The 576,716-nt window shown below is 46.0% G+C and overlaps 1 protein-coding gene and 1 non-coding gene across 3 annotated transcripts; both read left to right on the top strand.

Annotated features, from left to right (window-relative positions):
* The first annotated feature begins 186,627 nt into the window (after window positions 1–186,627).
* Window positions 186,628–516,664, top strand: TMEM121 (transmembrane protein 121). Of its 2 annotated transcripts, none has more exons than XM_050963361.1 (2): window positions 186,628–186,639; window positions 514,494–516,664. In XM_050963361.1, exon 2 carries the CDS (start codon window positions 514,757–514,759, stop codon window positions 515,693–515,695), a length of 939 nt encoding a protein of 312 aa, XP_050819318.1. In that variant the 5' UTR covers window positions 186,628–186,639; window positions 514,494–514,756; the 3' UTR covers window positions 515,696–516,664. The 2 variants fall into 2 exon arrangements, with proteins under 2 accessions (XP_050819318.1, XP_050819317.1); XM_050963360.1 differs by lacking the exon at window positions 186,628–186,639 and adding an exon at window positions 351,721–351,900 and having other exon boundaries at window positions 513,948–516,664.
* Window positions 516,665–539,882: 23,218 nt separating this feature from the next.
* TRNAF-GAA (transfer RNA phenylalanine (anticodon GAA)) lies at window positions 539,883–539,955 on the top strand. The gene has a single exon. It is a non-coding gene; the product is annotated as a tRNA-Phe (tRNA).
* The last annotated feature ends 36,761 nt before the right edge of the window (window positions 539,956–576,716 follow it).

Below are 576,716 nucleotides of genomic sequence, written 5' to 3'. Positions count from 1 at the left end.
CCCAAATGCCATTAGCCTTCTTGGCAACAAGTGCACACTGCTGATTCATATCCAGCTTCTTGTCCACTGTAACCCCTAGGTCCTTTTCCGCAGAACTGCTGCCTAGCCATTCGGTCCCTAGTCTGTAGCAGTGAATGGAATTCTTCCGTTCTAAGTGCAGGACTCTGCACTTTTTCTTGTTGAACCCCATCAGATTTCTTTTGGCCCAATCCTCTAATTTGTCTAGGTCCCTCTGTATCCTATCGCTACTCTCCAGCATATCTACCACCCCTCCCAGTTTAGTGTCATCTGAAAACTTGCTGATGGTGCAATCCACACCATCCTCCAGATCATTAATGAAGATATTGAACAAAACTGGCCCCAGGACCGAACCTTGGGGCACACCGCTTGATACTGGCTGCCAACTAGACATGGAGCCATTGATCACTACCCGTTGAGCCCAATGATCTAGCCAGCTTTCTATCCACCTTACAGTCCATTCATCCAGCCCATACTTCTTTAACTTGCTGGCAAGAATACTGTGGGAGACCGTATCAAAAGCTTTGCTAAAGTCAAGGAATAACACATCCACTGCTTTCTCCTCATCCACAGAGACAGTTATCTCATCATAGAAGGCAATTAGGTTAATCAAGCATGGCTTGCCCTTGGTGAATCCATGCTGACTGTTCCTGATCACTTTCCTCTCCTCTAAGTGCTTCAGAATTGATTCCTTGAGGACTTGCTCCATGATTTTTCCAGGGACTGAGGTGAGGCTGACTGGCCTGTAGTTCCCTGCATCCTCCTTTTCCCCTTTTTTAAAGATGGGCACTACATTAGGCTTTTTCCACTCATCTTGGACCTCCCCCGATTGCCATGAGTTTTCAAAGATAATGGCCAATGGCTCTGCAATCACATCCGCCAACTCCTTTAGCACCTCTGGATGCATTAGATCCAGCCCCATGGACTTGTGCTCATCCAGCTTTTCTAAATAGTCCTGCACCACTTCTTTCTCCACAGAGATCTGGTCACCTCTTCCCTATACTGTGCTGCCCAGTGCAGTAGTCTGGGAGCTGACCTTGTTCATGAAGACAGAGGCACAAAAAGCATTGAGTACATTAGCTTTTTCCACATCCTCTTCACTAGGTTGCCTCCCCAATTCAATAAGGGGCCCATACTTTCCTTGAAGAAACCCTTCTTGTTACTCTTAACATCCCTTGCCAGCAGTATCTCCACATAAGATCAGATGGGAAACTCTTCAGCATGTCCCAACTTAAGTCAAAGACCAAAGTTAAAAAGGTGCTAATCAGGGAACTTCTATTTACTGTTGATGCTGCCCTCATAGCCCACAATGATCTCTTCCAAGAATTCATGTAATGCCTTTCAAGTACCTGTCAGGTATTTGCTCTCACTATCAGCATCATTAAAATGGTTGTATTAGGACAGGGGGTTCCACAAGATCCTTCAATTCCTTAAATGCAAACCAGCCAGAAGTAATCCAAAAGTTCAGCTGTTTAGGTTCTACAGTGACCACCAACCTCTCACTGGATGAAGAACTAAATCAGAGGTCAGCAATCTTTCAGAAGTGCTGTGCCAAGTCTTCATTTATTCACTCTACTTTAAGGTTTTGCATGCCAGTAATACATTTTAACATTTTTAGAAGGTTTCTTTCTATAAGTCTATAATATATAACTAAACTATTGTTGTATGAAAAGTAAATAAGGTTTTAAAAATGTTTAAGAAGCTTCATTTAAAATTAAATTAAAATGCAGAGCCTCCCAGACCGATGGCCAGAATCCGGCAGTGTGAGTGCCACTAAAAATCAGCTTGCGAGCCGCCTTTGGCACACATGCCATAGGTTGCCTACCCCTGAACTAAATGTTCACATTGAAAAGGCTGCCATCACCACCAGCAGACTAACTAAAAGAGTATGGAACAACTCAAAGCTTAACATCAAGAGCAAGAGCTTGCATCCTCAGCATTCTCATGTATGGTTGGAAACATGGACAACTTATGCTCATCAGGTGAAAAGGTTGAACGTTTCCACCTAACTTGTTTATGCCACATACTCAACATGAAATGGTAAGATAAAGTCACCAATAGAGGTTCTTCAAAGGGCAAATTTACCAACTGTGACAACCCTGCTCAAGCAAAGTTGACTGCACTGGCTGGGCCATCTGAGTAGGTTGGAAGACGGATGCATACCCAAGGACATGCTATATGGGGAGCTATCAGAGGGAATAAGAACAACAAGATGTCCCAAGCTTTTCTATAAAGACACATGCAAAGGAGATATGAAGGAAATTGGAATTGATCCCGATCAAAGGGAAATCTTGGCAAGTGAGCGTAACAAGTGGTGCCATCGTCTCCATCAAGGTATCAAAGTCCATGAAAGGAGCTGGCTTCTACATCTTGAAGAGAAAAGATCCCATAGAAAACAAGCAGCTCCCAACCAAGATACATACATTTGCAATAACTGCCAAAGATCATGCAAATCTCTGATTGGCCTATTCAGTCACATGAGACATTGCAAACCATCTACATCATAGGCTGCAATTTCCACTGTCTCTCACAGATGAAAGGATGCCAACACAATGTTTGTTTAACAGTTTTGTTATAGTTTATGAGAGATACCAAGTCACATTACTTTCAATAAGCAATGTGGGTCCAGATTCCTTCAGGGCTGGATGGATGCCAGCAGGGCAATCAAAGCCTGGCCAGCTCTCTGGAATTAACCTTTGAGTCTCATGTCTGGGTGATCATCCTAAAAGGTTCCTTCCTTAGTATGGAATCTAGGAAGCTCCTGCAAAACTGTTCCCCATTGATCATGCTAAACACCCTCATGTTTTCCTTTAACTGCTGATCCACAGGTACTCACAAAAACCCTTCTCTGAGTGCTGCCCCAAAACTGTTCCCCTTAGGTACTTCATGCAAAGTGCTCCTTTCTCTTCCCCTGCTGGCCTCTGGAGGGGTCTCTGAGAAGTTCAGCAGCATCAGTTCTCCCCCTAGAACTCTTCCTTTATTCTACCTAATGTCCCTTTACTCTTTTCTTGTGGCCCTAAATGGAGCACAATTAATTGTCGACCTTTCTGTTTCACCTCTTAGCTTCCTGGCAGCAGGGGAGCAGAATATGGTCCTGTTTCCTTTAACGAGGTCATAAATGTCTCAGAACTCAGACTGTCCTTGCTGTTGATTTGACCACTTGACTCTTTGTTACTGGTGACTTGTATTAAAGGCATTAGCCAAGATAAAGTTGTATTATATTGCAAAGCTTGTTCAGAAGGACTGAATCCTGCATTCCCCTCTTTCTCTCCAATCCAGCTGCCAGTTCACAATGCACCCAAGAGCCATTTCATAATGGGCTTTTGTGTTAGCAAAGCATTGATCAAATACCTGTCTAACTAGCTCTCCAGGCACAAATCACATGCTCACACTCTTCTCCACTACAGACGTGAAAGGAAAACTTCTGAAGGCATCTCAATGGTGGGAAGGATGAATGTAATGTCACACATAGATCATTCACTAAAGAAGAGTCAAGCCTTTCTCCTCAGGCAACTAACCACTTCCTTAGTTAGGCTTTTGTTGCTCCTATCTCAGGCTCCAAGCACATGGCATTGGAAGGCAGCCTTTAACGTATGCACTAAAAACAGCCTTCCCCACTGGTCTCCAGTACAGGCATCATCATGGCCTCCACCCAGCCCTCCCTGCTCCCCACGAGCCCTGGAAAGAGACTGGATGTGTTCTGCTGTGTCACCAAACCTGGGGGCAAGGATTATGATCCCATATTTTTAGAAGGGGGAACTGAGGCACAGCGAGATTAGGGTCCAATTTACAAGGTATTTAAAAACCTAATGCAGGGGTGGGCAAACTTTTTGGCCTGAGTGCCACATATGGGAATAGAAATTGTATGGAAGACCATGAATGCTCACAAATTGGTGCTGGGGTGTGGGTAGGGGTGAGGGCTCTGGTTGGGGGTGCAAGCTCTGGGGTGGGATCAGAATTGAGGAGTTCAGTATATGGGAGGGGGAGTCTGGGCTGAGGTGTGTGTGTGAGGGCTCCAGTTGGGAGTGTGGGCTCTGGGGTGGGGCTGGGGATGAGGGGTTTGAGGTGCAGGAGGGCAGGGCCGATGCAACCATTTAGGCAACCTAGGCGGTCACCTAGGGTGCAAGGATTTGGGGGGGCGGCATTTTCTTTGGCAGTGACCGTGGCGGCCGGATCTTTGGCAGTCCCGGTCGCCGCCGGCATTTAGGTGGAGGGAGCTGGTGCAGGGAGGGATGCCTGCAGCAAGTAAGGGGGGAGAGGCACGCAGGGGAACTTCCCACCCCAACTCACTCCTTCCCCGCCGCCTCCCCGAGCACACTGTGGCTGCTTCACTTCTGCCTTTCAGGCTTGCGGCGCCTAAGCTGATTGGTGCCGCAAGCCTGGGAGGTGGGAGAAGTAAAGCAGCGATGGCATGCTTGGGGTGGAGGCAAAGCAGGGGTGAGCTGGGGCGGAGGGGGAGGTGCCTCAGGGCGGAGATTGGGGGGTGGGGAGCTGCCGCGGGGGGGTGCCTCAGGGCGGGGGGAGGGGGGAGCTGCAGTGGTGGGGTAGGAGCTCGGGGACGTGGGAGACTGCAAGGTGGAAGTTTCATCTAGGGCACGAAACATCCTTGCACTGGCCCTGCAGGAGGGTGCTCCGCTCTGGGACCGAGGGGTTTGGAGGGCAGGAGGGGGATCAGGGCTGGGGCAGAGGTTGGGCTATGGGGGTTGAGGGCTGTGGCTGCAGGCTCTGGGGTGGGGCTGGGAATGAGGTGTTGGGGTTCAGGAGGCTGCTCCGGGCTGGGATTGAGGTTTGGGGCATGGGGAAGGTGAGGGCTCTGGCTGGGGGGGGGGGTGCGGTTCTGTGGTGGGGCTGGGGATGAGAGGTTTGGGGTGCAGGAGGGTGCTCCGGGCTGGAATTGATGTGTTTGGAGGGTGGCAGGGGGATCAGGGCTGGGGCAGGGGAGGCTCAGGAGTGCAGGTTCTGGGTGGCGCTTACCTCAAGCAGTTCCTGGAAGCAGAGAAAGCCCCAAACCCTCTCCCCAGTGGGAGCTCGAGGGACAGGTTAAAATGGCTAGTGGACTGGATCTGGCCCGCGGGCTGTAGTTTGCCCCCCCTGACCTAGTGGGATATACAGGCATGCCTGGGTGACTTAGGTGCCCAACTCCCATTGACAGTCATGGGAGTTAGGTGTGTGACCTGCTTAGACTCTTTTGCACTAGGGTACAGAGTTTTAAAGGTATTCAGGCATTGCTTCACTCAGTGCTGCAAGGCCTAAGTGTCTTAGGTGGCCAAGGGCTAGATCCACATGGGGACTTAGGGGAATATCTGCATCTTTAGGTGTATTCTGGGGCAAGGCTTTTGCTGAATCTGTTCCACCTGGGAAATAATTAATTGTTTGTTAGTGCAGGACAGCGGGAGTCTAGGTCTCCCACATTCCATGTAAGTGCGCTGACTACTGGGCCACAGAGTCATTCGCATTCTCCTCTAGCATCACCACCTCCTCCTGCTCCTGTCTTTCGGGCAGAAAAGAAACAGCTAACTCCAGGAAAGGGCTCATGGTGGGGAATCCTCAGCAGAGATTTGGAGCCTCCCTGCAGTCTGGGTTGAGATGTCTTAGTTCCCTTGAGGGGCAGGGCTTAGATACACCGCTTTCCTCAGTGCCACCTACTGGCGAGGTTAGGCAATCCCATTCTCAGGCACTTACCTCTCCCCATGCATCGTGCAGGGAGCTGGGCACAACGCTGAGTGTTGCAACACGCAAGTCTCTTTGTGGAGCAAGACCCAGATCTCCCAAGGTATTTGATGGCAATGGAAGTTAGGTGCCTAAATACCTTTGAAGAGCTGGGCCTTGGTGACTTTCCCAAAGTTACACAGGAAGTCTTTTAGAATCTGCAGCTCCTATGTGTGAGCAGTGAGAAAACATGAGCAACAAGCAGCACGTTCTTACAGAGAGCAACAGCTGAATCATGTCAACCAAACCTGATTTTTTAAAAAATCGTTTTACGAAATTAGAGGCGAGAGGCCAGGAGGTTGGGGTTACACATGGGAAGTTTTAGTAAAGCATTGGAGACAACAGGGCCTCTCACAATCAGACTGTCTAACTCAACTCCAGTTAGCTGAGATACAGTCGAAAACTGGCTCTAAACAAAAGGTAAATGATAAACAGCAACGTATCAGGTTGGGGGAATGTTGTGGTGAGCGGGTTTAGGCTTATTCTGATCTAACATCTCAACTGGTGATTTGGAAAAGGGTGAATTAATTTTGCAAGTGATACCTACCAGGGAGATGTTAAAAGGACAAAGATGTAAGAATCTTGATGAAAATGTGAAAAATTATGCTTGGGTAGCAGAGAGAGGTCGACTGGGGCTCAGGAACAGCAGTGATTTTGTGAGGGTTTTTGCTAGAACTGAATAAATTATTCACTACATATTATTTATTCAGTAAGTTTTGCCTTTTTATTCCGTTCACAGACAGTCCATGAACAGATTGTGATTTTTCCAAATTTTGTCATTATGAAAAAGGTCATGGTATCTTTCCCAAAGATTTTACAGACTTTCCTCTGCATTCTGAGCCTCTCTTTCCTCTAGCTCCATTGCAATTTTCATCCTACCTTAGCCTGCTGGTTTCCTCGCAGCTCTTAATTTAAATGCTCTCCCAAAACTTGATTTATTTTACATCCCAGCAGCTTGGTTCCATTTTGATTAAGGCAGAGACCCTCCCCTCTGCATAGGTTCACCCTTATAGAATCATAAAATATTAGGGTTGGAAGAGACCTTAGGAGGTCATCTAGTCCAATTTCCTGCTCAAAGCAGGACCAACACGAACTAAATCATCCCAGCCAGGGCTTTGTCAAGCCTTAAAAACCTCTAAGGATGGAGATTCCACCACCTACCAAGGTAACCCATTCCAGTGCTTCACCATCCTCCTAGTGAAATAGTGTTTCCTAAGATCTAACCTAGACCTTCCCCACTGCAACTTGAGACCATTGCTTCTTGTTCTGTCATCTGCCACCACTGAGAACAGCCTAGCTCTATCCTCTTTGGAACCCCCCTTCAGGTAGTTGAAGGCTGCTATCAAATCCTCCCTCAGTCTTCTCTTCTGCAGACTAAATAACCCCAGTTCCCTCAGCCTCTCCTCGTAAGTCATGTGCCCCAGCCCCCTAATCATTTTTGTTGCCCTCCGCTGGACTCTCTCCAATTTGTCCGCATCCCTTCTGTAGTGGGGGAATCAAAACTGGACGCAATACTCCAGGTGTGGCCTCACCAGTGCTGAATAGAGGGGAATAATCACTTCCCTCAATCCGCTGGCAATGCTCCTACTAATACAGCCCAATATGCTTTTGGCCTTCTTGGCAACAAGGGCACACTGTTGACTCATATCCAGCTTCTCATCCGCTGTAATCCCCAGGTCCTTTTCTGCAGAACTGCTGCTTAGCCAGTCAGTCCCAAGCCTGTAATGGTACTTGGGATTCTTCCTTCCTAAGTGCAGGACTCTGCACTTGTCCTTGTTGAACTTCATCAGATTTCTCTTGGCCCAATCTTCCAATTTGTCTAGGTCACTCTGGACCCTATCCCTACCCTCCAGGGTATCTACCAGTTTCGTGTCATCTGCAAACTTGCTGAGGGTGCAATTAATCCCATCATCCAGATCATTAATAAAGATATTGAACAAAACTGGCCCCAGGACTGACCCTTGAGGCACTTCGCTTGATATCGGCTGCCAACTAGACATTGACCTGTTGATCACTACCCGTTGAGCCCGACAATCTAACCCACTTTCTATCTAGTTTATAGTCCGTTCATCCTACCCATACGTCTTTATCTGGCAAGAATACTGTGGGAGACCGTATCAAAAGCTTTGCTAAAGTCAGGATATATCACATCCACTGATTTCCCCATATCCACAGAGCCAGTTATCTCATCATAGAAGGCAATCAGGTTGGTCAGGCATGACTTGCCCTTGGTGAATCCATGTTGACTCTTCCTGATTGCCTTCTTCTCCTCTAAGTGCTTCAGAATGGATTCCTTGAGGACCTGCTCGATGATTTTGCCGGGGACTGAACTGAGGCTGACCCGTCTGTAGTTGCCCGGGTTCTCTTTCTTCCCCTTTTAAAATATGGGCACTATATTTGCCTTTTTCCAGTTGTCCGGGGCCTCCCTGGATCACCATGAATTTTCAAAGATAATGGCCAATGGATCTGCAATCACATCCGCCAACTCCCTCAGCATCTTTGGATGCATTAGATCTTGACCTATGGACTTGTGCATGTGCAGCTTTTCTAAATAGTCCTTAACCTGTTCTTTCACCACTGAGGGCTGCTCACCTCCTCCTTATACTGTGTTGCCCAGTGCAACAGTCTGGGAGCTGACCTTGTCTGTGAAGACCGAGGCAAAAAAAGCTTTGAGTACTTCAGCTTTTTCCACATCATCTGTCACTATGTTGCCTCTCCGATTCAGAAAGGGTCCCACACTTTCCCTGACCTTCTTTTTTCTAACATACCTGTAGAAAAACCCTTCTTGTCACCTTTCACGTCCCTTGTTGCTGCAACTCCAATTGTGCCTTGGCCTTCCTGATTACACCCCTGCATGCTCTAGCAATATTTTTATACTCCCCCCATCCAAGTTTCCACTTCTTTTAAGCTTCTGTTTTGTGTTTAAGCTCACCAAAGATTTCACTGTTAAGCCAAGCTGGTCGCCTGCCATATTTACTATTGTTTCTGTACATCGGGATGGTTTGTTCCTGTGCCCTCAGTAAGGCTTCTGTAAAATACATCCAGCTCTTCTGGACTCCCTGCCCCCTCATATTAGCCTCCCAAGGGATCCTGTCAATCAGTTCCCTAAGGGAGTCTAAGTCTGCTTTTCTGAAGTCCAGGGTCCGTATTCTGCTACTCTCCTTTCTTCCTTTTGTCAAGATCCTGAATTCAACCATCTCATGGTCACTGCTGCCTAGGTTGCCACCCACTTCTACTTCCCCTACGAATTCTTCCCTGTTTGTAAGCAGCAGGTCAAGAGGAGCACAACTCCTAGTTGGTTCCTCCAGCACTTATATCAGGAAGTTGTCCCCAACACTCTCCAAAAACTTCCTGGATTGTCTGTGCACTGCTGTATTGCTCTCCCAGCAGATGTCAGAGTGATTGAAGTCCCCCATTAGAACCAGGGCCTGTGATCTGGAAATTTCAGTTCGTTGTCCAACGAAAGCCTCGTCTATGTCATCCTTCCTATCTAGTGGTCTATAGCACATGCCCACCACGACATCATCCTTGTTGCTCTCGCCTCTAAACTTAACCTAAAGACTCTCAACAGCCTTTTCTCCAGTTTCACATTGGAACTCTGAGTAATCATACCACTCTCCTATATACAGTGCAACTCCTCAACCTTTCCTCCTGTACCTGTCCTTCCTGAACAGTTTTTACCCATCCATGACAGTGATCCAGTCATGTGAACTGCCCCATCAAGTTTCTGTTCTTCCAATCACATCATAGTTCCTTAATTGTGCCAGGACTTCCAATTCTTCCTGCTTGTTTCCAGGCTTCCCTTCCTCCAAATGTTCCCCACATACCTAGTTAACTTTGTACCATCTTTACCACATCACACTGAGAGCCGGAAGTTCCCCTTCCCTAGCTAGAACTGGCAACATTGGAGAGAAAGCTAAAAATGACCGAGGCTGTGAACCTTCTACCTAACAGCCTAAGTTTCGCTTCCAGGACCTCTCTCCTACATCTCTGGTATCAGCATATACCATGGTCACAGGCTTCTCCCCAGCACTCATCAGAGTCCATCTCTGTGTCTGGTGATACCTGCCTTCTTTGCACTCAACAGGCAAGTTGTCAAGCAATTCTCATGGGCACCACATCCCCAAATGTCTATGTTGCTGATGATTGAATTCCCAGTCACCACAGCCAGTATCCTAGCTGCACCTCCTAGCACTGCAGCAATCTCCTTGGGGTGGGAGGAATTGCCAGTCTCCACTACCTCAGTCAGAAGGAGGATCCCATGTAAGGGGCTGTGTCCCACCATTCTACCTTCATGCCCTTCCATTGTGAGACTGGCTTCCTCAGCTAAAGGAACAGGGAAGACAGTTCTGAGGTGGACCTGTTCCACAATGTCCCATAGGCTGTGCCTGTAAATAGTTCTGTCTCCACTCCCCCAGTTCAGCAGCTCTGACCCCTACATGCTGCATCTGGGTTCTGAAAGCCAGGGGTTGCTATCTGGGTACACATACACCACTTAACTGAAAGGCAAGAGATATATTTGGGTATTGCCTATTCTGATTAGTCAGCTGCTGGTCTTCTACATCCAGAATCAGATTGGGTTTCAACTCTGAGAAGAGTTGAATTAACATTTTTATAGCCTTTTTATTATTTATTCAGGGAAAAGATTTTATTATTAATTATTATTATTATAGAAATTTTAATTTCTCAGTATAGCACCCTATTAACAACTGTCATATATCTATAAGATTCTAAATTAACTGTATAGATGCAAAAAATGGACCCAAGCATCGTTGTAGACAGCTCAATTGAAAACCGCTGCTCAATGTACAGTTGCAAACAAGAAATTAGGATGCATAAGGAATGGGACTGAGTATAGGGAAAATAATATAATGCTTTAATATAAAACATTGGTGCTGTTTCATCTAGATATTGTCTGCAGAATTGTGTATCTCATCTCAAGAAGGATATTGCAGAGTTAAGAGTGGTTCAGAGAAGGGAGACAATAATGATCAAGAGCCTGTAAAAATCTCACATGAAAAGAGATTGGAATGACTGGATTTGTCTACCTTAGAGACACAAGGATTAGAAGAGGTGTGGTAAAATGTATATCAAATAACAAATAACGAATGTCCTAGAAAAGGTAGAATGGGAGAACAGAAGTTCCCAGTCTCAGAACACAAAAACAAGGGGATAGTCAATGACACTAAAACGTGGCAAATTCAAAGCCAATAAAAGGAGATGCTTTTTCACCCAATGCATAATTGGACTGTGGAACTCACTATCACAGGTTATCGTTGTGGACCAGAATTTAACATACGGATTGGACTGTTATCTTGTTACGACTATCCGGAGTTGTCTTAATGAAGGATGACAAGCATTTGGGAAGGGATGTTGAACATCCTGCTTCAGGTCTCAAGCCAATCTCTAACTATTAGAGACCAGAATGAAACTTAACATGGAGGCAGATTATCCCACACCTGCTACTGCACGGTTCTTTACCTTCCTCTGTGGTATCTGGGGTGGGCTACTGTTCAAAACAGGAGTTAGATGGACCGTGGGGCTGATCCAGTCTGGCAAGTCCTGTGTTCTCATTACACAGAGTCACTGTGGAGTTTGTCTGAGCTTCAAAAGAATGTTGAGTTCTCATTAAAATTGTGCACATCTGTAACACCTGATATCTATTAACGAGCCTACCTCCTCTGATTGGAGCATAAGTTTTAGTAGGAGCATTGCCAGCAGATCAAGGGACGTGATCATTCCCCTCTATTTGACATTGGTGAGGCCTCATCTGGAGTACTGTGTCCAGTTTTGGGCCCCACACTACAAGAAGGATGTGGAAAAATTGGAAAGAGTCCAGTGGAGGGCAACAACAATGATTAGGGGGCTAGAGCACATGACTTATGAGGAGAGGCTGAGGGAACTGGGATTGTTTAATCTGAAGAAGAGAAAAATGAGGGGGGATTTGATAGCTGCTTTCAACTACCTGAAAGGGGTTCCAAAGAGGATAGAGGTAGGCTGTTCTCAGTGGTGGCAGATGACAGAACAAGGAGTAATGGTCTCAAGTTGCAGTGGGGGAGGTTTAGGTTGGATATTAGGAAAAACTTTTACACTAGGAGGGTGTTGAAGCACTGGAATGGGTTACCTAGGGAGGTGGTGGAATCTTCTTCCTTAGAGGTTTTTAAGGTCAATCTTGACAAAGCCCTGCCTGGGATGATTTAGTTGAGAATTGGTCCAGCTTTGAGCAGGGGGTTGGACTAGATGACCTCCTGAGGTCCCTTCCAACCTTGATATTCTATGATCTTAGCAAGGGGTGGGGTGGATTTGTCATCAGCTGAAGTCTTTACATCAAGACTGGGTGTTCCTTTTTAAAAGAGGTGCTCTAGCCCAACCAGCAGTCAGGGGCTTGATGCAGGAATTCTGGAGTGGAATCTTGGTTGTGCAGAAAGTCACACTAGTCTGTCACAATGATCTCTCATGGCCTATAAACTGTCCCCCCCCCCATACATTTATGAGAGCACATCTTATTTTCCTTAGCTTCTTTGGTTAGAACTAACTTTAGGTTTTATTTGTTCTCATGGGACCATATAATCTCTTCTGCTCTTAGATGTGAAATGGGCAATGATGCAAAGAGCCTGCTGTAGTTACGTGCTCTGAAGGAAACAGGGGTCATGAGTTTCAATGGCACTAACTCCTCCATGTGAGCGTGATGCAGTCAGGACCCCATGGCTTTGGGCAATGTTGCAGTGCTGGAATTATATGCATTTCTATATTTCTGTAACACTTTTGGTTTCATACAGTAATAATTATAGCAAAGGCTGCCGCTTTGTTTGCTTAATTCAGCAACTTTGGCATCAAAGGCTAATTGCTTTTAATGTGAGATAGTCTGGTGATGGAAAATTCACTATTCATAAGAAATATGATTATAGATCACAAAATCTGTTTATCTCCCCTGAAAAATGCTGGACTCAAATATTTGGGGTTTATTAACCTAGTACAGGTAAAGGAGCTTGTTGTCCTCTTTATCAATCATATTGATTGTCTTTTTAGGGAATCACTTAGGTAAAAGGAATATCAATGCTGGCTGGATCTTAGCTGCAGCCCCAGAGGAGGAAGAGAACAGAACTGAACATGTTTGAGTGTGTAATATGGTTTTGTAATCTCTCTTACATATCCTGGTAAACACGTGGGGATTCATCATGAGGAGCATGATTTTTCCCCCCAGTTGAATCAATTATATGATTTCAAGTATCAGAGGGGTAGCCGTGTTAGTCTGGATCTGTAAAAGCAGCAAAGAGTCCTGTGGCACCTTATAGACTAACAGACGTTTTGGAGCATGAGCTTTCGTGGGTGAATACCCACTTCGTCGGATGCATGTAGTGGCAGGTATATATATGCAAGCAAGCTAGAGATAACGAGGTTAGTTCAATCAGGGAGGATGAGGCCCTGTTCTAGCAGTTGAGGTGCGAAAACCAAGGGAGGAAAAACTGGTTTTGTAGTTGGCAAGCCATTCACAGTCTTTGTTTAATCCTGAGCTGATGGTGTCAAATTTGCAGATGAACTGAAGCTCAGCAGTTTCTCTTTGAAGTCTGGTCCTGAAGTTTTTTTGCTGCAGGATGGCCACCTTAAGATCTGCTATTGTGTGGCCAGGAAGGTTGAAGTGTTCTCCTACAGGTTTTTGTATATTGCCATTCCTAATATCTGATTTGTGTCCATTTATCCTTTTCCGTAGCGACTGTCCAGTTTGGCCGATGTACATAGCAGAGGGGCATTGCTGGCATATGATGGTGTATATTACATTGGTGGATGTGCAGGTGAATGAACCGGTGATGGTGTGGCTGATCTGGTTAGGTCCTGTGATGGTGTCACTGGTGTAGATATGTGGGCAGAGTTGGCATCGAGGTTTGTTGCATGGATTGATTCCTGAGCTAGAGTTACTATGGTGTGGTGTGCAGTTACTGGTGAGAATATGCTTCAGGTTGGCAGGTTGTCTGTGGGCGAGGACTGGCATGCCATCCAAAGCCTGTGAAAGTGTGGAATCATTGTCCAGGATGGGTTGTAGATCCCTGATGATGCGTTAGAGGGGTTTTGGCTGGGGACTGTATGTGATGGCCAGTGGAGTCCTGTTGGTTTTTTTCTTGGGTTTGACTTGCAGTAGGAGGCTTCTGGGTACACGTCTGGCTCTGTTGATCTGTTTCCTTATTTCCTCGTGCGGGTATTGTAGTTTTGAGAATGTTTGGTGGAGATTTTGTAGGTGTTGGTCTCTGTCTGAGGGTTTAGATCAGATGCGGTTGTACCTCAGTGCTTGGCTGTAGACAATGGATCGTGTGGTGTGCCCGGGATGGAAGCTGGAGCATGAAGGTAGGCATAGTGGTCAGTAGGTTTTTGGTATAGGGTGGTGTTAATGTGACCATCACTTATTTGCACCGTGGTGTCTAGGAAGTGGACCTCATGTGTAGATTGGTCCAGGCTGAGGTTGATGGTGGGGTGGAAGCTGTTGAAATTGTGGTGGAATTTTTCCAGAGTCTCCTTCCCATGGGTCCAGATGATGAAGATGTCATCAATGTAGCGCAGGTAGAGAAGGGGAGTGAGTGGATGAGAGCTGAGGAAGCGTTGTTCCAGGTCGGCCATAAAAATATTGGCATATTGCGGGGCCATGCGGGTGCCAATAGCGGTGCCACTGATCTGGAGATATAGATTGTCATCAAATTTGAAATAGTTGTGTGTGAGGGTAAAGGCACAGAGCTCAGCAGCCAGTTGTGCTGTGGCATCATCAGGGATACTGTTCTTGACAGCTTGTATTCCATCTGTTTGTGAGATGTTTGTGTAGAGAGCCTCTACATCCATGGTGGCTAGGATGGTGTTTTCTGGAAGGTCACCAATGCATTGTACTTTCCTCAGGAAATTAGTGGTGTCACGGAGATAGCTGAGAGTGCTGGTGGCATAGGGTCTAAGTAGAGAGTCCGCATATCCAGACAGTTCTTCAGCGAGAGTGCCAATGCCCGAGATGATGGGGCATCCAGGATTTCCGGGTTTGTGGATTTTGGGTAGTAGATAGAATAACCCTGGTCAGGGTATATTGATTTGTTCCGGTGTTAGTGTAGGGAGTGTCCTGAGTAGACGTTGCAGTTTCTTAGTGTATTCCTCAGTGGGATCTGAGGGAAGTGGCCTGTAGAATTTGGTATTGGAGAGTTGTCTGGCGGCCTCCTTTTGGTAGTCAGACCTGTTCATGATGACAACAGCACCTCCTTTATCAGCCTCTTTGATTATAATGTCAGGGTGGTTTCTGAGGCTGTGGATGGCATTGCGTTCTGCATGACTTAGGTTATGAGGCAAGTGATATTGTTTTTCCACAATTTCTGCCTGTGCACATCAGCGGAAGCATTCAATGTATAAGTTCAGACTGTCATTTCGACCTTCAAGAGGAATCCATGTGGAGTTCTTCTTCTTGTGCTGTTGGTGGGAGGGTACCTGTGTATCAGTGCGCTGTTCAATGTTGTCCTGAAAGTATTCTTTGAGTCGGAGACGGCAAAAGTAGGCTTCCAGATTGCCGCAGAACTGTATCATGTTGGTGGGGGTGGCAGGGCAGAAAGAGAGTCCCCGAGATAGGACAGACTTTTCTTCTGGGCTGAGTGTGTAGTTGGATAGATTGACGATATTGCTGGGTGGGTTAGGGGTACCACGGTTGTGACCTCATGTGGCAGGTAGGAGTTTAGACAGCTTACAGTCCTTTTTCCTTTGTAGAGAGGAGAAGTGAGTAATGTAGATCTCTTGTCTTATTTTAGTGAAGTCCGTTTGTATGGAAGTTTGGTTATTAATGAGAGTCTCCAGGTTGGAGAGCTCTTTTTTGATGTTTTCCTGTTTGCTGTATAGGATGCTGATCAGGTGGTTCCTCAGTGTCTTTGATACAGTATGGCATAATCTCTCACTGCGGTCTGTGTAGTATGTAGATAGCAGTGGATTTTTTACCTTTAGTCCATTTGGTATGATGTCCATCCATTTGCATTTGGAAAGGAAGATGATATCTGTCTGTATTTGTGCAAGTTTCTTCATGAAGTTGATGGATTTCCACTCCATACGGCTAAATGCAGTGCCTTGCACGGTGTCAAGTATCAGAGGGGTAGCCGTGTTAGTCTGGATCTTGCCAACTACAAAACCAGTTTCTCCTCCCTTGGTTTTCATACCTCAACTGCTAGAACAGGGCCTCATCCTTCCTGATTGAAGTAACCTCGTTATCTCTAGCTTGCTTGCATATATATACCTGCACCTGGAAATTTCCACTACATGCATCCGACGAAGTGGGTATTCACCCACGAAAGCTCATGCTCCGAAACGTCTGTTAGTTTATAAGGTGCCACAGGACTCTTTGCTAATTGTATGATTAATTCTTTCCATTTGTCACCTCATATAAAATTGTATCTCCTTGGGTTCTAAGGAAATCGGGGTGATTCCAAAGTGGTGTCTACCTCAATGTTTTGCACAGGAGCACGCATGATAGTGTTCATGTCGCCCTGTGTAAATGTATTAATGTAGTCCTCCAACATGACTTGGATTACAGCCCTGAGTAGCGGAAGTGAGGACTCCCCTTTCCCACCTTTGTGGGCTGGACCTTGAATCCACGTGTGTAGGAAAGAAGAGTCACTGTGCTCCTGCTCCCATCCCACCCACCTGGCAACAGTGGGGAACAGCTGTAAACAGTTTCTTAACGTATTAGGCTTAGACTTGCATTTTTTTGCTTTATTTTGCTTGGTAACCTACTTTGTTTTGTCTGTTATTACTCAAAACCACTTAAATCTGACTTTTTATACTTAATAAAATCACTTTTGTTTATTAATTATCCCAGAGTAAGTGATTAATACCTGCGAGAGCAAACAGCTGTGCATATCTCTCTGTCAGTGTTATAGAGGATGGGCAATTTATGAGTTTACCCTGTATAAGCTTTATGCAGAGTAAAATGGATTAATTTGGGGTTTGGATCCCATTGGGAGCTGAGTGTCTGGGTGATGGAGATAGATGACCTGGAAAGCAGTTTTTGGTTAAAATCTGCAGCTTTGGGGGCGTGGACCAGACCTGGGCCTGTGTTGCAGCAGGCCAGCATGTCTGGCTCAAAAAGGCAGGGTTCTGGAATCCCAAGCTGTCAGGGAAAATGGGCTCAGAGGTAATTCCAGCATGTCAGGTGACAGTCCCAGGGGGGTCTCTGTGACTGAACCCATTGTGACAGAAACCCCCTTGGGAACTGCCACCTGATATGCTGGGACTACCTCTGGGCCCTTTTTCCTGCCAGCTTGGGACTCCAGAACCCTACCTGGTTGAGCCAGATATGCTAGCCTGCTGCAACACAGGCCCAGGTCTGAACCACATCCCCCAAAAGCTACAGGCTTAACTGAAAACAGCTTAAGAAGTGCTCCTGTCTCCAACACCCAGATACCCAGTTCCCAATGGGATTCAAACCCCAAATAAATCAGTTTTACTCTGTATGAAGCTTATACAGGGTAAACTCATAAATTGTCCGCCCTCTGTAACACTGATAGAGAGATATGCACAGCTGTTTGCTCCTTCAGGTATTAATACTTGCTCTGGGTTAATTAATAAGTAAAAAGTGATTTTATTAATATAAACAGCAGGATTTAAGTTGTTCCAAGTAATAACAGACAGAATGAAGTAAGTTACCAAGCAAAATATAATAAAACACACAAGTCTAAGCCTAATACAGTAAGAAACTAAATTCAGGTAGAGCTCGCCCTCAGAGATGTTCCAATAAGCTTCTTTTACAGACTAGACTTCCTCCTAGTTTGGGTCAAGCAATTGTTCACACCCCTGTAGTTACTATCCTTTGTTCCAGTTTCTTTCAGGCATCTCTTTGGGGCGGAGAGGCCATCTCTTGATCCAGTTGAAGATAAAATGGAGGGGTTTCCCAGGCCTTATATAGTCTCTCTTGTGGGTGGAAACTCCTTGTGTTTTCCCATGCAGAATCACAGTTACAAGATGGAGTCACATGGGCAAGTCACATGTCCATGCATGACTCAGTTCTTTACAGACTGACACCATTGCTTACATGTTAGTTTGAATATTCCCAGGAAAGCTCAGATGTGGATCGGCGTCTCTCAAAGTCCATTGTCAGTTTAAGTGTTTCTTGATTGGGCACTTACTGAAAATAGTCTTTTCTCAAGAAGCTGACCAAATGCTTCACTGAGGCTACTTCAAACAAGTACATAGCCAATATTCATAACTTTGAATACAAAAAAGATATATGCGTACAAATAGGATGAATATATTCAGTAGATTATAACCCTTGTGAGATATGCTACATGGCATATCTAGCGTAAAACATATTCCAGTTATGTCATATTTACACTCATAAGCATACCTCTATAAAGCAGTGTTTCCCAAACTGGGGACGCCACTTGTGTAGGGAAAGCCCCTGGCGGGCCGGGCTGGTTTGTTTACCTGCTGTGTCTGCAGGTCCAGCCGATTGCGGCTCCCACTGGCCACGGTTCACTGCTCCAAGCCAATGGGAACTGCTGGAAGTAGTGACGTCCCTTGGCTTGCCCAAATTAACTGAAGTTTACATGGTGCAGAAAGCTAACCATCCATTCCTGTTGTTTTCCCTTATTTAAGTTTGTCTACAGCCAAAATGGTGCCTGTTAAACACATAATTGTACCTTTGCTTTTGAGATAATTTAGCTAAATGTGATCTGACCAAGCAATCATTAATCTTTCTGCTCTGCAGTTCCTGGGAGGATTTTTTTAAAAGTGTAAAATTTTAAGGAGTGCCTGGGGCAGAGAAGTAATGGTACTGCGTTAGACTATGCCAGTGAGACTGGAAGAAACATACTTACATTTGGGCACAGCATTGCCAAAGGCTGGCAGGCAAACTGGAGGGAGTTTAGCAAAGAGCAATAATAAAGGGCTGTAAAATTGGTGGGAGAGGAGAGATTAAAGGAACTAAATGGGTATGGCTTGGTCAAGAGATGGCTAAGGGAAATGGTGAGAATCACTCACAGGAATCTAAAGGATGTGAACCACATGAACCAAAGTTAGTCTTTCAGTATGTATGTAACTCTCCTCAAGGGAGAGTAAATTGAAGTCAGCAGAGAACAGGGACATCTGACTCCTCCCACTTCATGGGTGTGAGCCAAAGCTCATTGAAGTTTATGGGAGAAGATTCTGGCCTCAGATGAATAGGGACATTGAGGAATTGGTGAGCAGGAGTGGAATGTCTCAGATGTACAGTGATTCATAGACTCATAGACTTTAGGGTCAGAAGGGACCAATATGATCATCTAGTCTGACCTCCTGCACAAAGCAGGCCACAGAACCCTACCCATCCACTTCTATAACAAACCCCTAACCTATGTCTGAGTTATTGAAGTCTTCAAATTGTGGTTTGAAGACCTCAAGCTGCAGAGAATCCCCCAGCAAGTGACCCATGCCCCATGCTGCAGAGGAAGGTTAAAAACCTCCAGGGCCTCTGCCAATGTGCCCCGGAGGAAAATTCCTTCCCGACCCCAAATAAGGCGATCGGCTAAACCCTGAGCATGTGGGCAAGACTCACCAGACAGCACTCAGGAAAGAATTCTCTGCAGTAACTCGGATCCCATCCCATCCAACATCCCATCACCGACCACTGGGCATACTTATCTGCTGATAATCAAAGATCAGTTGCCAAAATTAAGCTATCCCATCATACCATCCCTTCCATAAACTTATCAAGCTTAGTCTTAAAGCCAGATATGTCTTTTGCCCCCACTACTCCCCTTGGAAGGCTGTTCCAGAACTTCACTCCTCTAATGGTTAGAAACCTTCATCTAATTTCAAGTCTAAACTTCCTAGTGTTCAGTTTATACCCATTTGTTCTTGTGTCTACATTGGTACTAAGCTTAAATAATTCCTCTCCCTCTCTAATATTAATCCCTCTGATATATTTATAAAGAGCAAGCATATCCTCCCTCAGCCTTCTTTTGGCTAGACTAAACAAGCCAAGCTCTTTGAGTCTCCTTTCATAAGGCAGGTTTTCCATTCCTCGGATCATCCTAGTAGCCTGTCTCTGAACCTGTTCCAGTTTCAATTCATCTTTCTTAAACATGGGAGACCAGAACTGCACACAGTATTCCAGGTGAGGTCTCACCAGTGCCTTATATAACAGTACTAACACCTCCTTATCTTTGCTGGAAATACCTCGCCTGATGCATCCTAAAACTGCATTAGCTTTTTTAACAGCCATATCACATTGGCGGCTCATAGTCATCCTGTGGTCAACCAATACTCCAAGGTCCTTCTCCTCCTCTGTTGCTTCCAACTGATGTGTCCCCAGTGTATATCTAAAATTCTTATTATTAATCCCTAAGTGCATGACCTTGCACTTTTCACTATTAAATTTCATCCTATTACTATTACTCCAGTTTACAAGGTCATCCAGATCTTCCTGTATGATATCCCAGTCCTTCTCTGTGTTAGCAATACCCCCTAGCTTTGTGTCATCCACAAACTTTATTAGCACATTCCCGCTTTTTGTGCCAAAGTCAGTAATAAAAAGGTTAAATAAGATTGATCCCAAAACTGATGCTTGAGGAACTCCACTAGTAACCTCCTTCCAGTCTGACAGTTCACCCTTCAGTACGACCCATTGTAGTCTCCCCTTTAACCAGTTCCTTATCCACCTTTCAGTTTTTATATTGATCCCCATCTTTTCCAATTTAACTAATAATTCCCCATGTGGAACCGTGTCAAATGCTTTACTGAAATTGAGGTAAATTAGGTCTACTGCATTTCCTTTGTCTAAATAATCTGTCACCTTCTCAAAGAAGGAGATCAGGTTGGTTTGGCACGATCTACCTTTAGTAAAACCATGTTGTGATTTGTCCCAATTACCATTGACCTCAATGTCCTTAACTACTTTCTCCTTCAAATTTTTTTCCAAGACCTTACATACTACAGATGTCAAACTAACAGGCCTATAGTTACTCGGCACTTTTTTTCCCTTTCTTAAAGATAGGAACTATGTTAGCAATTCTCCAGTCGTACGGTACAACCCCTGAGTTTACTGATTCATTAAAAATTCTCGCTAACGGGCTTGCAATTTCATGCGCCAGTTCCTTTAATATTCTTGGATTAAGATTGTCTGGGCCCTCCAATTTTGTCCCATTAAGCTGTTCAAGTTTGGCTTCTACCTCAGATGTGATAATATCCACCTCCATATCCTCATTCCCATTTGTCATCCTTCCATTATCTCTAAGCTCCTCATTAGCCTTATTAAAGACTGAGGCAAAGTACTTATTTAGATATTGGGCCATGCCTAGGTTATTTTTAACCTCCATTCCATCCTCAATGTTTAGCGATCCCACTTCTTTCTTTGTTTTCTTCTTATTTTTATGGTTATAGAACCTTTTACTATTGGTTTTAATTCCCTTTGCAAGGTCCAACTCTACTTGGCTTTTCGCCTTTCTCACTTTATCCCTACATGTTCTGACCTCACTAAGGTAGCTTTCCTTACTAATCCCACCCTTCTACCACTTCTCGTAGGCTTTCTGCTTTTTCTTAATCACCTCTCTGAGATGCTTGCTCATCCAGCTTGGTCTACAACTCCTGCCTATGGTTCTTTTCCCCTTTCTTGGGATGCAGGCTTCTGATAGTTTCTGCAGCTGCGACTTAATGTAATTCCAGGCCTCCTCCTGGTAGTCCACAGAACACAGCACAACACAAACCCCCAGCAGGCACCAGAGCACTGGCAGACCACCACTCAATCCCTTAACTAGCCTGTCAGTTCCTCTGTCTTAGTCTCCCCTGCAACCTCCTCCAACAGAACTCCCTCTGAAACTCCCCTGTTTACAGCTCTGTTTGCTGGCTGCTGTGCCACTGCCTGACTGGCTGGCTACTTTTATAGGACCCCATATCAGGTAAGCCACGCCCCCTAATCAGAGCTCCGCTGCTTTCCCAGCACACGGCCCCTAGCAGCCTCCACACATACAAACTACACAATACAATCCACAAACTACAAAAACCTGCTCCTCCAGCAGAACTCCCTCTGAAACTCCCCTGTTTACAGCTCTGTTTGCTGGCTGCTGTGCTGCTGCAGCTGTTTGATTCCCAGCAAAAACAACCAGTGCTATCGCACAAACAACTTGCAGTTCCATGGGACAAAGGCAGAATTGATATGTAAAATTTGGCAGGACACGATCACCTGGTTACACTGGACTATGTAATGGTGTGACAACCACTTCTCATGAGTGCCCCATCTGGACAGGTGTGACTGCAGTCTTTAACCAGTCCTAGCCCTGGTATCAGGCTGCACCACTGGGCTTCCTCCCTGGAGGCAATGGTTTTGCCCTCTTTATCTGTCTGTTCTGGCCCCAGCTCTCCAGCTAGGCCTCTTAACAGTTCAGATCCTCTTCTGGGGGTTTATTCCTGGGGGGAGAAGGGGCGCAGGACCCAGGTCCACCCACTACTCCAGGTCCCAGCCCAAGGACCCTAAGAATAGTAGCTACATGCTGCCGTGTCCTATTAATGAAACTGCTTTCAGTTCCTCAGGGCACTTCCCCATGGCCCCAGCCTTCACTGATGCTCCACCCTTAGCTCAGGGGTCTTCTGTATTCAGGCCCAGCAGCCAGCCAAGAGCTCTTCCTCAGTCCCCTGCCCCCTGCCAGCATTGAGCTGTCCAAGGTGTTATAGTTCCTTTGGCTAGCCAGAAGCACCACTACACACCTCTGACTCCAGCAAGAAACTGATTGTCTCTGGTTCTGCAGCTCCTTTTACTCTAGCCTGCAACCTTCTGATTGGCTAACCCGTTGCAGCTTCCTCCTGATTGGCTGCTTCCTGTGCAGTCTCTCTAGGATGTTTGGAGGACTTCGCTCCACTGGTCTTTTTCTGGGACTGGTGTAGCAGGACCCTGAGGCCTCCAGCAGGGGGTGTCTCTGCCTAGTCCATTCTGTCACAGATTACTTTACCTATTTCCCAGAGTAGTCTTACTTGAACATGCCACAGCAGCAACAATTGTCAGGCACATTAAATCTATATTTGCATGTGATGGAATTCCAAGAACAGTAATAGCTGACAACAGATCACAGGTCAAGAATAGGGAATTCCTGGACTTTACTAAAATGTATGACATTCATCTGGAGACATCTAGTGTCAGATATCCTCAAGACAATGGATTGGCTGACTGTATAGCATGTATAGTGAAGAACTTGCTCAAAAAAGCAATGGATGCAAGAGAAGAACCATATTTAGCATTTTACAATTATAGAGCTACACCCCTGCAATTCAGAAGTCACTCGATGAACTTTTCTACAACTGGCATATAAATAGTCAATTATCAGCCCTGGGACAAAAACAAAGGATGACTCAGGAGCCTGTGACAGTGGGGAAAAGACTGGCAAAGTACAATCAGACAAAATATTACAGTAAAGGAGCAAGACCTCTTCCAGAGTTAAAAGACCAAGACTCTGTGAGAATTTGGCAAGATGAGCACAGGTAGTCAAAGCCACAGTGAGCAAAAAGGAGCCACCTTGCTTGTACTCAGTGATCACAAATGAAGGCTGACTCTTACACAAGAATCAGAAGGATCTGCTCAAGATACCTGAGAACTTGGCTGAGAACAGTTAGATGAAAATCATGCAAGTTGAAAATAATTTGTAAACTGATCCTGTTATTGACCGTGAGACTTAATTGTCTGTTATAGACAAGGACTTGCCTGCATAGGGATTTTGCAATACTGTAGATTGTGACGATAGCTGAAACACCCTAAAAAACTGATCAAGTCTTATAAAGGTCGCGTTAAGCAACCTGAAAGGTTGTTCAGTCATTTGTTGTGTTTGTTATAGTTTGTTAGTTTAATTTAACAGTATTTTAGTTCAGTTAGGAAATGTAAGAAAGGAATCTAAGAAAGAAAGATGAACTATAAAGCCGCCACCAAAGGTTCCCTGGCTACACTTCTAATTTTAGTGCACCAGCTTGAGCAGAGATAATGCATGTCTACCCCCCGCTGACAAGCATTCTCCCAGCTGCAGTGTGCATGTATTATGGGTTCTTTTGGGCTCAGAATCTATCTTCTGGATGAGATAGTTGTGTTCTAACTAAAACAGGAACTCCTAATTAGAACTTGTTGGGATACTTTTGTTGAAACTGTTTTCGATCCAAAAATACCATTTTGACAAAAATGCCATTTTTTAAACAAAATCTTGTTGATTTTGACAAAAATAGTTCAACAGAAACATTTTTTTTCTACCAGAGTAGAGGGCGGCCCTAGGATCCCCCTATTCCCCCAATTCCCTATTTGATATAAGAGGAGTTGATCTGGACTGTGGGTCCCACCAGAGGAGATGGTCTCTGGCCTGTACTCTGACCCATTAGGTGGGCCAGCAGAGACTGCAGGGGATTGTTCTCCTTTTCCCCGTGCTGGCCAATGATGAGGTTAGCTGAGTGAACGGTAGGTTTGTGCCACTAAGAAAAGGAACTAAACTGAGGACTGCTGAAACGCTCTGAGGCGAGCAAATCCACCAGAAAGTGCAGAACCCACCAAGGCAGAGGAGGAACTTTGTCACACAGCCCAGGTTCAGTAGTGTATACGGAGAACAAACAGTGCAGATTAACATCAACAAAGGCGTTGAGAAAGTGCCTCCCCAAAGTCCTGGTGCTGGAGCTCTGTGGGTTCCTTTCCAGCTCTCTGGGAAGAGAGGAAATGTGTTGCTTAGCCCAAAGAGAACATTTCCTGGCTGATGGCTGCAGCAGGAAGATCAGCCAGGAAGAGAGGATGGAGGGCCTATCAAGATGAACATCATCGCCTTCCTCTGTGCCAGTCAAGGAGCAGGCTTGAGTAGAGACTAGAACCGAGTGAGTAATTGATTTTTTTGGTTTACTGGTAGTTCCAAAAATTGGAAGAAAATTGTTTTTTTTTCAATGTTTTTAACAAATCAAAAGGCCAAAAAAAAAAAACCCCACAAAAAAAAACAACCCACCAAAACATTTTGGGTTGAACAAAATATTTAGTCTGACCCAAACTGAAAAATTTCTTTTTTTGCTTTTGAGCTTTTTAAAAATGCTTTTTAAATGATTTTTTCTAAATTTCAAAGGGAAGAGTCATTTTGAATCATTTTGTTCTGACATTTTCTAAGCAAAATATTTTGTTTCAATTTTTTCAGATTTTTTTTTTTAGGGTTTTTTTTTTTACCAAAACAAGTTGGCAAAATTGACAGAAATTCATGAAATATTTCAGTTGACCTTAAGCTGCCTTGTTTCTCACCCCCCACCCAAAAAAATGGTTTTGGATTAGAGAAGTCACCTGTTCTGTTGGTGACTGACCCAGCTAGGAAAGATGTACTGGGATGAGCCCTCGCCCTCCTGTTCTGTCTCACCCATGCAGCTGCACTGGGCTTCTGCTCCCTTCAGGCTGGAGCAACCCCCATTGCACCAGTTAATTGGGCTGTGAATGCTCCCGCCTCTCCTCTGCTTCCACTGTGCTGTGGAGCTCATCCTGAGCATAAGTTGCCTGACACAGAGCTGGCTGGCGGTTTTGGATGCACATGCCCCTTGGCCTGAGGATTGGGCCCTCTGTTTGCTCTGTTTCAAGCCACTTGGGCTTCTCCAGTCTGTCTCAGAACAGTGACAGTGGCTCTGCAAATTCCTGCAGCACTCTAGGGTGAATTCCATCAGGCCTTGCATATATTCATATGCATTATGCAATATATATGCATATGCAATATATTCATATTGAATATATGCATATATTCACCTTATCTAAACACACTCTTGCCTCTCCCTAACTCCACCATCTGACCTTTGCTTTTCCTCATTAGTTAATAGCACTTTAAGTGTCAGGTTACCATTAACCTCATAAATGAGCGATGAACGATATTTAGCTGAAGATTGGCTAATAATTACTGTAAGTATCTGTGAGTGAATTACAGCTAATGTATATAACACCATTAGGGGCAATTAGCTCAAGTGACTCTCACAAGTGTAAAGAAACAAGAGCAGTTCAGTCCTGTCAGTTTATCACTCAAACCTGTACTAATTAAACAGACTGGAGCTCTGCGTATACAGTGGGGGTTTTCCAACCTTCTCTCAGTGCAGTCGGGATTCAGGGCAACAAAACCAGTGGCTGATTGTGCCACCTGCCCTGGCCCCATACACTGCTCCAGTGGTGAACAGGGGCTCAAAAGGAGCCATAAATGGCTGAGGGACCATTTGCAGGGCTGTTGTGCCATCCCCCTTGCAAACACCAGAGTAGGAGATGTGGCGGGGGAGTAACGCTGAGTATTGTGGGGGATTCTGGGATGCAGTGCAGCACATATAGTGTCCTAGAGATAAGGTGACAATATTTTCCCAAAGGGAAAATGGGACACTGTAGGGGGCTGGCCTGAGGCCCCGATCCCTGCAGGGCCCCGAGCACCTCCTGCCTTTGCCGTCCACTCACATGGGGCTGGCATTGCAGCTCATCCCTCTCTCCCTTGCATGTTCCGCCATGCCTCGCTGGGTCACACCTCACTTTTTGGGCAAAACTGCATTTGTCCTGTTTGCTCTTGCCAATTGATGGTCAGTTGGCAAGAGCAAATTATGGGAAAAATGCCCAGTTTTGCATTTTGCAAGTTGGGACGTCCGGGACAGGGCTTTAAAAAGGTACTGTCCCAGCCAAAATGAGATGTATGGTCACCCTACCTGGGAAGGCTGCCATAAATTAAAGCACACCAAGGCCTGTATTGGCACCAAAACCCAGAACCCTTGCTGTAGGATGCCTGTTTGCTGCCCTTTCATCCCAGAGGCTGCCCCCACATCACAGTGCTGCATACATGGGAGTATGTACATTTTTGTGGGATGGCAAGATTACGTGAAAACTCTTCTGCCACTGTTTCAATATGAGCCTTCGTATACCTGGGTGTTTTTATAGCACTGCAGTGTTCACTTGATGTATCTTCCCTGCAGAAAAATGCTTTAAAATGATAACATGTAAGAAAAAATTATTTCTAGTTCACTCACCACTTTCAGATAATGTTCACATCGGGGATATGAAAGACGTTGATGGTTGCCTCCCACTCAGCTGCTTACTGAGTCAACATACAAAACACGCCAGTTTTCATTGTACTTTCTTAGCACTTCAAATAAGCTGTTAATCTAAAATGAAAAGTGAGCTAAGCATAGAACATGTAGTAAGTGGTCCAAGTAACCAGGCTGCAAGGAGCATGCTGAACGGAAAGAAAGTTGTTTTAATATTTTCAGAGTCTACAAAACTTTCTGAAGCTTGTTGGGTCATTGTAGCTATCGCATTCTGTGACAGAATGCATAACGAAAGGTTCACTGCTGTATATTGTGTTTGTCATGAATTCTGGGATAATGCCAGTGAACCAGGAAGATGTCAGCGAGCCTAGAAACAATTTTTCAATGGTTAGTTAAAAGCTTGTTCTGTGCTGAATGGCTGGGCACATAAACCAGAGTGTAATTCAGTTGTTGCTTTATTTTTGATGCTCCCCTTTAAATCTTCATCATGTTGAAGGAATTGGATTTAGAAGAGGCTGGGATACCTGCTGTGTAAACACAGTGCGTCCCAATCTGAACTTTGTTTTGACATGCTGTGAATTTAACCAAGTGTTAAAAAAATAGAAGGCAAGTGTAGGCTCTGTTCCAGGCTATTGAGAAGTCAGTGGCTGCTGCCCCATAGTTCCTATATCGCTTTACTATTCCTCTTCCTCACTTAGACTCCCATGAGCTGTTCATCTTATACCAAAAAAGCCACTCCCTTTAACCTACTTGACGGAGAGCTGAATTTAGTGCCACGTGACTGCATAAAAGACTCCTGTGGCATTAAAATGGTCCATGGGAAAATATAAACCCAATTACAAGAAACAAGAAGTAGAAGCAGCATTTATCTGTAATTTTAAAAAGTAGTTTCTCAGCTGTCTCCCCTCCCTGAGTGTTCCATTACCCACTGGGAAAGAGCTCTGGCAAAAAACAAGTATTTTAGTTCACAGTTTACCCTTTAAACTTATCAGCTGGCGGCAGGGAATGTTTCTCTATAAACAGTTTACAAAAAATCGAATTTCCCCAATCTAACAAAGAGAAATGCTGCTAAAGAGCAATGGCTGCAGCGGGTGGGTAAGCTGCAGTAATGTGCTCTGCTGTTTCACAGCCTGTTCTCCAGCTGAGGAAGGAAGCAGAGAGAATTAAACCTTCCAGTTCTAGAACTTCCAAGAACCTCAGTAGGCTCATGTAGTTATATATTTAGGAACCTATTTCTACAAGCGATGGGCCAACCCAACAACAGAATCTGAAACCCGTGCTCCTGAACTATTCAATTCATAGATTTTATGGCCAGAAGAGACCATTATGATCATCTAGTCTGACCTCCTGAATAGCCCAGACCATGGAAATGCATTGACTGTTTGCTGCATCAGTTTCAGTAACAGTAGTGGAGCTAGAGGATCACTTTCATAAAGATACCCAGTCTTGATTTAAATATGTCAAATGATGGAGACTCCACCATACCCCTGGGTAAATTGTTTCAATGGGTAATTCCCTTCAAAAATACGCACCTTATTTCTAGTCTGAATTTAACCTGAGTTCCCTTCCTTTGGATCTTATTCTGCCTTTGTCTGTTACATTAGATAGCTCTTTAGTGTCAGAAATCATCTCCCTGTACAGATATTCACAAACTGTCAGCCGTTAACGTTCTCATGGCTAAACTGAAGTCCCTCAATCTCTTTAGCCTCTCGCTATCAGGCAGATTTTCCAGGCTTTGAACTATCCCTATCCTTGTGGCTGTTTTTTGAGCCGTTTCCAATTCGTCCGCATACTTTCTGAAGTGTGGACACAGGCACTAAGACATGCTATTCCAGTAATACTCTCACTAATGCTGTACACAGAGATAATATCACCTCCCTACTCCTACTGCATATCAGGGGAGTGGGGTACTGGTTCAAATTCAGATCAAATTTGCAAATTGATCTCTTCCTTATAATAGTTGAATTATAACACCAGGCCTGGACCTTGACATCTGGATTCAAATATGAATTTTGATCCGTGAGCCCTTCTTTGATTTTTATGAAATTCTTATGGGGTTCCCAGAACCTACAGCAATACTTGTTAAATCAAGCATGACAACAGCGACACTTAACATTCCTACTGCAATATGTGAATCTGGATGGACAGCTGCTATAGAACATTCTTCCTAAGGCATGCTGTTATCAAGATGGTAGGGGACAGAATCTAGGATGTATGGGAGAGAGAGAAGCTGAAAACACAAGCAAAGTCCCAGTCTTCTCTATAGGACTCAGTTGTCCCTCCAAAAGAATGAAAAGCAGATCAACTTGCGTGATTGACTACATGGGCCTCTTCAAATCTCTGGACCAAGAATGGAAGTAGGATAACCCGTGGCCTAGGGTCATAGATAAGGAAATTGGAAACTCTGACAGATCAGCATCAGTTTATTTGGGGCTGGACTGTGACCCTGGCAATGCACTTGTGCAGATGAGTAAGGGAATGCTTTGTTTCCTTGTGTCATCTATCCACACAACAGATAGAAACATAGGTGGGGGAAAACAGCCCCTGAAGGACCACTATGAACCATCCTATGCAGATGGGCAAGGGTGGCCAGGAGTGGGTGGCACCTGGCTCAGGTCCTACAAATGTGGTAGCCAGCATAGCTGAGACAATGAAGAGGTGGCAGTCATTTGTGCCAAGCACAGGTCACATTGCTTTCTCCTCCCTCCCAGAGTTGGAGGGTGGGAGGGGGGGAGGAACAAGACAATCTCTGTGCCACCATCCGGATCCTCATCTGCTCCTGGGCAACACAGCTATGCACTGCCTCTTGCTGCTCAGTGTGGCTCCTAGACTCTTACTGAAAGATTGGGTCTTCTAGTCATCTCAGTGTTAGCTGAAATGTGTGTGTTTTCAAGACTATTTTCAGGTGCGTATCTCCATGGAGCCCCAGTGACAGACAGGACAGGCTCGATAAATACATCTGATCTCTGTCTGTCTTTTCCCACCCTGTAGAGACAGTTCTATTTTAACTAGCTGTAGCAATACAACAAAAGAGAAACGGAGTCTGGCATGAAGGCCTCTCAGTTATGTGGCTGGATTCTCAAGGAGATGACCATTAGTGATGGAACACTGAATGGGACAATTGATTTGGTGGCACAATAACTTCATTTATTTCCCCCTGTAATCACTGTATCCCCCAGTGTGTATTGCATGGCTAGCTGATTGGTGGGAATATGGGTTTGTCACATTAACAGCAACAGACTCAGTTCTACTAATGGTGGGTCAGTATCATTGCCCCCATTTTACAGTGGGGAAACTGAGGCACAGAAAGGGGAACTGATGTATTTAAGACAATCAGTAAATCAGTGGTAGATCCAAGCAGGGAACTCCCCAGTTCCTATCTGCCAGTCCCATTCTCAATCTATTAGGCCATACTGTGTCTCAGAGTCCACCAATACATTGCCCCCCAAAACCCCTGCCTCTGACTTGATGAAAAATGTGTTAATTAAAAACTTGGTGAGTTGAGTTTCTGCATCCCCACTCCCACCCCATGGAGCAGGGACTTTGTATTATTGTGTCTATCCTACAAACTAAGCTAAGACTAAGACCCAAGCTAGCTTTAATCTATCAAAGCAATAAAACTGCAGCAGCACAAATGTCCGTGCTAGCTGTAAAGCCCATCCAGAGCCCTGGGTAACTGCTTGCAGGACTAGCCTGTGCCGAAGCACGTGCTGCTGTAGCGTCAGTGCTCCAGTTCCCAAACTAGCTAGATTCCAGTTAGCTCCAGTATTTCACCCTACAATTGCAGTATAGACATACCGCAAGGCACAGAGGGGGTAATTTTCAAAGCACAAAGGCATCCAGCTCCCACAGATTTTCACTGGAGGACAAGGTGACAGTAAAACAAGCACATAGTGGCACTAGGACTACATCGTTTTCCATCCAACCTTTTTTTTACCAAATGGAATAGTGGACTTTTGATAAGCCAATTTTTTGTTTGTTTGTTTCTTTTTGCGAAATGTGTCTGCTTCCTATGGAAAATGTCAGCTTTTAGTCCAAACACCAATAACGTGGGCTTTACGAGTTTTCAGTTTCTAAATAAGTCAAACTTTTCCTGGAGATTCTTGCTTCCCATGGTCCACCCAGCTCTACTTGGCTTGTATTATCACTGCTAATGCTCAGACTGTAACACATTATTGCTGCCTCAAGCTACTTCAACTTGTGCTTCATTTTGGACATCAAATGCAGGGCTATTGCTGTAGATCATCTGGTGCAAATTGTTTCACTGCTGCTTCTCCATGTTCCTACTCACCCTTCCCTCATATTGCACTGGAAGCCATGTGAGCTGGGAATGCTGCAGTGATGCTGCCTTCAGAGCGTTGGCACTTGGATGTTTTCCGAAGTAATGTTTTTCTGTGGAAAAAGCCAGTTTGTCAAAATCAAAACCACCTGCTGATTTGGATGAAATTTCAGCAGAAACCAGGCTGAAGTTTCAGAAGGAGTCTTGCCTGACAGGTAGTTTCAACACCTGCCTGCCAGATTGCCCATCCCACTCATCGGCAGCCCACCTGGCTTGGACTTCCAGTATCCCAGCTCCTCCGGAGCCTAACTGTTAGACTGATGGGTGGTGTTAGTCCTATGGTGTGTTGCTGGTGGTGCAGAGTTGTTAATGCCGCGAGTGTCTGCTGTTCTTGGAGAGCCAGTGTTAGGCTAGGGAATACAGCTTGCTGATTCAGCAGACCTCGAGGTTATGTGTAAAGAAAGATCGCAGGCTTGTTTTGGTGGTGAAGGCACTTGACCAGGTTTATTGTCAGCAAAGCATGGTAGTAGCACCATGTACTATGAGTTGCGGGGACACTAACACAGGTATGACCATGACAAGGTAAAGGCTCAGTCAACATAACAGGATGCTGTCCCCTTTGCCGATTCAAAGAGGTGCCTCCTATGACTTCTCCTTTTATACATTGATACAAACAGGTTGTGTATTGCACCCCAGATGGCGTCAGTTACCACACTTATCCTTATACCTGCTATTTAAAACAAAACGTCCTCATCCATTATCCTGTGACTCAGTCCTTATCTGATAAGGGTCGGTGTGTTCCTGTACCATCTCTTGGGAGTTTGTTTACGTAGTTACTTGAGAACTCTAGGTGTTCTTGTACCATCCTCCCTGGTCAGGAATGTGCTTACTTGGTTAGCCAATACCTGGTGTGTTACTGTATAGCCAAGGCCTACTCTGGTTCATGCTCTGAGTTATACCTAGGACACCAGCAGGGCCTACAATGGGCAGCCAGGAGCCTGGAAATACTGGGAGTTCCAGCTCCTGATCTTGTGGCTTCTTGACAGCCTGGGCTCCCAGAGGTTCTGGTTCCTTGGAAGCCCATCAGATAGACTGTGCTTGAACTGGGGCTCTCGGGGCTTCCTGAGCTGCCTGGCTACACACCTGGTGGGCTGCTCAGGGAGCCTCAGAAACATCTAAAAAAGGTTGAAATGCAATGTCAGGTCAGCGTTTCAAAAGGAAATTCTGGAATTCTCAATTTTACATTTCATTTTCCTTTCATTTTGGAACGATTATTTTTTTAAATTTCAGAATTTCTTGTGGAATGGGAGTTCCCATTTCTGGCTGGAACTCTCATGGCATTGTGCTGCTTAGTCCTTTTTATGCCATGCAGGTTCTTTTGAGTTGTTCTTATCTTGCAACAAGCTTCCTCCCTTTCTGGGGAGCGACCACATAGTCGGTGGTATCATTGACATTGCTAATAACAAAGGAAATAAACAGCACCATGTGCTCCAAGTTATTATGATGGTAGCACCTAGTGATCCCAGCTGAGATCAGGCCAACTGAAGAACAAGGACTAGAATTTGTGTCTCCTGTCTCCCAGTACAGAGTCCCGGCCGCTCGACCACACAGCTGCTAAAACCAGCACATTAACTCTTCCTGTGCCCACAGCATTCTTACTCTCCAAATTGGGGGCTGTAACCTGGAAATAAAAACTCTCACTGCCAGGGGGCAAATTTTGCAGCTTTGTGCACAATGTGTATCTTTAGCTGGCCAAGTCCAATAGTGCATTGAAAATGATGAAAGCATTTTCAAAATGTTTTTATAAGATCATCTGTGCATCCACTCACTCTGTTGTGTATCCCCACAATGACCATTCAGCCCCCAGTCCCACCTTTTTTTGACCCTATCTTTTCCTTACCCACTTCCTCCTTTCTGGGAGATCCTCCCTTGCCCTTTGAGTGGTAATTCTGTACTCCTCTTCCCCTGAAAGGATTTCCCCTCTACATGCTGTTCTCTGGGTGCGTAGGGAAGCATCCCTCCCCAGGCTCCATGGAGCTTGACAGCTGTTGCTGCAGGGGATGAGGAGACTGAAAAAGTGGCCTTTTCTCTGAGCCTGAATTGTGGGGCTGGGGCAGAGGGGAGGGAGAAGGGACTCAGGTGGGAAAGAGCATCCTCCGAGCCAGGCCTCTGTGGTGTTATGCCACCATCTGTATGAACATCTGCTGCTGAGGGAAGCAGGGATGTGGGGACCTCCTCCCCAGCTCACTAACTCCTATTCCCTGGTGGCCCCTCTAAGCTATGGGCCAGAGGGAAGGGTTGTGACAACTGGATCTGCTCTGGGGGCCATATGTATGACACCCTGGCTCTAGATTGTGTCACTATAGGGATCACAAGGGAACCAAACTAATATTTAACAAATGGGAGAGAACAGAGCTTTTATTTTCTGGCTTCTGTTACTTTCTGGGGGAAACAACTGTTACTTTCTGCCTCCTTGGGATGCCAGCAGTCATAGAAATGTAGGGTTGGAAGGAACAAAGAGAGGTCATCTAATCCATCCTCCTGTGCTGAGGGAGGATCAAGTAAACCTGCATCATCCCCCACAGGTGTTTGTTACCTTGTTCTTAAAAACCTCCAGTGACAGAGATTCCACAACCCCCCTTGGAACCGTATTCGACAGCTTAGAGTTAGAAAGCTAGAACATTTTCCCTCATATCTAACCAAGATATGGCTCAAATCTCCTCACTAATGCATGCTACTCAGAGCGGCTTCTCCTCTTTCCTCACATGGGTTGAGTCCTGGATTCTTTTTTGTAATGCCTGGTGCCTCCACCCAAGGTGACTCCTCACTGTGCCTGGGACACAAGGGGCTCTGTTCTTTAGGAGACTGAATAATGGTACTAATGGGCTAGGAGTAGAACACACAGTACGTAAGAAACAAAAAACCAAGTAAAAAATTACACATCCCAGAATAACAATATAATAAAAAGGGGACTTCACTAGGAGTGGAAAATAGGATCTGAGGAAGGGAAGAGGTAGGGTTCACTAATAAGCACCAAAACATCAAAAAATCAAGTCCCCCACCTCTTAACTCACTCAGTTCTTCCCACCCCCAGATCCCTCCCTGGCACCTTCCTACACAGATAGCACATTGGGGATGAGTCCGGAGACAAGTGCTGTGAATACTGGTTTGCTTAAACAAATAAGAGAGTCTTCTTACAGCATCTTCACCCCTGGTTGGGGCAGGGTCTCCTCCTGGCTCCCTGGTCTAGGGTCCTGTGGGGATCTCGGCTGGCTCTCAGCAGCTGGCATCGGTTGGATCTCTGCCACTCTGGATGCTGGTCTCTACAGGGCTGGAGCTGCCTGACCCATGCATTGGATCCCAAAGCAGGGCAAAGATGTCCTTTGTGGAGAGGGGAGTTAATCAGAGATTCCCTGATCTGGTCTGCTTCTTGCTCAACTCCCAGCTCAAACAGCCCCAAACTGAAAACCAACCTGTCCCTTTGTCTCTGAATCCCACTAAGGGGCCAAGCAGCCTGGCTCATAACTGGCCCCGCAAACTGCTTGTCCAGAACACCCCTTGCAGAAGCCACTCTATTGGCCTTGCAGGAGTTTCTAGGTCATGCTGTCCCCACCCCTGAGATGTGTCAGGGAGCGGTGGTCACTATTGTTGTAATCCCTTGGGTAGGATCCCCTAGAGACCCCATCCAGAGTTCTAGGGGCTGGCAAACTCCATGTGGAAGTTCCAGCTATATCTCCCTTGCTGTAGATTAAGCCGCTTGCTCCTTGTCCTATCCTCAATGGCCCTGGAGAGCAATTGATCATTGTCCTCTTCATAACAAGCCTTAAGACATTTAAACATTACCAGGCCCCCTTCAGTCGGCTTCATGCCTAGATTTTTTAAAAGTGGAAAAACCTCTGAGAACTAGGAGCCCTGTCGCTTTAATCCACCCTAAGAACAACATGTTTATTCTGAATTATTCATCACATTCTATGTGGAAAAAAAAGGAGAGGAAACAAATACTCCCTCTGGAACTCTTGATGTGTGGACAAGCTCTCTGACTGGAGGTGCAAAAAATTGATTTCCATAAACTAGGCTAACCCCACTGAGACACACCATGTAGATACAGACTGTTGGAAATGAGTTAGACTTGCTCTGGGAGTCACTGAGGGAGCACATTGTGCAACAGCGAGGTTTCATTCCTGCAAATTGAATGTTTCCTCCAGAGAATAGTGCTACCTTGCTAAGCAAGTTAAAGGACTAGGCCCCTCCGTGAACACTGCTCTGGAGCCCTGGAGGTGTCACTGAGACAGGTGCAAAGGGAAGGATACAATGACAGCTCAGATACCTACTGCTGCAATATGTGCCCTATGGGCTCTTAATATAATGGAGGGCTCTATTTCCTCTCCTGTTTAACCCGCAGTTATCTCAGGGCCTGAGCATTAGGCTTCTATATTCCATGCAATAAAGGGGATTCTATACTCAGCATGAAATGACAGCAGAGATCCACTATGTATTAAATAAAAGCAGCTACTTGTGTTTATTCAACTCCACAGCTTTAGTCACACTATAGATGTTAGCACTATTTATCATTGTGCTTGGAGATGGGCACATGACCTCCCTGCCCTAAAGAGTTTAGGTGCAGACCTTAAAGATATTTAGGCACCTAACTCCCATTGGTGTTTAGACACCTAACTCTCATTGAGCATTAGGTACCTAAATCCCTTTGAGGTTCTGGGCCTTACAGATTAAGACCCCAGTCCTACAGCTCTTTTGCTGTAGCTGGCCCCTGCATATGCAAATGGAGCCTCACTGATTTCAGTGACATGCTGTGCAGGGGCAGGTACAGTTGCAGGAGTCTGCCTGCTTAGAACCAGCTGCAGGATTAGAAAACAGCCACAGAATACATGGGGTGAGCAGACTAAATGTGATTGAGTGAAGTTAACCCTTAGCGAACTAGGGGTAACCCCTTTGGGGGTCTATGGTATTAAAAATGCAATTGTGTAAGTGTTTTTGGGGCACCTTTTGGACCTTCTCTAGGAGGGAGGGAGATGCGAATGTACTTCTGTTCTCAGACCCTTGAAGCCACTCCCAGGGAGATAGGAAGTTTTTCCTGAGACTTAGTCTAAATCTGCTGTGCTGTAGTTTGAACCCATTGCCTCTTGTCCTGCCCTCGGTGGAAAGAGAGAACAACTTTTCTCCATCTTTTTTATGGAAGCCTTTCAAGCATTTGAAGACTGCTATCAAATCCCTCCTTAATCTTCTCTTTTCCAAACTGTATATATACAGTTCCTTCAGCCTTTGCTCATATGGCTTGCATTCCATTTCTTTGATCATCTTTATCACTTGCCTCTGGATCATTTCCAATTTCTGTACATATTCTACATATTGGTGACCAAAATTGGACACAGTACTCTGGCTGAGGCCTAACTATCACTGAGTAGCATGGTACTATCACCTCCCATGACTTGCATGCTATGCCTCTATTAATCCAACTGAAAATTGCATTTGCTTTTTTTCAATAGCATCGTATTGCTGACTCATGTTAAGGTCATGAGCCACCACAACTCCCAGATCCTTCTCAGCAATGCTGCTGCCAAGCCAGTTATCCCCCATTCTGTATTTGTGCTTTTGGTTTTTCTTCCCTAAGTGTAGCACCTTGCATCTGTCTTTGTTGAATTTCATTTTGTTGTCTGTAGCCTAGTTCTACAATTTATCAAGATCCCTCTGAATTTTAGTTCTGTCCTCCAAAGTGTTGGCAGTCTCCCCAAACTTTGTGTCATCTGCAAATCTGATCAGTATGCTCTCTATTCCTATGTCCAGGTCATTAATAAAGACATTAAACAACACTAGGCCCAGACCAGATCCCTGTGGAATTCCACTTGAGACCTCCTTCCTATATGACATTAATAGTTACTCTTCGTTTGCAATTGTTTAACCAATTACCACTTAATGGTAGTTCTGCTAAGCCCACATTTCTCCAGCTTATTGATACAAAAGACTCATTGATACAATGGACTTTGCATATCCTATGCATCCATATCATCTGGTACATCTCAAGCTAATAGTCTTTGATGTGTCCACGTGTTCAAGATCTCATGTTGCAGACTAGGGACCAAATGGCTAGGAAGCAGTTCTGCAGAAAGGAACCTAGGGGTTACAGTGGATGAGAAGACAGATATGAGTCAACAGTGTGCCCTTGTTTCCAAGAAGGCTAATGGCATTTTGGGCTGTATAAGTAGGGGCATTGCCAGCAGGTCAAGGGATGTGATCATTCCCCTCTATTTCACATTGGTGAGGCCTCATCTGAAGTACTGTGTCCAGTTTTGGGCCCCACACTACAAGGATGTGGAAAAACTGGAAAGAGTACAGCAGATGGCAACAAAAATGCTAAGGGGGCTGGAGCACTTATGAGGAGAGCCTGAGGGAACTGGGGTTATTTAGTCTGCAGAAGAGAAGAAAGAGGGGGGATTTGATAGCTGTTTTCAACTACCTGAATGGAGGTTCCAAAGAGGATGGATCTAGACTGTTCTCAGTGGTACCAGATGACAGAATGAGTAATGGTCTCAAGTTGCAGTGGGGGAGGTTTAGGTTGGATATTAGGGAAAACTTTTTCACTAGGAGGGTGATGAAGCACTGGAATGGGTTACCTAGGAGGTAGAGGAACCTCCTTCCTTAGAGGTTTTTAAGGTCAGTCTTGACAAAGCCCTGGCTGGGATGATTTAGTTGGGAATTGGTCCTGCTTTGAGCAAGGGCTTGGACTAGATGTCCTCCTGAGGTCCCTTCCAACCCTGATATTCTATGATTCTTTGTAATAACTGTTCCAAACCATTGAGTGCTGGCGCACTGGAGTGATGCTAATGCATTCCAGATGAAGAAGAGGACTCTGTTCTGCTTCAGATGAGATCCTTTGTGAAGCGCACATTGCCCCTGTGCCTTTTCTCATGACACATGGAACTGCTGGTCTATAAAAAGCAGAGTGAATTGGAGATCTTGAGCCCTGTCACTCTTCATGACACTGAAAAGAGAGAAATACACATAATAGCTGGGGAAGTCAGAGGAGTGACACTGAGTTACACCCGCTGAGAGATCTAACCTAAATCAACAAAAACGGTCCTGGGCCCAAAAATCCCGACTCTGTGCATGCAATTTGATCATTGCCATTACACAGCCAGCTAGTGCAAGCCTGGGCCCAGATACTGCTTGGCCAATGTGTAACAACCCAGATCTGCAGCAGCTTCTGTTGTGCCAACCCTGGGTGCCTGACACAGCTCTTCCATATCCGGGAGATCTGCTGAATGTTGAATCTCACACAAGACTATTCGCATTGTTGGCACTTAATAAATATATAATAGTAAGAGCACCTCTGCCTGGTCTGGAGGAGCAGGGGCAGGAATCTTCCATGCTGTAGTGGGCAGACTCTCCTTTCTAGTGCTGAGCCAGGCAGGAATTTCCAGGCCAATAATTCCCTTGGAAAATAGCCATAGCCCATTTGGCGGTTAACAGTGAAAACATTCTCTCTCACTGGGTTTTAATTTTCCTGTGGCTTCACTGAGAGACAGTCACGACCATTTCTGAACTACTGGCTGGTTCTGAAACATTTTACTATTCCTGCCCTTGGAAATGTCCGCCCTTGTGAGCTATTAGAATGGAAAGATGGGCCAGGGCTGCTAGCCAGAGAGACCTGGTTCAATTCCCTTCTGTGCCAAGACTCCCTGTGTGGCCTTGGGCTCCTAACTCCCACTGGTACCAATGGGAGTTAGGAGCTTAAATACCTTTGGGGATCTGAGCCTATGTAGGCAAGTTATATAGTCCCCATTATCATAGTATCTGTGCACCTCACAATCTCATGGGGTGTGGTGAGGATCAATAGGCTGAAGACTGTGAAGTGCTTAGATTCTGTGGTAGTTGGGCCCGATTAGGTACTTTTGATAGGTAGCCAGTGCTGAAATCTTTTAATATTTCAAATCAAGTGGTGTGATTTCATTGGACATATCAAAGGACATCTAGAAACTATGCAAAATGAGACTTTTTAAAGTGTTTAATCTCAGAAAGCATTCAAAATTAATAAATTGTTTTAGGAAAACTTTTAGTCATACGTGAGAATTAACTGTACATATTGGACAGTGTGCAGATATTGTTTCTGGGGTTGTTATGGGGAGTGTGGTTGCAAGCCTTAGTAATGGAGAAATTATTCCCTCCTCATGATGAGGCAACACAGAGGCTCTACCATTTGAGCTAGGAGAAGATCCCACTCTTTGTCATCTGTAGAAATGCCTTTATGTCACAAACAGTGCACGAGAGAGACTCTGCTTCTATTGAAGGCACTGGCAAAAAAATCTCCATTGACATCAGTGTTAGGTGGATTGGGCCCCAATCTGCTCTTTAAATCAAGGTAAGCAAGACTGGGACCTGAACTACCTACATCATAGTCCATTAATAAGTTTGCTTAATTAAAACATATTTTCTTCTATTGTAGCAGGAACACACATTTCTTCAGGAGATTTAAAGGTATGGAAAATGTGAAGGGTGATTAACAAGCCATTTGTTAGAAGGAGCCAAAGGAAAGTTAGACAGAAATCAACCTTTGAAATCAAGGTAATATTTAAATGTTCTGTAATTCACAAACAGTTGGAGGACACATTCTCTTCAAGCTTTGCAGAATTGTTTTCCTTGGCCTGCTGAGAAAGTCTGACCATCTAAAGGCCAAACCAATTTTCCAATCCAAAGTTGTATAGGAAGGGTCAAAGGTAGGCCTGTCTAATGGAAGTTGTTTGCAACTGTAAAATGGAGACACTGCAGCATCTCTAATAACAAAAAAGTAGCAAGGTGCAAAAAACTCATTACAGCATCAGACTCTTTTCTTGTTATTCTAAAATATTCCTTCAATACTAGGTCATCATAAATTTAGAAATCATTAAAAAGAGTGAGAGAAATCGAAAGAAAAATCAATAAATAAAGGAAAGAAAAAACAATGAGACAGCAGTCAACATTTAGATTAATGTACAGGGCTAAAGATAATTACACCTCTAGGACTATAGCAAATATAGAAAAACCATGTTAGGGAACTTCAGTCATTAACTCTACCCTACTGCATCTCTTTTGCCTGGGACCAGATTGAACAGATTTAAATAGAAAATAAAAGGGGACCAACTAGTTTTATTCTAAGAACAGAGAAAGGTATCTAGAAGGGTGACCTGACTGACATTCAGATATGATTCCCCAACAGGTTTAGAGAAAGGCCTTCAAGTGTTTTTCAAAGGCTGCTTTCCCTTCCTCTCTATCAATTTCTTTTCTGATCCTTAGTTGAATCCAAACTTCAGACCAGGGAAATTCTGTAACAGGCATTTTATACAAGTCTCATGAAACGTCTTTTAAAAAAACATCAGAGGGAAGTAAAGTATTTTACTATTCACTTATCAAAATGAATATAGTTTCCATGGAAGTGAAGTGCTTTCTCGAGCTAGGCATTGTGAGGGATTGATCCTGCTTTGAGCAGGGGGTTGGACTAGATGATCTTCTGAGGTCCCTTCCAATCCTGATATTCTATGATTCCATGACAGCTGCTAGGCGTCCTTTTAAAGTGTTAAATCAAAATTGTATGCTTCTGTAAAAAATCCACTCTGATTCCAGCAGGAATTATTTTGGGGGAGTTCTCCAGCCTGTGATATACAGGAGGTCAGAGTAGATAATCACTGTGGTCCCGTTTGCTTTATAATCTCTGACTCTGTGAATGTATTGCCAGATCTCATTCTTAAGCTTGGCTGCTTCTAGGGTTGCTCCTGGAAGGACCTGTCCATTCCTAGGGCACGTCTATACAGCCAAAGTTACAGTGCCAGCAGTTAAAGCGCCGCTCAGAGTGACAGCTGCCTGTGGAATAGTGTGTTCACACTTATGGCACTTGCAGCGGTATTTGAAACGGTGCACCCTGGGCAGCTATCCCACAGAGCACCTCTTTTTCTTTTGCCTCTAAGATTTGTGGGAAGGCGGGAAGGTGGGGAATCCTGGGTCCTGTCCTAATCCCCTGTGATGCATTGCTTCACATCCCAGCAAACCCTGTGCTTCCCTTCGCATTTGGTGTCATCTTTCAACAGTTTGTGTACTGCGTGCCCTGCCTCTTTCGGGCTGCAGGAATGGATCCCAAACTGCTGACCAGTATGCTGCTTGCTCTGACCAACACATCATGCTTGGAAGTGGAGTTATTCCTTAAGCTACAAAGGCAAGAGGAATGCAACGTTGATTTTGCCACGCGGAGTAGCTACGACACTAGATTGCTTGTGGCATTCATGGAGGTGCTGACCACAGTGGAACACTGCTTTTGGGCTCACAAAACAAGCAGTGAGTGGTGAGATCACATTGTGATACATGTCTGTGATGTCAAGCAGTGGCTGCAGAACTTTGGCATGAGGACAGCCACATTCATGGGACTGTGTGATGAGCTCACCCCAGCCCTGAAGGATTTGAGAATGAGAGCTGCCCTGCCATTGGAGAAGCGCGTGGCTATTGCACTGTGGAAGCTGGCTACTCCACACTGCTACCGATTGGTCGTGAATCAGTTCGGAATGGGAAAGTCGACCATTGGAATCATGTTGACGGAAGTGTGCAGGGCCATTAATTGCATCCTGCTCTGAAATACTGTGACTCTGGGCAACGTGCGTGACATTATGGATGGCTTTGCACAAATGGGCTTCCCTAACTGCAGAGGTGTGATAGATGGGACGCATATTCCAATTCCAGGACCAGACCACCTAGCCACCAAGTACATTAATCATAAGGGATATTTCTCAATGGTTCTCCAGGCACTTGTGGATCACCGTGGGCATTTCATGGACATTAATGCAGGCTGGTCCGGAAAGGTGCATGACTCACGCATCTTTCGGCACACTGGCCTTTTCAAGAAATTGCAAACAGGGACTTTCTTCCCGGCCCAGAAGATCACCGGAGGGGAAGTCGAAATGCCCACTGTGATTCTGTGAGACCCCGCTTACCATTTAATGCCATGGCATAAAGTCATACACGAGGCACCTTGACAGCAGCAAGGAACGGTTCAATAACTGGCTAAGCAAGTGCAAGATGACTGTTGGGTGTGCGTTTGACCATTTAAAAGCCTACTGGTGATGCCTGTATGGGAAGCTGGACCTTGCCGATGATAATATTCCTATGCTTGTAGCCACATGCTGTACGTTCCATAATATTTGTGAAGGGAAGGGTGAAAGCTTCACTGATGGGGACTGCAGAGGCTCAGCACCTGAAGGCTGAGTTTGAACAGCCAGAGACCAGGGCTATTAGAGGGGCACAGAGCAGGGCCATAAGGATCAGGGATATCTTGAGGCAACAATTTGAAGCTGAAATCAACTAATATTTGTTGCTATGCTTGGGATTGCAGTGCTTGTAATGCTAGGAGTGACTGGTGCACATGATGCAAGAAGGGGCCTTAACATAGCTGTATGTATGTTGCTTTGCAGTGCTCTTTTTGCTTTCACTTAATAGAATAAAGATTGCTTTCAATCTTTATTCAAACTTCAATTCTCTTCTTAAAAGATAACTCCTGGAGGAGAGTGTCAAATGAAAAAATTCATCAGCGGGGGGGGGGAGGGTGGGAGTGGGAGAAGGGAAGGTCTCAAGGGGAGGTGTATGTCCAGGGATCATACCCAACCTTCTCCTTTGGAGTACAGTGCAGTGGGTGTTGTACTTCAGCAGGGCCAAACTGCAGAGAGATGGGTGTTGAGTGCAGTGGGTAGTGGGAGTCCACACTGCTGGACTATGAGAAGGGAGGAGTGGAATGCTGTGGGTAGAAAGTGGCGCCAGGAGGTTGATATCAGTGTGTTGGCAGCGGGGTGGGGGTGCAAGGAAAAGAATTTTGCGACAGTGGCTGCAGAAGAGGGCGGGCGCAGAGCTGCTCGGTTTGAAGAGCTAGTATCGCCTGGAGCATGTCAGCTTGGCACTTCATAACACTTAAGAGCTTCTCTGTGGTTTCTTTCTGGTGTGCTGCGTTCTCTTCCAGTCCCTCTTCTCTCTGTCCTGCTGCTCCTTCAAGTCCTGTTTCTCAGCTGCAGAGTGCATCATAACTTCATGCAGAAAGTCCTCCTTAGTTCTTGGCCGCTTTCTAATTCTGTGCAGCTGTTGTGCTGCCGATAACAAAGAGGAGACTGGGCACCCAAGGTCATCTCTGTTACCACCTGACTCGAATTAAGGCCCCGCTGATACTATAAAAAGGGCTCACTCCAGTCAGACAGGGGGGAGCCAGAGAAGAGGAAGTGCAGCTGAAGGGCTGGTTAATAAAGACACCTTCAAACCATCGTTAAGGGAGCCCTAAGGTAAGGGTGAAGAAGGGAAAAGCAGGAGAGCTGTGAGGAAGTGGCCCAGGGAAATGTAGCAACTCTGGCAGTGAAAGAGTGGCTGCCAACAGCTGCTACCATTAGGGTCCCTTGGCCAGAACCCGGAGTAGAGGGTGGGCTCGGGTTCCCCCCAACCCACCACTACAGGAACATCTCCTGGGAGGGAAAGTAAGGCCCCTGTCAGGACACGAGGCTAAACTGTTCTGAAATAAGCCCCCAGAGACAATGGAGACTGTGGGAGTTCTCTCACCAACCTCCTTGCTGGCCTATGATGAAAAGGGCTCAGTAGACTGTAACCCTGGCCCTAGAGAGAGAAGGGCTACGTGGAGGGTCACAGTGAGCAACTGAGGCTAGCATAAACCGCCTAGAAGTGCAGGACCCATGGGGGCAAGGTCAGAGCTCTGCCACAACGGATAGAAAGCTGGTTAGATCATCGGGCTCAACGGGTAGTGATCAGTGGCTCCATGTCTAGTTGGCAGCTGGTATCAAGTGGAGTGCCCCAAAGGTCGGTCCTGGGGCTCGATATGAGTCAACAGTGTGTCCTTGTTGCCAAGAAGGCTAATGGCGTTTTGGGCTGCATAAGTAGGGGCATTGCCAGCAGATTGAGGGACATGATCATTCCCCTCTATTCAGCATTTTTGAGGCCTCATCTGGACTACTGTGTCCAGTTTTGTGCACCACACTACAAGGAGGATGTGGAAAATTGGGAAGAGTCCAGCAGAGGGCAACAAAAATGATTAGGAGGCTGGAGCACATGACTTATGAGCAGAGTGACACTTCGCCTCACATTCTTCATAGAGATATTGTTATGATATGATTATGGCATAACTATGATGTATTTTATACCAGATAGATCATGTGAGCTATCATTGGAAAGGTTATGATTTACTGAATATGATTATCATATTTTTATGAATGTATCATTTTTGTATTTGAAGTTATGAATATTTTCTCCGCATCTATTACAAACAGCTTCCAAGTTATGGTTGCTCTGTCCCTACGGGGACATGTGACCAAGTCACCTGGTACTGGACTTCATTATAATGCTAGTGTTTTTGCACTCACCGGGGGGTGGGAATCAAACTGGGAGACAAAGGGTTCCTGCCATGTGCAAACACTATTTAAGGCACGGAAGTGACATCATAGTGTTTTTTTTCTTCAGTGACTCCCCACCCAAGAAAGAAGGAAACACCTCAGAAACAAAAGACTGAATGAAGGGGAAAGGGCTGAACCCAGACTAGAAGATTGTCTAGCTGTGAAAGGAATAACTGGAGTTTTAAGCAAGCAAGTGGAACTTGCCTTCCGGAATCTCTGCAATCTGCCTAGAACAACATTTAGGATAAGAATCTGCTGTTCCTATTCAGTGTCATTAGTATATTAAGCTTAGTGTATTAATTGTGTTTTTGTTCTATTTACTAGGTAATCTGCTTTGATCTGTTTGCTATCCCTTATAATCACTTGAAATCTATCTTTTGTAGTTAATAACTGTTTTGTTTTGTCTAAAAGTAGTGTGTGTGGAAATCATAACTTGGGGCAGAAAGCTGTTGTATATCGCTCTCCCAATTGAGGGAGGGGGCGAATTTTATGAGCTTACGCTGTACAGTTCTCTGTGCAATGCAAGACTGTACAATTTTGGGTTTACCCTCTAGAGGGGGTGTGCACTTGAGTATTGGGCAATTCCTTAGCTGAGCATTCCCATGCAGAGCTGATTTTAGTGTATGTGTGTTTCTGCAGCTTGGTGTGTCTCTACCTGTGTGCTGGTGAAAGGTTGGGACCAGAAGTGTGTCTGCAGCTTGTCACAGCATTACAAAGTGAAAGGGAGCCTAGGCTGGTGGGTCAGGTGGGCTCAGTGGTATGCCAGTCCAGGCAGTACCTGAAGGAGAGGAAACCCATGACAATGCCACCCAAGATCACAGCTACAAGAGTGGAAGCAGGTCAGGTGGATAGTTAAGACATGGAGCCAGGAGGACTGCACGATCTCACCATCAAGATTGCACAAGGAATTCCCTATTTTTTTTCTTTTTTTTGCCTTTCAGGCTTCTGTGAACAGTAAATACAACATCTACAGAGTCATCCGTCGCCCGGACCAGGAGACTTGAGAAGTGTGCTGCTTGCCTGGAGCTAGAATTCAGGATGTGACAGAGTGTCTGCTGAGATTGATCAAGCCCTCGGAACGCTACCCCTTCCTGCTTCTCTAGGTGGGCACCAATAATACTGCCAAGAATGACCTTGAGTGGGTCACTGCAGACTACGTGGCTCTGGGAAGAAGGATAAAGGAGTTTGAGGTGCAAATCATGTTCTCGTCCATCCCCCTTGTTGAAGGAAAAGGCCCAGGTAGGGACCATTGAATTGTGGAGGTAAATGCATGGTTATGCAGCTGGTGTTGGAGAGAAGGCTTTGGATTCTTCGACCATGGGATGTTGTTCCAGGAAGAAGGATTGCTAGGGAGAGATGGGATCTACCTAACGAAGAGAGGGAAAAGCATCTTCATAGGCAGGCTGGCTAGCCTAGTGAGAAGATCTTTAAACTAGGTTCGCCATGGGATGGTGATCTAAGCCTGTAAGTAAGTGAGGAAATGGGATGCTGGGAGGAAACACAAGGAGAAGGGTGCAACAGGGGAGGCCTCCTGATTCATACTGAGAAAGTAGGGCAATCAGCTAGTTATCTTAGGTGCTTATACATGAATCCAAGAAGCCTAGGAAACAAGCAGGAAGAATTGGAAGTCCTTGCACAGTCAAGGAACTATGATGTGATTGGAATAACAGACTTGGTGGGGTAACTCGCATGACTGGAGCACTGTCATGAATGGGTATAATCTGTTCAGGAAGGACAGGCAAGGAAGAAAAGGTTGGAGGAGCTGCACTGTATGTAAGGGAGCAGTATGATTGCTCAGAGCTCCAGTATGAAAATAGAGAAAAGCCTGTTGAGAGTCTTTGCATTAAGTTTAGTGGTGAAAGCAACAAGGCATCTGCTATAGACAACCAGAACAGGAGGATGAGAGAGACGAGGCTTTCTTCAGACGACTAACAGAAGTTTCCAGATCACAGGCCCTGATTCTAATAGGGGACTTCAATCACCCTGACATCTACTGGGAGAGCAATACAGCAGTGCACAGACAATCCAGGAAGTTTTTGGAGAGTGCTGGGGACAACTTCCTGGTGCAAGTGCTGGAGAAACTAACAAGGGGCCATGCTCCTCCTCACCTGCTGCTCACAAACAGGGAATAATTGGTAGGGGAAGTAGAAGAGGGTGGCAACCTGGGCCGCAGTGATCATGAGATGGTTGAGTTCAGGATCCTGACTAAAGGAAGAAAGGAGAGTAGCAGAATACCAACCCTGGACTTCAGAAAAGCAGACTTTGACTCCCTTAGGGAACTGATGGGCAGGATCCCCTGGGAGGCTAATATGAGGGGGAAAGGAGTCCAGGAGAACTGGCTGTATTTTAAAGAAGCCTTATTGCGGGTGCAGGAACAAACCATCCCAATGTGCAGAAAGAATAGTAAATGTGGCAGGCGACCAATTTGGCTTTACAGATAAATCTCCAGTAGCTTAAACATAAAAAGGAAGCTTACAAGAATTGGAAACTTGGACACATAACTAGGGAGGAATATAAAAATATTGCTAGAGCATGCAAGGGTGTAATCAGGAAGGCCAAAGGACATTGGATTTGCAGTTAGCAAGGGATGTGAAGGGTAACAAGAACGGTTTCTACAGGTATATTAGGAACAAGAAGGTCAGGGAAAATGTGGCACCCTTACTGAATTGGGGAGGCAACCTAGTGACAGAGGATGTGGAAAAAGCTGAAGTATTCAATGCTTTTTTTGCCTTGGTAGTCACAGACAAGGTCAGCTCCGAGACTGCTGCACTGGGCAGCATAGTATGGGGAGAAGGTGAGCAGCCCTCAGTGGTGAAAGAACAAGTTAAAGACTATTTAGAAAAGCTAGACATGCATAAGTCCATGGGTCTGGATCTAATGCATCCGAGGGTGCTGAGGGAGTTGGCTGATGTGATTGCAGATCCATTGGTCATTATCTTTGAAAATTCATGGTGATTGGGGAAGATCCTGGACAATTGGAAAAAGGCAAATATAGTGCCCATCTTTAAAAAAGGGAAGAAGGAGAATCCGGGGAACTACAGACTGGTCAGCCTCACCTCAGTTCCTGGAAAAATCATGGAGTAGGTCCTCAAGGAATCCATTTTGAAGCACTTGGAGAGAGGAAGGTGATCAGGAACAGTCAACATGGATTCACCAAGGGCAAGTCATGCCTGACCAACCTGATTGCCTACTATGATGAGATAACTGGTTCTGTGGATATGGGAAAAGTGGTGGACCTGATATACTTTGACTTTAGCAAAACTTTTAATATGGTCTCCCACAGTATTCTTGCCAGCAAGTTAAAGTGTGGATTGGATGAACGGACTATAAGTTGGATAGAAAGCTGGCTACATGATCAGGCTCAATGAGTAGTGATCAATGGCTCCATATCTAGTTTGCAACCAGTATCAAGCGGAGTGCCCCAGGGGTCTGTCCTGGGGCAGATTTTGTTCAACATCTTCATTAATGAGCTGAATGATGGGTTGGATTGCATCCTCAGCAAGTTTGCAGATGACACTAAGCTGGCGGGAGAGGTAGATATGCTGGAGGGTAGGGATGGGGTCCAGAGTGACCTAGACAAATTGGAGGACTGGGCCAGAAAAAATCTGATGAGGTTCAACAAAGACAAGTGCAGAGTCCTGCACTTAGGATGGAAGAATCCCATGCACTGCTACAGGCTGGGGACTGATTGGCTAAGTGGCAGTTCTGCAGAAAAGGACCTGGGGATTACAGTGGATGAGAAGCTGGATATGAGTCAACAGTGTGCCCTTGTTGCCAAGAAAGCTAATGACATATTGGACTGCATTACCAGCATTGCCAGCAGATCAAGGGAAGTGATTATTCCCCTCTATTCAGTATTGTGTCCAGTATTTTCCAGAATGGAGCCCAAAATTACTAGATAAGAGAATAAATTATAAATAAATAGGCCTCACTGGATGTCAAAATCAGCTACAAAAGGCAGTCTTCACTCCAGCATGTGATTACCTGCCTATATCATTTAAAGATAGACGATCCATTTTACAGGTCTCCATGAATGAGAGAGAAATTTTACCTACACCAATTGAATAATACTGTCATTGCCCCCATGATTTTCATCACCTTTCACAACAGCAGAGACCTGCATTAAATGCAGCAATCCTGGTGACCCAGAAAGGAACAAACTCCTGTCTAGAGCACGTCAAACATTTTTCAATGGAACATTTTTCTGTTACAAAAATGCCACTTAGTCAAAAGCAGAACATTCCATGAGACCTTGCTAACTACTATAAAATTTCATTTTGAGGATTTCTTTAAAAAAAAAAAAGCGTTTTGTGCAGGTTGTACCATGTTTGTCTTTCTTCCAGAGGGCAGAAGCTACTTTGTCTGTACAAAGTGCAAGCTGGTCTCCATATTGGAAGAGAAGGTTCAAAGTCTGGAGAAACAAATATCAACTCTGCGTTGTATAAGAGAAAATGAAGATTTCCTGGACAGACGTCAGGATATGCTTGTACAGGCACAACGTTCTGAAGAATTGGAGCAGGCTGCACAGAGGGGACAGAGGGACGGTGAAGAAATTTGGCAGCATGTGACCTCCAGAAGAAGAAAGATGAGTCTCCATGTACCAGCAATGCAGAAACATGTGAGCACCATTTCCATGTTCTCTCCACGGTACTAATGCGGAGAGTGGACTAGATGATACATCTGAGGGAAGGGAGCAGAAGGAGGTTCCACAGATTGGAAGGCATGAGATGCACTGTCCTAGGGATGGGGGTTCCACGACCACCACTCCCAAGAGGAGGAGGCGGGTGGCGGTGGTTGGGGACTCCCTCCTCAGGGGAACTGACTCATCTATCTGCCGCTCTGACCGAGAAAACAGAGGTCTGCTGCTTGCCAGGAGCTAGGATTCACGATGTGACGGAGAGACTGCCGAGACTCATCAAGCCCTCGGATCGCTACCTCTTCCTGCTTCTCCACGTGGGCACTAATGATACTGCCAAGAATGACCTTGAGCAGATCACTGAAGACTACGTGGCTCTGGGAAGAACGATAAAGGAGTTTGAGGTGCAAGTGGTGTTTTCATCCATCCTCCCTGTGCAGGGAAAAGGCCCAGGTAGAGACCGTCTAATTGTGGAAGTCAATGAATGGCTACACAGGCGGTGTCGAAGAGAAGCCTCTGGATTCTTCGACTATGGGATGGTGTTCTGAGAAGGAGGAGTGCTAGGCAGAGACGGGCTCCACCTAACGAAGAGAGGGAAGAGCATCTTCGCAAGCAGGCTGGCTAGCCTAGTGAGGAGGGGGAAGGAGACCAAAGCCCTGAGGTAAGTGGGGAAATGGGATACTGGGAGGAAGCACGTGCAGGAAAGTGCAAGAGGGGAGGACTCCTGTCTCAGACTGAGTAAGTGGAACAATGAGCGAGTTATGTTAAGTGCCTATACACAAATGCAAGAAGCCTGGGAAACAAGCAGGGAGAACTGGAAGTACTGGCACAGTCAAGGAACTATGATGTGATTGGATTAACAGAGACTTGGTGGGATAACTCACATGACTGGAGTACTGTCATGGATGGATATAAACTGTTCAGGAAGGACAGGCAGGGCAGAAAAGGTGGGGGAGTTGCACTGTATGTAAGAGAGGAGTATGACTGCTCAGAGCTTTGGTATGAAACTGCAGAAAAACTTGAGAGCCTCTGGATTAAGTTTAGAAGTGTGAGCAACAAGGGTGATGTCGTGGTGGGAGTCCGCTATAGATCACCAGACCGGGGGATGAGGTGGATGAGGCTTTCTTCTGGCAAATAGCAGAAGTTACTAGATCGCAGGCCCTGGTATCTGCTGGGAGAGCAATACAGCGGTGCACAGACAATCCAGGAAGTTTTTGGAAAGTGTAGGGGACAATTTTCTGGTGTAAGTGCTTGAGGAACAACTAGGGGCAGAGCTCTTCTAGACCTGCTGCTCACAAACAGGGAAGAAGTAGTAGGGGAAGCAAAAATGGACGGGAACCTGGGAGGCAGTGACCATGAGATGGTCGAGTTCAGGATCCTGATACAAGGAAGAAAGGAGAGCAGCAGAATACAGACCCTGGACTTCAGAAAAGCAGACTTTGACTCCCTCAGGGAACTGATGGGCAGGATCCCCTGGGAAAATAACATGAGGGGAAAAGGAGTCCAGGAGAGCTGGCTGTATTTTAAAGACTCCTTATTGAAGTTGCAGGAAAAAAACATCTTGATGTGTAGAAAGAATAGTAAATATGGCAGGTGAGCAGCTTGGCTTAACAGTGAAATCCTTGCTGTTCTTAAACTCAAAAGAGAAGCTTACAAGAAGTGGAAGATTGGACAAATGACCAGGGAGGAGTATAAAACTATTGCTCAAGCATGCAGGAGTGAAATCAGGAAGGCCAAATCACACTTGGAGTTGCAGCTAGCAAGAGATGTTAAGAGTAACAAGAAGGGTTTCTTCAGGTATGTCGGCAACAAGAAGAAAGCCAAGGAAAGTGTGGGCCCCTTACTGAATGAGGGAGGCAAACTAGTGACAGAGAATGTGGAAAAAGCTAATGTACTCAATGCTTTTTTTGCCTCTGTCTTCACAAACAAGGTCAGCTCCCAGACTGCTGCACTGGGCAGTACAGTACGGGGAGGAGGTGACCAGCCCCCTGTGGAGAAAGAAGTGGTTTGGGACTATTTAGAAAAACTGGACGAGCACAAATCCATGGGGCCGGATGCGCTGCATCCAAGGGTGCTAAAGGAGTTGGCAGATGTGATTGCAGAGCCATTGGCCATTATATCTGAAAACTCATGGCGATCAGGGGAGGTCCCGGATGACTGGAAAAAGGCTAATGTAGTTCCCATCTTTAAAAAAGGGAAGAAAGAGGATCTGGGGAACTACAGACCAGTCGGCCTCACCTCAGTCCCTGGAAAAATCATGGAACAGGGCCTCAAGGAATCAATTCTGAAGCACTTAGAGGAGAGGAAAGTGATCAGGAACAGTCAGCATGGATTCACCAAGGGCAAGTCATGCCTAATTGCCTTCTATGAGGAGATAACTGGGTCTGTGGATGAGGGGAAAGCAGTGGACATGTTATTCCTTGACTTTAGCAAAGCTTTTCATATGGTCTCCCACAGTATTCTTGCCAGCAAGTTAAAGAAGTATGGGCTGGATGAATGGACTGTAAGGTGGATAGAAAGCTGACTAGATCATTGGGCTCAACGGGTAGTGATCAATGGCTCCATGTCTAGTTGGCAGCTGGTTTCAAGTGGGATGCCCCAAAGGTTGGTCCTGGGGCAGATTTTGTTCAATATCTTCATTAATGATCTGGAGGATGGCGTGGGCTGCACTTTCAGCAAGTTTTCAGATGACACTAAACCGGGAGGAGTGGTAGATACGCTAGAGGGTAGGGATAGGATACAGAGGGACCTGGACAAATTTGAGGATTGGGCCAAAAGAAACCTGACGAGGTTCAACAAGGACAAGTGCAAAGTCCTGCACTTAGGATGGAAGAATTCCATTCACTGTTACAGAGTAGGGACTGAATGTCTAGGAAGCAGTTCTGCAGAAAAGGACCTAGGGATTACAGTGGACGAGAAGCTGATATGAGTCAACAGTGTGCCCTTGTTGCCAAGAAGGGTAACGGCATTTTGGGCTGTAGAAGAAGGGGCCTTGCCAGCAGATCAAGGAACGTGATCATTCCCCTCTATTCGACATTGGTGAGGCCTCATCTGGAGTACTGTGGTCCAGTTTTGGGCCCCACAGTACAAGAAGGATGTGGAAAAAATGGAAAGAGTCCAGTGGAGGGCAACAAAAATGATTAGGGGCCTGGAGCACATGACTTATGAGGAGAGGATGAGGGAACTGGAACTGTTTAGTCTGCAGAAGAGAAGAATGAGGAGGGATTTGATAGCTGCTTTCAACTACCTGAAAGAGGGTTCCAGAGAGGATGGATCTAGGCTGTTCTCAGTGGTAGCAGATGACAGAACAAGCAGTAATGGTCTCAAATTGCAGTGCGGGAGGTTTAGGTTGGATATTAGGAAAAACTTTTTCACTAGGGGGGTGGTGAAGCACTGGATTGGGTTATGTAGGGAGATGGTGGAATCTCCTTCCTAGAGGTTTTTAAGGTCAGTCTTGACAAAGCCCTGGCTGGGATAATTTAGTTGGGAATTCATCCTGCTTTGAACAGGGGGTTGGACTAGATGACCTCTTGAGGTCCCTTCCAAACCTCTCATTCTATGATTCTATGGTCAAAAAGTTCCATTTTGACATTTTCAGAATTGAATGCTTTGATTTTTTAATTTCAAAATGACTTTTTGTTTTAACTTTTATTTTATAAAAATGATGAAAAATGAAAAAGTTGTTGCAATCAAAACGCCACATTTCAATTCACCCAAGCCAATTTTTTAAGAAATTTTGTTTTGTGGGAAAATTTGAATTTCTTTGTTTTTTTTTCTGATTTGGAACAAAATAAGTTTCAAATTCACAAAATTTCCTGCAAAACAGCTCTACTTCTATGCTTAAAAACCCTGCAGGCAGCAGTGAAATTCGCAAAGATGTGAGATCAGAAAAACCTAATGCAACAGAAAACTTGAGACAACTTTTTTGGTATTAAGACTATAATTAAAATAGCAATAAATGAAGGATATTTATTTAAATAATTCATTTTTTTCATATCAGTTGTCATTTGGCATGTGATTATCCAATGATTACATGCTAATTAATAGAGAACAACTCCTGAAATCATTTCAGGACAACCTGACTTTGTTGTTCCTAGCTGACAGCAGTCTATGTTCTTCAGAGAGTCTGTGGCCTCAGAGTTAGTTAAAGGAGGAAGCAGCAATATGAAATACCATGTATACTGCACACAAAACACATTGGGAAGTGGGAGTTAAGGTTGCTTAAGAGCACTGTGTCACAAAAGGGCAAACGCTTAAGGTAATGTTCTCAGCCAGCACAACACAAATGGCCCCAGGTTAGCCCACTACCATCCTGGCCCTCTTCACACCATGTGCTGTCACTCAGAGTACACACACTCCCAGTTCAACAGTATTATTAGGGTTCAGGACATGCCCCAAAATAAAACTCACTGCAATGCATATCGTGTTTCAAAGTGATCCAATGCATTTGCAGGCCCTTGTCCATTTCATGCAGGGTCCTGCCCTGCTCCTATTCAAAGTCAGGTTTCTGAGGTGAAAGGCCCTTTTCCTGGTGGCAGTGACCTCTGCTTTCAGAGCGAGTGATTGTCATGCTATACTGACAGATGCATCCATTCTACTGAGCTGCAAGGGTAAGGGCCTGCCATGAGTTCTTCTGAGATTTCTGTCCACAGTGGCCTCAGAGTTTAATGAACCCATCAGCCTGCCAAAATCCTTCTCCATCTCACCTACACAATATCATTCAGTCAACACTGAAAGATGCTTGGGGTCATGGCTAACGGCCTTAGAAAGTCCACTTAGCTTTACGTTCCATTTGACACAAACTCCCAGGCAATGCTATCAATAACAGGACTATGCCTAAATGGCTGCCTGATGGCATTTCTCATTGCAAGGCCTTGTCTGTGCTGCACTTAGAAAGTCACATCAAGGCTCATGTTATCTGAGGAAAAGCAGATTCTACTGTTAGCTTCAGGGATATTAAAGTCATAGACAATCTCAGACTTAGAAACGTCAGGCCTAGTTATGTGACAGAGTCCCTGGAATTATGCATCAGGGACCCTGGAATTATATGGCCGGCATTCACCTCCATTTTAGAGGCATTTCGTTTTATCCTTTTAAAGGCCTTCCCTGCATCAAAGCACATCAGAATACCTGGTATACCAATCAACCATGTTGAATGGTGAAAATGGCCTGTTGTGGTCTTCTTTCGTATGGCTGGTGTAGAGCAGCAACAACAATTTCCCCTGAGATTGATCGAGCCAAAAGGCTACATCAGGAGTAGCAGAATTTATGCCTCCTTCATATTTATAAATTGGCCAGTAGGTAGTAATATGTTCAATGGTCTGTCATGGAGAGCTGCACTCGCATGTTGGGAAGTCCTTGATTTTCCATTTGTGCATTAGATGTCCACACCCACCACGGTTGTTTCAGATTCAGTTCAGAGTTGACCAATATGTCTGTGGAAGGTCAAACCCAGGAACCTTCTGCATGGGATCTGGCACAAGGTGCTTATTTTTAAACTCTTGTTTAGCCTAATCTGCTTTCCAAGCCTCCTTGTGATCATAGCCTGATTGCATGAGGCTAAACAAATGTTCCCAGAAAAGCTTGCAGGACTTAAGACATTGTGGGTGTGAGGGTGTGTGTGGGGGCATTGTCAAGGTCTTGGTGAATAGGAAGGTATCTGTTTTCTGGATTCACTGAGCTTCGCGGAATGTCACGGCAGTTCGGCTTATCGGTGGGGGAGCGATGTTAGAGCAGGTAGCCATGGTGTTGGAGTCGACTTAAGAGTTCTCGTGATGCAGTACATCACTGTATTCAGTTGGGTATCCACAAGTTGCATGTGGCTGCATCTGCTCCATCATGCATAATATTCAGCTACGGAATATCCAAGTGCTATTGCAGATGTTCACAATACTGATGCTGATGCACCCCAGGTTGTACCTGCTGATTTCTGGATTATGTGGTCAAATCTAGTATCCACCTGTTGGAGGACAGAAAAAAACAGGAGTAATTCCTATACTTGGGTTAATTTCCCTCTTGGAACCAAGAATTCTCACTGCCAAATCTTTTTTTGTATTCAAGGGCCAGTTTTGTCTCTTTGCCATAGTTTGCAATGACTTTAAAACCACTATGACCACTCCTCATTTTTTGATGCTACTAAGTGCATAGAATTCTTGCACAAACCATCCATAGCATCATGTATTTACTTATTTTCACTGTAAAAGAGCCATTTTCTTAAATTCAGGCATAGTCGTTCTTTGCTGCTTGTTATTATTCAAGACTTTGACATTTAAAGTAAGACAGTGACATTTATGGGCTGACATTAACTCAAAATGTGTTTTGTTCCATTCCCATAACCCCTGCTTGTCAAACTTAGTTATTATCATTTGCGACTCCTTCTCCTATTACTGCTCATCCAATTTAAAATTCATAGCAAACTTTTGCAATACAGTTCCCTTCTCCTCTTACCTTCTCCCTAATTCCTCTCCTGTTATTTCCTCCCATCTTCCTTTTTAGAGGATTCATTGCTCTGCTATGTGGATGAAGAAGTGCAACCCACCCATGCCAAGTGCTATTTAAGCCAGATGGGCGGTGGGGGTTCCCACTGCACCCCTGTGATTCTCAAACTGGGACATCTGCACTCAGTCACAGCCAGGAGCCTCATTTGACCCCTACAGAGCATCCACACCGTGACATTTACCGTGAAATTATTTTACACAATCCCTTTTTGTCTTTGGGTAAAACTAATCGATTGATGACAGTGATACTAAATACCTTAATCTGTGAACTATTTAACAACCACTCTGATGTGCCATCAGAGAGATCCAGAGCCAGATCCTTAGGGACAGCCAGTAAACTAGCAGTTGCAGTATACTTTTTATTTGGTCTTTATTGATCTGGCTTTCACTCATATATATTAAGCTATAAAAATCCTCAAATATATCCCACGTTTTCATCAATAGCTTTTCACAGATGTTAAGGCCAGAAGGTTTCATTCATCTACTCTGAGCCCCTGCACAACACAGGCCAGTGAATTTCATCCAGAATTTACTAGAATTTTTACTGAAACACGCCCCATAACTTCTTGTTGCCCTACAGCAGCTCTTTTAGAAAGAGACACCCAATCTTGCTTTGAAGGCTCCAGCTGATGAAGAACTCACCACAGCCCTTGGGAAGCTATTTCAGGGACTAATTATCCTCACTTGAAAAATGTGCATTTTATTTCCAGTTTGAACTTCGTTGACTTCAGCTTTTGGGTCTGGATCTCATCCTGCCTTTGTCTGCTAGATTAAAGAGCCCTTTGGCATCAGAAATCTTCTCCCTGTCTGTGATTAAATTGCCTCTTTGATCAGCACACTATTTCTTTTGTTTAGCAGTTCAGATTGCTTTTAGTATCCTATTTTGGTGACTGATAGATTGGTGGGCACAATCAATTTCAAATTAACGCCATGCAAAGAAACAATATTCTGTCCCTTCATAGTGGATAGCCTTATTCACCATGTCTCTGGCCACTTAACTTGGAGTGCATTCCAATGTCTTATTCCTCTGTCCTTTACCCTGTGCACTCTTTCACCCTATATTATAGCAAACTATTCAAGTCCTAAGACAGAAAATGGAATCTTCAGGACTATGCATCACCCTAGAATCCTTATTCTCTTTGAATAAAGAGCCAGTTTAGTTTTACAAGCATGGAGTTGTCTCATGTTATTATTGAACCTTCAGCCAGCACCTATCTCCTGCATTCCAGATCTTCTGTTTGGAAGATGTTTGTTCCTTAGGGCTTGACCTGCTGCTACATTTGTTTCATGTACTGCATGCTGGGTAATAACATGAGACAACTCCATGCTTGTAAAACTAAACTGGCTCTTTATTCAGAGAGCTGTTTACAGAGATGCTGCAGCTGCAGCTACAGTTAGCATTCCAGCCATATGCACCCAGACTAACTTCCTGGTACTTCCTTCAAACTCTTCCCTCCTGCAACTTGTGCTCCTCCCACCACGACTCATGCAGGTTACTGCCATGTTGATGGAGATCAGCTGCCCATCTGTTTTACTTCTCCCTGGTGATGCTCTGTCTCAGAGGGTAATCCAAGGTCTGAGGCTATAACACTGGTCTACAATTTTTGAGAAGTCATCTGCTTCAGAGATAAAATGTGATATTTCTTATGTATTTTGATGTGCTGAATTCAAATATGACAATTAAAACAACTGATTGACTACTGTTTCTAAGATATTTAAGTTTTTACATTTTATGTCTATGTATATTGTGTAGATAGTAGAGTTTTAATCATACATTGTAAACCTAGGTCTTTTCATGTGTTTATGGTTGCTTTACATGATAATATTTCACCTCTCCTGTTTATGTAACACTTTAAAATCAGCAAAAGGGTTCTATAAATAAAATTTATTATGAAACAAAAGGCAAAAAACTATTATGTACATGGTTTAGTCCTATTCAGTGTCTACTTGGCGCTTCTTGGCTTGTCTCTTGTATTCATTAAATGGAGCATCTCTTGTCACTGTCCAGCAATAGTCTGCAAGCATTGATGGGCTCCATTTGCTCTGATAGCCTGCCAGGAGATTCCACTGCTGTAGTCTGGAGCCCAACAGCTCTGCCTTACTCTTGGGTAGTTCCAAATCCCTGACAAGGTCATTCAGTTCACCTTGTGTTATGAGGTGTGGTTCAGAGGAGGAGGATGGGAGAAAATGTGGGTCCTGTGACATTGATGGTTCAGGACCAGAAGTTTCATCCTCTTCCTCTTCCTCGTCTGACTCAAGTGAGAATGATTCTAGTGCATCAGGAACCAGCAGTCCTTCTCCGTGGGGTACTGGGCATATAGCTGATGGAATGTTTGGATAATGCACAGTCCACTTTTTCTTCTTTGACACACCTTTCCCAACTGGAGGCACCATGCAGAAGTAACGATTGCTGGTATGATCTGTTGGCTCTCTCCAAATCATTGGCACTGCAAAAGGCATAGATTTCCTTTTCCTGTTCAACCACTGGCCAAGATTTGTTGCACAAGTGTTGCAGCATATGTGTGGGGCCCACCTCTTGTCCTGATCTCCAATTTTGCAGCCAAAAGAAAGGTGATAGGCTTTCTTAACCATAGTGGTTATACTGCGCTTTTGTGATGCAAAAGTCACTTCACCACAAACATAGCAGACGTTATCTGCACTGTTCACACAAGTATGAGGCATCTCTGCTCACTTTGGCTAAACAGAAATGTGTCCCTTTGCAAAATCAAACACTGACAAATAAGAGAGCATGACACTGTATGATTTCTAGAGCTGATATAGGACAATTTGTTCAGCAGAGTGACGTAAGCTTCGTTATGATTGCATCATCCATGACTTCTAGGAATAACATGATGCAATTCATATCCTGTATGATGCAATACCAGCTTCAGATTGCATCATTCATTGTTTTGCCTCAAAAGCAAGTACTGTCCAAACCCAGTCATAGATTTATTCATAGATCCAGTCAAAGACGTATTTTAGTAATTTCTAACTCCCTTATCCTCTGCCATTCCCAAGTCAAGGGTCGTATATACTGACCCAATAGCATATCTTGAAAACTAGAGCCAATCAACAATTTTAAGCATCATTTTCGTTCTCAGTGACCCAGAATTAGTAAAGTTGGACTACATTTATTTCAGAAGCATTTTGGCTGTAGAGCAGTGTAATCACAGTTTTTTATGGGGAAAGCAAAGCTGACAGGGGAAGCTCTTCCAGTGTTTTCTATTGGCCTGAAAGCACTTCAGTGACTTTTCTGAGCTGCCTTTTCTTTCTTACGTGAGCAAGAGCAGAGGTGGACAAATAGTCTCCTTTGGTCCCTGCCCTTCCAGTGTGGCCGGTGTGTGAGTCTAACTCTTCCCGTTCAGTGACTGTGGCTGGCCAGACACATCCCTTTTGCGAGACCCCACAGCTGATTTTGGAACCTCGGTGAACTGTTTGTCTGTATACAGAGGAGTGCCTCTTTCCCCAAGGCTCTCTGAGTGGGATTTTCATGTGTTGTGTAGGGCTCCCCTCCTTGGGGTCCATTCAGTCTCACATCATGTTTTCCCTCCCCTTGTTCAAATCACCCACTGCTGGCTCCAAGCCAAGCTCTTAGCTTTCAGACATTGTCTCCATCAGCTATGGCAGTCTCTCTGGTTGTTCCTCTCCCCTGCAGCCTTCTCTTCTACGTTATTTATAAATCTCTGGAAGGAGGCTTGTATTTCAGCTCTCACAGGTGACATTAATTAGTCCCCAGTGCCTGCCTTTGCCTTTGCCTTTCCCAGTTGTACTGTGTGGGTGGAGCGATGGTTTGCAGGATGCACTGGGAATGGACATGGCTTCTCAACTCTGGTGGCTGCAAAGAAGCTCTTCATAGCAGCAATGCCTTTCTGCGCAAGCAACTGAGACTTGGGGATCCCCAGAAAAAACCCGGCTGGAGTTTCATTGGCTGCCAGTTCTCTAAGTCACACAAACTGGTGCATGTGAAGAGCACAGCGGTGGAGCTTTACTCAAGATCAACTTGCCCATGTAACATTGCAGACACACCTTCCGTCCACCTCCTGCTCCACCCCCAACATACTCACACACATGGTATCAGGTCTTAGTGGGCTACACAGTGCATTAGTCAGAGGAAAGAGAGAAAAACCTGTGAATGAGCTGTCTGCTTTCAGGCTCCCAGCCGCCCTGCTGCTGGATTCTCTTTGGCAGCAAGGGCAGTGATAGCTGCAATGCAGTATTGCGTGGATTCTGTCTCAACACTAGAGTCCTGCTCTGCTCTCATTTCTGCAGAATAGGCTCCTGAATGAGGGAAGCACAAATTTCCCAGTGTCTTTTCTCACTCATTTGATTTGGCCCTCATTTTGTCATTTGGCTATAGCCTGCAGTTTGTTGATTTTTTAATTCTGCTCTTGTGAGGTATTGCACCGCTCCATGTCAGAAGGCGACATCGGTCTTGTCCTGACTGCTTGTTTCAGTGCCCTGTGTTATGTGTCCTTCTGCTGGAACAACCCATGAGTTCATTCATCTAGACAGCGACTAAAGTTGTGTGAAGAACTGATTTTTCAGTTCAGCCCCTGAACCAGAAAAAATCTAAAAAAATTGGTTTGGGTCAACCCAAAACAACAATTGTTTGTTTTTTCTTGACAGAAAAACTGGGGGAAATGGTTTTGTTTAGTTTTTGGGTGTTTTTTTTTAACCATTTTTTGTTTTAGCTTAATTTCAGGAAAAATGCATTTCCAAACAAGAAGTCAAAATGTTTTCACTCTTTTATGGAAATTTTGTTCCCCATTTTTTTCTGGGCAAAACTATTAACTGAATTCAACCCAAATTCATTGACAGTTTTGGTCGACCTGAAATTACACTTTTTGGTGAATAAATTATTTTACCCAGCTCTACTGTTAACCAGACAAGACTTAGCAAAGGTCCCTGCAGACCCCTATTGGATACCCGCACCCTAACTGAGACCATTGCAGTTTATCATTCTCCTTTAATGATGGTATTTATCTATTTTTCAATGCACAGCACAGTGCTTGAATCTACACTGATTTAAACTGACTTTGCAAAGAAGGTTCTGTGAGACACTGTATCAAAGCTTTCACCCTCATTCAGATATAGTCCCCCTGTGGCTTTCCCCTGATCCACTGTCCATTAAGTTTGTCCAACAGGATGTTTCCCATCTCTAAACATATGCTGCTCATTGTTCAGGTTTCCATGATTATTCTCCAGATGCCCTCTCCCCTTCTCCTATGTGGCCGTGCCATTATTTATTTGCTGTATTGTGTTCCCCTGCATACAATATAGTGAGTCTGAAACACAGAGTTCACCAGCCTAAATTGCTGCACATTTGTAGTTTTCGGGTGGTCTTGTACCACTACTTTAATGGAATGTATGGGTTACGGTTGCTATGAGCCCAGCAGATTGTTTCTCCTTCCCTCAGAATCTCAGTTGATCAAAATGAGTTACTGGGAAGGTCGAAGGGTTGTGGGATGGGGTGGGGTGGGGTATGGGGTAGGAAATAAGCAACTGCAATCAGGCTGCAAGGTTTCTAGAGTGACTCATGAGCTGATTGGCATTTCCCACTGGCTGGGCCATTGTGGAGTCTGCACGGCACAAAGGGCATAAATAACTACAGAACAACATTTGCAAATGGTCACTTGATCAACTAGTTCCCAGAAAGTGCAGACTTCATAAGGTTAATTACACGCTTGGGCTCAGAGACCCTTCATCAATGCTAGTGTCTTAGAGTCCTGCCAGTTATGTTAAAATAATGTGCCGGAATCTCTTGGATGCTTAGCCAACTTACAAAGCAGGACCGCCCAAGTGTGACCTATTTTTTACAATGGAAAAGGTTAACTCACCTTTAATACAGTGATGCAGCCAATGGAAACCACAGACCCCAACATGCCAAGCTTCATGTTAGTCAGGATTCCCTGGTCAGCTGAACCACTGCATGCTGGGATATGTAGTCTCTTCAGGCCACTCACGTCATAGACAGGAGGGTGGCAGCAGCTTGCATTGTTAAACACCGTGAGCTGCATTTGGATGATGGGCAGCAATTTGGACACTCCTGTGGCATGGACCACCACAGAGCAGAACATTTAACTTTTCGAGAGTATGACTTGGAGGAGTCTCTTCTCTTCTCTTTGGTTTCTTAAATCACGCTCAGCACCATGTATTTGAGCCCCTTCCAGTCAAGCATTAAGCAATGTGACCCCATCTGTCACGTGTGGCTTCTTCTCTCATCCTCTCCCCAGGGGGAGAATTACCTATGCAGTGGAGAGTCTTGTTTTGATAGGGTGTTTAAATGCACCCACTGTTCTTTGTTGATAGTAGATTGAAGCAGCGTGCTTGGTGCTTGGAGAGGAGAGTGGTTCTGTTTGTGATGATTCTTAGGTCCTGTGGGATGGATGCAGTTTGGGGCTGGTTTTTGTTTTTCCCTAGGACAGAAGTTGAGCTTTCCCTTTCAAAGAGAACATGGCGGTGTGATAGTGGGGTGGTAGCATAAACACCCAGATGAACACACACAGCATGCTACAAAGCATAACTTCTACAGGCTTTCTTCAGCAGAGAGCTGTGATAAACCATGGGTCTGCTTGCAGGGTGCAATGCTTGCTGCCTAGCTAAGGACAGACATGGGAGCTCTGATTCAGACATGCCCAAGGAGAGCTAGATGCTTTACAAAACAGAGGGAAAAATACCTGTCTGCAGTTGATCTAAGCTTAGGTCAGTCGGTCCCAATAGCCCATACAGCAGCAGAGACCTTAAAGGGCATGTCTACACTGCAATTAGAAACTTGCGGCTGGCCCATGCCATCTGACTTGGACTCGTGGGGCTCAGACTGTGCGGCTGTTTAATTGCAGTACAGACATTTGGGTTCTGGCTGTAGCCTGAGCTCTAGGACTCTGCAAGGTGGGAGGGTCCCAGAGCATGGGCTGATGTCTACACTCAGTTAAACAGCCCCGCAGCCTGAGCTCCATGAGCCCTAGTCAGCTGGCATGGGCCAGCCGTGGGTGTCTAATTACAGTGTAGACATACTCTAAGTGTCCTGGTGATGAAGCATCAGCTCAGCTTTCTGTGCTGAAAGCCAGGGTCATGTAGTATATATTTCTTGTTGTAGTTTACACAGCTCAATGGGATCATTCTCATCAGCAGTGTGTGCTTTGATTAGTGCTCCTGTGAAGGCTGAATGCAGAAGGAAATTATTCACACTGGGAGGGTGAAATGGGACAGAGTGCAGGATCCCAGTGTATGTGACAGGCCCAAGGTGCCTGGTGCATTTGAGATTAAAGAGAAAAATAGAGAAAGAGGGGGAAGGATTCCTGTTCAATTAGCAAAGATATTTTATCAATTAGAACTATTGCTACAGCACCAAGCATTTCACTGACACATATGGCCAAACCCAGCTTTCAGTTCCTATGCTGTAAAAAGGGAGTCATGCAGCTGAAGAAAACTGAACTATTCCCACTTTAAACCATTGTAACTTGCAACCTTAGGCCAGGGCTGCCCAGAGGATTCAGGGGCCTGGGGCAAAGCAATTTCAGGGTCCCCTTCCATAAGAAAAAGTTGTAATACTATAGAATACTATATTCTTGTGGGGGCCGTTGCAGGGCCCAGGGCAAATTGCCCCTCTTGCCCCCCCTGCCCCCTGGGCGGCCCTGCCTTAGGCCCCAGTCCAGGAGCAGACTCTGTGAGGACAGGGTTATGCCTGTGTAACACTCAGGGCCAGCTCCAGGGTTTTTGCCGTCCCAAGAGCTAAAAAAAAAAAAAAAAAAAAAAAAAAAAAGCCATGATTGTGATTTGCAGCAGCTTTACTGCCACCACTTCAGTGGCAATTCAGCAGCTGGTCCTTCAGTCTGAGAAGGACCCACCACCAAAGAGCCAGATGTGCCACCCCTCTCTGTTGGCCACTTCAAGCACCTGCTTGCTGGGCTGGTGCCTGGAACTGGCCCTGGTAACACTGACAGACCCTAGTGGGCAGGATTGAACCTGGGATTTCTGGAGTTTAGTGCATGCGCCTCTACTGCAGTGGAGGGCAACCTGTGGCCTGCAGGCTGTATGCAGACCATCAGGGTAATCTGATAGTCTGCATGGTGGGCCATGAGACAGTTTGTTTACATTGACCATCTGCAGGCACAGCCACCTGTAGCTCCCATGGTCAGGAACCGCGGCCACTGGGGCTGTGGGCAGCCACCAACGGAATACTCTGACTAGCTGCATGCAGCCTGTGGGCCACAGGTTGCCCACCACTGCTTATTGCATGAGCTAAAAGCCACATGGCCCTTAGCTAAGGCTTTAGAACAGACTCATTAATCTCTAAGTGGCCTCGGTGCCACTAGAAGGGACAGAACATCACACTCAAGATTATGACTTGGGATATCTGGGTTCTACTTTAGGCCTGCTAGGTGACTTTAGGAAGTCATTTCCACACCCCATGCCTCAGTTTCCCCATCTGCAAAATGAGGATAATGATCCTGACCTGCTTTGTAAAGCACTTTGACATCTGCTGGGTATTATTACAAATAAACTTTTATTAAGAGCTGAGTATTATTATGAATAAATTTTAGCATTTTCAATTTGCCTTTTAGAGACACCTCCTTCTAACATCTCCAGCTGCAGCACTGAGGCCTAAACTAATAACAACAGAGAAGGAGGTGTCTCTAAAAGGCAAATTGAAAATGCTAAAATTTATTCATAATAATACTCAGCTCTTAATAAAAGTTTATTTGTAATAATACCCAGCAGATGTCAAAGTGCTTTACAAAGCAGGTCAGGATCATTATCCCCATTTTGCAGATGGGGAAACTGAGGCATGGAGTGTGGAAATGACTTCCTAAAGTCACCTAGCAGGCCAAAAGTAGAACCCAGATATCCCAAGTCATAATCTACTGCATTATCCACTAGGAAACACTGCCAAACAGGAGGGCAGTACTTAAAGTCCCCATTGTACTCACTGCATTACAGCATAGTAAAGAGGCAGCCTATGCTCCAAAGAGATTATCATCTGTGACAGTCTCCAGACACACCAAGGGGAGAAAATATGTTTTAACCCCCCCAAAATAAGCAGTTAAGCCAATTGATTGCATCTATGGTATTTTAGTGTAAGTGTATATTGAGTAATGTTAGAGGGCTTTCCCTTCACCCTCTCTCCTGGTTCTTGTCATGCAGACAGAAAGCAGAAGACCAGAAGTGTAGACAATGCGATGTTTATTGGGGTTAGTTTCCAGCAAACATGTGTTCCATAACTCTGATACCCAGAGTCTTGTTTCCCAGTGTCTTGGCCCCTGCACCTCAGGAGGAATAATTATACCTGCAATGCACACCCATAGTCCCACCCCTTACAACTTAGGGTCATGTTCCATCTTGGGTCTTCATCCCATCTCCTTTGTCCCCCATGGGAGGAGTAAAAAGTGAGGTTGTGCTCCAGTCTGGAACAGGCATTTGTTTAGTCTTGTAGTGTTTTATACCTCCCCTCCAAGCACCTTTGCCCCTCAAGACTGGTTGCTTGATTTTGCCTTGAGATAGGGGTTGAAGCAATCTTAAAGTGTGCTCTGAGTAACACTTTAACTGCTTTTATCTATTCCCATTGTACTAACAAATCCATCTTACTCGGCAGAAGCAACATTACAGTGTATTTGTCCTTTGTTTACACATATTAGTATAAGAGTGTAACCCTTCTGCCGCTCTGAGTTGGCAGCAACAAGGGCCGGGTTCAGTATCTAGGGATTCCGTTTCAATAACACAATGCATAACTGGCTCGAGCCCCACCCAGTGACCTGGGACACTTACATACCACACCCCCCTGGGCACCTCTAGGAGGCAATACTTCCTCTCTCGCAAGCACGGAGTCTGAGTGTAGCAAAATCCTTTTAATGAAGGAAACAATGTGGCATCCCATTGGAGAAACACCACAAACAGGATTATAACACAAACCATAAGCAAAAACCCACCTCCAAGTACGTTTGGCAATGTCCTTTCCCCCTTAGGGTCTTAAGCCCAATCACCCCAAAGTCCAACAACCCAAAAGTCTCTGGTCAGTGCCACCCCAGAATTCAAAAGTTTATCTGCAGTTTTACCCCCCCCCAGTCTGAGTGGAAATGGGGCAGGGGGAGAGTCCACACAAGGTGTTAAGGGGCACCTTACTTGGGCCAGGGCCAACTGCTCTGCCTCTCCGTGGAGTTCTGCTGCAGCCTTCACCACAACCAGCTCCACTACACCAGCTGTGCCACTCCTCCAGCTGTCCCTGCAAACCACTTCACTCTGTTCACTGTTCCATGGGCTGCTCCAACATGCTGAAAAGTGATCCGCTCTGCCAGCCACTTAACAATAGGTCCTCAGGCTCCCCCACTAGTTAACACAGCACTCAGTGATTTCAGCTCTTAGTAGGGGAGCCCTGGTGCTGATGCACTATCGGCCCAACATGAATTCAGCTCAGCAGTCTCTAGATAGACTCCTAATAGAATCAAAATTAGCTCTACTTTTTCACAGTGAAGAGAAAAGGATGTGCAATTGGTGTTCCAGGCCCTCAAAAGGGGCCCATACCATCTGGTACACACACCAGTCCCCCATCACTCTCAATTCACTGGGTTTTGGAACCCATGTCCCTTGTCTAGCAAGTGTCAATTTATATTGAGACATGTCTGCCATAAAGCAGTCTCGTAGTTCCTCATTCACATAATCAGGTGGCAACACTTTATTTATCCTGCCCCAATAACAAAGAAATTGGGGATCCCAGAGCTGTCAAAATAACCATCCCAGGCTGCCTTGGGCTATGCTGGGCGTGCCCATGCAAATACCTGGGATTTCACACTTCCTGAAATTCTTTCCACACTTCCCATAATTCACCACCAGATGTCAGGGTAGAGATCATCCTGACTCTGCTTACGAGAGTAACAAAAAGTCAACCCCAAAATTCTAGGCTAACAAATACATCTATATACTAGCAAGTAAGATCTTTTGTGAAAGCTTGTAATGCACTGAATGTAATAGTTATGAGATATGCATACAGGATACGGTGCTGAATGTATGTGCGTGGGTATATAGCTATGTAGAAAATTGTAATTGTAACTGTGGTGTGACTTCAGCATCACCTCCTAACAGGACAGTGAAGCAATCACACAGAGCAGGACTGCTTCCCCAACCAGATGGACACTGATTTCAGTCACCTAGCCATTGTCCAGCACAGGAAAAAAAACAGTGAGGAACCACCAAAACAAATAGAAATAGCTTGAAACCCAAAAGAAATCCACGGTCTTCGGAAATTAAGAAAGGAGAGAGTTTACCACACATTGAAGATCCGTAGTGACTGAAGAAAAACCAACCAACCTACAATGCTGCAAACCCTCTTAAAATGGAAGGGGTTTGAACTGAAGATCATCCACAATTGGGGGAGAGTCTAGAGGCAGAGGCTGGCAGTGAATGCTGACCCTTCCAATAGCGAGGGGTGCATGCTGGGAAACTGTTTAATGACAATAGGTAACTCTTATTAGAAAAGAGATTTTATATAATTTGAAAGTGAAAAGCCTGAGGATGCATCTTAATGTTTATCCTCCGTGTAACTTCCTGTGTTTGTTTATCATAGAATCATAGAATATCAGGGTTGGAAGGGACCTCAGGAGGTCATCTAGTCCAACCCCCTGCTCAAACAGGACCAATTCCCCACTAAATCATCCCAGCCAGGGCTTTGTCAAGCCTGACCTTAAAAACCTCTAAGGAAGGAGATTCCACCACTTCCCTAAGTACCCCATTGCAGTGCTTCACCACCCTCCCAGTGAAGAAGTTTTTCCTGATATCCAACCTAAACCTCCCCCACTGCAACTTGAGACCATTACTCCTTGTTCTGTCATCTGGTACCACTGAGAACAGTCTAGATCCATCCTCTTTGGAACCACCTTTCAGATAGCTGAAAGCAGCTATCAAATCCCCCCTCATTCTACTCTTTTGCAGACTAAATAACCCCAGCTCCCTCTGCCTGGGATTATTTAGTCTTCAGTTTAGCCTGATTTCCCCTGACTATTTCATCTTTGAATATGTGACTTTGATTTTAAATAAACGTGCTCATTTTTAACCCACACAGGTCTCTGGTGTGCAGACCATGTGGAGTGTGCGTGCCAAAGTAAGCTGGTACATGGGGGGTTGGTTTCATGCGTTAGGGAATGATGAACCAGAGGGGAACGGTCAAAGAGTCTGGTCATTAAGAATTTGGGAAGGACCTATTTGAGGAAACCTGGGACTGGACAGGTGTTGGTGTCACCCTGCAAGGTGTAACTAGGCTGGTGAGAGTCAGTATTGGATCTTATGGTTTTGGGCTGGCTAGTGGGGTCTGAGTGGACCCCAAAACATCACACCATATAAACACAAAGAGAATGGGAAATGACTTTCTCTAAACTGAACAGCAGGTCAGTGACGGGAACAGAAGCTGGCTTTCAGGAGATACAGTTCAGCATAATAGCCACTGGACTATACCGTGTCAGGTTCCCCCTGGCGTACCACCTGGAACTGGGGTACCACTGAGCCCTCTGACCCACCGGCCTGGGATCCCTTTCACACTGTGCTGGTGTGACAAGCTGCAAAGCCTTCCAGCCCACACTGGTAGGGACACACTGAGCTGCAATTACATGCCTCCTAGTGTAGGATCCCAGAGCAGTACCATCCTGTCCTGGTCAAATCCGGCCAATATATGGATTTAATATCCAGTCCACCTCTCCGTCAACGGAAGAGGACTATGCACACTTGTGGTAACCAAGCTGAGCTTTTCCCCAGACACCTTAGTCAAATGCACACTGGTTTGGATTAAAACATAAAATAACTTTATTAACTATAAAAAGATTGATTTTAAATGAGTATAAGTGATAGCAAACAGATCAAAGCAGATTGCCTAGTAAATAAACAAAAATGCAAACTGAGCGTAACATACTAGATAGATAGGATATGAATTAACAAATCTTCACCAAGTGATAAACAGGCTGGCAGATTCTTAAGGCACAAACTGCCTTTGCTTTGCAGCTTGTGTTTCCCAGCTTTTCATACACAGGCTAGAAATCCCTTTAGCCTGGGACCATCACTTCCCCCATTTCAGCTTGTGTTTATTTTAGATAAAATGTGGTTTACAGGGTGCTTATGCATAGGGAAGCATGCTGTGGCTCACCGCCCTAGGAACATTCTGGAGAAGGCCACGGGGAGGGGTGTGAGCTCAGCATGTGGACTGGAGCACTATGAGCATGTGATAAACAAACCCATATATGGGTTTGTTTAACTCTGATTGGTTAAGGTTCATGTTATGTAAGTTGTTATATAACTTGTTATATAAGCACCATGTGCTATAAAGTAGCAAGGGGAGGGGCTCCTTGCGGGATGGACTCTGCCTGATTCTTTGTACCAGGGGCTCTCTTTGTGCAAATGTTGAATAAAGCTTTATTGAATAGAATTGAATCGCACTGGATCGAAGTCCCATGATTTCTACCCAGCATCAGACTCATTGGGAACCACCAAATCCCAACACAGTCTTTGTTCCTAAGGTGTTTCCAGGTGAGTTGTTGTAGGGAGAGTGAGGTACCATCATGATGTTATATCTCCCTTTTATATATTCTTCCCACTTGCTGAAAACTCTTTTGCTGTAACCTTGTGTAGTACTATCTCTGAGAGGTTTCTATTGTACACAGTTCCTAGGGTAATCCTTGTGATTGTGTGCATTTCCTCAGTAAGCCATTAACATTGTTTGGCCTTTTTACTGTTGTACCTGAAAGGCTTCTTGTGGGTGTTTTCAGCCTCACAACATGTTTCAGTAACACATACATAGCCAAACTTCATAAATTCACATACAATGATAACACACATAATCCAACAAAATATTAATGTCTAGCAGATCAAGACTTTTAGAATGATACCTCACAAGGCATACTTTGTGCAAAGCATATCCTTATTACATGACAATGGTTAATAAGGGGGTGTCAGGGAGTCACACACATACTGTCTCCCCTTTGGGTTAAGCTTCATTCTGGTTTCAATTTGCTCTCACTTGTTTTGGTCTCACTCCTTTGTGCAGAATACCTTTACATTCTTCCCCTCTAATGCTAAAGAGAGATTCCAAGGGATGCGTAGGGGGGAAATTTCAGCTGGTCTGGCTGACAACATAGTGCCAGAGGAACCATGCTGGTTTATATCAGTTTAGGACCTGGCCCAAGAACTTTCCATAAACTATTGATTCACAAGGCTTTCCCAGGGCTTTGCAGTATTGTGGTCCGAGGAGATACAAGGAGGGAAGAGGGACTATCTTGTATTGGACTGACTTCAGTTGGTGAGAGCGACAAGCTTTCATGCTTACACAGAGCTCTTCTTCAGACCTTCAGAAGTTGGTCCAATAAAAGATATTACCTCCCCCACCTTGTTTCCCTTGGATAGTCATTGTCTATGCTCCTTTTATAACAAGATTTATTATAGCAACAACATCATTCCTCTACAGTCCCCAAACACATATCTCTGCTGCCCCTTCTGCTCAGCCCTAACTGCAGGGTAGTTCTTACATAATCCTTTGCTTGTAACATCTAAAAGAGATTAGCTGGAGCCACAAAGCTGGGATCTGGATCCAGATTTTCTTAACATTTGGGGCAAAAGGGTAGGATTGAGGTGGTCTTAGTTCATCCTCTTCTAGAGACAAGGTGCAGTAGTGAAGTGCCAGTGCAGATCAGAATGCTCCCAAGCATTGTAGGTGTGTAAATCTGAGGTTTCGATTCAAGCCCATCTTAACATCAGTGTTGGTTGCCATGGGAATGATAAATGTGACTTCACAGTGTTAGCACTTGGACTTGACCCAGGGTCAGTTAGAAAGAGAAGCTGGCCTGAGCTGGGCTCAACACAACAACTCCAGAAGTCAGCAAACAGGGCAAGAAATGTCAAAGAAGGTCAAGGTAAATCAATTTACATTTTGTGCTTGAAGCTCTCAGCAGGCAGGAAACTACCTCCAAACAGCTGCTTTATCTAAAAGGCTTGGTTACATATACTGGGAAGACAATTTTAAATTGATGCACTTGTACTCAAACAAACTTTATCTAGAATTACAAGCTCCATAAGCACATGCACCAGTCCTCAGTCCTCAGACTATTGATTCAGACATTATTGGAAATGAAGATTCATATTCCCACATGGTGTCATTTACTAAGTCAGATGAAAGGCTGCAGCTGGCTTTGTCCTTGTGTTCATGACAAAGGAAGTGTTGAGTTCCAAGACCAGCTATCACATGAAATTACAGTCCAGATCCATCAGACACTGAGGTATTTCTTCTCCCCTGCTGTGCATTGCACAAAGCTAGACATATCAGTGCTTCATGCAACAAGTGCAACAACAATCTCTGGATTCCTTCCCTTCCTCTGACAGGCTCGCATCACATCAACAGGAACACACCTCCTTCCCCTTCCCTGGCATTTCCATTTACACAGTTTCAATGTGGAGCACTAGCAAATTTAACTCCCCTTCAGTGAAATTCCAACTGTCACACTTGGGGCTAAATACTGCCCTAACTTATTCCCATGCAACGGAAGGTTGCCCTCAGTCTCTGGCTATTTTTGTGCCCATTTTACTTCATGATTGTCTCCATTCTTCGTCGAGTGCTTGCTCATGTCCATTCCATATTAGGTCTGTGTGGTCGCCACATGCACTGCTGCTGGAAGTTTTTCCCTCAGTAGTATCTGTAGGGGACTGGTTCTGGCGCCCTCTGGATTGGCGTGCACATGCTGCGGTATCATAGAATATTAGGGTTGGAAAAGACCTCAGGAGATCATCTAGTCCAGGGGTCTCCATGGCGCCCGTGGGGGCATCTAAATGCATCCGCGTCCTGGCTGGCAGTTGAGCATCCGCCAAAATGCCGCTGAAATTTGCCAGCATTTCGGCAGTGACACTTCTCGATGATGCCGCTTGCAGCCGACAAATGTCATCGAGATGCGCCGCTGCCAAAATGCCTCCGAAATTTGGCAGCATTTCAGTGGATGCTCGACTGCAGCCATGGTCCTTCGTCTGGCACCTGCCAGACGAAAAGGTTGAGGACCACTAATCTAGTCCAATCTCCTGCTCAAGAGGTGTAAGGGGCACCGCCAGCTCCTCCCACTCTTGGTTCCTTCTTGCTACCAGTGATGGTGCTGGAATGTCTGCTGCTTCGAGTAGCATTGCACATTGTTCAGTGTTTCTTATGAATGTTTTCCTGTAAAATAATTGTACATAGTTCATAGTTCCCTTAGCATTAGTTCTAATTTAGTCAGCCTCAGATGGTACTCAGCCTAGGAATGGGGCATGCCCCGGTCCCCAGGCTTTAAGCCTTGTGATTGTTGAAAGCAGCCTATGCCCATCAGTGACCCGCACAGTAGTTGTTTAAGGTGTCTGGGTGAAGGGCACATAAGCAACAAGTGTCACATATTAAATCCTTTAAACCTTGGACAAAAAAGGAGAGTGACATCTGTGTCAGGGCACTCCTGATGCAGTCAGTGCTGACCCCTGCACTGGAACAGAGATCTGACTTGGCCCCAAGAACCACAGCACTGGTGTAGAGTGCCCCGCCGGCGCAATCTGTGAGCTGGCACTGATCCCTCTTCCTGGATCCAGCCAAGAAGCTGAAGAGGACTGTGAGGGAAGATCTCACATTTCCTGTAAGGAAAAAGAAAGAGTCAGAGGAGAGCCAAGACCCATGCTGGGCAGCTTAGCACCTCTGTCAGGGAGCTGGGCCCCAGCTCAGGTTGAGTGGTCTAGCCCATCCCAGCCAGTGAAACCATAGAATATCAGGGTTGGGAAGGACCTCAGGAGATCAGCTAGTCCAATCCCCTCCTCAAAGCAGAACATATCTCCACACTTTTTTCCCCTCCCACACCAGTTCCCTAAAGGGCCCTCCTGAAGGACTGAACTCACAACCCTGGATTTAGCAAGCCAATACTCAAACCACTGAGCTATCCCTCTCATGAAGGTCTCCATCAACTTGAAGTCCTGCCAACACCACCAATTGCTGGTGGCACTACCAGTGATGCCCATACTGGCTCCAGCAGTACCCCAGTCAACAGATAAACCCATCTTGGGACCTCCTTGTGTATCGCGGCTCAGTGGCACCACTCCCCATTGCAGGGAACTTGCTGCCAGCGTTTGTCCACATGGAGCTGTCATGCCTCAGAAGAAGGGAGGCAGGCTCAGCAAAGCCCTCTGCAGTCTCTGGGCCCTGGGCATTGACAGTGGGATTTGAGGCGCAGCTCACTGGTAACCTGGCACAGACCTACGGAGACACACACGCACTGGCAAGAGCATTAAGACTGGTCCTTTGTGTCTCCAATATCTTGACACCGATCATGCGAACAATCGTTTGAGTGGAGCCACTAGCCATCGACCTGCCAACACCTGTCGTTGAGATGCGAATCCCCACAGTCAGGGAGATCCTCCTGATGACGAGCCCGCTCCAGCTCCTGGTCCCACTCTAGATCCCGGTACCAGTTAAGCAGTGTGAGATGTAGATTGCCGGATTGCCAGCGCTGATACACTGAACGCCACTGGTACCCGAGGTCCCGCTTGAGGAACTTGTCTCGATTGGATATGTCTATTTCGAGATGTAGCGGCTGGCATTGCACAGAGAAGGGCCACCGGTCCACCCGACAGGGCCGCCCAGAGGATTCAGGGGGCCTGGGGCAAAGCAATTTCGGGGGCCCCTTCCATAAAAAAATTGCAATACTATATTCTCGTGGGGGCCCCTGTGGGGACTGGCGCAAATTGCCCCACTTGCTCCCCCCCCCCCACAGGCAGCCCTGGGAAAAATAAACCTTCTGCATCTCAGCACAAACCCAGTTTTGAAAAAACTTGTTTACAAGGTATCACTGGTTCTCAGCATCAGATAGTGCTAAAAAGCACTAAAGCTCATTAAAATGGTTGGACAAATATTTTCTGTCAAAACTTTTTCTGGATTGAAAACTAGGGATTTTTAAAAATCAGAAAAAAATCATGGACAATGTCTGCTTTCCTTCAAAATTTGTTGTGGTTTTTTTAATTGAAAAGCTGAAATTAGTCTGCCAAAACCTGAATATGGTTTGGGGTTTCAGAAGTGTGTGGCCAAATATTTGCTGCTTGCTGTGTTTGATTGTTTAAAGAAACAATAAAAAAAATCTGCTTAAAAAAAATCCAAAACTTTTGAACCACTTCAGCTTGTGACCAAACGCCTGAGCCCATCCAGTCAGAGATTTTTCCAGGTTTCTGATACTCTGCTGGCTTCCTTGACTCATATCTGTCTCCATAACTTCAGGTTCATTTAGGTTAGAACATAAGAACAGCCATACTGGGTCAAACCAAAGGTCCATCCAGCCCAGTATCCTGTCTACCGACAATGGACAATGCCAAGTTCCCCAGAGGGAGTAAACTTAACAGGTAACAATCAAGTGATCTCTCTCTTGCCATCCATCTCCATCCTCTGACAAACAGGGGCTAGGGACACCATTCCTTACCCATCCCGGCTAATAGTCATTAATGGACTTAACTTCCATGCATTTATCTGTTTCCTAGAGGCTGGCTCCATGGGATCCCTCACAAACTGGGTTTGTCTTTAGTATAGCTTATGTACATACTCCACGAACTGAGCATCTGAGGTTGTTCCAGAATCTGGGGTGAGCCTATGCTGTGAGAACTGAAATGCTCAAAATAGCACATGCATGTGAATGGACACAGGGTGCTAAAATTAAATTAACCAGGGGTTCTCAAACTGGGGGCCAGGACTCCTCAGGGGGTCACGAGGTTATTACTGGGGGTCGCGAGCTGTCAACCTCCACCTCAAACCCTGCTTTGCCTCCAGCATTTATAATAGTGTTAAATATATAAAAAAGTGTGTTTAATTTATTAGAGGAGGGGGTCCATACTCAGAGGTTTGCTATGTGAAAGGGGTCACCAGTATAAAAGTTTGAGGACCACTGAATTAACCCCTCTGGAGTCTCAGGGAATGTAGGGGAGGGGGGGGTCTCCCTTGGTAGGGTTGGAAAGGAGGTAGGTGGTATAGGATATTGCTCTTCTCATGTGATTCCTCCCCCAGAGGCTAATTTTAAATGAAGCTACGCTCCCCTGACATGAATCTCCCTATGGCACTGAAATTAAAGATAGACTATAATTTGGCATTTGAGAAGTGAAAGGGATGATAGCCCAAATGGAAAAGCTAACAGCTTGGCTCTTCTGCAAGCCTCAGACTGCTGAATGAGCTTTAGGGTAGGGAAGGCTGTGCCTCCCAAACAGCCTGGCCCTGTCCCCATCCGACCCCCCGCCACTTCCTGCCCACCCACCCCTCTCAGAATCCCCGACCCATCCTGCTCCTTGTCCCCTCACCGTCCCCCAGAGACCCACCCCAACCACCACCATGGGACCTGTGCCCTGACTGCCCTGACCCCAATCCACCCCCAGCTGAGTCCTGACAGACCCCAGAACGTCCACAATCAAACCCCCCGTTCCCTGTCCCCTGACCGTCCCCCCAGCCTCTGCACCCTCCCTGTCCCTGGGACTCCCTGCCCCCCCAGCTCTCCCGTCACCTGGAGCCTCAGCGCATCCAGGAGCTTCGCTCAACAGCGGCAGCGTGACTCCGGCCAGGTCTGAGCCCCGCCCCGCTCAGAGCCGCATGGTCAGGGGGCGGGGCTGCGAGCTCCAAGCCGAGCGGATGGAGCTCAGGCCCCGCTGGAGCTCGCAGCCCTGCCCCGTGACCATGCGGCTTGGAGCCGCCAGAGCTACGCTGTGCCGAGGCTCTGGGAGGGGGCAGAGACGGGGTTGGGCTGGGCGGGAGCCTCGGCCGTTCTCGTGGGGGCCCCTGCAGAGCCCGGGGCCTGAGGCAAATTGCCCTATTTGCCCCCTCCTCTGGGCTGCCTTGCCGCCCAATCATGGTCACCTAACAATGACCACTCCGCTTCTGACTCCAGTGCTGAGCTGGAGTCATTGACATTGGGACAAGCCCCAGCACCGGTGATACTGTCAACGTCATCGGCACCACAACCTATTCTATGGCCCTAAGGCCAGTGGCTGGCCGCCTGACCCCTGGGAACCCTTGGTCACTATGATTATAACTTGTGGCAGGCTTTGGCCAAGTTCAAGGTTTTGCTTCCCAAAGGGTCCAGGAAGGCATTCTGGGCAATCCTCGAGGAGGGCATGGCTGTGGCCAGATCAGCCCTGCAAGCAGATTCAGATGCAGTGGACTCCGCACTCCCACTATGGCCTCGGCCATCTCCACGCGGTTGGCATCCTGGCTGCTCCTCTCTGGCCTATCAAATGAAGCTCAGCAGTTGATGCAGGGCCTCCTCTTCGACAGCCAGGCCCTGTTTCCAGAGCAGCTGGACAACAAGCTGCATGTACTGAAAGACTCCTGCACTATCCTGAAAACTCTAGGGCTGTACATCCCCGGTCCAGCCTGTAAGCAGTTCAAACCACAGCAATCTCAGGGCCAAGGTATCAAACCCCAGCAGGAGCCACCCCATAAAAAGAGTACGGGGCTAACAAGCACTGCCTGTGCCACCAACCTCTGCCCTCCACCCAAGCAGGCTCAACCCACAATAAGCTGGTGACAAGTGAGTGTTTTGAGGGTGCATCCAAGGGCAACCTATTGGACTATACCCCGGATCCATCTTTCGTGCTTTTCTCCAACAGCCTTTCTTTTTTCCTCCCTGCATGGACCACTGTAACTTTGGACAGCTGGGTCCTCAATACAGTGGCACAGAGTTATATCCTCCAGTTTCTTTCTACCCCTCCTTTCCAACCCCCTTCCCCATCCCTCTTAAGGGACCCCTCTCACTAGAGTCTCCTTGTGCAGGAGGTATCAGGGTTGCTGCAGTTGGGTGTGGTGGAAGAGGTTACTCACGATCACAGGAACAAGGGTTTCTATTCCCAGCAATTTTTAATCTCAAAGGCCAAAGGTGATCTATGGCCCATCCTGGACCTGTGAGACCTCAACAAATACCTAAAAAATTGAAGTTTTGCATGGTCTCTCTGGCCTCCATCATCCCTTCCCTGGATCTCAGAGTCTGGTATGCCAACTTCAATTTGCAGGATGCATATTTCCACTTAGCAATCTTTCAAGGTCACAGACGCTTCCTATGATTTACAGTGGGACCCGACCATTACCAATTAGTGGTCCTCCCATTCGGCCTAGCGACAGCACTAAGGGTGTTTACTAAGTGCATGGCGGTGGTAGTCGCTTACCTCAGGTGTCAGGGTATCCAGATCTACACATACCTTGACAACTGGCACTCCCTTTGAACCATTGGGCTTCTGCTCTGGTTCCCACCTGTCAAGGAAGGTTGCCTTCCTTGTAGCGGTAATGTTGGAGAGACGAGTCTCAGAGATTAAAACCCTGACATCAGAGTCACCATATACAGTGTTCTACAAGGACAAAGTTCAGCTGCGACCACATCCAGACTTTCTGCTGAAAGTGGTGTCTTCCTTCCACGTTAACCAGGACACCTTCCTCCTGGTGTTTTGCCCCAGGCCGCACACCACTAGTGAGAAAAGGAGGCTGCATGCCCTGGATGTCAGAGCAGTCTTGGCATTTTACCTGGAGTGTACCAAGCCTTTCCGCAGGTTGACCCATCTCTTCATCTTGACCAGGATGAAGGGCCTTCCAGTGTCCTTGAGGAGGATTTCCAACTCGATCACCTCCTACATCCAGACCTGTTACGAGCTGGCACAGGTCCCACCACCGCTGATCATGAGGGTCCACTCGACCAAAGCTGGGGGATCTTCGGCGGCCTTCCTGGCCCACATTCCCATCCAGGACATTGGCAGAACTGCGATGTGGTGTTCGGTTCACATATTCACAGTGCGTTATGCCTTCACTCAGCAGGCCAGAGACAATGCTGGGTTTGGCAGAGCTGTGTTGCAATCTACACGTCCGTGAACTCCAACTACCTCCAATGGTACTGTTTGGGAGTCACCTAATATGGAATGGACATGAGCAAGCAGCCAAGAAGAAAAGACAGTTTCCTTTTCCGTAACTGGTATTCTTCAAGATGTGTTGCTCATGTCCATTCCATGACCCGCCCTCCTTCCTCTCTGTCAGAGTCTTCAGCAAGAAGGAACCAAGGGTGTGGGGAGCCAGTCATGCCCCTTATATTGCAGCATGTGCGTGCCACTCCAGAAGGAACCTGAGCTGGTCCCCTAAGGATACTACTGAGGGAAAAACTTCTGTCACCGGTGCATGTGGCGAGCACATATACCTAATATGGAATGGACATGAGTAACACATCTCAAAGAACACCAGTTACAGAAAAGGTAACAGTCTTTTCTCACTGTCTGCTTCATGCAGTCTTTTCCTGAGGCTCTGTATAACTGTAACCTTATATTTCTTTATGTCCATCCCGCCCTTCTCATTTTTCTGCCTCCTGCTGCTACCAAGGGGAACCACGGCATTTTGACAGCAGGGGCTTCACTAATTAATCAGAATAGGTCACATTTTAGACAAAAATACATACTCTTCATTTTGCTGTCCAAGACAGCTCCTGCTACAGCACAAAGTCCCTCTTGGCTAAGGTCTTTCGGAGCATGGCAAAACAAAATTCAGTCCTTCTGCTGGTTTGAGTCTCTGCAACAGGAGGACTAAGTGGGCTCCTTGAAAATGCTCAAGGAGGCTTAACTAGGGCAAGTTTCCCTTTTGAATTCTTCACTCACTCACTCAGAAGCAGAGCCAGTTCCAGTGCAAGCCTCTCTTTAAGATGAGAACTAAGGATACGTTCAGTGCAGTTCTTAACGATCTAAATGTCCAATAAATAAAACTCCATCTCCTAGGCCAGATTGACAACTGCTTTCTGGCTGCTTTGTGGTGCTGCCACAGGGCAAATTGGGAGTAACTGATTGGTTCAGCCACGTGCAGCTCCTGGGAGTTGCTGGAGTGGCACAAGTAGCTGGAGTGTACTGCTGAACACAGTCCCAAATCTCAAACCCTACCCCCCATGTCTCCAAACTAGAAGGAGGTTTCTGATGATTAGAGCTGGCTGAAAATTTTCCAGTGGAACAGTTTTCTGCCTGAAAATGTAGATTTGACAAATTGGAAGGATTCTTATGACTTATTTTATCAACATTTTTGTTAAAATTCATTAACATGCTTCATTTCCATAAGGTCAAAGTACTTCATTTTGATGTCATAATTTCAGTATTAAACAATCTAAAGCTGCCATTAAGCATGCCGACCCGAACAAAACAACACTTTTCAACAAGGCAATTTTGAGAATTTTGCAATGACGTTTTTCAGAGATTTTGTATCATAGGAAGTTGCAAAATTTTGACTTTTTGTTCTGATTCGGGATGAAATTTAGAAATTTCTCACAGAATAGAAATTCTGAGTTTTGAACAGCTCTACTTGTGGTCTCTTGTGACAGAGAGGTTACTAAATCTACATAGTTATTGCTAGACCAAAAGCCATTGCACCAGCCCCCAGGTTCCAGAGACACACTTACGCTCTACCAAACAGGCAAAGGTATTAGCCAAATGGTCTGACTATATCTTCCACTCTGGCTGCTGCACTCCATTAAAATAGGTGATGACCACAGTTCAGTTTTACAAGACCTCAGATCTTGGAAGAAACCAGAGATCTTGTGAGTTTAACTTTGCAACTGACCAAGCTAATGGAGCAAAGCAGCTGACAAGGCACAAAGCCATAATGACTCTGCCATGGGCTAGCCTACCTGCTCTGACTTCATTCTTCTAGGGAATACTAGCTGGTGAATCAGACCCGCTCCGGACATTTTTGCCAGTGGAACCTAAATCCTGAACACTTAGTTTCAAAGAAGCTGATTTAAAAAAATCTATATTTTATATTTTTGAAGCTGCCTTTGCAACTTCCTGGTTTTAAACAGGAGCAGAAGCAGAATATTAAAATACCAGGACAAAGATCTCTGACAATCTACCTGGCCTGACAGGGAGCAGAAAATGCTGAAAATCTCCTAAAGGGCTGGTCAAAAGTTTTCCATCAAAACTGTTTGTTGACAGAAAATTAGGTTTTCAATTAAATTAAAAATTTCATGACAAGCATGTGCTTTTCCATGGACAATTTCAGCATTGAATCAACAAACTGAAAACTGACATATTTTGGATTTGGGGCAAATTATTTTGCCAAAAAGTTGAAAATTTCCACAGAAAATGTCAATGAAAACATAAAAAGAAATTAGTTTTAGTCAAAAATTTCCCTAGAAACTGCTCACTCCCCCAATATTTTCTGACCATCTCTGTGAGGAAGCTTGTTTATGCAATATTCTCAGCCCAGTTCTGCAGACGCAGGAGATAAAGATATATGTGGATCAGCATCCAAATCTGAAATCCAACAGCTAGGTCCTTAGCTCATGTTAATCAGCCTTGCGCCTTTGACTTCAATGGAGCTGCACCAATTTACATTAACAGGGATCTGGCTTTTGAAGTTTATCTGTCATAAATTAGTAACTTTAAAGTGATCACGCTTCTCTGGTTTCAAATTCAGAATTGCTGCCCTGTAATTTTTCAAAGTGCCATAACAATCTTATACAGACTAATACAAACCAAAGTAGGCAAAGTACTGTAAGCTTTATGAAAAATCCCAGCCTGTTTATTTTGGTTGATTTATTGCACATTCAATAATTCTTTAGATGATACAATGCTGAGTCTATTACAGTTCTTTTTCAGACATAGAGTGCTTTCCTGGATCAGGTTATCTCCAGCAAATTATCTTCCATCCTATTACCCCTCTGCTGCTGGGAATGAATTTCAGAACTTTTTCAGCCCATTATTCTGTGCTTTCCCCAGCAGGTGTCTGATGAGCACTGGTTTCGTAAGCACTTTTGTTCTATAATGTCTTCCTCCCACATGTGCATCAACAAAGAGCCCGATGCACCTTTCATTTTAGAGAGAGTGAGATAATGATCTGTTACCTTGTAACTGTTACCCTGAGAAGAACGTTCAGGCCATTTCAGTGAAACATCAGTGCGCCTATTGCAGCCTGTAAGAAAGCGACATCGCTGTCTCACCCAGCTTGCAACTGCAGGGTGTTGATTTGTTCAGAGAATTATCTGAAGGCATCAAGTTTTCATTCCAGACGGTGTCCTGGTTTTCAATCTACATTTAGGTTAATAATAACCCCACTGATGATACTAAGTGGGCAGGGTAGCACAGTGTTAGTGGGTCATGCACTGAAGTTCTATTCACTGGGTTCTGTTCCTTGCTCTGTGGCTGGGTTACTTTGGCCAAGAAAATGTTTGGTGTGCTGAAAATGTCTTCAGTAAATATTGTTTTATATCCAATTCATTTGTTGTTTCCCCTTTCGCTCTTTATAATCCTGTTGGTTCTGTCATTCTCTGCAGGGCTTGGTGCATAGTAAATGAATCCATTCATAGTTATGCTGCCATCATTGTGGTGTCTGTGTAACATCAAATCACAGGAACGTTGCGAAGTACATGGCAAAGGTGCAGAATGTTGCCAAATAGATGCAAAGACACTCAGTCTTGATTTGGAGTTTGAAAGATACAGGAAGGAGCCAGCAGCAGGGCTGGTTATAACATGTTCTAGTGTAACCATAGGTTATGGGTCAGATGAAGGAATCACTGGCTGAGGTTCTCTGGCCTGCTTTACATGGCCAAACTAGATGATCCTAATGGTTCCTTCTAGCCTTAAGCTATTTGCTCATCACTCCATATTTTCAAGGCTACCTGTAAACAAAAGATAAGATTATCCCAGATGTTTCTAGGTTCCCCAAACTCAAAGATATCCACTGCCATTGGCTCTACAGGCCTCTGAGAAAGAGACAAGGAGCTGGGGAAGGGATTCAAGGAGACAGCAAAATGATAGGGCTTTAGGGACATGGGTCTGCATCATGCTTCACCTGCGTGCCTCCTGTGAGAGCACACCAATGTCACTGGGAGTTAAGGGCACTCAGCTGTGTTCAGGACCTCACCCACTAGGATATTAGATAAGTGGCCTGAAATCAAAGACCTACAGCTACTCCACAGTGCAGTGTCCATGTACTGAAATCCTCTGTAAAGGACATTCACTGGTATTTGAACTGAAGCAACTACAGTCATTACTGGATATTTGTGCTTGTGTGGGATCAAAAATCTCATGGAGGCATCAGTGCATTGATGTCAGGGTGATTGACATCCCCCATTAAAATCAGGGCCCGTTATTTGGAAACTTCAATTAATTGTCCAAAGAAAGCCTCGTCTACCTCATCCTTCTGATCCAGTGGTCTATAGCACACGCCCACCACGACATCACCCTTGTTGCTCTCGCCTCTAAACTTAACCCAAAGATTCTCAACAGGCTTGTGTCTATCCACTTCACAAGTTGTGTCTATCCTCTTGGGTGTTTGCTGTCCCCTCACATTGTTGTGTCAGCAGTGAACTAGATCAGGGTTGCACTTAAACCAAAAACAGTTCCTGAGTGGATTTTATGCAGCAAATGCAGAGGCTGTCATGGGAATGTGGCTTCCAATCTGACGCATACTGGGTCAAAATTGGCTAGGACAATGGGATTACCACATCACAAATGTGCAAGCTTCTCCATTGCCATGGAAATATCACTGCATATCACCAAGAGCGCAGGGACCATGGCCTGAGAACCACCGGCTTAGCACCATGCTGCAGCATTAATTTGCTACTGACTCAAAGGGGGAAACATCCACTACTGCAGCACCTAATGTTCCGGAAAGTCTCCCAAGTAACTACTAGCATGGCCCCACTGAGCCACTACAAACTTATGTCAGTATAACTGTGTCGGGATATCCACCCCCATGAGTGATGTAGTTATGCCGACCTATTCCCCCAGTGTAGACAGTGCTATGTCAGCGGGAGAGCTTCTCCCATCAACACAGCTACTGCCTCTCGGGGAGATAGAGAAGCTCTCTTGTCAGCATAGGTAGTATCTTCGATAAGCGCAACAACAGTGCCACTGCAGCATTGTAAGTGTGGACAAGCCCTTAGGCTATGAACACTCAGGGGATCACATCTCAGGGCCACTTGGCTGTAAGCAAAGCTGCACACTGGATTCCACAAGCAAAATGAAATTATCGGCAGATCTTACAGTCTCTTACCTTGTTGCTCTAGGAATATGCTGCCAATGGCCAGCACACCTGAGCTTACTAAGGAATGTTGTACCTGTGTGTTGGTAATCCTGTAACCAGCTTGCAGGCCCTCCCCTCTGCACAGCAGTCTCAGCTACTCAGACATAATAAACAGGACCAGGGCAGGTGAGTAACTTGAGGAGATACATCCACGGAAACCCAGAGCGTTGCGCAGCATCATCAGTCCTGCCAATAGGAGACGATGCTCTTCACTCTGGATATCGCTGTCCCAGTGCCAGGTGCTAGGGTGCTGTGCTCCTGGAGCAGCTGTAAAACAGAGTTCTCCATCAACTGCCACCTTTAAAAGACCCATGGTTCTGGCCAAATTCCATTATACCCTGAACTTTACCAGGGCAGATTCCCCGTCTACAGCCCAAACATCCTCCTCTTATGCACCTCCCGACCCCTTCAACCTCTCTGGTCAATGGCCTGCATATTTACCTGTCTGGGCACAATTAAAACTTCCCAGGCAGGTCCAAATACAGCCCCTGGACTTGGCAGGTTGGGACAAATTCAGTAGCCCATCCCTCCAGGAGCGGGTATGATGCTAGCCCTGTGCCAAGGATTTGTTGTTCCTGATTTAGTCATTTTTTCTGGCTCCATAGCATATTTTTTCTTAACCCACCAGCTCTGCTCTGTGGCAGCTGGAAGCTCCTCTTCTGTAGTTCAGCCAGGACCAGTTCTGAGATGGGTTAGTTTTAAAACACCCTGGTTCTCAGCTCATCTCAAGGTTAGATAGTTAACAGCAAATCCGTTTGAGAGTCAGTCAGGGACTGGCTTTGTCCGCTTGTGTGCTGTGAAGTGAACACATGCTTCCCCTATTTCTCTCTTCCTGGGAGCCCAGCAATCGGCTACTGGTCTAAGGAGCTGCTAGCCCCTGTTGGTGAATGTAGAAATATATTTCAGTATTTGTTTCATGTCATATCATTCTCTATTTCTCTTGTATTAATCTCTTCACCATGCCTCCCTCCTTTAGAAGGAATCAGATCTGTAGACCCTAACAAGGGGTACCATTGCCTGCCTGTAGAAGGGATTGGTGCAGGGCTGTACACCCTAAATGGGGTATATGTTGTACGCCTGTACAAGGAGCGGCACCAGGTACCGTCTGAGGCTGCGGCTGGCTCAAGAGAGTCTGCTGATATAAGCCAGCCAGCAAATAGTGCTGCTAACTGCTATGCTACACTCACTCATGTGGCTACTTAACCTTTGCTGCTTCCATCCCTTTGCGGCCCTTGGTGGCCATCTGTGCTGCCATATAAGACCCAGACCTGTACAGAGAGAGACATGTGCCTACCCCAATGCTGGCAAACCAGGCTGCTGAAATGCCATGAGAACAGAAGCAGTCAATGCTGAGCTAATACAGTCTGTTCCCTTCTAGTGGCCAGACCATGTATACAGCTGAGTTTGCTGCTACCTCCAAGTTAATGGGCCTTTACCTCTAGCTGCACAGAGTCCTGCTTCAAGAGGTAGAGACCTGCTATTCAATCCCTGCAGATAGCAGTGTTGCTACACAGCCATCTGCTCTGCTGCATCTTCGAAAATGCCACCTGCCCGGCCTCCATGATGAGGCAAGGAGGCATGACAACAAAAGGAACAGAATGAAAGAGCATATGACCCCCACTCAGTAACACAGCCAAACTGTGTCTCAGCGTACATAGATCTGAAAGCCAATGGGGACCTGATAGCCTCCTGCATAGCACAGAATTTCACCCAGTGGTTCGGTTCTTCCATCTAGCCCAGTAACTTGTCGGTAAACTAGAGCATCTGCTTTAAAAAGGTTCCACCCATCTTGATTTAAACAGTTCAAGTGACAGAGTAGCTACCCTCCAGCAGTTACAGGAATAGTTATCTACCCTCACTGTTAAAATGTGCTCCTCATTTCTAGTCTGAATTTATCTAGCTTCAGCCAACAGTTCTTGGATCTTTGTTTTTGTCTGCTAGGTTAAAATCCTAAAATCCTAAAATTTGTTTTTGTCTGTGTTTGTCTGCTAGGTTAAAATACTCTGACATCTGAAATATTCTCCCTGCATATCTACCTACAGACCATGATCAAGTCATTTCTGAACCTTTTCTTGGATAAACTAAATAGAGCAGTGTTTCTCAAACAGGGGTCGCCGCTTGTGTAGGAAAAGCCCCTGGCGGGCTGGACCAATGCGTTTACCTGCCCTGTCCACAGGTCCGGCCGATCGCGGCTCCCACTGGCGCGGAGCAGTGATCCGCAGCCAGTGGGAGCCACGATTGGCCGAATCTGCACACTAGTCAGGTAAACACACTGGCCCGGCCCGCCAGGGGCTTTCCCTACACAAGCAGCGACCCCTGTTTGAGAAATCCTGAAATAGAGTTAGTCTCTCTCTGTAAGGCAGGTGTTCAAGACCTCAAATCATGCTTATGGCTCTTCTCTAAGCTCTCCTACATTTTCAACATCATTTTAAAAGTATGAGCATCAGACATGATTAAACCATAAACAAAAGTAGTTCCACCTCCCTACTCCTGCTCCATATTCCCCTGTGTATACAGCCAAGGATCACATTAGTCCTTAAACTCCTTATTGTAGCTGATAATAGTACTTCCCTCCCTTGGGCTGGGGCTGTGAGAATATCACCCATTACAGCTGGTCAAAACTCGATTTTCCATTTTACAGAAAATTTTGATGTGCCAAAATTTGGTTTGTTTCACACTGAAACAAAACCCAGTATTTCTGAAATTTCTTGCAAAACAGAAATTCTAAAAAAAAAAAAATCACAGGAAAATTTTTGTTTCAGAATTTCATTTAGGAATTTTGAAATTGTATTTAAATTTTTTTTCATTTGTACATTATTTCATGACATAACAGTAGTAGCAGTGTATAGTATGCATTACTACTACTGACATGTCATAGCATAGGAGAGACAAGGTGGGGGAGGTAATATCTTTTATTGGTCCAACTTCTGTAGCTGAGAAGAAAGGTTTCAAGCTACACAGAGCTCTTCTTCAGGTCTAGGGAAGTAAACCAGAGTGTCTGATACAAATACAAACTGGGACAGATTTTTAAGCATAAGGGGTAATGCATGTCATAGGTGGTCACTTGAAATGAAGTGGACAGTGGAGGGTTAGATTGTTATGCATAAGGGGTTTGAAGTGGCCTATTAAGGGTAGCAGTCAGTGTGGTGTGTTACAAATTGTTGTCATGACCCATAAAACCAATGTCCCTGTTGAGTCCCTGTTTTTTGGTATCTAGCTGCTTCATGATTTTAAGTTCCCAGGGTTGCCTTTTGAAGGTATTGGGCAGGTTTCCTTTGAGGTTAAGTATTGAAAGATCCCAATATGGAAAAGTGTTGGCCCATGGGTGATACGGCATTTTTGTCTTTTATTATTATATAAAATGAAACATACCTTATGTCTTTCACATCCTGGGACCAACACGGCTACAACACCACAGCAAATATCATAATGTATAATGGCTGAAATAGTCTATATTTTATTTTAAGAATCATTAAAAGCAGTTGCTACATAGTACTGATTGAAATATCTTATTTTCTAGGTCCACATATCCTCTTGGTGTTGTGAATGAAGCAGCTGCATCACTGCCTCACCTGGCTATCCTGTTGGAGTACTGTTCACAGTGTTCTACAGCCACAGGAAGAGCGGTTGCAATATTTCCAGGGAGACAGTCTGATGTGAGAGGCTTGGGGTCTGCCTAAATTTACTGTAACCCCTTTGGGGTTTAGAGAGCATGGCCCCTTTAAATCATTTTTCTGAGGAGTGAAGTGCTGATTGTTCCAGAAGGAGGAAGTACGGTTGGGAGTGGGGAAGGGAAGAGAGAGGAGAGAGAAGTAGGGTGTGTGTCTGGAGCTCCAGACAGAAGGGCTACAGCAAGCAGGCCTCACAGAGTGAAGCATCTGAGAACCTGCCTGAAGCCTGGGAGAGACAGAGCGGCTGATGGGGACACCCCAGGACAGGAGCCAGGAGGAGCACTGTGCCAGGGAGGAATTGCCTGATGAGGACCCAGTATCCCTGCTGCCCCGAGCTGTATGGGGCCATGAGTACTGGGGCTTGTGACTTTGCATTGGGAACAAGGAGGGAGACTGTAGCTAGTTAAGTGGAGAGGTTGTTGCTCTGTATGGCTCTGCAGAGAACAAGAGAAGAGGGCACCGGAGGGATAGGTTGGGGAAAGTTCACTGGTGCCAAAGATGACCAGGAGCACCCAAGACTCACCCCTGGACAGGAACTTTGCCCAGGACTCCTGAACTCTGTGTGCAGACACATTACTCAGTGCCTGCCCTTTCAGACTGTGGTACCACTGTGCCTGTGGGGCCTTGTATTGAATATAACCCTGTTTTACCGCTCCCTCTATATTTCCTCCTGTTGCTCTTCTCCTTTCATCCCTCTGTAAATCATATTTCCCTTTCCTATATTCATTGTATTCTTCTGTGTGTGTGTGTATGTGTCCCCGCCTCTGGGGGGGTTGGAACAGGTGCCCCTGAGTGGAAGGGACTTTCCCTGCTGCTTTCCTGCACATGCCTTCTCTTGGCCAGAGTTGCCTGCAGAGCAGACTCCATCTTGGCCATGGGGCACTAATGTTACATTACTAAAATAGACAATAGGAATTGCTGTGGGTTCCAGGACAGCAAGCCAGCATCTACCCTTTAATTTTGTTTGTCCTACCTGAGGGACAGGGGCTGAGTGATGATGGAATCTACACATAAGCAGCCTAACTCCACTGAAACCAGTTGACACCAGCTGAGGATCTGGTCCCATAAACTGATCATAACTTGACTCTCCAGGTCACTGCTGTAGGGCGTGATGTCATAGTGGACAGACTTTGTATTGCAAGGAAGTGAATTCACAAGTACACTGGGCTACCAGAGGTGAAACCTATTCAGGTGACTGCCTTAGTCCAGCCAAGACAGAACTATGGGAGTGCAATGGGATTCTTGTGGGAATAAGGGGTTTGTTTGTATTCTGCTGTTTGACAAATCTAGCCTGAGTTGCTTTCAGCATTGTATTGGCAGGCTGGATTGTTGCAGTTTGCACATTTATTGTCCCATGGGGCATGATTCATCATAAGTTTAGCTGGGTCTTGCATCCTTTAGCCCAGGCACGTTATTTAAGCAAACAATTATCTTGTGAATCTGGCTGCAACTGCTTCTCATTAGACCCCATTCCTCCTCCTGGCATTTGACCAATTTCAGTATCCAGCCAAGTCCAGGGTTAAGGAAATTGTTACTTAATTCTATCACCTTATTTCATTTACCTAGGGGAAAAAACCCACCTCACTGATTGCAGATTTAAAGTAGCACATCTTGTACTTATTTTAAGTTGACATTGTGAAAGTCACTGGTCGCTAGCACGACCGAAGCCTGTGTGTGAGTGTGTATAAAAGAGTCTTGATTTTTGTATTGAGTAGAGTTTTTTGTACCAAGGTACAAGGCTCTCCTTTTTTCTGCAGAATAAAGCATTTTTCCTTATCCCTGTCAGGCTGTTATTATTGGCTCTCAGCTAGGCAGACCCGATATTTCGGTAACAACATCAATTGTCTGTCCCAGGACAGGAATGATCCCAGCCATCACAGGGGCCATAGTCCAGGCAAACATTTACATACTGACTCGGAGAGGTGAGTGTAAAGGCTTTCTCCTTGTTAAGACCAGAGTTCAAGGTACTGTGCTTTTCCCATGTGGTCTGTAACCTGTTGCCAACCCCTAAAGCCATGAAGCTGTCTCCATTTCTCATTCTGCATCAAGCGTTACTGAGCTTACCCATAAAGCTGGTCAGCCGAAATTCAGAAACAGTACAGTTTTGGTTGGAAATGGTGCTGTGAGGCTTCATGGGAATTGTAGTTTGGGTGCCTCAGGCTCCCTTTCTCCTCTATAGGCTGGGCTTCCCAGTTGGACTACATCTCGCATGATGTACCATGGATTCCCCTCTTGGAACGGGCCAAGAAAAATTCCATTCCCTACTGTGATACTGTACCCCATAATGCTTTATGGGAATATGACATAACTCGAATATGTTTTGTGCTGTCTGTGCCGTGTAACATATCTCTGTAAAAGTTATGGTCTACTATATCTATTCATCCTATTTGTACACATATATCAGTTTGTTCTTGAGGTTAAGAATATTGGCTGTATTCTTGCTTGGTTTCTAAGTAAGCTTTGTGAGGCATTTGGTCAGCTTCTATAGGAAGGAAGTTGCAAGGTTAAATACCTGATCACGAAGCACTTGGGGGAACATTGCATCTTGGAATGCTCCAATCCACATAAGAAGTCTTCCTTGAGACATACAAGATACCATGTGGACAATGGCTTCTGCCTGTAAAGACTTTGAGTCATGCCTGGACATGTGACTTGCCCAGGTGACTCCAGAACTCTGTCTTGGAGCTGGACTAAGAGAAAGTCTATTTAAACTCATGGGAGACCCCTCCATTTTGTCTTCAGCTGGCTAAAGAAGGAGCCTCTTCCCCCCACCCCCCACCCCAGGATACTTGAGGGAAACTGGAAAAAAGGACAGTAACTACAGGGGGTGTGAGTGATTGCTGGACCCAGGCTAAAAGGTGATTAATCTATAAAAGGGAGCATTCTGGAACTGGTGAGGATCTTATCTGTATTCAGTTTGATTAGACATAGATTTGCACATTTTATTTCATTTTGCTTGGTGACTTACTTCGTTCTTTCTGTTATTACTTGGAACCACGTAAATCCCACTTTCTGTATTTAATAAAACCACTTTTTTCTTATTAATTAACTCAGAGTATGTATTAATACCTGGGGGAGCAAACAACTGTGCATATCTCTCTATCAGTGTTACAGAGGGCATAAGCTTTTTATAGGGTAAAACGGATTTATTTGGGTTTAGACCCCATTGGGAGTTGGGCATCGGAGTGCTAAAGACAAGCACACTTCTGTGAGCTGTTTTCAGCTAAACCTGCAGCTTTGGTGCAGGTAATTCAGACCCTGGGTCTGTGTTGGAGCAGACGGGAGTGTCTGGCTCAGCAAGACAGGGTGCTGGAGTCCTGAGCTGGCAGGGAAAATAGGAACAGAGGTAGTCTTGTCACATCAGTTGGCAGCTCCCAAGGGGGTTTCTGTGATCCAACCCGTCACACCTATGATCCACGGAGTTCAGGAATTCTCTCCTGAGGAAACTCAGAAGAAGCTGCCAGATAGAGGTGAGCATGCTATTCCCATTAAGGAGCATAGGAGTGTGTGTGCTCTGTGAGCCATTCTGCACCCTCAAGCCAGGGTGCTCCGTGGGGTCCCTTCCCATGGGCTATGTGCAGTGGGCATGGTCTAGCCTGCAGGCAAGTGCACGAGTGCTAAGGAAGTATCATATAGACTTGGGAAGGGACCTGTTCTAACCATGCAGCAAAAGGAGAACATGGGCCACATTCTACCCTGGTGTTACTCATGCAGGCTTCTCATTAATCTCACCCATCCTATCCTTCTCCCTTTACCCCTTTCATCTCTGTCCCATTTTCTCTCTACCATCTTGCTCTCCCACACCTCCTGTTCTCCCTTCTCCTTTGTCTGTTTCTGATGTAACTTTTCCCCATAGGCCTGGTGTGCTGGATGAGCCATCCGTTTGCAGTCTGACTCCTCTCAGCCATTAGCTGGGCTCCTGGACCTGGTATCCAGCGTTAACAAAAACCTTCAAGTGTAGGACTCTCTTTGTCAGATGACTAGGTATTTAATAGCCATATATTGCACTTCATCTATCCCAATTGTTTGTAGAATCTGCGCTTTGCGCCCTATGTAAAGCCTGTCAAATGGCCCGAAAGGAAAGAAAAATCATCTTTCAGTACCACAGCACTCGCTAGCCACTTTGTAGGTATGTCTATATACAGATCTAAGGTCTTCATTAGCCTAATTCATTAAGAACAGATAGCACTATTAACTACTAACACATATGAAGTACATTAAAAACCTCTTCTTATGTGGCAAATGGCTCCCATAGATTTTAGAGTCAATGGAAATTGATGTGCATGGCATTGGTGCTATTGCAAGAGTTCTGACCTTTTGCAAACTGCTGGCCAGTGCTACCTGTTCTTGCATAAGGCAAAATGAACGGTTGTTCAGGAATCCCTAAATCTGCTGAGCTGGCAAGAACACTCTGACCTGTGGTTGTAATTTGCCCTGTAAAATGTGCCTGGTGAAGGAGAGTGACTCTTCCTTCTTTGCAAATGACAGCACCATTACACATCGTTAACTCTAACAAGGTCTCCTAAGGCCATGCAGAGCTTTAGCATGGCTTCAGCTAAGCCCTAGCTTTGGCCTGACAAAACCTACCTGCTGTGCCTTTGTGAAGCAGTGCTCACTGTGTGACATGTTCCCCTATAGCTTCCAGCTGGGAGCTCTAGGCTGGAATTTTCAAAGGAGTGAGGATCTCTGTTTGAACTGAACTTCCCCGGGTGTCAGCACCCAAATCATTTAGTCACCTTTGAAAATCCCAGGTTTGGTTCCTTAATCAGGCAAGTTCAGCTCTTTAGTTCAAGCAGTAGAGGCTTGTGCATCTAGGGCCAGAGTTCCAGTCCTACTGACGGTCCAGTGGAGTGGCTGGTGGTCCAAGTGGAGGTCCATTTCCATCTGTACTGGGTATCGGACTGAGGGCCTGTTTTTCTAGGCAAAGCTGCTTCCCCTGGAAAGGTAACACTACTTCCCCTGGGGAATTCTCCCTTCTGTTCAGGGTGGGGGTTTCCATGGAAACTTAGGGCCCTTGGTGGAAAATTCAAACAGTCATCCTTGAATAAAAGAGTGAATCCTTAAAGCCAACTTTGCCCCCTGCTCCCATTCCTGTTCTGGGATGAGACACAGAGCAGAATCAGTCCCCATATCTCTAGCCATCTTGGAGAGAGCCTGTAATACTTGTCCTTGGTCATCAGGGATGCTGTCAGTGTTCTTTCTAGCTGAAGAGATCTATATTACTCAGTGCACTGAAGAACTTGGAGCTGGTGCTGTTCCATTGTAATGCCAAAACTGATACACCTCTCCTCACATTCTCTATAGCTAAGGAAATGGATAATTCATAGAATTGTAGAATATTAGGGTTGGCAGAGATCTCAGGAGGTCATCTAATCCCCTGTTCAAAGCAGGACCAACACCAACTAAATCATCCCAGCCAAGGCTTTGTCCAAGGCATGTCCAGGGCTCTCCACAAAGTTATTATTCTTTCTCATGTGGAAAGTGAAAATATTCTTGCCATTCCACGTAAGTAAATAGGCATCTGCCAACAGAACCATTTGACAAAACAATTGCAGAAAGTGCCAGTATGAGAATATTGACTATTTAATGCAAAGGCTCCTTTGGCATCTTCAGACCATTCCCCTTGTCATGTGTGATGAACTATTGTTCTGAGACACTGAGACATTTAAGAGCCATTAAATTCTACCAGCCCTTTGTCCCATTTTTCTTCCAAGATTTTAAATGAATATTAAATTACAGCTTCTGCTCTCTCTGAGAATGACACACTAAAAATGACTAAACCTTGCAGTAGCCAGAAGTGTGGATCTAGCTGTGTGTGGCTGGAACATCTGGAGTTAAGGATGGGTTCTGTGTGTGGGGATATACACATAGCTGTTCATTCCCCCTGCTACCACAAAGCTGCAGAATTCCAGAGACTCATTGGCTGAGGATTCCTTCTGCCACTTGAGATATGTTTACACTGCAATTAGACACCTGTGGCTGGCCCATGCCAGCTGACTCAGGCTCATGGGGCTCATACTACAGGGCTGTTTAACTGTGGGATAGATGTTTGGCTTGGGCTGGAGTCCAGGTTCTAGGACCTTGCAAGATGAGTGAGTTCCACAGCCCATGTTCCAGCCTGAGTGTCTACACTGCAATTAAACAGCCCCTTAACCCGAGCCCCTGCAAGCCCAAGTCAGCTGGCACAGTTTAGGTCTGGGTTTTTAAATGTAGTGTGTAGACAAACCCAGAGTGAATTTGATCCAGTGGAAGGCCTCTTGTGGTAACACTAGAATTAAGTCTCTATAGCCCATTTAATCCTTAACCTCACAGCAAGAAGGTGAAAGGTGTTGCAATTGTTTCTGCGTGGATCCTGGCACATTTGGAAATGTTAGCAATACAACTCATATCATATAGGATAATAAACAGCTGTCAGTGGCAGTGACCTTCAGCCATTACTAACACATTGACCAAGGAGGGAAAGTAAATGGCTTTAATTCACTTGGGCCAGACCCTCAGGTGGTGTACATTCCACTGCTTTGCTAATTTACACCAGTTCAGGATCTGGCCCAGCAATGAGAAGAAGGCTGGAAGCCAGTCAGACTCTGCAGCATCCCACAGCACAAGATAAAATTCCTTTATTGTTTCATGATACCAATGCAATTTGCTAACACATTACTCAGAGGTGTGACAAATTCTGTACTATTTAAAGGGAAATATTAAAACTGTCACTTCTGGTGGAGATGTTGGAATGTGCTAAATGGGTAACACCATTAAAACAAATATTTCTAACCTACATTTATGAAGTACTGGAAGTGAATGAATATTTGACTGCCTTAACATTGGCATTGATTTTATTAACAGCTGCAGAACTGCTACATGTGGAATGTTTTTCATAAAAGTGAGCTTGAAGTACCAATCTAGCAATTATAATAATCACACTTACCTCTTTTCACACAGAGATTTCAAAGCATTTTAAAAAGGAGGCTGGTAGCACCAGCTCCTTTTTATAGAAGGGGAACCTGAGGCACAGGGCAGGAAAATAATTTGCTCAAAGTCACCCAGCATGAAAGCTTTGAAATGCTCAAATCAGGGGTTTAGTTTGGGACTATATGTCGATTTTACTACCATCTATTACCATGTGGAGCAGCTGTGAAATGATCATAGTGCCAATGCCATGAATCTGGGCCCATCCAGAGCCAAAGTCATTTCTGATTTCTGCACTGCCATTTGGGATTGAGAGACATGCCCTTATTCACAGCATCCCAGAGTGCTTTCTATGGGAGTGTAAGCTGAGCGGTGGCAGAAATTAGCCTAGGCTAGTTTCGGCAGGAAGGACTGGCACACACTAGTGTATGCCAGAGTAAAAATTTGTGAAGCTGGAGTTAGATGTCTCAGTATGTATCAATAATTTTTAATACAGTAGTTAAAATATAATGAAAATAATTTCATAGTTAAAGATTAACTTCAAACACACAAAGCCGAAGACTGGGAAGTATGGAAATGAAAAATTAAGGTATCCAAACAACCTTAACGCTGCCCCCATTTCCTAGCCATCATTTGTAACCTGCTTGTATGACAAACAAAAGTTTGTGATAAATCTCATAGCATCCTAACTACTGGATTTGATAAGTTAAACTGTGGATACTTCCCAGTTTAGTCAAAAGCTGTGGACCTCTTAGCCCATGTCCTCCATGCTTTCCACAGCAGAACCTGCTGCAAGGCCTTTTGGAGCTTCTGGTAACTGCAGCAATAGGGAACCAAAGTCCTGTGTCTAGCAGTGTGATAGAAATTTGCAACCCAGGCGTGAGGGAATTCCACTGGAAAAGTGGGTAATGAATGTTTGTGAAGTACTTTTTGATCGCTGGATGAAACGTGTTGTATTAGTGCAAAGGATTGTTAAGGTCACAAAGTGTAGTGCCATGAGGAGAAGTTAAGCGTTCTTGGATCCCATCTTCTGCTCAGGCTTCCACTTAGGTCATATTCCCTTTCATACCCAGAGCTTACTAAATAGCCTGTTCTTGGTGTCAGTCATGCCAGGAGACGTGTGTGCACGAATCCCATTGACTTCAGTGATAGGGCGTCTCGTACAGCCCACATGTATTAATGTGAGCAACAAATACCTTAGTGAACAAGCTCAGTAAGGTTAAATTCACAGCCCTTGGATTGAATAACTTCTCAAGCCACCCAGCCTTCCAAAAATAGTCAAAAGCAAACATTCTTTTTGACAAAAGCCACAGGAAACAAATTTGGAATTTCTTCATCAAACTACTTCTAAGATAAGATGCTTGGGGAAAACATGTTAGTGTTTCCAGTCACATCTCTGATTATGCAAACTGTTTTAGCTCACAAAGATCATGTCCAAACATCCTTCACAGAACAAGGAGTAATGGTCTCAAGTTGCACAGTGGGGGAGGTTTAGGTTGGATATTAGGAAAAACTTTTTCACTAGGAGGGTGGTGAAGCACTGGAATGGGTTACTTAGGGAGGTGGTGGAATCTCCTTCCTTAGAGGTTTTTAAGGTCAGACTTGACAAAGCCCTGGCTGGTATGATTTAATTGGGGATTGGTCCTGCTTTGAGCAGGGGGTTGAACTAGATGACCTCCTGAGGTCCCTTCCAACCCTGATATTCTATGGTTCTATCTCAGAGTAATTCTTTTCTGAGAAATTTTGAGCTAGATCCTTAACTATGCAGAAGTAAAAAAACACACAAACTCCATTTGTTTCTGTGAATATGAAGATTCCAAAAGATGAGAAAAACAATCTTCTAGTGTAATTAAAAATATGTAAGTAAGAATTTGGGTGAATCTTCTGCTGTGAATGATGGTATTTGGGATGGGATGGTGGTGATGTTCTCTACAATATTGGGTTTCCTGTGCTGCTTTGTCATATAAATTATATAGAAAGTCACATTTCAAAATCTTATCCATTCTCAGAATCATAGAATCATAGACTCTAAGGTGAGAAGGGACCATTATGATCATGTAGTTAGACCTTCTGCGCAATGCAGGCCACAGAATCTCACCCACCCACCCCTGTCTCAAACCTGTGTCTGAGCCACTGAAGTCCTCAAATCATGGTTTAAAGACTTCAAGGTGCAGAGAATCTTCCAGCAAGTGACCTGTGCCCCACGCTGCAGAGGAAGGTGAAAAACCCCCAGGGCTTCTGCCAATCTGCTCTGGAGGAAAATTCCTTCCCGACCCCAAATATGGTGATCAGCTAAACCCTGAGCATGTGGGCAAGACTCAAGAGCCAGATATCCAGGAAATAATTCTCTGTAGTAACTCAGATCCCACCTCATCTAACATCCCATCACAAGCCATTGGGCACAGAATATAGAATATCAGGGTTGGAAGGGACCTCAGGAGGTCATCTAGTCCAACCCCCTGCTCAAAGCAGGACCAATTCTCAAATAAATCATACCAGCCAGGGCTTTGTCAAGTCTGACTTTAAAAACCTCTAAGGAAGGAGATTCCACCACCTACCTAAGTAATTCATTCCAGTGCTTCATCACCCTCCTAGTGAAAAAGTTTTTCCTAATATCCAACCTAAACCTCTCCCACTGCAACTTGAGATCATTACTTCTTCTGTCTGGGGATGAGTCCTGCTTTGAGCAAGGGGGTGGGCTAGGTGACCTCCTGAGGTCCCTTCCAACCCTGACATTCTATGATTCTATGATTCTTGTTCTGTCATCAGGTACCACTGAGAACAGTCTAGATTCATCCTCTTTGGATCCTCCTTTCAGGTAGTTGAAAGCAGCTATCAAATCCCCCCTCATTCTTCTCTTCTGCAGACTAAATAACCTCAGTTCCCTCAGGCTCTCCTCATAAATCATGTATTCCAGCCCCCTAATAATTTTTGTTGCCCTTCACTGGACTCTTTCCAATTTTTCCACATCCTTCTTGTAGTGTGGGGCCCAAAACTGGACACAGTACTCCAGATGAGACTTCACCAATGTCAAATAGAGGGGAACAATCACGTCCCTCGATCTGCTGGCATATTTACCGCTAGTAGTCAAAGATGAATTAATTGCCAAAATTAGGCTAACTCCTTTATACCATCCCCTCCATAAACTTATCAAGCTTATTCTTGAAGCCAGATATGTCTTTTGCCCCCACTACTCCCCTTGGAAGGCTGTTTCAGAACTTCACTTCTCTGATGGTTAGAAACCTTCGTCTAATATCAAGTCTCAACTTCATGATAGCCAGTTTATATCCATTTGTTCTTGTGTCCACATTAGTACTGACCTTAAATATTTCCTCTCCCTCCTTGGTATTTATTCATCTGATATATTTATAGAGAGCAATCATATCTCCCCTCAGCCTTCTTTTGGTTAGGCTAAACAAGCCAAGCTCTTTGAGTCTCCTTTCATATGACAAGTTTTCCATTCCTCAGATCATCCTAGTAGCCCTTCTCTGAATCTGTTCCAGTTTGAATTCATCCTTGTTAAACATGGGAGACCAGAACTGCACACAGTATTCCAGATGAGGTCTCACCAGTGCCTTGTAGAACGGTACTAACACTTCCTTATCTCTACTGGAAATACCTCGCCTGATGCATCCCATGACCGCATTTGCTTTTTTCACCTCCATATCACATTGGTAGCTCATAGTCATCCTGTGATCAACCAACACTCCGAGGTCCTTCTTCTCCTCTGTTACTTCCAAGTGATGCCTCCCCATCTTCTAACAATAGTTATTGTTATTAATCCCTAAATGCATGATCTTGCACTTTTCACTATTAAATTTCATCCTATTACTATTACTCCAGTTTACAAGGTCACCCAGATCTTGCTGTATGATATCCCGGTCCTTCTCTGTATTGGTAATACCTTCCAGCTTTGTGTCATGTGCAAACTTTATTAGCACATTCCCACTTTTTGTGCCAAGGTCAGTAATAAAAAGATTAAATAAGATTGGTCCGAAAACCGATCTCTGAAGAACTCCACTAGTAACCTCCCTCCAGCCTGACAATTCGCCTTTCACTATGACCCGTTGTAGTTTCCCCTTTAACTAATTCCTTATCCACCTTCCAATTTTCATATTCATCCCCATCTTTTCCAATTTAGCTAATAATTTCCCATGTGGAACCGAATCAAATGCCTTACTGAAATCGAGGTAAATTAGATCCACAGCATTTCCTTTGTCTAAAAAATCTGTTACCTTCTCAAAGAAGGAGATCAGATTGGTTTGGCACGATCTACCTTTTGTAAAACCATGTTGTATTTAGTCCCAATTACCATTGACCTCAATGTCCTTGACTACTTTTTCCTTCAAAATTTTTTCCAAGACCTTGCCTACTACAGATCTCAAACTGACAGGCCTGTACTTGCCTTGATCACTTTTTCCTCCCCTTCTTAAAGATAGGAACTATGTTCGCAATTCTCCAATCATATAGTACAACCCCTGAGTTTACAGATTCATTAAAAATTCTTGCTAATTGGCTTGCAATTTCATGTGCCAATTCCTTTAATATTCTTGAATGAAGATTGTCTGGGCCCTCCGATTTTGTCCCATTAAGCTGTTCAAGTTTGGCTTCTACCTCAGATGTGGTAATATCCACCTCCATATCCTCATTCCTATTTGTCATCCTGCCATTATCCCTAAGCTCCTTATTAGCCTCATTAAAGACTGAGGCAAAGTATTTGTTTAGATATTGGGCCATGCCTAGATTATCCTTAACCTCCACTGCACCCTCAGTGTTTAGTGGTCCCACTTCTTCTTTGTTTTCTTCTTATTTATATGGCTATAGAACCTTTTGCCATTGGTTTTAATTCCCTTTGCAAGGTCCAACTCTGCATGGCTTTTGGCCTTTCTCACTTTATCCCTACATGCTCTGACCTCAATAAGGTAGCTTTCCTTGCTGATCACTCTCATCTTCCGCTCCGTGTAGGCTTTTTGCTTTTTCTTAATCACCTGTCTGAGATGCTTGCTCATCCAGCTTGATCTACAACTCCTGCCTATGACTTTTTTCCCCTTTCTTGGGATGCAGACTTCTGATAGCTTCTGCAACTTTGACGTGAAGTTAATTCCAGGCTTCCTCCACCTTTAGATCCCCAGGTTCTTCAGTATAATCCACTTCCCTAACTAATTTCCTTAATTCTTTAAAGTTAGCCCTTTTGAAATCAAAACCCCTAGTCCCAGATTTATTTTTGTTTATCCTTCCATTTAGTTTAAACTGAAATAGCTCATGATCGCTTAAACCAAGTTTGTCCCCTACAACCATTTCTTCTATGAGGTCCTGACTACTCACCAAAACCAAATCTAAAATGGCATCCCCTCTTGTTGGTTCAGCAACTACTTGGTGAAGAAATCCATCAGCTATCACATCTACGAAAATCTGAGCCCTATTATTATTACTAGCACTTGTTCTCCAGTCTATATCTGGGAAGTTAAAGTCTCGCATGATCACACAATTCCCATTAGTATTTACTTCATTAAAAATATTAAAAAGTTCTCTATCCATATCCAGATCAGATCCTGGCCGTCTATAGTACACCCCAAGCACTATCCCAGGGGAGGCTCTAGTAGCTTTCTTCCCCAATGTGATTTTTGCCCAGATAGACTCTGTCTTATCCATTCCATCTCTTCTTATTTCTTTACAGTCTGTACATCATTGATATACGATGCTACTCCACCACCTTTGCCTTTATTTCTGTCTTTCCTAAACAGCACATACCCTTCAATACCTGTACTCCAGTCATGACTACTATTCCACCATGTTTCTGTTATCCCTATAATATCTGGTTTCACTTCCTGCACCAGTAACTCTAGTTCCTCCATTTTGTTACCTAGGCTCATTGCATTGGTGTACAAACATCTCAATTCTTGCTGTTTCGCTTCACTCACATTCTATACCCAATTAGGCCCAGACATTCTACTGCCAGTATCACCTATTAGACTGGTATCTACACTATCCTTCCTCTGTATGTCCATTCTCCTACCCATGACAGTATCCTTTCTTACTTCGTTTTCTTCCCTCTCAATGTTAAAATCCAGTGTGGAGATTACCTGGACATCTCCCAACCATCTCCCCCCAATTCCTAGTTTAAAGCTCTCTTAATCAGTTGTGCCAGCCTCCATCCTAGAAGTCTATTTCCTTCCCTACTTAGGTGAAGTCCATCCCAAGAGAACAGTCTTCTGTCCATGAATGCCTCCCAGTGGCCATACATCCCAAAGCCCTCCTTATAGCACCACTGCCTGAGACATCTGTTGATCACCATAATCTTGTCACACCTTTGTTGCCCTTCTCTAGAAACAGGCAGAATCCCACTGAAGATCACCTGAGCATCGATTTCCTTAAGTATCTTCCCCAGCCTGGCATAGTCTCCCTTGATTCGTTACAGTGAGAATCTAGCCATATCATTCATTCTCACATGAAGGACAATCAGTGGATTCTTTTCCACTCCTGTTAGGATCCTCTTCAGCCTCAGGTCCATATCCCATATCTTAGCACCCAGCACCCTTCTGTTCTCTGGATCAGCTCTGGTTGCAGGCCTGTCTATTCTTCTCAGTAAGGCGTCCCCAATCACATAGACCTGCCTTTTCCTGGTGACGGTGTGATTCTCCGGTCTATCCTCTGTTCCTTCTGGCTGCCAGTCCTCTCAATTGCTATTCACCCTTGCAATCCTCCTCAACCCATCCCGTATCCTCCTGAGGCTCATGTCTGGTGTCATCTCCATTGACTCTTCCCCTCTCCTTATAGGGCTAGCTGCTCTTCTCTTCTTCTTTGCCCTCTCACCTTCAGCGACCACCTGCTGTGCCCCTTCTTCATTTTCCAACTCCGTAAACCTGTTCCTGAGCTCTATTTCTCCTTCAGTGGCCCGTCTTTTCCTCTGCCTGGTTCGCTTAGTCACATGCTTCCACTGTCCACTTTCCTCACCCCGCAGTCTCCCCTCAGAGTTCTTTGGTCCTGATTCCATCTGCAAGTCTGAGCTTTCCCTTCAGCCTCATCATGTCTTTGCTCCATCATCCTCTCAAACCCCCTTCTAAACTCGACCAGAGTTTCCACCTGCATCTCCAATCCTCAGATCTTTTCTTCCATCAGCTCTATCAGGAGGCACTTCATGCAGAAGAAACTCTTTTCAGGTACCCCCTCCAGGATCACTTACATGCCACAGCTTCCACATCCAGTCATCTTCACTGTGTCTTCCACTGCTTGGGTCACTACAACTGCTGCCTTTGTATCTGTCATAGGCTTCCCACCTAAATCCTGTAAATCTGGGAAACACAAACCAACCCAAAACACCACCACCCACAGCAAAACAAACCCCCAACAAGCACCAAGACACTGCTAGAACACTGCACACTCCCTTCAGTAGCCTGTGTGTTCCTCTGCCTGCCTCTCTTAGTTTTCCCCAACCTCCCCACTCCCCATAAACTCCCACTCAAAATCCCCTGTTTACAGCTTTGTTTGCTGGCTCCTGTGCCACTGCACCTGCTCTTGTTTTTAAAGCCAACTTTTCTGAGTAACCTGTAGCCCCAGTCAATGATCAGACATTGGGGACAATGCTGACTGCTGTGGTGAGGGGATTAAAGTCCCATGCAACTTCTGAGACTCACAACCATCACTCAGCAGGGCTGCCTCGAGGGACTCTCGTTAAACTGGCAGTGTTTTTCTGAGAATGCAAATTCTAAATTTAATATTTATAACAAATAAATAATTAACAGTTCAAAGGAAAGAGAAAAGGATGTATATTCTGCCCTCACCCAGCTGCAAGCAATGCAAGTAACGGCAAAGGGACAGCTTACTGGAACTGAGGGCATTATCAGGCCCCCAGTGCTTCATATTGTCGGCTGAATACAAATATACGTGTACTTGAAAAGTTTGGGTTAGAGTGTCCCTGAAACAGGGAAAAGAATATCTTTGGAGGGGGAAGTCTCCTCTCTTCAAAATTGAGGAAGTTCTCCCAGATAAATCTCTTCTCCATTGTCCCCCTAGTCAGCATCACAGAAGGAGCATAGGCTGTAGTAGTTGCACAGTTAAGAGATCCATTGTAAACCCTGGACCTGAACATTCAGTTTGCCTCACTGTGTGAAGCACTGTACAAACAGGGACTGCCTGAAGAGCTTACAGTCTAAATAGACAAGAGGGAGAAAGGGAATTTTCTCATCCCCATTTTACAGATGAGAAACTCAGGCCCAGAGAAATTAAGCGACTTGCCAGGAATTCCTGGCCCACATTTCCTGAATGCCAGTCCAGTGTCATAATCATAGGATCATCCTTCAGAGGCATGGAAAGGTACACGTAGTGCCTTCAAATGCCCATAGCCTAACAGGCATTGTGACTCCTGTTGGCTCATGAAGTTTCTGAATACTAAAGAGCTATTGCAAAATTTTGTTTTGTGAGCCAATTGTCTGTGTTTGCAAACTAAAGCAAGAAGCCCAACAGAGGTAGATACTCAACTCCCATTGAAATACAATTCAATTTTGGACCATCGGAAATTCCCAACCTCAGTGTCTCCTCCCCTGGACTCTATGAACCATGACCCACCAAACAGTCACAGGACACTTCAAGATGGGTGACTGGACAAGATCTCTACAGTCATGCTGCTGGTCTGAACTCCCTCTGTCATAAACGGATAGTTAAGAGTTAATAGAACAGAAGTACTTCATGTCTCTTTTGCCTGTAAAGGGTTAACAAGATTAGTGAGCCTGGCTGTCACCTAACCAGAGAACCAATCTGGACAGGATACTTTCAAATCTTGAGGGAGGGAAGTTTTTGTGTGTGCTGTTAGTGTTTGGTTGTTGTTCTCTCTGGGTTCTGAGAGTGTCCAGACATGCAAACAGGTTTCTCTCCAATCTCCCTGATACAGGTTCTTATAGATTCAAAATAGTAAGTACTAGGTGATAAGGCGAGTTAGGCTTATGTTTGTTTTCTTTATTTGCAAATGTGTATTTGGCTCGAAGGAGTTCAAATGTGTATTTGGCTGGGAGGAGTTCTGTCATAAACAGATAATCAAGGGTTAATAGAACAGAAGTACTTCATATCTCTTTTGCCTGTAAAGGGTTAAGTTCAGTGAGCCTGGCTGTCACCTGACCAGAGGACCAATCAGGGGACAGGATACTTTCAAATCTTGAAGGAGGGAAGTTTTTGTGTGTGCTGTTAGATTTGGGTTGTTGTTCACTCTGGGGGCTGAGGGACCAGACGTGCAACCAGGTTTCTCTCCAATCTCTCCGATACAGGCTCTTATAAGTTCAGAATAGTAAGTACTAGGTAGATAAAGCGAATTAGGCTTATGGTTGTTATCTTTATTTGCAAATGTGTATTTGGCTGGAAGGAGTTCAAATTTGTATTTTGCTGAAAGGATTTTAATTTGTACTTGTATACTTAGGCTGGGAGGGCATTCCCAGTGTCTATAGCTGAAAGACCCTGTTACATATTCCATCTTAAATTTACAAAGATAATTTTTACTGTTTTTCTTTCTTTAATTAAAAGCTTTTCTTGTTTAAGAACCTGATTGTTTTTTTTATTCTGGTGAGACCCCAGGGGACGGGATCTGGATTCACCAGGGAATTGGTGGGGAGAAAGGAAGGAAGGGGAAGAGAAAGGTTAATTTCTCTCTGTGTTAGGATTACTTTCTCTCTCAGGGAGAGTCTGGGAGGGAGACTGAAGGGCGGGGGGAAGGTGAATTTTCCTCTCTGTTTTAAGATTCAAGGAGTTTGAATCACAGTGATCTTCCAGGGTAACCCAGGGAGGGGAAGTCTGGGAGAGGCAATGGTGAGGGAAAGGGCTTACTTTCCTTGTGTTAAGATCCAGAGGGACTGGGTCTTGGGGGTCCCTGGGCAAGGTTTTGGGGGGACCAGAGTGTACCAGGCACTGGAATTCCTGGTTGGTGGCAGCGCTACAAGTACTAAGCTGGTAATTGAACTTAGAGGAATTCATGCTGGTACCCCATCTTTTGGACGCTAAGGTTCAGAGTGGGGAATTATACCATGACACCCTCAGTATCATGTTCAGATCCAGAGCTGCTGGTACAGATCCCTGTAGTCATGAAGCTACATTGGGTCCTTTTGTCTTTTAGGTGCCTTCTGTCACAATGAGGCTTGGGCAGTCATGTCCATTGTTCAGAACAGTAGCAATCAGAGGCCAGGAACAGCACTGAAGGTAAGAGCCAGTATCAGGAGCCAGAGCTGGGGTCAGAAGTCCAAGAGTGAGCTGAGAGGCAGGTCCATCACTACAGCTGGCTCCGTGTCCACAGACACTTGCACAGTGTTGTTGCACAGACACTTTCTGGAACTCCTCCTGTGCTTAAATAGGGCTCCCGGACCAATCAGGGACCACAAAGGAAGATGTCAAGCTGGGTTTCCCCAGTGGTACTTCTTGTGGTGTTTCTCTCCACAGGGTCTATGTGGTATGTAGACAGCCTTATCACAGCTACCAGACAGTAACCTGGTGGTGCTGGCTGGCCTGCAGACCTAGGTTCTGATCACTGCAGAACCTCATGCCTGGGGTCTCCCAGCAAGTCAAGCATGTGAATACGCAGTATAACCACCCCTCCTAGAATCCGTTATTGGCATGTTGGCGGCTGCTTTGGGTGCACATTACAAGCATGTACCCCTATCCCTAGTGCTTTAGTAGAAAAAATATAAAAGAATAAAATCTGGAGACAGTGCCCTCTTGTCAGTAGCTCCTGAGGCCAGAGAGTCCCTCTCCTATTTCCTATCAAATCTTAGAAAAAATATCGCAGGCACAAGAGTGAGAGAAGTGAGTCACCTGCACCTAAACCTACCACAGTTTCGAAGTGCTTAACATCAGCCTGAGTGCCCATGTCATACTCTTACTCTAATAGCACTGGGGCAGGCACAGCGGTGGGATGAGATGACCTACATTGCTTAACACTTACGGACTCATTGGGTTTGACAGCTAGGAGCTGATTCAATTTGAAACACACCTGCTGCCACCACAGGCAAAGTGGAAATTATGTTTGGGTTGCAGCAAGCAGAGAAATTGGGTTGAACAGCCAGGCAGAGAGGAAAGCAAAAATTAGCTTTTAAACCATTCAACCTCATCAGCACAGAGTGGGTGGAAAAGGGAGGTGGGTGGAGCTGACAAATTGGATAACTGTCAGCTCTGGAATAGCTCAAGGAGGAATGAAAAGATCAGCCGAGGAAACTTTCCAAGTGGCTGAAATGCAGGCTGAAATGTAAGTTACACAAAGTGCCTGCCCTAGAAACCCTACAGACCCTATGATTAGCAAGAAGCAAAACTGTACTTACTGCTACAAGTATGTGTTGGAATGGTAGATACAGCACAGCAAATGTATAATTTCCTCAATGCTAAAGAAGGTGGATTCTGCGCAGAAGCTCACACAAGTGTCAGGAGAACAGCAGAGCAATCCAGCCTCTGAATACAAGGCCACAGCTTGATTATGGGGCAGATTCATCTCCGATGTACGCTGCCTCCAAGCAGTCACCTCACCCAAGGCTCCGCTTCCCAGCAGCACAAATCACTATGTTGTCATTAACCTCCAGGAGATAGTAGGGGAGCTTTGCTGAATGTGGAGTTAGGCCAACTGATTAGAATGTACCAGGTAACTTGGCTTTGAGTCATGCCCCCCCTGCATAGATTTGTTGGGACTGGCCAATGGGGCCTTTTCTGTGATGGAAGAGACAAAGCAACAGGTGAAAGAAGGGAAAAGTGGTAGATCTTCCCCTGCTGGCACACAACTTGTATCATCTTGCACCTGGGGTTCTCAACCATCTTCACAGCATGCACCATGTCTTAATGTCTCCCCCATTTTCATGATCACACCAGAGCTATGTGGGAACTATGGCCCAGATCCTGAAGTCATATAGATAAGGAAGTTATATGGTTCCCATTACCCTAGGATTGGAGCACCACACAATCTATTTTTTTAAATTGATTTTCATTAAGAAACAGACAATAAAACGTCCAAAAAGATAAATGACTTACTGCTTGGCTGTGTTCCTGAACAGTGCATGCTTCTCAGGATCGCCAACACATTTATGCAGTTTTGCAATTCATCATAAATTCATAGATCCCAAGGCCAGAAGGAACCACTGTGATCATGTAGTTGGCCCTCCTGTATTAAACAGACCCAAACTGCCCCACAATAATTCCTAGAGCAGATCTTTTACATAAAATATCCAATCTTGATTTAGAAATGGTCAGTGATGGAGAATCCATTACAACCTGTGGTAAATTGTTCCAGTGGTTAATTATTCTCACTGTTAAAGATTTATGCTTCATTTCCAGTCTGGATTTGTCTAACTTCAACTTCCAGTCATTGGATGGCATTCTAACTTTTTCTGCTAGATTGAAGAGCCCATTATCGAATATTTGTTCCTGACATAGGTACTTACAGACTATGATCAAGTCACCCCTTAATCTTCCCTTTGTTAAGCTAAATGGATTGAGCTCCTCAAGTCTACCAATACAAAGCAGGTTTCCTAATCCTTTAATCATTCTCTTAATTAATCAACAGAGCTGCAAGACCAGACAATACAGGACCAGACACTAGCACCTAAACATAACAGGTTATGGTGGGGGTTACAATAAAATAGAAGATCTACATGAATAGGGAGAAGAGGGAGGCACAACATCCCTGCAAGGCAAGGCGGTGCTACTACCTCCATATGACAGAGGTGGCTCTAAGGAATGGATTCTTAAAGGTATTTACCATTGAAAGTGGTGGGAGTTAGGCACCTAAATACCTTTCATGATCTGAGCCTAAGTGACTTGTCCAATGTCAGCCAGGAGGTTTTTGGTAAAGCAAGGACTTGAAGCTGGAGTGCTTGAGTCTTGGGGGAGGGCCTAACCACTGGACTGTTCCTCATCTCTGTAGTTAGCACTTGCACACACAGAGCAGAAATACAAGCTTTGCTTTTGTGGGTTTGCAGTTCCCAGTTATGCATTTAGTGTTTTGTCCTTTAATCACAATATTGCTTCCGCTTCTTCAGGTTCCTGTGATCTGCTGGAAATGAGGAAGAGCAGGAGCCAGTGCCTCTGACCAAATGCTCTATGGACCTCCTGCTGTCTACAGTTTGGGAACCTCCACTCTAGACCTGCACACTAACAGCTCCCCACATTCTCTATAGACTTATGGGTATTACTAATGCTACTAGTGGCCTACCACTAACTTTGGGAGGAGATTTATCAGCTGTCTTACCTGCCCATTCATTGCAGTACATGGCTGCCTAAGGCAGCATGATCTATCTGTTAGAGCTGGGGTGAATGAGAGCTAGGAATCCTGATTTTTTTGTCCAGCAGTGTCACCTTGGGCAAGCCACTTCTCCTTTTGGAGCATATGACATTTCCAGAAAGCATGGTACAACATTACAGATTCTGCAATCAACACAGGAGATATTTTTGATACCTTGTGGGAATTTTATTCCTCACATCCTATCAGTGAGGGTCAAATGGCCCTTCCAGCCCACCATGACTTAGGGTTCATGGTGGATAATCAGCTAAACATGAGCTCCCCAGTGCAACGCTGTTGCCACAGGAATTAATGTGATCCTTGAATGTATAAACACGGGAATACCAAGCAGGAGTAGGGAAGTGATATTACCTCTGTATTTGGCACTGGTGCAATTGCTGTTGGAATCCTGTGTCAAATTCTAGTGTCCACAATTCAAAAAGGATATTGATAAATTGGAGAAGGTTCAGAGAAGAGTCACGAGAATGATAAAAAGATTAGAAAACCTGCCTTGTAGTGACTGATTCAAAGAACTCAATCTATTTATCTTATCAAATAAACACTGTGATCAAGTCACCCCTTAACTGTCTGAATATCTACACGGGGAACAAATATTTAATAATGGGCTCTGCAGTCTAGCAGAGGAAGGTCTAACATGATCCAATGGCTGGCAGCTGAAGCTAGACAAAATTCAGACTACAAATAATTTCCTTACCTGTTTAAATTTTACTCCTTAACCACTGGAACAACCTACCAAGGGTTATGGGGGATTCTCAATCATTGGCAAGCTTAAAATCAATATTGATATTTTTCTAAAAGATAGGATCTAGTTCAACCAGGAATCAATTCAGGAAAATCCAGTGGCCTGTGTCACAGGAGGTTTGGCCAGATGTTCACAATGGTCCTATCTGCCTTCAAATGTATAAAACCTCAACAGTGATGCTCAGGCATATCAGTGAAAGGAACCTCTTGGTCTCTGTCAAGTCTCCAGTCAGTGGAGGGCAGTCCTGCACTTAGAAAGGAAGAATCTCATGCACTGCTAAAGGCTGGGGACTGACTGGCTAAGCAGCAGTTCTGCAGAAAAGGACCTGGGGATTACAGTGGACAGGAAGTTGGATATGAGTCAGCAGTGTGTCCTTGTTGCCAAGAAGGCCAACAGCATATTGGGCTGCATTAGTAGGAGCACTGCCAGCTGATTGAGGGAAGTGATTATTCCCCTCTATTAGGTACTGGTGAAGCCACACCTGGAGTAATGCGTCCAGTTTTGGTTCCACCACTAAGGAAGGGATGTGGACAAATTGGAGAGAGTCCAGCAGAGGGCAACAAAAATGATCAGAAGGCAGAGGCACATGACTTACGAGAAGAGGCTAAGGGAACTGGGGTTATCTAATCTGCAGAAGAGAAGAGTGAAGGGGGATTTGACAGCAGCCTTCAACTACCTGAATGGGGGGGTTCCAAAGAGGATGGAGCTAGGCTGTTCTCAGTGGTGGCAGGTGACAACAAGGAGTAATGGTCTCAAGTTGCAATGGGGGAGGTCTAGGTTGGATAGTAGGAAAAAAACTTTTTCACTAGAAGGGTGGTGAAGCACTGGAATGGGTTACCTCTGGAGGTGGTGGAATCTCCGTCCTTAGAGGTTTTTAAGGCCCAGCTTGACAAAGCCCTGGCTGAGATGATTTAGTTGAGACTGGTCCTGCTTTGAGCAGGTTATTGGAGTAGATGACCTCCTGAGGTCTCTTTCAAACCTAATCTAATTGTATTTCCAGTTTATAAATGCTGAACAGCTGGAATGGCTCCTGCCAACCGGTCATTAATACTCACTGTGTGGATGTGTGGTATCTCTTGGCATCATGTATATTCATCCCATGCAATTTGCAGATTTACTGGGGCAGTCATTAGGCAACAGATTGTCAATACAATCTGTGGATGAGCAATTTCACTGAAAATGTACTGATAGCGTTTTTATCATGGAATGAAGTGCTTTGCATTCAGTCACACAGGAAGGATGAGCGCTCGCTCCTGCTCACTGCCTCTCTTTCACAGTGCTGACACTGAGGCATTAACTGGCAACATGATGGTCTCGTCTAGGTGCAACTCTCTTGGTCTATGGGTGTATAACACAGTAGGTGCAGCTCAGTGGACTATCCACAAAGTCTTATCTTAATGTCCAGGTTAATAAATACGCTATCTCCCCAGAGTGATGTATTCAGAGCTGAGATGGGGAGTTATTTTCTGTCCTTAGACTCAGGGAGATGGGAGCCAGTTGGTAGCTGTGGAGATCAGAATGGTGGAAGAAGTGTGATTTGTTTCAGTCTCTCATATCTTCTGGCTCCAGTTGTAAGATTCCCACCACAAAACATGGAGATAGGCTTCATCTAGTTGTGAGACAGGCTAGAGTACACACAGAGCCAAGCCATATGTTCTAATTAGAGCTGCTGAAATTTTTTGCACAGAACAATTTTTCCCTCAGAAATGGCTTCTTTGCAAAGTACAAAATGTTCTAATTTTCACTAAATTTTCTGTCATATTTATTTATTTTAACCAGCATTTTTATTGAAAATGTTATGAAAATCATGCTTTGAGCCCTGAGAAATGGAAATAAGTTCAACATTTTCCACAAAACTGTTTTTTGACACACTCTTGTTTCTAACAAACCTTGAAGCTGTGGGGCAAAGTGGGAAGCAAGGGGGAGATAGTTCCTTGCTCTGGGACCAATTCCATCCAGTAAAGGGCAGCAGTGCAGAAACATGGAGCAGGATAGACTCAATCACAGTCTGCCCCCCTGGGGAAAGGAGGACAAAGTTTGGCAGCCTTCATGCTCAGAACAATAGCACTGACTCAAAATAACTTTCTTTCTCAGCTATTCTAATGTATCACACATGTAGGGCCTATATACTGCCCAAAGGCCAGCTTGTGCTGGAAAGGAAAAGACTTACCCAATCCCACACAGGATCCTAGGGAGAGCAGGGACAGTGTGCCTGCTACACCACCGGAGCATGCTCCTGTCTCTGCAATGTTAGCTAATGCAGAAGGGGAAAAGGTCACATCTCTTCCCCTCCCTGCTTCCATGGGAATGGTTTGGGGGCTGATGGAGGGCAGCTGTGCCTGTGTTTGCGGGCTTGCCCTGAGGATGGCTGTCCCCAGTTTCCCCCTGACATAGTATGCTGCAACCCGGAAAGCAGGGGTGAGGGTATGGAAAAGGGCATGCAGTTTCAGGCTGTATGAATTCTTTTTGCAGCTTGTGTGTGGAACTTGATGGGAGGTGCATGTCCCATTGATATCATCCTTGACCTTCCTGTCCTACAAAACAGGCCTGCCCCATCTCAGCCACAGGTCCCTGGCCCTTTGGTTGGTGCTCTGGGCAGGAAGGGAGTAATGCTGCAGAGCTGTCACTCCCCTTTCCTCTCACCCAGATGGGGGCAGATCTGTGTATGGTGGATCCCATCCGCACCTGAGTCGGGGGGCACGATCCATCCTGTTACCAGTAAGCTTGAGCCATGCAGGTCAGATATGGCAATGGAGCCAGATATGAATTTCCACAAAGTTTAGGGGTGCTTGGAGCTGGAGTTTTGGCTTGGTCCTGCCTCGGAGCTGATTCTCCTCTCACATACGCCAGCCTGACTTCACTGATTCCCCATCCATATCACCTTGTGGGCCTGGAAAGGCAGATTAAGGCCCTACTCTCAGTGCAGCTGTTATGCTAATTGCATTGCCTGTGTTTGCTGATCTCCAACCAGCCACGTTTCAGCTAAATCTCTTTCCTATGTTGTCCTGATTATAGGTGTCCTGTTGGATAGAATATATTCTTGTTTCTCTATGATGTAGGGCAGGAGTGGAAGAAAACGTTGCCTCCATGGAATTCACAGATTCCTTAGCAGCCCCTCCTTCTCTCTTTGGAAAGCACAGCATGTAGGAATCTGCAGGAATTGGCTTCAGCTCCTTTTTCTTATTGCTCAAATTATTTAAATCTTGGGTCCTGAAACAAATGCTGAGCTGCGGAATGGAAGCAGAGTGTTTTCAGGGATGATTGCTGGCCTACAGAACTCCCTCCATCTGGTAGCCTGCTGGAGGTCATTTATTGATCTCCAGGGCATGCTGAAAAGTGTGTCATTTTGGTAAGCACACTTTTGACTCAGGGCTGGTGATGGGTTACATATGCTGGTCGGTGGGCAGCATAGTAGGCTATACCCCTCCTGCACCATTTTGGGGAGAGGGTGGGTGCTGATCCTGTCTCGGAGTCTGGAGCACAATGTGGGTCAGCTCTCTGTTCCCTTGCGGGGGGAGGAGGAAGTTAGAGTATTCCAGACAAAAAGTCAGTATGCTCCCACAGCCCACAACAGGCATTCCTAGGCCTTCGGGAAGCCAAAGCAAAGATAATAACAGAGAAAAATACTGGGCCTTCTCCTTTCTGAGGGGGTCTTGGCAGCCAAAGCTCTTCGCCAGTCAGCAATCCCTTCTCCAGGGGCTAGGTGTGCTTGGTTGCAGTCGTGCTCTTTCAGTGCTACCCTGCACTGGACAAGGATCCTGACTTTTAAGGACCCACCCACCCCCAGCCTTGGCAGGCCTTACAGATGTGTCAGGTTGAGGCTGATTGTGCCCAGACGTGGTTTTTAACCCCTTTCTTACCGGGGTGGGGATCTGCAGTTTAATTTGGTGTATGGCTGCATTTAATTTATGCGTGTGTCCAAATGCCAACGCACTGAAAATTGTTCAGCACAACTAACAAGGAAGCTGCTGTCCACTTAGTTTTCTTGCAAACACAATATCAGTGTTGCTCCTGGACTTGGTAACAGCATTGGAACAGTAAGAGAAAAGCCCGTTTTGTGGCTTAGTTATAGTCTCTAGGGATCAGAGGGTTAGCATTAAGGTTGTCAATCTTAGCACTTGTAGAAATCCTCCAGGTATTTCACAGAAATAAAGGTATTTTGTGATCCACTTTTGTTTCTGGTTTGCTAACACTGAAAACATTCTTGTGCTAGTCTTACTGACCCCGAGGGCAGAGCATTGTCCAGATCTGGATAGTGTGGTTAGATCTTATGGAGTGAGTAGAGTGGATTGGAATAATAAACTGGGAGGCTATCAGCAGAAACAGTATTGCTTTGTACTCTCCTATTTATTTATCACATCCAAAAAAAACACTCCACATTAAAGGAACATTCAGCTGACAAAGTCAAGCACTTAAAAATTAGGAAATGCCAGAACTCAGGTTACCTGAGCAACCTTAATTTGGCCCCCATCTGCATACGCATTGTGATGATACAGTCTTTAATTACATGATCACATACTGTTTTGGTCCCATGATCCCTTCTTCATACAGTGCTCAGGATAGAGTTTTCACAAATGGGTGGCTATTGAATAATGTTTTTTATCCTCATCGCTCAGTGTGCAGCCTCAGGCCTTATTTACTAAACACCACCGATCTGGACAGGCATGTGGTCTAGTGGTTACAGACTCCTCTGCTCCTGTTCTTCCAAGCCTAGCCCCTTGTGGTCCATTTCCTTCAACCTGTGCCTGTTCCAGTCCCTGCCTCTGCACCCAACCCACCTGTCTCCTTACCCCAGTCTCCCCCACCAGCCCCAGCTTCTTGTCGCAGTCCCAGTCTCCTTGCCCCAGCCAGTCCTTGTCTCCCCATCTGGTATCTCTGTCGGAGTTCCAGTCTTCCCTTCAGCCCTGGCTCCCAGTCCCAGATTCCCTGCTTGGGCTTATCATGCTAGTCTCTTCCCCAGGCTCCTTATCTAGCCAGCACCATCCTGGCTCCTTAGCCTGTCTCTGCCCCAGTCCTGTTGTGATGGAGTAGGGGCTGTCTGTGTGGGGAATGGGAGAGCAGGGGAGGACTTTACCGGATAGACGAGACCGGAGCCTGTAACCTGAGCTAGGTAAGGGAGGGGAAAGGTCAACACCTTTGCCCGGGAAGGGGGACAAAGGAAGGGAGTGACAGGAGGGAAGCAGTTTTGAGTTTGGGCTTGGGGCTGGATGGGCGGAATTCAGGGTATCCTAGCTAGGATCCAAGCACCCTAACAGCCCAGAAGGACTCGATGGAGGGGTCCTGACTGTGCCTGCAAGCTCTGCTGTAACCTGTGTTCCTGTTGTCCAATAAACCTTCTGTTTTACTGGCTGGCTAAGAGTCACTGTGGTTCCCAGGAAGAGGGGTGCAGGACTGGACTCCCCACACTCTGTGACAACTGGTGGCAGCGGCGGGAGATACTGCACCCCGTGGACAGCGCTTCCTGTAGTAAGTGACTGGGGAGCAGTAAAACGAAGGGTTGATTAACCCCTGGGAGTGTGTGCCCAGTGAGAAGGACTTTGCAGTAACAGGGTCCCCCTGGGGACTGCAGCGAGCGGTCCCAGGGGCGGAGGAGTCTACAGCTCGACCCTGGCAGAGAGGTGGTGACCTCAAGAAGGGCTGGTGCACTAGGGATCCCCCTGGAAACCGTGGGGAGCGGCGAGCTCCCTGCCCTGTGAGTGGCCAGCAGGAAGATGTATGCCAAGCGGCGCAAGTGTGACCTGCTGGAGCTGTGCAAGCAGAGGGGGCTGCGCCCGGGGAGGCTCTCCAAGGACCAGCTGATTGCCCAGCTGGAGCAGGGAGACTGCATGAATGAACGGAGCCCTGTCTCTGAGGGAAGCAGCCTGGCAGATGCAGCGCAGGCACCAGTGTCTGTCCCCGCTGGGAGTGGTCAGCCGGTGGACGAGGGCTTCCTGAGACCACCCCTTCCTAGGCCTAGGGGAAGGGCGAGGAGGAGCCCAGTGAATACCGAGGGCACCGTAACCCCCCCCAGCCAGCAGGTGATCCTTCCGGCGACGCTTGGCATCCGTGGAGCGGATGCGGCTGGAATATAAAAGGGAACTGAAACGGGAGGAGCTCAAGTTAAAGAGGCAAGAGCTGGAGGAGAAGGTGAAACAGCGTAAACATGAGGAGAACCAGCGTAAACATGAGCGGGAGGAGAAGGAGAAACAGTGTAAACATGAGCTGGACCTGGCCCAGCTGAGGATCAATGAGGCCCCGGCTGTGGTGAGTGAGGGAGGACCCAAGCCTACAAAGAGCTTTGATAAGCACTTGCTTCCCCGGCGTAAGGAGGGGGAGGACATAGATACCTTCCTGACGGCCTTTGAGGATGCCTGCAAGCTGCACAGGGTTGACCCTGCAGACAGGATCGCAGTTCTCACCCCCTTACTGGACTCCACAGCCGTGGAGGTGTACAGCCGACTGAAAGGGGCGGAGGCAGGGGACTACGAACTGTTCAAACAGGCCCTGCTCTGCGAGTTTGGGCTGACTCCTGAGATGTACCAGAAAAAGTTCAGGAGCCAGCGTAAAACCCGTGAGGGCACATACCTACAACTGGTCAACCAGGCACAGGGATATGCCCGCAAGTGGACAGCTGGGGCCCAAACTAAAGAGGACCTGCTTGACCTATTCATACTGAAGCACCTGTACGAGCAGTGCCCGTCCGACTTGAGGCTGTGGTTGATGGACCAGAAGCCGGAGAACCCACAGCACGCAGGCCAGCTGGCCAACCAATTTGTGGACAGTCGGGCAGGGGATGGCAGGGAGGAGTCTCGAAGGAGCAGGCCTTCGTCAACGCAGAGAGAGAGTCATCATGGGACCTCCCAAAGGGGGCCTATGGAGAACCCCCCCAAAAGGGGAACATTCAGCTTCAGGTCCCTCCAACCCACTCAAGGGGACCCACGAGACATGGGCTGCTATCGCTGTGGCCAACGAGGCCACATACGGGCCCAGTGCCCCAAGCTCAGGGACAGACCAAGCCGACCCAACCCGCAGAGGGTGGACTGGGTAAAAACCCAATCGGAGGAGGGGCTACATTCCCAGGAAACGGGGGCTGGCAACATACCACCTGTGAAGGAGGGAGGAGGTCCCCAGGTCAGCTCCTCTGGGGGGCTGGATGCTCCAGGCTCTGGGTTTTTGGTTTACCGGGTGGGCGCGGGGCTGCCCCTCCGGAAAGAGTGCATTGTTTCCCTGGAGGTAGATGGGAGGGAGGTCACTGGGTACTGGGACACGGGCGCAGAGGTGACGCTGGCTGGCCCGAGGTGGTGGCCTCAGATCGGATGGTGCCCGATACCTACCTGACCCTGATGGGCGTCGGCGGGAACCCATTCAAGGTGCCTGTGGCGAGGGTACACCTGAAGTGGTGGGCCAAGGAGGGCCCCAAGGATGTGGGGGTACACCCATATTTGCCCACGGACATGTTAATGGGAGGGGACCTCGAAGACTGGCCTAGTAACACCCAGAGTGCCCTGGTCGTGACTCGTAGTCAGAGTCGGCAAAGGGCACTGCACCCCGACAACGGGGAAGGTACTCGACCCGAGGTGCAGGACCCTAACCCAGGGGGCGGGGAATGCCCAGGGGCACAGTTCAGAGAGGCTGTGGCCTCAGACCCAGCCAGCAAGAGAGAGCCGGTCCCCATCCCTGTCCCAGCTGCTGAGTTCCAGGCCGAGTTGCAGAAAAATCCATCCTTGAGGAAGCCCAGGGACAGGAGTGACCTTGGTGCAGTACAGACCATGAGGAGAGGTTGCAAGGAGAGGTTCCTGTGGGAGAAGGGGTTCCTGTACCGAGAATGGTCTCCCCCAGGGGAAGTAGAGTCATGGGGGATCCTGGTGGTTCCCCAGAAGTTTCGCCATAAGCTGCTGTACCTGGCCCATGACATCCCTCTCGCAGGGCACCAGGGAATCCGGCGCACCAGGCAGAGGCTGCTACAGAACTTTGACTGGCCTGGGGTTTTTACCCAGGTCTTACAGTACTGCCAATCCTGTGACCCCTGCCAGAGGGTGGGGAAAGCCCGGGACAAGGGGAAAGCGGCTTTGAGGCCTTTACCCATCATACAAGAACCTTTCCAGAAGGTGGCCATGGACATAGTGGGACCCCTCAGCAAGACGACCCGGTCAGGGAAGAAATACATCCTGGTGGTGGTGGATTTTGCCACTCGCTACCCCGAGGCGGTGGCCTTGTCCTCTATCGAAGCAGACACAGTGACAGATGCGCTGCTGACAATTTTCAGCCGGCTGGAGTTCCCCAAGGAGGTCTTAACGGATCAGGGGTCCAACTTCTTGTCGGCCCTGCTCTGGTCCTTATGGCAGAAATGTGAGGTCCAGCACAACTGGGCCTCAGCGTATCACCCCCAGTCCAACGGGCTGGTGGAAAGGTTCAACGGGACGCTGAAGATGATGCTAAAAACATTTATGAACCAGCACCCGCAGGATTGGGACAAGTACTTACCTCACTTGCTGTTCGCGTACAGGGAGGTACCCCAGGAATCTGCCGGGTTTTCACCTTTCAAACTGTTGTATGGAAGGCGGGTAAGGGGGCCCCCAGACCTGATGAGGGACGAATGGGAGCGGAAGGCTGCTCCCGAGGGAGAGTCAGTGGTGGAGTATGTCCTGACCTTCCGGGAAAGACTGGCCAAGCTCATGGGCCTGGCCAGGGAGAATCTGGCCCGAGCCCAGAGGAGGCAGAAGGTCTGGTATGACCGCACGGCACGGGCCCGTGCCTTTGCCACCGGGGATCAGGTGATGGTTCTCATCCCCGTGAGGAGAAACAAACTCCAGGCCGCCTGGGAAGGGCCCTTCAAGGTTATCAAGCAACTGAATGAGGTAAACTATGTGGTGGAGCTGTCAAACCGGGCACATCACCATTGGGTGTACCATGTGAACATGATGAAACCATACTATGACAGGGGGAATGTGGTGTTGGCCGTGTGTGGACATTGGGAGGGGCAGGGAGATGACTCCTTAGTGGATCTATTCCCTGGGACAAAAGCTGGTTCCCCCCTGGAGGCGATTCCCCTCTCTGATCAGCTGACCCCGGGCCAGCACGCTGAGATCAGGGGGGGTGCTGCATCTATACCGACAGCTGTTTTCCAACCAGCCTGGAAGCACTAATTTGACTGTCCACCGGGTGGAGACCGGGTCACATCCCCCTATAAGATGCTTCCCTTTTCGGGTCATTGGTAAAACTGCCCAGGATCTTGAAAGAGAGGTCAGGGACATGCTGGCTTTGGGGATGATCCAGCCGTCTTCCAGCCCTTGGGCCTCGCCAGTGGTGCTGGTCCCCAAGAAGGATGGGTCAATCCGGTTCTGTGTGGACTATCGAAAGCTCAATGCCATCACCTTATCTGATGCCTATCCCATGCCCAGGCCTGACGAGCTCCTAGACAAGCTGGGAGGTGCTCGGTACCTCACCACTATGGATCTTACAAAGGGCTACTGGCAAGTGCCGCTGGATGCAGATGCCAGGCTGAAATGGGCCTTTATCACCCCGCTGGGGCTCTACGAGTTTCTGACCCTGCCCTTCGGCCTCAAGGGAGTGCCGGCCACCTTCCAGCGCCTGGTGGATCAGCTACTGAGGGGGATGGAGAGTTTTGCCGTGGCGTATATTGACGACATCTGCGTCTTCAGCCAGACCTGGGAGGACCACATGTCCCAGGTTAAACAAGTCCTGGACTGACTCCGAAAGGCTGGGTTAACAGTAAAGGCTGAGAAGTGCAAGGTGGGGATGGCTGAAGTATCCTACCTGGGCCATCGGGTGGGGAGCGGCTGCCTGAAGCCGGAACCAGCCAAGGTGGAGGTGATCAGAGACTGGCCTGCTCCCCAAACCAAAAAGCAGGTCCAGGCCTTTATTGGGATGGCGGGGTATTATCGAAGGTTCGTGCCCCACTTTAGAGCCATAGCCGGCCCCATCACCGAACTGTGCAAAAAGGGGAAGCCAGACCAGGTGATCTGGACTGAGCAGTGCCAGGAGGCTTTCCGGGTGCTGAAGGAGGCTCTGGTTAGTGGCCCAGTTCTGGCAAACCCAGATTTTGACAAACCCTTTATGGTGTTCACCGACGCCTCAGACACGGGACTGGGGGCGGTGTTAATGCAGGAGGATGAAAGGGGGAGAGACACCCTTATCGTGTACCTGAATAAGAAGCTGCTACCCAGGGAACAAAGCTACGCGGCCATCGAGAAGGAATGCCTGGCCATGGTGTGGGCCCTTAAGAAGCTAGAGCCATATCTCTTTGGGCGACACTTCACCGTGTACACCGACCACTCTCCCCTGACCTGGCTGCACCAGATGAAAGGGGCCAATGCCAAGCTCCTGAGGTGGAGCCTGCTCCTGCAGGACTATGACATGGAGGTGGTCCATGTGAAGGGAAGTGCCAACCTGATAGCGGATGCGTTGTCCTGGAGAGGGGGTCCTGAATTTCCCCAGGTCACTGGGCAGAGTGACCCCGCTCAGCTCAGTCTCGAAGGGGGGAGAGATGTGATGGAGTAGGGGCTGTCTGTGTGTGGAATGGGAGAGCAGGGGAGGACTTTAGGGGATGGACGAGACCGGAGCCTGTAACCTGAGCTAGGTAAGGGAGGGGAAAGGTCAACACCTTTGCCCAGGAAGGGGGACAAAGGAAGAGAGTGGCAGGAGGGAAGCAGTTTTGAGTTTGGGCTTGGGGCTGGATAGGCGGAATTCAGGGTATCCTAGCTAGGATCCAAGCACCCTGACAGCCCAGAAGGACTCGATAGAGGGGTCCTGACTGTGCCTGCAAGCTCTGCTGTAACCTGTGTTCCTGTTGTCCAATAAACCTTCTGTTTTACTGGCTGGCTAAGAGCCACTGTGGTTCCCAGGAAGAGGGGTGCAGGACTGGACACCCCACACTCTGTGACACCTGGACACCCCACACTCTGTGACACCTCACACTCTGTGACACTCTGTGACACCTCCCAGTTCCTTCTCCCATCTCCCACTCCCCCCAACTTCTCATCTCACTCCCAATAGCCTTGCCTCGCCAGTCCTAGCCACCCACTTCAGGTGCCCTGTGAAAGTCTCAGTCTCTTCCCACCTTGGTCTCAGAGACAGAGCTTCCTCCCTGCTCAAGCACAGTATGAGGCTCAGCTCCACTCAAACAGCCACCTGCTGCAGTGAGGAGAAGCTGGGCCATTCCTTCCTGCTGTGGGGAGTGAGGGTCAGAGCCACGTGGCCAGCTTGGCTGCTTCTCTCCCTGCTACCCCAACACACAGTCATTGTGTCAGCTGCCTCCTGAGAGGCAACTCTCTTGGGGTCCTGTCCCGCCCTGTCCCTGTCTCCTTAGAGGGAGCTATTAGCTCATTCTTTGCTGAACAAGGGGATTCTGCTGGTTCTTCCCTGAACAAGGGGGTTCTTGTCTGCTCACTATTAATGCACAGCTTTGGGGATGGGTTCTTCTTCCACCAGCTCCAGAGAGGCTCCCCCTGCCACCAGCACTTCTCTGATAGTTGCAACAGAGGAGCCTTAAGGAGTCAGCCTGTCTTCTAGACTTCTTAGTTGGTATATGGCTTATTCCATGATTCAGCTATCAATCTGTTATGCAGCCATAACAAGTGTCAGAACTCATTGTGCAGAGGCCTTGAGCACCTGTCCTTCAGCACGCACCATAGAAACTCAGTGGAGTGGCTCGGGAGCCACATTTGTAGTGACACTAATTATGGGGCAGTGTGGCTGAGGAGTTGTAAATCCAAGAGTTGGAGGGAACAAGGTCCTTGGAAGACTATGACCAACCTTCCTGCCTCTTTGTGGCTAAGGCACCCAGCTGCAACAATGGGCCCCAAACTGATCATCACTGGAATCTAGAATCTGGAATCTGGCCCCAAACTGATCATCACTGGAATCTGTCTGTGAGCCAAGCTTCCCTGCAGATATAATGCCACAGCCTCTATTCAGCTATGCTCATGAAATCTAGATACTGTCCCTGAACTGAGCTTCTCTGGATAAAGTGTTTTTTTTAAATTTCAGCAGATTCTGAGCTTTTGGCACAAGCATCTTCCCCCAAAATGTTGTTGTCATGGTATAAATCCCCACTCTGAACCTTAGCGTCCAAAAGCTGGGGTACCGGCATGAATTCCTCTAAGCTTAATTACCAGCTTAGAACCTGTAGCGCTGCCACCAACCAGGAATTCCAGTGCCTGGTACACTCTGGTCCCTCCAAAACCTTGCCCAGGGACCCCCAAGACCCAGACCCTCTGGATCTTAACACAAGGAAAGTAAACCCTTTCTCCCCCCCCCCTTGCCTCTCCCAGGCTTCCCCTCCCTGGGTTACCCTGGAAGATCACTGTGATTCAAACTCCTTGAATCTTAAAACGGAGAGGAAAATGCACCTTCTCCCTTCCTTCTCTCTTCCCCTCTCAGATTCTCCCTGAGAGAGACAGTAATCCTAACACAGAGAGAAATTAGCCTCTCTCTCCCCCTTCCCTCCTTTCTCCCCACCAGTTCCCTGGTGAATCCAGACCCCGTCCCCTGGGGTCTCCCACCAGAATAAAAAAAAACAATCAGGTTCTTAAACAAGAAACTTTTAATTAAAGAAAAATAGTAAAAATTATCTTTGTAAATTTAAAATGGAATATGTAACAGGGTCTTTCAGCTATAGACACTGGGAATACCCTCCCAGCCTAAGTATTCAAGTACAAATTAAAATCCTTTCAGCAAAATATAAATTTGAACTCCTTCCAGCCAAATACATATTTGCAAATAAAGAAAACAACCATAAGCCTAACTCGCCTTATCTACCTAGTACTCACTATTCTGATCTTATAAGAGCCTGTATCGGAGAGATTGGAGAGAAACCTGGTTGCACGTCTGGTCCCTCTGAGTCCCCAGAGTGAACAACAACCCAATTCTAACAGCACACACAAAAACTTCCCTCCTTCAAGATTTGAAAGTATCCTGTCCCCTGATTGGTCCTCTGGTCAGGTGACAGCCTAGCTCATTGAACTTAACCCTTTACAGGCAAAAGAGATATGAAGTACTTCTGTTCTATTAACCCTTGACTATCTGTTTATGACAGTTGTTTCTCTTCGAAGTAATATTAGCCAGCTGGCAGGTTATTTGCTCTTATCCTCCAGAGGCAGGGAAGTAGTAGCAGCTCCACTGGGCAAGGGGACTTGAAAGAGGCTCAGGCTGTCCTGCTGAAAACAGGGCAGAGAATTGAAGTCCTGTTCTTGATGGGACAGTGACAAGAACAGGGAAAGCTGGAGGGTTCCTGGCTTTTCTAATTCTGCAGCAGCTACAAGAGATTGCTGTTAAACCCTGTAACATCACATGGCACTCTGGTAATGATGCATGCCATCCCGTTGAGCACTGTCCTTACACAGAAAGCTAATAGTGAAATGGTCTTTAATCCTCATCCAGGAGGCCATGCATTTTTCAGACAGCATCACCTCTGGGCTTTGAGGTTCTGATGACAACTTCCTTCCTCTACAAAGTCTCTTGTGAACCCAGTTAAATCTTTGTAGGGAGGTCGGAGATGGAAGTGTCAATCAAAAGGACTTTTCAAAGCTGTAAAGTTCCCTAATTCACTCGTATCTCTCCATGCTCTGAAGGACTTTTTGATGGCTTGTCACTCAAAACATGCATAGGCTGGACACCAGAAAAAACATCTAACTCAACTCAGGCAAATCTTAACCTTTGCCGTGAACCAACTGAGTCGCTACAGGGGAGAGATATATTGCGTATGACATGTGTTATTCAGACATCAGTGTTTGTGATGGGACATGGCACTACTTCTATCATCGCTGGCTGTCTCGTGAGAGGAGTAAATCATGAGTGAGTTATGCAGCCTATCACATCCTCCCCGGTGAGTGAAGCAGGGAGGATAATGTTGTATTACAATGTGACATTCTTCTAGGCAGAGTGACTCCAGTGATGGATTTAAGGATTTGACATGAGAAGCTAAGAAATTGTCAGTCTCCTGCACTGCCTTCTAGTCTGCTCAGCTTGTGAAGACCTGTTCTTTCTACCTCAGCTGTTTTGCAGGAGAGGGAAAGACCAAGCACTAACCTGACACATGAAAATTTCATCTAACACAAGGAGAAAGATTAATGGATAACCCATGGTGCAGAAAAATCTCCATATTGCTCAACTGCTTCTGAGGCTCCTTGGTCTTTAAAGAGGCCCACCTTCCTTGTCTGTTGGAAAAGGAGATCCAGTGACTTTCTTTGCAGTTACCTCAGGTCTCTGGTTCTGTTGAATTCTTGCAGCCACAGAGGAAAGAGTGTTTCTGGATTCAGTAATTACAAGCCCCTTAAATCCATTGTCAGACCACCTAGCTGTGTGTTCCCCATCTGGCTTTGGTACTTATATGGCACCTATCACTGCAGTATTTGAGCATGTGCCCCCGCCCCCGACCCGTAGTAGGATTATTGCTAATTTACAGATGGGGAGCTGAGGCAAAGAAAGGCTAAACCCCTCCTTCCCCCAGTTGCTTGGGAAATCCAGGGCAGTGCCTCCCACAGCCCAAGTGAATGCTCTAGTCACAGGACTGCCCTTCTAATCACTTACATAGTGATTCCCAAATTTTGGAAAGATGAGGTTAGCCTCCCCCACCCCGCCCACCACCATCAGAAAAATGAAACAAGTGGTGCTGCCTGCCCCATGCCATGTGTTATTAAAGCCCTATGACACACCTTAATTCATGCATCTTCCACACCCTATCAGCTACTCCTTTGCTTCCCTGCACTCCCTTAGACTTTGGTAAATGTTCTGGTAGATCTTCATAATTTCAGCCTTCTTCACCTTGCTAACATGCTTTGATGAGCATGTTGCAAGTTGAATTATTTGCACTGGAGTTAGCACTCATTGAAATAAATGCAGCAGTCTGCACATCAGAACTATTGTTTCAGGCTCTCTGCAGACTCAGTTAGGCATCTCTGATCGGTTACACTTGCTTCAGGATTTGAAAGTTTTCTTTGTAATCAGACCAATGAGAGGCTTACTTTTATTTAAAGTGACAGCCAAGACCTGGAGAAGAACTGAGATGTCTGTCAATACCTCAACCTCCCACATAGAAGATTGGGTGATTTATTTTAGTCCTATCTCTGAATGGGCAATGCATATAGAGAAGGCAGAACTAGTTTGTGAAGAAGCACCTTTTAGCTCCTGTTTGATTAAAAGCTGAGATACCACAGTAAAGAGTATCACGTATCTAGAGAGGTTAGAACAATGGGACAGCATATGATTTACCATATGTGCCCAAAATCCAAAATACCATTCCAGAATCCCAGTTCTCAGGACCAAAGTACTTCATGCAGCAATGAGAGCAGGGACATGTGGTGCTGGGTAGCAAAGGCATGTTATAGACCAACAGATGTCTACTCCCCATGTTCGTTGGCAAAGACCCAGCAGAAAAGTTTGCATCCTCTCCGCTTTCTCTTAGCCATATGATTTCATCATATTGCATTACGTTAAAGCATCTAAAGAATTTGTCTTCTCCTTTGGTTTCCTTTTCAGTCTGATCAATGTAGGTCAAGCTCACTTCTTTTCTTCTTTCACAGAAAATGATTCGCTGCCAAAAGGGTTTTTTAAGTAGCTCTTTAACTCACAGGGGAAGTTTTCATAATGAATACTCACTTATTAGGAACAAGAGCACATTTACACATGACTTCTTCAAAGCATCAGTTCAGATTTCCAAGCAACAAGCAGAATGACCAGGAAGCTCTCCCTCTATGGAGCAGTAACAGACTTGGCTACCCTATGGCTTTCCCCCATAGGCTGTGGGTTTTCATTGCCTTCTTTGGATCTGCTAAATGCCCCCGTCTATGGGGAATCCTCCTCTGATTGGATGTCTTTTCCTATTGCCCCACCTCCTGAGGAAAAGCAACCAATCAGAACAGCTGGTTATATTGAGAGACAGGCTGTTTTCTCCGTTTATGGAGCAGTTAGTTCTCCCTCCCCTATTGTAGGGCTGGGAGCACATCCGTGTGCTGCAGCCAGCTGGGAAACTGGCAGTTTTTTGTGTGTGTCCGATTCAGTGTCATTCCCGCAGGGAGTCAACAGAAATGGGGCCAATTTTTTTAGTTCTCATCCTTAGATGGAGTGGATCAAAGGGGCAAAATTTCTTGTCTCTTTCTCATTTAGTAGGAAGGGCCACTGCTTCATGAAGGGCGATACAAATAAGCAATAATGTGTGAAACTGGGTAAAAAATGTTTCATGAATTGTTTGCACAATTTTGTTTCGAGCATTTTTGCATCTTTAAAATATCACCAAAATCATAATTTTACCACAAATACATGCAAAATATTGTTCATGTTTCTAAAGTGAAATAAATTTCACTGGTAGAGCATTGGGCTTTAGATAAAACTTTTAATAAAAATGGGATAAATTCATAGAATCATAGAAATGTTGGGCTGGAAGGAACCTTGAGAGGTAATCTAATCCAGCCCCCTCCACTGATGCAGGACCAAGTGACCCTAAACCAGTCCTGATAGCTGTTTGTCTGATCTGTTTTTAAAAACCTCTCACGACAGGGATTCCACAATCTCCCTTGGAAGCCTAGTCCAGAGTTTAACTACCCTTGATTCAGAATTTCCAATTAAATGCAAAAATGCTGAAATTCAGAGGAGTTTGAATTTCACAGTGAATGTTCCCTTACCCCCTCGCCCATTAGAAATTAAAAATAGTGAACATTGGCATGAACTCAAAGGCCTCAGAACGATGCAGCAGCAAGTGAAATGGATATACCATGTCTTAGCGTGATAGAAGACAATCAACAGCAATAGAAAAAGTCTCTTAAAATACATATTGATTTTCTGTCCAGTAAAATATATCTCAGCCATTTCCCAGAGCCACATTGCCACAGGCGTCACTGGAATCACACTCATGGGGCCAAAATTCTGATCTAGTGTCAATTTGGGAGCCAGTGGTACTAGACTGAGACCTTCCATTCATCTCACACACGCTACAAGCAGCAATATATTTTGGTCACTACAGATCTGGGGAATCAGAATAGCTTTGGTGACCAAGTAGAGGAGTGAGGGATTCTTTATCTCTTTCCTTGCTGACATGGGGACAGATTGGAACCTTCTCCCCAACCTTGGACTAGAGGTGAAAGGCACCATTCCCAGTTACTAAATCTCTCAACTGTCCAGTTCCCCAAGCTTAATTTGCTGTGGGAGAAGTGAATTAGAAGTGGGAGGCTATGTTTCATTCCTATTCCACCAGAGCCCAGTCAGTCTTCCCTGGTCTGGAATCATTGAAACCATTGACTGACAAGATCTTTACCCCATATTTCCATTCCTAATCCAAACCACCCTGTCCTTCTTGTGCAGGTTTTTTAATGGAAGGGGTTTGGAAATTCTGCCTTTCCTTACTGAGGTCTGACCAAACAGTAATAGAAAAGCACTCCAGTTACTTCTGTAATGCTCTCTGTATAAATTAAACTTTTCTAGGGCTCATTATCAAGTCTATTAAACAAATTAATTGTTGTGTACAATTGCCCATCTCTAATTTGTATAAATCTGTCCCTTGTCCTCCATTCTTGTATGAGGAATTATCTGCTCGGCCTATCGAAAGGAAATTTGCCACAGCTGTACATTTGCAAATCGACTGATTGGCAGCGATCCATTTCTTCAGCTGAAAAGAGGATTTGTCCAAAATAATGCACTGGCACAATCAATAGCCACCCTGCATGCATTTATCTAACCTGCCTCCTGCCTAATGTGTAAAGTCGTGCTGTACAATTCACTTAGCTCACCCAGTGAATAACTTGCGGCTAGCTGCTTTGGTATTAGCACAAGGGAGCCATTAGCTGCTTTGTAAAGCCAGGTGCCTTTACATCTGGTTTAAATATCTATTGTGATCAGGGTTAAAAGAAAAAATAAATAAAATCCTATAATGTGCATTATAAGTGAATAGCAATGTATGGATGTACAATAGCTATTGCCCTGCCCCAGCTAAACCAAATATCCCAACACAGCCCAGCTTTGCCTCCAGCAGTCATTAAAGTGAATAACGTTTGTGTGTTCATACTTGTATGTGTAATTATCACTGGTGCTGCATGAGTCCAAATGATACCTGCTTTTGTACTGGCCCTTAGCACCCCCAAGGCTGCTGAGAGGGAAAGATGGTGACAGTGAGATGCAGGCGATAATAGGGAGGAAGGAGGCAAACATGAGCCTAGAACAAGGGCAAAGCTCCAGGAAAAGTGGAGAACGCTGGAAGGATGAGACTGGCAGTGCCGCGCAGCACCAGCAGAGTGACAGTATCCCCTCCCTGGCCAAGCCTCACCTTTAAACTACAGGATAGAAATGGCACAGTGATTAGATATTTGCTGGCTTTTCCCTTTGTTTTTATCCAAGGGCCTGGTTCTCAATGGCGCAGCCCCTTGGGCCATCATTTGCACCAGTGCGAGGTGGGGGTAAACGGCTACCAGGCTCATCTGGAAGGGTTTTTTTACAGCTACTGTGCACTGTGTAAATGACTAAATGGGGAGTTCGATATCTGTGGCCACTTTCAAATAGCAACCGTCAGCAGGGTGAAAGCCAGATGGTGCCTGGGATGTCACCTGGCTGAAACGGTTTGATCTGGTGGCTTAGACACTCTTTGACCACTGCTTATTATATGTATCCTTACTGTCTCACTGTCACCTTGTCTTGCCACCATCTGCTTATGGGGCCCACCTGCTGTCTGTTGTCTTAGACTGTAAGCTCTTTAGGGTAGGGAATATCTGCTTGCTAAATATGTACAGCACCTGTTACAATGGGGCCTGATCCTTGATTGGGGCTTCTCGCCCTTACAATAATAGCAAGAATAAAATAATGATGCCTGGAAGCATCATTTATCGCACACACCATAACGGCCTTTACAAGCTGGGAGTGTACATTAGTCCCTGAGTAAGTATTAAGGAGCCAATTATTTCCAAAGATTAGTACAAATCTTTCTGAAAGTCTGTGCATTTCTGCCACTAGGAACCTCGCTGCTTTGGTCAGAGTTGTGCTGGTCAGTGTACTATCAAGCAGGCCGGCTCCATGTTCAAGCACTGCACAGCAGTTTAAAAAGGAAAGCTGTTTTGAAGTGGGGGGAAAGCAGGAGAGGGGCAAAGACTCAGGGTTTGAGAATTTCATGCTCCAATTTAAAGAAGGACAGATGGATTTTTTTCCTTACTATTAAAAAAGAAATGTATGAGTAAAATTAATGAAAGCAAAGGAACAATAGTGATGGCTCCGTGCAGACAATGTGCACTGAGGGGCTGCATAAGCTTTTTCCAAAGAGCTGGGTTAATGCATGTTAATACGGAGAATATCTTGCCACAACATCATTTGCTATTCTAGGCAGAGACCTATCCAGAACAATGGCAAAACCCCCATTGACATAATTGGTGCAAGTTTGTATCCTGGAGTGCTGGGAAATAAAACTTGGCTTGAATTTGAATTATGTCCATGGACCAGCAGTGATTCCTCACAACATATTTTTAAAATTTTAGGCTTTGTAAAAATAGTTACATCCATGTGTAATTGTCCATATCTGGCACCTTCAGCACTGAATGCTGGACCCTCTACCTAAGACTTGTGAGCCTTTGAAAAATCTGCCCCTAAGTCCTTCTAAATCTTTTATGTGAATCAGCCTCTAGAGGGAGATAAAAAGACTCTGTCTCCTAATTGAGGTTACACGTGTCATTAGGTAAAAATTTGTGTTAATATAATTCAATACTCTGATGGGATGGGTCTAAACATAGTGTGCAATACAAATGATTACAGATCCTTAAAATACCTCCCACTGCTTTGGTGCTCTGGCCTGGGAAAATTTGTGGTTATCCTTCTATGCAACATCATTAACACTTCTGTTGGATAAAAGATGATTTGGTTTTACTATTGCAGATCCTCTGAAGCATGAGATATTTGGAAACATGTGCAAGCTGTAAAGTCATTTATCTTTTCGTACCTTTCTTGTTTCTTTATGAAAGTCAATAAGATATTAATCACAAAAAGATGATCTAGTTAAATAGCTACTTATTGAAAAGAGCGACACATAACTAGAGAGTGGTACACAATTAATGTCATTAAATTAAAGCTACCATTTTTTGATCAGCCACTCAGTAAAATAAAACATAGGAAATGATGTGTGGATTTCCAATGTGCTGAAAACATGAATAAAGGATTAGTACTTTCAAGAGATCCTTCAATACTTTCTGCTCTTTATAATCTTTCCAATGTTGCACCTAATTTCACAAAAGATGACTGAGGAAAATGGTCACAAAGAGGATTAAAGCGTATAAGAAATATATTTGACAAAATGAGCTGAAATCTTTTAAAATCTTTCACGGTCTCCTGGAAGAGCATTAGAAGTTGGAAAGACAAAATTTTATTCTTTCTTACAATTATTAAAAATGTGAGGACAGTCTACGGAAAACTATGAAAGGAAATTACAGGATAATCAAATTCCTGGTTAAAAAAAAATCAGATATGTACACAGCTTCAGGGTGATATTGACAATGCAAAGTTAGGCTGTGAAAATGTAACGAACCAGCAAATCTCTCCCAAGCACTGGTAGGATATAGTGCTGGTAAATGCAAACCATTTGAGTTCCTCTTCACGGAGAGAAAATAGACACAGTAAAATACTGGCAAGGATGCCCAGGTACAGAGAATCATCATCACAGCCTCAGGGAGCGTCCCAGAACTAAAGGCTGATATGAAATGGATGCAGGGATACTGCTGCCGTTACTGTAGCATCAGCAAGATGGCCTGGTTTGACCTGACCAGAATTATTGTGACCAAAGCCACTAACTGTGCTTCATCACAACATGCCTGATTCTATGACCTTAATGCATGAATTGTGCCATACTTGGTGAGTAGTCCTACTGGGCTACATTGTGACTGGGCTTACATGGCCACAGAGTAAGGAAGCTTTCCCACAATGTGTGTCCAGACAGAAATGCTGCTTTGGATTTACAAGAGCCCAGGGGTGCTGCCAGAGTTCCCTCCCATCCCAGGAGTGACTCACTTGAAAGAGAAAGGAGAGGGAAGGGGAAGAAGAGGCAAGGAACAGGGCTGAGTTGGACTGGCAGGAGCATGGTGCACACTGCAAAGAGGTGCTACAGATGAATTTCCTCACCCAACACCTGTCTATCTGGGGTTGGGGGTAGAATGCCAACTGATGCCACCCTAGTGGCAGATGCAGAGCTAAATGCCTCTGTCTAGCCTATTGGTATTAGTGTGGCTCCTGGCAGAACAAGGAATTACTCAGTGCCAGTTAGGGTGGCAGACTTAGCATCAGTGGTTGCAAAAACAAATACCAAGACCAGAAATGTGAGTGACCAGAGCAAAGGACTCAAGGGAAAAAGAAAGACGACCCCACCTGTGTTAGATTAACCCCTGAGCTGCCAGAGGAACGATGGGCCCGCTGGGGTGAACTGAGTACAAAATATCATCGACATAACTTTTATATTTACCACGGGTCAGGTGGGGGAACAGGAGGGGATGTGGCCAGAGCATTCTGTGTTCGTGTGATCCACAGCCAACGTCCTGGCCCATAGGGTGTCATTACCAGCTGGTCTAACGCAGAGCAGCCCCCATCTGTCATTCCCGAAATGCTCTTCCCACGGGCTGCTCTAATATACAGCAGGGGCTGAAATGCATGTGGCTGTTCTAGGGAACAAGGGAGCACAGGGATAGCTAAAAGCCACCTTGGTCCCTCTTCCTCATCTACACCAAGCAGAACTCAGACATAGCTATGAATCTGGGCCATACTGGATAGTTCCTGGCCTTCCAGCCTGTTCTGCTTCAACTCCATGGCTTTCTCTTATGTTTAATGCCTGTCATCATCTCTTTTAATGCACAGGTATGAAAAAAGTGGACTGTCAGCAAATTTGATTATCATTAATCTAAAGATCAGAGCATTAGTGCACAAATTCAAGATCCCTTCCTTACACTTATTCTTGTCGTTCCCTTGTTTGCTGAGCATTTAGAAAATATTTTCAGAGGAGAAGCAACTCCCATGGTCAGCTTTCAAGATTCCCTTTTAGTGGTCTGAGCAGCCCCAAGGGGGTGCACATAACCTATGTTCTGCACCCCAGAGAAGTGCTGTGCAGAACCGTTTCGTTCTGTTGATGCCCCTGCTGAAACAGTGATACCTAGTGGTTAAGCACTGGTGGTGCCTCAGGAGATCTGGGTTCTGTTCTTACCTCTGCTGGTAGCCCTGGGCAATTAGCTTTCCCATCTGTAAAATGAGGCTAATGATGCCTCCTTAGTAAGGTGCTTTGAGATTTCCTTGGGAAAAGTGCAATAGTTATTATTAATCTATTAAGAGAAAGTATTTCCCTCACTAGACTGCTGCACTGGGATAGACTAGTGAGATATAACCAAGAACGTCTGGATGCAAATTAAAAGTGTTTCCAATTCAACCCCTTTGGCTGCTCTGAGAATAACTGCTGGGTCCAGCTTGGATTCATTCTATTGAGATGCACATAGAAATCAGATGGGACTTTGCCTTTACAGCAATGTGCAGAGAGTACATTGCATTGTGAATTCTGACAGCTTAGTCAGAATCTTTTCAAAGATTTGCACAGTCAGAGTTAAAAAATGACACTGAAGAATAGCAGAGCATATTGCCTCTTCCCTGTTCCTTGAGGTGAGTTATTCAGACTGCAGAGACTGTGGCCTGGAATCTTTATTTTAAGAGAATTCCCTGAATAATGAATGAAATAGACATTGGCATTTTAGAGGCAATTGTAACATGTGTTTGGGATGGCCACTGTCTTAATCGACACACCAGGGATTGAACCAGTGTTCTTCATAGAGGTACATGTGACTCTTGAAACCAAGCAGCCAGGTTTAGAGCTGTCACAAACCTTTACCCTCTATGGGTTGAGCACAGATGGAATCACATAACATACTAAGCAGTGGGATCCCAGGGAAGTCCCAGATAGATTTCAACCATAGGAGTGGGATTTTCTGAAGATTCATTGAGTCTAGTGTCTGGGCGCTCAAGTTATTGTCAATGAAATCCTTCCACATCAAGGGGCAGGATCTGACTCACATGTTCTATTCCAAAGAGCTTACACATGTGCCTCTCTCACTCTCTTAGTCTGCCCCTGCTCTGATGCCATGTAACTTAGAGTGACTGGACTCCTACTCACCTCCTGCGTGTCTGCCCACTGAGAGCTTGTCCGCTGCGGAAATTGACTGGCATAGCTATTGCAGAGTAGTTGTTCCAAATGGCCATGGTGGTCAATTACCCCCTGTAGACAGGCCCTTGCTGAAATCATCCAGCATGCCAAACAATCCCAACAAATTAGGACGTCTGATCACATCATGCTGGGGAGAAAATCTCCTTAGTTCATAGATTCCATGGCCAGAAGGGACCATTGTGATCATCTCTGCTGATCTCTTGTATAACTCAGGCTGCAGAGAATATCCCCAGAATAATTCCTAAAGCAGATCTTTTAGAAAAGCATCAGTCTTGAGTGATACATGGTCAGTGATGAAGAATCCACCACAACCCTTGAGAAATTGTTGCAATGGTTAATTACCTTCACTGTTAAAAATTTACACCTTATTTCCAGTCTGAATTTGTCTAGCTTCAGCTTCCAGACATTGTATTGTGTTAGAACTTTCTCTGCTAGAGTGAAGAGCCATTTATCAAATATTTGTTTCCCATGTTGATACTGATAGACTGTGATCAAGTCACCCCTTAAACTTCTCTTTGTTCAGCCAGATAGATGCAAGGAGTTCAGTCTATCATTCTAAGGCAGGTTAATAATCCTGTGGCTCTCAACATCCTTCTTCAACTGTGGGCACCAGAACTGGACATATTATTCCAGCAGCGGTCGCACCAGTGCCAAATTCAGAGGCAAAATAACCTCTCTAATCCTACTCAAGACTCCTCTGTTTACGCATCCAAGGAATGCATTAGCTCTTTTGGTCACATCATTGCATTAAGAGTTCCTGTTCAACTGACTCTTTACCATGACACCACCCCAGCACACACTCCTAATCCCTTTTAGTCACTGCTTCCCAGGATAGAGTCCCCCAGCCAGCAAGTATGGCTTATGTTTTTTATTCCTAGATGTATACTTTTACATTTAGTCACATTGAAACACCTTCAGTTTGCTTGTGCCCCGCTTACCAAGTGATCCAGATCACTGTGTATTAGAGACCTGTCATCTTCACTATTTACCGCTCTCCCAATATTTGTGTTGCATGCAGCTTTATCAGTGATGATTTTATGTTTTGGTTCAGGTCACTGATAAAATATTAAATGGTGTAGGGCCAAGAACTGATCCCTATGGGACCCTACTAGAAACACACTCACTAGATAATGATTCCCTGTTTACAATAACATTTTGAGACCTATCAATTAGCCATTTTAAAATCCATTCAATGTGTGTATGACAGAGCGCAGGAATTGATAAACTCAACATTAACAAGTCACTGGGACCTGATGGCATTCACCCAAGAATTCTGAAAGAACTCAAATGTGAAGTTGCGAAACTATTAACTAAGGTTTGTAACCTGTCCTTTAAATCGGTTTGGGTACCCAATGACTGGAAGTTAGCTAATGTAATGCCAATATTTAAAAAGGGCTCTAGAGGTGATCCCGGCAATTACAGATTGGTAAGTCTAACATCGGTACCAGGCAAATTGGTCAAAACAATAATTAAGAATAAAATTGTTAGACATATAGAAAAACATAAACTGTTGAGTAATAGTCAATGTGGTTTCTGTAAAGGGAAATCATGTCTTACTAATCTATTAGAGTTCTTTGAAGAGGTCAACAAACATATGGACAAGGGGGATCCAGTGGATATAGTGAACTTAGATTTCCAGTTAGCCTTTGACAAGGTCCCTCATCAAAGGCTCTTACGTAAATTAAGCTGTCATGGAATAATAGGGAAGGTCCTTTCATGGATTAAGAACTGGTTAAAAGACAGGGAACAAGGGGTAGGAATTAATGGTAAATTCTCAGAATGGAGAGGGGTAACTAGTGGTGTTCCACAAGGGTCAGTCCTAGGACCAATCCTATTCAATTTATTCATAAATGATCTGTAGAAAGGGGTAAGCAGTGAGGTAACAAAGTTTGCAGATGATACTAAACTACTCAAGATAGTTAAGACCTAAGCAGATTGTGAAGAACTTCAAAAAGATCTCACAAAACTAAGTGACTAAGCAACAAAATGGCAAATGAAATTTAATGTGGATAAATGTAAAGTAATGCACATTGGAAAAAATAACCCTAACTATACATACAAAATGATGGGGGCTAATTTAGCCACAACGGGTCAGGAAAAAGATCTTGGAGTCATCGTGGATAGTTCTCTGAAGATGTCCATGCAGTGTGCAGAGGCGGTCAAAAAAACAAACAGGATGTTAGGAATCATTAAAAAGGGGATAGAGAATAAGACTAAGAGTATATTATTGCCCTTATATAAATCCATAGTATGCTCACATCTGGAATACTGTGTACAGATGTGGTCTCCTCACCTCAAAAAAGATATTCTAGCACTAGAAAAGATTCAGAAAAAGGCAACTAAAATGATTAGGGGTTTGGAGAGGGTCCCATATGAGGAAAGATTAGAGAGGCTAGGTCATTTCAGCTTGGAAAAGAGGAGACTAAGGGGGAATATGATAGAGGTATATAAAATCATGAGTGATGTGGAGAAAGTGGATAAGGAAAAGTTATTTACATATTCCCATAATACAAGAACTAGGGGTCACCAAATGAAATTAATAGGCAGCAGGTTTAAAACAAATGAAAGGAAGTTCTTCTTCACACAGTGCACAGTCAACTTGTGGAACTCCTTACCTGAGGAGGTTGTGAAGGCTGGGACTATAACAGTGTTTAAAAGAGACCTGGATAAATTCATGGTGGTGAAGTCCATAAATGGCTATTAGCCAGGATGGGTAAAGAATGGTGTCCCTAGCCTCTGTTTGTCAGAGGATGGAGATGGATGGCAGGAGAGAGATCATTTAATCATTGCCTGTTAGGTTCACTCCTTCTGGGGCACCTGGCATTGGTCACTGTCGGTAGACAGATACTGGGCTAGCTGGACCTTTGGTCTGACCCGGTACGGCCTTTCTTATGTTCTTATGTGAACAGATGAGCCTTCACTCTGACCACTCAGTTGTTCACTAGTTTCCTGTGAGAAAGCTGACTAGGGTAGTTAGACAATTAGGCTGGCCGGCTGGATGGGATAAGGAGCCAATTAGCAGGAAGGAAATGCCAAGGAGAGAGGAGAGGATGGACCAAGGCTAGTTGATCTCAATAACAGAGAACCCTCACAGAGGGAGACCTCTGTGCCCCACAGGTCCTAGGGAGAGGGCTGAAAAGTGTGATTCGTGCTGTAAGTAGATTGTTGCAAGAGACTTGTTGTAGAAATGATGAAGGGAACTTAAAATAAAAGGTTACGGTGAAGTCACAACCACTGGAGTCCATGTAGTTTCTGAGAGGAAGAAGGTGGGAGAGGAGCTACACCGCATGACAGTGTGCCATGTTAATTTTATATCATTCTAGTTTCCTAATCCAAATGTCATGCAATGCCAAGCCAAACTCCTTACAGTAGTCTAAATGTATTACATCAACACTATTACCTTTATCAACCAAATCTGTAATCTCATCTAAAAGGATAAAGTTAGTTTGATGAGATCTATTTTCTATAAATCTATGTTGATTGATATTAATTATATTACTGTCCTTTAATTCCTTATTAACTGAGTCCTGTATCGGTCATAGAAAATAAGAATGGCCATATAGGGTCCGAAAAATGGTCCATCTAGCTCAGTATCCTGTCTTCCAACACTGGCCAATGCTAGGTGCTTCAGAAGAATTTAACAGGGCAATCATTGAGTGATCCATCCCCTATCATCCAGTCCCAACTCCTGATGGTTGGAAGTTTAGGGATACCCAAAGCATGGGATTGTATCCCTAGCCATCTTGGCTAATAGACATTAATGGACCTATGAATCATAGACTCCACAACCACCCTAGGCAATTTATTTCAGTGCTTAACTAACCTGACAGTTAGGAAGTTTTTCCTAATGTCCAATCTAAACCTTCTTTGCTGCACTTTAAGCCCATTGCTTCTTGTTCTATCCTCAAAGGTTAAGAAAAAACAATTTTTCTTCCTCCTCCTTGTAACAACTTTTACATACTTGAAAACTGTTATCATGTCCCCTCTCAGTCTTCTCTTTTCCAAACTAAACAAATTCAGTTTTTTCAATCTTCCCTCATAGGTCATGTTTTTTAGACCTAATCATTTTTGTTGTTCTTCTCTGGGCTCTCTCCAATTTGTCCACATCCTTCCTGAAATGTGGTGCCCAGAACTGGATGCAGTACTCAAGATGATGCCTAATTAGCGCAGAGACTTTCAACAAGTCTGTCTCCTATTTCCATCTCAATCTCAGTCCAAGTATATACATTTTTAATATATAAGGCAACTCCTCCTCCTGTTTTTCCCTGCTGGTCCTTCCAGAGTAAGCTGTAAGCAGTATGCTTCTATACCAATATTCCAGTCATGTGTATTATCCCACCAGGTCTCTGTGATGCCAACTATGTCATAGCTGTGTTTGTTTACTAGCATTTCAAGTTCTTCCTGCTTATTCCCCATTCTTCTTGCATTCGTATACAGACATCTAAGATACTGATTTGATTTCCCACCCCCACCCCCAGTTCTGTCTTGTGTCTCCTTTATCCTTGCTATAACAGTCCATGCTCCCCCCAGATTCAAAACCTTCTCCTAGGTCTCCATGTTCTTGACTTACCTGTGGGCTAAATGTAGGCTCACCTGCCCCCTTCAAACCTACTTTAAAGCCCTTCTCACTAAGTCAGCGAGTCTGTATCCAAATATGCTGTTGCCCTTCCTCAGTAGGTGGACCCCATCTCTGCTTAGCAGTCCTACTTCCTGGAACAGCATCCTGTGGTTAAAGAAGCCAAAGTCCTCCTGGCAACACCATCTTTACAACCAGGCATTTGTCTCCAGGATGCATCTGTCTCTACCTGGGCCCCTACCCGTGACTGGAAGGATCAAAGAGAACCCCACCTGTGCTCTGAACTCCTTCACCCATACTCCCAGAGCTCTGTAGTCACTTCTGATTTGCTGAGGGTCATACCTTGCAGTATCACTAGCACCCACATAGATGAGTAGCATAGGTAGTAATCAGAGGGTCAGATGGTCCTCAACATTCCCCCTGTAATGTCTCAGATACGGGTCCCTGGCAGACAGCATACCTATTGGGATGCCATGTCAGGGTGACAGATAGGTGCCTCCGTCACCCTCAGAAGAGAGTGACCAACCACCACTACTCTACATTTCATCCTGGGAGTCGTGGCTGTGATCCTCCCAGCCTTGGGGGTACATGGCTTCTCCTGCTCTGGGGATGATTCCTCATAGCTCCTTGCAAGGGTAGCATATCGGTTTTCCATCACCATCATGGGTAGGTTGGGAGAAGGTGTGGAACACTGCCTGCTGCCAGAAATAACCAGCTGCCAGTGTCTCCCCTGTGACAGAGCCATATCCTCCTCCCCCGGTGGTATGACAACAATCCTCTGTAGCTAGATAACTTCCTCAGCCTTGGATGTCTCCATATGAATACTTTCAAGGAATTCCTCATGGGCACAGATGCTCCTCAGCCTAGCCACCTCCTCCTGTAGCTCTCCCACATGATTCCTGAGAGATTCCACCAGCAGGCACCTTTCATACTGGATGTCCCCCCTCTCCTGAGTTACTGTCCTGCTTTAGACAAAACAGACAGACTCAAAATGAGAGAAGAGATAGGATAGTAAAGATGGGGGAAATAAAGCTTTTGTTGATGTTCTCACAATACAGCTCAGCTGGTCAGTCACAGACACAGACATGTTCAGTCTCACTCATTGGGTGTGAGAATCACTCATTAGCATGCTATCTCACTTACGCACACATTCCTAAGCTTATCTCATGCATTTTGAGTAAATACATAAAAAAATTAAATATTTTTATTCAGGCTCTGCAAGAGACAACAATATACCCGGGGTCTCAGACGCGGTGCTTATAACTTGGAAAGCCACTTTCCAAGCTTGTGTATTGTGGTAGCTATGGAGACTACAGGCCCACATTATATATGTGTGAGAGGAGGCTATGTGGGTTTTTTTTCGTTTGTGTGAATAACTGATGGTCAAAAAAATATGAGTTCGCCCAAAAAATGAGCAGGACTTGATTGAAAGTTTACAGGTTCTGCAAAATACAGTTCAAAATTTAAACCACCTGGACAAATTCATGGCCCTTCATCATTTCAGTAGCAGACAGATCTTTCTTTTTTGAACATATGCTGTGTCGTTGGAAGCTGTCCTATGGCCATCAAGAAGAAAAAAATGTAACCTACCATCTGGAAAGTGAAATACACCACACAAATAACAGAGCAATGTCTTCACAGCCATGAATTCCTTTTGTGTCTGTGGTGAATTCCCTCACTGATAAAGTAAGTTCAATATGTTTAATACTTATGATTACTGTTGTTATTAATTAATTATTATTAACCTTCTTCAGGAAACTTGGGTTCCCCAGCAGTAATTTGCTTTCTGACTTTTTTGGTAGTACAGTAATTTATTCCTAGTACTTTGTCAGAAACTCTGTTTGCAATGGTGTTTCAGAAAGCTTTGATTCTTTTTATGAATTAATTTTTATTGGGTCCAAGATTTTCTGGTTTTTGTACAATTTTCAATGTGTCCTGATAAGTGTTAAATATTAATTGTTAAATATTAATTTTCCTGATGCCTTTATCCAAGGCAACAGGATTGTTAAAATACAGTATGTTACATATACAAAGTTACACAGACACAAACTTGCAATCATCATATCACATAAAAAAAATCCATCAACCTCATGAAGAAACTTGCACAAATACAGACAGATATCATCTTCCTTCCAAATGCAAATGGATGGACATCATACCAAGTGGACTAAAGGTAAAAAATCCACTGCTATCTACATACTACACAGACCACAGTGAGAGATTATGCCATACTCTATCAAAGAAACTGAGGAATCACCTGATCAGCATCCTATACAGCAAACAGGAAAACATCAAAAAAGAGCTCTCCAACCTGGAGACTCTCATTAATAACCAAACTTCCATACAAACGGACTTCACTAAAATAAGACAGGAGATCTACATTACTCACTTCACCTCTCTACAAAGGAATAAGGACAGTGAGCTGTCTAAACTGCTACCTACCTCATGGGGCCACAACCGTGGTACCCCCAACCCACCCAGCAATATCGTCAATCTATCCAACTACACACTCAGCCCAGAAGAAAAGTCTGTCCTATCTCGGGGACTCTCTTTCTGCCCTGCCACCCCCACCAACATGATACAGTTCTGCGGTGATCTGGAAGCCTACTTCTGCCGTCTTTGACTCAAAGAATACTTTCAGGAGAACACTGAACAGTGCACTGATACACAGGTACCCTCCCACCAATAGCACAAGAAGAAGAACTCCACATGGACTCCTCCTGACGGTCGAAATGACAGTCTGGACCTCTACACTGAATGCTTCCGCCGACGTGCACAGGCAGAAATTGTGGAAAAACAACATCGCTTGCCTCATAACCTAAGTCGTGCAGAACGCAATGCCATCCACAGCCTCAGAAACCACCCAGACATTATCATCAAAGAGGCTGATAAAGGAGGTGCTGTTGTCATCATGATCAGGTCTGACTACCAAAAGGAGGCTGCCAGACAACTCTCCAACACCAAATTCTACAGGCCATTTCCCTCAGATCCCACTGAGGAATACACTAAGAAACTGCAACATCTACTCAGGACACTCGCTACACTAACACAGGAACAAATCAACATACCCTTAGAGTCCCGACCAGGGTTATTCTATCTAGTACCCAAGATCCACAAACCCGTAAATCCTGGACGCCCCATCATCTCGGGCATTGGCACTCTCACTGAAGGACTGTGTGGATATGTGGACTCTCTACTGAGACCCTATGCCACCAGCACTCTCAGCTATCTCCGTGACACCACTGATTTCCTGAGGAAACTACAATGCATTGGTGACCTTCCAGAAAACACCATCCTAGCCACCACGGATGTAGAGGTTCTCTACACGAACATCCCACACACAGATGGAATACAAGCTGTCAGGAACGGTATCCCTGATGATGCTACAGCACAACTGGCTGCTGAGCTCTGTGCCTTTATCCTCACACACAACTATTTCCAATTTGATGACAATCTATATCTCCAGTTCAGTGGCACCGCTATGGGCACCCGCATGGCCCCACAATATGCCAATATTTTTATGGCCGACCTGGAACAACACTTCCTCAGCTCTCGTCCACTCACGCCCCTTCTCTACCTACGCTACATTGATGACATCTTCATCATCTGGACCCATGGGAAGGAGTCTCTGGAAAAATTCCACCACGATTTCAACAGCTTCCACCCACCATCAATCTCAGCCTGGACCAATCTACACGGGAGGTCCACTTCCTAGACACCACGGTGCAAATAAGTGATGGTCACATTACCACCATCCTATACCGAAAACCTACTGACCGCTATGCCTACCTTCATGCCTCCAGCTTCCATCCCGGGCACATCACAAGATCCATTGTCTACAGCCAAGTACTGAGGTACAACCGCATCTGCTCTAACCCCTCAGACAGAGACCAACACTTACAAAATCTCCACCAAGCATTCTCAAAACTACAATACCCACATGAGGAAATAAGGAAATAGATCAACAGAGCCAGACGTGTACCCAGAAGCCTCCTACTGCAAGACAAACCCAAGAAAGAAACCAACAGGACTCCACTGGCCATCACATACAGTCCCCAGCTAAAACCTCTCCAAGGCATCATCAGGGACCTACAACCCGTCCTGGACAATGATCCCACACTTTCACAGGTCTTGGGTGGCAGGCCAGTCCTCGCCCACAGGCAACCTGCCAACCTGAAACACATTCTCACCAGTAACTGCACACCGCACCATAGTAACTCTAGCTCAGGAACCAATCCATGCAACAAACCTCGATGCCAACTCTGCCCACATATCTACACCAGCGACACTATCACAGGACCTAACCAGATCAGCCACACCATCACCGGTTCATTCACCTGGACGTCCACCAATGTAATATATGCCATCATAAACCAGCAATGCCCCTCTGCTATGTATATTGACCAAACCGGACAGTCGCTATGGAAAAGGATAAACGGACACAAATCAGATATTAGGAATGGCAATATACAAAAACTTGTAGGAGAACACTTCAACCTCCCTGGCCACACAATAGCAGACCTTAAGGTGGCCATCCTGCAGCAAAAACACTTCAGGGCCAGACTTCAAAGAGAAACTGCTGAGCTTCAGTTCATCTGCAAATTTGACTCCATCAGCTCAGGATTAAACAAAGACTGTGAATGGCTTGCCAAGTACAAAACCAGTTTCTCCTCCCTTGGTTTTCACACCTCAACTGCTAGAACAGGGCCTCATCCTCCCTGATTGAACTACCTCATTATCTCTAGCTTGCCTACATCTATATACCTGCCCCTAGAAATTTCCACTACATGCATCTGACGAAGTGGGTATTCACCCAGGAAAGCTCATGCTCCAAAACGTCTGTTAGTCTATAAGGTGCCACAGGACTCTTTGCTGCTTTTAAAAAAGTCCACTCACTATTTGTATCATATAACATAAGTGCTTGTGAAAATTTGGTTATATTGTTTGAATATCTTAATTATCTGTTAATTTCCCATTTTTATATTTAACTCTGATAAAAAATATTCAATTTTTTTGTTTTAAAGGCAAGTTTACTGAGGTGCAAGTGACCAAAAATGCTGCCTCACTTACAGATGCAGACTTCGCTAATTCTGATAATCAGATTCCAGACATATCTTGTGGTAGGTTTGGTTACAAAACAGGTTGTACAGAAGTTGGAAGAGCAAAACGGAAGTTCTTTCGTGCAGCTAGAGCATTCTGTACTAGCATAGCCATTCTATACTAGTGCTTGTGAAATACTATCTGGGAATAATGAAATGTTACAGATGGAATCACAGAAACCTAGTGGGATAATATCACTATTCCAGTCATGTGTATGGAAGGATACAGCTTGCTCAGGAAGGACAGGCAAGGAAAAAAGGGAAGCAGTGTTGCCTTTTATATTAAAAATGTATAAACTTGGACTCAGGTTGATATGGAAATAAGAGACAGACTTGTGATATGACTTATCCTTACCTATCCCAGGTAAGGATAACAGGGGTAAAAAACAAGAGTGATGTCATGGTAGGAGTCTACTACAGACCACCTAACCAGGAAGAAGAGGTGGATGAGGCTTTTCTTAAACAGCTAACAAAATCATCCCAAGCACAAGACTTGGTGGTGATAGGGGACTTCAACTACCCAGACATCTGTTGAGAAAATAACACAACTGTGCACAGATTGGAGGTCTAATGTAGTGAATGCCAGTGAAAATGAGGTAGGATCAGAAGAGGCTATAATAGGGAAAGAACAAGTTAAAAATTACTTGGACAAATTAGATGTCTTCAAGTCACTAGGGTCTGATTAAATGCATCCTAGAATACTCAGGGAGCTGACTGAGGAGATATCTGAGCCATTAGTGATTATCTTTGAGAAGTCATGGAAGACGGGAGAGATTCCAGAAGACTGGAAAAGGGCACACATAGTACCCATCTATAAAAAGGGAAATAAGAACAACCCAGGGAATTACAGACCAGTCAGCTTAACTTCTGTAAGATAATGGAGCAAATAATTAAGCAGTCAATTTACAAACATCTAGAAGATGATAACGTGATAAGTAACAGTCAGCATGGATTTGTCAAAAACAAATGGTGTCAAAGCAACCTGATAGTTTTTTTTTGACAGGGTAATAAGCCTTGTGGCTAGAGGGGAAGTGGTAGACGTGGTATATTTTGACTTTAGTAAAGCTTTTGATACCGTCTTGCATGATCTTCTCATAAGCAAATAGGGAAAGGCAACTGAGATGGAGCTACTCTAAGGTGAGTGGAAAACTGGTTGGAAAATCATTCCCAGAGAGTAGTTATCAGGGCTCACAGTCATGCTGGAAGTGTATAACTAGTGGGGTCTTGCAGGGATCAGTTCTGGGTCCAGTTCTGTTCCATATCTTCATCAATGATTTAGATAATGGCATACAGAATATACTTATACTTTGCTGACGATACCAATCTGGGAGGGGTTGCAAGTGTTTTGGAGGACAGGATTAAAATTCAAAAAGATCTGGACAAACTGGAGAAATGGTCTGTAGTAAATAGGATGAAATTCAATATGGACAAGTGCAAAGTACTCCATTTAGGAAGAAACAAATAATTGCACGCATTCAAAATGGGAAATGACTGCCTAGGAAGGAGTATTGTGGAAAGGGATCGGGGGGTTATAGTGGACCACAAGTTAAATATGAATCAACAGTGCAACGCTGTTGCAAAAGAAGTCAACATCATTCTGGGATGTATTAGCAGAAGTGTTGTAAGCAAGACATGAGAAGGAATTCTGCTCTACTCTGCACTGATTAGGCCTCATCTTTGGTACTGCGTCAAGTTTGGGGCACCAAATTTCAGGAAGGATGTGGACAAATTGGAGACAGTCCAGAGAAGAGTGACAAAAATGATTAAAGGTCTAGAAAACATGACCTATGAGGGAAGATTGAAAAAATTGGGTTTGTTTAGTCTGGAAAAGAGAAAACTGAGAGGGGACATGATAACAGTTTTCAAGTATGTAAAGGTTGTTACAAGGAGGAGGAAGAAAAATTGTTTTTTCTTAACCTCTGAGGATAGGACAAGAAGCAATGGGCTTAAACTGCAGCAAAGGAGGTTTAGATTAGAAATTAGGAAAAACTTCCTAACTGTCAGGTTAGTTAAGCACTGGAATAAATTGCCTAGGGTTGTTGTGGAGTCTCCATCATTGGAGATTTGTAAGAGCAGGTTAGACAAGCATCTGTCAGGGATGGTCTAGATAATACTTAGTCCTGCCATGAGTGCAGAGGACTGGACTAGATGACATCTCAAGGTTCCTTCCAGTTCTATGATTCTATGATTTGTGAACTTTGCTAGTAGGGAAAACTGCACTTTTGAAGAGGTTGAGCACTTTGCTGGCAGATATCAGCACATGTTCAATCTCTCTCCAGCTGAGATCAAGAAGCTGCAAAAGGAGTTTGTTGATTACTAGTTGATATAGAAATCAGCTATCCCTCAGTTTGTATGGGATGAGGCAGTACTACAGACTGACACAGATAACACTACTGGGCAATACAAGATGGGCACAGTGTGGGCATATCTTAGCAATGTCTAAAGCTCACTGCCATGGAGAGGAAGTTGGTGCTGCATGGTGTCAACTGGGAGCTGCAGGTCTCCAGCCGGACTCTACCCTGGTAAGCTAATGCCCTTGAGCACCTGTTCCTTGGCTGTCCTGATGGCACGTGAGTTGTGCCAGCCATTTCTCATTACACACTCCCTGTGATATGTAGCAGCACTAGATCTGCTCCTGGCAATATTGTGCCAGTCAAGTTCAAAACTCATGCCATGGTCATCCTCCAAAAGCACCTTGAAGGATGTGCTGAGCAACCCCCCTAGCACATTGTCCTGAAATGCTGCCAAAATTCCCCTTTTCCTAATTTAATTTCATTGCTGCATTTGCCATTCTTCTGCGGTGCTCACTATGGCATTTACACGGTAAGTACCTACCAGATCTTCCCACCCAGCCCAATTGGAGAGGCTGTAGGTATTTCAATCCCTAGGCACAGGGAAATGCTGTGATCTCTCAGTTCCAGCAGTGGGGTGGCTGCTGCTGAATGTACTACCAGAAATACTTTATGGCACAGGCTGCATGACATCCTCTGCATAACCTGCAGGAATAGGAGAGAGAGGGGAAATAAACCCCTATGCACTTCAAATAAGATATTAAAATCCTGTGATTGTTATCTTCTTGGTATATGGGCAGGGAAATACTTGTGCTGAAATGTTGCAATGTACCTGTACTTTATCTCTTAGAATTCAGAATGATAACACACAAGAACCCCAAACTAGAAACAGACAGAGCGAGGTCCTCCGACAGACAGAGAGTCCCAACTCACACCATCTAGCTCTAAGCTGGCTCTTTACAGACATCTGCTGAAGACCCAGTTCACACAATTCCCTACAGATCACCCTAGGCTGCAAGCAGTGCCAGGAACCCCCTGAAATGTAAAGCAATAGCTTTCAATTGTCACACAGGTTTCTATTCAGGACACCTAGCTGCTATAGGAATAGCTGCCCTGTAAAGATACAGTCACTCTGGCCTTTTAACAGTGACTACTAAAATAGCAATGATCTCCAATGAGATACCAAAGGGTTGAGGGAACCATAGGTCTCCAGCTGTGATGGGAAAGAGTCTTGCCTCAATCTGTCAGAACCCTGCCCAGTGGTTTCCCCCTTCAGTGGGTGTCTGGCCCCTCCCCTCTGAGATCTTCTGGCTGCTTGGATCTCACATTCTCTTGTGATGAGGAAACCCTTTCTGTGGCTTCATTTACCTGGCTAGTGCAGGCAGGGCTAATCATAGAATCATAGAATATTAGGGTTGGCAGGGACCTCAGCAGGTCATCTAGTCCAAACCCCTGCTCAAAGCAGGACCAATCTCCAACTAAATCATCCCAGCCAAGGCATCTTGTTGCACAGGCCAGGGCTGCTGCACCTGGGGATTGGATTCTTCCAAGAGGGAAGGCAGGCTTAGTTCTACTCCCACCTTCTCTCAAGGGTTATGCTGGGGTGGTCAGCTTTATCCTACAGTCAGAGCTCATGGCCAGTATAAGCCAGGGCCTAAAGAGTCCCAGCTGATACTCGCATGCTACAAGCCCCTGGCAATGCAGGGATCCCTGTTGTGAGTGCAGAGAAGAAGCCATTGAGAGGAGAGTCAGGCTGGGGCAGCAGGGGCCCTGCTCACTGTGCAAGGTCAGGTGTTGCCTTGTGTAGATGAGTGGATATGGAGAGAGTGACAATGGAGTCCTCCGAGAGCCCAGCCACACTCACAGTGGGCCAGCAGCTGTCAGCCAGATCAAAGTGGGGCACAGAGACGAAGACAGGGACTTGAAATTCCACTGCCCATTGACGGACTGGTGGCCCTGTCCTGACAGAGGTCTGGACTGTGAGCTCTTCACCCATCAGTGAAGTGCAGGTTGTCTCCTGAGCTGAGCCAGAGACGGCCATTCTGCATCAGCCGCACCCCCAGATGGCTAACACCCACACCCCCATCAGAGCTTCTGGATCTGCCGGTGTGCCACTCCTATCAGCTCTGTCCAGCAGAAAGGACCCTTACGTCAACATCGCCTGTGTTTTTATAAGAGACAAACACTGTAGAGTGTATGGCTGGAGAAGAATATTAGGATTTGGTCAGGCAATAAACCCTAGGAACAGATTGACTAAGTGTCACTTTAAGACAATCCTGTTCAGTAAAACCCCAGCTGTTACCAGCTAGTCAATTATTTCTACTCTTAGGCAGCTCTGTGGCAATTGGCAGTCTGCCATTAACTCTTACATGCTTTTTTGATGTGAAGGTTAATTAATAATTACTGTCAGGCATGGATTTGATGCCTGCCAATCAAAATCCAACTCTCTCAGGCACAGCTTTAATTGCACTCTCTGGCTGCTGTAGTAGATTCTTGTAATCACCATGCAGGGAGTAGGAGAAGGGGCAGGGGACAGAATTTAGGAAGAGCCACACTCAATAATTGCTCAGAAGCCATTTCATAAATCTGCTGCTGGCTCATTTGCTCACACAGGGAAAAAGTTGAACAAATGAAGTTTTTTCAGCAACCCAGAGGCTTTTCTCCTTCTTTTCAGCTGAAAATCATTTACAATTCATCCCTCTTCTGCTTTTCTACTTTTTCAATCTTGCTTGGCCACATTTGAATGGGATGCGCTAGACGTACCAGGATTCTAATCAGAGTGTACTGGGAAGGCACTGGCATTGCACAGGTAGACCTGTTAAGAGTAAGAGAGCAGCTGCAGAGGTGATCCAGCCAGCTGAAACACAGACCTTCTCTGGGTGATTGAGGAATGGCATTTATCGTCTTTGAAACTAATTGTGTCCAGCTCACCCACTCATAATAAAGGGAGAGAGTCTTGGGACAACACCAGCCTTTTTCAGAGGTTGCACTAAGCACCCAGATTGAGGTATCTTGGCTACAACACACAGGCTGTAGATATTTAGCAGAATGCCCACAGTGGGAGCTCTCGCTGTGGCATTTCCTAGCTTCCAGGAACAAATACTTATGCAAGTTGCCTCAGAGTTTCAGGATGATGTCCCACACATGCAAGTTGCCTTCCTCTATGGTTGAAATCCTTCTGTGTGCTGACTTGCAGACATGCCTGTGTGAAAAGTGAATTGTGCTGACTGAAAATAAGGCATGTCAGCTTCATTTCCAATTTTTCATTTCCAGTGAACTAAACTGCAGTGGGGATTTCTCCCAAACAACTAAATCAAAACAAGGGTTCCCTGCCTCCAAGACAGAGGCAACAGAAGTAAGGCCTATGGCCAGCAGCCTGCAATGCTGGAGAAAGGCCTAAAAATGATTTACTCAAAGTCCTACTGGGACAAACCATGTGCTGCTGAGACCTTATTTGAGTTTGGTTTTGAGGACTGGTTCCTCTACATAGGTGCTGTATTGCTTAAAGTTCCCTTGTCTGTGAGCTACAATTCTTTGGGATGGAAGAGCTACTGGAAAGCTCTAAGAGGACATCTGTGATTGGCTGAGTAGACTTCCACGGACAGAGAAGTATCAAAAGGAGGCAGGGTAAAGGTTGTCTTCCTTGAGCATTTGTTTGTGTCAGTCCTTTCCTTTTCTCCGAGTCATGGGTATTGGGGCCTAGAGAACCTCAGGCCATAGTGCTTCTTGGATTTTTCCAACATGGCCTTGGTTTTGCCTTCTCCTCTCCTGCTACTGAAGGAGAAGAATAATTGTCCAGCAGTGGGAGTGGCTCTGCTCTAGGCTTCCCTAGACAGGAAGAAGGGTTCAGAGCACTAGCTGGGACTCAGAAGATTGAGCTTCAATACCCCACCCTGTCACAGATTTCCATTGTGACCCTGGGCAAATTACTTAGCTAGGCCTCTCTGTGGCTCAGTCTCTGTCTGTACAATGAAGATAGTAGCACTGCTTTACCTCACAGGCGTGCTTTGAAGATTGTGACGTGCTTAGATACCTTGGTAATGGTCTCCTTTGCTAGGAAGACCAGAATCTCTGCTGCTCAAGTAAGGAGCCTCTTACTTGAGTGGAAATTTCCACTACATGCATCTGACGAAGTGGGTATTCACCCACAAAAGCTCATGCTCCAAAACGTCTGTTAGTCTATAAGGTGCCACAGGATTCTTTGCTGCTTTTACAGATCCAGACTAACACAGCTACCCCTCTGATACTTGACACCATGCAAGGCACTGCATTTAGCCGTATGGAGTGGAAATCCATCAACTTCATGAAGAAACTTGCACAAATACAGACAGATATCATCTTCCTTTCCAAATGCAAACGGATGGACATCATACCAGATGGACTAAAGGTAAAAAATCCACTGCTATCTACATACTACACAGACCACAGTGAGAGATTATGCCATACTCTATCAAAGAAACTGAGGAATCACCTGATCAGCATCCTATACAGCAAACAGGAAAACATCAAAAAAGAGCTCTCCAACCTGGAGACTCTCATTAATAACCAAACTTCCATACAAACGGACTTCACTAAAATAAGACAGGAGATCTACATTACTCACTTCTCCTCTCTACAAAGGAAAAAGGACTGTAAGCTGTCTAAACTCCTACCTGCCTCATGGGGCCACAACCGTGGTACCCCCAACCCACCCAGCAATATCGTCAATCTATCCAACTACACACTCAGCCCAGAAGAAAAGTCTGTCCTATCTCGGGGACTCTCTTTCTGCCCTGCCATCCCCACCAACATGATACAGTTCTGCGGTGATCTGGAAGCCTACTTTCGCCATCTCTGACTCAAAGAATACTTTCAGGACAACACTGAACAGTGCACTGATACACAGGTACCCTCCCACCAACAGCACAAGAAGAAGAACTCCACATGGACTCCTCCTGACGGTCGAAATGACAGTCTGGACCTCTACACTGAATGCTTCCGCCGACGTGCACAGGCAGAAATTGTGGAAAAACAACATCTCTTGCCTCATAACCTAAGTCGTGCAGAATGCAATGCCATCCACAGCCTCAGAAACCACCCAGACATTATCATCAAAGAGGCTGATAAAGAAGGTGCTGTTGTCATCATGATCAGGTCTGACTACCAAAAGGAGGCTGCCAGACAACTCTCCAACACCAAATTCTACAGGCCACTTCCCTCAGATCCCACTGAGGAATACACTAAGAAACTGCAACATCTACTCAGGACACTCGCTACACTAACACCGGAACAAATCAACATACCCTTAGAGTCCCGACCAGGGTTATTCTATCTACTACCCAAGATCCACAAACCCGGAAATCCTGGACGCCCCATCATCTCGGGCATTGGCACTCTCACTGAAGGACTGTCTGGATAGGTGGACTCTCTACTCAGACCCTATGCCACCAGCACTCCCAGCTATCTCCGTGACACCACTGATTTCCTGAGGAAACTACAATGCATTGGTGACCTTCCAGAAAACACCATCCTAGCCACCATGGATGTAGAGGCTCTCTACACGAACATCCCACACACAGATGGAATACAAGCTGTCAGGAACAGTATCCCTGATGATGCTACAGCACAACTGGCTGCTGAGCTCTGTGCCTTTATCCTCACACACAACTATTTCCAATTTGATGACAATCTATATCTCCAGATCAGTGGCACCGCTATGGGCACCCGCATGGCCCCACAATATGCCAATATTTTTATGGCCGACCTGGAACAACACTTCCTCAGCTCTCGTCCACTTATGCCCCTTCTCTACCTACGCTACATTGATGACATCTTCATCATCTGGACCCATGGGAAGGAGACTCTGGAAACATTCCACCACAATTGCAACAGTGTCCACCCCACCATCAACCTCAGCCTGGACCAATCTACATGGGAGGTCCACTTCCTAGACACTACGGTGCAAATAAGTGATGGTCATATTACCACCACCCTATACCGAAAACCTACCGACCGCTATGCCTACCTTCATGCCTCCAGCTTCCATCCCGGGCACATCATAAGATCCATTGTCTACAGCCAAGCACTGAGGTACAACCGCATCTGCTCTAACCCCTCAGACAGAGACCAACACTTACAAAATCTCCACCAAGCATTCTCAAAACTACAATACCCGCATGAGGAAATAAGGAAACAGATCAACAGAGCCAGACGTGTACCCAGAAGCCTCCTACTGCAAGACAAACTCAAGAAAGAAACCAACAGGACTCCACTGGCCATCACATACAGTCCCCAGCTAAAACCTCTCCAACGCATCGTCAGGGATCTACAACCCATCCTGGACAATGATCCCACTCTTTCACAGGTCTTGGGTGGCAGGTCAGTCCTCGCCCACAGGCAACCTGCCAACCTGAAACCCATTCTCACCGGTAACTGCACACCGCACCATAGTAACTCTAGCTCAGGAACCAATCCATGCAACAAACCTTGATGCCAACTCTGCCCACATATTTACACCAGCGACACCATCACAGGACCTAACCAGATCAGCCACACCATCACTGGCTCATTCACCTGCACGTCCATCAATGTAATATACGCCATCATATGCCAGCAATGCCCCTCTGCTATGTACATCGGCCAAACTGGACAGTCGCTATGGAAAAGGATAAACGGACACAAATCAGATATTAGGAATGGCAATATACAAAAACCTGTAGGAGAACACTTCAACCTCCCTGGCCACACAATAACAGATCTTAAGGTTGCCATCCTGCAGCAAAAAAACTTCAGGACCAGACTTCAAAGAGAAACTGCTGAGCTTCAGTTCATCTGCAAATTTGACACCATCAGCTCAGGATTAGACAAAGACTGTGAATGGCTTGCCAATTACAAAACCAGTTTCTCCTCCGTTGGTTTTCACACCTCAACTGCTAGAACAGGGCCTCATCCTCCCTGATTGAACTACCTCATTATCTCTAGCTTGCCTACATCTATATACCTGCCCCTAGAAATTTCCACTACATGCATCTGACGAAGTGGGTATTCACCCAGGAAAGCTCATGCTCCAAAACGTCTGTTAGTCTATAAGGTGCCACAGGATTCTTTGCTGCTCTTCTTGTTTTATTTTCCCTTCTCCTGGCTTTCCCTTTTGTCTTTGGTTGTTTGTCTGGGATTGACTGGGGAAAATGACCTGACAAGACTGGCAACTTTGTAAATAGCTGTGAATGTTTTGTCTAGAACAATGGTTCTCAATTTTTCCAGACTATTGTATCCCTTTTAGGAGTCTGATTTGTCTTGCGTACCCCACGTTTCCCCTCACTTAAAACCGACTTGTTTACAAATCAGACATAAAAATACAAGTGTCACAGCACATTCTTACTGAAAACTTACTTTCTATTTTTGTCCATATTAAATTTTAGTTTGTACTGACTTTGCTAATGCTTTTTATGTAGCCTGTTGTAAAACTAGGCAAATATCTAGATGAGTTGATGTACCTCCTGGAACACTCCTGTGAATCCCCGGGTGTACGTTTACCCATGTTGAGAATCACTGGTCTATAACACAATATTAATAAAATAAAATACAATAATCTCATCACTTAGCTGTTATGTAGCACTTTTATTTGGTAGATCTCAAAGCACTTTACAAAGAAGGTCAGTATCATCATCTGCATTTTACTGATGGGGAAACTGAGGCACAGAGCAGGGAAGTGACCTGCCCAAGGTCACTCAGCAGGGCAGTGGCTGAGCTGAGAAAAAAAAACCCACATCTTCTGAGTCCTGGGCCAGCTGTTCCAGCCACTAGGCCATACTGCCTCCTATCACATCAGTAACAGCTCATCGCTAACAGACGATGAAGTACATGTAGTTGACGTTTGCAATATCAATCAATAACAATACATATTTGAATAGTGCAGATACATGAGGACGGATGTTGGGGTATAGCACAGACCTCAACTGTCATTTCAAACAGTGACCACTCTTAAATGTAAAGAATATTCAAGGCATTTTACATATATATATATATATATATATATATATTATAATTATAATTATGTTTTTAGTCAACCACTTCATTTTGGAGTACTTATAAATAATTACTAGAGTTTTCTCTCATTCAAACAGTTGAGTATCCAGACAGGAGAAATGCAGGGGATTGGTCCTGCTTTGAGCAGGAGATTGGACTAGATGACCTTCTGAGGTCCCTTCCAGTCCTGATGTTCTATGATTCTACTCTCTAGGTGACTCAGGGGGACCGGGAGTCCCCCAGGCCAAGAGAGTCTAACAAACAGGTTTCAGTAGGACTTCTTTTATGTTTCTTCTTTTTTAAAAATAACTCTCTAGAATATGAAAGTGCTGCGGCTAGTGTTTTGACATGGTGTCCCTGGTGGTCTCCTGCCCTCTTCAGAGACTACACTCATCACACCACATGAACAATGGGGACACAAGCTTCTTAGCCAAGATTTTGTTAACATGCTAAAGAGAAATAGGAAGCAAAAGGCAGAGTAACTGACACTGTAACCCACAGGGAGCAGGGAAAATGAATAAGTGATGCTACAAACCATTAATCTCTCTTATTCATCTCATCACTAGGAAGCAATGCAGAGTTGTCCTGTCAGTGTGGGCTGCCTTAAAGGGCCCCTTGGAGTTTGGAGAAGATGATAGAGAGTGTGCTGGGGGTTACAGTAAAGAACAGAGCCCTGCTGGGTGCTGGGAGCTAGAGAGGCATAATCCGATACTGCTGGCAGTTGCACAGAGGGATGAAGGGGTGAGTGGGAGTTAAGGAGGAAAAATGGAGGCAGAGAACGAGCTGGGGTACCGTGAGGAATCAGGATCCTTTGGAGTTAATGGGGAAGGCAGGCAGGTAGGCAGGGATTGTCTCAGCAGTGAATTGTTAAAGAATCCTGAAAGGTCAAGAATTCCCAGGGTGCGCTGTTTCATCAGCACACAACATCATAGTACCAAACTGTCTTGATGCAACAGCGTGGGTTCCAATGGCTAGATCCTTATTGTAGGGGCCTCATGTACTATAGGTGTGAATCCTCCTCTGGGCAGATCTCAGTATTCAGACTTAGAGGTTGTTCCCTGCTCAAAGGAAATAAATACTGAGATCAAGATCCACCCCGCAGAACTGAGAGGATTTTGCCCCATAAGGACAGATTTTCTTTTGAGTTGGGTATTCCAGAAGGTTTTCCCAAGTAGAATAAGGATTTCAACATCTAGCGCCATACTACAGTGCAATGCTCTGTGCAGGGGAAGATATGGAAGAGTGTGGGAGAGGGGCTAGAGCCTGCAGACATTTACTCCAATGACTGATGATTGGAAGTGACTGCAATGGAATAAAACAAACGTTGCTAGGAGACACAAACTTTGGAATCAATAATTTATGAGATTTCCACAATGAAACAAATAATTTGAGGGGGTGCAGGAGTAAGGGGGAATGTGAGAGCCTTAAATCAGCCTGCATCTTTGTGCCCTCATCCAAAACTCTTACCCTGCAGTTCCTCAGCTGTGCTGAGAGTGCTGAGAACTGATGCATGGTGCTGGTACCTGAGGATGAGCTGAGAGAGACGCATGACAGTAACCAGAGTTGCTTCCTGTCAAAAGACAAGAGACTTTCGCTGGGGCAGTGCTGCAGCTGGCTGCTTGCAGTGTTAGACCTTCAATAGAGGTGGGGAGCAGACAAATACCAGACACAGTGTTGGTATATAATACTCTAAATGCTCTTTATTGATTACAAAACAAACCTTATTCACTCCACATTCACATCCCACACATACTATACCAGAATCCAAAGCTCAGAATGGTTCTGATAGCCAGTTGAGATTCCTTCTGGACATAAGATCATAAGATGTGGGGAGCTGGTAAAAATCAGATCTATATCCACATGGGACTCTGGATCAATAAATGACTCCGATTTGCAGAAATCATAGGAAACCATTTATACTCTATTCTGTTGCATAATTGGTCTTTGACTTTGTTTACCAGGTCTTCTACCCACACAATTCCAAAGAGATAGTCCTGGGCGGGCCGCCATGATCCAAGGCATGCCATTTCCTCCAATTCTTATACAAGTTTGTTGTTTCCTTTTCTGCTGATTCTCTGTATTTTTCCAGAACATAACAAACTTGTTTTTGCAGAGATAGTTCTAATAGTTCTTGACCTTAAATTCTTGCTTTGGTTGCCAACTTGCAGTGCACGTATTCATGTCAAGCACGTATAATTCATACCAGGCCTCAGTGACCTGTAATATATTAATGGATACATGAATCACAATGTATATTGATATAGATACAGATATATATTCCAACTGCAGCATGTCACTATCATTCAGCAGGCTCAGGTAGAAACATTGTTCTTTCACCTAGTAAGGAGGGCTTTAAACTGGATTTGCTGGGGGATGGTGACCTAAGCCCTGAGGTAAGTGCGGAAGTGGGATACCGGGAGGAAACACACGAAGGAGGGTGCAACATGCGGGGGGGTGGGGTTCAGTGGGGGTGGGGGTGGTCCTGATTCATGCTGAGAAAGAAGGGCAATCGGCTAGTTATCTTAGGTGCATGTACACAAATGCTAGAAGCCTATGAAACAAGCAGGAAGAATTGGAAGTCCTGGCACAGTCAAAGAAGTATGCTGTGGTTGGACTAACAGAGACTTGGCGGGGTAGCTCACATGACTGGAGCACTGTCTTGGATGAGAATAAACTGTTCAGGAAGGACAGGCAGGGGAGGAAAAGTGGAGGAGTTGGACTGTAAGGGAGCAGTATGATTGCTCAGGGCTCCAGCATGAAACTGGAGAAAAGCCTGTTGAGAGTCTTTGGGTTAAAGTTAGAAGTGAGACCAACAAGGGTGATTTTGTGGTGGGTGAGTGCTATAGACCACCGGACCAGAAGGACCAAGAGGATGAGGTAGATGAGGCTTTCTTTGGACAATTAACTAAAGTTTCCAGATCATAAGTATGGATTGGATGAATAGATTAGAAGGTGGATAGAAAGCTGGCTAGATTGTTGGGCTCAATGGGTAGTGATCAATGGCTTGATGTCTATTTGACAACTGGTATCAAGCGGAGTGCCCCACTTTTGTTCAACATCTTTACTAGTGATCTGGATGATGGGATGGATTGCACCCTCAGCAAGTTCACAGATAACATTAAGCTAGGAGGAGAGGTAGATATGCTGGAGGGTAAGGATGTGGTCCAGAGTGACCTAGACAAATTGGAGGATTGGGCCAAAAGAAATCTGATGAGGTTCAACAAGGACAAGTGCAGAGTCCTGCACTTTGGATGGAAGAATCCCATGCACTGCTACAGGGACTCACTGGCTAAGCAGCAGTTCTGCAGAAAAGGACCTGGGGATTACAGTGGATGAGAAGCTGGATATGAGTCAGCAGTGTGCCCTTGTTGCCAAGAAGGTTAATGGCGTATTGGGCTGTATTAGTAGGAGCATTGTCAGCAGATTAAGGGAAGTGATTATTCCCCTCTATTTGGCATTGGTGAGGCCACATCTGGAGTATTCTGTCCAGTTTTGGGTCCCCCACTACAGAAGGGATGTGGACAAATTGGAGAGAGTCCAGCAGAGAGAAACGAAAACGATCAGAGGGCTGGAGCACATAACTTACAAGGAGAGCCTGAGGAAACTGGGCTTGTTTAGTTTGCAGAAGAGACGAGTGTGTGGGGATTTGATAGCAGCCTTCAACTACCTGAATGGGGGTTTGAAAGAGGACTGAGCCCGGCTGTTCTGAGTGGTGGCAGATTACAGAACAAGGAGCAGTGGTCTCAAGTTGCAGTGGGAGAGGTCTAGGTTGGCTATTAGGAAACACTATTTCACCAGGAAGGTGGTGAAGCACTGGAATGGGTTACCTAGGGAGATGATGGAATCGCCATCTTTAGAGGTTTTTAAGGCCCGACTTGACAACCCCCTGGCTGGGATGATTTAGTTGTTGTTGGTCCTGCTTTGAGCAGGGAGTTGGACTAGATGACCTCCAGAGGGATCTTCCAATCCTAATCTTCTATGATTCTATGACCCCTCAGAATGGCGCAGACCTGAAGGATAATATTCCTAAATAGGTGTAAAATGGGGGCAGCTGATACTGCATGGATGAAAGGAAGGGAAGGAACAGCTGGGATTATTGGATGTTGAACAGACTGATTCACTTTATCTGGAATGCTGCCAGTGAAGGAGATAAAGAGCTCCACAAATGGGTCTACAAATTGTTTTGGGCAGATACATCAGCTGATACGCAGTATACACAGAGGTGAAAGTAAGCCGGTATGGGCCGATATGGAGGACCGGTAAGAAAAGGTGCAGTGGCTACCGGCAAGAAAATGGAGCTTTCTCTCCGTCTCTGACTCCACCTCCTGGCTCCAGCAAAATTGAGAGTCCGGGAGCCCGGCTCCATGAATGTTTGGGGCCGGGTCTCCCCCCCTGACCCCCCTGCTGACTCCCCCGCGCCTCCCCTGAGTGTGACCCAGCCTCCCGTTGCTGCCCCCATGCACCTCCCTCGGTCCCGGAGCAGAGCGTTTGTCTCTCCCCTACAGCTCCATGCTGCCTGCCTGCATTAACTGCCGCCACAGGGTCCTAGTGCCCCCCTCTACGACTGCCAGGGCAGGCTACCCTTCCCCCTCGGACCCTTTCATTTTCCAGTGGGACCCTCAACCAATACAGCCGCCCCCCTGCCCGCAGTCACTGCTCTTGCCCCACGCTGGGCAAGGGGCAGCCCCAATGAGGCTATAGTGAGGGGCAGCAGCAGGGGAGAGGTGCACATGTGATGGCAGCCCCCCCCCCCCGGCATGGCATTCGCCATAGGGGAGGTGAGGGGGATTTCTGGACCTGAGAAGGGCCCTAGAAGCACGTGCAGTGACAGTGGGGAGGGGAGAAGGGGGTCCCTACCCCAGAGCTCGCTGCTGCCAGCAGGGAGAGGGCTGGGGAGAGTCCTTCTCTCTGGATCCAGTTCCAGGGCAGCCTGCCTGCACCCCAAACTCATCCCCAGCTCTGCCCCACCCCAGAGCCCATGCCCCCAGCCAGAGCCCTCATCCCCCCCCGCATCCCAACCCTCTGTCCTAGCCCTGAGCCTCTCCAGCACCCAAACTCCTCATCTCCAGCCCCAGCCAGAGCCCTCATTCCCCTCACCCTAACCCTCTGCCTCAGCCCTGAGTCCCCTCCCACACCCTAAACCCCTCTCCCCAGCCACATCCCAAATCCACCCCCAGCCTCACCCCACAGCTCTCACCCCTGCATCCCCTCCCTTCACATCCCCTCTTATCCCCAAATTCCCTCCCAGAACCTGCACCCCTCCCTCCACACTCCCTCTCATCCCCAAATTCCCTCACAGAGCCTGCACCCTGCACCTCTCCTGTACCCCAGTCCCCTGCCCCAGCCCAGGGCCTGAACCCAGACCTCCTCCCCCACCCAAACTCCCTCCCAGAGTCTTGGGCAGGTTGGGAGTGTAGTTTGTGGGAGAGCAGAGTTTGGGCAGGGGCAGGTTCTGGGCACCACCAAAATTTCTACAAACCTGCCACCGCTGCCGGCAAGAGCTGGTGCGCCATACCGGGGTGGACCGGCTTCCTGAGGCAGCAATTTAAAGGGCTGGAGCCCAGGGTCCTTTAAATTGCTGCCAGAGCCCCCCTGCCAGAATCCTAGGGTAGCAGCTGTGGGGCTCGGGTGGCAATTTAAAGGGCCCAGGGCTCCTGCCACCACTACCACCCCAGGCCCTTTAAATCACCGCTGGAGCCCCACTGCCACTACCCCAGGGCTCCGGGGACTATTTAAAGGGCCCGGGCCCTTTAAATAGCCCCCAGAGCCTGCCGGAGCCCTGGGGTAGGGGCGGCAGGGCTCTGGTGGCTATTGAAAGGGTTCGGGGCTCCTGCTGCCTCTACCACCCTGGGCCCTTTAAATAGCCCCCAGAGCCTGTCGGAGCCCTGCGGTAGTGGCGGCAGGGCTCTGGTGGCTATTGAAAGGGTCCAGGGCTCCCGCTGCCTCTACCACCCCAGGCCCTTTAAATAGCCACTGGAGCCCTGCTGCCGCTACCCCAAGGCTCCAGCAGCAGAGCTCTGGAGATGATTTAAAGGGCCCTGGAGGGTAGCAGCAGCTGGAGCCCTGGATCCTGCTGCTGGAGCCCTGGGGCTCTGTCAGCTATTTAAAGGGTCTGGGGCTTTGCTGTGGTAGTAGCAGCTAGAGCCCTGGGCCTTTTAAATCACTCCATTTAAATTGCCTCCGAACCCAAGGGTTCCCAGCCACCACTGCAGCTGAGAATTCAGGGGGTGATTTAAAAGGCTTGGGGCTCACAGCTGCTGCTACCACAGCCCTAGCCCAGGGCCCTTTAAATCCTGATTTAAAGGACCTGGGGATTTAAAGGCTCCGCCTCTTCCGGTGGAGGCCATACCCCTCAGGATACCTGAGTACCGGCAAGTCCTTTAAGTTACTTTCACCCCTGAGTGTACATCACATAGCATTTCTGATATGATGAACGTTTGGATGCATCTTTGGACATGGACAAAACTGTGTCCAGTGTGGTGCCTACAGCTGCAAGAAAATCACAACCTCCTAGCCACTGTAGCAAATAATACTCACAACCTGGCAAGCCTACCAATCCCCGCCACTTACTGATTTTTGCATTCCCCTCTCACCTTGTCGTTTCCTGTCCAGTTTGCAAGCCATATAGGCTGGGGCAGCCATCTTTCCTGGCCACAGGTTAGCTTCAAGTCCCACTGGGAACAAGGAGAGACAGTGCCATCGTTAGCAGAGGCAGGCTTACTGCCATGTGCAATGGCTGTAGGGAAATGGTAGCCTTCTTCACTATGGGCAGTCTTTTGAAAGTACTGGAACTGTGAGTAATTATCAAAGTTTACAAGAAAGCTGCAAGAGTTTATGAGACACCTTATTAAAAGCTCTAATAGAATCAGACTTTCAGTAAAATCCCAAGAACTGGTAACTCTGCAAACCTGTTATTCTTTTTTCACAAATATTCAGAAAAAGGTAATTTTGAGTGCTCACAAGCAAAAAACAATATGAACAACCCCAAAAATCTTTTTCATGACTCCATGAAATGGGTTTTGGAATGGGAGAAGAAATACAATCTGTCACCAACCTGCACTCTGGTAGCTAAAAATAAAATAAAAAAATTAAAGAAAAAATATGTTCATGTAACAATCAAGAAGCTGAAATTTATCATAAAAACGATTATTCTGAAACTTTATGGAAAATGAAAAAGTTTGCAACTATTGAAGATTGAGAACAGAAAAATCCAAATATAATTAAAAAAAAATCCTATCTGTCGCAAATAATTCATCCAGATCTAGGAATTACATTAACAAACGCTCACACACTGATGTCAATGCAGATTTTCATGTTTTGGTGCTCCAGGACCAAACACTGAAAAAGGGTGGAGCACTCCATTAGAATGAAGACATTTTCCCAGGCACCATGGAAAACATGTTTGAATGCATGCTGGAACTCACTCGGGAGCTTGGCAAGCACACGAAACAGGTTAGTGACCAAAGAGGTCTCCTATTCCTCAGAGTGTGACTTTACTCTGTATGCAAGAGTATATTCACTTGCTGTGGACTCATTGAAATATAGGGACAGAGGGTCCCCGGTATATGTCAGGGTTCTGTTCTTGAAAAGGGCAATGGATACCGAAATGACAGATACTGGAGAATTTTTCCACATAAGACATAATGGAATTAGGAGGGGTGGGTTGCATTCACAATGTCGCCACACTCGCCTATGGCAATGTTCTTTTCGCCTAACCAGTGTACCTTTTTACAATGACAGGTTATACAGCACAGATTTTTCACATAAAACATTGAATAAAATAATGTAGAACACTACTAACACCGTCCAAACACACAGAACATTTGAATACAGTAAATACAGTGATATAAAACATTTAACTTAGGTAGGGATGGCTGCTGGGTTTTCTTGGGCTGACTTTTCTTTGGCTGGCTTTTCAGTTGCAGAAGTCGTAAAAAAGGATTTTATCAACATCTGCTCCCCTGCATGAATATTTGAATGATAGATCTCCCTGTAGCAAGCTGCTGCATCATTGAGATCCCTGAAAATTTCGGCAGACTGTTCACTATTGGCAGACCATTCATGATTTCCGTCATCTCATCCAGCAATCCAAAGAAACGGAAGAGATTCCTTGTCGTCAGACTCCTGGCTTCCTGCCCTACATCGTTGTTGTCATCATCGTCTTTGCTTTCTTCTGATATCCGTTGTTGGTCTGGTTCAATCAGTTCCTCATTTGTCAGTTGCTCAGAGTTAGACTCCAACACCTCCTCTACATCCTCCTCCTCTACTTTCTTGAAGCCAACATCCTTCTCCAAATTGACAATTTTTTGCTGGAGACCAGGAACGGCATCAAATTCTATGAAGCTGTGGACAGCATCTGACCATGCACAGCAGCAAACACCATTCATACATAGTGAAGTGACCTCCTCCCATAAAGCGTCAATGTTTCCCATGCCGTTCAAGACATTGTAGGACTGTCAAAAATCCTTTACACTGGAATTTCCTTCACCTGCCATCTCCTTCATAGGTAATAAGCCTTGAACATGGCCATTACACCCTGGTCCATAGGCTACAGCAACACTGTGGTGCTGGGTGGTAAATATAAGACCTTGATGTTTGGACAGCAGTCTTCGTAGTCCAGTTTGTGGGCACTTGCGTTATCCAGAAGGAGAATCTTAAAGACCAAATTTTCCTTCAACAGTAAGCCTTATATGCAAGGACAGCATGGTCTACAAACCACTCATGGCAAATATTATGTGTCATACAGGCCTTTCTGTTTGACTTCCAAATTACAGGGAGATGAGACTTGACGCAGCCCCTCATTGCTCTTGGGTTTTCAGTGTGGTAGACAAGCAAGGACTTCAACTTGTAATCGCCTTCTGCATTTAAGCAGTCTTTTGAGGCTTTGACTCCAGGAGCAGTCTTCTCGTCATGAGAAATATAAGTCCTCGTTGGCATCTTCTTCCAGTAAAGGCCTATCTCATTGACATTAAAAACTTGTTTTGTAGAGTAGCTGCTTTCTGAAATAATTTTCTTTAGCTGAGCAAGAAACATTTCAGCCGCTTCTTCATCCACACTAGCCGCTTCTCCTGTGAGTTTTACATTATGTAGATTGGCATGCTTCTGGAATCTGTGGAACCACCCATGACTAGCATGGAAAATCTCCTTTTCCACTTGTGAGCTCTCAGCCGCTCTGTCCTTTAAATTGTTATACATGCTTTTGACTTTCTCCTGAATCAAGCTTAAATTCACAGGCATTTTCTTTTGATGAAGGTCATCAATCCAATCAGCCAGCAAAAATTCCATCTTCAACATTGTACTGCTTCTCTGTTTCATTATCTTCACTGATGACAATTTTGTAGGACTTCTAGCGCTTTCAAGAATTCAATTAGCACTGTTAAAAATTGTGTGTACTGTTGTAGCAGGCAAACCGAGAATATGAGCAACGTCGGCTGAATGCTCACCTCTTTCAATATGCTTTATGACATCTAATTTCACTTCTAATGTTACACTTTTACATTGCCTCTTAGGCACAGGTCCACTCTTAACACTTTGAATGCATTTTCCAATCAAGATGGGTAGTACTGTACTGTACTCACGGCTGCTCCCCCTCCACACTGCCCTGCCTCTTCCCACCCCCCTACACCACCTCTTCCTACCCAGTTCCACCCCCTCGTCTGAGCGTGCCCTGTCTCTGCTCCTCCCCCGCTTATTGTGGCAGGCAGGAGGCACTGGGAGGGAGGGGAAGGAGTTGATCAGTGGCCCACAGGGTCACCAGCAGACAGGAGGCACTGGGGAGGTGATGAGGGGACACTGGATGCTGGTAGCTGGTAAGCACTCACAGAAAAGTGAAGCAAAAGGTGTTCATCAGAGGATGGAGGTGGATAGCAGGAGAGAGATCACTTGATCATTGATTGTTAGCTTCACTCCCTCTGGGCACCTGGCATTGGCCACTGTCAGTAGACAGATACTGGGCTAGATGGACCTTTGGTCTGACCCTGTACGGCCGTTCTTATGTTCTTGTGTTCTTATGTGAAGTGAGTAAGTTGAAAATGACGGAGATACAGATGGGGACCGACATGAATTGGAACACATTCCCCTATTGATGAGCAATGGATACATGAAACAATGGATAAGAGGGAGATGTATAAGAGACCCCTTGAATCTAAAGACCTGACCTACTAGTTTACACATATTTTTTGTGAGAGAAATATAAGAAGCATCTTGCAGGAGATTTAATGTAAATTAAATGGAAACAGTACTGATGTGCTTCTATACTCAAGAAGACTGCAAACTGAACTGGCACTAAATTCCTGCTGTGATGGGTTGGATCACAGAAACCGCCTTGGGGCTGCCAACTGATGTGCCAAGACTACTTCTGCCCCTGCTTTCCCCACCAGCTTGGGACTCCAGACCCCTGCCTGGCTGTGCCAGACATGCTTGCCAGCCACAAACTGAGACCCAGGTCTGAACTATATCCCACAAATTGCAAGCTTAACTGAAAGCGGCTTAAGAAGTGTTCCTGTCTTTAACACTCAGTTGACCAATTCCCACTGGGGACCAAACCCCAAATAAATCAGTTTTACCCTGTTTAAAACTTACTTATACAGCTCATAAATTGTTTACCCTCTATAACACTGATAGAGAGATATGCACAGCTCCCCCCCACCCAGGTATTAATACATACTCTGGGTTAATTAATAAGTAACAAGTGATTTTATTAAATACAGAAGATAGGATTTAAGTGATCTAAGTAGTAACAAACAGAACAAAGTGGATTACCAAGTAAAATAAAATAAAACACGTAAGTCTATACCTAATACAGAAAGAAAACTGAATACAGATAAAACCTCACCCTCAGAAGTGTTCCAGTAAGCTTCCTTTTACAGACTAGTCTCCTTCTAGTCTGGGTCCAGCAATCACTCACACCCCTCATGGTTACTGTCCTTTGTTCCAGTTTCTTTCAGGTATCCTTTGGGGGTGGAGAGGCTATCTCTTGAGCCAGCTGAAGACAAAATACAGGGGTTTCCCATGGGCTTAAATAGACTTTCTCTTGTGGGTGCAGACCTCCTCCTCTCTCCTATGCAAAGTCCAGCTCCAAGATGGAGTTCTGGAGTCACATGAGCAAGTCACATGTCCATGCATGACTCGTTTTTATAGGCAGCAGCCATTGCCCACATGCTGTCTTGAATGTCTCCAGGAAGACTTCTTATGTGGATTGGAACCTTCAAGATCCATTGTTTGTTAAGTATTTCTTGACTGGGCATTTAATTTGCACATTCCTTTCTCAAGAAGCTGATCAGATGCTTTACTGGGGCTTCTTAAAAATCAAGCAAGTACACAGCCAATATTCATAACTTTAAATACAAAGATGATACATGCATACAAATAGGATGAATAGATTCAGTGGTTATAACCTTTACCTACACATGTTACATGGCATATGTAGCATAAAATATATTCCAGGTATGTCATATATACATTCAGAAGCATATTTCAATAAAGCCTTATGGGGTGCAATGTCACACTCACTTCCACAGTTGAATGGAAGAGAGGGCTCAGCACCACGAACACCACGATGTGTCTGGTCATTCCAGCTTGTCCATTTCAACACTGCCTGTGCTGATGTTTCTGAATTTCACTGAGTCACCTGTCAGAAAGTTTTATGCAAGAAAATACCACAGATCTTAACCTCTTAATGGGTTAAGATGAGCTGATTTCTATGCAGGAAAAGAGCGGGACAGTCACATCACAAAGATCTACAGTGTCTAGTGTTGCAACCTTGCCCCATTCTGGCATCAAACCTTGGCCCCACTAGTGGCGAAGTCTGGGATTCTAGGCAAAGGTTGGATTGTGGGTGAGGCCTGGGAGAATACCACCACGTTTTTTCCTCCAATCAGACTCCTGCTTGCTGGCATCTATAGCCTCTCAATGATAAGTCATGACTTATTGATAAGTTATCAGTACCAGACTCACTTAATGGTCCAGATTGCCACAACAGAGATGCCTTCAGGAATTGTGTCCTTTGCTGCAAGCTGCTGGCACCTGTTTTTAATTTTCACAATAGCAATTACTGCACAAAGCCAAAATAATTGTCAGGCACCAGGCACTGTGGTAATGAAAGCCATTATTTTGCAAATACAGGGCATTTTCTGGCGTTTGTATGTTCGTTGATATATGTGGGGAGATCACACATGGCTGTATCTTGCAGATGAGTTGTGATAGGAGGGGGTGTTGGAGCCAAATCCATGACTCAGGGATTTGTAGATGAGTTCCACTGACTTCAAAAGAGATAGTAAAATCCCTCAGGCCTCAGAATCTTTGTCCAGCGGCTACTGCCTATGTTGTGTTCCCTGCGTCCCCCGGAAGGTAGGATCTATGCTCTGCTGCTGCCCAAGATGAACTCCCAGTGGCTGGCACCTCTGCCCTGTTCCTCCTTCCTGTTGCAAGGTACCCAAAACCTGGCATCCCTGCCACATGGCTCTTGTTTGTATTAAAACCGGCCATGGTTGGTCTCTCTCCTCTCCCCTGCTGCTCTTGGTGAAACCCCTTGGGCCTGGCATCTCTGCTGCCTGCTTCTCCCCCTGGCATAGCCCAAAGATGTTGGTCTGCCTAGGGTGAGATCTTCCTAGATTGAACTCTCTGCCCTTCTGCTCCTGCCTGTGATGAGACCCTCAAATGTTGGTATCAACCATACCAGGCTGCAGCCAATGGTAAAGAAACCTGTGCCCATCCATCATGTCTGACTTAGCAGCACATGCCACCTGCAGCATCCTCAAAGGCAAACCCAGAGGCAGGACCATTGCTGGTGTCTCTCAGTGAGCATATTTCCAGCCTGGGATATACTCATGACTGTAACAAGTGAGAACTCATTGTGGTGAATAACTGCTATTAAAGGGCCAGAGTGAATCCTTTCCTGTTTGGTACCAGGGATGGGTTCATTAGCCCTAGCACCTTCCCCTGCTGTGGTAACCATGGGTTGAAGCCACATGTTGGCATTTAGCACTCTCCTGGAACGGACTCTAACAATGCTCCTATCCTGATGGGTTGGGAGGCCTGACAGAGCTGACTAACGTAACAGACTGGCTAGCCCTGAAGCTGGGGAGCCTGCTGCCAAGCCAGCCTTGCTTACCAGATAAGTCCCTCTTGAGAATCAGGGATTCCAATGCAAAAGGCAGCAGAAAGCTGCATCACAGTGGGAGGGGTGGTTGAGTGAAGTAGCTGGCACTGCCAGAGGTAGGAGGTGTCAGGTCTGGGCCGTGGGAAGCTGGGGTGCACTTGTCAGTTACCAAGTTATGGTCAGGAGGTGATAAGTGAACTGAGGGTTGAGCCGGGTCAGGATACCAGGAAGTCAGGGTCAGGCACCAAGTTACAGACAAGAGACAAGTAACAGAGCTGGGGACGCACCCAGGGTCAGGAGCCAGAAGCAATGTCTGGAGGAGGAGCAGAAGCAGGCAGGCAGCCTGCATCATTACTCAGACAGCTTCCTTTTCTTCTCCTGTTGTGTTATGGTGCAGCAGTTTGTGGCACCCAGTTACTTCTTGTCTACTTAATTCCCAGCAGCACTCGTGTATTTGTTTAATACTTGTATCTTCACTATTTCCATTGCCCTTAGCCCAAAAGGTTAGATCTACCAATTTCATCCTTAAATTTATAGGCATTTCTCCAATAGCTACCTGAAGCACACACAAAACAGAGTTGTAATACTTGCACTACATGCAATTTGCAGAGCTTGGGCCTGGATTGATTCTAGTTTTTTCTACTGTTTATTCGGCATCCATAATCTATAACTGGTCTTATTAATGCTCTCTACCGTATCAATGTGTTCTTAACTGCACCCCAATTATTCCCAGCAACATCTTTAAGCAGATGCATCCTATTGTTACCTTTAGTCTTGATATTATGATTCTTCCAAGTCTGTTATTGAACATAACTCATAAGAATGTAAAATTATAAACTACCTGTAGTTTTTCCTTTATAGAGATATAGATTCCATTCTTCCTTGTTGTGAAGAAAATCATTCTCTTCTATCTAAAAATAAGAACTTATATCCGCAAGTATCTCCCCATTCTGATAGCCCACTGGTTCTCTTCACAGCTATCTTAAGTCTTCTATGCTTGGTCCATATAACATAGTCATCTGCAAATAGAGTAAAACCTATTCCTGTCTGTATACTGTATGAGAGATCATTAAACATAATGTTAAACATGGGTGAGCTGATTACACTCCCTTGTGGAGAGCCATTAGTAAGTTTATAAATATTCAACAAAGCCACTCACAACTTGACTTTTATGGTTCTATCATTTAAGAAGCCTTTTTACCCATCAGAGCACATATCCTCTTATTCCAATTGCAGCTAGTTCATACAGAAAGCCTTCTCTTCATAGCATGTCATACACATTTTCAATGTCTAAAAAGACAGCTATCAAACCCTGTTCCTCATGTTTTTTTGTATTTCTGTTTCTACTCTTACAATACGATCAACTATGCATTGTCCTTTCCTGAAATCACTTTATACACAGCCCATAATTCCAAATTCAGGGATACCAGAGGCTGTTTCCATTCTACCTGTGCTGTCATCTCCGGAGCAGTCACTATTGAGTTGGCAATGCTGACTCCATTTGCCATGCAGAAACTCTACACACTTTATACACAGCCCATATTTTCATTTTTTCTCTCATTTATTTTCCCTTCCATAATTTTGCCCATACACTATGTGAAGGCAATAAGTCTATATGCATCAGGTCTTCTGATTAATTTATCGGGTTTTCCTATCAGTATAACCAGCACTTGCTTCCATTCTGCCAGTAGTATTCCTTTTCCCCATATGTTGTATAATTACAATAAAACTCTTTAGTTCCCTTCCAGTAGGTGCTTTAGCATTGCATTACATATGCTCTCTTTACTGGGGCTGTATTTTTACTGTTGTTTATAAAGTTTTGAGTTCCTGTATGCTTAAATTTCATTTAGTACATCATCTTTAGCTCAGCTGTGTAAGATCTCACAATTTTCTTGAGCAAACATTCTTTTTTGTTCACAAAACTCCTTAGTTTGATTTTTATCACTACTTACTCTTCGGAACACTTGTGCTAAAATGTCTGCTTTTCCTAAGTTAAAACTTTCAACTTTATCGTTTGCTATAATGATTATACTATAGACATTTAGCATAACTACCAAGTATTCATTTGTTTTTCCTCCATATCCCATTGATTCTTTTAACTTGTTTTTATATCTCTGAAACCTTGGAATCTTTGTTCATTTTCCCACAACACTTTATCAACTCTCTTTCTTTGCCTTTTTAATATTTGTTGTGCCACTGCTTTACATCTTTTATAGTTCGTTAAGTCCTTGCCATTCAATTCTTTCCTTCCTTCCTTCCTGTCTTTCTTTCTTGTTTTACAATCTTCATTCCATCAAAGAACTTGTTTTCTGGGTTTGAGGCAATTTGATGTCTTACATATAGCTAGGTTGGCTGCTGCTACAACTTCCTTTACTATATTATTATGAAATTCCTCTAGATTATCACCTATTCAATTGGAATTTAGATATTCAACACACTTGCACTTAAGGAGTCCCCAGTTTGCTTTTCTAAAGCTGCAGGTAGGAATTTTTCAGTGTTTTAAACATTACAAGCAACAAGGAGGAAATCAGTGTGGGAATCTGATCAACATTTTAGATGTCTGTACATAATGTTAGGAGTATGGGAACAAACAGGAAGAACTGAAGGTATTAGTACATAAAGCATACATAAAGATATATACACTTACTCTGAGGTTCAGAAGGAAGTGGGAGGCAGACCAGCTGAGAGTCTCTTGGTAAAGATAAAAGAATTAAAAAATAGGGGTAATGTCATGGTCAGGGCTCTACTTTAGACCACAAGAACACCCAGAGTTTTCCATTATGTCTGTAAACACATTCTTAAGAGATGACACAGGAACACACTGATCTCTAGTAAGATAAGGATCAGGTGACAGGGTAATGGATAAGGATGTTTTGTTCGAAATAGCAGGTACAAGGAGAAGGGTGATAATCAGCAACATCTGGAGTGTAATACATAACTGGTTAGTGTTAGTGTATAAAAGGAGAAGTCATAGGAGGGGCATCTTTGGCCCGCCAAGGGGACAGCATCCTGGTGTGCTGACTGAGCTGGTACCATTGTTGTGGGCATGTGTGTTAGTGTACCTGTAGGTTCTATGCGGTGCTAGTACCGTGCTTTGTTGACTATAAATCTGGCTGAGCACCTTCACCACTGAACTGAACCCGGGGTCTCTCTTATGAATAACATCAAGGTCTGCTGAATGAACAGGCTGCACTGTCTGCTAGTGACACTGGAGCACAAGGAACAGAAACAACGCTGCAGCAGTAGCAACATTCCACAGCATGTAACAACATGAGGGACTTTAACTACCCAGATATCTCTTCGGAAAATACGGCAAAACACAACATTTCTAATAAGTTCTTGGAATATATCAGGGACAACTTTGTGTTCCAGAAAGTGGAGGAAGTAACTAGGGGGACAGCCATTTTAGATTTGATTCTGACCAACAGAGAGGAATTGGTACTGAATCTGAAGGTGAAAGGCAGTTTGGGTGACAGTGATTGTGAAGTGATAGATTTAATGATTCTAAAGAAAGGAAGGAGTAAGAGCAACTGAATAAGAGCAATGGACTTCAGAAAAGCAGACTAACAAATTCAGAGAACTGGTGGGTAAGGTCCCATGGGAAGAAAATCTAAGGGGAAAGGAGTTCAGGAGAGCAGCCAATTCAAGGTACAACTGCAAATTATTCTGATGCAAAGGAAAAAGAAGGAGGAATAATCAGAGGCAATATGGCTCCATCAGGAGCTCCTTAATGATCTGAAAATCAAAAAGGAATCTTAGAGAAAGTGGAAACATGGTCAAATTGCTAAGGAGGAGTACAAAAGAACAGCACATATATGTAGGAACAAATCAGAAAAGCTAATGCACAAAATGAGTTACACCTGGCAAAGGACATAAAGGACACTAAAGAGAAGTTCTTCAAATACATTAGGAGCAAGAGAAAGATTAATTTCATCAGGACCTGCTGATTTGAATACATCTAACTTATCTAAATATTCTTTAACCAGTCCTTTACCTTTTTTGGCTTGCTTTCCTTCCCTCTGGTTATCAGTATTAATTGTGTTTGAGTATCTAGTCATCATTAACATTTTTATGATGCCCGAAGCAAAATAGGCATCAGGTATCTCAGCTTTTTTATATCATCAATTATTAGCTCCCCTTCCCCTCTCAGTAAAGCACCTACACTTTACTGAGAGGGGAAGGGGAGCTAATAATTGATGATATAAAAAAGCTGAGATACCTGATGCCTATTTTGCTTCGGGCATCATAAAAATGTTAATGATGACTAGATACTCAAACACAATTAATACTGATAACCAGAGGGAAGGAAAGCAAGCCAAAAAAGGTAAAGGACTGGTTAAAGAATATTTAGATAAGTTAGATGTATTCAAATCAGCAGGTCCTGATGAAATTAATCCTAAAGTACTTAAGGAACTAGCTGAAGCAATCTCATAGCCATCAGCAATTATCTTTGAGAACTCCTGGAGGACAGGAGAGGTCCTAGAAGACTGGAGAAGGGCAAACATAGTACCTATCTTCAGAAAGGGGAATAAGAAGGACCCAGTCAGCCTAACTTAGATTGCAAATTATTAAAAAATCAGTTTGTAAGCACCTGGAGGGTAATAGGGTTATAAGGAATAGTCAACATGGATCTGTCAAGAACAAATCATGCCAAACCAACTTAAATTCCTTCTTTGATATGACTATTGGGGGTAGGGGGGAAGCAGCAGATGTGATATACTTTGGTTTTAATAAGGATTTTGACATAGGTCCTCATGACATTCTCATAAGTAAACTAGGGAGATGTAGTCTAGAGGAAATTATACTAAGGTGGGTGCACAACTGGTTGAAAGACCATACTCAAAGAGTAATCAGTAGTTTGCTGTCAAAATAGGGAAGGCAGATCTAGCTGGGTCCCACATCCAGTACTATTCAATATTTTCATCAATGACTTGGATAATGGAATTGACAGCATGCTTACAAAACTTGCAGATGACACCAAGCTGGGATGGGCCGCAAGCACTTTGGAGGACAGGTTTAAAATTCTAAGTGACTTTGACAAATTGTAGAATTCATTCACAAGATGAAATTGAAAATGGCAAGGACAAAGTAGTTCACTTAGGAAGGAAAAATCAAATGCACAACTACACAATGGGGAATAACTGATGAGGTGGTAGCATTGCTGAAAAGGATCTGGGGTTATAGCGGATCACAAACTGAATATGAGTCAATGTGAAACAACTGCAAAAAAGGTTAATATTCTGGGGTGTGGTGATGCTGACAGACCAACTCTGTGACAATGACAGGTCAGCTCAGGTCAGAGTCTCAAAACAATTTACTTGGGTATGACTCTCAAAGAAGTATTAAGTGTACCAATTCACTTGTATGTTAGACTAATTCAAAAGAATGTGTTGGTGTTGTTTTGCCTATCTGTTTCCTGTCACTGCTATCCCTGCACTTAGCCTTAGAACAAAAGTATGTACTAGTTCTAAGATAAGGAGGTGTTTGATGTGTAAGCTGCATGAAAATGAATGAAGGATTGTTTCTGGCTATCACATTGTTCATGAAAAATTGTCCGGATGTAACTAAATGCAATATGTATAATTGCCCAAACGGGATTGGAGCCTTGGAGCTGTAAATGAAGAAGTATATTAACTTCAAAATCCACAAACTTTGTCTACATTAAGTCAACAAAGGAAGGGCTCATGCTGTGATGAGAACACTTGCCAGATTGCCTTCCAGGGAAAACTAGATGGAAGGATAAACAAAAATAGATCTGGGACTAGAGTTTTTTATTTCAAAAGGGCTAACTTTAAAGAATTAAGGAAATTAGTTAGGGAGGAAGATTGGACTGAAGAACTTGTGGATCTAAAGGCGAAGGAGGCCTGGAATTACTTCAAGTCAAAGTTGCAGAAACTATCAGAAGCCTGCATCCCAAGAAAGGGGGAAAAAAATCATAGGCAGAAGTTGAAGACCAAACTGGATGAGCAAGCATCTTAGAGAAGTGGTTAAGAAAAAGCAGAAAGCCTACAAGGAGTGGAAGATGGGAGGGATTAGCAAGGAAAGCTACCTTATTGAGGTCAGAACATGTAGGGATAAAGTGAGAAAGGCCAAAATCCATGTAGAGTTGGACCTTGCAAAGAGAATTAAAACCAATAGTAAAAGTATCAGAGGGGTAGCCGTGCTAGTTTGGATCTGTAAAAGCAGCAAAGAGTCCTGTGGCACCTTATAGATTAACAGACGTTTTGGAGCATGAGCTTTCGTGGGTGAATACGACATGCATCTGACGAAGTGGGTATTCATCCACAAAAGCTCATGCTCCAAAACGTCTGTTAATCTATAAGGTGTCACAGGACTCTTTGCTGCTTTTACAATAGTAAAAGGTTCTATAGCCATATAAATAAGAAGAAAACAAAGAAAGAAGAAGTGGGACTGCTAAACACTGGGGATGGAATGGAGGTTAAGGATATTCTAGGCATGGCCCAATGTCTAAACAAATATTTTGCCTCAGTCTTTAATGAGGCTAATGAGGAGCTTAGTGATAATGGTAAGATGTTAAATGGGAATGAGGATATGGAAGTAGATATTACCACATCCGAGGTAGAAGCCAAATTCAAACAGCTTAATGGGATGAAATCAGAGGGCCCATATAATCTTCATCCAAGAATATTAAAGGAACTGGAACATGAAATTGAAAGCCCATTAGCAACAATTTTTAATGACTCAGTAAACTCAGAGGTTGTACCATATGACTGGAGAATTGCTAACATAGTTCCTATTTTTAAGAAAGGAAAAAAAAGTGATCCGAGTAACTATAGGCCTGTTAGTTTGACATCTGTAGTATGTAAGGTCTTGGAAAAATTTTTGAAGGAGAAAGTAGTTAAGGACATAGAGGTCAATGGTAATTGGAGGTTACTAGTGGAGTTCCTCAGGGATCGGTTTTGGGTCCAATCTTATTTAATCTTTTTATTACTGATCTTGGCACAAAAAGTGGGAATGTGTTAATAAAGTTTACGGATGACACAAAGCTGGGAGGTATTGACAATACAGAAAAGGACCAGGACATCATACAGGATAATTTGGATGGCCTTGTAAACTGGAGTAATAGTAATAGGATGAAATTTAATAGTGAAAAGTGCAAGGTCATGCATTTAGGGAGTAATAACAAGAATTTTAGTTATAAATTAGGGACACATAAGTTGAAAGTAACAGAGGAGGAGAAAGACCTCGGAGTATTGGTTGATCACAGGATGACTATAAGCTGCCAATGTGATATGGCCGTTAAAAAAGCTAATGCGGTTTTAGGATGCATCAGGCGAGATATTTCCAGCAAAGATAAAGAGGTGTTAGTACTGTTCTACAAGGCACTGGTGAGACCTCACCTGGAATACTGTGTGCAGTTCTGGTATCCCATGTTTAAGAAGGATGAATTCAAACTGGAATAGGTGCAGAGAAGGGCTACTAGGATGATCCAAGAAATGGAAAACTTGTCTTATGAAAGGAGACTCAAAGAGCTTGGCTTGTTAGCCTCACCAAAAGAAGGTTGAGGGAGGATATGATTGCTCTTTATAAATATATCAGAGGGATTAATATCAGGGAGGGAGAGGAATTATTTAAGCTTAGTACCAATGTAGACACAAGAACAAATGGGTATAAACTGGACACTAGGAAGTTTAGACTTGAAATTAGACAAAGGTTTCTAACCATTAGAGGAGTGAAGTTCTGGAACAGCCTTCCAAGGGGAGTAGTGGGCAAAAGACATATCTGGCTTTAAGACTAAGCTTGATAAGTTTATGGATGGGATGGTATGATGGAATAAAATAATTTTGGCAATTAATTTGGCAATTGATCTTTGATTATCAGCTGGTAAGTATGCCCAGTGGTCTGTGATGGGATGTTAGAAGGGGTGGGATCTGAGTTACTACAGAGAATTCTTTCCTGGGTGCTGGCTGATGAGTCTTGCCCACATATTCAGGGTTTAACTGATAGCCATATTTGCGGTCGAGAAGGAATTTTCCTCCAGAGCAGATTGGCAGCATGGAGCATGGGTCACTTGCTGGCGGATTCTCTGCAGCTTGAGGTCTTCAAACCACAATTTGAGGACTTCAATAACTCAGACATAGGTTAGGTGTTTGTTACAGGAGTAGGTGGGTGAGATTCTGTGGCCTGCATTGTGCAGGAGGTCAGACTAGATGATCATAATGATCCCTTCTGACCTTAAAGTCTATGAGTCTATGAAAGCAGCTATAAGAAGGAACCCAGGGAACCATCCAATGTCTCTGGACTGATAGATTCTGACAGGAGGAATCCTGAGCGAATGGACAAGGGTTCCCAAAGCCATTTTAGGCAACTCTAAGGGACATATGGAAAACTAGCAGACACTACATCTCTGCTATCATTTGAACTATGAACCTAGACTGACCTGTAATGTAATTTACCCTCTTTAATCTCTCAATAACTCTCATTTCTTTTTCTTAGTTAAAAACCTTTAGTTAGTTTACTAGAGAAATTGGCTGCAAGTGTTGTCTTTGGTGTGAGATCAAGAATACCCATTGACCCGGGGTCAGTGACTGGCGGATTGGGATTGGGAGTGACCTAATGTGTGGTGACTTTTGGTTTTACGAATGTTTCATCACAGAGTCCAGTTTGTCTGGGTGTTAAAGTAGGGACTGAAGAACCTAAGGGGGAAGGTCTGTGGCACTGTGGTGAGACTAATATAGTGATCCAGGAGTTTGCACTTGTTACTGGTTTGGTCAAATCTAAGTGTAGAACATACTACCAGTTTTGGGTGTCTGCCCTGAGGCATTCACAGCTGAGAGATATTCCAGACACCATGACAGCTGTATTAACAGGAATGTCGTATTTAAGGCATGGCAGGTAATTATCCTGTTATTGCTTGGTGCTGCTGAAGCCCCAGCTGGAGTTCTGTGTCCAATTCTAGGTGCCACACTTTTAAAAATAAAAAAAGATGAGGACAAATTGGACAGAGAGTCCAGAGGAGAGCAACAAAAGTGATAAAAGCTTTAGAATACTTGACCTGTGAGGAAAAGTTAAAAAAGACTGGGCATGTTTAGTCTTGAGAAAAGATGACTGACTGAGGAGGGACCTGACAACAGTCTTCTAAAGAAGATTGTGGAGTTCCCGTCACTGGAAGTCACACAGTCACACTGTCACACCATCTGGTGTGCTTGGGTAGGAATTAATGGTAAATTCTCAGAATGGAGAGGGGTAACTAGTGGTGTTCCCCAAGAGTCAGTCCTAGGATCAGTCCTATTCAATTTATTCCTAAATGATCTGGAAAAAGGGGTAAACAGTGAGGTGACAAAGTTTGCAGATGATATGAAACTGCTCAAGATAGTTAAGACCAAAGCAAACTGTGAAGAACTTCAAAAAGATCTCAAAAAACTAAGTGATTGGGCAACAAAATGGCAAATGAAATTTCATGTGAATAAATGTAAAGCAGTGCACATTGGAAAATATAACCCCAACTATACATACAATATGATGGGGGCTAATTTAGCCACAACGAGTCAGGAAAAAGATCTTCGAGTCACCGTGGATAGTTCTCTGAAGATGTCCACGCAGTGTGCAGAGACAGTCAAAAAAGCAAACAGGATGTTAGGAATCATTAAAAAGGGGATAGAGAATAAGACTGAGAGTATATTATTGCCCTTATATAAATCCATGGTATGCTCACATCTTGAATACTGCATACAGATGTGGTCTCCTCACCTCAAAAAAGATACACTGGCACTAGAAAAGGTTCAGAAAAGGGCAACTAAAATGATTAGGGGTTTTGAGAGGGTCCCATATGAGGAAAGATTAAAGAGGTTAGGACTCTTCAGCTTGCAAAAGAGGAGACTAAGGGGGGATATGATAGAGATATATAAAATCATGAGTCATGTGGAGAAGGTGGATAAGGAAAAGTTATTTACATATTCCCATAATACAAGAACTAGGGGTCACCAAATGAAATTAATAGGCAGCAGGTTTAAAACAAATAAAAGGAAGATCTTCACCACGCAGCGCACAGTCAACTTGTGGAACTTCTTACTTGAGGAGGTTGAGAAGGCTAGGACTATAGCAGTGTTTAAAAGAGAACTGGATAAATTCATGGTGATGAAGTCCATAAATGGCTATTAGCCAGGATGGGTAAGGAATGGTGTCCCTAGCCTCTGTTTGTCAGAGGAGATGGATGGCAGGAGAGAGATCACTTGATCATTGCCTGTTAGGTTCACTCCCTCTGGGGCACCTGGCATTGGCTACTGTCGGTAGACAGATACTGGGCTAGATGGACCTTTGGTCTGACCTGGAACGACTGTTCTTATGTTCTTATGAAGCTTTAAAAAACAAGTGGGACAAACACATGTCAGAGTGTTACCAGATTTGCTTGTTACTTTGGGGTATGCTCATTTATTTGGGTTACTCTTCGGGGTCGGGGGGGAAGGTGGAGGGGGGTTCTGTAATTCTATCAATGTACTGCTTGTGTCAGTTGTGTTTTCATATGGAGCTCTACTTCTCCCTGCTGCAAGTCCCCCCGCAACGGAGCTATCCTGCAGGACCAGCCAGCTAGAGCAAGCCCAGCCCAGCCAGTGACAGCTTCCTGTGATGGCTTCCTGCTTTAAGAAACTCCCTCTGCAGGTCCTGGGTGTGGGCAGGGGAGGCAGGTTCCATCTGGTGTGCTTGTTGGAACCATAGACTGCCCAGTCCACAAGATAGCGCAGGTGGCCTTGCAGACATCAGGAATAAAGGATATCATGCACCTTGTGATCCTGGATTTCCACTGGTGGAGGCAGTGGTGTGGTTTGATCTGGAAAGGATTTCTGAGCATAAGATGGGGGGGCCAAACAGCGGTTTGCAGAGTCCCCCACACCAATCTCCATTCTCTGCCTACCAGACTGGCTAGGGGGTTGGGGGTGGAGCTCAGCAGCAAGGTGGTGCGGCAGGGGCTTCTGCCAGGGATGACTGGTGCTAGCTAAAAGTGGAGGGGAAAGCACAATGTAAAGATTCACCCCTCCACCCTCTTACCTGTGGTGGCTCCCCCCTGCAGCTCCCAGGTGTCAGATCCCAGGTGTCAGCAAACAGCTGGGAGCAGCAGGGAGGGGCTGCTACTTTAACTCCATGGGGAGAGGCAGCAGCAAAAGCAGCAATTGTCCCTGAAGATCCTAGCTCTTTGCCACTGCCTCTCCCCTTGGTCACAGCTTCCAGCTTGCTGGCTCAAGCAGCTGCCATGCAGGGAGGGGGCCCAGCAGCACCATATGACCGAGTGGAACCAGCAAACCCTGGCAAAAATCTTGGGGGGAGGGGTCATGTGACCCGACATGTTTCCCCATGTGTTGCCTCTGATGTTCACCCAGCGGGGGGTAGTGGGTAGACATCAGGGCTGAAGCAGAGCTCAAGCCCCGAGGCCCAGTAGGCACCTCCCGTGGGGCTGAAGCCCTGAGCCCCAGCAGGCATGCTTCAGCTGTTGAAGTTATGAAGATTGTTGTATGTGGCTGTGATGCATGGCCAAAAAGGGTTAAATATCTTGCAAAATAAATAACCCTCAAAAGACATGTGGGGAGGTAATGGTTGTGGTTTTGTGTATTTACATGTGTATGAGTAGGGTGGACAATATAATCAACAGTCCCTGTCTATGATGTATTTTGATAATTCAGAGATCAAAAGAACATCTTAGCATTTAAATGAATTATAAACATGGAATATCTCTGTATTCATCTCTCTTTGAAATGTACTGTGAATGGTGGAGGAACAAGCAAATTGCCTTATGTTCATTCTATAGCTAAAGTACCGGTAATGGACCTCCTTCAAAGTCATCCTAAATTACCTTTTGTTCCCTGAGGAACTCCAACTTTTCTAAAGACATCAAATTTTATAAAAGATCCTTGGGTCCTGTCATAACTATGAAGGGAAGGGTAACAGCCCTCCTGTGTACAATACTATAAAATCCCTCCTGGCCAGAGACACCAAAATCCTTTTACTTGTAAAGGGTTAAGAAGTTCAGGTAATGTGGCTGACACCTGACCCAAAGGACCAATAAGGGGACAAGATACTTTCAAATCTTGGTGGGGGGAAGGCTTTTGTTTGTGTATTCTTTGTTTTGGGGTTGTTCGCTCTTGGGACTAAGAGGGATCAGGCATCAATCCATGCTCTCCAAATCTTTCTGAACCAGTCTCTCATATTTCAAACTTGTAAGTAACAGCCAGGTACGAGGTGTTAGGTTTATCTTTGTTTTCTCAACTTGTAAATGTTCCTTTTTGCTGAGAGGATTTACCTCTGTTTGCTGTAACTGTGAACCTAAGGCTAGAGGGGGTTCCTCTGGGCTCTTTGAATCTGATTACGCTGTAAAGTTATTTTCAATCCTGATTTTACAAAGATTATTTTTTACTTTTCTTTCTTTAATTAAAAACCTTCTTTTTTAAGAACCTAATTGATTTTTCCTTGTTTTAAGATTCAAGGGGGTTGGATCTGGACTCATTAGGAATTGGTGGGGGAGAAAGAGGGGGAATGGTTAATTTCTCCTTGTTTTAAGATCCAAGGGTTTGGATCAGTGTTCACCAGGGAATTGGTGGAGGAGTCTCTCAAGGCTACCCAGGGAAGGGTTATAGTACTTGGGAGGGAGATATTCTGGGGGGAGGTAGACAAAGTTTCTCAAATAACTCTTAAATGATTTGAGTGGTGGCAGCAAAACCAGATCTAAGCTGGTAATTAAGCTTAGGGGTTCTCATGCAGGTCCCCACATCTATACCCTAGAGTTTAGAGCAGAGAAGGAACCTTGACAGGTCCTGATTCTGTCTTTTCAGACCTGCTTAGGCTTCATCAGGGAAAGTTAGTGTTGCAAGACTGAGGTCCCAGTTATGCCCTGAATATGATGTTTGGACATTGGACTATAAACTATGAACTATTTCTAAAAGAACTCTTTGCAACTACAAAGCTCACCATCTTTGCTGTGAATCTGAATCTTAAGAATTGAACTCATATCTGTATGTATATTGATCTTTTAACCATACTCTCTCTCTTATGTTTTTTAATAAAGTTTAGTTTAGTTAAGAAGAATTGGCTGTAGAGTGTACTTGGGTAAGATCTGGAATATTCAATAACCTGGGAGGTAAGGTGTGTGATCCTTTGGGATTGGTAGAACCTTTTCTTTTATATGATGAAATAAGATTTACAAAAATTTTCATCATATTTGACATGGGTACCTGAATGGAGGCCTCAGGCTGGATCACTTTAAGGGAACTGTGTTGTCTGGACTTCTGAGTAACCAGTAAGGTAATAAAGAAACTGTTTTATGCTGGCTTGGTGAATCTAAGTATTGGAATATTCACCAGCTTTATGGGGATTGTCTGCCCCATTCTTTGCAGTTCACCCTAATTGAGTGACCATAGCTGCCTCCCACTAGGACCCTGGTCACAGTGGCATAGAGGGCCAGTAAGTTTGGCTGCACCTGGTATAGGACTTCAGAAGGGAAACATGAAAAACGGCATGTATTTTGAGGGACTGGGGAAGCTGTAGTTTAAAGGTAACTGTATTGATCTGCTGGCATATCTGGGAAGGTTCCAGGATCCTTTTTTCACAAAAAGAGGACTGGTGCTCCTGCTGGAGAGGTGGATCACCTAATGAAGCTATACCAATTGGATTCTGGGAAGTGGGTGGGCAAAAGCCTACCCACCACTGAAGGACCCCTGCCCGCCGCCTAAGGGGAGGATCTACAGGACCTGGAAACCAACTGATTTCGGGGGATGACTAATGAAATAACAGGACAGGAGTGCGGTCAAAAGAAGGGAGACTGATGGGGACACCAAGCAGAGAACCCTGGACAGCACTCTCAAAGTGCTCCTCAAAGTGCTCCTCAAAGGCGTCAAGGAAGCCAGTGGACGCCGCCCAGAGGAACTCTGCCTGGATGTGTGGTCTGCAGAATCTCTGCGCGCTTCCCCAACAGCAGAAGGTCCTCATTGTCTTCCCTTCCCCTAGGCTCCAGCAGCTCCCAGGCAGTAAGGACAGCAGCAGCAGTAGCTCCAGCAACTCTGGTGGCCAGGCATGGAGGACCCCTCACAGATGTGGGGTCCCAGCTTCTCCCTCCAGAGGTGAGGGGAAAGGGGGCTGGCCAGCAAGGCCCCCCTATCCCTCACTCAGTGGTGGTAGTAGCAGTCCAGGGAGGGAACTCCAGCCAGCAGCAGCAGTAGCACAAGAAGAGAGAAAGAAAGAGCTCCAGCCAGCAGGGCAGCCGGAGAGGAGGGAGAGCTCCAGACAACGGGGCAGCCCGAGGATACTAAGCACTTCCTGTAGCGGGGTGATCATCCGCTCCTACCCTGTGGGCAGGGCCAGCTCCAGGCACCAGCCGAGCAAGTTTGTGCATGGGGTGGCAGATTCCAAGGGGCGGCATTCCAGACGCCCTTTTTTCCCCTTTTTCTTTTTGGTTTGCCGCTCTGGCCACCCTGTAGGGGGTGGTGGCATGGAGGAGGGGAGCACCCTGCAGCAAACTCGGCAGGTCAGCCTATGTCCTTCCCTCTCAGCCGACCGGAGTGGCGCAGAGCCCTCTCAGCAGGCGACGCGGCGGTCAGGGCTGCGTGGCGAGAGCCCCACTGAAGCTCTGGCCACCCCCCTTCTCTCTCTGTCCCCCACTTCTTCCCTCACCCCACCCCCTCGCTAGACCAGGCACACACTCTGCTGCACATCTGGTCCCATGGCTCCGGCCACCCTGTAGGTCAGGGGTTCTCAATGCGGTGCCCTCGGGTGCCATGGTGCCCGCAGGGGCATCTAAATGTGCCCACATCATGGCCAGTGGTGGAGCATCCACCGAAATGCCACCAAATTTCTGCGTCATCGAAAGGTGTCGCCGCCAAAACACCGCAGAAATTCAGTGGCATTTCGGCGAATGCTCAACCGCTGCCACGGTCCTTCATCTGGCGCCCGCCTAGATGAAAAGATTGGGGACCATTGCTGTAGGGTTTCTGTTTTGTTTTCTCTGCTTTGCAGCTCCAGCCGCCCTGTAGGTTTTTTGTGTGTGTGCTTTGCTGCTTTGGCTGCCCCGCAGGTGTTTTTTTTTTTTTGGCTTCGCCGCTCCAGTCTCCGTGCAGTTTTTTTTTTTTGGCTTGGGGCGGCAAAAAAGTCAGAGCCAGCCCTGCCTACAGGACTTGAAAACAGTCCTGGAGGAGGGCTGTGGAAGGGCAAGATGCCTAGGCTGATTGGGAGGAAGCAGGCTCAGCTGGGGCCATGCCCAATCAGGGCCCAGCTGGCCCTATAAAGGCTTGAGCTAGACACTCAAGCAGGCAGTCTCTCTCTGTGTTCAGAGAGAGAAGGGCCTGGCTGCAGGGAGCTTAACCAGGTGTCTAGAGTGGAGCAGGGCAAGGGAAAGGCCAAGGGATCCGGGAGCTCTGGCCTAGAAAAGCCCCAGTCTGCAGGCCTGGTAAGGCCTATTATGTACTGGGTTACAGGGGCAGCCCCTAGGTAGCCAGAGGCAGCAGGTCCAAACCCCTTTGCCTGTGATGAATGTCTTATACTATAGTCTTCCCCAGTGAACAGGGGCTAGATGGAGACTGGGCAATAGCCAAGACTGACGTGAAGTGGGTATAGTGGGTGGGGATTCCCCTGGGAGGGAGAGACCCAGAACTGTGGGGTACTGCCAGGGGGGCAGCACCCAGTTAAAGGGGCACCAGGGTCCTGGGAGGGACACGAGGTCCAAGCTGTGGCAGATCACTGGCCTGCAGACGGTGCTCTGGGTTGGAGATAATTCCCTGAGAGACCAGCAGGAGGCACTGCAGGGGTGAGTCCTGTGCATGTTTACAGAAGTCCTTTGCAAAAATTTACTGGATATGCACCTGTAGTACCTTCAGCTCTAGTTCAGACATAGTGTGTATCCATCTGTAGAACACCTTTGTCTCAGGTTGTAGGTCTATTGGATAGTCATAGTCATTGTGCGGGGGGAGCAAATCCACATTTTGCCTTGCAAACACATCCAAGTAGTCTTGGTACTTGTCAAGAAGGCCAGGCTTCTGGTTTAGAATCATCCTCTTCTGCTTAGCTCTACCATCCAGGGACTTGCTTCTGGGGACCTTCTCTGATCCTGGGGCTCAGAGTGTGGGACAACTGGGGGCTAGTTGGTTTGTTGGAGGCAAACTTTCTGGCAATATTCGGAGGAGAAGGCAATGATTCTCTGACACCAGGACATACATGGGTCATGTCACTTCAACCAAGAAATGACAAGAATGATCAGGAAGCATGGAGAGCATATCAGATCAAAATGTATTATTTCCCTGGTGCACTTCCACTACAGCCTCTAAGGGGACATTCTCTTGAGTTATCAGTCCCAATAATAGGGGTGATCCATCAGTCGTCTCCACCAAGTCCAGTATGGGTTTTGGCCAGAGAGGGATCTGGAGGGTTTAGGCTTCCAAAGCATCTATAAAGTTGGCAGTGGACCCAGTCTATCATTGCTAGTTGTAGGGGAATCTGCCACACCAATCCCAGGATCTGCACCCACAGCAATTGGAAATGTGGGGATATCCTGTGGTTTCTTAGTTGGGTTCTGTTTGAGGAACTTGGGTAGTGGTTATGGAGCATAAAGCTCTGGTGATGCCCAGGCTGTACCTACTGGGCCTGGATTAATCTGTTTCCTGAGCTTTTTCAAACTGAACATGAGCCCAGGGTGTGTCCCAATGCCCCTGTCAAGACTGAATTCCCACTCTGTCACTTTGAATTCAGAAGGTGGGGGCCCTCAAGGATTTTAAAAATTAATACTTGCCACTTCAGGCTTATATTGCACTCCTAAGGTTACAGCTTTTCTCTGACCTTGGCTTGGTAAACGCTGCCACCACCCAAATGCAAAAAAACCCCTTGAACCCAGGAAGGAGCACTTGGAAATTCTTCCTTTTGGAGTAACCTTAAGCCCTTTCAAATCCTTCCAGGGAAGAGCTGAGAAAGAAAACAAAGGAAATTAGCTGTTGCCACCAGCTAGTTAAACAACATGTACACAAACCTCTTAGGACACCAAAAATCCAATTCTGTTTTTTAAAAAGGTAACTTTTATTAAAAACAAAAAGGAAGAAAATACATCTGGAATTTAGGCTTTTGCTAGATTTTAAAGGAGTAATTCCAAAAATTAAACACCCAAAATAGCTTTCTTGGGGGTTCAGCTTAAAGGTTACAAGCAAACAAAAAACACCTGGGGTTAGCACAGAGGAAATCCAAAAGCCAAAATAAAGAAATAAACCTGATTACGTCTATCTAAACATTCCCTGTCTCAATGATTCCTTCTAGGCCTGGAAGATAATTTTTTATAGCTGGTTCAAACCTTACACAGCATTTCTGCTTACACCATTGCTGCTCGGTGTCCCTGCAGCTCAGAGAGAACAATAGACAACAAAGGGAAGGTTTTTAAAAGTTCTAGCCCTCCCATTGGCTCTTGTGGTCAGGTGCCCACTCCTTTCCTTTTACTTGTGGGCTTTTTTAACCCTTTACAGATAAAGCAAGCAGAGAACAGCTACTTAGAGGGATTTTACAGCTAACTGGATGGCTGGGTGTCCATAAAAGGGAGCTCCTCCACCTTCGTTTATCACAGCCCCTCAGTAAAAACAGAGTTCAACTGCCACTGACAATCTTTCTCCTCTGGGGTAAGGTATCGGCAACCCAGGTCAATATGCATGGGTTCAGGACTGAGTTCTACCAACTTTGGCATAACATGCAGACATGGTAGACTTGGATTGCCCCTTCTTTCCTCCTTCCACTCACACAGCCATGTGTTGATGTGCAGGGCAAGATCAATAAAGGCCTCTAGGTGGCTGGGATTTTCAGTATGGCCTATGTGATGTATTTGAATATATTGAGCAGAGTGTTGAATCTGTTTATGTTAATTTGCAGTTATAGTTTCTCAAGCAGTTGGTTATGTTGAATCTGCTGTTATATAGTGGTTACTGTTGTCAGAGGTGTTGTCAGATGCTACCGGTGTGGTGCTCTGCTCTCTCCTTGTTGGTATCACTCGGCTGCGTGCGTGTGTTCCCTCTGTGTGTTGCCCCAGCTCTGCCCAGATAGCTGACACAGCAGACCCGAAGAGAACCCCCAATGACCACAGAGTCTACTAAGGTTTGAAGTCACGTCGGCCAGGTTTATTGCAATCTTGGACACAATGGCAGTTCCCCGTAGATTACTTAGTCTACCGGGCATACTACGAGAAAGTGCCTCTTGGCAATGGACCCGGCTCAGTCAATGGCGGGACTTTCCACTGCCCCCTCGGCTGGACAAAGACACTGCCCCAGGGATGTATTCTTATACACAGGTACAAACAAGTTACACATCACTCCTGATGTATTGAGGTGCAACCCCTTTACGCAGTAAGGTGCAACCCCTCTACGTAGTAAGGTGCCGCCTCTCACCTTGTACATGTTGGTTCGATCAAAACAACTCTATCCATCATTTTACCCTTTTGCCCCTGTCATTGGGATGGGTCGGCCTGTTCTTTCTTATGTGCGGAATGTTCCAGCATAAGGAGTTCTGGTACCGTGTTTATACTTCAATATGCTAGGTGAATATATGTTTATGCATCATCAACCCTTTCCTTGCCAGCATCTTTAAACCGAGCCGGCTTCCAGCTCACAGCTTGACTTTGCTTTTTAGCCAAGTCTTGACCATTACTTTAGTTCAGGCCTCAGGCCTCATACTGGGCCTTTATCAGGGCCTTCACTTACTACATTCCCCCACTTTTTGTCTTTTTACGGGGAGGATGTTTACCCATCGTCCCGGAAAAGCATAATGCATGGACTAAAGATAACCCAGTGGGCTAAACACTGTTATGTGGTTACCTTATTTTACCATCCATACACTCATGCCCCATCTGTCTTTTCAGTCTGCACATTCCCTCGTATGACTGTTAGGCAGATTTTATGATCCAATTATTTTTTAGTCCCTTATGGTGGGCCTGGGAATGTTAGGCCCAGGACCATAAGTACTTGGGAGTTAGTAGCCTATCTAGTATCTCATCGAGGGCTTCGTGGGGACATACAAAGTATGCCCAGGATATAAATGGAGATTATGGAATATATGGCTTATATATTGGTATTATATGAGTATGAGTATATGTATGTGTATTATATAATGAGTAATATATGAGTCTATGTATGTATGTAACAATTTAACAATTATTAAAAATTTATTTTAACAAATTTGTTAGTCTCTGTGCTTCAACAGATTTGTTACTCAGTGTGATTTAGTTAGTATGCTTTAACTCTTCACTATGTATAAAAATGTAGTATTATGATTGAGCCTTAGAGGCACTTCCAAATAATTAACGAATTATATGGATATTGCACATATATTTGTAGTGTGTATGGGCATATATGTATTGTTTGTATGTGTACATATGACACCAACTTATATCCAAGTCTAACCATGTTTTTCCAGGCTGCTGGTGTACTCTGACCCTTTTACTTTGGTGATACAGATAGAAACACACTCTTATTAGGGCAATTCCAGTGATCACCTATCTCATCATTAGTAGTAGGCTGAGTGTTTTAAAATACTGGGATAGGGATTGTGATAGTGTGTCCCACAGTGCTATGTATATGAGAAGTAAAACAGAAATTTGGAGTAGTGACACTACCACCGAGGCCTTTATATATAAATATATTGTAATTAGTTACTACACAGTACTGTCTATTCATGTTATAGGTTACCCTTGTTGCTGGTTGTCACCCTTGGGTAAGCTTTACTGGGCAGGAAACAGAAGTGGGTAGCTTCTCTGTTCCATTGGTTGAACTGCTCTGTGATATACCAGTAGTTGATGTAGATCCAGTTGTTTCTTATGAATGCTGTCTTCCAGATAACCTACTGAACAGATAGTAACCAATTTATCAAATATTGCTGTGTCAGGATTTAATATTGGTACCCAGACACTGAACAAGATTGTTTTGAATAACATGTACCTCAGTTAGGATGCAGTGTCACTGACCCAAATTATGACTGGTACTAACAGGCAATTTGTTTATCCAATTTGTAGTTACTATGTAACATAGTTTCTTTACCAATTGTTTTTTCTTGCCTTCCTGTTGTTTGCGGCCATTCATTTGCTGATTTTTACCTGTGTGTTGGTTAAACAATTTAGCAAGGTTATACACATTGTACATGTTGCACAGCAATAATACAATACAGCAATAAATCAGCAGTACAATGATAATACAGTAGTACAGCAATAATACAGTTGTTTTACACGGTAACCAAGTTGAAATTAAATGACAGTTTTCTTGGTCCAGCTAGTGGTTTTTAGCTGATTGTTAACTTAATTGTCCATATATGATAAGCAGAGGTGTATTTGACCAGTCTCTTATTTATAAAGCACGTCATTTTTCTTTTCTTGATGCTTGAGGGTTTCTTCACTGTATATTGAGTCTTCAGGGTGTGATATTTTCTGGTGTTTGGTCTGTGGGATTTAACTTAAACAGCTATTTAGTTGACATAATACAGGTGGGTTTTTGTTTGTTTGTGTTTTTGTTTTTGTTTTCAGTAACCCAAACTTAATACACAGTTTTAACTTTGTTTACAATGTAATAAGAACAATTTAATAGGGACCGAGTTTTTTATAACACAATCTATACTTTTGCAATTGTTGTATAGACATTCATTTTCATTTGGGATGCATTACTAATATTTCATACTAAATGTAATGCTTAACAGCTAAAATAAATGCTCACAATCTTCCATGAGAAGGTGTGTTGCTTTCCCTTGCTGAACATTTTGTTTTTAGTAACATATCTTCAACAAACTTTTTAGAGTTAATTTGCTTGTGATACCAATTTCACTTTTGTTAACTGTTTAGAAGCACAAACTTTAACAACCATTGCTTCCCATTAACATAACATAACAAAAGAAAAGCATATAAAATTAAACCAACTATAACATTAAACCAAAATAAATTTTAAATACAGATACATGCAAATACTTTGAGGGTATTTGAGGGTATACTTTCAAGATGCTTTGTTATGTTTGGGAGCCAAAGCTGGAAACCTGTTGAAAATGTGGAAACCTGTTGAAATTGTTTGGCTAGCTTTATGAATAAATTGTTATTTTAAAACATTTTGATTATGACATTCTTATAACTATATTTAAACGTGCAAACAAGCTTATAAGAAGCCCAAACAAGAAATTGACATTTTGTTAATATTATTTTTACCTTAATGTTGAGGTTCCCCCTTACATTTGTTCTTTGAATAGCAATTTAAAAAAAAAAAAAAATCTTAAAAAACAAAACTGTGATTGATAAAAGAGAGTTCTTTTTGTTTGCAATTGCATTATTTGTTGAGGGAGAAATATATTACATATATTTGTAACTGAAACCTTTTTGAACTTTGCACAAAAAATTGGTGTTAATAATACTATGATTATACCCCAACCATGATTTTAAAATAGTGTGGTACCACATTTTATATATATATATTTATATATATATATATATATATATATATAAAGGGTATAAAATTTTATAAGGGTATAAAATTGACTTTTGTTGCAACAACAAAAAATAAAAATATTAAAAAAAAATAGTCACGTGACACACACAACATAGACACAAGACACACACACATGACATACTGGACAAACTTACAATTAAAAACAAATGGCGCCAGAATTCTATTCTCATAGACTCTGGGACTGGAAGAGACCTCGAGAGGTCATTTAGTCCAGTCCCCTGCCCTCATGGCAGGACCAAATACTGTCTAGACCATCCCTAACAGACATTTATCTAACCTACTCTTAAATATCTCCAGAGATGGAGATTCTACAACTTCCCTAGGCAATCTGTTCCAGTGTTTAACTATCCTGACAGTTAGGAACTTTTTCCTAACGTCCAACCTAAACCTCCCTTGCTGCAGTTTAAGCCCATTGCTTCTTGTTCTATCATTGGAGGCTAAGGTGAACAAGTTTTCTCCCTCCTCCTGATGACACCCTTTTAGATACCTGAAAACTGCTATCATGTCCCCTCTCAGTCTTCTCTTTTCCAAACTAAACAAACCCAATTCCTTCAGCCTTCCTTCATAGGTCATGTTCTCAAGACCTTTAATCATTCTTGTTGCTCTTCTCTGGACCCTCTCCAATTTCTCCACATCTTTCTTGAAATGCGGCGCCCAGAACTGGACACAATACTCCAGTTGAGGCCTAACCAGCGCAGAGTAAAGCGGAAGAATGACTTCTCGTGTCTTGTTTACAACACACCTGTTAATGCATCCCAGAATCATGTTTGCTTTTTTTTGCAACAGTATCACACTGTTGATTCATATTAAGCTTGTGGTCCACTATGACCCCTAGATCTCTTTCTGCCATACTCCTTCCTAGACAGTCTCTTCCCATTCTGTATGTGTGAAACTGATTGTTCTTTCCTAAGTGGAGCACTTTGCATTTATCTTTATTGAACTTCATTCTGTTTACCTCAGACCATTTCTCCAATTTGTTCAGATCATTTTGAATTTTGACCCTGTCCTCCAAAGCAGTTGCAATCCCTCCCAGTTTGGTATTGTCCTCAAACTTAATAAGCGTACTTTCTATGCCAACATCTAAATCGTTGATGAAGATATTGAACAGAGCCGGTCCCAAAACAGACCCCTGCGGAGCCCCACTTGTTACACCTTTCCAGCAGGATTGGGAGCCATTAATAACTACTCTCTGAGTACGGTTATCCAGCCAGTTATGCACCCACCTTATAGTAGCCCCATCTAAATTGTACTTTCCTAGTTTATCTATAAGAATATCATGCGAGACCGTATCAAATGCCTTACTAAAGTCTAGGTATATCACATCCACCACTTCTCCCTTATCCACAAGGCTCGTTATCCTATCAAAGAATACTATCAGATTAGTTTGACACGATTTGTTCTTTACAAATCCATGCTGGCTATTCCCTATCACCTTACCACCTTCCAAGTGTTTGCAGATGATTTCTTTAATTACTTGCTCCATTATCTTCCCTGGCATTCATCTATACAAAATAACACCACCAAAAATAAAAAGTAAAAAGGGTTAAACATCTGAATAAACAAGTTATTACCTTATTTAAAACTTGTAGTATGAATTTGATAAAAATATATTAATATTTACCAAATGTATTGTATTAATTTAGTAACAAGGAATTTTGCATTACTTTATATTTAACATTATTTTAAAACTGCTGTATGGAAATAAGAAAAGCCCATGTTTCAAATATTAGTTAGTGGTTAGGATTAGAAGCAGAAAGTGCAGTTCTGTTGCTTGGCAACCATATCTTCAAGAAAGTTAGGAATCATTCCAGCTGTTGCATTCCTGAAGGGTTAAAATAATTAATTTACTGGATTTAAAGTTTTTATATTGTTTTCTTTTTGTTTCTTGTTTTGTTCTGTGTTCAATTGCTTTATCTTTTGGAGGTTTCTGTAAAAACTATAACTTTTAACTTTTAAAACAAAGAGAAAAAGTAGAAGTGAGGAGAGGCGGGGGAAAAAGGGGTGGTGAGTGAAGAGCAACCTAGATAGGTAGCGAGACCTGAGCCAAGAGAGATTAACTCTATCAAGGCATTTGAAAGTACAGACAACAGCAGCAAGTTTAGCAAACTGAGAAAACACAAAAAAGACAAAACTTAACCAGTATGTAAAAATATTTGAGAAAGAAGGTTCTATTTTCAGATATGAGCGCGGAGTGTGGTTACATTGGTCAAAGCAATTGGGAACCTGCACAGTTGGGAATTGCGCCCCTGGTTTTTATCTTGGCTCTGAGAGGAGATTGGGGGTAGTTATCGGCTCTTGTAAAACCTGAATTTGTTCCCACAGTGTTTGTTGCTTTTGTGTGCATGCCAAATGGATGATGATAGTGCCCTTTTTTGCTGCAGTTTACTGTTTTTGGGCAACTGTATGTGTTAATGCATCGATTCTAGGTGTCAACCCGCTTAATTTTAGTTTTTTACTTTGAAATTCTTTTTTATTCACTCTCTGGCGATCGAGTCGCAGCTCCGGTCTCCTAATGTGCTCTGTGAACTGTTCCATTTTTTCCTTCATTTGATTTACCAATTCAATGAGAGTATTGTTTGCTACTCTTTCCTTCTGTGCACTTACTTGTCCCGTTCTGACAGGCACCAGTCTAGGTTCCGGTTTAAGTTTAACTGGAACCTGGCTTTTATCATAAGGTGATGGTTGCAATGCAGTGGACCCAGTTTCATCTTTTAATTTTACTAGGACCACCTCTTTCCACTTCTGTCCCCATTCTTCAGGGACAGGGTAGCTACCTGAAGCCTGCTGTTTCCCACCAATATTTATAACAGGGGACGGCACATGTATTTTTTGTAGGTTCCTTACAGTTGTTTCCAGTGTTTCGCTGTTCCTGTACTGGTTGTCTCTGGGCTGCTTGCTACCCTGCAAGGGCGGTGGGAGCATTCCAGGGTTGTATAGCTTCTTTTGATTCTTTTAACTGTTTCTTTGTTACTGTTACTTGCCCTGCTTTTTCCATTACTTGTTTGGCCAGCATACTTGCATGCTGTTTCAGCCATTTCACTGCAATAGACAGTAGTTGCAAAATTTTTGCTGTTTTTTACTTTTATTACTATTTCTCAGAGCCTCGGCTCTACATATGCCAATCCATGTTTCCCCATTCTTCAATTCATATGGACCCCCCTTACTGGCAATCCATCTGGTCCATGAGTTATAAAACTCCCTGGGGATCAAAAGGGAGGGTATCAGGTGATTCCCTAGCTCGAGTTTTGCTGCCATGTTAGATTGCGATTCTTGCCACGGCAGGTTCTCTTACTCACCAGATCAGCGGTCGGGGTCACCAGTGTTGTCAGAGGTGTTGTCAGATGCTACCGGTGTGGTGCTCTGCTCTCTCCTTGTTGGTATCACTCGGCTGCGCGCGTGTGTTCCCTCTGTGTGCTGCCCCAGCTCTGCCCAGATAGCTGACACAGCAGACCCGAAGAGAACCCCCAATGACCACAGAGTCTAGTAAGGTTTGAAGTCACCTTGGCTAGGTTTATTGCGATCTTGGACACAATGGCAGTTCCCGTAGATTACTTAGTCTACCGGGCATACTGTGAGAAAGTGCCTCTTGGCAATGAACCCGGCTCAGTCAATGGCGGGACTTTCCACTGCCCCCTCGGCTGGACAAAGACACTGCCCCAGGGATGTATTCTTATACACAGGTACAAACAAGTTACACATCACTCCTGACGTATTGAGGTGCAACCCCTTTACGCAGTAAGGTGCAACCCCTCTACGTAGTAAGGTTCCGCCTCTCACCTTCTACATGTTGGTTCGATCAAAACAACTCTATCCATCATTTTACCCTTTTGCCCCTGTCATTGGGATGGGTCGGCCTGTTCTTTCTTATGTGCGGAATGTTCCAGCATAAGGAGTTCTGGTACCGTGTTTATACTTCAATATGCTAGGTGAATATATGTTTACGCATCATCAACCCTTTCCTTGCCAGCATCTTTAAACCGAGCCGGCTTCCAGCTCACAGCTTGACTTTGCTTTTTGGCCAAGTCTTGACCATTACTTTAGTTCAGGCCTCAGGCCTCATACTGGGCCTTTATCAGGGCCTTCACTTACTACAGTTACTATGTTTTTCTTCTCTGTCTCTGCAATACAGAGTCAGTCAGCCATCATGGCTCCAACTGTAGGTGCCTGCCTGGGTTCATACTCAGGGATTTGTGCTATGCCCACAAACCACAACCATTGATTTTGATGATTTCAAGAACCTTCTATGCATCACAGCAGAAAACAACCTGTGACATTTCTTGGAGTCCTAGTGTGGAAGAGGACTCTGCTACAACTGTGTACACTCTTAACTACTAAACTAACAGCAGCGGGGTGAAAAGGCAGGCTATACTGGAAATATAGAGGTCTTTGACAATGCATGGAGAACTGGCCTTCATATAGAGATGCTGGAGCAGCATTTTGAAGTAAATGAGGTTCCCCCAGAAAAACATGGAGCAGCATTGCTGAGTGTGATGGGAATGAAACCATATAGTTTAGTGCACATTCTGATCGCCCCAGAGAAACCAGCCAACAAAACTTTTACAGATATAGTGCAAATTGTTCAAGAGCACGTCACCTAAACTCCTAATCATAGCAGAGATGTTCAGGTTTCATAAGCTGAATCATCTTGAAGGTTAATCCATTTTCTCCTTTGCAACAGAGTTAAAAAGATTATTAGAACTCTGTGCTTTTAAGTATGGGCTTAACGAGGCCCTAAGAGACAGATCTATGTGTGGACTGCTTACTGAACGTATATAGAAGAGCCTGTTAACTGAGGAAAATCTTACCTTTAAACATGCAGTAGAAATTGGAGTAGTGATGGAAACTGCAGCAAGAGATGCATTAGATTTGCATAGCTGCACTCAAACAGAAGTCGAAATGCATAAGCTATCTATAACCCAAGGTAAGAGCTGGTCTGCTCAGCAGACAAATGCATGTTACGCTGGTCTACAATTTTTGAGAAGTCGTCTGCTTCAGAGATAAAATGTGATATTTATTATGTATTTTGATGTGCTGAATTCAAATATGACAATTAAAACAACTGATTGGCTACTGTTTCTAAGATATTTAAGTTTTTACAGTTTATGTCTATGTATATTGTGTAGATAGTAGAGTTTTAATCACAAATTGTAAACCTAGGTCTTTTCATGTGTTTATGGTTGCTTTACATGATAATATTTCACCTGTTCTGTTTATGTAACACTTTAAAAATCAGCAAAAGGGTTCTATAAATAAAATTTATTATGAAACAAAAGGCAAAAAACTATTATGTACATAGTTTAGTCCTATTCAGTGTCTACTCGGCACTTCTTGGCTTGTCTCTTGTATTCCTTAAATGGAGCATCTCTTGTCACTGTCCAGCAATAGTCTGCAAGCATTGATGGGCTCCATTTGCCCTGATAGCCTGCCAGGAGATTCCACTGCTGTAGTCTGGAGCCCAACAGCTCTGCCTTACTCTTGGGTAGTTCCAAATCTCTGACAAGGTCATTCAGTTCACCTTGTGTTATGAGGTGTGGTTCAGAGTAGGAGGATGGGAGAAAATGTGGGTCCTGTGACATTGATGGTTTAGGACCAGCAGTTTCATCCTCTTCCTCTTCCTCGTCTGACTCAAGTGAGAATGATTCTGGCGCATCAGGAACCGACAGTCCTTCTCCTTGAGGTACTGGGCATATAGCTGATGGAATGTTTGCATAATGCACAGTCCACTTTTTCTTCTTTGACACACCTTTCCCAACTGGAGGCACCATGCAGAAGTAACAATTGCTGGTATGATCTGTTGGCTCTCTCCAAATCATTGGCACTGCAAAAGGCATAGATTTCCTTTTCCTGTTCAACCACTGGCCAAGATTTGTTGCACAAGTGTTGCAGCATATGTGTGGGGCCCACCTCTTGTCCTGATCTCCAATTTTGCAGCCAAAATAAAGGTGATAGGCTTTTTTAACCACAGTTGTTATACCGCGCTTTTGTGATGCAAAAGTCACTTCACCACAAACATAGCAGAAGTTATCTGCACTGTTCACACAAGTACGAGGCATCTCTGCTCACTTTGGCTAAACAGAAATGTGTCCCTTTGCAAAATCAAACACTGACAAATAAGAGAGCACCTGACACTGTATGATTTCTAGAGCTGATATAGGGCAATTTGTTCAGAAGAGTGATGTAAGCTTCGTTATGATTGCATCATCCATGACTTCTAGGAATAACATGATGCAATTCATATCCTGTATGACGTAATACCAGCTTCAGATTGCATCATTCATTGTTTTGCCTCAAAAGCAAGTACTGTCCAAACCCAGTCATAGATTTATTCATAGATCCAGTCAAAGATGTATTTTAGTCATTTCTGGTTTAAATTGAGGTCCCTTCCCTTTCTAACTCACTTATCCTCCGCCATTCCCAAGTCAAGGGTCGTATATACTGACCCAATAGCATATCTTGAAAACTAGAGCCAATCAACAATTTTAAGCATCATTTTCGTTCTCAGTGACCCAGAATTAGTAAAATTGGACTACATTTATTTCAGAAGCATTTTGGCTGTAGAGTAGTGTTATCAGTGTGGAAAAGCATTCTATGCTCCTTCTGACTGCCGATTAAAGATGCATATTGTAGAAACTGTAATAAAAAAGGTCATAGCCACACAATTTGTCATGCTAAGAGAATAAGGGAGAGATCAAATCTGGGTATAGAAAAAGGAACATTAACGTACATTCTGTAGACAGAGGCAGTAGTGACAAACACGATGAGAGTGGAATAGCCAGCCTGGACATATATAGTCTGAGCAAAAAATGACAAGTCAGCAATCTGACACCCCAGGAAATGGGAAAAATGCTCCAAATGGAAATGGACACAGGCTCCACAGTGTCTGTTATTTCATGTTCAGTGTATGAGAGAATTTTTAAAAATACCAAATTGAGAAAGTCACTAATGTTACTAAAAACTTATACAAGAAAAAAAATAGTGCCCACTGGAGAGATGCAAGTGAATGTGGAGTATAAGAATAAGCAGTAGGTTATGAGCTAATCAGATAAAATGTGATTTTTTTTCAAGGACTTGATAGTTTATCTTGGGCACGTTATTGATGAATTAGTCCTACATAAATCTCAGGAAAAGATTAAAGGATTCCTTTAAGCTCTACCACGAAAGGATGTGTCACAACTTAGATCATTTCGAGGATTTATCAGCTACAATAGCTGATTTGTATCAAATCTAGCAACTGTATTGCATCTGCTGAACTGCTTACTACAGACAGGTCAAACGTGGGTTTGGTCACGTGAGTGTCAAAAAGCTTTCATGGAAGCAAAACCATTGGTCATATCAGACTGTACACACTTTAACCCATCTTTCCTATGAAGTTAGCATATGATGTGTCGGAGAAAAACTCAGTTCTCGCTTTTTGTTTGGGTGCAGCAAAATCAAATACTTTATATTAACTCCAGCAATTGCAACAGAGGGAGGGAGTGCCCTAGGACACTGGGTCACCCCAGTCCCGAACAGGTCTCTCAACAGGTAAACAATTACAGCAAGCATTTATACCTTTGTTACAGACAATAACGAGCAACAGCTGCATTTTGTTTATACATAGGCTATCCTGCTATCTTATTTGCCCCATGTTGGGCGCCAGTCTATGTATTTAATTATCAGTGCAAGGTCGTGATAACTTCTCACACAGTTCTTTCCTACTCGCCTCACACAATCCTCGCTTCTACAAATCTCACGTCATGAGGGTTACAATTAGCCTAACTCTTGCTAACAGACTGACATGCATTAAGATCCCCTACAAATCCTTGTCAATTCTTTCCCTTCTTCCACACTCCCCCCTTTTGTACTTCTAGTACAACAGATATCCTCAGATCTCTATTTGCATTGAGCCATGGATTTCTGATTCTACATCAGATGTTTCAACCTTAGGGGTTTTCACTGGATATAATGACAATTAATGATTAGCATGGACATGAAAGGTATTACTATTATTATGTCTTTTATAACAGCAATGACATAATTTTAAACTAACTAACAACAATGCAAGCAATAATATCTCACAGCAATAATATGATGAGGTTGTTGTACAGTTTTGGTTACAAATCATAATACATCATACTTAGTACACAAAGTAGACACTCTATAAGCTGTATGAAAGGCATTCTTTTCAGCTTGATATATATTCTGAAGCATGTGAATTTGCCCTTGCAATTCAGAGATTCTTTGAACCTCTGGTAACAATGAAAGCAAATTTTGAAATCGATCAGGTACTAAGCTGGTCCAATTAAACTAAGGGCTACTTGCAAAATTCTATCTGCAGGCCAATAAACAATATGATTGTCTGCAGTGATGATGAGATTAAAATGTATATCTTGCAATGTGGTGGTTTTAACATATATACAGCTATCATTAGCTTGAAAAGTAATTGTCTTGTCAGGATAGTTCCTTGTCCTCTACCCTCACAGCAAATGTTATCATAAACAGTGACAACTTCCCTTGGCTTCAGTTTATGGATACACTGAAGCTGCACGGGTTCTAACAGCCAAATGTCCATTGACTCCCTATTCCTATACAAAATATCAGGTGTTTTTTTAGAGGTGCTGACTATAAATCAGTTAGGTATACCAGGTGGTCTAATTTCCCAGATGTCTCGGTGGATAATCCAGTCCCATATGCATCCTTCCCATGGACCCGTCAGGATTTGGTATGTGGGAGCCAAACCTCCCCATCCGGTTCAAATGCTTGGAAGGAGCACTGTGAATGTCCACACTTCCACTCAGAAAGTGTCCAGATATGTCTCCATGACCACAGATCAGATGGTACTCCTGATGTATCTGTAAGGGCAGTGGGCCAAGTCTGATGCTCAAGATCACTCTGAATGGCCATCAGCTGGTCATTCAGGAAATCCTGAATTTCCAAACGTGCTAGATCCCACTGCAATGCCTTCCCAGCCTCAGTGATATTCAATACCATCTCTGTTAGTAACTTCTGGGTCATAGAACTAAGGGTGGAAATAACATGTAACTCACCAACTCTAGCCTGTACTTGGGTTAGCTGAGCTCCAGAAATAAGGCTAGTGGCCTTTTCTAGTTGGCCTGATTTCTCATCATGTTCTTGGCTTTTAAAAATATTCCAAATGGCTGCTGCGCTATTGGCCCCATCCCACAGGGATCCAGTCAAGTCCCTCTTCTTCCAGAGGAAATAACCCAGGCCCTCTGTTGTGCTAATCTAATGGCAGCCCCTAGTGTTGTATTAATCACAATCCATTGATATCCTAATACATATCTATTTGGTGTAGTACTATATCACATCTGTTGGTTGTATACCTTTAACTAATCTCAGGTACTTTCAAGAGGCATTGACATTAATAGCATAGGAGAGGGTGTATTGCAATAAGGTACAGGTTACATTATTCGTCACTGGAATGGTTTCAATATAAGTAAAATTTCCAGTGGCAGAACAAACTCTTTGGGTATTCATTTGATTATTTACTAATTGGGTAACCAAATAACAATAAGGGCTTCTTTCATGTAACCCAGTACAAATTCCAGGTATAGACATCATATCTACTTCACTATGGAACCCATCAATTCCAATTATAAATTTTTGGAGTTCATTTGCAGTAATATTATGGATCTTTATTTCCACTGATCCATTTGTTCTCCACTCAATTGTTCACTTATATGGGATATCCTGAACTTTAAAAAATATTTTTCCTTTTTTTTTTTTCTTTTTCTTTTTTTTTCCCAAACAATCTTTAAATAAATCACTAAAGTGTGAAGGCCTTGGTCATTGGTTTTATCAAATATATGGCATTGTCTGTATTTGGATGTATTACAGGGGTAATAGTGTAATGGAGTAAGTGGCAGAGACAGTGACAACAAAGTGCCTTTAGTACTTATCATTTAAAAATCCAATTAGAGAGAGCAATACATACTGAAGTATTTATCCAAAACACAGGGCACAGCCTGTACAATAAACCCCAAAATCCAATCAATACCACATTCCCAAGCAGGGTCCCACAAATTTCTTCCTGCCAGTGTATAATTCTTTGTTTCTTCACCAGGATCAGTTCTTAATGTCCTTTCTAGTCAGGAATTCCTGGACTTTGGCAATTTCAGTGGAGTGAGTGTTCCTTCTTTCCCAAAACAGTCGTGGTTCAGCATCCTACAGGGAAGAGGTTACCAGCACATTACCCTGTAATGGTTTTGATTCTTCTAGAAAAATTCAAAGGCACAGTAGATCTGTCAGTGGATAAGGGAGAGGTTACTAGCACTTCACCTTGTTCTTTTTACCTACTGTCCAGAAGGCACCGTGGAGCTAGAAGGAGAAATGGCTAATCATCAGTAGGAGAATTCTCCTGAGGTGGAGGGGTCTTTTTGCAGTGAGAATCATGGGTCCAGGCAGTCAGTCTTTGGCACTTCACAGTGGTGTTTGTAGTCAGCAGGACTTTCCAGTGTGGAGCCAGAGCAGTCTTTCGTTGGTGGACCTTTACATTGATCCAAGGAGTGGCAGGGCTGCTAGGGTCTTTGGGTAGCGCTTCTTTACCTGTGAGAAAAGAAACCTAACACATTTCATTAGTGCCTGGCAGTGTTTTGCAGATCTCATAACCGCTTGGGCACATTCAAGCCCCCCTTCCTTTTCTTGGTTGTCAGCCAAGTTTTAGCTGTGAGCAGTGTCCTTGAATGGAGTCAGGGTCTTATCTTTAGCTTGAGCATATTAGCTATATTTTCCCAGTTAACTCATTCTGCTCTTTTTCCTTCTCCCTTTCTTGGCTTCTTTTAACCTATAAAGGAAACTTCTACTCTTCACTCATACACCTTTTTCCCAACCATGAACACATAAACATTACCGTTATATAGTACATTAGTCTTAATATTCAACGTATGCCACATATACCCTTCCACTACAATAACTTTATACAGAGCTCTGGAGCAACAAGCCAGGACAAGCACACCCACTTTGAGGAGTTCACTCAATACAACCTCTAGTCCAATAGCTTCCCACCATCCCCAGCCCTCTGGCTAGAAATCTGAAGTAGCCAGAAGGATCCCATGGACAATATGGGGAGTGGGTTAACTTTTCATGTCCTTGCTTCCAAAGACTGTTTGTAGGCAAATTTTAACAAAAAATTTTTAATTAACAATCTGGCCAATGAAATTTCTTTTTTTTACTTAAGGAAATGTATTAGACTTTAGTTTATCACATTCTCCTGATTTATCCAAACACTTTATATTCCAAAATTGAATAAAACAAGTATCTGCATTTAACCCTTCTATTTGATTTTAACTAGACTATCCTATGAAACTATTAAACACAACAATTTTGGCCACGAGACAAACACCACAAGACACGACATAGAGCACAAAACATAATTCCTGTTGTGCCAGTAAATGCATGATACGTTGAATGCTGTTCAGCTGGCATCAGTTTTCTCTGATTATCTGAAAGACAAAAAAAACAGAGGTCTACCCCTTCTGGGCAGTCAATCATCACTTAAAATATACAAATACCCTTGTTGATTTCAGGCAAAACAGAGGAATTACCCCATATTTCCTTGTATTTGTTTCATAGGCAGCCCAGGTTTCAGTGGCTTCTACCTTATCAATTAGATAATTTGCATTAATACAGATGCTTTCTGGCTTGCTTTTGGATCCAAAGCTATCCACAGCTTAAAGATTCTTACCTTAAAAGGGACATAATTAACTTTACCAGAATTTTGATTGCTTTTTACTTTTAACTCCTGCTTTCAAACACTGAAAGAAAACATCACTACTTATAGTGCCCCTTAGAGCCTAATAAAATTTCAGTGACATAGCACTGTATATATTTCTTTAGCTAATTCAGCTAAATTGTTCATAGCCAAATGATTGCAATCTAATGATTTCTTTGCCTGAATTTATTTACAAACATTTCACAGACACCAAGAACTTTCCTCTTTAGCATTTTACAAAGTTCAACTGCTGTTCCCTCCAGCAACTAGAGAGTTAACTTCTCACTCTCCCTTAAATCACTTGCTTGTCTCCCAACAGCCACTTTTATCAACTCAAATCACCATTTCAAGTATTGTCCTGGGTATTTGAAATCCCTATGCTTACACTTACTTACTCCTTTCTTCCACTACACCCTCAAAATTCTCCAACCTGTTTTGCAATCTCTCTGTCTGTTGCCTGCCCGCTTGGGCCCAATCCTGCTTTCCTTGCTGAACCGTCCCTTCCATGGGCACCAACTTGTTCCACTACCAGTTTAGCTAGGAGGGTGGGCTTCTCAACTAGCACCCACCCCTCCTGGTCTCTTCCCTTAAACATTCTTACCCATAAGACTACCTGAGTCCTCCCTCAAGAGGCTTGCCACCTGGGCAGAAACGCATGGCCCATTGGCGTTTAACTATTCAATTTCCTCTTGTAGCAAACACACTGCTGTTATGGCGTATGCTGAGCACAAATGGTTACATTTTGACAAGTCCCTGAAGGACCGGTACTTGCTTAGCCAGGGCTTCCTTTTCTACCTGGAAGTCCTATCTCAAGGCCTGCAACTTGCCCTGGGCGTAGGTTTGAGTTGCTGCCTGGTTCATGATCTATGCTCTTAATTGCTCAATTCTAGTTATCAAGTACACATCTCTTCCCTTTTCTCCAATTTCTCTATTGCCCAGTCCTGCTACAACTGGGGTAGATCCACCTGCCACCCTTCCCGGTCAACCAGAGTGGACAGAGGAATGCTAAACCCCTCTCCAGTTCTCAGACTTACTGCGGCTGAGAGTGGGCACTCCTTTAATCATGCACTCCTTAACATATAACATCAACAATACCAAGCAAAGCAAACATAAAAATAACAAGGGTAAAACAAATAGATGGTGTAAATTCTGCAGGGCTCCCCCCCTCTCAATTGCTCACCAAACTGTGACAAATTTCTGTTACCAACCTATCCCTTGTGTCAGGTGATCAGGCTGACACTGCAGGACGTTGGGGGAAGATAAAGAAAACACACCATATAACTGAATTTTAAAGCTTCATTAATAAAATAATAAAACAACAATGGAGAATGTTGGGAACGCTCCCACATCACTCAGGAAAAACAGTAATGCCCCAAGCCCCATGCCGTTTTCATACTCACACATGTCCAGACTGGCCACGTCTGTGTATAACGTTCAGAGAAGGGAGAGAGGTGGACGGGAGATTATCCTGTATACAGCTTGTCCAGAATTTCCAACATGCTTTCGCTGTTGGGAGGACTGTTCTTTTACACCCTGGAATCTCCTGCGGCGTTTCTTTCAGAGATTCCAGTCCAGGTCGGCTGCCTGTGGCTTCTTCGGTGTCACCAAGCCACACCAGCTCCGGGGTCACAAAGGCACTCTGTTGGATCTCACTGGACAGTTAAGCTTTGCAAATGTAATCTCAGTTCTGTAACTTGTATTGCCTTTAGTTTGCCTCTGTATATATCTTTTCACAGCCAGCTGGGGCCGAAAGCAGTTTTCCTTTGTACTTAGCATAATCTGCGTTGATTCTTGACCTTAAACGCAGAGCAACTTTCTCTTTACCTCTGGGCCAAGCTGAATTTCTAATTAACCCGTTCCTTTCCTCAATAGACAAATTGCTCACACTGTCAGAGGCTTTTTGGTGATTAAAAGCTCCTCTTAGATGTATGATCTTATTTAGATTGAAGGTACCTTCTAGTGGGCATTGTTTAGATGGATTTTCACACGTGTAAAGATTCCAATACTCTAAATACCTGCAGGTTGTTGGACCATAATGTACGTACATGAAATAAGATGGGGTACCCTTAGGGGGTGAGCTGGAATATTTAGATTGTCCCCCACCCATTTTCCACTTACATACACAGGGAGGGTGCCCTGTCCGCGCTAGCGGCACATAAACTTAGAAACTCTCCCTACAGGGTACTCACACAGGAGAGGCTAACGAGGATGGCCACAACCCTCCTACACCTCCTTTCAGCAAAGAGCGTCGGCTAGTCTCTGAGAGACGGCGCCGCTTACTCTGATTGCATCCAGTGAGATGATCAGACTGTCAGTAGCCCACACGGAAAAGGAAAGGGGAAGGGTACACATGCTCCTAGACCCAGGTAGCTTCCTCACCGGACGATGCCAGGCCAAGTCAGCCCACCGTGGGTCGGATCTTCTAAAGATCCACTAGTTACCGGGCTTGCGTTAGAGTAGTCCTGGTCACGAGCTTTCACTTCACAGGGTACTCTGGGCGTCTTCCGGTAACAGTCACTCACACTAGTGTACACACACACACACACACCCCAAGGCCTTATTTCCAAATACCACGATGCATCTGTACCTTATGTCCGGACCCAATACCATGAGGTGGTATAACAACCCCTCTTGAGATGGTAAAAACCCCTCAGCACCGGTGCATCTCTAATGCATCTCACTATGCATTACCTAATGCATTACCTTATGCATTACCTTGTTGGCCAACCCAGCAGTTTCCCAGTACTGCTATAAACTAACCTGATTGGGGCTTTCCCCCAATACCACTCTGCATCTGATCTTGCTGCACAGTCAATAAGTTCAGATGGCGTGAGCCCAACGGACACAGATGTCCCCACAGACAGTCCTCCTCCGACACCCCAATAGAGATTTCAAAAGGTCTCTTACCTCTATTGTGGCATCATGAGGTTCAAAGGGGAACGATCCTTAGCAGCTGCCCGTGGGTCCGTGGGCGTTGCCATCCCGGACGAGCCCCAAAATTGTTGGAGAAAAACTCAGTTCTCGCTTTTTGTTTGGGTGCAGCAAAATCAAATACTTTATATTAACTCCAGCAATTGCAATAGAGGGAGGGAGTGCCCTAGGACACTGGGTCACCCCAGTCCCGGACAGGTCTCTCAACAGGTAAACAATTACAGCAAGCATTTATACCTTTGTTACAGACAATAACAAGCAATAATACAGACAATAATGAGCAACAGCTGCATTTTGTTTATACATAGGCTATCCTGCTATCTTATTTGCCCCATGTTGGGCGCCAGTCTACGTATTTAATTATCAGTGCAAGGTCGTGATAACTTCTCACACGGTTCTTTCCTACTCGCCTCACGCAATCCTCGCTTCTACAAATCTCACGTCATGAGGGTTACAATTAGCCTAACTCTTGCTAACAGACTGACATGCATTAAGATCCCCTACAAATCCTTGTCAATTCTTTCCCTTCTTCCACAGATGCTTCCTCATATGGAATTGGGGCAGTGATACCACATACAGTGCCAGACAGCAGTTAAAGACCCATAGCATTTGCCTCCAGATCTCTCTCAGTGGTAGAATGTAACTGTGACTCTGCACCCCATATTCTTCACAGTGATATTATGATATGATTATGACATAATTATGATGTATTTTATGCAAGATAAATCATGTGAGGTGTCATTGGAAAAGTTATGATTTGCTGAATATGATTATCCGATTTGTAAGCATGTATCATTTTTGTATCTGAAGTTATGAATATTGACTATGTATCTGTATTTCAAATGTAGTTACACCTGGGTGACACCCACCAGGCAAGATGCTTTCAGTCTAGATAATGGGTAGGGTAGGGCCTATTCAGGGCAATGGGCCATTAGGAAAAAACAATAAGCCTTAGGAGAAACTTATCTCCCACCTGGGGAGCCTTCCTGAAAACACTGCAGACAACCTCCAAGTAACGGCTGCTATGACTCTACAAGGACGTATGATGAGACCATATGTCTCTGGACTCCATCTTGGGATGTCAGTATTTTTCCAGAGACTGGTCTGGGAACCAGGCTTTGAAACAAATGGTTCCCATCATACGCAAAAGCTATATAAGACAGGGAGTGACATCACCTGGTGTTCACTCCCCACAAAAGAAAACTCCTGGAAACACCCGAGGAACAAAGACTGAACTGGGGGAAGTGCTGGCTAAAGGGATTTCTAGCCTGTGAATGAAACACCTGGGGATTCCAAGCTGTAAAGCAAGTGCAGCTGGCCCCTTAAGAAACTGCAGCCTGCTTGTTTCATCTCTTAGGATGAGAATCTGCTATTCATATCCAATCTATTTAGTATATTGAGCTTAGTTTGCATTTTTGTTTATTTGCTAGGTAATCTGCTTTGATCGGTTTGGTATCACATATAATCACTTAAAATCTGTCTTTTGTGGTTAATAAACTTGTTTTTCTTTGTCTAAACCAGTGAGTTGGAGTGAAGTGTGTGGGAGTCATAACTCAGGGGCAAAGGCTGTTGAATTTTCCTCTTCACATTGAGGAAGGGGGTAAATTATATGAGCTTACCCAGTACAGTTCCCTGTGCAGCACAAGATGGTATAATTTTGGGTTTATACTCTAGAGGGGGTGTGTGCCTGGAGAGCTGGGAGTTGCCTTAACTGTAGCCTTCCTATGCAGGGACTGGTCAGAGAGCCTGTATTTAACTGCACTGTGTGCATCCCTACCTCTATGTATGCTGGTGAAAGTGCAGGCTGGAGGGCTCTGCAGCTTGTCACAGCAGTATAGTGTGAGATGGAGCCCAGGTTGGTGGGCCAGGGGGCTCAATGATACCTCAGCGCCCAGACTGCACCCCAGGGGTGACAACTCATCATAGTAACTATGCACAAATAGGCAAGGGGGCTTTAAGCCTGGTATGGGCTATGAATTCAACCTGTATCTATATGGGAGAAAATTTACCCTTGTCACAGACGACCAACTCCTAGTGGCAATACTTCATCTGGGGTAGGGAGTTTTTGTGACACCACCACCACATATGCAACACTGGGCTCTCTTCTGAACTGGTTACATCTATGACATTGAATTGAAAAGAACACAAGTGCACACAAATGCATATGGGCCCTCCCACCTGCCCATGCTAGTTGAAGGATAACCTGTAATAGAGACTTGTAATTTGATTGAGCAAGAAACCAAGAGAGATCCTACACTAGCTCAGGTTCATGAAGCCACTCTGAAGGGCTGGGAAATACTGACAGCCCTAAGCTTGCGACTTTCTATGAGTTTACCATACATAGAGGGTATGTCATGTAGGGAATTCATGTTATTATACCGAATAAACTATGCACAAGAGTCTTAGAAGAGCTCCATGTATGTCACCGAGGGCAAATAAAAATGAAGGTGCTTGCCAGGAGTTTTATATGGTGGCTAGTCATTAACCATCAAATAGAGCAGCTTGCTACGGAATGTTTGGAATGCCAACAGGTGCAGTGCATGCCTAAACCAGCCTCATTTCATCCCTGGGAATGGCCATCAGCTCCCTGGCAATGTCAGTATACTGGTTTTGCAGGACAATTTTTGGAATGATGTATCTAAGAGTGGTAGATATCCATTCCAAATGGGGAGAACGTTTTTGCATGAAAACCACCACAGCTGCACAGACAATAGAAAAACTATGATTTTTTTTTTGCAACTGAACTGCCAGAGCAAATTGTGAGTGGCAATGGCCCTCAATTTACTTCAGAAGAGTTTCAGTGGTTCATGAAGGAAAATGGTATTAGATATATTACCTTGGCACTATATCACCCAGCCACAAATGGCTAGGCTGAAAGGTTTGTACAAACTTTCAAGTGATGCATGACAGATGAGATGGGGTCATTACAGCAGAAGCTATCACTCTTCTTACTAGCATATCAAACTGCAGCACATGCCACAATGAACCTCTCAGGAAGGAGTTAAAATTCAGCCAGTAAAAAAGACAGAAACTACTGAAAGCAAGGAGATACTTTCTGTCAATACATGATAACTTAGTTCAGCTTATCAGTAAGAAGGAACAAAGCTTGTGCCCACGGAAAGGGGCAGTTCAGTGAGGAAAGCAGCTACCTTGCCCCCCCAGCTTCTTTCCCCCACAAGGTAGTCATAGATGTTTGATGCAATTAGGATGACATCTATAGGTACATACTGTTCTTATTTTTATCTTTGTTCAGGGTTCTCTCTTGACTTGTGTCATAAACAGATAGCTAAGGGTTAATGTCTCTTTCACCTGAAGCACCTAACCAGAGGACCAATCAGGAAACCGGATTTTTTCAACTCTGGGTGGAGGGAGTTTGTGTCTGAGTCTTTGTTGTCTGTCTGCCTGCTTTCTCTGAGCTTTGGAGAAGTAGTTTCTACTTTCTAGTCTTCTGTTTCTAAGTGTAAGGACAAAGAGATCAGATAGTAAGTTATATGGTTTCTTTTCTTTGGTATTTGCATGAATATAAGTGCTGGAGTGCTTTGATTTGTATTTTTTTTGAATAAGGCTGTTTATTCAATATTCTTTTAAGCAATTGACCCTGTATTGTATCATCTTAATACAGAGAGACCTGGTATGTATTTTTCTTTCTTTTTATATAAAGCTTTCTTTTAAGACCGGTTGAAGTTTTTCTTTACTTCAGGGAAATTGAGTCTGTACTCACCAGGGAATTGGTGGGAGGAAGAAATCGGGGAGATCTGTGTGTTGGATTGCTAGCCTGATTTTGCATTCCCTCTGGGGGAATAGGAAAGTACTTTTTGTTTCCAGGATTGGGAACAGAGAGGGGGGAGTCTCTCTGTGTAGTTTCACAGAGCTTGTGTCTGTGTATCTCTCCAGGAGCACCTGGAGGGGGGAAGGGAAAAAGGATTATTTCCCTTTGTTGTGAGACTCAAGGGATTTGGGTCTTGGGGTCCCCAGGGAAGGTTTTTCAGGGGGACCAGAGTGCCCCAAAACACTCTAATTTTTTGGGTGGTGGCAGCAGGTACCAGGTCCAAGCTGGTAACTAAGCTTGGAGGTTTTCATACTAACCCCCATATTTTGGACGCTAAGGTCCAAATCTGGGACTAAGGTTATGATAACTTGTAACAATGTCTGTCTCTGTATGTACAAATGAATGCAAATGAATTAATAAGAGAATGTATATAACTGGCCACGGTGGCACCATATTTTTGAAGCTGCTTGTTAGCCTTCCCAGTAATGTGAATAAACCCCCTTTCAGTATTGTCTGTATTTGCCTAATTCTTGGGAAAAAGAAACTTTTTGCCTAACAAACCAAACACCTGCAGGGCTGCTTATGGGCAGAAATCTCAGGTCATGCTTGAATTTTATTAAAGCCAATCTATATCTACAAGTCAGAAGTCATCAAATAAGTCAAATTATGGCAAGAGAGAACAGTCACTTTATCAGCTGCAAGTGTGTCAAACAATGCTGGCATGTGATTATCAGGGACCCAGAACATGGCTTCTGGCAATTGTTAGTACGCAAATAGGTCCTTTGTCCTATATAGTACTAGTGGCATTCAATATGTTTTTGGGCCTCCACATTGATCAATTGTGAGATTTGGGAGTGACTGTGGCTGATAAAAGAGGCAAAAACTGGAGGAGCCATCAGTTGTTCCAACATTGGTTCCCCTGTTTGATGCAACAGCCAGTAACATTGTATCGGAAAGCAGCAGTGCTGAACAGCCAGAATCATCTGATTCAGGCATTGCTGCAGACACACTCTTTCCTCAAGGAGCGTTCAAAATGTTGGCAGATGCTATCCAGAAAGAAAATGCAGCCACCTGAAAGACTTGACACGTAACTGGACCTTGTGTTGTTCCCCCACAAGTGCTTCTGAGGATGTGCCCATTTCATTTTGGGGGGACGATAAATGTGATGTATGTGAATGTATTGATCAGGGTGCTGAATCTGTTTCTGTGAATTTCTTAAGCAGCTGCTTATGTTGATTCTGCTTTTATATAGTAATTACTATGTTTTCTTCTCTCTCGGCAATACAGAGTCAGTCAGCCATCATGGCTCCAACTGTGTGCATACGTCTGTATTTCTAATCAGGGATTTGTGCTATGTCCACAAAACACCCCAGCCTTGCTCATCTTTTACATCCTCTCTGAGTCCCACCACCCTGGGACTGGTATAGCTGTGCTGCCGCATTCCAGTCAACATCAGCCGCATGCTGTCAGAAGTGGGCAACTAGTCTGCTGTCTCTTGCCCTCTGATGAAACTTTCGGAGGGCAGCCTCTGCTGAGCAGACGTGATGTGGGTCATCAAAGATGGTTGCGAAGGCTTGCAGGAAGGTGTCCCAATTGGAAAGCACTGGGTTGCTTTGGTCCGACAGTGGGGAGGCCCAGTCAAGCGCTTTTCTAGTAACAAGGCTAGCTACTAGCCCTACCTTTGTCTGTTGGGTACATTCGGTTGAGGAGCAGGAAGAGCAGCCTGCATTGGTTCCGGAACCCTGGAATTTCCAACAGCCCCTGTCAAACTATTCAGGCAGTGACACCGTTCTTCAGCTGGAACTGATGAAAGACTTTTTGTTTTGGGTCTTACTGGGACTTTTGAATTCAGTTTTGAACAAATTCTGTTGCCAGCCTGGTGAAAGTGAATTAAAGGACTTTGGGCTGAGCAGGTGACTGGAAGCTGAGTTAGTTTTTTATAGGACCCTTGACAAAGGGGAAATAGAGGCAGTGGTGGCTGTAGCAATACATCATCCATTTGCACTAGCCTGTAGGGAGGACACCTGATATACTGTCTGGTCACCCTGCTTTCACTCAGTCTACAGCACTCCCCACAGCCTGTGCTTCAGCCAGAGGGAAAGGTGTGGAGGTTGTAGAAAGAGAAGGCAGCCCCCTCATATTATAGTGAGCTGAGCTTTCAGGCACATGGGGATATTTTAACACCACTTACTTCTACCCAGGCACTGATACCGCGGTGGTGCAGCTTCCAGACTCTTCTGAAAGAGCCAGAATGAAATAATGGTTCAACGCAGCAAAGAGCATGGGACCTGGAAGGTGGCAAAACAAGAGCAAGAATGTTTCGCAAGTGAACTTTTCATCTAGTTATTGTCTCCCAGGCCATCTCTTCAGGAAACATTGGGCCTGTTCCACCATTTCATCATTCAAGGTTTACATCTGAGTAACTCCACTAAAATCATTTAGTGTTTCATTGTAAAAACATAACTGGAGGGCAAGGAACATTGCAGATAGAAACATCCGACAATTCCACAAGGACATGTGTCAGAGTGGGTTCAGAGGTGAAGAGATTCAGGCACTAATTTTCATGTGTACACATTTGAGTTCAAATCTGATTTTGATCACAAAAATGCCTTTGATCTCCCCCAGGCCCCACTTGACATTAGTCCACATGAGCAAAAAGAAGTTACTGGTATAATACAGTACTTGCCAGTCTCCGTGTAACACTCAGCTGCTCCGGGTTTGAATGGAAGATGGGGGTGTGGATTAGGATGGAGGTGCATTGATGGAACAGAGTGCAGCACTGAAGTGGCAGAGCGTGCTGCATGGGGATGGGCAGAGCTGAGTGTGAAGCCAAAGCACTGGAATTGCAGACTTCTAAAGCCAATCATGCTGCACACTGTGCTGTGAGGGCTCAGGTTTCTGGATGAGCTTCTCTAACACTCTTGTGACACGCAACATGAGAGAGGCCAGAGAGAACTGCTCTGACCTAAGAGCCCATTCCACTTTATTCCAGAAAACACAGGTTCATTTTCAGAGCAATGGGTCATGTTCCCTTGCTGCTCCCTCCCCCACCTAACAAAGTGACCTGAATCCTGCAGCACAGCCTAGCCCTTCCTGGGCTCAAAGCCATCCCCACTTGCCAGAGGCAGGTGCTCTGTACTTGTGTTTCCTTTGAGCTCATTCTTGCAGTTTCAGCTAGGCATCACTTTCCTTAATTAACAAACTCCTAAGAGGCTCAGTCTTGCTCACAGGAGATGCCAATCTTTGTTAACGGGGGTATTGACTGAATAGCTGATAAGCCAGCATCCTATGGCTGCAATGTAGAGCAGAGGAAGAGTGAGCCCCAACCTACTGTAGAAAGTGCACAGGCAGCTGGGAACAGCTATGAGAGAGTCGTATGCAGTCTTGCCTCCTTTCTGTTCCTGCACTCAACTCTCATGCTGCCTTGAAGTCATTCCCATTGGGCCCATACCCAGCAGCCCAACTTCCTGCCCTTGGAGAAAAGGAGCTTTTGCTGTCTCTCCTTGTTAGCTATCGACAGATTATGAATGTGGCTGCAGCCAAGAAACAGCATAGATAGAAAGGCATTGGCTTGGGCGTAGACCCAGATCCCTACTATTTCAGCTAAAGCAGACTCTCCATTAGCTCCTAGAAGTACAAGGCATATGACATATTAAGCTGTTCTGCTTCTATCTAGTAGTGACCAGTGGTTCACATTGCCAATTCATTACAAAGTATGAATAATGTGTACACATTGAAATTCTGTCACAGGTGTTGCTCTAGAAATGAGGTATCCCTAACTCTGCTGGTGCCTGTAGAACGTTTGACTGGAGACATGAAAAAGGGAGAAAAGGTTGGGAAACCTCTTCAAATTACAAGTATTTCTTTCTGAACTGAGCAAATAATTTGCAACAATAATGTATCAAATTAAGGGTTTTTTTTTTAGCAGATCATAAGTACATTAGATCTATTAGTTATTTGAAATGTATTTGACAAAGTTTTGATTTTTTTTTGTTTTAACAATTATCCTAACTCCATGTGTTGACTGCAAACAGTTCTCTATTTCTACATGCTATTTGAGGTTTGCTATATGATGTTTCTGGTTAGTTGTCATTGGTCAGTAGATCACCGATTCTTAGATTCCAAAGCCAGAAGGAGCCATGTGGGGTGGGATAGCTCAGTGGTTTGAGCATTGGCCTACTAAATCCAGCCTTGTGAATTTAATCCTTGAGGGGGCCCTTTGGGGCAAAAATCTGTCTGGGGATTGGTTGAACTAGATGACCTCCTGAGGTCCCTTCTTACCCTGATAGTCTATGATTGAGGTCATGTAGTCTGACCTCCTGTATAACACAAGCCAAGAACTTCCCCGTCCCCCCATAATTGCATTTTGAACTAGAATATATCTTTTAAAAAGCTCAATCTTGATTTAAAAATTGCCAGTGATAGAGAATCCACCACAATCGTTGGTAAATTATTCCAGTGGTTAATTCTCCTCATTGTTAAAAATGGATGCCTTCTTTTGAGCCTGAATTTCTCCAGCTTCAACTTCCAGCTATTTAATCTTTCTATACTTTGTTTGCTAGCTTGAAGAGACCATCTTCAAATATTTCTATCCCAAGCAGGTACTTATAACTGTGGTAAGTATATAAACAATAAAGTTATGTGCAGCAAAACTCTTAAACACATGCTTAACTTTAAGCACATGAGCAGTTTCATTGACTCCAGTGATGTTTTGCTGAGTTGGGGCTTATGTGTGCATGTATAATAGGGTGCATAAACCTCATCTTCTATATGGTAGGAGAGAGTTAAATTCTTCCTTTCCAGAGGAAATACAGCCAACTACCCTTAGAGCAGTGATTGCCCAGGAACTCACCTATGATTAGCTGACAACATTTTAAAGTATAGGGGCCTAAATGAGGAGTGTACTTTGAGGACTCTGGCAGACTGTACCAGCAATCTAGCCAGGCCCAGATTTGCCAGCTCTATGGACTTTCATCATAGTCTGCAAGATTTTTGGCCCTGCCTATGGAGAAAATCCAGTAAGGATTGACAACTGTACTGACAAGTCATGACCTAGATCTCTCAGCCACAGGGCTGTAGGCCAAGCACTGGAAGCCATAGCTGAGGAAGGACAAATTGGGTATTCTTGAATAACTTCACAGCTTCTTGCAGGGGGAAGGCCAAGTGCAAGCAGTCAGCCCTGACTGGGGGCAACTTTTCTGGGTGTCATAAAATTATAATGATTAGAGATTGGGGGGAGTCTATTAGGTCTCATCCAGTCCATCTCCCAGAAACCACTGCTTCTTCTAGGACAAATTCTCCAGTCTAGTGTTAAGATTACCAAACAATAGAGCTGCAGCCAGGTCTCTTGGGAAGTGACTGCACATCCTAATACACCTCACTGTCAGGAGATTATCCTTTGTATTCATGCTGCATTTTCCTTCTCTTAAGTTTCCTTCCTGGCTTCCTCACAGTTCTGTAATTATGCTACAGGTCAGGGTCAGGCTGCCATTCCCTGTCCAGGTGGGCTAAGTATTCCTGGGTAACTCACAGTGTGTTCTTAGGCTGCAGACTGCGATCAGGCAGCCATTTCCTACTGGTTATTCTTGAGTACCTCCCAGTATGTCACTGGTTTGTGGGCCAATTGCTGGCAGCAATAGGCTGGGCATTCTGGAATTAGCTGGACTGATACATTATTAATTTACAGTTTAAAAATATAAATACACAGTTTATGTAAAAAGAAATAAAAAAATAAAATGTATTTTAAATCAAGAAGAGGCATAATCTGACCCTAAGGGTCAACCAACCTGTTGTTGGATTCTCATGATGACAGTCCTATAGGTAAATCCATGCCAGATAGGAAAGTAGTGACCTCCACATTACCCACACAAAAGCTTCACTTCAAAATTAAACGTGCTTGGTGTGCAGAAGCCCACATTAATCAGTAGCAGATCTGATGTGATGCCAGCAGAGAGATGCTGAGTTCAGCGGGAAATATCTCTGCCTCTGTATCTAACGGATAATATTGCAGTTGTCTGGCTACAGGTGCCTGAATTTAATTAGGTATTTCTGCATGATGATAATTTTAATTAAGTGTAGCCAGTTGCCTTTGCTAGATGCTTGAGTCCCTGCGTGTCTGAAATTTCCAGGCAAGCTTTCATTTCAGCCCCACCGCTCATTTATTTCCCAACTCCTCAGTTAATTTCCTCTTCTTTGTAAGTAGTTAATTTAAATTAAAAGTGATTTTCTCCAGGTACGTCACAAAGAATTCTCTTCCTAAAGCACATGCCAGGGCTTCTGAGATAGGAATTAAGATAAGAAATAACACAAGTCCAGGACTGGGTTTATCTGTGTGTGCATGCAGTGCCCAGTGCTATGGGACACTGACCCTTTGAAGACCCCTCTATGCTACCGTTAAATAATAATATTAAAAAGGGAGGCTGGGAAAACGACTTTCCATGTAAGATAACATACCTCAGTGAGACCACCAGAATTCTAAACCTGGCTGTAATTTTTACAGGACATTAAGAAGTGGCAAACTGCCTGCACTCACTCAATCCAGATTGAGGGTAGCAAATTATGAGCCAGTTTATAGGGAAATCATTAATTATATAAGTGTTGGGGCATTAAGGATGTACAGTGAGGAGTGTGTAAGATTTTTGAGAGTCATTAGATAGAACTGTTGCAGATGGTCTTCCTAGTTTTGTTCATTGTAACATATAGGAATTATTAGAACTTGAAGAAATTCCTGTGGTCAGATGTGATACATTTATTTTAGTTGCTGAACTTGCTTCTTGCCTGAATATCTTTGTTCAAGAATCTTTCAGCCCACACTTTAAACCCACACATGCTTCAAAGTGTTTTAAGTGTGGACACAGCCTAAGGATGGCATTGGCTAGCATTCTGGAGTTTGCTGGAGTTCAGCTCACAAAAACAAATTTGTAAAGTATGAATCTTCCCAAGGAACAGGAAAAATTGAAGCAACCTTAAGGCTCCTTTTCAGGAGTCTCCTGACATTCAAAAATGAGGCAAAAATTTGCCTTTACACTTTAAACACAATCTGAGAGAAAAGTAGAGGTTTTTATAGCACTTGGAGATGGAGAGGAAAGCTGAAGCAGAGCAAAAAGCTGAGGGCACTATGAAGGCACTGATCCTAGCTCAGTGTTTATCCAAAGCGCTTTACAATAGTTAGCTAATGGTACAAACAATATTTGGAAAGATCGTTAAGTGGTCTGCCGACACCCTCAGCGATTTTCAAGTGGAAAAATAAGTTAGACTTGTGGGAGTGCACTCAGACTAGCAATGGTAGAATGAGCTAGCTCAGTGGTTTGAGCATTGGCCTGTTAAACCCAGGGTTGTGCGTTCATTCCTTGAGGAGGCCATTTGGGGATTGGTCCTGCTTTGAGCAGGGGGTTGGGCTAGATGATCTCTTGAGGTCCCTTCCAACCCTAATAAACTATGAAGCTTAACTCTACCCAGCAGTAATGCCATGAGGGGGAAAAATAGTCTCTCCTTAAACATCAGTTGAATCTATTCTGGGATCACAAATGCTAGAAAGCCTTCAGTATAATCCTATGGTGACTGTGTGGTGTCACTATGGGGCAGAATAAAGGCTGTTTGGATGGCTTTCTTATACATTTCCATGATTTACTTTGCCAGATGTATACCATACCTTGCTGAAATTTTGGCAGGACTGAGTGCTCTGAGAGGAAAACATAGGGCCAGGCACTTAACTTCCCTAAGAAGGTAACAGGACTGTTAAGATGATGTAGCTCATTCTACAGCTCGGCATAGGGGGAAGTTGGTGTTGTGCTGGAGTGGGACAGGGCCGTGCCACTGGGCCAAAGTGTGGAACACATTTTGTGAAGACTCAGATGTGGGACTCACACAAATCATTCATGGAGGGAAATGTCAGTGTTGTGGGATTCCTTTCTTTGGCGTAAATACCTCTCACTACAAAATCAGCTGCATGGGTCTGCATTTCTGATGGAAATAACATTCAAACATGAAACATGTGTGGAATGTGAGAAGCACTGGGACTAAAATGAGCCAGGTCCCTCAGAATGAGGGCTATTGGAGAGGTCTGGGAGAGAGGGAGGGCTGGGCTCACTGTGCTCCAGCAATCCCCATTGATGTAACAATCCCCTGGTAGCCATTTCAAGCTGACACAAGCTATGAGGCAGTGCCTGGCAGCCTGAAGGTCAAGGGGACACAAAGATGGCCTTGAATTGACTGCTCCTCAGATGGTCTGGAGAACCTAGCCCTTGAGATTTCCTGATGAAAAGCGCTAGTGACCGAGCTCTCGGTAGGGTACAGTGGTGGTGATGTATTGTAATGCATTTGCACAAGCGACCAAGGCTAAGGGTTCAGTCTAGACTCTGACACTTCCTGATTTGTCAGGGTTTAACAGTGCAGCATGAATGTTCTTTTGGGGTGGTTCAAAATAAGTAGGTAATTTGGGTCACCCCGAATAAATTGGCCCTGTGGACTGTCCAGATCCTGCTTTTTTCCTCAATTTTGCATGTTATTTCAAATTACGGCACATTAATTTCCCCTTCTAAAGGGTTGTCTCATCACTACAGACTCATCCTGCAAAGATCTGTGCCTGTATTCTTCTGTGTGTGAGACACAGTAACTCCAGGAATACAAATCCATTGGCTTCTCGAGGAATAAATAAACAGGCCCTGGCTGAGGGCGTTTCTCCAAGAAATCAAATAAAACAACAATATAGGGAGATACGACATGCTTAAAAGGAAATCTTTGAAGCTGGTTAATTTGTGAATCTAGCCCTACTTAACTTTCTTTATTTACTCACATAAAGCCAGCGGTTTCAAACGAATGCACAATATTGTGAACAGATTCCAATCTAATTAGGCTGTGTTCACATTAATTAGATTCATTGTGTATTTGATGCTCAACTCTTCCTTCAAAGTTCATCTCAGAGCGTGTGCTCACAGTTATCCCAAATTTAGTGAGCAGTTAAGGAGATTACCCGAGAAGCTCCTGTCTTCTTATGCATGTGAAGGAAAATCTATCTGACCTGACAATTTGGGGCCAATTGGAGAAATGAGAGAAGGGTCTGAGAACACTGAAAATATTGTAGCTTTCATGGTGGTGAGATTTTGATTCTCCCAGAGAAGCCTGAAATGGCAGATAAAAAATGTCAGGCAAATTAGAAAAGCTTGTGTGGCCCAGTGGAAATAACAAGTCTGCAAGGAGGGAAGGAAATGCTTCTGTGAACCACATTACTGAAAGAGACAGAGAGTTGATAGTGGCTAGCAAATTAGATATGAGGTTTTCAGTATGATACCACAGCAAAAAAGGCCAGTGACCTTCGGACTACATGCACAGAGAAATCTTATCCCACAGCAGGAGGTAACTGTCTTTGTATGGATCTGGTACAGCTAACTAGGATAGAATCATAGAATCATAGAATAATATCAGGGTTGGAAGGGACCTCAGGAGATCATCTAGTCCAACCCCGTTCTCATCTCAGGACCAATTCCCAACTAAATCATCCCAGCCAGGGCTTTGTCAAGACTGACCTTAAAAACCTCTAAGGAAGGAGATTCCACCACCTCCCGAGGTAACCCATTCCAGTGCTTCACCACCCTCCTAATGAAAAAGATTTTCCTAATAGCCAACCTAAACCTCCCCCACTGCAACTTGAGACCATTACTCCTTGTTCTGTCGTCTGCTACCACTGAGAACAGTCTAGATCCATCCTCTTTGGAACCTCCTTTCAGGTAATTGAAAGCAGCTATCAAATCCCCCCTCATTCTTCTCTTCTGCAGACTAAAAAATCCTAGTTCCCTCAGCTTCTCCTCATAAGTCATGTGCTCCAGCCCCCTAATCATTTTTGTTGCCCTTCGCTGGACTCTTTCCAATTTTTCCACATCCTTCATGTAGTGTGGGGCCCAAAACTGGACAGAGTACTCCAGATGAGGCCTCACCAATGTCAAATAGAGGGGAATGATCACGTCCCTCGGTCTGCTGGCAATGCTCCTACTTATACAGATCAAAATGCCATTAGCCTTCGTGGCAACAAGGGCACACTGTTGACTCATATCCAGCTTCTCGTCCACTGTAACCCCTAGGTCCTTTTCTGCAGAACTGCTGCCTAGCCATTCGACCCCTAGTCTGTAAGAGTGAATGGGATTCTTCTGTCCTAAGTGCAGCACTCTGCACTTGTCCTTGTTGAACCTCATCAGATTTCTTTAGGCCCAATACTCTAATTTGTCTAAGTCCCTCTGTATCCTATCCCTACCGTCCAGCTTATCTACCACTTCTCCCAGTTTAGTGTCATCTGCTAACTTGCTGAGAATGCAGTCGACACCATCCTCCAGATCATTAATGAAGATATTGAACAAAAACGGCCTCGGGACCAACTCCTGTGGCACTCTGCTTGAAACCAACTGCCAACTAGACATGGAGCCGTTGATCACTACCCATTGAGCCCGATGATTTAGCCAGCTTTCTATCCATCTTATAGTCCATTCATCCTGCCCATACTTCTTTAAGTTGCTGGCAAGAATACTGTGGAATACAGTATCAAACCCTTTGCTAAAGTCAAGGAATAACACATCCACTGCTTTCCCCTCATCAACAGAGCCAGTTATCTCATTATAGAAGGCAATTAGGTTAGTCAGACATTTCTTGCCCTTGGTGAATCCATGCTGACTGTTTCTGATCACTTTCCTCTCCTCTAAGTGCTTCAGATTTGATTCCTTGAGGATCCGCTTCATGATTTTTCTAGGGACTGAGGTGAGGCTGACTGGCCTGTAGTTCCCCGGATCCTCCTTCTTCCCTTTTTTAAAGATGGGAACTACATTAGCCTTTTTCCAGTCATTCAGGACCTCCCCCGATTGCCATGAGTTTTCAAAGATAATGGCCAATGGCTCTACAATCACATCAGCCAAATCCTTTAGCACCCTCGGATGCAGCGCATCTGGCCCTATGGACTTGTGCTCGTCCAGTTTTTCTAAATAGTCCCGAACCACTTCTTTCTCCACAGAGGGCTGGTCACCTTCTCCCCATACTGTGCTGCCCAGTGCAGCAGTCTGGGAGCTGACCTTGTTTGTGAAGACAGAGGCAAAAAAAGTATTGAGTACATTAGCTTTTTCCACATCCTCTGTCACTAGGTTGCCTCCCCCATTCAGTAAGGGGCCCACACTTTTCTTGACTTTCTTCTTGTTGCTAACATACCTGAAGAAACCCTTCTTGTCTCTCTTAACATCTCTTGCTAGCTGCAACTCCAAGTATGATTTAGCCTTCCTGATTTCACTCCTACATGCCTGAGCAATATTTTTACACTCCTCCCTGGTCATTTGTCCAGTCTTCCACTTCATGTAGGCTTCTTTTTTTGCGTTTAAGATTAGCAAGGATTTCACTGTTAAGCCAAGCTGGTCACCTGCCATATTTACTAGTCTTTCTACACATCGGGATCTGTTGTTTCTGCAACCTCAATAAGGATTCTTTAAAATACAGCCTAATTCTGTTCAGTCTGGGGCAGTTAATTGCCCGAAAGGTCTTGACAAATTAATCAGCAATCCCCAGTGACAAAGCCATTTACAACAGGTGATTTCACATCATCACTATGGTAGAACTGAGTCGGCAGGAAGGATTTGAAGGACAGAGTAGCGGCTTTATGACTGAGTGCTGGGAGGAAAGCATAAAAATGCCAGGGACAGAACTGGACAAGCATGTGGAGGAAGCTCACATTGCTGGTGGAGGGTGATGACTCAAGAAGAGCAGATAAGCAGAGAGGGGCAAAGTTCAAAGGACCTGAAAGGTGGCGGGAATGTGATGCAATGGAGGAGGGGGAGCCAATAGCGGGATTCAAAGAGATGTGACGTGGCTGAAATGATGAAAGCAATGCCCAAGTTAGCATGTCTTGGATGAACTGGAGAGTGTTGATGCAGATTCATGGTGGCCAGAGGAAAGGAGGTTTCCAACTTGATACTAGTTACATTACTGTGCTACTCACACCCACTTACCCCTGGTGTGGGAGGGATCACCCCTGAATTTGGGCAGAATCTTTCATGAGTGCGGCACCCACTCATTCCAGGCTAAAATTGACTCTCTCTCTCTCTCTATGTGTGCATGATTGTGATTGACTACGGTCCAGAAAACCAGAGGCTGCTTCATACACCTTCAGCTCCATCCTGTTGACAACATTATAGCCACAAGAGAAATGGCTCTGTGTTCTGTTGGTTCAGATGTCTCAATTAATTTGACAGCAGAAAAATGGTTCACAAACTGAATGTTGCTCCTGTGGTGTACTTGCTTCCCCTCAGTGCAAAAGGAAAGCCTGCTGTACAGCTTCGAGACAGCAACACAGAGAGAAGGAGGCAGATGCAGCCTGGAGTATTGAAACTGGGACACTAGGGAGAGAGTGATCTAATTAATTATATACCAGGCTAAAAATCCTTCAAGAGACTCTAATAGTAGGGCTGCCTGGGGAAGTTGAGATGTGTTCAATGTTCCTACCCAAAGCTTATTTAGAATGAAATAAATGGGAAGCCAAATATCATTGCATTTGGGCCGAGTTCTGTGATGCGGCTGTATCTGCCACTTTGCTGGTAGGTACCTGAGTATGCTCTTCATCAGCTTTGACTGGCTCCCACTGACACTGCAATGCTTTTCTTGTTGGGGAATTTGGTACAGGTGAAAGCTGTATGAGTGTGGGTACTCAAAAGTCCTGGAGACCAAAGACCTCTCTTCTGAGAGGCGATGCAGCCTAGTCAGCGGCAACACAAGCATCTCTCAAAGCACTCCGAATGGACCTGTTGGTGTGAGAGCTATTTATGGTGTATTGAGAACCAGTGGCTACCTTTGCCATCTTCTGCCAGGGAGCCAAAATAGCTGAACTTTCCTCTGGGACAAATGTGCTGAAGCTTGTGGTGTGAAAGGCGTGTATTCTCATCCAACTCCTTGGGTGAGTGACTTGCCCCTGGATTGGGAAGAATTAGCGCCATGGCAACAATGGATTTTCCCCCTGGAAAAGCAGGTGATTTCTGGGTCCTGGGCACTCAGTAGCCTTGACCAGTGTTGTGGATCATTTTAGCAACACTCGAGCTTGGGGCCATGGTCAATGACCAAGCCCTGAAGTGGCGTGGCATGTGGGGATGACATCAGTTCTTTGGAGGAAAGTCATTTGTTTGAAGCTATTACTGAAAAAGCAGCCTGTGGGGTTCAGGGACCTTGCTGGGATTTTTGGAAAAAGCTGAGGTTGGCGGCACTGAAAAGCCCCAGAGGCTGCTTTGCAGCACTTCTGTGAGAAAGACAATAGGCTGGACGATCCCTTTCTGGACTAGCAGAGTTCAGACACAAGGAGAGGAGGGTGTTACAGTTGTGACTGACACTCCCACAGCTCAGATGAGCAGCCTGTGAAAATGTCCCCTCTCCTGAGAGCAGGAAGCAAACAAGCAACAGGGACAATAAATGTAAACAAATCTCTCTCCAGAAGCTCTGCTCTGCATCTTGGCACCTTGGCATGTGCTCTTTCTCACACACAAGTTTCCCCACTGGAGCACGCCATGCTTTAAAGCAGAGAAGATTTACACATTGGCAATGTCTCTCTCTGCTCCACTGGCTTATTGTTACTACACAATTCTCTGCAAAGGCATCTCCTGCTCTCCTAATTCCAGATTGTTCCCAGGCCTGGGATTCTTTCCCACCACTCCTTCAGCCATATGTTTGGGGGTCTACCAGAGACGTAGTCAGATACTGACTCATCTCCTTCATGACCCAGATAAACCTCAATGCACCTGCAGCACAGAAGCATTCCATGTCATCATCTGTCGTCACTCATTTTCATTACTCCCTCCATTCCTCTCATCTCCATTCCCATCTGGTACCTTTTAGTTTGCATCAGCAGGGTCTATATGAGGCAGAGAGAGCACAACCCACTAGCACGATCTACAATTCTCACCCTTGTAGTCCACACTGCGCTGCCATACAGACAAGCATTAAGCCTCTGTGATAGTCTGGTGTGCTAGGGAGCTGTGGCAACATACCGGAGCTCCATGTACCCTGCTTGGCTCTAGTACTGGGCTCTTGCTATCTGCCTGTCACTAAACAGCCACCATAGACAAACTCTATGCCCATGGCTGGTTGCCATCCTAGGCTATGCTCACTTTTGGCACAGATTTCTTGCCTTCTAGCATATCCCTGGCAATAGTATATACACTGACTCCTTCTCAGATTGGATGCACTTTGCTACAAAGGATGATTAGGAGCAGCTTGCATTGAATATCCTTGCACGTCTTCATGTTTCACCATTACAGGTTTTGCACTAGTTGGGTGAAATGGAAGCATGAGGCTTTTCTCCGGCTGAAAGGAATTTCCACTTTAAAGGAGAGATCACTTAGGTCTGGTCTACACTACAACCCCTGAGTGATGTAGTTATACCAACCTGACTACCACCTCTCAGGGAGGTGGATGAACTACCTAACAGGAGAGCTCTCCCCTGCGGGCCTAGAGCATCTTCATTAAAGTGCTACAGTGGCACAACTGTGCAGATGCAATATTTACAGTGTAGACTTGCCCTTCATCTGTACATGTCTCCGTATCTGCTCTCCCCACTGTCCTATTCTGCTGCCTGCTCTTCCATTTTTTTCCTCACTTGTTCTGTTGGAAGTCTCTGTCCTTGTGCTTTTGATATTTTTTTCCAATTTTTTTCATTCTTGTTGCTTTCTGTTCCTGCACACCCACCCACGCATGCACACAGTCACTTCCCCCCCTCCAGTCTCTCAACACTCAATTCCAATAATTTAATTGGAATGCCAAGGTATACCTGTGATGGATTTGGTCACAGAGAGCCCTTTTAGACTGTCACCTGATGTTCTGAAACTACCTCTGAGCCCATTTTCCCTGCCAGCTTGGGACTTCAGAACTCTACCTTGTTGAGCCAGACATGCTAGCCTGCTGCAACACAGACTCTGGGTCTGAACCACACCCCCAAAGCTGCAGATTTAATTGAAAACAGATTAGCAGGTCACCTCTCTCTAGCACCCAGACACCCAGATCCCAATGGGATCTAAACCCCAAGTAAGTACATTTTCTCTGTGTAAATTTTATAGAGGGTAAACTCATGAACTGTCCGCCATCTATAACACTAATAGAGAGATATGCAATGCTGATTGCTCCCCCAGATATTAATCACTTACTCTGGGTTAATTAATAAACAAAAGTGATTTTATTAAGTATAAAAAGTAGGATTTAAGTGCTTTCAAGTAATAACAGACAGAACAAAGTAAGTTACCAAGCAAAATAAAACAAAACATGCAAGTCTAAGGCCTGGTCAACACTACAACTTTAGGTCGAATTTAGCAGCGTTACCTCAATTTAACCCTGGACCTGTCCACACAACTAAACCCTTTACTTTGATTTCTTTACTCCACCCCTGATGAGGGGAGTGCTGAAATCAGCCTTGCCACTTCGAATTTGGGATAATGTGGATGCAATTCGATGGTATTGGCCTCTAGGAGCTATCTCAGAGTGCTCCATTGTGCCAGGTAGACAGGAAAAGACCTGTGAACTTTTGAATTTCATTTTCTGTTTGGCCAGCGTGTTTGCAGAGCTCATGCAGAGTTCCTCAGCATAATGTGCACATTGCCGGGGCACATTGCCCGGCCCGTACTTTGTAAGAAGTCTATAAACATGTCCCTCTCATCACCGCGCTGCCGTCGCCTCCTGGCCTGGTTTTGCGCGAAACAATTGTCTGCCATTGCTTTGATGGAGGGGGGGCAATTGACAACATGGCTTACAGGGAATTAAAATCAACAAAAGATGTGGCTTTGCATCAAGGAGAAACACAAACAACTGTCACACAGAATGGCCCCCTCAAGGATTGAACTCAAAACCCTGGGTTTAGCAGGCTGTTGATTTCACAAAACAAATCAGGTCAATTTCTTGTTTTGATCCATCTGTCTTTTACATCTTAGGCTGGCAGCAGATGGTGCAGTATGACTGCAAACCATCGTCATCTCCTGGCTGCTCGACAGAAGACGATTCAGCATGACTGCTAGCCATTGTCATCTTCTGGGTGCTCGGCAGAAAATGGGAATGACCTGACTGAGTCAGTCCCATGTCTGCCCAGGAGCCCCTGCCCGATCTCACCGAGGTCAGCTAAAAGAGCACCCAGGAATACGATGACGATGGCTACCAATCGTAATGCACTGTCTGCTGCCAAAAGGCAATGAGCTGCTACTGTGTAGCAATGCAGTCCCACGTCTGCCAGCACCAGGGAGACATACCGTGACGGTAAGCTGAGTGGGCTCCATGCTTGCTGTGGTATGACATCTGCTCAGGTAACCCAGGAAAAAAGGCTCAAAACAATTGTCTGCCTTTGCTTTCACGGAGGTAGGGAGGGAGGGAGAGGGGGGCCTGATGACATGTACCCAGAACCACACATGACACTGGTTTTGCCCCATCAGGCATTGGGATCTCAACCCAGAATCCCAATGGGCAGCGGAGACTGCGGGAACTGTGGGATAGCTATTCACAGCTACCCACAGTGCAACATGCCAGAAGTCAACGCTAGCCTCGGTACTGTGGATGCAGTCCACCGACTTAATGCACCTAGAGCATTTTGTGTGGGGACACACACAATTGACTGTATAAAAACGATTTCTAAAAACCCAACTTCTATAAATTCAACCTAATTTTGTAGCATAGACATATCCTAAGCCTAATATGCTTAAGAAACTGAATACAGGTAAATCTCACCCTCAGAGATGTTGCAATAAGCTTCTTTCACAGACTAGATTCCTTCTTAGTCTGGGCCCAATCCCTTCCCCAGCACCATTCTTGTTAGTTCCAGCTCTGTTAGTAACTAGGACATTTCTCATGACTGCACCCCCCTTTGTTCTGTTTATAGCTTTGGCACAAGGTGGCAACACTCTGTCTCTCTCTGGGTTCTCATCCTTCCTTCTAGATGGAAAAGCACCAGGTTTAAGATGGATTCCTGTACCAGGTGACATGATCACATGTCACTGTAAAACCTCATTCTCCATTCTTTCAGGGTTGGCCTGCATGTACCCAGGAAGTTTTGCGAGTAAACAGAACCATTTACAACCAATTGTTCTGGTTAACGGGATCCATCAAGATTCCAAGCCATTATTAATGGCCCATACTTTGCATAGTTACAATAGGACTTTAGAGTAATACTTCATATTTCTAGCTTTAGATACAAGAATGATACATACATACAAATAGGATGAAAACACTCCGTAGATTAGAAACTTTGTAATGACACCTTGCAAGAGATCTATAAGAAGGATGTGGAAAAATTGGAAAGAGTCCAGCGAAGGGCAACAAAAATGATTAGGGGGCTGGAGCACATGACTTATGAGGAGAGGCTGAGGGAACTGGGATTGTTTAGTCTGCAGAAGAGAAGAATGAGGGGGGATTTGATAGCTGCTTTCAATTACCTGAAAGGAGGTTCCAAAGAGGATGGATCTAGACTGTTCTCAGTGGTTGCAGACGACAGAACAAGGAGCAATGGTCTCAAGTTGCAGTGGGGGAGGTTTAGGTTGGCTGTTAGGAAAATCTTTTTCATTAGGAGGGTGGTGAAGCACTGGAATGGGTTACCTCGGGAGGTGGTGGAATCTCCTTCCTTAGAAGTTTTTAAGGTCAGTCTTGACAAAGCCCTGGCTGGGATGATTTAGTTGGGAATTGGTCCTGCTTTGAGCAGGGGGTTGGACTAAATGACCTCCTGAGGTCCCTTCCAAGCATGATATTCTATGGTTCTATCTTTTGCATGAAGCACATTCTAATTACATTATATTCACACTCATAAGCATATTTCCATAAACATATGGAGTACAATATCACAATACCAATGTTCCTAAAGTTCATATAGCCAATAGCTGTGTCACAGAAAGGATTTCATAGTGGCAATGAGTGTCAATGGGTTTTATACATTCTGCGTTACTGGCCTTTTCTGAGCTGGTGGCAGGCTGTCACTTATTGCCAGACTGTTTCGGCTCTCTCCCTTTTTCTCTCTTCTGTTTTTACTTTAGCCTTTATTTCCTGCCTCCCAGCTCTCTGCATGGGTGGCAGGTTTGTAGAAATTTTGGTGGTGCCCAGAACCCACCCCCCCCAACTCTGCCCACCCCAAACTCTACTCCCCACCTGTCTAAGGCTCTGGGAGGGAGGTTGGGTGGGGGGAGGAGATCTGGGGTGCAGGTCCTGGGCTGGGGATTAGGGTGCAGGAGGGATGCAGGGTGCAGGATCTGGGATGTAGTTTGGGTGCTGGGTGCAGGCTCTGGGCAGTGGGTGTGCAGGAGGGGGTGAGGGGTGCAGGCTCCGGGATGGAGTTTGCGGGTGGGAGGCGGTGCAAAGGGAGGGGTGCAGGCTTTAGGAGGGAGTTTGAGGGCAGGAGGGGGTGTGTGGGAAGGGGAGGGGGTGCATGCTCTGGGAGGGAATTTGGGGATAGGAGGGGGTGCAGGGGTGAGGGCTGTGGGGCTGAGGATGAGGGTTCATGATGCAGGAGGGGGCTCAGAGCTGAAGCAGAGGATTAGAGTGCAGAGGGATGACGGTTGGGGCTGAGGATGAGGGGTTCATGATGTAGGAGGGGGCTCAGGGCTGGGGCAGAGGATTAGGGTGCAGGGGGATGAGGGCTCTGGCTCGAGATGAGCGTTTTGGGGCATTGGAGAGGCTCAGGGCTAGGGCAGAAGGGTATGGTAAGGGCAGCCTGCCTTCCCAATAGAGCAAGGGGGTCACTAGGACCCTGGGGCAGCAGAGCAGTTGCTGTCGGCAGTGGGGCTTCTCCAGCAGTACAAGCAGGCAGGGGAGAGGTGCGCGCTGCTTTCTTTTGGGCAGGGACCGGAGGGGGGATCCGTGTGGAGGGGATGCGTGGGGTGGGGATGGCAGGTGGAGGCCGGTGGAGAGACCCAGCTCCAAATATTGCTGGAGCTCGGGCACCACAAAAGAATATAACCTTCCGCCTATGGCTCTCTGTGCCAAGCAGGACCCATGCACCATTGCTGGGCAGGCTGGCTATTCATCCTGATCTCAGCAGGAGGTAGGGACAGAAAACTCAAGCTACCAGACAGCTCATAATTTCCACCAACCTTTGTTTCTGCACCCCTAAGTAATACCCCATAAAGCATCAGTTGTCTGAATTCTTATAATCCATGCTGTTCCATCCAGGAATTCTAGTTATTGCAGTGAGGTCTGAGCAAAATGGCTCACTGCTGGGAGATGTGGTGAGGTGTGAGTGGACATTGGGAAGGCAGGCAGCATGGGCCCATGCTCGGAAGTACACATGGGAGCAGCCCCATGCCCTGGGAGGAGTGAGCAGAAACAGAGCACTAGGAATGGGAGAGGAGATGCCTGCCAGTGCGAAAAGCCATAGCTGGGCTCTGACTCTCTATAGTGCAGCACAGGGAATTCCCTTGGAGAGCGGGGATAATTGGACGCTAATAATAGGCAGGCAGACAAGACTCCTGACATGTAGAAACCCTGAACAGGGTTTGAGACGCAGCTGGAACGGCCTCAGACACATTCCATAGCACGGCACAGGCTCCCAGAAAGCTGCTTGGGTGACTGAAGAGATAAATGCATACAGATGTCTCTGAACTGAAACCCTGGAGCCAATCCCCAGCTTTCCCCACTCTCCACCCTACCATGAGGGAAGTCAGCTCCAGGTTCAGATCCAGGGCCCTCAACTGGCCCTTTTGTCTATAAAAGCCCACAGGGAATCTCCCCAGACACATGTCCCCATAAACACCCATATTGGGCCCGTGTCTTCAGGCAGAGGAAGGGGAATCTAGTGGTTAGGAAACTAACCAGGGTTCTGTGAGACCCAGGTGCAAATTCAGCTCTCATATTGACTCTCTGTGCCTCAGTTCTCCACCTGTACAATGGGGATAGCAGCACTGCCCTGCCTCCAGGGGTGAGGGGGTTGTGAGACTAGCTGCAGTCAGGATTGTGAAGTGTTCTGATACTGTGGTGATAGATCACTCCCACCTTCTCATAGCACATCATTTTGTGGTCAAACCATTGAATTGTACTATGCTGCTGACCGCCTTGGCAGACGGGGAAGGGTTTGGCACTGTTCCAGCCCAGAGACAACTCCTCACCTTGCTGTTTCGGTAAAACTCCAGTCAAATCAGTGAACCTCAGCTGCGGGGCACTGGTTCATACATGGAGCCTCGCTCATAGGAAGTTAATCCTCCTCCCAGTCAGGCACTGCAAAGAACCTCCAATCAGTATGACCTAGGGGACTTGTCCTGTTGGTTTATAGCCCTAGGTGAAGGCACCTCAGTGTATCAGAGATGGCCAGTGATTATTACCATGGCCATTATTAATGTCCAGGTGGCTGCTTCTTCTGTACAGTGCTTTATTTCTTATTGCAGGTGAAGCGACCACTGACAAAGCCTTTGGGAACAGAGCACTTTGTTTTTTCTAATTCTTCTGAATTATGTGTGCCTGGTGTGAGGAGTGTCATTAACTCTAGCAGCAGGAGTGGATATTCTGCCAGTGTGTGTGTGGGGAGAGGGTGTGAGCTATACACCCACATGTACAATAAATTTTCATCGTGGACAGTGCTTTTCATACACACAGCATCTGTCTGCGGGTTTTCACTAACACCCATCACTGAAGTAGCTCTTATCTCAAACCGCTTTGCAGAGTTAAATAATGAGAACTGCAGGTAATATATGGCTTAATTACAGAGAAGAGTGGGATGGAGATGGTGAATAAATTAAAGGATTCAGTTAGATGGCCAGTGAATAAGAGAAAGAGAAATTCAGAGGCAAAGGCAATAGATGAATGTTTGCAGATGAGATTAGGAAAGAAATGGGAAGTGAACGTATTGGAGATCTGCATGAAGGCTGTTCCTGATGGCAGAAACTGTGGCCTGGTCTACACTACGCGTTTATACTGATTTTAGCAGCATTAAACCGATTTAACTCTGCACCTGTCCACACAACGAGGCCCTTTATATCGATATAAAGGGCTCTTTAAACTGGTTTCTGTACTCCTCCCCGATGAGAGGAGAAGTGCTGAAATCGGTATTACCATATTGGATTAGGGTTAGTGTGGCCGCAAATTGACGGTATTGGCCTCCGGGCGGTATCCCACAGTGTGCCACTGTGACCGCTCTGGAAAGCAATCTGAACTCGGATGCACTGGCCAGGTAGACAGGAAAAGCCCAGCGAACTTTTGAATTTCATTTCCTGTTTGGCCAGTGTGGAGAGCTCACCAGTACAGGTGACCACGCAGAGCTTACCAGCAAAAGTAACAATGCAGTCTCCTGAGAATCGAAAAAGAGCTCCAGCATGGACTGCACGGGAGGTACTGGATCTGATCGCTATATGGGGAGAGGATTCTGTGCTAACAGAACTCCGTTCCAAAAGACTAAATGAAAAAACATTTGAAAAAATTTCCAAGGCTATGATGGAGAAAGACCACATCAGGGACTCAGTGCAGTGCAGAGTGAAAGTTAAGGAGCTCAGACAAGCCCACCAGAAAACCAAAGAAGCAAACAGAAGGTCTGGGGCAGGGTCGAAAACATGCTGCTTCTAAGCTGAGCTGCATGCAATTCTAGAGGGGTCTGCCACCACTACCCCACCCCTGTCCGTGAATTCCAAGGTGGGGGTGGTAATCTCAGCCATGGCTGAGGATTCTGAGGACGGGGAAGATGAGGAGGAGGAAGACAAGGACGAGCTTGCAGACAGGACACAGCACTCCGTTATCCCCAACAGCCAGGAGCTTTTTCTCACCCAGACGGAATTACCCTCCCAGCCCTCCCAAGCCACTATCCCAGACAATGAAGCCATGGAAGCGACCTCTGGTGAGTGTACCTTTGTAAATATAAAACATGGTTTAAAAGCAAGGGTTTTTAATGATTAATTTGCCCTGAGGACTTGGGATGCATTCGCGGCCAGTACAGTTATTGGAAAAGTTTGTTAACATGTCTGGGGATGGAGCAGAAATCCTCCAGGGACATCTCCATGAAGCTCTCCTGGAGGTACTCCAAAAGCCTTTGCAGAAGGTTTCTGGGCAAGGCAGCCTTATTCCGTCCACCATAGTAGGACACTTGACCATGCCATGCATGTAGCAAGTAATCTGGTATCATTGCATGACAAAGCCTAGCTGCGTATGATCCCGGTGATTGCTATCTTTCAAGCAACATCCGTTCTTTATCTCACCGTGTTATCCTCAGGAGAGTGATATCGTTCATGGTAACCTGGCTGAAATTCAGGAATTTAATTAAGGGGACAGAGATGGCCATTCCTACTGGGCTGTTTGCCTGTTGCTTAAAAGAAATCCTTCCTTGCAGGTAGCCAAGCTGGGGGAGGGGAGGGGAGTAATGGTGCTGAGCTTTTTCACGTTTGGCTAGCAGGGATCTTCCCTACTACCAGCCACACGGTGGGGGGAGGGTAAGGGGGGTGATTAGCAGTGATCTTCCATGATACCAGCCACGCGGTGAGGGGAGGGGTAAATCGATCATCCCAGAGAATTGGATGCGGGGGTGGTTTCTGCTGCTGCATGTTAACAGGAAAGAAGCAGCACTGGGCTTTGCTTGGTATTTGGGAAAGGAGGGCACTGTGTATATGAAGGCTGCAGAAGCCGAAAGACAAGGGCTTACCATGGACGCATGCAAGCTGAATTCTGCTGCCTGGACCTGCGTCTGTGCGATCTCTAACACCAGAGCCGCAGGCACTCAATATTAAGATGCAAAATGCGACCTTGTAGTGAAATCACATGTGCTATGTGAGGTGAATAGTGTTCACTGTGAAAGAGTATAACCATTGTTCTGTAAAATGTATCTTTTAAAATACTTCTCTCCCTTTTTTACATCCCTCATGAAGCTGCAAATGTTTCAAGCCTCTCTACTCCATCCCGAAGGCTATCTCAGATAAGGAGGAGGAAAAGAAAGATGCGAGATGAAATGTTCTCAGAAATCATGGAAGTAACTCGCAATGAAAGAGCTCATCTGAATGAGTGGAAGGACGTGGTATCAAATTACAGGAAAGATGCCAGTGACCGTGAGGATAGGAGGGACGAATGTGATGAGAGATGGCGGCAGGAAGATCAGAAGAGGCATGATGCAACACTGGGGCTGCTGCGTGATCAAACTGACATCCTCTGACATCTGGTGGAGCTTCAGGAACAGCAGCAGGGTCACAGAGTGCCGCTGCAGCCCCTGTGTAACCACCCTCACCACTCACCATGTTCCATATCTTCCTCACCCAGACGTGTAAGAATGCGTGGGGGAAGGCTTCGTGCACCTGCCCACTCCACCCCCGTGGACAGCCCAACCAAAAGGCTGTCATTACTTTGAAATATTTTTAGTGGCCTTTTCCTTCCCTCCTATCCTCCTCCCAAACCACACCTGGGATACCTTGTCAGTTCTCGCCTTCTTTTTATAATGACTTTTTAATAAAGAATACATGATTTTTAAACGATAGTGACTTTTTATTTCCTTAAGCAAGCTGTAATCGAAGAGGGAGGGTGGGTTTCTTACAGGGAATGAGTCAATCAAGGGGGGGGTTCATCAAGGGGAAACAAACACAACAGTCACACTGTACCCTGGCCCGTGATGAAACTCGTTTGCAAAGCTTCTCTGATGAGCACCTCTTCGTGGTGTGCTCTTCTAATCGCCCTGGTGTCTGGCTGTGCATAATCAGCGGCCAGGTGATTTGCCTCAGCCTCCCACCCCACCATAAAGGTCTCCCCCTTACTCTCACAGAGATTGTGGAGCACACAGCAAGCAGCAATAACAATGGGGACACTGGTTTGGCTGAGGTCTGAGTGAGTCAGTAATGTGCGCCAGCACGCCTTCTAACGGCCAAATGCACATTTTACCACCATTCTGCACTTGCTCAGCCTGTAGTTGAACAGCTCCTGACTACTGTCCAGGCTGCCTGTGTATGGCTTCATTAGCCATGGCATCAAGGGGTAGGCTGGGTCCCCCAGGATAACTACAGGCATTTCAACATCCCCAACTGTTATTTTCTGGTCTGGGAAGTAATTCTCTTGCTGCAGCCGTTTAAACAGAGTAGTGTTCCTGAGGATGCGAGCGTCATGAACCCTTCCCGGCCATCCCACGTGGATGTTGGTGAAATGTCCCTTGTGATCCACCAGTGCTTGCAGCACCATTGAAAAGTACCCCTTGCGGTTTACGTACTGGGTGCTCTGGTGCCAAGATAGGGATATGGGTTCCATCTATCACCCCACCACAGTTAGGGAATCCCATTGCAGCAAAGCCATCCACTATGACCTACACATTTCCCAGAGTCACAACCTTTCGTAGCAGCAGCTTAATGATTGCTTTGGCTACTTGCATCACAGCAGCCCCCACAGTAGATTTTCCCACTCCAAATTGATTCCTGACTGACCGGTAGCTGTCTGGCATTGCAAGCTTCCAGAGGGCTATTGCCACTCACTTCTCAACTGTGAGGGTTGCTCTCATCTTGGTATTCTGGCATTTCAGGGCAGGGGAAAGCAAGTCACAAAGTTCCGTGAAAGTGCCCTTGCGCATGCGAAAGTTTCGCAGCCACTGCGAATCGTCCCACACTTGCAAAACTATGCAGTCCCACCAGTCTGTGCTTGTTTCCCGGCCCCAAATCGGCATTCAATGGCTAGAACCTGCCCCATTACCAGCAGGATCTCCAAAACGCAGGGGCCCGCGGTTGGAGAGAATTGTGTGTATGTGTCCTCATCATTCTCGTCACCGCGCTGCCGTAGCCGCCTCCTCCTCGCCTGGCTTTGCAGGTCCTGGTTCAGCATAGACTGCACGAGAATGTACGAGGTGTTTACAAAGTCCACGATTGTGGCCTTGATCTGAGCAGGGTCCATGATTGCTGTGCTATGGCGTTTGCACAGTTCACCCAGGAAAAAAGGCGCAAAACGGTTGTCTGCTGCTTTCACGGAGGGAGGGGTGAGGCTGCACCCAGAACCACGCGCGACAATGTTTTTTGCCCCATCAGGCACTGGGATCTCAAAGCAGAATTCCAATGGGTGGGGGAGACTGTGGGAACTATGGGATAGCTACAGGATAGCTACCCACAGTGCAACGCTCTGGAAATCGACGCTAGCCTCAGTACATGGACACACACCACCGAATTAATGTGCTATGTGTGGCTGCGTGCATTCAACTTTATACAATCTGTTTTACAAAACCGGTTTATGTAAAATCGGAATAATCCCATAGTGTAGACATACTCTATCTGTGAAGGAGACTGTCACACTCATTGCACTTTGGTGGTTGAGGTCTTCAATGCCTCCCTAAGGGAGGACTGTGTGCCAGCATCCCTCAAAGGATCAGCCATTAGGTTTTTGCTTTGGAAATTGTCTCTGGTCTCATTATCAACCTGCCCCCAAACACACAAGGGAAAGGGGAAGCATATTGCTGGGCACATCTGCTGCAAAGGTTGCAGTGGGATAATTTTGCTAGTCTGGGACCTGCAACTTTCCATAATCTTGGTACGCTCACACCTAGAATACTCAGTGCAGTTCTGGCCACCCCATCTCAAAAAAGATATATTAGAATTGGAAAAAAGAAGAGCAACAAAAATGCTTAGAGATATTGAACAGATTCCATATGAGGAGCAATTAAAAAGACTGTGACTGTTCAACTTGGAAAAGAGATGACTAAGGGGGGATATTGCAAAGGTCTATGGAATCATGACTGGTGTGGAGAAAGTGAATCGGAAAGTGTTATTTACTCATAGCACAAAGAACTAGGGGTCATCAAATGAAATTAATAAGCAGCAGGTTTAACACAAACAAAAGGAAGTACTTTTCACATAACAAACAGCCAACTTGTGGAGCTCATTGCTGGAAGATATTGTGAAGGCCAAAAGTATAACGAGGTTCAAAAAGGGACTAAATAATTTCCTGGAGGATAGGTCCATCAATGGCTATTAGCAAAGATGATCAGGGATGCAACCCCATGCTTTGGGTGTCCCTAAACCTCTGACTTGCAGAAGCTGGGGCTGGACGACAGGGGATGGACCATTCAATGATTGTCCTGTCCTGTTCAGTCCCTGTGGAACACTTGGCATTGGCCAGTGTCAGAAGACAGGATACTAGGCTAGATGGATCATTGGTCTCTCCCAGTATGGCTGTTCTTATGTTCTTTGTCCTTCCAGATTGGAAACTCTTAGTGACACTCCTGCTTAAAGGAAAACCTGTTTGGCATGGGCTACAGTGAGATTTAGTCCACAGAGGGCCAGGAGGTGATACAGACCAATAGCTAACCAGCGGGGCAGTTAAGAAGACTTGCCTGAGTCCTCTGAGGTAGTGTTGGGTAAGACTGGGGCACAGGAGAATATCTCAGTGCTAGCTTAGAACTCCAGGGCCTCATCAGGTCAAGTCTTTGGCTTAAAGTGGTGTGACCAAGCACCTATCTTTTATGTTTGCTTGTTTGCTCCAAGGTGGGGACAGCTAGATTCTGCACCGGTTATTATTTAACTGTTCAAAGACTGTATGCTGGTCAAGCTGATGTTATGGCATGAATTGCCTTGCTCCAAACAACTGCCACATCTTGTAAATGGAGACTGGAAGTGCCTGCAGCACCACACCCTGACACAAGGGGATGCAACAGTGTTGAGTGGAACTGCTTACAGTAGGGTGTGAAGATGGGATTGGTCATGTTAACTAGTGACCTACTCCAAATGGTGGATCAAGACTAGTGCCTGTGATGCTGTAGCTCATGAGAGTGGCTGAGTTGACTGTGCATCATAGTACGGGTGGATGAGTTCACATTTGTGTGTTTCCATTCTCCCTCTCAGATTGCAGAGTTTGCCCATCCATCCCAGGAGATCTCATGGGGCATGGAGCAAGGCTCTCTTCTCTCATGCCTCCTATTCCAGTTTCTGATCTCCTCCCACAGTGGGGAGATAATGAGGCAGGTTGGGCTGTGGATGCAGATGATCAACATGAGCCTGCCCACAGCAGCGTAAAAGGGCTGTAGCAAAAGAGATAATCTTTTATTCTTATCAAATACCAAGACCTGAATATTTCATCATACAGCCACAGAACTCTAACCCATTTTAAAATGAGTTATTTTGGCTAATATGCTTTCAGTATCTAAATATTTTCTTGTAAGGGACACTGCTAAGTGGGAAATATCAGTTGATGTACTTATGAATTGACACAATACTTTTTTTTGTTCAAGTACTTTGAATTCCTATTTTACAGTTAGAACAATGTCAGACGTAGTTTAATAGAATAAATAAGATATATAACAAATGTATATACATATATGAACTTGTATTTGAAGCTGCTCAGTGCATATCACTAATGCATGGCTCTATCATCTCAATGCTTCTTCTTCAGAAGAGTTTTGACTTGGTTTAAATTTTGAGATGACTAATGGGAGAAGAGCATTTATTTTGGATCCGAGTTAAAACTGTTGTGTAGCAACACTTTGCATTTCTTTGCCAGAAGCTGGGAATGGGTGGTGTGATGGAGCACTCAATGATTACCTGCTCTGTTCATTTCCTCTGGGGCACCTGGCATTGGCCACTGTTGGAAGACAGGATACTGGGCTAGATGAAACTTTGGTCTGACCCAGTATGGCTGTTCTTATGTTCTTATGTAACTGACATGAATGTTTATCATGAGAGCAGAGTAAGATTTATGATCCTCAGCCTTTTGCACAGATGTGTCAACAAATCTAGCTCTGCTTTAGCGGTGCTTGCCCAGTCACTCTCAGACATCATGAAATCCAGCTTGCAGTAGGTTGAGTTAAATGTTCAGAGGGCTCTAAAGGCTTTGTGTATAAGTGAGAAAGAAACACATCACATGGCTACATTGGACACAGCTCATTCCAGCAGGCAGCATCAAGCATTGCCTTCCTGGAATAGTGTCCTAAAGTGTGCTGCTCTACTCCAGCCATAAATAGAGCTAAATTTGCCCTTCCTGTGAAAATTTTCAGCATGCTGTACAACCTTCTTGTCCCAAATAGGAACAGAAAGTTGAAATCTCAAAAACTTTCATGAATAATAAGTCCCTTCCCGTCAACCTTCCAAAAAACCTGTTCAGGTCAATCAAATGTTTTGTTTTAATTTTGGCCAGTTTTTGTTCAACTACAATTTTTTTTACCCTAATTAGCTTACATTTCTAAATGAAAGGTCATTCCAAACTAAAAAACTAGATATTTTTTCATTTAGACCATTTTGAAACTTTTTCCCAACATGTTTATCAAACTGAGCAATGTATTTAAACCAGCCCTTTCCCACAAAAAGTTTTGATGAATTGGCATTTTTAACCAAAAAAACCCAAACTGTGTTGAACAATTCCTGACCAGTTCTAGTTACAAGCCATGCAGTGTGTGTAGTGCACTGGGGCGTGTGAAACGGACGTATGTTTTGTATGTATTTCAGGCTTCATTCTTTGGAACTCTTGGGTTTGATGGTGCTGCCACTTGCTAATCAGGGACCATGGCATGCTGGACTCTGATGCATTGTGGCCAGCCAGGTGCAGTCACGCAATGCTCCCCAGTAGGCAGATTCATATAAGTTCCCTGTGGTACCCCATCCGCTACCTAGTGTTGAAAGTCCTTCCACTTCCAATGGGGCAATGCCATTAGATACATGCAAATAGCCAGCCTTCCTGCATGGCCAGGAGCTAGTGGGATTCCATTACTGCCTATGAGCTATCCAGCAATTCTTGGTTGTCACTACTTGGGATGTTACTGGGGTCACCCAGAAAATCTGTCTCCCTGTCCCATCTGGATGCTGTGCTGAGGGAGCATCTGATTAAGTCATCTGCTTCCTGCTTCTCTCATTCCTTTAAAGAGGTTTTATTTCCTATTAAGCAGTGACAAGTCAGACCTTGAGCCCCTGTTTTCCCTGTGTTAGGAACTGTGAAACACACAGCAGCCTGGACACCACCTCTCAGCATTAAGTAGAAAGGAGAGAGGAGGTGGGACTGCACAGCACCAGAACTTAGAGTAAAAATGGCTGACACCAATGAAATTTCTCCTGGGACTTCTGCAGAGCTGATGCTGCGGGGAGCTCTTGACATGGGGGGAACATGTGTGCCCCTCTGCAGCTGGCTGGCAATGCTGGCTGGTGCGGAGGGCAATGGGGGATGTTACAGGCAGTGCTGTGGTAAGGCAGTGCCTGTGCTCCCAACAAAGGGTGGAGAGGAGTGTGCTCTCTCCTTGCCTACCAGCCAGGTCCAGTAGAAACAAAGCTGGTGAACATTCCACACAGTCCTGTCCACTTCCTCTTCAAAATTGTGGATGTGCCTTTGGGGAAATTGCCACTGTCAGACCCTTATGGCGGATTCTGCCTTGGCTGCATCCTCCATTCTCCATGTAGGAAGAGCAGGATCTCAGCTCTCAGCCCCTCCATGTGGAGCTCAGAGGAGTTACAAGTGGGCTGTACAGTCTAACCTCCAGACGCAAAGCATCCCCAGCCACACAGAAGAAGCTTTTCCTGCTGCCAGTGTGTATGTGCCGAGCTGGCTGTGCTAGTCCTCAGAGCAGAGCCCTGCCCCCACCCCCCCATAGCTGCTCTGGAAGTCCAGTGCTTCTTGCACTGTCTCCTTGCCACTTTCTCAACTAAAGAAATAATATTTGCCTTTAAAGAGACAATCTTTGATGCTAGTTTTTCCAATTAGGCCTGTCAGAAGATCCTTGTTCTGCCATCCTGGCTCTAATTTTACACCTAGATATTTTATTGAATTAGTGTTTTCCTTTTAATGCTGAATTATTTCTTGCAGTTATTACTGCCTGGGTTTCCCCCAGGGAGTCTTTGATCCAAATACCCTTCCTAGTGAGCCAGTTTTTCAAAACATCAGCATGGAATAAAGATGATTCTTGTGTGGCTGGTTTGTGTACATTGCTCAGAACCATGTGCTGGGGGTAGTGTGGAACCAATCTACTCCAGAAGGAGGTCTGGGAAGGGCCCTCTCTCTTTGCACTCGTGAGGTTGGTGGTACACTCTGCACTCTCCATTAGGATGGGGTAAGCTGCTCTCCAGCCCTGCTCCAGGGGCTGGTGTGGGGCATAACCCCTCCCACACTTCTCTGCTCCTTCCTGGAGGGAGCAAGGACTGAGCAGACTCAGCTTGCAGGGATTGTGATTGTGGTCTGTCCTTGATGTGTGTTGTGTAGGGGATTGTTGTGTGTCACCCTGAGTCCTGTGCACTTGTGCAAGGGAAGATCACAGTCCCTGTCTTGCCACAGAGGGCCATCTGGAGAACAGCTCTCCTCTGAGAGCTCCTTCCCCCTGGGGCACATGGTGGCACTTGTGTCTGATATTCTGCTGAAACTAGGGTGAGCTCTGTGCAAGAAGGGTAGGCAGAATATGAAGTCCAGCTCTGTGCCCTGCTCATGGAGAGGGAAGAGGCTGCTAGAGGTGAGATCTGGGGCAGGTGCAACAGAGACAGTGGATTCTCTGTGCACATTAACAATCATCAACCTTACTGGCCCCTGTATAGGGGCAGCTTGAACAGTGACCTGTCAGTAAGTTATATGGGTCCATGGTACCCATGTTCCACCAATATTCAGGAACATGGGCCCAGGTCCCACCAATGTTTGGGGCTCCTCTGACGGCCCCACGTCCGAGGTCCCAGATGCTGCCCAGGGCTCTGCTGCCAGACCCACCCCCAGCTGTAGCCCCAGCCTTGGCTCGCTTACCCCTATCTGGGGTCCCACTCCTGGAGACATGTCCCTGCTCCCAGCACCAGCTGGGAGGGGTGGGTGGACAGGGTTAAGGATATATATTGGCTTACAAGGCAGGTGTAGGGGGTGGGACTTGGACCCATTCTGGGCACCACCAAAAATTATACAAACCTGGTGCCCCTGGTCTCAGATGGAGACCTATGTCACCGGGACATCCAGTCTGTACCAGCAATGAATGAGGAAGTGTTCAGGTTGCAAGAGGCCCTGACAGGGCCATGCAGGGGTGAGCAAGAAGCTTCCCCATTGCTGGACCGCACATGGACATCTACTTCTGTAGGGCTCAGTGCTCTGGGAAGTGCAGAGACTTCTCATTTTTGTTCTCTTCCCACTGCTCAGGGAGCAGAGACCAACTGGAGAAAAGGGAGGGGGGAATGGAGGAAGTAGGGCATTGCCTTTGTCCTGCACCATCCTAATGTGTGAAAGGTATTGCCCACTTGCCATGGGTGGGAGCAGCACCAGAGACATCGTGTCTACCTGAGAGATGAGCTCTCTGACCTCCTCCTGAGCAGAGGGGCTCTGCCCAAGCCTGTGCAGAGATTGCGGCTCATTGTGACACTGAAAACAGGAGATGTATCAGGGAAAAAAAGTCCATAATGCTGAGCTCTTTGGTGTGACACATGACGCTCTGCAGTGAACTCACACAGAAAAATGAGGAAAGCCAAAAACATCCTGTCACCCATAGTCAGGTTCCACCAAGTGATCTTACCTGACCTCTCAGTCCTCGTCCTGAAAGGAACCCACACAACTCCTGAAATAGACAAGCCTGGGAGTTTAAATTCATAACTCTGCTGGTCACTAAAAATCATGGACTGAAGAGAGATGCTGGATTTATGGTTTATTACACCAATCTCTAACCCATTAGCATCCCCCCCCGTTTTTTTTCTCCCTTTGGACAGCAGAAGTGTTAACGGGCCACTTCACCTTGAATGGTCCCTTGAAATAGCTGTTAACTCTTTATGCTAAACAATCTATTCCCAGCTTTTATTTAGCTGTGACACTGAGTGCTTTCCCCAGGCCTGAGGAAGAGCTCAGTGTGGCGCCAAAGCTTGCCTTTCACCCATTGAAGCTGGTCTAATAAAAGCTGTTACCTCCCCCAGCTTGTCTCACTCAGGCCAGGTGTACACTACAGACCTATGCCACACCCCTGAGCAATATAGTTGTACTGACCTAACCTCCTGTGTAGACAGCACTATGTCAGCAGGAGAGTTTCTCCCATCCATAGAGCTAACCTCTCTTGGGAAGGTGGTTTAACTACACCAACGGGAGAAGCTCTCCTGTTGGCATAGGAACATCTTCACTAAGGCTTTGTCTACACTGGCACTTTCATCTTTAAAAATTTTGTCGCTGAGAAGTGTGAAATACATCACTGAATGACAAACATTTCAATGACGAAAAGCACTGGTGTGGATACCGCTTCGTTGGCAGGAGCCGCACTCCCAGCAATGAAGCTACAGCCCCTCATTAGGGGTGGTTTTATATTTTTGCCAGGAGAGCTACACTGTGCACCTTACACCAGCCGTTGTAAGGTGCGCAGTGTATACATAGCACTGGTACAGTTGCACCGCTCTAGGAGCGGTACATGACAACAAGCCCTAGAGAACGCCACACTCGTGGATGCATGCACCTTAGGAAGTCCACCAGTGAGAGATCCCCATCTGGCAGGGCTGTCCTTAGGATTTATGGTGCCCTAGGCAGGATTATTAAACTGGTGCCCCTGTGCCTGTCTTGCTCTTAGCAACACAAACATAAGCTTACAGTATTGGAAAACTTGCCACATGCATGTTATTAAAACCAGTTTAACGTAGTGAAGGACACTGTAGTGCTAATGGACTAGCACTAAAGAAGTAGCACTATAGAGAAAATTCTGATTTGACAGAATGATGCAAATAATATAATTTTTTTAATTTGTCAACATTTTATTGGAAATTTATATGAAGAGGTATTAAAACAAGGATTTGTTTTTAATTAAAAGCAATCTTTCTGGCTTTTTTGGCTGCAAAATCAGTAATAATGTCATCGTATGACAAAGACAAAGTGATGTCTTGTTTGACTGCAAGAATAGCAAGACCAGTCAAGTGTTCCTGACTCCATGTAGAGCGGAGATAGTTTTTAATGAGCTTTAGTTTTGAGAAACTCCGTTCTCCTGATGCTACTGTTACAGGAATAGTCAGAATTCGAGTGGAAATGTGCACATTAGGATATATATCAACAAGTTTGCTGGTATGAATAAACTGTGCAATGTCCATCATCAATTTTTGCATGTGGCAACAACTCAATTCTTTGTACAGTTCAAGTCCATTTAAACCAAAATGATCACCATGCTTCAGGAGGCTCTCTAGGTCAGGGGTCCCCAACACGGTGCCCGCGGGCTCCATGGTGCCCACAGGGGCCTCTCAGTGCACCCGCGTATTGGCCGGAGGATGAACATCTGCCAAAATGCCTCTGAAATTCGGCGGCATTTCAGCACTGACGCCTCTGGATGACACCACTTGCCACCTACAAGCAGCGTCATCCAGAGGCGTCGCCGCCGAAATGCCGCCGAATTTTGGCAGCATTTTGGCAGATGCTTGTCCGCCACCACGGTCCTTCGTCTGGTGCCTGCCAGATGAAAAAGGTTGGGGATCGCTCCTCTAGGTTTTTGCACTTTGTCATTAGTTCTCTTGTTTTCCTATTTCATTGAATTTAGTCACGCTCAGCCCGCTGCCAGCTGAGTGAATGGAACCCCAGGCCAACAGCAGGTTGAGTGGCTCAACCAGTGTCTCAGCTGCTGGCCTGCTCAGCCTGCTGCCAGCCTGGGGTTCCTTGGGGTTCCCCAGGACAGCAGCGGGTGCTGAGTGGGGCTGGCGGCCAGGACCCCAGGTGGCAATGGGGCAGCAGCCAGAACCCCAGAGCAGTGGCGGGCTGAGCCACTCAGCCCACCACTGCGTGCCATCAAAAATAAGGTCACGTGCCACCTTTGGCACATGTGCCGTAGGTTGCCAACCCTTGCTCTATACACTGGTAAGGAGATGAGCATATTACATTGTTGGAGGGCTCTATTTAGCAGTAACAGGGCTATAGGAAAGTCAGTCAACATTTTTTGTTTCTCTGATGAAAACTGGCCCACTCCCTTCCCCATACCAAACTTGCCACAAATAATTGTCAACAACTTAATTTTCTGTTTTTGGATAAGATATTGATTTAAAAAAATATACTGAAATTGAATTCAGGATTGTTAGCAAGCATTTTTGGCAAACAAATTTGTTAAATGACAATCTAAATGGCAACGCAGTACTGCTTTTATGCTTGGCTCACCCCCCAGCCTCCTGGTCCAACAACTGCAGTAGAGGAGGAGATAGGTGGAAAACTGCAGGACCCCAAAATCCACCTCTTGGGGTGCAGAGTGGCAACAGCAGCAGCAAACCCTCAGGTCCGATCACACGCCAATGGGCACCACTGCCAGCCCAACGGATCATGGTGAAGTTAGCACAGCATCTGATCTTAGGGACGGGGCACCCACGGAGCCACAGCAGCTCATCCTGCCCTGTGCAGCTCCCCCCGGATGAGATGGATCGCTACCAGCCCGGAGGAGAGACGCGCTCCCCAGCTAGGGTGACCAGATCCAGATGTTCTGATTTTATAGGGCCAGTCCTGATATTTGGGGCTTTGTCTTATATAGGCACCAATTGCCCCCACCTAGGGTGACCAGACAGCAAGTGTGAAAAATCAGGACGGGGGTGGGGGGAGGAATAGGAGCCTATATAAGAAAAAGACCCAAAAATTGGGACTTGTCCTATAAAAGTTGGACATCTGCTCACCCTACCCCAACCCCTTGTCCTGATTTTTCACACACGCTATCTGCTATCCCCAGCCCAGTCCTGTGCGATCCTTCCAACCCTGGCTTTCACTTTCAAACCTCAGCAAGCAGCCAGCCAGCCTCCCCTCCCCCCCGAGCACCTCACCCAACCCAGCCCTGATGGAGGGAATGGGAGAGAAAGGGGTGCTCTGTGGGGGGGAGAGAAATGAGGGGGTGCTCTGTGGGGCAGGGGGGAGAAGAATGGCTGTTATGGGGGACAACAAATGATACTGCCAGAGCCGCTGAGCCTGCCTCACCTCACGCCAGGGGAAAGAGTCACACTCAAAGGTGAGTTCCTTCCCCCACTCCTTCCCAGCAACCAATTCCCTCCCTCAGACTTTGCTGCATTCAGCTCTCTCTAGGACCCAGCAGCCCTGCTCTTACATGCTCCACTGCTTTCCATCTGTCCGGGCTCCCAGCAGAGCGGTGCCCCCACACCTAGTGGTGCCCTAGGCGGCTGCCTGTTCTGCCTATGGCTAAGGACGGCGCTGCATCCGGGAACCTCAGTGTCTCTGCAGCTTACACTTCACGTGATGCACAGTTAGAGACAGATTCTCAAGAGTATGTCAGGAAAATCTAGGCCTTGAGCCCTGATCCTGCAAAGGCAGGAGCACGTGGTTAGCATTGTACATGTGAGTAATCCCATGGAACTCACTGGGGCTAATCATGTGTTACTAGCATGTGTGAATGCCTGCAGGACCTTCATGAGGCAAGAGCTTCTGAGCAACAGAGAGCAGGGACCTAGAATGGAAATCAAGTGCAGCTTTAAATAACAGGGTAGCTGCCACACCTGCTGTTATGAACATTGTACAATAGCTCCTGTGACATGACAGCCTTGGATTGATGGGATTTAAATGGGGACCCTCACATTCTCACATACAGCTATACCAGGGATGCTGAGTGCCGGGTAGCACCCACTTCTCATGTTCTCAGTCACTGCCAGAAGAGGAGGGAAACATTTTTCAGATCAACAATTTTAATCACCAAAAAATCCTGCTTCAACCAAAACTATTTGTGAATTCTGATTGAATTTGGTGAATGGTTTACACACACACAAAAAGAAAACAAGTTAGAATTTTTTTGGAAAAAATTTAAATGTTTTGTTCTGACGTTTTCAAACAGAAATGTTTCAAGTTTTCATTTTGAAACTTTTTGTTTAGAAATTTAGCTAGAACAATTTAAAAGCAACCCAAAATCCAACCAGAATGAAAAAGGGGGGAAACGCCTGACAACAAAACAAAAAAATTGAAAAAACTGACTTGAAGTGATTTTTTTCTGGGTTTGGCCACTAAACTTGACACGTTGTGACTAATTACTCCTATTGACTTCAGTGAGACTATGCAGAGTGCACAAAATTAGTACGTGCATAAGTTTTTCTGAAGCTTTTTTGATTACCAAATTGAGACAGCGGTGTGCTATCAGAGGTGGTGTGTCTAGAGCAGAAGAGTGGGTGCCTTCCTTTTTATTTTCCAGATCTGTCCTTGACTCATCACAAGGCCTTCCGCAAAGCAGGATGGTTGGGCTGTAGACTCATTTTGCATAGGAGTAAAGCACAGCACAAGGTGAAGAATCAGGCCCCTGGACTGCACAATTTCACTCTCCCTACTGGTGTCCAACTCCCCCAGCCCTGCAGATACCAGCACGACACACTGCAAGGTAAAATGTTGCCTTTGAATGATGTCTGCTTTAATTGTACAGGCTGACTTGATATTCCTGGCCTCTGGTCACACAAACCTCATCAGCTGTCATCCTTTACATTAAGGTTGCATCCTAGTCAGGATAGAAAACCTACTAGGCTGACCTGTGGTTCCCAAAAGCCACTGGCAATGTAAATTAGCCATATAATGACAAGTATATTTCAATATATGGAGAACACACTGGCCACTTTCATACATGCTCCAGGTACACAATGCACAGTGCAATGAGGTGCACTTCAAAGAACAAACCTGAGGCATGGGTAGCACTGTTACAGAAATGTGCTTGTTCCCAGAATCACCTGAGAACACAGCATGCTGGTCCCCAGAAGGTACCCAGTAAACTGGCTAATACTGTAGTTTGCACCACAGAGCTGGGTTGCTGGAGCTGCCGAGATGAATCACTCTCGTGACAAATAAACTCTCTTGGGCCAAGTGGCAGCAATGCAGCAACATCAGAGCCTCAGTATCTTTGATTTCAATGGGAGTTAAATGTCTGAATACCTTGGATGAGCTGGACCCAGATGTCTTATCTCAAGCCAGCAGGCCAGATAATAAATGTTGCATCCTGAAATTGCAAAGGATTCTTCCTTCAAGTCCCACATTTCAGAGACTCCCTATGTTTAGTTTTGTTTAGGGAAGAAAGCTGTCATGTCCTGAGCAGCAAGCCCCAGCTCAGGGAAACCTGCAAGATTTTATATCACAGGCCTGGTCTACACTACGGGTTTATACCGAATTTAGCAGTGTTAAACTGAATTAACCCTGCACCCATCCACACAACGAAGCCCTTTATATCGATATAAACGGCTCTTAATATCGATATCTGTACTCGGGGAGTAGCGTTCAAATCAGTATTGCCATTTCAGAATAGGGTTAGTGTGGCTGCAATTCGACGGTATTGGCCTCCAGGAGCTATCCCACAGTGCACCATTGTGACCACTCTGGACAGCAATCAGGAGTCGGATGCACTGGCCAGGTAGACAGGAAAAGCCCCATGAACTTTTGAATTTCATTTCCTCTTTGCCCAGCGTGGAGCGCGATCAGCACAGACTATACAGGAGATACTGGATCTGATCTCTTTATAGGGAGACAAATCTGTTCTATCAGAGCCCTGTTCCAGAAGACAAAATGCCAAAGCATTTGAAAAAATCTCCAGACAGAGGCCACAGCAGGGACTCAACACAGTGCTGCGTGACAAGCGTAACGGAAAGCCAAAGAATCAAATGGACGCTCATGGAGGGAGGGAGGTGGGACTGAGGACTCCAGCTATCCCACAGTCCCCGCAGTCTCTGAAAAGCATTTGCATTCTTGGCTGAGCTCCCAATGCCTGAAGGGTCAAAAACATTGTCCCAAGTGGTTCAGGGTATATCTCGTCAATTTACCCCCCGCCCTGTGAAAGAAAAGGGGAAAAAATAGTTTCTCGCCTTTTTTCAATGTCACTGTATATCTACTGCATGCTGCTGGTAGACGTGGTGCTGCAGTGCTGAACAGCAGCATCCTCTCCTCTTCCTTTCCTGATGGCAGACGGTACAAAATGGTGGAAAGCCATCCTCATCATCCCATGAGTGCTCCTGGCTGGCCTCGGTGAGGTCGGCTGGGGGCACCTGGGCAACAATGGGAATGACTCCTGGTCATTCCCGGAAGACGGTGCAAAAGGATTGAAAACCGTCCTCATCATAGCAACTGGGGGTTGAGCTCCATCAGCCCCCTCCTTTCATGTCTAATGAAGATTCTGTACTGTATGGACTATCTTAGCAGCCAGAGACTGCCTCCCCCTCATTTTATCTCACTAAAAAGTCAATGTTTCTTATTCCTGCATTCTTTATTATTTCATCACACAAATGGAGGGACACTGCCACTGTAGCCCAGGAGGGTTGGAGGAGGAGGGAAGCAACGCGGGGGGTTGTTGCAGGGGCACCCCCTAGAATGGCATCATCATTTCTGCGGGATCTCTGGGGCTCTGACACGGAGCGGCTGTGCTCTCTGGTTCTCTAGTACACTTGCCCCATATTCTAGGCAGGTCCTCGGGAGTCATTCCCATTTTTGTCCATGCGCCCCTGGCCGACCTCAGCGAGGCCAGCCAGGAGCACCCATGACAGCAGCAGACGGTACAGAAGGACTGATAACCGTCATCGCCAATTTCCAATTGCAAACGGTGCCAAATGACTGATAAACATCATCATCAATTTCCAATTGCAGACGGTGCTATAGCTGGTAACAGTCTCTTTAACTTTGCAAAGGCAAATGAATGCTGCTGTGTAGCACTGCAGTACCGCATCTGTCAGCAGCATCCAGTACACCTACGTTGACAGTGACAAAAGGCTAAACAGGCTGCATGGTTGCCATGCTATGGCGTCTGCCAGGGCAATCCAGGGAAAAAGGGCGCGAAATAATTGTCTGCTGTTGCTTTCATGGAGGAAGGATTGAGTGACAACTTTTACCCAGAATCACCCGCGACATTGTTTTTGCATTGGGATCTCAACCCAGAATTCCAATGGGCGGGGGAGACTATGGGAACTATGGGATAGCTACGGGATAGCTACCCACAGTGCAACGCTCCAGAAATCGACGCTAGCCTCAGTACATGGATGCACACCGCTGAAATAATGTGCTTAGTGTGACCTCATGCACTCGACTTTACACAATCTGTTTTAAAAAACCGGTTTATGTAAAATCAGAATAATCCCGTAGTATAGACATACCCATATATAAATTGAGTCAATAGAAATAGGACATATAGGGTTTGGTGGGAGGGTTGTTGTTGTTGTTTCTTTTTAATACTCAAATCCAAATTCCAAAGACTGGGAATTTCTGATTGGCACTGAGCTGGCTGAAAAGAACACTATCCATTTTATAGCCTACCCTGCCTGTGCATGACAATAACTGAGACAGAGGAGAAATTTTATAGCAAGATTTTTTTTTGTCAGAGAACATTATCAAGACTACACCAGAGAAAGCTACTTGGCTGCGCACCAGCAGCAGCAGGATTACAGGTAGCTGGTGGCTCTCCCCTTCCCTCCTGAGACAGCAGGATCTGGGTGGTGGGTGGGATGGCTCTCCCCTTCCCTCCTGAGACAGCAGGATCTGGGTGGTGGGTGGGATGGCAGGATTTTGGGTTAGGAGGATGGAGGGGGAGTACAATGGCAGGAAAGGTGGAGCCAGCAACCAGAGATAGACAGATCTTGGGTGACAGAGCCACCAGCAGCATGATTTCCAACTCTCCAGAGGGTGGATGTTGTGGATTGGAGGGCTGCTGGTCTTCCTCTCCGGACAGTAGGATCCACCCTTCCATGCACTCCTTCACCTAGGGCTGGATTGTGCAGAGGTGAGGCCTCTCTCCAGACAGTGTGCGCCAGAACTGGTTGACTTTGAGTGTAGTATTCAGAATGAGACACAGGGACAGTACAGAGAGGTGCCATGGACAAACTAGTGGGGTAAACTTAAACTTTAAGTGACAAGTTTTGTAACTTGTACAATCGTATTATAAATACTACCAGCTGGAATGCGGAACCGCAAGGAACACCTCCTGTGTAAGGGGGACATACCGCGAGATAAGAATTGCTTCCCAGCAGGAGGGCATGTTTGTCTCCTTTTCATATTTTATTGCTTTGTCTTTAGACAATATATTTGGCTGAATGTGATTATTTGATCTCTTGAACATTTTTAAGAACAAACCCAAGCATTTGGCTGCAACTTTTAATCAATGTGTGATTCTTCTCCATGCCCTGGTGGGCTGGGACATGGAGAGACAGGAACACTGCGCCTAGGCAGGCATGTCTCTAGTCGTGAAGAGGGTAGTGCGTTGCCCTGCCATGAAGAAAAGCCCTTCCACCGGGATGGCTGGGGACGAGCTGTCACGAGCCTGAGCTCCTGGCTCTGATAAGGGTACTGAGATGCAGGCACAACCAGGTGACAGTAGTGTTATGGTATATACTCCTCCCCACTTGCCCCCTCCCCCATAATTCCCAAAGCCTCCACTCCTCTTCAGCAGCTGTTAGCCAATCAGCTCCCAGCAGAGGCAGGCCTGGCAGTGGAGAGTAGCCCTTGGAGAAGGTGTGTCTCCAGTCTCACCACAGGAAGAACCTCCACTGCTGTAGCCTCTAGTGAATCTATCAAGGGCCCTGATCACTATGGTAACTGAGCACCTCCTGTTCCACCCATCTACAAAGAACCCCATGACTCGGGCCTCCAGGGTCACTGCAGCAATGACAGAGCCATTGACATACAGGGAGGCGTCTCTACAGAAATGTCCTTGTACAGTGCCATGGGTTCTGGTGGGTCACGGCTGTAACAGCTCTGTGGAAATCTGCGTTCAAGCATAAATTGCTAATGAGGAAATTAATGGAGAAGTGATTAGTTATATAAATAGGGAATAAGCATTTGTGGCATCAAAAATTCTCTGCTTCAATGACGCACTGAGATGTGCACAGTGTTACTGGGGATGTCCTTGTCCCAGATACGCCAAACACAATCACCTCACTCGAGGCAAAACATATCCTGGCGGCTCTGAGAGTCACTTCATTTTGATCTTTCCTAGCCATGGAAACGCATCTGGGGAACTGTACTTCAGCTGTCAAGCAAGGAGGACTCATTTCCTACAGACATACATCCACACTCTGCAAATATTACAAGCTGTTTGTAAATAAAGCAGCTGTGCAAGATTTATAACCCATTTCAAAGCTTTGCAAAAGCTGGGGGTTTGTTTAAGTTAAAAGATTAGTTGTCTTGAATGCCACTAAGGGGTTTGCTGCCATCTGACTGGCTTTTTTCACTATCCACTAATATCAAAGCCCATTCAGTTCTTGACAAGCTAATAACAAGGGGTAAAATTTTCAACAGCTCCTAGGTCCTGTTGTCAGAAGTGACTTAGGCATTTAAAAGCCTTCACTGAAAGTCAGTGGGATTTAGGTTCAGAAGCACTTAGCACATATCTGAAATTTCAGAGTGGTAGCGGTGTTAGTCTGTATCAGCAAAAACAACGGGGAGTCCTTGTGGCACCTTAGAGACTAACACATGTATTTGGGCATAAGCTTTTGTGGGCTATAACCCACTTCATCAGATGTTTGAAATTATTACTTAGGCTCCTAAGTCACTTAGGCCCTTCTGAAAATTCCATGCAAGATGACTATTTACTGCAATGGTTTAGAAGCAGAGTGCGGTGCCATTGATGTGCCAGCTGTGTCTGAGAGGGCTCTTTTATTCCAAGTCTCAGGCTCATCCCTCCTCTCCTTCCCCAGAACCCACCTTTTTATTTTCATTCATCTTCTGGTTTGAAAATATTCAGGTTTCGTCAGCCCATTTCTCAGACCTTCCATCAGCTCATTTTGCAGTGACTAAAATAAAAAAACATCCTGTATTTTCCACTCATTATGACACATTTCAGAAATTGCTTTTGTGGCTGGATTATTCAAATACAATTTTTAAAAAAATTCAGATATACTCTGTAGAGTTAGCCCATGCTGGACAACAAAATCTCTTGATCTAGTGAAAGAAATACCATTTACAAATAATAAATGTATAAGAATGTCTAAGGCATGCACAAAGGCAGGACTTGTTTGTCTATCTACTAGTTTTTTAACAATGCATCAAAGGGTGGCCTTCCAGATGTGTCTACAAATGTGGTTGTATATGGATCACCACACTGAAACAAACAATGTTGTAGCTGCATTCATTTCAGTGATTACACATTCAGATGTCAAGTATCAGAGGGGTAGCCGTGTTAGTCTGGATCTATAAAAGCAGCAAAGAATCCTGTGGCACCTTATAGACTAACAGAAGTTTTGGAGCATGAGCTTTCGTGGGTGAATACCCACTTCGTCAGATGCATTTCAAAGGTGTGTTCATTGGAATCCAGGATAGCAGAGCCAAGTAAGTGACTTCCCATGGCACAGAGAACTATAACTTTGCATCAGAATGTGACATATATTTGTGCTTCCATGCAGGTGCTGCTGTTATTCACAAAAAAAACCCAAACAAACCAACCAACCAACAAACAAACAAACAAAAAAGCATACCTCAGTGTTAGTTAAGTTGCTCTCCTCAATGAACTAAACCATAACAAAGTCAGGAAATACAAAGTTAAGGATTTAAAGGGATTAAAAGGTTGCAGCCCAAGCATGCTCCAGTTAGGAAATGCCAGAATGAGCAGTGCCCATGTAGCCTTAATTCAGCCACCTTGTGCATGGGCATTATGGTACGGTCTTTAATTAACTGCAGAAGTGACTACCAGTGAAAAGTTTGGCTGAAGTGACTTACACCGAATCACATAGGAATTTGGTGGTAGAGACAAGAAACCAAGCATCCAGGGTGGCATTCAACTGCCCTAACCACGAGACTGTCCTTTCTCTCCCTGCAGTCCCCTGCCTCATTCACTATACACTTTCCAGGCTCTGTAACAAATCAGTCAGGAATCCTGCAGACACTCGACTCCTTCACTGCACAACCATGATTCATCCGCAGAGAAGATCCAGTCTGTGCCCTGAATGAATCAGGAGTCTTGCGTAAAAAAGTTATAGGGGATCATGTCATTAAAGGCTGTATTTCCTAATATTTTATAGTTTAGTTTATTGATGAGAGCAACCTTAACTAATGTCAAACCAAGCTTTTTGTTTGTGAATTTCCTTCATTTTTAATACAAAAAATCTTTTATGTGTGCGCTGTTTAAATAATAAAGCACATACACATTTGTTGTCTTCAAAGTATTTGATTGCTATTGATATATTTGTGAAGCTCCTTATTTCACTACTTGGTGCTATCTGTGTAGCTATTGCACCCATCACTCCTCAGTTTCAGGGAGAGGGATCACTGTACAGGGAGCTGCTTCTGCATCGGCCCAACCCCATGCGTCCTGACCCCCTCATATCCAGACCCTCCTGCTGAGCCTCATCCATCCACCCCCCACACCCAGAAATGGAGGACTAGCAAAGTCAGTACAAACTAAAATTTCATACAGACAATGACTTGTTTATACTGCACCTGGATTCTCACCCCACTGAGCCCCACTCCCCCAGCATCTGGAACCTCCACTGATATCCCCACACCCAGACCCCCCACTAAGCTCTATCCAGGGACTCAGGTGAGCCTGAAGTTCCTCGGGTTCTCCTTCTTCCCTTTTTAAAAGATGGTCACTATATTTGCCTTTTTCCCAACCATCCAGGACCTCCCCGAATTGCCACGAATTTTCAAAGATAATGGCCAATGGCTCTGCGATCACATCAGCCAACTCCCTCCGCACCCTTGGAGGCATTAGATCTGCACTCATGGACTTGTACATGTCTAGCTTTTCTAAATAGTCTTTAACCTGTTCTTTCACCACTGAGGACTGCTCACCTCCTCCCCATACTGTGTTGCCCAGTGTAGCAGTCTGGGAGCTGACCTTGTCTGTGAAGACTGAGGAAAAAAAACACGCCAAGATCCTCATCCTACCAAGCCCATTTCTATGATTCCATAGCACTAAAACAAGGCAAATATCTAGGTGAGTTGATTTATCCCCTGTACAGGGCCGGCACTTCCATTTAGGAAGGGTGCCAGGATTTGGGAGGGTGGCAGACAGACCCACCCATAGATTTCTCCCCTGGCTTTAGGAACCTGATGCTGTGCAGGGGCAGGAGCGATGCCAGGGCTTTTGGCGCCCTAGACTCGCTGCATTTGCTGGCAAGATTCTGAAGTGTTTGAAAGGACTGAGACACTGCCGGAACCGCGGGACCAGCACCTAAATTATCTCCACGACAAGGTCACGGGGCATGTGTGTGTGTGTGTGTGTGTGCTGAAGTATAGAAAATGTTGTGTCCATTCAAATATGTTGAATAGTCAGCAAGCCTGTACCAGGAGCACCAGTAGATTTACTGTCTAAAAGTTATTCAGAGAGTTCCGAATAGTATTGACAAGGCTTAATACTATTTTATTATGCTTTCTATGTGCATTAAATGTTTGTTTTACTGAGAGCATGTCTCCACTACAAACTTGTGCCAATACAAGTTATATCAGCATAAAGCCACTGCAGTTACATATCGCTTGTGCGTGTGCATACTTAGCTCCTTGCATCAGCATTATGCATACTCACCAGCAATGCTTGTCTTGATGCATGGCACAGTGCTCCACACTACCTATGCCAGTGTGAAACCCACCACCATTCAACCCCATGCATCCATGTCTTTTGGGAAGTTTTGGCAAGTTATGGTGGGGCAAGAACAAGTTGCACAAGGGTGACTGGAATGGTGGGGTTAAGTTCTCATCATGCAATTTTCTCCACTCCATAATGACATCTCTATCCCATAATTTTGCACCTATTTTGAAAATTGCATGAATCCATGAGGGACTTGTCGCTATCAGCCATCTCTGACAGACTCGTGGAGCTGGCTCAGCTCTGCACTATTATCATGAGCATTGCAAGCTTAGGACACATGATTCTCTGGTATTTGCAGAGCCACAAGAAGAGATTTCCTGGACATCAGATTGCTGTGGGACATAGTGAGAACCAATTCAAGATTGTTGGCGGCATTCACAGAGCAGCTGCAAGTAGTGGAGTGTCACTTCTGGGCCTGAGAAACAAGCATTGATTGGTCAGATTGCATCGTAATGCAGGCTTGAGATGACAAACAGTGGCTGCCAAACTTTTGTATGTGCAAGGTTACATTCCTGGAGCAGTATGCTGAGCCTGCCCAAGCCCTCCAGTGCAGATACCAGAATGAGAGCTGCACTAGCAGTAGGGAAGTGAGTGGCAATTGCATTGTGGAAACCTGCAACACCAGATTGCTATTGGTCAGTGGGAAATCATCATCCACTGTGAGGGGCATTGTCATACAAGTGTGCAAGGCCATTAATCATCTCTTGCTAAGCAGGACTGTGACTCGCAGCGACATGCAGGACATAGTGGATGGATTTTCAGCAGTGGGGTTCCCAAAGGGAGGTGGAGCAATGGATGGCATTCATATCCCTATTTTGGCACCTGACCACCCTCTCACAAAGTACCTCAACAGAAAGGGGCAATTTTTCTATGGTTATGCAAATACCGGTGGATCACTGGGGATGCCTCACTGACATCAGGGTTGGCTGGTCAGGGAAGGTGCATGACACTCGCATATTTAAGAACACAGGACTATCCCGAAAGGTGCAGACAGGGACTTTCTTTCCCAACTGGCAGATTACCATCGGCAATGTTTAAATGCCAGTAGTGATCCTGGGGGACTCAGCCTACCCTTTGCTCCCTGGCTCATGAAGCCACCTCAGCAGCACCAAAGAAATATTTCGCTGCTGGCTCGGCAGGTGCAGAATGACAGTTGAAGAGGTGCTGGTGCTGTTTACTCACAAGACTGGATCTCAGTGAGAAAAAATTCCCAATGGTTACAGCTGCCTGCTGTGTCCAGCATGATATCTGTGAAGCAAAGGGGGAACAGTTTCCGCCATGGTGGAGGGCAGAGATACTGACTCTGTGGGTGCTTTGGGGCTAGAGCACTCACAGAAAAAAAATAGTGGGTGCTCATTTTTATGTATTTTTTCTATACTAATTTATTTAAATTTTTTGAGTTGCACAAAACAATGGATTTTAAGCATTTTTTAAATTTTATCAATTTGAATTTTCACAGTTGTGGGAAATTAAACAATTATTGCCTTATTCTACTTAATAACAGTATATGTTGAGATTCGAAAAGTTAAAGCTTGGTTTTTAGCAAGCCTGATTCAAAAGCCTAAATCACAGAATGTTGCCCGTAAAGTCTTCAGTTCCCACAGCTAAAAAGTTCAGACAAACAAACAAAAAAATCTTGGGCCTTTTGTTACAGTTCCTGGTATTTATAATTATTTTCTAGAGCCAGCAGACAATTCCTGATTTTGAAAGCTCTCTAAATTTGAGCTTAGGTTCTTAAAGAACGCAACATTAAGCTGACCACATCAGTCTTTGGAAAGGTGCCTGAGATACCTGTCCTGAACTTTTCTTTCCACAACACTGAAGTTACTGCCTCTGTGATGTGATGGGCCATGACTGGGTTTCATTTCTCCAGTATTCAATTCTTTTTATGCTGTAACCACAGGGCACTTCACATGCTATGTACAAGTCATAATCTTGCTTGAATTCTTCTGCTGTGCAAGGGAAGATGCACAAAATATTTTTGTAGTCATTAATATCCTGTGACATCTGAGTCTTGACGAATGGCTCAAACACTTTAAAATTGGCAAAAAAGAGATCCTGATCTGTACAGACCATCAGGTACGCTACTGACTCATAGACTCATAGACTCATAGGTCAGAAGGGACCAATCTGATCATCTAGTCTGACCTCCTGCACAAGGCAGGCCACAGAACCCCACCCATCCAATTTTATAACAACCCCTATCCCAGGACCGAGTTATTGAAATCCTCAAAAATGGTTTGAAGACCTCAAGCTGCAGAGAAACCACCAGCAAGTGACCAGTGCTCCACGCTGCAGGGGAAGGCGAAAAACCTCCAGGGCACCTGCCAATCCGCCCTGGAGGAAAATTCCTTCCCGACCCCAAATATGGCGATCAGCTAAACCCTGAGCATGTGGGCAAGAGTCACCAGCTAGCACCCAAGAAGGAATTCTCTGCAGCAACTCAGTACCCATCGCATCCAACATCTCCCTGCAGACCATTGAGCAGACCTGTCTGGTGGTAATTCAAGATCAATTGCCCAAATTAACGATCCTATCATAACATCCCCTCCATATACTTATCAAGCTTTGTCTTAAAGCCAGGAAAGTCTTTTGCCCCTACTACTTCCCTCGGAAGGCTATTCCAGAACTTCACTCCCCTAATGGTCAGAAACCTTCGTCTAATTTCAAGTCTAAACTTCCTAATATCCAGTTTATACCCATTCGTCCTCGTGCCTACATTAGTACTAAACTTAAATAATTCCTCTCCCTCCCTAACGTTAACCCCCTTGATATATTTATATAGGGGCAACTGGATATGGTTGCCTTCAGTTTGCTTTGAAATTCTGATGTGAAAGCGTGCATTGCAGATTAAAAGAATTGCCTTTTGAAGATCATTGACTTGTGTTCCATTTCTTTTAAGGCATTATGTACGTCAGCTGCAACTTGTAAATCACAGTTAAGCACATATCAATGCAATATATCGGGATGCATTTGTTTCTATTTGCAAAGGAATCCCATGGATTTTCCACCAAAATACACAAGAAAATACCTCGTGTCCTTCTTTAAGATGATTGCATCCTTGTCTTTAATGAGAAAGTCTGTCACACTCTCCCAATGTGCATGAATGTGTTTTGCTGCCTTGAGCCAGGAAAACCAGCATGATGCCACAACACCGGGGGCAAGCACAAGCCTGATCGGCCGACGTTGTTGCTCACACAGACTTTAAAAAACACTCGTCTTTGCCTTTTGGCATGTTTAAATATCACTGGCAAATGTACCACAAACTGGTTGATGTTGTGGAATACATCAGTTTTGATTGAATAAATAAATACATGCAAAAGATGAGCAATACGTGGCATGTGCAGCAGATATGGATACATTTATTTCAAGTGCTTTCCTAAGCATTATATGTACATTGCAGAGTCATTGTTCATTGACACAGTTTTCCCACATTTGGCCGTACTCTCCAAACACATCCTGAATCCAAATTGAAATAACCCCTACATTGCACTGAGGAAGAGCAGAAGATTTCAACAGAATCATATTTATTGATTTATTTTTGTCACTGTAAGGAAGTACATTTTTAGCTGTCTGGAAAGTTCTGGGGTTTCATCAATTTCTAAAGAGAATTTCTCGCCACTCAAAAGACTCTTAATTACAGCTTGGTGGGGAATAAAAATTTCAGTTGGTAATTTTCTTCCAGTTGATGATGCGCTGGTCCAATGTGTGCTGCTGGTACATACTTGTGAAGCAGAGCTAATAAAAAGCTGGAATTATGGACGTCATTCATTGGAATCACCTCAGAGCACAAAGTGCGTATCAGGTTGTGTCGAAAATCCACAGGTTTGTCTCATTCTTCCCAAGTCTGGGTAACTTTTGCTTGACTTTCTTGTATTTGTCAAATGAGACTTACTGTCCAATGTTCAGCAATACAATTTGCCTGTCCAAATATTTCTGTGTTACAAACTTTGCAGCATAAAATGTCCTTGTTTCCCTTTCCAGACTTTTTAACTGTTTGAATTCGAGGTCAGCACATTTACTGCAGTATTCCTCTAGGGTTTTTCTTTTGCAATCCATTACTGGCATAAAACAACAAACTTGGCCTCCTGTACTGTATTAGTGCAGTAGAGCCCCTGCCACAAATATAATTGCATTCATGCTCTTCCTGAACTTTGACCTCAAAGCACTGTTGTGTTGATCAATCAGGTCTGCTGCTCTAGCACTGCCTGACAGCAGCCATAGCCCTTTGTCAGATGAGCGCCTGCTCCAGCTGAGTATTTCTGGCCAGGACCTCATGGTCAACATGGCCAGGAAGGTGTCCTGGTCCCTCTGGGACCACAAAGAGAAGAACGAGCCAAAGGGCTGGTGATACCAGATTCCTGAAGGTGCAAAATGTGGGGGAGGCTGTGGTCCTGGCAGGGCACAGCAGAGCAGAGATACTCATCCAGGACCACAAGGAGGAGGATGAGCCCCTGTGGTAGATGTCATCTGGCTGCTGAGCAGTTTCTGCTTGGGGATAGCCCCCATACTCCCAGCCAGTGAGTGAGCATGGCAGTGACCACATGGCTGCACAGCCAAAGGCCTGGGACACTGTAACCCTTCAGGTGTGAGATGTGGGGGATGTTGCGCCCACCGACTCTTGTTGATAGATAATTTTTTTCTTCAAGTTCTGTATGTCAGGTGAAATCGATATTTACCACTGACTAATGATTTAGCTCAAATCCTGCCAAGCCTACCAAGATAAAGAGACTAAGAGGGTGGTGAAGCACTGGAATGGGTTATCTAGGGACAGAGTGGAATCTTCATCTTTAGAAGATTTTGAGGCCTGGCTTGACAAAGCCCTGACTGTGATGATTTAATGGGGGACTGGTCCTGCTTTGAGCAGGGGATTGGACTAGATGACCTCCTGAGGTCTCTTCTAACGCTATGGTAGTGGATAGCACCTGGGACCTAGACCACCGGGGTTCTATTCCCAGCTCTGCTGGGTGACCTTGGGCCAGTCACAACCCCTGTCTCTGCATCTCTGTTTTCTTTTTTGTAAAATGGAGATACTGACCTCCTTTGTAAAGTGCATTGAGAGCAACGGAGGAAAAGTGCTTCCCAAGGGGTAGGTATTATTATTATACTTATATTGTAAGGTCCTTGGAGCAGGGGCTCTCTTTTTGTTTCAGGTATGTGTGAGAGTCAGATGAATGATAAATGCTACCACTACAAATAATAATGTATAAATAAAATGGAAAATAATACTAAAAATATCATGAAGTTTTTATCTACATCAATGGTTCATCTTCACCCAGAATCCGGGGTTCAATTCTGATCTCCCCATCTCCAAAAGGACATCTCAGACATAGAAACGAGCTCAGAAGTGAGTAATGAAAATGAGCAGTGGCTTGGATTGAAAAGGCTGTGCTGATCAGCGTATAGAGAAAATGAATCTGACAGGGCATAGCAGAGGTACAAAATAATGAATGGGGTAGAGAAGGTAAAATGAATGCTCCTATTTACCCTTTTTCATAATATAAAAACTGGGAGAGATTTGCTGTGTTAGTTTTGATGGATAAATGGGCCCAGAGACTCGAAGGTGTCGCATGTCACTGCACAACATTAAATAGTTTTAAACAAGGTGTAGTGAGGCGCCCTGGCTCCCAGCTGCGCCTGAGAGGGCCGAGCCACTACCGCCGCCAAAGTGGGCAAAGCCACCGATGCCAGTTCCCACCCCCTGGAAGTCTAGGGGCGAGACAGGAAGTATAAAAGCCCAGCCCCGGAGCTCACTTGGAGGCCGGCTGCCGAGGAGACCAGACGCAGGTGGCCAAGCTCCCGCCCGGCCTGAGCTTCCCCATGCCCGGTATGCTGAGGAGCTGCTTGAGCTTCCCCGTGCCTGGTATCCTGAGGAACCCATGGTCTGGGACTCACCGGAAGACACCGGTGAGACACAGGTACCCCGAGAGGGGGAGGTCTGAAGTGACCCGGGGGTAGTCGACCCTGGTTTGTCTCCGGGAGAGCCTGGACCAATGTCAGTGTGTTGCGGCCAGGATCCCCACTGACAGCAGTGAGCCTTTGCTGCTGCGAGGGCCCGGGCTGGAACGCAGTGGAGTGGGAGGGCCTGCGTTCCCCCTGCCACCCTTCCAAGGGTGGCGGACTCCCCCTTTCGCTGGCCAGAGGAGGCCGTTCTCATAGACTGATAGACTATTTGTTTGCTCAGCAGCTCCTGAAGGGCCTGAGCTCTGAACTGCTTATTGCCTCGCCCTGACCCAGGGCCTGAGCTCATAGACTATTTTTTTGCTCAGTCCCTGCTGAAGGGCCTGAGCTCTGAACTGCTTATTGCCCCTCCCTGACCCAGGGCCTGGGCTTATCGACTATTTGTTTGTTTAACCCCTGCTGCAGGGCCGGAACCCGGAACTATTTGCCGCCTGTAGTGAGGCGCCCCGGCTCCCAGCTGTGCCTGAGAGGGCCGAGTCCCAACCCTGGACAGTTACACAAGGTTTGGAGTTTTGGAATACAGAGACCTCGGCCTCCTTAACATCTGGCAAACACACCACTGAAAATCTCTATAACCTTTCATTAAAGATACAGAAAATAAGGGAAAACAGTTACAACATTTGAGATGTAAAATGTTAGATAATTTAACAATATACCTGTCATAGGTTTTACCCCCACTCTGGACTTTAGAGTACAGATACGAGGACCTGCATGTGAACCCCTAAACTGAATTACCAGCTTAGATCTGGTTTTGCTGCCATCACTCCCAAGTACTAACTCCTTTCCCTGGGTAGTCTTGAGAGACTTCTTCACCAATTTCCTGGTGAACACCGATCCAACCCCTTGGATCTTAACACAAGGAGAATTTAACCATCCTCCCTCCTTTCCCCCACCAATTCCTGGTGAGTCCAGATCCAATCCCCAATTCTAACACACGGAAAAATCAATCAGGTTCTTAAAAATAAGACTTTTTATTAAAGAAAAGAAAGATAAAAGAAAAAAAAACCTCTGGGAGAGATTAGCATACCAGCTACTCTCACAGACAACAGATTCAAAACACAGAGGATGTTCCCCTGGGCAAAACTTAGTACACAAAAGAATTCCCAGTTTGATTATTCCTCTAATTGCATAAAGACAAAGTCACAAAGGAAAATAAACATAAACCTATTTATTCATTTTTTTAAAACTTACTACTCTGATAAGAGGCTGGTTCCTTGATCTTTTCCACTCCGGCTGAAACTGACTCTAAACAAAGGAAACTTCCCTCCTTCCTTTTAAAACATCTTGTTCTTCCATTGGTTCCTCTGGTCAGATGTCAGCTAGGCTAGGTGAACTTCTTAACCCTTTACAGGTAAAAGAGGCATTAACCCTTAACTATCTGTTTATGACAATACCTGTGATGAGGCAGACATCCCCACCCTTTCCTCATAGCTGGAGGGGTATGGATCAGCTGCTAAAATGCATGGCCAAGCAGAATGATCAACAACAGGAACAGGAACTCCTCCAACAAGTGGCCAACCATCAGCAGCAGTTAATCTGCAATCTGATGACCTAAGAGTGACAATAACAGCAGCAGCTGATACAACAGGTGGCCACCGTACTACGGCCACCTGCATACCTTGGTCTGACAGTGGCCCCCGTTCCTGTCAGGCTTACAAAGATAGGGCCTGACAGTGGGCCAGAGAGCTTCCAAAGGTGCTTTCTTGAGCAACAAGGCTTCGCTGCCAGAGTCCCCACCCTCAGTTCTACTCACTAGTGTGGGAGACATCACTGATTCTGGTGAGGGGCTGTCAAGGTTCCTTCCTCACTCTGAACTTTAGAGTACAGATGTGGGGACCGGCATGGACACTTCTAAGCTTAATTACCAGCTTAGATCTGGTATCGCTGCCACCATCCCCCAAGCACTACTTTTTTCCCTGGGTAGTTTTGAGGGACTTCACCAATTCCCTGGTGAACACAGATTCAAACCCCTTGGATCTTAAAACAAGGAGAAATTAATCATTCCCCCTTCTCTCCCCCACCAATCCCTGGTGAGTCCAGATCCAACCCCTTGGATCTAAAAACAAGGAAAAATCAATCAAGTATTAAGAAAAAGGCTTTTAATTAAAGAAAAGAAAGGTAAAAGAAAACCTTCTGGGAGAGATTAGCATACCAGCTACTCTCACAGATAACAGATTCAAAACACAGAGGATGTTCCCCTGGACACAAATTTAGTTACACAAAAAAATACCCAAATACCTAATTTGATTCTACCTCTAATTGCATAAGATAGGTTACAAAGAAATAAAAATAAACCTATTTATTCCTTTCTAAAACTTACTACTCTGATAAGAGGCTGGTTCCTTGATCTTTTTCACTCCGGCTGAAACTGAAACTCTCAACAAAGGAAAAACTTCCCTCCTTCCTTTTGAAACATCTTGTTCCCCCATTGGTTCCTCTGGTCAGGTGTTAGCTAGGCCAGGTGAACTTTTTAACCCTTTACAGGTAAAAAAGGCATTAACCCTTAACCATCTGTTTATGACAGGGGCCCTCCAAGCAACCGAGCGCAGCTGAGCAAGACAAAAGTGCAGTTCCATCTCAACTGGGACAGCCTTCCCCTGCCCGAGTTGGAGACCCTAACAAAGTTCTCCAGCTTTACTGAAGATCAGAAAGCTGACAGTGTGCTGAGCTGGGCCCATACCAAAGTAGCAGTTGTCAATGGGGAAATGGTGGAACCCTGACAAGCTGAAGTCTTGCATCATTTTGAGATGCAGGGTGACCACCTTTATTGCCCTGAGAAAGACCCAAATCTTGATACCCAGAACCTGTTGGATGGAGGTCATATGGCTGGCCCACATCGTACACTTCACAGGGCACTTGGGGAGGGAGAAAGCATAGGCTTAAATTTTAACAATTGTTTTGGCCCGAAGTCTTAAAGATGTTCCCAGGTTTTGTGCCTCGTGCCCAGAATGCCAGCTCATGACAACCCAGCCATCAGAGAAAACTTCTCTGTTTCCCTGGTATCCTGAGGCCGTACACCTCTGCTCAATGAATGACAAAGTAGTCACTTCTGAATTTATGAAGCTCTTAGCCTGAACTGAGGTACCATGGGAAATTATAATGAACCAGGGGCCAACTTTGTGCCCCAGATAATCAAGCAACTAAGTTGGCTGTTGAAAATAAAGACCTTCTGAACTTCTGTCCACTATCCTCAAGTAGATGGGCTGGTGGAATGGTTCAACAGGACTCTAAAGGGAAGGCTAAAAAGATTAATCACTAAGAATATCTGCCGCTGGGACCAATTATCCCCTCCCCACCTGTTTTCTACATGAGAAATGCCACCATCTTCCACTGGCTTCTTCCAATTTGAGCTATTACATGGAAGACAACCACGAGGAATTTTGAACCTCATTTGGGAGATATGAGAAGAACAGTCACCTTGAGCTAATAATGGGGTACAGCACATTCTGAACCTTTGAGAGAAGCTCAAAACTTTAGGCTCATTTGCCAGGGAGAATCTTCGACATGCCCAGAATCCCCAGGAAGCACCTTATAATAAAGGTGCCCACCTTGGAGTCCGTCCCCCCGTCGGCAGCTGGGAGCTCTGGGGCCCCCCTGACAGCTGACAAGTTTGGCTCCGCTGCCCCAGGGCACAAGGCAGAAGCTGAAGCAGAAAATATCACAGAAGTCTCTGAAAGTCACAGAATCCATGACTTCCATGAACTTGGTGACAAAATCTTATCCTTTATTATAGGCGATCGGACCATTTTAAAAACTTCTTTCCACTTTCCCACAGTTAGGCTCACAACTGGTGTAGACCTACTAGGCCCTGGTATTACAACAGACTCAATGAAACTGACAGGCAACAAATTCAAAAATGGTAAAAGGAAACACATACAAAACAAAACAAAATACCCATTTAATCTGCAGAATTCACTGCCACAAGTTATTATGGAGGACTGGATAAAATTACAAAAAGTGTGCTATCGAGAGCAATCCTGAATTGTCACAAAGGACTAGTTGACCTGTTGCTATCAGCATTCCCATGTTTCATTTCAATGGCACACCTGGGAGACCCACAGCAGGCTTTTTGTGTGTGACACATACTCTCCATTCCTGTAGATTCCTCAGGAAGAAACTGATAGGCTGCAGAGCCTATAGCAACTGTATAGATGAGGGTGAATATTATCTTTTTGCTGGGTTTGCAAAACCTGGAAATAAAATGCATTAGGGCAACTTCTTAAATATTTACCATAAGCAAGAATTTCTTGTGCTATGAACCACAGGCAACAGTTTCAAGTTGGCATTGAGTCATTTTGTTGCGGCAGGGACTGGACACAGCCCGCAGGAGTTCATCAGACCAGCTGCTCTCTGGTGGATACATCAGTTCTGGAAGAATTTAAGCTTTCATACAAAAAGCCAAATTAAGTTCCTAGACCTTATGGTTGCAAAGTAGCTGTTCTGAATGTGAACCAATGCAGGGTCGAGTATGAAATCATACAGACTTAAGCAATAGCTTTCAGGGTATGACTACATTGCAATTAAAATCCTGCGGCTGGTACATGCCACTAACTTGGGCTCGTAGGGCTTGAGCTAAGGGGCTGTTTAATTGAGGAGTAGGTGTTTGGGTTTGGACTTCAGCCTCGGGGCTGGTGCTATCATTTAGGTGGACTAGGCGGTTGCCTAGGGCGCCAAGATTTGGGGGCGCCAAAAAGCGGCGCCGCCCAATTTTTTTTTAAGTGTTTGAGCGGCTGCTGCCCTGGGAGGGAGAGGGAGTCTGAGCTGCGCCAGCAGCCCAGGGATTCTCCTGGGTCAACGCACCGCCGCCGGCAGCTGGCAGCCCAGGGGTTCCCCTGGGTCAGCAATCCGTCCACAGCCCAGGGGTTCCCTGAGTCAGGATACCGTGCAGCTGGCAACCCAGGGGTTCCCCTGAGTCAGCGCGCCACCGCCGGCAGCCAGCAGCCCAGGAGTTCCCCTTGGTCAGCACACCACTGCCAGCAGCCAGCAGCCCAAGGGATCCCCTGGGTCAGGGCACCGCAGCCGGAAGCCATGGGGTTCCTCTGGGTCAGCGTGCTGCCACTGGCAGCTGACAGCCCAGGGGTTCCCCTGGGTCAATGCGCTGCCGCAGCAGCCCGGGGGTTGCACTGTGCAGTTGCTGCTTCGCTTCTCCTGCCTTCCAGACTTACAGTGCCAATCAGCTGTTTGGCGTCGCAAGCCTGGGAGGAGAATTAGAGCAGGACAGCGTGCTCGGAGAGAACTCGGAGCAGAGGTGAGCTAGGGTGGGGAGGTACCGCAGGGCTCCCTGGGCTAGGGGGTGGGGAGCTGCCATGGGGGGCAGGGAGCTGGGGCAGGGAGCACGCCTCAGGGTGGAGGGGGGGACAGGGAGCTGCCGCGGAGGTGGGGAGCGCAAGGTGGAAGTTTCACCTAGGGAAACTGTTCAGTCTCATAGGGTCCCAAAGCCCAGGCTCCACCCGAAGTCCAAATGCCTACACTGCAATTAAACAGCCCCTTAGCCTGAGCCCAAGTCAGCTAATACAGGCCAATGATGGGTTTTTAATTGCAGTGTAGACATACCCTAAATGACAAATGCTTCCCCTTCTCCATGACCATGGAGGGACCTTAATGCAGTACAACCACTGCAGTTCATTTTATATTAGGGCAGGACATGGAGGGAGTCCAAAGAAAAGAGGTTTGATGGCTTGGCAGGGCCAGTGCAGGGGAGTGGATAGTCCGTCTACCCCACTGCACAACAGGGTTCCAGCTGCTTTGCAGACAGGATTCTTTTTCACTCACCGTCCCTTTGACCCACTGCATCAAGGAGGCAGAATTTAGTCTTAACAAAGATTTGCTCTTCCTTAATTCAGCTCATTGGAGTTGCAGTGGGGGTCTCCAAGCCCCATACTGAACATAGATGGGGCGGTGGGAGGAGAGTCTCTCCTGTTTACAGGCAAGCAGCTTAATCACATCCCATGCAGTTGCTAAAGCTGCCAATCACGGAGGCAGAAGCTCACAGCTGCAATCAATAGAAGAAACAAGGCCTACTATAAAGGGGAGAGCACAGAGAAGGAAAGGGAGGCAGAAAGACCTGGAATAGCAAAAGGTTTACAGCCCCACACCAACCTGCCTCCAGGAAAACAGCCAAGAGATAGATGGAGGCTGCAAGCCCAAAAGTAAAGGGTTGACAGACTTAATTGAAGGTGAGGGTCAGGAACTCACCTGTCTGAGAGCAAACTAAGGAGGGTCAGTCAGGAGAAGCTGAGACCCCTCAAGAGAGCATCCAAGAGATGGTGACAATGTGGTACCAGAACTGGGGCTGCAGTTAACCATTCCTGAAGAAAAGAGTAGCAAATAAATATATTCTTCCCTCCCTTTTCTTCTATATACACAAGAGACTATGGAGATGAATCTGCTCCTGCAATGGCTGGCTGACTCACAAGCACATCAACAGAGACAACAACAGCTGTTCGAATAGATGGCATCGCCCCAGCAACTGTTGTTGCAATGGGTGAAAGAGCTAGTACTTCTGCTACCCCTCAGAGTCCTGCCTTCATAGGGAATGCATCTCCCATAATTCAGGGAACCACTCCGAGCCTGACGCTCCCCAGGATGAAGACAGACAATGACCTGGAATCATTCCTGGTAACCTTTGAGAAAGCATCCACGGCTTCCCCCTGGCCTCTGGCCCAGTGGACAATCCAGCTCTCCCCAATACTCATCAGGGAAGCCCAGCCAGCATACCAGGGGCCTGATGATGCAGTGGCCCAGGGCTACGAGCAAGTGAAGGCAGCCATACTGGACATGCTAGGCCTAGATGTAGAGACCTACCTCCCGTGTTTTTGCCACGAGCGCTACCATGGGTGATCACCTAAAGACTTAAGGACTTCTGCTAGCACTGGTTAAAGCCAGAATCCTGGGTGGGCCCCCAGTCAGCTGAACTCATAATTATGGAGCAGTTCATAAAGATTCTTCTACCTCTGGACTGAGACTGGGTTTGTAGACACCAACCAGTAACTCTAGCTGAGGTCACCTCATGGAGGTCTATATGGCTACTCAAGCTGTTTGGAGCAGTTATTTCCTCCGTAGAGGGTCCTGAGATACACTGGAAAAGAAAATGGGCTGGGGTTCAAGAGTGGTAGCCTCTTTCAAGAAAACTCCAAGAAAATGCAGACAGCTGACGGGTTGATGGACAGGTTAGGGGCAGGCAAACACTTCATTCAAAGTCGGTGGGTCAGATTTCGCTGTAGGCCTGTGGCCTAAAGTGCTCTGCTAGCACCTTGCCCCATGCCTGCATAGGAAAAGGTCCCAGTGAATCTCATTAAGAGTATAACCCAGACACTAGAAAACAAGGGACAGACACAATAGCCTGTTACTCCTGTGGACAACAGGGGCAAAGATTTCATGACTGCCCCTACATAGAGTGCAACTTTGGACAGGTCTGAACTGCAGAGAATAGGGCACTGAAAAAAAGCCCAGGGAAACTAACAATCCCAGTCAAAGTAGAGGGTTAAAAGACCATGGCCATTGTGGACAGAGAGTGTGACCAGACATTTGTCCAGGAACAGATAGCTGAAGTGGTAGGGAAACTCAAGAAAAGGGAAATCCCTATTAAATGTATCCATAGAGATATTTTGTAGTATCCAAGCATGACTGGGAATTGGTCCTGCTTTGAGCAGGAGGTTGGACTAGATGACCTCCTGAGGTCCCTTCCAACCCTGATATTCTTTGATTCTATGACAGTAAGACTGACTGTTGATGGGAACCAAGACTGGATGAGAGTATGTGTGTCTCCAGAATTCCCTTACTCTGTGAATTAGGCCACGATTGGCTGTATTTCCCAGATGACTTGCAGAGATATCCCTTAAGCCAAGGAAGACACCCAGAGGAGTTGTTAGGGGCCTTTTATGGACACTGATCTTCTTACCTCCCAGTCCAAGAAAAGAAAATCCTGAAAAGAGAAATGCATAGAAAGGAGAGAGCAGAGGTAGGTATGAGACAGAGGAGCTACCCTTCATAGACATAATAGAGACAACAAATGCTGGAGCTGATGCCAGGGGGATGGAAGACCTTGGAGAAGGGCCGTCTATGGCCCAAATACAGCACCTCCTCTGCAACTGAACCTGGCGAAGCTAATCAGACTCTCAGACTTCCATGTGATACAAAGGAACAATGAGAACTTGAATCGAGCCTTCAAACAAGTAGCCATGATAGAAGATGACAAGATTGATCCCTTAAAGCCACAGCAGTACCTTCACTTTGCCCTTAAAACAGACTTGTTATATTGCATAGACCAAGACTAATAGACTCAAGAAATATGGACACAACGTCTAGGATGCTGTGGATATCACTGCAAATTACTGAATCTGGCACATGCAACCCCATGTGCAGGCCATCTTGGGAAGAACAAGGTGCAGTCAAGCTCCTGGCCCAATACTTTAGGCCGAGGGTCTTTAAGGAAGTCAAGAATTTCTGAGCTTTGTGTCTCAAATGCCAATTAATGGTTCCTAAGGGAATCCTGAGGACTCCACTAATACCTCTCCCCTTAGTGGAGACTCCCTTTGAAAGTATAGGAATTGACCTTATAGGCTCGTAGGGAGGAGCGCCTCTGGACATCAGCATACACTTGTCATAGTGGACTATGCCACCAGATATCTGGAAGCCATACCATTCCAATCTACGACTTCTAAGACTATTGCTAATGAGCTGCTGAAGGTCTTTGTATGGGTAGGGCTTTCCAAACAGGTCTTAACAGACCAGGGGATGAATTTCATATCTTGGCTGATGACAAAGTATGAGAACAACTAAAAATCAAGGCATTATGCACATATGTATCCCACCTGCAGATGGATGACCTAGCGGAAAGATTCAGTCAGATACTCAAGAGGATGATCAAGAAATTCATTGGCCAGGATCCTGACACTGAGACCAACTACTTGCCGTCTTATTCTTCACCATCAGAGAAGTGCCCCAAGCCTCAACGGGGGATATACTAGACCTGGTATGAGAAACTTGGGAAAGCCAAGCACCAGGAGCTGAAAACTTAGTGCAGTATGTTTTAAAGTTACGCAAGAGCTTGGAAGCTGTGGGGGCATATGCTAAAGCAAATCTTGAGGAAGCATAGGAACAACTACAGCATAATAAAGGGATGCAGATGTGTGTCTTTCAGCTAGGTGACAGAGTCCTGTTACTTCTTCCAAGCTTAGAATCAAAGTAAATGTCCAAGTGGCAAAACTCTTATGAGGTGATAAAGCCATGGACGACTTAGTCAAACAACACAGGGAAGAAAGAGAGAGAACAAGTTTATTGCATTTTCCTAGGAAGACATTCCTGGCACAATATTTTATTAATACAGAACCCAGTAAAGTAATACAGAAAAGGCTCAAACCAATCCCCAACAAGTTGAAGGGAGTCATTGAGAAAGATATCGGGACCATGTTAGAACTGGAGCGATAGAAGAATCTCAGAGTGACTGAAGGAGGCATATTGTGCTGGTGTACAGATTTTAGAAAAGTGAGCACAATTTCTAAATTTGAGGCTTTTGCAAATTGATTGCTTAATTATTTGCTCCATTATCTTTCTGGGTACTGAAGTTAATCTGACTGGTCTGTAATTCCCTGGGTTGTCCTTATTCCCCTTGTTATAGATTGGCACCATATTTGCTGCAAACTAAACCCATGACCTCTAATCCTACCTTCAGGGATATGGAGAACAACTAATCACCATCCTCCTTGGCTATGTCTACACTTGGAGCTGCTTGTGCTTCCCAGCTGTTGTACACATATTTGTGATAGCTCTCATCAAGCTAGTGTGCTAACAATACTAGTGTAGCCATGGTAGCAAAGGCAGGGCAGTGGCAAGTGGCAGCACTGGCTAGCTCCCTCAAGTACAAACTCACCTACACCCCATGGATACGTACAAGGGCAGCTAGCCCATGCCAGCTTTTGCTGCTGCCTGTGCTATGTGGCAGGTTTTAGTGCACTAGCTTGATGAAAGCTAGCATGAATATATCTATGTATATCCCTAGTTCCTTTGAAGATGGTCATCATGTCCTCCCTCAGCCTTCTTTTCTCTGAACTAAACATGCCCAATTCTTTCAACCTTTCCTCAGAAGTCAGGTTTTCTAAACCTCTTGTCATTTTCATTGCTCTCCTGTGGACTCTCTCCAATTTGTACACATCTTTCTTAAAATGTGGTGCCCAAAACTGGACACACTATTCCATCTGAGACCTCACCACTTCCAAGTAGAGTGGAACAATTACCTCCAGTGAGGTATGACACTCTTGTTAATACATCTGTGATGGGGGCTACTTGCCTCTTGTGAGTGCCTCTTGCTAGCCGGGTGCATGCCTGAATTTTTTTCTCAGTTCACAGTATCTCATGTCTGCTACTCCCCTCTTTAGGTGGATCTTCGGTGACTCAGCCCTCCAGCCAAGTCACACTCTGTCCGTGTGAACTCAAACAAATAGATTTCTGGGCCTGGTTAAACTCCCTTTACTCTGGGCTTAAGCCATTTCACCACAAGCTGTTGGGGGGAATCTGGGCCCACCTACTACCCTGGGTCCTGACCCAGGGACCCTATAAGTAGCAGCTGTTTGCTGCATCCCTTTAACTACTCATTATGTTTCCCTGGGCCACTTCCCTGTGGCACCTTAACCTTCTTCACTCGTGTTTGAATCACAGTGGCCAGCCCAGCAGCCTTTCTCCCTGGTCCCTGCCAGCAACTGCTCTTGAGTCCCAGCAGCCAGCTAGGAGCACCAGCTCTACTCCTCTGGTTCCAGCCAGCAAACTACTCTTTTCTCTAGCCCTGCATCCCTTTTCATATGAGCCTGCTGGACCCTGATTGGCTGCTTCCCTCCAGCTTCAATCTGGTTGGCTGCTTCCACACAGCCTCTCTGGGCAGCTAAGAGGGCCCACCTTCCCTGCTGTTTTCTGGGGCAGGGTGTGGTAGGACCACAAGGCCTTCTGCAGGGGGGGCTTGGGGCCTGGTACACCCCATCACAACATCCCAGAATCTTTGACATTTTCACAGCAGCATCACACTTTTGACTCACATTCAGTTTGTGATCCACTAAACCCCCCAGATTCAGTACTGCTGCCTAGCCAGTTATTCCCCATTTTCTAGTTGTGCATTTGATTTTTCATTCCTAAGTCAAATACTTTGCACTTGTCCGTACTGAGTTTAGGCTTATTGATTTCAGACCAATTTTCCAATCTATCAAGATCATTTTGAATTCTAATGCTGTCCTCCAAGATGCTTACTGCCCCTTCCATCTTGGAGTGACCTATAAGGAGAGCCTGTTTCACACGGTCTCTTTGCTCTTTCATCTACTCAGGTCTATGACAATCAGAGTTATGGCTGGTTGAAATTTTTCCATTGAAACTGGAGTTTTATGGAAAACTGGGGTTTTGACAAAAATGAATTTGATGTGAAAATGATGACTTTTCCTTAAAAAAACTGAACACTCAAAAACAAAACTTTCAATTTGGGAATATTGAAACACTTTGTGTCAATGTTTTCAATCAAAATGAAACATTTCAACATTTCCCATATCAACATCTTTCAATTTGCCTCAGTTTTTCATTAAACTGAGCAGCCATGGTGCCTCATGGAAGTTGTTGTTTGGGTGCCTCATGTTGCCACTTTCTATGGGCTCTCTGGGCTCACTGGCCAGACTACATTTCCCATAATGCACCAGAGCCATGTGATTTCTGTGATGCATTGAAATATGTCAGCAAGAGGGGAGACCATGGTGCATTCTGACAGAGTAGTCTGTCCAGGGAACGCTCTATTGCATATTACACAGTACACTAAACACACTATTGTGCATAAAACAAATAAACTCTTTAATTAATTCTCTATGTCCCAATGCATAGAAACTTCTCATCTCCACAGAACTGGCTGGCAGTGGTTTTGCTCCAGCAAATTTCTTATAATTACCAATCAAAAATCCAGTAGCAGAGCACTGGAGGAGACCTCCCTTATAATTACCAGCTCTGAGTGCAGCTCCTCTTTCGCTCCCACCTGTCTGCTCCTCCTGCCTCCTATCTTGTTTTTTTGCATGCTCTGCAGTCGAAGGAATCTTCTTCTCATACCCCCACCACATTTACAGGCAGATATTTTAGTCCCTCTTAGAATCATCCTTTATGTCCAGCATCAACATTGCAAAACTAGATGTAAAAATAATGATGGGGGATGTCAAAAGTTTGGAGCTTGGGGATAGTCACAAAGGCAGCTGTAGGTCCTATCACTAGAACTGGTGAAAAATTTCCCATCAAATCATTTTCCAATAAAGTAAGAGTTTTTCACCAAAAGAATTCCATTTTCTTCAAAAAAAATTGTGGTTTTGCCAAAATAGGTGAAAACATTTTTGGTTTTGGGGTTCTTAGTCTTTCAAAAAAAAAACAAACTGAAAATGGCTCAAGGAATGTTGGATCTCCGTTTCACCTAACCCCTCCTCTGTTTCTCTCTTCTTCTAGTTCCTACCTTCTTTGCTTTTCCTATTTGTATACTGTGACACTTCATACCTCAGAGTAGCATCCTGGAATCCCCATGTTCACCATTGTCATATAATTATGATATGTTCTGTACAAAGTATGCCTTATGAGGTATCATTTTAAAAGTCTTGATCTGTTGAACACTAATATCCTATTGGATTGCATGTGTTATGGGATTATATGGGACATTATGAAGTTTTGCCATGTATGTGTTACTGAAATATGTTGTGAGGTTGGGAAAGCCCACAAGCAGCCTTTCAGCTACAACAAAAAAGTAACCAGACATGCTGAGGGTCCACTAAGCGGAATCCACTCTCCCAGCAGCCATCCCAGAAGACTTGTCTATGTGTTCTCTCTGAGAATGGAGACTGTTTGACCAAAGGGAGCAGACACTCATGTCATAAGCACAGATCTTTCTAGCAAGCTGGAAGAAACTATAAAAGTGGGGAAGTGACATCACCACTTGACCTCTCTTTCTCCTCCTGCAACTCAACACCTGGAAGAAACTGGTCCCAGGCTGGAAAAGAGTCCCAGCCTGTGTACTGAGGATCTGTAACCTGCTTCTACCATCTGTCAAGAGGAGATACTGCTTGATTCAAATCCTGTTTAGTTTGTAAAACTCAGACTGCGAATTTATTTTGTTGCTTAAGTAACCAACTTTGATCTCTATGCTTGATACTTATAATCACTTAAAATCTATCTTCCTGTAGTTAATAAATCTGTTTTATATTTTAAGTAAAACAGCATGTTTTGGTTGAAGTGCTTGGGAAATCTCAGCTCAAGTTACAAAAGCTAATGTGTGTCCTCTCCACATTGAGGGAACGGCGAACTACTTAATAAACTAATTACACCGGCCAGGCTTCTGAACAGGGCAAGACAGTACAGGTTTGGGGTGCAAGGCTGGGGAGCTGGGGGGAACTTGCCAGAGCCTCCCTATTGTTGGTTCATGAGTGGCTGGCAAAGCATTCATGTAATTCAGTTGGGTGTGCCCCTGTCTGTGGATGTCTGTGTAAATGTAGTTTGCCAACAGCATCACAGTGTGAGAGGGATACCCCTGGTTGGTGCGACAAAAGGCTCAGCACCTTGTTGCACCTTGGGGACCCAATCACAGGTATGTCTCTTCCAATTTTATTACTGTAACCCCCACCCAAACGTGTTATGTCATGTAGCATTGCCTGGCTTTGTACTATCGTGTTTGCAGCTTTGACAAGTGATAAACTTGCATAATAATTCTACTCGGGATCCCGTGAAATGCATGATATTTGAAAACCTATACAAGGTCTAAGTCATTTATTCATTTGTATTTTTTATTGTTTATAAAAATCAATAAAAATTTAAAAACCCTGGAAAATTAAAAGAAAAGATTTGAGAAAAAATGAAAAAAAATAAAAAATGTTCACAGGGAAAAAATATTCCCAAGCAGCACAGCCTGCAACCCATTTACCCCACCTAGCACTGGCCTGCAACTCCACTAATACCATTTAGCTTTGTCCATTCTTGTGAACAGACAGCTCGTGGCTGTTCTATGCCTCTGCTGGCTGGCTTGGGGGTACCTCCTCCTGGAGCTTCCATTGCTTCTGGTGTCCTGGTTCCAGCACTGATCTGGAATGCAAGCCTCAAATGCTCCATTTCCTGGAGAAGAGGAGACCTGAACTCCTGCTGGTGGAACTGGCCCTTGGGGGCTGCTCCCAACCAATATCAGAACACTCTTCAGTAGCCCTGGAGGTTGGGGGAGTGAAAAGGTAGGTTAGAGCCACCTTTGCAGCACTTCTCACACATCTCCTGCATGGTGTGCAGCTGGGGTGGAACCCTTTGGGCAAAGGGCAGCTATCAGTTACGCTCATGTAACTCTGGAGTAATTCCCTCAGGGGACCTATTGAACGTTGCTTTGCACCAATGTAATGAGAGCAGAATTGGCACCAGTGCCTCTCATTTTTTCAGGCTCACTTTCCTCTTAAATTCTGAAAGCTGTTCTAGAATGTAGTAAAGATAATAGTGCCTGAAAAATGCTTCCATTTTATTACCAGCCACCTTGGCCTTTGGCTAAGCTGAATATTCACCCAGACTTTGGATCTGCATATCTTGGATAAATCTGACACCCAAGGTTAAATTGCACCCAAGGAGTTCCACTCTCTTTCACTTCAAAGGATTTTGCACCCACTTACTCCAGGGCTGAACCGAATCCACAGACCCCAGCACTGGAGTTTTGGTAGTTGTCCCTCCTCAGAATGAGAGAAAGGGCGGGAATGCTGTAAAGCAAGAATGCTGTTTGTCAGTACATGTGAGGTTATTCCGTCTCTAAAAGGTCCCTGTCTCTGCAGTATGTGAGCACCTTGCAGCCTTTAATGTATTTATCCTCAGAATACTCCTGTGAGGCAGGGCAATGCTGTTATCCCCATTGCACAGAGGGGGAAACTGAGACATAGAGAGCATAAGTATCTTGCCCAAGGAAATACAGGAAAGTTTGTGGCAAAGCAAAGAATTAACCAGGGTCTTCTGAATTCCAGGAACAGCAGTGAATCATCTTTCCTCTTCTTGAACTGCTCCCAACATGTTGGGAGCTGTAAACAGTACATGTTGGGTGAACACCCTGTGCAGAGGGCCAGTGTTAGGCGCATACACCACTCATGCCCTATTTGGAGGGGTGATGTAAAAGCTAAGTGCATAGGCTCTCTGGTCAGGGATGAATTTCACTCTTGGATCGGCAGTTGCTCCAGATGCATGGATATCCCCCAACAGCCAATGCCTAGTAGTGTATACATCTACATCCCTAACAAACTCCTGTATTTAATGTGGGTTGAAATCTCTTCAAAGTTCCCAGCAGCATCCAGTGAAGAATCTTCCTAGAATGAAGACTATTTAGGGTCACAGGTGATTAGCATGTGGGTTTCATTCAATCAAGCCACAACAGTCTGAGCTCTGCAGCAGCAGCTACCCATTCTCCTGTCCCCAGCAGCGAGGATACACAATGATTTTTTATTAATGCGCCCAGGCTCCACAGTGGTCAACTATTTATCTGGTGCTTCCTTGCCTCAAGCAGCTGTCATGGAGCTGAAGAGTTTTGAAAACGCACGCGGAAACAGACATCATGCTGATCTGAGAAAGCCAGCACTTAACAGCTACTCATTTTTTCCAAAATGATTCTGGACAATATCTGTAGTGGGAATACAGAAATTAAATCAGCCCAGCGCCTCAGCCTGCTACTGTAGAAATATGGTGTTGATGATGTTATAGGAAATAGTTTGCTTCGGTGTTGGTCTCTCATAAGTTGAAATCAGGATTTCAGCCCCTGCAACGATTGTGCCAAACACATGTTGTGTAGAGTCTAGGATAATGCCTAGAGTAGCAAATAACACTGCTCTACAGCCAAAATGCTTCTGAAATAAATGTAGTCCAACTTTACTAATTCTGGGTCACTGAGAATGAAAATGATGCTTAAAATTGTTGATTGGCTCTAGTTTTCAAGATATGCTATTGGGTCAGTATATACGACCCTTGACTTGAGAATGGCAGAGGATAAGTGAGTTATAAAGGGAAGGGATCTCACTTTAAACCAGAAATGACTAAAATACATCTTTGACTGGATCTATGAATAAATCTATGACTGGGTTTGGACAGTACTTGCTTTTTAGGCAAAACAACGAATGATGCAATCTGAAGCTGGTATTGCGTCGTACATGATATGAATTGCATCATGTTATTCCTAGAAGTCATGGATGATGCAGTCATAACGAAGCTTACATCACTCTGCTGAACAAATTGTCCTATATCAGGTCTAGAAATCCTACAGTGTCGTGCTCTCTTATTTGTCAGTGTTTGATTTTGCAAAGGGACACATTTCTGTTTAACCAAAGTGAGCAGAGATGCCTCGTACTTGTGTGAACAGTGCAGATAACTTCTGCTATGTTTGTGGTGAAGTGACTTTTGCATCACAAAAGCGCAGTATAACCACTATGGTTAAGAAAGCCTATCACCTTTCTTTTGGCTGCAAAATTGGAGATCAGGACAAGAGGTGGGCCCCACACATATACTGCAACACTTGTGCAACAAATCTTGGCCAGTGGTTGAACAGGAAAAGGAAATCTATGCCTTTTGCAGTGCCAATGATTTGGAGAGAGCCAACAGATCATACCAGCAATTGTTACTTCTGCATGGTGCCTCCAGTTGGGAAAGGTGTGTCAAAGAAGAAAAAGTGGACTGTGTATTATGCAAACATTCCATCAGCTATACGCCCAGTACCCCACGGAGGAGGACTGCCGGTTCCTGATGCACCAGAATCATTCTCACTTGAGTCAGACGAGGAAGAGGAAGAGAATGAAACTTCTGGTCCTGAGCCATCAATGTCACAGGACCCACATTTTCTCCCATCCTCCTCCTCTGAACCACACCTCATAACACAAGGTGAACTGAATGACCTTGTCAGGGATTTGGAACTCCCCAAGAGTAAGGCAGAGCTGTTGAGCTCCAGACTACAGCAGTGGAATCTCCTGGCAGGCTATCAGGGCAAATGGAGCCCATCAATGCTTGCAGACTATTGCTGGACAGTGACAAGAGATGCTCCATTTAAGGAATACAAGAGACAAGCCAAGAAGTGCCGAGTAGACACTGAATAGGACTAAACTATGTACAAAATAGTTTTTTGCCTTTTGTTTCATAATAAATTTTATTTATATAACCCTTTTGCTGATTTTTAAAGTGTTACATAAACAGGACAGGTGAAATATTATCATGTAAAGCAACCATAAACACATGAAAAGACCTAGGTTTACAATGTATGATTAAAACTCTACTATCTACACAATATACAAAGACATAAACTGTAAAACTTAAATATCTTAGAAACAGTAGCCAATCAGTTGTTTTAACTGTCATATTTGAATTCAGCACATCAAAATACATAATAAATATCACATTTTATCTCTGAAGCAGACGACTTCTCAAAAATTGTAGACCAGTGTAACAAGTTGAGAGTTCTGTTTCAGCTCTCAGTGAAGGCTCTGATTGGTTCTTACTGTTCAGAACTCTAATAAGTTCTATGAGTGGAAATGTTGTGCTGTCGTATAGCCTTTGTGACAAAGTTCCTCCTCTACCTTAGTGGGTCCTGTGCTTATTTGGCAGATTTGCGCACCTCAGTGATCTTCCCCACAGTCTGGGTCAACTTCTCCTGTGTCTGATCACGAGTTGGGAGGTTTGGGGGGAACCCGGGCCACCCTCTACTCCGGGTTCCAGCCCAGGGCCCTGTGGATTGCAGCTGTCAATAGTGCCTCCTGTAACAGCTGCATGACAGCTACAACTCCCTGGGCTACTTCCCCATGGCCTCCTCCAAACACCTTCTTTATCCTCACCACAGGACCTTCCTCCTGGTGTCTGATAATACTTGTCCTCCTTAGTCCTCCAGCAGCACACCCTCTAACTCTCAGCTCCTTGCGCCTCTTGCTCCCAGCTCCTCACATGCACTTCCTCTCCTCTGGCTCCCCCCCCTCCACCTAACTGGAGTGAGCTCCTTTTTAAACCCAGGTGCCCTAATTGGCCTGCCTTGATTGGCTGCAGGTGTTCTAATCAGCCTGTCTGCCTTAATTGGTTCTAGCAAGTTCCTGACTACTCTAGTGCAGCCCCTGCTCTGGTCACTCAGGGAACAGAAACCAGCTTCTTCCGTGGCCAGTAGATCTCCCTTCTCTTCCTCTGCTGTAGAGGGAAGGAGGGAGAGGGCTGCTGCTGCTGCTGCTGCTGCTGCTCTTTCTGCTGCTCCCTTGGCTGGGCCAGACATCATCACTTCCATCCCCACCTCCCCCCTTCTCCGCTACCCTCTAGTTGGCTGGCTGCTGCTCCTCTCACCCCCCACCCCACCCTCAACTGCTGCTGTTTTTCCACCTACAGCCCCAAGCGGGAAGGGGGGGAGGAAGGCTGCTGGCCCGCTTCCCAGAGACGAAGGGGAGTGAGCGGCCCTAGCTCCTGTTGCTGAGGACACCATCTGAGTGGGGTCCCTCCTGCCTGGACACCAGACCACCACCACCTGGAGCTGCTGTGACTACTGTGGCCGTTGCTGGGGAGCTGTGGAGCCCCGAGGAGAAGGAGGAGGAGAAGAGGACCACCTGCTGCTGGAAGACCACGTGAGGACTGCTGTGGAGGGGGCTTTACTGGACTGAGTCTTTTTCGAACTGTACTCTTGTGGTGGGGGTTTGGACTGTGTCTGTTGGGACACCGGGGGTGTGGCGTGGAGCCTGCCCCCGGTCCATCCATGTTCCCCTTCGCCCCCACCACCATTGTTGCCCCCTCCATATCCCCGCTGGCTATTTTCCTTCTGCTTCGGACTCCTGCCTCTGGGACTGGGCTGCTCGCCTGGCTCACCACACCCGCTTCCATCATTTGGGCCTGCAGCAGCAGCAGCAAAGCATTGACTTTTGCCCAAGTGCCCGTGGGCGCACCACCTCCCACCGCCCCCTGAACTGACCCCCTTTCCTTTGCCACATTTGTCCACCCCACCTGTTTCCCTCTGCGGCCCTGATAGTCCTGCCCCAGCCCTGCAGCTAGCCCTGTGGTCCCTCCATCCCATTCCCAGCTCACCCTTCCCCCCTCACCCTGTGATCCCCCAGCCCTGATTGGTCCCTTCCCTTGTGCGCCCATGCCCCCTCCCATGCGCTTGTGCTCTTCCCTCATTTGAGTTTGCCCTTGTTCACTGCACTCCCCTATGCCGTTGGCCCCCCATATCCTCTAGTGCAACTGGAGGAGCCGGAATCCCCTCTGAATCGGTGACTTGACACTCTCCCGCCCCTAGGTCCTTGGTTGCTCCCCACGCCCCTTTAGCCTTCCCTTTAGCCTTCCCTTACAGCCTAGTGGGGAGAGGTGGTCACCTTTTCCTCCTCTCCCCTTGCTGTTTGTCCCCTTCCCTGCTCTCGTTATGGCGGGGGACGCGGTGAGGGAGACCCCTCGCGATGCTCCCACTGCCCCTCCTCCATCTACCCCCGTGTCCATTCCCCAGGCCTCTACCTCGACTGCCGCTGCCGGTCCACCTGCCACCGCCCCCGCTGAGGCACCGGCGGCGGAGAGTACCGGGGAGACCTCTGCTGCTGCCACGTCCCTCGCCCCTTCCGATTCGGGGGGGAGCCCCCACAGCCGGTGGGAAAGGTCAGGGTGGGAAAAAGGGTAAGGGCCCTGCTAAAAAGGCGAGGTCCTCCATGGCAGAGACTGCCCCCGCTGCCACAGCCCAGCTACTGGCTGTGGCACCCCTCCCCACTATTCCCTCCACCAGCTCTGCGGGTGTCCCTCCCCCGGCCCCCAAGGCGTACGCCCAGGTGGTGGCGGCCCCCCTGCCTGCCGCTGCTCCTCCTACTGCCACTTCCGCTACCATCTATAGCGGCCGGGGCCCTTTCCCCACCTTGACCAGGAAGCACGGCGTCCGTTGCCTCCTGGTGCCCGCTTCGCTCCATGTGGAGACCTACGTGCGGGTGTTGGCGAGGGTGGTGGGGCCCACAGCCATCGTGGCGGCCTCCAAAATGTAGAGGAGGGTAGTCTTCTTCCTGGCATTGGAGGCGACCGCTCAGGCGGCGATAGAGACGGGCCTGGCGGTGGGGGGCATGTTCGTCCCCCTGAAGCCATTGGAAGACCTGGGGGTCCGCTTGGTCCTGACCTCCGTCCCTCCTTTCCTGCCCAATGCCGCCCTGCTGCCCGCCCTTTCTGCCCTGGAGTGCCCTATCTCCATTATCAGCCCTCTCCCATTGGGATGCAAGGACCCCTCCCTCCATCACGTCCTCTCATTCCGTCTGCAAGTGCAGCTTCAACTGCCACTGGCGACGTGTGGCGGAAAGGCGCTCGAGGAGTCCTTTCTGGTCCCCTACCAGGGAGCCCACTACCGGGTGCATTACTCAATGGGGGAGGCCCGGTGCTACCTCTGCCAGGCGATGGGGCATGTCCGGAGGGACTGCCCCTTGGCCCGGCACGGAGGAGCGTCTGGGACCCCCGAGCCCTGGCAAGGCACCGGCCCTGTCATCGCTGATGACCCTGGCCCCCTGGCACCCGAAGCTGCCCCTCCTTCTTCTCAGTCCACCGCTGTGGAGGAGGGTGCAGTGGAGATACTGCCAGGCGTGGGAAAGGGCTTGCCCCAGGGAGACTCCTCCCTCATTCTTGCTACCCCACCATTGCCTCCCCAAGTTCTTGAGCCATCACCCTTGCCCCCCACCCGACCCCTGTCAGCCAGATGATGCCATGTAGGGCTGGTCCTTAGTGCAGGGGAAGCGGGGCAAGCGGAAGGCTCGAGCCCTGTTACATCCTTCGGATTCGGAGACCCCGCAGAAGAGCAGGAAGGGGGGGCACCGATGACGAGCCTTCTGCCTTGCCCCCTGATGACTCCCGTTGTGTGGTACTGGCTGGGGACACCGTGGCAGCACTGGAAGGTAACACCACCCCTCTTCCGGGGTCCCTTCCTGTGGTAGCCCCTCTGAGGGAGCCCCTTTCCATCTGAGGCCCCTGCGAGCACCGAGGTGGGCTTCACCTCAGGTGCTGGCGGGGAGGGCCCCGGGGTGGTGGACGGTGATCTCCCTCCCATCTACGAGGAGATCGAGGCCCTGGGTCTGACCCCGGTCATGCAGAGGGAGGACGACCCTCTGCCAGCGAGCCTTGATCTGGGTGACCTCACCCTGGTCCTCCTGTCCCCATGTTTCCTTCCCCTGACCGCTGCTTCTGTTCCCACCTCTGAGGGTCCCCTGGAACCTTCCATCAGCCCGGCTGCAGGTGGCACCCTGCTGACAGCCACCGAGCCCACTGAGGCGACGGCCGGTGCCCTGCTGCCGGGACCCAGTTGCCAGGGGGTGTCCCTCTTGGGTGTGGAGCACCCAACCTCCTTCCCAGGCAGGGACCCCGTTGATGACCATCCATCTCCTGATGCCGGGGCTACTGCCCAAACCATAGTGGCTGAGCCCGGCATTGTTGGTGGTCTCCTTCCCACTCCCCAGAGCTCTGAGACTAACCAGGAGGGGCCACCTTCCAGCGGCCCGACTATTGAGGCTCAGGATCCTACTTCTGCCCCCCTCCCCAGTTCCCTTCCTGATCCCCACCCTACTCCTGCCCCCTGCCCTATTCCTGATGCCAGCTCTGTCCTTGTCCCCTCCACCTCCTGTGCTGCCAGTGCCACCCCTGGGGATACCCCCCAGGGAGCGGCTTTAGATGTTTTTCTCTGTCCCGACCCATTGGGGGCTGCTGTTTTCCTTACGCCGCCCCCTGTTGAACCGGGGAGTGGGGCAGGGGGCGTGGCGTCAGCCCATCGGACCCCACATCGGGGGTCTGCCCCCTGCCTGCCCACCTCGGTGGGCCATGGGGCTGTGACAGGGGCCCCACTGGGGGACAGTTGTACATCAGTGACCTCGCCCCCATGCGCTGAAGGAGGAGCTGTGGGAGTTCCTTGAGGACGTCCGTGGCTCCCGTAACAAAGTCCAGCTTGCGCTCCAGCGGTGGAGGGATTTCCATCAGGTCCTCTGGGCCGCAAGGGCCTTCATGGGAGAGGGTAAGAGGACCGGGAAGCAGGCTGCCGTGGCCTACAAGCGGGTCCACCTCTTCCATGACTCTTTACTCACCTACGGGGTAGGTCACGGATTGCTGCGCAGCCCGACGGAGGCTATGGGTGCGTCTGCCAGCGAGGATCCCCCCCAGCCCTCCTCATGGCACTGATCATCTTTGCCACATTAAACACCCGGGGCTGTAGGATGGGTCTCCGCAGGAGCCAGGTGCTCTCCTTCCTTCAGGAGGGGGCGTACTCTGTGGTTTTCCTGCAGGAGACCCATACGGATCTGGCCACTGAAGCTAGCTGGCGGCTGAAGTGGAGGGATGGGATTTGCTTTAGCCACCTCTCAGTCCGCACAGCTGGAGTGGCGACCTTGTTCCCCCCGACCTACGGTCCAAGATGCTGGGAGTCGCCGAGGCTGTGCCGGGCTGCCTGCTGCACCTCTGGGTCCATATGGAGGGGCTTGTGGTTAATCTTGTCAACGTTTACACCCTAACATCGGGCCCGGAGAGGCTGCATTTTTATCAGCAGGCGTCCGCCTTCCTCGGCTCCCTGGATCCTTGTGAGTGCCTGGTCCTGGGCGGGGACTTTAACACCACCCTCGAGGAATGAGACCACTCGGGGACCAAGCAGTGCCCAGCTGCCGCGGATGTCCTCTGGGAGATCATCGATCACCACTCCCTGGTGGACGTTTGGCGCGACCACCACCCAGGTGATGTCTCGACTTTCACCTTCGTCCGGGTGGAGGCCCATTGGTCACGCCACTCCCAGCTGGACCATTTTTACCTGTCATGTTTCCACCTTTCACAGGCCCACTCCTCCAGCGTTCTGTCAGCCCCCTTTTCAGATCACCACCTTGCCACCGTGATGGCCTCTCTCTGCGTGGAGAGGTCAGGGCCAGCCTATTGGCACTTTAATAATAGTTTTCTGGAGGATGCGGGCTTTGTGGCATCCTTCTGGAAGATCTGTCTGGCCTGGCAAGGGCAGAGGTTTGCCTTTCCCTCGGTGTGGCGATGGTGGGACCTGGGGAAGGTGTGCGCCATGCTCTTCTGACGTGATTACACCCGGGGAGCAAGCTGACAGAGTGATGATGCGATAGGGCAGTTGGAACGGGAGGTCTTGGAGCTGGAGAGGCACCTGGCTGCCAGCCCTGAGGATCCATCCCTCTGCAGAGCGTGCTGGGAGAAGCGGGAGGAGCTCCAGGCCCTCGAAGACCATCGGGCCCGGGGTGCCTTTGTTTGATCCCGCATCCGCCTCCTTCAGGAGATGGATCGCGGCTCCCGCTTTTTCTACACCCTGGAGAAAAGAAGGGGGGCCAAGAAGCACGTCACCTGCCTCCTGGCAGAGAACAGCACCCCCCTCACGGATCCGGTGGAGATGTGCGAGAGGGCCAGGGCCTTCTACACGACTCTTTCTCCCCGGATCCGACCGATCCTAACGCTTGCAGAGTGCTCTGGGACAGACTCCCGATGGTCAGCATGGGCGACCGGGACCGGCTAGAGCTGTCTCTCACTCTGGCCGAGTTCTCGGAAGCCCTCTGTCGCATGCCCACCAATAAATCTCCGGGCATGGACGGGCTGACTGTGGAGTTCTACTGCATGTTCTGGGACGTCCTCGGCCCAGATCTGGTCACCGTCTGGGCCAAGTCTTTGCAGGGCGGTCTCCTCCCTCTCTCGTGCAGGCAAGCTGTGCTCGCCTTATTGACAAAGAGGGGGGACCTCCGTGACTTACGGAATTGGCGTCCCGTCTCGCTCCTCAGCAGGGACTACAAAATCGTTGCGAAGGCCATCTCGATGCGGCTAGGGTCCGTGCTGGCGGACGTGATCCACCCAGACCAGACCTACACCGCCCCGGACTGCACAATCTTTGATAACCTGTATCTGGTCTGGGACCTTCTGGAATTAGGGTCTAGGGATGGTCTGTTGTTTGCCCTCTTGTCCCTGGATCAGGAGAAGGCGTTCGACAAGGTGGACCACGGGTATCTCCTGAGCACTCTGTGAGCATTTGGCTTCGGACCCCAGTTAGTGGGTTTTCTCCAGGTGCTGTACGCTTCTGCGGAGTGTCGGGTCAGACTCAACTGGACCCTGACTGAGCCGGTCAGCTTCGGGCGAGGAGTGTGGCAGGAGTGTCCCCTCTCGGGTCAGCTGTACACTTTGGTGATCGAGCCCTTCCTCTGTCTCCTCCGTCAGAGGCTGATGGGGTTGGTGCTTTGGAAGCCGGAGCTGCGGCTGGTCCTGTCGGCGTATGCTGACGATGTACTCCTTGTGGTCCAGAACCCGAGTGACTTGGTGCGTGAGGAAGCTTGCCGGGCCATCAACTCAGCGGCCTCCTCTGCCCGAGTCAAGTGGGTCAAGAGCTCTGGCCTGGGGGTCAGGGATGGGTGGCAGGCGAGCTCCCTCCCACCCAAGCTTCAGGCCATCCGATGGAGCGCAGGTCCGCTGCTCTATGTCGGCATTTACCTTTCTGCCATGCATCCGTCTCTGCCGGAGAACTGGCACAGGTTAGAGGGCAGGGTGACAGAGCGGCTTCGGAAATGGACAGGACTACTCCTTTCGAGGGAGGGCACTGGTGCTCAATCAGCTAGTCCTGTCCCTGCTCTGGCACCGGCTCAACACCCTGGTCCCGGCCCCGGGTTTCCTGGCCAACCTCCGGATGATGATTCTGGAGTTCTTTTGCCAGGGATGCACTGGGTCTCTGCAGGGGTCCTCCACCTGCCCCTGGAGGAGGGGGGCAGGGCCTGAAGTGCCTACACACTCAGGTCCATGTCTTCTGCCTCCAGGCCCTGCAGAGGCTCCTGTATGGTGCAGGTAGTCCAGCGTGGAGCGTATTGGTGCATGCCTTCCTCTGCTGCTTCCAAGGGCTCCAATACGACCGGCAGCTCTTTTACCTCCATCCAAGAGGTCTTCTGTGAGACCTGTCTGGGCTGACGGTCTTCTACCAAGACCTCCTCCGGACCTGGAAGCTCTTTTCAATGACCAGGTCTGTGGTGGCCACCGTGGGGGCTGATCTCCTCGCGGAGCCCCTGCTACACAACCCCCAGCTTCGTGTGCAGGTGGCGGAGTCCCCCACGGTGTGCCAGAGGCTGGTTTTGGCGAGAGCCACCAGGGTTGGAGACCTCCTGGACTACGACCAGGGAGACTGGCTGGATCCCCTGAGGCTTGCTCAGCGCATGGGGCTTTCCAGACCTCATACTTCCTGGCGCGTACTTCAGGAGGTGAAGGCCACTTTACTGCCCGCTGCTCTGGCCTACCTCGACCGGGTCCTGCGAGAAGGCATGCCCCTGCCACCCTCCACCCCAGGCCCCGTGGACTTTTTATCGGGCCCCCGCCCCGTGGATCCAATCTGCCCCCTCACCCTTTCACTGCAAGCCGGCTGCATGATCTGCAGCCGGTTCTGTTCCAGGCCATGCCAAGGAAACATCTGTACACGCTCGTGCTCCACACTCTCCACTACCTCACCCTTGCGTCCCACTCCGATACCAAATGGCGGGACCTCCTGCCACCTCTCGAGGGTGAGAGGCCCCGGTGGGCCAGCTTATACTCTGCCCTGGTCCCGAGGCCTGCCAGGGATGTCAGTTGGCGGCTCCTTCATGGGGCCGTGAGCACGGGCGAGTACTTGGTGCAGTTTACCCCTGTCCCCAACACCTGCCCTTTTTGTGGCATGAAAGAGACCCTGGCGCACATTTATTTAGAGTGTGCCAGATTGCAGCCCCTGTTCTGGCTCCTCTTGAATCTTATGTTGCATTTTTGGTTGCACTTTTCCTCTCACCTGTTTATCTACACACTCCCCGTCCATGGCCCCACCAAGTCGCGGGATCTCCTCGTCAACCTCCTCTTGGCCCTGGTCAAACTTGCCATCTAAAAAACCAAGGAGAGAAGGTTGGCTGATGGGATTTCCTGCGACTGTGGGGCCTATTTCTGCTCTCCATCCATTCACGCGTCCGGGCAGAGTTCCTCTGGGCGGCGTCCACTGGATCCCTTGATGACTTCGAGGAGCAGTGGGCATTGTCTGGGGTTCTCTGCTCGATGTCCCCATCAGGTTCCCTTTGTTTAGCCTTGTGACCTCACTCCCAATCCTGTTTTTTCATTAGTTGTACCACGGAATTAGTTGGTGTCATAGATCTGTGGATCCTCCCTTTGGGCTGGGGGGAGGTCCTTTAGAAGTGGGCAGGCTTCACCTACCCACCTCCTGGATACCAATAGAACCAGAGTTCTGTACCCCACTGGTTTGGATCTGTCACACCTTATATACAGAATGATTATGCAGCTATGTAAGTGGCTCTATAGCTGACATTCATTTTATATCTACTTCATAAATGTGCTCCAGAAACTGAGCCTCCAGTTAACAGCAACATCAAAACATCTCTAGCCTTGTGGCAACAGAAAGTTCCTTCCAAATGGGAACTGAGTATAATCCAGTGTCCGCCTGAGTGTGCAGAGAGCCTGAAAGAGCTGTGAATTGCTCCCACCCATCACAGTGGTGAAACCTAATGATGGCAATCAAAATGTAAACATAGTGAACTATGTCACAGGTGATCATTTTACCAGCAAGGCCGAGCTCATATGCTTATTCATTCTTGTTGGCTGTAGTATAGATATAAGAACAGGGGGAAGTGAGGGCAGCTAGATGCTCTCAAGGGTTGCAGGGGTCAGAAGTGATTAAGTCAACATCCCTTCCTCCACCATGTAAAATCCCCCTTGCCAAGAAGCTGCTCCGAAGTTACCCTGTCTGACTGGCACATCTACTGTGTGGAATGAGGTTGCTTTTTGTGCCCTTTCTGGTGGTTTGGGGGCGATTTTTTCTTGGCTTGGAACAAGATGCACAGTGCTTGACATATGACAGAGAGACTCTCTCAAAGCCTGATTCCAGGATAATGAGATTTAAAAAAATTCTTCAGTCTATGCTGCTCTCGGAAAGTTGCCTAGAGATGAAACTCTTCTTATGGGGAGAATAATAGATTGAAGGTGCTGGGAAATTCCTCCCCAGATTCATTAACCATTTCAGAGCCTGTGTGAGAGAGAATAGGCTTAGCACAGTGGGAAAAGCAAATACACTGGACTGTTCTACAGTGAAGCTTTATTCCCCTGCTGCTGAGAGATCATTTGAGCTGGTTTCCATCTATCCCTCCAGGCAAAAAGCAGATATAAATCCAGCAGCTTCTTTTCAATTATACGCATAGGAATAGTGACATAGCAGGCCATGAATGCAACAGAAAAGCCAGGTGCATATTAATAATGAGTAGGCAGTATCCTCTCCTGAGAATGTCAGCAGAAATACACCCACATGTGGCTAAATTTGGAGACTATTCAGCTCAGCTTTTGCATAGTGAGATAATAACAGCTCTAAGAAAGGGCAGCGCATTGTTACAGTACCCCTGGAGCAGCCCAAGAGGGAGGCTGTGATTCAATAGAGCCACAATCTCTCTCCTATTTCACTTGCTGCCCATTAGAGGAAGTAAATTGTGCAGGTTCTATACCCAGTGAATTGTACGCGCTGCCTGATATGCAAGCACAGCTTAGTTGCTGAGTGTGTCGAAGAGCTTCTCAAATTTCTTGGCAGTTTACATCCTTGTCCTGAGAGACCAGTTTCTAATGCAATGAAATCACAAGGCAGAGGACAGATCGGGATTGCTAAAATCTCTGGTCTCCATGCACACGCTCCACATGCAGTGAAGGGGGTGCAGTGGGGAAAGCACTGCAATGGGATGTAGGGCACTCGGGTTCAATCCACTTTTCTCAGGGTATGTCTACACAGCAGTGGGGCGCAAGCTTCCCTGCTTGGGTAGACAGAGGCACTAGCTCTGCTCAAGCAATTGCGCTAAAAATAGCAGTGTAGCTGGGGGAAGCACTGACAGCAGCTGGGTCTAGACCCACCAAGTACAAACCCAAGGGGTCTTGAGCAGAGCTAGTACATGTCTGTCTACCCAGGCTGTTAAACAAGCTCCCAGCTGCAGTGTAGACATATCCTGGGTGCCTCTGGGCCACTGTTTCCCATCTGTAAAATGGGGATAATAGCACTCATTCACAGGGCTGTTGTGAGGGTTACATCACTAGTGTTTGTGCGGCACTCAGACAGACTGCACTAAGTTGCAGCAATCTCATGGTGGACTGTGACTTTCACATATTTCAGAAGCTGAGCTGGGTCAGGGTAGTTGAGTATATCGATGGGAAATCTCCACAATGCAAAAGTATGTGGATCAGAAGAAGTTAGTTACCCTATGAAGGAGGCTAGGGGAAATGGAGTAGGCATTGCTATCCTTCAGATGAAATGTACTAAGATCCTGACTGCTTTGGGGTTTTAAAGACCCATCGGTGATTTTCATAAGAACGTGGTCTTAACCCTGGTGTCCTGGCCAAATTCCAATCTGGATAATTACATTTACTTCCTTAAAATTCCCCTTGAAGTTTCAACTGGATATAATATTCTCCTGTCCTTCTCCAGACTTTCACAGCCTGTGGAATAGCTATTGATTCAGAATAGCTATTCTGGCCCACCCCAGAGCTGTCTGCATTCAGCAGTGCATGAAGCAATTTGTAAAGTGCTTTGTGATCCTTTGGGAGGAACGGTGACAGAGAAATGACAGACTTGCTAGTCGTCTCTCTCTCTTTTCTGGGGATAGTTTGTCATTTGAAAGTTCAAGCATCACTCCAGGCAATCAGAGGAGATGGAGTAAGAAATGTCAGACTGGAATTCCTAAGGGAGGTTCTTTTCAGCCTTTGGACCTAAACATATATGATAAAGTGCAGGCTGCAATGGTATGCCAGCCAAGCCACAGAAACATGGCTGGTGTAGTGTGATATCTCACTCCAGGAGGGGACAGTGGTGTAAATGTGGAACTGGTTCATTTCAGAATTCACAGGGCTCCAAAAGGTTTGCAGATTGTCTCAGTCCATGGAGATGGTAACTGCATGGATGCATGGCCTGTGTATGTGTGAGGCACTCAGATTGTGTAAAATCTGTCTCACTGGAAAAAATGGTAAGCCACATACACAAGGACAAGTCCTTGGAAGCTGTGTGGATTTCTTTCATTTATAAAGTCTTGTGCAGAAGCACAAGAAAGCAGCTGCTTTCTCTCTGAAGATATCTATGAAGTGCTACTCCTCTAACAGCTTTATGGACTTGTTCCAGGAGTGGGTTAGAGGAGGGCCAGGGTGGATGTATTCAAGCAGGACATTGAAACTATCTCTATAAAAAGTCAGTAGTAAGACTTGCACAAGAGGTCTCTTAGGCCTCCCACTGTTCCTAGGTAGAGCCCACTGCAGTGGGAGCGACAGGCACAGGTAAGTCTCAGTTATTCTGAGATAATATGTTCACGTTCAGGTGAGTCACTCTTCGGCCACCCTCTCTCTCCTATGCAATGGCTTAACTCATGCTATTTCAGGGCAGGAGCACTATTTTACAAACAGCAGGTGTGTGGGTGTGTTCCTCACAGTTCAGAAGATTTAAAGGTAAAGTAAAGGGTCAAGGGCTTGTTGTGGGGGGATAGGGGCCACTGTAGGAATGGAAGATGTAAGGGAATGGGGTTTAAGCTGCAGGTTTACACCAAATCCCAAAGGAATGCGCATTCCTCACAGCTCTGCTTACCAGCCTGCTCCCCCTCAGAGTCACAAACAGGACAGTTAAAGATTATGAGTTAGGCACTGGTGAGGTCACATCTGGAGTACTGCATCCAGTTTTGGGCCCCCCACTACAGAAAGGATGTGGACAAATTGGAGAGAGTCCAGAGGAGGGCAACAAAAATGATTAGGGGGCTGGGGCACATGACTTACGAGGAGAGACTGAGGGAACTGGACTTATTTAATCTGCAGAAGAGAAGAGTGAGGGGGGATTTGATAGCTGCTTTCAACTACCTGATGGGGGAGTTCCAAAGGGGATGGAGCTCGGCTGTTCTCACTGGTGGCAGATGACAGAACAAGGAGCAATGGTCTCAAGTTGCAGTGGGGGAGGTTTAGGTTGGATATTAGGAAACACTATTTCACTAGGAGGGTGGTGAAGCACTGGAATGGGTTACCTAGGGAGGTGATGGAATCTCCATCCTTAGAGGTTTTTAAGGCCTGGCTTGACAAAGCCCTGGCTGGGATGATTTAGTTGGTGTTGGTCCTGCTTTGAGCAGGGGGTTGGACTAGATGACCTCTTGTGGTCTCTTCCAACCCTAAACTTCTATGATTCTATGAGTATGGGACTAGGACTAGAAAATTACAATGTATCAAAGATCAAAGGGATTATAATGATGGATACTTTTCCTCTTTTCAAATGTCTAAGGAGGCCCATGCCATCAGTCAGGACTAACGCATACAGCTGGTCTGAGCCATGCTATGAGCAGGCTTTGCCCTGCAGTGTATGAACACTATGATTGGAGAGTGGAATAAGGGGCCTGTCCCCTTTTTAAGAGCTAGAGAGCAGGCTGGGTTAAGCAACTGAAGGAAGTTTCCATTAGGCAGAATGTACTGGAATTCATCACCCTGTAATTAGCTAATGCCCTGGTACAACCAGAAAGTGCAGAGGGTTCTCCATGACTGCCAGTGGTCAGGATCTCACTATCACACCCCACCTGTATGATAGTTCTCTTGGAGCCCTGCTCCCCATGGTGCTCAGCTGAGGCAGTGGCTCCATGGGAAGGGATATCTACTATAAACTAGGCAAAAACAATTTAGATGGGGCTACCATAAGGTGGGTGCATAACTGGCTGGATAACCATACTCAGAGAGTAGTTATTAATGGTTCCCAATCCTCCTGGAAAGGTATAACAAGTGGGGTTTGGCGGGGGTCTATTTTGGGACCGGCTCTGTTCAATATCTTCATCAACGATTCAGATGTTGGCATAGAAAGTACACTTATTAAGTTTGCAGACAATACCAAACTGGGAGGGATTGCAACTGCTTTGGAGGACAGAGTCATAATTCAAAATGATCTGGACAAATTGGAGAAATGGTCTGAGGTAAACCAGATGAAGTTCAATAAAGACAAATGCAAAGTGCTCCACTTAGGAAAGAACAATCAGTTTCACACATACAGAATGGGAAGAGACTGTCTAGGAAGGAGTATGGCAGAAAGAGATCTAGGGGTCATAGTAGACCACTAGCTAAACATGAGTCAACAGTGTGATACTGTTGCAAAAAAAGCAAACGTGATTCTGGGATGCATTAACAGGTGTGTTGTGAGCAAGACACGAGAAGTCATTCTTCCGCTCTACTCTGCGCTGGTTAGGCCTCATCTGGAGTATTGTGTCCAGTTCTGGGCACTGCATTTCAAGAAAGATGTGGAGAAATTGGAGATGGTCCAGAGAAGAGCAACAAGAATGATTAAAGGTCTTGAGAACATGACCTTTGAAGGAAGGCTGAAAGAACTGGGTTTGTTTAGTTTGGAAAAGAGAAGACTGAGAGGGGATATGATAGCAGTTTTCAGGTATCTAAAATGGTGTCATCACGAGGAGGGAGAAAACTTGTTCACCTTAGCCTCTAATGATAGAACAAGAAGCAATGGGCTTAAACTGCAGCAAGGGAGATTTAGGTTGGACATTAGGAAAAAGTTCCTAACTGTCAAGATGGTTAAACACTGGAATAAATTGCCTAGAGAGGTTGTGGAATCTCCATCTCTGGAGATATTTAAGAGTAGGTTAGATAAATGTCTATCAGGGATGGTCTAGACAGTATTTGGTCCTGCCATAAGGGCAGGGGACTGGACTCGATGACCTCTTGAGGTCCCTTCCAGTCCTAGAGTCTATGAATCTATGAATCCCCACCAAAGTCCCAAACATCTTGTGCAGGACCTAGATGTTTTGTGGCGATCTTCCATCAACTGTTATCCTTTGCAATAATACCCTGCCCTTCTCTATTGTCTTCCTTCCAAAGATCCCAAAGTCCTTTGCAGCAATGAATGAATGATTCCTTCCATACACCCATGGTAAAAGAGGGAAATGTTACTCTCCCATATTGACAGAGGTCTAAAACTGTAGCACAGGGCGACTAAGGCCTGGTCTACACTGGGATGGGGGGGTAGAATCGATCTAAGATACGCAATTTCAGCTACAAGAATAGCGTAGCTGAAGTCAACATATCTTTGCATCCTTGCGGCGCAGGATCGATGGCCATCTCTCCCCCCTTTGACTTTGCTTCCATCTCTCGCCGAGCTGGAGTTCAGCAGTCGATGGGAGAGTGATCGGGGATCGATTCATTGCACCTACTCTACACATAATAAATCAATCCCCGATAGATCGATCACTACCAGCTGATCCAGCGGGTAGTGTAGACGTACCTTAAGTGATGTCTCCTAGGTTAGCGGTTCTCAACCAGGGATACTTGTGCCCCTGGTATATGCAGAGGTCTTCCAGTGGGTACATCAACTCATTTAGATATTTGCCTTGTTTTACAACAGGCTACATAAAAATTCCTAGAAAAGTCAATACAAACTAAAATTTCATACAAACGATGACGTTTCTACTGTTCTATATACTATACACTGAAATGTAAGTACAATATATTCAAATTGATTTATTTTAAAATTATATGATAAAAATGAGAAAGTCAGCTATTGTTCAGTAACAGTGTGCTGTGACACTTCTGTATTTTTATGTCTGGTTTTGTAAGCAAATAGCTTTTAAGTTAGGTGAAACTTGGGGGTATGCAAGACAAATCAGACTCCTGAGAGGGGCACAGTAGTCTGTAAAGGTTGAGAGCCACTGCCCTAGGTCACACAGCAAGGGAGTGATGGTGCCAGGGATGACCTTGCTTAGCGAATACGATCAGTGAAGATTATGAGGCAGGGACTGTCTTTTCGTTCTGTGTCTCTTTGTTCTGCACCCCATTATGTTAGCATAATATAACATAATATCACCATAATGGGGTGCAGGTCCAAGGCTAGGCCTCTGGCACTAGGACAATACAAATAAATAATAATTCCAAAAATTATGGCTAGAGGTGATTTGGCTGCAAGTCAAGTGCTAGGTAGGTTTGCAAACCCACTGAGTATGTAAGGTCAGCATTTTAGGATCGTTACTAAACCAGGGGAAGGTTATTTTATTCCACGTAGCTGGGAACTCAAAGATTCGTAGTCTGAAGCCAGAAGGGAGCATTAGATCCTCTAGTCTGACCTCCTGTGTCTCATGGGCCAGAGAATTTCACTGCATAGAGTCCAAGAAGGCATCAGTCTTGACGACATCAAGCTCCTATGAAGAATCTACCACTTTCCGTGATACTTTGTGCCGTTGTTTAATCACTCTCACTGTAATTTGTGCCTTTTTTCCAATTTGAATTTGTCTAGGGTCAGTTTTCAGACATTGGTCCTTGTTCTGCCTTTCTCCATTAGATTAAAGACCTTTTAGTATAGGGGTTCTCAAACTGGGGATCGTGACTGCTCCAGGGAGTCACAAGGTGGGTACATGGGGGTCCATGGGGCTGACAGGCTGAGCCTCCATTAAATTAGATCCCCCCTTTTTAATTTATAAGGGGGTGTGTGTCACACTCAGAGGTTTGCTGTGTGAAAGGGGTCACCAATAAAAGAAGTTTGAAAACCACTGCTGTAGTACCTGGCGTTTTCTCCTGGTGGAGGTGCTTATATACCATAATCAAGTCACTTCTCAGTCTTCTCTTTTATAAGCTAAATAGATGGAGTTCTTTAAGTTTCTAACTGTCAGGCATTTTCACCAGCCCTCAAATAATGTTAGTGACTCTTCTCTGCACCTTCTCCAATTTTTCAAAATCCGTTTTATAGACAGTAGAACTGCATGCAGTATCCAGTGCTGGTGTGACCAATGCCTCATGCAGAGGTAAAATCCCCTCCCTGCTCCTACTCACTGCACCCTATTCAGACATCCAAGGATCACATTAGCCCCTTTTGCCACTGCACCATGCTGGGATTTCCTGTTGAATTGCTTGTCCACTATGACCCCTAGATCCTCTCCAGAGTCACTGCTTGCCCGGATACATGCCCCCGTTCTGGGGGAATGGCCTCCAGTCCTTGTTCCTAGATGTCTAACTGTGCATTTGGCTGAATTCAAACACATTTGATTTGAATGGGCCCAGCTTACCAAATGATCCAGATCACTCTGTATGACAGCCCTGTTCTTATTATTTATCACTCTGCCAATCTTTCTGTCATCTGTAAATCTGATCAGCAGTGATTTTGTATTTACCCCCAGATCATTGCAGAAACTACTGAATAGCATCAGGCCTAGTACCAACCACAGAAGAACCTCCCTTGAAACATCTTCATGTGATGATGATTGCCCATTGATAACTACTTTTTGAGCTGTCAGTTAGCCAGTTCTTAATCCATTTAATTTGTGCTCCATTGATGATGTGTAGTGCTCATTTTATCAGGTTGCCATGCAGTATTATGTCAAACACCTTTCAAAACTCTAAGGATGTTACATCTAGGCAGTTACCTTTATCAGCCTAACTTGTAATCTCACCAAAGTGTGAAATCAACTCACAGCCATGGCCTCACTTCACCAGAAACCAGAGAGGAAATGGAATTCAGGCCCTTGCCAGACATGCTGGGTCCATATGGTAATGGACAAGTGTGCAGTTACTTGAAGGGGTTGGAACCCAAAGTTCTCTGAGTCACCATCGTGTCAGGGAGGTGGGATGTTGTGTTCTCATTTATCCAGATCAATGGAAGGACTCCTACTGACTTCAATAGCCTTTGTATCAGGCCTGTGGCCAGAGAAAGAATCCTTTATAAAGCTAATTGAAAGCAATCTGGCTGCATGTTAAGGCCAGATGAGGACTCCTACCTACATGCTCAGGTGGGTGGACCATGAGCACAGCTGACTGGAGCCATTAGCAGTGCTCCAGGGGAAGCACACTCACTACTCATCCTTGCTAAACCATTCCTAAAGATGCATTATTTACTTCCGCTAGCAGAGCTCTCTGGGTACTGTCTTGCCACAGAAGGGAAGCAGGTGAGGCTGTTGTCGCACCCTGCCTTGGCCAGACAGGCCCCTCATTCAGTGCTGCTAACCCATAGTTTCCTCCTTCCTTCCTGTTACAAAGTACTAGCAGAAGGAGCTCCCAGTGCCTAGCCATTCAGGCATAATAGGCGTTCCCAGGTAGTGATACATAGAACAGAACTTTGCATTAAGCTCAGGATGAACACGGCTCCTCACAAGGATCCCCTTACAGATTTGCAATGGTAGAAAACTCCTTCTTTTAAATGACCAACCTCTGCAGTTCTCCTCTAAGGCTGCAGGATTTGTTTTGTGTACTAGACCCCAAACCTAGTACATCCTGCACCAGCAGGAACATTGAACTTCCCTGAGCACCTGGAATCTTTCAGTGCAATGAATGAACAAATGGCCTGTGGTCACAGGCCTGTACTGAGAGAGCAAGTTCAGAGGTACATTGACTCACAGTGACAGCATGGCCAAGCAGGGTTTGTGCGCAGACCTGTTTGGGAACTTGTTTGGGGAAGGGGACAGATGTTTTTGTGGGGTAGTGTGTGAGGACTGATCAAGGTTTATAAGCACCTCCATGGGGAAAAGCTTTCTTGTAGCAAAGGGCTCTAATCTAGCAGACAAAGGCAGAACAAGCTCCAGTATTTGGCAGATGAAACTAGATAAAATAAGGCTACATAAGATGCAAATTTGTAACAGTGAGGGGAGTTACCCATTGAAGCAACTCATGCAGGGGTGCAGGGTCCATTTCTTGGAGTCTTGACATCAAAAGTGGATGTTGTTTTAAAAAATATTCTCTAGTTCAACCAGTATTTATAGGCTTGATGCCGGAATTTTTAAAGGAAATTCTCTGGCCTGTGTTGTATAGGTCAGACTAACTGATCATAAACATCCCTCCTGGCCTTAGCATCTGCGAGTCTGTGATTTTATGGGGATTGTGATGGATGGGTGATGTCAGGTGGCAGCTTACTACTGTTGTTATTTGGAGCGATTAAATGTTTTAACACTTCTCAGAACAATTTGAATGGCGTTTTGGGGGTAGAATACATAAATGTTGGGTGGAGGGAGTGCTGAATGTCAGGAATGTCAAGTGCTGAGGGCACAAGAATGTCATGGTGTATGTGTTACAGTTACAGGCCTAGGTGCCCCTTTGTACCCTTCTCTGGCCTTTCTGAGTGCACACAGCTGTTAAACCTCACGCCTTTGCCTTTTTGGGGTGGAACCCTGTGATTCTCCCACTCTTATACCGGGCCCTGGGCCACAGCACCTTATGGACCAACTATGCTTACCCTGTACAGGCCTTGTGGGGCTCAGGTACTTGTGCACAGTGGTTAATACCGGTGAGCAGACAGCTTCTTCGACCCCAGAAAACACATAACACAATCAAACCGTCTGTACACATGTCTGTCTCACACTAAGCCCCACCAGCCTGTGCAGTGGGCCAGGCAAGTTTTCTTCTTCAAACCCTTCAGCAGACTCTGTCTGTGTGGCAGTGGCAGATTAATGATTTTGCTGCCCCTAGGCCCTGAAATAATTGTCACCTCCAGCCCCATATGAACTTATTTTAGTTTTTTTACAAATTTGTTTGTGCTAAAATGAATCTAAATATCATTAAAATAATTGAACATTTACAAGTTTTATTATAAATAAAATGACAAGTACAGCAGACCCTCGCTTGAACAAGTGTCTGTATAGAGCGATTTCGCTTATAGCACGGGACTGCGCATGGATCCAAAACTGAGAATCGCTTAATTTCTTCCTTCCGGTCATATTATTAACATTTAGGATTCTCGCAAGTATGTTTACTAAATGGTGTCATGCCATCATTGGTGGTTTCAATACGCGCTATGATTGGTCGAATCAGTGACGCTGCGATTACAAAAATGCTGCTATTATAAATTTGTCGCCCCTGCAAATTTGCTGCCCTAGGCCGAGGCCTTGTCGGCCTAGGGGATAATAAGCCACTGCTCTGTGGCAATCTCTTCTTGGCAAACAGCCCCCTCACAACTGCCTCCCACACCTTCCTCACTCCTGCTGCTGGACAGAGAGTGCCTGTTTAACTCTTTATTGTCCTTTTGACCTGTTGACACCAAGCACTGGTAGAACATGTCTTATAACTTGGGTGGAGCCTAGAAGTAACATCTTCTCAGCTAATCGCCGAGGCCTTGTCTCTTCATTAGAGTTGATTGAAACATTTTCAATGACAATTTTTTTTCCATTGAAAAATGACACTTTGTCAAAAGTTGTTCTCACAGAAATATATCATTCCGGACAAAGTTTTCATTCATTTTTTTTGTTTGTTTTTTTGGTGTGTGGACAGAAAGAGAGAGAGAGAGAGATGGAGATGTAAGAAACCTGTTTCAAGTCCCTGACCCAGAGTGTCTCTGTTAATGACCCCTCTCCCCCACCCAGTATGTTCATCAGGAAGTTCCTTATCTGGAGCCATTTTATTGCCTTCTTTCTTGTTTCCCGACAACCCTTCAGTTAATTTAAATGAACATATGCAGACGATAAACATTCCAATACCCAATATAGCCACACAGTAATGGTCCCAAAAACCAGGTCACACACAGTATTCATAAATTATGACAGACATGGCTGCTTGGCTGCCTAAACGCCTGTGAAACTGCTAATGAAAATGAAACCTGTGTGGAGAGGAGAAGCATCACTGCCCTTGGGAAGGCTGTTCTGCATGCCACACACCTGCCTCTTATGTGTCCCATGCACAGATCACACCATAAACTGGCACGGTCACATACACTGATTCACACACATGAAATCTACTCACCTAGGGCCTGAGCCATCGTTTCCCAGTGGCTTGCGCAGCCAATTACACCCAGGCTAAGTGGGTGTAAAACACTGCTGTTCACACTCAGCAACACTGGACACACTGTGCACAGCTGGGAGTGGCTGCACAAGAAGGTTCAGAGGTGACTTGATCATGGTGTGATGGGTTGGACCCCCACCCCATCTGGGATGCCACCTGATGTACTGGGGCTTCACTGAGCCTGCCTTCTCCACTAGCCTGGGCTCCCTCTCCCAGTTTTGCTGAATCAGGCTTTCCGGTCTCTGGCAGCACACACACAGGCAGGGATGCACTAGCTGTAGAATCACACAGAGTCTGCAAGCAGCTCTCTCTGGGAAGATTCAGCTAGGAAATTGCCCAGCACTCAAGTGCACACCCCTCTTTTGGGGAGTAAACCGAAAATAATATTGTCTTGTGCTGTATAGAAAGATCTGCACAGTGCAAGCTCATAAAAATTCTCCCTCTCCCTCAATGTGGAGAGAGATATGAACAGCTTCTTCCCTCCCCCACCTCCCATATGAATTACAAAATCTGGGTTATGTTATAAACCAGAAATAAGTTTATTAACTATAAAAGGTAAATTTTAAGTTATAATAGCAAACAGAAAAAAGCAGATTACTAAGCAAAGAAAACAAAACACGCATACTAAACTTAAGATCTTAAAGAGACTGGTTTTGAGAAGTAATTTCTCACCCTAAATGTAGATTTTAGGCAGGCTGCATAAATTCTTGAAGGTCAATCAGCTACCCTGCTTGCAGCTTAAATCTTCAGGTATCTTATTCACAGACCAGATCCTTTTTCCGGCCTTGGGTCAGTACTCCGCCCCCTTTCCCTTTGTCCTTGTTCCCTGGGTATTTCCAGCAGTCATCCTGAGTGGGGATTCACTGAAGAGTGAACCAAGATCAACTTACTCCCCAGCCTTAAATAAGATTTACATAAGGTGGGAATCTTTTGTTTCTCAGTCTTGACCTCACCCTCCTTTTAGTGGAAAATTACTAGAAGTCCAAGATGGTGTTTAGTACCAGGTGAGATGACCACATGACCTAGTAGTGTCACAGCAATGTCCCAGGGTGCCTCTCAGGAAGGAGAGAGATTAGTATCTCCAAAGTCTTATTGTTTCTTCCTAATGGCCCATCAAGGCTGATGGCCTGTTGTCCAGTGGGTGTTTCCCAAGTACACACCCAGTTGTAATTGTTACATAATAAATATTCCTAACTTTAGATACAGAAATGATACATGCATACAAATTGGATAATCACATTCAGTAAATTATAACCTTTCCGATGATAACTTACAAGATCATCTTGCATAAAATATATCTCAGTTATGCTATATCCATATCACAAGCATATATCCATAAAGAATATGAGGTGTAATGAGGAAAGGGAGAATTTTTATGAGCTTGCGCTGTGCAGATCTTTCTATACAGCACAAGACAATATTATTTTGGGTTTACTCCCCAAAAGGCGGTGTGCACTTGAGTGCTGGCAAATTTCCTAGCTGAATCTTCCCAGAGAGAGCTGCTTGCAGACTCTGTATGATTCTACAGCTAGTGCGTCCCTGCCTGTGTGTGTGCTGCCAGAGAGAGCCTGATTCAGCAAAACTGGGAGAGGGAGCCCAGGCTAGTGAAGCAGGCAGGCTCAGTGAAAGCCCAGCATATCAGATGACATCCCAGATTGGGGAGGATGGAGGGGTCCAACCTGTCACATGTGGTCTACAAGTCCCGACACGGGGAAGAGATTTCTGAGAGCAAAGGACTTGTCAATCTAGCAGACAAACCAAAGGCATCCAAGGGCTGGAAACTGAAGCTGGACAAATTCAGGCTAAAAATAAGGCACCAATGTGTAACTGTGAGGGTGACTAACCATTGGGACAACTCATAGGGACATTGTGGATTCTCCATCACTTGCAGCCTTCACGTCAAGACTGGATGTCTTTCTAAAAATGTGCTGCAGCTTAGATCGAAGTTGTGGGCTTGAGGCTGAAATTCCTAGCTGAGGTTCTCTGGCCGGTGCTATGCAGGAGGCCAGACTTGATGGTCACGACGGTCCCTTCTGGGCTTAAAGTCTTCAAAGGTGAGGGGGAAGGTGGGTCCCCAAGGCCCTATGCCTTACTTTCTATTTCTCATCTAATCAAATCCCTCCTGAGAGGAGTGGAAATGTCTTTTCTGTTTCCTTTGAGAGAAGCTTACATCTGAGCTCCCAGCACAGTCCATTCATTAGGGAGTTCTGGGCAGTGTGGGCTGGTGGTTAAGGAACCAAATTTGAACTGAAGAGACTTGTATAGCATTCCCAGCTCTGTGACTGTGGGCAGATCACCTCCTTTCTAGTTCCCCCTCCCCTTTTTTGTCTGTGTTGCCTATGTGGATTTAAAGCTCTGGGGCAAGGACTGCTTTGCGTACAGCACCTAGCACAGTAGGGCCATGATCTCAGTTGTGATCTCTAATATCATTATAATAGTTTGTGGATCAGGCAATAGGTGTGAATTTTAGGGGATGGAGAGAATTCAGGAGGGTGGGTGCCCTGTTACTTTGAGGTTTCTAATATCCCCGAATGCGTTGTATAACAATGATGTGTCATCTGAGATGTATCCACCCCCCCCTTGCTGTGATACAGACACACACCCACAGCTGACTAGTAGGAGATGCTGGCTTTCCCATGGGAAATAGATCAGGGCTGGCTTGTTTAGTTTCCTATTTCTATAGCCCATTTGCAACAGAAAGCCCAGGTGGTGATATCAACAGCTCCTGAACATGCACTAGTGTCATTCCTTTTGTGAGAGCTCCCCTTGTGTTTGCCTATGTTGATCCTGAGCTCAGGGGTGGTGGGAGATAAAAGTGTGATGCAAAGAAGGCAGAGGGGTTTCCTGTGAGCTTACCTATCCAGAAGCAAACTCTTAATGTCGCAAACCCTGTTGCAGCTGGCAAAGCTGGGACCGAAGCTTCCGGAGGAAGCAGGGGTGTGAGAACAGTGCTGGCACTGACCCAGCTCAGTACAATGGTTGGCACTTGTCCTCGGCCCAGCAGCAGCTCAGGTGGGCAATTTGCATATTTCTCCTGTTTTCTACGCTTTCCAGGAGCCAATGTACAGCCCATCTTTTATTTAGTCCATGCTGCTGCCTCTAGCGTCTGCTGTAAAATCAATCAGTTCTCCACACCCTCTCCTCCCAACCAGTTATTCCTTTGCGTCTTCCCCTGACACAGCCTCACACGGTTCTGTTCACCTCTTCCCTGCCCTCCACACCTGATTACCTCCCAGGAGGAATAAAGGCATCAGAAGCATCATTTCCCTGTCATTCAAATGCTACTGATTCTAGAAAAGAGTATTTAAAGAGGAAGAAAAAAGAGCTGAACCGTGCCATTATTACCCTAATGGATGCAACACATTCTCCACTTAGTGACACACACAACATATGGCCAAAAATTATGTTCCTCTAAATGATTCATGCAGTTCATCACCAGTGTGATTATCTGCTCCTTCCCATAACACTGTCTTCACATGTATTCACAGCTCGCGCCCCCTCCCTCTCCTATCTCCAGCTGTTAGAGGAACTAGGGAGGAATACAAGAATCTCTCTGAGTCAGGCAACTCTGCACAGCCTAGCAACTACTTTTCACCACTGGTAGCCCTGAGATGCTCTCAGGCTGATGGTCATTGGACCAGTAGCCTCTGTTGGCAAAGAAAGTCTTCATGTGTTGCTTTAAATAATGCTCTTTATCCAAGCATTGGGTAAAAGGCCTAATCCCACAGGGACTGGTAATGTAAAGGAAGGTTGGAAATTTAAACATAACAAAAGTCAGGAAGCTCTCAGCTAAAGTTTCAAGACCCCATTCAAGGAAGCTAACGCACACATGCACACACATACAGAGTTCCTGTCCTAACCTTCATCTTTCTCCCTTGAGCATGACAATATGGTAGTTTGTTTGTCAGGTATATATCGGGAGGATGGTCCAAAGTAAACATCTCCAGCCTGTATTCAGTGGTGGGCTCTCTATCTGGCATTGCAATGGCTTCTGGGGCTGCTCCCCAGGCGAGCAGCTGCTCTTTCTCTGTTATATTGATTTCTGTGCTACCTCCACACACACATTGTATTCACTGTTGTACATAGGGCTATCTCCTGCACATTGCAATCTTCCCGCCAGGTTCCTCTCTCTGATGAAATCTCATGATTGATGGAGCTTTCCCAGGAATAGGAGGAGATGCGTCACTGCTGAGCTGCTGGGCCATTACCAGAGCAAATGGATTCAGGGAAAGCAGTCAGGGACAAACATGACAGGCCTGTGTTTATCTGGAGGGCCTGTCTTTCCTCTTTCTTTTTGTTCCCTTGATGCAAAAAAAAAACCCAATTCCCTCCAAATCTTCTGGCCAAGGAGGGGCTGGTGGACTAAATAACTAAATCCTTATCAACTGCTTCCTGCCACTTCCTGAGCAATGAAGAAGAACAAACCCACATTTCACTGTCAGGCTCCAGCAATTCACTAGCACAGGCGACACTCCCCACTGAAAAGCATCTTTAAAGAGGATTTCTGATGCTTCTGAAAAGCATCCTTAAAGGGAATTTTTCTGATAAAAAATCTGGGCAGATTCCAGAACTACTCTGTCTCTGTGAGAATGTCTGACTTTCGAATATAGTCCCATAAGATGGCACAATGTAGGTGTGGATATTTCCTTTTAGAGGCAAGGGAGTAGGCAAGTGCCCTTTTCTATTATGCTACTAATGCTGGTTGCAATATGATGCATTTTCAGCAGAAAATGTTGACGTGTTGAAAAATTTTCAGACCAAGAGACAAAGCATCATCCAACCAAAATGAAGCCAAAGCATCTTTAGTGTTTTGGGAGGTCAGCCTGTCTTGGGGAATTCACTAAGACCCCAAGAGACAGTCTCATCTCTCAAGAAGGCCCCTGACGTTTCCAAGCAATGTGCTTGAGTCACATATAGAGGTGCATTGTGTAACTCAGCTGTATCTGCTTGAAAATGCAGCCCTCCAAGTGACTTGCTGTTTGGAGATAATCATTGAGGTGTAGCAGCAGCATCTCAGACCAGGCAGGCATGTTCTTCTCATCTTGCTCTGAATCCAATACGCCAATGCTCTTTACCTACTGCAGTAAATTGTTTCCTTGACAGCTTTGTTAGTCAATTTAACCTACACATTTCCAGATGCCCCAGACTCCTCTGTTGGAGCAAAAGTATTATCTCACACTGGCCCTTGCAGTTCCAAGACTCTCCACATTCCTTGAATGCTTCTTGAAAAGAAAGGTGTCTCAATAACTATCTGTGATCTTTAAATGTCACCCTCCCCCCCAACAGACACACAACTACATCTTCATGCTGCACCTTAACTTAAGGGACGGACCCCCTGCCATCATCTGCTAAGAACATAAACAGTAGACTTTGGAGACAGAGGATATGGAAAGTGGCCCGTGGGTCTGCTGACGCAGTGGACCGAAGAGAATAATTTATTAATCATACAATGGAAAGTTTCTCCAAGGAAAATCTTCATTGAGATGCAAATTCACTATCCTCTCCCCACACAAAGCAAACTCATTTCCTCCGCACAAAGCTCACACAAACAGACGCTCATGGTTCCAATAACCTATTGGTAAAAGTGCAGCTTAACAGAGATGTCTTCAGCTTCTTGGGAAAATTACTGCACACTAGCAAGGAGCAGTGTATGGAAACAGCCCCATTCTGGACTTGTTAATCCTGGGACATTCAGGCCAAGAATAAATGCAATCTAACTTTTTAAATTCAGACACTTTGCTGGGGAACTTTAAATAGTTTTTTAATAAACTACAGAAACCTGGTCAGAAACATGCAAATCAGGGAAGCCTCCTGGGCTTTCACCACTAAGAATCAGCCATTCACATTTAACAGGCAAGGTGTCTCCTGTGACACACGGAGCCCTGTACTAGAGAAGCCAAAGTGCCTGCATTATATACTGTACTGTAATAAATGAAACCTAATTATCCACTGAACTCTGTAATAATGGAGCTGGTGTCAAATTATATCATATATTACACACAGGAAAAATGTTCAAAGAGGATTGTTTTGGCTACAAAGTTAAGCACTTGGAAATAAGGAAATACCCAATCTATAGTTTTCCCAAGCAACCTTAAGTCTAATCTTTGTGTATCCATCCTGTGCACTTAATGAGATTGGGTCCTGTGGAAAAGAATAGCACATGATTATTTAACTAAATACTAGATCATAATGCACGAAGAGGCAAAATTGAGGTCACATAGACAAACATAAATCTGGCATTTCCAACCTTTGCAACCTTACTATTCTTTTAACCTATTTTTTTGTTTGCAATTTCCTAGGCTTTCTCTCCACCCCCTACCTGCAAAGAAAATGGTAAAACCAAATTTTTTTATGTGCAACTCTAACACTCTGCCCCCACCCCCCGCCTCCCTGAGCACATGTCATCACTGTTGGGGGTTAATTTCTGAACTTTCAGCACTGCAGCACAGACTGCTCCTGCTGAGCCATAGGACTCATTTCACTGGCTGGCCACAGGAGAAGGCTGTTATCCCAGCTGGTGGATGGACCCAATGGGGCTGGCTGTTCAGTGCTGCATGGGATCGGTGGGGGGAAGCCCAGCCTGATCCAGCTTTATCTTTCTTTCCCCACCCTTGGAGTTGATGGGTCACTGCAGCCAGGGGTAATTGAGGGGAGCCTGACTTGGCTGTCTTTCTCTCTTTTTCATGGGGGGGGGCTCTAGTACCATGTGGCACTGAGCCTGGGAGGATGTTACGGAGGAAAGGAGCTTGGTCCTGTTGCGGACCCACATGGTAGCTCCATAGAAGGGCATGAGCCAATGGGGTTATGTGCCAGGTCTGTAGGGGGAACCTAGTCTGCCTCTCTTCCTCCCTTCACTACAGCTGCTGCGGCAGCCCCTAGGCGTCCACAATATGCTGACTGCTTCTGCTTTGGTAGTGGCATGAATCTGACCTGAGGATGTTCCTGGGTTTAGTTTTCATTTTGGCAGGCTGCTGAAATTTCCCTGAGGAACAAAAATGAGAGGAAGGGAAGTGTGATTTTTAACAATTTATATCTTACCACAAGCCAAATGAGATTTCATGGGACAAAGAAAAGGCCCAAGGGCATTCTCCCTGCTGCATATCAAGGGCTTGTTGTTAACAATGGAAGGGGGAGAGCATCTATAAAAAAGACACAAGAATTCTTTATAATGGAAAGAGTGAGGCAATCTAAATAGAGGGGTTGCTACCCAGCTCTCCTATAGATATTATTAATTATTATAATTTATTTGTATTAACATTATGGAAGCAAGGAAAGAAAGAGAGGATTTAAGTGCAGTCATTTAAGTGTCAGAGACAGAGCAACTGTTCTGTCAAGTCTTAGCCTAATATTGCAAGATCTGTAGAAGCAGGGCTCACGTCAGAAGTGAGTGGAAAACAGCAGAATAGTCAGTGTGACTTAGCCTTGAGATAACGATGTTTGAGAAGAGAAAGTGAGAAAATACTGGAATAGATAGCAAATAGTCTAAGTAAAATGCAGATGTTTTTAATTAATGCACATCACAAAGATGCTTGTGTGATTTTGCTTGTACTTTGGAGAAACTGAGGCAGAGATGTTCTCTGTCAGCTGTGTTCTTCCCTTGCAGTTGCATGTCCTGAAGAAAGCTGTCTCTGATTCTGTTGCTTCCAACCTGAGAGTGGAGTTTGTTTCTTCCGCATCATCGTCATAGCAGATCCCAAAGAGATGTAGCCTCCTTGCAAATCGCATGCCCCTAGGACTGATCTCTAACTAGAGCCTCATGGTGGTCTGGCTGAAGTTTCAGTTTACGTCCATCATTGGCAATCTTATTGCACCACCAAAGCTTTGGGCAACAATATGATCACCAGCAGTGTAGCAGCAGCTCTTGGTAAACACACTTCATAATTTGTTGGTCTTCCATCCCTAATAATCTGTCTGTACTAATAAAGTCGCCGAACAGAACCGGTGCTTTTGGAAGCAGCTGTTGAGTTCGGCTACAAATGCCCTGATTGCTGGTTTTGTCCTGCTACTTAACATACTACTTATTTATAGTATAGTAATGCTCAAAAGCCCCATTCAGGATTGGTTAAGTCTTTCCAAATGTTGTCAGCAAAAAGCCAAGCACTGAGTGGGCCACAGAGAATGAATTACCCATGCTACCTATAAAGTCATCCATTATTCCAAGTCACCACTGAAACTTATTTGGATGGTGGGGGTTGACGGTTCTTGGAGTACCCAGGTCTGTGAGTCACCTTGTTGTCCCTGGCCTCTAGTGAGAGGTAGCCTTGCCCAGGATGGCTGATGTCAGCTCCCTAACACCACCAGACTTTCAGCCAATCAAACTCTCTTCTCTGGGCTAGGCCAGCCCTGAAGGTTAATAATAGGTACACCCCAGTCCAATACCTTTGAATTGTTCTCCTGTGATATCCAGCCCCTGATGCTGGCTACTCACAGATCATCACCCCAACAGAGAAGCGTGCCCCAGTTTCCAGATTTACCTTAAATCACCATACCTATATATTACATAGCACTTGTAAAAAAACAAAGAAGGTTTATTGAAGAGAGAGTACAGATTCCACTAGAAACAAGATGGAAACCAACAGTTATAATACCAAACAAAATCATACAATGCGAACTAGGGCCACACATCAATAGTTCCCTTTCCTAGCTGACAAAGAAGTTTCCCTGGCCCCAAAGTTTAAGATGTTGCAGAACTGGCTAGTGTCACAGGAACCAGGATCCAAACTTTCATGAAACACCCCCACTCAGCAAGAGGTGAAGGGACCCAGGGTGTCTCTCCCCTTCACTGTTACACTGAAAGTCTTTTGTCTCTATTCCCAAGCAGGGCGATCCCCTGTCTGTTGTAATGTTTGTTTTTTATTGTCAAGTGGTTTTGATTGTTTGCAGTTGACTCTGAGGGTTTGCCACTGCAAGTCTTGGAATGGAGCAAGACTAGACAACTGAACCTTGCATTACATCACATGGGTAACCAGAGAGAGGTGACAGCTCCCTCCTGCAGGAATGGCACATTATTCCCCTGGGCATTAAATTTTACTCCGAGGCCATAAAGCAAATCATCAATATAGTTAAATTATTCCTTAAATGTTACCTTACCCACATCTCACAATGATTGTGAGCCTTGACAAGTTACAAGCTTTCTGTAGGTTTCAGAGTAGCAGCTGTGTTAGTCTGTATCCGCAAAAAAGAACAGGAGTGCTTGTGGCACCTTAGAGATTAAGAAATTTATTTCAGCATAAGCTTTCGTGGGCTACAGCTCACTCTTTCGGATGCATAGAATGGAACACACAGACAGGAGATATTTATACATACAGAGAACATGAAAAGGTAGAAGTACGCATACCAACTGGAAGAGTCCAATCAATTGAGATGAGCTATCATCAGCAGGAGAAAAAAACAAAAAACAAAAGACCTTTGAAGTGATAATAGATGACCCATAGAAGGTGTGAGGAGAATTTAACATAGGGAAATAGATTCAATTAGTGTAATGAGATGCATACATCTACCAACGTGATATATGCCATCATGTGCCAGCAATGCCCTTCTGCCATGTACATTGGCCAAACCAAACAGTCTCTATGCAAAAGAATAAATGGACACAAGTCTATCAGGAATCATAACATTCAAAAACCAGTGAGAGAACACTTCAACCTCTCTAACCACTCAGTGACAGACTTGAAGGTGGCAATTTTGCAACAAAAAACTTCAAAAAAGGACTCCAAAGAGAGACTGCTGAACTCGAATTAATATGCAAATTAGATACAATTAACTTAGGTTTAAACAGAGACTGGGAATGGTTGGGTCATTACACTAATTGTAAAAGCTTGTAAAATCTCAGCCATGGGTAGGGGGCAGCGGGGGGAGCAGGGGGAGGGAGAGGTGGTGGTTCTCCTCCAATCTCCACCCATGTGAGATTTCAAATGACATGTCACTCCTCGTAGACTGAAGAGACGTCAAAATGTGACTATGCAGCTGTCTGCCCTCTGTAGGTCTCTTTGGGCTTAGCTCCTGCCTGATTGGGGAAAACAGACGTGATGCAGCTCACCCAAATGCCACCTACTTATGGCCCCAAAGTGAGATGTCACTTGTGGTGAAAGGTGCAGGTCTGTGACCCGCCCTCCCCTTGTCTCACACAATACATGCCATAGTTAATAATGTTGACATCTAAATTATACGATGCTCCTTAAGTATCTGATTTAACCCCCCACTGAGATGAATGGGTCAATTCACACCTCTCCAAGCTATTGTTCCAAGCTCTCTGCAGACTCATCTCTGCATCCATTATACTCAGTTCACATTTTTGAGGATTTCTCCATAATTATAACAGAGAAAGACCAATTTTTTTTTAAATGATTGCTGATGTTCTATGTTAGGATATAGATATTCAGGCCTGTCTGTAAAGGCCTATACTTTAAGAATTTAGGTATATGTTTATCATTAAGCTAGTTATACAGGTATAAAAGAAAGAATCAAAATCACTGTCTGACTGTGTAAGGCCTTCTCTCATAGTGACAGTCTGAGGCCCTGTTCTTAAGCTAAGGCCTTTGGCTAAGCAGTGGGAGCAGACATAAGCTGGAAAGTACATGGTCACATCCTCACACATTTCAAACCAGTCATATTGAAATAAGACAATATGGGGCTGTTAGAAAGGTGATCCGATCTATCACCTCCAGAGAAAGGGAAGAGCCTAGAAGATGTAAAAGAAAACTTAGTCTGATAGCATCCTGCCTGGCAAGAAATCACTTCTCAATAGTTGTGGTTGTGAAACCCTCATTTTTGTATGTTTTATCTTTATGGCCCCCACTTTTCTATTGTTAATCTGTCTGGTTCTGTGATTGTTTCTGTCTGCTGTATAATTAATTTTGCTGGGTGTAAACTAATTAAGGAGGTGGGATATAATTGGTTAGCTAATCATGTTACAATATGTTAGGATTGGTTAGGTCAATGGCAGTAAAATGGTTGGTTAAAGTATAGCTGAGAACATTACTATATAAATTAGGGGCAAACAGGAAGTAAGATGAGATTCAAAAATAAGGAAAAAGGAATTTGGATTTAAGTTTGCTGGAAGTTCACCCCACTAAACACTGAATTGTTTGCACCTTCAGACTTTGGATATTGTTGCTCTCTGCTCACGCGAGAAGGACCAGGGAAGTGGGAGGGTGAAGGAATAAGCCCTCTAATATCCTGGACCAAGGCAATAACTTCTGAGACGTGCCAGTATGGCATGTGGGCATGTGCCAGCCATTCTCAAGGCCTCGTCATATTCTTTAGGTTCCATACACAAATCACATTCATTCAGCCCCATAAAACAGAACGTCCCTGCTTTTATTGATATGCTATCCTGAGTGGGTTCAATACTTCCATGAAGACTTTTCCTGTCATGTTTGCTGCTCTGTGAACAGGAGAAGACCTGAGCAATGAGATGGACCTTACATCATGTCCTAAGAGCTCAGCTCTCCTGTTTGAGAGCATGCCCATGAATAGCAGAAGTCTGTGTATCATCCAAGCTCTCAGCTTCTCCATGATATTAAACTTTTAGGTTAAGGTTTTCAAAACTGTCCGAGAGAAGTAGACACCTAATTCCCATTAAAATGTATGAAATCTGGGTGTTAAAATATCTCAGATGTCCTGGAAAATCTCAGCTGGAGTGTCTGTCCTTTCACAGTTTGCTAAGCCAATGCAGCTGCCTCCAAGTGCCCTTGCCAGTTTGAAGTCTCTGATTAATTGTCACGTGTTTGGCCCCTGTCCCTCGGTCTCAGAGTGATATGGGGCAGAAATATTGACACTCCAGGAGCTAAAAGCTGGAAAGTTTATCATCGGCGGGTTTCATAAGTGCTATATGGAGAGACAGAACAATTAGTTAAGACACAAAGCCAAGATGAAGGGCATCTTGATGACTGTGCAAAAGTGTCCAAGGACCAGGGCTATCCGTCTCATGAGAAACTGGATCCTACTCACAAAGTCATGGGGACAGTAGATGATGGAAGGGCTCCTGTCAGAGTAGGCAGGGAGACCAAGCTGAACTCATTACCTGTGGTGCTAGCAGTCCATTCTTTACTCCTCCTGGGCACTGCCCTGATCATAGCTTGCTGGGATCATGGAATGTCTTGGCGATGCTTTGGCCACTGGCTTTCATCATGCAATGGATAGAATGAGACCTGATGATTTAGGAAAGTGAGCAGCAGCTTAATTTCTGTCTAGTAAATCCACAAGATTCTCTGGTGCCGATACATGGTTTAGCCAGTCTTGCAGTGTAAAGAGCAAGACGGACTGTGTGTTTCTTAGCAGACTCGGCACATTCTCCCTGATGTTCTGATTGATAAAGCCCACCTGACAGCTCTAATTAATCAGAAACAGCTTCCCATTATTCACACCCTCCAAAGTTCAGGGGCTGAATCAGTTATCTCCTTCTAAAATCCCCTGAAAGAAGTTCAGCTGTCTTTAAAATGATTTCTGCACTATTCAGCCTTCCTGGGCCTAGTTGCCAGCTGTCCACCTCTCTGCCTGTCTGCATTTCTGATGTGCCTATAGCTGCAGTAGCTATAGCCAGTATAACATACCCTTCTCCCACTCTCAGCTCCGTGACTTTTTTCTTGCTGTCCCCTCTACCTGGAACACCCTCCCATCCAGGTGTAGAAAGTCCTTGCAAATCAGCCCTGCTGAAACTTCTGTTGAGAGGCCCATCACCACTCAGATACGATAATGATGGGTGTCTTAGAAGCACGTAAACTAGATTAATGTTCACTCTCAATCTGACGTCCTACAGTTTATTAAATGTAAAGCATAGTATCTGAAATTAAATACAGGACTGATATGTTTATCTACCCCATGGCTGCCTGGTGTTTTTGTGTACAGCCATCGTGAGCTTGCTAAGGTAGGAACTGTATCATATTGGATGATCTGTGCAGGAGTCAGGCAGTACACCATTAAAAATACACCATGAGTTTTGTCTGAGTTTGGCCTTGATAAGCTTCTGTAACAATCTGGTTATCCAAAATTCCCCAAACTCCCATTGTATTGCCTGTGTTCTGCTGCTGTTGTACTCCCCATCGTTACTAGTGAAGCTGCCAGTTTGGGCTGCACCTCTGCAAGCCCCACAGATTTGGCCCTAAAGCATGCAGAATGAAGCACATCTCAGAGAAGAAGACTTGTTCTGGCTATTTCCAGCTGGCTGAGGTGAGTCATCCTTCCGAAGCAGCAAATCCAAAATGGTGGAGAGAAGGTTGCCATGGCAATGGGCCCCCTCATAATCAGACACCTTGTGCCCTGGGGTTACAAAGCAGGATGGGAGAGTATCTAGGAGAGGCCTAGCACTCCTAGCTGCAATGGTGAAAGAGCATTGAGGGAGGAGAGAAGGATGTGCTGGAAACAATCTCACTGGGTTCAGTGCTCAGTGTAGTCTCAATCATAACAAAAAGTAAAATCAAACCATTTTCGCTTACCAGACACAGAGCTGGATTCTCAGCTGCTGTAAATCAGCACATCCTCACTGATGTTGCCAGAGCTATGCTGATTTACACCAGCTGATGCTCTGGCCCATAAAGCACAAGCAGCTAAAAAGAAATCACAATGTATTTAACCTTTCTCTTCATTTTAGAAGCTACATTGCTTTTAATCACAGGATGCTGCTGTGTATTATAGTCATTAAATACATCTGCTGGATGGCAGGTGTGTGCTGATAACTGTTCATGTCTTCATTTTGAAATCTTTTGCAGCCAGAATTAGTGCTGTGCTGAGACACTCACCAAATGCAGCCTGTCGTCATCTTGGGACACGACGCATCCGGAGGCACTGTCATCAGGCCTGAACAGCTGCCTGGCTTTTAATTCAGAGCTAATGGAAAGTGCTTGTTGACTGGTACTGCCCTGCTCCAAAACAGCAAATGCACCTGGGGTGCGGGTCTGGCCTGTTCCTCTAGGAGGGGAAGTCCAGCCTGGATGTGGGCTAAGGCAACTTTGCACCTTCTGGTTCAGGGCTGCGCTGGGAGTTCGAGAGGCCCAGGTTGTAACTTACACAGCTCTGAGAGGCCTGTTTCAGTTACAGCACCCTCCTAGGGCTGCTCTGGGCTATGGCACTGCTGGGATCTCTGAAGCACTGTGTGCCTGTAGCCCTACCCCAAATAGGGCTTGTGTTACGAGGCCTCTGAAGGCAGCTGTATAGCTGTGTCTGAAATCTCCATCTCAGGGTAATCCTGCCCCAGATGGATCAAGGGCTTTTAGGGCTCCTTCATGTTCTTTGGCCCTTTTACCTGGCCAGAGAAGAGTGAGGATCTCACTCTCTGTTTATAGCCCATACCCATCCCCTTCCCAGACTTCAGCTATACTAAGGAGGTCAGCAACAATAATGTAAATCTCATCCCAAGCCTTCTCCCATGGACTGTTCCTGTGGTTCCTGTGGCCAAATCACTCGACCCTAAACCCTCAATTTCTCTGCCCAATATCCCAGTGCACCTAACCACGTGCACCTGCCTTAGCGAGTCTGCAGGGATCAGTCCATATCTCCTAGTAGGGCTCCAGCTGCTGGGTGGCTGCTGAAAACCCCATGAACTGGGGTCCCTTCTTTATCCTCAGAGCAAGAGGAGCATGGGCATTAGTAGCACAAGCTTCCCCAGCAATACCCCATGCCAGGATGCCCTGATTTTGATCTGCTGGAGCTATCTCTAAGGGTGAAAACTAGGCTCATCCCCTTGGCCCACTCAGCCTCAGGCTCTCTGCAGAGAATGCCTATGGAGTGGTAAATTAGCGGCAACTGCAATGGGGAGTTTGGTGCAGTGGCCATAGGAAAGAGACTGAAACCACTAACTTGAGTTCCCACCATCCACCAAGAGCCATCCAGTCTATCACCACAGAACTGGCCCAGAATTGAACCAGAGCCTTTGATTTGGGGGCGGGGGGTTCTGTATCCCATTACCAATTACCTGAGTCATTCACTGACTAGCATTAGCTGGATACGAGCTCCAGAACTTCACAAACATTGGGCTGCTTTCTCCTTCAGATCCAAGTGGGTCTAGAATTTTTCAACAAGATGTTTTTTCACAGAAAAATGCCAGTTCATCAACACTGAAAGTTTTAATTGGAGTGGACTGGTTTTGATTCATTTTCTGCTTCAAAAAAAGAATTGAAAGAAGTTTTGAAATTGTCAAAATGTCACATAAAAAATCAAAATGAAACTATTCGAAATTATCAAAATAAAATGTTTTGATTGACCCTAAATGAATTTTTTCCCTGCAGATTTTAAATCAATGAACATTTATGACTTTTTGTCTTGATTTGGATGGGAAAAATGTTTGGAATCTCAAAATTTTTCCTAGGACAAAAAAAAAACCATTTGCCTACCAGCTCTAATTAACAATCAGAAGGATGTTTTGCACTGCACCTGATGCTGCTCTATTAATCAATATTTGACAGTGGTGTTAATCTCAAATAGAAACCCAAGCCACAGCATGGGAATTGAACTGTCAGTGTTCAGTTGTGTGACATCCATCCAAGTTACACTAGCACTAGCTGTGTGAAATAAACAAAGAGAACTGGTATCTCCATGAACTTTAGTTTCTTGTCCCATGTGAATCCAATTGCCTTGGCAGAATGATTCATTTACTGTTGTCACGTCTAGTGTAGTTTCACTGATCCAGCACTGGAACAAGGGTAATCATTGCTACTGATTTCTAAAATTGATTGCTTGAAGTTCATATTGTTTAAAGGTTAATATCCAGTTTCTGGAAACTAACTGCTCGAGATGAATTAGTCATTATTGAGCATGTATGCCTCATTTTAAGGGAATTATTAACTCTGATTTGCCTGTTCTTTTAAGATCATTTTCTGTTCCCTCACTCTCACCCCTACCCCACTCAACACTGGCTACTACAGGAAGACACATTGGAGACTTGATTTACCAGGAAAAAAAATGTAGAGGATATTTTAAATGATGGCTAGTCCAGCCAATTGGAACCATCTAGTCTGACCTGCTATACATCACAGACCAGATAATCTCATCCAGTTACTCCTGTAGTGTGCCCAGCAACTATGTATATGGACTTAGATCATTCTTTTTGGAATTTTCCCCTCCAAAAGCTATTCAAATCAGTGATTAACCCAGGGACCTTTTGCCAGGAGAACTGTCACCCAATCCCACCATTTGATCACCTTTTAACCACAGAAAAGGCTTTGCTGCTCCCATTTCCTGCTTTCTTTAGCTGTGTTAGTGCTCAACCCTTTGTAAATCCGAAAGACTAGGTTAAAACAGTTTGTCATTTCTCTGCTTTGATGTCTGGCCTCCCAGTTCTTCATTTCAGCTCTGGTCAATTTTGGTAATTTAAAATATTTTGTTTCAGTTTTGATTTTTCTTCTTTTTATTAACCTCTTTTAGTCTAAATTTGCAAAAAAATTGAAATGAGACATTTTCAGGTCAAAAAATATGAAATGTTTTGATTCGAAACTATCAAAAAGTTACTTTGAAAAAGACTAAAAACTTTTTTCCGCACATTTTTATGAGCCCGAAGATTCGACAAAACCAACCTTGTTTTGGGAACAGTTTTGATGTTGATTAATCAGCACTTTTTGGTGAAAATACAGTTTGCCGAAAAATTCCTCTCTAATTAACAGCTCCTTCCACTATGCTGCAGACAGGCTAAGCATAATTTCACCAACATACCAAGCTCCTGAGCAGGGTTAAGCCTGATCTACACACAAGCTGCACCTACAATAACTAGTTGAGTTGTGAGTTGCTGCTTTAGTTGTTTGGGTACAATTCTGTGGGAACATTCTTATTTGGGAATAAAAGGGTCCTATTTCAACTGAACTGAAATTGGCAACAAGAAGAACATACCTATTTAAGTTAAAGCAAAATCAGACATTCTTGGCAAATGTACTTCTAGCAAGCACTATACATTCCTCAGCCTTCTCCAGATTTGCAGACTTACTCTATTGGTCACCAGCATTTCTGTAAATGTTCCAATATGATGAAAATAACTGGGACATTTTTGAAGCCTTTCCTGTTTTTCACTGTCATTGCTGGACTCTCACATATGGGAATGAGTGTCTGCACATGATTCTGTTAAAAAAGCATGAATAACAACTAGGGTGACCAGACAGCAAATATGAAAAATCGGGACAGGGGGTGGGGGGTAATAGGACCTATATAAGAAAAAGACCCAAAAATATAAAATTGGGACATTTGGTCACCCTAATAACAACGAATGTAGTGATCCAGTTGGTGTGTAGATAAGTTCTTAGGAACAGGAGAATTTGGGAATTTGTACTGATTTCTGGATGCTCTGTGCTTTTTCTGAAGGTTCAGGATGAGTTTGTGGCAACTCATGATGCTTTAATTTTGATGAGAAACCTCTGGAGGCATGAGCTGGTGATGCAGGGGCAATCCCAGAAGTCTGTTTGTATTGTGACGAAGTTCCTTCTCTACCTTGGTGGGTCCTGTGCTTATTGGCGGATTTGCTCACCTCAGAGATCTTCCTCTCTGGTGGAACCCACAGTCTGGGTCAACTCCTCCTGTGTCTGATCAGGAGTTGGGAGGTTTGGGGGGAACCCGGGCCCACCCTCTATTCCAGGTTCCAGCCCAGGGCCCTGTGGACTGCAGCTGTCTAGAGTGCCTCCTGTTACAGCTGCATGACAATTACAACTTCCTGGGCTACTTCCCCATGGCTTCCTCCAAACATCTTCTTTATCCTCACCACAGGACCTTCCTCCTGGTGTCTGATAACGCTTGTACTCCTCAGTCCTCCAGCGGCACACCCTCTCACTCCTTGTGCCTCTTGCTCCAGCTCCTCACACACACACCACAAACTGAAGTGAGCTCCCTTTTAAACCCAGGTGCCCTGATTAGCCAGCCTTAATTAATTCTAGCAGCTTCTTGATTGGCTGCAGGCGTTCTAATCAGTCTGTCTGCCTTAATTGTTTCCAGAAAGTTTCTGGTTGTTCTGGAACCTTCCCTGTTACCGTGCCCAGGGAAAGGGGACCTACTTAACCTGGGGCTAATATATCTGCCATCTATCACTCTCCTGTATCCACTGGCTCCCTTGACGCCTTCAAGAAGCAGTGGGCGTTGTCCGGGGTTCTCTGCTCGGTGTCCCCATCAGGTTCCCTTCGTTTAGCCGTATGACCTCACTCCCGAGCCTGTTTTTTTCATTAGTTGTCCCCCATATTTATTTGGTATCACAGACCTGTGGATCCTCCCCTTAGGCTATGGGGAGGTCCTTTAGCAGTGAGCTTCGCCTGCCCACTTCCTGGATACCAACAGGATCACTCTCCTGTAGCCATCTGGCCAGACCCAGTCACAGTATGTAAATTGGATTGTCCATTCCCTGGGAAATTCATAACTTTAGATTGGGTAGCTAATTTGATTGTGCAATGTCTGTAATCAGAGCCTTAAGAGTTTAATTATGCTTATTCTTGTCCTAGTGGCCTTAGGGAGCGCCGCACTGTTCTTCTCTGCATGATGCCCAGATGTTGTAGTGCAGGATGAAAGCGCCTTTCTGCACAGCAGGAAAACAGGGGAAAGAGGCTGCAAAATTAATGAAGTTTGTAATTAAAACAGGCACATTTGAGCCTCCAACCAGGAGCCATCGACCAATGATGTCAGGATGGGGAATTTATTCATCATTTTTATGGGCACAAAGGGAGGTAGATGGGCTTTGCTAGAATGCTAAACTTGCCCCATGCCAGTAGCATCAATACTTCCTGAAGTGATTGTGTGTGATGGCAGATTATGTCTGTGCAAGAACAATGTCTGTGCAATTCTAGGATGTAATCAGAGCATATAGCTGGGAGCTCCACTACACGCATCCTCCACTCAGGTACAGTGTCACTAGTAATTAAAGTAAGTGCTCACAACCACGAGTGGTGGGGCATTTCCACTCGTCCTTATGTATCTTTACTCCACTGCCCCACTGGTGAGGAATTTTGGAGGGCAAGGGTCAGACAGGGAGACAATTGTGTGTTTTCTCTTTTCATTTTTTGGCTGTCTTTTAATTATAGTTGTATTGGATTTCATACAGGCAGAGACTATGAACGCAACAGAGATCTTCAGCTGGTGTCAATTGGCATGTTGCTCTAGTGACCTCAACTGAGCCAGGCTGATTTGCACCAGTGGAGGATTTGGCCCTCTGACTTCAAATGAACTGCACCAGTTTGCACCAGCTAAGGCTGTGGCCCCATCAGGTGAACGTATCATCATAAATAAATGGAAAAGAAACATTAACAATATGTAAGAAAAATATATCCTGGAGCCTAATCACAGCCATTAACCAAGCCCCATGCGGAGTAGTGAACGTACATTACTGGGAGTCAGAATGTCTGGTTCTGCTCTGGACTTGCAGTGTGACATTGGACAGGTTCTCTGTCTCATTAGTAGTATGGGGACAATAATACCTACGATGTGATCATTTGTTAATTGCTGTAAGTGTTCTGAGCACATTGGATGGAAGATGCTATGTAAGTCTAAAGTACTATCAGAATTCCACTGGAGTAAGGGGAAGGGATAAGAGAAGAAACTACAGACACCCAGACTATAAGGATTTATTTATCTTTGCAGTGAGGTTTGGGAAGAGAATTGTGTGCATCAAACAGACACAACTTAAAGGATGCAATAGTGTTTTTCATCTGCAAATTTTCTATTGCCCTTGTTTATTTTTCTGCCTTTCTGTTTGGATAAATGGTGGTGCATTGGATAAGTCATAGCAAAAAGGAAGGGAATATGCAGCAACTTAATTGATCTTAATGATGATGGAAGAACTTTGTGTTGCTAACACTGGAGTTTGTACTGATGGTTTAATGTGATTTCTGATTTGGTTTGTTTACTCTGGGGAAATCCTGTGGGCTAATGAAAGCAGCCATGGAGAACCAGCAGTAATAATTTCAGATCTGCTCTCAGTTTGAAGCAGCACAGGTTTCCATGGCAGAAAGAGAGGGAGGGAAAAGGTCACAGGGATAGATTAAAGGAGCTGCCGCACACCAGCCAGTCCATTCTGTGGTTTGCGAACAACAGAGAATGCTGTTGAATGACAGGTGAACTTGAGGGGATGAGCTTTCACAAAGCAGTGCTGGAGTCATGTGTGGGGGAGGAACAATCACCGGGCTGTCTGGCAGGGATAAAACATCCCCTAGTGACTCACCAGCAGCTCTTCCTGCAGCACAGTGCCCCTAACACCGATCTGCACACCGCATCTATGTGTGTGAAACTAGGCAGTCACTGAGCTCTCGAATGAACTCACAGAGGAAAATTATTAAAGACAAAGACACCTCATCACCTGTGAGTGAACATGTCTCACAAAATGATCAGTCTCTATCTGACCTCTCAGTCCTCATCCTCAAAGGAAACCTGCACAACACTTTCAAAGGATGAGCCTGGGAGCTTAAATCCATAGACACTAAAAATTGTGGACTGAGCAGAGACACCGGATTTATGGCTTATTACAACAATCTGCTACCCACTAGCCCCTCTCTTCTTCTTCTTCTTTTTTTTTTTTTGGTCCTATGACTGCAGGACATAAGGAACCACTCCACCTTGAATGGTCCCTTAGAACAGTGGTTTTGAACCAGGGATATGGGTACCCCTAGGGATATGCAGAGCTCTTCCCGGAGGGATACATCAACACATCTAGATATTTGCCTCATTTTACAACAGACTATATAAAAAGCACTAGCAAAGTCAGTACAAACTAAAATTTTGTACAGACAATGGCTTGTTTCTACTGCTCTATATACTATACACTGAAATGTAAGCACAATATTTATATTCCTATTGAGTTATTTTATAATTATATAGTAAAATGAAACAGTAAGCATTTTATCAGTAATAGTGTGTCGTGACACGTTTGTATTTTTGTGTCTGATTTTGTAAGCAAGTAGTTTTTAAGTGAGGTGAAACTTGGGGGTAAGCAAGACAAATCACACTCCTGAAGGGGGTACAGTAGTCTGGAAAGGTTGAGAGCCACTGCCTTAGAATATGTGATAAGTATTTAAGCTAAACAATCTGTTCCATCTTGTATTTATGTGTGATGTTCTGAGTACCTTTCCCAGACCTGACCTGAGCCCCATGTAGCTCAAAAACAGTCTCTCTTGCCACCAGAAGTTGGTCTAACATAGGCCATTGCCTCACCCGCCTTGTCTCTCTCTCTCTCTCTCTCTCTTTGTGTTACATTTGATCTGTTTTCATATAACAAGTATGAAGCTGCTGATGCAGCTCCTCAGCAAGTGTAAATTGACTGGAGTCAATGAAGCTGAGGATCTGACCCTTTTATGTTCAGGTTCTTTCTCAAAATGAATTCCACAGCATAGGAGGAGCCTGAGAGCTGAGAGCCAGAATGAAAAGATTCTAGAGGTGTCCATGAGGAAGCTGTAGAAATATTATTGCTAAAACCTTTTTTAATGCAAAACAGCTTTTTACCCAAATCAAAAATTTCTTTTGGTCGAAGAGCCATATTTGTTTACCAAAAAAACCCAAAAACCCAAGTTTCAATTAAAGTTTTTCATTTTGGTCAAGATTTTCAGGGTTTTTTTATTTTAATTTTTAATGGAAACACCAGCTTTAGTCCTTCATGAAAACTCAGGCCTGTGGATTGAACGCTTTTTAGTCAAGTCCCCAGTGCCCATTAAATTGGTTTCATGGTCATCAAGAGATTCACCAAGGGATTATGCAGAGACTTTTATTCTAACAAATCAAATCAGTAATACAAGCTGGGGAAGATAACAGCTATTATCGGACCAACTTCTGTTGGTGGAAGGGACAAGCTTTCAGTCTACCCAGGGCTCTGAAGATATTACCTCATCTACCTTGTCTCTCTCATATCCTGGGACCTACAACAACACCGCAAACAGTTAAATCAGCATCCACCACTTCAACTACTGGAAAACTAACACACACACCCCTCTCCAGATGAATAGCTGGATGGAATGTTATGAAGATCCTGGTTTCTGATTGGCTGACACTCAGAGCAATCTCAATCGCTCAGCCAATTAGAATGCTTTGATCACATAGACGCTAACCAGTTGTCACTAGTCTGTCAGACATGAAGACAGCAATGGGCAGAGTCCAGCTGCTATATATCAGGGTAGTTTGATGATGTCAGTGGGGATATGCTGATTTGCATAAACTAGGGACATGGCCCAATACCTCCAGAGTTACACGTTGGGTTTTATGTGTGTCCCTGTTCTCTTCCTCCCAACAACTCCTTCCTTTGAAATCTGAAATCTCCTTGGGGGCTTTGGAGGGTTCACCGTGTGCCATCCTGTGTAATGTGTACTGCATCACCGCTCAAGGATGTGCTGTGGCTGTTGTTTACCAGCTTTGCCCTGTTCAGCAGCATTAGCCCCTGTAAATCAGAGCAGCTGGAGTGGAACAAAGCCCTGAATACTCCTACCCATATCTAAGGGACATGCTATAAGGGCAGGAGGAGTTTATAAAAGCTCCATCTCTGTGCCGAGTGGTGGGGAGATAGGTAGTCTCAAGCTACAGGCAAGCTGGACATGACACTTTACCTTCATCCCAGAAGCATGTTCTTCCCTGTGTTACAGCAGTTTAGCAGCTAACTCCCTCTCCTTAGGTGAGTGCAGCAGAAGGAAGCTGACGATGTAATAATAATCAATACCTAGCTCAGGTCAAGATCAGTATTCCCATTTTACACATGGAGAAACTGAGACACAGAATGTGAAAGTGATATACCCAAGATCACCCAGCAGCAGGCCCAGGAACAGAAACTGGGACTCCTGAAAACCAGTCTAAGTTTGTGTCTACATTAGGCCTGACATCACTGATGCAGAGAGGGCTGGAGGAATGCTCCCTGCAAAAGTTTTGGTATCGCAGTGCACCACTACCACTCACCCTATGATTAGTTACGGGGCCAACAGCACCATTTGGCTTTAGCCAGGCTTTGAACTGGACTCCCTAGCTTTGGCTATGGGGCAGAGAAGGTCAGGGCAAGTAGGTGCTGAATCATTTCAACCAAGATTTCCCTCCTCTCACCTGGAGGGACACCTCTTTTCTGTGCACTCAAGTGGTAAAATGTTGGCTCTCCATGTGAATGGAATAACCCACCTTCTTAGAAGAGCTCTGTGTGCCTTGAAAGCTTGTCTCTCTCCCCAGGAGATGTTGATCCAATAGAAGATATTACCTCTCCTGTCTTGTCTGTCTAATTGCTGGACTTCCACATAGGGACAGAACTTGCCACACAGCACCAGCAAGAGAGCTATGCAGCCATTCCACTGCAGACTGGGCTCTTGGCTCAGTTTGCAAGATGAGTGGGGTCAGCAAGTGACTGGGAGACTTTCAGGGATACCCGGGGATGTCAGGGAGCAGTGCTGGGGATTCAGCCAAGTGTGTTTTCTCTCATGACCCGGCCTGTTGCTAGGCAATACTTTGGTCTAGGAGGTGGGATCAGTGGGTCAGGAGGGGTGCGCTTCATATTGAGTCAGTACCTTAACACATTACTAGAGGGTGCTGTGGCATTCTGCAGGGGATGCTGCCCCTCACACTTGGGTGGGGGTAGCCAACACGGGAGCCAACTTTCTTCTTTATGGGTGGGTAGTCCATGCCGGCTCCACCTTGAGGCCCTGCCCCCACTCCGACTCTTCCCGCCCCCCTCTCCATTCCCTCCCCCCAGAGCCTCCCTCTCACTGCCCAACAGCTGATCAGCAGGTGACTGGTGGGTGCTGAGCATCCACTATTTTTTTTCCATTGGTGCTCCATCCCTGGAGCACCCATGGAGTCAATGCCTATGGTGGCCAGTACTGTGGGAAACAGTGGCAAGATAGCAGCTAAATCTCCTGCTACTTTTCCTAGTGAGAAAGCTGCTGGTGCCATCTGCCCAAGAGAGAGGAAGGCTGCCCCAGCAGTACTCCCAGGAAGCTCCACACACTTCACTGGGCTCTTCATTGCTTCTGTTCATTCTCATTCCTCTCAGTTTTTAGCATAATGAGTCTTTCACTGTCCATTTCCAATTATTGTCAATTTCATTAACTCCCTCAGCCATTAGCGCCTCATCATTGATACTAATAGAAAAGGGGATCGTTTGATAGCTTATTTTTAACTGCTAGTTTCCCCTCCACATTTGGAATGAGTTTTCTTCTGGCTTCCAGACTCTATCTCTGACTAATCCTAATGTCTCCTTGCCAGTGACAGTCAAAGATGAAGTGGTTTTCTGACAATATGAGTATTGGCAAGAGAGCAAGTGTGCAGGATTTTCAGATAATTGTGAATAGAGGCTTAGACATTAAAACTTCCTGTACACAGTAAGAAGGATACTGGCTGATGTTTTTATATGAAGAAATCAAAATGTTTGGCTTTGCTGTTTTTTCTTTTTTGGCAAAAAATAATTTGAAAATTTTGGAAACTAAATATGTTATTTTTCCCCTTTGTTCAGATGTGATGGAGGAAATACTTTCATTGACTTCTTTACTTTCTTCTTCCTCCTTTTCTAAGGGGGGAAAATTTTGGTTTTTTTTAATATCAAAAAAAGTCAAGGAACAACTCAAACAAAACAAAAACAGTGCATTTCATTCCTCAGAATGTGAGTACCTTTCTTCAACCAGCTGCACAAATGATCCACTGGGATTGGAGTTTTCCTTTGAATTCCCCTGAGACAACTGTGGTGTGCTTCTGCTTTATAAATTATTTTCATTTGTATTACTATAGCTCTCATGGCCCAGGATCCAATTGTGCTAGGCTGTGTACAAACAGCATGCAAAGATGATCCCTTCCCCATATTAGAACCCCTGGAGTCCCCGCAAAACTGATGTACAAACACCTCTGCACAGAACATGGAAAGAGACAATATGGTACCACATGATGGAGTTGCTGTTTTTGTTTGTTTTCTTAGGAAATTACATTTTTAAAAGCCCCTGCAATAAAATAACATTAAGGTTTCAAAGTCAAGCCCTGAAAGTTAAGAAATGCCTGAATTAAGGCTGAATGGTTTTAGATCACAAAACCTTCCAAAGTCAGACTGCTGTTGTGTTCCTCCTGTTATAACAAAAGGGGTGGCAGGGCCTGCAGAATTCAGATCCAGCGCAAAGTGCCAATATCTGAACACCCCCAAAGCCGAGTTCCATCTATAGTGTCAATACAGAGCTATAAGGGTTTTGCATGTCTGACAGCTGCCCTCTTGCCAAACACAGAAGCTGCTTTCAGGGTCTGATCAAAAGCCCAGGAAGTCAGTGGAAAGTCTCCCCTTGTCTTCAATGGGGCTTGGGCTAGGCCCCAAGGGCACTGCTTGTATGCACATTTCCAGGTTACAGGAAGTACTAAACAATGGGGATCATCTTACATTGTAGCATGAAGATGTCTCATCAGGTAGGCTGGGAACAGCCTTGAAAAGGATTATTGTAATCAATGGACCTGATCCTGTTCCCATGTCACTCACTTGGAGTTTTGCCAGTGACATCAGTGGGAGCAGGAGCAGACTTGACGACATTATGAAAATGGTCTTTTTGCTGGGCTCTGGCAAACACATGGAGATTTCAGCCCTGCTACCTCGCCCCTTGGCTGGACCTTGGATGTCTGCTGCTCCCCAAGCATGCCCTAAGCCTAAGGCGAGATTTCTACCCCACACAGTGAAGGTGTATGAGTAAAATAACCAGAACCAGGACCAGGAGAGAGGCAGCTGATCTCCAACAGCAAAACCCAATAGCAGCCAGAAGATGCTCACATGCCTAGGGCTTTTCAAGAAAGAGCTCTGATTTGACTGCCAGAAAAAGCAAAGCAGAGGAAGAACATAAGCAAAGAATATGCCATCTGTCTAGTGCACCAGAACAAGACAGTGAGGACAACTGCTGGCTATTTCCCAGGGACAAACCCCAAATAAAGGAGCCTTTGAGCAGCGAGACTTGGCTTATGTACAAGGAGGCATCTCTATTCTACCCCCCAGTTCTCTGGAGCTTATAGTTAGCCCCCAAAACTGCTCTACTGGCTGATTTTTTCCTGCTTATTCTCAGGCCAAAGGTGAGGTGTGCGAGGGATGAGGAAGGCTACAGCTGCTCTGGGAGATATGATGTCTCTGGTAAGTATCTATATAGTGCCCATCATTGTAGTGTCTGAGCACCTCACAGTCTTCAGTGCATTTATCCACACATCAGCCCTGTGAGATAGGGAAGTGCAATTATGACAGCCCCATTTTACAGATGGGAACTGAGGCCCAAGGCTCCACACTGTCTGTGATGGAGCAGAGACTTAAACTCAAATCTCAGATTAGTGCCTGAATCTCTGGGCCATCCTTGCTCTCCTAGTATGCTGCAATTCATTGCATTTATTGGTCCAGATAGTGCCCAGTTCCATATGTGCAATCTTAACTCCTTCACTACATGAATCTCTGAGTAGAATTCTCTGGCCTGTGCTATGCAGGAAGTCAGACTAGATAATCGCAGTGGTCCTTTTCGGCCTTAAAATCAGGGCCGTCCTTAGGATTTATGGGGCCCTACGCAGTATTATTAAACTGGTGCCCCTATGCCAGATGGCAGCCCAAGCTCACAGCCTGGTGGGGGAGGGGGAGGAGGGACTTGACAGCAAAGGATAATGAGATGCCCAGCCTGCCTCATGGTGGCGGAGAGTCACAGCTCCCCGCAGGGACTTCCATGCACTCTCCCTCATGCAGAATGGACATGAAGAAAGTACCTAATTAAAAGCACTAAAATTTGGGAATAAAAAATGTTAGTCTCGGGTTTTTTGATATGCCCTGAAGTTTGTCAGAGATTTATTTACAAAAACTTCATAGTAAGGGTGAGTCAGCTCTCCTGCTGAATACAACATTACATATAATGGAATACATGATGCAGCTCTTCTCTGTTTTACATTTTCTTCATCAGTATTTCTAAGTTGAATTTATATTTTAAATGTACTCAAATCTTAAACCAGCATTCCAGATTACTACATATTTAACTCACTGAAACAAAGACATTCTTTTAAATTAATCAGAGAGGTTTAGTGTATTCATAACAATGTTCATTGCTTTTAGAAAAAGGGAACAGTAATTTACTTTGTGTGATCTCCATAACAAGAAACATGGTTATGAAATTTCACCAACTTTAAAAAAATATGTTTCCAAAGATTTTAGGTATAACAAGGATTTTGTCTTACTAAGGTACTGATTTTGCTGGAAGGTTCTTTTAAAACTAGTTTGTTGGATAGTCAGAAGTAAAGAAAGGGAACTCTTTGTCCAGCTATCTGGAAGGGAAGGACTGTTGTCCCTTTAAGGGCTCTCTTCAGTGGGGAGTGGGGGGAGAGGTGGTGAAGGGATGGACAGAAAGGACAGGAAGACTTGGAAGCACTTTTTTTTTAACTATAGTAATTAAAATGTGTATTTTAGATAAGGGAGGTCTTTTGAAGGATTTATTTAAAAAACTATGTGTGAAGATCCACACATTTAAGGCTAAAGATGATTGTGCATCTAAAACTCTGTGCAAGCATTTTTTAGAAATGTGATTTTATAATCTTCACCAGCTCACTAATGAAATATTTTTAAAGCAAATTTTAAACTAAGGTCCTGTAGACTGACATGTTCTGTGTAAATATTACATTAATGCACAACTGTTTTTGTCAGTAAAGTCAGAAACTGACAGCATAAAAATTTATTTGGGCATAAGCTTTCGTGGACATCTGATGAAATGGGTTCTAGTCCACAAAAGCTTATGCCCAAATAATTTGTTAGTCTTTGCGGTGACACAAGGACTCGTCCTTGTTTTTGCTGATACAGACTAACAGGACTACCACTCTGAAACCTGTCAGTATATACCTTGGGGTTGGCAAATGCCTGTTAAATGGCTTTATTACCCCTTGAATGTCTCTTTAACAGTTTCAATGTTGTGCTAATAGGTCTGGCAGGCTGGAGGTTTTTTCACTTTTAACTACTAGATTCCCTCCCAAGGAAGACTCACCAGGCTAGAGCAGCCATCTGTGGGAGCCTGCAGGAAGGGTCAGAACAGGGACAGGAAATAAGGGGCTGGACACTAAGACCCAGTGGTGCCCTAAATTTTCAGGTGCCCTACGCAGCTGCCTATGTTGCCTATGCCTAAGGACGGCCCTGCTTAAAATGTACAAATCTCGGCTTGTTTTGCAGTTGGATAACAATGGAGACAACTTATCCCGAGTGAGCAAAAATAAAAGCTATTGTAATTTGCCCTACTCGAATAATGATTTTGCCAAACAAACAATGTACATGTCGGTGGGAAAGAATAATACAAGATTTATATTTGATAAATGTGACTGAATAGTGACAACAAAAACTGATTCTCTGGACAATTTTTCAATAACTGATAGGAAAAAATAACAAATGGATTATTTGTGGCTATTATTCAAGCTGTTCCAGCTGTGACTGAAGGAAAATAGCATAGTGGGTGTGTACATTTACTGCTATGAAATAGGCAGATGTTGGTTACCCAGATGAATTCAAAGAAGGTGCAGTTCAGCTTTATAAAAAGAAGGCCAGCCAAAGATTAGGTATAATTTACATCCCCTTAATGCCCCAAGATATGAGATTAATTGGGATATGAGTGGTGCATATGCCCTGCATGGGGATGAATTTCACTTCTAGTGGCTTTGCAACCTGCATGTTCTGTATGCCGTGCTCTTTCTGAAACACCCAAGGAATGCTGTGTACAGTATATTTTTGTTTCCCATCACTGATAATCACTGAGTGTATGTGTTTCCCCTGCCTACGCTCAATTATTTTGGGTTTCTCTTTTGTGTCTCTGCCTCCAGCAAGAACACTGTGGGTTTGTATTCCTCTGTTTAATAGGGGTCTGAGTGGTGTCACACAGAGCCTGGGTTTCTGAAAAGTGAAGCAGGGCCAGGGCCCCTAGTGCAGATACAATACATAGCAGCAGAGCCTGCAGTTCCTACTGTAAATCCAATATAAACCTTCCATGAAATGGCCTTTTACGCATCTATCCTTTAAAAGGGAAAGGAATTTAGAGAGCTGTGGGAAAAGACGATGGACTCCACCTGCCTTTTGGTTCTCTTATTCTGCTTTCACACCAGTGCAATTCTATTGACTTCATTGGAGTCAACTCCAGATTTGCCTTGCTGGAAGCAACATGAGAATATGGCCCACTGATCTTCTAAACCAGGAGTTCCCAAACTTACCTAGTGCAGGTCACATTTCAATGCAGAGCTCATCTTGTGGCCACCTCCCTATCCATTTCCCATCTCACAAGATCCTGGCAGTGCAGCGACTGCCTGCATGGAAAGGAATATTAGGAAGGAGTTTCATGTATGTATTTGTCATTGTCTTCTAATGAAATTTACCAGCTGGAGAAAAGATGGAAGAGCCAGCACCACGTGATCAGCCAGGCAGCCAGCTCTCAGCAGCACACCAGCCAGTGCTGCAGGGAGGGGAGTTTGGATATCTCTGGAATAAACACCACACTGGGTCCAGCCATCTAAAATTAAATTCTATAATTCCTTCTTCCAAGAGTGAAGAGCACCCAGATCAGGTGGGTTGGGATGGAGCTTGCTCCCCATTCTCTCCTCTACTGGGTCAAACGCCATGAGGGGACAACATCCAAGGAGCTCTGCATAGACAATGAGCCTCTGTGCAAAGGGACCTGGCCTCCACAAGCATCCAGAGAGCAGCATGGTCTGGAGACCCACCAATTAAGGGACCTTTACAGTCCTAGGGACACAGAGCCCAGCTCTTGATGGAATCCTTTGGAGGCAAGACCCTGAGACAAATCTCACAGGTCTTCTCAATTCCTACTGACATTTTTAGTGCATGTGGAATAAATTCTTCCATTTAGTCAGATGCCTCTTGCTTCATCATTTGTTGCTCACAATGTTGGGTTCATGTAGACAGACTTTGTCTCTTTGGCACAAATTCGGCACAGAGCGGCACAGATTGGTGTGGTGTGCCCAATGTGACCTGGAGATCATATAAGAATTTTTTGCCAATAGACTGTATTCTTCTAGGCTACTGCTCTGGCAGTTAGTAATATCTAACCTCACAATGGCACATACGTTGAAACTTGACCATTGACATGATTTGACACAAATGTGTGTGCATGTTTCCAGTTACTGAGTATTTCACAATGTATCAAACAATAGTAGTATATTTGCAATAAGGTATGTCAGTGAAGCACCACTTATAGTGAGGTGGGACCTGATGCAAAGCCCAATGCAGTCAGTGGAAGGCCAATGGGCTCTATATGAGACCAACAGAAGTGAATGTTGTATGATTATGAGCGTTTACATAGTCATACACAAATACGCTACATTAGTTGCAGTTGTCATTTTAATGTAACAAAACTTCCATAATTAAAATTATTGGCTAGGATTTTCAAAGTTGCATTAGGGATGTGCACATCTAACTCCCACACACAGAACTGCGCGCTGAGCATCCAAATCCCAGGCAGCATAGATGCACTCCCCCATAGGAAATGAGACACCAATTTGTCTCTCACTCATCTTACAGCACCTTATCTCCCTCCAGTAATAGAAAGCACCATATTTCTGTGCTCAAATTAAACTTGTGCATCATCCATTATATACATACACACAATCTGCCTTCTGCTAGGTCACTCTGTAGTTAATATTGAGGTTCCCTAGAGAAAGGAAAGGGCAGTCCTTATCCCTCGAACATGAAGAGAACATTTCCATATCTTCCCAAAAATGATCAGTGGTGTTCACAGTCACAGAGCATTACCCACCTCCGAGCAGAGTGGAAGCTCCCAACAGTGCAATGGAAATCGGGCATTTGCTATACTCCCTAAAGCATACTTCACTGAATGTTAATACATGTACAGTAGAACTGCAGAGTTATGAACATCAGAGTTATGAACTGACTGGTGAACCACACACTTCATTTGCACCAGAAGTACTCAATCAGTCAGCAGCAAAGACAACAACAACAAAAAGCAAATCCAGCACAGTACCATGTTAAACGTAAACTGCTAAAAAAAATGGAAAGTTGAAAAAAAGATTTGACAAGCTAAGAGACTGTTTCTGTGTTTCATTACATTAAGATGGTTAAAAGCACCATTTTTTTCTGCTTAGTAAACTTTCAAAGCTGTATTAACTCAATGTTCAGTTGTAAACTTTTGAAAGAACACCCAGAACATTTTGTTCAGAGTTATGAACAACCTCCATTCCTGAAGTGTTCATAGCTCTAAAGTTCTACTGTAAATGTAACATTCTAGAGCCCAACTTATTTTTCTGTCATGATTTAAAAAAAACAAATAGGTTGAATACCAGAAGAGAAAACATGTCTCTTGCTCACAGTCTGGAAATGAAGTTTGTCTTTGACATTGACCTAGGATTTACATACTACATAACCTAGGATGTAGCTCAATAGTAAAGCTGATTCAAAACTGACTGAGGTGCTCTGGTGCTGTGATCCCAATAGGATTGCACAGAAGCCTGTGTGAGCTGGGCCATTCTCAGAAACTACAGTGATGTGTGTCAGCATAAGAATATAGAGAGAGTAGATAAATAAATAAAAAATATGAATATGTGGATAAATATCTATTTCATAGAGCTGGACTTAATGACCTTGAAAGGTCATTGAGGCCAGCCCCCTGCCTTTACTAGCAGGACCAAGTACTGTCTCTCCTAGTTTTTTTGTTTGTTTGCCCCAAATCCATAAATGGCCCCCTCAATGAAGGAACTCTCAGCCCTGAATTTAGGAGGGCCATACTCAAACCACTGAGCTATTTCTCCCCCTTGAACTAGCCTGCCCTCTCTAGAGAGAAACCTGGAAAATCCAGACAATGTATAGGAAAAATGATTTTGCATGGAAGTTAATATAAGCAGGAGTTGGAGCAGTAAACTGTAAAGGGAAGTCACATGGGACAGGGCATGGGGAATTTTTCCATTGGCTTCAATCACCTAGGAACATAGTATGAGCCATGGAGCTCCCTGCTGTGGGATAATTCACAGTTGTGAATGCTGAGAGTTAAATGCAGACCCTTTTAAAGTGATTTCAGTTTGGGGTTTTCTATTTCATTCTATGATTTTATAGCTCAGATGAGAGAGCAGAGCTTTGGAGTGGGAGGGATAGCTCAGTAGTTTGAGCATTGGCCTGCTAAACTCAGGGTTGTGAATTCAAACCTTGAGAAGGCCATTTAAGGAACTAGGGCAAAAAATCTGTCTGGGGATTGGTCCTGCTTTGAGCAGGGGGTTGGACTAGATGAGGTCCCTTCCAAGCCTGATATTCTATGATTTACTGTCTCTATCAAAAATCACCAACGCATTTTTGGTCTCAGGCTCATTACACACCAGCTCAGCCTACCCTGCCCAGGCAGCCCTCCCTTGTGCTGTTGTACCATTGACTAATACAGAAAAGATCAGTGCTGGAAAATGTCTGTTCTTAGCAAGAACATAAAAAACTCTTGTATGGTTCATGTAAGTGAAAGGTGGAGTCTGCTGACATGACACCTGGATACCGCCAGTGATGGGGTGCCTGCTCTGCACTGGCCCTTAGAGGGTTAAAACCAGCCTAGAAAGGCTGAGTGGCAGGCAGTGAAAAGTTTCAGAGTAGCAGCTGTGTTAGTCTGTATCTGCAAAAAAAACAGGAGCACTTGTGGCACCTTAGAGACTAACAAATTTATTTCAGCATGAGCTTTCCTGAGCTACAGCTCACTTCTTCAGATGCATAGAATGGAACACACAGACAGGAGATATTTATACATACAGAGAACATGAAAAGGTGGAAGTATGCATACCAACAGGAAGAGTCTAATCAATTGAGATGAGCTATCATCAGCAGGCAGTGAAAGGAGTGGCTGCAGGGGAAACAGTGACAGGGCTGTGGCTGCAGACAATTAGGGCAGTGGCAGGACCAGCCAATCAGGGCCCATCCAGCCCCTACAAAAGGCAGGTACATTCCAGAGCAAGTTAGTCTGCTGCAAGAAGCTCTAGGGAGAAGATGGGCTTCCTAGAGGGCTAGAGAGAGGAGTGATGGTGGCAGGGCTCCAGTGGTGATTTAAAGGGCCTGGGGCTCCCCACAGCAGCTGGTGCCCTGGGCCTTTTAAATCACCATTGGAGTCCAGCCACTGCTACCCCAGGGCTCCAGCAGCAGAGCTCGAGAGGGGATTTAAAGGGTCCTGGGCTCCGACCACTGCAAGAAGCCCCAGGCCCTTTAAATGGCCAGCCTGGGGAAGCTGGCTTGGTACGCCGTACTGGACCATACCAGCTTACTTTCACCTCTGGTTAAACCAAAGTCCCCTAGACCTGATTCCATCCACTCTCCCTGTGTGTGGAAACCTATGTCCATGTTCCTCAGAGACTGCGAAGCTGCCTGGCACCATTGATCCATGTCTTTGCCTCTGCCCTGCTCTGTGCAGCCTCCTAGCTCATTCTCCTCAATGAAAACACATCCTGGGGGTGGGACTCTCCCCTAGATCACCTTCTCCAGGAGAGGAGAGGAGAGGAGAGGAGAGAAAGGGGTCAGCACTGACCAGAGGCAGCATCCCTTCTCCCCATGGAAAGGCACTTGTCCATGCAGGGATCAAGGGGGAATAATGTGCCCCAATGGCACAGTGCTACAACACCTGGATATTGCTGAAGAGTGCTGCCAGCGAGTCTTGTACCCAGTGTGCTGGGAAAGCTCCTCCATGACACTGAAGGGCAGGCTGGAGGAGCCATGGGAGATCTGTTCCCAACTAGTCCTGCCCTGCTGTAATGACAGAAGTTGCTGGCTGTAGCTAGATCTATTAGCTGAGAGGGAAGGAAGCCTGGCTGCAGCATCTGCATTCATCTTGCAGAGCTAAGGCATACAGAGAACAACAGAAACAGATAGAAATGGCCATGTAGGTCAACTGGTCCATTCCCATCACCCCCACCACATGCGCAGCTCAGGAGTCAGAACCATTTTACTCAAAGGACACATCCCACAAAGCCTGTTATAATCTCTGGCTGTGGAGTGACTTACTTTATAGCCTCTTTCCTTTGCTGAATTGATGGGAAGATATTTCTTCTCCATCTCAGCTGCTTCTTGGCCAGTGGCCAGGATGTCTCCCGATGTTGCTGAGCTCCTCAGAGCCAGCCCCAGCTGCACAACAGGGAGAATAAATAAGGGTTTGGAACTCCACCAAGTATTTCAGCAAATTCAAATTTTCTTTCTCCTTTTAAATAATCCCATTAAATTTGCCACCAAACTCCATTTTGTGACATTATAAAAATGTCTGGCCTCGTAAATTTGGGCAACACCTAAATGGCAGAGTGCCTCACTCAGAGAGAGTGAGCGTGAAACCACACCAAACCTCCCATGCTACTCACTGCTCCCTAGTCTCACAAACTGGCACTCTAGCTCAGAATAACAAGGGCTACCTGGGAATATACCTGTTATATTCACAGCACACACACATAAATACTCTTTCTGAAAGGCTGCAACATAACATTACTTTATTTCTTAGAATTCAGAATGAAAAACCCACAAGACCCAAAACCAGAGAGAGAGAGAAAACAGGCTGCTCCCTAACACAGCAAGGCAACAGCTCATCCTACCTTGCTTTAAACAACTGGCTTTTCCCAGAATGACACGGATTGCACCATTCACATACTTTGCTACAGAGCTCCCTAGCCTGTAAACGGGACTGTGACTGGGATTCCCCATCCCCCCTCTCTCAAAGCGCGATTCCAAGTACAGCACAACACTATGACCTGGATGTAGGGTGGGATTTGGCTGGCAGATTCCATGTCAGCTGCACCTTTCATTTAGTATCTGTTTTACAAAACCGGTTTATGTAAAATTGGAATAATCCTGTAGTGTAGACATACCCAGGGTTAGAAAACTGTTTCTGTTTTCAAGCATTTGAAACCAGCTACTCACCATTATTCCCTTTGTTTCAACGGCTGTAACAATGACCCTTGGTATCTATGTAATACCTTGCATTTGAGGCTCTCCATTAAACTCCATGTTATCTTGAGGGGCAGGGACTTGTCATCATCCCCATTTTGCAGATGAAATAACTAAGGCATGGTGGGTGGGATTCTTAAAAGCCCTATGGTATCTACTCACTGGGAGTTTTGTCACTGACTTCAGAGGAAGCAGAGATGCAACATCACTGAGTCCGAGAATTCTCGACAGGGAGGTGAAGGGCCAAACTGAGATGCCTAAATTATGGTGACTAAATCCATATATGGCTGTAGGACAGGATAGATAGATAGATAAGGTGTCTACTGGCATGGATAAAGAAAGATTTAATAAAAAGATTTGCTCAAGATGCTATTTCCAGATTCAGTAAATGAAAGCTGCACATCCCGCGGCCTCCTTACCCCAGCCGGAGTGCGGCAAGACCCGCGGTCCTGCTCCCCAGGCCAGAGCCCCACAACCCCGCGGCCCCGCTCCCTTGGCAAGAGCGCGACAAGTCCCGTGCCCGCTCACCCGGACAGAGTCCCGCTACCCCATGGCCACGTTCCCCCCGGCCGGAGCCCCGTAACCCAGGCGCCCTGCTCCCCCGGCCGGAGTGTGGTAAGACCCGCGGCCCCGCTCCTCCGGCCGGATCGTGGCAAGTCACGAAGCCCCGATACCCCAACCAGAGCACCTCAAACCCGTGGTCCCGCTCTCCGGCCAGAGCGCTGCAAGTCCCACTGTCCCGGCTGGAGTCCCACAACCCCACGGTCCCACTCCCCCGGCCGGAGCGTGGAAAATCCTGCGGCCTCGCTCCCCCGGCTGGAGCGCGGCAAGTCCCACAGTCCCGCTCCCCCAGCCGGAGTCCAACAACTCAGTGGCCCCACTCCCACGGTCGGAGCCCTGCAACCCCGCTGCTCCGCTCCTCCGGCCGGAGCCCCGTAACCCCGGGGCCCTGCTCACCCGGCCAGAGCGCGGTGAGACCCGCGGCCCCGCTCCCCCGGCCGGATCTTGGCAAGTCACGAGGCCCCGATACCCCGATCGGAGCACCGTAAACTCGCGGTCCCACTCTCCAGCCGGAGCGCTGCAAGTCCCGCTGTCCCGGCTGGAGTCCCACAACTCAGTGGCCCCGCTCCCACGGTCGGAGCCCTGCAACCCCGCTGCTCTGCTCCCCCGGCCGGAGCCCCATAACCCTTGGGCCCTGCTCGCCCAGCCAGAGCGCAGTGAAACCCGCGGCCCCGCTCCCCCGGCCGGATCTTGGCAAGTCACGAGGCCCCGATACCCCGACCGGAGCACCGTAAACCCGCGGTCCCGCTCCACGGCCAGAGCGCGGCAAGTCCAGCGGCCCCGCTCTCCCGGTCGGAGCCCCACAACCCCGTGGACCCGCTCCCTGGGCCGGATCACAACAAGTCCCGTGGCCCAGCTCCCCCGGCCGAATCCCCGCAACCCCACGGCTCCGTTCCCCTGGGTGGAGCGTGGCGAGTCCCGAGACCTTGCTTCCCCGCAATCCCGCTCCCCCGGCCGGATCGCGGCAAGTCCCGCTGCCCCACTGTCCTGGCTGGAGCCCCACAATTCTGTGGCCCCGCTCCCCCAGCCGGATCGCGGCAAGTCTCGCGGTCCCGCTACCCTGGCCGGAGCGGGGCAATCCGAAGTGCCCCCAAAGACTCGGAGCGCTGCACATCAAATGTCTCCCATTGCTCTTGGTACACGGTTCATTGTGATGTGGGGATCAGTAGAATCAGAACATTCAAACCTCGTTACCACCTGGGAATATTAGTTCTTTGCAACGTTCAACCTCCTCTGTCTGCTGCTGTAGGCACATCACAGTGCCCCATCCCAAGAGCCAAGGTATCTCTCCAGAGACACCCCAAATCCCCCCAGTTAGCTAGACAGGGTCTCCGCTGGGACACACTCATGCTCCCATTCGAACAGACTGGATTAGGTGCGTCTGAACCCATGCATATAAAATAGGACCCAACCACACCACTATGCATCCCAATTTGGGATGGGAAATTGTTTGATGTCTTGAAAGTTTGTGCAGGATGGGATAACTGGTCCCCACCCCGCTGAGTGCTGGTGGTAGCATCCAAGAATATTAAAGGAACTGGCGCATGAAATTGCAAGCCCATTAGTGAGAATTTTTAATGAATCGGTAAACTCAGGGATTGTACCGTATGACTGGAGAATTGCTAACGTAGTTCCAATCTTTAAGAAAGGGAAAAAAAATGATCCGAGTAACTATAGGCCTGTTAGTTTGACATCTGTAGTATGTAAGGTCTTGGAAAAAATTTTGAAGGAGAAAGTAGTTAAGGACATTGAGGTCAATGGTAATTGGGACAAATTACAACATGGTTTTACTAAGGGTAGATCGTGCCAAACCAATCTGATCTTCTTTGAGAAGGTGACAGATTATTTAGACAAAGGAAATGCAGTAGACCTAATTTACCTCGATTTCAGTAAGGCATTTGACACGGTTCCACATGGGGAATTATTAGTTAAATTGGAAAAGATGGGGATCAATATGAAAATTGAAAGGTGGATAAGGAACTGGTTAAAGGGGAGACTACAATGGGTCGTACTGAAGGGTGAACTGTCAGGGTGGAAGGAGGTTACTAGTGGAGTTCCTCAAGGATCGGTTTTGGGACCAATCTTATTTAATCTTTTTATTACTGATCTTGGCACAAAAAGCGGGAATATGCTGATAAAGTTTGCGGATGACACAAAGCTGGGGGGTATTGGTAACACAGAGAAGGACCGGGATATCATACAGGAAGATCTGGATGACCTTGTAAACTGGAGTAATAGTAATAGGAAGAAATTTAATAGTGAAAAGTGCAAGGTCATGCACTTAGGGATTAATAATAAGAATTTTAGATATACATTGGGGACGCATCAGTTGGAAGAAACAGAGGAGGAGAAGGACCTTGGAGTATTGGTTGATCGCAGGATGACTATGAGCCGCCAATGTGATATGGCCGTTAAAAAAGCTAATGCGGTTTTAGGATGCATCAGGCGAGGTATTTCCAGCAAAGATAAGGAGGTGTTAGTACCGCTATATAAGGCACTGGTGAGACCTCACCTGGAATACTGTGTGCAGTTCTGGTATCCCATGTTTAAGAAGGATGAATTCAAACTGGAACAGGTTCAGAGACGGGCTACTAGGATGATCCGAGGAATGGAAAACCTGTCATATGAAAGGAGACTCAAAGAGCTTGGCTTGTTTAGTCTAGCCAAAGAAGGCTGAGGAGAGATATGCTTGCTCTTTATAAATATATCAGAGGGATTAATATTAGGGAGGGAGAGGAATTATTTAAGCTTAGTACCAACGTAGACACAAGAACAAATGGGTATAAACTGGACACTAGGATGTTTAGACTTGAAATTAGACAAAGGTTTCTAACCATTAGAGGAGTGAAGTTCTGGAACAGCCTTCCAAGGGGAGTAGCGGGGGCAAAAGACATATCTGGCTTTAAGACTAAGCTTGATAAGTTTATGGAAGGGATGGTATGATAGGATAGCTTAACTTTGGCAATTGATCTTTGATTATCAGCAGATAAGTATGCCCAGTGGTCGGCGATGGGATGTTGGATGGGATGGGATCTGAGTTACTGCAGAGAATTCTTTCCTGAGTGCTGGCTGGTGAGTCTTGCCCACATGCTCAGGGTTTAGCTGATCACCATATTTGGGGTCGGGAAGGAATTTTCCTCCAGGGCAGATTGGCAGAGGCCCTGGAGGTTTTTTGCCTTCCTCTGCAGCATGGGGCATGGGTCACTTGCTGGTGGATTCTCTGCAGCTTGAGGTCTTCAAACCACTATTTGAAGACTTCAATAACTCGGACATAGGTTAGGGGTTTGTTATAGAAGTGGATGGGTAGGGTTCTGTGGCCTGCTTTGTGCAGGAGGTCAGACTAGATGATCACATTCGTCCCTTCTGACCCTAAAGTCTATGAGTCTATGAGTAGTTCTGGAGCAGGTGTATAGCAGTTAGGGAGTGTATTGGGAATCAGAGCAGAGTCTCATGGGATTGCTGCAGGGTGGCTGGCAAGATGAATCAGAGACTTAGGCTGTGTTTTGGTAGATGCTGGAGATCAGGAAGGGACCTATGTGAGGGGTGAATTGCCCCACCTACACCAGCTGCAGCTACCCCTGCCTTTGAAACAACTGGTGCTGGCCACTGATGGACCTTGATCCAGACCTGGCAATGCCTATGTTCCTTGCCTGTTCTGGACACTTATACAGTGGCCTCTTTAAATTTTTAGGAGTCTGCTAAAACTGCTTCAGTCAGGATGGGGTTTCAAACATTGGCTTTGTCCTTCAGATACTTCCATGGGCTCCCTCTGCTTCTCAGCCCAGGCTGGGGCCTCATTGCAGCATGGTACATCCTATGCCCAGAGGTGTGGTGCGTGGTTGCTACAGCAAAGACAAACGACTGTTTGGAGCTTCCAGGTAATCTATGGGTGATACTATGAGAGGCAGGAACAAAACAAAAATAGGGATGTGAACTTGCATAACATAGTTTTCTCTTTGAAATGTTTTGCACAAGGTGTGAGGCAGACAAAGTAGGCGAGGTAACATCTTTTGTTGAACCAACTTCTGTTGGTGAGAGATAAGCTTTCAAATTACACAGAACTCTTCTTCTGGTCTGGGAAAGGTCTTCTGAGTGTCATAGCTAAATACAAGAACAGATTGTTTAGCATAAGCAGTTAGCACATATTTCAATGCTACGCAATCTGTTCCACCTTATATTTAGCTGTGACAGATAGGTTAAAATGGCCAACCACCAAGAAGAAATATGTAGTCAAAGAAATCCAGGCAAACTGCTGATATATATGTGTGTAACCCATTCACTGCCCTGCACTAAGCCAATCTGCATATTCAGCTTGCAGCTGTGAAATGAATTGATATGGGTGGGAAAGAGGCTCCTGGCCCCCAAATTAGCACTGAAAAGGGAAAGAGATAAGGGTTCACATTAATTCATGTATTACAATCCGAACTCTCAGTCCTGAGGCTGCAAATTCACCTTTTCCCACAAGATATTGACAGTAGGGCTGGATGGGAAAACACAAATCAGTTTTGTGAAACAATGTTGAGATTTCAGCATTTTTTCCCTTCCATAATGGAACCAAACCAAGATCCTTGGACATTGTCTATGAAGCAACCAGAGAGAGAACTCCAGAATAGGCTGGGTGGGAGCCTAGGGCACTCATGTGGGATGAAAGCACTCCACATTCAAGTCTGTCCTCTGCCTGGGTCAGAGCGGGGACTTGGCTATGGATTGCCCACATCCCAGCTGAGAGTTCTAGTCCCTGAGTGACTGGCTAGCTGTCATGGAGTCCCTGGGCGATGCTCTGGAACTGCTCCCCACAAAGCCAGTCAGGACTTTGGGGAGCCTCCTCTCTGGAGCAGACTTGTTCAGGTCAAGAAGCTCACTCTCCTTGGAGCATTCAGCATCCTCTGCCCCTCTGTGCGCTTCCCACAGAAAGCCCGCCCCAGCGGGGTCCTGGGGAAGCCACAGGGTCTTGCACCCCCACTTTATAGTCAGACGTGACTCTCAGCCAGCCAGTAAAACAGAAGTTTATTCGATGACAGGAACACGGTCTAAAACAGAGCTTGTAGGTACAGCGAATGGGACCCCTCGGCCGGGTCCATTCTGGGGGGCAGTGAGCCAGACCCTCACGTCTGCACTTCACCCCTCATTCACAGCCAGCTGCAGTCTGAAACCCCCTCCAGCCCCTCCTCCTCTGTTCAGTTCCTTTCCCGGGCCAGGCGGTCACCTGACCTCTTTCTCTCCAACACCTTCAGTTGGCACCTTTGCAGAGATGGGGCCCAGGCCATTAGTTGCTAGGAGACAGTATCAGGCATTTAGGTGCACTGGCCCCTTGCTCTGCAGCAATCACACACCCTTATTCCACCACCTAGAAACTTAAGAACTGCATAGGGGACACTGAGGCACAAACACAGTATTCAGAGAAAATATTAAGAACATTCCCAGTTTGTCACACTAGCCTAAGGTGGGTAATTCTCTAGTTTTAGCCAGTGAGTCCTCTCTGGACCTGGGAGAGGATACATGTCAGCAAAAAGTTTCAGATTGAACAAATCAGCATTTTCCAGCAAAAAAGTTTTTACCCAAATGTTCCCAGCCAGCTCTAATTGCTCTCCCTTTGAATACAGCATGAATGTGTCCAGGGGTGAAAGTAAGTTAAAGGATTTGCTGGTACCTCGGAGTCATGAGCAAGAGCATGGCCTCAACCGGAAGAAGCAGGGCCCTTAAATCAAGATTTAAAGGCCTCAGGGCTCCGGCTGTGGCTGGGAGCCCTGGGACCTTTAAATCACCCCCTGAGCTACCAGCTGCAGAGGTGATTTAAAGGGCCCAGGGCTCTGGCCACTGCTACTGGCAGCCAGGCTCAGGCTGCTATTTAAAGGGCATGGGGATCTGACCGGACCGGACTGGACCGGCTTACTTTCACCTCTGCATGTGTCACACAGGCACACTACCGTAGATTGTTACTAGTGCATGCGTGAAGCAGCCCTGCTTAAATGTTTACCTTTAATAAGAAACTGAACTGGGAACAGTAAAGTTGCTTATCCTGCGGACTCCTGAGGGCTTGTCTACACTACAAATGCTTTGTGGGCATAGCTGTGCCAGTATAGCAGAGACAGCTTTTTGTCAGCATAGTTAAACTATATTCTGGACAACATGAGCTATACTGTACTGGTAAAAGGACTCCAGCCAGTATAACTGGCTCTACACTAGGACTTTTGCCGGCATAGCTCTGCCAGCAACACTTCATAGTGTGGATAAGTCTGAGCAAAGCTAAAAACAGTAGCAACTTCTTGATGGAATTCAGCCTCCACTGCTTGACAAGGAGCCAGATCCATACCCAGCACAAGGCTCGTGCTCAGCAGAACTCCAGGGGCAGCTGGGATCGTGTGCCCTTACACAAGACACCAGCTCGATGCTCTGCATAGTAGAAGTTTAAAGCTGCCCACTTGAATGGAACGTCTTTTTCAGCTCCTCATGCTAGTAACCTCCATTGATGTTCCTAAGAAGCATCTTGTTCTTACACCAGACTGTCTGCATTATGGCATGTAAACTCCTTGGGCTACACCTGCAGAATATGTCATCTGTCTGAGCCCAAGCTCTTTGGTGAGGATGTCTAGGCTCCATAGGTCACATCTATGGAGATAAATTCTACACTATATGCGAGAAGTTTAGTTACTCCTTAGAGTTTTGAGCTCTGAGATTCACATCTTCCTAGGAAATCATTTCAGAATTAACCAGCTGCCTTTCTAGGACTTGGCTATGGTTCTAGAGCCCTCTGGGCTGCTAACAATCTGAAGCTGTAGGCTATTTTGGCCTGTCAGGATGTTAGACTCTTCTGAAAGGGGAATCCCACTTTTCCCAATCTCTCCTATTTCCAGCTATCCCAGAATAAATCACACAAGCTCTAGCTGGAAAGGAAGTTTGTGAGCTCAGGTTGGGCTTATAATTAGAGCTGGCCAAGAAACAAAATTGCTGTTCCAAGAAAAATGTTGAGTTTTGGGAATTTGATTCATCCCAAAATGCGCTGAAAAGCCAAAAATGCCAAGTGTTCATGGAACTGAAATTCTGCAATATTTCCATAGGGAAACACTGACATGGCCCCTTGGTAGGCATGTTTGAGCTTTTTGGAAAGACAATACACTCTCCAGTTTTCCTGGCAGGTTCTGCTGATGAAAGAAACTCTCTGGGGGAGGCCCAGCTCCTCCCAGGGCATCCCACCCCTCGGGGGGCTGGTGAGGGAGGGAGGGAGGAAGGGAGGTGTATATTACTGAAGCCAGAAGAGGGTGCAGCTTACTTCCCTTGCTGTGTGCAGCCAGAGTGCTGCCTACTCTCCATGCCCTCCTTTCTCATGAGAGAAGCATGGGGCAGTGAAGGCACAGGGCCAGGGCCCAGAAACAAGATGAGGGTGGGCTTACCGGGTCAGATCCCCCTAACCCTGTTGCACTATGGCTGCTTTAGGGCTAGTGAAGCTCTGGGCCTAGGCTAGTGTGGGAGAGGAGTTGAGAGGCCAGGGGCACCCTCCCCTATCTCTTCACCCCAACATTCAGCAGCTGCCAGAGATCTCAGGGATCCCTTCTCACCAGAGAGCTTTGCCCATGCTCCAGCCCACCAGCCCTTCCCTGTGGAACAACAGCAGGAGAGGGACAGGGCTCCTTACTGTCTGGGGCTCCTGACCCCATGACATGTGGCCCTGACAGCTCTAGTGACACATCAGAGCCAGACCCACATCCTCTGAGTGTTTACACCTTAGTCTGCACTCAGCAGCTTTGGAGAAGGAGGCGAGAGGGTCTCATCCTAGGTACCATCTGTGCTCATCAGAAGCCACTTAGCAGGGCACTAGTTTGGCACAAGTGGCAACCTCTGCTCAGGAGAGGCCTGGGAATGGCAATAGGGAAGGTGCTCTGCAGTGGTGACTGGGTCTGAGGGACAGTGACAGATTTGAGATAGGCCAGGAATGGAAGCAGGGGGGCTGCAGGTCAGGACTGAGAGGCACTGGTAGAGCTGGGGTGGAACCCAGGGCTGGGATAACTGGGTTGTGGGTCAGGGCTGAAGGGCACTGGCAGAGCTGAGTGACGGAAGCTTGCCCAGCAGCTGCCATGTGAGACTATAAGCAGTGCTTGGAGACCCTCATATACAGTATTAAAAATCCTCCCAGGAACCATCAATACAGTCATTGCTTTGATTGAAGGAGATCATCTTTCTTGTTTTCAGCATGCTATGAGCTCACTGACAGAGCAAATCTGCTCTTCCAGCAGAAGACAACAGGTTTAAAGAGTCCAGCCTGGAACAGCTCTCCATGGGATTGACACTGTGTTTCGACCCATTCTCACGCTGAATCCTTGTGTTAATGGGACAAAGGTTTGTCAGGAGTGACTGGGAACCAAGCACAAACACAGCAACACTCATTGTCTCTGCGTGTCTCAAGGGCCCCTTGCCTGAACCTCTTCTCTTCCCAAATAAGCACCTGGCTGCTTCAGCCCCTCAATTGCAGCCCTACCGTTGCAGGGTAGATCTCAGGCAGAATGACTTTACAGCACTCTGGGCCAAAGATGCCAGCATGAATGCGATTCTAAGCACTTGAATGTCAGCATTGTGCACATTTAAGGCTGGGTGCACAGCTTTAACTCAGCTGCATATCTTGGCTTTGATTGCTTGGTCTGCCAACCTTAACTGTGCACGAGTGCTTTTTCCTCTTTTGTAAAATGGCCAAAATGTCTTTCCTACACTAGGACCACACTGCAGTCATGGCCTATGAGTCAATGCCACTGGGTGATCAACAGAGGACTCAAATCAAAACACAGATAAACCTTTGGTGAGAGTCAGAACCACTTAGTAATTGTGTAAATCTCCCCGCCCCAGCTCAATACCAGTGCATGCTGGCACTGTTACATAGGCTGACTGGGGAATGGGCAATGTGCACCCCAGGGGGGCAGGAAGGGAGTGCTCCTCAGCGCACAGGGGTTTGATGCCAGCACCATGCATCTGAATGGGGCTGCGGATTAGCAGGAGCCATTGGAGTGATGGGACTAATTCAGACTGTCCAGAAGGGCTAGGTGCCAGGAGTGCCATCTCCTAGCCCAGGATCCACGGTGAGGATTCAGGAGCCCAGAGACATAGGAAAGGGGAGCGGGCAGGGAGAAGCAGTTTCCTTTGTCTGAGGATGCACATCATGCATTCCATGGGCAGAGCAGTGCCTTTCCTGCCTCTCCTGCTAGGCTGGATGCTAATGGGTTCCCAAAAACACTGAGCTCCCTTGATTCCCAGTGCAGAAAGAAGGCAACAAAAAGCTCTCTGTCTGAAAGCAGGGCAGTGTGACAGCCACACAGAGAAGAGGCAGCTTCCCAGCCCTTCAGGCTCCTTGGGTCCCCCCTCATCTCCCTGGGGGAAGAAACAAGTAGGGAATCAGAGCCAAGCAGCAGCCGCATTGTCCCCAAAGGAGGAGCTGCTGGGATGAAGGAACAGGAAGGAAGCTGGGGGAGCAGCATGGGAACTTCACCCCGCCCCCTCACACTGTGCACTCACCCACTCTGAGCCTGGGGCACTGGATGGGAAACCGGAGCAGGCCAATTCACTGCTGTGATCCCACCGCTCTGTTTCCAAGTTGTGTTAACCCAGGCCTGGGAGAGTTTGTGTCCCCCGCTCTGTTTCCTGGCTCCCTGCAAAGCAGAGAGGGACCCTCAGCACCCCCATGGCTGGTAGGTTCCCATTACGAGGGAGCAGTCATAGTGCATCAGGCTGGGAGTGCTGTCGCTAGCTTCTAGAGTGCCTGGGAAAGTGGCTTTTCCCTCTAGGGGAATGGGGCTAACAACTGGAACTGGGGAGGGGTCATTCTGTGGGGGTCTCATTATGGCCATGTCTACATTAGGAGCACTTTGCTGGGGTAGCTGCACCAGACACCAAGCTCTCAAGCACTCTGGGGAGCTTGCAGCTTTTACCAACAACACTGAGCTTCAGCTGGGCTAGCTTATTGCAGCCCATCCCCTAGGGGCCATGAGCTGCACTGGAAAAACGTAGTGTGGATGGTAGACTTGCACCTACTCTGGGGACGTTTGGCCACACAGTCCTGCCAGTCACCAGTCACACGCCATCTCACCGCGAGAAATCTCTGTAGCATGGATCTGGCCTCCAGAAGAAACAGGGAGGCATCTGATTTGGCTGCTGCTGACCTCAGCCATCTGACACAATGCTACATGCACATGAGGAGGAACCTTTCCTGCCCCGGGTTCTGCTCCTTTGCTCCTTGTCTTCTGTTCTGTGCAGAAGCTCTGGGTTTCCCCTGTTTTTGTCAGACTCACAAAGCTGAATATTTCAAGGCTCTCTGGTGTTTGAGATCCGCTTGCTGTAGGAAGGAGACTTGTAGGGGCAGGGGAGAGCCTCATGGAGCCTGTTTTGGCTTCCTGACTCTGTGGGCGAGTGGACACTTGGCCCCAGCATGAGTTAGAGCAGCCTCCAGACTGCTCTAGTTTGTGTCCGTGGCATATGGTCCTTAAGAGTCCATACATGAGCTGAGAATTAGTGGGTGGGTTGGAGCCTAACCTCATTTCTGACATGCCTCCTCTCCCAGCATGTGCCTCCTGTGCTGGTGAGGGAGTGACAGTATGTCTGCTGAGAGCTCCCCCTGCTGGTGGAATTCAGTATGGGAGACTAAAACTAAAACAAAGTCCCTCCCAGGCCTGCATTTCTATGATGTATGATGAAATTACTCATATTTCCCCCACCAATCAGCAAAAGCAGGTCTTGACAAAGCCCTGGCTGGGATGATTTAGTTGGTGTTGGTCCTGCTTTGAGCAGGGGGTTGGACTAGATGACCTCCTGGGGTCTCTTCTAACCCTAATCTTCTATGATTCTATGTTCCAGAGTGGTAGCAGTGTTAGTCTGTATCAGCAAAGAGAATGAGGAGTACTTGTGGCACTTTAGAGACCAACAAATTTATTTAAGCATAAGCTTTTGTGGGCTAAAACCCATGCATGCATCCAGTGAAGTGGGTTTTAGCCCACAAAAGCTTATGCTTAAATAAATTTGTTAGTCTCCAAAGTGCGACAGGTACTCCTATGATTCTATGAATTCTCATTGAGGGAGTTAGATGCAAAATCCCTGAGCAGCACAGAACAGCAGGATTGGAAATAGGAAACTGGCCCTTAGTATCCAGCCTCAGCCCCAGCAGAAGGCATATAGAGGGGACTCCAGCTAGCATGCTGCTCTCTTGCTGAAGGCTGTAGCTGTAGCCTCACTGCTGGGGTCCATGAGCACCCTCAGAGGACCAAATCCTCAATCAGCATAAACTAGCATTGTTCCATGGCAGTCCATGTTGCAATTCCTGTTTACCCCAGCTGAGAATCTGGCCCACTGATTCCGGTGGAGCTGCAGCAATTTACACCAAGTGAAGATTTGACCCTGAATCATCAAAAGAGTTTTTCAAGGAGCACTAGTGATCACTTCCTAAAAATGACTAGAGGGAAATCTGCCGAGGTCACCAAAGCGACACAGCCATGTGAGTCGCATTGGAAACTGACAGATCTAGGCTAAACAATACATTGTTCACAATGAATTATTTGCAGTTTCTGACCAACCTGACGGATGGTCAAGTAATATTCACCGCACCATGGATACTATGGATGGCAGAAGAGCAGCAGATAGAAGTTTTTGATTCTCATCATCTTCATCAGTGGCTTCATATTAAACGTCAGGATGATTTGTAGCTGAGCCCAGCAACTGCCTCCATCAGCACTAGTTCCATTTTGGTGGCTTTCTGGCATGGATATACTATTAGGATGGAAGACCAATGAATTATGGTGATCCCACGGGTACCAAATCTTCGGTGGTGCAATAAGATCATCAATGATGCACATAGACTGAATCTCCAACGAGACTGCCTTAAGGACCTTGCTAGAGATCAGGCCAGTGGCACTCAGTCTGCAAGAAGCCCACACAACTTTGATGATAGGATACTGAGGCTAGGACAAGAAGCAATCAGCTTAGTTTGCAGCAAGGAAGATTCAGTTTAGATATTAGAAAAAGCTTTGTAAGTATTAGGGTAGTTAAACTCTGGAACAGGTTGCCTAGGGAGGTGGTGAAATCCCTGGCATGGGAGGGTTTTAAGAAGAGGTTGGACAAACTCCTCTCAGAAATCATCTAGGTTTACTTGGTCCTGTCTCAGTATAGGGGACTAAAACTAAAACAAAGTTCCCCCATGCCTGGAACTCCCCCCATGCCTAGAACTTCCCCTTGCATCTTCCTAGACCTTTCCTGATCTACTTACATATCTGGGGTTTTAAATTAGTTTTTAGGTATGATGCTGATGATTTTTTCATATCTGGCTCTTCTAACAGCATAGCTGTAGACCCATCCATCTCTCCATGGGAGAACAGTAAAAGATAGGGAGTCTTTTCAATTTTAAAAAGTTCTAGCCTTCCCAATGGCTCTTTTGGCGAGATGCCCACCCACTTCCTTTTATCTATGCATAGTAGTGAGACTTTTTAACCCTTTACAGGTAGAGCAATTAGAGAACAGCTACTAAGAGGGATTTTATAGCTACTGGCTGGCTGGGTGTCCACAAACACATTGCACTCGTCCCTAGGCCACATGCCAGTGCCCCTGCACCACTGGGCAGGCTGGGGGTATCTAATCCCCCATTGCCCTTTGCCTGTGTTTTTTTCCAGGCCCAAGAAGTTGAGGGATGGCTACATGCTCCTGTCTTCAAGTCCCGGTAACTCCGCAGGGGACATTTAATGCAAATTATGGAATGAACTAATTTGTATATTTGCAAATAATCTCTCCTTCCTCATTCTGGCCCATGCCTTTTCAGACCTTTCCCCACTCATGAGTCTGCAGTCCTTCCCCTCCTTCTCAACCAGCTCCATCATGTCCCCAGGGATTGTGGCAGGGGGAGCTGCAGAGAGGTCAGGCACCACAGCAGCCCCTGATGGGTGGAGAGGGGCATACTGGAGCTGGATGTAGAAGCATCCCAGCTGGGCTGTGGGAATGCCACAATGCACTGTCACATGAGGGGCTGGACACTAGGTAGTCATGCCTGCTTCCCAGTGTCTCCCACAGCCCCATGGAGGGAGTGGGAATCCCACTTTCCTCCAATTCACAGCATCTCTACCTACCCTGCAGAAAGGTGGAAGGAACTCTCGGCCCCACGCCAGCTCTGGGCAAGGCTGCGGGACGTGTGTGTGTGTGTGCGTGTGTGTGTGTGTGTGTGTGCGTGTGTGTGTGTGTGTGTGTGTGTGCGTGTGTGTGTGTGTGTGTAAGGGTAGGAGCTGAGGCAGTGACACACTTTGCTGTTGAGTCCAAAGTCCAGACACAGGAAGAGCAGAAGATCTCCCCTTTCTTCTCTCTCATGCAGCATAGTTACCTGTCACTAGAGCGAGCATGACATGGCTGGCACCAACAGGCTCTTGGCTTCAGGATCTGATCTCACAGCACTGTACTGATGATGTGATGCCAAGGCCTCCAGGGAGGTAGCTATGTCTTTACATGTGTAACCTTTCTGCCCCTCTGAGTTGGCAGCAACAAGGGCCGGGTTCAGTATCCAGAGGTTCCGTTTCAATAACCCAATGCCAAACCAGCTTGAGCCCCCACCCAGTGACCTGGGAAAATCTTACACACACCCCTAGGTGCCTCAAAGAGGCAATGCTTCCCCTCTCGCAAGCACAGAGTCTCGGTGTAGCAGAAAAGGTTTAACACATGAGATAAACAACAAACACTAAATTGGGAAAACACCTCAACTAGAGTTCATAGACCAAACCGTAAGCAAAGACCCACCCCAGGAAATTGGGCTGTGTCCTCTTTCCTGGCCTCTTGAGTCCAGCAACCCCCAAATCACCCACAGTCCCAAAAGTCCCACAATCCAAAAGTCTCTGTCCTGGGTCAGTGCAGCCCCAAAGTTCGAGAGTCTATCTGCAGAGGTCCCCCCCCCCAGCCTGGGTAGAAAGGGGCATCTTACGTGGTCTGTGGCCAACTGCCCTGCCTCTCCGTGGGTTCTGCTCCCGCCTTCTCCACGAACTGCTCCACTTTACCAGCTGCTCCACTCTGCTCCTCCAGCCGTCCTCAGGAACTGCTCCGCTCCACCAGCTGTCCCATGAGCTGCTCCAGTTGTCCCTGCAAACTGCTTGGCTCCGCTCACTCTGTGGGCCGCTCCACCCGTCCCACAGCTACTCCGCTCTGCTCCACCCTATAGCTTCAGGCTCCCTCACTAGTTAGCACAGTACTCAGTACTCTCCACTCAGTAATTTCAGCTCATAGTAGGGGAGCCCCACTGCTAGTGCACCATTAACCAAAAGTGAGTTCAGCTCAGTAACCTGTATCTGGATTCTTAAGCGAATAAAAAATCAACTCTGACATTCCACAGTGGAGAGAGGAAGATGTGCAATTGGTGTTCAAAGTCCTCACAAGAGGCCCATACCATCAGATACACACACCAGTCCCCCAACCTCTCTCCCCTCATGGAGGTTTTGGAACCCATGTCCCATGTTTAGCAAGTACCACCCAACTGAGGTTGAGTCATCTCTGTCACAAAGCAGTCCCACAGCTCCCCATTCACACAATCAGAGTGACAAACTTTTTTTTCCCCTGCCCCAATAACAAAGAAATTGGGGATCCCAGAGCTGTTAAAATAGCCGTCCCAGTCTGCTGTGGGCTTATGCTAAGTGGAGGGTGGATGCTGTCATAACCTTAGTCCCAGATTTGGACCTTAGCGTCCAAAATATGGGGGTTAGCATGAAAACCTCCAAGCTTAGTTACCAGCTTGGACCTGGTACTTGCTGCCACCACCCAAAAAATTAGAGTGTTTTGGGGCACTCTGGTCCCCCTGAAAAACCTTCCCTGGGGACCCCAAGACCCAAATCCCTTGAGTCTCACAACAAAGGGAAATAATCCTTTTTCCCTTCCCCCCTCCAGGTGCTCCTGGAGAGATACACCGACACAAGCTCTGTGAATCCAAACAGAGTGACTCCCCCTCTCCGTTCCCAGTCCTGGAAACAAAAAGCACTTTCCTCTTCACCCAGAGGGAATGCAAAATCAGGCTAACAAATCCAACACACACAGATCTCCCCTGATTTCTTCCTCCCACCAATTCCCTGGTGAGTACAGACTCAATTTCCCTGAAGTAAAGAAAAACTCCAACAGGTCTTAAAAGAAAGCTTTATATAAAAAGAAAGAAAAATACATACAAATGGTCTCTCTGTATTAAGGTGACGAAATACAGGGTCAATTGCTAAAAAGAATATTGAATAAACAGCCTTATTCAAAAAGAATACAAATCAAAGCACTCCAGCACTTATATTCATGCAAATACCAAAGAAAAGAAACCATATAACTTACTATCTGATCTCTTTGTCCTTACACTTAGAAACAGAAGATTAGAAAGCAGAACTACTTCTCCAAAGCTCAGAGAAAGCAGGCAGACAGAAAACAAAGACTCAGACACAAACTTCCCTCCACCCAGAGTTGAAAAAAATCCAGTTTCCTGATTGGTCCTCTGGTCAGGTGCTTCAGGTGAAAGAGACATTAACCCTTAGCTATCTGTTTATGACAGATGCCAATGCAAATCTTTCCCCATTCTTTGAAATTCTTGGAATTCTTTCCACATTCCCTACAATTTACCACCAGATGTCAGGGTAGCGCTCATCCTGACTCTGCTTACACATGGGAGTCTTGTGCCTTGTTCCTTTAATGTTGCAACAGGGCAGGCTTTGAAATGTGATGCCATCAGTTTGTTTGCAATCACCCAGAGCTACATTGTGCTTGCCCAGGCCAGTGAAGGCTCTCCTTGCACTCTCCATGCCTGCAATCTCCTTCACCAGAGCAGGTGAACAGGAGTGCAGGCAGGGGCATGCACAAGGGGGATAAGGCAGTGGCATGGGCCCCCAGAAATCAATGGGGACTGTAGCGAGGTGATGGGATAGCCCACAGCCCCATTGAGGGATGAACCTCCCCTACCATCATCGTGGGCGGAGCCGCTGGGTCCTGCGCCTGTCCCTCAGAGGTCACGGCGCAGACCTGGAAGTATAAAAGTCCACCTGCAGAGCTCAGTTAAAGCCCAGCCGTCTGCAGCCTCTGCCAGCCAGAGCTCACACCCTGCTAGCCAACCCTGCCCCGCGCTCGCTACCCTGAGGAGGACTGGCTGAGCCTGGCCCGCACTCGCTACCCCGAGGAGGACTGGCCAAGCATGCCCCACGCCAGCTACCCCGAGGAGGACTGGCTGGGACCACTCTGCTCCTGCTACCCTGAGGAAGGGCCAAGCTTGCCTCTTGCCAGCTACCCTGAGGAGGAGCCAAGCCTGCCTCTTGCCAACTACCCCGAGGAGCGGCTGAGCCTACCATCGGCCACTTACCCAGAGGAGCCAATAGTGTTTGAGACCGCCGGTGATGCTACGACAACTCAGGTATCCTACAAAGGGGAGTGTGGAAGTAGCCCGAGGGCAGCCGACCCCAGTCTAGCTGCAACATTGCCAGAACCAATGTCAGTGTGTTGCAGCCAGGATCCCCACTGACAGTAGCAAGTCTCTGCCGCTGCTAGGGCCCTGGGCTGAGACACAGTGGAGTGGGAAGGTCTGCATCCCCCCGCCACTCCACTCCGGGGTGGCAGACTCCCCCTTCCCCTGGCCTGAGGAGGCCGAAGACTATAAGTACTGCTCAGCCCTGCCTGAGGGCCTGAGCATCCTGACTCAGTGTTTGTTGCCCCGCCCTGACCTAGGGCCAGGCTTGAGACTACTATTACTGCTCAGACCTGCCTGAGGGTCTGAGAGTTCTGACTCAGCATTTGTTGTCCCCCTCAGATCTAGGGTCTGGGCCGGTTTCAGACTATTGACTCAGCCCCGCCCCAGGGTCTGAGTCCCCCTAACCGAGTGTGTGTTATTCCCCACGACAGCAAAGCCACCGGCCGGTGAACCAGAGCGAGGCAGTGGGATACCCCACAGCCCCGCTGAGGGGCAAACCGCAGCCGAGCCGCACTACAGGGAAACAGAGCTTCTCTGGGGTACTGTGGCAGGGAAAGCAAGCTCCTCTGGCCCCTGGATCCATGGTAGGGTCACAGATCTATCCCAGTGCCCAGGCCACAGTGGGGGCACAGGGCATGCCCCTCCAAAAGGGGTCACGTTAAATTCCTGCACATGCCCCTGGCTATGGGGAAAATGGGCAGAGCCTAGGATTCATGCTCCATGTGTGTTGGCCTGCATAACCAAACCAGCATTGGGGACAGGGGGCTCATCCTATGCTCCTGGTTTAGGCCAGCAGCAAATTGCTACCCCAAGGGGGAAGCAGGGAGGGGACTGTGCCTCAGAGGGGGGTCTCTGTGACAGCACTCCCTGGGGCGACACAAGCTGACAGCACAGTGCAGTAAAATTATTATATATTTCAATAAGAGTGTTTCAAAAAAATGCAACTGCAAACCCAGCTGAGCGCATCATCTTCAAACTTCAAAAACCAAACTCTCCCTGGGAAACAAGCTGTTTCACAAAGTGACTGGAAGCCCCTGAAAAGAGGAGATTAAACCAGAAATGCCTCTTGACGTTAGAGAGAAGAATAGATGCATCCTGATGAAATACAGGGAAATAAAACCCATGAGGCCTGGCACAGTTGATCCAGTGGTGCCAAACATGGGACGAGCCAGTGAAAGATTACCTCTATGCATGAAGAATCCATTCCAGCAAGATATCCAACTGGGGACTTTTGCATCCAAAAGCTGTGGCACTGCCTGTCAGGAAAATTGAATCACCAAAGTTGTCAGCAGCTTAACATTTTCCAGGGACTCATCTCCAAGTAAGCCAGGGCTCTGGCTGCAGAATGTTGTGTGTACCTTCTGTTCTGTATGCTTTTGGGGTATATATCATCAGAATGTTTGTGATCCAGGACTTGTATCTTGTACCTCATGTTAGTCTCATCATGGATTATATACACCTTTATGCTAGCCATGGGAGAAAAGCAAATGGTTAGGGGAATTCAGAAGGATGACTGCTTCTCTGGACCAATAAAGGCCCCCATGAAACTATTACCAGCATTTGAATAGGGCTAGCACTAAAGGTTCCAGTCAGGACTGGGGCTCTGTTGTGCTGGGGCGTGGCACAGTATCACAGATTCACAGAGATATGTGTGTCTGTTACTGTACATCAAGATTAGAGCACGGGCAAGATTAGAAAGGCAAAGGCACAAAATGAGCTCAAACTAGCTATGGGAATAAAGGGAAACAAAAATACTTTTTATCAATACATTAGAAGCAAGAGGAAGACCAAGGACAGGGTAGGCCCACTGCTCAGTGAGGAGGGAGAAACAGTAACAGGAAACTTGGAAATGGCAGAGATGCTTAATGACTTCTTTGTTTTGGTCTTCACTGAGAAGTCTGAAGGAATGTCTAATATAGTGAATGCTTATGGGAAGGGGGTAGGTTTAGAAGATAAAATAAAAAAAGAGCAAGTTAAAAATCACTTAGAAAATTTAGATGCCTGCAAGTCACCAGGGCCTGATGAAATGCATCCTAGAATACTCAAGGAGTTAATAGAGGAGGTATCTGAGCCTCTAGCTATTATCTTTGGAAAGTCATGGGAGACGGGAGAGATTCCAGAAGACTGGAAAAGGGCAAATATAATGCCCATCTATAAAAAGGGAAATAAAAACAACCCAGGAAACTACAGACCAGTTAGTTTAACTTCTGTGCCAGGGAAGATAATAGAGCAAGTAATTAAAGAAATCATCTGCAAACACTTGGAAGGTGGTAAGGTCATAGGGAATAGCCAGTATGGATTTGTAAAGAACAAATCATGTCAAACCAATCTGATAGCTTTCTTTGATAGGATAATGAGTCTTGTGGATAAGGGAGAAGCGGTGGATGTGGTATACCTAGACTTTAGTAAGGCATTTGATACGGTCTAGCAGGATATCCTTATCGATAAACTAGGCAAATACAATTTAGATGGGGCTACTATAAAGTGGGTGCATAACTGGCTGGATAACCATACTCAGAGAGTAGTTATTAATGGCTCCCAATCCTGCTGGAAAGGTATAACAAGTGGGGTTCGGCAGGGGTCTGTTTTGGGACCGGCTCTGGTCAATATCTTCATCAATGACTTAGATGTTGGCATAGAAAGTACGCGTATTAAGTTTGCAGATGATACCAAACTGGGAGGGATTGCAACTGCTTTGGAGGACAGGGTCAAAATTCAAAATGATCTGGACAAATTGGAGAAATGGTCTGAGGTAAACAGGATGAAGTTCAATAAAGACAAATGCAAAGTGCTCCACTTAGGAAGGAAGAATCAGTTTCACACATATAGAATGGGAAGAGACTGTCTAGGAAGGAGTATGGCAGAAAGAGATCTAGGGGTCATAGTGGACCACAAGCTAAACATGAGTCAACAGTGTGATACTGTTGCAAAAAAAGCAAACGTGATTCTGGGATGCATTAACAGGTGTGTTGTGAGCAAGACACGAGAAGTCATTCTTCCGCTCTACTCTGCGCTGGTTAGGTCTCAACTGGAGTATTGTGTCCAGTTCTAGGCACTGCATTTCAAGAAAGATGTGGAGAAATTGGAGAGGGTCCAGAGAAGAGCAACAAGAATGATTAAAGGTCTTGAGAACATGACCTGTGAAGGAAGGCTGAAAGAATTGGGTTTATTTAGTTTGGAAAAGAGAAGACTGAGAGGGGACATGATAGCAGTTTTCAGGTATCTAAAAGGGTGTCATCAGGAGGAGGGAGAAAACTTGTTCACCTTAGCCTCCAATGATAGAACAAGAAGCAATGAGCTTAAACTGCAGCAAGGGAGATTTAGGTTGGACATTAGGAAAAAGTTCCAAACTGTCAGGGTAGTTAAACACTGGAATAAATTGCCTAGGGAAGTTGTGGAAGATATTTAAGGGTAGGTTAGACAAATGTCTATCAGGGATGGTCTAGACAGTATTTGGTCCTGCCATGAGGGCAGGGGACTGGACTCAATGACCTCTCGAGGTCCCTTCCAGTCCTAAAGTCTATGAATCTATGAATCGCAAGAGGGCAGGGGAGAGAAGCATGGAAAAGAGTAGGCAACAGAGAGACATAGAGGGGAAGGAGAGAAGGGACAGGGAGATGGAGGCAGTAATATAATACTTGGTGCTTTGAAAAGGCGAGTTTGACAAAGTTGAAAACAACTATTAGCCAAATCAACCTGGATGAAGAATGTAAGTGGAATGTGAATAATAATCAGGAACTTTATGAACATTTGACTAGATGCCCAAAAGCCATTATCCCACAATCAGGAAAGAAGGCTGCATTAAGCCTGGCTTAAAGGGGAAGTGAAAGCATCAATAATAAATAAATATATAGCTAAATAATAATAGGATAAAATGAAAGTTGATAACTATGAATATAAATGAGAAGTTAGAAATTGTAGAAAATTGGTAAGGGAAGCAAGAGGACATAAGATAAGCCCTATGACCAGAAGAGTTTATTGTTAAGTGTACTAGTGTAAGCAGAGTCAGGATGAGCTCTACCCTGACATCTGGTGGTGAATTATGGGGAGTGTGGAAAGGAATTTCAGGTATTTGTATTGGCATACCCACCTCACCTAGCATAGCCCACGGCAGCCTGGGATGGTTATTTTGACAGCTCTGGTATCCCCAATTTCTTTGTTATGGGGCAGGAAGAATAAAGTGAAGTTACCCTGACTATGTGAATGAGGAACTATGAGACTGCTTCATGACAGAAATGACTCAACCTCAGTTAAGTAGCACTTGCCAGACAAGGGACATGGGTTCCAAAACCTGGTGAATTGAGAGAGCTGTTGGGGATTGGTGTATGTGCTTGATGGTATGGGTCCCTTTTGAGGGCCTGGTGCACCAATTACATTTTCTTCTCTCTCCACTGTTAAAGAGTAGAGCTAATTTTTGTTCCATTAGGAGTCTATCTGAAGGCTGCTGAGCTGAATTCATGTTGGGCCAATGGTGCACTGGGGCTCCTCTACTATGAGCTGAAATTGCTAAGAGTTGAAATCACTAAAGAGCTAGAATTACTGAGCTGGGAGCAGAGTGCTGTGCTAACTAGTGGAGGAGCCTGAAGACCTATTGCTAAGTGGCTGGCAGATTGGAGCAGTTTGCAGCATGTTGGAGCAGCCCATGGAACAGTGAGTGGAGTGGAGTGGTTTGAGGGGTTGGCTGGAGGAGTGGCACAGCTGGTGTAGTGGAGCTGGTCGTGGTGAAGGCTGCAGCAGGACTCCAGGGAGAGGTGGAGCAGTTGGCCTTGGCCCACGTAAGGTGTCCCTTACCACTCTTTGTGGGCCCCACCACTCTGTGTGGCCCCCCCTCCATTTCCACCCAGACTGAGGGGGGTAAAACTCTGCAGATAAACTTTTGAACTCTGGGGTGGCACTGACCAGAGACTTTTGGGTTGCTGGACTTTGGGGTGATTGGACTTAAGACCCTAAGGGGGAAAGGACATTGCAAATGTACTTGGAGGTGGGTTTTTTGCTTATGGTTTGTGTTATAATTCTTTTTGTGGTGTTTCTCCAATGTGATGCAGCATTGTTTCCCTCCTTGATTAAAAGGATTTTGCTACACTCAGACTCTGTGCTTGCGAGAGGGGAAGTATTGCCTCCTAGAGGCGCCCAGGGGGGTGGTATGTAAGTGTCCCAGGTCACTGGGTGGGGGCTCGAGCCGGTTATGCATTGTGTTATTGAAATGGAGCCCCTGGATACTGAACTCGGCCCTTGTTGCTGCCAACTCAGAGGAGCAGAAGGGTTACACTAGAAACAAAAGGATCCCTAACAATGGTATTGGTCCATTACTAGATGGAAATAACAGAATTGTCAACAATAATGCAGAAAATGCAGAGTACTCAATAAATATTTTTGTTCTTTATTTGGGAAAAGACAGATGATGATAAATATCAGATGATCATGAAATGCTTTCCATTACCAACAGTAACTTAGAAGGATGTTTAAAAACAGCTACTAAAGTCAGACTTTTTAAATCATCAGGTCCAGATAACTTGCATCCAAGAGTTTTAAAACAGCTGGCTAAGGAGCTCTCTAGGCTCTTTATGTTAATTTTCAATAAGTCTTGGAAAACTGGGCAAATTCCAGAACACTGGACAAAAGCTAATGTTGTTGTGCCAATATTTAAGAAAAGGTAAAGGGGGATGACCTGGATAATTATAGGCCTGTCAACCTGACAGTGATTCTGGGCAAAATATTGGAATAGCTGATATGAGACTTAATACAGAATTAAAAAATGGTAATATCATTAATGCAAATTAGTATGGGTTTATGGCAAAATAGATCATGTCAAACTAACTTGATTTTTATGAGATTACAATTTTGGTTGATAAAGGTAATAGTGTTGATGAATATATTTAGACTTATGTAGGGCATTTGAGTTCATAGCACAGGGTATTTTGATTAAAAAACTAGAACTGTACAAATTCAAAAAGAAACTTGTTAAATGAATTAAAACTGGCTAACTGAAAGACCTAAAATGTTATGCTGACTGGGGAATTATTACTGAGAAGGTGTGAGGACAAGTTCTTGGCCCTATAATTTTTTCAATACATGGCAGAAAACATAAAATCATTCCTGACAATGTCAAATCATAGAATCATAGAATGTCAGGGTTGGATGGGACCTCAGGAGGTCACCAATCCAACCCCCTGCTCAAAGCAGGATCAATCCCCAGATAGATTTTTGCCTCAGATCCCTAAATGGCCCCCTTAAGGATTGAACTCACAACCCTGGGCTTTTGGAGGAGTGATAAATAATGAAAAGGACAGGTCACTGACACAGACTGATCTGGACTGCTTGATAATGCTAGGCACAAGCAAACAATGTGTGTTTTAATACATCTAAATATAAAGTTATACATCTAGGAACAAAGCACATCGGCCATATTTATAAGATGGAGTACTCTAACCACTGTGACTCAAGTCCTTTTGAGAGTCACTGCTTCCCAGGATAGTCAGCTGAATGTGAGCTCCCAAAAGGGCTAATGCGCTCCCTGGCTGTAGAAACGGGGGAATCTTGAGTAGGTTCTATTACCTCTGCATTGGCACCAGTGCAACCACTACAGGAATACTGTGTCCAGAACTGGTGCCCACAATTCAAGAAGGATGTTGAAACATAGGAGAGGGTTCAGAGAAGAGCCATGAGAACAATTAGAGAATAGGGAAACCTGCCTTATAGTGAAAGACTTAAGGAGCTCAATGTATGCCATTTATCAAAGAGAAAGTTAAGCTGTGATCTGATCACAGTGTATAAGTACCTATGTGCAAACAGAAATTTGATAATAGGCTCTTCAATTGAGTAGACAAGATATAACAAGAATGAGGGGCTGGAGGTTGAAGCTAGACAAATTCAGACTGGAAATAAGACATCCTTTTTTAACAATGAAGGTTATTAACCATTGGAACAACTGACCGAGGCATGTGGTGGATTCCCCATCACTGGCAATGTTTAAATCAAGACTGGATATTTTTCTAAAAGCTCTGCTCTAGTTCAACGACATGTATTGGACTTGAAGCAGCAATTAATTCAGGGAAGACTCATGGCCTGTGTGATGCAGGAGGTCAGAGCAATGATCACATGGTCCCTTCTGGCCATAACAAGCTATGGGATGGCAAAGTATGGCAGGGAAGATGAAAGGGCATATGTGTAGGGGATGCAGTGGGAGTGAAAAGGACCGGTGCTGGCACAGAGTGTAGAAGGGGAAAGGTGGAGTCTTTTAGCAATTCTAAAATGTTTAAAGGTGTCTAGATAGAAAGCTGTGAGCAGCTAGGCCTGCTCCAATGCCCATTGGAGTCAGTGAATATGTTTGCCCTGTTACTGGTGGGTTCTGGATCAGCACCTTAAACTTTTTCATATGGGCACAAGCTTCCCCACTTCCCTCCACCATCAAATCTCCAGTATGTCTCCCCTGCTTCCCTTTAACACCATCACCACACCTCAGCCTGCAGGAAAGATCTGTCAGTGCAGCGCTCCCCTGTAGCACTGGCTATGCACCAGCCCCATGGGACCCTATGCTGAGCATTAACATTTGGCTTCTTTAAAGAGAGCCACCAGCAGGCAGGTGCATTTCAGCAGAGTCCAGCCCAGGCCCTGCGTGATCTCACCTTTCCCTTGGAAGAAATGACACCTACTGCAACAGTCTGAAAAAGGGGATCCTCCCAGCGAGCCTGGGAGTTCATCAGGGCGTCCCTGGGTCAGAGTTCAGGTTGCCATGGGGATGCCCCAGGCGAAGTAGCTCTGTTACTCCTGGTATTAAGGGAGGCATGAAAGGCAAGCAATGGGGGAGGGGGTGGATTATCTCTGGATCTGGCAGTGGCGCCTGGGGAGGGTGTCACTGCACCCACTGAAAAGCATTGCAGGCCCTCTTGTGTGGGCCATGCAAGTAGGTGCTCAGGGCACTCAGGGGTCAGTCCCCTCTCCAGGGGAGTGGTGCCGATGACGGGGGAGGGGTGGTGGTGCCTTCTCCACATTTTAGCGCAGACAAATGGCTCAGTGACACAGCCCTGCCCTTTTCTCGGCTCCACAGGCCCACCCCGTGCAGCAGGGACTAAAGGACGCCGCTGAAAGCAGCTGGAGTTCGGTTTGACTGGGACACACGCCCACCGACCCCCTGACCTGAATTGGCCCCATCTCTTGGGTTCCCCGGGGCTGGGTTTGGGTCCCCCTGAGCTTTGTCCCGGCTGGAAAGTCAGCGTGACACGCTCCCCTGACCTCGCCGCCAGTTTCCAAAGTCCCAAACTCAGTTCTGAGAGCGGGACGTGCCCCAGGGAGCGGGCTGAGCCCGTCTGGGCCCCTGTGCGGGAGGGACTCGATCGGGGCCACTGGGCACTTCAGGGCCGGCGAGCGAAGACCACTTGAGGCGGGCGGAAAGACAGCGGCCGGGCCGGTGCCTCGCTCTGTGCTGCCCCTGCGGCCAGACCCGAGGAGGGCTCGGGGCCCTCGCCCGTTGCGCCCCCGATCTGGGATGTTTTCCCCGGCACGAAGCCCAGCTGGCGGCCAGACCCGCTGCTCCGCTCCCCGCTGCCTCCTCCTGGCTTCACTGGTCTGTGGAAGGAGCAGCCGCGGAGATCCCCCTTGCCCCCCCGCCTGCCGCCCGCCCCCGCCTCGGCAGCAGCAGCTCCGCGCTCCCCGGTGTGCACCCTGCCCAGGGCTGGCGGGACGCAGGGCGGTGGCGGGGCCGCAGGCTGGAGGCGCGGGCGATGCCGGCCAGCCCCGCACAGGAGCCAGCGGCCAATCGGCGGCGGGCGAAACGGAGCGCAGGGACCGCTCGGGAGGCGGCGGGCGCCGGCCGGGCAGTGGCGAGCGGCGGGCTCTGAGCGGCGGGGATTGCGCCGCGCGCTCTGCGCCCTGGGGACAGCGCCGGGGGTTTGCTCCGGCCCCGGGAGGAGCCAGCTCGGGGTTCCCACCGCGCGAGCCCCGCCAGGATTTACGGCACGGAGGGAGGTGAGCAGAGCCCGGCAGCCGCCGCTGGATTCCAGCCTCTGGACAGCTCCCAGGTAGGAGAGGGGGCAAGCGCCGCGCTGCGCTGAGCTGCGCTGGTTCGGGGGCGCCGGGGTCTGGCCGCCCTCCCGCGCGCTCTGCCTGACTTCCTGGCGTGGAGCAGAGCCGGGCTCCGAGCCCTGCTCCGGCGCAGAGGCATGGCTGGCCGGAGCATTTCCTAGCGGGGGGAGGGACTCAGACCCGGCCGAAGGGAGGATGGGGGTGTCAATAGGGTCCCCCCGCCGCCTCCCGCGGAGCTGCTCGGACAGCGAGCTCTAGCTGAAGTGTGGCTGGGGCTGCCACCTCCCACAGGGAAGCCCCCTCTGCTCCAGGCGCTCGCTCAGATGGCGAAGGCAGGGGCTCCCCGCGGGTGGCAGGTATGCCAGTCGGAGGGCTGCACCCGTCCTGTGCCCGGCCTGAGTGACTCGTGGACAGCTGCGGGAGGGAGCCAGGCTTTCCCTGAACTGTGCATGGAAGGGGAAGCTATAGCTCCCCCCAGAAAAGCTCTGTGTTAGGAGAGGCCATTGCCATGGAGGAGGGGAGGAGAGCCGGACTCCCTGGATCTCCCCCAGCACCGCATGGGCAGCGAAGGGCTGGCATCAGTCATAACCATGGGCACGATTATTGCAGCAGTGAGGAGGCAACTGTCCATAAAACCCCACCAACGTGCATGGGCCAGTGCCCAAGCTTCAGTCTCCTGCCCATCTGACGCCACTGCCCCTCTCCACCTCCGCCAGCTACTTGTTACAGACAGCTGCATCCCTGCAAGCAGGCAGTAAAGTTAAGGCCACTCCCCCTCCCCTCCTTCAGTGGGTAGAACTCATGGGGCTCTTCCCTTCCTGCCTGGGGAGGAAGCTGGGTTCTCCCCCAGCTCTCTGGGGCGGAGTTGTGCTCTGGAAGGGCTCTGGCTCTGTGAGGCTTGTGTGTATCAGGATGGCTCTTCATGCTGGCACAGGTGCCCCAGAGGCTATACCAGTGAAAAGGGAGAGGAGGGATCAGCAAGAAACTGTCCATCGCTTGCTCCCTTTCTCCTTGGGGACTTACGCCCCCATGTAATGTTCCCTTGTAGCTTTCTCCTGCCTGAGAGGGGCAGATTGTTAGAGGACCGAAGCAGGTACTAAATATTACGGGGAAACAAGAAGGCAAAATCTTGTCCCCTTCTGTCTCCTGCCTTGGACAGTGAACATTACTCCGTCTGGGAAGCCCACTGTATAGGCCCATGCTGGCAACAGGCTCCTGCGTCTAGGATTGCTGCTGGCTGAGCTGTCTCTCAGCATGGAGGCTGGGGGCTGAAGTGTAAATTGCCTGAGGAGGAGAGGGGGATGTTGCAGATAAGGCACCTCTCTAACCTGAGTGCCCACATTTAGTACCCACATCTTCTGAGTGGATAGGCGATGACAGCAGGCAAAGGGCTCCCAGCTGCTCTGCCCAGGACTGTGTATGGGAATGTTTCCCTTGCACACATACATGGCTGAGATATTTCTGGCAGCTCGTTAATCATAACTGTGCAGCAAGCTGCCCATTCAGAGTCCGTGTGTTTCTGCAGTGCTCTGTGAAGGTAAAGGGAATGGCTGGATTTCTCAGGTGTTCTCTGGACCCCAGCTTCATCCCTTGTGCCTGGTTTGAGGATTCTCCTGGGTGTGATTGACATGCAGTATTTCAGCCAGGCCATTTGGAATCAGATCTTCACTTTCCCAGACAGGTGTCTTCTAGGGTGAACCCCACTGATGTGCAATTCTCAGTGCTTGATTAGTAACACTCCATGTGTTCCTGCTGCTAAAATACAGGGGAAGTCAACACTGCATCATAGTCTTCGTCATGACAACAGAGTCTGATGCCACTGGCACTTGTTTGTGATGTCACTGGGTAGTGGTGGAAAAGAAGAATGGCAAAGTCTGATGGAAGTGTTGGTTTCCTACACAGCCGCTCAACTGTATGGTATAAGAGAGAGGCACAGCTCACCCTGTGCTCTTGTGTTTATATGGGTATCATTGCAGGGGAGTCAGACACTAAATCCATTTGCTTAATAATCATAATCCCATTATAGTAATTAAGCAAACCCCACAGCTCCCTTTTCCATGGCAAATGAATTTGCAGCAGCAACACAGCACAGAGAGGGCCATTCCCAAAGCCAAGCTAGGGTCAGTGGAAGTAGATATCAGAAGCTAGTGTCATGCAATGCTACCCAGGAGAGATGCAGAAGCTGAGGTTAACACTCACAGGATAAGCTCTTTCGGGAAGAGACTTCTTGTTCTGTATTTGTACAGCACCTAGCCCAGGGGAGACCTGGTCTGTGGGGCTGCTAGGTGCTACTGCCATGCAAATAATAAATAAAAATGATCTGACTCTCTGCTCCCAGAAGGCATTTCTTTTGGTCAGGCTGAAGGCGCTTATTGATGACAAGTGTAAGAGCTAGGTGATTATTGTTACTGTTGTTGTGCAGCAGTGTCTAAAGCAGAGACTGCCCCAGAAGACAATGCTATGCATTTTCTACTGCAAGAAAAGGGGAAGATCGTAACTGCTGGGAATAGGCAGGGACCTTTCCGTAACTGGAGCATAATAACGTATTCCTACTTGCAGTCTATTTTTCCTGCCACAGGGACAGAGTGTCACCATCCACAGAGATGGATTGAGCTGGGAAGCTGAGATGTGAATCCAGCTGAGGGGAGCATGTGGATTCAGGATTTCTGTCAGTGCCCATTAGAAATATGAGCCCAAACTGCAGCATTTATCTATGGATCCAGAACCAGACTTTCCCAGAACTGGAAGAGGTTCAATTAAAATATTATTGATTCCAAGGCCAAAAGGGACCACTGTGATTATCTAGTCTGACCTGCATAACGCAGGCTAGAGACCTGCCCAGAATACTGCTCTAGAACATAGATTTTCAAAAACATTCTAGGGTTCTAGCTCATACCGCTCTGGAATCACTGTTACTTGCTCACCAGGAGCAAATGGAGCAGTCAGGGTGGAGACACACGCTTTGTACATACTGTGCTGTTCCTTAAGGGGGAACTGGAGGTCTCTTCTGTGGCCAAGAGCTGAGTTCAAAGTTCTGTGTGTCCCTCTGCAGTATGGCTGCACCATCCCCTATAACTCTGCAAAGCCAGCCCAGAGATGGGAGAAGAAGCTGGAATCTACCCCCAATAGTTGTGCCTGGCCGGCCCTGTGACAGGAGAGAGAGCTGGATTCTACCCCATGAGCCCTGGCTGGCTGGCCTAGTGATGGCAGAGGGAGCTGGCATCTGTGCTGACTAACTGAAGGATCCTTGTTCCTGATGGTGATGTGAAAGTCAGAAAGAATCCAGCTCAACTCCCAGACTCAAGGGCAATTTTTCAGGGCTGGCAGATGGAAAACACATCTCTTTACTTGTAAGCCATTCAGATAGACCAAGGAATCATTGAGAGACCTCTGTCTCTTCTGGCCTGGGCTTCTGCAATGCACTGCTCTGAGCCCCCTGCATCATATATACCTTCTTTCCTGGAGAGATGGACGAAATCTTGCAGGTGGGTCATGCTCTGCACTGACTCTCCTCAGTTCCAAACCAACTCCAACGTCCTGTTCCCTGCCTTCCAAGCCCCCAATGTGGCATGGTCTGGACACCTGCGGAAACGCTTCTCCCTTCAACTTCATCTGAGCGTTCTATGATCATCAGGCACATTGCAGCTGAGCAAGTCCTGTGTGAATCTCCTGGGGGAGTTGGGGCAGAGCATGCTCAGTGAGTGGCCCTTCGCCCTTGTGCTAGTGGTCAGGCTGAGCTAGTGTCTCCCAGCCTGCATAGCGCCATGCAAAGCACTCCTCTAGGAAAGCTGGACTTCCAAAGGGAGAGCTCTGTGGGGCTTCGATACCATTCACCAGCAGGGATGAGGCTGGCATCTGAGATGCATGTAATTATGTGGGAATATTTAGACCTACTGCAATGAATTCAGATCCTATGGGGCCCGTGTTGCCTCCCCATAAACTCCCCAGAGAGTCAAGGGGGTCAAGAAGCTGGTTAGTCTTTTCCCACATCAAAAGAGACAGGGAGGGGTCTCTTTTGTCCATCCCTATTGGGTCCATCAGAGGAGGGATCTCGTCTACCCTCCCAGTGTAGGAGACAGGCATGGAGATTGAGGGTCCTTCTACTTTCCTCTTCTATAACATGGAGGAGGGAGAACCAGCTCTCACTCTTTTGGCAGGACCCCCCAGCCCTGCTCAGTATGTCTGGACTCCATCTATCTGTGCAATTGTCACATCCACAAGGTCTGCCCTCGGCTCAGATATGGCTGATCTTCACAATGTTGACCACAAGCTTTCACCCACAGCACCTACTGTCTATGTTTTTAGCACAGGCTTGTGAGCAGAACCAGCGCTAGGGGTTTGAGTGCCCTAGGTGCACGGTCATTTCGCCGCCCTGCACGCTGGTCCCCCGGCTCCGCAGTCCTGCCTGCCTAATAATACCCACCCCCTAATAATGCTGGCGCCCTAGGCGATTGCCTAAGCCACCTAAATGCAAGCGCTGGCCCTGCTTGTGAGTGCCCACCTCCTTTGTGATATCACCATGCACATTCTCTCTGCTCTGGCTGTCAGATGCAGAGCTGCTGCGGGGTAATGTGCATGAGGGAGAATGTAAGTATCTCAGAGAAACAGAAACAGCAAAATCCTCCAAAAAATCCCACCGCTAGAGCCTCCAGGGCCAGAGAAAATCAGGGTCTACAAAAATTAAAATCAACATGGATCCTGTGATTTTAGGGTCTGGCCATGATTTTTGTTGCATCTTATGATAGTTTGAATTGAATAGAAAATTGGTTTCTTTCTTGTTCCCATTGCAAGGATGCAGCCGTCACAGTGGAAACAAATGTTCAGCTGCCTGCTCAACCCAGTTTTACAGAAAACCGCTTCCAGCCAAATAATAGCCGCAGTAGAAATGAGAACTCAAACCCTGCCCCATTCACCTCATCTCGAAAAGCCATGAGAGACATCCCTTACTCAACAGCAGTGATTGTGTTGGAGCTCTAGGCTGGGATGCAGGAGACCTGTGACCAGTTCCCAGCTCTGCTTTAGACCAGCTGTGTGAAGTTGATGGAATTTGGGATCCTGAACACCTTTGAGGAGCTGGGCCTTTCATCCCTGGATGTAACAAAGACGTGGAACTTTTCTCGCTCCCAGGAGTTTTTTGGGAATAAATCCCTGCAGCCCTGGGAGATGCCCAGAGGCTATGTTGGAGGGTGCTGTACTAGCACCTAGCTATGGAGATGTAATATTTTCTATTCCTGGTTTCCTAGTTAAATATGTAGGTTGACATATAATTATTGTGACTGTGCAATGTGCACCAGAAATTGTACAGGTGTGAAATGCAGCTGTGTTAATATTCCTGCTAGCTTCCTCTTTGTTATTTATATCATAGCAGTAATATTTATATTATATTATAATTATAGCCTAAAGGCTCCAATTCAGATCCAGGTTCTGTTGTGCTAGGTGCTGTACGCTTCCCTACTGAAAAGCAAGTCCTGCCCTGAAGAGTTTACTGTCTAAACAGACCAAACAGATGGGGTAGGAGAAGAAACAGAGGCTTGGAGAAATGAAGGGACTCATCCAAAGTTCTAGAGCAGGTTCTACGGGATAGACCCAAAGTCCACTGATTCCTGGTTGTCCAGTGGCTTCTAGTAATCAGAATGACTTAATGGAGTGAGATGGGATATAAAGAGAAATAATGGGATATAATCAAGCAGAAAACTAGTGGGGCTGAGAACCAGGAAAAGGTCTCTAATGTTGAGGTTGTTTACACTGTGGTACAGCTTCCCAAGCGAAGTGGTGGAAACCCACAGCTTGAAATCCTTCTTAGATAGACTGGGCTAAGCAGTCCCAAGTACAGTCCTGCCCTGCCTGTTGCTTTCTCAGCTCTGGTTTATATGATAATTATGCAAGGATAACATTTCCAGATGGGAAGTAGTCTGGGCTTGATTTTCCTCTCACACTGCTGCGATTCCATTCATATCACTGGGATTACTCCCACTGTATGCTGGTGGAAAGGAGAGCAGGATGAAGCCCTGAAGTGTATGTACTGCACCTCCTGTACTGCAGGCAGGGCTGGTGCTACCATTTAGGCCAACTAGGCGGTTGCCTAGGGCGCCAAAATTTGGAGGCACCAAAAAGTGGCACCCCCAATTTTTTTTAAAGCTTTTCAGCAGCCGCTGTGCTGGGAGGGAGAGGGAGTCTGAGCCGCCGGCAGGCAGCCCAGGAGTTTCCCTGGGTCAGTGCGCCGCCATCGGAAGCCAGCCCAGGGGTTCCCCTGGGTCAGCGCGCCGCCCCGGCAGCCAGCCCAGCGGTTCCCCTGGGTCAGTGCGCCACCACTGGCAGCCAGTCCAGCGGTTCCCCTGGGTCAGTGCGCCGCCACCGGCAGCCAGCCCAGAGATTCGGGCTGCCAGCGGCGTGCTGACCATGGAGAACCTCTGAGCTTCCTGCTGGCGGCTCAGATTCCCTCTCCCTCCCAGCACAGCAGCCGCTCCATCCCATGCGATTCTTCTCAATGCTGGTGGTGGCGCCAATGGCTGGGCAGAGCACCGCAGCTCTGCTTAGCACACGTGGCATGAGCCTGGCAACGGGCGCGACAGCAGGGGTTCTGGAGCAGAGGTGAGCTGGGGCGGGGGGGAGAGCTGCCGCGGGGGGGGGGGGAGTGCCTCAGGGTAGGGGGAGAGTTGCCACGGGGGGGGCACTTCAGGGTGGAGCTATCGCAGGCTGGGGGCGGGCACAAGGTGGAAGTTTTGCCTAGGACGTGAAACTTCCTTGCACTGGCTCTGACTGCAGGGGTCTCCAGGCTGTGACACAACAGAACACTGTGGGTCTCAGACATTGCCTCTAGACTGTACAATCCATCAGTGCCCTCCCGTATTTGACCTAATGCCTCCATGACAGAGTTCAGCCAATGCAACTCCATCCTGATCCATCTGATCATTCTAGTCTTGCAGCTCCTGCTGGCTGAGAGACAACCATAGTAAACATCCTGTAAACACTGACTCCCAGTGACTGGGGGAAGGAATCTTATTTTTGACCTTTGTCTGGGTTTTGAACTTAAACCCCTAGCAGGAAAAGAGGCTGAAACATATAACCCCTCTGTTCCACGGTCATCTACCTGAGCTTCCTTGAGCACCCCATTCTTTGCCTTCACTTCCACTTCCCGGGCAGCCTTGACTTCTCTAGCCTTATCTCTTCACGAAGCTGTGTGTGTTTGTGTGGGTGGGGGGGGCATATCTCAGCCAGGGCCGATGCAACCATTTAGGCAAACTAGGCGGCTGCCTAGGGTGCCTAGTAGTTGGGGGCACCCAAAGCCCGCTCAGGCGAGGAGGTGGAGTGGAGGTGAGCTGGGGCGGGAAAGGCCGCCCGCAGTAACGGGAAGGGCACACAGGGGAACCGCTCCCCGCCCCAGATCACCTCCACTCTGCCTACTCCGCTGAGCACACAGCCCCCGCTCCAATCGGCGCTGCAAGCCTGGGAAGTGAGGAGAATTAGAGCAACGGCGGCATGCTCAGTGGAGGAGATGGAGCCGAGGTGAGCTGAGGCGAGCTCCACAGGGGGAGTTAGCTGCCGCGGGGGAGTCTCCCCAGGCAGGGTTAGCTGCTGCGGGGGTGGGTGTCTCCCCAGAGGGGTTAGCTGCTGCAGCAGGGGGGTCCACCCCAGGCGGGGTTAGCTGCCACGGGGGGGGGGTCCTCCCCAGGCAGGGTTAGCTGCCGTGTCAGGGGGGTTTCCCTGGGTGGGGTTAGCTGCAGATGAGAGGTAGCTGCTGTGGGGGGGGGCTCCCCAGGTGGGGAGGGTGGCGGGCTCCCCGGGTGGGGGGCTCAGTTAACTACTGTGGGGGGCGGGGCTAGCGGGGGGGGGGCACAAGGTGGAAGTTTCACCTAGGGCACGAAACTTCCTTGCACCGGTCCTGATCTCAGCACTTTTTGTAGGCTGCCTTTATGAACAATCAGTTCTCTCTTCAGTTCTCCAGCTTTCCTTGTCATTCAAAGAGTTCTTTTGTATTCTCCATGCACACTGTGATGCCGGAATCCAGGTCCTCACCCCTTCTCCCCGGGGGGCACAGAAACATCTCAGGCAGTCTAATATTAAGGTTCTAAGTCCCTCTGCTTCACAGGTGCCAGGAATGAGGGGCACTGGCTTTGCGCTTGATTGCAATGGCATGGAGAGGTCCAGCTGAATGGGAGCCATCTGTGTTTACTTGCTGTGCCTTCTCCTCAATTAGCTGCTGTAGCTTTGATAGTATGCCTTGTATGTAAATATGGATCTCTCCAGAGAGCTGCTAGGAGGCACATTTGGCAATTTAATTGCCCTGCAGCAAAACTATTGTGAGTGGTTTTCAGTTGCAGAAAACAATAAAAAACAACGGAAGAGCAGAAGTGTTCAGATTTATGGAACCAAGACAAGTCTAGTTGGGTTTATCTGTTCCTCCTCATTTTCCCTGCCATCTTGTCTAATTATCCAAGATATTTGTGTTTCCCAAGAAGCCAGTTTTCTCCTCCTACCTGACCCTGAAGCAAGAATTTTAGGGCAGAACAATCCCTTCTCCAGCAGCATTGTTTGATGGCACGGTGCCCAAGTCTGAGTTCACTGCAGGCTTTGAGGAGAAATGAATCCTGGTGTTTGAGAAAGGAAGCTGTTAGTTGAAGCTGGAGGTCTGGGGGATCCAGCATAGGGCAAGCTGTGGGAAATGCTTTTTGTGCAGGATTCTCTCTCAACCCCTCCCCCTCAGAAAAGTTTCATTTCCTGGTATGAAAAATAGATTGAGCGTCGTGTCCGATTACCATGTCAGAAGGGCTCTCTGCAAAGGGGAGATTGTAGTCCTTTCTTTTTTCTTTCTTTTTCCTGTTTCCAGCACTTGCATATTTTCCATTGCAGCTCTCCACATGCTCACACAGTGGGAGTAGCCACATGTCATCAAGCTGGGACTGGAAACTGCCACCGAGCACCCCCAAAATCTGCCTGTGCCAAGTGGAGAGTTCCCTCCCACACCAGACCTTTCATTGATGCTAGCCCTGGAAATCAGTAGATCAGGCTGAGGTGGAGGGAAGAGGAATCCATCACGATACCAGCTCTGGAGAGCCACAGAGCTGGCACGTGGATTTGGGGAGTGATATTTATGTGGTGGGGCTGGTTTATGTGCCATGCTGGTTCTTCTCTTCCAGTGCCGCTGGATAAGAGTAGTCCCTACAGAAACCTGAATGGGTGTAAACTGCTGGAGAGCTGTCTCCACATTCCAGTCACATCAAACACTCTGGTATCCAGTCCTTTGGCTGTTGAAAGCTGCTTTGCCTCCCTCAGGGGCTGGAGCAGCTGGCTGGGGGCAGTCAGATACAACATCTTTGTGTGGGGATGGGAGAGAAGCAAGTCACTGACAGCCTCCTCAACACTGCCTGAATTTCAAACCCAACCCAACCTACGAGGTGTAAGTGTCCTTGGGCCCCTGTTCCACTGAGGAGAGAGACTGTGGGAGGGAGGGACAGAAAAAAATCCATATACCCAACAAATACCTTATGCAATATGCCCCATATCTAGCCAACCCTCCCTTCCCATGAAGAACCCAGACATTCATCTTCCTAACTGTGACCCACCGACCCATTATACAAACTAGCCTATGAACTGCTAAACATCCTGTGTATATGGGGCTCAAGCCTCCACCAGGCCTCCTCCCACTACTGCTAAAGACTGCAGCATCCACCACCTAGCTTTACATGTACTTCCATCCTAAACACCGTGAGCCATTCACACCAACTGTCTACATTAAACACTGTTGTATACTGTTGGAGCTCAACAAAGTATTATATAGTAGCATCATCTATACTTAAGATTGCCTGAGATTTCCCATTATAAGACCCTGTTTTCAGTTGCTTATAACCTGGCCAATCTTTAACTGCTTCGGCTGAAATTTTCCACGCCAGGTGTCTACCTCGGGCTGCCTTTTTTTGTGTGTGAATGTTTCAGCCTTAATGGTTCAACCATTTTCAAGAACAAGATTGGAGGAAATATGTTGTTTTGCCCTTGTTAAAAAAATAATTGTTAGTGCTATCAGTTCCTCTGTTAGCTCAAGTGGCAGAGGTCTGTCCAGTGGATCTAAAGGTTCTACCCCTGCTGATGAACCCTTTGGGTGTCAATATGATTACTCAGGATGGAGTTCCTCATTTTTCAATTTGCTTTAAAAACCTAGTCTCTCTCTCCCACTCCCTCTCTCTCATACTGTAGTGAGGCGGCCTGGCTCCCAGCCGCCCCAGAGGGATGAACCCTTATGGACGCCACAGTGGGCGGAGCCGCAGAAACCTGTGCCTGCCCCCCAGAGGTCAAGGCGCAGGGAAGGAAGTATAAAAGCCCATCCCCAGGGCTCAGAAGCTGGCTGGCCGCTGGAGAGGCCAGACACTGGTGCCCTAGCTCCCGCTGGGGAGACTCCTGCCGCCTGCGACCGACCCAAGGACTGGCCGTACCTGCGCAGCCTGGACACTGACCAGGTGCTGGAAGAGCCCCTAGGCTGGCCTGTACAAAGGGACCCCGAGGAACTGCCCAGTTTACCCCTCGCTCGGTATCCTGAGGAGCCCATGGTGTGGGACGCTGCAGAAGACGCCGCCGAGACAGAAGTACTGGTAGAGGAGGTCGGAAGTAGCCCAGGGGCAGCCGACCCTAGTCTGGCTGCAGCACACCCAGAGCCAATGTCAGTGTGTTGCGGCCAGGATCCCCACTGACACAGCAGCAGGCTGCCTGCCGCTGTTAGGGCCCCGGGCTGGGACGCAGAGGAGTGGGCGGGCCTGCGTCCTCCCTGCCACCCCATTTACGGGTGGCAGTCTCCCCCTCGCCACGATGCTCAGACCCAGGAGCCTGGGCTTAATATACTGAACAGTTTGCTCAGCCCCTGCCTGAGGGTCTGAGCCCTGAACTGTCGTTGTTGCCCCATGTCGTGAGGCGGCCTGGCTCCCAGCCGCCCCAGAGAGGGGTGAATCCCAACAGCAGATGTTTACACATACAAAACTCTCTCTTAAAAGAACATTAAGGTTGCAAAGTCAAGACTGCAAAAGTTAGGAAATACCAGAATTAAGGTTGCCTGTGCTTCCTTAATTTGCCTCCCTCTCCCACGTGTCTAAGCATTAGGATACCATATTTAATTACATGATCAAATACTATTTTTTCCATAGGACCATGCCTTGTTCAGAGCACAGGATGGAGGGTGCTCACTGACTGAGCCACTGTTCAATATTTTGTGTTCGCCTTAGAATAATAGAATCATAGAAGATTAGGGTTGGAAGAGACCTCAGGAGGTCATCTAGTCCAATCCCCTGCTCAAAGCAGGACCAATCCCCAACTAAATCATCCCAGCCAGGGCTTTGTCAAGCCGGGCCTTAAAAATGTCTAAGGATGGAGATTCCACCATCTCCCTAGGTAACCCATTTCAGTGCTTCACCACCCTCCTAGTGAAATAGTGTTTCCTAAGATCCAACCTAGACCTCTCCCACTGCAATTTGAGACCATTGCTCCTTGTTCTGTCATGTGCTATCACTGAGAACAGCTTAGGCTCCATCCTCTTTGGAACCCCCCTTCAGGTAGTTGAAGACTGCTATAAAATCCTCTCTCTCTCTTCTCTTCTGCAGACTAAATAAGCCCAGTTCCCTCAGCCTCTTCTCATAACTCATGTGCCCCAGCCACCTAAACAGTTTCATTGCCCTCCACTGGACTCTCTCCAATTGGCGATAAATAGATTTCTCCCTTAATTGGCTCTGAGATGGGCAGGTCGGTGACCTGCAGCTGTCCTTTCTCTGCTCCATAGATTTCAAGAGTATGTGACTGGCCCCCATTAGCCCTCAGTGACTGTGACTGGAGTGGGCAGAGTCGGGGAGTGGAGTGGGGGAGTGTGCCAATGACTGGATTAGAGAGGGCCCAGTGTCCATGACTCTGCAATGGGAGTGAAAGGGTTGTCTAGAATTCATAAATGGTATGGGCCAAGGTGTCACCTTCTAAGTTCTTATGGAGCGGGGAGGGTCCAGGAGGAAGGGCACAGAGTTATTGAAGAGGCCTACAGTGAGAACCAGGCTTCCCCTTTGCCTAAGGGTGCTTTGGGGAGCTAGGGTGACCAGATGTTCCAATTTTATAGGGGCAGTCCCCATTTTGGGGTCTTTTTCTTATATAGGCTCCTATTACCCCCAACTCCCTGTCCCGATTTTTCACACTTGCTGTCTGGTCACCCTATGGGGAGCTCTTCCTGGCCAGTGGCTAGGGCAAGTTCCCTGCCTTAGGCAGCAGCTGCTTCCTCAGGGTTCTCTTACCTTGCATTAGATCCTTTCAATCATCCCGCTGAGACTGTAACTTGCAGGGAGCCCCCACTGGGGATTTCAGTGTCCTTCAGGCACCTCGTTCTTCTGCAGAGCTTCTAATTTTTTGTGCAGTCGAGCTACTGCTGTCCAGGGCTGGCAAGCTGCAGCAGTCTGCAGGCTGAGCACGTCATTTCCTGCAGAGACACAGAGAAGGGCCCGTATGCTGCCTGAGCCACAGCTGCTAAGCCGACAGAGTTTACAAACACTGCAGGCAACACCGAGGAGGTGATAAACTCCACAGGATTAATGGGAAGCTGCCTTGCAGAGAGCTCTCGGAAATTCATATTGGCACATCAGATGGCTGAAAATTCCCACCTGACCTTAATAAAAACATGCAGCAGTTCTCATCAAGGACTAATGTATAAAATAAAGGGGATTGTTTCAGTCCAAGCCGTTTTGAGGTAGGAGTTTACAAAACTAACTAAATAAAAAATGCAGCTTTCTTTGTGAGCAACACCTCAGTGAGAGTCTCAGATTCCCAGACTGCCTTGTCTGATTAATCTCAAGCATTCTAAAAAGAAATTAAAAAAAACCCTTCTCCAGCTAGAGACCTCAGATGAAAGACGAAACAGTAGACAGGAGCTTTGTAGAGAAAGTTAGACAGGGAGATGGGGGAGTGTCAAAATCAATCCTATAATGGGAAGCAAGTCACCACAGCTCCATAATAGTACCTTTCATCTTGAAGGATCCAAAGTGCTATTTAGACTACATATACACAGCAGAGCTGGAGGATAATTCACAATGGCTAAATTTATGTAATGAAATTAGCCTCTTTTCCGGTGGCAGAATGACCATAAACACATCACCATTTTTTGAATGTATTCATCATTTGAAATCATTCAGTGAATATTCTTCAGAATCTTTTACTCTGTGAATTTATCATGGATATTCCAAACCTGAGATGTGTTGCTCCATGATGATTGGCCAGGTAAGTCACATAGCACTGTTCTGTACCTGGATTGGATGAATGCACAGTTATTGTCACACATAATGCTTGCTTACCACCATTACTTGTGTACATGGCCCTGAAATGTGCTGATTAGGCCAAAACTTAACATACTTGTCCCTTTCTCAAGCCAAACTCCCATTGAGAACAGCCAGAGGAGTAAGCTCGTCAAGAACTGACCCTCTTTGTCAGCAAACCATAGGGACTTGACTACAGAAGGGACACTGCTTGGCCAAAGACAGTGAATTGGATGGTTTAGTTGACTGTATGTGGCCCATAGCATTGTTCAGCCTGCTCTAGTGCCTTGCCTCATGGGATCACTCATAAAGCTCCATGAAGCAGGGCAGCTAATCAGCAGCCAGCTAATCAGCAGCCAGCCCCTCTCACTCTGGTGCTAAGAAGCTGAGTGTGAGGCTGGCATGGTCAATGTTGTTTTTATGTTGGGAGGTGTTTGTCTCAGTCTCCTCTAGGAACCTCTCTAGCTCCTCCCTCTCCAGCCTGGCTCTCCTGCTGGCCAGAGGAGTGGACCCAGGTCTCTCCACACATCACTGCAGTACGAGGCAGCTCCGGGTACTACTGTAATTAACCCCCCTGGTTCTGTCCCTAAGCTTGACTTCCACAGGGCCAGGATTTCATTCACATTCTTTTCAGCGCACCCAGACATGGAGGCTTACCCCGGGTAATGTGCAGCTGGAGTGGAATCACTGGAACTGTCAGCACATTAAATCCAGTATTTCAGGGTTACTGAACACGTTTACGAGACCCAGACAGGACTTGATCCCATTATGTTAATTTTGCCTGTTTTAATCAATAATTACTTTGCAAAAAAGCATTAAATATTGTACTTTGTCTCGGCAGCCAGTTTTGCAGGAAAGGCAGGTCTCTTCTCCTTCCACCTGGTTCTGTTGGTTCTCGAAAGACCTGTCCAGCTAGGAGCTGCAGGGCCAGTGGACTCATTAGGAGTTGCCGCAGGGCTAGTGTGCTGCAGTTTTGGGGCTCTGCAGTGCTAGTGAGCACAGTCAGGAGCAGCGCTGGTCAGATGAAAAATGTTTGTTAAAAATGTTGCCCCTTCTACAGCTAGTGAACCCTTCCTGAACTGATCCTGGTTCCCACCCAATGTATTCAGCAGCTCTCATTGTCTTCGAATGGATTAATTTATTTGAACAATTTTCTGCTAGTGGATATTGTGTGAACTGTTCACTTAGACCATTCACTATTCCAGCAGTTCTCAAACTGTGGCTTGGGACCTCAAAGTGGATTATGAACCCATTTTATTGAGGTGACCAGGGCTGAAGCCTGAGCCCCACTACCTGAGGCCAAAGCCAAAGCCTGAGGGCTTCAGCACTAGGTGGCAGGGCTCAGGTTACAGGCCCCCTGCCTGGGACTGAAGCCCTGGGGCTTTGGCTTTGGCCCTCTGTCCAGGATGATGGGGCTCAAGCTTTGGCTTTGGCTTTGCCCCCCACCCCAAGGCAGCAGGGCTCAGGCAGGCTCAGAGTTTGGTCCCCCTTCTTGGGGTCATAAAGTAATTTTTGTTGTCAGGAGGGGATCGCGATGCAATGAAGTTTGAGAACCCCTGCCCTATTCATTATTCCTGTGCGGTAAACTGACTATGTCACATGGGATTGCTTCTGCTTCCTGATTGGCTGACTGAAACTTCTGAAGTTTGAGGCTGATGAGGTGGATGAGGGAACACAAGTGCATTGTGCATTTCTGAGTTTGTCTGTGTATGTGTTACTGATTGTCAATGTGCATGACTGCCAGACGAGCAGGGAATGAGATGCGGTTGCGGAAGAAGATTGACGTACAAGAGCATGTTTGATACGATGTGCCTGTGGGTGTTACTATGTGCGTCTTTCAGTCTATATCTGTGTATGTCTTTGTGTGCAGCTGTCAAATGAGCAAGGGCTGTGAATAGTACCTGTGAGGGAGTGATTGTGAGTAAGAGCAGCGGGATTTGTGTGTGACTTTGTGTAAGCTGGAGGATGCTTGTGTGAGTGTGCTCCACTGGAACGTGAAATGCTGAAACTAGGAGGCAGGCAGGGATGTTACATTAAATGTTTATAGCAGCTCCTTGGTTCTCATCTAGACAAAGCCATAAATGAAGGAAAGGGCTGTTAGCAGGGAATCTAACTACTGAAACCAGCCTTGGAAATCTCAGCTGCCTTTACAAGGAATTGGGAGGATTGGGAGATTCCTTGTTATTAATATAATAATATCTAGGCTGCAAACACACGACAGCTACTGCTGAGATGAGGGCCCACTTACATTTTGGCTACCACTGGCAGTTTAGACATTAACTGTGTGCTTTCACCCAGCCTTGGTTATAATTAAGCCTTGCTTGATTACAGGACACTCTTAGGGCCCTGCCTACACTGCACATGGCAATAAAGACAGCTGTGTTGTAACTTGTGTTTGTAGCTATGAACAGGCTTTAAATGATGGTGCAGGGGCAAAAGTGAGAGGCAAGAAGCATATTCCCTGTCCCTAAGTCCCTCCACCCCCAACGACTGTGCTCTGCATGGCCTTCCAGGGAAACATTTTGCTCCTGCTGGAAGCTGTGGTAGAGGGCTGCCATGCAAGGTCCACGGCATCTTCACGCCCTGCTTACTAGTGCCACGCATGCTTTCAGACAAAGAATCCTGACCCCTTAGTGTGTAGGTGGGGGAACCTCCGCCATCACAGAAACAACCTATGGTGTGTGTGCGTGTCACGCACCGTTCTGTGGGGAGGGACATGTGCAGAGGTGTGGGGAGAGCTGAGTGGGAATTTTCTGTCAAAACAGTTGCTTGTGGGAAAATACAGTCTCTGCAGAATCAAGATGTTCAAGTGTGCTGGAATTTTTAAATTTTCACTTGGGACAATGGAAATGAAATATTCTAGCCCAAATTGAAGTGTTTCAGTTTGTAGAACTGAGTCAAAACATTTCTGTTGTGGTGTCGTGGTAATAAAATCTTGTGTTGCTATGGCAACTGAGTTAGATTATTAGGGGATAGCCCAGCCAGTTTTGGCTGGCTGTTGGTTAATTCTGGTGCAGCAATAAATGGCTGCTTCAAGGTTTACAGCTCTCTGTGTCTCCAGTGATTTCTTCCTAAAACTGTTGCCCCCAAGGATATAAAATTTCATTTACAGTCAGTTCAACATAAGCTGCATCTACCTGTGCCTCATGGGAGTTGTGCTTTGGGTGCTTCAATGGGATAGAAGGGAGATGTATTCCAGCCCAAGGGCCCACCCATTAAGGGAGAACCACAACTCCCATGATGGACTGTGGCAGCTCAGGCAGGCACTAATTGTCACCCAAACACACATGGGGAGTGGGTACAGCAGGAGGAGTTTAAAAATTAAAACAACAGACAAAAATAAAATATAATCTATTTTTAAAGGGTCGTTAATGGCTGGTGTCTGATTTGTGCTTTTTGGCAATTCTGCATTTAGACAATTCCAAACCTATTTTTGGAATTTTTTGTTCCACCAAAAATGTCGGTAATTCAACTTTTTGTACCAATTTGTGAATTCCTTTGAAATGTCAGAATTTCCCACAGCTCAGCTCTGGTGATGTTCCAGTGGGAATGAGAGTGAGATAGTTCTACCAGTTCCTTTCACAATGGTCTTTAAGGAGTCACCAAATGAGAACTGTTAGAGTTCTCTTGGGAAATGCACCTCTGACACCTTTATGGCCTCCTTGTGTGCACCCCAATTTGGCCTCAAGCTTCTAGTCATCACCTTTCTCAGGGCAGAGCTCTGCAACTTTCCTCTTCTAGACTTGGGCCTTAGGCTGCAGACTGCAATTCAGTATGATTCGTTCAGCAGGTCAGAGTTTGGTTCATAGATTCCAAGAGCAGAAGGGAACATTGTGATCATCTAAACTAACCTTCTGTATAACACAGGCCAGAGAACGGTTCCACAATAATTCCTAGAGCAGATCTGTAGAAAAACGTCCAATCTTAATTTAAAAATGGTCAGTGGTAGAGAATCCACCACAACCCTTGATAAAGTGTTCCAATGGTTAATTATTCTCACTGTTAAAACATATATATATATATATATATATATATATATACACACCTGCCCCTGGAAATTTCCACTACGTGCATCCGATGATGTGGGTATTCACCCACGAAAGCTCATGCTCCAAAACATCTGTTAGTCTATAAGGTGCCACTGGATTCTTTGCTACTTTTACTATTAAAAAATGTACAGCTTATTTCTAGTTTGATATAGTCTAGCTTCAACTTCCAGCCATTAGATCATATTATATGTTTGTATATATTTGTTATATATTTGTTCCCAGTGTTGATACTTACAGACAGTGATCAAGTTATCCTTTACCTTTCTCTTTATTAATACATTTATAAATAGATTGAGCTGCTTTAGTCTATCATTATCAAGCAGGTTTTCTAATCCTTTAATCATTTTCATGGCTGTTCTCTGAACTCTCCAATAGATCAAGCTCCTTTTTGAATTGTGGGCATCAGAATCAGTAGCGTAGTTGGGGGGGGGGGGACGAGGCAGCGGCCACTTCCCCACTGAGCACAAGTGGCGCCTTGTCAATTTCTTGGCACCTTTTTACTCACCCGGGGAGCGATCAAAAAAAAGGTGCCACCCACTGCGGCTCTTCTATTTTACTCACCCGGTGGTGCTCCGGGTGTTCGCCTACACTGGGAAAATATTCAGTGTTTGAATCAGAGGAAATGAACACCTTTTAAAACAACACTTAGTGCCTAGAGTACCGTGTTAGCTGGCTGCAGGCTGCAGGCTGCAGTTAAGATGTTTGGCTGTGTGTGTATGTTCCCTCTGCGAGCTGCCCCAGCCCTATGCAGACAGCTGGCATGGCAAACCTCGAGCGAACTTCCCAATAACCACAAGATCTGTTAAGGTACGAAGGAACCCAGCCAGGTTTATTGTCGACAAAGCATACTACTAGTATCCCGCAGACTCTATTGGAGCACTAATACATATATGCCCGTAACAATGAACCAGCTTAGTGAACAGTGGGACTTTTCGTTCCTCCATAGGCTAGACAAAGACACTCCCTCTGAGATACATTTTTATACTCTAATACAAATAAGTTATGTACTGTCCCTATGACATAGTTAGTTACTGCCCCCTGATGTGGCTAGTTATCACCTTGTACATGTTGGTTCAATCAGAATGTCTCTTTTACATACTGTTATCCTGACCGTATCTTTTAGGAGGGGTCAATGTGTTCATGTTATCCTTGGGGAATGTACCATCCTTGATATCGGGATGTGTTTGTGTGAGTGCTCTGTGCGTTGCACGTCTTAGGAATGTGTATTTCTGCAATATCAGCCCTGTTCTTGCCAGATTTTGTGAGCAGGTCCTGCCTCTTGATCACAGCTTGTCTTTGCTTTATATTAGTAAAGCTTTGACTACTACTTTAGCCCAGGCCTTATTCTGAAGCTCTCTTCCTACTACAAGTACCTTGATGAAACTGTCTAAAGCATCATAGTACAAGTATTACACATGCATGGATACCTCTTCCAAATCCTCTCTGAGAGTTGCCATTCCTCATTGGTTGCTCCAGGGTGGCAGAACTCTGCTCTTGGCCCTGACCACTGTGATGAACGGAGGGTTGGTAGGGCTCTACACCTACCTTCTGCCCATGGGGGAAAGAAGGGATGAAAAATATGGCCCCCACCATCACCTGTGGCAGCAGTCTGGGGAGCGGTAGATCTTTTACCCTCACTAATGCCCCTTTATGTCTTCAGAAGGCTGGGACATAATCTGGCTTGTGCAAGGTCACACTGTGGCAGAGTTAGATGTCTTGGGTCCCAGTCCAGTATCATAATCACCTCCTTGACATAAGAACATAAGAACGACTGTACTGGATCATACCAAAGGTCCATGTATCCCAGTATCCTGTCTACCGACAGTGGCCAATGCCAGGTGCCCCAGAGGGAGTGAACCTAACAGATAATGATCAAGTGATCTCTCTCGCCATCCATCTCCACCCTCTGACAAACAGAGGCTAGGGACACCATTCCTTACCCATCGTGGCTAATAGACATCAATGGACTTAACCCAGGGCTGGTGCATCCTATTAGGTGACCTAGGCGGTCACCTAGGGCACTAGGGTTTGGGGGGCGGCATTTTCTTTGGCAGCGATCGCAGCGGCCAGATCTTCGGCCACCCCAGTCACCACCAGCATTTAGGTGGAGGGAGCTGGGGCAGGGGGGTGTGGGGAGAGCCGCCTGCAGCAAATAAGGGGGTTTGGGCGGCATGCAGGGGAACTCCCTGCCCCAGCTCACCCCTGTTCCGCCTCCTTCCCGAGCACGCCGTGGCTGCTTCACTTCTCCCACCACCCAGGCTTGCGGTGCCTAAGCTGATTGACACCACAAGCCTGGGAGGCAGGAGAAGTGAAGCAACTCACCTCTGCTCCGCCTCCTCCCTGAGCACGCCATCGCTGCTTCACTTCTCCTGCCTCCCAGGCTTGTGGCACCAATCAGTTTAGGTGGGAGAAGTGAAGCGGCAACGGAGTGCTCGGAATGGAGGCGGAACAGAGCTGGGGTGCAGGGGGGTGCCTCAGGGCGGGGGGGGTGGGGAGCTGCCACTGGGGGGCACCTCAGGGCAGAGGGAGGGAGCTGCCACGGGGTGCCTCAGGCGGGGGCTCTGGGACAGGGGAGGGCGCAAGGTGGAAGTTTCGCCTTGCACCGGCCCTGGCTTAACTTCCATGAATTTATCCAGTTCTCTTTTAAACACTGTTATAGTCCTAGCCTTTACAACCTCCTCAGGTAAGAGTTCCACAAGTTGACTGTGCACTGTGTGAAGAAGAACTTCCTTTTATTTGTTTTAAACCTGCTGCCTGTTAATTTCATTTGGTGGCCCCTAGTTCTTGTATTATAGGAATAAGTAAATAATTTTTCCTTATCTACTTTCTCCACATCACTCATAATTTTATATACCTCTATCATAACCCCCCTTAGTCTCCTCTTTTCCAAGATGATAAGTCCTAGCCTCTTTAATCTCTCCTCATATGGGACCCGCTCCAAACCCCTAATCATTTTAGTTGCCCTTCTCTGAACCTTTTCTAGTGCCAGTATATCTTTTTTGAGATGAGGAGACCACATCTGTACGCAGTATTCAAGATGTGGGCGTACCATCCATTTGTATAAGGGCAATAATATATTCTCCGTCTTATTCCCTATCCCCTTTTTAATGATTCTTAACATATTGTTTGCTTTTTTGACTGCCTCTGCACACTGCGTGGACATCTTCAGAGAACTATCCATGATGACTCCAAGATCTTTTTCCTGACTCGTTGTGGCTAAATTAGCTCCCATCATATTGTATGTATAGTTGGGGTTATTTTTTCCAGTGTGCCTTACTTTACATTTATCCACATAATATTTCATTTGCCATTTTGTTGCCCAATCACTTAGTTTTGTGATATCTTTTTGAAGTTCTTCACAGTCTGCTTTGGTCTTAACTATCTTGAGCAGTTTAGTATCATCTGCAAACTTTGTCACCTCACTGTTTACCCCTTTCTCCAGATCATTTATGAATAAGTTGAATAGGATTGGTCCTAGGACTGACCCTTGGGGAACACCACTAGTTACCCCTCTCTATTCTGAGAATTTACCATTAATTCCTACCCTTTGTTCCCTGTCTTTTAACCAGTTCTCAATCCATGAAAGGACCTTCCTTTGACAACTTAATTTTACATAAGAGCCTTTGGTGAGAGACCTTGTCAAAGGCTTTCTGGAAATCTAAGTACACTATGTCCACTGGACCCCTCTTGTCCACGTTTGTTGACTCCTTCAAAGAACTCTAACAGATTAGTAAGACACGATTTCCCTTTAGAGAAACCGTGTTGACTTTTGCCCAACAATTTGTGTTCTTCTATATGTCTGACAATTTTATTCTTTACTATTGTTTTGACTAATTTGCCTGGTACTGACGTTAGACTTACCGGTCTGTAATTGCCGGGATCACCTCTAGAGCCCTTTTTAAATATTGACGTTACATTAGATATCTTCCAGTCATTGAGTACAGAAGACGATTTAAAGGACAGGTTACAAACCCTAGTTAATAGTTCTGCAATTTCACATTTGAATTCTTTCAGAACTCTTGGGTGAATGCCATCTGGTCCCAGTGACTTGTTAATGTTGAGTTTATCAATTAATTCCAAAACCTCCTCTAGTGACACTTCAATTTGTGACAGTTCCTCAGATTTGTCACCTACGAAAATTGGCTCAGGTTTGGGAATCTCCCTAACATCCTCAGCTGTGAAGACTGAAGCAAAGAATTTAAGCACTCCTTTTCTATCTCTATCATCGAGGGGTTCCACTGGTTGTTTAGCAGGCTTCCTGATTCTGATGTACTTAAAAAACATGCAAGTGTATGTTGATGGGCCAGGTTAGATTGTATAGAGCCTTATACTTAGAGGGTCAACTTCTTGGGGAAGGAACCATCTTTGTATTCTGTGTTTGCACAGCACCCAACACAGTGGGTCCTGGTTCATGGCTGGGTGTCCTAGAGGCTACTGCAATACTAATAAATAAATAATAATCAGCATAATAGAAGACTGGCTCCATGGAAAAGTACCATAAACCAAAACCTTTGAGGAAATATTGGCCATACACAGCATAATGGTAAAAAGATACAAACAGCATTGTTTTCCTAGCCTACAAAGCATGCACATTGCCTAAATGTGTATACTGCACATGCACTCACGCTCTTACTTACAAAAAATATACATGCCATTGGGTGATCTCAGCAAAAATTTCCTTTCATCTGTCTTTGCAGTGGAAAGTTGATGCCTGTTGTGTGCTGAGCACTTGTTCTCTTGAACTCAGAGCCAGTACCTCTTGCCAGCCACACTGACACTGGAATAAATTGCATTGCTTTGTACAGGACGAGCCAGGGACATGTGTTGGAAGAAAGAAATGGTAAATTTATAAGAATGATGGAGTGGAGTGGAGAAGGATTACAGGTCTGGGGACATTTGACTGAAGGACTGTGGCTGAGAGAAAAGGGAAAATCCACTTAGTAATTGAAATTTTTTAACAAGCAGTTGGTTCTACAGCATGAAGGACCCTCTGTGTGTACTGACTGTGCAGTCAGTCCAGCTACCCAGTGACCTGAACATTCGCTAAGTGCTCTATGCTATCTGGCAGCATCACTTTGTATCAGCTGCCAGCTGCTTCCCTCAGACTCCCATACATTGTCCAGGATGATTATGTTTTCCATTTCCTTGAACCATTTCTAACCTGGAACTATTATTTTTTGTTTTAAGCTGAGAAGGCACAAATCGGGGTTATTTCAAAAGGGATATTGTTCCATTTTACAGAGCACTTGGGAATGATGCATTTGTGCTGAGTCCTGGATTTGAAAGAGATTTTGTTTTATGAAAGGTTGCTTTGCGTTTCTATAAGAGTCGAGGAAAAGATTGAAATTCCATGTATTTATTCAGTGCAGGTTCAGACCCCAGGGAGGAGGCAGAGCTATCATACAAGCATCATTATTGCTGTATTTCCACACAGGTTTCAAAAATTGCAGAAAGTATGATCTGCCATCATGGAAAATATTTTTTTAAAATGAGCATCCCATTAGCCTAGTCACCAGCCGCAATTGTATGAAGCAATAATCTCTACTACTGAAGCACTGGTAGTCTCTTCCAGTGGGCTGTCTGCCAGGAAAATTCAACAGCATGTAGGTCAGACTCACCCACCTGGGCCAAAGCGCCAGAAGTCTCTGATGACAAGGCTATGCAAGAAAAATCCCATTTGGCTGCATTGTGGATGTGATGCTGTGATGGGGACAATAGCAGGACTGCAGTTCTCCGCTTAGGGAAGTGGAAGTTGGAGCATGCTCAGAGAGAAAGCACCTTCCACAGAAGATATTAAGAGGGGCTTTGCCTACTGGGAAGCTGATTTTTCCTCTTTGCTTGGGCTGAGGAGGGTTGTGGTCATGAGTGATGGAGGATATGGCTACAGAAGCCTTGATCTATGCTAGGTTCAGGCTCTGTTTCCTCCTTAATAATTAGCAAGATGATTTGATTGCTGTTATTTATTGCCATGTGTAAAAGATGCATACCAAGGTAAGCTCTGCCCAGGAGAGGTTACAATCTGGAAGATGATTATTTAAATAAGTATGGCAGGTTGTACAGTGCAATGCTCAGACTTGGATTTTCAGTGCCATCTGCTCTCATCATATTATTATCATGGGCATTGCTGCAATTTTAGAGTCTATTTAAAGCCTTTTGGGGATCATGTGAGCATCTGGTGATAGCCCAGAAATTTGGGCTGAGCTTCTGCATTGCACATCTCTGATCTAGGGGTTGCTGTGCTGCTTACTGAGCAATGCTTCTGCACCCTGCTCTGAGCCATGAGAGCCTCTGTTACACCTGTTCCGGCCCAGCATTGAGCCCAAGGCAGGGATTAGAGGATGCTCAGCAGGGAGTTGCCAGGTGCACTGAAGCTGAGTGCATGCTGCTACACCCTCTTTATAATGTGCACCTTGCTCCCCCACCCCCATGCTGTTGGCTGGTGCATAGAGGGGCCCCGCCTTTTCCCCACCTTGGTGCCATGTGCCCCTGGGGTACTCTGAACAGAAGAGTCTTTGTCCTTCTGCGAATTCAGAGACTGGAACTCTGCCTGGCAGTGCAAGGAAGAACCCATGTGCCCCCCATACACTGTGGACCCACATCAGGGCCAGACAGAATCCAGCTGCATATTTTCAAGAGCAGTGTCATATTCTTGCGTTTACCCAGGGTTGCAGCCTCTTGCCATGGCTAGGGAATGGCAAAACATTTCTGTTTAATTGTAGATGCATGCACGAAGTGGATCAGTCCCTCATCTCTCCTTTCAAGAGCTCATACTTCTAGCAAACCAGGTTGATCCCTGGCATAGGAGACAATTTGGGCATTGAACCTGTTGTTATGATTTTGGCAACACTATGCAGGTGTGCAATTATTCTCATTCCCACTGCCACCAAAAAAACCTCCACAGCATACAGTTTGGGGTTGTTCTGCTTCAGAGAGTGAGAAATTGACACCACATCTTGCTTACTAGCAAAGAGGGGGGAAAAGGAGCACAGGCATGAATCAGAGCACAGGAATTTACATTTTCAAATATCTGTGCAGTGCTTATGCAAATCAGAGACACGCCCACCTCCCTAAATAGTCACTGTGCAGGGAATTATCTGTGTGAATGAAATCTGAACAGGTGTGCAAAGGTGTGGTTACAACTTCCCTGCTGTGTGATTGGCACAGATAATTCCATTGCCGTAGTTCAGAGGTTCTCAAACTGTGGTCTGCGGAGCACCAGTGGTCTGCGAGTTCCATTCAGGTGGTCTGTGGATAGTTCCCTCTAAGGTGCATGCCTAGGCAGTTGCACATGAGAGAATGAAGGGCCACCCACCTAATTAATGGAGCCGTGTAGGTGTGGCTCCACTAATTAAGTACCTGGACCCTGGAGAAGATGCACATGTAAGGTGAAGTGGTGGCCTTGGGGGGAATAGGTGGGTGGGGGCAGTGGGGTGAGAAGATGGGGTAGGGGGAATTTGGGATGTGCAGGGCTGCGGCGGCCAGAGAAAGAGGCGACTTTCCCCAGCTCCAGGGCTGTGGCTGTTGTGGTGGGGGAGAGAGGGAGAGACCCCTCCTCTCCTTTCCAGCCGTAGCTCAGGGGCTGCTGTGACAGAGGAGACCCCCCATCCTTCCCAGCCCCAGCTCCCGGGCTGCCATGGTGGGGGAGAGAGGGCACATCCATTGCATTAGAAAGGTAAGACTACTGATATTAAAATGAATGATGTGCTTTTATTTGTAGAACCAAAAAATGTTAATTATTATTAAAAAAATTTATATAGTGCTTTTATCCAAAGCACTTTACAATAGTTAGATAATGGTACAAACAACATTTGGAAAGATCATTATGTGGTCCACCAAGACCCTCAGCAATTTTCAAGTGGTCCACAAAAAAAAGTTTGAGAACCACTTCCGTAGATGATGGAGAGGACCTGATTCCTCCTACCTAGTTGTCAGAAGAATGATCTCATAAGATCTTCTCACCAGAAGACTGCGCAAGAATAGTGTTTGCGCTTGACTTGGTTTAGGTGCCGACTCTCCTACTTTCAAATGCTGGAGAAGCATTCCCAGGCAGCAAAATCTCTCTTGCCTTAAATGTTAGGAAATAATTGATCTATCAGTTGACCATTTCCATGATCAAAGGGATACAGCTCAGAAGCCAGCCAGCTGGCTTGTTACTCTATGCTTTTAATTCTTGTTTTGCCTGAATGTGTTTGTTGCTTTAAATCCCAATCGAACCCTCAAAGATACTGTGTTTGCATATCAGCTTTCATTTAATAACTGTGCCCCCCAAAAATTCCTGATTTGTATGTCATAATATAATTCCCAATTCTGGACCTTAGTGTCCAAAATATGGGTATTAGCATGAATTCTCCTAAGCTTAATTACCAGCTTAGATCTGTAGCGCTGCCACCAATCAGGAATTTTTTGTGGGGCCTGATACCCTCTGGTCCCCCCAAAACCTTCCCAGGGGACCCCAAGACCCAGATTCCTTGAATCTCACAACAAAGGGAAATAAACCATTTCCTTCCCCTTCCCTCCTTCCTCCCCAGCTCCTTCCTGCCCTGGGAACACTAGGAGATCACCTGATTCAACTCCGTGAATCTAACACAAAGAGGAACTTTACCATTCCCTCCCTCAGGCAATACAGACTCAAGCTTCTTTGAGCCTTAACTAGGAGAAAACACTCAAACAGGTCTTAAAGCAAAGCTTTTAATAAAAAAAAGAAAGAAAAAGTAAAAGGTTTATCTCTGCACTTTAGATGGTAAACAGTTACAGGGTCTTTCAACTTGTAAACAATAGAAAGAAACTTTCTCCAGCAGAAACACAATTCAAGCCACTTCCAGCCAGCACACACATGCAAATGAAAAAGAAAACAAATTAAAAGACCATGACCACCCCCTCCACTCACAATTCCGAACAGACAAGAAACTGCAGCAGGGAGACTGGCAGAAACCTGGCTACACCTCTAGCCCCGTCCAGGACTCAGAGAGCAAACCAAACCCAAAACCCACAAACAAAGGCTTCCCTCCACGAGATTTGAAAGTATCTTGTCTTCTGATTGGTCCTCTGGTCAGGTGTTTGCAGGTCACTGTTTGTTACCCTTTATAGGTGAAAGAGACATTAACCCTTAGCTATCTGTTTATGATAGCCTCAGATGTAGCTTCTTTCCTCAGCATTTGTTCATATAACATTATTCATTAGTAGTTTTATGTGACTTTATTTTGGGCCTTGCATTGCTCATGAACTGTTCATTTAAAGTTCTGTATCAGACACAAGGCATTTGCACAATGAAATTCAGGCTAATTTGACTTATGTCACTTGTCATGTTTGTGTTCTCCAACAGGCCGAGCATGACTCTTAGGATCAGATTTCCCGTGGGAATGCTCATGATCACAAATATGAAATTACCATTCATTGAACATTCTGTAATAGTCACTTAAAATTCAGTTTTAGCAACATTTCTGCCAGTGAAGCCGTGTGCTAACATATTAGCAGAAAACAAATATGAAAGGTGAGTAACCAACACTGAAGTGAATTTATTTTAAAATTTGAACATAGAATAATAGCTGAGCAAATACAGCAGTCCTTTGTTAACCTAACGTAGCATGTTTTCTATTAACCTTGCATTACATTTAAGGAAATAAATGTGCCATTTTTAGTAACTTTGACCCAAATTTTCAAGTTAGGCATCTTAGGGCAAAATTTTCAATTGTGCCTAAGTGACTTAGAAGTCTAAGTCTCATTGAGTCATTGAAATTTCAGTTCCTAAATGCCTATGGGTAAATTTTCAAAATGGACCAAGGTCCAGATTTGTAAAGGTATTTAGGTGCTCAGACAGACACTTTGTGGGATTGTGAAAAATACTTGGCTACCTAACTCCAATTAAATCAATTCTACCAGTATGTTCAAACCACTTTCTTTATACCAGTGTAACTCCCCCATGTGGACACTTTTGCTCCAGAATAAGAGCAGCTTTTTGAAGCTTACCGTAAACTGCTGCCAAAGTGACATAAGCTAAACCAGAAAAAGGCCCTCTTATAACAGAAAAAGAGTGTCCACACAGGGAGTTACATACCTGTAGTGCTTTAAATTCACACTCTCTTATACAGGTGTAAATAAGTCCTAAGTGCCTAAACCACTTTTGAAAATGAAACATAGGCTTCTAAATCTCTTTGGTGTTTTTGAAAATGTTACCTTAAATCTATATTAGAACCTAAGTTAGAATCTAAGAGCTGCCTTACTGGGTCAGATTAGTGCTCCATCTTGCCTAGTACCCAGTCGCCAACAGTGGCCTGTACCAGAGCTTCAGGGGGAGTGAACAGAGCAGGGCAATTTTGAAGAGATCCATCCCTGTTTTCCCTTCCCGGCTTCCAGCAGTCAGAGGTCTAGTGTCACCCTGAGCACAGGCTTGCATCCCTGACTATCTTGGCTAATGGCCATTGATGGACTCATCCTCCTTGAACTCACCTAATTCTTTTTTTAATACTTTTGGCCTCCACAACATCCCATGGCAGAGTTCCACAGGTTAATTGTGCATTGTGTGAAAAGAACTTCCTCGTTTTTATTTAACCTGCTGCCTATTAAATTCATTTGGTGACCCCTGGTTTTACACTATTCATTTTTTCCACATAATTCATGATTTTAGAGACCTGTCGTATCCCCTTTAATCGTCTCTTTGCTAAGCTAGCCCTAATCTTTTAGTTTCTCCTTGCATGGAATCTGTTCCATACCCTTGATCATCTTACTTGCCCAGAACCTTTTCCAGTTCCACTATACCCTTTTTGAGATGGGACTACCAGAACTGGACACAGTATTCAAGGTGTGGGCGCACCATGGATTTATATAGTGACATTACAATATTTTCTCTTATTTTCTATTTAATTGGTTTGATTTTGAGAGGGTTCAGCTGTCATTGAAGTCAAGAAGAAAGGAGCTGAACAGTAGCAAAAGAAACACAGTAAAGTTTAACATATCAGTAAGTGCAAGCAGACTGTAAATCTTAGTGGTGGACAGAAGTGTGTGTTTTTTGCTTAAACAGCTTCAGCAATGTAATATGAATTACCTTGAAATCATCAAACACACTTAGTTTGAAAGGGAATATTCTGGAAACTGAGGATGGCAAGTGCAGAGTTTGTGTTAAAACATAAAATAAATGAAGACGAAAGTTACAGCAGAAAAAAATCTGACTTGGGAAAAGTGAGTAATGAGAAGATGAATGAGACAGCTGTTCAGCAGACAGCGGAGTTAAGAATAAAAGCTGCATTCAAAAGTCAATTAACTGGTCCCACTTTATATTAAGGGTGCATTTATAAATAGTTTATAAAGCATTAAGAAACCAATATCAGATATTTCAATAGATGGCTAATTGATTATTGTAGATAGATATAGAGAGTCTGGTCGCTTTTAACCATCTGTAATAACTTCTACTTATGTGCTTATAACCACCTACAACACATACTAGTCAAGTCTGTAACATGGTTATAACATCTGTGGCTCATTTATGACCCCTTAATAAATTATTTACAAATATACCCTTAATATAAAGTGGGACAAATAACTCAAAACCAAAAGCCAGCGGACACTGGGACTGTCCATAAGCAAGTGAAGGAGGTGGAGGTAGAGCATGTCTCAGACCTAATCCTTTTGCAAAAAGGTACCACATTCAGGGAGGAAAGCAGGACAGGCCTTCACAGGGGAGCATGTGCCTATGTGGGAAAGGAAGAGCAAGCAATGCGCTCAAATTCCTTAGAGTGATGCAAAATGCTTTGCTGATGCTCTGACACAGGTGTGAGTCAAAGAGCATGAGCTGTGGCATTTTCCTTGTAGTAATGACACACGAGATGTGCCATTTAAACTATATACAGGCACATAGAATAATATCCCTGCTAAGGACATTGCACTAACCTGTCACTGGCCTGCCGATGCAGGAAAAGAAAGAAGGGATTGTAGCTTAAGAGTGGTTGGAAGGTGAATTTTTGTTAGCACAAGAGACAACAGAGAATATAGAACTTATAGAGGCTGAGTTTTTGGACCAGAATGTTCTTTCCTTGGTACTAGGACTCACCCCATGTGCACAGTTTCATGATGATGTTCGTCCATTGTTGTCGATGAAGACCTCAACAACTCATTCGTTTGATGACTGGACTTTGTGTGTCCGAAGATGACTGATCAGTCCGATTCGGGCGTGGAACGTCCTGTCACATGTCGGGCAGACATATGATGGCACTGTTGATGATGTGCGGGCAGCTCTGGACTTGCGCAGCTCACGCTTTCTTTCAGCCTCAGCAGTACGCTTCGCCTTAGAGGTATTACTGCCTGTGTGAATGAGGCTGCGCCATGCTGGACGGTTCAGTGCGAGGGTTTCCCATGTGGCGGCATTGATCTCGAGGGACTTCAGAGAGGTCTCAGCGTGTCCTTGAACAGCTTCTTTTGTCCTCCATGGGAGCACTTTCTCTGGGTGAGTTCTCCGTAGAAGAGCTGTTTAGGAATGTGCTCGTCTGACATTCTCATGACATGTCCGGCCCATCTGGTCTGGGGTCTCATCAGCAGTGTGTGAACTGATGGCAGACTGGCTTTGGTAAGGACTTCAGTATGAGGCACTTTGTCCTGCCATCTGATTTTTAGAAGCTTTTGCAGACAGGAAATGTGAAAGTGATTGAGCCTTCGTGCATGACTCCGATAGACAGTCCACGTCTCACAGGAGTACAGCAGAGTTGGAAGCATCACTGCTCGGTAGACCTTCAGCTTCGTTAGTAGGCTGATCCCTCGACGTTCCCAGACGTTGGAGCGCAATCGGCCAAATGCAGAGCTGGCTTTAGCGATTCAGCAGTTTACTTCATCATCGATTGACACTGCTCGGGAAAGGGTACTGCCCAGGAACGTGAAGTGGCCCACTGCCTGAAGTCTCTGTCCATTTACAATGATGGATGGTTCTGAGTACGGAGCATGGGGAGCTGGCTGGTGCATGACCTCAGTCTTCTTGATGTTAATGGTGAGACCAAAGTTGTTGCATGCAGATGAAAACTTGTCCATACTGGCTTGCATTTCTGGCTCTATATTAGCATTCAGAGCACAATCATCAAAGAGAAAGTCTTGAAGTACAGTTTCCTTTACCTTGGTGATGGCACGCAGTCACATCACATTGAATAGTTTTCCATCGGTTCTGTACTTCAAGCCTACTCCTTCAGTGCAGTGTTGAAAGGCATCAGTCAGAGTGGCAGAGAATATCATGCTGAATAAAGTGGATGCTAAAACACACCCTTGTTTGACGCCACTGGTGACTGGGAAGGCCTCAGATGTTTCACCATCATCCAGGACACGAGCCATCATACCGTGATGAAATTGACGTACCATTTGTATGAATCTGTCTGGACAGCTGAATTTCGACATGATCCTCCACAGGCCCTGGCGACTGACAGAGCTGAATGCTTTTGTGAGGTCCACAAAAGTTGTGTAGAGTTCACGATTCTGCTCTTGACATTTCTGCTGTAGCTGACGCTCAGCGAAGATCATGTCAATAGTCCCACGTCCCTTGCGGAAGCCGCACTGTGATTCTGGCAGTAAGCCCTGCTCCAGGTGAGTGATCAATCGGTTCAACAGAATCCGTGCAAGAACTTTCCCTGCTGTAGAGAGCAGCGAGATTCCACAATGATTGTCGCATACCTGGTGATTGCCCTTCCTCTTATAGAGGTGCACGATGGACGCGTCTCAAAATTCCTATGGAATGGATCACTGCTTCCAGAAGGACTGAAACGGCTCAGTGAGTTTCCATAGCAGCACGGGTCCACCAACTTTGTACACCTCTGCTGATATGGCATCTGACCCTAGGGCTTTGCCACTTGACAGCTGGTTGATGGCTTTCTTCACTTCATCCTCTTCTGGTGAAGCATCCATGGAGTCATTGGCTGCAACCTGGGGCATCTTGTCAATGGCCTCATCATTGATGACTGAGGGGCAGTATCATATGTTTAAGAGAACACACTGTGCAGGCTCAAGACAATGGTGCAGATGACATTTGCAAGGGATAGAAAGATATTTTTCCTAAAATAGGCTGCATTAAGATGGCAGTCCATATCAAAGTGGATCCTAGTATCACTCCACATTGCACATCTTAGTATAGTTAAGGCAAAAAAAGAGCAAGGAGAGGTATGTTCTACCTGACATCACAAAGAGAATGTCAAAACGTGATGCATGTGCAATTACAGATGACAGAATACTTGCCAAGTTGCAGTTGCTGTTACTGTAACACACTGCAGACTGCCCACGTGGCCTAAGCTGGTAGCTGATCTCTTTAGTTCAGGTATGTCCATTACCTATGCCTGGCTCTCTGTTACTCCACTGACTCTTAGCTGAATAGACTCGAAAACCACAGGTGTTCTGTCTGCAAGGTAGACTGGAAGCATCTCATGGTCATATGTGTGGCTCTGTATCCAAGCAGAGACAGGCTGGATGCATGAAGGCACCAAGCATTTCACAAATTGTCCAGTGGAGGTGAAGAGGATACTCTTATTCACATCCCCAACAGCTATGGTGTAATATCACTCTCTATGCTGCAATCCGCCAGTCTTGTATCATGACCTCTGCCATTAGGGCTCAAGCCTCCTGACTGACTGCCTCATCTGTTGAGGTCATCTGCTAATTAAGGGAATCTGTAATGCACTTATATTAAATGTGGCATAACTGGTTATGCATCGGTTCCAACATCCCCATGGGAACCCCTTGGTGCTTTCTTCAGGCTCTGTAGAGTACATTATCACTTCTAAATACAATCCTATTGGCTAAGTGTATGCATCTTGTTTGCCATAAGCTGCAGAATTCTATACATAGCTGGTTAAATAGATTGGTTACATGTAAACTCACTGATGAGCTAATAAGACCCATTGCCAGGGCCCTAAAAGCTTTTTGGCAGCCTTTAAATTCAACTCATGCTTCTGTGGATGACGTTTTCTCACAATTCTTATGGGTTCCTCTTTTGTTCATCCTTTAAAATCTGGCTTTAGGACCATGAAAGGATCCAGAATATTGTGCTCAGTACTTACAAGTGCAGGACTTGCTTAGAGCGTTCACAAGAGCATTGATCCTCACAAGGACAGGAAATAACTATTTAATCCTCACAACAGCTAATAAACATGAAGTAATTACTCATCGCAGTCCCCCAGCCAGGTGTCTCCATTTTAACAGGGGGTGGAAGAGAGACAATGATTGATTTGCCCCAGATCCCCCAGCAAGTTACTGGCAGAGAGAGGACTAGAAACACAGATCTCTTGACTCCTAATCCCATGTTTTATTTAATAGATCCCACTGCTTCTTGGGAAAATTAGCTTCTGGTGTTAGAAAGGCCGCTGCAGTTCCAATTATCTCTGCAAGGCTGATGAACCTAAACAAGGACCCCTGAAAAAGCAGCCTGGGATATAAAATCCAGGCTGTAAAGCAGTGGCTTGGGCTGTGCCTATTCTGCAGACAACCAGAGTGCCCGGAGAAGCTGTACAAAATACGCCTATTGAGCCTCCTGCAAGCCAGGGTTTGATGTTTGTAAGGCATAGGAACATCCTCAAACCCCATTTGAATGTAGGCTCCTGCCCCACAAAAGCCTGTCAGGCTTGTTCCTTTTCCCACAGCAAGCCTCAGGAGCCTGGTTGATATTTGTTGACTGTGAGGCCAGCCCCTTCTGTAGCTGAGTGGTCCTGCTCTGGGTGCGAAGGTTGGAGCACCTCCAAAATCCCCAGGCCCTGGGGTAGTGTGACCATACATTCCGTTTTGGCAGGGACAGTCACTTTTTTAAGCCCTGTCCCAGCCATCCTGACTTTTTTTGGCAAACGTGGGCATTTGTCCCATTTGCTCTTGCCAACTTGAGTTGCGGAGGAATGTGCAAGGGGGCAAGTGGTGTTGCCAGCCCTGTGCAAGGGGGAAGGCAGGGCTTGGGTGAGCAGCGATACCAGCCCCAGCCTCACACGAGGGACAGGCAGGGCTTGGGCGAGTGACTCAGACCAGCCCCATGTGGGGAGGGGGACTCAGGCAAGCGGCTTAGGCCAGCCCAGCATGGGGGGATGGAGACGGGTGTGTCGGGATAGCCTCACATGGTGTCCTGTTTTCCCTGTGGGAAATATGGTCACCCTATCCTGTGGATATCAGGGCCAGAGAAGCAGCCTGTCCCAAATACAAGAAGAGAAATATTCCCTCTCCCATCACAGTGACTGCTGCACAAAGCCATGGGGTGGATCGTGACCTATGTGTCTTAGGACCATATTGTACCTTTCAAGCAGCACTATCTGTTGACTTAAGTGGGAAGTTCTGCTTATGGATCATTGGGCTACATGACCCTGAGGGTGAAATTCACCCTGTGAAGAGGTACTGCAAAAGGCTAATGCCCCACTTAAGGTCTAGACTGAATGGACACCAGTAGCATGATGGTCCTCTGCTGCCTTCTTGGACTCCCTCTGCAGTAGCTTTGGAACTAGTCTTATTGTAAAATAGGCCTGCACAACTCATAAAGCGGCGAGGGCCATATTACTCCAAAGAAAACAGCTGAGGGCCGAACCCCCCCCAGCCCCTCCAACCGCCCCCAGCCCCTCCAAAACACAACACACATACCCCAACGCCGCCCGGCCCCACTGAAATACTCCTCCCCCCAGCACTGCTCACCCCGCGCTTCCCCAGTGCTGGCCCACCGAAACAGTGGTGTTGAACCTTGGTAATATGTTATAGTGGGCCCCTAAGGTAGTATAATTAAGGTAAAAGAAAAATGTCCTTTTGCTAGAAGTAGAATAAGCTCTTCCCCCATCTTTGTAATCAATTCCCCTGTTGAATGAATGAGGTGTGAATGAGGGAGGCCTGGAAGGCAGGCACTTCCAGACAGCTGCAACCCTTGGAGAGGGGATGGGAGCCAGACCAGATCAGCAGAACAGGTCAGCCACTGACTCCTTGCTCGCCTCGTCAGCCCCTACTCCCCTGGCTCGCCTCCTCAGCCCCCGCCACCGCCCGCCCGCTCGCTCGCCCCCTCGCCCCCGTCAGCTCACCTGCCTGCTCCCGCAACTGCCCGCCCGCTTGCCTTCTCAGCCCCCCACCCACTCCCGGCTTGCCTCCTTACCCCCGCCACTGCCCACCCACCTCTTCAGCCCCCCTCCCTCACCTGGCGCTTGCCTACTTACCCCCCACAGGCCGCACAGTGAGCCCCACCTACTCATCCCCCGTGGGTTGCACAGTAAACCCACAGTAAGCCCCCGGGCAGCATGTTGTGCAGGCCTGTTTAAACTATTCCTATAGTGGTTGTCATGGTATAATTCCCCACTCTGAACATTAGCGTCCAAAAGATGGGGTACCAGCATGAATTCCTCTAAGCTCAATTACCAGCTTAGTACTTGTAGCGCTGCCACCAACCAGGAATTCCAGTGCCTGGTACACTCTGGTCCCCCCAAAACCTTGCCCGGGGACCCCCAAGACCCAAACCCTCTGGATCTTAACACAAGGAAAGTAAACCCTTTCCCTCACCGTTGCCTCTCCCAGGCTTCCCCTCCCTGGGTTACCCTGGAAGATCACTGTGATTCAAACTCCTTGAATCTTAAAACAGAGAGGAAAATCCACCTTCCCCCCTCCTTCTCTCTCCCCCTCCCAGACTATCCCTGAGAGAGAAAGTAATCCTAACACAGAGAGAAAATTAACCTTTCTCTCCCCCTTCCCTCCTTTCTCCCCACCAATTCCCTGGTGAATCCAGACCCAGTCCCCTGGGGTCTCATCAGAATAAAAAAAACCAATCAGGTTCTTAAACAAGAAAAGCATTTAATTAAAGAAAGAAAAAACAGTAAAAATTATCTTTGTAAATTTAAAATGGAATATGTTACAGGTCTTTCAGCTATAGACACTGTGAATACCCTCCCAGCCTAAGTATACAAGTACAAATTAAAATCCTTTCAGCAAAATACAAATTTGAACTTCTTCCAGCCAAATACAAATTTGAACTCCTTCCAGCCAAATACACATTTGCAAATAAAGAAAACAAACATAAGCCTAACTCACCTATTCCACCTAGTGCTTACTATTCTGGACATATAAGAGACTGTATTAGAGAGATTGGAGAGAAACCTGGTTGCACGTCTGGTCACCTTCAGAACCCAGAGAGAACAACAACCAAAAACTAACAGCACACACAAAAACTTCCCTCCCTCAAGATTTGAAAGTATCCTGTCCTCTGATTGGTCCTCTGGTCAGGTGACAGCCAGGCTCACTGATCTTGTTAACCCTTTACAGGCAAAAGAGATATGAAGTACTTCTGTTCTATTAACTCTTACTTATCTGTTTATGACAGTGGTTGTCAGCTTGCTCTGGACACACCTTATTTCAGTGTTAACAGCTTGATTCCTTGCTCAGCCTGAAAGCTGCAAACACAAAGTGTGAGGTTTCACATTTTCTCCAAGGTGTTGCAAAGACTGATGAGGACGGTTAGCCTTGAGAAGCAGCGTATGACAACAATCATAGCCAGTTGCTGTCAGCTTGTTTGTGGAAAGATTCAGGAGCTCAGCCTTTCAGTGCAAGTCCAGTGCAATTCCAACTGAGTGTGTTAGATCAGCATTTCTGAAGCTGGGTTGCAGCCTGATTTCTTTGGCAAGTGGAATGTTAAAACAATCCAAGGACTGGGAAGAAACAAAAGACAATGTAAGAGCCACGAGACATGAAGGAAGAGAAAGGCAGAAAAGGGGGTAAATAGATGCCCTTTGTTGGAATTTTGGGGCAATTTATAAGCTTTAAAGAAAAGTCAGTTGGTTTAAGAATTCAAAATAGTGCAGGAAAGGTGGTTTAGTTGTTCAGCTCATGTGAGGTTTTAAGAGACCTGGCTTCAGTTCTTAGCTGTGCTACAAACTAGGGCTGGTTGAAAATTTTCTACTGAAAAAAGTTTCAGTGGAAAATTGGGTTTTTGACTACACAAACTCTTTTTTTAAAGCAGCAAAGAGTCTTGTGGCACCTGATAGACTAACAGACATTTTGGAGCATGAACTTTCGTGGGTGAGTACTCACTTCGTCAGATGCATGCATTTACCCATGAAAGCTCATGCTCCAAAACGTCTGTTAGTCTATCAGGTGCCACAAGACTCTTTGCTGCTTTTACAGATCCAGACTAACACAGCCACCCCTCTGATACTCTTTTTTTAAAGAGTCTGCTTTCTTCCAAAGTTCTTGTTGTTTTTCAGAAAACCAAAAACTGAACATTTGGGTCCAAAAACCCAAATATTTGCAGTTGCCAGAAGTTTTTGGCTGAAAAAAAATGGTTTTTGGTTCTTTGATGAAAAGTCTAAATTTTCTCTGGGAAAGAATAGCATTTTCTGACCAATTCTACCACAGACTGTCTTGTGTGACTTGGTCAAGTCATTTAATCTACCCTGGGCCTCTGTTTCTCAGTTGTACAATGGGGAGACTATTCCCTTACTTCTCAGGGTGTTGTAAGGGTGAATTCCATTAATGATTGGGAAGGCTCAGATAGGATGGTGATGAAGTCCAGCTAAGAACCTCTGTAGATAGAAGATGTATGTGCTGCCTTGTTTGAGGCAGTGAGGTAATACTCTCAGAATAACTGACATATAGGCTGTGGAAACCCAAATCCTGTCATTCTGTAACAAAAACAAAGCAAAGCTCTTTGCCCTAAATCAGGGGTCATCAGCCTTTCAGAAGTGGTGTGCCGAATCTTCATTTATTCACTCTAATTTAAGGTTTCGCGTGCCAGTAATACATTTTAACATTTTTTGAAGGTCTCTTTCTATAAGTCTATAATATATAACTAAACTATTGTTGTATGTAAAGTAAATAAGGCTTTGAAAATGTTTAAGAAGCTTCATTTAAAATTAAATTAAAATGCAGAGCCCCCTGGATGGGTGGCCAGGACCCAGGCAGTATGAGTGCCACTGAAAATCAGCTCACGTGCCGCCTTCGGCACCCATGCCATAGGTTGCCTAACCCTGCCCTAAATCCTTCCCTCTTCACAAAAAGCTAAGGAGGCTGGCATGTCCCTTTCATCACAGAAGAACACTCAGGGGTTACCTAGCAACTGTGCACTAGGAACAGCTTACATGCCAAGGGGATAGGAAAGACCAGTTCCCTTGGACAGGAAGGGAAGCCCCATCATTCCTAGTGTATGTTTGCCAAGGGAGCCGTGGAGGATTCCTGAGTCTGGCTTTACATGGGGCTATCTGCCCTTGCCTCTGCAGAGTCCGAGGCAGCATTCCCTTCTCAGGGATGTAGGGGTGGGCGAGAGGGGCTGAGGATGCTGTCTGGCCTCTCCTGAAGAGACTATTGTGCGGGGAAAAGAGGGGCACTGTTGGTTCTGTGTGACAGAGCCCCTGTGTACAGAGTTGGGAAGGAGCAAGTAGTTGTGCTCTCTAAGCTCCAGAGAGGGATCCACCTAAGATTAGATGGAGAGCGATGTGTGGGGATAGAGAGATAGAGATAGGAGTGCAGTGCTTAACTTGTGCCAGCGCTTGCCAGAGCTGAGCCCCGACACCTCTTGTAATGATCTTAGGGTTCATTAAATAATGCACAAGTGAATAAGAACGGAATAAAACTTTAATAAAACAAACTGGAGAGCTTCTGTAGTGAGCTGCTGCACACAGCCATGCGGTGATCAACCCCCCCTCCAGAGCACATCTCCACATTCCCACACTCACAACCCTGTGCCTTAGGAGAGAGCATTTCCAAATCACCATCTTTCATAAACAGAGCTCTATAACTTCCCTATTAAAGAAAAACTAATTAACTGTAATATACATATATATATATAAACAGTTAACTATCTAATAACACATACATTAAATTCTCAACCATGCAGTACATTTCCACAAAGCCCAAGGTGTCAATTATCTAGCGCGGAGAGGTTACCAGCACATCACTCTTGAGTGAGTCTTTACATTCACTTTCCTCAAATACCCTTTCTCCAGGCAGGTTAGCAAGTCTCTATGAGTCTTTTAGAGTGTTTAATCTCCCACTCTGATCTTCTCAGTATCAGTCTTTCATTAGCATCTGAGTTGTTCTCTTGTTCCTCAACAGTTTCTCCTTTGTGTGCTGATGATAAAGGATTAGTAAAATGTGAAATGCCAGAGTCCACATCTATTGTCAATGTGTTGGAACTTTCTGGGATTACTCGTAGATCCCTTCGATTATGTCAAAATGTGTCCCCTGGTCTGTCTGGACTATATAAAACCTTAGATGCAGCTGTTCTTTAATGGTACCCCTTTGGCCCCAAGTATTAGATGTGTGATTCCTCAGGCACACTCTAGCACCTAGGTCAAGAGATGGGAGATCACTGGCCTTTTTGTCAAAATAATATTTCTGCTTCCACTTCTGATTTTCCTTCATTTTCTTTATGGTTTCATTGTCAGGAGATTTCAGCAAGTTATCAGTAATTGGTAAAATACATCTGATCCCTCTTCCCATTAACAGCTCAACTGGAGAAAAGCCTTTCGCCAGAGATGCACTTCAGTAAACCAATAAAGGTTTATACAAATCACCCCCACTGTCAAAAGTCTTTTTCATAAGGTTCTTTACTGTCCGTAGAGACATTTCCACAAGTCCATTTAATTGAGGGTAATTTGGATTTGATATTTTGTGATGAAAATCCCAATCGAGGGCAAATTGTAGCCCCTTATCACTAAAGACTTCATCTGAAATTGCATATCTGGAGAAAGAACAGGAGTACTTGTGGCACCTTAGAGACTAACAAATTTATTTGAGCATAAGCTTTCGTGGGCTACAGCCCACTTCATCTGACGCATAGAATGGAACATATAGTGAGGAGATATATGTACATACAGAGAACATGGAAAGGTGGGAGTTGCCCAACCAACTCTAAGAGGCTAATTAATTAAGATGAACTGTTGTCAACAAGAGAAAAAAAACTTTTGTAGTCATAATGTCTGGAGAAGATTCCCTTCATGCCGGCTATCACCGATTTACGGTTAGTTCTGTGCAGCATGCACATTTTTGGATTCAGAGAATAATAATCTGTGACTACTGAATAATCCTTTGATTGCCAATTAAAAAATCAGTGTCTACCTTCTCATAAGGCTTTTGTAGACCTGGATGAAGTCTCAGTGGCTCTGCCTGTTGGCATGGCTTGTGTTTCAAGCGTGAAAAGCTGTTTCCTACCACATTAGCTATTTTGTGATTGATCCATGGCCACTACAGCAACTCTTGTGCTCATTGTTTGAACTTCTCAATTCCTAAATGATCTTTGTGGATCTTCTGTAGCATTTTTTTCATGAGGTCATTGGAATAATAACCTTACTGCCCTTGAAAATCACTTCATCTATCACAGTAAGTTCTTGCCTGCAATTCCAATAGTCTGTTATAGTTGGAAAGCAACTGCTTATTTCTTCAGGCCACCCTTTAGTTATCACTTCTTTAAGGATTCCCAATGATGCCTCTTTCTCCATTTCATCTAATTTGTTTCAGTGTCCTGTTAGCTACAGGAATTGACTTTACAATCAAATCTGTGTAGGCTTACATCTCTGTCTCTAAAGTTTTCTCTGGTTTTGTGGAGGCCACTGCTCTGGAAAGTGCATCTGCAGTGAATATGAATTTACCAGGTGTTGAGATAACAACCAAATCATACTTTTGCTGCTTTATCATCATTCTTTGAATCAATAAGGTACAGTCATTTAGCAGTTTGCTAAATAATGCTATCAAGGCTTGTGGTTTGTCTGAACTTCCACTGTCTGTCCATAAACATACTGATTGAATCTCTCACAGGCAAACAATATTCCTAAAAGCTCCTTCTCAATCTCTGCATATTTGGTTCCTGCATCAATCAGTGCCTTCAATGCATATGCCAGTGGTTGCCAACAATCCTCATGCTTCTGTAAAATCAGTGCACCTAACCCAGACTGTGAAACATCTGCTGAAATTTTAATAGATCTTCCTGCAGCATCGAACTTCAACACTGGTTCTTGAATCAGTTGTTGTTTTAAATCTTCCCATGATTCCTCCTGTTCTGCACCTGAATACCATTCATTTTTATTCTCTAGGAATTTTTTCAAAGCTGCTGCTTTGGTAGATATATTAGTTATGAATTTTCCAAGATAATTAGCCATTCCCAGGAACCATTGGACATCTTTCTTTGACCGGGGACGTAGCATCATTTCAATGACTGAAATCTTTCTCTTATCAGGTTTTACACCTTCATTGGAAATAATGTCCTTAATAGAAGTCAGTTCTGTAACCCCTTAAATACATTTCTACCTATTTAATTTGAGGTTTGCAGCACTAATTGCATCCAAGACTTCCTGAAGTCTACAATCATGCTCCTCTTTTACTGAGCGCCAGGTGATTATGTCATCCATTGAGGTGTTAACACCATTAATAAGTTGATAGATCATATGTATGGTGTTGTGGCACACTTCTGGTGCTGAAGCTATGCCACAGGGTAAGCGTAAAAATCTGTATCTTCCAAACTGGGTATAAAATGTGCATAGCTTTGAGCTTTCTTTAGTTAATTTTAGCTGCCAAAAACCTGAGGATGCATCCAATTTACTGAAATAGTGAGCATTTGCAAATTGAGACATAAACTCTTCTCTGGTTGGTAGTTTGAATGTTCTCTTTTTCTAGCCTGGTTGATGTCTCTGGGATTAGTTACTTTTTTCCACAATGATGAGGGAACTCACCCATTCTGTGGGTGCTTCAGTTTTTTAAATGACTTGCATTGCTCCCATACTTGCAAGCTCAGCCTTGAGTTTATCATAGAATGCAAATGGCACCTTTCTACATGGATGGATAACTGGAGAGACCTGCTTGTTCATCCAGATTGTATGTTCACCCTGCAATTAACCCAACCCTTGAAACAGGTCATGATACCCTGAAAGAGTGCCACATAGCCAGGTTCAGTATGATCTTCAGTGAGAGCACCCATTTTACCAGATTAAGTTTCTGACATGCAGCCAAGCCTAAAATTGGTGTTGCCTTCTTTGGCACTACAATGAAAGGGAGCCTGTACCTGGTGTTTTTATGGTTGATGCTAGCAATGCACCTCCCCTTCACTGGTATATTTGTTCCAGAATCAACAGTTACATTTATTTTTGTTGGTCCCAGTTTTGGTCGTATTTTCAGTCTCTCATAATCTTGTTCAGACAGAATCATAGAATATTAGGGTTGGAAGAGACCTCAGGAGATCATCTAATCCAATCCCCTGCTCAAAGCAGGACCAACACCAACTAAATCATCCAAGACAGGGCTCTGTCAAGCTGGACCTTAGAAACCTCTAAGGATGGAGATTCCACCGCCTCCCGAGGTAACCCATTCCAGTGCTTCACCACCCGCCTAGTGAAATAGTGTTTCCTAATATCCAACCTAGATCTCCCCCACTGCAACTTGAGACTATTTCTTCTTGTTCTGTCATCTGCCACTAGAGTGATCAGACGTCCCGATTTTATCAGGACTGTCCCAATATTTGCTTGCAGGGGAGCGCAGGGCTGTGGTGAATGTGAGTCCGGCCTGGCCCTGAGCACAGGCAGGACTCGGGCAGGGCGGTACCTGGAGGAGGAGCAGGGAGGCGGCCCGCAGGGCCAGGCAATGGCTGTTCTACCCACCTGGGCAACGGGACTCAGGAGCAGCCCTCCCGTGTCCCGATATTTCAGTTTTGACATCTGGTCACCCTATCTGCCACTTCTGAAAACAGCCTAGCTCCATCCATGCTATCTAATCCTTCCTCACTCTTCTCTTCTGCAGATGAAATAAGACCAGTTTTCTCAGCCTCTCCTCATATGTCATGTGTCCCAGCCCCCTAATCATTTTTGTTGCCCTCTGCTGGACTCTCTCCAATTTGTCCACATTCCTTCTGTAGTGGGGGAACCAAAACTGGTCTCAGTACTCCAGGTGTGGCCTCACCATTGCCAAATAGAGGGGAATAATCACGTCCCTCGATCTGCTGGCAGTGCTCCTACTAATACAGCCCAATATGCCATTGGCTTTCTTAGCAACAATGGCACACTGTTGACTCATATCCAGCTTCTCATCCACTGTAATCCTCAGGTCCTTAGCCAGTCAGTTTCCAGCCTATAGCGATGCATGGGATTCTTCCGTCCTAAGGATATTAACCTGAGCTCCTGTGTCCAGTTTCATTAAAAAATTGTGTCTCTCGAAGGTTTAATTCCTTTTTGGCATGCAATGTTCGTCAAATTTAGTAAGTATTTTATTTAACTTCATGCTTTCATCTTCTTCAAACTTAAAGTTGTTATAAATATCCAATGCTTCCTCCCCAACAACATGCAAAAAATGGATGATTCCACTTTATCATTTTTCTCCTCTGCCCCATCAATGCTAAATACAATTTAAATCTCTGTCTGAATTTTTTCCTGTTCTCTGCAATATTGCTTGACAATTGCAGACTGGAAGAAGGTTGCAACACATCCATTTGGGCCTTTTTTTCAACCTTTCTTAGAGCACGTCCAGACTAACCCGCGGCATCGGCGGGTTAAAATCGATTGCTCGGGGATCGATATATCGCGTCTAGTCTGGACGCGATGTATCGATCCCCGAGCGCGCTTACATCGATTCCGGAACTCCATCAACCCGAACGGAGTTCCGGAATCGACACGGAGAGCCGCGGACATCGATGCCGCGCCGTCCAGACGGGTGAGTAACTCAATTTTAGAAATTCGACTTCAGCTACATTATTCCCGTAGCTGAAGTTGCGTATCTAAAATCGATTTTAATACCTAGTCTGGACTTAGGCTAGTCAAGTGACTATTGTGCTCACCAAATACCTGCAAAAGCCTCTGTGCCTGGTGCTCTACATGCTTCCCAGGTGCCTCTCTTTGTTTCTGCTTTCAGTTGCAAACAGAGGAGTTATTTTCAAAATGACTGCAGTTTCCTTTTCATTCAGCACTTCTGACAGCATGTAATCATCTTGAAGTACATTAAATAACAAACCAGTGAACGAGAAAGGAATAAAATGTTAATACAACAAACTGGACAGCTTCTGTTGTGAGCCCTGCAGTGTTACCAAACCTTGCCTCCAGGTCACATCTCCAAATTCCCATATTCACAACACTGTCCCCAATTGAGGGAGCATCTCCAAATCACAATCTTTCATAAACCTATCTCTACACCACTTTAATTACAAATTAAGCACTGCAGAAGTGGGAAAGTGAGTGCTTGACGTCAGTGAAGACAGCAGTGTTAGTTGATGGGGCTGGAGTCAAGCCTGGCAGTTTTCGTAGGGAAAAAGAAAGAAAGGTTTGGCTGCTGAAAATCCTATTTTTGTAAATGAGAAATTGATAATTTTAATAAATATTTTATTATAAAAGTTATGAAAAAATTAATTGAAAAATGTTCCCAATTTGGAGCCTGCAAAATGGAAGCAACTATGAAATTTCTCTCAAAAAATTATTTCATTTTTCAACCAGCTGTCATGAATAGTGTCTCCGAGAGAGGGGATTTCAATGAAACTGCAAATATGCAGAGATTAAGAAAAAAATTGTCTGGCAAGAGGGTTTAAAATCTAATAAAGAAAAATTCCATATTGCAATATTAAACATCTAACATGGGGAATGTATCAAGGGATAATGCAGGGAAAGGGATAATGCTAAGGCTATGATGAAATTGCAGTTTGGCAGAAAAGGAACTGGAGATTACAGTGGATGAGAAGCTGGATATGAGTCAGCAGTGTGCCCTTGTTGCCAAGAAGGCTAACGGCATATTGGGCTGCACTAGTAGGAGTATTGCCAGCAGATGAGGAAGGGAAGTGATTATTCCCCTCTATTGGCACTGGTGAGGTCACATCTGGAGTATTGCATCCAGTTTTGGGCCCCTAACTACAGAAAGGATGTGGACAAATTGGAGAAAGTCCAGCAGAGGGCAATGAAAATGATTAGGGGGTTGGGGCACATGACTTATGAGGAGAGGCTGAGGGAACTGGGCTTATTTAGTCTGCAGAAGAGAAGAGTGAGGGGGGATTTGATAGCAACCTTCAACTGCCTGAAGCGGGGTTCCCAAGAGGATGGAGCTAGGCTGTTCTCAGTGGTACCAGATGACAGAACAAGAAGCAATGGTCTCAAGTTGCAGTGGGGGAGGTCTAGGTTGGATATTAGGAAACACTGTTTCACTAGGCGGGTGATGAAGCACTGGAATGGGCTACCTTGAGAGGTGCTGGAATCTCCATCCTTAGAAGTTTCTAAGGCCCAGCTTGACAGAGCCCTATCTGGGATGATTTAGTTGGTGTTGGTCCTGCTTTGTGCAGGGAGCTGGACTAGATGACCTCCTGAGGTCTCTTCCAACCCTAATCTTCTCTGATTCTATGAAATGTCAGGACATAAACAGGAATCACAGCCACTGCTAGAAATTGACATGAATCATTCCAACCTGCTGCAACAAATGCCCAGAAGAAGAGCTTTGTGTGGCTCAAAAGCTTGTCTCTCTCACCAACAGAAGTTGGTCTGATAAAGGATATCACCTCACACACCTTGTCTCTCCAATATCCTGGGACCAACACAGCATTCAAAGTAACCATTTCATGCAGAGAGTTACTACAGAACAATTATAAATGCCTACAGGACCCAAGCCACAGTAATAGGGTAGAGAAGCACAGGAAAGTAAGGCCCCAAGGGTCTAGAATCCAGGGCAGCAGAGCTCCTAGGTAGCTGGCAGATCTATGATATCTATGATTACAGCAGCAACTGAAGTCAGCTTGCATTCCACTGCTGATTACCTGCTGTGGTCACAGACCATGGGAAGGTTCACCTCAAGGGGTCTGAAAGGCAGCAGTCTCATGGCTCCTGATTGGCTACCCCATCTGTATAAACCCAAGGGGCATTCTATTGTGTTTGTGTGTAGGTTTCACCAGGATGTTTCTGGTAAATAGCATCCGATAGTGACCATAAGCCATTGCAAATCAGTTTTAAAAATCTTTAACCGAATCACCTCCCCATAATATAAAAGTTAGTGTTCAGATTGCAAAGGTGCCAGGTTAATCTAGACCTAGTCAAAATGCAGAACTTTAATTCTGTGGAAAATTCTTGCATTTTGAAATCAAAACAAAAAGTCAATTTCCTGTGAAATGAAAATGCTGAATAATTTTATTTTGGAAATATTGAAATGAACTTATTGATACGTCTTGTTTCAGTAAGGACAAAGCCCTTGATTTTTGATTTGATCACTTCTATTTTATTACTCAAAATGAAATCCTTCAACCTTACTGAAAAGAAGCATTTTGATATTTTTTGTCAAAAATTTAGACAAAATAGATATGTTCCCATAAATGTATTATTTTCTAGAATCAGCATTTTCCTGCAGAAAACTGTTCCACTGGAAAATTTTCAACTTGCTCTAGTTTAACCTAAGAAATGTGCTGGGTAAGACTCTAATTATGGTAGATGCATTGATGAAGGTAAATCTGCTGGAAGCTGAGTCGCTTGGAACACAATATGGAAGCCTAAGTGAGCAGGTTTATTGATGTCAATGGAGTTCTGACAATTTGCACCTGCTGAGCATCTGCCTAATGAGCTCATAACATACAGGCATTAATGTAACAATGTGTGTAGTTGTCAGGCTACCAGTGTTCAAAACACTAATATCAGAGTGATAGCCCACAGCTGAGAGGGGTCTCCTTCCTAGTTCATCATTTTTGGTCTATTTATGATGATTTAATGATTGTTGATGATGTAATTACAAAGGATTAAGAAGGTGATTCCAGACAACATGAGGAAAGCAATGCCATTTCACATTCATAAAGGGGCTCTGGGTCTGGAATTGGGCACAAGGGAAGCCAGCAACCACTTTTGGTAGATGGGAATGATGGCAAAAGGGCAAAATTCATACCTGGTGGAACTCCATTTAAGTTAGTATAGTTACACCAGTGATAAATGTAGGACACTCATTGCTGATGCAGGTTTACAATGTTCAGTGTGTCAAAAATGAATTAGTCACAACAACCTAAAGACCATGACATCCTCAGAATGACCTTGAGAAAGTGTATCAACTAACTGATTTCCAAAAGCAAAGACTATTGATTGTAGCTGACTTGAGTTTATGTTACTTGGAGTTAAGTCTACTTCATCATGTCCTAATAGAAACAGGGACTTGTGTGACGAACTGGGAATGTTCTTAATGTTTGCTCTAAATACTGTGTTGGTGCCTCAGTGTCCCCTCTGCAGTTCTTAAGTATCTAGAATAAGGGTGGAATAAGGGTGTGTGATTACTGCAGAGCAAAGGGCCAGTGCACCTAAATGCCTGGCACTCTGTCTCCTAGCAACTGATGGCCTGGGCCCCTCCCCTGCAAAGGTGCCAACTTAAGGTGTTGGAGACAAAGAGGTCAGGTGACCTCCTGGCCCAGGAAAGGGGCTGAGCAGAGAGGAGGGGCTGGAGGGGGTTGTTAGTCTGGAGCTGGCTGGGGATGAGGAGGGAAGTGCAGATGTGGGGGTCTGACTCACTGCCCCCCAGAATGGACCCGGCCGAGGGATCTGGTTTGCTGTATCTACAAGCTCTGTTTTAGACCCTGTTCCTGTCATCGAATAAACCTTTGTGTTACTGGCTGGCTGAGAGTCACGTCTGACTGCAAAGTAGGGATGCAGGACCCTGTGGCTTCCCCAGGACCCTGCTGGGGCGGGCTCGCTGTGGGAAGCACCCGGAGGGGCAGAGGATGCTGAATGCTCCAAGGAGAGACCCAGGAGGTGAAGCCGTGTGAGCTTCTTGCCCTGAACAAGTCTGCTCCAAGGGAGAGGAGGCTCCCCAAAGCCCTGAGTGGCTTGACTCAGGGGAGCAATTCCAGAGCATCGCCCGGTGACTCCGTGACAACTTGTCACATGAAATCCACATTTTCATGCCATGGAATTTCTGACCAGGTGTTGTCAGTTCCAGAGTAGCAATTCCATATTTAAAGCTTTTGTAAAACATTGGGTTTCTGACCACATTACATTGAATCCAAAGCAGAATAGATGGCTCTGATTGGAATGTGCCCAGAATGCATGCAATCAAGCATGCAGTGTTATGATTTCTTAGTATATAGTATGTGACCATTCAACTAAATCCTTAATGGATTTGCACAATGAGGGAAGTTAAAGGTCTCCTTTGAAATCTTCATCCTGGCATAGCCTTACTAGTGAACACTTAACTGTGCAATTTGTGTGTCGCCTGAATGTAGTTTGTGGTATTTCATTGTGCTGTCATCGTGGATTGTACAGATGGGGAAATCTGCTCCTCGCACACATAGCTTGAGCAATTTACCTCTGTGTAGGTGGAAGGGTGAGGGACTGTTATTCTCCACCACCACTCAAGGTCAGAGAGTGAACCTGCTGTGGAACCACTCATAGACTCATAAACTCATAGACTTTAGGGTCAGAAGGGACGAATGTGATCATCTAGTCTGACCTCCTGCACAAAGCAGGCCACAGAACCCTACCCATCCACTTCTATAACAAACCCCTAACCTATGTCCGAGTTATTGAAGTCTTCAAATTGTGGTTTGAAGACCTCAAGCTACAGAGAATCCACCAGCAAGTGACCCATGCCTCATGCTGCAGAGGAAGGCGAAAAACCTCCAGGGCCTCTGCCAATCTGCCCTGGAGGAAAATTCCTTCCCGACCCCAAATATGGCGATCAGCTAAACCCTGAGCATGTGGGCAAGACTCACCAGCCAGCACTCAGGAAAAAATTCTCTGCAGTAACTCAGATCCCATCCCATCCAACATCCCATCACTGACCACTGGGCATACTTATCTGCTGATAATCAAAGATCAGTTGCCAAAATTAAGCTATCCCATCATACCATCCCTTCCATAAACTTATCAAGCTTAGTCTTAAAGCCAGATATGTCTTTTGCCCCCACTACTCCCCTTGGAAGGCTGTTCCAGAACTTCACTCCTCTAATGGTTAGAAACCTTCGTCTAATTTCAAGTCTAAACTTCCTAGTGTCCAGTTTATACCCATTTGTTCTTGTGTCTACATTGGTACTGAGCTTAAATAATTCCTCTCCCTCCCTAATATTAATCCCTCTGATATATTTATAAAGAGCAAGCATATCCCCCCTCAGCCTTCTTTTGGCTAAGCTAAACAAGCCAAGCTCTTTGAGTCTCCTTTCATAAGGCAGGTTTTCCATTCCTCAGATCATCCTAGTAGCCCGTCTCTGAACCTGTTCCAGTTTGAATTCATCCTTCTTAAATATGGGAGACCAGAACTGCACACAGTATTCCAGATGAGGTCTCACCAGTGCCTTATATAGCGGTACTAACACCTCCTTATCTTTGCTGGAAATACCTCGCCTGAAGCATCCTAAACCTGCATTAGCTTTTTTAACGGCCATATCACATTGGCGGTTCATAGTCATCCTGTGATCAACCAATACTCCGAGGTCCTTCTCCTCCTCTGTTGCTTCCAACTGATGTGTCCCCAATGTATAACTAAAATTCTTATTATTAATCTCTAAATCCATGACCTTGCACTTTTCACTATTAAATTTCTTCCTATTACTATTACTCCAGTTTACAAGGTCATCCAGATCTTCCTGTATGATATCCCAGTCCTTCTCTGTGTTAGCAATACCCCCCAGCTTTGTGTCATCCGCAAACTTTATTAGCACATTCCCGCTTTTTGTGCCAAGGTCAGTAATAAAAAGGTTAAATAAGATTGGTCCCAAAACTGATCCTTGAGGAACTCCACTGGTAACCTTCTTCCAGCCTGACAGTTCACCCTTCAGTACGACCCATTGGAGTCTCCTCTTTAACCAGTTCCTTATCCACCTTTCAATTTTCATATTGATCCCCATCTTTTCCAATTTAATAATTCCCCATGTGGAACCGTGTCAAATGCCTTACTGAAATTGAGGTAAATTAGATCTACTGCATTTCCTTTGTCTAAATAATCTGTCACCTTCTCAAAGAAGGAGATCAGGTTGGTTTGGCACGATCTACCTTGAGTAAAACCATGTTGTAATTTGTCCCAATTACCATTGACCTCAATGTCCTTGACTACTTTCTCCTTCAAAATTTTTTCCAAGACCTTACATACTATAGATGTCAAACTAACAGGCCTATAGTTACTCGGATCACTTTTTTTCCCTTTCTTGAAGATAGGAACTACGTTAGCAATTCTCCAGTCGTACGGTACAACCCCTGAGTTTACTGATTCATTAAAAATTCTTGCTAATGGGCTTGCAATTTCATGCGCCAGTTCCTTTAATATTCTTGGATGAAGATTATCTGGGCCCTCTGATTTTGTCCCATTAAGCTGTTCAAGTATGGCTTCTACCTCAGATGTGGTAATATCCACCTCCATATCCTCATTCCCCTTTGTCATCCTTCCATTATCCCTAAGCTCCTCATTAGCCTTATTAAAGACTGAGGCAAAGTACTTATTTAGATATTGGGCCATGCCTAGGTTATCCTTAACCTCCATTCCATCCTCAGCGTTTAGCGGTCCCACTTCTTCTTTCTTTGTTTTCTTCTTATTTATATGGCTATAGAACTCGCTCATAGAATGGAAAAACAACCCCTCTGCATCAGTCGTGCAGGGTGTTGTGCCACTGTAGCAATGTGAATGTGGATCTGTTGTCTTCCTGGTCCATTTTTAGCCAACCACAGTCATGGCTTTACATGCCTGTCCAGGCACAGCTGGTGCACCAATGCTTTTGGTGGTGCATAGGGAATGAGTTGGATTTCTGCTCCACAGGTAACTTTTAACCCAAACCACACAGCATCATTTTGGCTGGGACTTTAAAGATTATAAGGACAAGATGTGGCTCAGGTGATCTTCAGAAGAGCAAACACAAACACCAAATCCCACATGCTAGCTGCTTCTGGCCTTCTCTATTATGTTGTCTTGTTTAATATAATTTATCTGCAAACCATCACTGGGCAATTCATTGTCAGTCAGCTGCCATACTTAATTGGGCTATTCTGTAACAAAAAATCTTGTGTTTAAGTAAATCAGGAAGAGTGTGACCCATGCAGGGGCCAGCATGTAGCATATTTATTTTATTTATCGGCATCAGTATGATGTTTATAGCCATAGTGGACATGAAGGTTGACAATCACAGCTATAAACAAATGCCACATCTGATTTAAAAAAATAAAACCTGTATGAAATAAACAGGAATTCAAAAACTCCCCTGGGGCTTTAGGACAATAGTGCAGCCCTCTTCAAAGAGCACATAGAAATAATCTGTCAAGCTCTGTAGGGTACATAGCTACTGCTATAATGTATGCAATAGGCACTAAGTCTACTGAACACATTTCAAATGGAAATCAATCTACTCTAATACCAACAGGATCATTCTCCCAAGACCTTCAGTGAACTATTGTGTGGCACCATGTTCTCATGGCATACCTGCTTTCAAGGCTTTCTGAGCTGGATTTCCCATGAGACCTTAACAATATTGATCAATCCAGATGTTCCAGTGGAGTGGCAGAGATGACCCTGGAGAGAACACACTTGGAGGAGTGTGTGTATACAGTGAGGAAAAGCCAGAGGGCAGCAGAATCCGCCCAGCTCAGGGATGCCGAGCTGGTCAAAATGTCCCATGATGGGAATTCTAACATCAGCTTCTCTTCAGAGGAACCTCCACTTCAGTTTGGCTCATCCCTCTCGATAACAGCCTAGCATTCCCAGTGACAGTAATCTGGTCTAGTCACCATATTTCTAAGCATAAAAATATCTTGTAACTAAAATGGAAGGAAAAAGGGCAACACCACTGCACTCTGTGTGCCTGTCTGCGTAATCCACACTCCCACTGTAAGTGCTAACTCCTGAGAGGACTTCTGTTCAAGTCAATGGGCCTGCTTTTACAAGTGAGTTTCCATGTGTGTACAGCCACAACCTGTAGAGCCTGATGCTCTGGCTCAAGCAGTAGGGATTCATGCATTTAGCTCCAGAGATTCCTGGGTCAATCCCTGCTGTGTTGGCTTAGAGGGTGGCTGTCATAACAAATTCTACAGCTGCACTCTCCATTTTTTTGTAGTATATGCTTGGAGGACAAGTCCAGACACTGTCCTCTAGCCTTCTTTGTAGTAAACCCTTTATCCTAGAGAATAGAAGGAGGCAATTGAATTCAGGAGTATAAAATCTGAAAGGAGAGTGATTGCATCAGTATGAGAGCTCTTCCCATCAGTGGAACTGAACTCAGCGGAGTTGGGGGGAAGTAATTCTTGCTTGGGAGGGAGCGAGGCCTATGTAGTGTGCTGGGAGATGAAAACTCTAATTAAAATAATCATTTCTGGTGGCACCCATCTTGTTCCTCTTTTCAGTTGTGGCAGGAAAGGAGCTATGAGATACATCAGTGTAACTGTTTAATATACCATTTCTGGATAACAGTAAAGTGCCTTCGCCAAAGGCACTTGGTTTAAAGAAATGAAATAAATAAATATATAGGAAACTTTCTCTGAGAGAAGGACAAGACATACATTGTCCTTTAGCTTAGTACAATCATTCCACTAATGTTTATTATCCCAGTCACTTACTGTTAGCGCCAGTGTCAAGGTTCCCTCCCCACTCTGAACTTTAAGGTACAGGTGTGGGGACCTGCATGAAAGACCCCCAACCTTATTTACCAGCTTAGGTTAACAGTAAGCTGCCACCACCAAGCGTGTTCCAAATCTTAGGGGAGAGCCACTTGGAACTCTACCTTTCCCCAAATATTTCCCAAGTCCCTAAGCCCCCCTTTCCTGGGAAGTTTTGAGACTAATTCCGCCCCCCCGCCAAGTCCTTACACCCTTTTCCTGGGTAGGCTTGAGAGTATACCCTCACCAATTAGTCCTGGTGAACACAGATCTAAAACCCTTGGATCTTAAAACAAGAAAAAATCAATCAGGTTCTTAAAAGAAAAATTTTAATTAAAGAAAAAGGTGAAAGGAATACCTCTGCGAGATTAGAATGTAAGATAATCTCAAGGACAAACAGATTCAAAACACAGAGGGTTTCTCTCTGGGCAAAACTTTAAAGTTACACAAAGAACCCAATTTTACCCTCCCTCTATTTTGCAAAAGAAATTACAAATAGAAAATAAAAGTAATCTAATACATTCCTTCTCTAAATACTCACTACCCTATAGGAGTGGGATGACTCCTTCTTCCTCTGTGTCCCGGAAAAAGCATACACTCTGCACAGACAAAAGACTTTTTTCCCCTTCCCAATTTTAAAGTATCTTGTCCCCTTATTGGTCCTTCTGGTCAGGTGTCAGCTAGGTTATGTGAGCTTCTTAACCCTTTACAGGTCAAAGAGGAATTAACCCTTAAGGGTATGTTTATGACAGCCAGTAAAGAGATGGGTTTTTCCTTCTTCTAGAGAAGGGTATGTGTGAAATCAGGTGCATTTTCCCCTCCGTTGCTTGTTGCATAGTTTTCTCTTAGCCCTGGCAAGCTCTTGTTCACAGACTTTCTCTTAGGGCAAATAAACTGAATCTCTTTTCCTGCAAGAGTCATGTGCTTATGAAGCTTTCTGCCATGGAAAAAAGATTGCAAGGGGATTCAGTTTGCTAGCCAAGTCATAATTCTGTGCATACATTGTGAATGGTGACTGTGCATATGCCTTAAGCTTTATCCAATCAAATTATACCATAATGAATGTATGGAGGTAAGTGAGCCTTCAGATCAGCTGAACTAGAGAAAATAAGTAGTTATTTTACATGAAACCTAATTTTAATGCCCAGGACTGTAGTAGATCATCCTTAGTCCATCCCTGATTTGGTGTACCAATGCTTCTTATTGCATATTTTTGACTATTTTGAGTCTAGTTTTTAAATTTCCCAAGTGATGGGATTCCACCATTTCTGTAGCACCATTTGTGCTACATTCTGCTCACTGTATGTTAGTTATTTCTAAGGCTTGGTATTTAAGGGTTAATATCTGCTGTTTTATAGACTGAAGGTAAAGACACTGCAGATTAACTGGAAGGCAGATGGACATAAATAGAACACAGAGCTTGTGACCTGAGGAGGGTTATAGATAGGGGTTCTGATTTTTATGTTTTAATCCATAAATACTGACAAAACACCCCTGAATTTTTTTTAAAAAAAGGAGAAAGAATCAAATTAGCATTTATCCAATAAATACTGGAAATGGTTACTTGTATCTAAGGGCTTCTCTATATGGAATGGTGACGCGAACTACAGGGGCGTGATTTTTTCAAAGTGAACTAATATGTTGCACATTAATTGGTCCATGTAGATCCTACTGGTACGCACTAAATGTTATTTGAAACAGTACTACGTTAAAACACACGAGAGAACCTGACAAAGCTTAACCATGATAGCATATACTACTGTAATGAGTAATGTGTATAATATTACTTATTACGGTATATACAAGGAAAAAGCCCAACTCTTGCCCCTGATTTTTGGATTCTGCATAAACTCAAATTGCTAAAAATACACTGTCAAAAATGAAATTAATAAACCTAAAAAAAGCCCTATTTATAGAGAAAAGAGATGAGTGATATGGAGTCCTATGGACTTCTCTGAAGAAAGAAACATTGATAATATTGATATTATTTTTTTTGTGCTACATTCTTAGTTACGGTTTGGTCTGGACAAATAATTCCGACTGATGAATCATTTAGCCAGTGGATTTTACTTCTTTTCCACTTCCACTAAAACAGATGATGTTTTTTCTTAAACGCATTTGATGATCAACATTTCAAATGTCAATAAATACATTCTTGGTTTTAGCTCATTTGCAAACTCTTTGCAAATGTTTGATATTCAAATTATTAACTGTTTTGATTAAATACATGGGTCACATGACAAGTTGCTGTTCTTTGACTGGATGAATAATTCTTAGACTCAGGGTCTTAGTGCAAATACCCAGGAGTACATATTTACAATTCACTTACATAAGTTATCTGCAATATTCGCTTAAAATTTGTGGTTAAACTAATGTTCTTTCCAGTAAACCCATGGGGTCTTATATTCTTCTTGCTTATATCAGCTTTATACTGGTGCAACTACACTGAAATCAGTGGAGTAACTCCTGATTTACATCACTGTAGGTGAGGAGAATTAGTGCCACTTGCTAGAATAGTCATAAAAAAGAATATAGTAAAAGTGAATGAGTTTAAACCTTTGAATGAATAGTCAATTCTATATTAATTGTATATGAATATACTACTGATGAGTGTGTGCATTAGTTTAGGAATTTAGCAATGCAAGCAGAACACAAGATAGGGACTGATAAGTAGGCATATTTCCAGAATGGACTGAAGAACCTAGGACCGGCTCCAGGCACCAGCCAAGCAAGCTCATGCTTGGGGAGGCAGATTCTAAGGGGCGGCATTCCATCCAATCCTAGGGCGGCATGGCCGCCTTTTTTTTCCTTTTTTTTTTTGTTCACTGCTCTGGCCGCCCTATAGGGTGCAGCGATGCAGAGGAGGGGAGTGCCCTGCTTGAAAGCCAGCTGCACACTCCATCTGTCCCAGCCAGTGCCAGGTCTGCAGCAAGCCTTTCCCTTCCCACTGACCAGAGCGGCGCAGAGCCCTCCTGGCAGGCAGCGCGGCGAGAGGGGCAGAGTGGTGAGCGCCCTTGCTGAGGAAAGCCCTGGCCACCCCTCTCTCTCTGTCCCCCCCACTCCCTCCTCCTCCTCCCCCTGCTAGCCGAGGCGTGTACTCCACTGCCCGGAGCATGTCTGCAGCACAGGGAGTCCCGCTAGCCCAAAGTTTGCACCCTAGCTCCAGCCGCCCTGCAGGGTTTGTTTGGTTTTTTTTGCTTGAGGCCACAAAAATGCCAAAGCCGGCCCTGGAAGAACCAACAATGTTAATGCAAAGTGAAGGTTACATAGTTGGGCAAAGAGTAGTTTGGAAATCCCAAAGTACAACCTTAACTCTGTTAGGTGGTTGGGGGCAGCACAACGGTATGGATAAAATTCAGTGCTAACACAGGTAATGTCATGTGCTCTGAGAGGGTAGTTAGAACTTCCCATATACACTGCTGAATTCTAAGCTACCAGGAAGTAGTCATGAAATAGACCAGGGCATCACTGTAGACAGCTCACAGACGTCATGTGCTCAATATGCAGCATCTGTCTAGGCAACAAATAAACATGATATTGTGTATAAAGAATGTCACAGATAGTGATACTGCAACTGTTATAAAGTCATTATATAAATCGATAGCGCAATCTCACCTTGAAGGCTGCATTCAGTTCTGGTCGCCCCTGTTTGGCAGAGGTATAGCAGAAATAGAAAGGGCCCAGAGAAGGGCAACAAAAATAGCTAGATGAGAGTCAGAGTGGGACTACTTAATTTTGAGAGAAGACACATGGTAAAGTATAAAATAATAAATGGTGCAGAGAAGGAAAAGCAGATGCTCCTTTCTCATAATACCCAAGTTATAAATAGCAGTGTAGTCCTGACAGCACAGGCTAGTGGCTCAAATACAGCCCTTCCCAAAAGCCTGGGTATGTACTTGAGTGACAAGCTCATGTCACAGCCTGTGCCACTATGGCTGCACTGCTATTTTTAGCACACTGGCTTAATCCTAGTTAGCTCAGGCATGGCTACATGTGCTGTAGTCACATCTCCTGATTGCAGTGTAGAGATACCATAGCTTACAATCTAAAATGCCAGCTAGAGAAAGGAAAGATTATCATCTCCATTTTACAGATGGGTGGGGGGCAGAAGCATTACTGAGTTGATCCAGGCTACACACTCTGTGACAGAGCCAGAGCTCTTGATTCCCAGTTCAGTGCCTTAATCATAAATCCTGACTTCCCCTCTGTCATAATTGGCCTCTGCTAGTTAAGCATGACTTGGTACACTGTAGTTTAGTGAAACAGCAGTATCCAGATGCTGTGCAGTGTGGACTTAAACAGGTGGAGTGTCCCAATAATGTAATTGAGAGCTGCTTAAGAACTTGGGAAATACCACTAGGAAGTTGGTATGTGCTCAGCTTACCAACACTGGTCCCTTCTCAGTAGGCTGTGGAAAATGTAGAGGAATGTTCTGATATCTGCAGCACAGTCAGCTGAAACTAAAGCTGCTGCAGATGTTTGGCTTGACTGGGAAGCAGGTGCACATAAATAGAGCAGAGAGTGTGGCAAAGGGGTTAGTAGAGGAAACAGAGCACAATCTGTAAATGAAATTTAAAAAACCATTGGAATTACTTCCCTGTGCTGCAGTTTTTATTCCAGCTTCCCTAGGGAGATAATGCCAAAGCCAAATATTGCTGACAGTCAACATTTGTGGTGGTATTCAGCCTCCCTTTTCCACTCCTTAGGTCTAGCTATATCTCCTTGCAAAACTGCTAAACTCTTCCTCTCCTTTGATGCTTACATCCTACATGTATTCAGAAATTGTTTCAGTTGAAGAGGTGCCCAGACAGAATGCAGTATTCTGAGTGGAGTCTCAGGGATCCCCGAAGAGAAGGTGTTTTATAATAACTCCCTACTTTGTATGAGCAGTTCTAGGTGTTGGCTTTTTTTCTATCAGATTACAAATTCCTGTCTAATTCACTGCCCACTATCACTCCTTAATGCCTTTTAGCATTACTGTGTTCCCTGTTGCTCCTTGCTTTTGAATATTTGCATTACAGATTAATTTTCCCCAAGTATGTTAACTTCCATCTCTCCAAATCATCTTCAAGTAGTTTTTCTGTCCACGAACATCCTTTTCTATTGCTCCTGTATATTAAGTGCTATTTGTAACTCTTCCCAATTCAGTACAATCTGCAAATGTGACCATCTGACAAGAAAAGCTTGTCTAAGGTCAATCAAGTGACAATATTCTCCCTGATAATCAAGGTCACTATTGCATTGGATCATTGTCTAGCTCACAGACTGATGGTTCTTGATAGAATTTGCTCCTATGGACTCATTCGTGCAAACCATCGTTGAGTTAACAGCAGATCTTCATGCTGTGCATTTATTTTGTGCTTGTCACCTAATCTGTAGGTTTGTATATCTAAATCCAGAAATCTCCAATGCATTGCTTGGGATCCTCTAAAGGAAAGCTGATAGCAAATGGATCTGATTCTGAGTTCACTGGCAGGGGTGGCTCCAGGCACCAGCGCAGCAAGCGCATGCCTGGGGCAGCAAGCTGCGGGGGGCAGCCCGCTGGTCGCTGTGAGGGTGGCAGGCAGGCAGCTTTTGGCAGCGCGCCTGCAGGAGGTCCACTAGTCCCACAGCTTCGGCGTAAATTCGGCAGCAGGGATGCCGATGGCGCAGCACCGGCGGACTGCCCTCAGGCACGCCGCCGAATCCACATGACCAGTGGACTGCCCGCAGGCGCACGGCTGAATCCACGTGACCAGCAGACTGCCTGCAGGTGCGCTGCCGAAAGCCTCCTGCCTGCCATGCTTGGGGCAGCAAAAATATAGAGCCGCCCTTGTTCACTGGGCAGGAGTCTTGAAAACACCTGCAAAATATTTGCAGATATATTTTTAGTGGTAAGGGTATAACAGGTCTCGTCACACGCCAAAAGCTGAAGCTACGCCAGAATGCTAGAGCTGTTTGCAAAATGGAAATATTGTAATGATCAGGAGGTGGTGCTGTGTCTTTATTGATCTTGTTTTGTTTTGAGATTACATTGTTTTGATCTGGCGGTGGGCCTTGGTAGGAAGTTTTAGTCTTGCTACCTGCAATGTCCCAATAAATCCTATGACTTCTATAAGTGAGTATTACAATTGTTGGCAGAAGCTTCATGATGGCAAAAGCACTTTTTCTTTAGAAGAAAATGTGCTGATGAGACTAGAATCTGTGAGTGCTTGACAGACTTTGAACTGTCAGTCTCTGTGAATGAGTCGACTGAGGAGAAAGCAGCTCAGCACCTAGCAGTGTTTTTTGGATGGTGGTGCAAAAGCATTTTACCAGTAGCTTCCCAGTGTGGGTCATGAGTCTTATAGACAGCTACACAAATACTTTCAAAATGTTGATTTCCAGAATCTGAAAACAAAATTTCTTTGAATATTTTTGTGAAAAATGTTTATAGAAAATGTTCCATTTTCAGGGGGTTTGTTTTTTCTTTTATTTCTTTCATTTTTTCCTCCCCTACCTCTTTTATATTTCTCCCCTCATTTTTCCCTTCTTGATATTTGCCACTGAAAATGGGAGGAGGGGATGAGCAAAAAACACCCTCGTGTTAAGTCCCCACAGTGTTTTGTTTAACTGGAGAAAATGAATAATTTCAAAGATACAAACATTGAGAAATCTTATATGTGCGGGGGGGAATCCATTTTTCAACAAAATATTTTCAAATTCAAATTTTTGACCAGCTTCACATAACACAGTAACATTGAATAACAGTCACTTAGGACTTGTGATGGGGCTTAATCCCCATCCCCTGCAAGGCTAGTGACTGCAATCAAGTAGTTATGCTCTGCACCTGAGAAGATAAGTAGCTACCTGATTCTTAGCCAGAGGGGGTGGAGTTACAGAGAGTACACCATTTACACTGGCTTAGATCTGCAAATGACCCATGCCTCATGTTGCAGAGGATGATGAAAAACCCCAGGGCATCTGCCAATTTGACCTGAGGGAGAATTCCTTCTTGACCCCCCATATGGTGGTCAGAGCATTTCAGCAAGGCACTGTAGCCAGCCATGTGGGAAAGAATTCTCTGTAGCAACTCAGAGCCCTTCCCATCTAGTGTCCCATCACTGAGTGTTGGGGATATTTGCTACTAGCAGTCTAAGACTGGCTACATGCCAATCATACCATCCCCTCCATAAATTTATGAAGCTCAGTCTTGAAGCCAGTTAGGGTTTTTGCCACCAATGCTTCCCTTGGAAGGCAATTCCAGAACTTCACCCCTCTGATTCCTTCATCTAATTTCAAGCCTAACCTTTTGATGGCCAGTGTGACTGGTTGCCCCCCTTAGGATGCCACCTGATGTGCTGAGATACCACCAAACCCACCTGTTATGCCAGCCTGGACACCCTTTTTACCTGTCTTGCTGAGCCAAGCTATTAAGCCTCTTCCAGCACACACACAGGCTGGGCCACACCCAACTACAGAATGAAACAGACCCTGAGATCAGTTCTGGGAAGGCTCATCTTAAGGGATTTGCTCCAGCACTCAGGTGTCCACCTGCATTGGAGTGCAGACCTAAAGGTATTTTATAAAATCCGCCTCCTCCCTCAATGTGGAGGAAGGTCTGCACAGCCTCTTATCCCCCCTAATTATAAATTGCACAAATTGGGTTATATTATAAACAAGAAATTAGTTTATTAACTACAAAATGTGGATTTTAAGTGAATATAAGAGATAACAGGCAGAATAATGCAGACTACTAAGCAAATAAAACAAACTACAGAAGCTAAGCTCAATACACTTAAGAAACAGGTTACAAAATGTAATTTCTTACCCTAAATGTTATTTCAGGCAGGTTGCAAAGTTTCTGTGGTTTAGAGTTCCTGTTATATTCCTTTTCAGACTGGACCATTGACTCAGTCTGGACTCCCCCCTTGTCTTCAGGTGTCTTTTGCAGTCTTTCTTCTTGGGCAGACAGGCCATGGAGAGAAGGAGTTCTGTTTGCCTTCCTCCCCACCCTTATATAAGATTTACAAAAGGCAGGAATCCTTTGTTTCCCAAATTTAACTCCCCTTCCCTTTCAGTGGAAAGTTACAAAAAGTCCCAGATAGTGTTTAGTATCAGATGACAAGACCACCTGATCTAGTAGAGTCAGTTATGTCCCTAGATGCCTCCCAAGAGGGAGAGAGATTAGTATCTTCATGGTCTTGTTGTTCCTTCCTGAATGGCCTATCATCCTGGTGCGTGTCTTCCCAATAAACACCCAGTTGTAAGTGACATAGTCCATATTCTTGGCTTTAGATACAGAAATGATACATGCATACAAATTGGATAATCACATTCAGTAAATCATAACCTTTCCAATGATACCTTACAAGGCCCGTTTTATATATATCAGTTCATAGAATGTTAGGGTTGGAAGGGACCTCAGGAGGTCATCTCAAAGCAGGACTAATCCCCAGACAGATTTTTGCCCCAGGTCTCTAAATGGCCCCCTCAAGGATTAAACTCACAATCCTGAGTTTAGGAGGCCAATGCTCAAACCACTGAGCTATCCCTCCTCCCAATATAACAGTTATGTCATATTCATATCATAAGCTTATTTCCATAAAGAATATGGAGCGCAACCTCACAGCCAGTTTATAACCATTTATTCTTGAGATCATGTTGACATTTAACTTAAATAACTCCTCTTCCTCTCTGGTATTTATTCCTCTGATGGATTTATAGAGAGCAATCACATCTCCCCCCAGCCTTCTTTTAGTTAGGCTAAACAAGCCAAGCTCTTTGAGTCTCCTTTCATAAGACAGGTTTTCCATTCTTCAGAGCATGCCAGTAGCCCTTCTCTATACCTATTCCAGCTGAATCCATCTTTTTTAAACATGAGAGACTAGAACTGCACACGGTATTCCAGATGAGGTCTCAGCAGTGCCTTGTATATTGGTACCAACAGTTTCCTGTCTCTACTGGAAATACCATGCCTAATGCATCCTAGGATTGTATTAGCCTTTTTCATGGGTGCATCACATTGGTGGCTCATAGTCATCTTGTGAATTACCAATACATGCAGGTCTTCCTCCTCTGTCACTTCCAACTGATACATCCCCAGTTTATATTAAAAATTCTTGTTGTTAGTCCCTAAGTGCATGACCTTGCACTTTGCTCTGTTATATTTCATCCCATTTCTATTACTCCAGTTTACAAGGTTGTCCAGATTTGTGTGTATGATATTCTGGTCCTCCTTCATATTGACAATACTTCTGAACTTTGTGTCATCCACACATTTTATTAGCGCACTCCCACTTTTTGTGCAAAGATCTTTAATGAAAAGATTAGATAAGATTGGTCCCAAGACCAGTCCCTCAAGAACTCTACTAGTAACCTCCCTCCAGTCTAACAGTTCATCTTTCAGTCTAACTGCAGCTTTTTCCTTTCAACTTGTTCCTTATCTACCTTTTAGTTGTCATATTAATCTTCATCTTCTTCAATTTAACTAATTTCCCATGAGGAATTGTGTCAAATGCCATACTGAAAGCCAGGCAGATTACCTCTATGCTGTTTCCTTTGTCTAAAAAATCAGTTCTCTTCTCAAAGAGGTTGCTCTGGCATTATCTACCTTTTGTAAAACCCTGTTATAGATTATCCCAATTACCGTTTACCCCAATGTCCTTAACTACTTTCTCTTTCAAAAATTGTTCAAAGACCTTGCATTCAATTGAGGTCAAACTAACAGATCACTTTCCCAGATCACTTTTCCCCTCTCTTGAAAATAGGTACGATGTTATCAATTCTCCAGCCATATGGTACAACCCCCACATTTAGAGATTCATTAAAAATCGTTGCTATTGGTCTTGAAATTTCATGTGCTGGTTCCTTTAATATTCTAGGATGGAGGTTATCTGGGCCCCCAATTTAGTCCCATTAAGCTGTTTGGGTTTGACTTCCACCTCGGATGTCATTTCTGCTTCCATATCCCCACTTCCACTAGCCACCCTGCCACTGCCCCTTAGCTCTTCATTCACTTTATTGAAAACTGAGGCCAAGTGTTCATTTAAGTGCTGGGCCATGCCTAGATTGTCTTTACCCTCAGTGCTTAGCAGTCCCTTTCTTCTTTCCTTGTAGGCTTGTTTATGATTCTCGGGAAGGGCTTTGAACTTTGTACTTGGGCCAGAGGGCCGAGTCACACAAGACCTGGAGCCAGAGGCAGGCAGACAGCAGAAGGCACTGAAGATACTGGCAACTTTATGCCCAGACAGAAGGGGACACTCTGCTCTCCTTTGTTTGTAGCTGGGCTTGTTTCCTTACTGGTCCCAGCTCTGCGTGCTGGGGTGTGGTCAGCCTGGAAGCAGGGAAGGCACTCTCTTCTCATCTGCCTATGTTCCGTATGGGGTTGTCTGAATCAAGCCACTGGTCCAACCCCTTGGATATCCTGCCTCCTGCCACAGTGGCTCAGGGCACTGGTCCACCATGTTTGGTATCTCACTCCTGGCAGCAGCAGCCAGAAGCTGGTTCTTCAGAGTAAGGTAATTAAACCCCACAATGCACCTGGCCAAGTTTGCATTGCACCTGGAAGTGAAGACAACCCCTTCCTGATTCCTGCAGCCATCTTCTAATCCCCTGAAGCATGAGATTTGTTTTCCCTAACAAGCAAATGAGCTGACTTCTCCCCAGGGCAGTGTGCCTGATGAGGAAGCACTGGGGTCCCTCAATATGCAACTAGGTAAAGCAACAGCTGCTGTTAGTGCATCTACTGGGGAATATGCATTAAGCAGGGGAATGAATTCCAAAGGATGACAGGCTGACCCTAGGGCTAATACCCCAGTTGTGCCTGGCTTATTGCACTTTTCCCAGCTCTTGACCCACATGAAACTTGATTTTTTTAAACCTCCTGGGTGAATTTTATTTTAATATAAAAAAAATCAAAGCCTTTTCCTTCCTTTTAATGGTCATTTGAAAGCATCTCAGGAATGTCATACCCAGACTGCAGGATCTCTCACTATTTCCCTTTGAGAACCACTGCTATGCACTAAAAATGGTTCAGTCAGGGACTGGCTGGTGGTGGTGGCAGCGGTGAAGAAGAATGATGCATAAAACAGGTAGCAGGATCTAGGAAGTTTTTAAGCTCAGTGGTGACCTTGCAAACGGAGTAGGCTGCAGAGAGAAGATGCCTTTGCCAAGGAAATGTAGTTAACCCGCGGAAGCCTGGCTTTGGGGAGGAGGCAGTTTGTAGATGCCAGTTGTGCTATGAGTTGTTGTGCAGCTGATTAAATTGAACAGAGAAATCTACACACTCTATTAATGGCCCCAAAGCCATCTGCCTGCATCTGGAGAACTCCCTTCAACCCTGCTGCCCTACCTCTGTTTTTGGTGATAGGATGGCAGATTTCTGTCCAGCTGGGAGTCTCCTAGATGTGATGGCTTAGGAAAATGGAGGCTGAATCCGAAGTGGGGGGAAAGGAGAGGAGGGGAATATCCTATTTGTGAGTTATTAGACTCTGCAGTGAAGTCATGAAATCCCCATTGCTTGTGTCATTTTAACTAAGACCAGAGAGGCCAGTACCCTGAGGAATATAATGTAAGGAACACTTCTGCACTACCTAGATAGGTTCTGTCTAGACCATTCAACAGGGCTCCCTCATTTGTACAGTGGCTGCAGTGAGGACCCAGTTCACCAGCCTGGTTATTAGCAGGTTGTATTTCCCATTCAGATCTGGATATTGGCATTTGCTCAACGAAGCAGCATCTCTGTTCCCAAAGACTTGCTTCAAGTTTGTCTCCCTCTACTGTGTAGGAAACCACTGAGGAGAAGGGAGGAGTGGGGACAGAAAGAGCATTTCCTCCTCCTTAAAACTATATACAGACAGTAGTTTAAGCATTTAGCATTTACAGACTGGAATCACACAGGAACTCAGGCCTGGCGATTCTCAGCATTACTACCCCCTACTATTAGGCACCTAGAAAATCACTGGGATTCTCACAGCCGGAGTTTGGTGCATAGGCTCCCTGTACAATGAATGAGAAGGGGCGCCTCTGAACTGGATGCACAAGAGCCAGCATGCTTGGCAGCTTCCCACCTAATATATCAAATAGGAAATGCCAAGCTGAAGATGTGTCCTAAGCCCCATGCCTCTCAGTTCAGCACTTAAGTCCAAGCTGGAGGGAAGTGCCTGTAATGCCTGTAAAATATTTCACCATGAAGTGGAGCCATATGTAATGCACCTTACCTGAGCAGTCAGCAACTATACCGGGGAGTACATTAAAGTAGTCTTAAAGAGAACATATCTCTGTGAAATGGAAGCTCTGTAGTCAGTCTGTATCTGGTTGGTTGCCTTTACTTCTGACACATAACTGCCAGAGGGAAACAGAAGGAAAGCAGCAACAAAGATTGCAAGCAGAAGAAGGGAGAAAAAAGCAGCAAAGGCTGCAGCATCACTCTATCAATGTGCTCAGAACTTCAGCTTGCATAGACCTTCAGAATGGGCAGAGTGGAAGCATATCTGGGACCAACATGGCTACAACAAAACTCCAAATGACTGGAAGCAGCATTTTGCAAGACTTTGGATTGCAACTGAACTCCACAAGGAAATTAGAGACATCCAGATATGCTTTGTAATTTATGCTATGAGTAAGCAGGAAGAGCGTATCTTTAAATCTTTTACCTTTACTGAAGACAGTCACAAAGATGACTATGTAAAGGTTCTGCCTATGTTTGATGTATACTTTATACTTCCAAGAAATTTGATTTATGAAAGGGCATGTTTTCATCAGAGAATTCAAAAACCAGGGAATCTTAATCTTTTATCACAGCTTTACATGCATTAGCAGAAAACTGATTTTGCGGGGGATGGGTGGAACTGCAAAACATGAAAATATCAGACAGGCTGGTTATTGGGTTAACAGATAAAAATCTTTCACAGCAGCTACAATTAAAAACAGACTTTGCCCTGTACACAGCTTGTTGAATAGCAAAGCAGTCTGAGCTGGTGAAACACCAAAACCAAGAGCAATTCGCCAAACTTGAAAAACAAGACATTAGCTTAGAAGCTGTAAACAGATACAATGTAAGTGCTAACCGTAATTACAAGATCACTGAGCCTGAGGGACTAATTCTCAGGCTAACTACAACACCTTTCAGACTACATGCAGAAGACTGGCAAAATTCATAGCCCACCAGATATATGTTGAGCCAAGGGCAGAAGATGCAATAAATGCACAAAATATGGACATTGTGCAACTTTTTGCCACATCACACCAGTCATGGAGTTGATTTATATTATAGCCAGTCAAGAGTCATTTTTTCTGTGATCAATACATGTGATAACTCAGCCTGCTCACAGGGTGAAACTGAATATTCAAGGAAAGTCTATTGACTTTAAAATTGATCCAGGAGCAGAGATGACAGTCCTCTCAAAAGGGACTTGTAATCACCTTCTTTTCCTCTCAGAACTCAAATCACCGGACACAGGCCTGACAAGCCCTGGAGGTATTCTGAGATGCATGGGCCAGTCCACCACAGAAAAAATTTACAAAGGCTTTACATTCAGAGTGCATGCGATCAAAGGATCAAAGACCAACAGCCTTCTCAGCTGCAGTGTGGCAGCCATGATGGGCCGTGAGAAAGGTGGAAGAATGCAATGGAATGTTTGATGATATTGGACTTTTGAAAGGATGTCCAATACAAATAAACAAGAAACAATGCTGAACCATATAGAATAATACCTCTACCAGACAGACCTTGGAAGAGGTTATCTGCAGATTTATATGAATTCAGAGGACATTACCTGGTCATAGTGGACAATTTTTGTAAATGTATAGAAATAATGTACTTGAAAGACATAACGTGTCACAATGTTATTCTGGAACAACCGATGCACAATAGAGCACAATTCACCACAGCAGAACTTAAGCATTCAAAACAAAATATAATTTTGATCATATTACCAGCAGCCCACATTACCCACAGGTAATGAAGAGGCTGATAGCTGTATAGATAGCCAAGAAAATCAAACGGCAGAAAAATCCATTCTGTGCTCTTCTGAGTTGCAGATCAAGAGCAGCTACTGGATATAGTCCTGCACAACTCCTGATGGGAAGACAACTCAGAACTACTGTTCTGACTTAAGTTCTTTTCCAGTCTTCAAAGTGGCCAGACATGCAGAGAGTAGCCAAATAGTTTAAAAAGAGCTTATGAACACTTTTTTAGAACAGACATCACTCAGTTAGAGAATATCCAGGTCTAGAACCTGCTTACTGTATTTGTGTCACAGTGGATGGAGAAATTGGATCAAGAACTCCAGCTGTCATAACAAAATTCATCACTCAGATCATATGTGAACAAGACCAATAGTGGAGAATTGAACAGAAACCGTCAACATCTACAGTTTGTTCCTCAGAAAGAACGCTCAAGAGAGCAAACTCTACAGATGGCTGCTGCAGAACAAAAACAGACTCAAAGATTCCAAACTGACCACAGTCAGTGGTGGCAACTAATGGACAGCCAGATGACCAAGCTGATACATGTTTAGGTGTGTAGCCTGCTTTATAGATTATGTATCAAGTTGTTGAGGTCTGTGATGCAGTGTTGACAGCTCTATCATTTTCTTGGGAGTCTTTTTATCATTTTTCTTAAAGTGCCAGCTCCTGGAGTCCTGGGATTGCATGAGAATCTCAGTTTTCCTTTAAAAACATTACTAGGATTCTAACCCTCATGGTTGCAGAGGAAAGCTTTAAAACATGATCCCGGTGCACCTTAAAGGCTCGGAAACCAGAGGCAAAGAAAAAGATTTCTGATTTTTTTTAAAACTGGCTCAAAAATCACAGCACTCTGATGATTGTTTGAGTATTGCCTCATGAGTTTTGAATGCTTAACTCTGGCAATCTTGGTGATGTCTCTTGGTTCCTAGATTTATTGCCTGAGAGATTCCAAGGCCACGAGAGACCATTGTGAGCTGACCTCCTCCATAACACAGGTCATAGAGCCCAAAATAATTCCTAGAGATGATTTTTCAGAAAAGCACCTGACCTCCTGGGGATGTTCACTACAGACCTCTGGAGGAAGCTCTGGCCTCCGCATAGATGAGCTTCCCCCTTGCTGGGTACAGCTCTGTTGTGTCCGAGAAGCAAAGTTAACGTCCACAGTTCTCATCCTGGAGCTTTGGGCGATGTCTTAGGTAACCCTGGACCCAAACCAAGGAGTGCCTTGGGACCTTGAGTGTGATCCTGTTAAGGGATCTGGACAGTTCCCCGTTGCCACATAACCTTCCATTCCTTGCTGTCACCCCGCCTGACTGACCTGACTTTTGACCTAGGTGCGGATGTTGTCAGACTGGCTGTTTCCCCTCAAAAACCCTGTTGGGTTTTTTTGTAGGGGAGAGAGGGGAGTCCTAACTTGGCAGCTGCCTGAGAGAGGCCACTTGGAGGGGTGGGTCATTGGCCAGCCATCACCTCCTGAAATAGCAAGAAGAGGAAAGAGGCCTGTGGCTTCACCCTCAGCATAAGTGAGTGGCGTCCGGTATGAGGAAGAGGCAGATATCCCCCAGAATATGATGGCTGCCATTTTGGTTCAGATGCTGGATCACAACTTGGATTGGACTGAGCCCTGAATTCTTATTGTGGAGGCCTCTAGAGCTGAACCCCAGCAGCTCAGCCGATCTCTACATCCATCTGGCCATGCTGATGTACTAATCTCTAACATCTCCTAGGTGGCTCCCCACCACACTGCATACAAGTTAAATGCCTGGCAAAGAAGGAATCTAAGTTTCTTCCACACCCGATAGTCAGTGATGCTAATGGCTCCAGGCACTTGAGGAGCTGACTGCAAGTGCAGCACATTGGACTATTTCTGTACAATAGAATAGATGTGTTTGTAAGGGGCAAAGCTCTCTTCTCTTCCAAAGGATTGTGAGTCCCATCAGTGTCAGCCAACTGGTTTGATTTTCAGTGGTGCTGGACACCCATCGCTCCCATGAGAGTCAGTGGGTGCTGTGGGTTCTCAGCACCCCTGAAAAGCATCCTATTTATAGTTAGGTGCCTAACTATGGAATTAGGGCTTGTCTAGATAAGGAAATTGACCACATAACTATTCTGGCATGAGTGACCACATGGAGAGCTATTCCAGAATAACTAGTGTAGTCAATTTCCCTGTGTGGGCAAGCCTTTAGGAGCCAAACGGTTTGTGTGCACATATTTGAGAATTGTGGCCAATGGCAATAATATGAGAGCACTACCATGCAGTTATCTGTTGGCAACCTTGTGTTCAGCTGATGCCACCAGTTGCTGGCCCTGGAGAGGTGCCTCACACAGAGTTCCCTGAAACTCCTCCCTGCTACCCCACCAGCTAAAACTCCAGAGCTGCTTGGGACCCTGGTACTCTTTAGGATCTCTCGAGAAACACCTATTATTATTACAACACCTCTCGAGAAAGGTCCCGTCCTGAGACACCAACAGATGCACGGGCCTCTGATACCCCCCACTCCTGATTGCTTCTCAGTAATTCAGATGGGAGATCTGTTGGAAGTGCAGAGGAAGAAATTTGCTGTTGTGATGGGTGGGGTGGGTTGGTGGGTGAGTGAGTGGGGATGGGGATAGAGAAGAGGCAGGGAATGGTCAGTTTCCAAGTGATCCCTCAGGACTTGTGGCTGGAGTTTTCCATGGTGGCTATAGAAGTGTTCAAGACAAGGTTCCCTGTCAGCTTGGGCCATTGGCTAATTACATCTCCCCAGCTAAGCAGTGTTAGGAGGGATCCGGACTAGAGCTGATCAGAAATTTTCCATTGGAAAACATTTGTTGTTTCATCAAAATCAAAACATTTGGCAGAAGCATGCTGACTTCAATGTAACTTTATGTGAAAAAGAATCAGAATGTTTCAATTTTCTGTTTCAGAAACAACTTTTCATTTCAATTTTTAACATTTTATATTATATCACTTTTGAGGGGAAAATTTAGATTTTATAGAAATGAAACATTCTGATTCACCTGAAACAATTTTTCAGAACTTGATTTCATAGGAAATGTCAAAAAAATTGGTTTTGCTCCATGTTGAAATGGGAAAAAAAAGTTCCCCAAATTCTGGAAATTGCAACTCTGATAATTCCATTGTGTTGATTGAAATTCCCCACTGCGTCTAACTCATAAGTTTCAAGGGTCAAAGAGACTGCTATGATAGTCTACTCTGATCTCCTGCATAGCACAGGAAATGAGATCCTTCACTTCCTGTCTTAAATGCAATGCCAAGCACACTTAAGCCATTACTGCACTGGTTGAATTTGTGGGGGTTCCATTGATTCCTCGGTGAAGCACTTTTGGAGCCTTAGAGATGCAAGTCAGGGGCAATGGAAGCTCCCAAAAAGTGAGGTGGCCACCAGTGCCTGAACTGTGGCCCAGCTCCCCTAACCCATGCCCCATGCTGCCCATTCCCTCCGAGTCCCCGTCCTTGCACCACAACTTCACCCCCAAGACCCCACCCCTTCTCACTCCTCTCTCCCTCCTCATCTCTTGCCCTTACAGCCAGTAAAAAGTGGGAAGGGTCATAGCTCCCCTATTCTGGCACTCCTGATGCAAGTTCTTCTGATATCTAAGTCCTATTTTTGTATGAACTCAGCTCCTGGACAGGAACATTGATTAATGAGCACAGCACAGAGGCATAACATGCTTTGTAAACACAAGGAGGCTGACTGTGTAACATCACTGCCCAAGTTGTCATGCTACAACTGCCTGGTGAGATGACTGGCAGGAACAAACATGGCAGCCATCCCAGTACTCTTCCCTATTCAGAGTTTCCCCTTCCTACTGTCCCCATTCATATTTGTGACGACACTAACACAGCTCCCTTTATAAGACTCTGAAGAAGCCATTCTTAAGGGAACAACTCTCACAAAGGGAAAAGAGTGAGAAGGTGGGGGAGGTAATATTTTTTATTGGACCAATTTCTGTGGGTGAAAGAGACAAGCTTAGGAGCTACATGGAGCTCTTCGGTCTGGGAAAGGTACTCAGTGTCCCTGCCATATACAAGGTGGAACAGATTGTTTAGCATAAGTCGTTAACAGATTGTAAGATGGAGATCATGTCCAGAAATAAATCTTTTCCAGACCTCCTCTTCTGGCATTTAGATGACAACCCCCTGATGTTGCCAATCTCACCGAAAGCAAATTCCCCACAGACCAGGACCCAGCTCTAAGCGTACAGGACCCTAGGGAGCGGGTATCATGGGCTGGGGGAAACTGTGCCTCCCCAAACACCCTGGTGTGGCCCTGCCCATGCTCCCTCTCCAGGTCCCCTCCTGCCATTCCCTGCACTCTGCTCTGGCCCAGACTGGATGAGGCTGGGGCTGGCCAGCCTGCCACGGGAAATCAGGATGGCTGGCACTGGGGCTGCGCTGCCCACCCGGTTCTCAGACCGCACGGCCCAGTGCACGAGGTCTAGGGGCTCTGTAGCCACACTGCCCAGCTGCCCAGCCCTTCAGGCCTGGGGACACTACACCAGTGCCGCCTACCGCTGGGGCCATGGGCCATGGTTGGGGTGCTCTGGGCTCCTGCGCAGGAAGGGGGGCAGAAGGGCAGGGGGAGGGAGGGACCTCAGGCACACGGGTAGGGGTCAGGGACTAGCCTTCCCCAATGACCAGGTCACATAGCAACAGATACAAAACCTGCAGACCTATGTCCAGTGCCACAATGATCAATACTCCACACAACACACCTTTTCAAGATGTGTGTGTCCTACATGTCATTCACAACACATCATGTACCTCATCCAGTGGGTGAAAATGGACAATCATTACACTCTTGAATGAATTCCCAGAAAAAATAATAAAAGACAAGAACACCTTGTCACCTGTAAGCAAACACTTCCACAAAACAATCACTCCATCTGTGACCTCTCAGTCCTCAATCTCAAAGGAAAACTGTATAACACCTTCAAAAGTTGAGCTGGGATTTTAAATTCATAACTTTGCTAGACACTAAAAAATCATGGTTTTAATAAAAACACTGGAGATATGGCTTATTACAACACTCTATAACCCACTAACCCCCCTCCCACAGGCACACACTTTTTTTTAATGCAGAGGTATTAATAAGCCACAACACCTTGAATGGTCCCTTACAATATGTGTTAACGACATATGCTAAACAATCTGTTCTACCTTGTGTGTGTGTGATGTTCAGAGTATGATTTTCCAGACCTGTGGGGTTGCCAGCTTTCTAATCACAAAACCCGAAAATCCTTGCCCTGCCTCCTACCCTGCCCCTTCTCCAAGACCTCACCCCTCACTCACTCCATCCCCTCTCCCTCTTTTGCTTGCTCTCCCCACCCACACTCACTCATATTCACTGGGCTGGCTCAGGGGGTTGGGGTGTGGGATGGGGTGAGGGCTCTGGCTGTGGGTGTGGGCTCTGGGGTGGGGCCATAAATGGTGCAGGACAGGGCTCCAGGCTGAGGCAGTGGGTCAGGATGTGAAAGGGGGTGAGGGGTGCAGGTTCTGGAGTGGGGTCAGGGATCAGGGCTTTTGGATTCAGGAGGGGACTCTGGGCTGCAGGGGTGGAGCCAAAGGATTCAGAGTATGGGAGGGGGCTCCAGGTTGAGGCAGGGGGTGGGGGTGTGGTAGGGGGTAAGGGCTCTGGGCTGGGAGTGTGGGTTCTGGGGTGGAGCCAGAAATGAGGGGTTCAGCATGCAGGAGGGGGCTCTAGGCTGGGGCAGGAGGTTGGGGTGCAGGGGTTGTGATGGCTCTGGCTGGGGGTGCGGGCTCTGATGTGCAGGGCCGGCTCCAACTAATTTGCCGCCTCAAGTGGTGAAAACGGAAAAAAAAGCCACAATTGGGGGCACTTCAGCAGCTGCTCTATCGTGCCGCTTCATTCTTCGGCGGCAATTCGGCAGCTGGTCCTTCCCTCCGAAAAGGACTGAGGGACCCGCCGCCGAATTGCCGCTGGCTGAAGACCTGGACGTGCCTCCCCCTTCCATGGGCTGCCCCAAGCACCAGCTGATGTGGGGCTGGGGCTGAGGGACTTGGGGTGCAGGAGGGTGCTCTGGGCTAGGGCTGAGGGGTTTGGAGTGTGGGAAGGGGCTCTGGGCTGGGGGTTGTGGTTCTGGGGAGTGTAAGGGCTCCGGCTCAGGGTGCTGACTCTGGGATGGGACTTTGGAGGAGGGGTGTGGGGTGCAGGAGGGTGCTCTGGGTTGAGACTGAGGTGTTCGGAGGGCGGAAGGGCGATTAGGGCTGGGACAGGAGATTGGGGCTCAGGAGGGTTGGCTCTGGCTGAGGGTGTGGGCTCTGGTGTGGGGCTGAGGATCAGGGATTTGGGGCACAGGAGGGGGGTCAAGACTGGGGCCAGGGGTTGGAGTGCTCAGGGAGTGAGGGCTCCAGCTAGGGGTGTAGGCTCTGGGGTGGGGCTGGGGATGAGGGGTTTGGACAATGGGAGGCGGTTGCAGAAGGGAGTCATGGATGCAGGCTCTGGATGGCGCTTACCTCAAGCAGCTCCCAGACACAGTGGCATGTCCCCCCGCAGGTTCCTACGTGGAAATGCAGCCAGGTGGCTCTGTGTACTGCCCCATCCACAGATGCCACGCCTGCAGCTCCCATTGGCCGCACCTCCTGGCCAATAAGAGCTGCAGAACTGGCACTTGGGGCAGGGGCAGCATGTGGAAATCTCTGGCTGCCCCTACGCATAGGAGCTGGAAGGAGGTCATGCCTCTGCTTCCGGGACCCTGCCTTAGCCTCACTGTGCTGCCAACTGGACTTTTAATGGTCCAGTCAGTGGTGCTGACTAGAGTGACCAGGGTCCCTTTCTGATCAGGCGTTCTGGTCAAAAACCAAACACCCAGCAACCCTAGCTCTATGTGGCTCAGGAGCTTGTCTGTTTCACCAACAGAAGCTGGTCCCATAAAAGAGATTACCTCACCCACATTGTCTTCTCTAATATCCTTGGACCAACATGGCTACACCATTGCAAACAATAATGGGAAATGATACATTTTATTGGAATGAAAGTGACAACCAGAATGGAAGGAAGCAAAAATCCCTTTTAATGATGGGGGAAAGGAGGAGCCACAGTGGAGAGTTGTGATCCCATATGCTTGCTAATGGAGCAAGGCAGTTACAGAAGCTTAATGACTTGCTGCTCTCAGCTTCTTAAAAGAAAATGGTATTTCTTGGCAGCTCTGCAGATCTGACATCTTGATCCATTGAAACACTCTCATACTATAAGTCAGGAGCAAGTGATCACAGACTGCGGTGCAGGGAGCAGAGACTCATTCTCCTCTCTGGGAGGATGCGACTTGTGCATTATTTTATTTTTCAAATCCTTTCCCACCCCAGGTGCTACAGTGCTCTGGGAGAGTTCCCTACAAGGCAGGAGGGGAATTCAACTGGAAGCACTTTGGAGCTGGGGCCATCTTTGTGTGTGCTGTTTATACAGCACTTGGCATAATGGGGTCCTGTCTGTGACTAGGGGATCCTAGCTTCTATGCTTATATAAATAATAATAAGAGACCATCCTTGGCATCTCTGCTGAGCTAAACAACAGTGATTTGTTTACTAGGAACTGAAGAACGACACTTCCCTCATTTCCTTCATATATTGGACAGAGCTGGTCAAATACTATTAATCAGTTAATGCATTTGGGGTCTGGTGCAAAGCCCACTGAAATCAATGAGGAGACTCATGGATTGTAATGGACTTTGGATTGGGCCCTTAATGACTAATGTCATTATTTGTCAAATGCTGGAAGTTGAACGAATGTTGGTTTGGTTCAGGATCCGCTTCATCAGTGTTTCCCAACACTCCCATTTGGTTCTGGTTCAGACACTGACTTAGAATTATGGTTTGGTAACTGGTTTAGCCACTTTGAACCTGCTTGACCCAGTTCAGATACATTTCCTACAGATTGTCATGCACGCTTATGCTTTCATTGCAACTCCTAGCAAAAGAATACGATGATAAACATTTCTTTCACTGTAGAAAAATTACTTATTTTTTAAATAAATTATTTGCATGCACTAATACAATGCCCTGTCAGTCATATTTAACCACTGTGATGACAAAATGAATTTCAGTCCAGAAAATGCTCTTTCTGTGTTGACCTGCATAGCAGGAACAAGGAGATAGAGCAGGGAGGGAGATGTTCTGGGAGTTGTAGTTCTCTTCCATGGGCAGTCCTTTATGTGTCCATGACAGATAGGAGCAATACCAATCCCAGAACCCTCTCTTCCCCCCCTTCTCATCTCCTCCAGTGGCTTCATGGAAGTGTAGTCTCCGCCTCTCACTCTCTAGGGTTGGAGCAGAGAGAGATCCTTCCTCTGCACCCCCAAAAGACCTTCCCTTAGTGCCTGATTACTGAACTTATTATTTTGAACCAGTTTTTGGTGTTTTGAGGGTCGGTTCCAGTTTGGGTTCAATACATCAGAGGTTTTCAGTTCGGGTTCAGTTCCACACACTCAAAAAACCTCTCTGAACCAGTTTTCAGATTTGGGTTCAGCTCAGCTCCCTAGTCAAATGATTCATAGAGTGAAATCCTGTCTCAGTTCTGCAGTGACCTAGAATCCTACTTTCGCCATCTCCGACTCAAAGAATATTTTCAACATACCTCTGAACAACATACTAACCTACAGAATCCTTCCTACCAACGTTCCCATGTTCAAGAAGGATGAATTCAAACTGGAACAGGTTCAGAGACGGGCTACAAGGATGATCCGAGGAATGGAAAAACTGCCTTATGAAAGGAGACTCAAAGAGCTTGGCTTGTTTAGCCTGGCCAAAAGAAGGCTGAGGGGGGATATGCTCGCTCTATATAAATATATCAAGGGGGTTAACGTTAGGGAGGGAGAGGAATTATTTAAGTTTAGTACTAATGTAGGCACGAGGACGAATGGGTATAAACTGGATATTAGGAAGTTTAGACTTGAAATTAGACGAAGGTTTCTGACCATTAGGGGAGTGAAGTTCTGGAATAGCCTTCCGAGGGAAGTAGTAGAGGCAAAAGACTTTCCTGGCTTTAAGACAAAGCTTGATAAGTATATGGAGGGGATGTTATGATAGGATCGTTAATTTGGGCAATTGATCTTGAATTACCACCAGACAGGTCTGCTCAATGGTCTGCGGGGAGATGTTGGATGGGATGGGTACTGAGTTGCTGCAGAGAATTCCTTCTTGGGTGCTGGCTGGTGACTCTTGCCCACATGCTCAGGGTTTAGCTGATCGCCATATTTGGGGTCGGGAAGGAATTTTCCTCCAGGGCGGATTGGCAGGTGCCCTGGAGGTTTTTCGCCTTCCCCTGCAGCGTGGGGCACGGGTCCCTTGCTGGTGGTTTCCCTGCAGCTTGAGGTCTTCAAACCATTTTTGAGGATTTCAATAACTCGGTCCTGGGATAGGGGTTGTTATAAAATTGGATGGGTGGGGTTCTGTGGCCTGCCTTGTGCAGGAGATCAGACTAGATGATCAGATTGGTCCCTTCTGACCTATGAGTCTATGAGTCTATGAGTCTATAACGCTATAATAAAAAAGATTCTGCATGGACTCCTCCTGAGGGTCGAAACAACAGACTGGATTTCTACATAGATTGCTTCCATCAACATGCACAGGCTGAAGTTGTGGAAAAGCAGTATCACTTGCCCCATAACCTAAGCCGTGCTGAACACAATGCCATCAACAGCCTCAAGAACAACCCTGACATCATAATCAAAAAGGCTGACAGAGGAGGTGCTGTCATCATCATGAATAGGTTGGAATATGAACAAGAGGCTGCTAGGCAACTCTCTAACTCCACATTCTACAGGCCATTACTCTCTGATCCCACTGATGATTACCAAAAGAAACTACACCAGATGCTCAAAAAACTCACTGAGGAAGCACAGGAACAGATCTGTACAGACACATGCCTAGAACCCCGACCAGGTGTATTCTGTTTGCTACCCAAGGTCCATAAACCTGGAAATGCTGGATGTCCCATCATCTCAAGCATTGGCACCTTAACAGCAGGATTGTCTGGCTATGTGGACTCTCTCCTCAAGCCCTATGCTACCAGCACTCCCAGCTATCTTCGAGACACCACTGACTTCCTGAGGAAACTGCAATCCATCGGTGATCTTCCAGAAAACACTATCCTCGCCACTGTGGATGTGGAAGCCCTCTACACCAACATTCCACACAAAGATGGACTACAAGCCATCAGGAATAGTATCACCGATAATATCATGGCTAACCTGGTGGCTGAACTTTGTGACTTTGTCCTCACCCACAACTATTTCACATTTGGGGACAATATATACCTTCAAGTCAGTGGCACTGCTATGGGTACCTGCATGGCCCCACAGTATGCCAACATCTTTATGGCTGACTTAGAACAACGCTTCCTTAGCTCTCGTTCCCTAATGCCCCTACTCTACTTGCGCTACATTGATGACATCTTCATCATCTGGACTCATGGAAAAGAAGCCCTCAAGAAATTCCACCGTGATTTTAACAATTTCCATCCCACCATCAACCTCAGCCTAGACCAATCCACACAAGCAGTCCATTTCCTAGACACAACTGTGCTAATTAGCGATGGTCACATAAACACCACCCTATACCGGAAACCCACTGACCACTATACTTACCTACATGCCTCCAGCTTCCATCCAGGACACACCACATGATCCATTGTCTACAGCCAACCTCTAAGATACAACCATATTTGCTCCAATCCCTCCGACAGAGATAAACACCTACAAGATCTCTATCAAGCATTCTTAAAACTACAATACCCACCTCCTGAAGTGAAAAAACAGATTGACAGAGCCAGAAGAGTACCCAGAAGCCACCTACTACAGGACAGGCTCAACAAAGAAAATAACAGAATGCCACTAGCCATCACCTACAGCCCCCAACTAAAACCTCTCCAGCGCATCATCAAAGATCTACAACCTATCCGTAAAGATGATCCCTCACTCTCACAGATCTTGAGAGACAGGCCAGTCCTCGCTTATAGATAGCCTCCCAGCCTGAAGCAAATACTCACCAGCAACTGCACACCATACAACATAAAAACTAACCCAGGAACCTATCCTTGCAACAAAGCCCGATGCCAGCTCTGTCCACATATCTATTCAAGTGACACCATCATAGGACCTAATCACATCAGCCACGCCATCAGGGGCTCGTTCACCTGCACATCTACCAACATGATATTTGCCATCATGTGCTAGCAATGCCCCTCTGCCATGTACATTGGCCAAACTGGACAGTCTCTATGCAAAAGAATAAATGGACACAAATCTGACATCAGGAATCATAACATTCAAAAACCAGTGGGAGAACACTTCAGCCTCTCTAACCACTCAGTGACAGACTTGAAGGTGGCAATTTTGCAACAAAAAACTTCAAAAACAGACTCCAAAGAGAGACTGCTGAACTTGAATTAATACGCAAATTAGATACAATTAACTCAGGCCTAAACAGAGACTGGGAATGGTTGGGTCATTACACTAATTGAATCTATTTCCCTATGTTAAGTTCTCCTCGCACCTTCTATAGGTTGTCTTAATTATCACTTCAAAAGTTTTTTTTCTCCTGCTGATGATAGCTCATCTGAATTGATTAGACTCTTCCTGTTGGTATGCATACTTCCACCTTTTCATGTTCTCTGTATGTATAAATATCTCCTGTCTGTGTGTTCCATTCTGTGCATCCGAAGAAGTGAGCTGTAGCTCACGAAAGCTCATGCTGAAATAAATTTTAGTCTCTAAGGTGCCACAAGTACTCCTGTTCTTTTTGCGGATACAGACTAACACGGCTGCTACTCTGAAAGCTGTCTCCACTGAAGTCAATGGCCAAACTCCTACTGATGTCAATGGGCAAGGATTTTACCACTCAATTTTAAGTCCAGAAGGGACCATACTGATAACCAGGCCTGATCTCCTGCATAACACAGGCATAGAATTTCAGCCAGTGGTTCCTGTAGCTAGCCCAAAACTTCTGGCTGAGCTAGAGCAGATCTTTTAGAAAGAGACACCCAGTCTTAATGCAATGACTTCAAGAAACAAAGAATCCCTTGCTAATCTGTCCCTTGATAATCTCCTCCAGAGGTGAATTACCCTCACCATGAAATGTTTTCATCTTATTTCTAGTCTGAATTTGGTTATTTTTTTCATTATTGAACCATTGAATACTAGCTGCTGAGTAACATTCAGTGAATAACTCATCCTTCTCCTAATAGGGTATTGGATCAATAGTTCTGTTTTTATTATTACGATTAATTTACAGGAGTGCCCAGAAGTGCCAAGTGCTCTCCAAACCCCGCCTGCTTCAGGGAACACACAGTCTGGGCTGTGCAAAGGAGAATGGGAACAGCAGGCATTGCATAGACAATCTATGTACGAGTCAGCTTGATTCTCTGAAAGCCTCATAGAGCTGTGTGATGGACTTAACTGCTGACAGGATCAGAGCCTTGTGGATGACCTCAGGGAGGTTGTACCAAGCATAAGGAGCAGCAGAGAGGCAGACAAGGGGGACTGTGCAGAAATCTGACCCTTGGCTGGATGAACGTGGGGGCACTGGTGCAGTGAAGGGGGTAGGGCAATACAAACTTGTCAAGGGAGGAGCAGTTGTGTAGAGCTTTGCAGGTGGGGAAAAGAAGTTCCCCTTCCCCTGCTGATTATTGCTCTGTTCTGTTCATTCCCTCTGGGGCACCTGGCATTGGCCACAGACAGCAGACAGGACACTAGGCTATATGGGCCATTGTTTTCACCCGGTATGGCCATTCTTACATTCTTAATTTGATGCAATAGCAGAAGGGGAGCTGGTGAAGGGATTCAAAGAGGGGAGTTTTGTCTTGGACAATATGAGTAATGTGCTCCTCACCTTTTAAAAGGGCCTTTTATTTAAAGGGGAGTGGGTTAGGGTTCTCTTATGATGGGTTTTGAAATGGTGCAAAATACCACATTCTAGAATTAAATTCGGGGGCTGGACAAAAAATGGCCATCCTCTCCCTATCTCCTGCCTGTGTCACCCATTCCTTGTCTGTCTAGTGCATGCCCTGGAACTCTGTTTATTTCAAAAGTACAAATGTCTTGAGTCGTCTTGCTTGTAGGGCAGAATTGCATCTGAGAGTGCGTCTACAGCAATAGAAACCCGCAGCAGCAAGGCCCAGAGCTCGGCTCAGCGGGCTTGGGCTGCAGGGCTAAAAATAACAGTGTAGAAATCCAGGCTCAGGATAGAGCATGGGCTCTGAGACCCTCCTCCCTCACAGGTCTCAGAGCCTGGGCTCAAGCTTGAACCTGAATGTTCATACTGCTATTTTTAGCCTTGTGAGATGGAGTCAGCTGCCCTGGGCTCTGAGACTCGGTGCTGTGCAGGGCTGGCTCCAGGCAACAGTGAAGGAAGCAGGTGCCCGGGGAGGCCAATAGAAAGGGGCGGCACGTCTGGGTCTGCAGTGGCAATTCAGCGCTAGGTCCTTCAGTCCCTCTCTTCCTCTTTGGCTGCACTTTGATGGCTGCTCAATTGGGTTTTTGTTTTCTGGTTTTTTTTTGCTGCTTGAGGTGGCAAAAAAGCTGGAGCCGGCCCTGGTGCTGTGGGTCTTTTATTGCAATGCAGATGTTCCTTGAGTAACTGAGTGTTAGCCCAAAGCACAACCACCTTGGGATGCCGTGTGCAATGGGGTGGAATAAAGCTGGTCGCAATTTTTCCAATCCAAAAGATTTTTAAACTGAAAAATGGGATTTTTCCCAAAAACAATTATTTTGAGACAAAGTTCTGATTTCTTGATAAAATCCAAACACAAGAAAAAATATGGGGGGAGTGTATTTTTTATTTCAGTTTCTCTCTGTTCCTTCTCCCTCCCATTTTTCTGGAGCAGATTGGATAAAAGAAAATAAATGAAGGGGGGAAGCGGGATAAAAGAAAAGTGGAAACAATAAATCAAAACCAAATATTCCTTAAAATTTTAGAAAAAAAACAAAAAATAAAAAAATGTTGGGGTGAAAAATTTCAAATAAACAAGACATAATTCTTTTGGAACTTGCAGACAGAAAATGGTTAACCTTTTATCAACTCTCTTGTTGATTGTTCATCCAAAAGTGCCACGTTTGTCAAAGCAAGGTCCAACTGAAAAGGTTTGATTCCAAACATACCCATGATAATCATGCAAAGCTGTGCAGGATCTACGATTCTGTCAGAAGTGGTGGATAGAGAAAAATGCTGTGCAGATTTGTGGGTTTTAAAAGAAGGTGTGAAAATTATGGAGTTGAGGTGGCATTGTGGGATGGAGAAAATTGCATCATGGGAACTTGACCCCTTACTTTCAGCCCCCTGCACGACCTGTTTCTGGGATACCTCCTAGTGGTGCACTGCACTTTGTGCTGACAGAAGCATTCCTAGTCACGGGTGCTGGAACAATTTTTATAGCATAGATGCTAAGAGCCCATTGAACTAAAGTGTAAATCCTGTGTTTAATGATTAATTTACAGGAGTGCCCAGAAGTGCCAGGTGCTCTGCAAACCCTGCTTGCTTCAGGGAACACACAGTCCGGGCTGTGCAAAGGGGAATGGGAAGAGCAGGCATTTCATAGACAATCTGTGTACAAGTCAGCTCGATTCGCTGAAAGCATCACAGGGCCGTATGATGGACTTAACTGCTGACAGGATTGGAGCCTTGTGGATGACCTGAGGCAGCACCCCCATATCCCTAGTTCCAGCACCTGTGTTCCGAGTGAGTACATGCAGCGCTGGCACAAGCAGCCACATGTGCCTGCACATGAGCTATTTACCAAGTCAGGTGGCTTTAGGCCAGTGTAACTTGAATTGGCCAAAGTTTGCAGTGTACACATGGCCACGGTGCCCAAAGCAGTTCAGTTATGACAGCTGCACCATATTGTATCTCCCGGCGATGGACCATCCACAACACAGCTCCGTCACACTTGCTGGAAAAGAGAGCATGACATTTGGTCCCCAATGCACAAATTTGTTACTTCTTGTTAGGGTTCCGCCCCCCCATTTAGTGGCATTAATGAATGCTTCTTATATGACAGTGCTTGTTAAATTAATCCTTAATTATGTAAACATTCCTATTACATAGTTCTGGCATTTAGGCTTCCCCCATCTATTTCCCTCTCCTCTATCTTTCACTTTTTCTGGGAGCTCCCTCCAGTGTTCCTCCCTTCCTCCCTGTAGGTCACACCCTTTAATTCTGTCTTCTCTTCCCCTTTCCCCAGGGCCCTTCACTTCTCCCTCCCATCCCAAATGTTGTATCCTCCCACTGGAGAGACTGGGACCTCACTCCATTCTCCCTCTGCCTCTCCCTGTTCAGGCTAGCAATGAGAGCTAGGTAGCTTTCTCTGTGGAACTCGGTCTCCTTCTCTCCCTGTATCTGAACTGTTCTGGCCCCACACTTGCTCCTCCTCTGTTTTTGCTGCCAAATGGTAGGAATTCATCTGCAGGCATGTTACCCTGCAGTGCCCTATGAGGCAGTCTAACTCCTCATGTCCCAGGCTGGGAAGCAGGTGACAGGCAGGGAGTGCAACCAGAATTTTCCTGAGGGGAACCAGGTTACCTGTAAGTTTCCTTGTCAGATCCTGTTTTATGCATGTGTTGCATTCTGAGAGGTGTGGGCGAGTCTGCAGGGCTCCCCCCGTCACATTACCACATAGCACATGTACATCCTCGCCGAGTGAGCTGCCATCTCTCCTTCCGAAGCAGGTCCAGAGGCAGAAGAGGTGGAGGAGGCAGCATGAGGAGATGACAATCTGGGGTTCTGGGAAGTGGGGAGTCGAGTCCAAAAGGCTGGAGCCCAAGCAGGAGATACTACACTCCTGCGCCACATCACTGACAGCTTCACCGCTTCTCCTCCATCTCTAAAGATGGGCCCCAGGTGACAGTGGGACCTCTCTCCTTCCACGCACTAGAGAGACCAGAACTCCCTCCCATCCCACCAGTGAGAGACTTGGGCTGGCCAGGACCGACTGGATCCTCACCCCATCCCTTCCCACCAGAGAGAGACTGGGGCTGGCCAGGACAACTCCCCATCCCTTCCCCTCCCACAGAAAAGACTGAATTGTGATGCATCTATGGTCAAGGGGGGAGTGGAGGGCTGGGCCTTCATAGCTGCCCTGGTGGCAGGAAGGGGTTTTGCTCAGAAAGCAGAAGTAGGGCACTGTTACAGTAGGAATGAGGGCAGTAACATATCCAAACCCTGCCCTTCATACGCTGATCCTAAGTGCACAACCTGTCCCTGGAAGTCATGTTTTGACCACACTCTTTTGCTCTCTAGCATCATGCACAGAAAATTATTAAGTCCCCAAATGAGGGAGAAAATTCCAGCCAAAATACAGGATGGCTCTAATTCTAATTGTAATTAAAGAAGCAAATTGCACAGTAAGTTAAACTTGATCTTCATGAAATTCCCCCCCTGCATGTCGATCTTGGTATGAACCTGGGAACAGGTTTTATTTGAATTCACTCATCTTTTGTCTTTAATTTAAAAAGTCAAAATTTCCATGTAATTGCCCTTGCACTACTAGTGAGTTCAGGGAATACTCGGAAAGCCCTTCTGTGGCTAATTGAGTGCCTTAGAAACGTCATGGCTGTAAGCAAATCTCTCTGCCTCAGACTTTGAAGATATTTAATGCCAATTCAGTGGTCGCATAATATTCTTTATGGGGAATTTTTCATCTTTTTCATTCTCAGTGTCAAATGGATCATTACATTTTCAACACTTAATTACTTTTATCATTCCCAAATCCTCAGCACTTAATGAAAATGAAGCACTTTTGTTGAAGAGGCCAAACCTCATATACTGTATTACCTCTGATTGTTATGGAAGGCTGTTTGCATCTAGGTTACTAAGAATTATGAAATACATTTTATTTAAACTAAATGGCATTCTTATTCAATTTTCTACTCTTAATTCTCCTGTGCATTCGATCAAGTTCTGTCATGGGGAAGAACAGGACAGCGCTGCTGTAAAATTAAAATCTGTGAGTTGGGGAGGTCCTTGGTGTGGATTCTGTGTCCCAGTGAATAATGAAAGCTCTAGAGAAGGGAGATCAGGAACATCTGTTCTTCCTAGTTCATAGCACAAGAATAAGAGGACGTCAATGAAATTAAAATGTGGGATATTGAAAACTAATAAAAGGGGAGTGGCATAGTCTGTGATTACCAGGATGTTACAAGAACAGGAGTACTTGTGGCACCTTAGAGACTGACAAATTTATTTGAGCATAAGCTTTTGTGGGCTACAGCCCCACTTCATCGGATGCATGTAGTGGAAAATACAGTAGGAAGATACATATATACACAGATAACATGAAACAATGGGTGTTACCATTCACACTATAAGTAGAGTGATCAGTTAAAAGTGAGCTATTTTCAGCAGGAGAGAAAAAGAACTGTTTGTAGTGATAATGGAAATGGCCCATTTCCAGCAATTGACAAGGAGATGTAAGGAACTGCGGGGGCGGGGAGATAATATTTGGTCCCACATGCCTAGTGAACAGTATTGCATAAGAAAACAATACAGCTAAGGTGGAGCAAATAACCAAACCTGTTAGGATACACGCATGGTGTAAATGCCTACATTTTCTCTGGCTGATAGACATGCTCTGTTAAATCCCATCACCTAACTTATCCCAAGGCTTGCTAGGCAGGATTGAAAAGCATAGGGTGAGATACAGATGGCCTGTTAGAACTGAGAGTAGAAGCTCAAATACCATTACAGACATCATTTCTTCTAGCGACAACCTGGAAATTTATGTGCATAAGTTTTATTAGTGCTCATGAGTTACCTGTGATAACAGAGCTCCTTACAGTCAATTATACAGACTTCTGTGGGCAAAATTTAGTCCATAGCATCAATGAATGTTACATGAGTCTATAGAGGAGGGGAATATATCGCCTCCACATTTCAACACGATTGTTAATCAAGGGTGCTATTCCTGATGGTTTCCACAGACAGAAGTCGAAGCATTAACATTTTGAGACTTTTCACTTATTTGGTTTGGCAAGTCTCTAATTTTGGGTAAAAATGCAAGAAACATCTTCAGGCAGGAACTGAACTTCACTGCATATTGTCAAACCATAGAACATGATGTGAAGCTTTTTACTAGCACCCTGGCACCTCTTCCATATTATTACTCCAGCAAAGTAAGTGAAACAGCCAGTCTCTCCCCTAGATAGATGCTATTTATTGTGTTATTTTATCTGGTGCCACATTTTCTGAAAAATAGAGAAGATTCTTGGGTTCTAAATTGAGAACTTCTCTACTATTCCACATTTCACTTCCATTATTTACCCTTTATCATTCAAGCAACCTGTTGAGCCAGTAGAAACCAGATATATAATCCTCATTTGCAAACTAATCATTTTAAAAATACAAAATAAATAAAATGCACGAACCCTAATTCATGAGCCTAGAAAATTTCCCCCTATTGTGGTCTAGTAAAGCAAGACATTACAAGGCTAACTCAGTATGGTAATAGGAGATAGAGATGAAGTTCTGTTAAAGCACACACTTTACCTGCAGGGGACACTGAAGCTTTGCAAGTTTGTATCCTAGCCAGACTGTATGGCAACACACATGCTTTTCATTCCAGGAGAAACCACAGGAGAATAGCTTCTCCCCAAAGCATGGCTCTACTGCCTTGTCTATATTCACTGGTTTAAATAAAGATTTTTTAAAAAAAATCAAATTAGTAAATCAAGTGCAATCTCCAGTGTGGCCACTATTAATTCGTTTTAAAGCTGGCCAGTACTGACTTGCTTTAATTTGGTTAGGAGCTGACAAGCTAAATCCCTACAAATCAAATTAAGAATGTTCACATAACAGTTTGCAGTGCTTTAACTAAAATGGTTTTAAAACCAATTTAAAGTTAAATTGGTGCAAGTTTGGCTCTAGATGGAACTATTCTGCCAGGTGTTGATGGCAGCAACAATGTCCAGATTCAAGTATTTAGGGGTGCCTTTTGGAAAACAACTAAATCAAACATGTCAAGCTCCCACCCATAGTCTTACATGTATCTCAGCTCTGGAAAAAAGAAAACTCTGCTGGTCCCCCTTAGCAGGCAGTTCTTTCCCATTCAAAAGCACCCATGAGTGTTAGCGTATTGAACAAAGGAATCTTCTCTGAAAGGGAAATGGAACACAGACAGAAACACAACCCCCAGACCACTCAGTAATTATAGATGTAAAATCAAGGATACCGCCATCAGCACAGTGGTTATTCAACACCCTCACCCCACTCCAGTCCTAATAAGGTGCCAGTAGCTGGAAGTCCTGCTGATAACCACAACTCCACCATGTGAAAGCCCACTCACCACTTGAGTCACTTACAAGCAGTAGCTCAGGGCATCTGGCGTGGCACTCCATGGCTGGGCTGGCTCTGGTCTCTTACCCTGAAGCACAGCTGCTTGTCCCCACCCTGAGTGGACCAGAGCCCTACCAAGATGGTTCAGCTCTACCAGCTCAGCTATGGCTTCTGCCCCACTATCATAAGGCCCATTGAGAAACCCACTCTGTGCTGCCACCAGTACAAAATCTATAGGAATTTCTACTGGGAAAACAGTAAACAGCACAAAGGAGGTCTGTATAGAGTCCTTACTTTGGAGTCAGTCTCCTCTAACAGATGAGAACTACGTCTTGGGCATGTGCCCTTCTGACACTCTGTCAAATCTTGATTCCTTGCTTCACCTCCTCTTCGTGCACTTTGAAATCATCTGTGCTGAATGGTGGTAAGTAAGAGACACACTTCTCACTAGCTGCTAATTCTTTCCTCACCATGATTACCTTTGTATTAGGTATAATTCTGGTGTTCTTCCTCTGGGAGCTAATACACAGGTAATCATGGGGAGGAAAGAATTAGCAGCTAGTGAGAAGTGAAAAGCATGTGTCTTACTTACCACCAGTTAGCACCTACTGTTTCAGTGCTTGAAGAGGAGTTGAAGCAAAGGCAGATCCATTACTAAGAGCAAGGTCTCTAGCAAAATAGGCCCAGCTCCCCATCAAGCTCAAAGGACTAAGGTTATGGTTACTGCCAACTGGACAGCAATGGCAAATGAAGAAAAACTCAAAAGGAAGGCTGGCCAAGGGGTGAGGGCACTAGCATGGGACTCTGGAGCCCGATGTTCACACCCTGCCCTGCCGCAGCCATTCTGTGAGACTTTGGGCAAGTTGTTTCATCTCCCTCTGCCTTGCTTCCCATCTGTACAAAGGGGTAGTAGCCCTGCCCTGTCCTGCCTCCCAGAGGTGAAGTGAGGGTAAATACAATAGAGATTGTGAGGTGCTCAGATGCTCTAGAAATACCTTGGCTAGATAGATATACAGGCCCTCACACACAAACAAAATCCAGGCCATACAAGCCTGGGACGTCAGGGGAAGGGAGACTGCTTCAGAAAACTTAAGGGGCCCCCTCTAGCTGACTACATAGCAGTTCTGAAGAGAGACTCTCCATGGCCCACCATTAGCTAAGGAGCGTGCAGAGGGCAGGGGGAAAGCAGGGAGTGTGAAGATCCTGAAGGGTGAGACAGATACTTGTGCTCCTTGGGAGTAAAGCATGAGTGTCATAGCAAGATCCAAGAGCAGTCCATAGGCTATTATTTCCTTTGGCAGGAAACAGAGATTAGTAAGCACAATGCTGAGCTAAGTAATGAAGAGCTTAGTTGAGGCTCTCCTAAGGGGAGTTAGTGCTCTGGAGGGCTTTGAACAAGGGGAAAAGGTATGTTAGCAACGAGAAGAAGGTCAGGGAATGTGTGGGACCCTTACTGAATGGGAGAGGCAACATTGTGATGAATGATGTGGAAAAAGCTGAAGTACTCAATGCTTTTTTTGCCTCGGTCTTCATAGACAAGGTCAGCTCCCAGACTGCTACACTGGGCAACCCAGTATGGGGAGGAGGTGAGAAGCCCGCAGTGGTGAAAGAACAGGTTAAGGACTATTTAGAAAAGCTGGATGTGCACAAGTCCATGGGTGCAGAGCTAATGCGTCCAAGGGTGCTGAGGTAGTTGGTTGATGTGACTGCAGAACCATTGGCCATTATCTTTGAAAATTCGTAGTGATCGAGGGAGGTCCCAGACAATTGGGAAAAGGCAAATATAGTGCCCATATTTTAAAAAGGGATGAAAGAGAACCCGGGGAACTATAGGCAAAATCATGGAGCAGGAATCCATTTTGAAGCACTTGTAGGAGAGGAAGGTAGTCAGGAACAGTCAGCATGGATTCACCCAGGGCAAGTCATGCCTGATCAACCAGACTGCCTTCTATGATGAGATAACTGGCTATGTGGATGAGGGGAAAGTGGTGGATGTGATATACCTTGACTTTTGCAAAGCTTTTCATAGGATCTCCCAGAGTATTCTTGCCAGCAAGTTGAAGAAGTATGGGTTGGATGAATGGACTATAAAGTGGATAGAAAGCTGGCTAGATTATCAGGCTCGACTGATAGTGATCAATGGCTCGATGTCTAGATGGCAGCCGGTATAAAGCAGAGTGCCCCAGGGGTCGGTCCCAGAGCCGTTTTTGTTCAACATCTTTATTAATAGCAGCAAAGAATCCTGTGGCACCTTATAGACTAACAGATGTTTTGGAGCATGAGCTTTCGTGGGTGAATACCCACTTCCTCAGATGCATGTATTGGAAATTTCCAGGGGCAGGTATATATATGCAGGCAAACTAGAGATAATGAGGTAGTTCAATCAGGGAGGATGAGGCCCTGTTCTAGCAGTTGAGGTGTGAAAACCAAGGGAGGAGAAACTGGTTTTGTAATTGGCAAGCCATTCACAGTCTTTGTTTAATCCTGAGCTGATGGTGTCAAATGTGCAGATGAACTGAAGCTCAGCAGTTTCTCTTTGAAGTTTGATCTTGAAGGTTTTTTGCTGACTCCCTAGCCACTACCCTTCTTGGGTGGAGACATTCATCTCTCTGACTTCTTACTACAGTATTTCCAGGCTGCAGAGTTCCCTGATTATACTGTGAAATCCCCAGCTAGACAGGCTGCCAAAACTGGCTTCTTTTGGCTTCTCCTCAGAGGTGGTACACAGTGTCATTGCCATAGGTATATGTTACCATCCAGCTCTTTCTAAGCAAGCACACTTTATTCTGAAGGTAAGTGTTACAGAGAAAACATTAAAAACAATAAAACTGAAACTCCAACATGGGCTCTGACAGGTGAGCAGTCCTACAACACCACACAGGGGGTTCCTGTAGTTTCAAGTTCATAGCACCCTTTTGCCCAGAACAATAATCCTCACAGCTCTGTGAGTCATTCATTTAGCCAGTGTGAGCCTTTGAGGAGACTGTGAACAGGTAATCAGCCAGACAATGGTTTTATGCTCACAGTCAAGCTTAAAAAGTTGGGTGGGTAATTTGCATGCCCCTCACCTCAAGTATTTCCTAGGAAATTCATGTCACATGTATTGTCCCCAAAAGTGCTTTGAAGTTCTTAATACTTCCTAGAAATGGCATTAATGACATCATCTAGAGAAGTTACATACAATTCCATAGTAACACATAAACAATTGCATTTTTAATATAATGGACCCCCAAAAACACTTAATTCCATAAGGTTTCTCCAGGATATTGTCATATCAAGGTTACAGGGCACTGCAGAGGGGATACTCAGGCCCAGGGCATTAGAAGCTGCTTATGAAGCCCAATTGAAATCCAGGTCATTGCTATATCATAGCTCTTTGGCTGCCTGTGCAAGTTGAGGATCTCAGTGCAATTCTCAGGGGGCAGGCACCCAATATCACAAACCCACCAGAAAAGCCAAAGCGGTCTCTTCCTGGCAGCCTCAGCACACAGGCTAAGGACTGAAGGGATTGTGAGAATATCCCTGCAAGTCAGAGCAGAGGCATGTTGGCCAAAGGGCAGCCTGGAGAACACGTGTACGGCTGCTGCCTGCTCTGTGTATAAAGAGGGGACTTTGCTCCCAAGTGCTGTCCCTCTGGTGCCTTTCATCCCCTCTGAAATGCACTGATGTCTCCTTTTTGAGAGGCTAGTACATGCTTATTCATTCTGACAATTCATCAAGCTACAAGGAATGAATTTCATGATACTTACGTGACAGCTGTTAGCTGCCTAGTTACATACTAATTAACTACCAAGATAGCGACACAGTATGCACCATGTAAATAAGCTAAATACAGGAAAGTAGCTCAGTAAGGAAGCAGTGTTAGAGCAGATCTTGCATACAGGATTGTGTATTTACAACTATATAGGTTCTCTTCTACTCTCCTGTTAGGAGAGCTGAATGCCTGTGAATGTTAATCAGAGACATCTGTGTGATGGTCCCTGTGTAGGACCCTAAGATGGGATATGAAATGGCTTACTCAGCTGGAACTGTGTGGAAGCTATTTGAGGGTGATGAGGGGCAGGGTGGAAGATGTGGATTTGACATGCTGACAATGAAAAGGGGTAGAGTAATTTTGGCTAAAGAAGGAGCAGTGGAAAGGCTGCGAAAACACAACATTTCCAGATGTTCCAATTCTCCCAGATCTGTCCTCCATCCCCACCCATACACAGCATTTATCCACTGCCTGTGCTGCTCACATATACATTTGGTAACAGTTGTGAGACACAGAGAGAAGGGTGCTTTGAATGAGCCACAAATTTGTCATAGAATGACATAGATGACAATAGCCTGAATGCAACTTTCCATTGTTCCCAATAGATCGCTCTTGTTGGCAGCCTCATCAGGGAAGCAAAGGACTGAATGGACATAGCAACAGGGATACTCCCTCTGTGGGTGCCCCCTCTGGTCAGGAGGCCTACTGCTGTGCAATGGCACGTGAGAAAGTTGTGCCGCCGCTTCCAGTGCAGTACTGACCGAGGCAGGGAGCTGCAAGATGCATCAGGCAAACAGTTGGAGGATGCCGGAGGAAGTAGCAGATGAGTAGAGAACAGCAAATGTAGCACTGAGCTTCAGGAAAGGAAAAAACCATGGTCCCAGCAGTTAACATTTCATAAATTTTATCCCTAGTAAAATAAATAACCCATAATAAATATGATTGGTCAGAAAAAAATGAATTTTCAGCCAAAAATCAAAAGCCCAAGCATTTCAGCTGCAAATGACAAAACTGATTCAGAAATGCCGTTGTGGGGCTTTGTGAGAGTTCTGGTTTGGGTGCCTCATGACCACATTCTCCCCTTTGGGCTATGCTGCAGGGCTGGATTACATCTCCCATGGTGCACCACATTGCTGAGTGCATTACAGGAAACATGGTCTGGTTGGATAACTGGACCCACACAGGAAAATAAATGTTGGCATCTGAACTACAATTACAATTGGCACAATATGCCAATATCTTTATGGCCGACCTGGAACAACGCTTCCTCAGCTCTCCTCCACTCACGCCCCTTCTCTACCTACGCTACATTGATGACATTTTCATCATCTGGACCCATGGGAAGGAGACTCTGGAAAAATTCCACCACGATTTCAACAGCTTCCACCCCACCATCAACCTCAGCCTGGCCCAATCTACATGGGAGGTCCACTTTCTAGACACCACGGTGCAAATAAGTGATGGTCACATTAACACCACCCTATATCGAAAACCTACCGACCGCTATGCCTACCTTCATGCCTCCAGCTTCCATCCCGGACACATCACACGATCCATTGTCTACAGCCAAGCACTGAGGTACAACCGCATCTGCTCTAACCCCTCAGACAGAGACCAACACCTACAAAATCTCCACCAAGCATTCTCAAAACTACAATACCCGCACGAGGAAATAAGGAAACAGATCAACAGAGCCAGACGTGTACCCAGAAGCCTCCTACTGCAAGACAAACCCAAGAAAGAAACCAACAGGACTCCACTGGCCATCACATACAGCCCCCAGCTAAAACCCCTCCAATGCATCATCAAGGATCTACAACCCATCCTGGACAATGATCTCACACTTTCACAGGCCTTGGGTGGCAGGCCAGTCCTTGCCCACAGACAACCTGCCAACCTGAAACATATTCTCACCAGTAACTGCACACTGCACCATAATAACTCTAGCTCAGGAACCAATCCATGCAACAAACCTCGATGCCAACTCTGCCCACATATCTACACCAGCGACACTATCACAGGACCTAACCAGATCAGCCACACCATCACCGGTTCATTCACCTGCACATCCACCAATGTAATATACACCATCATATGCCAGCAATGCCCCTCTGCTATGTACATCGGCCAAACTGGACAGTCTCTATGGAAAAGGATAAATGGACACAAATCAGACATTAGGAATGGCAATATACAAAAACATGTAGGAAAGCACTTCAACCTCCCTGGCCACACTATAGCAGACCTTAAGGTGGCCATCCTGCAGCAAAAAAACTTCAGGACCAGACTTCAGAGAGAAACTGCTAAGCTTCAGTTCATCTGCAAATTTGACACCATCAGCTCAGGATTGAACAAAGACTGTGAATGGCTTGCCAACTACAGAACCAGTTTCTCCTCTCTTAGTTTTCACACCTCAACTGCTAGAACAGGGCCTCATCCTCCCTGATTGAACTGATCTCATTATCTCTAGCTTGCTTGCTAGCATATATATACCTGCCCCTGGAAATTTCCACTACACGCATCAGACGAAGTGGGTATTCACCCATGAAAGCTCATGCTCCAAAACGTCTGTTAGTCTATAAGGTGCCACAGGATTCTTTGCTGCTTTTACAGATCCAGACTAACACGGCTACCCCTCTGATACAATTCGTATGAAGCACTGCAGCAGAATTTCCTAACTGAATTTCTTCAGTTTTGTGGGGGAGCATGGTGGTGGTAGTTTGTTTGGTTTTTTTTATGAAAAGTTGAAATTTTCTGCGGCAAGCGGATGCACATAACAAAAAAATTCATTTTGTTAAAAAATTCTGTTGAAAAACAGTTTTGAGGGAAAATATTAGATATTCAAGATAATAAGAAAAAGACCATTCAGTTTCTGGGAGGGGAACGGTCCCATGAGCAATATGAAGGCAGGTTTTGTATAGGGTGGAGCAAGTTTGGCTTCTCTTTTTTTGACAGACAAATTAGTGGCTGAAGATAGAACCAAACTATCCCAGTGGAGTCCCAGACACAATCTCAGCCCCAGGGGGAGCACATTTCTAGCTCTGCATTTTCTAATGGCTGCAAAGTTGAGTACTAGATGATCAGGACATTTCTCACCCTCTCTGCTAATAAGGAACAGAATCGCTGGGTCTCCCAGCCCCTAATGCTGTTTGGTGAAATTCCCATCCCCATCCCAATTAGATGGCTACAAATCCTCTGAGAACAGAGATCTGGGGCTTGTGGGAGCTAAGTGCTGGTGCCAGCCATAGCTCCTTCCCTGTGTGCTGTATCTCTCTGTGCCGGTTGGCTTAGTGATTATTGTCAGAGTCTGGAGGGAATTTGAAAAATATCAACTGCGTTCAGACCCCTTTTTCTGGGCTTCCACAGACTCCACCCAACAGTATATCATTGACAGTGCACTCAGCCAATGAAACACCAGTCAAAAAGCAGACATCATAGGACCAAACTCTTGTGGGCCAATCCCCTCCTTGGGATCGGACACTTTCCCTCTAGTCTCTGCCATGCCAGGCGATTGTGTCCTAGGACTGTAATGTGGCTCATGGCAACATGGCTATAACAGACTGGGTTTATGTAAAAGGAGTAAGCCATGTTATCCCACAACCCCTGACACTGTCCTTTCACTAGTGTACATGGACCCTGGCTGGAGCACTTATCCAGCCCCATTAACTTTTTCACTGGTCTCCCATCTGGGCCCTCATGGAACATCCTAGCTGTCCCAGCCTTGGAGATCCCTATCCATTACTGTGTGTCTGCCACCCCAGTAGCTGTGGCTTGGGTGGAGAGGGGATAGAGACAGGCAGATCAGTGTCACCACAAACTATCTCCCACAGGCTTTGATGCCCAGCCTGGGAGCTCCTGCCACAAGCCAGGACTGCAGCATGCAACACTCCTCCCTTCTTGTCATTCCCATTCACCTTCTGGTGATGAATCAAGCACCCTGAAAGGCCAGGAATTAAGCACACTGGAGGCTAATGCTTTTGGCTTCCTGGATCCTCCAGCGCCACAAGGAGAGAGGCATTCTGTGCAGCCCCTGCCCATGGCTGCCTGGCATTCCCCTCAGAGAGCCTGTCATGTGGCTTGACCTGGGCTGGAGTTACTTGCTACAGTTAATCAGTGTAATTTGCAGAAACATTTTTAGTTAATAGTTGGCAACAGACCTCTGGAGTGGGGCCCTCCAGCCCTTGTCTCAGGAGAGACAAAGGAGCAGAGCAGTAGATTCACAGTGTCCAAGGATAGTAGGAAATTAGATGATTTTTAAAAGGACTGGTTGGGTGAGTTTAGGGTTTGTGTTATACAAGAGTAATTGCTAACATGAGAAGAAGGTTGCAGAAAGTCTGCTCCAAACATAGCTCTGTCACTACCACTCAACCCTGACGTACAGGACACTTTCCATTTCTGCTCTCCTCACCCAGCTCTGCCAATAAAGACACCATCCCTCTAACCTCCAGCAACCCCTGCTTGTCCAGTCTTAGGCTCCCCACGCACATAGCTCTGTGGATGCCCCTCTCTTATGCCCCTCTCTGATTCTGCTATCCCAGGCCTGATCTCCTCACCCCCACACAGCTCTGCAATGCCTCTTAATTCTGACTTCCCTGCTCTCCCAGCCCCCTGTTCCCTCACAACTCTGCCAGTACCCCTCAAACTCAGCCCACTGTCCCCACTGAGCTGGATTTACTGTCAGTTTGGGGCTACAGACCTAGAGTCCATGAGGGACTAAAGGAGAAAACTTGCCCCAATAATATTCACTTGTGATCTAAATCAGGAATAGAACCTGTACTCAGATTTTCCATTGTTGGCACTAGAGTCATGTCTAGCATGCATTGAAAGAACCTGGCCTCCACTCTCCAGGAGTGATGAGCTACTCACTAGCCAGGATGGCACAGAGCCCGCTGGGAGTAGAGTACTCCATTACAGTGGGCATGTCAGGATCTCCAGCTAGCAGTAGTGGATGTTTAACAGCGACACTAGCAGGGTGAGAACAGCATGTACTGAATTGTAAACTAGAAAAAACGGCGCAATAATCTTGATAACTGGATAAGTACTCGGACTGGTATCAGACAAAAAGAGGCATCAAGATTCCAGTTGTACTCGTTATATGTGCCATCCAGTGCAGCATTGTATTGCACACTTATAGCATCATAGAAGATTACGGTTGGAAGAGACCTCAGGAGGTCATTTAGTCCAAACCCCTGCTCAAAGCAGGGCCAACCCCAACTAAAACATCCCAGGCAGGGCTTTGTCAAGCCAGGCCTTAAAAGCCTCAAAAGATGGAGATTATAGCACCTCCCTAGGTAACCCGTTCCAGTGCTTCACCACCCTCCTAATGAAATAGTGTTTGCTAATATCCAACCTCCCCACTGCAACTTGAGACCATAGTTCCTTGTTCTGTCATCTGCCACCACTGAGAACAGCCTAGCTCCATCCTCTTTGGAAAACCGCCTTCAGGTAGTTGAAGGCTGCTATCAAATCCCCCCTCACTCTTCTCTTCTGCAGACTAAATAATCTCAGTTCCCTCAGTCTCTCCTCATAAATCATGTGCCCCAGAGCCCTAATATTTTTCGTTGCCTTCCACTGGACTCTCTCAAATTTGTCCACATCTTTTCTGTAGTGGGAGGCACAAAACCAGATGCAATACTCTAGATGCGGCCTCATCAGTGTCAAAGACAGGGGAATAATCACTTCCCTCTATCTGCTGGCAATGCTCCTACTAATGCAGCCCAATATGCCATTAGCCTTCTTGGCAACAAGGGCACACTGTTGACTCATTTGCAGCTTCTTATCCACTGTGATCCTCAGGTCCTTTTCTGCAGAACTGCCGCTTAGTCAGTCGGTCCCCAGTCTGTAGCAGTGCGTGGAATTCTTCCTTCCTAACTGCAGGACTCTGCACTTGTTCTTGTTGAACCTCATCAGGTTTCTTTTGGCCCAATCCTCTAATTTGTCTAGGTCACTCTGTATCTTATCCCTACCCTCCAGCATATCAACCACTCCTCCCAGTTTGGTGTCATCTGCAAACTCACCAAGAGTGCAGTCCACACCATCCTCCAGATCATTAATGAAGATATTGAACAAAACCGGCCCCAGGATTGACCCATGGGACATTCCGCTTGATATTGGCTGTCAACTAGACATGGAGCCATTGATCACTACCTGTTGAGCCCGACGATCTAGCCAGCTTTCTCTGCACCTTATAGTACATTCATCCAACCCATACTTCTTTAACTTGCCGGCAAGAATACTGTGGGAAACAGTATGAAAAGCTTTGCTAAAGTCAAGGAGTAACACATCCACAGACCCAGTTATCTCCTCATGGAAGGCAATTAGGTTAATCAGGCATGACTTGCCCTTAGTGAATCCATGCTGAACCTTATCTGATTTCTTTTGGCCTAGTCCTCCAATTTGTCTAGGTCACTCTGGACCCTATCCTTACCCTCCAGCACATCTACCTCTCCCTCCAGCTTGGTGTGATCCGCAAACTTGCTGAGGGTGCAATCCATCCTATCATCCAGATCACTAATGAAGATGCTGAACAAAACCAAGCCCAGGACTGACCCCGAGGGCACTCCGCTTGATACCCGCTGCCAGCTAGACATCCTGAGTTAGGCAGCCAAATTCATGAAATTGGCCTAAGAAATAAAAGATTTGGGGTTCTTTTTATTTGCCTTTTGAGTTTGAGTTATTAGGGTGTACCTGGGTTACCCAACATACAAGGTACAAAGTTTTTGAGCTGGTCTGTGCAACCATGAACTGACTTATTCATTACACAAAAGCTGAGATTCCATTGTATTTACGTGACCACAGAAACTGAGGCTTTAAGAAAAACACCAAATATCAGGAGATGTGTGCAGTATAGTTGTAGTCATGTTGGTCCCAGGATATTTGAGAGACAAGGTGGATGAAATAATCTATTTTATTGGACCCACTTCTGTTGGTGAGAGAGACAAGTAACAAATTTTCATTACATTTGTCGTCTAAATTTTTACCAAAAGCTCATACTGAAATGGTTTGCAACTTGGCAACATTTTCATTTTGTTTTGTTTACTGAAAACCTGACACAGGATAAAATGGAAATTTCCTATACTAATTTCAAGAATGCTTTTGATAAAAAAAATTTAAAATTCACAACATTTTTTATTTAAAAAATGAATCTGTTTTGAGCCCTGCAGAAAGAACTTCAAAAGTTTGAGAAATAAGGTGATTTTTTGTCTATTTCTCAAGTAGTTCTAAATAAAGATGAGAAAGATGTGGCTTTCATGTCCTGTGAAAAATGACAAGATATAGCACATTTTTTCCAATCTCAAACTGTGATAAAAACTCAAAATCTCAATTTTTTAATGAACTGAAAATGCAAAAGAAATTTCAGTTCATGTCAATAAAAAGGAGCCTTTTTGATTATTTCAAAACATTTTGTTTCAGTTTTGACCATCAAAAAATGTTTTTACTATAAGTAGCTAAAATTTCTAAACAAAAAATTGTTTTGAACTGGAAAACCAGTATTTTTCAATTTGAAAATGCCAAAACAACATTCTCAAAACTTTCTTTTTAAGTTGAAACATTTGTTGGAACTTACATTAATGCAGACAAATCAGCATTTTCTGATGGGAAAATGACTGCATTGGAACATTCCCCACCAGCTCTAGTTCTAAATCTTTCTTTGTAATCACGTTCTTCCTCCCACTAAGTGTCACCCAGCCCCTTGAATTGGCCCTTTAAAAGCAATGGGACTGTGCCCAGCATACAGTGCTACTCAGAGTAAGTAAGGCTATCAGTCAGCGTCTGGCCCTCTGTGTATATTCTTCTATCAACTCTGGTGCATATCTTTATTGTTGATATCAATATTTTATACCAATAGAAGGGAGGGATGGCAAATGTGTGTGTAACTTTGGGGCTAATGTGAGTGGCATCCCTGGAAGGCAAGTATCAGAGTTGTAGCCATGTTAGTCTGGATCTGTAACAAGCAACAAAGAGTCCTGTGGCACCTTATAGACTATAGATGTCTGTTAGGCTATGTCTACACCAGGGGATTATTCCGATTTTACAGAAACCATTTTTTAAAAACAGATTGTATAAAGTCGAGTGCATGCGGCCACAGTAAGCACATTAATTTGGTGGTGTGCGTCCATGTACCGAGGCTAGCATCGATTTCTAGAGCTTTGCACTGTGGGTAGGTATCCCGTAGCTATCCCATAGTTCCCGCAGTCTCCCCTGCCCATTGGAATTCTGGGTTGAGATCCCAGTGCATGATGGGTCAAAAACAGTGTCGCGGGTGATTCTGGGTAAATGTCGTCACGCAATCCTTCCTCCGTGAAAGCAATGGCAGACAATCATTTCGCACCCTTTTTCCCTGGATTGCCCTGGCAGACGCCATAGCATGGCAACCATGGAGCCTGTTTGGCTTTTTGTCACTGTCACCTTATGTGTACTGGATGCTGCTGACAGACGCGGTACTGCAGTGCTACAGAGCAGCATTCATTTGCCTTTGCAAGGTGGCAGAGATGTTTACCATCCCTATTGCACCGTCTGCCATTGTAAATTGTTGATGAAATGATGGTTATCAGTCATTTAGCACCGTTTGCATTTGGAAATTGGCGATGATGGTTATCAATCTTTTTGTACCGTCTGCTGCTGTCATGGGTGCTCCTGGCTGGCCTCGCGGAGGTCGGCCAGGGGCGCATGGACAAAAATGGGAATGACTACCAGGGTCATTCCCTTTTTTATGTTTTGTCTAAAAATAGAGTCAGTCCAGCCTAGAATATGGGGCAAGTGTACTAGAGAACCAGAGAGCACAGCTGCTCCAGGTTAGAGCCCCAGAGATCCCACAGAAATGATGAGCTGCATGCTATTCTAGGGGGTGCCCCTGCAACAACCCCATCTGTTGCTTCCCTCCTCTCCCAACCCTCCTGGGCTACCGTGGCAATGTCCCCCCATTTGTGTGATGAAGTAATAAAGAATGCCAGAATAAGAAACAATGAGTTTTTAGTGAGATAAAATGAGGGGGGGCAGCCTCCAGCTGCTATGATAGTCCAGGGAGTACAGAATCTTCTTTAGACATGAAAGGGAGGGAGCTGACGGAGCTCAGCCTCCAGCTGCTATGATGAGGACAGTTACCAAGCCTTCTGTACCGTCTCCCATTTTTACCCAGGTGCCCTGGCCGACCTCACCGAGGCCAGCCAGGAGCATTCACAGGCTGATGATGACGATGGATACCAGTTATTTTGCACCGTCTGCCACTGGTTCAGCGCAGCAGCACCCCGTCTACAAGCACCATGCAGTAGACATAGGGTGACATTTAAAAAAGGCGAGAAACGATTTTTTCCCCTTTTCTTTCGGGGGGGGGAGGGTTTGAATATATACACCCTGAAACACCTGGGAAAATGTTTTTGACTCTTCAGGCGTTGGGAGCTCAGCCAAGAATGCAAATGCTTTTCAGGGACTGCGGGGACTGTGGGATAGCTGGAGTCCTCAGTACCTCTTCCGTCCCTCCATAAGCGTCCATTTGATTCTTTGGCTTTCCGTTACCCTTGTCACGCAGCACTGTGCTGAGTCCCTGCTGTGGACTCTGTCTATCATAGCCTGGAGATTTTTTCAAATGCTTTGTCATTTCGTCTTCTGTAGCGGAGCTCAGATAGAACAGATTTGTCTCCCCATACAGCGATCAGATCCAGTATCTCCCATACAGTCCATGCTGGAGCGCTTTTTGGATTTGGGACTGCATGGCCACCCAGGCTGATCAGAGTTCCACGCTGGGCAAACAGGAAATGAAATTCAAAAGTTCACGGGTCTTTTCCTGTCTACCTGGCCAGTGCATCCGAGTTCAGATTGCTGTCCAGAGTGGTCACAATGGTGCACTGTGGAGGCCAATACTGTCGAATTGCAGCCACACTAACCCTAATCCGACATGGCAATACCGATTTCAGCGCTACTCCCCTCATCGGGGAGGAGTACAGAAATCGGTTTAAAGAGCCCTTTATATCGATATAAAGGGCTTCGTTGTGTGGACGGGTGCAGGGTTAAATCGGTTTAACACTGCTAAATTCGGTTTAAACGCGTAGTGTAGACCAGGCCTTAGTCTATAAGGTGCCACAGGACTCTTTATCCCTAGAAGGGAAGATCATGGCAGAGGTACCGTATGCTGCTCATTTCCCACACTCCTCTAGCTATAACATGACAAGAAATTTGGGCCTAAACTGGAACACCAAACTTGAACCAAACCAACCACTGGTCCAAGTCAGGATCCCAGCTTTGTGATGTCTTGTGCTTCGAAGGGTTTGAAATCTGAGCCCAAAACTGGGCCTGAAGTTTGCAGCCTGTCCCATCTCTAGCCATGAGAACTGGTTGTTGTGGTGATGGGTGTGATGTCACAACAGGAGGCTGAGCTCAGGTGAGGAATGAGCAGAAGCAGGAGATGGTGGTGAGAATCCTGAGGGAGGCCAGGAATTTGAGGTATCAGCTTTCCTAAAGGTGCAGGTAGCCTTAACCAGATGGTTCCCCAGCTGTCAGAGGTGGGGGTGGAAGGAGAAGCCTTTCTCATGTGGGTGGGGGCAGGAGAGAAGGCCTCAGGGAATCACAACCCTGGGTGTGGAGGGAGGGAGCAAAGCAGCTCAGAGGACATTTCAGAAATCTCAGTGTACGGTTGTGCTATATCTGCTGGGCTCTCCCTCTCCTTGTGCTGGGGGCAGGTAGCTCCCCATAACTGTACAAAGACTTGTGCATTTCCTCTCCTTCATCCCATGCTTTGATTTTGAGGGAGGAGTTTCAGACTAGTAGTAGGGCAGAGGATCACTGTGTGTCAGGGTTCCCTCCGGGGTGCCACCTGGAACTGGGGTACCACTGAGCCCACTCACCCACCAGACTCAGCTCCCTCTCACACTGTACCGCTGTGACAAGCTGCAAAGCCCTCCACCCTGCACTTTCACCAGCATATATACAGGCAGAGACACACCCTGCTGCAGTTATATGCAGGCTCACTGACCAGCCCCTGCATAGGAAGACTACAACCAAGGCAACTCCCAGCTCCGCAGACATGCACCCCTCTGGAGTATAAACCCACAATTATACTGTCTTGCACAGGGAACTGTACAGAGTAAGCTCATAAAGTTCACCCCCTCCCTCAATGTGGAGAGGAATATGCAACAGCCTTTGCCCATTAACTGTGATTCCCATACACTTCACTCCAACTCACTGGTTTAGATAAAGCAAAAACAAGTTTATTAACTCCAAAAGATAGATTTTAGGTGATTATAAGTGATAGCAAAGAGATCAAAGCAGATTAAGCAAATTCTCAGTCTGAGTGATAAACAGTCTGGCAGATTCTTAAGGCACAAGCTGCCTTTGCTTTGCAGTGTGGGTTTCCTAGGTTTTCATACACAGGCTAGAAATCCCTTTAGCCTGGGACCATCACTTCTGCCAGTTCAGTCTGTGTTCCTCTGGTGTTTCCAGGTGTGGTGTTGTAGGTGGAATGAGGTACCATCATGATGTCATTTCCCCCTTTTATATCTTCTTCCCACTTGCTGGAAAGCTCTTTTGCTATGACCTTGGTCAAACAGTTCCCACTGAATAGTGCTATTTCTGAGAGGTTTCTATTGTACGCAGTTTCTGGGGTAATCCTCGAACTTGTGTGCATTTCCTCAATAAGTCATTAACATTGTTTAGCCTTTTTACTGTGGTACCTGAAAGGCTGCTTGTGGGTGTTTTCAACTTCACAATATGTTTCAGTAACACATACATAGCCAAACTTCATAACTTCTCATATGATGATAGCACATACAATCCAACAAGTTATTAATGTCTAGCAGATCAAGACTTTTAGAATGATACCTCAACAACACATACTTTGTGCAAAACATATCCTAATTACATGACAGTGGTAAATAAGAGGGTACCAGAGTGTCACACTGTGTGCACCAAAATCTCCTGAGGTCTACTGCAGCCAGGAAGAGGGGTATTGCCTGGAGGAAGGAGACCTCGTTGTCAGTTATTTACATAGCAGACTCTATCTGCGGTACCAAGATGGCCCAATTACCATGGTATCTGAGCACCTCAGAGTCTTTAACCTCACAGTACCCACATGATCAGGGAAGAGCTATTAGCCCCATTGTACAGAGGGGGAACTAAGTTACACTGAGCCCAGGTGACTTTGCCACAGGAAGTCTGTGACAAACAGGGAATTGAACTCAGCTCTACCTGGTCCCCAGCTAGAACCTGCCCCCGGATCACCCTTCCTGCATCACAGAGTAAGAGATTGATGGAGAACGCAGAGCTCCTGGGGGAGCTGGCGCATCTCATATCCGGGCCCAGAGGAAGGCTGATTATGACATATTCCCAGTGAGGATGTGTCAAGGCAGTTGTGAGAATTCAGCAGACAGTGGGTAACAGGGAGCAAGCCTGGGAAAAGGAAGGGAGCAGATAGGCCCAAGGCGATGTGACGGGGACAAATGTAAGACCAAAGCTGGACATAGAAGTATGCCCTTTATTTTAAAGAGACTGAGCCACCAGATGTTTTGTCCAGTGGAGGTTGGTCTGTGGGCATTTAACAGAGTCTTTTCTGCCATACCACTAATCCTCCTTTGACCAGTCCCCTCTCAGAGCCTAGTCATCTGTCCCATGATCCTTCTGAGGAGAAATGAGAGCATTGTCTCCATCCTGAAGGCATCATACACCAGCTCCCAGCTCACTGACCAAGCAGAGTAGAAGAGAAACAGGAAGCATTTCCCCTTCTTTGCATTAAGGACTCAATGTGCCATGGCACATGAGCTCCTGATGGTCCATACTGCTCACAGCTGAGATGCATTGGCAAATGGCATGCACAGGAAACTAGTCGCTACTCTGTGAATAAACAATTTCCCTCTCTGAAGCTGTTGCTCCAGCAGCTCCTCTGCTGACGTTCATTTGGGCTGGCAGCTGTCTGTGAAGGGATGTGGATCTTCTCTATGGGAAGTGTGATCCACCCCAGGGGAAACCCACCATTCCTGATTAGTTTCACCAAGTGATCCAAAGCAGCTGCTGGAGATGCAGTGGCCTCAATTCCCAGCTGTGCTCAATATGCAGTGGGAGTGCTGTTCTCAGCTCCCTAGTCCAGGGGCCACGTCTACGCTGACTCAGTCCCTGGTGCGGTTTGGAGAGCTCAGAATCTGGTTCACTGCATCTCCAGAAGCTGCCTTGGCTTTAACGCATGTATCCTCACAACACCCCTGTGAGGTAGGGCAATGCCATTAACCTCTCTGCCCAGAGGGGAACTGGATTTCAGGCCCACTTTTCCTCCCACTGGGAATTTTGACCAGTGAGATGGTGACCGACAGCTTCCTTAAAACAAAATGGCTTTTATTTAGCAGTTGGAAAAAAGCATTAGGGTTTTTGAAACAAAAAGCCAGGGCACATCTGTTTTAGCTAAGGTCCTCCCATCACAGCAGGGTGATCTTAGCAGGCATTGCTTCCTTGACATGCCCCATCTCACTCCAGTTCCTGTGCATGAGTGTATCCTTTGAAGCCATGCTGGGTTCTTTGTTCTCCATGAGGCATCTCTAAGTGCAAGCAGGCTTTGGCCGTCCTTCCCATCAAATCAGTTCTCCAGGCTACCTGGGGGATTCTAGAGACAGCAGAGTTAATAATTCTGTCATTGTCCCTTAACTACCATTAAATGTAAGGTGCTAGATGGCTATCTTGAGCCATCTCCTCCTTCCTACCTGGGCCATCCCAGACAGTCCCCTATTAGGAAGCTCTCAGTCACAAACATTTATACAGAAATCACCATGGGCAGCAGCAGGCTGAGATACACCCTCATATTTGTCAGTCATGAACAGTGGTGTCATGGTACTAGGAACTAGGATGAGATCCACCAAACTGAGATCATTTTTTATCCTGGAACTAGGATTGGAGATGTAATATTTCCATAGTTTTGTAAATTAGTTGATACTGTATCCCACAAAATCCTACCATGAAAATTAATTGGACTTGTCCTGGTATGAATATTGTCCAAAAGAAAACTGACAATAGTAGAGTAACAGTAGAGACTGTGTGTAGAGAATAATAAATAGCTCTATTAGGGCCATAGGGTCAGTCTTACTTAATATCCTGGGGCCAGATTCTGAGCTGGCATAAGTCCACATAGCACTATTGAAGTCATTGGAATTGTGCCAGGTTGTGACTATGCCCATGGCTCTGCTCTTTTTCTTCTCCTGACACATATCACTTAATGAGCATGCTGGATGTTGCATGCAAATGCATCTCACTGCCGACAGAGCATGTCTCACTGGAAAACTGTGAAAAGTTATTTCTCTGCCCTCCCACCTCCCCTCCTGCCTGCCTCAGAGAAGACATATGAATACCAAGAGGGTTGTTTTTGAGGTTGGACATCAGGTTTAGAATTTTAATGATATCCTGTATCCCATTGCCTTTTATTCAGGGAGTAAAGAAACAGCTCTACATGACCCATTTTTCTCAGCATAATGATAATCATTACTAAGAGGAAAAGAAGTGCACTGAAGACAAGGATGAATGCAGGAGGAGATGAAATGTCAAGGCTGAATCTAACTAGCAAAATGCTACATGGAGAAATAAGCCTTTTGTACTTAGAAAGAATGTAAACGTGTCTTTAAACATTTTTGTAAATGTGTAACAAATAAGGCAGCACAGCTTAAAATTGGAAGCAGGAGAATGCAGCCATAAATATTTGATCTCCCTGACAAATGAGCTCTGGTACAGGAAATTTTCACACCATGTTACACTCTCTGGGGCAAGGGGATGTAGTCTTGGGATTATTGTATGCTGTGGCTGTTCCAGACTGACTTTCCCAATGATCCCTGCTGCTTCTCAGATTGGCCTGAGACTAGGACCATCACATCGGTCAGACAGGTAGGAATCAGATCTCCATTGTGCCACATCCACTGGTTTGGGAAATGCATCCAGATTTACCATTAGGCAGTGCCCACTTACCTTAGGATGTGTTTCATTGCAGTCCACCATGCACCATTCTACAATTGCTCAGTCATACTGTGACTAGATGCGCAGAGTGGGCAGTGGGGATGCCTCTCACTGAATCAATACAGCAGCTACAGTCTATGCATCTGTATCTGTGAAGAGGGTAAGCGCTTCAAAGCAGGCTCCTGTCTCTTTGCTGGCACTGTCAGAAAGCTAGCACACTTGGAATACTGTAAAATAAAATAGTCATTACGGCTTTCTAGGAAGCACCATTTCTGGTACTTTCAGGAGCAGTAACATTCCAGTTGGCAGCTCCTGTGTGGTCTGAGTGAGTTCAGAACACACAAGTTCTATGCCTCATCCTCCAGTCTCGACCTGAGTTCATAGTTTCATAGATGTTAAGGCCACAAGGGACCATTAGATGATCTAGATAGACCTCCTGTATATCACAGGCTAAAGAATTTCCCCTAGGCACCCCTGTATTGAGCCCAATAATCTGTGTTTGACTAACACATCTTGCAGAAAGGCAGCCAGTCTGGATCTGAAGATTGCAAAAGATGGAAAATCCATCACTTCCCTTCAGTTGATTCCAACAGTTTATTGCCTAGGGTGCATTCACTCCAGAGCCAACCCTCTTTGACCATGATTTGCCTAGCTATTGCAGTGATTGGTGCTCCATACATGTAGTAGACCAATCATTCCGAGAAGAACACCTTCAAAGCACTGGAGCTGCTAGACATTTTGTCATTGAACCATTTTTAAACATTTGAAAACTTTTTATGTTTGTCAAAACATTCTGTTTTCAATGAAAAACTTTTTTCGTTTGGTGCACATTTTTAGTTTTCAAACATGATCACATGAATTTTTTAAAAAAATCAAAATTTCCTGAGGAAAATAAATGGCATTTTTTTAACCGGCTTTAGAAAACATGCACTTGACTCCAGTGTTCCAAAGACCTAAGAGCTAAAACACACAGCAGATATGAATGGCACCAGGTCACTTCACATTACAAACTCACCTGTTGAAATAATCCACAGGGGCGCCACTCCTCAGAAGATCAAAAACATTTAGGCTGCTTTGGTCTCATGATCCATGGAGCCCTGGACATGTGGTGATGGCATAAGAATCCACTGACCCTGTTGTGCAGCAGACAATTGCTAGCAAGACTGACTTGCTGTGGGTGTCCGTTAGTCCCCGTGCAGTATTATTCCAGTTAATAACACAGTGTACGTTCTGTACACTGTTGGTTCCTGATTTGATTAACATTGTGCCTGACACTTTCTCTGCTAGTCTGGAAATAATACTCAGGAAGTGGGTGAATGATTTAGGCTCAGGAGATTGTCAGGCATTTTCCAATTGTCCATTTGGAGCCCGCTTTAGAGAATTTATGCAGTTGTAAGTGCCACCCACCTCCTTTGGTGTCTTCTCGGAACAAACAAGGGAGGAAATGTGAGGCCAGCAGCACACACTTTGAGGAATTCCCTGCTGGTCTGGGAGTCACCTCCTCCCTGTGTCTGGTACTGGAAGGAAGAGTTGTTTCCTGATCTCTCAGTGGCAGAGACAACATCAGAGGCTGGAGGGCAAATTTGCATTAAATACATTTCCATGCACTTTTGGGGAGTAGAGTTAACAGCTGGCTGCCGTTGTCCTTGCAATCAGCCTTTGGAGCTGCAATCCTGTTAGTTACTCTAAACTAAGCAGAGGCAGACCTGGTGAAGGTAGAATCATAGAATACTAGGGTTGGAAGAGACCTCAGGAGGTCTTCTAGTCCAACACCCTGCTTAAAGCAGGACCAACCCCAACTAAATCATCTCAGCCAGGGCTTTGTGAAGCCATGCCTTCAAAACCTCTAAGGACAGAGATTCCACCACCTCCCTAGGTAACCCATTCCAGTGCTTCGCCACCCTCCTAGTGAAATAGTGTTTCCTTATATCCAACCTAGACCTCCCGCACTGCAACTTGAGACTATTGCTTCTTGTTCTGTCATCTGCCACCACTGAGAACAGCCTAGCTCCATCCTCTTTGGAACCCCCTTCAGGTAGTTGAAGGCTGCTATCAAAATGAAGTCCCCCAAAGAACAACGACGTGCTCCTCTAACTAGCTGGAGATACTGTTAATGGCATCCTGTGCGGGGTCTTGGGTCCCAGGCAGTCCTTGGACCACATCCACCATCTGGCAGCTTGCTGATGCCAGTAGGGAGTGTCAGTGGGTGGACCTCAGCTCACCAGAGGCACCGCCCATGAAACTTCTGATGGGAGAAGATAATCTGGTCTCTCCAATTGGCTCAGACTCACTATTTAAGCCAGAAGATGGCACAGGAAGTTGTCTGACCAACTAGGTGAATTCCTGGCTGGAATCTTGGATCTTGCCTTCTTGCCTGACTCTTGATACCTGTCTTGTTCCTGATTCCTGCCCTCCTGCTTTGTTTCAGATCCCTGCTTCTATGTTCCACTGCTGGTACTGACTCCGGCTCTGACCCTTGGTTTGATTCCTGACAGTTTCTAGCTCTAACCCTTGGCTCTGGTTCCTGACTCTTGCTCTGAGAGTTAAGCATGACCACTACTGCTCTGACTGCCTGCATCCTGGACTGTGACACATCCTTTCTTTTGATCTAGCACTGAACATGTTCCCAGACAAGATGTTAAGGATGATGTAGTGATGGCTTTGCATGAGGCATAAAATCCACACCCTTGCCATTTCTGGTCATCTACATCACCTGGCACATTTTCCCCCTAAGAGCAGGAATATTCATCCCAGTGTACAGCTCAGTTAATTATGTTCAGCTAACCTTAAATCACTCCTGCAATTTTCATGAGGCATGGTATTCCTCTTCACTCTCGTGCAGTGTTGCTGTACCCTGTGGAAGAGCTGCCATACTGCTCCCAAGAAGCCAGTGAATTTCCGGGAAACTGGAAACGAATCTATGTCCCTTCTCCGCTGTGCCAGGTTCTTATGAAGCATCATTATTGACTTGTTTGTGAAGCACTTTGAGACCTTTGGACGGACATTGCTGGAGATGTACAAATCACGCCAATTCTTTGATGCGCTGAGGCTTGTTAATGCTGTATGCCAGGTGTGGGTATTTTTGCCTTTGAAGCTAATGAAACTGAGAGCCTCCTTTAGATGTGCTTTTGGGAGCCATGCAGCAGGGAGGGAAATCATTCATTCAGAGCCACGCATCCTGTGCTGTCCATCTCCCTACCTCACAGCAGCAGAAGCTGCATCCAGGAGATTGGCAGAAAGCAAAGCTTCTGAAGATCCGATCAGCACAATTCCTGCTCTGGTTCTTACATTAGAGAGCACAGATGATGCCTGCCCAGGTCCCCTGTGCTTTGGAACAGAGTTGATCTTGTGCAGTGGAATGGCAGCTGCAACTGTTTGTTCCCCGGGGAGGTGTTTGTTTGGATGTTGGGGAGCTACTAACTAGTGTTAGAGAGGAAGGATGGGATAGTGGTTAGGTCACTAGGCTAGGATTTACAAGGGTGGGGCTCAGTTCCCTTCTCTATCACAAACTTCCTGTGTGAGCTTGAGAAGGTCACTTAATCTCTTTGTGCCTCAGTGCCATGGATAACAGCCCTGCCCTACTTGACAAGGGGGTTGTGAGGAAATACATTGAAGATTGTGAGGTGCTCAGACACTGTAAGTACTGAGACAGAGTGTGGTATGTGATGTTCATCTCCACACGAATTATGTGGCAACTTGTTTACTGTCCAGGCATAAGGCTAGAAGCAGTCAGCTGTTTGTGATCCTGGAGCTCAAAGCTCCTGGTAATTCAATTAGACCTAACGGCAGAGAAGCCCCTAAACCTATAGTCGATTAGGTGAGCAAGTTCCCCTCCCAAGTAATTGCTTTCCTTGAGCAGCATGCAGCAGCCTGCTGGCTTGGCTCATATTCCACTTATGCAGCTGGTTAGACCAGTGAGTGATATAGGAACTCTGCTCTCAGGAAGCTGAATTGTGTTAGACACCAGCAAGACAGATTTCACTAGATTTATTAGATGGCTGGTAAGAAAGAAAGCTGGAAAATAGAGGACAAGAAGTGACTCCTCATTGACCTATGGGCTGGGATGATTTTTCTTGTCCTAGATGAAGATGGAGTAATGTGTAGAGGGAATAGTTAGTGCTCCCCAGATCGTTCAGCCAATGTTGCAGCAGCCAAAGCCCACAATACTCCCTATCAAAGAACGGCGAAAACCCTGAGAAAGGCACCAGCAAGAACCTCTGTTTCCATTTGGATACCTGGTTCACTGCTGCCTGCTTTCTTTGGTAACTGAAAGCCAGCATCACCCAAGCCCCAGCTGTCTTAACAGCCACAGCTTTCAGAAAATTTCTCACCTCTAAGGGTCTGTGAGGTGCAGGTGCTGCACTGGCCTGCGTGCTTCTTCCCAAGCTACAAATGCAAATAAATACAGCAGAATACATTGCCTCCACTCTGCAAATCTGAGACTCCTCATCAAATCCAACCCAGGACCCAACCAAGATTTAATAGCAGGTTTAATATCCATCTAACAGAGGCAGAGCTGCGAGCGATCTCGTAACACTAAGAATATATGACTTTTATAAAATATACTGCAGCACATTTACTGGTAGGCAATGAAATATTACCACCAATAATTAGAACTCAATTACACTTGCCAAAATAAATGAACTAAGCATGCTGAGGGATGAAGCATCCTTGCTTTTGTAAATCATGCTTATTCCCTTTCATGCTAAGTCTATGTCTACACAAGAAATGCTACAGCAGCACAGCTGCAGTAGTGCAGTTGTAGCTGTAGCACTGTAATGTAGACCAAAGGGGGTTCTTCCATTGCTGTACTCAATCCGCCTCTCCGAAAAAAGAATTTTACCATCAATCTAACAGTGTCCACTCGGGCATTTATGCCGGCTTAATGATGTTACACAGGGTGTGAAATTTTTCACAGCCCTGTGTGATATAGTTTTGTTGACCTAACTTTGTAGTGTAGACCAGGCCTATGTCACAACATCTGGTAATGCACAAAGGTTCTCCTAGTTATTAGAATGAACCAGCAAGGAGCTATATGGAATCTTTCACTAATAACGGTTGAACCAATTTGGATATAATAAAAACTGAGCCAAACTTTCATCCCCAAGCATACACACAGCCTTAACTGAGATTAATCTTTTTTATCTGTTCAGTGGTTACCCCTTGCCCCTTCTGGTTCTTCTGGAGCTCTTATCTTTGTCTAAAATACCAAGCATAAGCAGTTAGTAGTGGAAAAAGTAACAAGACACAAAAGTAGAAGATCCCAGATCTGAGGCTATCCCTTAGTGGTCTTCTGCAAGCTCCCCAAGAGGAATGAAAGACACGGACTCATAAATTCTAAGACCAGAAGGGACCAGTATAATCATCCAGTCTAATCTCCTGCATAACACAGGCCAGAGAATTTCACACAGTGATCCGGCTTTGAGCCCATAACTTCTGGTCAAGCTAGGGCATATTTGTTAGTAAGTTGGTAAGTGGTTCCAATGGTTAATTAACCTCACTGTTGGAAAAATATGGTGTCAGTATCAATCAGGTAAAATTCTGACATCAATTCTAATCCTTCTTTTACATCTACTCACAACCTGCTCAAAATAATTCATTTGGAACTGACATTTTCCATGTTTGGGCTTAGCATTCTTCTAACCCCTGCACTAGATCCCAGTGTACCATTTCTCGGCCCTCTCTGACATTTGCAATTCTTCCTAAATTAGAATCATCTACAAATGTTGTTAATGTCCTCATTGGTCACATCATCCTTCTTAATTGCTAACAAAGATTTTAAATAAGAAAAGTCCTAATGCCGTCCCTATGGTGACCCCCTAAGCAGCTCCTCACAATGCAGTAAATTGCCATTTATCTTGAAATATTTTCATGCCATTTTAACCAGTTTCAAGGCTCATAAGCCTCCTGCCTACTGAATGGCTGAGATGGGAAGGAATCAAATTTTCACCCTCTCCATAACAGGTAAAGCATTTTACAGTTTCCCCTCCAACCTGGTGCTGCTTTCCGTACAACTTTTAACCCGGCTTCTTCACGTAAAATTGCCGCAGACGCCCACAAAAAAGTGATATTTGTGGTCAAATTTCATCGACTCCTAGGTGATAAGGCCAGGGATCCGCAACCTTTAGCACGGGGCCCATCAGGAACATCTGCTGGCAGACTGGGACAGTTTGTTTACGTGCGGGGCTTCGGGAAGCAGCAGCCAGCACATCCTTCAGTCCATAACGCTTCCCGCAGCCCCCATTGGCCTGGAACGGCAAACTGCGGCCAGTGGGAGCTGCGATCAGCCGAACCTGCGAATGCTGCAGGTAAACAAACCGTCCCAGCCCACCAGTGGATTTCCCTGATGGGCCGCGTGCCAAAGGTTGCCAATCCCTGATCTAGTCTGAGCTCCTGTATAACGCAGGCCTTTTCCAAAGTACTTCCTGTGTGAACTAGAGCAGGTCTGTTAGAAAAACATCCCATCTTGATTTAAACATTGCTGGTGATGAAGACTCCACCACTTGAGAAGTGTGTTCCAATGGCTAATTACCCTCACTTACATTACTAATATTAAAACTTAAATCAACTTAAATTAAAATAACTTAAATTAAATTTACCCTCACTCTTATTTCCAGTCTGAATTTGTCCAGCTTCTACTTCCAGCCACTGGATCCCATTGTGCCTCCTCTATGAGACTGGGGAATTAAACATAAGTTGCCAACACAAAACTATTAGTTTCCAAGTGAAGATGCTGGAGTTGCTGAGAGAGTCCGTGATTTCCTGCTAACTCTTATGAGCATCAGGATGAGCCTCTCCAAGAGCTGGTAGTTTTTCGGTGCTCCATTTGCAGGGATATACAGCTGCCAAGGGAAAATATCCACTGAGTCCTGTAAGATGCCTGCCTTTCCCGACCCTGACCTGCCATGAATCAAGTGATGCTGCTAATACAGCTTCATGCCCCCAGATTTGGATCTCGATCTGAACCACTCCATTTGAGCTGGCTTGGAGTTGGGGTTAGGTGGATAATCTCAACTGCAGGTATCTCTTGCTAGTGAAGCTAACCATCATTCAGTTTTGATTGAGCTACACAGGACAAGCACAAACCACAGCTAGGAATGTACGTGTTTATTTTTTATTTAATAATTTATGCAAATTAGCTGCAGCTCTCAGCCTTCCAGTGAGTAAAAACGCAGCCCTCTGTGCTGCAGTATATGGGTCCCTTGGTTCTGGTGCTTGGGCAGGGCCTGCATTAGCTTCCTCTGGTAGATTAAACATCTCTGGTGCCTCTCCTGGGGTTTGCCAAGGGCCTATTTCTCCTCTGAGTTACAGCCTGTGGGTTTTGTGTAAGGCCAGTGAAGTGAATGAGGGACTTACACCAATCTATCCAAGGCACTATCTGGCCTCATTGTCATAGTATCTGAGCACTTTCAGTCTTCAGTGTTTTTACCCTCCCACCCCCCGTAAGGCAGGTTACCACGTACCCAGCCGGCAATATTTCCTGAGTAAGCCCTCTACCATGCTGGCAATCACACACAGGTGAATGGCATAGTTTATCTGCACTTAAACAGTATGGCAGGGCCACTGCAGCAGCACTGCTGGAGTGCTGCAGTGGAGACACTCCCTGCACCAGCCAGAGGGTTCTTCCATCGGTGCAAGAAATCCACCTCCCCAAGAAGTGGGTGCCAGGTAGACAGAAGAATTCTTTGGCCAATGTAGCTGAATTTTGTAGTGTGGACCAGGCCTTAGAAGGCAGCTTTGCTCACCAGGACGCCACCAATATACATGTGTCACTGGAATCAGACACAGATCAGAATCTTACTGACAGCCATCAGAGGTGGAGGAGACCTCGTCTGGCACATCTAGTCTGCCCCCTCCCTCTATCCAGCCAACGCAGACCTGTTCGCTACAGCACAACTATGGATCCTGGGGCCTCTCTCTAGGGTTAAGGCTGAATCTAGCCGTCTATTATAAGACCAAGTTAAACCAAGCCCATTCCCCCTACCCCGAGACAATCTGTGCCTGCTGATATTGAGTGACGGCAGCTGGCTTCCACAGTGTGAGCATGCTCAGTACAAGCCAAGCAGTAAATCGGGGGGAGTTGGGATGTGATCCTGCATGTCCCTTCTCCCCCCACTCCTCCTGCATGCATTTCCTCTGCCTCTGCCCAAAATGAAGCCAATTGTGTGATCTTGGGCAGAAGAATATTTCTGGAAACTTGAAGCAGGCTATATTTTCCTCAGTCCAGTTGCCTGTAAAAGAGCTTTATTCGTATTGTCTGAATGACAAATATTTCTGAGTAACTCAGACTGATTATAAAATGTTTTTCAAACACAGATAGAGCTAGTACAAAAGTATGCTGGGAGTGCACTATTATTTGCATTGTGATAGTGGTTATTGGCCCCGATCAGGATCAAGGCCTCACCACATTATAATACTACCCAGCTGTTATACAGCACATCTCCAAGCCTTTTGCCATGTAGGGTCAGGATCACTAGCCCCCATTTTACATATGGGGAAACTGAGGCATAAAAAGGGGCAGGGACTTGCCTGCTGTCAGAAGATTAGCAGCCCAGCTAGGAATAGAACCTAGGTATCCTGGCTCCAACTCTTTGCCTTAACTTCTGTGCAGACCTCCTAGAACCTCCTCCCTGCTATCAGGAAGCTCTGGGGAGGTCTGGCGGCCAGCGTTTAGGAGATTTTATAAATATGTGGCTCCAGTTTCTTCTTTTGAGTGGGGAGAATCAGGGCCTTTGCTCTAGTTGCGTCTCTCATCACCCAGTCCCAGGAGATGATCCCTCAGCCCTGCATCATTTCTTCAGAAAGCACCTATGCTGCCATTTCAACCATTGTGTTTGGCTACAAAGAATCAAAAAGTCCTTGTTAAGTGGTCAGGCCACCCTTCTCCTCCCAGCGCCTGCAGCTGCCCATCACCCAGCTGTAACAACAGAGAGAGAGAGATGCTGCTGTCTGCCACTGCAGAGGAAGTAATTACCACTGCAGCACAACTCAGGTGTTAGCTTTTATGGGGCTGGCAGGAAGAATGCTCCTGCAAACTGTTGTCCATCAAACAGAGCTGGAGGCAGCACCCCGTTTAGATTCACATCATGTGCCGAAAAGCTTGTGCCCTGGTGATTGTGACAGAGTAAAACAAACAGCCCCAGGTCTCCAAAGGTGCTGTGCAAAGGGAAGGGCACTAATGCTGCTGCATCACCAGTTCCCCTCCCTCCAATGTTGTGAAATAAGAATGAGTTTCTACTGACCCTTCTATGGCACAGTGGGGTTAAAAGATCCTGCCACGGCTGCAAACCCCAGACACTAGTGCTGTCACAGAGTGAGCACCAGGGAAAGGCAATGGGGTAGAGCAAGAAAAGGGGGCGCTTGTCTCCCGATTATTGTGCTCACACTCACACACCCATTGTGCATTAATATGACACCACAAACACAGCTACATTTGATATAAGAATGGCTGCACTGGGTCAGACCAAAGATCCATCTAGCCCAGTATCCTGTCAGCAACCAATGTCAGGTGCCCCAGAGAGAATGAACAGAACAGGTAATCACTGAGGGATCCGTCCCTTGTCGTCCAGCCCCAGCTTGCCCTGCCACCAGACTCACTCTAGAGCTGGAGCCCTTGTCACTCCTTCCACCTGCCTCCTTGTATTAATTTGTGCCACCTAGAGGCACCAGCCCAGACTGCACCAAAGAGCTGATGGCCTAACCAGACAAGGGGCAGGAGGGTTGTGACTGGCCAAAGGTCACGTGCAAGGTCAGCAGCAGAGCCAGGAATGGAAGCCAGCCACCTCCGTTTTGTGTCAGCCTGTCTCGTCAGGTCTCTACTTGACCCTTCTACCCTGTGGAGGAGGTGCTGTGTGTTGTTTAATTTGTCTGTATAGCACATGGCCGTGTGGCAGTGTGCACTGCCGGGCCGGCCTGGAAAACAGTAATTCTGTCTGGCCAAAAAGTCAAGATTTTGCAATTTATTTTTGTTCTGCTGTGGAACAGAAAGGAAACCTTTTGAAATTTTTCATGGAAAAAACACAAGAGAGTCGGACAATTACCCTGGAATAGCACATAGCCAGGGACAGCCCCCCAGAATTGCTGCCTGAGACAGGTTCCTGAGGCCATGTTAATTGAGCCCGGAGCATTTCCACAAAACATTTGACAGAATGGCTGTTTCTCATGGAGAAAAGTTTTGTCAAAAACACATTGCCCAGCCCTACTCCCAATACCCAGGAGGGCCATGCTCTGAGTAGCCTTTAGCAGGTATAAATGTGCCCCCTCATCCCCATCTGCTGGGGTGCTAGTGGAGTGACTGTCTCCATTGTGCAATCCCCTCTGAGATTTCCACGGGGCAGCGCATCTCTGTCCCACATTTCCCTGTTTGGCCCTGCCCATGGTAATTATGATGAGCTCAGGTATATGCCACATCCCTGCTTCTTCCTGCAGGGCTCTGCAGGTCAATAGGACCTTCACTTCAACTGCTTCTGCTGCAGAAGCTCTCTGCTGCAATATGATAGCCCACTACCCTGAGTCAGTTGGCCAGGGCTCTGCCATGCATCTTTTATCACAGAGTAGTTGTACCCTATGCTGATGCTCATGCAGCCTCTGCTGCCCCTCCTAACCACTGGCCCCTTTGTACATCTCCCTCTCCTGGCTCAGCCATAGCATTTGCTACAAAGGTTGCGCCCTCATCCTTGTCTTTATCCATGTGGGGATGAACAGGGGCTCCTGGGATCTGAACCATCAGCTTGTTCTCCTCTCTGCCCTGGAGGTGTTGTTAGCACTTGCTGTAATGTCAGGTTGAATGTGACGTCTCATACTAGGTGTAAATGTTCTGCCTGGACCATGTTCTGGCTCTGTTCTGTGAATGCACTTTAGGAACATACATTCTCTGTAGCATGAGAGTTTGAGCTGGCAAAGGAAGCTCCCAAGGGGTTTGCAGAGAAGTCAGACTGCGCACAGTAGGAGAGGCAAGGGGTAGACGGGGATTTGGTTCACACTCCTAGCTGACGTAGGTAAGTCAGTATCGCTTTGTAGAGAGACTAAAGCCTGGTCTACAGTTAAATATTAGATTGACCCAGCCGCATTGTTCAGGGCTGTGAAATATTTCCCGCCTTGTGCAGTGTAGATGCAGCAAGATCAAGGGAAGAATTCTTCCATCGCCCCAGGTACCGCCTCTCAGGGAGGTGCAGCTGTAGCGGCTATAGTGTAGACAATGCTGCCCCAGAAACCAAGAGGAGACAGACAGCCAAGGCAAGAAAGGGAAACAGACGCAGCTGGGGAAATCATTAGTGAACTTGGTGAGGGTGGCTTCAGAGGAGTGGAGGGAGCAGAGCTGCACTGGAGGGGACAGGGAGAGCACAGGAGGAGGGAAGGCAGCCTGAGTAGCACTCTCAGACAGGCCTGCTCATTCCCTGGCTGGGACCCCTCTGCACACAGATGTTGTCAAATATTCTGTTTGCCTGTGATAAGCAAATATCTCTGGTCCCTTTGAACTGAATGACACCCCATGGCTCCAATTCCTACAGTATTCCTCTTCTCTCCCCTGGTCTTACTACATGTGTAACTGAAGGCTATCTTTATCATAGAGTCATAGAATCATAGAATATCAGGGTTGGAAGGGACCTCAGGAGGTCATCTAGTCCAACCCCCTGCACAAAGCAGGACCAATCCCCAAATAAATCATCCCTCCCAAGGCTTTGCCAAGCCTGACCTTAAAAACCTCTAAGGAAGGAGATTCCACCACCTCCCTAGATAACCCATTCCAGTGCTTCACCACCCTCCTAGTGAAAAAGTTTTTCCTAATATCCTATCTAAACCTCTCCCACTGCAACTTGAGACCATTACTCCTTGTTCTGTCATCAGGTACAACTGAGAACAGTCTAGATCCATCCTCTTTGGAACCCCCTTTCAGGTAGTTGAATGCAGCTATCAAATCCCCCCTAATTCTTCTCTTCTGCAGACTAAATAAGCCCAGTTCCCTCAACCTCTCCTCATTAGTCATGTGTTCCAGCCCCCAAATCATTTTTGTTGCCCTCCACTGGACTCTCTCCAATTTCTCCACATCCTTCTTGTAGTGTGGAGCCCAGAACTGGACACAGTACTCCAGATGAGGCCTCACCAATGTTGAATAGAGGGGAATGATCACATCCCTTGATCTACTGGCAATGCTCCTACTTATACAGCTCAAAGTGTTGTTAGCCTTCTTGGCAACAAGGGCACACTATTGACTTATATCCAGCTTCTCATTCACTGTAACCCCTAGGTCCTTTTCTGCAGAACTGCTGCCTAGCCACTCGGTCCCTAGTCTGTAGCAGTGCACGGGATTCTTCTGTCCTAAGTGCAGGACTCTGCACTTGTCCTTGTTGAACCTCATCAGATTTCTTTTGGCCCAATCCTCTAATTTGTCTAGGTCCCGCTGTATCCTATGCCTACCCTCCAGCATATCTACCACTCCTCCCACTTTAGTGTCGTCAGCAAACTTGATGAGGGTGCAATCCACGCCATTCTCCAGATCATTAATGAAGATATTGAACAAAACCAGCCCCAGGACTGACCCTTGGGTCACTCCGCTTGGTACCAGCTGCCAGCTAGATATGGATCACTACCCATTAAGCCCGATGATCTAGCCAGCTTTCTATCCACCTTATAGTCCATTCATCCAGCCCATACTTCTTTAACTTGCTGGCAAGAATACTTTGGGAGACTGTATTAAAAGCTTTGCTAAAGTCAAGGAATAACACGTCCACTGCTTTCCCCTCATCCACAGATCCAATTATCTCATCATAGAAGGCAGTTAGGTTGGTTAGGCATGATTTGCCCTTGGTGAATCCATACTGACTGTTCCTGATCACTTTCCTCTCCTCCAAGTGCTTCAAAATTGATTCCTTGAGGACCTGCTCCATGATTTTTCCAGGGACTGAGGTGAGACTGACTGGCCTGTAGTTCCTCAGATCCTCCTTCTTCCCTTTTTTAAAGATGGACACTACATTAGCCCTTTTTCAGTCATCCAGGACATCCCCTAGTCTCCATGAGTTTTCAAAGATAATGGCCAATGCCTTTTGCAGGAAAGCCCAGGAATTCAAATGTGACCAGAAAAATCTCACTTTTTTCTCTGTCTTTGGTAGTCCCAGGGATGGATGAGCCATCACTATAGTTATTATTAACCCTGAAGTTTCTTATTCCTCATGTTAGCAGGTAGAGCTAGTCAGAAAATGCAATTTTCATCCCACAAGAAAGACCAACATTTCATTCCAAATCAGAACAAAAAGTCAGTTCCAAATCAGAACTTCAAAAATGTTCATGGAATGGAAATTCTGAAAAATTTTGATCCAGAAACATCAAAATACTTTGTTTTGATCATGTTGAAGCATTATACTATATAATATAATATAATATAATATAATATAATATAATATAATATAATATAATATAATATAATATAATATAATATAACCAGAGGGTATATTTACCCGGCATTCACAGGGTCTGACTGCAGCTTGTGGACACATAGGCAAGCTAGTTTTAATCTACCTAGCTTGGTTACTGGAGCAGTGACACTTCAGTGCAGGCTGCACAAGCTGCCCTGAACCCTGAGTAATTACTCGGGCAATGAAATGAAATGATGCACAAAAGAAATATTTTTACCTTAGTGAACCAAAACATTTCAGCATTACTAAAACAATTCATTTCAACACTTTTCCGTCAAAAAAAGTCATTGAAATCAACGTTTCCACAAAATGCTTTGATTTTGGCAAAACTGAATTTTCTGATGCAAAACTATTCCAGTGAAAATTTCTCACCAGCTTTCCTCGCAAGCCATGTTGTGACCAGACCCTACAGATCAGCCAAGGGGGCATGCATCTGAGATCACAAATAGCCAAATTGGTCATGCACACAAGAGGGAGAGGAATGGAAGAGCAGGCAGGCTCTGCTTTGGGACATGCAGAGGGACACTGTTCTTTTCCTCCTGTAGATTCCAAGGCCAACAGGGACCATTGATCATCTAGTCTGACCTCCTGTATGACACACAGTGATGGAAACTCCACCACGACCTGTGGTACATTGTTCTAACAGTATGTTACACTCACTGTTAAAAATGTATTCCTTATTCCAGGTCCTTTTCAGATGCTACTGCAGCAGCACTTTTTCTTGCTGAGTGGCGAGCAAGATCTGACTCTTCAGCCTGGCCTCCATTTTGAGAAAAAGGATCCAGTTTTCCCTGGGAATTATGGAAGTTTGACCCCTTCTCCCACAGTCCCCTTTGGGCTCCCAGAAGGCTTTTCCAAATATCCCATGAGCCACTTCTTTGAGGGTTTGTCTGGCACCTATGAACTAGCTATCCAGTGGGTGGTGTGACTGCAATGGTTTTGTGCAGAGGTAGTGAGGCAAACCCACACCCAGATGAGCATGCATAGCATGGGCACACTGCACTGCAAGTGCTCACCTTGTTCAGTAGCAGATGCAGGCTGTCAGCTTAAAGCATGAAATGTTCAGATGGAAAGCGAGGGAGTTCAGTCAGTGTTATTTGGGGATTTACACTCCACATTAAGAGAGCAATTCCACAGCACTCACTGTGTAAACACTAGGTAATAATTTCAAGAGTTACTCTTATATTAAGTAGGCCATTCCAAGTGCATACAATGTGAACACAATACTAGCAGGTGGTACAACACTATCAACACTGAGATGCAGGTAGGTGCATGATCTGTTGGGGAGTATAAATCTAAGGTGAGCAGAATAACAGCACAGTGACTGTAAAGTGCCAATTGCAAATTTAATCAGCATATTTAAGGCCAAATTATACCTGCTTGATATTCAGTGTATTTGGCCTGGCTAGATTGTGTTTTGGCAGATTAAAATTTGGGCAGATTCTTGGCAAATTATGCAACTTCTCTTGATTTTGGCATATGATTACACATTAAATCACATGTAATAAAATAATTAGGGAGTGGGTTATGTCCTTGTTCGGAGGCTCAGGATAATCTCTCCTAGTTTACTGTCCTTCATGTGCTGCACACAGATGCTATTATTACCTTGAACAACAAGGATGAACAAAAGTAGCTGCTACATTTGCACCGGAGTAACCCCACTTTCAGAGCACCAGTTAAAGCAGACAGATGGTCAAATGTTCCAGCCAGAGCTGTTACCAACAGAGCTGAGCAAAGCAATGAGTCCCGGGTTGGTGACCAAACTGAAAAATCTCAAATTTGTTTAATTTTAAATTAAAATGGACTTTTTTTCAATTTATTGACTAAACAAGCAAACATTTCTTTGGGCTGAATGAATCATTTTGAATCAACCATTTCGAAACAAAATGTCAATCAAAGGGACATTTTGAAATGAAATGTTGATTCAGAACCATATGTTGAAATGGTTCATTTTGAAAGTATCAAAACAAAATCTTTCAACATCTGCCCCTACCCCCAAAAAATCAGGGCCAAAACAGTTTGCTGAATTTGCCCCAAATTCATGAATAGTTTCAAGTGCCCCAAAAATGCATTTCTCAGCAAATTTACTATGTGTTGAAAATATTTTGACTGTCTATGTCTCTGTGGACAAAACTCTCTCCTAAACTCTTCAGATCCATTTAACTGACCGGGCGCAACCAAGCCCCAGTAGCCAGCCCTAGCCAGGTGTAGAGAAAAAGCACCTATCCTCCCCCTATGTCATTGCTTCTGGTGTGGCTTCCTGAGTTCTCTTCCTAGTTCTGCCACACTTCCTGGGCCTTCCTCAAAGGGAGGATGCAGGGCTCAGCTAATCCATATTTGCTAAGTGCTTTGAGGGAAGCTTTCTAGAGGGACAAATTCTTTCTCCTTAGAGATGAATGGCAAGAGAGTGTTGATGGCCCAGGCAGGAATCTTCTCTGTCCCTAGGCTTAGTTCTGGGCTGCAGGTCGCCATCTCTGTCAGCATAGAACATGCTGACTGATTCAAAGCTAAACTGTAACATTAGTGCTCCCTGTGTGTTTGCTCTGGCTGCTCTCTGCCTAAAGCCCAGACAAAGGGGCTAGTAGCTGAGAACCAAGGACTGACTGTGAGAAGACCAACAGAGAGGGAAGAGCAAAGGTGCCACAAAAAGCGTGGTGAGGGATTCACCGGGGAAAGCCATGGAATGTAAATGAGCAAGAAGCCTCTGCACACATGCACTCAGAACAACCAGCTTGCCCACCAGGAGCGGCATGGTGAATGCTAACTTGGTCCATTGGCAGGTGTGTGTTATGCACACCCGTGTCAGGGGGCTGGGCTCTGACATGGAGCGGGCTCTCCACGCTGGCCTACAGACACCTCATCTTCCATTGTTTCTAGCAGTGGCACAGTGTACTCAGGGAGAGTGCGTCAGAGAAGGTGGGTGAGAGGGGACCTCGTTTATGTTCTGGCAGAAGCTTCAGCAAGGAAAGGGATCAGCAGAAAGGGAGAGGGAGATTTGCACTGGAAAGATGTTGAGCATCTGTCAGAATGACACTAGCTGTGAGCCTGTGGGGTTCGATCCCATCGCAGCCAAGTCTGGAGATTCAGTGACCGTGGCCTTGATTGTTCATCCACTGTGAGTCCCATTGCCTCCCTGGCCATTCTCGGTGCATATGAAACACTGGAGCTGTCAGATGCAAAGAGTCATAATTTGCATTCATAACTCTGGCCCATCTTTCTGCCAACGTAGCCGCTTTCATTTGCATTCCCAGTTTGCACCCCCTTACAACTTTGGCAAAAACTAGTTGACTGAAATGTTTCCTGTTGAAGGGAACTTTTTATTAACACACCATAAACTATTAATGATTAGCATTATTATTTCTTTGTGTTCTGGTAGTGCCTAGGAGCCCCAGCCATGGACCAGGACCCATTGTGCTAGGTTCCATACAAACACAACACATGGAGAGGGTCCCTGCTCGGAAGAGTTTATAATCTAAGTATAAGAAGTATGCCAGCCAGCCTTGACCCTGTGCTATGTATTGGACACTCTTATGATTTTGACACAGGCTGGGACTGAGACGATGTGAATTCAATTCCTGGTCATGTTCCAAGGAGCTTACTAGTATTTGGACAGTTCTGTGTTAGTCATCGAGCAGGTCCTCAAGGAATCAATTTTGAAGTATTTGGAAGAGAGGAAGGTGATCAGAAACAGTCAGCATTGATTCACCAAGGGCAAGTCATGCCTGACCAACCTGATTGCCTTCTATGATGAGATAATTGGCTCCATGGATAGCAGTGTGTCATAAACAGATAGCTAAGGGTTAATGTCTCTTTCACCTATAAAGAGTTAACAAACAGTGACCTGCAAACACCTGATCAGAGGACCAATCAGAAGACAAGATACTTTCAGATCTCATGGGAGGGAAGCCTTTGTTTGTGGGTTTGGGGTTTGGCTTTGTTCTCTCTGGGTCCTGGATGGGACTAGAGATGCAACCAGGTTTCTGCCAATCTCCCTGCTACAGTCTCTTATCTATTCAGAATTGTAAGTAAGAAAAGGCGGTCATCGTCTTTTAATTTGTTTTTTTTTTCATTTACATATGTGTACTTGCTGGAAGTAGCTTAAATTGTGTTTCTGCTGGAGAATGTTTCTTTCTGTTGTTTATAAGTTTTAAGACCCTGTAACTGTTTACCATCTAAAGTGCAGAGATAAACCTTTTACTTTTTTCTTTCTTTTTTTATTAAAAGTTTTGCTTGTAAGACCTGTTAATTTTTTTTCTCCTAGTTAAGGTTCAAGGGAATTGGTGGGAAGAAGGGAAGGGTAAATTTTCTCTTTGTGTTAGATTCACGCAGCTTGTATTGCCTTTGGGTGAGGGGGAAGGTAGCACTCCTCTCGGTGTGGTGATTCAAGAAGTTGAATCAGGTGATCTTCTAGTGTTCCCAGGGCAGGAAGGAGCTGGGAGGAAGAAGGGAGGGGGGAAGGGAATGGTTTATTTCCCTTTGTTGTGAGACTCAAGGAATCTGGGTCTTGGGTCCCCTAGGAAGGTTTTGGGGGGACCAGAGGGTATCAGGCCCTAAAAATTCCTGATTGGTGGCAGTGCTACAAAAGCTAAGCTGGTAATTAAGCTTAGGGGAATTCATGCTAGTACCCCTATTTTGGATGCTAAGGCCCAGATTTGGGAATTATACTATGACATGGTGGTAGAGGTGGGATTGAAGATGGATTTGCAAGCACTGTCGTCAGTGCTGGCACCGGTTCTGGTGCTGGCTGCTTTTCCAGTTCCTGGTCTGGGACTGGAAGCACTGTGGCTGTTTCTTTGATTTGTGCCTCTGCATCCATTTTTGCTTTGGAAGTCACGGTTCCTGTTTTCTTGTGTTGGGGTGCCCTCTGCTGGTTTACTGTCTGAATTACTGTTCCTCTGCTGCCTGCTCTGTTGCTAAGCAACAGAGTGTTTCTAACAAGCCTTCCTGAATAAAACTAGAACAAAAGGAAAACTTTCATTTGCATGTGTATTCTGCTGGTGTAGTTCACTCACAGCTGGAGTTCTATTGTCTAGCAAAAGACCCCTGTTAAACTTAATGGCCCTTGCCTGAGGCCATATCTATGCACAGCCAGACAGAGCAAGGAAAAAAAATTTCTCTGGCTGTAGGTTTAAAAAAACAAACCCTTCTCTCTGCTTACAAGCAGCTAACAGAGAAAAGAAAATTAATAATTTTACTGGCTTTTGGATTCTACTATCCCAACCGCTGCCACCATGTCGTAGTATAATTCCCAATTTTGGATGCTAAGGTCCAGAATTGGGAATTATACTACGACACAGTGGACATGATATATCTTGACTTTACCAAAGCTTTTGAAACCATCTCCCACAGTGTTCTTGCCTGCAAGTTAAAGAATTATGGATTGGATGAATGGACTATAAGATAGATAGAAAGCTGGCTAGATCATTGGTCTCAATGGGTAGTGATCAACAGCTCAATGTCTAGTTGGCAGCTGGGGGGAGAGATAGATATGCCGGAGGGTAGAGATAGTGTCCAGAGTGACCTAGACAAATTGGAGGATTGGGCCAAAAGAAATCTGATGAGGTTCAACAAGGACAAGTGCAGAGTCCTGCACTTAGTATGGAAGAATCCCATGCATTGCTACAGCTGGGGACCGACTGGCTAAGGGGCAGTTCTACAGAAAAGGACCTGGGGATTACAGTGCACAAGAAGCTGGATATGAGTCAGCAGTGTGCCCTTGTTGCCAAGAAGGCTAATGGCATATTTGGCTGCATTAGTAGGAGCATTGCCAGCAGATTGAGGGAAGTGGTTATTCCCCTCTATTCAGCACTGGTAAGGCTACACCTGGAATATTGCATCCCGTTATGGTCCCCCCACTACAGAAGGGATGTGGAGAAATTGGAGAGAGTCCAGTGGAGGGCAACAAAAATGATTAGGGGGCTGGGGCAAGTGACTTATGAGGAGAGGCTGAGGGAACTGGGCTTATTTAGTCTGCAGAAGAGAAAAGTGAGGGGGAATTTGATAGCAGCCTTCAACTACCTGAAGAGGGGTTCCAAAGAGGATAGAACTATGCTGGTCTCAGTGGTGGCAGATGACAGAACAAGGAGCAATGGTCTCTAATTGCAGTGGGGGAGGTCTAGTTTGGATATTAGAAAAAACTAATTCACTGGGAGGGTGGTGAAGTACTGGAATGGGTTACCTAGGGAGGTGGTGGAATCTCCATCCTTAGAAGTTTTTAAGGCCTGGCTTGATAAAGCCCTGGCTGGGATGATTTAGTTGGTGTTGGTCCTGCTTTGAGCAGGGGGTTGGTCTAGATAACCTCCTGAGGTCTCTTCCAACCCTAATCTTCTATGATTCTATGATTCTAAGTGGAAGCAATAACATTTGGGAGATAAGACTCTTAAGTCCTGAGCCTACGTGTTGCATTCTTTACTGAGCTGCAGCTCTCTAGACATTCACCCCTGTGGCTATTATATGCCCAGCTGTCAGATATTAAGCAGAGTTCAGCTTGGTGAGTACTTGGATGGGAGTCTGCCAAGGTGTACATAGATACCAATGCATTTGTACAAAGCTGTGGGGTGCTAAAGTGGTGGAGCAAACTCGGGTGTCACTGAGTCTAGTATAAATCCAAGGTACTTCCACGGACTTTGAAGAGGAAATTGTACAGTTTTTAATCAAGTGATTAAGGACACCCCTAATGCATGAGCACTAAGAGGCAGAGATACAGTTTCATATTCAGCCTAAATGTTCACATAGCCTGACTTCTGACCATTTAATTTAGCAGCTATCATGGTGCATTCGCACATTTTCAGTGCTGTATGTGCTTGTATTTTACCTTCCTGGATTATTTTCTCTATTTCAAGAAAGAAAAAATGTTTTAAAAGCCCCAAAGTGATTGGCTGGGGTCCTGCTGCAGGGCCCTCCCGCAGAGTGTGCAGCATGGCAGGCCTGATCCCGACCCCACTGAAATCACAGGGGATTTCATTGGAGCAGCACTGGGCACAAAGCTACCCACTTCTCTGCTGCAAGCTGAAGACATTTATTGTCAGATGTTGGGTTGTGCGCGTTCTTTTTGCATGCTGCACTAACTCTGGCCAGATAGCCCGTACAGCAGGCTCCAGTAGAACTGCCCAATAACCACAGATCTGTTAGTCTCAAAGGTGCCTCACCAGACTTATTGTTGACAAAGCACAGTAATAGCACCCAGCAGACTCTATGGGGATACTAAGATGTATGCTGTGACAATGGACCAGCTCAGTGAGTGGCAGGACTTTCCACTGCCCCCTAGGCCAGCCGAAGTGTTTCCCAACATTTATAGACTGAGACAAACAAGCTGGTATAATCAGCTTATGTATCATCTTACCTATATCATGACATGTTTGTTACCACCCCTTGCACTTTCCTTCTGATGTTTCAGACAAAACATCCCTATTCATCACTTTTGTCAAACCATTTTATTATGTGCTAGCTTGGGGAGGTCTCGTGCTGGCCTGCTGGAATGTGGTTACATATTCAGTGTGTTTTAGCCATGCTAGCAATGCCGGTGCTGAGTTTGTGTACTGGACACTGACTTGCTGGCAAGCATCTGCTTTTGACAGGGCCTGACCATTGCTCATAGCATGCTGACTTTGGTTCAGGCCTCAGGCCTTGCACCAGGTCCGTGCTTCAGGCTCTCTCTTTCTACTACAACATGGAAAGTTTGTCTGTGGAAAGCTTTCCCCACAGATATGTGCTGCAGTGCAAGTGCAGCACTTCAGTCAGGGTGATATCTCTCGGTGTTCGCCAATGTCCCAGCTGTGTGTGCCTGAAACCGAGTATAAATGTTTGGTTGAGCCCTGAGTAAAGGGGAGGGTACCAGGCATGCCTGTGACTCTGAACTTTCTCTGCCCTGTGCTGGTTAACTGCTTGCTCCAATCCCCTCCAGGCCCCTCCCTCACCTCAGCCCCACTCCACCTTCCCCACATGCTCCCCTCCCTCCACCTCCCCCCCATCCTGTCTAGGGTTACCAACTTTCTACTTGAATCCTTGCCCCGTCCCCAGCCCTGGTGTGCAGCAGGGGCTTCGAGCTGGGGATAAGGGGCTGAGGGTGTGAGAGGGGGCTCTGGAGTGGGGCAGGGAGTTGGGGTATGTGGGTGGGGTGAGGGCTCTGGCTGGGATGCGGGCTCTGGGGTGGGGCTGGAGATGAGGGGTTTGGCGTGCAGGAGGGTGCTCCAGGCTGGGACTGAGGGATTTGGAGGGCGGGAGGGGGATCAGGGCTGGGTCAGGGGGTTGGGGCACAAGGGGGAGAGTGAGGGCTCCATCTGGGTGTGCAGGCTCTAAAGAGAGGCTGGGATCAAGAGGTTCAGCAGGTGGGAGGGGGATCAGGGCTGGGGCAGCGGGTTGTTGTCTCGTAGGGGGTCAGGGGTGCAGGCTCTGGGCATCACTTACTTCAAGCAGCTCCCGATAGCAGTGGTATTCTCCTTTCTGGCTCCTAAGCAGAGGTGCGGCCAGGCGGCTCTACACGCTGCCCCATCCACAAGCGCTGCCCTCACAGCTCCCATTGGCCTTGATTTCCAGCCAATGGGAGCTGGGGGGGTGACGCTTGTGATGAGGACTCTGTGGAGCCAGAGGAGGATGTGCCAGCTGCTTCCCGGGAGCCGCATGGCATGGAGGCTAGCAGGGAGCCTGCCAGCCTCGCCATGTGGCGCCACTAACTGGACAGTCAACAGCCCAGTCAGCAGTGCTGACCAGAGCCATCAGGATCCCTTTCTGACCTGGTGTTTCAGTTGAAAACTGGACACTTGGTCACCCTTGTTCTGTCCCCATCACCCTCTGCTTCCTATGGCCCCTCTTCCATCCTTTGGCTCTCTATTTAGCTGATTCCATCCCAAATAAACTCTTCTGTGGCCTGTCTGCTGCCTCCTGAGTGCCCTCTTGTGAACGGAGGTGGCTCTGCTGCCTCAGTTTCCCCTTCTCAGGGCTTCTCAAAAAAACAACCCAGCATGGTTTGGCTGCTTCTTCTAAGTTGTTTAACAAAAAGATCATCCCTTCTGGGGCACCCCGTCCCCAAAAGACAAACAAGCCTCCAGATTCTTCATCCCAGCCTCAAACTCCCCAAGGACCTGACCTATCTTTAAAGTTCCATTCAAAGTTCAAGTACAAAAAGGCTCTTCCACTCTGACTCCCACTGGGTCCAGTTCCTCTTACCTGAGGCTCTGTCTTCCAAAGTCTTCTCCTTGGGGCTTATTCCCATCACCTTGAGCTGCTCCTTCTCATCCAGTTACACCTGTCATTTGCTTCCTGCCCTCTGCTTGCGAGGCTTCTGTGTCACAACCCATACCACACCCTTTGCTCCTGACCAGCTCTGTAGCTCTGCAGCTCTTCTGCTGACTTGCTGCAAAGAATGAGCAGGCTGGGTCCGGAGGGCATCAGTCCCATCCACGTCATGGCCAGGGCCCAAAGCCTAGGATGTGGAGTATGATGTGTGAGCCAGAAGCCCACCTCAGGGGGGAAGAATGTGGGTTGTATAAACCTCCTCCTCCTCCAGAATGGCTGGACACATTCTGCTCACCCTGTGCACGAGTCACATCTGTCTAGGGGGTGGGCCCAGTTTTTCAGAAAGGAGCATGTATCTGAAACAGGGCATTCTAATGAGACTCCTGATGTGTGCCTCCCAGAGTGGGTGCTCCCAGGCCTTCTGGGCCAATAACAGGGCACAGGAAAACATGAGAAAGGAGACAGGCCCATTAGGAACGTAAGTGGGCTGAGCAGCACACAGAGCCGGAGATACATGGTGAAGGGTCTTTTAAAATCTGTTGAACACTGGCTGGTGCCCCCAGGCCAGATTATTCCTGCAACTGGAGGGCTGCATTCACCCACTCAGGGCCTGACTATCCTCCCTGCCGCGTCAGGGCGATGTCATTGATGCCAGTGGAGCAATGCTTGCTTTCCCAGTGCAAGGAATCTCTGTCCCGCAGTGACGCACTGGGGCTGCACAGCCATGCAGAATGTGCGACAGGGCCCATCATGCGGGCTGTGACACAGATTGCAGGAAAAGGGCCCACTGGGCAGGAGCATCCCATCCCCTCAAACAGCAGCCAGGGCAGGCTGAGCCTTTCCCCGCCCCACATACACACCCCTGTAACACCTTGCCCACTCAGCTGTCGAGTCATGGGGAAGTGCCTCCAGGCCAGGTGGTGCAGTCACTCCAGCAGCCCCTTCCAGGGGAGAGGGAACAGGAAGCCGATCCGAAGCTGTGGTAGCAGGTTAAGGTGTACAAATGGCAGGGAGCTCCTGTAACAATGCTGGTTCTGATGGGACCCAACTGAGAGTGCCAATTCAGGACAAATTGCTTAAAACAAGGCAGTTACAGCCCAAGACTGGGGCTTTTCCACCTCTAAGGCAAACCAAACCAGCCAGACAAAGAGGACTTTGGTCTCACCCCACTGGCTAACCACAAGTCACACAAGCAATTCCCTTAGACACTCCAGTTTCCCAGTATCATCACCAGTGCCACTCATTTTGGGGACAAATAGTTATGAAAACCAATGCCCCAGTAAAAGAAAAAAGGTTCCCTTGATCCAAAAGGACCAAGCCCCAGACCCAGGTCAATATACAAATCAGATCTTACCCATAAATCACGCTATTGCCAATTCTTTAGAATCTAAAATATAAAGGTTTATTCATAAAAGAAAAAGATATAGATGAGAACTGAAATTGGTTAAATGGAATCAATTACATACAGTAATGGCAAAGTCCTTGGTTCAGGCTTGTAGCAGTGATGGAATAAACTGCAGGTTCGAATCAAGTCTCTGGAGTACATCCTCCGCTGGGATGGGTCAGTCAGTCCTTTGTGTAGAGCTTCCATTTGAAGCAAAGTCTCTCCAGAGGTATGAAGCAGGATTCAAGACAGCATGAAGATGAGGCATCAGCCTTTTATAGTCTTTTCCAGGTGTAAGAGCACTTCTTTGTTCTTACTATGGAAAATTACAGCAAAATGGAGTCTGGAGTCACATGGGCAAGTCCCTGCATACTTTGCTGAGTCACAAGGTGTATGTGCCTTCTCTCAATGGGTCAGTTGTATAACTGATGGTCCTTAATGGGCCATCAAGCAGGCTAGGCAGAGCTGACACCAGCTTATCTGGGGTATCACCCAGAAGCATAGCATAAGTTTGAAATACAGACAGTATAGAGCCAATATTCATAACTTCAGCTACAAAAATGATACACACATATAGACAGCATAATCATAACCAGCAAACCATAACCTCTCCATAGACCCCTTCCATGACAACCTTTATACAATGTTTGCTACAAATATATGACAGTGGTCGCAACAGTGATTCATACAGTTACAGATTATGTCAATAACATCACAGCTCCCCTACCCCATTCGCTGAGCAGCCCAGCAAGGCCAGGGTCGGGACCTGGGGAGACTGTGTGTTCCTTACTGACCTCCCGGCTTCACTGTCTGCAGGAGCCTGCATCAGTGCAATGCCAGAAAAGGTGCTGGAAAGGGAGCACTGGAAAGGGAGAACTGAGTATATAAATCAGTGGGTCCCAGCATCTCCAGGGTGAATGAGCTGAACAGGAGCTTCAGTTTGGCACCTGCCCTGGGCACTGTGTGCGTGCGCCACTCTGGGCACCGAGAGGTTGCATGGCACAGCAGTAAGGTGAAGTGACACTGTATGAGTAAACAGGCACTCTGCAGCCACGCTCCCTCCACTAGCACAGCTCCTTCCTTTCCAGACCATGCTGGTATCTGTGGGCTGACTGGTGGTGAGCATGCCAAGCCTGACCTGCAAGGGGAGAAGGGCTCTGGCCTCTACCTGTGTTTGGTGCTGCACAGCGGCCCCAAGGAGAGGCATGTCTGCTACATTTCCAACCAGCAGGGCTCCACGTTACACACAGCAGCAGCATTGACCCCAGATGGATCTTCCAGCCTGCTGCGAGCAGAGCAGTGGGGAAATGGATGCGCTGCTGCACCAAGGAGTTGGGCCCCTGTGTCAGGAGGGCAAGCTGTAGTGCTAGAGTGCCTTTCCCTCAAAGCTTCCCCACCTCAGCATCCTGCCAACTGCTTCCTTCTCCAGAAAGCGCACACTACCTCGGTTTCCTCCCCATCCCCAACCAGCCTTCCCTCGTCCATTCTCCAAGTCTGAGGTCTCCCTCCCCATGCCTCCTCTCACTTGGCCACGTGCTCTTCTGGTCCCTTCCCCTTCTCTGTCTTGTCTTCCATTGTCCACTCTCTTGAGCCTCTCCTCCTCTGCCCCCAACAACCCACAGCAGCTCTGACATCTTGCCATAGACCAACACCTGCCCATTGCCAGGTATGGGGCATACAGTTCAGCTCTGTGGGGGACCACAACATAGCAATTCATAGGCATAGAAAGGCAGCAGGGCATGGTGTGGACAAGGATGTTGTGTCCTTGTTCATAGCTTCAATATAGCGTGTGTGTGTGAGAGAGAGAGCGAGAGAGAGAGAGAGCTATCACCCTCTCTCAGGTGCAGATCTGCTCAATTATGTGAGTTTGCAGTGGCTGTACCCTTCAAAGCGACACTAAACCAGATGTGGGCAAACTATGGCCTGCAGGCCACAACCAGCCCGTGGGACTGTCCTGCCCAGCCCCTGAGCTCCCGGCTGCGGAGCCTGGTCCCAGCTCCTTCTCCGCTGTCCCCCCTTCCCCGCAGCCGTGCCATCGTGTGGGCCATGCTTTGGCCTGCCACTCCCACTGGGCAGCGTGGGGAGCGCAGCTGGCTCTGGCCGGGTGTCACAGATGCGAGCTCCTGCTGCTGGTAAAAGGGCAGTGAGCCGGGGCAGTTGGGTAAGGGAGCAGAGGGTTCTGGGGGGCAGTCAGGGAGGAGGGGTGTTTGGATGGGACTGAGGTTCTGGGGGGCGGTCAGGGGATGAGGAACAGGGAGGGTTGGGATTGGGTGTCCCAGGGGGCCTGTCAGGGAGCAGGGATGTGAATAGGAGTTGGGAGGGCACTCAGGGGACAGGGAGGAGGGGGGTTGGATGGGGGCGGGGGTCCCAGGATGGGGTGTTCAGGGGACAAGGTTCGGAGGGGGGTTGGATGGGTTGGGGGTTGGATGGATCTTTACTGTTCTCAGTGGTACCAGATGACGGAACAAGGAATAATGGTCTCAAGTTGCAGTGGGGGAGGTTTAGGTTGGATTTTAGGAAAAACTTTTTCACTAGGAAGGTGGTGAAGCACTGGAATGGGTTACCTAGGGAAGTGGTGGAATCTCCTTCCTTAGAGGTTTTTAAGGTCTATCTTGACAAAGCCCTGGGTGGGATGATTTAGTTGGGAATTGGTCCTGCTTTGAGCAGGGGGTTGGACTAGATGATCTACTGAGGTCCCTTCCATCCCTGATATTCTATGATTCTATGATTCTGAGGGGGGCAGTCAGGGGGCAGAAAGTGGGAGGAGGCAGATGGAGACGGGAGCCAGACTGTTTGGGGAGACACAGTCTTTCCTACCTGGCCCTCCATACAACCCCAATGTGGCCCTCAAGCCAAAATGTTTGACCACCCCTGCTCTAAACCATTACTTCAGAGAGGCATGAGGGACTTTCCTTTCACTTATCTGATGTAGAGGTCATGGCCTGTGGCTTTTGGAGCTGGAGGTCATGAGATCTATTCCCTGATGCCATGTTGATAGCCGATGGGCAACCACAAGTCCATGAATGTATGGGGCAGCAGATTATCATTAGGAAGCAGTGGGAACCACTAGGAAAGGGATAGATAATAAAACAGAAAATATCACAATGCTAATATATAAATCCCCGGTACACTCACACCTTGAATACCCCATGCACATCTCCTCACCTCATCTCAAAAAAGATTTGTTAGAAATGGAAAAGGGACAGAGAAGGGCAACAGTAATGATTAGGGGTATGGAACAGCTTCCATATGAGGAGAGATTAAAAATACTGGGACTGTTCAGCTTGGAAAAGAGGAGACTAAGGGGGGATATGATAGAGGTCTATAAAACCATGAGTGGTGTGGAGAAAGTGAATAAGGAAGTGTTATTTACCACTCCATGTAATACAAGAATCAAGGGTCACCAGATGAAATTAACAGTTAGCAGGTTTAAAACAAACAAAAGGAATTACTTCTTTAAAGAATGCACAGTCAACCTGTGGAACTTATTGCCAGGGGATGTTGTGAAGGCTGAAAATATAACTTGGTTAAAAAAAGAATTAGATAAGTTCCTGGAGGATCGGTCCATCAATGGCTATTAGCCAAGATAATCAGGGATGCAACCTCCAACTACCAGATGTTGGGACTGGATGACAGGGAATGGATAACTCAATAAATTTTCCTGTTCTCTTCATTCCCTCTGAAGCTTTTGGCACTGTCCACTGTCGGAAGACAGGATACTGGACCAGATGGACCATTGTTCTGGTCCAAGGTGTCCATTCTTATGTTAATAGTACTAATATCTTAAAATTTGGTTTTATCAGTGAAGAGTGTTAACAGGGAGAATGTATAATTAGTGTTGTTAAAAAACATGCTTGCTGTTAGCAAAGCTGCTGCAGTGTTTTGAAAAGCAGCCCACTCCACCTCTGATTTTTCACTGTTTCCTCACAAAAGAGACAAAAGGTTGTTTTTTTATTCATCAATAATTGCCTTCTCATGTCAGCTGTGCGTCACTTTCATTTACACTAGCATGAAAAAGTAACGCAAAGGTCTCTGGTAAAAATGGGACCAGGAGTCTTAAGGTGCAAATTGTAGTTTCAAACCTGTGAAAGTCGCATCCAGGGTTCATGCAAAGGATGAGGATTTGGGGAAGGTCATGGTGAATTCTGGAAGAAACCATATGGAGCTGAATGGGAAATTTCAAAGAATCCCCAGATCTGTGGCTCTTTTCAGTTTTGTGCAATGAATTTCTAAACTGACTAGCGTGAAAGCAAGTGTTTAATGATGGTGTCCAGAGTGGGTAAGTGAAAGTGAGTGATTGTCTGGACGTTGGGGGAGCAGGATTTATGTTTTTTCTTTCAGGGGAGTGCAGTGATCAAGGACTACAAATTATTCAATCAGTCACAGGAAGTAGAAGCAATTATCGCCACTGTTCAGCTCTGACCTCTGCAGAGAGTAGGTGGCTTTATCATCAATAGATTGTTCCCCAGAAATGCAATCAGCTGAATTGTGAGTAATACTGTCACCTGGAAGGCTGAGCTGTAGCTTTGCTTAATCTCCGTGCAAAGCAGCAAGACACTATTAGCCATCAGGACTGGGCAGTGGGGAAGGCAGAACTTTATGTACAGTGAAGGAGAGATTCTGTGCAGGGCAGAGCTCATTAAAACCATTCAAAGAAATCATGTTCAGAACAGAAAGAGCAGCTGGAAGAACAACCCATCAACTGTTTTGTGTTGTTATTGTAACAGGTCTGTCTAGGCGTTTGTATAGTGCCTGTCACTTGGGCTGTTCAGCAATTTGCCATTGAAATATCCCACTGAGCCACCATGGTGCATTGTGGAAGATGTAGCTCTCCCCATAAGAGAGAATGGGGCATGTGGCACTGGATCACAGTTCCTGTGAGGCACTGCGGCAGCTGAGCCTAATGGCAGCCTGGGAGATTGGACCTGAGTATGGCCAAAATCAAAAGCTTACCTGCTCATCCAAGAGGAGGGGTCATACAGCCCAGAACACAATGGATTCCTTGGGATGGGAATGAGGGTCAGTAGTGACTAAGGCAGCTCAGGCGGGCACAGTTCAACACTGCCTGACAAAGAAACAGTTCCCAACAGAAGTTTGCTTTGATCTGTGATGAATGCTGATAATTCAGTGTTCTGCCCTGATTCAGAGTGAAAACAAATGTGGAAATCCCTGCTACCAGCTCTGCCCAGTCCTCCATGCAGTAAGTAGCGGGGAATTTCTCATCACAGCATGCTGGTGTGGTAAGGAAGTGCCAATATCCCTGTTTCACAGATGGGAAAGTGACATGCCCAAGGTCACAGAAAGTCAAGAAATGAGCCCACGGCCCATGCCTACTCACAACACCATCCTTCCTGTTACTGCAGGGTCTTTGCTGTCACTTGGAGCTGGCACCATACAGAAAGAAAATACCGCAAGGAATAAGGAAGTATCTGCTGCAGGATCCCGCAGACTCAGGATGCAAGGTCCTCTTAGCCTTACTGCTCATCCCCTGGAGGAAAGGCAGGACTCCAAAGCCATTCAATTTTTGTTCCAGGTTCTTCTCCCCCCCAATGCTGGGATAAAACCTGATCCCACTGGAACACATAGGGCCATGTTAGTGCCAGGTGAAAGGGGAATAAAGCTGTGAACAGAACAAAATTCATAGAGAATCTCCACCGCCCATGCATTGACTTGCCTTTAACTGGGGTTTGCTCGAAGAATGACCAAAGGCCAGGGATGGGCTCCTGTGCAGATTCACTGACCTGGATTGCTGTGGTGCGGAGCAAGCTTTAGCGGTGAAATCCTGGCCCCACCAACATCAATGGCAAAACTCCTTCTGATGTCAGTGGGGCCCGGATTCCACCCCAGGAGAACAGCCAATGCATTGCTCCTAAAATGCCCTGCCCTGCCCCTACCTGGGTGTCTAGCACCCAGGGGAGAGTGCATAGTGTGCTTGTGGCCAACAGCGGCATGAAAGGCACCAGTGATGGCTGGTAGCATCTTGTGCACTCCATCCCAGTATGCACAAATGCAGAGGCCAGCCAGAGTGCGGTGTCTTGTGAACAAGGTCCAAGGGAAGGAAGGATTCTGGGCTATCCCACAGATGTCATAATTATGTTGAAACAAGCTACGGTTCTGCTAAAGAACTAGGAACAAGGAGCAGCCAATGTAACTTCATGCAGGGCCACCAAAGACACTGAGGGTAAGAGAAACCGTTGAAATGGTAATGGAAAAGCAAGGAGATAATCAAACAAGGACACACCGAGTCAGCTCAGGTGTGGAGGGGCAAAACAGCATAATGAGATATAGTGCCAGGAGAATGAGAAAGGCCTTAATACATTTATCAATAGGAAAAGATGCACTAAAAAGAAAGTGAGGGGTTCAGAGCAGTAAATTTAGTTGGTGTTGGTCCTGCTTTGAGCAGGGATTGGACTAGATGACCTCCTGAGGTCCCTTCCAACCCTAATATTCTATGATTCGAAATTAAGGATGACTGAAAAATGGCTGACATACTGAGCTTTTGAATTTGGAAAGCATGTGTACTTTCCAAATCCCATTTAACTCAGTGGCAATCTAGCCATTCATTTCTCTGGCTTTGGCCAATGCCCAGACAAATCAAATGGTCTAGAGGACACGCATCCTAGAGTGAAGCTGGAATCAACTAATGATGAACCTTTTAGACAGAACAAATCCTGCATCTTGGCAGGGGGTTAGACTAGATGATTTCTAGCCTCAGATTCTAGATACTGCTGGCAAATCTTTTTGAAAAGTTCTGGAGAAACCAGGAAGCCCCAGAGATTGGAGGAAAGCAAATATGGCACCAGCTTCCAAGGAGGAAAAGAGAATATTGACAATTGTTGTAAAGCTAATGTATGTCCCTGGTAAAATGTGATCTCATGGTAGGGCCACAGGCCACCTGCCTCTCCAGGGACTGTTCGACCTTCCACCTAGAGCAGGCTGCCATTTCTTCCTGCCTGGGTACTGAACGGCTACTCAGAGCACAGTGCTGCGGCAGGAACTCGATCTGAAGACAAACCCAGCAGAGGGGATTGTGTGAGGCCTACAAGAATCAGTTTGTTTCACTAATGAAAGACTAAATGAAGGGGGATTCAGATTTACATCCAGTGAAGCTGGAATAAATCAAGACAATTAAAGGGAAAATGACTCTTTACGCATCCTGACTAACCAGGTGACATATGTTCTGTAGAGTTTTGCTTCTCTCGTTTTTAATAGCAGAATTGAAATCACTGAAATAATTGAATCTAATTTGCCAGGTAGAGCTGGGTTCAGGAGCCATCTGTTTCCACTAATGAGACTCTCTTTTGCAGTCAGCTCAGCTGTTGCTATACCTTTGCTCTTCCCAACTTTCGCTTTTTGTTGGTTCCTGGCAGCATTTGTCTTTGAGAAGTGGGAGATGCATTTCCAGTCCCTGGCCAGCCACAGCTTCTCAGTCACATAGCAGTTCCTGGAATGGCAGGGCCCACACTCCATCCAGGATTCAACGGGAGTCTGGCCAGAGAAGTCAGGGTGATAACTTAGGGATTGGGCCCACACCCCTGGGATCCCCTCCAGTCCAGTCCAGTCTGTGGATCCCCTCCAGTCCAGCTCCTGGTGCAAGGGGAAGGCGAAGCAGGATTGTTCCTTGTCTGTGAGATGAACCTCCCCTCCCACTCAACTCCCTAGATCCCTGAAACAGACTTGCAGCCTTGTGGATTATCCGCCCCATGTTTCAACCACAGCTGAGGACACCACAAGTCTTGGGATGCCTCAGTGAAAGAGTGAGCAGTGGGTTTGGACACATCTAGGTGAATTGTGACCCCAGTGGGCATAACACCAGGACCCCTATATCACATGCTGCGCTGAGCCCTTCCCCCCAAGACTGACACGTGGCTGGGGGAAGTGCAGCGGGCATACTCTGAGCACCTGGAAGGGTGAGGACAGTGATGCCGCCTGTGCAACCAGCAGCAGCATCCATGAGGCACTGAAGAAAGCTTAGTTCAGCCATCCCAGCTGTGGGAGAGCAAATGAGCCATGTACCAAGAGCGAAGAGGTTTTAGCAGAGGGATTGAGACGTGGCATCAGCCCAGTGGCGAAGCATGGGGATGAATATGGTATAAAGCAGGCTGGAGGAGTTTAATACGCCAGTTGCTCATTTCGGTGGTGGTTGAATTCTGAGATTCTTTTCTAAAAATCAAGCTTCAGATGCTTAGAAACAGGCTTGGGGGAATTCATTCGGACTGATAATATCAATGGTTCTTTTCAAGATTTTTTTCTATTCGGATCAATAAAAATTGTGACATCCGCACAAAATGAGGGGTTTTAAGCATTTTTTTAATGCTTATCTATGTAAACGTTCACAGTTGTAGGAAATTAAGGGGGTCAGGTAATAGGGACAGTTGGACAATAATTATTTAATGACAGCGGATGTTAAGATTCAAAAACTTAAATCTTTATAGCCATTAAAATACAAATTGTCAGTGTCACGTGTCAAAGTATACAAAGTAAATAAATAAATAAAAATTTAGTAAGTTCTGAAGCAGCATTTTTCTTACTTAGCCTAGCTGTACATTTCAATTATCATCTCTGGAAATATTTTTGTTGGTTTCTGTGTGTACAGTAAATGGACATTTATCGACATTTACCAATAAAAATCAAATCTTTCCAAGCCTAGCTATAAATATATAGGTTTTATTCATCAAAGCAGAATTTAAAGATAGATAAGCAGTGACAGCAAAGACAAGTGCAGAGTCCTGCACGTAGGACAGAAGAATCCCATGTACTGCTACAGACTAGGGACCAACTGCCTAAGCAGCAGTTCTGCAGAAAAGGATCTAGAGGTTACAGTGGACGAGAAGCTGGATATCGTCAGCAGTGTGCCTTTGGTGCCAAGAAGGCTACCAGCATATTGGGCTGCATTAATAGGAGCACTGCCAGCTGACATGATCATTCCCCTCTATTCGGGATTGGTGAGGCCTCATCTGGAGTACTGTGTCCAGTTTTGGGCCCCACACTACAAGAAGGATGTGGAAAAATTGGAAAGAGTCCGACAGAGGGCAACAAAAATGATTAGGGGGCTGAAGCACATGATTTATGAGGAAAGGCTGAGGACACTGGGATTTTTTAGTCTGCAGAAGAGAAGAATGAGGGGGGATTTGATAGCTGCTTTCAACTACCTGAAAGGGGGTTCCAAAGAGGATGGATCTAGACTGTTCCCAGTGATCGCAGATGACAGAACAAGAAGCAATGGTCTCACATTGCTGTGGGGGAGGTGTAGGTTGGATATTAGGGAAAAAAATTCACTAGGAGGGTGGTGAAGCACTGGAATGGGTTACCTATGGAGGTGGTGGAATCTCCTTCCTTAGAGGTTTTTAAGGCCCAGCTTGACAAAGCCCTGGCTGGGATGATTTATTTAGGAATTGGTCCTGCTTTGAGCAGGGGTTGGACTAGATGACCTCCTGAGGTCTCTTCCAACCCTGATACTCCATCTTTCTATGATGCTATGACAGAGAGCAAAGGAACGGCAGTTTATAGGAGGGTGTTTGTAAAGCTTAAATGGATGACGACAGCATTGTGCGTTAGAAGTATCTAGCTGTAATAAATCAAATCACAACGAATCAAAGTTTTCGGGCTTGTCCATACAGAGACTTATTGGATGCAAGCTGGGGTGTAAATCTGCAGCACTCTAGCCTGCCCTGCACTAGCTGGCCATCTGGACCCTGCTATTGTGCACTAATATGTCCCTCGTGAGCTTTGATCTATTCCCATCACTCATGTATTATGTTTTCAGACCAGTCCCCTCATGCTTTCTCCCAGGGTGCCCTCTGCACTTTGGATGCTCCCTGTAAATGTCACTCTCCCCACCTTCAAATCCCTTCTCAAAGACACTCTGCCATGGTGTCTACGGAAAATGTTACAGTAGTGAAGCTGCTGGTGTGCTGATACCACTGCCTGTCCTGGTGACCAGATTGTCTCATTGTACTTCCCTGTCTGTCTGGATCCATCTCTTGTCTCTTGTGTGGCGCTCAGATTGTAAGTGCTTTGGGGCAGGGACATTGTCACACACCCCACAGGGTCCTAGAGCCCAAGCTTCAGCCTGAGCCCAGAAGTGTACGCAGCAATGAAACGGCCCTGCAGCCCAAGCCCCACAAGCCCAAGTCTGGGTTTTTCTTAGCTGTGTAGACAGACCCTGTGAGCTCAGCACTTAACCCTGACACCGTTCCATTTTGTTCTCCAGCTTCCCTGGAGAGAGGTGGGGGAAACTCTTTCCACCTGGCTGGTGGTCTCTAGGTGTGAAAGCCCCAGCCACTGGGGTTCCCATTGTCTCCTTCTGGTCCTCCATTCATAGATGTAAACTCTAGTCAGTTTGTTAATAACTCTAGTTTCCATCAGGCCATTACCCAAATCAAACACCTCATCCCTACCCATCACACTGAGTGAATAGCAATGCAAAGCTCACAGAGAAATGGAAGTGAACACAGGACTCATACAAATATTGCCACAATTCCCACATTAACCATAGACTGTCTTTTGGTTCAGTGTTTGTACAGGCATTGGCAATGCATGGGAGGGGCATGGGAGGTCAATTGCCCCCTCTCCCCGAGGGAGGTAGAGTGGCTCTGTCCTTCTCCTTCTGCACCTGCTCCCTGGCACGTTCGGCCCCTTTCCCGCTCCAGATTGCTGCTCTGTGCAGCACAGTGGTTACCCGCGAGAACCCAGCTGGGGATGTGGCGGTGGCCTACCCCATCCATTCCCGACCGGGCCTGGATGCAGGGGACAGGGACAAGTGAGCCAGAGGGCCCCCTCCCTCACAGCATGTTTCCAGCTTAGTTGAACTGGAGAAGATGGGAATTAATAAGAGAATTGAAAGGTGGGTAAGGAACTAGTTAAAAGCAAGACTAAAATGGGTCATATTGAAAGGTGAACTGTCAGGCAGGAGGGAGGTTACTAGCGGAATTCCTCAGGGATTTGTCTTGGGACCAACCTTATCTAACATTTTCATTCATGACCTTGGCACAAAAGGTGGGAGTATGGTAATAAAATTTGCAGATGACACAAAGTTGGAAGGTATTGTCAATATGGAGGACGACTGGAATATCAGATGATCTGGATGACCTTGAAAACCAGAGTTGTAGAAATGGGATGAAATTTAATAGTGCGAAGAGCAAGGTCATGCACTTAGGGACTAACAACAAGAATTTTAGCTATAAACTGGGGATTTATCAGTTGGAAGTGACAGAGGAAGGGAAAGACTTGGATGACTATGAGCCACCAGTGTGATGTAGCCTTGAAAAAGCTAATACAATAATAGGATGCATCTGCCGAGGTATTTCCAGCAGAGACAGGGAAGTGTTAATATCATTATACAAGGCACTGGTGAGACCTCATCTGGAATACGATGTGCAGTTCTGGTCTTTCCTGTTGAAGAAAGATGAATTCAAACTGGAACAGGTGCAGAGAAGGGCTACTAGGATGATCCAAAGAATGGAAAATCTACCTTATGGAAGGAGACTTAAGGAGCTTGGTTTGTTTAGCCTATCAAAGCGAAGGCTGAGGGAAGATAGGATTGCTTTCTATAAATACATCAGAGGGGTAAACACCAGGAAGGAAGAGGAGTTGTTTTAGTTAAGAGCCAATGTTGGCATAAAAGCAAATGGCTATAAACTGGTCATCAACAAGTTTAGGCTGGAAATTAGATGAAGGTTTCTAACCATCAGAGAAATGAAGTTCTGGAACAGCCTTTCAGAAGGAGTACTGGGGGCAAAAAAAATCTAACTTGTTTGAAGACCAAGCTTGAGAAGGTTGACAATAGCATATGGCCCATCTGCAACTTCTATTAGCAAATATCTACAATGGCCGGTGTTGGGGCACTAGATGGAGAGGGTTCTGAGTTACTACCGAGAATTCTTTCCTAGGTGTCTGGCTGGTGGTCTTACCCACTGATAACCATCTCTGGGGTCATGAAGGAATTTCCATGCAGGTCAGATTGGCAGAGACTCTGGGGGGGTTTCTCCTTCCTCTGCAGCATGGGGCACAGGTCACTTGCTGGCTTGAACTAGAGTAAATGGTAGATTCTCCGTAACTTGAATTTTTTAAATCATGATTTGAGGACTTCAGTAACTCAGTCAGAGGTTATGCATCTATTACAGAAGTGGGTGGGCGAGGTTCTGTGGCTTGCGATGTGCAGGTCAGACTAGATGATCATGATGGTCCATTTTGGCCGTAAAGTCTAGGAGTCTAGGACCATGGCGGGTGGGAAAGATCAGCTTAAAAAAGTAATACAAACAATAAATACCTGGGCACTCAGCTTCCCTTCCTCACTTGTCTTCACTAGCACGCTAAATTGGAATGCAGCGGTGTCGATTTAGCACATCTGGTGAAGATGCACAATGTCAAGGGGAGCACGTTCGCCCATCGACGTAATGAATCCACCTCAACGAGAAACCGAAGCTAAGTCAGCAGGAGAGGCAAAAGAAGGGTTGATTTAGGCAAACACTGAGATTATGACTGTCTTTAACAGATGGAAGAATGGGACTCACTGCTGGTAGCAGTAATGTACACATTCAGAACTAGTGGGTGTGAAAGCCAGTCTCTCCTCACCCTGGAAAGTAGGGTTGGTGCTGGAAGCACTGGGTGTTACAGGGGCATTATTCTGCATTCCATCAACTTGGAAACAATTTTAGCTGAGTGATGGTTTTAAAACCCAGCACAGATGTTGGGGAGGACACAACATCCAGTGTCTCAAGGTGGCACTTTACTCTGACAGACAGCAATGCTGTTTCCCCTCTACAACACCTGCAAATCATAGAATCATAGAAGGTTAGCATTGGGTGGGGCTGGAGCTCGGGCTTCAGCTTCAGCCCTGGGTCCCAGCAAATCTAATGCTGGCCCTGGCAACCCTATTTTAGTGGGGTCGTGACCTACTTTGGGGTCCTAACCCACAGTTTGATAGCCGCTGGATTAGATAGATACCATCTGTGAGGCTGAGGTGAAAGACAGGCTAGGGGAAGTAGACAAATCCCAAGAGGAAGGAGACAAAAGGGCCATGTGTAAATTTTGGGTTTAATCCAAAAATATTAAGAAATTCAAAGCTGGAAAGTAGCTCTGTCTGCCCAGCTGCCCACGCATGTTACATGTGTCAGGTCATTTCTGCCAGGCCCTGGTTATCACCCTAATGGAGCTAGGGAGCCAGTCTGGCCAGGGGTCTCCTCTCACTCTGCAGAACAAAAGTCAGCAAAGCAAATTCAGAGCTGCCTAGTTCCCCCAGGTTTGAAGTCCCTGCCTTTGGCGCATGTGTGTCAAGGAGCTGAGGTAGTTAGTGATGTCTGCACAAAGAAGGGTGGAGTCTTGCAAGAGCCCACTCCCGTTTTCATTGATGCACCATCGACAGTGCAAGGAAGGAGCTGCTGGGGAGGGAAGAGCAGGAGATGAGACAGGACCCCAACCACTGAGCCACACTGCAAATATTTAACATGCTACCTTCAAAATCTCCACTGTGTTGGTTCTGTTCCCGACTAGTGATTTAGGTCACTAAACAACACAGCATGAATTTCTAGCATGACTAACATGGGATTTGGAATTCTCTTCCAGGGGATATTGAAGTATTCACATTTAAAATGGGCTTGTGTGGAGGATTTGCATTAGCCATTAGCAAACCGCCAGCACTCAGATATTCCCTGGAACACAACACAGAGGGGCTTGGAGCATAGCTGAATCCAAGGCTGTTGGTGAAGAGGAATACATTTCCAGCTGTTTGCTCATCATGGTTCCTGCGAGACCCCACTGCAGAGTCAGCTGTGCTGTCCTAGCAGGGCTTTTTCTAATCACCCCCCATACTCAATTATTTGCTTGATAGCAAGCTGCAAACCCCCACACAACAAGCCTTACCCGACACATGTGGCTACAAGCACAGGCCCCCCCATCCCAATGAGGTAGAGCAGTGCCTGGGTCGCACACACTGAGTGTTCCATTGCTCATGGGAAATCATCATTCTCAGAGGGCTGATACTTCATGAAATGCCCCACTGATGAGACTGCAGGACTGACGCTCAGTGCATGGGATGGAGCCCTGTGTGCTAGTGGGGATGTGCTTGTTCTCCAAGGGCTAGGAATAACTGCAGGCCCCTGCAGAATGGAGCAGGCTTCTGAACAGAGCTGGAAATCCACAGAAGAGCATGAAGCTTTCAGCCTGACAGTCCTGACCCCTGTCAGCAATGTGTCCTGCCACGTGCCATCCTACTGCCGGAGCTAGCTCTGCTATCTGAAGCGATGATTGAGCTCAAACATCAAGGGGCAGAAAGAAAGCTCCTGTGGTATCCAAAGCCCTGTCATGGAGCCCATGCTGCTGCCGTCTCACTCTTCAAACAATGCCCCTCCTTGCTGCTCTGCATCACGTCCCCGGCGAAGAATGTACCCAACACTGGGACAACCACAGTTTCATCGGACTGAATCTTGCACCAGCCTGTTTCCTGTGCACCTGTAAACAGTTACCCTGCTAGCCTAGGGCCTTGCCTTGAAAATCAAATCAGTCAATAAAAGCACTGCCTTGCTCTTTCGAGCTATTCGCTTCTCTGCTCCTGCCTAGTGTCGTTTGACTCATTGAGTCATTCGAATGTCCAGGAAAAGATTTATTTGGAGGAACTGGACCTTTCCCCTCTCCCTCCTTCTTTCTCCCTTGCTTTTCAAAAACAGTAAAAAAATGCAAACATTGTTTTCCCCTCACTTTTCTCCCTCTTTTTTTACCTTCCTCCTGTTTTTTTTCTAGTGGGAAAAAAGGGACAGAAAAAGGAAAAAAAACCTACAAATCCAAAAACTGAAAATGAAAAATTGAAATGCTTATTTTTCAAATGTTGAAAGGAAATATTTCAAGTCAAAACTAAAAAACATCATTTTGAAGTGGCTCAAGACTAAATAAAATGAAAACATTGCTTTCAATTTGTTGAGGAATTTCTCACAGGAAACTAGAGGTTTTCAGCAGACAAATTTCAAAAGGACATGTTTCCCATGAAATTTTTCACAAGAAAAGTTTTGATTTTGTAGCCATTTCTAGACCTGTCTCCCAGTCTCCTGAATTAACTGTTTGGGCGTGCGACAGAGAAACTGAACTGCAGCTCAAAGATGGCCACTGACAATTTACTAGCACTAATTCATTTTCTAAAAAGTCTGCCCCATGCCAGCCTTGCTCCTTGAGGCTCCTGTGTCCCTCAAAGTCAATGTGACTTTTGTTTTTTACTCACTGGGAGCAGGGTCGAGCGCTGAGGGTGAGATTTTCAAAGGCAGCCAGTGGAATTAGGTGACAGTCAAAAGTCAGATACATATAGTTCAATTCCCCTGATGTGCACAATGTTATATTGGAATAAAGGTACCTTGTATCTACTCCCATATAGGCAGTATAGCTAGCCTGGGATAAAGCACCTTTATACTGGTATAACTGCAGTCACACTAGGGCTTGTGTTAATTGCATCACACCCTTACTGTTAGATTTATACTGGTATGAAATCGATGTGTAGAGCCAGCCTTTGATTGCAGCTCATCCAGAGCCTATAGGGGTATCTGAAGTCATGCCTTCCAGCATACTTTTGTGATGGCTGCCATCCTGACTGACACACAGGCAGAGGTGAACGTAAACTGGTACGGTCTGGTATGACTTCTCCGGTGGTGATTTAAAGGGCCCAGGGCTCCAGCCGCTGTGGGGAGCCCTGGGCCCTTTAAATCACTACTGGAGCTCCGGCAGCTGGGCTCTGGCAGGGATTTAAAGGGCCCATAGCTCTGTCCCTTGCGGGGAGCCCCAGGGCCTTTAAAGCGCCGCCTGAGCCCCACTACTGGAGCTCAGGCAGAGCTTTAAAGGGCCCAGGGCTTCCCGCAATGGCTGGAGCCTCTGGCCCTTTAAATCACTGCTGGAGCCCCAGGGCTCCTGCAGCCAGGCTCAGGTGGGAATTTAAAGGGCCCGGGGCTCCAGCCACTGCAGGGAGCCCCAGGCCCTTTAAATCACCGACGGAGCCCTGGGGATCCCAGCCGCCTCTGCAGCTGGTAGCTCCAGGGTGATTTAAAGGCCCTAGGGCTCCCAGCCACAGCCAGAGCCCCTGGGCCTTTAAATCTTGAAAGGCCCCGCCTCTTCTAGTTGAGGCCATGCCTCTTCTGGTTGAGACCACACCCCCGCACAGGACTCCAGCGTACCGGTAAGTCCTTTAAGTTTCTTTCACCTCTGCACAGGGGGTACCTCTGGAGCTAAAAGCATGAGCTGGTTCAGCGAGAGTGAACAAGAAAAGGCTCTGTAGCTAGTGGCTATAAAAAGTCATAGTCTCTGTGAATCAGCACGGAGGGGAACCTGGAGCACACACCAGTGACTTACACATCACCTTGCACATTTCCTTGCCCTTTGACTTGGCATCTTGGGGAACACAGTTAACAGTCACGCAGCATAATTAGCAGGCTGAGGCTCTGCAGTGTGTGATTCTGTTCTACTCAAATGGCCGTCGGCATTGAGCAAGCAGGCTACTCTCCACTGCAGGGTGTGCCATTCCCTCCTCTGGCCCCTCAGTGAAGAGGCTGGATACTCTGACTGGGATTGTTGTTTTCCCCTCCACACCTCAGCTCCCTTGCTGATTGCATTGAATCCCTTCGTCATTATCACAATGTGTACTTAGGGAACTGAATTTTCAGACACACTTGGTGAGCTGAGTTAAATCCGTTATTGATTAGGAAGGTTGTGGAATGCACTTGAGTATGCCAATGTAATTGTTCTGCTATTTGCATAAGTTATTAGCAGTAGAGAAACTTATTATCTAACATATTGATTGAACCCTATGCTTGGCTAGTCCCATATTTACAGAGGTTTAGGTATCACAGAAATACTTGTTCTGTGCCGAGGCTTCTGAGGGAATCTCAACACTGCTTCTGTACATAAGCCTTTGCAACAGCATTCCCAGAAGACTTGTGTTAGCCAATCACAGTTTCATGGTTCCCAGTACAAAACTGTTGATTTTTTTTACCTCTGACCTTCTAATTTCATTATTTAGGAGCAGTCAGGTGAGCTGGGTTTTATTTGTAAGAATTCTTATGGGACGCAGAAGTTTGATGACTACTCGTGTGAATAAATATTTGTCCCAGATGATCTCTTGTGGCGATTCTGTGATGCTCTTTTTATTACTTACATAGCAGATTTGTCAGGAAATTAAGACTGCAGTACTGTTAACCTGAATCATTCAAAATTCTGGAGTCAGACCTCCAAAATAAAAGAGACTGGCTTCAAAATCATGAGATTTTTTTTAAATGATAGAGGCAGTCCTTGGACTTAAATTGCATTGTAAATTGAAACATCATAACTCAGAACCTCAATACACTCCATTGCAGGATCGAGCATCATAAAGTCAAAACCAAATGTTGTAAGTCGAATCAGGGTGTCAATTCAGAAATGTCATAAACGCCATTCATTGTAAGTCAAATGTCATAAAGTCAAGGACTGCCTGTACATTTCAGGTTCTTTTTATTTTCCTTTGGGTGGTTGAACCTTTAGGGTCCAACTCAGGTCACATTTTCAAGCTTTTCTCTGCAACCATGAAGGCTAGTGTCATAAACAGATTGTTAAGGGTTAATGTCTCTTGTACCTGTAAAGGGTTACAAGCAGGGAACGGGACACCTGACCAGAAGACCAATCAGAAGACAAGATACTTTTAAATTTGGGCGGAGGGAAGCTTTTGTGTGTGTTCTTTGTCCGTTGTGTGTTCTTCTCTTGGAGGGTCTGAGAGAGACCAGACATTACTACAGGCTCGCTAAGTTTCTTTTCTAATAGTAAGTAAAAACAGGCGGTTTAGGGTTTTTGATTGTTTTACTCTATTTGCAATTGTGGATCTGGCTGGTTAACTTTTATATGTGTAGTTGCTGGGAATATTTTGATTTGTATTGGTACTGGGGGGAAAGTCTCTTTCTGGTGTCTGTAAGCTATAGGACCCTGTATATTTACATCTTGAAGTTACAGAGATAATTCTTTACTTTTTCCTTTCTGTTATTAAAAGGTTTCTTTTTAGAGAACCTGATTGATTTTTTTTCCTTGTTTCCCTTGCGTTATTCCAGGGGATTGCGATAACTCACCAGGATGGGTGGGGGGGAGACGGGAGGGGGAGAGATAGAATCTCTCTTTGTTTTCCTTGAATCTGTTTGCCTCTTTGTGGAAGGGAAGGGAGATGCTTCTCTGTTTGGTGATTTAAGAGGTTGGATCAGTATCTCTCAGGATAGCCCAGAGAGGGAAATTCTGGGAGAGGGAAAGGTGGGGCAATGGTTTATTTCTCCTTGTTTTAAGAACCCAAGGGATCTGGGTTCTTGGGGTCCCCAGGGAAGGCTGGGAAGGTCAGAGTGCCCCAAAACACTATATTTTTGGGTGGTGGCAGCGCTATCAGATCTAAGCTGGTAATTAAGCTTAGAGGATTCAGGTGCTAGTATCTCATTTTCTGAACTCTAAGGTTCAGATCTGAGAAGGAATGCTATGACAGCTAGAAACTTACTTTAAAAAAATGAAAGCTAATATTCTTATACAGTAACATGACTCCAGAAGCTGAGGCTTTAAGAAAAACACCAAATATTTCAAGTGTCAGATAACATCATGAATGTTCGTAGATTATTTTGCAAAAAGGAAGGGAGCTACTTCCTGTTTGTAATGCTGAAAGTGAACAAAAGAAGGAACTGAGTCCAAACCATGTTATTTAGTTCACCAATCACATGGCTAAAAGGTCTTCCTCCAAACATACAGTGAACAATTGAAACAAACAAACAAATTCTTAAAATCATCATGACCTGTTCCTGAATAGATCACAAACCAAAGTTATTGTGTGCTGTAAATAGTTCACTCAGCTCTAGCAATGATGAAATCCCTTGCTGATATTGTTAATATCCTAAATAAGTATCTTCCAATGGGCTGGATTTTAATCTAAATGAAGTTGGGAGACTTTCTGTATGACTTTGTGTAGATGTGACTGACGTTTCTGATTCCTGAATCCCATACTATCTTAGATTTTCTTGCTCACATGATCTTCAGCAGAGGACTGGGGCTGGTTAATTGTATTGGTGACTTCTTGGGCATATTGTTTGTGTAGGTTTCTATATAAAATGCCCATCCAAGTGTTCAGATTACTGTGTGTTAGAATTCTCTCCATGGGACTAGCAGTGGTGACTCACATTTTGTCAAGGAATCATAGTCTTTTATGTGCGGGGACTTTCCTTGCATTGCTGTTCACACCTGCATAGAGAGCAGCAATTTGTCTTTTAGGTCTGTCTTCTTTTTTGAGTCAGTGTTTCGTTTCCAACCCATGATGTTGGCTCTGGTACCCTGCCCAGTCTGGGTTGATGTGGAAGGAAGGGAGTAACTGGAAATAATGAGATTGTGATGCATTTTGAATTTCTGTTGTTGAGTGAGATGCTCAAACAAGGTTGAGTCTGAAATCCAAAAGCACCAATCTAGATAGGGTGGTGTATTCCTGCTTACGTCTTGCTAGGCTTGTGGGACAAGCTGGAGGCAAAGGCTGGATACTAGGGATGAGATCTGTGCAGAGTATGGACTTTCTGGTTTGTGAAGAATTTCGAGTTTTAGAGATTTGGCTTCATTATGAATGAGAATGAAACCCAAAAATTTCTAAATCCTCTGTGGAAGAAAATTCTGAAAAAAATGTTTTGAGTTGCTCAAAGCAGTTTGTTCTGATGACATCAAAATGTTCCATTTCAGTTTTGAATTTGTAAATTATATCACATTATATTATATTACACAAAATAAAAATAGTCTATATGGCAAAGTCATTTCAACATAAAAAATCAAGATGTTTCCTTCCCAAAATGTCAGAATGGGAACTTTTTTCCATTTTTTCTCCAAAACAAGATTTTAGGGAAATTGACACAATTTCACGAAGCATTTCCATTCCGACAGAACCACATTCTCCAGTGGAAAATGGTTCAGTCAAAGGTTTCCAAGCAGCTCTATTAGGGATATTTATTAGGCAGGACGGACAATTCCTGTCTTCACAGTGTATCAGCAGGGCTCTGCCTTTTAGACCTGTTATTGGCTGGAGCCAGTACCCAATCCTGGAGCACAGGGAAGTGACCCCGGGGTGCCATCGGTCTGTGGTCCTGCTCCATCTTGCACCTGTGCATAGGATAGCCTGGGTATGCTGGCGTGCAGCCCACACACTCAGGGAAAGGCTGTGCTTACTTAGCATTGTTGCCTCCTTAGCTGTAGCTCAGCCGAGCTACATATATTCAATGACTATAATGCTTCCCCATCCATCATTTCCTCCAGCCCTCAGCTACGCTTTGAAGTGTGAGTGTAGTTGGAGCCCCAGCGCTGGGAGAGAGCTCTCCCAGCGCTGCACGTAAACCACATCCCTTACGGGTGTAGCTTGCAGCGCTGGGAGCCGCGCTCCCATTGCTGCAGCACTGATTACACTGAGGCTTTACAGCGCTGTATCTTGCAGTGCTCAGAGGGGTGTTTTTTCACACCCCTGAGCGCGAAAGTTGCAGCATTGTAAAGTGCCAGTGTAGCCATGGCCTAAAGTATCCCTCCAGGGCCTGCAAACTTGTGCCTTACTTGATTGCTAGACTGTCTCTTTGGCTTTTAGTATGTATGTCACAGTATAGCAAATGCACCCAATTATCACCTTAGGCTCAGCACTGCATGTATTTCTAACCGGCCCCAGAGCTCCCACCACTTTTGGCACATGTGTGCCCACAAAGGTGCTCGGGGAACCACACAAGAAATGAAGGGTGTCCCGCTGCTGTGAACAGGTGCTGTGTTTAGGACTTATACCTTCTCCATCACTGCTGACTCCTCCTGGGAGAACCCTTCCACTGGGAAACAGTTTTGCAGTGAATTATAATTTGGGTATTTCTGATTGCTTCTGTGCCCAAGGGCGATTTTCCTTAAAACATGAAATGTTCCCTGGAGACTTTGTGCTTCTTCAAAACCTCCACTGTTCCCCTAGCTGTTCATTCCCCAGACTGAGGCAGCTGTGGCTGAATAGAATCTGGCAAAACAGAATGGACGAAGGGAAATGCAAAGCTGAGGATGTACAAGCAGAATTATTTCTCAATAAAACGGTGCTGTGATCTTCTCTACGACGCATACACAGCCTTTAAAATAATCAGTGTCTTTTCAAAGAAGAAATACTTGAAGGCAGAAACCACCATTTCCTCCTGAGAGACCTAATGTATCTGGAATTATCCATCCACGGCTGTAAATCCCCAGTAAACCCTGGCAGGAGTTTAAAAAGCAGTTACAGAAATGGCTATATATTTTTATCTGAAACCTCAAGAGAGAACTAATCACGGTGCTGATGGCAGCAAGGAACAGACAAGGAGTGTGAGGAGGATGCTCATGCTGATGGGAGCAATGCTAAGTGCTGCCTGCAGCTCACATGGCATATGAGTTATTCTGAACAGTGCTTGCAAACTTTTACCAGTCACAATGGGGAGTTCCATTTGCTGTTACTCCTGGACCCTTTCATTCATTTTCAGACAACCTGTGAAGTGTTTGCAGTGTGACATGTGCCCCTGTGAGGCATGTAAGAGACCCTCTGGAACAACTACCCTCCAGCCTAAGAGGAACACAGTCAGCTGAGTATCTGGAGGCCATGTGTTGATGTCTCCCCTTCTAATTGTTGATTGGCCATTTTACATGGAAATGATTATTTGATGGAAAATGCAGTCACTGCAAGATTTAAATTTTCTGTGGGAAAATTTCAATTTTGTTGACATTTTGTCAGGAAAATCAAAATGAAAGGATTTGTTTTGGGCCAGGTCATCCTAAATCAAAATATTTCAGTGTGTCCAACTGAATCAAAATGTTTCATTTCAGGGTGTTTCACCATTCATCTGTGTGCACCAGAGCTGCCTCAGAGGGGTTATTCAGATATCTCATAGACCAATTCTCTTCTGTGGGCTGAGGTCTCTGGCTGGACATCATCTCCCACAATACATTGCAGTCTCTCCTCTACTTGAAGCACAGTTATACATCATGGCAGTTGCATAAACATGCTACGTCATGAAAGATGTAATCCAGCCAGAGAGCCTGGCGCATAGAGGAGAATGGGGAAACCCAAACTACAAGTTCCATGAACCCTTGTGGCAGCTCATGGAGGCACAACTTAATGCTGAACCACCTCAAAATATGTTTTCACAATGGCAAACTGAAATTTTTCTGAACTTTCTGTTCTGTTAAAAAAGTTGATATTTTGACTTTTCGTCCCACATCAAGATTAAACAAATTTTGAAACATCAGTCTTTCCTGCAGCACAGAAATTCTCATTTTCAACCAGTTCTGCCATTACCACTTGTGGACATTCTTTCCTCTGACCAAAGCCTGTGTCCCCCATTAACCAGACAACGTAACAGAGGTTGCCTAGATCACACTTGCCAAGCCGGGGGTAGAACACACAGCACTAATATCACACAGCCAAGTTTTGTTTAGTCTAGTCACGCTGCCCCTGGGAACAAGTCTGCCACCTTTGCAGGTGGAATTGCTGTCTGGGAGACATACAGCTGAATTGCCTGGCCAGTAGTCACACAAGATGGCATTTCAGTGCAGTGATAGTGTGTAGTGAATGAAGAAGAGGCAGCATCAGCAAAGAAAGCTAAGGAAATAAACTGAGACCCAGAAGAATTGGGTTTTGTCTCCTCTACCCCTTGTTTGCTGTGTGATGCTGGAGAAGTGACTTCTCTGAGGTCTATGCAGGGAAACCACCCATAAACACATGATTCAGGAGGAATGGTTTGTGGGAAAGGCATTGTCCAGGGACTCAAAAGACCAGAATTCAGGTTCTGTCTTGGCCAGTGACATACTTATTTACCTTGACAAAGTCATTTGCTGTCTGATACCCAGTTTCCCATTCTATAAGCTATTTTGGCTCCTTGGGTGCATAACTACATATATGCTGTCATAAACATACAGATAAGGGTAGCATAAAATCCCTCCTTTGCCTGTAAGGGGTTAAGAAGCTCAAATAACCTAGTTGGCACCTGACCAGAAGGACCAATGGGGAAAGAAGATACTTTCAAATATGGGGGGGGGAGGCTTTGTTTGTGCTCTCTGTGTGTTCCCTCTGGAGACAAAGAGAAAGACCAAGCAGGTAATCCAGCTCCTACTGAAATGATACATCTAAAATTACAGAAATTGTAAGTAATAGCAAGGAAATGTGTTAGATTATCTTTTGTTTTAGCTTGTGAATTTTCCCTATGCTAAGAGGGAGGTTTATTCCTGTTTTGCAATGTTAAAGTTAAGCCTACAGGGGAATCCTCTGTGTTTTAAGTCTTTTTATTACCCTGATTTTACAGAGGTGCTTCTTTTACTTTTAAGAACCTGATTGGTTTTTAGTGTTCTAAAAACCAAAGGGTCTGGTCTGTACACACCTTGTTAACCTATTTGGCTGGTATATTATTCTCAAGTCTCCCCAGGAAAGGGTGTGAAGGGGCTTGAGGGGGATATTTGGCGGGGGGGATAGGGCTCCAAGTGGCCCCTCCCTGAATGTTTGTTTAAATCACTTGGTGATTGCAGCAATACCATCCAAGGACAAGGAACAGAATTTGTGCCTTGGGGAAGTTTTTAACCTAAGCTGGAGGAAAATGAGCTTAGGGGGTCTTTCATGCGGGTTTCCACACCTGTACCCCAGAGTTCAGAGTGCGGAGGGAATCCTGACATATGCACGTGCAATTCCCTGGAATTAATGGGAACAGAGAAAAGTCTGTGTCAAGTCCACTAGACAGCCAATAAATCTAGCTTCTCTCTTTCTCATTCCCTCAAGCAAGAAAGAAACCCGATTTTATTAACTCTGGGCTCCATACACATAGCCAAGTTTAATGCACTTTCCTGTGTAAAGGAGGACAGGAAAATATTGTCAGTGTCCTAAAACTCCCTAGGCCTGGTATCTGCCCCCTGCCACCCCAGATCCCCCCCCACTTCTCGTTCTCTGACAGATCTGAAACCTCAATAATTTGTTCAGGTATGTATGCTATTTATAAACCTTAAGTCACCAATCAGAGTGACTTTATACAGAAATCAAATTATCATCCAACAATTTACCAATAATCCAGAGGCTATAATATGTTTCGACACGTTATTCTATAAGGACTTGTCAGGAAAGAATGGTTGATAAAATGGTTCATTTGGCAAACAGGTCAACTCATACATGGTACATGGTGCCCTCAAAGTTTAGAGTCAGTATCCGTCTATTCAGCTCTATCAGAATGGTGGTGTGTAATTTCCTCAGGGCTGGAATTTGACACAGGCACAATACGCAGGTGCCTAGGACCCTAACTCCCATCCATGTGATGACATCAGAATCTCAGCTTGATTTTCTTTAAAACAAATGTGTTTCCAGCCCTTGTGGTTGTGAGGAAAAGGTTAAGAACATGACCCAAGTGTAACTGATGCAGTGGTGTCTGCCTGAGTCTTCAGAGAGTCTGATACAATTGCTTTAAGAGCGAGAACAGCCCCATGTGTAACCCATGCAGTGATATCTGCCTAAGTCTGGGAAGAGCAATCAGAAAGGAGGAACTGCCCCTTCTGTAGCCAAGGCACTAAGGCCTGCTTGAGAATGCAGACATCCTACAGCAGGGGAAGCAACCAATAGTACCAAGGTGGCAGACACCTGGCCCCCTACTCACTACCACTGATGACCATACCTCCTGCTGCTGCAGAGGTGGAGAGGGTGGAGCCTTCCTGTTGTTTGAGGGGGAGAGGGAGAAAATAAAGTGGGTGGCTACTACTGTAACACCACACCTCTGGATAGGTTGTTAACAAGGGGTATGGAACCTGGGACTTCTGGATGACCATAAGCTTTTATTGCCTTAGCTAGAAGAATCAGTTCTACTAGCGAAGTCTGTAGTAGGTTCACTAGCCAGCATCTGTGGCATTGGACCAGCAGCATTGGACATGAGTGCACGAATGTCCACTATAAACGGAGGTTGCAAAGCCAGTCATGGCAATTAGCAGGAACTGCCAGTGTAGCTGTTTTCTTCCAGAGGCAGGCAGCTCTTGTGAGAAGTGTGTGGTGCTTATTTGCACCTATTGGAACTGTGTCAGCCTTATGTGCAGCAGCTTGTTTTCATCTGGCACAGCCCTCCATGCAGTTGTAAGGGTGACGGCATCTTGTCTTGACATTCTGGGGGCGCTGTCTGAGCCAGCACAGAAATTAGACGTTAATGTGCAGCTCAGGCAACCGCTAATGGTACAGGTGGTCGTGTTCAGCTCTGAATCGTGTGATGCATATGCCAACTTCTTCCCCAGACTGCTGTGCAGTATTTCACTGGCGCAAATACCAGCATCAGGGCCAGCCAATATAAATGACTTCTGTTGACAGTTGTCAGCTGTGTCTGTATCCTTTCTGTGTGCTGCCTCAGCCAGAGAGCCAACACAGCGCACCTCGATCGAACTGCCCACAAAGACCACAAGACCTGATTAGTAGCGAAGGCACCCAGCCAGGTTTATTGTTAATGAAGCACAGACTTTCTTTCTATTACAACTCCTACCAAACTTTCTGTAAATTAGTTCAGGTAATGGCTAAGAAATAGATTCCTTAGAGACTATCGCCAAGAGTATATCCCTGGGTAGTCATCAGAGGCAATTAAGCTCTACCAGGAATTCAAATCTGCTGGTAATGAGAGCAAGGAAACCATTCAACTACTGGATCAAGCCCAGACACAATCAATGATGAGAGAGAGTTACAAAGATGGACTTTACTCACTCTAGGCAGAAAGCCTAGCAAACCATCAAAAGACTTTATGGCGATTCAAGCCTTGGCAAAAAGAAGTTTCCAGTCATCATAAATGCTATCACATCCCAGCTAGTGGATAACGGCGGTACACAGAACTTGGGTAAGTCTTGCAGCTGTGCAGCAAAGGTTGCTGAGGTTACAGAAAGGTTGCAGGCTCTCCATCAATCAGTCCTGATGGCACCTTTTTCAGCCAAAGAGCTGGACCAGCCCATAAAGTTTATTAAAAGAGGAAAGATGTCAGACCTGGATTACAGCCACATTGAGCTCCTTCATAGAATCATAGAAGATTAGGGTTGGAAGAGACCTCAGAAGGTCCTCTATTCCAACCCCCTGCTCAAAGCAGGACCGACACCAACTAAATCATCCCATCCAGGGCTTTGTCAAGCTGGGCCTTAAAAACCTCTATGGATGGAGATTCCACCATCTCCCGAGGTAACCCATTCCAGTGCTTCACCACCCTCCTAGTGAAATAGGTTTTCCTAATAGCCAACCTAGACCTCCTGCATTGCACTTGAGACCATTGCTCCTTGTTCTGTCATCTGCCACCACTGAGAACAGCTCAGCTCCATCCTCTTTGGAACCCCTTTCAGTTAATTGAAGGCTGCTATCAAATCCCCCCTCACTCTTCTCTTCTGCAGACTAAACAAGCCCTGTTCCCTCAGCCTCTCCTCGTAAGTCAAGTGCCCCAGCTCCCTAATCATTTTCGTTGCGCTCTGCTGGACTCTCTCCAATTTGTCTACATCCTTTCTCTAGTGGGGGGCCCAAAACTAGATGCAATACTCCAAATGTGGCCTCACCAGTGCTGAACAGAGCGGAATAATCACTTCCCTCGATCTGCTGGCAATGCTGCTAATGCAGCCCAATATGCCGCTAGCCTTCTTGGCAACAAGGGCACCCTGCTGACTCATATCCAGCTTCTCAGCCACTGTAATCCTCTTCGCCTCGGCCCCAAAGCCAAAAGTTGCCTGCTCCAGTGTCATAACCGGTTTTTCCAGGTCAACTGTATCCCACAAATCTGGTGCAGATGAAAGTCTGTAGCCATTCCAAAATCAGGAAAGCTGGTGGAAGATCCCCAGAGCTACTGACCCATCGCTCTCCTTTGTGCCATATACAAGCTTATGGAGAGCCTGATTCTGATATGTAGCCATGAGGTTATTGAACCACAACTGCCCTTTGTTTAAGCTGGCTGCAGACGAGGATGCTGTATCCAAGATCACGTTATTTGCCTAACACAAGACATTGAAGATGCCTTTGATATGGGCAAGAAAGTTGGTGCTGTTCTGCTGGATCTGTCACCTGCACATGACACTGCCTGCTTAATTGTTTCATATTGTTCCCTGTAAACCCATGGTGAAATTCATCATGGAAGTGATAAGGAATCAGAGCTTTAACTTGCAAGCTGGAGACAGTCAGCCAGCTTTGGCAGTGCCATCCAGCCTGAACAGAGGGAGTTACAGTTTCAGGAGAAGGAAGGCCCGGGTATCCAGAGAAGAACAGCTCCAGGCCCCCCAACAGATGGCTCCTGCCACTACCACCCCAAACAGGGGAGAAGCCTTTCAGAGGCTGTGTGGGGCTGTAGTATAGGGTGTGCAGGACTGTATGGGTAGCAGGTGGGCCGGGTGGGCAGTGCTGCAGTGCAGAGCCCATGTATGGGTGTGCCCAGAGTGCCATGATATTGTAAACTGAGCCTGGGTGACTCCTGTCCAAATGAAGATTCACTTAGACACTCAATGAATTGTCCAAGTCAAATGCTGAGTTACACGTGTATTTGTGGGCACGGTTCAGGCCTCTCTATAGCCCCCAAACCCAGCTCAACTGAGACCATCGGTCAAGTGTGTTTAGCGGTTATCACACCCCTGCCACCCAGCTGGAATGACATGATGAAACTGTTAGCTCAAGCAGAGGCTAAATGCAAGAAATTTGATCAAAAACAGTTCCTCGGCAGAGCATCTGCAGCATCGTCCTCAACATTCGTGTGTTCTGACTTGCAGTGAGCGTGGGTCCTCTAGGGGAGTTTCAGAAACATCTGGTTCACAGCAGCATGCATTAGGGACAGGTTAAAAAACTGCTCTAGAAACAAGAGTTTTTCCCAAGAGACGGATAGCTGTTCTGTTAGACACATTGTCTGATAGCTTGGTCTCATGCTTCACCTACAACACAAGTCCTCTGCAAAAAAGAACAAAAACAAAAAGAAGAAGAGGAGGAAGGATCAGGGCAGGTTTTATTCTGCAATCTGCTGCGTGGCACATTTCACAGGGTGCACACACCTGGCCCTCAAGCTTTTTCCTTTACAACTTTCTGCTACTATTGTTTGCCAGAGATGGTGGATAATCTGATCCACATGTGCTGTGCTCAGAACTGTTCTTCTAAACTAAGTAGAGCTGTGGTGAATGGGTGACCTCCAACTAGTTGCTGAATGACTGAGGCTGAGTTGGTAGGTAGAACTCTCCCTTCCCAGGAGATACTGAACCAATGACTCAGGATGGGGCACTGAGATATGGGTGGGACATATCTTCTCAGACATAAATCCTTGTGATCAATAAGGATCCTGTTTTGCTCTGTTTACAAAGATCCTTATTTATTATTCTGAGTGCAAAAGAAGATAACCCTACATAAGAACAAGTCTAGCTTGGGGGAAAAGGAGGTTGAAGATGGGATGCTGTCAGGACCCACCCTCATTCTAGCATGGGTAATTAAGTACCCCCTGCAGCTTCAGGTGGATATGGTATTCGTCTCCAATTCCAGTTCTTAAACTGGTGAGCAGTGTTGCTGTGAGCTGTTAAACAGTGGCTGTGCTTCACTACAGAGGTGGCTGCATTCCAGTATATCGCACAGAGATGTTCTGAAGCTTAATTGAGTATCATATCTGTGAAGCATCTTGAGGCTTGGCCAAGGCATTCATGTGCTCCAGCTACTGGGTTCTGGCCAATCAGAGGTGAGTAGAGGAGACCACACCACCAGCAACTGCCTGAGCTGTACCTGGCACTCTCTGTGAAGTGTATATTGGGACTACATTAATATATGCCTTTTACTGGTGCTCTTGGCAGGCAGGTGACACATTGGTACAATGTCTAAGAAGAGGTCAAAGGAGGTCTAGCTGAGCCTCAAGAGAGCAGATTGGCAGCACCTCACTCATCACCTCTGAATTCAGCCCTCCCTCCCTCTCTGTAGAAGTGAATTCTCACTCAGCACATTACTTCCCATTTTGTTAGCAATCCTCCCACAAGCTGCAGAGAACCCAGCCTGCTGCCAGGCTGAAATCGGCCCAGGTTTCCCCGAGAAGATCCTGAATAGTCTTTCCCCAAAAGCACTGGGCAAGGTCAATTCTTTTCCTGAATCTCTTGGAGTCCAGTAGCATAGCAGGGCGGTGCCAGAGCTCGTTTTGAGTTACCACTACCTGAGGGGACTACACAACTGGAGATCAGGGCATCAGCATGAACCCCAAAAGTCCCAGTTGTCAGAGGAGATAGACCCACCATGGGTTTCACTTAAGGTGGATGAGTGGTGTTGGTCTCTTGGAGATGTTTTCATCCTGGGTTTTCAGTGCGTGCCAGTGAGATACACTGGTACCAAATGATGAACTCGCTGTTGCATTATGTGACTGCATAAACCTGGGCATGCCCAAAGAGATCCCGTTGTACAGCATTCCACATTGCTGCCCTGACCAGAAATGGCTCATGGAAGGCTAACACAATGAGCCATCAAGTCTGCAGGCTGGGTCAATGATTTTGATTGGCTCTCAGTTACTGTCCCAGCCCATCAACAGTGGGCAAGCATGACTGGTGGGCCAGGAAACAGGCCCCTTATTTAAGAGGGGAATTCTGCTCTGTGCATTGCCATAGGTAAGCAGGGCTCATTGGAAGGACTCTGCCCAGCTGGAAACACTGAGGAACCTCTGACACAAAGGAAGGGCAAGATCAGACACAGGCAGGGCCGACTGTACTTTTTTTGCCGCCCCAAGCAGCACGCCGAATTGCCGCCGTGGACGACGGGGGCAGTCTGTGTGCCATTAGGGTGACATGCACGCGACTTTACTTTCCCCTCAGCCCTGACCTGCTCCTGCCACCCATGCGCCCCCGCTCTCTCAGGCCAGCTGGGGCACTTAGTGGGGCAACACGCGGATCCCAGCGCACACCATTGACCAGTCAGGACTGAGCTCAAGCTCCCTGCGACAAACTCTTGGAAACCCCCCACCCCACCCGCTCGGTGCTGTTGCAACTCATCCAACCGGCGTGGCCAGCCTTGGGAGGAACGTTCCGGCTTCAGGAAGGGCCAGCCTGGAATGGGGCAGGGAGTCATACCTGGCACCCGGGGGGAGCTACATGGGGGTAACACATGTCCCCCGCTCCTTCCCTCCCCCCATCAGGCCCAGGCCTCCCAAGGGGATGCCTCTCCCTCCAGCCACACCCTGGCCAGGCTGACCCGTTACTCTGTGAGGCTGCTGTAGGCCGGCTCCAGCCAGCCACCCACAGGCGCTGCCTGAGTTACACAGGACCTTGGCACTCTCCCGACTGAGCTGCAGCCCAGCGCTGGTGCATGTGAAGTGTCCGCACTCCTATCTCCATAGGCCCTGCTCGGCCTGCTGGGGACAGCTCAGGAGGAGCCGGCTCTGAACCTGGCCCCAGACTCCACTGGGCTGGACGCTTGCAACTGGCTATGGCACGGGTATTTTAATAGGCTCTGCAGCCTCCACTGCTGGCCACCAGGGCCGGCTCTACTGTTTTTGCCCCCAAGCAGGGTGCCGAATTGCCACCACAGACGGTGGGGGCAGTCCGTGTGCCGTTAGGGCAGCATGTGCATTTCTGCGGCAGCGGCAATTTGACAGCAGCTTCTGTCTTCAGCTGGAAGACAAAAGCTGTACTGCCACGGACAGCTAAACATAGAAGCTGCCACCCAATTGCCGTCACCACGGAAACGCATGTGTTGCCCTAACGGCACACGGACTGCCCCCACCGTCAATTCGGTGCACTGCTTGGGGGTAAAAACACAGGGACTGCCGCCTCTTGTAGATTGCCACCCCAAGCACCTGCTTGGGATGCTGGTGCCTGGAGCCGTCCCTGGACACAGGACATTAGTTCAAAGAGCTGTAAGTCTTGAGAGCTTTAAATGTCTCTGTGGCTAAGAAATCCCTTTGCCAAGCCTGGAGGGCTTGCCTTCCTGGCACCTTGTACGCAAAGCGGTTAAACTAGAAGGCCAGAATGCCTAGTTGGGCAGTGTGTAAGTGACTGGAGAGAGGGGGTGGTTGGGAGGTCTCTGACACTGATTTTGGGGTCTAGAGCAGCTGTGCCCCATGTCCCAAGGAAGGGCATGAGCCCAGGAGTGTGCCATAGGATCACAGAGCTAGACACAGTGACTGGATTCTACCCAGACCCAAATGGCTTGGAAGCTCATGGAACCCAACAATTAGGTCCACTTGAAGGAGACTGTTGCCTGTACAGAAGCAGACTGGGTCAGGTTGTAACATCCAACACTAGGACTGTAGGGACAAAAATGACATAAAAGCTAAACTTCCTGTTTGCTTTGAGTTTGGCCAGGACTCTGTAACCCGCTGGTGAGTGTGTGCTACAGGTTCTCCACTGTACCTGATCCACAGAGAACATGAGATTGTTACAGCCCCATCCACGGCTGCCTGACTCTTTAGCTGTAGCCACTCATGTTCTTACCTCTAGTGGTCCCTGGTTCAATCCCCAGTGTGTTGACCAAGCTGGGGGCCATCATATATGTGGCAGTGATCTGCCCTGTAGCCATCACCCAGCCCCTACTACCCTGAATGCTGATGCCCAACTGTGCCACTGGCAGAACCATGGCCTTGTGTACTGTTGCCTGTCTAAGGAGCGAGGGAGCCTCCTAGCTTTCCACACTGGTACAGCTCCTGAGCTGAAGCCCCTCTGCATCAAAGCACACAGAGCCTCTGGGACAGCACTTGTCACCCATGCTTTTTTGTATGCACTGTTTGAAAGGTGGTGGTGTGTTAATTGGGATGGAATATACAGTGTTGGCATAATCCAGACCCTGCCCAGCATTAAACAGTGTTAAATAGGATTTGGTACACAAAGACCTGCTCAGTGCTGTCATAAACAGATAAGTAAGAGTTAATAGAACAGAAGTACTTCAAATCTCTTTTGCCTGTAAAGGGTTAACAAGATCAGTGAGCCTAGCTGTCACCTGACCAGAGGACCAATCAGGGGACAGGATACTTTCAAATCTTGAGGAAGGGAAGATTTTGTGTGTGCTGTTAGATTTTGGTTGTTGTTCACTCTGGGGGCTCAGAGGGACCAGACGTGCAACCAGGTTTCTCTCCAATCTCTCCGATACAGGCTTTTATAAGTTCAGAATAGTGAGTACTAGGTAGATAAGGCGAGTTAGGCTTAAATTTGTTTTCTTTATTTGCCAATGTGTATTTGGCTGGAAGGAGTTCAAATTTGTATTTTGCTGAAAGGATTTTAATTTGTACTTGTATACTTAGGCTGGGAGAGTATTCCCAGTGTCTATAGCTGAAAGACCCTGTAACATATTCCATCTTAAATTTACAAAGATAATTTTTACTGTTTTTTCTCTCTTTAATTACAAGTTTTTCTTGTTTAAGAACCTGATTGTTTTTTTATTCTGGTGAGACCCCAGGGCACTGGGTCTGGATCCACCAGGGAATTGGTGGGGAGAAAGGAGGGAAGGGGGAGAGAAAGGCTAATTTCTCTTTGTGTTAGGATTGCTGTCTCTCTCAGGGAGAGTCTGGGAGGGGGAGAGAGAAGGAGGGGGGAAGGTGCATTTTCCTCTCTGTTTAAGATTCGAGGAGTTTGAATCACAGTGATCTTCCAGGGTAACCCAGGGAGGGGAAGCCTGGGAGAGGCAACGGTGAGGGAAAGGATTTACTTTCCTTGTGGTAAGATCCAGAGGGTCTGGGTCTTGGGGGTCCCCGGGCAAGGTCTTGGGGGGAACCAGAGTGTACCAGGCACTGGAATTCCTGGTTGGTGGCAGCGCTACAGGTTCTAAGCTGGTAATCAAGCTTAGAGGAATTCATGCTGGTACCCCATCTTTTGGACGCTAAGGTTCAGATTGGGGAATTATACCATGACAAGTGCCATGGCAAATACCCCATTAAACAGCCTTCTAAACCTTTTAGTAAAGATATAGAAATGAAGGAAAACAATTAATGTCTTTGAAATGCAAAGTATTAAGTGAGGCTTTCTTTTTAACAACATCCCTTATTCCCTTTCCCCACAGCTGGAGAGTCTTTAAAGTGAAAAAGCCCCTGTTTGACAATCCTTTAGATGTAAGAACTGTCCATTTGGGGGGGAAGAGAAGACGTTAGTTGAGAGGGACTGCAGCAGTCATTGTTGCTGTTGTTAAATCGGATCTCATTTCCTAAGAAGACAAAACAAGACAAACATGAGGGGAGAGAAAAGAACAGCAAAGGCAGAAAATGCAGCTTCTGTCTCTGGGATTGACTCTGACATGCAACCTCACTGCTGGAAAAACACAGACCCAGCACATGGTCTGACCGGCTGTGCCGAGACCTGGCAAACTCATACCAGCATCAGGCTGTTTAGGGCACTGGTTTAGCTACCCCTGTCTGGCCACAGGCTCATAGCAGTGCCGTAAAATGGATGGTCTTGGCCAGCTAAGTCAAATTCTTATTAAGACAGAAGGGACAAGCAGAGGATTAGGAAAGAGAAGAAATAAAGTGGGGAAGGAAAAGAACACACAAAGCTGGCAAAGTCCCACATGGGATTCAGCCACAGCTGGTGTAGGTGGTGATGTCATCGGGATCCCTCTCTCTGACCTGGTCGGGTCAGGACACCTCTCAGGATTAGCACAAAGAAGGACCAGGCCCAGGAGATGGTGAGGTTGGTAGCCATGATAGCGAAGGTCACTCCAGTAGCCAGCTTTTCTCCCAAAGTCTCTTTCTGTAAGAAACCCTGAAGGCAGTGGTGGATAGAACAACCCATCCCCTCATTATTTTGTTTACCACTTGGGCCTAATATCAGACATGCCAATACTAGCTCATTGACTTTCAGTCTCACCTTGTTCCTATTTACCAGACATGAGTTTAACTCAGTCTTTAAGTTATGGGCTTTTCATTTGGACTTGGTCACTCTGTCTCCCCTTTGCACCTTTACCCATCAGCATTTCTAGGTTATTGTGACACCTTAGGACCTTCCGCTCCTCCCTTCTCACAGCTGAGCTCAGAATGAGAGTAAATTGATAGGCCAGTCATCACACTGTGTTGCTGTCTGATAGAAACCAGCAGGAATTCTCTTGCACCTGAGGGCTGGGGCTCTTAGGAAGAGGCTTCTATACCTTTGCCATTAGATGCATATTTCCTATGCAAATCCTTGTAACTGCACCACCCTGCTGTGCATTTCCCTGAACAGAAAGATATTCTGCACTTCCAGAGTCACAGGCCGGCATTCTAATATTAGTACTTATTTAAGTTGTGTTTGAAGGGAAGACAGACATTAGCCTCCCCCCATACTCCAGTAGCATTGGTGAACATAGGTTTAAGGCAGCCTGAGTGTGCGGGAGTCTCAGTTACAAGCAGGGAGTCCAGCTCACAGCCTATACATCACCTCTGGAGCTGAGGGACTTCCACAAATGCATCCTCCCCCGGGTATCTGTGACTGGCAAGCCCTTAACCAGTGTTCTCCTTGGTCTCTTACAGATTGCAGTGAATGGTGGGCCAGAGGTGAAGGATTTAAACTCAGTGCCAGGAAGAATGAACAAGGTTCACTATGGATAATACAAATGAGATTTCTTTCGGAGGATGGGGAAAGGGGAATCTCGGCTGAGGTAGTAAAAAGCCCCTAATCTCTGACTCTTGAGCCCTTCACCAGGAGGAAAGCACCATTTCCTGAGCTGCTTCACCCTGACTGGCTCCTGGAAGTACAGATCTGACTCATTTGCCTGATTATTAATCTGATTTCCAAGGAACTGGAGGAGAATTTCTGGCTTGGTGCCAGGAAGCGCATTAGAGACATTGACTTGCTGCCCATAGGCCATGCAGGATCATTCTCTCCCCTCTTACTGACAACAATGGAAAACCCAGCAAAGGGGCAGAGGATTTCTTAATGAGGACTCCATGTGTTTAACCCTGCGGAGCCCTTGGGAACAGCACTGGAGAGTGTTAGGTGATGCCGTGGAGGCTCTATCTGAAGGCTCAGTGAGGAACCAGCTTTTCTGCCTAAAGAGCAGAGCTACTGGATTTAAGCCTTTGGGATCAGCTGTTATTAAGCAATGCACTTAGAATTCCAGGTGCATTGCTTTGCTGCAGCACCCTGATGTGAGACCCTTGAGAGCCAGGATTGTCTATTGCTTTGTCCTTTCAGGGACTTTTTATGGGGGGTTGTTCCTGGTGGCCTTGGTGCTTTGTCTATAACTGATGAGCCTCTTCACTCAGCCCATGGGCCTCTTCCCTTGAAGTGAAACAAGGAGGCGCAAGAGAGAGAGAGAGGGAGGGCAGCTCACCTCACCATGGTGCTGCCGCCGCCTGACAAGCGCCACGTGTGTCTGACCACCATTGTCATCATGACCAGCATGGCCTTTATGGATGCCTACCTGGTGGAGCAGAACCAAGGGCCACGGAAGATTGGTGTCTGCATCATTGTTCTGGTGGGAGACATCTGCTTCCTCATTGTGCTGCGCTATGTGGCGGTATGGGTAGGCGCTGAGGTGAAAACAGCCAAGCGGGGCTACGCCATGATCCTATGGTTTCTCTACATCTTTGTGCTGGAGATTAAACTGTATTTTATATTTCAGAATTACAAAGCAGACAAGAAGAATCTGGAGACAGTGGCCAGGAAGGCCTTGACCTTACTCCTGTCCATCTGTGTGCCAGGGCTCTACCTGGTGCTGGTTGCCTTGGACAGCATGGAGTACATACGAACCTTCAGGAAGAAGGAGGATCTGCGGGGACGCCTCTTCTGGGTGGCCCTGGACCTGCTGGATATATTAGATATTCAGGCCAATCTATGGGAACCACACAAGACTGGGCTTCCCATCTGGGCAGAAGGGCTCATGTTCTTCTATTGTTACATACTGCTCTTGATCCTGCCTTGTGTCTCTCTTAGTGAGATTAGCATGCAAGGGGAGCACATTGCTCCGCAGAAAATGATGCTCTACCCTGTGCTGAGCCTGGTCACCATCAACATTGTCACCATATTCATCCGGGCCATTAACATGGTCTTGTTCCAGGACAGCAGGGTCTCCACTATCTTTATTGGCAAGAACATCATTGCAATAGCCACCAAAGCATGCACTTTCTTAGAGTATAAGAAACAGGTGAAAGAATTCCCCCAGAATGCTATTGCCCTGGAGCTCCAGCAGAACTCAATCTCTCACAATCAGACTATCCACAGTACACAGGGAATTTCTCATGAGCAGTCACCCACCAGGGAAATTCTGGATACATGACGGATCACCTCTAGACATCAGCATTGGCTTGCATTGCATTGGGGAGTGTAGGGAGGTGAGAAGCTGTTCTCCCATTGTATGGGGCGTGCGTGATGGACGAGTCCCAACAAGGAGAGCTCTCCCAGGCACAAAACACTTACCATGTTTTAATCAAACTATGGAGTGTTTCCTAGACCTCTTCATCTCAGGTATAGCCCTAGGAATTCTCCAGAATAACCAAATGAACTTGCAAAGGACCAGAACCAGCTACGCCCTCTGTTTTCCTTCCACTCACTCCTCCCCTGCCCAACCAAGTTCCCTGATGCTGAAATTTCTCTCTTTGTTCCTTAAGACTCTCACCTTTGCTCCAAGTCAGGAATGAAGATATTGCTACCAGAGTCCTTTGTATGGAATGGGAATGGGTGGGAGGGGCATTTGCACCAGTTAATCCTGTGATTATAGTTGTGTCTTATTTCAAACGGTTGTGTTTACTGTTCCCTATTTATAACTGTCTCTTTTTTGATCTTTTCTGGGAATCCCCATTGTTGGGTCTGGTTTCTTTTGGTTTGTAATCCACTGAAACAGCTCCCTTTGCTATTTGTCCCAGCAGGAACAACACAAAAAGTAGCACCCAATACAATAAACAGCTATGTTTCTCCTTTCATTCTCTTGCTACTTGGCTCAGGCTGCTGGCTGGGACGCAGGGATATCCATCTCTGCTAGTGCACTAAGCCAACTCAGCGGGGAGCAGTATTTGACAAGCTAATGTTAATCTAATGCTGGTGTTTTATGTATCTTGTTCACTTCAAATGACTCAGCACAATATTTCTATTTTTAGAAGGATCTCTCTCTTGCTCACTCGCTCGCTCTGGCAGTGCGAACACTCCTGACTACAACAGATGGTGCAGTGCAGCTGCCCCGGTGAATCCAACCAGGGCCAACATGAGTAGAAGCAGATGCTGAGGAGTGCTAATAATAATGACGATGATGATGATGACGATGATGATGATGATGATGATGATGCATTTCACTCCAGCATCAGTGTTTATAAAGAGGGCTGCTTTCCACAGCTACTATATTTTTAAAAATAAAATATTTCCATAAAACGGAAAGAAGTGCTGCTTGAGCCACATGACCATGGGAGGGCTGGGAACCAGCACCATGTACAGATCTTCTCCCCATTCGGCGTGGCAAATGGCTCATACAAGCAGCTGTGGGGCAGCTGAATAATAAAAATAAAAACCCAATGAGAACGAACGGATCTGTAGTTTTGTGTCTGTGTTTGGCGGCATGTGAAGGGCTTGTAGTACTGCAACACTGCTGGTGTCCCATCTCATTTGGGATCTCCTGAACCCACAGCAGTTCCTGCCACCAGCATTCCAAGCTCCACAGCATCTTCTCTTGCTACTCCATCCTGATTCCAGAGCACATGGCTGTGCTCTCTTCTCCCCAGAGAGCATGATCATGATGCATCTCATGGCCTCCCTCAGGTGCCATAGCTTGCTCGTTCTGCTGCCTAGAGCTAGCTGAAAAAAAATTGATGGAACAGTTTTCCATCAGAAAATGATATTTCATCTATTGCAAAATGTTTCATGGGAATGTGTTGATTCTGATGACGTTTTCTATAGAAAAAATTCAAAATGATTGGCAATCAAACTGGAGTATTGTGCTTTCTCATTTCATTTTGCAATTCTCATTTTGTTCCATTCTGATTTTCTTGTTTCAGTTTGATTTTTACATTACATTATAAAGTATTAATTCTAATATTATATGGTATTTAAATATATTAAAATTAAACATTTCAGTAAGGTTATTTCAATGTTTCAGAAAAGAGATTTTTTTTTCCAGAATTTCCATTCTGTGAAAATTTCAACTTTACATCCCAATACTGGATGAAAACAAATTTCAGAACGTCCCACAGGCCAAATGTTCTGATTTCTCTCCTGCTGCCCCTACCCACCATAATACACCCATGTTGGCACTGCCAACCCCCAAAATAGCACGGTCATGCCACTCGCTTTCCTCCCCACCCCAGAGCACATTGCTGCTGAGTCTGCTGTCCTCCCGGACTCAGGAAGCCCTACGTCAAAACCCTGTGAACTAGTCTCCCATTCTGTTTTTCTCAGTGGAACATACACAATGCAGGGCACCAAGGCAATGGCAGGGCGCTGCTGGCATGACATAGATTCTTATTTACCCCAATCAGGTGCCCATGGAATCTAATTTGCCATCAGGCAATAACTGATCCTTACTGGCTATAGTGCTACTGTAACACACTATTACCATGAGGGGTATGTGTCATCCTCTGTTCCTGACCCCCAAAGGCTGTGAGTTTGTTGCTGCTTCACACCACCCCCTTCAGAGGTTGGCTGTTCAGCGTGTGCTGCAGCAGCATATGCTTTTTAGTGCTGGATGACCTGGGTTCAACTGTAGTGGTCAGCCAAGACAGCGGCCATCCCACTGCAGTGCAGATATCTATCAGCTTTCAGTGGGCGGGGCAGTATTTTCAGATGCAGACGCCTAGACTTCCTACATGGCCTGCTCTCTGGAGCGCTGGAGAGGAGGAGGCAGAGGGTGGGCAGCAGTACCTCAGTTCTCGTGAAAGCCGCAGTTCACTTTGACGCTCTTTCTTTGTGGGGGGAGGGGCTCACTGAGTAGCTATGGACTGAGCTCTAGGGACATGCCACACTTCCCTGAGAGGACAATGTACAGACAACTCCTCCTTGCAGTGCCATGGCCCAACTGCCACCTTGCCCCTTTGGGGCACTGCACCCTCCTGCTTGCTGCCCCCATGTGCTCACTCACTGCCCTGACAACATCTGTCCCCAGGAGTCCCAAGTCACTCGGCTGGAACGGCCTGTCAGGTGCCACTGCAGCCCTGTGGCCTCTGCTGTGAAGCCTTCCTGTGGCGAAGGCACCCTTCCTCATAGTTCGTGCAAACCACCAGACCTTGCCCTGGGTTGGAGACCCCTTCTATAGCCTTTGAGACACTAGGCTTCACCCAGAAATCACTGCATTCCCATGATACTCCCAGAGCCCTCCAGCAGCACCTCCACAGTCCTGACGAGGGCCCTGCCTTCCCTGCAGCCTACATGGGCCCTTCCCCCATGCCATCCCCACCCTGCAGTGGGAGAAGGGCAGCAGGGATGGGAGTTCCTGCCAGTTCCCGAGCCAAGCAAGACTGTGGGTTTGCAGGGCTGGCTCTGCTCTCTGTGCATGGGGGGCCCAGGCATAACACTCAGGCTGCTGGGAACCCCAACTGGTAGTGCTGTGTCCTCTACAGCCAGCCTGGCAAGGCAGCCATCACTCCATCTCTCACCCTGACAGAAAGCTGCTGTCAGGGTGAGAGATGGGCCTGCATCTGCATGTCACCGAGCCTGCAGTGCCCGCTCCAGGGTGTGGGCTTGGCCAATCACAGTCAGGGCTTGGGCACAGAGCACCAAGTGGGAGCTTTTGCCCAGTGTCAGGAATGTTTGAACTTGTCCCAGTTACCATGTTCAGACCTGAATCTGAGCTCCCTTTACCCCAAGGCGGGGGGCAGGGCAGGGCAAGACGGAGGATTGGACCAGGACTGGTTTCGGCCCGTCTCTAGTCAGGACAACAGCCTTGTCTGCATGGGCACCCAGGGGGCTGTACTTAGTGTGTCTCACTGCAGCACACTGGGAAAGCTGGAGCCCGCACACATTATCTGCAGAGCAATGGGCAATCTGCACTGATGCCTCCCAGCACTGACCATACAGGGGACAAGGCCACAGCGACAACACAGTCATCTAGGAACAGCTAGTGTGAGCCCTCATGGCCATGGGATTTTGAAAGAAAAGATACATCTCACCCCAGACACACACACACTCAGCCACTCTCTCTACCTGTCCCACCTCACCCCACTGACTCCAGCCCCAGCCACCCCCTGTACAAGCTGGGACCAAGCCTATTCAGTGACCAGGGTTTCTCAGAACTGTAATGAGACATAAGCTCCTTCATGAGGTTCCATTGCCACCCCAACAAAAGTGCTATCTCCCCGTGCACAGCAGACGATTCCCAGAGGCTGTGGGGACATGGGGATATGCTGTCCCTGGTTAGTGTGGATACCTATGGTTAGCTGGCACCCCACACACTGGAACAGAGTCACCAAATTCATCGTATAATTGGTGCTAAATGGAGCTGGTGATGTCTGCATTCCTCTTGAAGCAGAAAGGTAGCCCCCACCCCCCACTCCCACCTCCCTGAGAACATGGGCCACAGTAAATGATGCTCCATCTTGCTGTGGGGCTTGTCCCAGATCTAGTGTGGGGTGTGTTCTGAGCCTGAGGATTTACCTGCAAGTCCTAAGGGCCCAGACAATACAGGTGACCCAGGGCAGGGATCTAGGCTCCTAATGAAAGCAGCCACTCCAGTCTGCTCAGCATTGCTACCTTATTGGGGACTCTCTCTGATACCTGGTAGTGCTGACAGACCACTCCACCTACATCCAACCACCCAGCTGTCCTCACACCTGAATCTAGCCTCCATGGGACACATCTCCCTGATCAAGAAGAGGTAGCTGTGGGCCATGTTTGTTAACTCTGTGGAGGCCACTTCCCTCCTGGGTGATGTTGTGGGGCTTGTCCACTGGGATAAAAAACAGGAAGGGAAGAAAAGCAAATAGAAAAAAAGCAAATGACCTTCAAATGGCCCCAAATAGAGTGGGCAGCACTGGAGAATAGACATCTCATTCCGTTCCCTGAGAGAGCAGAGCAGATATTTAAAATGGATTAGCAGAAATTAATTAAATTGCTAAATTACTCTGGAATTACATGATAACCCTACTGATGGTATTAGAATACATCATGATTAGCATCAGTGCAATTAACTCCCTAGTATTTAATAACATTCTGCCCCTCTTTTTGGTGTCTAATTAATTTATGTCCCATTCTTTTAAAACTTTTCTCATAATAGATAAATGGTAAACCTACCGGTCCTTTCAATTCCTGCAATGCCTCTGGCGCTGGTACTGTATAAAGATGCTACACGAGTGCTAACCATGTTCCTGATGATGGCTACTGTCATTTGGAACATGGGTCAGTAACTTTTATGGGACACAAACTTACTCCTGCATGCAGAAGATCAGAACAAAGGGATATCCACTGCATTAAGTGCTCATACAGACATGCCTTCCAGGCTGCCATAAGTCATCGGACACAGCACTTGCAGCTAGTGTGCAGTCAGATTTCACTGCCTCCCTCCCTCATCCTGGCCAGTCAATCCAAAAGGAACTGCTGGGAAGTTCTGCAGAAGACATCTTCACTGAGCACTGCCCATGAGCCACAGCTGCTGCACCTCCCTGCTGCATGCAGGCAAAGGGAATGTCAGAGTAACAGCCCGACCCCTCTTTGCACATCTCCAGCACCTTTCACTGGAGGCGCTCAAAATGCTTCCCGAGCAATGAAGGTGCCAATCCCCTTACCAAGCAGGGAGAGGCAGCGGTAGGGCCAGGGTAGAATTTAGCTCATTTTCTAGCTGAATGGAGACCACTGAGAGCTGTAGCCACAAACTGGTGCAGGTGTAACGCTGACAGACCCCGGTCATCGGTAGGCAGGATCGAACCTGGGGCCTCAGGAGCTTAGTGCATGAACCTCTACTGCATGAGCTAAAAGCCAACTGTCTCTTAACTAAGGCTGTAGAGCAGACTCATTTTATCTCTCTCTCTTTAAGTGGTCTCGGTGCCACTAGATGGAACAGACCACCACACTCAGGAGGTGTGTGGGTTACATAGGCACTGCTTCATTTGTAATGAAAGGTGCTGGGGCATGGATAATTTTTTTTACATTCAGAATTGATGCAGCAAGTCCAGACATGCTGGGGCTATGAACTGCCAAACCTAGAGGTGTGTAGGCTCAGCCCTGGCACAAATTAAGCATTGGGTGCAGGATCAGTTCTGCCCCCTCCTTGCCATCCTAGGAAGGGCATGCTTATTGCTGGTGTCCCTACCACCTCCTTACTACTCCAAGACAGATAGCTGCCTTGGGGTCTACAGGGTATGCACTTACACAGTATGCACACTGCCTGAGCTTCTGTCCACATGGAAATCAATCCAGCTTGGGGCAGCCTGCACTAAGGGCCCAGGATTCTGCAGGGCCAGTGAGTTAGAGACCAAGACCTGCTGTAACTCGGGGCCATGCCCTGTCATTTTGCAGCATGGACATAGCTCAAGCCAGAGACCTGAGTCAGAAGTTCTATGTAGTGCAGTGTGGATGCCTTAGCATGGCTGTGAGACCCAGGTCCAGCAACTGTAAGCTCAGATTTACAATGCAGTTTGAACAGACCCCATTGTGACGTTCCCCTCTGGTGTTATCTGGACCAGTGATCTGCTAGGTCACTCCAATCCCTGACTCTGGGAGCCAGCCTTACCCTGCTCTTCTATGAGAACCTCCACTCCTGGGCTGTTCACGCACAGCCTCTGGCATGTAAGATGCTCCTTGGATTGTGCAACCGAATGACACTAGCCAATATCTCCAGTTCCAGACACAACCCTAGGAACCTCCATCTTGCAGGTCCAGGTATGCCTGCTGGACGCTGCAAGCTTATATGAGTTCATCGATTTAACAAAGAAATTGATATGCACCAGGCTTGTTATCCCAAGGGGAGTCTCTGACACACTTCAAACCAAACGCACTGTTTCAGATAGAATAAACAAACAAATATATTAACTATGAAAGATAGATTTTAAGTAATTATAAGTCAGAGCATAAGTCAGATTTGTTCAAATGAAATAAAAGCAAAACACATTCTAAGCTGATCTTAACACTTTCAATGCCCTTACAAACTTCTCACTACAGGCTGGCTGGTTGCCCTTCAGCCAGACTCTCCCCTTCAATCAGTCCTTCGGTCACTTGGTGATGTCTGTAGATGGAGCTGAAAGAGAGGGAAAGAGCATATCAAACGTCTCTCCCTTTCATCATGTTCTTTCTTCCCTCTTGGCTTTGCCCCCCTCCCTTCAGAGTCAAGTGAGCATTACCTCATCGCAGTCTCAAACTGATCAAAGAAAAGGGGGATGACTTACTCAAGAGTCCAACAGATCCTTTTGTTGCTGCCTAGGCCAGCATCCTTTGTTCCTGTGAGGGTGGAATGAGTTTGTCCCATGCCTGCCCTGATGAGGTGTGAACTGCCTCTCTGCTCTTGGAGAGTTTTTGCCTGGCCTTATTTTATGCCATGAAGACACATTTTCAGCCTCATAACTATAAACATGAAATTATAACCTACAACATTACTATAACATTACTGTGACAACAATTACTATAACATTACTATAACAATAATGCTCAGTGCATCATGAGCCTTCCGAAGACACCCAACATGACAAACTTTGCATTGGATACCACACAATCATATTATAAGGATGAACATGGGATGCTGGGGGTTTCCCCGAGGCGCAGAGTGTCACACCCATATGGTCCCCATTACCATAGCACCTGAGTGTCTCGTGATCTGTAATGTATTTCTGCTCACAACACCCCCATGAGGTAAAGCTATTATCCTGACTGTACAGATGGGAAACTGAGGCACAGAGAGGTTAAGTGACTTTCCCAGGTCACATCAGCAGTCTGTGGCAGAGCAGGGAGTTGAGCTCAAGTTTCTTAAGTCCTCAGCTACCACCCTGACCACTGAGCCAGTCTTCTCTCTAGCCCTAAAATGACAGTGTAACGGGTATGACTCTGGCCCTTGTTCTGGCTTCACTCAGGCTAAGCAGTGCCTTACCCTAGTGATATCACTCTCCCCACGGCACAGGGTGCTAACCCTTCTCCCTCCCATTGCTTATTCCTAACTCTCATGCTCCTACCAGCTGCCACTGGAACCCACAGTGACACCTCGAGCTCTGCCCAGCCCTGCGCTCACAGATCTGCTCCCTAACCCTCCGTGGCTGCTGCTCCCTGCGAACAGTCATTGCTAGGCAGAGGGGTTGAGATGTCACAGATAATGTAGCCTATCATCCCCCACAGTGGTGCTGGCTGGGATCCCCCCTACACGCCGCTGGTAAGATATGGCCAAGATTCCTCCAGCAGGTAATACACATGCATAAAATCTAAGGCCAGAAGGGACAGTTGGATCATCTAGTCTGACCTCCTACACACCACAAGCCTCTTGTGAACTGCATCACAAGTATCAGAGGGGTAGCCGTGTTAGTCTGGGTCTGTAAAAAGTGACAAAGAGTCCTGTGGCATCTGACGAAGTGGGTATTCACCCACGAAAGCTCATGATCCAATACGTCTGTTAGTCTATAAGGTGCTACAGGACTCTTTGCCGCTTTGCAAGGACATTACAAGCAAAACACAGAGGCATTAGGAAGCATGGAAATGACCAGTGACAGTAATATAGATTCATAGACATTAAGGGCGGGAAAGGACCACTGTGACCATCTCGTCTGACCAGCTTGGCAGAGACCAGAGACCCTCACCCAGAGCTTCTGGTGGAGCTAGAGCTGATCTTTTGGAAAGCGACACCCCAGTCTCAATTTAGAGATCTCAGTGATAGAGAACCCGCCACACCCCCAGGTAAGGGTTCCAATAGTGAACCAGCCTCCCTGTTAAAAACATGACCCTACTTCTAGTCTGAACTTGTCGTGCTTCAGCTTCTAGCCACTGGAGCCTGTTTGGCTTTTTCTGCTAGACTGAGGAGCCCTTTAGCATCAGAAATCTTCCCACTGTGATCAGGTCACCTCTCACTGAATGAATTAGACTAATCTCACACTGAGGCAGGTTTTCCAGCCCTCGACTCAGTCCCATGACATACACATGGTCCATTGCCCTTACATTTTGTCCATTCCGTTGGCAGCAATGCATAGGCACACACATTCACATTTAACAAACTAACTAACTCTGCCCAACAGCAACACTTCTGAGTGCGTTCAGCCTCCACACGATCAGGCAGCTAGGGCTAGACTGTGACTCGAACACAGCTCCAAACAAGGGCTGGTACACAACATGCACCAGCATAGTAGCATTGCCAGGGGGCATGTGAATCACAGACCTTCTGGGCCCCAATTCACTCTCTTCTCTCTCCCAGGGGAGGAGGGGAAAGGACACAATACAGGCCCATAACAGCACTAAATGACTTCCCTCCTCTACTGATTTCAGTCAAAGTTAGGCACCTAAATATCTTGAGCACCTGGCCCCAAATGCTTAACTCCTTTTTGAAAATGGAACTTAGGGTCCTAAATTGCCTAGGTGTTTCTGAGAATGTTGCCCATTGTCCCCATGAGAGGCAGGCTTGCTAGTGATCCAGCAGTCAGAGTTTGCCAGCCAGAGGTAGCACAATTCATGTCTAGCTGATAAGAGGAACCTGCTCCAGGTACTTCCCCTTACATCTGCGAAGGCTCTTGCAAGGCTCTGACTCCTGCACCTCTAACATGCCTTGGCCCAGCTGTCAGTTTGCTCCCCCCCAGTAGTGGCTCCCAGTAGCTGGGATGGAATTATGGGCGTGGCACTGGGAGCAGAACAGGTTATTTCAAGGTACTATCCTGAGTAGATAAAAGTACGTACATTGGAGCCCTCACCCATGCCAGTGCTCTATGAAGCTTTTAGCGTGGCAGTGACATAACAACTGGGCAAGTGCACGTGTATTGCAAAACACATCCTGCATGACACACAAAGCACATAGGGCATAAAACACACAACACGTGTTGATAAAACCCACGCCATTACTCAAACAAGTATGCTTCTGCTACCCCAAAAGCCTCCCTGGCATCTGAAGATGCTAGCTCCAGATTCAGGTGTCAGCTTGGATTTGCCAGCTGTGATTTTTCAGCCTTAGGACTAGACTCTGACTTGACTTCCTTGCCCACCCAGGACAGCAGGCCCCCTCCCTCTCCATACACACACCTACAGGGTCTGCAGCCAATGGGCCTGGGCACAGAGGGTCCTCAGGAGCTGCTGATAAGCTTACGGGTAAGAATGGCGTCGGGAGGAACAGACAGGACCTTGGCCTGCCTCCCTGCCTCATGCTTGCTGGGCCACACAGCTGAGCTGGTGCAGAGAGCATGGCTTAACATGCCGGTGTACTGAACATCCACGCTCCACCTGCTGGGCCTGGATAGACAGAGAAAGTTATTTGCTCCCTGCTCCTGGAGACCGTGGGCACAGATTACAGATCATACCCAGCAACTGAGCACCCAGGGTTTGAAATCAATGGCATTAGGCACCCAGCCTGCTTAGATGCATTTCAGAATTCCACTGGGCACCAAGCTGCATCTGTAGGCACCTGAAGACTGAAAATCTGGCCCCTGCTACCTAATCCTTCCCTTGCAGCGTTGAGAATCCAAAACACACCAGCATCTTCCTAGTGCCAGGAAGTCACAACCTGCAAGAGCCTGGACATACAGAGGAAAGTAGCCAGTTCGGTTTTCCTGAGTGAAGAGCCAAAATGTAACAAAAAGCTCACTGGCAAGGCATAAATGATTAGAGCACTTTCTGGTTCATTAGCAGTGTGCCAGGGAGCCAGGAGTGTAGCCGAGAGATCTTTAGTGAGCATGCACAGAGGCCAGGGTCACATGCTGAGGCTTCTGTTTGTCTGGCAGCCGCCTGGCCCCATCTTGCAAATAGGAGAGCCACGTGTCACACCAAAGTAGGTCCCACCAAAACTTGCCCAGCTTGCACTCAGTCCCACTCATCAGGTGCCACTTTGAAAATATCGGGGTTGAATTAGTAACAGAGTGAAGGATTTTTTTTCAGTGCAATGTGCTCAGATTATGTTCCATTGACTCCAGTGAACATGATACAGGTGGTGCAGGCTTAAGCCAAAGCCCACTAAACTCAATGTAAACTTAAGACTCCCCTTGACTGGCTTTGGACCAGGCCCTTTAGTGAGGGGAGATCTGGGTCCCCTGTGAGTTCCAATTTGACAGTGTTGTGATGTATTGATGATTGTGATGGAAAGGTATACTATAACTTTAGGAAGAGCAAAGGGTTCCTGGTCCTGCCTGCAGGTTGGGGGTGGGGGAGGCTGTGCTGGGAAGCATGTGATCAGAGTCAGTCTGTAGCCAGCCAGCCAAGAGTAAGGTGGGGTAACTTTGTTGTGCTTTGATGCCTTAGAGTTCAGCCTGCTTTGTCTCACTCTGGTTTTGATTAATATGTGTTATTGGTCGGGAGTCTAAGACTAGAAGGCATGTCATGTTACCATCTCCCAGCCTGATCTTCCAGTTAGTCAGAGTGCAGATGACCTGGTAGCTACTGCAGCATCCCTATCTCCATCTCACATGGATGTAACCATGCACATTCCTGAAGAAAAGAGAAGAGTGTGATACAGGCGCAAGAAAGAGCTGCTGCTGAGTTTAGTTCCTTAAGTCTAGATGAGCCTGAGGGACTTCCTTGTACTGCATGGGCCACAGCAAGTGAAAAACTTCATGTTCCCCAAAGACAATGAAAATAAAAGTTTCCATCCAACACATTACTGGCATGAAATCCCCAATGGTGACAAAGTGGAGAGACCATGGCTTATGTACTCAAAAACCCAGAATGCTGCATACTGTTTTTGTTGCAAACTCTTCCAGTCTAATGTTCCAGCCACATTGGGTCCTACAGGAACAAAGGACTGAAAAAATCTGGCTAGAACTCTGGCATGCCATGAGAAGGCAGCAAATCAACAGAGAGCATTCCATAGGTGGAAAGAGCTTGAGATGGGAGTAACGTTCAGGGTCACCATAGATGATCAGCATCAAGAGAAGATTGCATGAGAGTCTCTTTACTGGCAAAATGTTCTGCAAAGGCTCAATGCCATTGTGAGAGTGCTTGCTACCCAAAACCTAGCACTGTGTGGCACTTCAGATCAGCTGTATGTGCCAAACAATGGAAACTTCCTTAAAATTGTGGAGCTGATGGCTGAGTTTGATGCTGTACTCCAGGAGCATCTAAGAAGAGTCACCACCCAAGAAATGTACACACACCACTACCTTGGAAAAACAATTCAAAATGAGATCATACAGTTACTGGCAACAAAAGTCAAACAGAAAATTGTGTCAGATCTGAAATCAGCAACATTACTCTGTTATTCTGGACTGCACACCTGACATCAGCCATACGGAACAAATGACTTTAATGATATGTTTTGTAACAACAACAGAACCTAGTGAAAATGTCCCTGCAATAGTGACTGTCAGAGAGCATTTTCTAGAATTTATTGACATTGATGATACTACAGGAGCTGATATGACAAATGTGCTTCTTTAAAAAGTTGGAAGATACGAGAATTGCGATAGCTGACATGAGAGGTCAGGGCTATGATAATGGTGCCAACATGAGAGAAAAGAACAGAGGAGTGCAGACATGGATCCAAGAGTTAAACCCTCAAGCTTTTTTTGTCCCATGCAGTTCTCATTCACTGAACTTGGTGGTCATTGATGCAGCTTCAGCTTCTAGTGAGGCTGCTGAATTTTTTAATGTAATTCAAAGCACCTAAGTATTTTTCTCTGCATCAACTCATCAACGGCAACATTTGAAGCAACATTTGGGAACATCCTCTTGGACACTGAAACCACTTAGAGCCACATGATGGAAAAGTTGAGTGGAGGCGATAAAGCTTATCAAACACCAAATTGGGAAGATAGATGATGCCAGAGTTGCCCTTACGGAGGATAATGCTATGACAGGAACTGTTTGTGGGAGAATAGTGGCAGAGGGAAATGGAATCACCAGAAACATACATAACTTCAAATTTCTGTGGCTTAGTGTTGAAATAAATGTTGTAAGCAAGAGACTCCAGGGTGTTGACCTTGATATAACTGGAGCAATGGAACAACTGGACAAAGCAAAGTCATACCTCAGTCTTACCGGTCAGATGAGGGATTTCAAAACGTTCTGAAGAGTGCACAGAAGTTGGCAGAGGAACTTCACACTGAAGCTATTTTCCCATTCATTCAAGAATACAAGAGTTACCGAAGAAGACATTTTGATTACGAGGCATGGGATAATAATAAGAGACCTGAAACAACAATTCAAAGTTGAATTATTTAACCAGGTGCTAAATTGTGCAATACAGTCAGTTGAAGAATGTTTCATGAAGCTCAACGAACACAAGAGTATATTTGGGATGTTGTATGATATTCCAAAACTACTCACTATACCTGTAGAAGACCTGCATCAGCAATGCAGGGCACTAGAGACAGTGTTGGCACATGATGACATGTGCGCTATTGATGTGAGTGATTTAATGAAAGCCCTTTCAAGATACATTTCAGCAGGATCAACTCCAAAGGCTGTTCTGGAATATATGTGTACAAATAAGATGAACACCCTCTTTCCAAATGCTTTTGTTGCTCTGCACATACTTCTAACACTTCCTGTAACAGTTGCCAGTGGAGAACTCAGCTTCTCCAAGCTGAAGTTAATAAAAAACACATCTACGCTCCACAATGACACCGGAGAGGCTGGTTGGCCTTGCAATCATCTCAATAGAGCATGAGCTGGCCCAGACTGTGTACCTTTAGGAAGCAGTTCAAATCTTTGCAACCAAGAAGGCACAGAAAGCACCACTTTGATTATTCAAACAGATAAAAATGCCAGTGTTTACAATGCAGACAAGAAAAGTTATATTTGCTGTTGAGGCATTTGAAAGTTAAGTGTTACTTAAAAATTTTGAACAAGGAATTTTAAGTTGTTAGTTCTCCTTTATTGGGCTAGGTAGCAGAGCAGTACTATGAGAGAAGTAGAACAGGAAGAAGGCAGAATTAAGACCTTTCAAAGTTTTGGCCTCAGTGAGGGGGCATAGGAGCGTCATTTGAGCTCCCCGCCTCAGGTGCCAAAATGTTGTGGGCTGGTCCTGTGGGGTGCTTAAGTTTTTCTAAAGCAGAACAACAGCACGATTCTATTTAGGCAGCACGAGGAGTGTTTTGGTTCTAAGGCAAGTGGCCTCTGTTGTTCTTCTGTGCAATTCCATCCCACGCACGGACGTGCGTAAAATGGCAGTACATGTTACACCATGTCTTTTGCTGCCAATTGCTGACCCTGCATCTAGGGGAGGGATTATGCAGTTGGGTGGGTCATTGAACCAGTAAGCAAAAAAGTATGCAAATGAATTGCATCTTTATGGAAGACAGTGAACAGCATGATACCTTCTGGGGATGCTTCAGACATACAGTAATCTCAGAGAGCCATTTACACACACAAACTTCGAACTCTTGGAGACTTTTGTGACATATTTCTCCCACAGCATGCTCACTCAGCAGATTCTGAATAGTGCTGCATGCTTATTGTGCAGTTTGCTGACAAGTCTCCAATTTCTTGTCAACGAATGCACAGAAAAATATCCAGCAAAATTCCATCAATCTGAGCTAGCTCATTCTTGAGACGGAATCATCATTTTGCTATCCACACAGGGGTGCTGGAACAATTTTTATAGTGGGGGTGCTGAATACAGGAACCATGTATTTGGTTTGTTATTATTACTTCAAGCCAGGGGATGTGGCAGCGTCTCCTGCACCCATAGTTCCAGCATCCCTCTATTCACAGCCTGGTGCATAAGGAAGAAAGACCTGTCTGCACTGAGACAGAATCTTTCTGTTTCTGATGGGATAAAGCTGCTAACAAGTATCAGCTCTTCCATCAGCATTCACCAGGATGTTACGCCCTGCCTCTGCTGCATGTCTTCAGAGTTCATAGAATCATAGAATATTAGAGTTGGAAGAGACCTCAGGAGGTCATCTAGTCCAATCCCCTGCTCAAAGCAGGACCAACAGCAACTAAATCATTCCAGCCAAGGCTTTGTCAAGCTGGGCCCTAAAAACCATTAAGGATGGAGATTCGACCACCCCGCTAGGTAACCCATTCCAGTGCTTCACCACTCTCCTAGTGAAATAGTGTTTCCTAAGATCCAACCTAGACCTCCCCCACTGCAACTTGAGACCATTGCTTCTTGTTCTGTCACCTGGTACCACTGAGAACAGTCTAGATCCATCCTCTTTGGAACCCCCCTTCAGGTAGTTGAAGGCTGCTATCAAATCCCACCTCACTCTTTTCTTCTGCAGACTAAATAACACCCAGTTCCCTCAGCCTCTCCTCGTAAGTCATGTGCTCCCACCCCCTAATCATTTTCGGACTCTCTCCAATTTGTCCACATCCCTTCTGTAGTGGGGGGACCATAACGGGATGCAATATTCCAGGTGTAGCCTTACCACTGCTGAATAGAGTGTAATAATCACTTCCCTCAATCTGTTGGCAATGCTCCTAATACAGCCCAATATGCTGTTGGCCTTCTTGGCAACAAAGGCACACTGCTGACTCATATCCAGCTTCTCAGCCACTGTAATCTCCAAGTCCTTTTCTGCAGAACTGCTGCTTAGCCACTCGGTCCCCAGCCTGTAGTGGTGCATGGGATTCTAAGTGCAGGACTCTACACTTGTACTTGTTGAACCTTATCAGATTCTTTTGGTCCAATCCTCCGATTTGTCTAGGTCCCTCTGGACCCTAACCCTACCCTCCAGCGTATCTACCTCTCCCCCCAATTTAGTGTCATCTGCGAACTTGCTGAGAGTGCAGTCCATCCCATCATCCAGATGATTAATGAAGATGTTGAACAAAACCAGCCCCAGAACCAACCCTTAAGGCACCCCACTTGATACGGACTGCCAACTAGACATCGAGCCATTGATCACTACCTGTTGAGCCCAACAAATTAGCCAGTTTTCTATCCACCTTATAGTCCATTCATCCACTAAGTTCAGCCTCAGGGCACTAAGCAGCAAAATGGCAGGCTATCTAGATGCCTACTTGGATTGCAGGGTCTCAGGAATGAGCAGAGTCTTCTAAGGAACAAAAGTGTTTAGTAAGACCAGTCTGAGCGTTACAAAAACTCCAGCTATGCTTACAGTAGCGATGAAGACTACAGACATACTCAATGTGTTCCTGAAGCTGAAAGGATTCACATACATAACCACCTGTTCCGGAAAGTGGAAGGCAGCACTGAGTTTCCAGGTAACAGTACTTCCAGTTCCGAAATGCAGTGTGGCCATCAGAGTCCTGCATTGACTAGACTTGGTTTTTGGCCATTTGGTTCCTGTAGGAAGGAGTTGGGATCCAATCAGCGAAGCCATTGGTGATCTGATGTGAAGACAGCACAATGGGACAGAACAAGCTCTTTGATGGGAAAAAATACAGCAAATGTAATCAGCTGAGGGCTTCCCCTGGTGCCTCTTAATAATATCTTCTAATTTCATATTGCCAGGATTTTCCTTCCAAAAAGCCAGCTCAGGGCATGACTGTGAGGAGCAGGTAGCTACCCAGAATTACACCCACAGATGACCTCTGGAAGCTTCAAAACTAGACACTCCCCCAACTAACTAAGGTTATGTCTATACTACCATTTATGTCGGTATAACTTATATTGCTCAGGGGTGTGAATAAACGTAAGTTACCCCGACCTAAGCATCGGTGTGGACAGCGCTATATCAGCAGGAGAGCTTCTCCTGTCAGCTTAAAGCATCTTCACCAGATGTGCCACAGTGGTGCAGCTGCACTGCTATAGTGCTTCTAGTGTAGACTAGCCCTAGATCTCTATTTAGTCGCACTCCTTTGGGCAGAGCTAAGGGGAAAACATCCTTGCAGACCAATTCAGGGTTCTAAAAGGAGACTTTTATAGTGGGATCTACACCAGAGTTTGCAACAGTGTCAGCTGCATGAACAAAGTAATCATGTTGTCTGGAGGGACAAAGAGAAAAAGAGAGCTTCTCTCTGCCTTCCAGAAGCTGCTTTCCAGCACTCTAGTCCTTATAGACTAACCTTAGCATCTGTGCAGAGACAGATGATCTGGCATCATTCATCTGGCAGAGTAGATGTGCTGGTGATTTATAACTGAATTTATTTTTTCCCAAGGTTTTTGAAGATTGGACGAGTCTCACAAAAAGCAGGAGCCAATAAATAGCTCCAAAACAGCTTAACTAAGTGTAAGTCTTCTGCCTCTCTGAGCTGGCAGCAACAAGGGCTGGGTTCAATATCCAGGGGTTCCGTTTCAATAACACAATGCAAAACCGGCTCAAGCCCCCACCCAGTGACCTGGGACAATTACATACCACCACCCCGGGCGACTCTAGGAGGCAATACTTCCCCACTCGCAAGCACGGAATCTGAGTGTAGCAAAATCCTTTTAATAAAGGAGGGAAACAATGCGGCATTACGTTGGAGAAACACCACAAACAGGATTATAACACAAACCATAAGCAAAAACCCACCTCCAAGTACATTTGGCAATGTCCTTTCCCCCTTAGGGTCTTAAGTCCAATCACCCCAAAGTCCAACAACCCAAAAGTCTCTGGTCAGTGCCATCCCAGAGTTCAAAAGTTTATCTGCAGAGTTTTACCCCCCCTAGCCTGGGTGGAAATGGAGGGGGCACACACAGGATGTTAAGGGGCACCTTACATGGGCCAGGGCCAACTGCTCTGCCTCTCCATGGAGTTCTGCAGCAGCCTTCACCACGACCAGCTTCACTACACCAGCTGTGCCACTCCTCCAGCCGACCCATGAGCCACTCCAGCCATCCGCACAAACTGCTCCACTCCGCTCACTGTTCCATGGGCTGCTCCAACATGCTGCAAACTGCTCCACTCTGCCAGCCGCTTAGCAATAGATCTTCAGGCTCCCCTACTAGTTAACACAGCACTCAATGATCTCAGCTCAGTAAGCTTAGCTCTTTTAGTGATTTCAGCTCTTAGTAGGGGAGCCCTGGTGCTGGTGCACCATTGCCCCAAAGTGAATTCAGCTCAGCAGCCTCTAGATGGACTCCTAATGGAATCAAAATTAGCTCTACTCTTCAAGAGTGGAGAGAGAAGGATGTGCAATTGGTGTTCCAGCCCCCAAAAGGGGCCCATACCATCAGGTACACACACCAGTCCCCAACCACTCTCATTTCAATGAGTTTTGGCACTTATGTCCCTTGTCTAGCAAGTGCTACTTAATTGATATTGAGACATCTCTGTCATAAAGCAGTCTCATAGTTCCTAATTCACATAGTCAGGGTGACAACACTTTATTCCTCCTTCCCCAATAACAAAGAAATTGAGGATCCCAGAGCTGTCAAAATAACCATCCCAGGCTGCCGTGGGCTATGCTAGGTGGGGTGGGTGTGCCAATGAAAATACCTAAAATTCCTTTCCACATTCCCTATAATTCAGTACCAGATGTCAGGGTAGAGCTCATCCTGACTCTGCTTACATAAGCAAGAAACTCCAGCTCCTCACCAAGCACTGAGCCCAGCCAAATCCATTTGGCATTCCTGGTTGGATGAACATTTGGATGAAGTGACAGCAAAGGGCTGGTGCTGCTGCATGGCTGGTATCATACCTTGAGAGAGGCGGGAGAGAGCTGACTGTAGTGTCCCCATGGCCTGATGGCAGCTACCACACATCTGCCCTCCTCCACACTTTGGATTTGGTCATCAAACATTTTAACCTGCCAAAAGGAAGTCATCAAAGGAAGTTTTCCCCCTACTACTTTGTCTACAATGACCCCTACATCAGAGTATTCCAAACTGATGGGAAACATTCAAAGCCGATGTTGCCTCATGGTCCTTCAAGCCAGCTGAAATTCTCAGCACATCAATGCCACAAGCCATGCTTCACATGCTGCGGGATGGAGTGGTGGAAATGCACAGAAGGCTGACAGCATTAGAGAAGAACATAGATGAACCGAGATCCCCATAACCTCTATCCCAATAAATTCCATCCCTCTCCAAAAAACAAACATACAAAAGGTCTAGGAGAATTGGAGGCTGGGGGCAGACCACTTCAGATACAGTAGCATCAGTGTGACCTTCCATGTGCAGCTGAACAGAGGGCTTTTCCCTGCTTTATCTGCACCATCTTTGAACAGCTTGGTAGGACATCGCTTTGCTATGGGACAGAACAGGGAAAGACTCCCAGGGAAACTAATGCTTGCAGGGAATGAAGAAGTGGGAGGCAGGAGTAACAGGGCCATGCTGCTGTATGCTAGCTGGGGGAGTGATGGATTGGTCACTTCAGGAGATCTACGTACCGAGCACAATCTCCATATCACAGTGACAGGTGGTGTGATGGGCACCACGTCAGGGAAGGAGAAAAGAAAAGCTGCAAGCTTGTCTCTATTTCCTTGTACTTCCTTCTCTGTTTGTTTGTAGCCAGCCATTGTCTCTTGACTTAGACATCGTTTATAACCTCTTTGGGGCAGGAACTGTTCTATGTTTGTACAGCACCTAGTGCAACAGGGTCCTGGTCCATCATGGGGGCTCAGCTCCGCTACCGTAATACACTAAATAGATGATGATGATGATGACGACGATGACAACGACAACAGGAAGCCACCTGGTAATCATTTTAAAATGGTGCTTCCCCATGAGGCTTTATGGAATATGCTTATGAATGTATATATGGCATAATTAGAATATGTTATATGCTACATATGCCATGTAACTTATCTCGGTAAAGGTTATGATCTACTGAATCTATTAATCCTATTTATATACATAAATCATTTTTGTACTTGAAGTTAGGAATATTGGCTGTATACTTGCTTGATTTTAGTCTAGTAGAGCATTTGGTCAGCTTCTTAAGAAAAGAGCAAATTAAGTGCCCAATCAAAAACCACTTAAGACAACTATGAACTTGAAGATACCAATCCACATCTGAGCTTTCACAGGAATGTGGCTTGGCTGATAAAAACTGAGCATGGACATGTGGTTTGCCCGTGTGACTCCAAAATGCCATCTTGGAGCTGGACTTTGCATAGGAGAGAGGAGGGCGGCCCCATCTAGAAGAGAAAGCCTATTTAAGCCTGTAGGAGACCCCTCCATATTGTCTTCAGTTGGCTGAAGAGATAGCCTCTTCCGCCCAAGGATACCTGAAAGGACCTGGAACAAAGGACAGTAACTACAGGGGGTGTGAGTGATTGCTGGACTGGGACTAGCAGGAGACTAGCCTGTAAAAGAAAGCTTACTGGAATTGGTGAGGTTTTATTTGTATTCAGTTTCTTAGACATAGACTTGTGTGTGTTCTGTTTTACTTGATAATTCACTTTGTTTTGTCTGTCACTACTTGGAACCATTTAAATCCTACTTCCTGTATTTAATAAAATTACTTTTTACTTATTAATTAACTCAGAGTATGTATTAATACCGGGGGGGGGGGGGCAAACAGCTGTGCATATCTCTCTATCAGTGTTATAGAGGGCAAACAATTTATGAGTTTACCCCATATAAGCTTTATGCAGGGTAAGACAGATTTGGACCCTGTAACTGGGTGTGGACTCAGCCAGCGGCGCCTCCTGCTGGTTGTCTCAGGGAATTAGCTTCCAGCCTCCCGAGAGCCCTCTACTGGCCAGTGTGTCACTTTGCCACTGGCCCCCTATGTCTCTCCCAGACCCCGAGTGACCCTTTCACTGGGTGCTTCCCCCTGGCAGTGTCCCCCCTGTTTCTCCTAGTCTCCCCGCTCAGGGGAACCCCCACTCACTACTCCCACCTTGCCTCAGTTGTAGCCCCTGCTCCCTGGGGCAGACTGCAGTATAAGCCACTCATCATCGGCAGGGTTGGGTTTGGACCTGCTGCCTTTGCCTACCCCTGGGCTGCCCTCTGCAAACCCCAGTACCCGCTGGCCTTCTGCTAGGCTGCAGCCTGGGGCTTTCCAGGCTGGAGCCTCCCCAGCTTCTCTGGCTTTCTCCAGCCCTGCTCCACTCAGGTACTCTGCTCAGGTCCCTGCAGCCAGGTCCATCTCCCTCTACAGCTAGAGAGAGACTGCTGAGCTCCTGGCTCCCAGCCTCTTATATAGGGCCAGCTGAGGCCTCTGCCTCAGTTCAGGGACTAGTGCATACAGTGTAAATAAACTAGTTATATTTTGAAAACACCCAGACTCTATGTCACTGATGTCTCCTCCAACAGGCAACTGACCTGCAAAGTCCTGACATCAGCTACTGCTTGGTAGAGAGGTGACTATAATACGCTGAATGAAACAAAGAACTGCCATCTGAAATCTGCCTTATTGATCAGATGTCTTCAGATGTCTTTCACAATATCCATGTGAAAAATGCAAACTGTTTTAAAAGTTTTGCCTGTTGCGCTAAGTCCAAAGTAGCTAAGGATTAGCAGAATGAACTGGTCAGACTGCCAGACATGTTCTCGAGAAAATAAAGGAGGACAATCAGAATCTCTCTTTGGCTATTTTTTGTATGCAAAAATATGCTCAGTGAGGCCAGTGGGCAGACATTTGAAAAGAGGATTGCTAATTGCAGCTCATTTACTCAAACCAAGCAACAGTGTCTCCGTTAAGAAGCAGCTCATAGACTTTAGGGTCAGAAGGGACCAATATGATCATCTAGTCTGACCTCCTGCACAAAGCAGGCCACAGAATCCTACCCATCCACTTCTATAACAAACCCCTAACCTATGTCTGAGTTATTGAAGTCTTCAAATTGTGATTTGAAGACCTCAAGCTGCAGAGAATCCACCAGCAAGTGACCCATGCCCCACACTGCAGAGGAAGGCAAAAAACCTCCAGGGCCTCTGCCAATCTGCCCCGGAGGAAAATTCCTTCCCGACCCCAAATATGGCGATCAGCTAAACCCTGAGCATGTGGGCAAGACTCACCAGCCAGCACTCAGGAAAGAATTCTCTGCAGTAACTCAGATCCCATCCCATCTAACATTCCATCACAGACCACTGGGCATACTTATCTGCTGATAATCAAAGATCAATTGCCAAAATTAAACTATCCCATCATACCATCCCTTCCATAAACTTATCAAGCTTAGTCTTAAAGCCAGATATGTCTTTTGCCCCTACTACTCCCCTTGGAAGGCTGTTCCAGAACTTCATTCCTCTAATGGTTAGAAACTTTCATCTAATTTCAAGTTTAAACTTCCTAGTGTCCAGTTTATACCCATTTGTTCTTGTGTCTACATTGGTACTAAGCTTAAATAATTTCTCTCCCTCCCTAATATTAATCCCTCTGATATATTTATAAAGAGCAAGCATATCCTCCCTCAACCTTCTTTTCGTTAGGCTAAACAAGCCAAGCTCTTTGAGTCTCCTTTCATAAGATGGTTTTCCATTCCTCGGATCATCCTAGTAGCCTGTCTCTGAGCCTGTTCCAGTTTGAATTCATCCTTCTTAAACATGGGAGACCAGAACTGCACACAGTACTCCAGATGAGGTCTCACCAGTGCCTTATATAACGGTACTAACACCTCCTTATCTTTGCCGGAAATACCTTGTCTGATGCATCCTAAAACTGCATTAGCTTTTTTAATGGCCATATCACATTGGCGACTCATAGTCATCCTGTGATCAACTAATACTCCAAGGTCCTTCTCCTCCTCTGTTGCTTCCAACTGATGTGTGAAGAGATTAAGCAAATTGTTACAAATGGACAGAAAAGCCACTCCTTTCGTTAGCCAGGAGTGACCAATTGTTGATGGCAAGACCAAGTAGGCCCATGTACGCATCAAGGAAAATGAAGGGGTTCAGTAGTCTCTGAGTGATGTGCAACTAAAGTGCACCTCTCAAAAGAGAACAGTTCTCTACGGCAAATATGCTCTGATGTCATGAGAATGTAACCTTTGCTATCACTTTAAGGTAATATAAAGGAATGCTTAATTGGTAAGCGTATATGTGGTTGGTTACTTATGCCTAGATCAAGCTTTTAAGAACTCACACAAACATATATGCACATATATTTGCTGTAGTGACTCTGTAGGACATGTTCTTGCTGAAGTGAGGAGAAAATGCCTCTGACAACATTAATGAAGTTCTCTTAGAATTATTAGCCTGAGTCTTTACAAAGGGAAACTGCAATGATGAACAGTACAGAGCAGTGTTGAATCATATTAGTACAACAGCTCCCTCTATTGGTGACACTGTTACTTCACTTGTGCAGGTCATATGTTGAAAGAAGACAAGGAAAAAGTCCCCAAATACAGTGTGGCTATTTGCAATATGCCAGACCCATTATCCCCTCCACATTTAGAGACTGTGGATGTATCAGATGGGATGCTACAGTGCCTCTTCTGCATGCCACTTTCCTGCCATCTTCTAGTAGATCTCTGCTCTCTCCGTGTGGTTTTCTGTGGTCGAGGAGTAAACATGTCTCTGTCAGAGTCTCTGATGTTTCATACTGGATTTCTTTTGGAATCCCTGAATGAGTACCACCCAGTCCTTCTCCTTAGAAACCACTCAGACTTCCCAAACAAAATGCCTTTGGGACGGAAAGTTCCACATACTCTAGTACAGAAAATACCAACATACTTAACACCTCTGTGACTCTGCCCTCTTATTTACTCATCCCCTGAACTCATGCATCATTGGGTCTATCAGATCTGCAGAAGATTTTGTTGTTTAGCTGAATATCCCAGGCAATCAGTTCTTTGTTTCATCTCTTCCCTTTTTCATTCACAATTTAGGCCTGACCAACCACTGAATGGTTCCAGTTTATCTGTGCTATTTGAGCACAATTTTCATTTTTTTAAGGGTGCCTTGTGAGCTCTAATAAACTAGGCACTTCTATGATTAAGCATATGGGTTTTACTGTCCTCTTTTCCCCTCTTTCTTTCCTGCTCGTGGATGCATGAGCCATCTGTGTCCTGCTAGAAGATTGTCTTACATAGCTGCAAAGCAGATTCAATGCTTTTAAAGATTTATCCTTTACCCTTCAGGCAGCCTGCTGCTCACAATTGTCCTCTCAATTGTGAAGTTTTCCCTTTAAAAGTTCATTGTCACAGCATTGCCGCTTTGGGAACTGTGTTCATCTGTAATATCAAGCATGACAGGGTAAGGCTCAGTCTTTATATCTGTATTGTCCTCCAAGCTCAAACTTCTCCACTCACTTTGTGTTTCCTTTAGAGACACTATTCCCATTTCTTATTTCTGGAAAAACAATGGAAATCCCACTGGGAAAGGATTCATTAAACCGCTCTAGAGATGGGAGACAGTTGATTCTGGAGATTCTCTGAGCAAAACAGAGATGTCAGAAAAGAGTTTTCTGTGGTGCTAACATAACTGCTTAGTGCCAAGGACTTCCTATGCAAAGGGACACTCTAGTACATTTGGAAGGCTCCAGATGCCACCATCTTTAGAAGGTGTCAGGAGACCTGAGTTCCATTTTCAGTTGTGCTACTGACCCGGGACAAATCAGCTCACCTCGCTGGATCTGAGTCTCCCATTCTGTAAACAAGTGCACCACCACCTATGTCCCAGAGCTTTCAGGAAGCCTACTTAATGCTTTGCATTCACAGGTGCTGAAGTAGCTCAGTTGGGAGAGTGTTAGACTGAAGAGCTAAAGGTCCCTGGTTTAATCCCAGGGTTCAGCAGGCTCTTTCTGCAGTGGTGGGCTGTTTCCTGAAATGCAATATTGCTCTGGGGGGAGGGATAGCTCAGTGGTTTGAGTATTGGCCTGTTAAACCTAGGCATTGTGAGTTCAATCCTTGAGGGGGCAACTTAAGGAGCTGGGGCATTTTGTACCATCTGCTGCTGTCAAGGGTGCTTCTTGCTGAGGTCGGCCAGAGGTGCATGGACAAAAATGGGAATGACTCCCCGGGTCATTCTCTTCTTTATGTTTTGTCTAAAAATAGAGTCAGTCCTGCCTAGAATATGGGGCAAGTTTACTAGAGAGACAGAGAGCACAGCCACTCCGAGTCAGAGCCCCAGAGATCCCGCAGAAATGATGAGCTGCATGCCATTCTAGAGGGTGCCCCTGCAACAACCTCACCCATTGCTTCCCTCCTCCTCCAACCCTCCTGGGCTACTGTTGCAATGTCCCCCCATTTGTGTGATGAAGTAATAAAGAATGCAGGAATAAGAAACACTGACTTTTTAGCAAGATAAAATGAGGGGAAGGCAGCCTCCAGCTGCTATGATAGTCCAGGCAGGACATTAAAGGGTAGGGGGGAGAGGAGTGCAGCCTCCCACTGCTATGATAGTCCAGGGAGTACAGAATCTTTTCTTTAGACACAAAAGGGGGCGGGGGGCTGATAGAGCTCAGGCTCCAGCTGCTGTGATGAGGGCAGTTACCAAGCATTTTGTACTGTCTGCCAGGAATGACAGGGAGTCATTCCCATTTTTACCCAGGCATTCCTGGCCTGCACCGAGGCTGGCTAGAAGCACTCACAGGGTGGTGGTTTTCCACCATTTTATACCATCTGCCATCGGGAAGGGAAGGGGATGCTGCTGTTCAGCGCCTCAACACCGCGTCTACCAGCAGCATGCAGTAGACATACAGTGACATTGAAAAATGGCAAGAAACAATTTTTTTCCCTTTTCTTTCACGGGAAGGAGGGGGGCTAAATTGAAGAGATATACCCTGAACCACCCCGGACAATGTTTTTGACCCAATAGGCATTGGGAGCTCAGCCAAGAATGCAAATACGTTTCGGTGACTGCGGGGACTGTGTGATAGCTGGAGTCCTCAGTCCCTCCCCCCCCTCCATGAGTGTCCATTTGATTCTTTGGCTTTCCGTTAAGCTTGTCACACAGCACTGTGCTGAGTCCCTGCTGTGGACTCTGTCTATCACAGCCTGGAGATTTTTTCAAATGCTTTGTCATTTCGTCTTCTGTAATGGAGCTCTGATAGAACAGATTTGTCTCCCCATACAGCGATCAGATCCAGTATCTCCCATACAGTCCATGCTGGAGCTCTTTTTGGATTTGGGACTGCATGGCTACCCATGCTGATCAGAGCTCCACTCTGGGCAAACAGGAAATGAAATTCAAAAGTTCATGGGGCTTTTCCTGTCTACCCGGCCAGTGCATCCAAGTTCAGATTGCTGTCCAGAGTGGTCTCAATGGTGCACTGTGGGATAGTGCCCGGAGGCCAATACCATTGAATTGCAGCCACACTAACCCTAATCTGACATGGCAATACTGATTCTAGCGCTACTCCTCTCGTTGGGGAGGAGTACAGAAACCGGTTTAAAGAGCCCTTTATATCGATATAAAGGGCCTCATTGTGTGGACAGGTGCAGGGTTAAATCGGTTTAACGCTGATAAATTCGGTTTAAACGCGTAGTGTAGACCAGGCCGAGGTCAAATGAGTCTATTGGAAATGAACGTTGCCAAGGCACACTGGTGTGTTATATGATAAAACTAACAATATGCCAGTGGAAGGAGGCAAAGGGCCTTCCTCAGTGATGACTCATACTGTGCAGCGAGAGGCGTTCAACAGCTGTTTAGCACACCGATGGGATTTCTTTGTTTCTTCATTATTTTTAAAATGAGGAAAATACATTTAGAAAAAACACTATTAAAATATGCAGGTTATAGAGTGAAGCCACTTATTCTGCATCTCTAGCTAATTCACACTCTTCACTCTTCTAAACTGATTTGGATACCACATCTCCCTCTCTGTCTGAGATGATATACGGCCAGGGCTGCAGTCTAACACCACGCATACCTGTGGCCGTGTATATCTGATAATGCTGGTGTGTCTTTGTGCATTCCCGCAGAGGCACCCAGCAACTGCAAAATATGATGCAAGAAAAAAGGAAGATGTCTAAATGAACCTCGACCAGCTTGCCATCCAGAGCTCTCTCCCTCCGGAGGATTTCTGCTGCCTATTTCATCTTCCCTTGCTTTTGTAAAACCAACAGTTGGAAGACATTGTGTCCTGGAATATAAATGATTTATTTTGGTGCTACAAGCCTTACCCTGGCTGTCATCTACACCAGCTGCCGAGATTCTGTTTTTAGAGGGGTAGCCGTGTTGGTCTGTATCCACAAAAACAATGAGGAGCCTGGTGGCACCTTAAAAACTAACAGATTTATTTGGGCATATGTTTTCATGGGTAAAAACCACACTTCTTCAGATGCATGGAGTGAAAATTACAGATGCAGGTATAAATATACTGACACATGAAGAGAAGGGGGTTACCTTACAAGCGGAGAACCAGTACCAACAGGGCCAATTCAATCAGGATGGATGTGGTCCACTCCCAGTAATTGATGAGGAGACATCAATACCAAGAGAGGGAAAATTGCTTTTGTAGTGAGCCAGCCACTCCCAGTCCCTATTCAAGCTCAAATTAATGGTATTAAATTTGCAAATGAATTGTAGCTCTGCAGTTTCTCTTTGAAGTCTGTTTTTGAAGTTTTTTTTGTTGACGTATGGCTACTTTAAAATCTGTTATAGAATGTCCAGGGAGATTGAATTGTTCTCCTACTGGCTTTTGTATGTTACCATTCCTGATGTCTGATTTGTGTCTATTTATTATTTTATGTAGAGACTGTCTAGTGTGGCCAATGTACATGGTGGAGGGGCATTGCTTGCATATGATGGCATATATCACATTAGTAGATGTGCAGGTGAATGAGCCCCTGATGGTGTGGCTGATGTGGTTGGGTCCTCTGATGGTGTCACTAGAGTAGATATGGAGACAGAGTAGGCAGCGGTGTTTGTTACAGAGATTGATTCTTGGGTTAGTGTTTCTGTGGTGTGGTGTGTAGTTGCTGGTGAGTATTTGCTTCAGGTTGGTGGGCTGTCTGACCTGCCTCCCAGGGTCGGTGAGAGTGAGGTATCATTTTCAAGGATAGGTTGTAGATCATTGATGATGTGCTGGAGAGGTTCTCGCTGGGGACTGTACATGATGGCCAGTGGTGTTCTGTTATTTTCTTTGTTGGGCTTGTCCTGTTGTAGGTGACTTCTGGGTCACCAGGTGGGTATTGTAGTTTTAAGAATGCTTTATAGAGACCTTGTGTTTGTCTCTGTCAGAGAGATTGGAGCAAATGCAGTTTATTTTAGGGCTTGGCTGTAGAAAATGGATCTTGTGATGTGTCCTGGATGGAAGCTGGAGGCATACAGGTGTAAGCAGAGTCAGAATGGGCTCTACCCTGACATCTGGTGGTGAGCTGTGGAAAAGGATTTCAGAGGCTGACCTCGTTTCATGGGCACACCCACCCTGCCTAGCATGATGGACTACCTGCTCAAATGGTCAATTTGGCTGCTGCAAGATCCCCAGTCTCTATGTTATTGGAGAAGGAGCAATAAAGGATTGTTATCCTGGTTATGTGAATCAAGGACAGTAGAACTGTACTTGGCATTTTATGATGGAGGGACTTGCCTTCAACTAAGTAGCACTCGCTAGGTAAGGGGCATGAGTTCCAAAAACTAGTGAAGTAAGAGAGGCTGGGGACAGGTATGTGTGCCTGGTAGTGTGCCTACTGGTGCTACTCTTATTTCTCTTTTCACTGTACAATAACAGTGCTAAGTTTAACCTAATTAGGAGTCTTGTTATATGCTACAGAGCTGAAATCACCGATAACTGAGTCTAAGCATTCAACCTATGTTGGGCTAGGGGTGCACCAGTATTGAGGCTCCCCTACTAGCAGCTTAAAATCACTGAGTGCTAAAGTCACTAAAGAGCTGAAGTTACTAAGAGCTGAGATCACTGAGAGCTGTGTTAAGGGGAAGAGCCTGAAGACAAGTTGGCAAGTGGCTAGCAGGATGACTAGCAGAGAGGAGCAGATAGTGGAGAGGTGCATCTGGCAGAGCGGATAGCAGATAGCAGGGTGGCTGGTGGAGCAGAACAGCTGGTGGTGAAGACTGCAGCAGAACCCCACAGAGAGGCATGGCAATCGGCTGTCAACCCAAGCAGTGGAGCATGTAAGATGCCTTCCCCATATCTCCCCTACTTCCACACCTGCAGATGAACTTCTGATCTCAGGGGCGGAGGCTGCACTGACCAATGAAAGAAACTGTGGGAGGAGTGACTGTTGGGTTGCTGGACTTAAGACCCTGAGGAGAAAAGGACACTGCCAAACTCACTTGGGAGTGGGTCTTTTGCTCATGGTTTATGTTATGAATCCTGTTTGTGGTGTTTCCCCAACATAATGACACACTGTTTCCCTCCTTTATTAAAAGGCTTTTGCTACACTCAGACTCTGTGCTTGCAAGAGGGGAAGTATTGCCTCTTAGAGGCGCCTGGGGAGTGGTATATAATTGTACCAGGTCACTGGGTGGGGGCTTGAGCCGGTTTTGCGTTGTGTTATTGAAATGGGTTTGTTGCTGCCAACTCTGATGGGCAGAAGGGTTACATAGGTAAGTATAGCGGTCAGTAGGTTTCCGGTATAGAGTGGTGTTTATGTGACCATCACTTATTTGTACTGTAGTCTCCAGGAAGTGGAGCAGGGAGCAGGACTGGCCCCTGGGACCCAAGTCAGGGAGTGGAGCCCCAGGCATAGGGCCAGTAGCCCCACATAAAACCTGGGGGCGTTGCAGCACCCCCGCACCCTTACTCCCATGCCTATGATTATAGTGTCTGAGCACCTTTATCATATGTATCCTCACAGCTCCTGTGTCAGGCAGGCAGTGCTATTACTCTCATTTATAGAGGAGGAACTGAGGCAGAGAGAGACTAAGTGATGTGCCCAAGTTCACACTTAATGTCTGTATCAGAGCAGGGAATTGAACCCAGTCTCACCTGCCCACAACATTTTCCCTCTTCCCATCTCAGCTGGATGTGGGGGGTTGAGGTCAGGAAAGAGCTGCCCCAGCCCACCTCAAAAAGTTCTCTATTGTTGTCCTTGCTTTTGGAGACCTGTTCCCTGGACCTGCTGTCAGAAAGTGCCTACAAGATGTTCAATATTCCTCAGCCCAGGCCTACATTGGCCTCTCTCGGTAACTGATGCTGTGTCTCGCTTTCTGAATATTTCTCTAAAAGCCCTGAACCAAGCCGTGGAGCCTCCCTTCAGTACCTGGCACATGTTTATCTTCCTCATTAATTTCAGCAGATGTGATGTAACTCTATTTTCCAGCCAGTATACTGCAACATGTCATGCCCCAAGAGTTCAGGAGATGTTCTGTTGTGCTTTGTGCTTCAGCCTCTAGGGATGGCTGCTGATCTCATATCCTTTGGGCAAGCAGGAGAAGTGGGACTGGATGTGTCAGGCAAGTGCCATCTGTGCTGTTAGAAAGGTTGGGCTGGTGTTCTTTGATTGGTTTGCTTTTGCATTTCACCACTTGCTGCTTTGCACTGCGTGATCTGACCAAGGAGGGTCTGATGAAGATGCATTCAGAGATCGAACAATATGGGCAGGACCCAGAGTGTGCCTCGAGGAAAATCCCTTGCCTCACAGGGGCTCTACAGAGACAGCCAACTCCAGTCTGTTTTGTCATTCGAGCCTCTCTCTCCTTGGGACCATGTGGGATGCTTCCTGGAGGTGCCTAGAGTTGTGGGCACCTCGTTACCCTTAGCATGCCCTTACCATGAGGAAGCCTTGTCTGTGCCTGCCAGGGGTCAGCTCCCTCACTCCACCGACCACAGCAACACATGTGCTGCCCTCTAAGCCTCACAGGCCCTGGTGTCTCTCTACAGATTAGCGATAGGCACACTCCAACCCCTAAGTCCTCCGGGTGTCCCCTTCAAATGGCCAGGCCCTGCTCAATAGGATACTCATAGGAGTCACAGATTAGAGGCTCTTTTTCAGCCAGGTACACTGTGATCTTTTTTTCATGAAACAAGCCATGCTCTCAACTTGTCTCCTCAGTGAAAGATCCCAGGTGAATCTCTGTACCCCAAGGTATGACCCCCAAATCCATTGTCTTCGCTCATAAGGAGGACACACTCCGACCCTGCTGTTTTTGATTTTCCCTGCAGATCTCTTATGTGAATTCCCAATTTCTTCATTAGCATTAGGCTTAGTAATGTAAATAGACTTACACCATGAGACACATGCTGCATAGTTACCAGACAGAGAGAGAAGCATTTACTACCCCTCACCCAAACAGAGCCTGTTCATCCCCTTCTGGTGACCTGTCTTAGCTAACAGACCTTAAGAACACAGTTTTCAGTATTGGCACAACTCCCCAGATATCATCCATACATACATTGTGCAATAACTAGGAGGCCCCGTGAGCTACTGGCTCTCAGGAGAGACCTCGCAGGCCACCATCTGGTGAATTATTATGCATCTCCCTGACCCAAGGGATCTCTGTAAACCCATTCATCCCCTCTGCGCCCTCTGTTGGTTGGCATCCAGAGGTCTTTGGGTCACACCCTGAAACCCTCCTTAAAGTCCCAGCAAATCATCCCCATCAGAGCCTTCCAGCCCCGCACCCACACTTCATGTATAGGGCATTATCACATTACTGAAGCAGCAAGAGAGACAAGCTACCATACAACTCTAGTTAGCTAGGAAGCCAAGGACTTCATTTGGGTTGTAGACACAGGCCTAAAAATTGGTCCCAAAGTAACTTGAAAGAGATAAAAGCACCATCACTCAGGGCAGGATGGCTACAATTAGAAAAGAGGGTTAAGAAACTTAGCCAGGCCTGCAGCTTTGGCGTATGTGATAAGATGACGATAAGGCCTGTTTCTTAAGGAATTTCATTTATTGGTGCTTAATGTCCCACACTCAGTATCCAATGAGGAGTTATGAAGAAGCATTTGACCGGAGAAAATGCATGCTACGTTAATACATCCATTTGTGGTATCACCTCTGCCAGCTCCCAAATGATGGTCATTGCTTCACCGGCCCCATCAGCTCACCAGGCTTTAGCAGTTGGTGACCTGTAACAGTAGTCTTACAGGCCAGTTGTGCAGGTAGCATCACTTCCCCATATCAAGCCTCAGAAAAGGCCCACTGCAAGTCAGCTGCTTCTTCTTTCCCCATCAGAAAGTTCATGGAGAATTTGGTCTGTGGTCCTTAATAACATCATATTGAAGCAGATGGCTTCAGCCAATGAGATCAACCATTAATCTTACGCAGTTTAATCTGATAGACTGCAGCTGCTGAAGAGTGTTAATTGAACTTATTTTTGATTACTAATGATCTTTCTTCAGAGGCTTCTAAGAATTATTGAAACATATCTGTAATTCCTCTCCAGCTGTCCAAGAATTAAAATGCTCCTGGCCATGTAATGTGCGTGTCGCTGTCTTTGTAACTGTGCCAAACTGTGCGATAGCACTCTGGTAAATCCTTTTCTGGGGATCATAAATTAGAATCCAGTCCACTCTCTCCCTAATTTATAGCAAACAAAGAAGCTGGATTTACAGTGTGGTATAATGAATGCTGCTCACTGGAGGCTGTGAAGTAAATACATGACTGCACTGTGATGTACTGCCAGGTTCATTTGCATGTTGCTGAAAAAAAGAGCAATACTTTCATTTATTCATCTCTTCTAAATATTTTTGTACTGAGTTTTTGCTTGATTATTACAAATTACACAGGCCCATCCTGGCCGTATAACATCAGCGACACCATTGGAAGAATGTGGAGTTGTAAAACTCCCGAGATGCTGCCATCTGCACCAGGAATGGAGAGCGCACAGGGCAATCAAAGGCCTGGCTTCTCCCTGCCTCTCCAAAACTGTTCTCCTGAGCCTGGCATTTGTTTGTCTTGTCTCACTTTTAGGGTACATCTGCCATGGAAGGGGTCATTTCCATCTCAAGTAGACATACCAGCGCTAGCTCTGTTTAAGTGCACTATAAACAGTGGTATGCCCTCAGTGACACAAGTGGTGGGAGGAACAAACTGCTCCAAGCACAATCCTGTCTGAAACCACAGGGTACATCTAATATGGATATGTCTAGTCTGCATGACCTGGAAGTTACCCTCCAGCTCTAGCGGACACATAGACGTAGACTGCGCCTATTGGAGATGGGGAGGGTGTAAAGCAGTGGGTGAGTTACTGAGGATGCAGGGTCTTGTTGCTAATGGCCATGGGAAAAGCACAACTTCAAGAATGGCCATGCTGGGTCAGATCAAAAGTCCATTCAGCCTAGTATCCTGTCTACCAACAGTGACCAATGCCAGGTGACCCAGAGGGAGTGAACCTAACAGGTAATGATCAAGTGATCTCTCTTCTGCCATCCATCTCCACCCTGTGACAAATAGAGGCTAGGGACACCAGTCCTTACCCATCCTGGCTAATAGCCATTAATGGATTCAACCTCCATGAATTTATCCAGTTCTCTTTTAAACGCTGTTATAGTCCTAGCCTTCACAACCTCCTCAGGCAAGGAGTTCCACAAGTTGACTGTGCACTGTGTGAAGAAGAACTTCCTTTCATTTGTTTTAAGCCTGCTCCCCATTAATTTCATTTGGTGGCTCGTAGTTCTTATTATGGGAACAAGTAAATAACTTTTCCTTATTCACTTTCTCCACACCACTCATGATTTTATAAACCTCTCTCATATCCCGCCTTAGTCTCCTCTTTTCCAAGATGAAAAGTCCTAGCCTCTTTAATCTCTCCTCATATGGGACCCTCTCCAAACCCCTAATCATTTTAGTTGCCCTTCTCTGAACCTTTTCTAATACTAGTATATCTTTTTTGAGATGAGGAGACCACATCTGTATGCAGTATTCAAGATGTGGGCGTACCATGGATTTATACAAGGGCAATAAGATATTCTCCGTCTTATTCTCTATCCCTTTTTGAATGATTCCTAACATCGTGTTTGCTTTTTTGACTGCCTCTGCACACTGCATGGATGTCTTCAGAGAACTATCCACGATGACTCCAAGATCTCTTTCCTGATTCGTTGTAGCTAAATTAGCCCCCATCATATTGTATGTATAGTTGGGGTTATTTTTTACAGTGTGCATTACTTTACATTTATGCACATTATATTTCATTTGCCAGTTTGTTGCCCAATCACATAGTTTTGTGAGATCTTTTTGAAGTTCTTCATAGTCTGCTTTGGTCTTAACTATCTTGAGCAGTTTAGTATCATCTGCAAATTTTGCCGCCTCATTGTTTGCACCTTTCTCCAGATCATTTCTGAAAAAGTTGAATAGGATTGGTCCTAGGACTGACCCTTGGGGAATACCACTAGTTACCTCTCTCCATTCTGAAAATTTACCATATATTCCTACCCCTTTTTCCCTTTGCTGGGCCTCAGTTTTCCAATATATAAAATATATAACAGCTGCCCAGAGGTGGGATGCTCTGGGTGCTAGAGGTGTGAATGAATTCAATTACAAAGCTAATGAAGGTGCGGTACAATGTAACGACGCACTCCTTTAGCCTCACTCAGGGAATCACAGTCAAACCAGCAGCCTCCCAGTATAGGACTGGTCATGCAGGACCCTTTGCAGAGGCTGTCCTCTTCTCTGAAAATCCTGCCTGAAAACATACTTTTCTGGTCAGGGAGGGCAGGGCATGGGCACTGGCAGGAGGCCTGTCAGTGCTGCAGAGTCATGAGATGAGAAGTCATTGCGAATGGCCGTATGCTGCCTCTTCAGTACACACACACACACACAGGCTATGCAGAGCTACTCGGAGATTGAATAATGCAGTGGTAACTGGGTGTCACAGCACCAGGTTTCCTATGCCCCAGGCTCAGGTAGATGCCCATCACCTACTTTTGCACTTCGAAATTTTATATTATGTCACCCTATCTCTACTCTGCTCCCTAATTCCAAGGAGCCTGTACTCAGAAGCAGGGTGCTCGCTGATCAATACAGTAGGTGCTCTCCGAGGGCCACTGCAGGAAAACCTAATCCCCACAGCTCCACTCCAGATTTTGTTAGTGCTCTCATGATTACTTACAAATATATCCAAGAATGAACTCAGTCCCTGTTCAGCTAGAGGTGCTCTCTTTACCCTCTCAAACACTGAGCCCAGTTCAAACTTCCTTCTCAGAAGCTGCTGGGTCCTACATCCTCCAAACCTGGTCTCAATGCCACCTGCCTAGTAGTATGGACTCAGACAGATTAGTCCCCAGTGCACTAGTCTCTGATGTCTTGAGAGATCATTCCTGGACCTTCAGCCAGGTCCCAAAAAAGCCATCTCCCTCCCAGTGGTCCTTGATCAACTGCTGGTATTCAAACAAACTTCCCATGACAACCAAATGGGCCTTTACTGAGTGCTCAGATGTTAAATTTGTGTCTCTGACCACAAAACCTGGTCCCACCATCCTGTGTTTAAAATAACATAAACGGAACATACTACCTAATGTTTCCCATACCGTACAATAAGCCAGAGCAATCCCCCAACCCCACTGGCCTGGCATACTTCATCTGACTGTTACAATTAAAGCCAACACACTGTAAGCACGACTGGCTGGAAAATGTTTTTTCCATCCCAGTAAATTTTAAAATGTAAAAAAAACCCAACCCTCCTATCCTGCATTGGAATGAAAAGCTGAAATTTTTCAGTGACCAAAAATCTGAAATAATGATTGAAACATTTGAAACATTTCATTTTGATTTCAGAATGTTTTGTTTCAAGTTAAACTCTTTTTAAAATTTTTTTACTACAAATTAACTTAAATTTTGAAATGAAAACTCAGCTCAAAGCTAAAAAAACAGAACTCTTTGGTTTGAAATTTTCAAAACAGGACATTTCAACAATTTTGAAACCTTTTTTTTCCTTTCAAAAATTTTACAGAATGGGAAATTTGTCAAAACTGACCCTTTTCCTGTGAAAAAATTGGGTTCACATGAATTGGCATTTTTCAATGGAAAAACATTTTGTTGTAAAATTCCTGAGCAGCTCGAAATGTGAGTAACTCCAAACAAGAAGAACTTCTGCCATCCAAGTGATTGGCATTTTGAGCACTAGGCAGTGCTAGGTTCTGCATGGGCAGCCCAGACTTCAGTAGCCATCCAAACAGAACATTAGAGGTAGCACACAAAGCCATTTAACACAGTCTATGTAGAAAGGACGTAATATTTGATGAGGCCACTTCCCAACTTGTTAATAAAATGGGTCAGTATAAATGTCTCCTAATACTGAATATATCTCAGTTTGGGAATCAATGATAAACTCCTGTAAGACATTCAAAAAGGATAAAATTATACAACTCCAGGTCTTAACAATATGAGCACCAGCAATCAGACAGACACATTTAGTTCAGCCCATTTAGAGACCTACTAGCAGGACCATAATTTTTGATGAGGTTACTGATGAGGGTTCCAGCCTCCTTCAGACCCAGAGAGGAACATAAATGTCAGCAGGATAAAGACTGGAGGATCAACCCTTTACTTCTAGGCTTCTGCTCCTTGACAAGGCACAGAAATGTGTTTGGCACCGTGCTGATCTGTAACATGTGAGCTCTGCCCTGGTGCCTCACAGGCCCCTCATGATTCATTATGGAAAGCCATGGAGTGGTAACTGCTGAGGTTACCTGGTCCTGTGCCACTGATGTCCTTAAACCTTAAGGCCAGGTCCTTGAACTGGACCCTGAAGGAATGGTTGCTGCATAACACTTACCACTGACAGTTTCTTATAACTTTGCCAAATTTTAACCATGGGTATAAGTGATTCCGTATGGTGGATTTTCCTCTTTTTCAGTTTTTGTAAACTTAGGAAATTACATCCAAAAAATTATGTTAAAACAATGTTCAGGTTGCAAAGTCAATGATTTGCCCAGGATAGGAAGCCTGGAATGGAACCAGGCAGCAATTTGTGGTGTCAACAGTATCCAAGCTTGGCTCCTTGGGAACTAACCGCACTATCAGACCAATTCCATAACTGACAGCACCTTCCACAGGCAAGGAACCTCAGGCCACTCTGTGCTGGCCACAAGCTGATCCCAGATGCACTGAGGGCCTCTCCAAGCTTTGAGAAAGGTCTTCTAATTCTTTTTAATAGAACCCTACTATTGTCTATATTTTCCTCTTATAAAGTCTGCTGAAGATTAGAGTTCAGAGCTCTGCTATGAAATGTTAAGATCACAAAAACGAAACCTGAGTCTTCTCTTTTTTACCAGGTGTTGCCTTAATGGAATCTCTCAGAAAACAGCATGTGAAGCCAGCTAGTGCAGTTACAAACTAGCAGCAGAAGCAGTTTTCTTCAATGTTAGCGGAATGACAATCAAATACTAGAAGCCAATGTGACTTAGAAACGAGAAGAGTACTGTGGGACTACCCCAGGGGAGTGGGCTGCTGGGAAATGACACCCGTCAGCATGCTGACCAACCAACGGAGCATAGACAAGGTTGGAGATGATCCCTAAGCACTTCACTCTGGAAACGTTCACCACAGAGAGGGAGAGAGTGCAAGCACATTTGAAGAGTGGAGGTGACAGAAATGGACCAACCCAGTAGCCTGTGAAGTACTTATTAAACCAGCTCACTGTGCATGTGAGTGCATGTGGGACTCGCACAGAAACTCACAGCGTGTGTGGAGGGGGCGAGTGCTTAGTCTTGGATTTTCTGTGTTGCTAGTCCTGAGACTGCAGCCCTCTGTTTATCTATAGAACCAGGCCCAGGCAACAGTAAAGTAGTGAAGAATTTCCAGCAATACCCCACCTTTGACCCAGAGTGTCTTATCTCTCAACAGCTCCTCTCAAATTTCCTGTTACTCCCCAACTCAGCACTGCACATCCTCCGCCATGTGCCACTGTAATCCCTTGCATCCCCAGAACCTTTGGCCCTTGCAGTTAACCAAAGGCCTGGGAAAAAAAGATGTGTTTGTTCTGAGGAGACACTGCTAGCTTGTAGAGGGGTCCAGCTGGGGCACTTCCCTCTCTGGGGCAGCAGGAAACCACACCACCTCACTACTTCTTTTCAGTTGTGTTGGGGAACTAGCCTGGCCATGGGAGTCTTGTGCCACGGCAGCAGTAGAGGCAAACACATAGTTACTCACACCTGGTTGGCAGGCAGTATCAAGTCCCGGGCTCTGGTCCTCAAGACAGGAGCTGAGCAACTGGTATATATCGAGCAGGCCCCAGCCCTGAGTTGGAGTGGGGCAACAAAGAGTCAGTGGCTCTGGCCCTCAGGCAGGGGCAGAGCAAACAGTTATATGCAGCAAGCCCAGGCCCTGGGTCAGGCCAGGACAGGGCAGGACAGCGAAGAGTTGATGGCTCAGGCAGGGGCTCAGCAAATAGAGAAACAGTAGGTCCAGGCTCCTGGCTCCAAAGGGCCTGGGACAGGGGGAGACTGCCACCCACACGTTGGGTGGCAGGGGGGACACAGGCCCACCCACTCCACTGCGTCCCAGCCTGGGGCTCTAGCAGCAGCAGAAGACCAGCTGCTGTGTCAGTGGGGATCCTGGCTGCAACACATTGACATCAGCTCTGGCAGTGCTGCAGCCAGACTAGGTCGGCTGCCCCTGGGCTACTTCCTAACTCCCCCTCTAGAGGTACCTGGGTCCAGACAGTGTCCTCCAAGGGGTCAAGCACCATGAGCTCTTCAGGGTAACTGGCGAGCGGCAGGCTTGGCAGATCCTCTGGGTAATTTGTGAGCAGAAGGCTTGGCAGCTCCTCCGGCTCTGGTCGGCATCAGGCATTGGCTAGTCTGGACAGTCCTCAGGTCACCCACCGATTGCTGGGGTCTCCCAACCGTGAGCTAGGCCACAGGCATCTGGCCTCTCCAGCGGCTGTGTCTCTAGTGAGCTCTGGGGTTGGGCTTTTATACTTCCTGTTCTGCGCCTTGACCTCTGGGGGGTGGGCGCAGGGTTCACTGGCTCTGCCCACTTTGGTGTCTGAGGGGTTCATCCCTCTCCGAGGCGCCAGGGAACCACACCACCTCGCTACATAGCCACTTCCCTGTTTGTTTTAATTATGGTATCAAATCATAAAAAAGTTCTTTGCCCAAGTTTTTCTTCTGATTTTGAAGTCAATATCCCAGACCATTTAGAAGTGTTTCCAGTCCTTCCCATTAGAAGAGCATCATCGATTTCAAAGAAAGTAAGGTAAAGGGTCTGAGAAGTAGACAGGCACATTTTCAGACAAGAAGCTGGAAAAGGGGGTAAATAGTTCCTCCTGTGATGGGGAACCCAGACCCCACACTAACCAAGAACCTTCATGAGAGTCTGTGGGCCCAATTTGCCCCACGATGTTAGACCTCTGCAAGGTGTCATGGCTGGAGGGAGGAGATAGAAGAGGAAAAGCCCAGCTCAGTGGGGGCTGACTGGGGGAGGGTGTAGACCTCTAGTAGCTGCCTGGCAGGAAGAACAAACCAGCAGGGGCTAGAGCTTCACTAGACACTTCCGTCAGAGCTGCCTGGAGGCAGATGGGCCTGGTGCAGGACTTTTTTGTTTCTTTTGTTCCTCAGCTAGTTTGACTCCCCTTTGTTTTGGAACCTGCAGAAGAATCAGCTGGGGAAGAGTGCATGCAGCCCAGGGATACAGCCAAGGGTCTGAACAAACAGATCTCCTCTGCTTCATGCTGGGTCCCTAGGCTGGAACTCAGAGTAGAGGGTGGGCCTGGGATCCCCTAGTGGCCCACCTGGTGTGCATGCAGACCTTGAAGCCAAGGGCTGGCAGGTCCCTCTGGCGTGATGCTGCCACACCCATGTGTGCTGGACTGGGTTTTCCTAGAAGGGGCAGGACTAAGAATGACCTGGCTGGAAGGCCAAGCCACAGGAAGAGGTAGATGACCGCAGAGCTGGTGTGGCTGTCAGCAGGGGGTTTCAAAGGAAGAGAACAGCTGCTAAACCGCACCCAGCCCTGAGGGGGAGTACCTCGAGTGAGTAGACTCCTCCATGCTCTAAACAACAAATGTTGTTGCTTAATTCTCCGGTTAAACAGGTAAGTTGATATCCTAGCCCCACTGGAATCAATAGCAAAGCTCCCACTCATCCCAGTGGGGCCAGGATTTCTGTCTTAGGATGCTAAGATTTTTCAAATCTGCCTGTGGGTTTTCAATGACCAGGGACATTAACATAACAAGACAGACCAAGCCCTCAGCAGGTTGGCAATCTCAGCCCAGCTGCAACTGAAACTGTATTTAGTCGTTCACTGGTAACCTCTCTGGATCAGGGGTCCTGCAGAAGATACTGAGAATTCAGCTTTGCCCAAGCATGCCTACTTGCCCAGGATGCTGATGGGGTGCGCAGAAGATAATTTTGTGGCTGTCTTCCACAGTGCTTATGCTGGTACAATTCGGGCTTTTAAGGGCCCTTTTTACTCTGCATAGAATGGCTAGAGGGGGTGAGATGGTCACCCTATGTCTCTTTTTTCTGTAAAGAGCCTAGCACACATTTCGTGCTGCACAAATAATGAATAATAGAATCCAGTCAAAAGTTAATATTGGCCAACTGCCAGTGAACAGGTATAGTGGGCCTTGTCTAAGGACAGGGAGCATCCAGACCCAACTACCACTGTGTGGCAAGTGCTGACTTGCTAGCAACAGTCATGAAGCCTGCTGAGATACTGGAGTTTCAAAGGAAAGTGAATATCCTCCAGTTCTGGTTTGCATTAGGGGCTTGAGCCAACACCCCCAGAAGCTCAGAGCCCCTTTCCATTGGTTTCAATGAGAGTCAGATTAGGCCACCGTCATGCATATCTGTACATGATTCTTACTCCTAATTGAAGAGGAACCCGTCCAGCAGTCCTTGTTGAAGTAAGTCTCCCATTGATTTCAGTGGAAGCCCTGACTGAGTAAAGGTCATAGGAGACACTGCAGATAGGATTTCCAAAAGTGTCTACATGATTTAGGAGCACAAGTCCCACAGAAGGTGACTGGGTATCTGACTGACTAAGGTATTTAGGTGCCAGAGTGTGCACATTGGTGCCTACTGAGATTTTCAAAGGTGCTTAAGTGACTCTCAATATCAGTTAGGCATTTAAGCTAGTTAAGGGCTTTGAAAACCCTACTGGGTGCTAGCTACAACTTCAGGCATCTATAAAAGCAGCAAAGAATCCTGTGGCACCTTATAGACTAACAGACGTTTTGGAGCATGAGCTTTCGTGGGTGAATACCCACTTCGTCAGAAAGCTCATGCTCCAAAACGTCTGTTAGTCTATAAGGTGCCACAGGATTCCTTGCTGCTTTTACAGATCCAGACTAACACGGCGACCCCTCTGATACTTCAGGCATCTAGATACCACAATCAGTGCAGCCCTGAGTTGTTTTTTGAAAATCCCATCCTGTGTTATGAGCAAAAATTAAAATCAAAACTTTTGACAGAGACATTAACCAACTCATAATCTCATCAAAACAAAATAGTATGTTGGTTTGACAAGTCTTAATGCGGACTGGCAGTAATTATGCTGCCATCTGCTAATGTATGCTGATTGTGTTCCAAATGATTCTGATTCTAAAGGAGCCTCGTCCCCTTCTCGGAGCTTAGGCCACTTCGCCAGCGGCCAGTGGGGGAACCCAGGCCTTTCCACTATTCTGGGTCCCAACCCAGGGACCCTACACATAGGGTGACCAGATGTCTCAATTTTATAGAGACAGTCCAAATATTTGGGGCTTTGTCTTATATAGGCACCTATTACATCCCCGCCCCGTCCCAATTTTTCACACTTGCTACCTGGTCAGCTACACAGCAGCCATATCCCGCTGCCTCCAATTCACTGCTGCTATTTCCTGAGCCTTTCTCCACCTAGTCCCTCTCTTTTCACCCTACCCCAGGGCTGAATTCTCAGATCCTCTTTCTCCTCGCTGCATGCCAGTGCCACCCAGTCTTCTGGGTGTCTCCGGAGCTCCTATGAACAGCAAGAAGCTCCCTCCCCTCCCCTCCCCTGCCCTGCCCTGCTCTGCTATTCTGATTCCAACCAGGGACAAACCTGTTCAACCCCATCACAGCTCTTTTTATCAGAGCCTGCTGGGCTCTGATTGGCTGCTTCTATGAGGCCTCTCTAGCAGAGGCGGATCCAGGCACCAGTACGCCAAGCACGTGCTTGGGGCGGTAAGCCATGGGGGACACTCTGCTGGTCGCCGAGAGGGCAGCAGGCAGGTTGGCGGGCAGCTAGTGCACTTATTCCTGTTGCCTTAAGTTCCTTTCTCTTATCTCTTGTGCGGAGGGTCTGCTGGTCCCGCGGCTTCAGCGGACCTCCGCAGGTGTGCCACTGACTCCGTGCGACCAGAGACCTCCCGCGGGCAAGCCGCCGAGGTCAGCCTCCCTCCTGTGCTTGGGGCAGCAAAATACCTAGAGCCACCCCTGCTCTCTAGGCAGGCCTGGAAGACTCACTTTTGCTGCTCCTTCCTGGGGCAGGGTGTGGTAGGATCGTAGGCCTCCAGCAGGGAGCCACAAAGGGCCACCCCTTCCCACTTGCCTTATGTTCAGATTCATGAAACTCAGTCTATTTAATCTATTTGTGATCAAATCCTCTCTTAATCTCAAGTCACAGAGAAGGGTAAGAGAGTATTTGATCACAGTCTGTAAGTACCTACGTTATCACAAGACTTCTGAACATAGAGGGCGCTTCAGTCTAGTAGACAAAACCAGAACAAGATCCAATGGCAGGAAGCTGAAGCTGGACACCTTTCTGAAAAGTAGGCTCTAGCTCAACCTGAAGTTCTGGGCTTCACGCTGGAATCACTGGGCAATGTTTCTTGGCTTGTGTTATGCAGGAGGTCAGACAGTACAACCACAGTGGTATCCTCTGGCCTTTAAATCTAGGAAAGCCATGAGCCTGCAGTACAGCTTGTAGAAGCCCTGTGATCTCTCCATGTTGGAATGGGATCAGTGGCAGGAGGTGATAGTCCAGGTGATCGTCCAGGTGACAGTCTGGTGATAGTCCAGATCTGGACTATATGACAAGTTACTAGTCAGGTTAAAGAGAACCATAAACCAGTAGAGCACTCAGAGACCTTTTCTTGACTGCTTCAAATCACTACACCCATCTTAAAATATACTATTCATGTGGAATGTGTAGACCATCCAAGTAAGCCTGTCTCTAGTCCTCCCTCCTCCACCTTTCTTCTCTTTTGGTCCCTTCTTCCATTCCTCTCACTCGTCTTTGTCAGTGCATTCAGCTAGACTTTTATTCTGAGTGTCGTGTGGAGGAACATAGACCATGCTTAAGCGTGGTTGCTCTAGAATCTATAATTCAGATCTTTTTAACAATCCTTCTCTTGTCTGTCACCTTGTTCTCCATAAATATATGTGAGAAAAGTCCATTGGGGATGAGGGGTGGGGAAGATGAGTTCTCTTCTGTGCCACTTCTGCCCTCGTTTCCTTAGCCAACTTTCAGGAAACCTCTCTTTTGTATTTTATGGAGGCGTACTCTAGAAACATTAGTGTTGTGGTGCCTGGGATGCAGTGTAGCAAGAAGCTCAGCTTTCAGAAGAGGCACTAACTCTAGGAACAGAAAGTGTCTTTTCCTAAGCCCAGAAAGGTCCTCAGCAGGAAGACTGTATAATTCCTGGTGTGAAAACAGTGTCTCTAGATCCATAAGCTGAAGCTGGCAAGAATAAACTAAAGGGAAATTTGCAGGAGAAAAGTCCCTCTCTGATTTCACTCTGCTGTCCCATTACCCTACCCTCCAGTTCTTGCCTTAGTTCAGCTGTAAATGTTATCTTTACAGCCAAATAACAGAGGAATGGGCAGAGAAACAGCATATAGAAGTCATTACAAATAGACTAAAGTAGTGCCTTCTGGAGCTACAAAGCATAAACTACTCTGTATGTTGCTGGTGAAGAATTGGAATGCCCTGCCAATGAAGGCGGCCTTGGAGATTAACGTTAGCATCAGTATGAAGATGGGAATGCGTTGGTCAATGGTAGCAAAGAAGGCTAACAGAAGTATTGACTGCATTGAAGGAAGCATTAGAAACAAGGCAAAGGAAATGACTGTGTCATCATGCAAGTCCACGGTAAGATTCCATCTCCGTCAAGTCAAGCCTCTTACATCTGTTGGGTTGTACAAGCTCCAGGGAGGGCCCAAAGAAGAGCAACTAAATGAATCCAAGGTATGGAGGGTATTACCTCTGATAATAGACTGCTCACCCTTAGCTAGCATTCTGCTCTGTGTGGGGAGGAGCAGAGGAAGAATCAGACAGTAAAGGGAAGTAGTCTAACATGTGCCAAAGAGCAAGCAATGAACAGGAACTGTGGCAAAGGAAAAAGAAGCAAGTGATGCTCATTGATGGCTCCACAGAGAGAACTAGGACAGTCATGAGAGCAGGATAGATAATGCCTGCCAGGGTGCAGGGATAGAAGTGCAAGAAGCAGGATATAGAGTTGCCTGAGGATGGCTACATAATGGCCCGTAATTGTCAGCCATGGGAGGACAAATGACGTGAGCAGAGAGAGGTTCTGAGAAGACAGAGGAGCAAATTAGCAGGCCTAGGAAATCTTAGAGTATTCGCACCTCTTCTCTTCTTTTATACTGACATACATAAAGCAGATCTGAGCTGTTTGGCTCCCATGGCAACCACCAGCAGCCCTCAGACCAGTAAAAGCCCAGGATGCAATTATACTCTATTAGTCTGATAATATCAACGAGAGATGACATAGAATCACTCATTAACATGGAAATGCACCAGAGCACTCACGGTCAATGAGGGGCTCCTCTTCTCTACACGTCCCTCACCTGCTGTGCTCTGTCTCACTGGTGAATGGCGTTTGATCTTCAGTTTCACATTGAAGCTAATTTTATCCATCCCAATGAGAGTCATGCCACATGCGTGAGACTTATGTAATGAAAGAGTGTTAGCAGAAAGGGTGGGAGTTGGGGGTCCTAAATGGGGATTGTTTGGAGCTCTCCTCATCTCCTCCTGCTTTTAAGAGACTCTGTTTTCTGCAAATTCAGGGACAGGCAGGCACAGAACTCCAGGCCAGCTCCTCCTCCTTCCTCTGCCTTCTTATTCCAAGTATGTAAAAGGAGACATCAAAGGCTACAAATAGAGCTGGGCCTAATTTATTGGTCCAAATGTTCTTTCCCAACAGAAAATGTCTTTCTGACTAAATGTCAATTTTGGTGAAAACCAAGCCATTTCATCAGAAAATTTTTGGTTTTTCAATGATAATTTCAAAAGCAGAATCCTTTTGACAAAAACAAAATAAAGAATTTATCACCATTATCAACATTTTTCATAGAGAAAAATCATTTCCCAGCCTGCTGTACTGATAAGACTCCCCTGCTCTAGTGATAAAAGATGCACCTGAATTAGGAGTGAAAAACATAAAGGTGTGCACACAAAATGAGTAATATCAGCCTGACATACTCAACTTTTACTCTGGGGTGGCTGCTCCCAAGTGGCCAGATATCATCCACTGCAAGTTCCTGCATAATCCATGTATTTCCAGTGGAGTTATATTCATAGACAGTGGAGAGCCAGGTTTGGTTCATAAGCAGTGTTAGTCTGGCCCAGTGCTTGCATCTGATGTATGCAACAAAACCAAGGTGTTTGGATACCTGGGCCCATGATCATGATCTCATGGTCAATACTGGCACACTCCCTTGCCCCGTTGTATTTTTTCTCTCAGCATCCAGCCTTCACATTTAAGACACACAGGAGTTAATACACACCTGAAAGCACCCTATAGCTTCCCACCTTCAGAGGCCAAGCTAGCAAAGTGCAATCTATTTTGTTCCCTTTTGAGTGAAAGCAAGACCATATCTCCTGGAAACAAAACACAGCACATTATCGGTGTAAGTCTTCCTTGTCAATTAACCTTCAATATGACTGGATCCAGCTCCTGCGCTAAGAAACAGTTCGGAGTCGGGGGGCAACACTTCTAACTAATCCACTTCAGATGGAGCAACTAACCCCCCCCCACACACACTTCAGATACATGGCTTCTGCAAATAACTTGATGGGGATAGATTGTATTGCTAAGTAAAATACAGAGGGACAAATTCATGGCTTCCCAGATTTCCAGGAAGCAGCTGAAGGTGGCCATGATATAAGAAATAATTCCTCCTGTTCTTCACATTGAAGAGGAAGGGCTGCAACCCACAGAATGAGTGTAGAGTCTACTCTTAATTCCTTTGTTGTTCAGGGGCATCCATGCAATTTTGGACCTCAGGAGGCTCCTAAACCACTCAGATGTTTAAGAATTTTTTTATCCCATATCCTGAAACCAAGGCACCAGAAAGAAACAACTGAATATAGAGTGCTGAAGTCTATAGCAGCAGCATTTACTTAAACCAAGGGCTTTCCTGACTCCAGTGTACTTGCAAAGAGCTCCTCTCCATAGAATCATAGAAGATTAGGGTTGGAAGGGACCTCAGGAGATCATCTAGTCTAAGCCCCTGCTCAAAGCAGGACCGACCTCAACTAAATCACCCCAGCCAGGGCTTTGTCAAGCCAGGTCTTAAAAACCTCAAGGATGGAGATTCCATCACCTCCTGAGGTAACTCATTTCAGTGCTTCACCACTCTCCTAGTGAAATAGGTTTTCCTCACAGCCAACCTAGGCCTTGAGACCATTGCTTCTTGTTCTGTCATCTCCAACCACTGAGAACAGCCTAATTCCATCCTCTTTGGAACCCCCTTTCAGGTAGTTCAAGGCTGCTATCAAATCCCACCTCACTCTTCTCTTCTGCAGATTAAATAAGCCTAGTTCCCTCAGCCTCTCCTCATAAGTCATGTGCCCCAGTCCCCTAATCATTTTTGTTGCCCTCCGCTGGACTTTTTCCAATTTGTCCACATTTCTTCTGTAGTGGGGGGCCCAAAACAGGACACAATATTCCAGAAGTGGCCTTACCAGTGATGAATAGAGGGGAATAATCACTTCCCTCGATCTGCTGGCAATGCTGCTACTAATGTAGCCCAATCTGCTGTTAGCCTTCTTGGCAACAAGGGCACACTCCTGACTCATATCCAGCTTCTCATCCACTGTAATCCCCAGGACCTTTTCTGCAGAACTGCTGCTTAGCCAGTCAGTCCCCAGCATGTAGCAGTGCATGGGATTCTTCCTTCCTAAGTGCAGGACTCTGTACTTGTCCTTGTTGAACCTCTTCAGGTTTCTTTTGGCCCAATCCTCTAATTTGTCTCAGTCACTCTGTATCCTGTTCCTACCTTCCAGCATATCTACCACTCCTCCCAGTTTAGTGTCATCTGCAAACTTGCTGAGAATGCAGTCCACACCATGCTCCAGATCATTAATGAAGATATTGAACAAAACCGGCCCCAGGACCGACCCTCTGGGAACTCCGCTTGATACTGGCTGCTAATTAGACATGGAGCCATTGATCGCTACCCATTGAGCCCAAAGATCTAGCCAGCTTTCTATCCACCTTACAGTCCATTCATCCAATCCATACCTCTTTAACTTGCTGGCAAGAATACTGTGGGAAACCATAGCAAGAGCTTTGCTAAAGTCATGAATCCATCTGGCAGCAGCACAGAAAATCCCCCTAATCCTCATGCAACAGGCAGACTTTCCAAGACAAACTGCTTTCCAGTTGGATTTTCAGCCTTGCCCTAAGCAGTCACAAAGGTGCTAGCAGGGAAGGATAGCTCAGTGGTTTGAGCATTAGCCTGCCAAACCTAGGGCTGTGAGTTCAATCCTTGAGGGGGCCTTCTGGGATAAAAATCTGTCTGGGGATTGGTCCTGCTTTGAGCAGGAGGTTGGAGTAGATGACCTTCTGACGTCCCTTCCCACCCTGATATTCTAAGTATTTCAAAGTTTCATAAGCAGCTTTTCAAGCTAAAGGGGCTGCAGGTCCACCCATTCCTTGATGATTTGCTAACTGGAGAACACTCCAATGAGAGAGCTGTTTAGGACACTAGGGCCAGCCTGTGCATGGTTCCACTACATGTGGAGAGCAGCCATCTGATGCAGCACAGTGTTTGGCCTTAGTGGGAGTTCTAGTGCACTGCCAGGAAAGAAGAGAGACAACAAAAGTTGTTTGCTACTATTCATACTGTACACAAAAGCCCCTAGGCTTATGGGATTGTTGGGCATGAGGGGCCTATGTCTAGAGTTCCTGTCCTGGGCCAGAGTGTCTATGTGAGAACTCCCAGAGTAAATTCCTCACTTTACCCCCCAAGAATATCAGCCAGCTTGGACAGTGGGGTCATAGTCCACAGAAAGACACTAAATCCATTTAACTGGAGGAATGCATCCCTCAGAGTCCAAGAAGAAGCTGCCAAAAGACTGATAGGCCAGACATTTCTTGGAAATCATGGTGGTTCATTTCCAAGATCTATTAGGCATTAGCAGTGGCAGACGCCACAGCCGAGAAGGGAGAAGGTCATTCCAGTTATAGAGGAAACTCTTAGGGATGATTCTCATTTACACTCATGCCCCATTGCACCATTCAGGAAGTGTCAAGGGGCTTTAAAGTAGGCCCATATTACAGGTGGTTATGGCAGCACATCTTATTACTGACATTGCCAGACACTTTTCATTATATGACCCGTTTTTGGTTGCTTATAACTTTGTCACCGTGTGGGGTGTGGGCACCTGAACAGCGAGCAGGGACACTATTTCTGTGGTGCTCTCAGTGACCCCCCCACCCCCCGCCCCTTGCCAGACCAAGGCAGTGTAGAGGAGGAAGTTGCCTGATTTGAATGGAAGGAGGTCAAGAGCCAAAGCTATGGATGGATGGAGGGAATAGATTGGACAAGGAGCCTAGGGGGCAGAGACTGGGACTGGTGGCTGGCAGAGAGGGAGAGGAATACTCGGGGCTGCAGTAGATTGGGACTGGCTGGGCAAAAGGATTGAGACTGTGAGCTGGTGGGAGATGGGCTCCCTTCTTTAATTACAGTCTTTAATTACATAATCACAGGCTATTTTGTCCACAGGATCCCCTGCCCCATTTTGGGCAAAAGATGGACCTGCCCTGGGAATGATTCAGGGTTGTGCAGTGAGGGAGGGAATAGTCTGTAGGAACCTTGCTTCATTTGTTGCAGGAGCTGAAAGGTATGTGGTGAATAAGGCAGGGGGTTGCAGGAAGAGAAAGGATGGTCTCAGGGGGAAAGCTGTTGCCTGGTGCCCTGGAGAAGTGGATTCTATCCCTGCCTCTGCCCCAGAGTTGGGATGCTGCTGTGAAAGTCACTGGAACCAAGCTCTTCCCATGTCGTCACTAACTGTGTGTTGCTCATTTTTGGAGTACCTGACTTGAGACACTGGGTCTGATTTGCAGAAATACTGAGCACTTGTGGCTGTAATGGAGGTCAGTGGGATTTGTGCTCTGAACATATAAAGTGCTGTATAAGGCTAAAGACTCTGAAGAATCAGGTCCTAGGCATTTCAATTTGGGCACCTGAAATTAATGAATGGTTGGGCCCTTATTCTCTCTGTTTCTCAGTTCCAAGGTTTAAAATAGGAACAGTAATACACCCCCATCTCCCACAGGTGTTGTGAAATCAATTCATTAATTGTGAAGCATTTGGATACTGTAGTGATGAGTGCCATAGATGATCCCACAAGGAAATGAATAGCTCTGTCTTCAGAGCAGGGTTTGAATAGTGTGCAGTAAATAAGGCCTGGGGATATACACTGAATGATGAAAGTGAAAAAAATGTTGAATAGCTGCTCATTCAGTGAGCACTGTCCATCTTGTGCACTGAATGAGATAGGGGTCCTGTGAAAAACCAGCATGTGATCACATGATTAAAGACTTTCATAATGCTTACGCACAAGGGGGCACAGGCATTTCCTAGCTTTTCAATGCTTGATTTGCAACCTTAATAATATACCTTTAACATCAGGTGTTTTGTGTGTGTGTGTGTGTGTGTGTAATTATATTTACATTCACTGTAAGTCCTTATATGGCTAGAGCAGTACAGAGAGGCCTTAAAGTACATAATAATCAGGCACTAAGGTGGCTTGGAGCTCCAGGTGACCTAGTGGTTAGAACACATGGGTCTCAGCCCCCTGTTTGATTGAGGAGCCTCAGTCTTTAAAGCTGGGGAGGGGAGGGGAACTGGAGTCCTCCATCTCCACTGGGGCCCAGCCCAGGGCCTGTGAACATCAACCCCTGAACAGCACCTTGGTGAGGGTGAGCCCCACAATGTCTCTGGAGGTCGCTCACTCAGTTACCTGGGTGCTCGAGGCTCCTTGGTCCCCTTCTCAGTCTCTCTTGGTTGGTGAGCCAGTGCTTGCTGCCTTCGCTGGCAGGCTAGTGCCTTTCCCCTCAGGCAGGGAGACAACTGGCTCCTGCCTCTGCACCAGTCAGCCCTGAACTGAGCCAGACTCAGGGGTGGCTCCAGGCGCCAGCACACCAAGCGTGTGCCTGGGGCGGCAAGCCATGGGGGGCACTCTGCCAGTTGCCGTGAGGGCGGCAGGTAGGTTGCCTTCAGCGGCATGCCTGCGGAGGGTCCGCTGGTCCCACGGCTTCGGCAGACCTCCCGCAGGTGTGCTGCCGAATCCGTGGGACCGGTGACCTCCCACAGGCAAGCTGCCAAAAGCAGCCTGCCTGCCGTGCTTGGGGCAGCAAAATACCTAGAGCCGCCCCTGGCCAGGCTCCCTCCTTTTCTCCTCCCTCCAGGCCTGGCACTGGCTGTAGGTATAGTGGGGGCAGGGCTAGCTGGGCCCAAAGGCTATCTTTAATGCCTGCTGTGTCAATTGGCAGTTTCTCTGCTTCATCACAGTATGTCTACTCTGCAATGTAAGGCCAGGTTCAGACTCAGGTTTGAACTCAACCCCCACTTCTGTCTACAAACAAATCTCTCAGACCTCCACAAGGGTGGAGAGTTCAAGCTGGAGCCAAGCCAGGACCAGGGTTCAAGTCCTATTGCTTTGCAATGTAGATCTGGGTCCTAGAGTTTTGCCAACGGAATCCCACAATCCCATGGGCTGACTTTCTTTGTCTTCTCTCTCTCTCTCAAGAATCACCAATCAACTCCAAAGAAATGGAAGCTGACTCCATCCCTATTCTAATACAAGAGCTCAATGAGTTGATGTTTAGCCATTTTTCTGACTGCTGAGCTGCAAACATACATTCAAAGAACCTTCTGCATTTGCAGTGGAGATCCACCAGCAGCAGTCCTTTGCAGTATGCACGGCTTCATGGTCGCAAGAGCACAGACAGTTTTTGGTAGATCTCTGGTGCGAGGCCAGCAAAAACAGTGGATTTTAATAAGAGTACTAGGAATGACCAGGGCCGGCTTTAGGAAGTGCAGGGCCCAATTCGAACACTTTCAGCGGGGCCCTGGCAGGGATGACTTAAAAAGAAAAAAGTGTAAAAAAAAGCCTTCCATTTCTTCCATGTATTATTTACTTTCCATAACTATATAAATAATAAAATTGTATATTATGTACATTGCATCATATGTGCTGTTGATTGGTTATTAATGACTGCCGTTTCACATATGTGGGTCCCCGCCACTCCCTGGGGGTGTGCACATGTGTAGGTCCCTGCTGCTTCCTGCCCCCCGCATTGAAGCAGGTGTGCAGGTTACTGGCCTAGGAACTGCAGGGCAGCAGTCGACGCAGGGCTGGTTCGAGGCAGGGGCTGACTGGAGGTAGGGTCTGGCTTCAGGCAGGGCAAGGGGTGCGGGGCTGGCTGGAGACAGGGGAGTGTGGGGCGGGCTGGCTTCAGGCAGGGCCACAGGGGGGTGCAGAAGGGGTTGGCAGGGCTGGAGACAGGAGTATGGGACTGGCTGGCTTCAGGCAGGGGGGTGCAGCAGGGGTTGGCTGGAGACAGGGCAGGGTGGGCAGTGCAGGGCTGGTGCAGGCAGGGGTGTGTGGCAGGGGTTGGCTGGAGACAGGGCAGGGGGTTTGATAGGGGCTGGCTGTGGGCAGGGAGTACAGAGCTGGCTGCAGGCAGCAGGGGGTGGGGCTGGTGCGGGCAGGGCAGGGGGTGCAGCAGAGGCAGCTGGAGCCCCGGCCCTTTAAAAAGCCCCCAAGCCCCCTGCTATCCCAGGGCTCTGGGGGCTATTTAAAGGGCCCAGGGTTCCCCTGCTTCTACCCCGCCCCGGACCTTTTAAATAGCCGTGGGAGCCCTGGGGAATGCATGGGGGTGGCGGGGCTCCGGCGGCAATTTAAAGGACCGGGGTGGCAGAGGCAGCTGGAGCCCTGACCCTTTAAATAGCCCCCAGAGCCCCCTGCTACCCCAGGGCTCTGGGGGCTATTTAAAGGGCCTGGAACTCCAGCTGGGGGCACAGGGCTTGTCCCACTCCAGCCGGAGCTCCAGCCGGGGCCGTGGGGCTTGTAGCGCTCCGGCAGGAGCTCCGGCCAGGAGAGCGGGGCCGCGGGGCTTGTCGCGCTCCGGCCGGAGCTCCAGCCGGGGCCGCGGGGCTTGTCGCGCTCCACCCAGAGCTCCAGCTGAGAGAGCGGGGCTGTGGGGCAGCCGCGCTCCTCCTGCGCTTTGGTCAGGGGAGCGGGGCCATGGAACACCCCGGAGCAGACCGCAGGCAGGGTAAATAAAAAAATTTAAAAGGCGCCTAAAGCGCAGGGCCCGATTCCCAGGAATCGGGCAAATCGGCCTAAAGCTGGCCCTGGGAATGACCATGCATGCCAGCAAAGAGCATTGGAAATTTACAGGACTGATGACCAGAGGAGGGAGTGGATTAAATGGCTCAAGACTGAGTACTAGAAAACCAGGGACCAGAACTGCACCTTAGGCAACTCACCAACATCATGCCCATTTTATGAGGCATTTGACCAGGTGCTGGGGACTGCACCAAGCATGGAGCCAACCTTGGTACATGATGATCTGGTCAGCTGGGATGGTGACCAACTGGCCCTGAAAAGCCAGCATAGGAACTGATGGGAACCAGCAGCAGGTGCTCAATAGGGCCAGCAAAAGGACTCTGCTGCTGACACCGATCCCAGAAAAGGCTTTGCCACAGGAGCAGCTGAGGCACATCCTGAGGCCATACTTACAGGAGCTTTTTTATGCTGCCCCACCCCCAAGGAATAGCCTGACAAGAAACCAGAACCAGAAACAGAAGGGTGGGTAGTCCTGAGCCTGAGTTTGAATGCTGGGCTTACGTTGCAGTGTAGACATACCCTGAGAGTACTGCATGGGATGAAAAGTGTGGGGAATGCACTAGGATGGCAGGACTGCACTCTGGGCAGATTGTGCCCTGGGATAGCGTTCACAAAACCTGCACTCTGAATTAGAGACAAAGCAGCAGTGTGGATCTGTTTAATAAAGGAAGATTTTTACTAGAAACTTCCCTTTTGCATATGCTGATATTTCTCTGTTTAATTCATAACCTATATGTTGCATTAAGGTGCTTTTTCATTTAATATTCACTCAAGTCCACATATGTATTGAAATCCAAGGCTGTAATTCCATTTCATGGTTAAGGTGACTTGAGCTTCACTCTTTCTGATTTAAGAACATCCCAGAATTCATCAATGGAATTACAGCCATAGAATTCAGTTATTTGTTCTCTGTATAAAATACCCCAACCTGGGCTTTAAATTTGCCACAGCTGAACTCCTCTTTACCTGAAAAATGCAAGACATTCTGCTTAAGCAGAACTGCATCACCTCAAAAGAAAGGCTCTTTCTAAGAGGCTGTAAGAGATTTGTTAATCTGTCCTTGAGTCATATTTAATGCCGACTCCAATTAATGCAAAGGATGCATTATATAAGCTTGATATCTTTAAAACCAGGTTCAGCTAGCTTCAGAATGACACCTCTAAGACAGGACAATTAAAATGTGCCTGTTAGTTAGAAGATTTAAAAGGGTAGAAGGTCTTTGGAGCGAGGGACTTGGATGTGGAGTAATGAAATGCAAACTGGAACAGGAAAGCAGGAAGTGAACTGTTTCTCCACACCAATTTGTTCAATCCTGACTGGCTATGGGCTGCCATCTATGGACACAACATGAGATGCTGGGCAACAGCACCTGAGGTGAGGAGGGACTGTCCTGATAACAAGCTAGGCACATCAGAGAGACTTGGCACGTACAATAGGGGTGGGAGGGACAGAATGACACAAGACAAGAGGGGCTGGATTGTGCCATTAGGCACAGCCCTGAGCAAGAGGTGAGGTGGAAGCTGCACTAACACTAGAGAAGCTCAGGGTGTGCTGTCAGGGAGTCACAATCCCCTCTTTGATTCCCCACAAGGGGCAGTAATTTGCTGCTGGCCTGTAATAGCAGGTTATGACACTCATCTGTAGCCAAGGCTCCACCCATTCTCCTCCCCACCTATTCCCAATCAATCCTTTCACCCTTTCCACTTTCCTTCTCTGAGGAGTAAACCAGCTGCTTGAGTGACAGCTGCTATCCTGGCCAACATACTGGGGACTGAACCAGGGAGCTCCACAGCTAAAGCACCAGCTGTGACAGTTGAGCTAGAGTTCCCTACCGAGGGTTGTAACAGACTCAGGGCCTGCCCAGAGTGGGAGCTGTAACACACATGCCCCAGCAGGCTACTCTGACTCTTGTGCACCCAGGCTCAAAGTCTGAGTAGCACACAGAGGGGCATAGGGGTGGGTTCTTGCTCCCTTCTGTAGAGGTGAAGCCCCTTTCTCAGTGCAGGCCTATGCTTCTCAGGGGCTGATCTATCAAGGGGAACAGAGGAGAGTGCACTCTCTAGAAGTGTGAGGCTGTTATTTCCTTGCTGCAGTTGATCCAGGTGGGCTGGCCCAGCTCAACTTTTCCTGAGGAGCAATCACTGGAGTCTTAGACAGCTGTTAGTGAATTTCACGCTGGCCATCCCAAAGAGACACAACAACCTCTCAAAAGAAGATACGAAGGAACGGTGACTGGGGCCTAGCCTGCTTGGAAGTCTCATTCAACAAGGCCTGGACGAAGCAGTCCTAGCCCAGAAAGCGAATCATTTGCAGGGCAGCGGGTGCCAATGAGAAGAGCTCAGTTGCCGTGGATGAGAGCCATCAGAACTGAACAGCTGCATTGAGCCTGGCACCAGTTAACAGACCCTGAGTTTGGAAACATAGCCTCTCCCCCGAGGTGTGACTTAAGCCTTGTCCCTTCTCTTTTCCTGGTGCTTGCTAGCACCAATGTCAGGAGCAGCCTCTCCCCTCTCCTCGAGTGGGTTAGTCCTGGATTCTCTCTGACGCCTGGTGCCACCACTCAAGGTGACTCCTTACTGTACCATGCACAGCTTTGCAGGCCCTTCAGAAAAATCACTGCTACTACTAGCTGCCAAGGAGTGTAAAGCCCAGTTCAAGGAGACAATTACATGAATAGCAGATAGCATGATAACAGCATAACACAATAACGGCATCACAAGGGGGTAGAAGGGCTTTTCTGGGAAAGAATAACAGGATCTGGGGAAGCAAGGCATTAAGATTAGCTAAGAAATAATAGACCTTGATAAATAAATCATGTCCCAGCTCCCAAATTCCTCCAACCCAGCTCCCTCCCTGGCACTTTCCCAAGGCAGATGATAAGCTGATGCTGAGTGTCCTGAGACAGAATGTCATAGTGCTGTGCAATTGGTCAGCATCAATGAAAGCCCCTTTACTTTATCTTCACTCTCGGCTTCAGTAGGGTCCTCTCCTGGCTCCTACTGGGCTCTCTGGTTCCCCAGTCTGGAACCCTGAGAGGTCTGGGCAGCCGGTGCCAGGTCAGATCTCTCTGTTTCTGCTGGATGCTGATCACTGAAGTGCTGGAGCTTCCTGGCCTATGCAGCTAATGTCTCATGGCCTTGCAAAAACTCCCTTTAGGGGGAGTGAGAGGTTAGCAGGACTCCCTGAGCCAAACTGTCTCTCTTCCAACTTCCAAACAAAAACCCAAACGAACCTTGTCATTGAGCCAGTAGCCTGCTTGTCCAGATCACTCATGCAAAGCCTCCCTGTTGGTACCAGCCAGGTTTTCTAGTTCCTTTTGTCCCAACCACCGCTGACGCCAAGCATGCTGGGAATAGGCTCAGAGGGCTCTGGCAGCCATCTTGATTGTAGTCTGTTGGGCAGGGCCCCTTAGAGGCTCAGCCTGGGAGTTCCATGAGCTGGTAGATTCCAAATGGGGGCAACATAGAGGCAATGGCTGCCTATCGCCTGGGAGAGCAGTATGCCAGTGCTGTGGAGCTAGGAGCAAATCCTCCTGGCTCTGAACTGCATCACACAACTGCCAATTAAGCCTTCTGCCCTATTCTGTGCCCATGGCGTAGCTTGCAGCTGGTAATTTCCTGCTCTTGTTTGTTTTGTGGATTCAGTCATTTCTTGTTTCCCTTTTCAGGGCAAATAATCTTAAACAAATCCTCAAGGCAAATTACAACCCCAGCAATCCTGCCCCTTCCTGGTGCACACAGAGTTCCTGCAAGTTACTGCTTCACAAAGAAGGGATCCTGACTCCACTCCATAGCAGCAAAGCAATTGCAAACCCTAACTCTGTCCCTCTGGTGCACTATCTAGAGCATACCATTACCACAGGGACTGAGTGCCTCACAATCTCTAATATATTCATCCTTACAGCATACGTGTTGTGACAGAGATTTCAGTTTCCTGTGCTGTCGTTGGGAGACCTTATTGCATTACATTTATTTATCACTGCGGGCCAGGGATTGTATGTAATTCCACGTGAGGTGGGGAAGAGGGCAGGGCACTGCCCTCCAGGAATTAAGAATGGGGTGGGGTGATTAGGCAGATTCTCTCAGGTTGTAACACCTCCAGAGAGGAACCACCACCCGGAAAAGGTCCATAGATTGGTCTCTGGAGAATCCAGTGTGAACCAACAGACAAAGAACAGACTTTGGGATAAAGAACCGGAATTTAAACTGACAGAGGCCGTTTTTCTGATCTAGCAAATGGAAAGGGCTTTCTGTCTGGAGGGGTGGAGAGCAAACCCTGACAAGGGGTGGAAGGACTTGACCTACTGAGGTCCCATAGAACTGAAGAAAGACCTCTGGTAAGCTTTTAGCATGCTTAAGGGTTCTTTAGTGTTGTCTCTGAAATGCTTTCCCCCTAAGAATAAGCATAATACTTATAAATTACTGCATAGTCTTCATAGCTGTGGGCAATGACAACTGTGCATAGTCTCTGAGGAGAAAGAGTCCCCAAGAATCAACATCTATTCCAACCTATTGCAAAGACGTTTTGTTGTTGTTTTTAATTATCACCTCCCTACAGAGGAGCAGTAACACAAACTCCTTCAGCTCTGAGATCACACAACAGCACAGTCAAGGATAAGCAGAACTCCACAGGTAACAGCAAAGCCTGTTCCAGCAGGCGAAGCATTCAGACCCTTCATGAAAAGAGCCAGGCATTTCTCTTATCTGGAATGAATAAATAACAGTGTTAGGCCTGAATAAAGATATAGCAGACAAAACCAGGTATGCCAACCTGACCAAAGTCAGGCTAACAAAGGTTTGTGGGTAATCCCTGAGTGGAAAACACTGAGAAGCAGCAGCATGTCTCACAAGCGCTGGGAAAAAGTAAGATAAAAGAGAAGCTGCATTCCTGGCATAGTACCAGATGTGCTGTGTTCGGGCAGCTCTTCGAAGAACTGATAAGAGCCCTAGTTTCCCAGCCTCCTTGTTTTCACTCTCTGGTTTTGTTCTTTGTTTGTTTTTAACTCCCCTACATTTCTAACTTTAGGCATGCATGTATACTAAAGGTGTCTAGTTTCTAGTTGTTAGAAGAAGGGGGTGGGTTGCTCCAGTGAATAATTTATAACGCGACGGAACTGTCTATATAGGCTTATACTAAGATGTAAAGAGGGGGCTGGTTCTCTCGGGAGACGAGCTGCTCTCTATTGATGCGTGCATTTGTCAATAAAGAGCTTTTGATTGAACCTTGCTGGTGTTGCCTGTCTCTCTCACGGTCAGACAACGAACTTTGCCGTCTGGGGTAGAGTCCCTGACAACAGGAAATGATGAACTACATAAAACAAAGATTCTGTCTTCATGTTAACATCCTCAGTAAAGGCACAGAAAAATAGAGCAAACACATGGAAAAGAAGCAGAATAGTCTCTATGTAGCTTTACTCCCCTCAGAGTTCTCTGTGAAGCATCAGTGGCTGTTCAAATCATTTTCTATTGGTGGGGATGACAAAGAAAGGCGTTCAGCACAAAGGCTCCTACTCAGGGCCGGTGCTTCCATTTAGGCGACCTAGGTGGTCGCCTAGGGCACTAGGATTTGGGGGGGTGGCATTTTGCCACCCTCGACGGCAATTCGGCAAAGAGGGGTCCTTCCAGGCTCCGGGTCTTCAGTGGCAATTCTGCGGCGTGTCCTTCACTCGCTCCGGGGCCCGCCACCACAGTGCTCCAAAGACCAGGAGCTGCGGAAGGACCCCCCCACCGCAGAATTGCCGCCAACAACCGGGAGTGTGGAAGAACCCCTGCCTAGGACGCCAAAAACCCTGGCACCGCTCCTGCTCCTACTGTTTACATCACATCTGGCATGAATCAATCCCTCAGCAGCTTTTACACAACAGCATTTCCAAATGGCAGGGAAGAGGAATCAGACAGTTTAACTGTACATTCCTCTTTAAAAATACCACCAGAGTCTTTAGCTAGGTACTCTGAATATAAACCTGAGCTTGAATAAGTAACATTTGATGCAGCATGTTAAGATTTTACTGTAATTTTGTCTTAATAAAAAGATTTTTTTAAAAATTCTCTCACTGCACAAAGTCTGCGGATGTGTGCCAGGAAGAAGAAAATAGCTGTGACAAGATGAATGCTTGAACCCAGCAGCTGTGGCCTCATTTCACCTTCACCAAGGAAACAGTACACCTACTAAAATAGAATCATAGCAGTATAGGTCTGTAAGAAATCTCGAGAAGTCATCAAGCCCAGCCCTCTGCACTGAGGAAGGACCAAGTAACCCTAACAGGTGTCTGGTCAATCTGTTCTTATACACCTCCAATGACAGGGATTCCGCAATCTCCTTTAGAAGCCTATTCCAGAGCCGAACTACCCTTATGGATAGAAAGCTTTTCCTAATATCTAAACTAAATCCCCTTGCTACACTTAAACCCATTACTCTTGCCCTACCTTCAAAGCTAGTGTTGGTGACATGCTGTTTTCCTTCCAGTGCAGATTCTTCTTGTAGAATGTCTGCAAATTAAGGAAAATGTGGGGGGGGGGGACAAACACCCATCCCTAATCCCTCCACTGGTGAACTCAGCTGCTTAACTTCCTTAATCTCCCAGCTGCCTTCATATCACCAGTGTCCTATTGGGAGCCTGCATGCTTGTTTATAGAGATCAAGGAGATCAACAAAGAGTTCAAGAAGCAGCAATCAAACAGCAACAATTGGAAACAGCAAACAGACACGCACTCAATCATGCAAGATTAGCTTCCCATTGTGGAGCAGCTGGTGTGAGGAGCTAGAACTGCCTTGATAGCATTTAATTAAACATCAGTCCATTCAGTTACTATTGGCTTTGCCTTTCTTCTTCAAGTGGAGAGTCAGCTAATGGCCGGATTCTGCCACTCTTATTCAGACTGAGTAATACATAGATTCCAAAGACCCAAGGGACCATTGTGATCATCTAACCTGGCCTCCTGTGTAGCACAGACCTTATAATTTCCCAAAAATAATTCCTATAGCAGATCTGTTAGAAAAACACTCAACCTTGATTTAACAATTGTCAGGGTTGGAGAATCCCACCACAACCCTTGGTAAATTGTTCCAATGGGTAATACTCTCACTGTTAAAAATGTACAACTTATTTCTAATCTGAATTTGTGTTGCTTCAACTTCCAGGCATTGAATCATGTTAGAACTTTTTCTGCTAGATTGGAGAGCCCACTATTAACATATAGGTACTTAGAGACTGTGATCAAGGCACCTCTTGTCCCTCTCTTTGTTAACCTAAATAGATTAAGCTCCTTGAGTCTATCACTCTAAGGATATGTCTACACTACCTGCCGGATTGGCAGGTAGTGATCGATGTATTGGGGATCGATGTATCATGTCTTGTCTAGACACAATACATCAATTCCCGAATGCACTCCCCATCAACTCCGAACTCCACCAGGGCAAGAGGAGGAAGTGGAATTGACAGGGGAGTGACAGCCATTGATCCCGTGCCACAAGGATGCGAAGTAAGTCAATCTAAGTCGATCTAAGATATGTTGACTTCAGCTACGCTATTCTCATAGCTGAAGTTGCGTAGCTTAGATCAATCCCCCGCATCCCCCTAGTGTGGACCAGGCCTAAGGCAGGGTTTCTAATCCTTTAATCATTCTTGTGTCCCTTCTCTGAACCTTTCCAGTTTATCAACTTTCTTCTTGAACTGTGGAGTCCCGAACTGGACACGGGATTCCAGCAGCAGTCGCACCTGTACCTGATACAGAAGTAAAATAACCTCTTTCCTCCTATGCAAGATTCCCTTGTTCATGGGCTCATCCAAGGGCTTCATGAGCCATTTGGGCCACAGCATCAAACTGGGAGCTCATGTTCAGCTGATTATCCACCGCAATACCCAAAGAGCTGAAAAAGAAAAAGCTGTGGCTATCAGCTAATCAAACAACATGCACAAACCTCTGAGGACACCAAAAATCCAATCCTGTTCTTAAAAAAGGTAAATTTAATGAAAAACAAGAAGGGGAAAAAGGACATCTGGAACTTAGGCTTTTTGCTAGATCTTAAAACAAACAATTACAAAAATGAAGTATCCAAAATAGCTTTCTTGGGGTTTCAGCTTAAAGGTTACAAGCAAACAAAAGCATCTGGGCTTAGCACAGAAGAAATCCACGAGCCAAAATAAGAAATAAACCTGATAGCGTCTAACTAAACATTCCCTATCCAAATTATTTCTTCTAGGTACGGAAGATGAATTTTTATACCTGGTTCAAGCCTTACACGGCATTCCTGCTGCCCTCTGTTCCCCTCTTTCCCCAAGAAACACAACACACAAAACAAAGAAAAGGGTTTTTTTTCCATTTTAAAAAGTTCTGGCCCTCCCATTGGCTCTTTTGGTCAGGTGTCCACTCTTTTCCTTTACCTGGGGAACTTTGTTAACCCTTTACAGGTAAAGCAAGCAGGGAACAGCCACCAAGAGGAACTTTATAGCTAACCGGCTCATTGGGTGTCCATAAAATGAAGCTACCCCCACTTCATTTATCACAATTGGTATTAATTATATTAAATTCCTTTATTAATCAAGTTCCATATCAGCTGCTCTATCATCTTTCCCGGGATCAATGTTGGACTGATAGGCCTATAATTATCCAGGTTATCCCATTTACCCTTTCAAAATACTGGCACAAGATTAGCTTTCTTCCAGTCTTCTGGAACTTCCCAGTGTTCCAAGAGCTATTGAAAAAATCAAAATTAATGCTCCAGTAAGCTCCTCAGTCAGTTCTTGAATAAAAATTGTCTGGACAGTTGACAAAAAATTGGAGCAGTTGTAAATAATGAAGCCAGGTCAGTTCTACAGGGAGATCTGGATAGCTTAACAAGCTGGATTCATTCAAGTAACATGCATTTGAATACAGCTTAACAAAAGATCATACATCTAGACACAAATAATGTAGGTCACATTTACAGGCTGAAGGACTGTATCCTGGAAAGCAGTAACTCTGGAAAAGACGTATGGGTCATAGCATCATTGAACATGAGCTCTCAATACATGCTGGGTCTAGGAGTACAAATGTGATCCTTGGATGAATAAAAGAACATCTAATATTACCTTCCTACACCGCATTGATGAGATCATTAGTGGAATGTAATACGCAGTTCTAGTGCCCACA

This window comes from Gopherus flavomarginatus, chromosome 7 (assembly GCF_025201925.1).
Source record: "Gopherus flavomarginatus isolate rGopFla2 chromosome 7, rGopFla2.mat.asm, whole genome shotgun sequence".
In the NCBI taxonomy this organism is placed as follows: Eukaryota; Metazoa; Chordata; order Testudines; family Testudinidae; genus Gopherus; species Gopherus flavomarginatus.
The sequence above is the reverse complement of the archived record's forward strand: the minus strand, read 5'-3'. Positions and strand labels throughout refer to the sequence as shown.

Coding starts and splice junctions, on each gene's coding strand:
- TMEM121 (XM_050963361.1), top strand. CDS start 514,757: ATGGTGCTGCCGCCGCCTGACAAGCGCCACGTGTGTCTGACCACCATT.